The sequence below is a fragment of the Lygodium microphyllum genome, chromosome 28, assembly GCF_053477565.2.
Source record: "Lygodium microphyllum isolate KBCC chromosome 28, Lygodium_microphyllum_v1.1.10, whole genome shotgun sequence".
Classification (NCBI taxonomy): Eukaryota; Viridiplantae; Streptophyta; class Polypodiopsida; order Schizaeales; family Lygodiaceae; genus Lygodium; species Lygodium microphyllum.
The window spans coordinates 98,904,883-99,457,815 of record NC_141162.1 but is presented as its reverse complement, the minus strand read 5'-3'; the positions used below and the strand labels follow the sequence as shown (position 1 = coordinate 99,457,815).

General features: G+C 42.1%; 3 protein-coding genes across 15 annotated transcripts; 2 read left to right on the top strand and 1 right to left on the bottom strand.

Annotated features, from left to right (window-relative positions):
• The first annotated feature begins 68,097 nt into the window (after positions 1-68,097).
• Positions 68,098-321,635, top strand: LOC148011792 (putative acyl-activating enzyme 16, chloroplastic). 3 transcript variants are annotated; one of them, XM_087670448.1, is made up of 18 exons: positions 68,099-68,453; positions 84,542-84,736; positions 94,992-95,094; positions 125,776-125,863; positions 175,654-175,865; positions 177,122-177,240; positions 177,363-177,512; positions 177,598-177,665; positions 214,836-214,941; positions 226,537-226,695; positions 226,820-226,873; positions 226,998-227,078; positions 255,108-255,245; positions 255,329-255,488; positions 283,775-283,854; positions 293,909-294,048; positions 319,962-320,019; positions 321,013-321,635. In XM_087670448.1, exons 1-18 carry the CDS (start codon positions 68,274-68,276, stop codon positions 321,121-321,123), a joined length of 2,202 nt encoding a protein of 733 aa, XP_087526574.1. In that variant the 5' UTR covers positions 68,099-68,273; the 3' UTR covers positions 321,124-321,635. The 3 variants fall into 3 exon arrangements, with proteins under 3 accessions (XP_087526575.1, XP_087526574.1, XP_087526573.1); XM_087670447.1 differs by having other exon boundaries at positions 68,100-68,453; positions 94,980-95,094; positions 321,013-321,634; XM_087670449.1 differs by lacking the exon at positions 293,909-294,048 and having other exon boundaries at positions 68,098-68,453; positions 94,980-95,094.
• Positions 321,636-401,978: 80,343 nt separating this feature from the next.
• LOC148011791 (uncharacterized) lies at positions 401,979-423,646 on the bottom strand. Its single transcript, XM_087669847.1, has 3 exons — positions 423,210-423,646; positions 402,687-403,888; positions 401,979-402,424 (listed from the first exon to the last, which is right to left on the bottom strand). The coding sequence occupies exons 1-3, from the start codon at positions 423,522-423,524 to the stop codon at positions 402,220-402,222; spliced, it is 1,722 nt and encodes a 573-aa protein (XP_087525973.1). The 5' UTR covers positions 423,525-423,646; the 3' UTR covers positions 401,979-402,219.
• Positions 423,647-523,813: 100,167 nt separating this feature from the next.
• LOC148011790 (Lipase/lipooxygenase, PLAT/LH2 family protein) lies at positions 523,814-551,757 on the top strand. 11 transcript variants are annotated; one of them, XM_087670155.1, is made up of 5 exons: positions 523,814-523,995; positions 537,098-537,282; positions 550,288-550,698; positions 550,899-550,955; positions 551,052-551,757. In XM_087670155.1, exons 2-5 carry the CDS (start codon positions 537,114-537,116, stop codon positions 551,585-551,587), a joined length of 1,173 nt encoding a protein of 390 aa, XP_087526281.1. In that variant the 5' UTR covers positions 523,814-523,995; positions 537,098-537,113; the 3' UTR covers positions 551,588-551,757. The 11 variants fall into 11 exon arrangements, with proteins under 11 accessions (XP_087526281.1, XP_087526279.1, XP_087526283.1 ...); XM_087670153.1 differs by having other exon boundaries at positions 551,049-551,757; XM_087670158.1 differs by having other exon boundaries at positions 523,824-523,995; positions 550,374-550,446; positions 550,532-550,698; positions 550,899-551,757.
• The last annotated feature ends 1,176 nt before the right edge of the window (positions 551,758-552,933 follow it).

Here is a 552,933-nt window from a genome sequence, read left to right as displayed (position 1 = left end):
CTATTCTCAAACCAGAGCACTTGGTACACTCTCATTTACTTCAGTGCAAAGCATGAGCATGTCGAGAAGCGTAGCTCAGATAGAAAAGAGGCCATGTGGGCGGGGCGATGTCACAACCAGAGAATGATGCACATCTATTTAGGGGTCCACAGTACATAATCTCTAAGATAGGAGGAGAAGGGTGCACATCCATTTAGGCGTGCAGACTACACAATGTTACAATACATTCAGATCTCGTCACAATGAACTGGGCTTGCACCAACCAGGAAAGAATGAAAACTGTCTAATCCAGCTGTATCTTATTGCTTTGGAGCATATGCTGATCTCTCTTATGTGTGCCTCGCTTTCTGCATTCTCCTTGCAATTGTTCTCTCAGGAAAGAACACAGAAAATCAAAATGGGTTCGCGTGGTATATCTTTTGTTGTAGGATCCTTTTGTTAGTATACGAATTATCTAGAGGGTTGCCGATTATTAGAGACATAGCATCCCATGAAGGATTTTAGAGACTAGATGCAAGAAACCCAAGTATTAGGGGACACGCGTGAGGAATGTCCGCAGGTTTGTTTGCAGACAAGGGACGATTCATGGTAAGCTAGAGTGATTGCAGCTACTTTGGGCAAGTGCATTATGTTCTGATCAAACTGATGGATACATGCTCCCTTGGGATTGGCAAGTCGAATGTCTTGAATGTTGGAGATCGGAGATGCAAGAGGTTGGAGATTGCATCTTTTTCTTCATTCCTTGATTATGCAAGGTTTGAAAGGCAACATGTCATTTTGCTCGAGATTGTCCAAAGGAACTATAGAAGTAGGAAAAGGCTGAACCAAAAAGTCCTCATAAAGAGACACAAGAAATTGTTTGTCAAAATAAGGAGTTTTTCCTAAGGGGGAGAAAGTTGGTCGGTCTCTTGAACAACAATTTAGGCAAGACAAAAATTAGAATGTGGAGAAGGCGAAAAAGAATAAAGTGACTATCTTGAGAATATAAAGTGAATATCTTGAGAATGTTAAGTAGGAAGATGTGCATCGTCAAGTATGGTTAAATTGTGTTCTTTAATGAGATGATGTGATTTGTTAAATTGTAGGAGAACATAGGTTCGTTACATGTTCGTGGGTATTTGTATGTGATGCGAATAAGAATACAACTTTAGGTGAGAGTTTTTGAAATGGCAAATGGAAGCTAGAAAAAGTGGATCGATGTTAAGTGAAGTTGATTCCTTTACTAAATCAAGCTTTTTCTTTTCAATGAGGAATATTTTTTACATCTCGTAGGTTGTACATGCAAGTTGTTATGACCTACAATAGTAAGAATTTTTGAAGGATCATTTCCTACGTTAGCTTTCTAGCCTTATATATGCTATTTGCTATTATCTCCATCTTTACCTTCGAATTCTCCTCAAATGGATAAGGTTGAATGCATTTCTTCATCTTTTGGGTGGACCTTTTTTTGTGTTGTCAAACTCTTTTTTTAACGTTTGTAGTGTCGCCTATGGATACTTTGTCATTCTGTTGGGATGCTATGTTGTAGAGGAAGGGTTTGGTTTGTATGTTGCTTGAAGTTGGAGGATGACATGGCGGCAATATTTGTATTGGTTGAGGTTGATATTCTGGTGCCGATAGGATGGTAGCATCTTGAGGCGTTGCTTCTCTTTGGGCTTTTGTGAAGAACGTTATTGTTAGAGGTATCAATTATTTCTATTAAATGTGTTAAAGGCTAACAAAGAGACCTTTTGATTGATCACTTACATATTCTATGTATGGTATCAGTGATTGGATCATTATGGTTGATGAAAAAGTATGTTGTAGATCTCTCAGTTGAATAAGTTAGTTATATTTTGACGGTGATGGTTGGGTTTGCACGATCGTGCGTGTGGTAGTTGTCTTTTATCATATATTTAAGTGTGCATTTCATTGCTTCTTTATCTTCTTCTTCCAATGCCTCGAGGGAGACATCATAGTTGTAATGTAGTAGCTCGATGGTGTATTTGGAGATTCTCTTTGTTTTAGTGTCTAGCAAGACTTGCATGGTGATTGTCCATAGTTGATTCTCTCTTTGTTTATAAATGAATTAGAGTTTTGAAGCTTGTGGAAGGTTTTGTACCATTTGTGATTCTATCTTGCTCTTTATGTCGATTGTTTCCAAGTGTTCGCTTGGTCATATCCATCTTTGTTTGGAAATTGTTGTAGTTTCTAGCCTTTGACATATGTAGATAGTTGGCCAATGATGTTTGCCATCCTCATTTGGTGTATTGTTAGGTACCTCTGACATTCTATATCCACTGGCTCTTACTAAACTAGAGTTGGGTTTCTTGTGGCTTCTAACATACATCTTGAAGAATTGTATGCTCAGTATGATGTATTTAAATTTATTTATCTTGTTGCAAATTAGTAAATTAGCTGTTACTCATGTGTATACCTTGTTTGCAATCATCTTTGCCTTTATGCATCTTGTTTATTTGTGCATAGGAATAAAAGAAATTGTGTTTGTATATTAATAAGGATTTTCATGCGAGTGACAATCTTTGGAAGAAGAATGGACAATTATCTTTCTTTGAAGTGGAAAAGAATTTCCTATGATGTAGCCTATTGTACTTGGTGCATGTTAGGTTGTGTTGCAACATTTTGCTTGTGTGTGCAAATCACGGTCTCACACATGGCAATGGAACAAAGATTGATGGATTCGGAAGCCCAACTATCTGTAGGTTTATTCTTTTGATTAAGCGTGAGAGCATCGCAAATACCAGATTAGGAGTGTGCCATCCTTGTGTGTAGAAGAGATTTCTATCTGTGTAGAAGAGCTTTCTATTTGATTATATGTTTTCGTGAATTGTAATCGAGTCAATGAGTCCACTTGCTAACACCTTGTGTTGATTTTTCATCCATCGTAGTGTTACTTACTGGTGGTTGGTGGATTGAATCATGACTTCGACTTTACATATGGTTTCATCCTTTGTTCTTTTGACACAATTGATCTAACATTTTGTGCCATTCATGGCATCTATGATGAGGTCGATGTTTTCCATTATCATTGTAATTGCTTTTCTATTTCTTTTGGTTGGTGAAAATTCTTGCCTTGTAACCAATTTTGCAATGTTGACTCCTCGTCTATGCTCATTTAAAGCTCAACTATGTGGATTTCTTCTTATGGGTTGTATTTGTGCAGAAGTTGTGTATTGTAGTCATGAATATCTTCTTCATATGTGCATATCATTGTTTTTGTTTTTGCTTACAAAAATCCAAGACATCCCTCTCATTTATGATGCATTTGTGCAAGCATCCGTGACATTGTTGGCACATTTTGCTTTGATGGTTGCAAATTGACCATAGCTATGTAAGATTATTGAAAAATATCACGAGTTTGTTTTTGAATGATTCGACTAATGAACCTTGGCAAACATTGACAATGTGATGAATTGTTATGTTGAATGCTATCGATGTCTCTTAACATACACATCTTGTTTCCCAAAAGAAATTGGACAGCTTTGGTGTAGCTACTCGTGTGCTTGTTGTGAGCAAGACACTCTTGTTGGTAGTAATGAGATTGTAAGTGTAGTAGCCTATGAGGAAGCTTTCTCTATTGCCTAAGGTACCATTGATAATGTGCAAGCCAAAGATTACATTGATAAATTGATTATACACCACATATTGTTTTGTCATTAGAGCATTGTGAGGTAGTGTTTTGAACTCTTTCCTTAGCTGTAGCATCTTACTTTGTGTCAATGCCATGATGTTTTGGTGCTTTGTAACTGTTGGAGAAGTTGTGCTTGTTGCAAGGTTGTCTTTGATGAATGTGATTTTAAGGATGATCATATTCATCAATTGGTAGGCTTAGTTTGAGGTTAGTAGATTTCTCTCTTTTACTTGGTGATCTACATTTTGAGGTCTTCCTTGTTCACTGCAAGACCAATAGAGCTAGCACTCAACATAATAAGATTACACTATATTGTTGTAATGTATGAGCATGCGCGCGCGCACGCGTGCGCGCGCGCACACACACACACACACACACACACACACACACACACACACACACACACACACACACACACACACACACACACACACACACACACACACACACACACACACACACACACATCTAAATCTTGTTTGTTGCAACAATATGTTGAAGAAGAAACCTTCACTTTGGTAGCCTAAATGGAAATTGGTGAATTGTACTAGCCTTTTATATTGTTAGAGAACATTGACATAAGCATCCCATGCAATGATTTCCAAGTAAGATTCAGATGTACTTTTGATATGGTGAAGTTTATGTGATACTTGTAAAACATTAGGTTTTCTAAGTTTTGTGGTTTGATTCTTTTTAGTCTTCATTATCATATCAATGTAGGGTAGGTATCTATACATTTGATAGCCTTGATTGTACATGAGTTAAAGGTTGCTTCAATTGCTAATACCTGGCTATGATAGTATTATGATAGATATTAGCTTCTACTTAGTTGGAGTCCATGTCTTCTAGATCTAGGCTCTTTTCATCTTCTATTTGAATGTTTAGTTTTCCCATTGGCTTGGCCTACATTGTGTGCTTCAACAAGTATAATGAGATGGATGAGTTTGTTACTCATTGAATGCTCACGTGGGTTCCCTATAAAAATAACAACATTGCATGATATAGGAGAACATTTCGATGATCATTACTAGGGCAACAATAGATGTACCATTGGGATTCAAGATTTATTATTAGTTCTAGGTTATAGTACGATATGGAGCATACTTGAATTTTCCATTGTAGGCCTACTAGTTACATAGCTGGCCCGATGACACATGAAGTAGTTTTACCAAGATGACATCTTAGTTTTTGTACTAAAATATTGCTCATAATTGGTTGATACACATACACAAGTCTCATTTATTGTGTCGTTGATGCTTGCCTCATGTAACTAGAGGATGACGTGTATGCAAAGCATCTATGCTAAATCTCATACATGATAACATAGTGTTGGATGCGACTAATATAATAGGATTTTTCTAGCATCTGTTGATTGAAGAAAAAGTGAAAATTTATATGAAAAAGGATAGTGTACTCAATGGGAAAATCTTTCCATGAGAAATTTGGATTGAACTCTTTTGCTATGGATTCCAATGTATTGATCTCGACCCACCTTGGACTCATAATCTCATTTGTAGTAGTAAATGTGAAGAAGAAGTGAGGTATTGATATTGGTACATTGTAGCAGAGTATATGCCTCGCTATTAACTGTTGGCCCGACGCACTATGTTTGCCCTTCGCATGGTTTAGAGCCTTAGTCTTTACTATTTGCTTTATGAAGCAATCTTAAAATGCCTCATGAAGTGCAGTTTGTAGGCAGTTGTAAAAACATGACCTGATGAGGCAAGCATGTGCCTTTCTCATATTTGGGCTCTTCTTTGATGCTCACAACTTGTGTATGATGGATTCTCATTATTATATAGCAGATCTGATAGTTGGCGCCATCATTCATTGTATTCCTGTTCTATTCTCAACATGTTCTCTATGTTCTACTTCTCATTCTCTGATTATGAGTGCTGAAGTTTGTGTTCTTATGTCTCTATGTGATTATCTTTGAGTTTCTATGAGTTTGTAATATAAGATTAGGTATTTTTTCCATGAGGCACTGTCTATTCTATTATGTATTTTGCATAGATAGGGTAGCAACACTTTGGCGATCTTGCGAGGCTTTTCTAAATCTCTACTGTGGAAGTTTAACAACAAAATGACTTCAATTGATGTAAGAAACTTAAAGCTTTTTCCAAAAAAGACCACGTTTTGGGAAAAAAACCCTAATTTCTTGTATGCAATTTGAAAGGTTTTATGGGTGCAAAATTTGTGCTGAGACTTGAAGAAGCACCTAAGATTTGTGAAAGCCAGCAACTCGAGTTTTTTGCATGAAGCAGAGTTTTTTGCATGAAGCACATTTTCTATTTGAAGCAGTAGTATTTGCACGAAGTAGAATTCCTATTTGAAGCAGTAGTTTTGCATGAAGTAGAATTCCTACATGAGGCAAAGTTTTTGTATGAAGTAGAATGTCCTAAATTTGAATTTTTTGTTCGGACCTGAAGTAGTGGCCGACTACCTAAAGGAGTGATAACTACATGAAGTAGTGACAACTACTTGAAGCAATGGGTAAATCAAGGGAGAAGAAAAAGTGGTGCAAAGTTTGTTTTGAGTTTTGACATACTTCAAAGCATTATTATTATGTTCATGGATCTTGTGAAGAAGGAAAATCTTGCAAGTATTTCTGTATGCTTGATTTATGCAATGAGTTTGATGGTATCTACAAGAGGTTTTCATCATCAGTAGTAAAGAAGGCTTCAAGTTCAAAGATGGATAAAGCATGGGAGAAGTTGGATTCTTTTTAGGATATTCCTTATGATGCTTATTAAATGCATGATGATCATGAAGGCAATAAAGTCACGTATTGTTCAAGTATTAAGCATATATTGGGAGATTGCTTATAGCAATTGAAAAGCTCAAGGAAAGATATAAAGTTGTTTTGGATTCTGATTCAAATTCCGATTCCGATTCAAGTTCAAGTAATGATGATGATTGGTACTATTTACCCATGGTCTTTCCAAAGATTGAGGTAAAGGAGTGAGAGAGGATAAGAGCCAAAGAAGCCAAGAATCCTAGAGTGCCCCGAACCCCATAGAGCAACTTGCAAAAGGGAGAGTAGGTCATTACATACTTTGCATCAATAATCTCAATGTATTTTCCATATTTTGACATTTTGCAAATTGTTGTAGTCAGTCAACTTTAATCAAGAAGAAAGTAAGCCAGCAATTATGAACAATGAAGATGATCGGATTGGTGATCAAGAAGATTAGTTATGTATTCAAGAATATGATGTTATGGATGATAAGTTTGAGGATTATGGTTGTTGCAATGAAGATGTCATTATGCATGACTTTCTTGGCTCTCTTATTGATGCTAAGGAAGACAATGCAACTACTAGGTTGGATTTCAATGAAGGAACTTTGCTAGAACTTGAAGAAGTGCCACTACTTGTAGTGCAAAATGCACTATATTTGGATGCATTTGTCTAGGATACCGATGTTTCCAACATGCAAGATAATATTTCAGGTCATTACATTACTCGATCTGAAAAACAAGTCAATGTTCCGCTATAGAAATTGTGGAATTGCAAGATTAGCACTGTAATTCCTTTGCAGGAAGAGTAAGATTTGCACTCTTTGCAAGAGTTGGTTGAATATGAAGCATTGCAGAGTACAGCCAATTTGCATGGTTTTTCTAAAGTTCCGCATGAGGTAACCTCTATGCTTCAATCTCCAACTAAGATGATTCATTGGTTTTCTATTGAACTTTAAAAGGAGAGAAATGTAGCCAATTCTACAGCAATTGAAGCTTTGTCTATTATTAATTGGCTTTAAGAAGAGAAAGCGTTACTATAGCAAGAGGTTTCTTAACTGAGAAATGTAATGGATTTCCAAGTTTCTCATTGTTTTGAAGTCATTAATGCTCTTGAGGAAGTTGTTCTGCAGAAGGATAATGAAATTGCTAATTTGCATACACATTTGGTATTTTCTCTTGATTCAAGTCAAGATATTATTCTTGAGGATCTCTATGCATTGAATGATTAGGTTGTTGATGTTTCGATTCAAATTGCTATTTTTTAAAGTTTTTGAGGACTTTGATCTGTCTATCACTAAAGTTGCAGTGTCTGAAAGTATGTAAGTACTTATAGTGGATATCTATGTAGCTCATATTGCAACATGAATAATTGATGTTATTCATGTTAATTGGTTTTTAAGCATGAAATTGCTATTGTATGCTATATGAGATGAATGCTTAGCAAGTGAATGTTATAGTTTTGTATATTAAGAAAGCTTCAGATTGATTTGCAAAACCTAAATTTCAGCAATTCCAATGCTGAATTTTGAATTCTTGCAACAGTCTCATGACTTTATGTAGCAACAACCAAACTTCATGCAACATCAACTAAACTTCATGCAGAAACAACTAAACTTCATACAACAACAAGTTGAATTTTTTAGTACCTATAGCAACAAGTCAAATTCTTGTACTTCCTACAATAGCAAAATGTACTACAACAAGTGGAAAAATAGTCATAAGTGTTACATCAACCTAAAAAATAGCAAATATGACAACCACATGATGATTACCAGTTCCAAGTATTTGAAAATCAGAAGTTACAAGTTCTTGTGGATTATCTTATATATTTCTTTCAAGATACAATGCCTTATTCAAGATCTAGATTGGATGGTACATTGCTATCCATTTATTATGATGGAAATGCTAGAGCATCATCAATATATTTTCAAGTCAATGCAATTATTCTTTACATTTGGAGTGGTAATTTACTTATTCTATTATGGTTCTATATTTTCATGCTCTATGATATATTATGGATCTCATTATATATGATGAGTTCTAAGCACTAGCATATTTAATTGAAATGGTTGTACTATAGAACTATGGCTCATTACTTGTCAACAGTTGCAATTGCTTTCATTCTGGCTATAATGCAATGAGACATTGTTAAACTAATTAATGGATTTAGGCTCCAAATTCCAATTCAAGTTGATTATGATAAGCCACAGAAAGATTCACAAGTTTAGCAAGTAGTTGGAATCAATTTTATGCAAGTCACTACTACAATGCCTCGCACGGAGCAATAGTGCGGAATTCTATGGACATTATGGTTATTTGTCAGTTTTATGAGATAAATAGTTCTCAAACTTTGACAATATCTCATTGTACTTATGCGGGTGATATTTTAGTGCTGGAAGTAGTATTTATTTGCCTTGAATGGGCAAAACATATGCCATTCATGTTATGGGAAACTACAATCTTGATGAAGGTGATTGCAACCTTGTTGGTGTGAGAGACAAGGTTATCGCAGCAAGAAACAATGTTATTGCAGAGCAGAAAATAAGGTTACTAATGTAGGCAACAAGGTTACTAATCCAAGCAACATGTTTATCATTGTTGGTAAATAGGGACCCCATGTGGCAACACAGTTACCCCATGCATCAACACAATAACCCCATGCACCAACACAATAGTTCTATGCAACAAAATAGTGACCCCATAGAGCAAAGCAGTGACCTCTTACAACAAGACATCAACTTGATTGCAAAAAGCAATGGTAACCCTGAGGGGAGTAAGGGAACTGATATGGAGACACTCAAGGAGTAGAAAAAGCCTTCATCCGAAACAAAGGAGGATTTTGATAGAGCAAGTCAACATGCTATTATTGATGTAGAGCTGAAATATGAGCACACCATGAGTCAAGAAGTTCACAGGAAGCCCACATTTGTAGTTAATTTGATTCAACTTTCGACATGTGTTGCTTCATAGAGTAGGCAATGGGGTTTTGTCGCATAGGGAAGTTTATGATTTTCTTACTCTTTCTTAGCCTTATGCAGTATTACAACAACCATTTGTGTTTGAAAATATGGAAGCATGTATTCATGAAAAGAATGCTCTTAAGGAGAAAATTGATGGGATGGAAGTGCAATTAGGGAGCTTATAATGGATAGGATTCATGATATGAATGTTTTACCTCTTGTATCACATGAGTAGCATGCACATGAGCAGCCTATCACTAACTCCCATGATGCTCATGAGCCTCATAGTTCATGAGATACTCTCTTGTTCCACTATCAGATTTTGTTTCTTTTTTCCCATCATACTTATTATGTATGCCTTTACTTCGTTTTGACTATCTTTTGAGGGGATTATGCAACCATATTAGAGGGCTATAAGTATCCTACAAGAGAGGCTCTACATATTGTTACTCCTTGTCGCTTAGTTCATGGCGCAAGCTGTGAGTAAGTCACAATTTTTCTCACTAGGTATGTCAGTTTTTTCAAATAAGGCATTTGGTACCATGAATCATGCAAGGGTTTGAGTCATGGGTGTGCCAACCATCTACCGCACTATGTCAGGTGTTAACCATTGTCTTGATGCACTATGTTTGCCCTTAGCATGGTTTAGAGCCTTAGTATTTACTATTTGTTGTATGAAGCAGTCTTAAAATGCCTCATTAAGTTGTATGTGTCATGAAGTGCAGTTTGTAGGTAGTTGTAAAAATGTGACTTGATGAGGCAAATGGATGCCATTCTCATTTTTGGGCTCTTCTCTGATGTTCAAGACTTTTGTATGATGGATTCTCATTATTATATGGCAGACCTGATAGCGCCATCATTCATTGCATTCATGTTCTATTTCTCAGCATATTCTCTGTGTTCCATTTCTCATTCTCTGATTATGAGTGTTGAAGTCTATGTTCTTATGTCTCTATGTGATTATCTTTGAGTTTCTATGAGTTTTTATATATAAAATTAGGTTATTTTCCCATAAGGCACCATTTGTCCTGTTATGTATTCTACACATAGATAGGGTAGCAACACACCACATCCTCATTTGAGCTATTCATGCTCTCTCATTGCAATGTATTCTCAATGGGGCAATCTTTCAATGAGAACTCTAGATTGAACTCTTTTGCTATGGATTCCAATGTATTGATCTTGACCCACCTTGGACTCATCATCTCATTTATAGTAGTAGTAAATGTGAAGAAGTGAGGTATTGATGTGCGTATATTGTAGCAGAGTATATGCCTCACCACATCCTCATTTGAGCTATTCACACTCTCTCATTCCAATGTATTCTCTAAGGTGATATTTGGATAGGATGAGTTTGGTTGGCAACCCATTTTGTCATGAACATTTTTTCTCTTTGTAGAAGCTAATTGCTATTCCATACAATGATATATGCAAATTCATGTTGATAAACTATTTGAAATATTTATTGTACTAGCCTCAAAAATGTTATCTAGCAAATTATGAACTATTGCATTTTTTGCCTCTAACATTGTGTCAAATAGGAATCATTTTCTCACGGATTGCTTGCTAGGGATATATATGCCTACCTTTGGATGTGGATATTCTTCTATTGTCATGTATTCTTACATCATTGGATTGTGTAACATAGTGAATGTAAGCATATCAACAATGCTACATTTCATTAAGTTAAGTTTGGTTGATTTTTGAACTAATGGTGAACCATTTCAAGACATCAAAGGATAATCAAGAATCAGTCATGTGGTCTAAGATTCCATTAGCAATTACCCTTACTATTCAAGAGATTGAAATTGGCACATCTATGATGCTTAGAAGCTGTAGTTGTAGTGGATCAACATAGAGACTCCTCTTTGAATAGCCCAACAATAGTTGAACAACATACATGTTGTGGTCTTCATTTTTACAACACGGTCCACATTTCTAGTCATATTGTTGGCAAGCAATAATGAGGATGGTGCTCAAGAGGGTCATCAAAACTTCCATTTGTTCTATTTGCAAAACCATTCAACCCACTTGTTCTTAATTTTAAGTCACCCTCTTCATTTTCTTTTATCTGCACAAATGAGACATCACTGTTCGACCCGCTTGTTCTTATTTCTAAGTCTCCCTCTTCATTGTCTTCTATATGCAAAAATGAAATATCTCACTTATCAGCAAAAAGAAAAAGAATAGAATGCTTGACATAAGAAACACATAAGTTAAATGAATTAGAGCTTAGATAATTCATACATAATAGTGGATTGCCATATGTTTCATTTTGATGTAGGCTTCTTTGCTTCATCATATATACCATGGTACCTTGGCTTGGGTTAAGCTCACATCGTGATATCTAGTCATAAGGAAGATTTGTATTTGTATCATTGGCTATACTTTGTATGGCATAGAGGATTGCCATATGGAAACATACACACTCGGTTCATTTATTCATGTCGATTCATGCCTTAAAATCTTATACATTAACCTCAATATATTTCTTAGTCTTAACACTCTAAACATGGTTTACATAGGACCAAAGTGTTAGGAGGGGCAAAGGTACTCAATCCATACCCTGAAATCTTACACCTTCAAATGAGTATGTATATTTCTTAGTTCTAACACTTTAAACATGATTAACCCATAATCATAATGCTAGGATGAGGAAATACACTCAAGTTTCATGTGCAGAATTTTGAGTCCCAAGTAACATGAGTTAGTTAATCAAATATATACAATATATGCACCCTTTCATCTGAAGCATATGCACATAGATCTAGTGTCGTTCAAGTATCTTGTGATACCCTTTACTACCTTCCAATGCTTCTTAGTGGGGTTTTCCATATACCTACTAACAACTCCCACTTCATAAGTAATATGTGGACATGTAGCAACCATGGTGTACATCAAGCTACCAAGTGTGGATTTGTAAGGAACCTTGTCCATTTCAGCCTTTTGCTCATCTAACTTGGGGATGTGCTCCTGGTTAAGTTTCAAATATGGAGGCAAGGGAGCACTGATAGCCTTTTCCCTCTCCATATTGAAATGCTCCAATATCTTTGCAATGTATTTCTTCTAAGACAAATACACTATCGTTTTGTTTGGATTTCAATAATGTGCATACCAACATTTCCTAAGTCCTTCATTTGAAAGGTTTCATGCAACATTTTCTTTAAAGCATCCACATCAATGATGCATTTTCACTATGTTGGGGGTAAAGGCGCTTCCGCCTAGCCGCCCGTGTATTACTACATTGATAGTACCCGCCACTACACACTGCAGGTGGCGGGCACCCGTCACAGTCACTTATTCTTTATTCTTTTAGTGACAATTTGAATAAAGGAAGGCCCAGCCACACATTGTGGTTGTTGGAGTTCCCATTTGTGCCTCCTCTCTTCTTGCTCTTGCTCTCCGCCATAGCTCACTTCCAAGCAAGCTTCGATCCTTCTCACCTTTCAACTGGTATCAGAGTGAGGCTTCCCAACTTTCTAAGCTTGGTTCGTGGCATTCTTAGCTTCCATTCAAATACCTACAGCATTGGGTCTCCTTCCCGGCAGCCATAGTCGAACTTCTCGAGGTCTCGTCACTCCCCGGCTTCCCGAGCACTTCCCGGCCTATTGAGGCATCCTCAGGGCATTGCTACAGAGGTATTGAAGTGTTCTTTTAGTGTTTTTCTTTAGTTCTCAGGTTGTAGTCAAACAAGGCAGCCATAGCTCAAACCCTTGGAGCTTGGATGTTGCTCCCTCTTGCATTTGGGCACTTGAGGCTTGTTGTGGGCCTCCATGGGCACCCCCCGGAGCCTCCAACCACTACCATTGAGGCCACGTGAATGCACAAGAGAAGAAGAAGGGATCAACAAATTTGCGCCATTTTTTTGGCTGTTCTGGACAGCGCACTACAGCAGCTCACGTACTCCTCATTGATGGCTATGTCATGCTTCTTCGGGCTTGGCAATGCACTTGGCAATGGTCTCTAACTTTGATTGAAGCCTCCTTGATCATTGGCATCAGTTTTGGGTCTGATCTATACATTCCCAGGACTATTTACAGTAGTCCCACAGTCATGTTATGCAAAAGTAACATTGGCATCTAATGCTATGCTTGTTTGGGCACTTCTACTTAACTGGTTTGGTACCTATTGATGCCCGATTGTTTGGGGGACGCAAGGCACATGCTATGCCATCATTTTGGAATGATTTTCTTGCTGAAAATACTAAGTTTTGAATAGTAAATCACTAATGTACCACAATGGGCTGAAGCCTATTATCCCATGTTTGGTTATGCCTATTGGTTTTGAGCTATGTCTTTGGGATATGCAATGAAGTATTGAACTTCGGGGTATGACATCAAGCTTGTCTTTGGTTCCGGAATGCTTTTGAGCTTGTATTAAGCTTCGACTTGGTTATTCTTCACTAGCATTTGGCTTCAGTTTTGGCATGCTTTTGGACCGGTCTATGCCTATTGTCACTGCTTGACATTTAGGCCTCTTGCATTTATGCTTTGGTTAGATATGGATGCCACTTGGTTTGCCCATGCTTGATAGTTACTTGGAGCTTCACCTTTCGATACATTTTAACATTTTGGATCTACTGGGCATTACATTTGGTTGTCAGTTACATGCTCTTTGAATGCTTTCAGGCCTATGCTTTGCAGGTTTGAGATAGCTTGGGATTTATGCTTCGAATGTACCCTACTGGGATTTGGCATGTCTGATGCTATGCATTTGATGTATTAGAGCGTTGTTTGCTCTCTTTGCATCTCACTTCACTTCTAGTGGGAGCCTCTTGGTATATTCGGATGTACACTGAGTCTTATTTACAGATGAGCTTGAGCTTGTGGGACAGTTACATGCATTTACTCTCTTGAGAGCTTTATATTTGTAGTTTGTCTGTAGTGGGCTGATTTGATACGACTATTGAGGCAGGAACCTATCTCTGTCACAGGTTTGTCAGTTTTGTATGCATCTTGGATGGTTATGTATTGAGCTTCTCGCTCTATCAGTTGTGCTTGTGCTTGGTCTCTTCTCTTACCCCGAGACCCATTACATGCATGACTTGTGGATTTATGAGATGACTCTTGCCTGACAGGTTATTGGTTTGATAGTTCTTGGTACCTTCTTGCCCCTGGAAACTCACTGTTGGATGTATCTTGTTACCTGGCAGTTGCAGTGACATATGTATTAGTGATTGCTTCATTTTGGGACAATTTTACATATTGCTGTCATTTATTACAGCAAGCTAAAATCTATAGATTTTGAGCACTTCTATGAGGGTATGCTTACTGTTTGATGTTATCTTGGTCATATTTAGTGGACATGTGCTTCTCTTGGTGAAATCCACCCTTTCAGCCAATTTTAGCAGTGGTTTTAGTACATTTTCTGCTAATTACAGCAACCTGCAATTTTACTTTTTTGCTTTGATTTGGGATAGTATGGCTGGTCATTTGAAAGATATGGCTCTCTTTAACATTGCCAAGTTGGATGGTACCAACTATGGGTATTGGAAGTCCCAAATATGGCAGTTCTTGGTGCAGAAGTTGTAGGTTAAACCCTTGCATTTCAAGGGTGTCAAACCTGAGGATATAGATGATGATGTTTGGATGGAAGTTGATAAACTATGCAAGTCTACCATTATTTTGTCACTCTTAGAAGAGGTCCATCATAATGTTGTTGAAGATGAGAATCAGAGTGCATGGGATTTATGGGAGAAGATTCAGGAGCTCTATGCGCAACAGAGTCCCGCGTCACAGATGTATTGGCTGAAGCAGTTAATGGACCTTTGCAAGGAGGGGACCTCCCTTTCATCTCATTTCAGTCAGTTTCATGCTATCATGAAGAATTTGTTGTCATAGGGTATTGAGTTCAAAGACAACTTGCACCTGTTATTTCTGCTTAGCACCTTGCCTGAATCATGGGATGTATTCCGTACTGCCATATGCACGAACAAGCTTGATGGGCTGAAAATCAAAGATGTTGAGAGTGCTTTATTGACTGAGGAAATCAACAAGAGAAACAATGATGCTTCCCGCTCTTTGCATGCATTGACCGTTAGAGGTGGTAGACATGGCATGCATGATAATGATAAGGACAGGGACTCTTAGAAGTCTAGGTCCAAGTCCCGTGGATAGAAGTCTGATCTTACTTGTCATTATTGTGGGAAAGCCGGACATATTAGGCCGCAATGCTATAAAATGTGCGATGATAAGTGCAAGGAAAAGGGAAAAGAAAAAGTGCAGGAAAAGTCTTCTGACAGCAATATTGTACGTGCAAATTCCAGTATGAAGATAGAAGAGGTTAATGTCATGTAGGCCATTGATTCAAATGATGATTACATACTTCCAGCTTCTTCATGTGATGCCTTATAGACTTTTGAGATACATTCTATGTATGCGCAGTGCTGACTCTTGGATTTGGGTGCGTCCTTTCATGTGACACCCTGTAGAGATTGGTTTCATACCTATTGTATCATGTCTGGTTTTGTGCGTCTTGGTGATGATAGGTCTCTTGACATGTGAGCATTGGAGATGTTAGGCTGCACTTTCCTTCTAGCAATTCTTTTGTTTTGCATGATGTACGCCATGTACCTGCATTGACTCGTAGGCTTATGTCAGCTGGACAGCTTGATGATGCAGGGTATTTTGTGTCTTTTGGAGACTTTGCATGGAAGATTACTTGTTGCAGGCTTGTACTTGTAAGAGATGCCAAGTTTGGGAGCCTCTATCCCTTACTTGTATCAGGAGCTACATTGGATCATGTTTTGTCTGTGGGTTCTATTCCCCATGTATCCCTTTGGCATGCTCGTTTGGGGCATATGTCTCTTAAAGGAATGAAAATGCTCTGTGCTTTGTAGTATCTTCGGTCTTTTGACTCTTCACATTTTGATTCTTGTGATTATTGTTTATATGGCATGCATACTAGAAATACGCATAAAAATTTTGGTAAGAAATGCATGGGTGAGCCCTTGGCTCTTGTGCACTCAGTTGTATGTGGGCCCATGCCCTGTCAGTCACTTGGTGGGGCAAAGTACTTTGTTACTTTCATAGATGATTACTCACGTAAGGTTTGGGCTTATCCCATAAAGAGGAAATATGATGTCTTAGACACCTTTCAACGTTGGCTTGCATTGGCAGAAAACCAGTATGGAAAAGACTAAAATGCCTAAGGTCAGATCATGAGGGTGAGTATGTATTACGTGCTTTTGAGCAGTTTTGTGATGAGCAGGGTATTAAGCGTCAGTTGACCACCCCTTACACCCATCCCCAGAATGGTATGGCTGAACGCATGAATATGACCATTCAAGAAAGGGTATGTAGCATGCTTAGCCAGGTTGGCCTACCTCAACACTTTTGGACTGAGGCAGTTACTATTGCAATGCATCTCATTAACATGTCGCCTAGTAGTGGCATTGACTTTCAGGTTGCAGAGGAGGTATGGGCAGGCAAGCCCCTCTCTTATGATCATTTGTGTATCTTTGGATGTGAGGCATTTTGCCATGTGCCCAAGGACAAACACAATAAGCTGGATCCTAAAAGTGTCAAATGCATTCTCATTGGCTATGGAGATGCAGGAGAGATGGGTTACCATCTATGGGATTCGCAGGCGCGCAGAAAGTGATCCACAGCCATGATGTCATCTTTCATGAGGACAAAATGCATATGTAGCCTGAGAAAGTGGTTGAGGTACGTAGAGTTATCTTTTAGGAGGAGCCACGTGCTCCCGTTCAGCCCGCGCTCCACGGCTAGCTAGATAGCGTGCAACATCACCTAATGCTCATGGACCAGATATTAGACACGTTGATGTTAGACAGGATGTTAGTCAGGAAGCAGAGCCTAGATTGAGGCATTCTACTAGAGATAGACAACCTCCTGACCGTTTTGCGCCCTGTATGGATTATGTATTGGTTACAGATGCAAGAGAGCCTCTCACTTATGATGAGGCTATGCCCAGGGGTGATTGTCACTCTTGGGAGAGGGCTATGTAGTCTAAGCTTGACTCATTGCATAAGAATCAGACTTGGGATTTGGTTTCCTTGCCTCAGGGTAAGAAGGCTTTCCATGCAAGTGGGTGTACAAGCTGAAAAGTACCCCTGGACACCCCAAGCTGGCATACAAGGCTCTATTGGTTGCTAAGGGTTTTAAGCAGGAGCATGGTGTTGACTTTGATGAAGTCTTTTCTCCTGTGGTCAAGATGACCACCCTATGCTTAGTCTTGGCCTTGGTTGCACAGCTTGACCTGGACTTGTACCAAATGGATGTTAAGATGGCTCTTTTACATGGGGACTTGCATGATGAGATTTACATGGAGTAGCCTAAGGACTTTGCAGACCCTAGCAGGAAACACCTAGTGTGCAAGCTAAATAAGAGTAAAGAAGAGTCTATATGACTTGAAGCAGGCACCTAGGGAATGGTACCATAAGTTTGATGCATTCATGCAGTCATAGGGCTACATCTACAGTGCTATGGATCCGTGCTATTAAAACATAGGAGTGTGACTACAACAAAATATGACAGCATTCATGCTTAGGTGCAGTTGGTGGATACTTAGCCATACTAAGAAAATTAGCAATATCCGCATACCAAGGTAATGTAGTAGGGATGTCAAATAATTGAGCATCATGCAAGTCATCATCTACACCTTTCTCTGTATCATCCGTAATTAATCGAGACATATGGTCTGCAAGAACATGGGATCGGCCCGCATGAGTAATAACTTCAAAATAAAATTCTTGAAAAAGTAACATCCACCAAGTAACTCGACCACTAAGCTCGGGTTTATTCAATAAGTATTTTAGTGCCTCATGATCCACATAAAAAATAAACTTATTGCCCAACAAATAATGCCTAAACTTGGTAATAGCAAACACCATCGATAAACACTATTTCTCAATTGTGGTATAGTTTTTCTTGGTGTCACTTAAATTACAACTAGCATAATAAATTGGATCATCAATGTACTTATCATCTGCTTGGCATAGAACTAGTCCCATTGTATCCATAGAAGCATCGACATGAATAAGAAACTCTTTAGATCAATCCAGTGAAACCAAAATTGGTCCTTCCACCAATTGAAGTTTTAGTTTCTCGAATGCAGCTTGGCATACTAAATCCCAATCATAAGGTTTATTTTTCTTAAGTAAAGCAGTCAAGGGAGAAGCCACCACTGCAAATGATTCAATAAAGTGCTGATAAAAATTTAAATGACTAGAAACCCACGTAATTGATTCAAATTTTGGGGTGTAGGTAAATCAGCAATTTTCTGTACTTTAGCCATATCCATCGCAATACCATCACTCGAAACTATATGACCTAATAATTTACCTTGTGGTACTCCAAAAACACAATTTTTTGGATTCAAGAAAACTCCTGTACTTTCACAACGTTGGAATACCTCTTCCAATCGATCAGCCATATTTTCGTCATTGCCATGCACACAAAAGTCATCCAAAAAGACTTCCATCCACTTAATTAGAAAATCTTGAAAATTTGCCATCATTGCTCTTTGAAAAGTAGCATGTGCATTACACAAACCAAATGGCATTACTTTATAGGCAAAAGTCCCCCATTCAGTAGTAAAAGTATTTTTGGGATGATCTTCAGGGTTAATCAAAATTTGATTATAACCACTAAACCCATCCATAAAAGAATATAGTTGATGTCCTACCACTCTATCTAATAATTGAACAGAGAAAGGTAAAGGAAAATGATCCTTATGAGTGTGCTTATTCAATGCATGATAATCCACACAGATGCAAATTTTATTAGAATTATTTTAGGAAACAATGACTATAGGTGAAACCCAGCCACTATACGCAATTAGATAGATAAACCCCACATCTAATAATTTAGAAATTTCAACATGCACCTTATCTGCATAGTTAGGATCTTTTCATCGTTGATGCTGACGTATAGGTCTGACACATGGTTTAATATCAATATAATGTTCACACAATTCAAGTTTCATACCTTTCAAATCCGCATAGCTCCAAGCAAACACGTGTATATTTCTTAAGAACATTTTGTAATTTCTCCAAAGGAGCACCTTGCAACTGACTACCCAATAAGAGAAACTTATTTAGTGCCACTTCAAAATGGGTTGTTTCAGTTTTAGAATTGCACATTTGTGGGAGAAGCAATGGCTAGAAAGGCTCTGCTTGTAGGCGTTGGTGGCCCACATGGCATAAAGATACCTACAATTACTACAAGCATTGTGATGCAATGAATGGAAAAGCATACCAAATCAAATGCCATGCCACTATAGCCCAATCCTTCCCCTAAAGCCATTTGTGAAGTGGAGCATCAACTTTGTGGGCCCCATCAATCCTCCAACCAAAAGAAAGTAAAGCCGATATATATTGGTATGTATGGACTATGTCACACAACACTCTCAAAAGAGATGATGGTAATAGCATAGCCATGTTCTTGTGTACGAGAATATCATCACCCGTTTTGGCAGTCCCTTAGAGCTTGTGAATGACAGAGGCACTCACTTTCTGAACAAGATTATGATAGTGCTGACAAAACTTTACAAGATCTGTCATCGTAAGTCCACACCTTACTACCCTAGAGCCCATGGCTAAGTCAAAGCTACCAATCGCATATCTGTTTCATCCTGATGAGGATGATTGTTGTACTTGCTGCGACTGGGGCAATCGACTTATAGAGGCCTTCTAGGTATATAGAACCTTTCATAATATTGTTATAGGATAGACACCTTTCCAACTGGTATATGATACAAAAGTCATCTTTCCTATCACGCTAGCTATCACAGAGTGCTTGGGAGATGATGAGTCTCTATATTGTTGCTCCTACACTTCGAATGTTTGGACGAGACTCATCCTCACCCAACTATCTTGTTCTATCCTATCCTCATGGTCTTTTCTTGCCCATTTAGTCATTTTTCTCATTTTGTTGTTCTTCCACATGAACACATCCTATATTCACCGAAATTAAAATTTGACCTTACACCCCTGTTCATCCCTTCAAACTCAATACTTTTCCATTTTGTTACCTTCTGTTCTGAGCAATGGTTCCTTAGTTATTACTTTTTTTAAAAAAATTCCTCAAATTGAACGTGTTTCCTTATGAATGTGCCTTTCTCATGCAAGAACTGCAGTTTGACTTGATAGCTCTAATCTTTTTTTCTCTCCTAGACATTTTTTCTTTTCACTCTCAGGCATTTTGATTTTATTTTTTTAATGTCATTTGGCAAAGGGCAACCCAACAAAGGGTTGTGGGGGTCCCCCAATGTTGATTATTTGCACACATGTAGATGGTTGGGAGGAGGGAAGTGGCTAAAATCCCCCCTGATCCCTAGCTACTATAGAGGGCACAAAAGGACTTGGTTTGTTTAGGGCCATAATGGCCCCTAGGCTGATCATTGAAAGCCACCAAGAGAGCTAGAGAGGGCACCAATAGTGCCCTCCCTTTATGCCTTAGAAGGGCTTTGTTTGGTGGGGCGTGCCCAAAGTCTTGGCCCCCTACCTAGCCATGTTTTAAAAAAAGATGTGTATTTGGGGATCCCTCCAAAGACTTGGCCCCCCAAGTCCACAAGTGTATTAGAAAAAAAAAAGATCTCGAGTGGCACATGACTACTTGGCATGTCCCCCACTTGACTTTTTTTTTGAAAACAAGAGAAGTGGGGTTGGGGAGGGGGCCCAAAGAGTTGGTTGCCAAGGTCCATCTCCTTCCATGTCAAGGTTAAGGACTTGCATCCCCTTATCATCTTGCTTATGGTTTCCCTTAATAGGTTGATCTTTATAGTACCTCATGTGCCATGGAATTTAAATCCTATTCCGGTACCTCGGGCATATTTGCCTAAGCTGCTCCAAGAGCCATGGTGGATGGAGCAAGAGAGAGAGACACTATATGTGGAAACTCTAATAGTCACAATGTATGACTGGCCTTTCCTTATTTCTAGCCTCTAAAAGAATAAAGAATAAATAATAAAGTGAGAGTGATTAGCGCCCCACCACCTATAGTACCCTTGGGCCTCTTGAAATTATTTTCCTTCTAAAAAGTCATTTAGAGGGGCAAACATGGCCCCTCTGATGGTTGTGGGGGCTAGCTAAACCTCCATACCTATGAAGGGCAGGGCCATTGCCTTAGTGTGAGGATCACTCGTGGCCCCCTGACTATTTGTGGGGGGAGGACTAAACCCCCATTATAGGGAGGTGCCCCTTTAGTCCTTTCTAGGGCTTGCTTTTGTGTGGGGGCCCCCCAAACATTTGTATGCATGCAGATGGTTAGGGATAGGGGGATAAATCTCCCCTTGATAGGAAGGGCACCCTTCCTTTAGCCCTTTCTAGGGCTTTGTTGGGGGCCACAATGGCCCCCAACTTGGGCATCCAAAGCCACCAACGGGGCTAGGGAGGGTGCCAATGGTGCCCTCTTTGTATTCCTTAAAAGGGCATTATTTGATGGGGGAAGGGGGGACCTTTTTTTTTAAAGATTTGCATTGAGGGGGACGAGGAGCAAAGACTTAGCCCCCCAAGTCCATAGGCATATTAGCAAGAGGTCTCAAGGGACTAGCTAGCCACCCTCTCCTAGCCCCTTTTTTTTTTTTTTGAGAAGTGGGGTTGGGGGGGCAAAGAGTTGGCTACCCACCCCTTTGTGTGTTGATTCTTTTAGACCTTTCTAGCACTTAGTTGGGGGCCACAATGCCAACCCAAGTGCATGCAGAGTTGTCACCTAGAGAGGGCACCCTTGCACCCCTCCTATAGCCCTTACTAGTGCAAAAACTTGGCTCGCTAGGCCACGTTAAATTTTTAAAACAATAAGCATGTTTAGGTGGGGAGGGCCCAAAGATTTGCCCCCCCAAAGACCCTTTTTTTTTTTAAAGAAGTGGGTTTAGGGTAGGGTGCCAAAGACTTGGGCCCCACTCCTTGGACACCTTGGATATTTTTTTTTAGAAAAAAAAAAGTGGTTTGTGAGGACCAAAAACATATCCCTCCACATATTTGTGCTTCTTTGGTTTCTTTTTCTTTTTTGTAAATAATTTGTTTAGGGTGGGAAGAAAAGCTTTCCCCCCACGTCTTTAGGTTTCTTTTTTTTTCATTTTTTTTGGTAAACAAGGTGTTTGGGGTAGGGAGGAAAGCCTTTGTTCCCTTACACATGAGAAAATATGAAAGGAGAAGGCAACACTAAGAAGAACATCCCATTTGATTAGCTCCACTATCACCAATAGAGGGAAGGCTTAGTGTATGCACTATCATATATGGGAACAAAACACTTTTTGAAGTATATCAAAGAAAATATGAAAGAAGAAGGTATCATTGAGATGAGTGTCCCATTTGATTAGCGCTGATAGTTGCTAAAACTAACAAGATCTTCAATAGAAGCATGCAGCATTGGCTAGGAAAACAATGGTTTTTAGTCACAAAGGAACTTTGGGTGAACATGCAAAAGAACCTTTACATTTTACAAGTATATGAAGCAAGGGCATTTCTCAAGGGATTATGCAAAGTGATGCCAATAGTGCACAACGTTGAGAGAAAAGCAATGATGGGATGTAAGGTAGATGCCATGTAGTGTAAGAGTGAGAGAGAAAGACATAGGAGAGTTATTTGGGTACAAAATGAATGGTACCATTATTCTTTGTTTATATATATATATATATATATATATATATATATATATATATATAACTTTACATTGTGTATGTATACAAGGGGTACCTAACCACCTATAGGCCATTTGGCCTTTAGGCTAATAACCTCCCTTATAGAGTGATGCTTCACTTGAACATGCTTTGTATTTGCGTAAAAAACAAGGCTCTATGTCAATTGAATGATACTCTGACTATGATAGTGCAATATAGCCACCTCTTCTACAATACCCAAGTTTTCCACTAGACAAGTAAGCCATATAATTTCCTTGTAGGCCTTAGTGGCTACAACATACTCTGCCTTAGTGGTAGATAACACCATGCATGGCTACAATCAAGAGACTTAAATAAGAACCATACATTACCATGTCATTGTTGACTAGCAAAATTTAAAACCAAGAGAATGGTCAACAAAGAATGTATGTTAAAGAGATTATTTACATAGTAACACCTTGAGACCACTTTTTCCAACACAAAACAATTTATATTATCATTAATACATTGATTCATAGCACTATTCATTGATACAATGATCGAAGGGTGGCTGGCATGCTACATTTACTAAGCATTGATTGTACATAGCAAAGTCTCTCGTTAAACACATACAATAGCAGTGCAAATCTAAACATGCTTTTACTAACCCTCCACAAGCTACAAAAATATTCAAGATATAATCCATCTTGCTATTGGTAGCAGTCATCTATAAGATGATGTGCACATGATACAATATTTAAGCACCCATTATAGATCAATGCATTTAGACAAAAATAGAGGCAATAGACTTACTTAAAAAAATGCAGTGCCTGTTCTACTCCACCCCTACAAAGCCCCATCCAATGTTGTATGCTCAAATGTATGTGACTCTAGGAGGAATTTCCAAGTGGCAAGGTACTTGTATGGCCCCACTTTCTCTCCATCCTCATGATCATACATAGGAACATGATCCCCTCCTTGATAGAACGACCCAATATCAAGTCTATGACTTGCAAACAAGTGTCTGATGCACATTTGAATATAAAATAGCTAGACAATATTATCATACATTGTCAACAAAAAAAACTATTATGCTTACTTTCTTTTGGGTGTTTGGATGCTTGTAACCACCATTGCACAAAACACGAGTATCCAAGTGCAATGAAACTTCAAGCCTACACTTCAAGGACCCTTTAGCACTTTCCCAATGTGTTGTGCAAGACATAATGTAACCGAGAAACCTTGTTTGCTGTGAACTTATGGACTAGATCCATGGTTCCCTTCACTAGCTTTGTGAAAAACTTGTTTCACTCAAGAACACTTTCAACACATCTCAATGCAAGAGAAATATCACTTAACTTTATCTTATGTTGGCTTTTAATTACATCAAAAGAAGCATAAATTTAAAGTCCAAGAATTGTGACAATCTTGCTCCTCCATCCTTGCAACAAGCAAGAATGAAGGAAAATCAACAAAGAGGAGGCATGTCACCTTAAAGGATGACACCTTCTCATGGCAATACATGTCATACATATTGCTCGTGGTATTACATGTCATATATATTGCCCTCCATGAAGTACAAAATGCTATATTGATAAGGCACATCTCTAATAAGTATTATGTATGGTAATTTCACATAATATTAAGAAATAATCTAAGCAAAGATAAGATTTTCACACCCAGCCCATGTAAATGTGTCCAATGCACGTACATCAACTAGCAAGGCATCAGCAATAGTTCGATATTGGAAGCGTTCCATAAAATAAATTTTGTGTTAGACGCATGACTAGTTATCTTGCTTTTCAAAGTGTCGTGTTTTGTCTTAGAAATTGAATTTTAGTGAGGAAGACTAATAATACATGTTTTCCACTTGGCCAGGTGCCAATTGGACTTCTCATATGGCATGGATGTCAAGGAAACCAAAGAGTGGGCACACAATGGTGTCTACAGTGCTAGATCACTAGTTACCCCATGGCTATCTTTCTTGTTGCATTTTCTTTTGCTTGCATTGGAAACATAAGCTTAATTCTAATGTAATGCTATACATTAGCGTTGCACCTTTTGTTTTGATATCCAATGAGACTGATCTTTTATTGGAGAAGAATACAATTGTTACTATTGTTAAAATTTGCCACCTGGAATTAAGTTTTTACAACATATTGGCTTTCCAAACATCCACATTTTCCATGGACCTTTTTCGTACTATGCACCTTTGGTGAGTTGGCACCCTCATCTAGGTTGGTGGACCTTGTTGTGTCATGAGGCACAATGTGCTGACCTATCTTGGATTTGAATCCTTTGATATAGAATCAATACATTTGTCAACACCATCATTCAATGGCATATGAAACCAATATATGGACTCTTACTTACTCTCTCAAAGCTCAATCTCTTGCTTGGGTAAACCATCCAATGGGTACAATTGCCATGGGCACTCATGGGACTCCCATGGTATTAGTCTCTGCTCTAGCACTAACTTGGAAAACATACAACTATCACTATGAATGTCAAGCTACTCCTCTAATAGAGGAGTGAGGACTGCAATGGCTTCATTTGACAAGAGGCCTCTCAACCATCTACATCAATCAAACAACTACTTAATTAAATGTACATGCACCAAACATTAAAAACTTTAACCATAGAACTCCAAAAATCAAAGTCAACTTGTACACTAAGTAGTTGCTAAATTCCGTCAACATTGGCATCTTGTCAAAGTCTACAACATTCTTCATGTCCACAAGTAAATGTGAGTATGCCTTTAGGACATGTTGGTGCCTCTGCGCCTTAAAGAAAGGCTCAAACCCATCTAGCAAGACAAGGCCTTCTTGTCAAAGTCTACAACATTCTTTATGCCCACAAGTAAATGTGAGTATGCCTTCAGGATATGTTGGTGCCTCTGCACCTTAAAGAAAGGCTCAAACCCATCTAGCAAGACAAGACATCCACTATAATGATTAGATAGGTAACAATGGCTCTTCGAGAAGGTGGTACCAATATATCGCTTGGTGCACGTACACTTAGAATTTGTTTGGGTTGGCCATATGTGACATTGAAGGGTCTTTCGTCTTCATGTATACCAAAGTCAACAAAATTACATTTTATCATATTTAGGAAAAATGTTGGACATTACTTATGCCTTTTGGTGATTGCAACATATTAAGGCATTTATACTAGCCACAAATTTTACCTTTATGGTGACACATTTGCACTACCAATAGCACAGAGTTCATCCTTTGTTTGGGTGCCCACTATCTACAATTTAGATATATGCAGGTATAATGTGCAGTGAAATAATGTGGATGGCTAGGCACATGTGATTTTACCCCGAACAACCTCCCACTTAAAGGGAAATGTGCCTCAATGAGGAGTGAAAGAAAAAGAGAAAAAGGTACCACATATACATAAAGTACAGCATGATGTAAAAGACGTCATCTCATCCTATGCTCATTATCTTCCTAAGGAAAGAAAAAGATTTTGCTAAGAGAGCTATACTGAGTAGATCCGAGGGATTCTCATCAATTGAGATCTTGAAAAGCTCAATAGACTTGTAATCTACCACCTCCCTAATGAAGTGATAGTACACCTCAATGTACTTTGTCTTCGCATGGAAGAATGGATTCTTGGCCAACTCAATAGCACTCATAGAATCTGATTATAGTGTAGGAGTAACAGTAATACCAAGGTCTCTAGCACTAGATGACCTAACCTCCTAAGGGCCTCCTTGTAAGTTTCAATGATTGCAATATAGTAGTAGTAGATAAGGATGTGCATTTCTACACCCTAGACATCCAAGAAACAGCACCTCCAGCAGAAGTGAAGACATACCCAAGGGTAGACTTCCTACTATCTACATGCCCCCCCATATAGTTAGAGTCAATGTAACCCATGATGGTAATATCCTAGCCACCATAGAGAATCCACATATCTGCCGTGCCTTTTAGGTACCTCATGATATCCTTTATAGTGTCCCAATGGCACCATCTAGGTATTGTCATATAATGTGCCACAAATCCCACTACAAATGCTATGTCAACGTGAATGGCTATCATGCCATATATCAAACTAGCGACTACAGATGCATATGGAATTGCTCAAGTACTTGGTGTATGTACTCCTTTTGGGACAAGTAGAGAAGTCCCTTAGAGTGATTGCATATAATACGCATATCAAGTATGTGAGAGGCACCCATGTCCTTCACATCAAAGCTCTTCTTGAGCTGGGCCTTCAAAGCATCTAGCCTAGCATGAGCACTCCACACTATTAGCATATCATCAACATAAAGTACCAAAATAATAGGGCTACCATCATAAGCATTCTTCATATATAAATATGAATCCATATTAGTGTTGGAATACCCCTGCAAATGCATAAAAGCCCCGAATTTATGGTACCACTCCCTAAATGCCTACTTAAGCCCATAAAGACTCTTCTTCAATTTTTACACTAGGTATTCCCTACCGTTCTCCACAAAGCCCTTAGGATGCTACATATAAATCCCATCATATAGGTCCCCACGTAAGAAAGTCATCTTAACATCATTTGATAAAGCTCCAAATCCAATTGCACAACCAAGGCCAAGACCAAGCACATGGTAGTCATCTTGACGACAACAAAAAATATTACATCAAAGTCAACACCATGCTCTTGCTTAAAATCCTTTGTGACCAATCTAGCCTTGTATGTTATCTTAAGGTGATCAATGGTACTCTTCAACTTTTATACTCACTTGCATAGCAATGCACGTTTCCTATCATGCAAGGAAACTAAGTTCCATATATGGTTTTTATGTAGCAAATAAACTCAAAGTGCATAGCCCTCTCCCAAGAATGAGAATCAATTATGTGCCTAGCCTCCTCATAAATAAGTGCCTCAACAAAGTCTATTACCATGACATAATCCATACACGGCACATAGCAATTAGGAGGACATGAAGCTCTAGCAAAACACCTCAAAGCTAGCAATGGCACCTATATGGCATGCCCTCTCTATCTAACAACATAATCCTATAGAAAAGGAAAATCCTAAGGCACTACATCATCAACTGCATGTATCTAGCTACTTGTACTGTAGCAAGAGGCTCCTCTTGAAAGACCACCCTATATACCTCAACTACCTACTCAGGCTACTTATGCAACTTCTCCTCATGGAAAATCACATCATGGCTATACAAATAACCTTCTAAGCTTGCAAATCGCAAAGATGATAGCCCATCTCACCTACATCCCTATATTAAAAAAGATGCATTTTACAAACTTTGGATCCAATTTACTTTACACTTATATTTGGAAATATGGCAAAAAGCCTTACATCCAAAAACCCACAAATGAGCATATAATAAAGGTTTCCTTGACCATACCTCCTCCATAACTTAACAACCAAGAGCATCTATTAATAAGTTGCATAGTAGTAGTGACTACTTCAGGCCAAAAGTACTATGGTAAGCCTACCTAACTAAGCATACTATGAACTCATTCTTTAATAGTCCAATTCATGTGCTTTGCAATACCATTTTGAGGTGAGGTGTATGGAGCAATCAATTGACACTTAATACCCTATTCATCACAAAATTGATCAAATGTCTTAGAGACATATTCACTCCCATTGTTAGACCTTAGGCATTTCAACCTATACCAATGTCGGTTCTCAATAAGAGCAGTAAAGCTTAAAAGGTAGCCAAAACATCTGAATAAGATAAGCCTAGAGCTTACAAGAATAATCATCAATAAACATCACAAAGTAATTTACACCACCCAATGATTGATAGGGTATGGGACCACATATATCAAAATGGACAAGAAACAAAGACTCACCCATGCATATAGAGCTAGACCTCTTATGCAAGTTACAATTTTTCCTATCATAAAGAAAATGATCATACAAATCAAACTTAGAGTAATCAAGAGGTAAAAGATACTGCAAATGAGTTGAACGATACCATAAAGATACATGTAGTAAGTTAGTGATAGTTAAGACATGGTCAACAGACCCAAATACAAACAAAGGATAGAGGCAACCATCCTTGGCACCTCAAGCAAAAACAAGGCGACCACTGCTAATCTTCCATGCAAAATCACCAAAGGAGACATGATTAGCTACATCATCCAACTGTCCAAGCTTTTTGTCAATGCTAATGATATCCAATGTAGTATCATTCCCTGGTCTCATAAAACTTGTAATGCTATGATAGGTATGGTCATGCAGGCAATACTAAGAATAAGTAATGATGCATTGGTCAACTGAGTAAGCATCAAGAGATGAAGCTGCTAGGATATAGTCATCATCAAACTCGGTCTACACTACATTTCTCTCTTCAATTTTCATGCTTAACTTACTAGGAATAATGTGACGATCATCATACTTTACATTATGTTGTACTTTCCCTTGTCTTTCTCATTGCACCTATCATTACACATTGTATGGCACTGCAAGTGAATATGACCATGCTACCCACAATAATGATATGTCAAAGATGACTTATGACCACATGGTTTGCTACAAGATTGCCCACAGGACTGAGACTTGCCCTATTGGCTAAGAGTCTCTACCACAATTATTACTGCCATTACCACGAATCTTGCCACTAACAAGCAATGAATGAGAAGTGTGGGATCCATCAATGTTCTTTCTATTGACTTCTTTGGTCAATAGAGCACTCTCTACCTCACTACATTTAAAACCACCATTAGGTAAATGAGCACTCATAACAATCCAAAAGGTGTCCCATGACTCAAGCAAGTAGTGTAACAAAACAAGAACAATGTCTTAATATTATCTTCAAACAAAATTCCCTACAATACAAGCTGGCTAAAAATGGAGTCAAACTCATTCAAATGAGTAGACATAGATGTACCTTCCTTCATGCGAAGGTCTGCAAGTTTCTTCAACTAGTATAATTGAGATACATGACTTTATTTGTTAGAAAGATCACAAAACTTTTTCCATAATGCATAAGCACCACCCTTAGTATTAACGACATTAAAATACACTTACTTTGATAATGACAAGATAGACTTGCATAACTCATCAAGTTCTAACCAATTCTCTACATCATAAAGCTCAAGCTTGATGCCCTCTAACTTTGATGGTTTAACTTGCCTCTTTTGCACCAATACTTGCCATATTTGAGCCTTCCAATATTGAAAGTTATTCCCATCAAGCTTTTCAATATCAGAAATAGCACTATTGGTAGTTAAATTGCCATAAGGATTGTAAATGTCTACATATGACAAGAGTACATGTTGCTGTAAATTGAGGAAAGTAATCCCAAAACTGATCCAAAAGGGCGAGAACCAATGAGACTATAGCTATCCACAAACTACAAGAAAAAGGGTGCCAAAACAGATGGTATGCTCTCCAAAACTAATGCTAAAAACTATAATCATAGCACTGTTGTAATAAATGTACCAGTATGACCAAGACCACTATGGGCAAATAATAAAAAAATATCGAGCTCCCATTGCCATGAATATTCAAGTAACAATTGATATATAAAACCAACTAATTGTGGATATACATACAATCAGTACTAAAGTCTATCATAAACTCAAAGTGTTTGTACCAATATATCCCATAGACATAGACATCATGGATGTAAGAGATCTCAATATCAATTGCAAGCTGACTGAGCAAAGAGTAATGAAGCTCAATATATAACCAACAAGCATGTATACATCACAGACATCCTATTGAGAAAGGTAAATGCTAGTTTCCAAAGTATGTAAAATCAAATCAGCTCACTAGTAGGTGTAACTACATCCAAGCGCATCTAAGAAAGCATATACATAAGGCAAGAGTCCCATGATCTCAATAAACTAAGCTCAACTACCTAGAAGATCCAAAGTTCTAAGACAAAGTATCCAAGTAAATGCAAATATCTCCAAGCACATCCAACTAAAGCATATCCCCAGTGTAAAAGAGCAATACAAGTCTCAATATATCAAGTACATAATATATGGGTGCCCAAAGACATCAACCAATACATCCAAGAGCATAAAATCCACTATGTCTTCAAACCTATGACAATCATGAAAGCAACTAAGGCATATAGCCAAAGCTCTAGGCTATCAAATGTAGCTTAAACCTGAGTCTCAAAGCATTTCATAATCATATCCAATTCCAAGGATCAACACTAAATATCAATACATCCAAGTGGTATACTCAAAATATCATGTCGGTACAATGGGAATTCAAAGCCTAGACCTCACTGATGTATACTTGCTATCCAAATTATTATGACAACAATCAACCTCTTCAAAATTGAGCTAATCGAGCTCTAATCAATCCAAAAGCCTTTCAAGAGCATCAATGCATGATCTGGGCATTGCAAACATTCCTTGTAAGCATTAAGAGGGTACAAACCAATAAAATGCTCACTTTCCAAACTGTGTAGTGAAGGGAGTGAGCCCTAAAGTGGAAGCATAGAGCAGAAGCAAGAGCTATGGTGGAAGGAGAGAGAGAGAGAGAGAGAGAGTGTGTGTGTGTGTGTGTGTGTGCGTGCGTGCGTGCATGCGTGTGTGTGTGTGTGTGTGTGTGTGTGTGTGTGTGTGTGTGTGTGTGTGTGTGTGTGTGTGTGTGTGTGTGTGTGTGTGTGAAGATGTGGAAACTCCAACAGTCATAATGTGTGACTAGCCTTTTCTTTATTCAAATATTACTAAAATAATAAAGAATGAAGTGACAATGATGGGCACCTACCATGTGCAATGTACATGTGTGCGGATATACGGATGCTATCAATGTAGCTAATACATGTGCAACTAGGAACATGAGCCTTTACCCCCAACAACCTCCCACTTAAAGGCAAATATGCCCCTAGTGAGGAGAGAACAAGAAAAAGTAACAAAGTATAAATGTATCAATTGAGAACTTGACTAGCTTAATGGACTTGTCCTCAATGACCTCTTGAATAAAGTGGTAATGTATCTCAATGTGCTTCGTCTTTGCATGGAAGACTGGATTCTTGGCCAACTAAATGGCACTCATAAAATCCAAATGCAATGTAGGGACCATATCAATAATGCCAAGATTTGCTAGTAGACTGTCTAACCAGAGAGCCTCCATGAAAGACTCAATGGTGGCTGTAACATACACTACCTCTATAGTAGATAGAGCCGTGCATTTCTACACCCTTGACATCTAAGAAACAGGACCTCCAACAAAGGTGAAGACATAGCTAGAGGTGGATGGACTTCCTATTGTCTGCATGTCTTACATAATTAGACTCAGTGTATCCCACGACTCCTATAACTTGGCCACCATAATAGATGCACATAGTTGTTGTGCCCTTTAGGTACCTCATAATACCCTTGATGGCATCCCAATGCCATTGGTCAAGTGTAGCCATGTAGTGTACCACAACTCCCACTACAAATGCTATGTCAAGACAAGTGGCTATTATGGCATACATCAAACTACCCCACTATGGATGCATAAGGGATCTTGGCCATCTCGGCCTTCTTCTTGTTAGATTGTAGACTTTCAGCTTGACTAACCTTCATGTGAGGAGGTAAAGGACAACCAATAGACTTAACATCTTGCAAGTGAAACTGCTCAAGGACCTTCTGGATGTATTCCTTCGGTGATAAATAGAGGAGCCCCTTAGAGCAATCACGAGTAATGTTAATCCCAAAAATATGTGAGGCATGTTCCACATCCTTCATCTCAAATCTCTTCTTGAGCTGACCTTTCAAGGCATCCAACTCATCACCAGCACCCGCAGCAATAAACATATCATCCACATAGAGGATCAAAATCATAAGGTTGCTATCACAAGCCTTCTTCGTGTGTAAATACTAATCCATATCATTGCAGGAATATCCTTGTGAGTGCATATCATTCCCTCGCTGCCTCCTTAAGGCCATAAAGGCTCTTCCTCAATCTACACACTAGGTGATCCTTGCCATGTTCTCCAAAGCCCTTAGGCTGCTCCATGTAAATCTCATCATGCAAGATTGCCTTGAATACCTCAATGACATGCTCAGGTTGCTTATACTTTTTTTTCTCATGGAAAATGATATCATGGCTACAACAAATAACCTTTCAAGCCTGCGCATCCCATAGGTGATAGCCCATCTCACCTGCACCCCATAACCAAGAAAGATGCATTTCCTAGACTTAGGATCCAGCTTATTATGTTTGTTCTTAGATACATGGCAAAAAGCCTCACAGCCAAAGACACGCAAATGAGCAAATGAGGGAGGTTTTTCAAACCATACCTCCTCTGCAACCTGGTAGTCAAGAGCACTACATATCAACTAATTTATCAAGTGTATGGTGGCAGTAATTATCTCAGCCCAAAAATATTGTGGTAAGCCTAACTTGCTAAGCATACTACAAACTTGCTCCTACATTGTCATATTCATGCACTCAACCATACTATTCTGGGGTGAGGTGTACAAGGCAGTCAACTGATGTTTAATATCCCTTTTGTCACAAAATTGCTCAAAGGCTTTAGAGACATACTCAGCCCCATTATCTGAATTTCATCCTATACTTAGACTGGTTCTCAACCAAAGCAAGCCAACACTGAAATGTAGCCAAGACTTTGAATTTCTATGTAATAGATATGCCCAAACCTTATGAGTATAATCATCAATGAAAATAATAAAATATTTCGTGCCACCTAACAACTTGCAAGACATGAGACCACATACATTCGAATGAATAAGAGCTAGTGGCTCACCCATGCATGTCCCCATTATCATAATTTCATCCTATACTTAGACTGGTTCTCAACCAAAGCAAGCCAACACTGAAATGTAGCCAAGACTTTGAATTTCTACGTAATAGATATGCCCAAACCTTATGAGTATAATCATCAATGAAAATATTTTGGGCACGAATGTATGTGGTCTCATGAGACCAAAGCACGAAATAAACCGAATGTATGTGGTCTCATGTCTTGCAAGTTGTTAGGTTTGGGCATATCTATTACGTATAATCATCTATTTCGTGCCCAAGACATGAGACCACATACATTCGAATGAATAAGAGCTAGTGGCTCACCCATGCGTGTCATACAAGAATTTTTATGCATATTACATGTCTATCTACCATGTAAACAATGATCACAAGACTCAAGGAACTTATACTCAAGGGGCAAAAGATTCTGTAAATGAGTAAGCATTTTTATTCCTTTCAAGGACATATGCCCAAGGCAACGATGCCAAAGAGATATATCTGGAATTGCATCCACTATGAAAATATGGTCAACTAACCCATACATAAGCAAGGGGTAAAGAGTGTTGGACTTAGCAGTACGTGCAATGAAAACCCATGGATAATCTTCCATGAGGAATCACCAAAAGAAACTACATGACCTACATCATCCAAAGTACTAGTAGAAATAAGGCAGAGTAAACATGCAACCTGAACCAGGACATCACCAATACTAACTATCGCTAATGATAGGTCATTACCCAAACAAATAGATATAGTCAAACTGTGATAGGAGTGAAGCCACTCTCTATGAGGGGTTACATGAAAAGAAGTTCCCCGAATCTATCAACCAACTTTGAGTATACCCTGACAAAGCATTAATCAGCTATGAAGTATCAAGAGAAGAAGCTGCAAGCATGAAATCATCATCAAAATCAATCTGCACAAACATTAATCTCTTCAATCTTAACACTAGACTTGCTAAGGACAATGTTATGATCATCATTTTTTTCTTGTGCTTTAACCTTCCATTTTCTTTGTGCTTGTCCTCACATATCTCATGGCATTGTGGTTGAATATGCCTTACTTTTCCACATTAATAAATGAAAACTTACAGCTACGGGACTTACTCTGAGGCTATCCACATGACTGAGAGCGAGACTGCTGAGAATCTCTGCCATGGCGATCATTACCGACTCTACCATTATTGCCTCTAACTATCAAAGCATGAGAGGTGCAGGATGCATTGACATTCTTGTTAATCTCTTCGGTTAAGAGTACACCCTCTATATCCTACAACAACTATAACCCATCAGTAGGTATGTTGGCACACATAGCAATGTGAAATGTATCCCATGATTTAGGCAGTGTAATTAAGAGAAATAAGGAAGCAAAGGTTCATGATTTGCTTCAACCAATATATTTTAGAAGTAGGGCTTTGCTTATCCTAGACATTGGAAATCTTTTCCCATAGCAACCAAAATCTCAATGTAATCTCCAAATGTCAAGAAGTGGCACCCATGGAGTGAAAGTCAAATGCTAGACAAGTAAACAAAGCTCAAAAAACATCATGTGGAAGGCATCCATATATCCAAGTTCCAAGTAGCATATATCTCGAAGCATTTGATGACCCAAGTATCTTGCAAAGCTCTTACTGGAGCATCAAATAACCCTACATAATAGTGAATGACAACCAATGTCAAGATTCAAAGACTCCAATGTCAACTCAAAGGCAATCCAGAAGCATAACCAAGCATGTTACATGAACCATAAGCATCGGTATATCACCCGAAATAATCAGTAAGCACTCGAGAGAAATAGGCATATGCTTTCACTGATAAAATATCATTCAAACGTATTATAAATAGCAATGAAAAACCTCTAAAAATTTGAGCAAAATAATGCTCAAATCAGTCCCAAAGCAATCCAATAATTAGCATAGCATCCCCAAATGATCCAGCATCAAATAAACATCTTGGGAAGCATAAGTGACCTCCAGATAATGCATGAAGTGATGTCCTAAATTGTATGACAATAAATTGTCACAAACTATGAATCAATGGTGGCTGATCCCATGAGCTCCAACTAATACCCAAACTCATTCCAAATACATTGAGGAAGTTTCAAATGATTGTCAAGAGTTAAGAGTAGTGCCAAGAGCTGGAGGATGAGTCTGGCTCATTAGAAAGGAGGGTGCAACAAATAGGCACAATTCACACTTCTGTGGCTACCCCTATTGATGCTTCTACTGCTAGTATTGAGTGTTATTAAGCACTTACTAAAGCTCAAGCAATGGCCTTGAAGCTCCGGAACAAGTCTCAAGTGGACAGAGCAACCAAAAAAGAAGCAGGAGCAAGATTCATAGCTCAGGAAGAAGAGGGCTAAACTGCCATGGAACCTTCAAGCTAAAGCTTTTCTCCATAAGTGAAGCAATGCAGGGTCAAGCTTAAGCTCTTGGGGAAGATGGCTCTAATACCAATTGAAGGGAGTGAGTCGTGAAGTGGAAGCATAAAGTAGAAGTAAGAGCTATGGTGAAAGGAGCAAGAGCAAGAGAGAGAGAGAGACACACAGACACAAGATGTGGGAACTCCAAGAGTCACAATTATGACCGATCTTCCCTTTATTCAAAAGTCACTAAAAAAATAACGAATGAAGTGACAGTAATGGGTGCCCACCACCTGCAATGTACAGGTGTGTGAGTATGCAAGCATTGTAAGTGTAACTAATACACAAAGGTGACTAGACACAAGTGCCTTTATCCCCAACATGTACATCAATCTACCCTAAACTCTAGAGCAATGACTAACTCAAAACTCTTCAACCAATGCTAGCAGGGTAACCTCTTAAAAATGTACCAAAAATTGTGGGAGGCTATCTTGGGACTCTACTTGCATGAACTAAGCACAAGGCTTGCTTTCGAGAGCTCCAATGGTCAGGGGAACACTTAGAACAATGATGAAATAAGCTTGAATGAGTTGAAGATCAATAGGGCTAATGCATACCTCGGGGTGCGGCTACCATGAAATTTGGAGTTATAGATATTTGAATTCAAGCTAAAGTGAATGATGAGGAAGCTCCTTAATCCAAGCTCTAAAATCAATGGAACAGTGGAGCTTGAGTGGAATCATAAGCAAGCAAAAGCAAGAGAGGAGTAAGAGCTATGTCAGATGGGGAGAGAGAGAGAGAGACCATATGTGGGGAACTCCAATATTCACAACGTGTAACCAATCTTCCCTTATTCAATAGTCGTTGAAAGAATAAAGAATAAAGTGATGGTGATGAGCCCCCGCTACTACTTGCAGTGTACTAGTGTGCAAATATAGTGTGTAATGAGTAAATATAGGTGGCTAGGCACAGGCATCTTTATCCCCAATGTGTGCTACATCCAATTACTTGGTTTTCTCCATGATGTGTTTGTTTATCGGTTCCTCTTTGAACCTAAAAATGTTATCCTTGATGATGGCTCCTTATATGGGGAAATTTCTAGTGGAAATTGGATATTGTACTACTCTCCCTAGGGTCTATGAAAGCTCGGTTATTCAAAGGTATGCCATTTGGCTTTTCCTAGCTTTCAAACTCTTGAATGTGCACTTGTGGACATGTCTTCTTTATTCGTCTAAATTCATGCATCTAAAGCTCATTTCCTTCAACTTTCTATACTCTCATAGGCCAAGGTATACAATTTAGCTTTTCCTATTTCCTAGCTTTCAAACTCTTGAATGTGCAGTTGTGGACATGTATTCTTCATTCATCTATATCCATGCATCTAAAGCTCATTTCCTTCATTTTTCTATACTCTCATAGGCCCCTCTCATACACCCATATGATCTTTTCTCTCTTTGATTCCCTTGAGCCTCCATTGGGACTCCCCAATTCCAATGTTCTCTCATGCTCCTTCTAACATGCATTAGCAATCCTTGAGTCAAATCCCTTGACTCTATTTCAATCATTGGGTTGTCTACTCTATCCACCTCTTTGGATATTTATTCTCTAACTATCAGAATGGTAAAAAAAACATGGACCTTTTTAAACATACATAGCATAAATCAAGGTTAGCCCCAAAAGGGATTAGTTGTACTACCACGCTATTACTTTTTAAACAAAATGGCATAAATCAAGGTTATAGTAATTGAATAGCATCACTTTAATTAATATTTAACAATTGATGCATTAAAAGCTCTATTTCCAAACAAAATACCTGAATTGGCACTCACATTATGAGGTAGTTGCAAGTGCTCCAATCAAAGCACATAATCTCTAAGGGATGCTTTGGGGTGGTTGCACCTTCATGGATTCCTCTTTCTCATGCTTGCACATGCAATCACCAACTCCAATATCATCACATATTGTGCTTACAAGGGAGGGGGTAGTCACATTTGCAAGGGAAGAGAAAGTTGATGCCATTGTGGTCACATTACAAGATTGTGATCATGCCACAAGTTTTAGACACATTGTACCCTAGCATCACATCATAAGGGCATGTCATTGTGTCACAGTTATTGCCAAAGGGTTTAAGAAAGACAAGGGTATTGACTTAATTAGATCTTCTTACTAGTAATCAAGACTACCACTTTTTGTATGGTGCTTGTATTGGTTGATAAGGATGACATGGAGCTTGTCCAAATGGATGTTAAGATAGCTCTCTTGCATGGAGATTTGCATGAGCATATTTATATACAACATTCAAATATCTATGTTGTGCAAGGCAAGGAACAGTTAAGTATGTAAGCTCTAGTCTTTCTCACTCTACATAACAAAGCTCTCCAACTGTTGCATATAAATATACACATAGAAGGCTATGGATGATAGCCTTAACTTAAAACTTTATGTTGATGATATGCTTATCATTGGGAAGTAACTATTGGATGTGGGTGCATTGAGGAAAAAGTTGCATGAAATCTTTGACATGAAGGACTTGGGGAATGCATGCCATATTCTTAGCATGAGAATCATGAGACTACACAAACATAAGAAGGTTCTCTATCTATCACTTTAGTAAGTGTGTGGCAAACCCTAGCAAGAAGCATTGGGAAGCAATGAAGACTATCATGAGATACTTGAATGGTGCTAGAGCTATGTGCTTTTTCTTTGGAAGAAATTTTGCATATGTCCTTTCCTATACAAATGCTAATTTTGTATGAAATGTGGACTCTAGGAAGTCTCTAATAGGTTTTTTCTTCCCATACATAAGAGATGCCATCTCAAGTCTAGTTTATTGTAGCCATGCGAGACCTTATCTACCACTAAAGGGGCTAAATATGTTGCAGCCACTAAGGCATGCAAGAAAGCTATATAGCTTACTTGTCTAGTGAAAATTTTGGGTATTATAGGAGACGTACCCATTTTGCACAACAATAGTCAAAGTGCCATCCAATTGGCACAAAACATTGTCTTTGATGCAAACATTGAGGTAAAGTATCACTTCATCAAGGAGGTGCTTGAGAATGAGCGAAATGTTGTTAAATATAAAGAGTGGATATTTAGTATGCAATGCAATTAGGATGCTTTGTTACATGATTTTTGTATTTATATTTTTGAACTACATGTGTGATATTTTGACAATGTTGTCCCTAAGCACATTACTTCACAAGGTAGTTTGTTTACTTCCCTTGAGCTTACCTATAAGTATGATGAAGCCACACACATCAATAACTCCTCTTAACTTATCAAAGTAGGTGATAAAATTAGGTTTAACTGCCATTAATTGTAGTATGTTCATACTTCCAAACACTATTGTGGGAGCTTTCACTCAACCGCCAAGACCCACGGACTGCTTATTGATTCAAGCGTTCCAAGCCGAGCACTAATGGCTACCTCTCACATAGCTGACGCGCAATGCATATCTATGGGTGTAGTGAGCTTACCTCCGTGCCGTTCGAGTTACCTCCTCTTCCGCGCACTCCGGTAGCTCCACGATCCAAGTGCGAGCTTCAAGCAAGCTCCATCGTCAAGCTCCACGCTCCAAGCTCCATTGTCGCGAGCAAGACAAGAGAAGAGAAGAGAAGAGAAGAAGAGAGGAGAAGATGGAGAGCTTCTCCTCCTCGGTCCCTCACCCTCACACACTCACTCCCTCACACTCTCACACTCCCTCTCTCAAGCACAAGCTCAAGCAAGCAAGAAGAAGAAGAAGAAGAAGAAGAAGAGGAGAGCTACTTTTGGCCACACACAAGAATGAGCTTCTCATTCACTTTTCAACTTTATATACAAAACCCTAAATCCCTTTTGGGCGGTCATCCCCTTTTTCCCTTTTTTACATGGCCGGCCATAGCCTAGGCCCTTTTTCCCATTGTCCTTCTCTCTTCCTAGCTTCCTTTCCACCGCCCGTCTACATTTACAAATTGCACGGGTGAGAGCCCGGCGCTCTTTTATAAGATTTCAGGGTGCTCCTTTTTATTTTAAAATGCGCCTTTCCCCTTTTGCCTTTGCCTTGGACTTTTAAGGTTGCCCTTGCGCTTTTGGCCTTTTCTCCTTTTCTTTCTTCGGTCGGGCTACCTTTTTTCTGCCTTTGCCCTGCGTCTCTTTTATTTCCTTTTGCTTTCTTCGTGTTGGGGTTAACATTACCCCCCTCCTAGACGAGTGCCAGTCCCATGGCACTCATCGTCATAGGTAGCAGGCTGTAGCATGCACCGAAGACGTGGGTGACAAGGACGCCGGTGGTTTCCATGGAGGAGTGCTGGTGGTGGTGTGGTAGAAGGTTTTGGGGGCCTGTTGGTGGCCAAGGTGGCTGGTGGAAGGTTGTTGGAGTTGGTGGTAGGGCAATTTTGTGTTGGGGATTGCATTGATGGCCGGTACAAGGGTTGGTTTGTTGGGGATTTGGCACATGATGATCTTTTGTGGTCTTGTTGGATAGTAAGGGATAAGCATTCAGAGTTGAGTGTTGATGAAGAGCGAACAACACCTTATACCTGCAATTGGAAAACCTCACATGTGGTCTCTCCTTAAGGGGTAGTGCTAGGCTTCTCATCGTGCACAAGACATATTTTGATTAGTTTGGGAGACAGGTCGAACTCTAAGCAAGCCTAGAGTATTGTCCTGTACTTGAGGACCCAAACTGTGGATATACTTTGGTGCAATTATTATGTGAGTGCTCGTGCATACTTAGATATTAAATAGTTAGAAGACCGTGGGCTAGTTTCTCATAACAATTCGTGGATGAAGCAAAGTTGTCCATGTGGAGAAGGAGTACGCGTAAAGGCATATGAGACATCCTTTGCATTGTGACTACACGATGTAGCATAATGGAATACAAGGACACCGCACTTTCAGTAGCTGGAAACTATTGGACTTGCTTGATGAGTACGGTGTACTTTTCATGGCCAATCGTGCGGTGCTTATCACCACTGATTGCAATGGTACGAAGGCAGAGTGCAAAAGAAAATTGTGCAAGTGGGTCAGGGTGACAGGTCTAACCTTAGGCGAGACAAGCTCCCCAGGTATGTCCTGCCCTTGATGTGCCCTGAACAATTGTGGGTGAGTGTAAGGGGCTAGGAGACTAGGGACGAAGCCGGTCGACCAAGGTCACCAGACGTACCCAATTTGAGGACCCCTAGGTGCTGTGCTGTGATCGTGGGTGCTTCTTATTTTTCCATGCTTTTCCTTTTCTTTTCTTTTCTTTGCTTTTTTTTTCCTTTTTTCTCTTTTTTTTTTTGCCTGAGTACAACCATTACAATATATTGAGGCTATCAGCCTTCCAATGGGTTGGAAAATGTCAAGCTTCGAAGGCTCAGAAAATGAATAGTACAATGATGATAGTACCCTAGCCTTGTTGTTAGAGAAGCAGCTGGCGAAAGGGGGAGATACACTTGAGATATTGCAACCCTTTTTGTGGCACATGCGATGTGGGTACAATTGAGGTAACAACTGCCGTGAGCCAACTATAGAGCTTGACCCAGAAAGGGGGCGTGGCCCAGGAATGTTTTGTGGGCCATGCAATGTGGGCAGTTGGCAAGGGTGCTTTCGGCAGCGTGGCTTTGCCACGGCTCGTTGTGGGGTTGTGGGTGTTGCGGTGATTTGGGCATTGAACATTTTCGCACAAGGACCTGTATTATCCTGCATCCACTTGTCGCTTCATGAGAGCATATGCATTGTGTATGCCGCAACTATAATAAACCAGTGCAATGTAAGGAGACATCACTTATTTGAATTCTATGGTGTTGACTAGACATTTATCACCTGCGCTTGATTAGCTTTTTCTTTTGCTAAAGATGTAGCATACATTAAACGCAGATATAATAAGTTCATCCAAGTCAGGAACATGTCAACACTTAACAAGTCGGGAACATTTAACCATTAAAAACCAAAATTCCTAGCCAGTTATCATTTGATAAGCCCTTTATACATTATGGGCTACTCGATTTGTACGAGGCGGGGCGAGTCTGGATGACCGGGTGATTGGGGCTCTGCTGGTGTGGGGCTCCCGTGGGGGTGAGCAGGGAACATGTCGGCCGGGACATGAATGGTGTAATCCCGGCCTGCTACCGTCTCCAGGATGTCTTCAAATAATTCATTAAATTCTTCTCTTTCCCGAGCTACCCTTTCTGCCTTTGAGCATCTAGGGCCCGAGCGGGAGCTGGGAGTTCGTACCACTAGTGCTGCCACCTGTTGCGCATTTCGAGTCTCGACTTTCTTGACTCGAGGATTTTTCGGCCTTCGCCCTGGACAGTGGTGCTTAGGGCCTCACTTCTTGGCATACCTTTTGATGGTGGGCACATAGCGCTCCGGTGGAGGGGCGCATGCCACATGCTCCCGCCTTCTGCGAAGAGCGTCCTTGCACGCTAGATCTCCATGATTCTCCATGCGTTCCGCCGCAAAAGGAAACCTGCAAGACACAATCCAAGGGTTTAGACCTTGATACAGGATACAACTGTTTGTATGGAAGGGATTTTAGTGTGGTTTATGAAGTGCATATGACAAGATGGGGAGAGGTGAGGCATGCGGTGATTGTTGTAGAGGAATAGCCCCCATGCTGATGTTCGCATTGCCTCCAATCATTAGCGGATCTTAATTTATGCTAAGCCGCATGGACTGGTTGTCGTGGAGTGGGACAGGGTACATCCTCGTAAGGATAGACCAAAAAGGGAAGAAGGTGTATAGGAAGGGACTACACCCTGTCTACACCATCAGAGTTGTTGGTCAAGGCCTCCTATGGCGGCAATATGGGTTGCATGCCCTTCACTTGGAGGTGGGGCTGGTCACACGACTTTCAAAAGTGTGATGAGAGGAGGACCTGAGGAGCTTAGCCTATCCAACCCGACTCTTCTCCCTACAGTAGACTATCATTGCTTGTGTGTGTTGATATTGTTTATACATGGTGACACAAAAATCAGTGTTTATTTATATACATATCTATGAATCCATGTCACATCACGAGGATAAGAACCAAGTGTAGAACTCAGGGTTGTACCGGAGCGTGGTAGACGCATCTAGTATTCGTGGCAGCTGCTGACTTAATACTGATAGATATTTTGCCATGTCGAGTAGCATGGAACCTTGACCGAGTCTACTAGCAATATGTAACTCCTCCTCAGTGAGAACCTTATCAATCAAAGGGCCCTGAAGCCTAGTCCCAACTAAGTTCGTACCCCAAATGTTAGTGAGTACTCGAAGGGACATTGGTGCCACATAGGTTGGGTCCCTTTGGGATCGCCATTTGGCAAATCACTCCTTAGAGACTGTCATGATCTGAGCCCCTAGTTCGGCCATTACAACGTGGCTTTCGCACCAACGCTGCTCAAATTGACTCTGGCCTGCTAACAGTCGCTTTAGTAGCTCTATGTCTACGAGATTCGGTCGGCAGAGCACTTCATTGAGCGTGACGGTTAAGCGTAGTTCGTCAGCCTCCTCGTCAGGGATGAGTCGCATCTGTTCATGCAGGAGCCTGTCGTAGTGCCCGTTAAGATGTTCTTGTTCTTCCCATGATAGAGGAAAGGTCAAGTAATCTCCAAGCTGCTCCTTGGGGATTGTGCCCATGTCCGCAAGGACGTAGACACGCGCGACCACTTTGAGCTTAGCCTCCAACTGAGTTAAGTATTCTGCGACACTTCTATGTTCACTGAGGGCTTGCTCGGTTGCTATCTCATGCAAAGTTCTAAGAGTTTCCTTAGGCTTTAGCATGGCTGGGGGCTCAGGCCTAGATGAGCAAGATTGGTCAACGCTAGGATTTCTTATGCTCTTGGGATTCTCACGTTTCTCCTGAGGTTTTGCTGCTATTTCGTCATGGTTCTTGTCAGATGTGACTGGTATAGATTTGTCACCCTGTTGTGACAGCGTTGTATCCACTCTTGATTGATCAACATGAGTTCTATTGTCAGTGGATAGAGTGTTGCAAGCAACTGTTGATGGCAACTGTTGCTTTGGTTTGTCAGAGCACACAGATGTGTCTGAGGTTTCACCGCTATTAGGAGAGGCATCAGTGGGTTCATTGGTGGATGGACTCGATGCTTCATTCATCAGCTCTCCAGCACCCTTCGTCTCAATGTTCTTGGGGTCCACAACCACCTGCAACTGTTGTTGTTTTCTCTGCTTTCTCCTCTTTTTCTTGGTCAATGAAGGTGCCTCTCTCAACGACTCAGGACCCTGGGCTATATCGACCGCGGATGTGCTTGGTCGGGCCTCAGCAATTCCCTCTTCTAGTGTGTCCTTATGGGATGTAGCCATGGTCTGATGAATAGCCTTGCCCGATTGTGAGGGCACAACTGCCGCTCTTTTCGGAGAGTCTAGCTTTTCAACCAACTCCCTTGCGTTTGACTTCTCCGTCCTGGGCTTTAGGCACTTTGAAAGTGCTGGAGTTGTTGAGGGATTTGGTTGCGACACCTCCTCCACAGGTAAACTACTAAGGACACGTTCCACAAGGGGCATTGTCACGGCCAAGGGCTGTGACTGCTGTGATCCCGGATTGGAAGTAGTAGCAACTAGTTCAGTGGGCTGGCTACCCTTGGTGGATTGTGGTGTCAAGTCCCTAGGGCGATCAGAAGTGGTTGTGTCTTTCGTTGGCCTTTGAGCACTCATTTGTGTAGATCAAACATGAGCTGATCTAGTCGCATTAGGTGGCTCAGGCATATCCTTGGGTTGAGAGCTACAGATGACATCATGTCCCACCTCTTTGACGATTGGAAGCTTAGATGGAGATAGAGGTTGGAATTGAGCAGTCGCCCTTGACAACTGCTATGGTGCTTCCTGTGTCTGTTTGGGAGAAGAGGGCGTAGGAGATCTAGGACTCCTAGGTGGATGTGCCACTAGCTGAATGATTTTCTCAAGGCTATTAGATGATTGTGCCATTTACTTTGTTGAGCGAGTAGCCTTGCCATGAGCAATGTTGTGCCTATGATGTTTGTTCTCCCCTTGGGAAATCAAAGGCTCATTGGGCACTGATGACTTTTGTGCATGCTCAACGGTTACATATGACATCTGCTTATTAAGCATGCTAGGTTGAGGCTCTTTCTTTGGAACACTCATGTCTGGTTTCTTGCCTCGAGACCTAGAGTTTCTCTTAGATTTCCTCCTGTGCTTCGTTGCTTTTAATGCACTCTGGCCTTCAGTCGACCAAGGAGGTTTAGCAAGGGGTTTTGGCACCCAAATCCATTGGTTGCCTGCATAATACCCTTGAACCCGAAGCAACGCCTTGGCTATCCATCGTGGCGTTGTGCTGGCTCTCCATCAACGCCTCCGTCTATAAGTCTTGGGCTTCTTTTGGGGTCTTCTATGATATTTGTAAGTCCAAAGCATGTCCTTAGCATTGTCTCTTGACCTTCTTGGTTCAGGCATGGCCTCACTCACTGGCTCTCATTGTTCGACATGTGCTTGTATTAACTCTTCCAACAAGCCCTTGCTCTCGTCAGCAGGCTTGACTGTTATGTTAGCACCTTGCTTGCCTTTCCCTTGAGGTTCGATGAGGTCACCCTTGCTAAAGGTTGTGACTATCCTCACACCCAGTAGTGTTAGGTGTATCCTCTGTGCTACATAGTCAGCCTCACACTTGGTTGCCCTTTTGAAGGGCCTTCCTAGGAGGGTTTCTTTCCTGCAGCTAGCATTTTTTGGAGGAACATGAAATAGGATAGGCAAGCTTTCCGTTTCAATTGTCGCAAGGATTTTGCACTTCCCTATGAGTGCTCGTGGGTGTCCCCCATAAGGGCTAAGAGTTGCACTAGTCGGTGTCAGCTCTGGTTGGCCTAGTAGGGTCCATGATTCATAGGTCAAGATATTAAAATCTGCTCCTTCATCAATTAGAGCATCAACACTATGCTCTCTTTCTGCGGTGAGTTTGACCCTAAGATAAGCAGGTGGTACTATGTCTTCATCTTCCGGGTCCTGGATTGTAAATTTAAGCCTTCTAACAGATGCCCTTGAGTTCTCGACTGCACGACCAGATGTGGATTCTCCACTGCTGTCTTGGATCGTCAGTGCAGTGCTATTCAAGGTACATCTCTCATCAAGAGTGTCATGTCTAGTCATCTTGGCATTTGCAGCTTGCTGATGTTGCATTTCACTCTGACTAGACATGGTATGAACACAATGTCTTTGTGTTCTCGTGGCATGGCCTTTTTGCCCTTGATGGCTAGATTGGCCCATTGATGTTACAGGGTCTCTGTTTGTCTCTATTCGGGTACGGCCGTTTGGTTGCTCTTTTGCAAATGAGAATCCATGTTCGTGTAGAGCTATTACTACTCTAGGGTCCAATTTGGAGGACTTGTCGCGGCGCGTGTTTTCCCTCCAATCTACTTGGGGGAGGTGCGGAGGGGGCAGAGCCCCCTCTGCGGGGGTCCGAGGGGGGGGGGGCAGTCCCCCCCGGCCCGCAGGGCCGTTACGGTAGACGCCATATGCAATTTGGAGGATCGTTTATAGCCAAATTTTGAACTACGTGCTCTAAATTTTAGCCTAGTGAGGATCTGTGATGTGCCTTTAGCTCTACGTAGCCTTTGTGGTCAATTTCGGGGTTTAGATGCATCAGAACTTGTGTTCTGGATACCTGTCCGATTTTGACAGTTTTTTGGTTCGATTCCAAGATGTCCGATTTTCAGGAGTCCGATTATCAGAATCGGATGTCCGATTTTGGGTTGGTCCGATTCTGGCTGGTCCGATTCTGGGAATCGGACCAGACTGGTCCGATTGTGAGTGGTCTGATTATGGACTCGTCCGAGTGTCCAAGTGTCCAAGTCGGACCGGTTAGTCCGAGCGTCCGATTCTCAAAATCGGACGGGTTGGTCCGAGTGGTCCGAGTGTCCGAGCGTCCGAGTCGGACGGGTTGGTCCGAATCCGAGTGGTCTGAGTGCCACATGGCACGTCCGATTCTGAGCTAGTCAGATTGTGGGAATCGGATGGTCCGATTCCAGAACTCGGGTGGTCCGATTCTGGGAATCGGACCACTGCGAGTTGGTCCGAGTGCGTCAGCGGCGGGCGCGATTCCCGCGCGTTTGACCCCTCCTTACTGTCTGCTGCATTCAATCACCACAGACTTTCTAGATCTGATTAGAGCACTTGTTGGAAAACACCAGACTCACCTGGAGCAACACAAATCACCAACGCCTAGAAATCGGGGCAGCTCTTCCTCGTCCTGTGAACCAGAAGTTCTCTCTCTCTCACACACGCAAGGCAAACCAATGAACTAAGGTCTGTCCTAGCCTCCCAGGCCTCTTAAGGTCCTTTCCTAGCACTGCAAAACCTCACAGCTAGTTCCCTGTCCCTGTCTCACCCAGAACTTGAATCTAGTCCCCTGTTTCCCTGTTTTAGCCTGTTATACAGCAACAGAAAACCCTACTGTTTGTTTATTTTTCTTTGTTTTTTCCTATCCTAAATCCAAAACACAAAGTAAATACCTACACTACTCCATTCCACAACATAAATCTCAGAAAGCAAAAAACCTACTCGCCAAGGAGATCGAATACCCTCTTCAACCCCCTCGCTTCCTACCTATCTACCTCAAGCACCGGTTCGGGGAAAACCCTACTCCAATGCTCGATTCAAAGCGCGCAAGCGCTCAAGGCTTGAATCCGTTTGTCCCGGCAATGGAACCAAAATGTGGGAGCTTTCACTCAACCGCCAAGACCCACGGACCACTTATTGATTCAAGCGTTCCAAGCCGAGCACTAATGGCTACCTCTCACATAGCCGACGCGCAATGCATATCTATGGGTGTAGTGAGCTTACCTCCGTGCCGTTCGAGTTACCTCCTCTTCCGCGCACTCTGGTAGCTCCACGATCCAAGTGCAAGCTTCAAGCAAGCTCCATCCTCAAGCTCCACGCTCCAAGCTCCATTGCCGCGAGCAAGACAAGATAAGAGAAGAGAGGAGAAGATGGAGAGCTTCTCCTCCTCAGTCCCTCACCCTCACACACTCACTCCCTCACACTCTCACACTCCCTCTCTCAAGCACAAGCTCAAGCAAGCAAGAACAAGAACAATAACAAGAAGAGGAGAGCTACTTTTGGCCACACACAAGAATGAGCTTCTCATTCACTTTTCAACTTTATATACAAAACCCTAAATCCCTTTTGGGCGGTCATCCCCTTTTTCCCTTTTTTACATGGCCGGCCATAGCCTAGGCCCTTTTTCGCATTGTCCTTCTCTCTTCCTAGCTTCCTTTCCACCGCCCGTCTACATTTACAAATTGCACGGGTGAGAGCTCGGTGCTCTTTTACAAGATTTCAGGGTGCGCCTTTTTATTTTAAAATGCGCCTTTCCCATTTTGCCTTTGCCTTGGACTTTTAAGATTGCCCTTGCGCTTTTGGCCTTTTCTCCTTTTCTTTCTTCAGTCAGGCTACCTTTTTCCGCCTTTGCCCTGCGTCTCTTTTATTTCCTTTTGCTTTCTTCGTGTTGGGGTTAACAACTATGTATGTGTCAAAGATTGAAAGGAATTTTTTCTAAATTTTTGCACTTCCTAAGATTGTATTGATTGTTAAATTTATGAATTACGAATGTATTATTCATCCTCTCTTATATGGTGATACAATTGTTACATCTACTTTGCTATACCACGGATTGTATAAACTCAAATTTTATAGGAAATATGTGAAAGATTTGTCATATGAAATTACAAACTCGTGGGCTATTTCAAATGTAAAGCTTTGACATGTACATTTTGACAATCTAAACTTTGCAGTTTGCTATGCCTATAGAAATCTTACATGGTGTCTTGATTGTCTACTCTTGAGACACTTGTAGAAGTCTCACATGGTGTCTTAATTGTCTACACCTATAAAACACATTAGTGTAGGATGTCTAGTGGTTAAAATGTAGCACGTTTCCTTTGTAAAATGTGGTATTATTAGGGTTATTTGCAAAGTGCAACTTGAATACAATTATGTTTATAATTCAATGCAAACATTTTTTATATTTACCTTTGCAACTTTTATTGATGATTACTCTAGACATGCATGGTTGTATCCTTTGAAAGCTAAGTCTGAATCATTATTGCGCTTCAAAGCGTTCATAAGTATGGCAAAACATTTGTTAGGACCTAAAGTGGGCACTCTTTGTTCTAATAAAAGGGAAGAGTATATGTGTAGAGAGTTCAATGCCTAAACACCAATGTTCATTATACATTACAACCCTATACATCTCAATAAAATGGTGTAGCTAAAAGAAAGAAGGGATCTCTAATGGAGATGGCAAGATATTTGAAGCTTTGTCACATGGTTTTTAGCTTGAGTTATTATGTGTACAATTTATGTACTAATTAAGTGTACCCCAACAAAGAATCACAATCCATCAGTCCATATAAGGCTTGGCATGGAAACAACCCATTTATTTTTCACTTACATACTTTGGGTTCTAGCTTATGCATTAGTACATATGCAACCCCTCAAAACATTGGATGAAAGGGCTGCAAAATATATGTCTATTAATAATAGTTCTAAAAGCAACATTTATAGACAAGATTATCCAGAAATTATGTATAATTTGGCTAGTCATGATATCATCTTTGTGGAAGATGTTGTGCATAGCCTTTAGTTTCATGTACCAAGGACATAGATATGGTCACGTCATATATGACACTTTGGTCACCCTTTTCAGTGGTGGACAATCGAATGCAACATCAAATTATGCAATTTTTCAACCTATGTAAATTTATAATGAATCCACAAATTAGCCTATTTCTAATGTAGATGTGAACGGTGCGCTTGTTGATGATAGAGCATAGATTGTGATGTCCAAGGTCTTTCAAAATGGTTGTTCCAAACATTACATGATGGTACATTGGATGCACCTTTGTCTAATCATACTTGTTATGCTTCTCATTGTACATCTTATGCATCAAATTATTCTGCATTAGTATTTTACAACATCTATGATGAGAATGAGTTTGTTTCTTTTGAAGAAGCAAGTAATCTAGAAAATTGGATAGTTGTATCCAATTTGAGTATATTGTCATTGTCGAGAATGACACTTAGTTCTTGTGTGACTTACCTCCTATCAAAAAGGCTGCTATTATTGAGTGCATTTCTAAGTTTAAATGTAACCCAAAAGGTAGTATTTATCTCTATAAGGCTAGACCTACAACAAAGAGTTATGCTCATCAATAGAAGAGCATTGACTTTGATGAGATTGATACTCACACTTGTAGTATGATGACAATTTGTATCATTTGTGCATTAGCACAACTGATAATGGTTGGAATGTACATTAGTTGGACATTAAAACTACATTTGTGAATGGTCATATACATGAGAAATTGTATATGTTTTAGCCTCATTGTTCTATTTCAAAAGGGCAAGAAAGCAAAGTATGCATTTTATAGAAGACATCTTATGGTCTACAGCAAGCACATGAGGTTTGATATGAGAAAATGCATGCATACTTGACTACACATGGTCTTCCAAAATAGCTTAGAGAAACTTGTATGGTAGACATGAATGTGCTATGCCTCCAATAATTATGGTTCACGTATATGACATGATGCTTGCTAGTCCCAATGAGAGACATATTGTGAGGGGTCTAAGTTACCTTTTATATATCAACTTTGGGATTATTGTATCATTTCAAAGGCATTTCTTTATGCCAAATAGATTATGATGAGACATTAGTGGAGAGGTACAAACTTGTTGCTATGCCTATAAAGACACATTTGGAGTTGAGCCTTCATGTTGCTGAATACTACTTTAACATCTTTCTTCATTAATAGATTGTTGGGTGCTTGATTTATGTAGGTTATTGGGTGCTTTGACATCGTTCTTTATTAGCAAGTCACTAGGATTTTGATTTTTGTATTAATTATAATGTGTGACATTCATTTTGTGGTCTCATTGATGCACATTTTATGCATAACCAAGCACCAATCATTGGGAGCTACGAAATCATATTTTTAACCATTTGAGTGGTACTTGTCACCTTGGGCTATTTTATCCCAAGGAAAAATCAATTCCACCATATTTTAATGTTTTTTTGGATCCTAATTGGGCTATTTGTTGTGCTAGTCATGTATCCACAAGTTCTTTTGCTTCATGCATGACAACTCATACATGTCATGATTGCATAAGGAGTAGCCCACTATGGTTGCTTTTAGTTGTGAAGTTGAGTACAAGAAAGCTTTTACATTTGTGCTCGAGCATGTTTGGCTCAAATACCTTTTGAATGATTTGGGTGTTTGATAACAATGTTCTAGCATTATCTTTATTGACAAGTAGAACACATTAGCAATTGCATGAAAGCCAAAGGTGCATTATCATTGTTAAGGAGTGATTCTTTGCAATAAGAGAGATCAACTTGACCTATGTGCCAATACATGATACCTTGCATATCTTTTCACAAAGGCTTCATCTTGTGAGAGGTTCAAACCCCTTTGTGGATTGATCACAGTCCACTAGGTTAGTACTTCCCTATACATGAGTGCTAGCTCTTCTTCACTGCATCACTCAGAGGGAATTTTGTTACCATATTTTTGTAGTGATGTGCATCAAAAAATAAAAAATTTAGGATCATTCACACCATCTTTTCCCCTTATTGGGAGGTTTTTTTCCCTAGCTTTGTACATATGTCCATTCATTATCTACTGTGGTCTTAATCTTGTAAATCTTTTACATTGATACTATAAAATACAATTCATGTTGTGAGATCTCAAGCTTCTTCTTCTCTAAGTTGTGTGCTTGCTTTTGTGCAACCCAAAATGCCAAGCTTGGAGTATCCCATAATTAATTATGCTTACATGGGCTCCAATATATACAATTCCTTGCTATGCAATGTCTCCAAGGGTTTCCATGGGAAGAATAGTATGTCACTCAGCTCCTTCCCAGAATGTAAGCACTTAGGGCTAGAGGTGTACTAAAGCTAGGTTGTGGAATGTGGTGTGATCTGACAACAGGGTTTGTTTCTTCTACCTAAGATTTCAACGCCTCCCAAATCAATGGGCTACCTTTGAGTGGAGTTCTAAGTGGAATGGTAAATTTTATTGATGGAAGGGCTAAAATGATAGTAGGTTCAATGTTCTTGTAGACATACTACAAGTGGTTTGAATAATGAATAAGAGAAGTCTTGTATTCCATGGGCTAAGGGTCATTCGAGAATCCAATTGTGATCTCATCGGCTTGTCATGACTTCACTTGGATAGTTGTGTGAGATAGGCTTGGAATGCTTAACTTCAGTCATTAGCTATATCATTTTTGTAAAATTAAACAAGTATTCTCACTCTTCTGATTGTTTTTCTTGTTACCTTTGATTGGGCCTTTTTTTTTTCAAAAGCATTGCTTACTCCTAGGCTAATGTGAGCAAACTTGCTGCCAACTTAGTCCTAGCACTTGTAGCAAAGTTTTGCTTTAGATGAGGTTTGTGACTAAATCTTTAGTCATGCTTACTACCCCAACATTGGCTATTGGTCTCCAAATCCTATATATGGCCTCATGATCCTTACTTACAACTATTCACATCATTTCAAAGATTTGTAGCTCAAGAGTCCCTAAATGGTCATGTACATCATCCCTATTGAATCTTCTAGACATATCCATGTTTCTAACATCATGGAGAACTCTAATGGATTGATTGGCTACACTTGCATTGTTACTTTCTAGCAAGAATCTTACTACAAGGTCCATCTTCTCCACTTTTGCTAGTGATTCAATGTAACTCACAAACTCTCAAGTTCATGAATTGCATAATTCAAAAAATAATCCCTAAGTTTCTTGGATATGTAGGTGATTAGATGGACCTCAACTTGTATTGACCATCATATTAGCAAGAGTCCTTTGGAAGAGATGAGAGATCGTGTGAAACCAAATGTGTCTTATAGTTGGAACTCTTGTGATTTTGCAAATCTTCAACATTCCTCATCAAGTTGCCTTTTGTCACCACAAAGAATCAGGTTCATGTTAATTTTGTCATTAAAACTAGCTTTTCAAACATACTTTTTACGTGTTCCATAGAGGTTTGACTCTAGCACAATCCCAAAACAAGTAATTAATAATCTCTTCTCTCTTGCAAAGGGTGCCATGAGGGGGGACAATTACCTTATTTTTTATTTTATTAATAGTAGAGAAATTCTTCACTGTTGCACACCAAACACTACAAGATATAGACCTTATACCGACGTTTAAAGCGACGAAAATACAAACAACAAAATTTGCCCCCGTCGTCGCAAAAAGCGTCGTTATTGACGACGCCATAGAAACGTCGCAATATGCGTCGCTATATGCGTCACTATATGCATCACATTTGCAACGCATATAGCGACGCTACCAATAAATTTGCGACACTCATAGCGAGGCCAATAGCGATGCGAGCAGTAAATTTGCGACGTAAATAGCGACGATAACAGGAAAAAAAAAAATTGTGGCAGGGCAGCACTGTGTGTTGTATGAGAGCCATACAAAATAGTTTCTACACTACTGCATACAAAGCGCTTGCAAACAAAAAGAATGTATACTGAAATCATAAAACTGATACATGAAATAAATACATGATCGCATAAAATGCGATTGGTACAATCATGAACGGATATCACTAATACATAGAAAATGTCTACATAGATCAGGCGACTAAAAACTAAAGGTGTGTGAGCTCCAAGGATCCAAGGGCAAGCTACAAATCCTCATCCCCCGAAAGCTCGTCCCGCCGCAAAGGAGCATCGAATGGATTCTGCAGAAAAAGAAATAACATATCAATCCACCATACAATAATGCATTCAAATATCTCATGGTAACTACGGACAAGAAAGATGAGTGACTTACAGGGCCGCCGCGTCTATACAATCGGTCGATCAATGCATTGAGACCGTGCCTCTCTGCATATCGAGTCTCAAGGCCTTGCGGATCGCGATTTGTAATGGAGTGCTGCAAAGAAAACAAACGATAACTGTTAGAAACATGATTGTCAGTACAAAGAATATTTTAAAAAAACAAATAAGCAAAACAAAAAAGAAACTTACAAACTCCTCCAAATATGTCCTGTGGCCGCCACTCCCAAGATGATGCACCACTCCGGCCTCGAGTCGTACCCTTGCCGCCTCCCGCTGCTGACTCCAACGTCCTGGCGAATCTGTAGCCTCCTCCCTCAGTCGGCGTCAGTCATCTGCATCTAACCACTCGGGCTTTGCAGCCCCACTCTTGATTGCCTTGCGTGCGTCGGATCGTCTATGTGACATGTATGCACGCATGCAATCCATCATCCAGCCCGTAGAGAATCTATCTACTGCGGCTGGCACAGGAAACTCCTCGTGCAAGGATGCTACTATGTAGTCCTTGCTCCCCTCCGGTATGTTCTTCCAATGATCCAGAACGTTGTGCCGAAAAACTTGTTGGCACAACTCCCTCATGCGAGCCATCACCCTCCTCCCCTCATCATTCATGATAACCGCTCCTGGCCTACTATCAACTAGGTATCCATAACCCCTAGGAGTCTGCCTAAGATGGGTCCTCTCCCATCTCCATCCACGCTCCTGGGCATATCCAGGAGACCCCTGTACATCCGGTGTACCGACGGGGGTACCCTCTCTTGGAGTGTCACTCAAAGGGGTACCACTCAAAGGGGTGCCACCAAAAGAGGTGCCACCTGCTGACGGCTCCGCAAAAGCCGGAGTAACTGGAGTAGACGTCCCCACAGGTGTGACAAATCCTGGAGGTGACGCAACTCCAGCTGAACGATGAGACGAAGATACCACGTCCGTGTCTCCACAGCAGCACCCCCTGATCCCGATGCAGTCCCTCCCTCTGGCCCAAGTCGTGAGCGTCGAGATCGTCTACTCGAAGCTGAAGCATCTGATCGCGCTGAAGCAGATCTAGCAAAGTGCCTTGACGAAGAACGAGACAGCTCCTGGTCTGCCATCTCTCTGAATCTCACGAGCTGATCTGGAGACATGCGTGCCATCATGTCCTGAAACTTCTCATCGCTCATCCCTCGACTCATCCTAAAAATGTCACCTGCACAGATAAAAAATGGTGTTAGAATAATCAATTTAAACTATACAAAGCACAATAATATAAATCATTTTTGAAAAATCCCTCTTAAAATGCATATCTTATGTACCTTTATGGAAGATCTAAACAACGAATTGAGTAATACAATTCTCCAAGAATGAAATATTCTATGGTTCCATGTTAATCTCCTGACACAACTCTGCATACACTGGAAGGTCGATAGACATGTCACCACAAAAGAACGAGTCTGCCTCGTTCTCAAAAAATTCTTGGACTTCTGTATTTCCATCATTGTTAGCCGTTGCGGGCTCCAAACTTGCGGTGGCCTCCACCCCTTGTAATATCAACCCCTCTATTTGCATATTTTCTTCATCTATGCCTGGAACATCGCTTTGATCATATACTCTCGCACTTCGAGGAGTTGAAGGTATAACATACTACCATCGAGGTTGTCGAGGGTTTGGATAGAAGATTACATGTTCACAAACACATACAAAGCGAGTTCAAACCATTGTGACATAAACCATGTAATATTACAATTAGCAACCAAATGACTCTTTGCACATGTTCACAATGGGCCGGCAACACAAAGGTGACGCGCAAATCCGTCCATTTTTTTTCAGAATCTATTTCGAGAAATCTAGATGGACCTCGTCGAACTGTTGCTCCAGCTCCTCCAAGTACCACTTTGAACCACTGCACATCGAATAGTATCATGGAGAAGCTACGGTAATCCACCGTAATAATACTTTGCAAGTTTCCAAAATACTCCTTGCCTCTCGCGCAAAGCCTAGGAAGGTAGAGTCAATGTGGCTCCATGCGCGCGAATCCACTGATATTCGTTGAACTCCATCCGTGGACCTATTCTCCACATGCCACGTTGTCAAGCTTGCCATGCGAGACGTGCAAAACATGTGGTTTATGCGGGGGATGAGCGGAAAGTGTCTGAGAACTTTTTGAGGGATGGTTTGCCCTTGCAAGTCCCGTCGATACCTGTGAGCACCACACTTTGGACATGTCTCCATAGTCTCGTATTCATCTCGAAATAGTATGCAATCGTTGATACATGCATGGATGTTATTGTAGTCCATGCCAAGCTTTCGTAAAACATGTCGTGCATCATCACGAGACTCATGCATGGTATTTATAGGTGGTAATATATGATATTTCAATAACCTGAAAAATTTCATAAAACACCTTAAAAAAGCACAAATGTTTGCAATAATAGTGTTTAAAAAAAATCAATGAAACCTATGTGCAAGGTACCTAAATAACTCAGTCGCACTCGTATCGCTCCAACCGTATTTTGCTTGCACACTTAAGAGTGCAAGCAATGTCTTCAACCGAGATACTCGGCACCCATCATATAATGGTATGGATGCTTCCTCTCTAAGTGGGTCAGATGTCTCAACATCCATGGGAATCAATGCATCGATCATTGCCTCCATCTCAAGCTCCAAGATTGTAGGTAGGTCAGGAAGGTTGTCTGTCTCCTCTGGCATTGACGGTATAGATGGGCCTTGCGAGTAGTGGATTGGCTCCTGCAATCCATCCATCGCACATCCACGAACTCTTCTAATTGGCCACAAAGGGTGCACTCCCCTTGGGTCGAGACATCACCCCCCTGGATAGAAAATTTGCCAATAAGACCCAATCTTATTGTGTATGGTTTTCAATTAGCTTGCGAGTACAATGCATGATTAATATTAACTTCAAATTACCGTTTGCTGAAAATCCACAATCGCCTAATCAATGATCTCAGATTGAAACTCGCCAAATCGTCGTACGTGTTCTATAGACAATCGGCGTTTTCGTCTAATTGCCAACTTGCATTGAGAGCAAGGACATGGGACACGCTGATTAAGATACGTCTCGCGGTCTTGAACAATAAGACCTTCTTCGTTTTCCATCTTATCTACATTACAGCAAACGAGGCTTAAATGGATAGCGTTACGGAGATGTACGTCAAGTTGCAAGTTGACCATAAATCTTGCATTGTACGTCAAGTTACATAGTAGTTGAGAGATTTATGGAGATGTACGTCAAGTTGACCATAGCTTTATGGAGATGTACGTCAAGTTACATAGTAGTTGAGAGATTTTCCGATGTTATATCTCGGCCTTGTATCATGCTCAAGGATTTGTTTGTCCCGGTAGATAATTATTCATTATTGTAAAAAACTGCACTAGAGAGCTTTGAGTATAAGTAATCCATTTTGAGCATCATTGAGGATCTCTTAGTCTAATAATAAATCAGTCTCAACAAAAAGCATCTTAGAAATGTGGTTTTTTTTGGCCTTGCGGATCGCGTATTAAAATTAATGCTATCTATGAAATCTATCAACTATAGTAATAAAATTTATTTCAATCAATTCTACTCATAGTCATAAGACCTGAGAGAAAATATCCTATACTCAATTTAAGGGATTCTTCTTCTATAACAATACTTTTGGGTTCATTTTGATGAAGTACCGTAATGACCATTAGCTAGGGTATCATTTTCTTTTAGTCCTTCTGTTGACTAGTTGGCATGATTTCTAATTTGTTATGCCTATAAAGTTAATACAAAAACAATGAATTATGCATATCACAATTAGATCCCCTAGTTGGACATTATGAAGGACATGACCAATTTTAAGCCATCTTAAGCCCATGGCAAAGCACATTGCATACCATTATCGATAAGTCTATTATCTTAAATTTCCTTCCCCTCCCTCTCCCTCTCTTTCTCTCCCTCTCTCTCCCTCTCCCTCTCTTTCTCTCTTTCTCTCTCATTTACTCTCCTAAACAAGCAAAAAAGAAAGTGATTCAAACATTAAACAAGCAAGAGGGAGAGTGAGAGAGAGAATGCACTCTCCCTCCCTCTCCCTCTCCCTCTCTTTCTCTTTCTCTCCCTCTCTCATTTCCTTCCCCTCCCTCTCCCTCTCCCTCTCTTTCTCTCCCTCTCTATCTCTCTTTCTCTCTCATTTCCTAAACAAGCATAAAAATAAAGTGATTTAAACATTAAACAAGCAAAAGGGAGAGGGAGAGAGAGACAATGCACTCTCCCTCTCTTTCTCTTTCTCTCCCTCTCTCATTTCCTTCCCCTCCCTCTCCCTCTCCCTCTCTTTCTCTCTCTCTCTTTCTCTCTCATTTCCTCTCCTAAACAAGCAAAAAATAAAGTGATTTAAACATTAAACAAGCAAAAGGGAGAGGGAGAGAGAGAATGCACTCTCCCTCCCTCTCCCTCTCTTTCTCTTTCTCTCCCTCTCTCATTTCCTCCCCCTCCCTCTCCCTCTCCCTCTCTTTCTCTTTCTCTTTCTCTCTCTCCCTCTCCCTCTCCCTCTCCCTCTCCCTCTCTTTCTCTCTTACTCTCTCGTTTCCTCTCCTAAACAAGCAAAAAAGAAAGTGATTTAAACATTAAACAAGCAAAAGGGAGAGGGAGAGAGAGAATGCACTCTCCCTCTCCCTCCCTCTCCCTCTCTTTCTCTTTCTCTCCCTCTCTCTCCCTCTCCCTCTCTTTCTCTTTCATTTCCTCTCCTAAACAAGCAAAAGAGAGTGATTTAAACCTTGAACAAGCAAAAGAAAGAGAGAGGGAGACTCACCGATGAGATATGGCGAGCGTGGGGCGGCTCCTCTTTGCAATGAAGGCTCCTCCTCTCCTTCGCGAACAACAGCAGCAGCGGCAAGCCTTGTTCCTCTCCTTCTCTCATGACGGTCGCTCTCTCCCTCGCTCTCGCTCTCAAAACTCACAATGGAGCAAACGCGAAATGAAAACTGCGCTCGGTTTCGGCCACGTTTTTTCCCTATGGTCCGTCGATATAATAGAGACGCTATTTGTGTCGCAAATGCGACGCAAATAGCGACGCCAATAGCGACGCCGCTATCCGCCGTCGCTAATCGGCGTCGCTACTAGCTCAAATCCTTGTAGTGAAAACTCAATTTCTTCATGTGGAGATCTTAGTAAGGGAAATATTTTAGTCAATAACTCTTTTATTTTAACAATTTTCACAAACCAAACTTTTTGAAATCTTTTATCTTATTGTAATAACACAATCTCTTAGCACCTTTGCTTTTGAAGAATCTAGTGAAGTGACCAATCCTTGTTCTTGCAGGACAATTACTAATCCTCCTTCCTCTTTGTTGACATTCATAAAGCCAATCATGTTCTTTCTCATTAAGCTTGTGATTTATCTTCAATGCCAAAGTATATTTAAAACTAGTAGTTTTGGTATCATAGATATGACCACGCTCTTAGTCCTTTTGAGATAGAATTGCCCAAGCTTTGGTAATTGTGATGAGGGCTCAAGGCCCATGGAAAATATCCATATTTACCTAAGTATATATGAATCCCCTCTTCTATCTAGCAACCCAACCTACTTAGCTGAGTCAATCTCCCTCTTCTAAACCTTCACAAGAGTTTGCCAAATCTCATAAATCTTGATCATAATCCTACCATTCTTGGCTAATAACTTTTTTCCCATGTCAATCCCTCATCATTGGATAAAGCGGATCAAGAAATCAAATAATCTACCAATAAATCCCTAGTTTACCAATTTGTTAACTAAACAATCTACTTTCAATTTAACACCTTCCAAGCCTAATCCTTCATTGATTTCTCTAGAGTAACTAACTCCTAAGAGATAGAGTGCCAATACTAAATTTTCCCAAAATACTATAGAAATGTGTGTAATAACTTGGCCATATCATCAAAATTGATTGCAACAACCTCTCAACCTTACTCCACGTACATTTGTTAACACAAAGACCACTACTACAAAGACTAGAGCAAGGGTAAGGATTGCTTCTACAGCAAGTAAACTCCCATCATAGCTTATTTCAATAGAAGAGAACATAGCCAACATAGCTATCTTTTTTCCACATTGTCTTAATAATTATAACCTTTCCTAGAGAGCAACACATACCCCCAACGGGCACCCTAGGCACCTAACAATCTTGCTCTACTAAACTGGTTCAAAATCTAGTCCTCTAGCTTCCCCCAATTAAGGAGTAACTCTATGGTATTATGTCCAACAACAACAAGTCCTAAGAGGAAGGAGCATTAATCATAAATTTCTAACAAATCCTCAATTGAATTTTGTCAACCTTGATAAATTTTGAATTATTATCTATGAAAGATTGAGTACAAAATTGTTGTCCTCCTAAAAGGGAAATCCCTTCCCAATAGCTCTCAAGTGTAGCTTCCAGTCTAATTTCTTCAAAAGTGGCTTTGTACCAATGCCAATAGTAGATGAGCAAGAGGATATCCTTGTATTATTGACCACTTGAGAGGAAATGAATCACTACATGCCATTGACCAAACCTTAAATTATGGTATTAAAAATAAAGGAAAATAACCATTTGGATAGAGGCCAAACCTAGAAAATATTATGATTGATTATATGAAATTCCAACTAATACAATCCTACGCATGGTCAAAATTCACGTTAATGAGAACAGTGTCTTCTCCCAAGCTAATGCATGATTAATAAACACTCAATTTAGCATCATGGATCCACTTCCAATTAATAGATCCATATTGCAACAGTAAATTCCCTTGTAGGAGGAATTTAATCCTTAAAGCTAGAGCTTTGGCTATGATCTCATAGAAATAATTTGACATTGTTAGAATTTTCCAATGAGATTTCTAAACGTTTGTTTAAAAATTTGATCAAAACTTTATTTATTACTTTAGGCATATAAGCATGAATCTAATGATGGTTAGCAAAATAACAAAATCTTCTCAAAGCCTTCCTAATAGATTGAAAAAATTTGGCGTGAAGACTATTAGGGCTAAGAAACTTCTCCCCTTCCATTTCATCCTTTGAAAATAGATGGTCCAATTTCACTACAAGATCATTTGGGATGAGCCCAAATAAGCTGCCGATGAATTCTTCTAGTCTTAGCAAATGATCGCTTAAAATATTTGGTTCTTTACTTAGAAATTACCATGAATTTTGCTAGTCTAAGCAAACAATCTCTTGAAATTTTTGGATTTTTGCTTACTCACCAATAACTAATCTTTAAATGCATTATCAAGGGATTTGCTCCTCATTATTTTCTAGCTTGACAATAGTTTACATTTACCTTTTAAGAAATTTGAAGAGAAAGAACTAGGAGTATCTTACATAAGGGATTCTTCCCTCATATCTTTTATCTTACCAAGAGTTTTCCCTTACATTGTTCTCTTAGGAGAGTTGAAGAGAGAGAATCATGAAAATCTCTTAACTTCTCCCACTTTACACCTTCACTTTTACACTAAAGCAAAGTCTCACCTAAATTTTTAAGGTAATATTTAGGATTTTTATCGAGGAAATTTCAATCATGAGGAGAAATTATAATAACAACTTTGGGATATGATAACTCTTCATTAGCTTGCCTTCTAAAGCAAGCATGAAGCTTGCCATGCTTTTTAACCATAGTTACCACTTTACCCAAACATTTATTCTAGCAATCTAAAGGGTTTGAGTATAAGGCCACAAATTCATTTCATTCATGTATTTTTTGTATAAACTTTTACTTGTTCAAGAAGGATTGTTGAACTAAAAGGGGGCGTACTACCACAAGGGACAATAAAAAAGGTACCAAGCATAGGGATTAATCCAAGGATATCAACTTTGTAAGCCATCCCCATACCTAGTAAGAATGGAAAATGAGTGAAGGGTGAGACTGCTTAGTATCATATGCTCTATGCTTTTGGAAATTTCTATGATTCAATTATTGGTTTCTTTAGTCGTTTTGAATATGGAGCATGCAGGCGAAGCTTGCTACTTGTTGGTAGGAAGGCCTTAGCTCCACCAAGCAAGAGTAACACATAATTGGGATAAAGGCAAACTCACTATTCACAGAAATCAACACAAAGTTATTACGTTCTTAAAAAATGTAACCCCTCCCTCATCGAAATGCAAACAGAATGTGGCAAAAATAGTAAACATGGTGGGAGAATTGAGTGATGATGAGAAAGAGGAAGTTTTAAAGACCAATGCAAATTGACACCCATGGTGCCTAATTTATGTTTTTTAGATCAGTGAATATACTAGTATGTGTAGTCGTAGAGTTTGCCAGATAAACCCTCAGAGAAGGAGTAGGAGGGTCACAATCCGAAGAGTTTTGGAACCCAGAACCTAGACTCTGTGAAAAATGATGACGTTGAAGAGATTATCGAAGCTAATATAACAGAAGTATTGAGACAAGAGAGAATTCGAAGATTAGATGCAAAAGGTCCCAAGAGTGAAGTAGAATGAATTAGCTACAGTATTTCTAGGTCAACAGGATGCTAAACTAGCAAAAATCAATGCTCAACTAGAGCTAAAATTCTGAGAGTAACTCATTAGTTTACTGAATGAGTTCAAAGATGTGTTTTCTTGGGATTACTTAGAAATGAAAGGATTGGTTAAAGAGAAAATTCAAAGATTTTTCATGAGAATTTGGTGAAATTGAGCTGTTGATCTAGCTTTCTAGCTTCAAATGGATTCGCCAATAGCAAAAGGAAACATCAGGCTATAATCTTCGAGAGAAAGTGCACCAGCCGCCGCAATCACCAGTTTCCCCTCATGGTTGCATTTCATCTACGGGGATGGATCCATATAGTACAATCCATCTTGTTTGATTGGACGTGTATGATCCATCCAATTTTTGTCCCTTTCTTTTGAGTTGGTATTCCAAGAAAAGTTGTTTTTTGCTTTACCCTTTTCCTCTAAGACCAACTCATTGAAATCTAGAAATGGCTTTCGTACATACATAGAAGTAACAAATGATTTCCCAGACTTTTCATTATTAAGACCATGCAAAGTAGATGATACCAAATCATCATCATCAGGCATTGTATCAATAGCTGCTAAGGTATCTCCAATACTTTTCACTTTTAAAACGTAATCATGTACAAACATCTTCCCTTTCTTCAAAGTACTCAACTCTTGCTTGAGTTGAATCTTTCATGCCTTTTTCTTTACTAAAAAGATATTCTAAATTTTTATTCAAGGTGCATGTGAAGTTTTTGCATTTCTGATATGTTCTAGCATACCACCATGCTCCATGATTTGCAGCCATCATATTGAAGCTTCCTTTTGCCATTATGATTCTTGTGCCATGTGTATTCAACCTAGAGTCATCATTCCTAATTAAAGTTATCTCCCAAAGCTTATGTTCAAGTCTTTCTTCCCAATTCCCAATCAAGAGTCTATTCCCATGTTTGAAGCTTTTTTTTCAGCTGCAACCAAAACCCCACATGACCAATAGAGACATTGGGGGTGTATAAAATTGAAACTCTTACCCATGGATGAAAGAAAGAAAAATTAAGGAGATATTTGAACATTACAAGAGTGCCACCCTTGCCCCAATTGCAATTCTTAGCAAAACCCAACTAACCACTGATACTAAAGTTTCTTACTTCATTAGCGTCAAGTTTGATTTATTGTAGAGCAATAATATCAGGTTTGCATATTTTGGCTATATTAGAGCAAATGTATTTTTTTAATTCTTTAACAAAGGCGCCTCACATTCTAAGTGATAGTTGTGGCCCTTCAACATGATTTATCCATGCATATCCCAATTAGGGTCCTCAAATTCTTCTTCCTCGCCAACCAATGGTATGAATAAATTTTAATTCTCTAGAGGAATCCTTGAAATTTTCCTGATTGGGATATTCTTTTTCCATTTACCCCGCTTGCTAGATTGCCTTCATGGTTCCAAATTCTTTTTGTGTGACTTGCCACCATACATTGAATTGCTTGAAGAAGGCTTGGTTGTCACGACCCCTTGCTTCTTCTTTCCTCCCAACTTTATAATGATTTAAAATGATTTGAAAAGGCTTTCTCACATGGGCTTTCCCCTTTGGCATTGGCCTATTTGAATCCTTATCAACAACTAAATTCTCAAAATTAGCTCTAGCTTTGTTGTCTTTCAGTTGTTTTCTTCCTCTGCATGCCTATTAAGACAATCCCTAGCATAATGACCCTCTTATTGCAAAGGTAGAAAGAATCAAGAAAGGGAGAAAGCATGATTTCAACAAGAACGTCAATAGCATTAGTGTTAAATAGATGCAATCTATCAAGAGGTTCATTCCTACAATCCCACACAATAAAAGATCTCTCTTCGCTCCTAAGAATGCAATTAGAATTTTAAGAGGAAGGGGGATAATGAAGTTGATGACAAGGAAATCTTAAGAAGTTGTTTGTTTCACATGAAATAAACACTTTTAAGCTTTTATTAAAAACTTGAAGAATATGATAAGCATTTGAATCACCTTGATATGTCATTTGATATGTAAGTATTTTTAGAAAATGACATGATAGGGAAAAAGTACCCTTGGGAGGAAAAATAGGTGTCAAATTTAGGTCTTGTATGTAAGACTACCAAAATCAGCTTCATATCCAAAGGTTGAAGAGAGTTCAATCATCAAATGTTAAGATGTCTAGATTGCCCCCAAAACCTTGAGGCTCTTCATCATCAAGCTCAAATTTTTCTGAACTTGACATTATGAATGGGCCAATTTTGTATCGTTGCATGTACATGATAGTTAATCACAACTTCAATTATAGTGTACATTTGATAATTCTAGACAAAAGACCATGAGAGAGAAGATTTTTATATGGATATGAGCAAAGATTTCTTTATTTACAGAAAACCTTATAACAACGTATGTAGTGTGTGCATTACTCTTGGTGTGAAAGAGAATGGTGAATATTAGGAATTTTCAACAACCAATGAAAGTTAAGATATTTTTAAAAGCCATTCTCCTAGGTAAAATCCTTCAATCCCAAATTGAAACAAATGCTCTAGCACCTTTGTAATATTCTTCAACCCCACATTGAAATCTCCACGAATGCGTATGTGCAAAGGTAAATGAGTACCATACAATATGTATGGTGGGAGTTGGGCATGATTCTCCTTATTAGAAATTGTAAAAATGGGGATGCCCCCCCCCCCAAAAAAAAAAAACTCCAAAATACACCATCCTAATGTATGCACTTCTAGTATAAATACTAGCTCAAAAGTCTTGGTTTAATATTATCACTTGTTTCTCCATGATTGTGCATAGCTATTTCCTCCTCCATTGTTGTTCTCGTAACCACATTTCATACTTATTGTCTTGTGAATATTATTATGTATATAAAAATTCATGAATGGCTATATCTTTATAAACATGGGAACAACTTGTGATAAATGTACAACACTTAAGGCTACATGATTGCCATACAATATGTATGCCACAATTCTCTCAAATTAGATACTTAGAGATAGGGATTATGCCTTCCCCCAATCGACCAAAGTATATATCACCCTAATACATGTCTTCAAAGTATCAACACAATGTAGGTAGTGGACCGATTTTCAATACTCACACACATGTAGCAAGTTTATCAACATTTTGATGGGTTATTGACTAGTTGCTTTCTTCAAGATTTCAACATTTTATATATTGAATATAGGTGTCTTTTTTCCCCATCTCATCACCTTGATTATGAAGTTGTGGGCATGAAAAACACATATGAATCACTTTTAGGCAAGGATAGGTAGAGATTTGACAAAAGACACTTAGTTCCCCCAAGTTTACCAAAGATCATGTCATACACACATGCATGCATGGACTCTATATTTAGATTGGTCCATTCATACTGACCACTCAATCCCCTTATCCTCAACTCTTGGCATCCTATGCCCTAAATAGGCTATCCTTAACCATTTAACCTTCTTAATGTCTTAGCATGTTGCCCGATATTAGAGTTGCAATCGAGCTATCCTATGGATTGTGTCCAGTAAGGACACTTATCTTGACATTATTCCCCCCTTTTGGGTGAGTTATTGTCCTTGAAAATAGAAAGTGAAAAATCCCCTCTTGAATGCACTTATATTTTCACAAGGAGAAGCTTATTTAGGTTTATCATTCTACTTGACCAAAACTTATTTACGATGGTGTGTATGATGTTTATGAAAATCCAAAATCTATTTTGACTCGTGAGGTTGAACCAATGGTTCAATAATGTCTACCAACAATCCTAGTCCATTAGACTATTGTCACCATCAAGTTGCCTTTGCAATCAACTAACATGAAAGACTAGATGGACTCTACTTGAGGATGGTAAAACTAATTTGTAAGCAACTTCACCAATGCCTTTAAGGATTGTGAATGGGTCACAATACCTTGGAGACAACTTAAGAACCAACCAAACTTTTTTAATATTATGGAACTCATCAGCAAGCCTTGTCGCCCTCTTCAAAAATGACCATACATTTATGTTCATATACATACTTCTTATACTGGTCTTGAGAAAATTCATTACACGCTAGATTTTCTCATTGACTAATCCCACCATGATTGGTGCTTGAAGTTGAAGTCCATACATAAGCACAAATGCACTGAACTCTATAGTCACATGCCTAGCACTATTGTAAGCAAACTCTAAGATAGGGAGATAATCTTCCTAGGTAAGTTGTCCTCTTCACATTGATCATCTCCCTCCCTACAAGATGTTAAAGAGTGCCTATTACCTCTATGGTTATTGCCTTTTAGGTAAGCTTTCTCTCTATTGGAGCTATAAATTCATATTGTTAATGTAATTTTCCTTTCTACCACCTTTTTTGAAAAAAAAAAAGAATAGGTGGAGATGGTTATATGACAAAGATGGGCTTTATAGAGTCTTGATCCCTGGTTGATGGTATATATATTTTACTTTTCCTCCATCATTTAATGCGCAAGCGTGTTGTGTAATGCACTAGGACTAAGATATGATTTGATGCACACCTTACATTTTCAATAGATATGGGCTTCCCAAGCTTGCTTGTTCCACATGGATGGCAAAATTTGGCTTTGCCAATCCATTGGCAATTCCATTATATTTTATGAGACCTAAACTTGTAGTCAAGGTTTCAAACTTTTACATATGCTCAAAAGAAAGATAACAAGTTGATAAAATTGAGCAAAAGTAGAGTATTAATATATCACTTATAGATCATTACATCATCAATGGAAAGTAGAAAGGAGCAAAAACATCAATCGTACATGCATAAATCATTAAATCATCCAGCAAAAGTACGCGGCCAACCATTCTATTGTGAGTCAAAAAGTAAGACCACATGCTTGCATGAAGCATTAAAGCACTTCATAAGCTAAGAAAAGGGAGAAGAGTTTTATGTTGTCCTTGGTGATCCAACCCTCCCAACATTCATACTTTTCTAAGCCTCACTTTGTTCCAAAGCATTTTCTTTGGTTTGTCCATCTTTGGGATATTGAAGCCAACAAACTCACTTTATCAAACAAAAGTTGATTTTGAAACTTCTACTTGTTCATTTTGTTGATTCCTCTTTCCTATGCAATCGGTGAAAAAGACAAAATAGACAAAGCTCCCCACATCCTTAAATTCCATGGAAAATAGTGTTCCCACTCTTCATGGTTTATACGATTTTGCGAACAAGAAAGCATATATCTTTTTTATCCTCATCCTTGTTACGGAAGGTCCCCTTTTCACATTCTTGCTCAATGATGATTGGACTTAGGCCTTGTCCAAAGTGGGGAGAGATTGTAAGTCTAAGAGTAAGCCGTGGTCATTGTCTTAAATCTTGATTCATTAGATGTCAATAGTTCTTTAAAAAAATTAGATTCAACATCAAAGTTTCTTAGTTTCTAAAACCCTAAGGTTTTAAGACAATGCATTATACTATATGCATAATAATCATAATGACATAGTCTGTAGGTCATACTTTATGATACATATGTTGTGTACCTTATCAACTTATGTGCTATAAAACATTATTAAATAGCTATACTAACTAAACTTAAAACTAGTTTTGAACAAGCATTTTCTATTTTTGCCATTCCATTGGCATTTCCTTAATATCATTGTGTGGCCTTTAGGATGGGCAAAATTTAACTCTCCCATTCCATGGAAATTTAGGATTCTTATTTGCCCTTCATGAGACCAGTCCAAAGCCTTTGGATGAATGAATGATTCTCAAATCTAGACCTTGAAGTCTAATAATAAATAATAGTCTAGGCAAGCGTCAACGTAAAAGCGAGGTATAATATAAAATGAATTGTAAAAATTTCAAAAAGATCACAAAAATTTACAAAACAAGGTTTGAAACCCTTGAATTTTACAAAAGTTTTAGTTAAAAAAGCAAGAAATACATGTAATTTAATTCAAAAATGCCTCCAAAATTTCAAGTTATAAGTTTTTGTGTCTTTAATGGAAAATGTTTTTTGTGAACATTGGTCTAGACTCTAGGCCGTCCCTTTCTTATGAGTCCTATACGGGAGAGAGAGAGAGAGAGAGAGAGAGAGAGAAACATGGGTGATTTACCCCCTCTTATGAATTAGACTAACAATACCATTGTGATTGTGATGTGACGTTGTGGGATGGGAACTCCAAAGCTTCCCCTGTCCGTATCTGCTGTGCTGTCTTCCTGCTGTGTGTGGCCATGCCCACTGCAAGCATGATGATCGTGGTGATGGAGGCGCTGCCCAAGCCTTCTCCTTCTTGGTTGCTGGCATTGCCTGCTTCCCAACAGCACCATTTCAGCAGATTATGGGCAACCAAGCGGCTTTCCACACACCGCAAACAAGGAGCATTCCTTCTGCGGCCGCGATCTGTTCGCGAGGTGAGAACTCACTCTTGTCAAGCATTTAAACATGCAATTAGGCAAGATCATCTGGGAGACCCAATATCTCTAAGGAATGCATGTTCCATACCTATTCTTCATCACGTTTATTGGGCTGCGGGAAACCTCTCGCATATGATTAGAGTCTCCAAACAAACATCTATGCAACACTAACTGATTGAAAGCTGGAGAGATTGACGAATGCACAAATAATCTATCTTGGAAGCTGGGGAGATAGACAAATATACAAATCATGCTATGATATTGAATCTCACCCAAACTACTCCCTCCTGATTCCATCTATCTTGGAAGATTGAGATTTTGATAAATGCACAAATTATCTATCTTGGAAGTTGGAGACACAACTAGGTCTAATCTAGATCTAGATGCAAACGTAGCTCCCCTAGTCTGGTGCGAGGGCATGGAAGCTATTGGACGAGTGTTCCTACTTGTACATTGATAATCTTTCCAACCCTATCAATGGGCTTTGGGCTGAATTGCAAGACCTTGTCGTAGGTAAACCCTCATTTCTAGCACCATTGTCTGGTATGTATCGACAATGAGATATGGTAAGGCTAGACAACATATTTCAGCTTCACCCCTAGGCAACTAGTTCATGGGTGAATTGCGAGGTGAAATAGCTGAAAATTGTATTTGGAATTATGTGAGAGAGCTACACATATTTAAGAATATGAATTTCTACTACAACAATGAAGTTTCAAGCTGCAACAATGTATCATGTCAATATAACAAATCATTTGATATACATTCCTATAGATTGGTCTCTAGTAAAGGATTAACAACCGCCCATTTCCGCTCCATAATTTCTAGATCCAATTGTAAAGGTGAGCCTTCAAACAAGGTAAGGATTTCCAAAGTTGATTTGAATTGTCCTAGATATCCATAAACTTGGTTCAAACCTTTCTTTGATAACTGCCTAGCAATCTTAACATCCAATCAAGCCAAGGGTGCTTATACAAGTGATTGGCACATAGATTGAGTGGTGGGAAGACTTCTATCAATCTCTCTCAGAATATACAATTAGTATCTAAGAGCCATATACTTGCTAACAAATGCTTGAGCAAAAGAAGTTCATGTTGAATTGATAGGGCACAATCAAAAGCCCTTAGTTTGAACATCTAACTTTTTCAAGTATCCATCAAAAGCAAATAATCATTTATTTTTTGAACATACTTAGGATCATTGGGGCACTTTTTTTTTAAAGAAAAGAAACTTCCATTAATAACCCCTTGAGAAAATCCCCCCTAAGGTAAGATACAAAGTACAAAGGACCTAACTAAGTACCTCACAGATATAGTGGTTGTGTGAATAACCAATCTGGTGGGCTATAATGCCAGATCTTCTAAAAGCTGGTATGGAAAAAGATGCAAGAGTTCTAGATCTACAAGAAGGCATCTCTTCTTCTTCTTCTTCTTCTTCTTCTTCTTCTTCTTCTTCTTCTTCTTCTCAAAGCTTTCTTGCATCCTCTCCTATCTCCCATGGAGACTGTGGATGATCTCTATCTAAATCTTCAAAACAGTCTTTGCTATGGATGCATTCTAAAGTTCTATAGCATGGCTTTGAGCATGAGGGAGATGCACCTCTAGTCATTGTGGTTTGTGCCAATGACATGTTGCTCATTGATCCTAAAGAGAGACACATGTTGATTTTAAGGATGGTTTGAAGTTAGCTTTTGACATGTTAGGTTTGGGTCACTGGCTTATTGCATCATTATTTGGGCATTCACTTTAAGCAGTGTGGTGGAGGCATTGCTTTGTGCCAAACAAAGAATGTGGAGACATTGTTATAGAGATTTGATTATTGAGGATTACCAGCTTATTGCTACTCTTATGGAGACATGTTTGAAGTTGAGCCTCCATGATGTCAGAGACTAGTTTGCTTCTTTTCTCTACTAGCACTTGTTGAGCTAAGAAATGCATTCCATGCTGATTAGCCACTTAAATAGCCCCAAAACAGGCTTAATTTAGTTAAAACCCTAAAATGGGGAGCGGTTTCGAGAGAGTTCGGTGAAACCCTAATTTGGGAGGGTCCATCCTCATCTATAAATAGACAGGCTATCCCCATTGAGTCTCAATCATGTGTGTAGGTTTCTCACCCTTGAGTGCAGATTTCAGCCATCAGTCCACGCACGTGGCTGCCTAGCCCTAGCGAGTCCATACACACATGGCTGTCCAGCCCCAACGACTACTGCCACACCTTCCTTTGCATCTAGCACTCTTCCATACATCGACGACAGGTTTTTGACCCTCCTTTGCGTGTGTTTGGAGTTGCTACAACTTGGCAACAGCATACACTGTGTGCGTTAGCCCTCTATAGCTTGTGTTTGGTATCCATTAGCATTAGCCTTTAGTTTCTCCATTAGGCGACAATTGCTAGCCCTCTTTCACACTTATCCAATTTGCGTTTGGTGCTCCGGTCCTTCTGACACTTGTGTTTGCTGCATCCTCTTCATCCTACACTTTGATTGGTGGTCACAAACTTGGGATCTATCTCTAGTGAATGTCACTCTTTGGCACACTGCCACATTGTATACTCTTACATTCATTTACAACATTCATCCACTTCAAACTTGTGTTCTTTCTATCCCTTCCTTTGTTTGTGTTTGATTTTTTGTGTGAGTTTTGAGTTTTGTGTTTAGGGTTTGAGTTTTACTTTTTGTGTTTGTGTTTGTCTTGTGGTGCTTTTGTCGTGGTCGTACACTCTGTGTTTCCCACAGTGCAAACCCTAGCGGTGTCTCCACACTCTTGTTCACAACACTCTTGTTGTAAGGCTTGACATTTTGTTTGCAGGCTCATTAAGGTGCAGGTTTATGCATAGCACATGCACCAAGCATTGGCAAACTATGAAATGTATCTTTTGGTATTTGAGTGGTACTTAGCTCCTTGGGCTGTTTTATCCCAAGGGGTGATCATTCCTGCTAGATTCATATAGAGTTTTGGATTTTGACTAGGTTGGTTGTTATGACACTTGTGTATTCGCATATAGTTTTTGCTTCAGCTTGACAACTTAGGCATATTGTGGTTGAGCAAGAAGCAACCTATTGTGGCTACTTGAAACCAACCTTGCTCGATTGAAAGGGAAATAAATTCCCTAATTTATTAGTATATTATAGGAAGTGAATAGTCAATGAATGAACAAATGCAGCACATTGCCAAATCAAACGAGATGATTGACGCTGATTGACCCCAAAACTGGTGCTCCTTGTGTGCTATTTCTTTAGTTTTTATTGCTGAAGTTGATAATACAATAGACGAGTGTTGAAATCTAAAAGGTTGGAGAGCAAAACTGTTAACCTAAAATACATCGGAGTTCCTTTAGCCAAGATCTCAAAATACGTCTAAGTTTCTTTGACTGAAATTCCCCCAATTCTTTGGCAATTCAAGCACAATCCCTATCAAATTTGGAACCTCTTGCTATGTAAAGCAAACAGCAGCAGTAATCCTCAAATTGCCCCTTGTTTTTGAGTGCTTGGGGAGTCAAAATAAGTCTTCAAAAGTTGCATGCAAGTCACCTTGGCTGTAGATGACCCAGTCTCTTCAAATCTATTGTAAATCACTAGCTTTGCAGCAACCACCCTTCATGCATGGCTGAAATATGCTGTCATGTATTCCAAGACAGCTATGCAGACCCTAATTTTTACTGAAGTCAGGTCTGAACCAGCAAACTCATTGCGGAATCGTTTCAGATTCACAGTAGAGGCATTAATTGACAGGAGAGAGAGAAGATGAGCTGAAGAGGAGGAAGATTTATTCAATCCCAGGCTGGAATTGGGCATGTACAGCAGCCATCTGCAGCAAGACACCTCAAAAATCAGGTTGTTTGATATTCAAAATGACCAAGATGCTATTGCCTACAGCTAGGAAGCACCAGAATCAGGTTGGCTGCAGGAAGCTCATCTTCTGATGTTGCCAATACCCTAATTGCAGCACTTGCCCTGTAGCAAATGGTCTCTCCTCAGCTGCCCAACTGCCCAGACTAGCTGAGAACTGTTGGTCCCAAACTTGGATGGCATGTTTTCTCACTACATGCCAAGTGGCAAACCTGTCCATGCAGAACTTAGCCTCTAGAACTGAATTTCCAAGCCAATATTGATTGTCGAAAATAAAAAATGCACGGTCTTGTCCAAGATTGGCCATGACTTAACCTCAATTTTAAATTCCTAAGCCCTATGAACCTGAAAGTATTGAAAATTGCATAAACCTTAGCCCAAGACATTAAATGTTTTAATTCTCTAGCCCCCATGACAGCAAAAGCCATTCCAAAGGGCAAATTTAATGTCTTTGACCAAGATCGATTACCAAGCATATTAGTACCTGTCCACCACAACTTCAGCCAATGTCCCCCAACTTTTGCGAATGTCAGCATGACTCACATTTAACTTATTTACACATGTACACAATTTAATTGTCATGATGAACTAAGCTAAATGTTCACGACCCGATGACATGCCTCCCCCTTGAATCCTTGCAATCACCCTCGATTGCATCGAACAACATTTGCAGCACTTATTCAACCATACACATGCCCATTTCATGCTGAAATTTCTAGCTAGCAAAACTAAGGTACAATCCATAAATATGACTTGTAAACCCTATAAGAACCATAAGTAGTGCGCCTATATGCCAAAGATCAATAATGTTTCAACCATACCAAGGCAAAATGATGCAAGAATCAAGGAAAAACAATGTCTCATAGCAAAGTTGTATGCCATGGTACTCATGCAAAATGTACATCACCTACACATCAGAATTAATTGGTGAAAATATATCGTTTTATAGCTCGTGTGTAAATCATATAGATGTGCATACCAACCCATTGCGAGTAGTACATTGAATAGTGATCCTCTTGGCAAAAATATTGTCAGCATACAATACCCTAAATGAAACCAAAGTGCATCCAAGGTCACTACATATTTGAGTTGTCTATCACTAGAGGAGAGGAAGTGCTACCTCCCCCTTGAGTATCAGGTAGTAGATTGGACCCCTTGCTTTGCTGATCTTGAATGAGCGTGACCCAAAGTTGGCTCCAACTAAAATGCATCAAGTTAAAGCTACAACAATTGAGCATGATTGGGAAGGTCACCCTCTTCCATCCATTGTGCATCCATAGGTAAATAATTTTGAAATTTCACCAAGTAGAGCCTAGAATTATAGTAGATACATCATTTGGCACATCCCTTACCCTTAGCTGTTCAACGACAATGATTATTTATGTCGATGAGTTTCTTGCAAAATGTTTAATATCTAATCTTTTTAGGCATGATGCTAGAAAGGTCTTTGTGGTGTTTGGGCTTTACCACTCCCTTTTTCCTTTAATGAAGGAGACTAATCATTTGCACTAGACAATTGTTCGTGTTTAGAACCAACTAGGGAGGGTGGAATTTGTTGAGAAATAGTAGGGTTGGAGGGGAGGAACACAGAGGGTATGATAAACACCGAGACAAAGAAACTCAGAAAAAGTGAAGAAGAAGATGATTGAAGAATGATGAATAGCTAATCATGTTGAACGAATCATGTTGATGTAATGAAGTGGAGCTTGAAGATGATGAGGAAAAAAGCTGCATTGTGGAGGGAGCGAAACATAGTCCTTCGGCTAGTGGAATGTCAGAGTAGACCATGTAAAGAAATGCTTAACTATAAAATACAAACACAATCATATGACAAACACATAGACTTATAAAGAAACACATTTAGGGTTAGGGTAACATAGAGACAATGAGCACAAAAGATAAAAGAAATTGAATAATGAATAAATAAAATACTTAATGCAGCAAACACACTATGCAAGGTGAATATTGAACCTCGAAGCCTCATGTCTTGAGGACCAGGGTAGAGAGTATGAGTTGAAGAGTGTGTTGTAGTTTGGCGGATCCCAAAATGCAATTGGCAGCCTTCGATAGTGTCTGATAATAGAAAATGCAACATTAGAGCCTAACTAGGATAGACTGAGTCGGATAGTGCAGACAATAATGAACTCAATAGTCAGTAATGATGTGAAAGCAGTATGGTAGGTTTGATTAGTAGAACACAGGCTGCAATCCCCATGTGGTGGGTGATGGCGATAACAAAATTAGTAAGCATAGGGATTGTAGGTCATATGGTAGGTTGGTGACTGTTGGTAGGGTCCAATGACAGTAGTGGATGATGAATTGGCAGTAAATACAAGCTATAGGCTGGTCAAAAACTGATGGAGATAGTTGATCAATAAGTGCCAGGTGTTGGATAGTGAAACCAGCCTTCCTCCTCAGAGAGGGTGGTAATGACCTGATTAATCAACAATAACAATAAGCATAAAATTAACATAAAATGAAAATGCATACTTTACCACTTTAATCTTGGACAATGGATAGCTTGTTGGCTCCAAAACTGGCATTGCTTGTGGTATTTCTTTAGCTTTTATTGCAAATGGATGGAGTACAATTGAGATTCTCTAATCCCCTCTGCTAATCCAAGTGTCTCTTGTTAAAAATGACTAGTAAGCCTTCAAAGCAATTTGCCCCTTGATTTGTTTGGGGATTGGCCTTCACTTTGCTCCCTGAAAGACAAATTAAGGCCCAACTGCTAGAATTCAAGTCTTAGGCCATCAATTTTGAGCATGCATCCTGAGGTTGTAATGAAGGAGACCTAACTGTCCTAACTAAGGGGAAGGAGAGAGAGGACTGCAAAAGAAGAGGGAGAGGAGAGAGAAAGGCAAGAAGAAGATAGAGAAAGAGGGAGAGAGGAAGAAAAAGAGGAAGCCATGGAAGCTTGAGAAGGTGAAAAAATGAAGGAGACCTAACTGTCCTAACTAAGGGGAAGGAGAGAGAGAAGGACTGGAGAAGAAGAGGGAGAGGAGAGAGAAAGGCAAGAAGAAGAGAGAGAAAGAGCTGGCAGCCATGGAAGGACAGGGAAGAAGGTGAAGAAGGTGAAAGGACAAATGTGTATTCATCAAATGGTACCATGCCAGTGTCCTTCACACCTTTTATATCTAGTTCAGTGTGACATTAGGTATTTCTCTCCATTACAATCCATCCCTGCTTGGATGTTTTTGTCTCAAAAACAAAGGAGGGACTTATTACATGGGTAAGGAAATTGTAGTGGAGAGGATATGGGACTCTATGCAGGTGTACAAAGATATTACAATCTCCAAATCTTCATATGGTGGGTTATGTATATGGCTGCAAGCATACTATCAGATGCATACATCAATTGTGGAACCATAGGATGATGACTTGATGCATTCTTCTGCAATCATGAATTGCAACGTGATAGAATAACCATGCTGTCATGCAGACCCTGCTGTAGAAAAACTGCCATAAGTTTGGGTAGGCTGAACCAAACCAAGAAGTTTGGGTAGGCTGAACCAAACCAAGCATTTAATAGCTCTGTAGAAAGCTCTTTTAGTGTACTATCAGCTGATGTAATTGGTACATATCTGTAAGCAATTCAGAATTTTAAAGAGCTCAAAACAAAGAGCTGGCAGGAAGCAGACTGCAGTGAAACAGGGCACTTAACTTGCATCCTTTGCATCCAAAGATCATCATGAAGATATGAGGATTAGCCAAGATGCTTACTGACCTACATAGAGTTTTTAACACCCCTTTTGTCCACCCGGATCAAAGGGAAAAGTGACATCACTGCCATCCATTGGGTCATCATCCCCAACACCATAAGCAAACAGGGCTAAGTCAATCGGTGTCTTATGGATGTAATCCTCAACCATCAGCATAAAGTGAGTCTTTGATTCTCTCGTGATGCACTCAAAAGCATACAAGGCTGCATATGCTAAAACATTCATTGCATCATCCTTTGTATTTACTGTGGTTGGGGCAGTATGATTAGTAGTTTGCTCAATTTGATCAACAATCTGCCCACAATCTTCTTCCTTGAGCTGGAGTCCTTTCATTTGACTCTCATAAAGATTACCTTCAGCAATATCTTTTTCATTCTCTGCATCGGCTGCCTTGTCGCATTTGGACTGAAGGGTCTCCACATCATGATGCTCCAATGAAATGCTCGCATCTTGTAAAGATGGTTGAAGTTGCCCCTTATGACTGCATCAAATCGCATTTAATGCTAGCATTTGCCTTTTTAATCTAGCGTTCTTTAGTAGATGAGTTTCAGCGAACTCCACACAATCTCGAACCTCTTTACTATGAGTACAAAGATTAACAAGTATAATAGCAACATCTTCCTTGGCCTTAGTAGAACCTGTTTCAAGTATATTGACCAATGGAGGGAGGCCACCTGCACTCGCAATTATCCATGCCCATTTGCTGGCATTAACCTTTGCATTAAGAATGGAGAGTAGTGTTGCAATGGATTCATCTTGCTGTTGTCGTTGCTTAGATAGCTGTTCTAATAATGATGTGAGCAACCAAACTCCCTTTCTCCCTTGAAGAGATTGCCAAAGATTAATACCATTGCTGCACAAGGTTCTCAAAGATTCCATGAGATCTCCTTGAGCCTCTGCATTGACCATGGGTATCAATTTAATGAGCATTTGCTTGGCTTCCATCTTCAATTGCTTGGGTCTGCTAGAGAACCATGTCTCACATTCGTGCAAGGTGTTGTAGAGTTGGCTGAGCTCTCCAAGTATCTGATCGTCCTCAAATGGTCCTTGGCCATTGCTAAGATCCTGAAAATGTATTGCTATTGTCAACTATGGACTGTTTTTCCAAACAATGCTTCCTGAAAATGATTATCAGCTGTGGGATTGCTTCCAGTCCAATTGTTACTGTTGCTCAGCTCGGCACAATGTTAATGCATCGTCTATTGCAGCTCCTGTTGCTGCACCATCATCACAATGCATTCACAGCTATAACCACAATCACAAATGAGCTGCAACTGGTCCCATGTCAATCTCCTGACACAACTCCACATACACTGGAAGGTTGATAGACATGTCACCATAAAAGGATGAGTCCACCTTGTTCTCAAAGAATTCTTGGACTCCTGTATTTCCATCATTGTTAGCCGATACTGGCTCCTCTACATGCTCCAAGCTTTCGGTGGCCTCCACTCCTTGCAATATCGACCCCCCTATTTGCATATTGTCCTCATCTATGCTTGGAACATCGCTTTGATCATGTACTCTCGCACTTTGGGGAGTTAAAGGCATAACATACCACCATCGAGGTTGTCAGGGATTTGGATAGAAGATTAGCTGTTCATAAACATGTACAAGAGAGATTAAACTATTGTGACATGTACCATATCGTAATACAATTAACAAACAAATGAGTTCATGCACCTGTTCACAATGGGCTGGCAACACAAAGGTGTCGTGAAAATCTGTCCATTTTTTTTCGAAATCTATTTCGAGAAATCCAGATGGACCTAGTCGAACTGTTGCTCCAGCTCCTTCAAGTACCACTTTGAACCACTGCACATCGAATACTGTAATGGAGAAGCTATGGTAATCCACCGTAACAATACTTTGCAAGTTTCCAAAATAATTCATCTTATCTATATTTTGATTATCAACCATAGAAAAGCATGAATTCAACATAAACCATGGTTGAAACTATCGATGGCATTTACTAACGTGCTGTTGTCCATAGAACCAGTTGTAAACCATTGAAAATTGAGCATAATCTGATCATGGACTGATTATTTTGCTGATCTGAGAATTGATCACAAACTCATTGCAAAAACTGACCAGTAATCAATACAAAAACTGATCCCAAAAGTTACCATAAATGGTTCTCAAATTGATCAAAACTGAGCTGAAAGTGATCAAAATTTTTGTCTCAAAATTGAGGCAAAATTCATGCCAAACTGATCATTAGTTAATGCAAAAGTATAGTTCGAGTGTCCAGGTGAAACTCATATTGATCTCCATACATCTCATAGTGACTAGTACACTAAGTAGTGATCTCATGGCAAACATATTATTTGTATAGGACCTTGGATGCATGGTGAATATATCTGAGATCCACTACATAAGTGAGCAGTCCATAACTGGAGGAGTGGAAGTGCTATCTCCCTCCTGAGCATCAAGCAATACCTCAGATCCTTGCTTTGCTGAATCTGACAGAGCCCAAATTAAAGTTGACTCTAACTGAGAGGCATCTAGGTAAAGTTGCAATAATTGAGGATGGTTTGCCAAGTCATTCACTTCCATCCATTTGGCATCCATTGGTGAATAATTCTGAAATTTTACTAAGTATCTCTCGGAAACTTTACCTTTGACCTTCTTTCCTTGTGTGCCAAAATCTGCTCGGGTAGGAAAATCTCATCTAGTTTCTCAACCTTAGGCTGAATTTCAGCAAATGTATCCTCTGGCACATCACCATAAAAAGGCCTTAACAAACTGACATGAAAGGCATTGTGTATCCTCCAATGTGGAGGTAATTTCAGTCGATATGCCACATCGTGGATCTTCTTCAACACTTGGAAGGGCCCACAGTATCTCATACTCAACTTCCGATACTGTCTTTCTCTTTCTTATATCTTTTTCAGCCTTGACATTTCAAAACACAACAATACATAATTGCTCTTTGCAAATTGCAAAAACCTAAGAAGGTGCAAATCTCATTCACATTTCTCAAAGGTGGCCATGATCGTATTGCCTCAACCAGGGTCCATGCGAATACTATCAATAGATACAATATGTCCCAAAAAATGGATTTTATGCAAAAAGAATTAACTGTTCTGTTCATTGATAACCAGTCTATGCTCACGCAGTTCATTGAACACAATGTCCAAGTGTCTTCTATTCTCTGTCTCATTCTTTGAATAGACAATTTTGTCAAAGAAAGTGTCTACAAATCCTCTATGTGGCTTAAAGATGTGATCCATCATCTGACTAAAAGTGACAGGAGCATTCGTAAGTTCGAAAGGCATAACAAGAATGTTATCTTAGGCACATCTTCTGGTCTAATGCGTATTTGATGATACCTACTTTTTAAATCTATACAGTTGAATATGGCTGCCCCCTACAATCTATCCGTAATAGCGTCGATCCGAGGAATCAAAAAGTGATTCTTTATCATAATCTTGTTCAGAGAACGATATTCAATGTACATACACCATGACCCATCCTTTTTTAGCATCAAAAGCACTGGAGAATAAAAAGGAGATGAGCTGGGCTGTATCAGTCCTTTTTCTAACAGCTCATTCACTTGACTGGCAATCTCCTCCTATTGGGTTGCATTAACTCTTTAGGGTGTCTTATTAGGTGGGCTACTTCTAAGGATAAGATCTATACCATGATCTTCTAGCCTCACGTGGTAGTTGCCCTGGAAGTGATTGAGAGAAGCAATCGACATAGATTTTTAGAAATGACATGTGATCCTTCTCTAACTTAGACATGTTTCCAACATTCTTACTATCATCTTTATCCTTAGTAAAAACCAAGTACGGTGAAAGATGATTTTTCATTACTTTAGAAATGGCACTTACAGATATAATAGGGACAAATCCATCTTTCAACTTTACATCAAGTGTGAGTGCATTTCCCTTATGTTGAATAATGATCTTTTTTGCATGAGAATCAATCACTGCATGCATATGGTGACACCATGGCATATCAAGCAATACATCACAACCCTCAAGTGGAGCAATGAAGAACTCTTTGTTGTCCACATATCCTTGTATGTGAAATCGAATTCCAATGAGTGGTGTGACAGGCTTTGCATAGCCTTTACATGCCATTCCAACTTTTCCCATGGGTCCCATCTCATCCTCTCTGATGCCTAGACAGACTGCCATGTTAGCTGAGATGAAGTTGGCTTATGCACCATTGTCAAAGAAAATCAATGCATGTTGATCCCTAATTTTGCCCCATGCTCTGCACAACTCAGTAGCATCATCATTGGGCTGATTAGCAACAACATTGGGCACTAATCCTATTGATGTTTTGGGCACCTTTCCTTTAGAATCTCCTTGATTTTTCGATTTTTCAACTTGCTGTCTATTGGGACAATCCCTTGCAATGTGACCTTCTTGTTCACAAATAAAACATTTATTTGCAGCCATAAATTCCCTATGTCGTGTAAATGCTTTTGAGCCCTTTTTCTTTGTTGTTTTGGCATCTTTTCAGGTTGATTTTTAGATCTGCCCCTTTTCTCAACCTTAAACAACTTTTTATTCGGCTTCTCTCTCTCCCAAGCTATAAACTGATTGAATGGTTAAGATCTAAGTCCCAAAAACGTTTTCTTAGTTTGCATGGGCATTTTTGCCAAGTGGCAGCCTTCTAAACCCATTTTTCAGTATTATCCAACCATTTAATTAATTTTTAGAATTAAATAATCTTGAAAATGAATTTCAACCATTTTGACCCTGCCCAATTTAAATGTGCCCATCCATAATTAAATTGGCTAGGCCATTTGTAACCTAGAATGGTCCCTAATCTTTGTTGACCCTTAGACTAGCGTTAATTAATTAATTAATACTAGTTTGTAGTGTCACCATCGACACTTCTTGGCCAAACCACTGTCCTAGGGTCCAATCTGATACCAACTAACCAATAGAACCTAGTTGGTATAACTTATCATAACTCTTGCCTTTAACACCCATTGCATCCTTGGGGTCCTTGATCTATTATCATGAAATAGCTAACATGTGCATCACATTTGCTAAACAACCTTGCACAGAAGTTATGAGCAAGATTAAAGCATCTCAAAATTTCACGTCCCCGTGACAAAGTCAAGTTCTACAATTCATTCAGTCTATTGTTCCTTACTACAAGTTACCTCTTAGGTGGAAACCTTGGATCTCTACGATTCTCTACATCCTCTTCTTATCTCTCTTTGCTCCTCTTTCTTTATTGCTTTTTGAGCCGGAGAGGGACTCATTTTGGGCACTTTATTAGTGGGCGCCCACTTAGTGGTACGCTGCCCTAGACAACTGAGGTGTATAAACAGGCCACCTCTTCATTCATTCGCCCCACTCTTGTTTTGTCACTCCAATATTCTTCCCTCTCCATACCACTGCTGCCCATACCCCTACTGGAGGACAGTGTAATTCGTGGCCATCCCTCTCTCTTTATTCCCTTCACCCTTCAGGCTGTGTTTGGAGGCTCCATCCTTGCTAACATCATCATTAGAATGTTGGTGACATTCTCTCCTACTTGGCGGCCATTAGACTGCTTGCGTTTGGGTCTTCTCCACATGGCATCACTCCTACAGGCTGTTGGTGTCATCTCCAGTGTTGTCTACATTTGTGTTTTCAGCCTGGATCCTCTCTCCCTTGCTTGGTGACAGCTTACACACCATAGGTGTCACCATCCAGGCTCCTACAGTTTGGTTTGCCATCATTAGGCATTTGCTTCACATTTGGCAACCTTCTCCCATATAGACGTCAATTTCTTCAGGATCCTACAGTTTGCGTTTGCAGCTTTCTAGCTTTTGGGATCCACGTTTGCAACCTAGGCCATCTCCCAACGGCCAAGGACTGCACTTCACTCCTTTAATAGTCGATGAACATCTTCCTTATCTTCGACAGCATTAAAGGACTGCGTTCCACTCTCTCCACAGTTGTCCTTCATCATCAGCATACATCTTTGATAGCCCGCCGCTCGGAGGACTACGTTTTACTCCCTTCACTGTGTAGATTCCCCACGAGTATTGCCACTCGATTTAGATAAGATAGTGCAGTCATCTTCAGAGCTTCGACTCTGTTGTATTAGCTTTCCTTCTCATTGCATGATTTAGTGCATCATCATCATGTTCTCTTGTGTTTCTGAGTTTCTCTTCTCTCTCAGTGTTTGCCATACTCATTTTGTGTTTCTTTCCACAGATCGTACCGTCTCTCAGCATTGTTGCATATGCTGGCAACTAGGTACCATCTAGTACCTATCAAGCGTAACTTATTACAACCTTTTCCCTTGGCACTCACTGACTTCTTAGGGTCCTTGGTCTGTCTTTGTGAAATAACTAACTTGCACATCACTTGCACCTCATATTTGCACATTTGATTAACACTTAATCAAATACTAAGCAAAGCATCAAAATTTCATGTCCTCATGACACAAAACACACTATCTAAAACGGTGTTGTGGAGTGATAGAATCTCACCATGTTGGAGATGGTTTGTTTGATGTTGGAGCATAGAGGACCTTCTCATAACCTACGGGTGTAGGTAGTCTCTATAGCAATGCATATCCACAACAGGTCTCCAATTGTTACTTTGAGAGGTACGTCTTCCTATTAGGCATTTTTTGATAAGAAGCCATCCATTGCCCATATTCACATCTTTGGATGTGATTCCTACATCCATTTTGACAAGCAACACACGGGTAAACTGGATGTCAAATCCAAGGAGCATATTTTTGTTGATTATAGCTAGATAACCAATGGCTATAGGCTTTATGATACCTAGATCAGCAAGATAGTAGTGAGGTGAGATGTTGCATTTGATGAGGCTATGCCCTCCGACCCTCTTGTGATGGTTCTTCTTCTTTAAGTGGATCATCTTTTATTGCACCCCCTCCTACACTATTGGCACCGCATTTACCTTCTAGGATTCCTCTTCGCACTTCTTCATCTTTGATACCTATCCCTCCCAATTCCTTGCACCCCCCACCTTTATTGGCTCCTTCTTCTTCTATGACTACTCCTACTCGTACCCTATCCCCTCAAGTTTCTTTGAGGGATGTTGAGCTATCAGAGGGGGAGCTTTCTTTTCCTAGTGAGAGGGAGCCTTCTTTAGCGGATGAGGGGAAATCCCTTTCCCTGACAAGTGCATCAAAGGTTTTGGATGCCTCTAGGTTTCGCTCATAGGAGGAGAAGCCCTACATGATTCCTTGGTGGTTCTAGAAGCTTATTCAAGATTTGTGAGTGACATCCTTTCTTGAGACATTGGTGGCGGGCCCATGATGATCAACGAGATTGCAATCAAAGAAAGGGTGTTCATATTGTGTGAATAACACCTTCATGAATTGAATCTTAGAGGATGGAGAGGTTACTACCATTGAGGAGGTTGGCATGAGATGCTTGGGTGCCATGCTATGCAGGATGAGCTTGATTCCACCGGGAGTTGGTTCCACATCCAGGAATGTAGAAAGTGATTTGTGTGAAGTGGTCTATGAGACCAAACAACTTGCTGATGGCTCGTTGGACAAGCACAAGGTGAGGCTTGTTACCAAGGGATTGGCTCAGAAGGTAGGGTTGGATTATTCAGAGACTTTCAATTAGATGGCCTGTATGACCACTATTTGGGATATCTTGGCTCTTGTAGCCCACCATCATTGGCCTGTTTATGAGGTTTTTGGCTTAAGATGGTATTGCCAATTGTCATTGAGGTAACAAACTTGAGCATGTTACCTTTTAAGTTCTCATGCACACAGAGTTACCCTGCCCAGCACCTCAAGTGGCCTTCTCTTCTCCTTCCAGCCAGTCAGGAAGAGCCATACAGTGCTTTCAGGGATGAAGTTTGCTGTCCAGGGGATGATTAAACCAAATCTCCATTGCAACCCATAATACTATTGAACATACACTCCTTTTCAAATTTCTACAGCAGAAGAGAGCAAAGGACAGTAAAACCTTTACACATAAACCTTGAACTGGACCTCACTGAGTCTTGGACTAGTCTGCAAAGCCTGTACGGAAATGCTTAAAACCTTGGTTGGCTTAAATGAAAGCCATGTGGTCTTCGAAATTGATAATGTTAAAGTTAGTAGACTACGATGTTTAAATGTTCCCATGTGGTCTTCGAAATTGATAATGTTAAAGTTAGTAGAGTACAATGTTTGAATGTTCCCTTGTAGAATATTGCAAGCCTTTGCTGCAAACTGCAGCTGAAACACAGAAAGGCCTGTCTAAGATGAGAAGAGAGGCGATTTACAAGTTAAATTCAGCATAACTTGGAAAACTGAGAATTCTATAGGATTGGTATTAGATTTGACTGGTTGTCACAACTAGGCTCTTGGATAGTATGTCACAGAATCCTATGCAGTTGTGCATATGCCATATGATTGTTTGCATTGTATTTTTTGTTGTATCATTTCAAATCAATGTTTAGCATTATGATGTAAATGTAGGATGCCAAATCAGAAAACTTTGAAGGCTATTGGTATTCAGAGCTATAGCCTATGATTGCTAGATGCGACCTGAACTTCAAAAACAGAATCTTTTTGGTTTACAGGCGTTGGTGAATGGAGATGTGACAAAGGTCTCCCCTCCGCTACTTGAGGAGAAATCTCAAAAGCTCAACTATGATGATCCAGATCAATGGACTACTCTTCCAGATATCTGGAAGAGCATATCAACCAAATATGGAGATGCGATTGCACTGGTGGACCCTCATCATGAACCGCATACTGAGCTTACTTTCAAGCAAGTAATAATTCAACATTTTTGACTTGATACTTGTGTAATATTTTGCAAACAACAGCAAGAAAATGAATCATAGATGGGGACCTTGTTCTATGCTTCTGGCTACATCAGTTATTACACATGTTTGATCGATTTTGTTAAATACCAACATCATAATTGCTTTTTCATGTCAATATTTTGATGAGACAATCTAGTGGTTCCTTAGGATACTATAACAAAGTTGTTCTTGCTCTTACTACCAGGAATAGCACATGCATTTCTTGATAAACATAATAGGTAAAGCAGAAAATCTACGTAGAGATTCTTGGTGTTGCTTACTCTATGAGACCTTTGATTGCTGCATCGAAGACCACAAACATTTTAACTAGATAATTATGAGCTCTTGGCAAAAATGATGAGAGATGCATGAAATGGAAAGTACATTGTGTACTTTGGTTACATTAGTATGTTTATGCTTTGTTGGCTAAAGCAGAAAATCCGTTCTCATGAGTATCCCATATAAGCTGTTTGAAAGGAAACGTGGGGCAGGGTGAACTGACTGTCCTGATTGGGGAAGTTCCATACTTGGAGGATATGGCTTAGGCCTCCACTCAAACATGTGTTGGTTCTTGGTCACTAGGACCAAGCAATTCTGTTGATTTGTTTGATTCCATATTGTTGGTCAACTGTAAGTTGCCAGAAGGCAGAGGAGACATGGTCAATATCCTCATTTGCCAGTGACAAATGGAAGCAATCCTTCCCTTGCAAAGCTTCCTTGCACGGGACAGAATGCTTTTGTGGTGTTGGCAGATTTTTTGGATGAAGGAATTTTGGAGATTTTAGCTGAGAAGGTGCAAGCGAGGCGTGAGCAGCCTCACCCATGAATTCCTTGATTTTACAAATGTGGATTGCTACTTGGAATGTCCGTGGGATTTGTTCATGTAGTAAGCAACATGATATTGGGCGTATTTTGCACGAGAACTGCTAGGATGCTTTGTGTTGTTGAGCACAAAAGCCATGATGATGCTGGTCGTGTTTTGGCTTGTCATGGATTCCATCCTTTTTATGATGGTTGCAAGGCTAAACACTATTCTAGTGTCCTCATAGTTGTACATGAGAAATTCCAGCCAGTGCTTGTTAAGAATGATGTCCATGGACTCTTCTTGGTGATTGATATTGTGTTTGAAGGCCAGGTCTTATGGCTGGTTAGGCTTTATGCACTCAATGACTCATTGCATTGTCAGGCTCTGTGGAGTTGTCTTTGGGATTCTCTGAGGGTGGGATGACTGTTTTTGCTTATGGGCATTTTTAACATGTGTGCTGACCTGTCCTAGTCCGCTTCAGAACACTCTTTGCCCAAGAGACCAGCCAAAGCATCCACCGGCTACCTAATCATGTTAAGCTGCAAAGGAAAATGGTTGGATAATACATAGTGGTGCAATACTTGCATCTTCAAAATTTCTAATAAAAAGGAGTGTTATGCATGGCATAAATGCAATCTAATTGAGACCACGTGGCCACATACTGAGGCAAGTGAAAGGTAAATCTTGAAGCCGATGGAGAAAGCCAAGACCAAAGATCCTGTTTTAGGACATCCATGGCAAAGGCCTACCACTCCTTGCTTTCTGGGTTATTTCCATAAGGTGCCGATGGAGGTGGAGGCACTGGGACATGGAAGCCCTATCTAAAGTTCGGCTGGGGCAAAAGGTTTTCATGTGATTTTCCACTACAAGGATTGGACTCCTTCGACAAATTGATTTCAAATGTCTAGAAGGTGTCAAGACAATATGGCATCTATCATGCTTCACTTAATTGGTAGTGTTTGCATGTTGCAGAAGACATGTTGGCCTTGGTCTATCTGTTGTTGCTCAACCTGCTCCATGATGATTTTCTGGTCTCATTGGCAGCTCGATTTGACAAACTTATTCAAGGCTTTCAGCTACTGTCTTAGCTACAAGCTTAGCTAAGGAATCAGACTAACGGTCTTCAAGATAGTTCTTGCTAGACTCTCAAATTCTTTCAGGCCTTGCATGCATCCCCAACATGGGAAAATGTGGTGAGATTGTAAGATGTAGAGGGTTAAATGGTTGTAGATCCCAGATCAATTGTAAGCATGTGTATGGAATACTTCGCAAACCTTTTGGGTTCGCGACATATATCTTCTTTGCGGGTTGCACAAGCCTATGCGCCTTTTTATGCTTTGGTTAGAAATGAGGTTCCCCATGACATGCAAGATTTTGTGGAAGCTGATATTTGTGAAGGCGAAGTTATGGATGTCTTATTGCATATGCCAAATGATAAAAGCTTGGAGTGTGATGACATCACCGATGAATTCTTTGGGACATACACATCTCTTTTGGGCTGCCATGTGCCAACACATTTGGGCATTGTGCAACATGCCTTTATCGTGGAAAGAAGGGCTAATTAAGTTGATTCCCAAAGTCCCCTTCCCGTCAAAACTTACCTGGTGGAGACCCATTTCATTGATGGGCTCTAAGTATAAGATCTTTGCGAAGGTGTTGGCAAACCATCTCCATAAACACTTGCCCAATCTTGTTCATCCTCACCAATATGGGTTTATTAAGGGTATTTCAATATTCTTCATAATATCCTTAATGTATAGATGACCATAGACTATGCACGGCACATGCAGCAAGAGGTTGTTTTGGTGCAACTGGACTTGGAAAAGGCCTTTGACTTCCTGCAATGGTCTTTTTGCTACCTCTCGTGTCATGCTAAATGATTGAGTCATCAAGTCTTTTTTCTAGGCTGTCCTCTCAGCCCACTCTTCTTTGCACTTGCTACTCACCCTTTGCTTTCCATGCTATTGCACTTTGAGGATACAAGGAAGTTAGCTGCTCTTTCTCTACCTTTGCAATGATAGTTTGTTGGCCAGGCATTGGTTGAGGATACATTCATGATTCAGAAGGCTAATGCTTCTAATCTTTTGTCAGCCTTGGATGTATGGGAATTGTTTGGGAATGTATGGGGCTTGCAAATCAATGCTACTAAATCTTCCCTTATTGATTGTATGGCCTCCAATCTGCCAGATTTAGGATGGCAAGGTAAGATTGTACAGCACGGTGACATTGTGAGACATCTTGGTTACCCCTTGGGGATTGATGTGCAATTGAAAGTCTTGGTGAAATGGATATTGCAGATATTGGAAGCCAAGTTTGTCTATTGGAAATCTGAAGCTTGGCCATTCCATGTGTGTCTCAAAGTAGCATAGACCATTATGCTTCCTACACTCACCTGCTTCTTGCCATTGCTACCTCATTTCATGCTTTGGAAGAAGGATTTTATGCAAGCAGGTATATCTTGGATATTGTGGAGTCATGTTTGCACCCCGAAATCCATGGGAGGGGGGGATGTTTTGGATGTGGGGACCCATACGATAGCCCTCCACTGGTCATTGTTGTGAAGAAATGATGTAAAGGAAGAAAACCCAAAAGCAATTGTATGATAAAGCACAAATTGATAAACACAAAACACGGTTAGGGTTAGGGTAACTTAGAGACAATGAACATGAGGAATAATGAAGTGAATGACTACTAAATATATAGGGCTCATGCAACAAATACACTATGCAGTGAATATTGAACCTTAAACCCTCGTGTTTAAACAGAATCATATACTTTTCATTGCTTTTTGATGTGTACCATGCATAGCTTATTTTTGAGAAAGCTAGCATTTGCATCTAATTGTGTGAGATTGATGTATTACTAAATTGAATTTCTTTTGCCATTGCATTGGAGGTGAAAATGATGAACTACAAGATTTGTAATCCCAAAGTGAGTACAATGACTTTTAATCCATTATCAACTTGATGATGGCTATGGCGTTTCTGCTTTTCCAAGAGCAACAAACCTCATATGGATACCAATGAGGTTCAGGCAAACTGGGTTCAGGCAAACTGGGGTTCTTGTCTGAGAACAAGTTCTCACAAACCTTGGAAATCCAATACATGCCTCATCAAATTGGACCAAGTGGTAAAGTTTGACCCGTTAAAACAAGTCTTGTTTGAAAAAGCATGCTTGGTGGATGAGGATGAATGGGAAGTTGGGGGGGTTAGATCGGTGATGTAGAATATGGAGGTGGATTGGGTGGCGGAGGGGGGTACGCAGAGATAGATTGTGAGTGTCCAATGGGTGGCGATTGATGTGGAGGCACTGGAACATAAATGTTTCCATAAGGTGCCAATGGGGGAGGTGGAGGCACTGGGACACGTAAGTTCTGTTCAAATGTTGGCTAGGAAATGGAAGAATGACCAATTGGGCCACTAGGTAAGGCCATGGGGGTAAACTGTGGTATCAACTGGAGGATACTCGGATATGTTTGGGATGCACTCCGAAAGGGATACATAGAAAGTGTGTGTGGGAGAGATGGAGCCTCCATCATGAGGACGCTGTTTGGATAGAGGGAAGGTATTCTAACAGTTGTGCCTAAGCGTGATGAGGACATGTATTTTTGAAACCTCACTTAACATGTTGATTAATTTTTAATCACATGATTAAGTAAATGTTGCACATATGAGGTGCAATTGGGATTAGAGTAAATTTATGAGCCCAGGACTTGAGAAAATCACGGGATGTTAAAGATAAAAGTTGCTATAAGTTGTGTTGCACAGGTACTTGGAGGTATTTGGTGTCAATTGTTGGCCTAGGTCATTCATTTGGCCATAAGCGTCAACATGTGACACTACAGATGTGGCGTTTAATGGTATCTAACACCGATCTAATGGTCAAAGATGGCACAGTAAGACTTGAGAGTAGAAGATGCCTAGCCAATTTAATTATTGGCCAGTTAGATTATTTTTTTGGGCATCGAAATAATTATTAAATTAATTTTTAGTAATAAAAGACTGAAAAGTAATATTTAATGATGGATAATGTTGGAAAAACCATTTGGGAAGGTTGCCACGTGGCAAACTTGCTCATACAGGCTGGTAAAAGGGTGAAGAAGAGGAAAAACGATCATGCTTATTGTAGCAAATGTGGGAGAGTAGTGAGCAGCCATGGCCAGTCTATTTTCAGCCATTGTAGCTAGCCATGAGTGAGTTTTGAGGAGGAGATTGCAGATTTGGACTCTCCACAGTTGGGTGATTGCATCCAGGTACAAGATGACAACTGATTTGGATGTCTCAGCTGTAGGCAACAACATTTAATGCTGTTGTGGCAGGGCAACAATTACATTTGATTGCTTTTCAGTCATTCTTCGCGACAAAACTCTGAATTTTCTCTCTCTACAGCTTTCTCTCTCATCTCCTAGCCATTTCACAGCCTTGCTCCGAAGATCTTAGCATTTGGACCCTTGGAGGCTGAGAAATCGTAAATTTCTCTTGTAAATCCTAATTTACAACAAAAATTAGGCTTTAGCAACAGCCTTGGGAAGCATGCCAGAAATTGGAAGCTCCAGGACTTGGAATTTTTTTCAGGGCTGAAGGTGAATTTCAGCTAAATTCAGGTGGAGGACTAGCCAGCCATTGAATTTGGGGCATTTCCATTGTCTATGAAGTGGGTGAAGGCCAATTAAGTGCCCGAATCAGGGGGACAAATCAGATTGAAGAGGTCACTTTGGACAGCAAAGGGAGTTTGGATTGCGAAGGGGATTGGGAGAATCACATTGTAAATCAACTTCTTCTTCAATAAAGCTAAAGAAATACCGAAAGGGGTGCCAATTTTGGGGCCAATTGGGTGTGCATTTCCAAGATCAGTAGGTAAATTTGTATTTTCAGATTTGCATTTATTGTTTGCTGCTGTAATTAAGTTGTAATCAAGGGTTTACCACCCATCCATGGAAGGAAGGCTGGTTTCACTAAATGTGCGGAACCCCCCAAGGTTGTGTGTGGTATGTGATGCATTGAATGAAGGTTGAAAGGAAGGTGCAACGGAATGTGAGGGTGGGATGGGTAGGAGCCCAAAAGAATTTGTGATGGGTGTATCTACTTAAGTTTGGAAAGATGATTGTGTTGAGGATGTGGATGTACCTACTTAAGTTTGACCATGAGACACAAAATCATTTGAAGGAAAAGGAGGTGAAGGGATGCTTATAGCTTATGCTTTCAATTGAATACCTTCTTTTGAGTTAAAAAAGAAATATCCGTCTTCTTCATTGCTCATAAACCAAAAATTATTATGGATAGTCCCTTCATCAAGAGGATCTCTTAGACATTTTGAACAGACTTGGTGGCATGCAGGGATAGGGAGTGCATAGTGAATGTAAATTCTCCCCTTTTAACAAAAAAAGAATTTGTTGGTTATAAAGGTTATCTTAACTACTGTCGGGCTATACTTAATTTTCTGGATGATGTGGCCTGTTAGCTTTGCACGTGTCCAGATAGGTGTCAGATGCATGTAGACGAGACGGGATGAGGCACATCAGATCAGGCAACACAGGTTAGGATAGGAGATTAATGCAGGTCAGACTCTTCCAGGGTGGTGCTCAGCACATGTGGCAATCTGGAGTGTGGAGTGTGCAAAGCAAGGGTAGATGAACAGTACCTTTGTACAGCAGAGATTGTCGAGCATGGAGGGTAGATTTGGTGGTGGTTGCAAAGATAGATAGGCCAGGTGCAGCCAGCTCAGCCACGGCATCTATAAGGCAGACTTCTTTTTCTTCAACTATTGAAAGTGACTGGAATGAGAATGTTGTCTGAGCTGAAGATGATGGCAGCCTGTATCATGCATCTGATACCACTGTTAGGTATAGAGCTAAGGTGGGTGAAGCTCCATGTTGGAGAGAGAAAGAGAGAGACACTGCTCTTGCATGTACACAAAAGAAGATATAATGATGTGACAGATTGATGATGAGAGCACAATACTTGGGGCCTCATAATGTAGGCCTAGGGTTTTCCCCCATACCTTTTGTGTTTTCCCCAAACCTTAGATCCTTATTTCATGTTGAAAGGTTTAAAATGTGTTCACACCTTTAACACATAGACACATTCCCACACTTACACACCCAAAGTTGAATAAAACTAGCGCACACTCTTGATGCTTCATTGTTTGCCTTCCTGTAAAAACCTTAAAAAAACAAGATGAGAGCATCTTCCATTCCCATTGCTTTATGTATATCTTTCTTTTACACATTTTAATGGAGGATTGGTCCCTCATTATAAGTCAATGTATTAGTAGTGGTTGCCCTCGTTGATTCCTCAATTAGAGAAAAACAATAAAGATCTACAACTTGACTATTCATCCTCTTTGACAAAGTAATGAGTTGCTTTAGTAAATTGTAAGAAGTACAAGACTTTGAAAACAAGTAATGTTTGAATCTCATGCAAGGAAAGATTACATTGAGCATTATTTGCTATTATTCATTTATGAGTTGCTTCAGTAAATTGTAGGAAGTTAGAGATACAAGACTTTGAAAACAAGTAATGTTTGAATCTCATGCAAGGAAATATTACACTGACCATTATCTGCTATTATTTACTACAGCTTTTCTTCACTACTGTTTCTACCTTGGCATAATATGTTGTCCTCATATAAAGACTTTACTTCCCTTGCTGTAATAAGATTGCACCAGTGGTGTCAGCCTATGGATGGTTTCACATAAAGGTATGTTCAAGTCTGGAGCTTGCACTGAACACAAGTTGCAAAGCGCCTCCTCAACTTGACTAAGACTTGCCTCTTCTTGACCCGTCCAAATAATGGATCATGCCTCACAATTTTTTGAAGAGGATAAAGAACTTTCCAAGGTACTTGACAAGTAAATTGGTTGCTGCCCTAACTCCCATACATACTGTACTTGCATTCTTCATGGCTGTAATTGTGAAAACAGCAGCAAACTAAAGAGTACAGCGAAGAAACTGGGTGAGGGCTTCCGAGAGGGAAGAAAGAGAGCTGCAAATTTGCAATATATGCCTTTCTAAATGCATTTTCCTCTTTATAATCCCATTAAGATCACAAGGGGGTGTTGAGCTAAAACACGCTTTACAGTTGATTAGCATTTTTAAATGGCCCCAAAACATGCTTAATTAATGAAAAACACAAATTTGATGCGCAGTTGGAGAGAGTTGCAATGGTCCCCCCAAACCCTCATCTTTGGGACACCCTTCAACATCTATAAATAGTCGGGCTACCCACCATTCAACCTTATCCTTTGGTGTAGGTTTCTCACTCTACCGTGCAGATTTCAGCCATCAGCTACCTACCATCTGTTGTCCAGCCATCATTGACTGTAGCCCATCACTATCCAGCCCTAGGCAGCCTATTCTCAGCCATCACCCTGTTCTTTGGAGGTCTCCATTTGCTACGTCATCATAGCACTTGATCAGCCTGTGCTTTCAACATCTGGTGCTAGGCAACAGGCTGTTGCCATCTCTCCCATCGGCTGAGTGTTGCTGTACCTGTGTTTTTGTTGTCTAGCAGGCCGTCTGTCCTTGGGCATTCTGTACACTCTCACATTCATTACAACATTCATTCACTTCAGAGTCTCTTCTCTCTATGTTTGTCTTTATGTTTGAGCTTTGAGTTTTGCGTTTTGCGTTTAGGGTTTGGGTTTTACTTGTCTCTGTTTGAGTCTTTGTGTTTTAGCCTTGGTCGTACATGTTGTGTTTCCCTAGTTTAAACCCTAGCGTATCTTCAGAGGGGGCTTCTTGGCAATTAATCACTCTTTATTGGCTGAAAATTTCAATGTAACTTAATTTAAGGTCCAAACTTTTAGTTTATCCCATACACGTTCCCTGCATGCTCAATGTCAAATCTTCATTGCCATCAAAGCTAGGGGCATGAGAATCAAAGTTCATTTTAATTGAAAATGTTAGGTAAAGTTTAATTAAATCATTATAGTTCATTTCTCATTTGGTTCGAGTAAAGTAAGAAGATATTGTTTAATATCCTTGGTAACAACATTGCCTATTGGTCAAGCCAAAAGGTAAAAGTCTAGAGGTAGAAATGACCCTAAGGAGTCACAAAAGAAGTCTTCTTTGGTCTTCAAGTGCTATCCTCAACTAGAAATGGCCTTCGTATCTATGCTTTTGTTCAGGCACACATGATGAGAGAAGGCTTTTCTATTGCCTTCAATTCTTGTGGAGGCTTGAGTTTAGGCAAGGACAAAAGAAACAAAGAAAGAGCTGAGCCATGCTGGTTAGTTGTAGGTAGATAAGGCAAGCTGTTGTGACTGATGTCCAGAAGAAGGAGATTGAGCAAGAAGAAGCCAATGGCACAATGAAAAGGTCAAATGAAAAAAATGGCAGCTTTTTCGTGAAACAGGTGGCCAGTTCCTCTAATAGAAGAGGCAAGTTGAAGTAAAATTGGGTGAAAGAAGGCATACTTGTGCTTTGACTACGTGTATGAAATCAGATACAGGCTTCCTTTTTTAGATTTAAATTTGTACCTAAACCTTGGTTGGACCTACATTAATTGCTTAGGGTCTTGTCATAGACAACCTGCTCCCAGAGAGCGTGAAGATGAGTTTTTACTCTCAAAATCTGTAAAAATTGCTTAGGTTTAAATTTGTACCTAAATCTTGGACCTACGTTAATTGCTTAGGGTATTGTCATAGGCAACCCGCTCCCAAAGAGTGGTAAGATCAGTTTTTACTCTTGAAATCTGTAAAAAAATTTGCATTGATTTGTTTGTGCTGACCAGTGACACCCATATCTTCATATGTCACATTTTACATTTCATGAGTAAAATGTCCAATAATTTTAGGCTGTATGTCACTCTAGGTTGTACATCATTTTTGGCACCCACTGTATGCAGAGTACATGCCTTGTATAAGCTTACTACTTGCTCCTTATATGCTCCCTATATCCCGCTTCATGCTTTATAGGTGCTTCATAAATATCTTTTTGTCATTGCCCGCATCATAGAGAGACCTCTCACATTACAGTTTCTCTTTTCTCAATAAGCATTATAGGAACCATTTTCTAACTCCAAAAATAGGAAGGCTGCATTTTATTTGCAGTTAGCTATTACCACTATCAGTATGAAGAACTGCCTACATAGTTGTTGATAAGCCAGTGATAAAAGAAAATATCTCCAATCTAATTATTGATGAACACTGTAGTTTGTTTTGTTTGGCATTTGTGGACCGTGTCTCACTTTTAGAGTCAATATATAAGGAAACCATATTGCCTTCCTTAAGCTAATGAAACTTTGTGTTTTGAGTGCTCCATAAAACACTTCATGCAATACATTTCTCTAAGCAAATAGTAAGCCTGTAAGCAAATATTAGCCTCTAAGCAAATAGTAAGCCTTATCTTGATGGACATTTCTCATATTACCATGTTCATTGACGAATTTTTGTGCTTATAAAAGCTTGAAAAGCAGATCCTGAAATTCGCAGAAGGGCTGAGGCAGACAGGTGTTTCCTCAAGTGATAAGATTGCACTTTTTGCTGACAATTCATATCGATGGCTTATTGCAGACCAAGGTAATCTTAGATTTGATTTGATTTGCATTGTATACAGATGATTGCTTTGCACACAGCTCCATCTAGATTGTCGAGCATTCTTTCTTCATTATGTTTCCTTCGGAGTAATATAATTAGCCACACCTTTTTCCACAAAAAATAGAAAAGGCAGACCACAATACTGTTGAATTTTCCTTGATTTAAATTTTCACACGTGAGTCTCCCTTGTCTAGTGGATACACAGGATACAGTTTGTGCTAGAGGCTGATACTGCACCTACTTAGAACTCATCTGCTGACTTATACAAAAAAGTATGAGTGCAATATGTCAAAATATCAAGGAAAATAGGAGCTTCTATACAGATAAAAACTTAGGACTCTTTTCAGAGTAGCGGGCTAGTTTATGCAATATCAAAGAAAGCCCCTTTTGATCCCTGTCACATCTGCAGCTTCCTGCTCCTTGTCCCTCCCTTTTCTCCCTTCTTGTTGTCGCTTGTTTCACCTCCCCAGACCCTTGCCCCTTTTGTGTCTCTTCTCAGGAGTCAGCCTGCTCCCTCACCACCTGCCACTCCTATCATGGTCTGACTGGCCTCTCCTGTTCTAATCCTGCTCTTCTGTCTCACTTCCCTTGTCTCAGCAGCTGCCCACTTTCCCTTGAGCTGACACTAGTCCACCCCTTTGTCTCAGCAGCCACACAATTTTCTTACTTCAGCACCTACATGCTTTTCTTGACCCACAGTGCACCCCCTTTTTGGACATGGCCTCTTTCAGTCTACCCCTTTGGCCTCCCTTCAGCCCTTTCCTTCATCCTATCCCCCTTTTTTCCGGCGGGTTGCAAGATCCTTGCAACGATAACTGACAACAATGTTAGCACAAATATATGAGAGAGGGAAATGGGCCCTTGCCTCTACTCTGGACTTATCAATGAAAAAGGCATGAATGTGCCAATGTCAAAGGTGGGACTTCGTTTTAGCATAATGGCATTGGCATGTTTGGAAGGCAGTATAACATACCCACCTTGGTTAAGAGAGGAGGTAACATTTAGTAGTCACTTGGACACCTTTCCAAGAGCAGCACCATCCGGATTGCATATGATTTACTGACTTAGCTGGTTGAGCGGTTCCCAGTATACCTTACAATGAGGTCAAGGCCTTAACCCAAAAGGATGGACCTAAGGGTCCCTATACTTCTATGGTCTTTCTAAAACAACAATTTAACAATCATCCTAAAGAGACTACTATTCACAACCTCTCAAGGATGAGAGTAGTGGACATTGGACTTGGTTTAAAGAGAGTGTGAAACAAGGGGGAGCTAAGTGTCAATCCCTTTGCTGTAGCACAATCACATGTCCATCCTCTGAAAAGAACGTTGCTTTGGTTCTAACCAATTACATAAGGAATGTTAACTCCAGTTCTAACTGATTACTCAAGGAGTCACAATTGATTGACTCTAGCCCTCAATAATCATGTGGAAAGCCACCCAACTTATTGGGTCCACTCACCCTCTGGATAGTCATTGAGACCACCATCCACTCACTTTCCACCCATATACCCAACATCTTTAGTTTTCTAATTAAGTATCCAACCACACTTCGCACATATAAAATCAGCTTTCTTAATTAATCAATTATATAAGGTTCATTGCACATCCCTTTAACCAATACATACAAATAATTTAAGATTGTTCCCTCTAACTTAGGCTTCAATTCTTTTATTATGATTCTTGTCGGATCTCGACTTCCACGAAGTTGGTCCACCTCTTGTTTAAGAGTCGAGGTCTTCCATTTCACAATTGGCGATGGGGATCACAAAGCTCTCCATCCCTATCATAGGTTGTCGAGGATTCAATTGCGCAAAGCCCTTCTAAGCTCCTCCAACTAAGGTGATGAAGTGACAACACACTTGGTATTTCACACCACTTGGCTCTTAGCCTTGGATACCAAGCAATGCCCTTCGTGCTTGTCTCTTCTCTTCAGCATTCCCATTGGACCTTGGGGCTCACCCAATTTCTGATAGCATTGTTGAACCTGTGGATCCAATTGCTACATACACCCACTTGGGTCTTCTTATAATTACAAGTACAATATATAAGGCAATGCTACAAGAACAAGACATGCAATTCTTTCCTGTAACTCTAACAATGAATGTATTTAATAACATCTCAAAATTATGAAAAAAATCTGCCTTGTTAGCTAGATGATTGAATATCAAGATTTCCTTTTTCTTTGTTGTTTGTTTTCATGACAAGCTTGTTAGTTTTCTTGATATCTCTAAGTTGCATGGATTCTGTTTGTCTCCATTGTTTGGGTTTTGTAGTAATATGCGATGAATAATGCTTTGATGGTGGCCTTGTATGAGCTTTGATTCCTCGGTGCTCCTAAAGAAGGGGTGGAATAGGGCTGAAAAATAGGAGTTTGTACAAGCATAGCTAAAGTAATCTAGAAAGTGACGATGGTATTGAAGATAATGATGATGGTGAGGATGATGATGATGGCTATGTAGACAACGAAAAGGTTGTGATAGTTCTGGTAATGGGTAAGAGAGAAGAAAATGGTGCAAATGCCAATGAATAATTTGGCCATTGCTCTCTTCCCAACTCTTTTTTCGTAAACAAGAGTATATTAATGTATGGAGATATTTACATCAGGCCTTCAAGCCAAACAAACAGGATGGAAACAACTATAATGAAGCCAGTAGGCTATCAGAATAACCTACTCTCTCTCTCTTTGTATCTCTTACTTTTTATTACATCAGACCATCAGGTCATCAGAGAAACTGACGAAAGACTTATCGGGACTTTTACATAAAGAAAAAAATCACACAAAAAGGACAGTTGGAGTAGAGCAAACAATCACTAGCTAGGAAGCAGCAATGTCAGGAAGAACTACGTCAGCTGATATCATAGAAGAAATCTGCCATAGCACTAAATCTCAAACACGGGCCACATGACCATGGATTCCCGAAACTGAATAAAAAATAAAGGCATTCCGAGTACGCCAAATATGCCACAGGGCAGTTCATCTAAGGAAATGGAATATGCAGGAATAATTAGAATGCAAGGAAGGCAGAGAGGGCAGCTTTCCCATAATCCATGAACGGGTCGTTATCCGGTGTTGAGTCGCAGAAAACCACACGCGGGAAATAAAACTTTAGATCTGTCGAGCAACCACACAAGAGACAAAAAGATGAAGCAATGTTTCATCACATGTAGTGCAGAATACACAACGACCAGCAGAGATATTTTGAGTACGCAACACCTCTCTAGTTGGAAGACCACCAATTAGCAGTCTCCAAAAGAAGACTTTAGACTTCCAAAGCTGAATGAATCTTTCCCGCTACTTGTTTTTTCTATCCCTTATATGCCATAATTTATTCACCTTTGTAGTGACCCATCTCTTGGCCTCCACCATTTGATGATATATTTGGTTAGTAGACCTCTTCTCGAAATCATCCGGAAGCACAAACATCCAGTCATGCCATGGATACAATGGCTGTAGCGCAGGCAAAGGAGGGAACTCTGAAGTCTCGCCTGTATGGATGACCAAATGTCACAATATCCAAACCACGGGGTACTTGGAAGTGCTGATGAATACGCCGAAAAGAATAAAGATGCGATTGCCCAAGAATAACACCATCAAAAACTGTCTGCAATCCCAAACGAGCCATCCGATTAAACTTGACTTTCTGCAAATCTTTGTCCAGCCAATCCAACAACTTGGAGGATGCCAGTACTTCTCCTTGCAACGAATTCATCTCCTTACGAATATCAGGGGGGCACCAAATTGAAAAACGTAAGATCTCCTGCCAAGATGCAATCAAATGAGAAAGGAGGAAAGATTGGGAGATCTTAATAGGCCTCAAGGAATTAAGCACATTCCACTAGGAAGCATGAATAACCGTGTTACCATGAGAGATGCCAGTCTTTTCAATGAAAAATTTAGCAATCATTGACCAAGGATGACTTTGTACACATAAAGTCTGCAAAAGGGCCAACCTCAAGGCTGTCATATGCAAATTAACATCCAACAAAGTTGCATCCCCCATCTGTTTAGGCATAGTCACATGCTGCCATCTGTTTAGTCTCTGCAGCCACCATGTCGGCCGTTAGCCGCTGTACGCTTCGCGAGTGTCCGCGAGTAGTGCTGCGTGTGCCTGTTTCCTGTGCTCTCTCCGTCAGTTTGTGTCCTTTGCGCCACTTGCCAGACGTTTTTTGTGCCGTTCGTCACCAGTCGACAACTCGTTCGCTTGCTTAACGTCCATCCCACCAGCAACAACCCGTTTGCAGTATCGACTGTACCCCTCTGACACATGTATGACGAATTTGCACCAATTTGCTATAATTTTATGCCCGCCAGCTGACGAATTTGCACCAGTCAACCCGTCATTTCTGTGGTATACTTTTTAATTTTTTTTAAAAATTCTAGCATTAATTTCTGGAAGTAGGGGTTCCTACGCAGCAAGCATAAAATTAAAGAAATGTGTCTGGGACACATTGGATGCAAATCTTTTGGCACATTCATAAAATATTTTGGGGGTTTTATGTTTTCTGAGGACATTGGCATACGCACTACAGTTAAGTCACTGAAAGAATGTTTTGAACAAATCTAAAGCAAGAAATTTTGGGGATTTTGCTGATACAGTGTTGCTGAACACTGGTTGCACCTTGGATTGCATGCTTTACAGATAGTTTTGACAGAGTGCACCTCTGTACACTAATTGTAGAAAGTTATTTCTTGCAATTTCCGAGAATTTTCAGATTTCTAGTTTGCTCCCGCTTCGACATTGCTCTTTTTCCTTCTTTTTTGGTAATTGATCATCATGGCCAATGAGAGAGGAGATGTCTTTACCTATGTATCCAAGGAGGACAGATTGGATGGAAATAACTATTCACTTTGGTCCTTCATGATGAAGAATGTACTTGTGGCCAAAACTCTTTGGGATTATGTTAGTGGAGAAGAAGCTAGACTTGGAGTTGTGGCTCCAGCTACTCCTCCTCCAGGAGGACGTGCACAACGGGCACCTTAGCCTGCTCCACTTCAGCCACTTCCCCAAAGTACAATAGCTCAAAAAGCATGGGATACACGGGATGCACAGGCTTTGTTGCTGATTGCATTGACAGTTCAATGGTTAATCATCCCCCACATTCGTTCAGCAGCTTCTTTACGAGAAGTGTGGCTAACTTTGGAGCAGATGTTTGCAGGCAAGAATGAGACTTGCATCTCTTTCTTAAAGAAAGAGCTAGAGATATTGAAAATGGATGAGGGTGATTCTATTCAGGATCACTTGAACAAAATTCAGGACTTGTGTGAGCAACTCACGAATGTTGATGAGTACTATTCGGATGCACAGATGATATCTACCACTTTGAACTCATTATCTCATTTATACTTGGCTTTTCATACGGCCTTAAACCTCACCGTGAGGATTGCCGCACAACCAATCACTTTTCTTCAGCTAGTGAGTTTGCTTCTAGAGGAGGAGCAAACAAGAAGAAATAGTGGTGTGGATACTATAGCCTCTGAGGAGGCTTTTATGGCTAGACAGAAGGGCAAAGGCAGCCAAGTGAAGAATGCTCCGTAGAGTTCTGGGACTTCTGGTACATCACAGGCAAGTAAAAAACAAGGGGGCACGCAAGCCAAAAAGGGCAAATGCCATTATTGAAAGAAGCCAAGTCACTACATTACTGAGTGCAGAAAGCACATTGCCAAGGAGAAGAAAAAGGAGTCAGAAATGTCTGTTTCTGATGCTCCTTCAATTGCTATTAAGTCCGTATCCTTTGTTGCAAACAGGGACTATTGCTTTTACACATGCAGTTATGACACTTCTTGGATTGATCGGGTATTTAGCTCTACTGAGGATGCATGCACTTGGTTTTTGATAGTGGTGCTTCGAGGCATATTACATCTCGTAGAGATTTATTTGCTTTTGTTGGTGCAGCTCCAGTTGATAAGTTTGTATAGTGTGCCAACAATGCATCATACCTTGTTAGAGGTAACTGGGGAGATTGTGCTCACAGCCATTGATGGCTCTATTCTCCGCGTACAGGATGCTTTGCTCGTGCTAGGCATAAAGAAGAATTTGCTCTCTATTTCTTCTTTGGCACGTTGTGGATTGCAAGTCACATTTGATGATGACAAATGTATGGTGAGAAACAAAGAATACATGACTTTGGTCTTGACAGACACTTTATGTTATGTGTTGTACGAGTTGGATGCTCTTTCAGTTGATTAGTCAGCGTACTTGGCATCCACTCTTACTCCTGCTATGATACAGACAGAGTTATGGCATGCTAGGATGGGGCATGTGAACTTTGGTAACTTGATGCTCTTGCAGCGTACGCAGATGCTAGATGGATTACCTCTAGTGGAGAGACCTCCTGAGCACTTGTGCGAAGGATGTATTTTGGGAAAAATGTATTGTTTTTCGTTTCCCCGTGATGTTGCTTTTAGAGCAACAGCCAGGTTGTAGTTAGTGCATTCAAATGTATGTGAGCCTATGCAGACAAAGTCATTGGGAGGATGTTACTATTTTGTGACTTTTATTGATGAATTTACTCGATTTTGTTGGTTCTACTCTTTGGTCAAAAAGTCAAAAGCGTATGATGCATTTTTGGCTTTTATTGCACTTGTTGAAAACCAGTCTGGTTGTAAAATTAAAACTCTCCGTTCGTACTGAGGGGGGGAATACATGTCCTCTATGGTGAATTCTTTTTTGAAGCAAAAGGGCATTGTCCATCAGTATACTACTACTTATACTCCACAACAAAGTGGGGTTGCAGAGAGGAAGAATCAGTCACTCATGGAGATGGCCAGATGTATGCTGAAGGCAAAGAGCTTGCCTCACAGTTTTTGGATGGAAGCTGTCATGCGTGTTTGCCATGTTCTGAACAGATGCCCCACCAAAGCTTTGAAGAAAATTACACTTTTTGAGGCTTGGAACAGCCGAAAACCTTCTGTTGGACACTTTTGTACATTTGGGTGCCTTGCAAAAGCACACATTTCAAAGGTACTCAAAAAAAAGTTGGATAACAAGGCTGTTAAATGCATTTTTGTGGGATATAGTAGTGAAAGCAAAGGCTATAGACTCTATGATCCTGTTTCTAAAAAGGTGTTTGTCAGTAGGGATGTACTATTTGATGAAAAATCAGAATTGTCCTTGGCTGGTCTATGTGAGAGAGGACGGGCAGGATCGAAGTTCAACATTGAAAACAATAGACAATAGAGAGTGAAGCACGACACCCAATGCAATAGACTGAAAGAGTGTAAACTCAAAGTACAAGGTACAACACTTAAACCTTAGGGTTGTATAGGGGTGTTCGCACCCGAACACGGTAAGTGCCCATAAGTGTGTGTCATAAGCACATACGAAATAATACCATAAGTTTGGGTGAAAAACCTCTCCTACCGAGAGTAAAAAGTGCCCTAGTGTGCTACTCATCACCTACACTCCGATGTGGGCGTAGGCGTAAGTGAAACGTGAGTGAAATATCCAACAAACCACCCTGGAGCGAAGAGTGATCAAGAGTACAAGGATCATCCACCACCAAAGGAGATCAAATTTAAAGCTTGGCGAAATGCTTCAAATTTCTCACAAGGAAGAGCTTTGGTGAAGATGTCTGCCACATTACTGGTGGTAGGAAAATAGACAAGGCTGATATCACCTGCATGTAGCCTCTCTCTGACAAAGTGATAATGTATCTCAACGTGTTTCGTCCGTGCATGAAACACTGGGTTTTGTGCCACTGCAGTGGCACTCTGACTGTCAGTGAACAAAGGAGTAGGCTCCGTAATAGATACATCCAGATCAGCAAGCAAGCGTCGAATCCATACGCATTCAACTATGGTAGTGAAAGCTACCTTGTATTAAGCTTCACATGACGATGTGGCAACAGTGGACTGTTTCTTGCTAAGCCAAGATATGCAAGACGAGCCAAGAAAGAAACAATTGCCACTAGTGGAGTGACGTGAATCAGAATCACCAGTCCAATCCGAATCACTGTAAGCATGTAACTAGAGTGGTCCCCCCTTGGCATAAAGCAATCCAAGAGATCTAGTACCCTGCAAGTAACGGAAGACACGCTTAATAGCTTGCCAATGTGATGCATATATCTACTCAGGGCTAAAACTCAGGTGTATGTCTGGCCTAGTGTTGCATAAGTAAATAAGACTCCAACTGCTGGAGCACATGTGTGTATATCAAACAAATCACTGTCGTCATGTAATGACAATTTAAGTCCAGGTTTCATTGGTGTACAAACTGGCTTGCAATCCTGTAAGCTAAACTTTTTAAGAAGTTTACCAATGTATCTTGACTGTGATAACCCAATTACCTCTAGCATCATGTATGAACTGAATGCCCAAGTAATAATGCAAAGACCCCAAGTCTGACATGTCAAAAGTTTGCTGCAAATTTTGTTTAAATGTTGAAATCTGATCAGCACGTGTCCCTGTAAGCAAGAGATCATCAACATAAAGACAAATGATCAGCATGGATCCCCTCTCTTTACATACGTAAAGGGTAGACTCAGATGAGCTGTTTATGAACCCTTGGCTAAGCAAGAAAGCATCTATCTTTGCATACCAAGCTCTAAGAGCTTGTTTCAAACCATACAAAGCTTTTTTCTGCTTGCATACCAAGTGTTCCAAGCCCTCAACTTCAAAACCAATGGGCTGCTGTACATATACTTCCTCATGAAGTTCCCCATGTAAAAATGCAGTTTTAATATCCAACTGATGCACAATCCATCCATAATGAGCAACCAAAGCAACCATAGACCTGATGGTCGTCATACGGGAGGTAGGAGCAAATATCTTCTCATAGTCAATGCCTTTTTTCTGTGCATAGCCTTTAGCTACAAGCCTTGCTTTGTATTTGTCAATGGATCCATCTGTATTCCATTTCAGCTTGTAGACCCATTTTGTTCCAATAGCTTTCTTCCCAAATGGCGAAGACACCAAATCCCATGTTTGATTTTCAAAAATAGAATCCAATTCAGATTTCATTGCTGCCATCCAATGCACACTTTGTTGTGCATCCTCAAAACATTCAGGCTCCTCTTCATCAAGGGTGTGTGCTGCCATAACAAACTCCATGGTATGTGCAGTATCATGCATACAAGCTTGCCTTCTAGTACGACCAGCCATGGGTGCATCCAGATGACTATCTTTCATAGTCTGTAAATACCATCTAGGCATTTTTCTTGCCTCCTGACTGTGCATAAGCTCTTGCTGAATTTCAGTTTTAGCACTTTGCTGAATATTCAGATCGGCCAATGGTACTGATTTTCTGCATTTTCCAAAGGAGTAGCTGGCTGAACATTGAGTTCACTTGCTGAAACTCCAGCTGAATCACCAAATGTAATGGGCAGCAGCCCTTCAAATACATCACGGGCATCTTGATATGTATCTAAACCAGTCAGGGACAATTCTGATTTTTCATCAAATAGTACATCCCTATTGACAAACACCTTTTTAGAAACAGGATCATACAGTCTGTAGCCTTTGCTCTCACTGCTATATCCCATAAAAATGCATTTAATAGCCTTGTTATCCACTGAGTACCTTTGGAATATGTGCATATGCAAGGCACCCAAAGGTACGAAAGTGTCCAATAGAAGGTTTCCGACTGTTCCAGGTCTCAAAAGGTGTAATTTTCTTCAATGCTTTGGTGGGGCATCTGTTCAAAACATGGCAAGCACACATGATGGCTTCCATCCAGAAACTGTGAGGCAAGCTCTTTGCCTTCAGCATACATCTGGTCATCTCCATGAGTGACCGATTCTTTCTCTCTGCAACCCCATTCTGCTGTGGAGTATAAGCAGTAGTGTACTGATGGACAATGCCCTTCTGCTTCAAAAAAGAATTCACCATACAGGACATGTATTCCCCCCCTCGAACCGAACGGAGAGTCTTAATTTTACAACTAGACTGGTTTTCAACAAGTGCAAGACAAGCCAAGAATGCATCATACACTTCTGACTTTTTGGCCAAAGAGTAGACCCAGCAAAATCGAGTAAAGTCATCAATAAAAATCACAAAATAGTAACATCCTCCCAATGACTTTGTCTGCATAGGTCCACATACATTTGAATGCACTAATTGCAACCTGGCTGTGTTGCTCTAAAAGCAACATCACGGGGAAACAAAAAACCATGCATTTTTTCCAAAATACATCCTTCGCACAAGTGATCAGGAGGTCTCTCCAGTAGAGGTAATCCATCTAGCATCTACGTACGCTGTAAGAGCATCAAGCTGCCAAAGTTCACATGTCCCATCCTAGCATGCCATAACTCTGTCTGTATCATAGCAGGAGTAAGAATGGATGTCAAATATGCTGACTGATCAACTGAAAGAGCATCCAACTCGTATAACCCATGACATAAAGTGTGTGTCAAGACCAAAGTCATGTGTTCTTTGTCTCTCATCATGCATCGGTCATCATCAAATGTGACCTGCAATCCACAACGTACCAAAGAAGAGATAGAGAGAAAATTCTTCTTTATGCCTAGCACAAATAAAGCATCCTGTAGGCAGAGAATAGAGCCATCAATGGCTGTGAGCACAATCTCCCCAATACCTCTAACAAGGTATGATGCATTGTTGGCACACTATACAGACTTGGCAACTGAAGTTGCATGAACAGATGCAAATAAATCTCCGAGAGATGTAATATGCCTTGAAGCACCACTATCAAAAAACCAAGTGCTTGCATCCTCAGTAGAGCTAAATGCTCGAGCTTCCCAAGAGGTGTCATAACTGCATGTGTAAAAACAATAGTCCCTGTCTACAACAAAGGACGCGGACTCAGTAGTAGTGGAAGGAGCATCAGAAACAGACATTCCTGACTCTTTTTTCTTCTCTTTGGCAATGCGCTTTCTGCACTCAGTGATGTAGTGGCATGGCTTCTTGCAATAATGACATTTGCCCTTTTTGGCTTGCATGTCCCCTTGTTTTTTGTTTGCTTGGGATGTGCCAGAAGCCCCAGAACTCTACGGAGCATTCTTCACTTGGCTGCCTTTGCCCTTCTGTCTAGCTATAAAAGCCTGCTCAGAGGCTATAGCATCCATATCACTGTTCCTCTGTGTTTGCTCCTCCTCTAGAAGCAAACTGACTAACTGAAGAAAAGTGATTGGCTGCGTGGCAATCCTCATGGTTAGGTTTAAGGCTGTATGAAAAGCCAAGTACGAAGGAGGTAATGAGTTCAAAGTGGTGGATATCATCTGTGCATCCAAATACTACTCATCAACATTCATGAGTTGCTCTTGCAAGTCCTGAATTTTGTTCAAGTAATCTTGAATAGAATCACCTTCATCCGTTTTCAATGTCTCTAGCTTTTTCTTTAAGAAAGAGATGCGAGTCTCATTCTTGCCTGCAAACATTTGCTCCAAAGTTAGCCAAGCTTCTCGTGAAGAAGCTGCTGAATGAATGTGGGGGATGATTGACCGCTGAACTGCCAATGCAATGAGCGACAAAGCTTGTGCATCCCGTGTATCCCATGCTTTTTGAGCTGCTGTTCTTTGGGGAAGTGGCTGAATTGGAGCAGGCTGAGGTGCCTGTGGTGCATGTCCTCCTGGAGGAGTAGCTGGAGCCACAACTCCAAGTCGAGCTTCTTCTCCACTGATATAATCCCAAAGATTTTTGGCCACAAGTACATTCTTCATCATGAAGGACCAAAGTGAATAGTTATTTCCATCCAATCTGTCCTCCTTGGATACATAGGTGAAAACATCTCCTCCCTGATTTGCCATGATTTTCAATTACAAAAAAAAATGCAAAAGAGCAATTTCGAAGCAGGACTACACTGGAAATCTGAAAATTTTCAGAAATTGCAAGAAATAACTTTATGCAATCAGTGTACAGAGATGTACTCTGTCAAAACTGTCTGCTATGCACGCAATCCAACATGCAATCAATGTTCAACAACACTATACCAACAAATCCCCAAAATTTCCTTCCTCAAATGTGTTCAAAACAGTCTTTCAGTGGCTGTAACTGCAGTGCGTATGCTAATGTCCTCAAAAAACATAAAAGCCCCAAAATTTTTGATGAATGTGCCCAAGAAATTTGCATCCAAAGTGTCCCAGACAAGTTTTTTAATGCTGTGCCTGCTGCGTAGAAACCCCCTTTTCCAGAAATTTATCGGGATTTAAAAAAAATTTAAGAATACTTGACGTAATGACGGGCTGTCTTGCTGATTACTGGCGTGTCAGGTGAGAGGGGCGGTCAATGTGGTGCTGATGGGTGATGAGCGGCGCAGCAGTGGCTTGGCGTTTATCAGCTAACGGCTGACGTGGCGTCTGACGGGCGGCCGTTCTCAGGCGCTGGCAGCGTGACTGACAGCCGGGGCGTCTAGATAGGGATGGTGCAATAGGCGAGGGCCCCGGCAGGTTGGCGACTGTTTGACGGGACGTCTGACAGCTGTTTGACGACTAAAGTTTACTGGCGAGACAGAGTGGACTAATGTGGTAGATGGTGAATGGGACAGGTAGGCGTTGTTGGGACAACCGCTCAGCAGATGGGCGATACCGTTAGGAGTCGTTGGGACAAGTGTGGCGGGAAGGGCAGTCTGGCGAGGGGGCGGGCGTTGCCAGAGGCGTGTGACTGACGGGAGCTGGCGAGACGTTCTGCAGTCCGCTAACGTGGGGAGAAGCAGATCAAACTGCTGCAGGACAAGGCACTGTTGTGCAAAGTAGAGGAGCAGGGCGTCTCCTTCTGAAAGTTGAGGCTCGACCTGAGCAGAGAGTCCCGAATGTTGAACGGAGCTAAGCTAAACAGAGCCAATGTTGCTCTGATACCAAATGTGAGAGAGGACGGCAGGATCGAAGCTCAGCACTGAAAACAATAGATAGTAGAGAGTGAAGCATGACACCCAATGCAATAGACTGAAAGAGTGTAAACTCAAAGTACAAGGTACAACTCTTAAACCTTAGGGTTGTAGAGGGGTGTTCACACCCGAACACGGTAAGTGCCGGTAAGTGTATGTCATAAGCACATACAAAATAATACCATAAGTCTGGGGGAAAAACCTCTCCTACCGAGAGTAAAAAGGGCCCTAGTGTCCTACTGATCACCGACACTCAGATGTGAGCGTAGGCGTAAGTGAGGCGTGAGTGAAATACCCAACAGTCTCGACACATATCGGGCTGCCCATGATGTATTTGAAGGGCTGCTGCCCATTACATTTGGTGATTCAGCTGGAGTTTGACCAAGTGAACTCAATGTTCAGCCAGCTGCTCCTTTGGAAAATGCAGAAAATCAGCCATTGGCTGATCTGAATATTCAGCAAAGTGCTGAAACTGAAATTCAGCAAGAGCTTATGCATAGTCAGGAGGCAAGACAAATGCCTAGATGGTATTTACAGACTATGAAAGATAGTCATCTGGATGCACCCATGGCTGGTAGTACTAGAAGGCAAGCTCGTATGCATGATACTACACATACCATGGAGTTTGTTATGGCAACAAGCACCCTTGATAATGAGGAGCCTGCATGTTTTGAAGATGCACAATAGAGTGTGCATTGGATGGTGGCAATGCAAGATGAATTGGATTCTATCACTAAGAATCAAACATGGGATTTGGTGTCTTTGGGAAGAAAGCCATTGGAACAAAATGGGTCTACAAGCTGAAACGGAATGTAGATGGATCCATTGACAAATACAAGGCAAGGCTTGTAGCTAAAGGCTATGCATAGAAGAAAGGCATTGACTATGAGGAGACATTTGCTCCTACTTTCCACATGACGACCATCAGGTCTATGGTTGCTTTGGCTGCTCATTATGGATGGACTGTGCATTAGTTGGATATTAAAATTGCATTTTTACATGGGGGAATGTCATGAGGAAGTATATGTACAGCAGCCCATTGGTTTTGTAGTTGAGGGCTTGGAATAACTTGGTTTGCAAGCGGGAAAAAACTTTATATGGTTTGAAACAGCTCCTAGAGCTTGGTATGCAAAGATAGATGCTTTCTTGCTTAGCCAAAGGTTCATAAACAGCTCATCTGAGTCTACTCTTTACGTATGTAAAGAGGGGGGATCTATGTTGATCATTTGCCTTTATGTTGATGATCTCTTGCTTACAGAGACACATGCTGATCAGATTTTAGTATTTAAACAAAATTTGTAGCAAACTTTTGACATGTCAAACTTGGGGTCTTTGCATTATTACTTGGGCATTCAGTTCATACATGATGCTAGAGGTATTGGGTTATCATAGTCAAGATACATTGGTAAACTTCTTGAAAAGTTTGGCTTACAGGATTGCAAGTCAGTCTGTACACCAATGGAACCTAGACTAAAAGCTGTCATTACGTGATGATAGTGATTTGTTTGATATACACACATATGCTCCAGCAATTGGATGTCTTATTTACTTATGCAACACTAGGCCAGAGATACAATTTATAATTTCATCCCTGAGCAGATATATGCATCAGCCACGCATGTCACATTGGCAAGCTGTTAAGTGTATCTTTCGTTACTTGCAGGATACTAGATTTCTTGGATTGCTTTATGCCAAGGGGAGACCACTACAGTTACATACTTACAGTGATTCTGATTGGGCTAGTGATCATGATTCATGTCACTCCACTAGTGGCAATTATTTCTTTCTTGGATTGTCTTGCATATCTTGGTTTAGCAAGAAACAGTCCATTGTTACCACATCGTCATGTGAAGTTGAATACAAGGTAGCTTTCACTACCACAGTTAAATGCATATGGATTAGATGCTTGCTATATCTGCATCCACCTTCGGAAAAAGACAAAGAGTGGAGGCTTTTGCAACACTAAAGAGACAATTCTCTCTCTCTCGAACTCCTAGTCATATGTGTGGATTGGTTGCCTTTCTTAGAGAAAGGCAACGACTTGTGAATATTGAAATTGCACACACAGTGATTGAGTGTAATCTTGCATTCAATGTCCTAAAGCAAGAGCAATAGAAGCAGATGGTAAAAGCCATTGCCAATGTGGGTCCATATGAAGGATGGACCGGTGTCACATACAATGACACGAGGACGAAAGTGATTGATGAAGAGAAGGAGAGGATTGATAGAGCCCTTGATCTGATTCGGGCCGCATGGATAAAATATGGTTGTTCCATTCTCACCAACGGATGGAGTAATTGTAAGAAATGGGACATCATTAACATACTCATCTCATGTTCACTCGACACTTACTTTTTGTGGGCCATAGATATGGGAAAGAGGGGGAGGAAAATAACGAGCGCATTCATCTACCGCCACATTCGGTAAGCTATCATTGAGGTATACATTGCCTTTAAAATTTGTTTTACTTTCTTTTATTATAATTTATGCATAACTATCTGTCTGCCTATTCTCTCTAATATCTATCTCAATTTTCTCTTTCCCCCCAACCCCCATCTCTCTTCATTCTTGAATCTTGAAAGTTGAAACTTGAAAGGCTGAACTCTCTCTTTCTCTCTCTAACCTCCAAGTATTGTTACTTGTTGTTAACCCTAAGACGAACAAGGTGGAAAATCCGGAAAATCTAAAGTAGAAGACAAGGCCAAGGCGAAAGGGAAACGGAAGATGAGCACACCATGATTTATTTTAAGAGCGCCGAGCTCTCACCTTTGCAAATTGTAAAGGTAGTTGGGCGGTAGAAAGGAAGTTAGAAAGATAGGAGGATAATGGAAAAAAGGACCGCCGGCCATGTAAAAAAGAGAATAAGGGGATGACCGTCCAAAAGGGATTTAGGATTTTGTATATAAAGTTGAAAAGAAAATGAGAAGCTCATTCTTATGTGTGGCCACAAGTAGCTCTCTTCTTCTTCTTTTTCTTATTCTTCTTATTCTTGCTTGCTTGGGCTTGTGGTTGAGAGAGGGAGTGTGAGTGTAAGGGAGTTAGTGCGTGAGGGTGAGGGACCGTGGTGGAGAAGCTCTCCATCTTCTCCTCTCTTCTTCTCCTCGCTTCTTCTCTTCTCTTCTCTTCTCTTGCTTGTGGCAATAAAGCTTGGAGCGTGGAGGTTGAGGATCGAGCTTGCTTGAAGCTTGCACTTGGATCCTGGAGCTACCGGAGTGCTCGGGAGAGGAGGCAACTCGATCGGGCATAGAGGTAAGATCACTATACTCGGAGATAGATAGCACATTGGTTATGTGAGAGGTAGCCATTAGTGCTCGGCTTGGAATGCTTGAAATAATAAGCAGTCCGTGGGTCTCGGCAGTTGATCGTCTCTACATTTTGGTTCCATTGCCGGGACCAACGTATTCAAGCTTTGAGTGCTTGTGCGCTTCGAATGGAGCATAGAAGTAGGGTTTTTCCCAAACCGGTGCTTGAGGTAGATCAGTAGGAAGCGAGGGAGTTTGAAGGGGTATTCGATCTCCTTAGCGAGTAAGTTTTTGGTTTTTTGGATTTGGAAAAGCATGTTGGAGTAGTATAGGTATTTGCGTTGTGATTTGGATGCATTAGGGTAGGAAAAAACAAAGAAAAAGAAGGAAAATAGGCAGTGGGATTTCTGCTGTCATAACAGGGCAAGAGGGTTTGATTTGTTTGCCAATTTGTATTTTGGAGTTTATTTGCTATTCCAGGCATACACAATCCTTCATTAGGGTCTATTCTTACATTCTGGAAGTTTGTGTGACTCCTCATAACCAAAATCGTTAGAAATCAAGTGATTTTCGTCATCCCTAGGAACTCTTCCGTAGGAATCGGACATTGTTACCAGAGTTCGATTCCCAGAATCGGACGCGGACGGTCCGATTTCCAGAATTGGACGTGGACGGTCTGATTTGCAGAATCGGACCAACCTGTTCGATTAGACATATCATGTCCGATTTCGAAAATCGGACATCCCATAATCGGACACAAAAATCGGATATCCCAGAACGGAGGCACCAAAATCTGACCATCTAGAATCGGACGCTCAAAATCGGACTACCCAGAATTGGACACTCCAAAATTACACACACTTGTCAAATCGGATGCACGAGAATCGGATACTTCAAATCGGACACCCCACTTCCAATTTCCAGAATTGGATGCATGAAAATCGGACCAACCAAAATCGGACCACTCAGACTCGGACCATCCAATCGGCTGATTGGACCAACCCAGAATTGGACATTTGATTTTGATAATTGGACTCTTGAGAATTGGACCTTTGAGAATCGGATAGAAAACTGTTAAAATCGGAGAGGTGAATAGAATACAGATTTGACACATCTAGACCGTAAAACTAACTCGGAGACCGTATAGAGCCGACATCACATCATGGATCTATCACTGGGTTGAAATCTAGAGCAAGTAGTTCAAAAATTGGCTACGAATGGTCCTTCAAATCATGCATGGTGTTTAGCATAATGGCCTCTCGAACCCCCACAGAGGGCTCTGTCCCCTCTATACCTCCCCTAAGTAGGTTGGAGAGAAAACGTGCGCCGTGAAAGGTCCTCCAAATTAGATCGTAGTGTAGTAATGGCTCTACACAAGCATAGATTCTCACTTACAAAACATCAACCAAAAGCCCATACCCAAACAAAGACAAACAGAGATTCTAGAATCTCAATGGGCCAATCTAGCCAACAAGGGTAAAAAGGCCACACTACAAGAACATGTATGCGTTGAATTCGGATTGCATCTAGTCAAGGCAGAATGCAATAACATCAAGCTACAACTACGAGGATAACTAGACATGAGAGTCCTGATGATAGATGCATCTTGAATAATACTGCACAGATGAACCAAGACATCAGTAGAGAATCCACATGTGGTTGTGCAGTTGGGGATTCAAAGGCATGTATCAGAAGGCTTGAATTTGTAAGCGAAGACCTAGAAGATGAAGACATAGTACCGCGCTTACCTTAGGGTCAAACTCACTGCAAAAAGAGAGCATAGTGTCGATGCTCTCATCGATGAAGGAGCTCATTTTAATATCTTGACCTATGAAGCATGGACTCTACTAGGCCAACCAAAGCTCACACAAATTGATGCAACTCTTAATCCTTATGGGAGACACCCACAAGCCCTTATAGAGAAGTGCAAAATCCTTGTAACTATTGAGATTGAAAGCTTGCCTATCCTATTCCATGTTCCTCCAAATAGTGCTAATTATGGAAACGAAACCCTCCTAGGATGACCCTCAAAAAGGGCGACGAATTGTGACACCGATTATGTAGCATAGAGCATACACTTGATACTATCGGGTGTGAGGATAATCACAATCTTTAGCAAGGGTGACCTCATCAAAACCCAAGGGAAAGACAAGGAACATTCTGATAGACAAGGCAAGCCTAGTAACGAGAGCAAGGACTTGTTGAAAGAGTTGATAGAAGCGCACGTTGAACAGAGAGAACTAGTGAGCGAGGCTATACTTGAAACAAGAAGGTCAGGTGACAATGCCAAGGATGGGCTTTGGACTTACAAATATTGTAGAATACCACAAAAGAAGCCCAAGACTTATAGACGAAGATATCGATGGAGAGCCAACACAATGCCACGATGGATATTCAAAGTGTTGCTACATGCTCAAGGGTATTACGCAGGTAACCAATGGATTTGGGTACCAAAACTGCCTGCTAAACCACCTCTGTTAGCTGAAGGCCAGATTGTATCAAAAGCAAAGAAGCGTAGGAGGAAATCTATACGAAAATCCAAGTCTCTGATCAACAACATTGGAGTGACTAAGCCCCTTATGATTGAAATCAAGAAACCAAACATGACTATTCGAAAGGTAGATTCTCAGCCTAGCATGCCTAACAAGCGGATGTCAGATATAACCGTCGAATGTGTACAAAGACTACTAGTGCCCAAGGAGCCATTGACTTCCCAAGAGGATAATAAGTACCACAGGCACAATGCTGCTCATGATAAGGTTGATTGCTCAACAAAGCAAATGGCAGAATCACCTTATAGCCATGAGCAAATCTTTTGGCCAATGCCAAGTCCTTCTAGGAGTCCCAAATCTCCTACACTCTCTTTTCCTAAACGGACACAGGGTTTAGACACAGGAAGCACAACAACAATCTTCAAGTGTAGCTGCTCAATCCCGATCTCTATCTCCATCTAAGTTTCCAAATGACCAAGGTGTGGGACATGACACCACCCTTAGGGCTCAGCCTAAGAAGATGCCTGTGCAATCCACTGTGGCTAGCTCAACTAATGCTTGATCTACACAAGTAAATGCACAAAGGGCCACAAAAGACACAACCACTTTTGATCTGCTTAAGGACTTGACACCACAGTCTGCCAATAGTGGCCAGTCCACTGAACTAGCTGCTACAACTTCCAATCAATAATCACAGCAGTCATAGCCTTTGGCCGTGATGATGCCCCTTGCGGAATGTGTCCTTAGCAATTCATCAGTGGAAGAGGTGTCACAACCAACATCCTTGACACCTCCAGCACTTCCGAAGCATGTAAAGCCTAGGCTTGAGGAGAAATCCCTTGAAGATTTGGCAAAGGAGATGGTGCATTTGACCAATGAACCAGAGATGAAGTGCATGATGAAGCTTGATCACAAGTTGACAGCCATCACACATGCGTATGTCCATGTGGACATCGGAAGCCCAACACCAAAGCACACAAATCTCATATACCGAACCCCTGACTTGGGATGAGAAACAACATGTTTGCTCCCACTATGCAGCTGTCACTGAAGAAGTCATGGACATCCCACAAGCCATAGCTAGAGAATTGCGCTTGATACCCTCACTCTATACTGCTCAATGTGAGACAAACAAGGAAAAGCTCGAAGCAATCAAACGAAAAGGGAAGGGACAAGGTGACTTTGTGTATAAATGATACTCCAACCAAAGTTTGGCAATCAAAATTGGCCCCCCACTGACTAATGATACTCGTTGAGCAAAGGAAAGCCCTTTGGACATCAATACATGATCCCACGTACATTGCCCCAATCTCAATACTAGTGTTGGCAGCGGTCCATGAGGTCTAGCTTTCTGCCACTGTCCAAAAACATCCCTTGTACGATAAACTGCTTCTAGAAAAAGATCTACACGTGGCTAGCAGGCTAGGAGCAGGGAGTATGATACTTGATATTAGCGCATATGTCTTCTGCCTCACTCAAGACCCTGCAATCCTACATCTCTATGCGTCCCATCAATATAACCCCGACTTCTTCAATTGGTTTCATCCAAGCCTACATGACAGGAACCCTAAACCGGCTCTTGGTTCTATACTAGAGTTACCTGAACCTCCAGAGCAAGAGAAAAACAGCTCTAAACACAACACCCATTCTAATGGAGGCATGTTCCAATGGGTAAGGACAAGAGTCTAGAGAAAATGCCCGACCAGGAGCAATTGCCAATGCAATCGGGGCTAAACGCAGGGGAATTAGCTGAAGAGCTAGACTCTCCAAAAAGAGAGGCAGTTGTATCCTCACAACTTAGCGAGGCTGTCTAGCGGGTCGCGGCTATGTCCCATGAGGACACACCAGAAACAGAGAATGTTGAGGCCTGACCAAGCACATCAACAGTTGACCTAGTTCAAGGTCCCAAGTCTTCAAGGGATACACCTCAATTGCCCAAGAAAAAGAGGAGGAAACAATGAAAACAACGGCAATTGCAAGTGGTTGTAGATGCCAAGAAGATTGAGACTAAGAGTGTTGAAGAGCTGAGGAATAAAGCATCGAGTCCACCGATGAATGAACCCATTGCCATCTCTCCTAATAGCGGTGAAACCTCAGACACATCCATATGTTCTGATAAGTCAAAGCAACCATTACTATCAATGGTTGCTTGCAACACTCAATCCATTGACAACAAAACTTGCATTGACCAATCAAGAGTGGATACAACACTATCACAACAAGTTGACAAAACTATACCAGTCACATCCGAGGAGAACCATGACACAATAGCAACAAAGCCTCATGAGAAATATGAAAACCCCAAGGACATAAGCAATCCTAGCATTGACCAATCTTGCTCATCTAGGCCTGAGCCCCCAGCTATGCTAAAGCCTAGGGAAACTCCCAGAACCTTGCATGAGATAGCAACCGAGCAAGCCTTAATAGAATATAGAAGTGTCACAGAGTGCTTGACTAAGTTGGATGCTAAACTCAAATTATTCGCACGTGTCTACATCATTGCAGACATGGGTACATTCCCTAGGGAGCAGCTTGAGGAATACTTGCCATATCCTCTATCGTGGGAAGAGCAAGAATATCTTAATGAGCACTATGACAAGCTCCTATATGAACACATGTAACTCATCTCCGACAAGGAGGCTGATGAACTACGCTTAACTGTGACATTCAATGAAGCTCTTTGCCAACCAAACCTCTTTGAGATAGAGCAACTAAAGCGACAATCAGAGGGTTGAAGTCAATTTGAAAAACGTTGGTTTGAAAACCGCGCTACAATGGCCGAACTTGGAGCCCATTTTATGACAGTCTCAGAGTAGCGACTGGCCAAATGGTGGTCTCAAAGAGACCCAACCTATATGGCACCAACTTCCTTTTGAGTACTGACTCGTGTTCAGGGTATGGACTTAGCCGAAACTAGCCAAGAGAACTCTCTGGTTGATAAAATTTTCACTGAGGAGGAGCTACATGTTGCTAGTAGACTCGAACAAGGTACCATGCTACTCGATGTTGCAAAATATTTGTTGTTATTGAGTAGGCTGCTACGAGTACTAGATGCGTGTGCCACACTCCAGTACAATCCTGAGTTCTACAATTGGTTTTTATCCTCACGAAGTGACATGGAGAGAGTTACTAATAAAAAGGAGAACGACCAACCATCTTAACAGTAAGAGAGTAAGAGGACAATCCGTGAGCACCAAGACTAAAAAATTGCAGTTAGGGGAGCCAAAATAGCAAATGCAGCCACCTCAATAGGAGCCATCAGAGCTGGTCCACCAAGAAGGACGTGGCTCTAAATCAAATCAACGAAAGAAAGAACGAGTGCGGGAACCAAGCCCCTCCGTGGCCACAACAAGTATTGTCAGAAGAGAAAAGGGCTCCATGCCAAGCCATGCATTCCTTGGTAAATCTCTTAGGCTCCCTCGGAATGTAACTAGTGTAGAGTTTCAGGATGATGTCTAGCGTGCCCCCTCCCAACGCATCTCCAAAAAAAAGGAAAAAAGAAAGGAAAAAAAAAGAGAAAGAGAGAAAAAAAGAAAGAGCAAACAAGCAAAAACTCGCACAAAGAAAAATGAAAGAGACAATGAGCTTTCCCATGTATATTAGAGTGCCAAAAACATTGCACCTAGGGGTCCTGAGGTTAGGCATGACTGGTGGCCTTGGTCAGCTGGCTCTGTGCCTAACCCCCTAGCCCTTCCTGTCCCCCCACTTCATACTTAGGGCACATCAAGGACAGGACACACCTAGGGAGTTTGTGCTCGCCTATGGTTAGATTTGTCTCCCTAAGTGACACCCACAACACCTCCCCTCTGTACACAAACTGGGTCCTCAAGTGTGGGACAACACCACAGGCTTCCTTGAGGTTCGACCCAACTCTGAGTTTTACTAGCACGGACACTATGCAACATTGCACAGTGAGCAAGATGCACCCCCTGGTAGCGCACTTCCTTTTTTTTTATTCAGGTATACTCAACAATGGTGATTAACTACCATCGATATTAAAGGCTCCCATAGCCCGATCAAATCTAATCTCGGCTCCTCAATCTAATCTCAGCGTCAATGAGCTCAATTATGCTATATTGTGTTGTCAAAATCACAAATGATGTCTCAAGAAGCCTTCAAGTGTACTTCTTCTCAACAACATCAAAATTTTCCACCCCATTGAACCCTTGCTTTATCCATGCATTGTTACGAGGAACGAGACCAGTGGTCTTCTACCTATGTACTATCTAAGTATGCATGTGCACTCATATAATATCTGCACCACAATCTATACACGGTTTGGGTCCTCAAGTGCAGGACAATACTCTCAACTTACTTAAAGTTCGATGTGTCTCTCAAACTAATCAAACTATGTCTTGTGCATTTTGCTTGGGCAGGCACAGCAATCTGGATACGTTTCTGGGAAACAATTGATGCAAAAATTTCTTGGCAAATAAGTTAAGAATTTTGGGACTTTTGGGTTTTGTGAAGACATTGGTACATGCAGAGCAGTTGCAGTTTGAAATAGACTGTTTATGAGCATTTTGGGGCAATAAATTTTGGGGCTTTTGCTTCTACAATGTTGCTGAGCATTGAATGCACCTTGGAGTGCATGCATTACAGACAATTTTGACAGAGTGTACTTCAGATTGCTAATTTCAGCAAGCTATTCGCTGTAATTTCTGGAAATTTTAAGATTTCCAGGTTGGTCTAGCTTAGACATTGCTCTTTTGCTCTTTTTGGTATTGATTATCATGGCAAATTAGGGAGGTGATGTATTTACCTATGTATCCAAGGAGGACAGGTTGGACGGTAACAACTATTCATTGTGGTCCTTGATGATGAAGAATGTGTTGATTGCGAAGAATCTTTGGGACTATGTAAGCGGAGAAGAAGTTAGGCCCGGAGTTGTGGCTCCTGCTACTCCTCCTCCAGGAGGACGTGGACAACAAGCAACTCAGCCTGTTTGGCCTGCTCCAGTTCAGCCACTTCCCCAAAGATTGGCAGCTCAAAAGGCATGGGATACACAGGATGCACAGGCTTTGTCATTAATTGCATTGGTAGTTAAGTGGTCTATCATCCCTCACATTCAGTCTGCAGCTCTTCACGAGAAGCCTGGCTGGCTTTGGAGCATATTTTTGTTGGTAAGAATGAGACTCGCATCTCTTTCTTAAAGAAAGAGCTTTAGACACTGAAGATGGATGAGGGTGATTCTATGCAGGATCACCTAAACTAAATTTAGGACTAGTGTGAGCAGCTTATGAATGTTGACGAGTATTACTTAGATGCACAACTGATATCTACTACATTGAATTCATTGCCGTTCTCGTACTTGGCCTTTCATACAGCCTTGAACCTCACCATGAGGATTTCCCCACAGCCGATTACTTTTCTTCATCTGGTCAGTTTGCTCTTAGAGGAGGAGCATACAAAAAGAAATAGTGGTGTGGATGTTATAGCCTCTGAGCAGGCTTTTATGGCACGACAGAAGGGCAAGGGCAGCCAAGCAAAGAATGCTCTGTAGAGCTTTGGAAATTCAGGCACTTCACAGGGTAATAAGAAACAAGGGGGACACGCAAGCCAAGAAGGGCAAATGCCATCATTGCAAGAAGCCAGGCCACTATATCACTGAGTGTAGAAAGCTCATAGCCAAGGAAAAGAAAACAAAGTTAGGGATGTATGTTTCTGATGCTCCTTCCACTGCTACTGAGTCAACGTCCTTTGTTGTAAACAGGGACTATTGTTTTTATATATGTAGTTACGACTCTTCTTGGGCTAATAGAGCACTTAGCTCTATTGAGGATGCAGGCACATGGTTTTTTGACAGTGGTGCTTCTAGGCACATCACATCTCGCAGAGATTTGTTTGCTTCTGTTGGTGCAGCCCCAATTGGCAAGTCTGCCTATTGTGCTAACAATGCATGATACCCTGTTAGGGGTATTGGGGACATCGTGCTCACAGCCATTGATGGCTCTATTCTCCGCCTACAGGATGATTTGTTTGTGCTAGGTATAAAAAAGAATTTGTTATCTATTTCTTCTATGGCACGGTGTGGTTTGCAGGTCACCTTTAATGATGACAAATGCATGGTGCGAGATAAGGACCACATGACTTTGGTCTTGATTGGCACTCTATGTCATGGGTTATATAAGTTGGATGCTTTATCAGTTGATGAGTCGGCATATTTAGCATCCACTCTTACTCCTGCTATGTTATAGACAGAGTTATGGCATGCTCGCATGGGGCATGTAAACTATGGTAGCTTGATGCTTTTATAGTGTACCCAGATGCTAGATGGATTCTCTCTCTTGGAGAGACCTTCTGAGCACTTGTGCGAGGGATGTATTTTGGGAAAAATACATCGGTTTTCATTTTCTCGTGATGTTGCTTTTAGAGGTACGGACAGGTTACAGTTAGTGCAATCAGATGTATGTGGCCCTATGCAGACAAAGTCATTAGGTGGATATTACTATTTTGTGACTTTTATTGATGACTTTATTTGCTTCTGCTTGGTCTATTCTTTAGTGAAAAAGTTAGAAGTGTATGATGCATTTTTGGCTTTTGTAGCACTTGTTGAGAACCAATCTGGCTGTAGGGTGAAGACTCTCCGATCAGACCAAGGGGGGGAATATATGTCCTCTATGCTGAATTCTTTTTGAAGCAAAAGGGCATTGTTCATTAGTTCACTACTGCTTATACTCCACAGCAGAACGGGGTTGCAGAGAGGAAGAATGGGTCAGTCATGGAGATGGCTAGATGTATGTTGAAAGCAAAGAGCTTGCCACACAGTTTTTGGATGGAAGCCATTATGTGTGCTTGCCATGTTTTGAATAGATGCCCCACCAAAGCATTAAAGAATATCATGCCTTTTGAGGCTTGGAACAACAGGAAACCTTCTGTTGGGCACTTTCGTACTTTTGGGTGTCTTGCATATGCACACATTCCCAAGGTACTTAGAAAAAAAGTTGGATAAGAAGGCTATCAAATGCATTTTTGTCGGGTACAGTAGTGAGAGAAAAGGATATAGACTATATGATCCTGTCTCTAAAAAGGTATTTGTTAGTAGGGATGTACTTTTTGATGAAAAATCAGAATTATCCCTTGTTGGTTTCGACACATATTAGGCTGCCAGTGATGTATTTGAAGGGCTGCTGCCCATTTCATTTGGTGATTCAGCAAGTGAACTTAATGTTCAGCTAGCTGCTACATTGGGAAATGCAAAAAATCAGCCAATGGCTGATCTGAATACCGAGCAAAGTACTGAATCTGAAATTCAGCAAGAGCGTTTGCATAGTTAGGAGGTGAGAAAAATGCCTAGATGGTATTTATAGACTATGAGAGATAGTCATTGGGATGCTCCCATGGCTAGTCGTACTAGAAGGCAAGCTCATATGCATGATACTGCACATACCATGGATTTTGTTATGGCAGTAAATACAGTTGATGATGAGGAGCGTGAATGTTTTGAGGATGCACAACATAGTGTGCATTGGGTGGCAGCAATGCAAGTTGAGTATGATTTCATCATTAAGAATCAAACATGGATTTAGTGTCTTTGCCTATTAGGAAGAAAGCCATTGGAACAAAATGGGTCTACAAGTTGAAAAGGAATACAGATGGATCCATTGACAAATATAAAGCCAAGCTTGTGGCCAAGGGCTATGCACAGAAGAAAGGCATTGAATATGAGGAGACATTCTCTCCTACCTCCCGCATGACTACCATTAGGTCTAGGCTGTCAATTATGGATGGATTGTGCATCAGCTAGATTTAAAGACTGCATTTTTACATGGGGAACTTCAAGAAGAAGCGTATGTACAACAACCCATTAGTTTTGCAGTTGAGGGATCTGAACACTTCGTCTCTAAGCTGAAAAATGCTTTATATGGCTTGAAACAAGCTCCTCGAGCTTGGTATGCAAAAATTGATGCCTTTTTTACTCAGCCAAGGGTTCATAAATAGCTCATGAGAGTCTACCCTTTACGTATGCAAAGAGGGGGGATCCTTGCGGGTCATTTGTCTATATGTTGATGATCTTTTGCTTACAAGGACACATGCTGATCAAATTTCAGCATTCAAACAAAATATACCACAAACTTTTGAGATGTCGGATTTGGGGCCTTTGCACTATTACTTGGGCATTCAGTTCATTCATGATGCTAGAGGCATTAGATTGTCACAATTGAGATGTATTGGTAAACTTCATGAGAGGTTTGGCTTACAGGATTGCAAGCCAGTCGGTACACCAATAGAACGTGGACTGAAGTTGTCATTGCATGATGACAGTGACTTGTTTGATATCCACATAGATGCTCTAGCAGTTGGATGCCTTATCTACCTATGCAATACTAGGGTTGACATACAGTTTGCAGTTTCAGCTTTGAGCAAATATATGCATCAGCCACGCATGTCACATCGGCAAGATGTCAAGCGTGTTTTCTGTTACCTGTAGGGTAGTAGGACTCTTGGATTGCTTTATTCCAAGGGGGGCCACAACACTTATATGTTTACAGTGAATCTAATTGAGCTGGTGATTATGATTTTCGTCACTCCTCTATTGGCAATTGTTCTTTCTTGGCTCATCCTGTATCTCTTGGCTTAGCAAGAAACAATCCACTGTTGCCACATCGTTATGTGAACCTGAATACAAGGCAGCTTTCACTACCACAGTTGAATGTGTATGGCTTATATGCTTGCTAGCTGATTTGGATGTATTTGTCACGCAGCCTACTCCTTTCTTAATTGAGAGTGAGAGTGCCATTGCAGTGGCACGAAACGCTGTGTTTCATGCACACTTGAAGCACATTGAGATCCATTATCACTTTGTCAGAGAGAGGCTAGATGTAGGAGATATCAGCCTTGTCTACTGTCCTACCACCAGTAATGTGGTAGACTTCTTCACCAAAGCTCTTCCTCGTAACAAATTTGAAGCATTTCACAGTGCTTTAAATTTGATCTCCTTTCATGGCGGATGACCCTTGTATTTTGATCACTCTTCACTCCAATGGGGTTTGTTAGGTTTTACTCACGCGTAGGCTCACAGAGGAGTGCTAGTGATCAGTAGGACATTGGGACACTTTTTACTCTCCGTACAAGAGATTTTTCCCTCAGATTTATTTTCTTTATTTTATGTGCCTATGTTACACATTTAGGGGCACTTATCATGTTGCATACACTTTTGGGTGTGAACACCCTCTTACAACCCTAAGGTTTAAGGGTTGTACCTTGTACTTTCATCTTAAACTTTTAGTCTATTGCATTGGGTTTCGTGCTTCACTCTTCACACTGTCTACTTCACTCTCAGCTGAGCTTCGATCCACTCCATCTCTCACAGGTGCTTGCAATGGATCGTGAGCATAGCACACTAGAGTTGAAGAATCCCTCTTCGTTTGCTTACATAGGGTTATTGCTTGAGGGCTTTATGAGGTGCGGTCGACAGTGGTGTCTACTCTATGGAATGAGTGGGATGAGTATGAGACAGAGGAGGCCAAAGCCATGCAGTGCTTGTGTCTTAATGAGCATTTTTGGTAGAAAGTCTATGCCATTGTCATTGTCGTGACTCCCTTTTATAGGGTGTTATGTATAAGTGATTGCGAGAGGTTCACCATGGGCCTTCTCGTTTACTTCTTTAGAGCGGCATTGGTGAAGGCACGTGCTTATACAGTGATCACAGAGACACAACCTTGTACATGTTCTAGAGATAGCAGAGAGGAGATAGGCATGGATGCATAAGCCCTCCATCCATGGTTTTGCCGCATTGGTACATCTGACCTATAAGTTGCCAACGGTCATGGATAATAGAGAGTTCCGTTCGGACCAGCTTGCTTATTTGATTTGCGTGTTCCCTATGGATGACCACAATGCAGTGCTATGCGGATCAGAGATGGCATGTGGCTTTTGCTTCTTCCACTTATTGGAGGAGAGTCACTTGTGTAGCCTTTATTTTGGTGGCAAAACCTTGGATACGCATTGGAGACCCTTCAGCCCTTAGCCATGAGGGTACTTGCCTAGGATTGCTCTTCGGGTGCATGCGAGAGAAATAGGAGTGCCTATTCTCTTGTTCCCATGAAGATTCACAATCGTCTTAGCACACGACAGTTAGAGCGACTAGTCTATTGCCGCACTTACGCATGATGAGGGCTATGATGAGCATGGGTAGTCCAAAGCAGGTAATTACTAAACCATAAAATTTAAAATTTGTTGTTTTAAACTTTGGAGTTTATACTTTACAATTTAGACTTTAGCATTTATAATTTTATGTGCATTGTGTGTAGATGAATGTTAATACATTCATGTCGATGTGTGACACTTGTCCCTGTGTAAATCAGGAAGTAGACAAGGAGGAGTAGATGATTTTTGTAGAGCTCTATAGAGAGCTTATAGTAGTAGGTACTTGTGACACTTGCAATTAGCATGCCTGTGGGCGAGGAGTTCAAGTAGGTGGTAGCAGGGGCATGGTCATTTGGTGCCCTTCAACATGGAGGAGGGGTGGTTCGAGTGGCTTGCAGATATATGTGAGACGGGGCTCTAGTAGCTCACATCCTGTGCCTCATGATGACATCCCCCCCTTGCCTACACAGCTGTCACTTGGGGAGCCATTTGTTGATGATGATGGTAACCTCATTTTAGTGAGGATGAGTATGAGAGAGTCTCATTATCTGTCTCATCATCCGATGCCGAGGAGTCATCTTCAGACTCTCTTGATGAGCACTCAGATGGTTTTTGATGATGATGATAGTGATGCCTCATTATAGATTCATAGGTCTCTCTCCTCTTTGTATTGACTATAATTGTATCCACATGCATGATGCCACTATGATTCATCATCCATGGACCATGTATGTACTAGACTATAGTTGTATTGCATGTTGTACGCAGTTTGTGCAATCGTGATGCCACCCTCATGTATTCATCTTATTTTGTAATGAAATGGCTATTTCCACTTAAAACATGTGTTCTATCATTTAATGATTTATAGTTTTAAAAAAAATCATGTTAATTTTTTTTGTACTAATATTGTATTGTACCTTATAAAATCATAAGGTACCATTTAGTACCATATTTTATCGTATCGTACCATATCGTACCTTTCGTACTTGACAACTATGATTAACGTTTGCAAAAGGCCAATGTGGCCCATGAGACGAAAACCAATACATCTATATCCAATGTCATCTCATCACAATAAAGTTGAAGTAAAGTTACATGGAATAAATGTATCCTAATATGGGGCTAAGATCTAATAAAATAAAAATGGTTTCAAAATTAAAGAACACACACACACACACACACACACACACACACACATATAGCTTGAGTGGGTTCCTCTCTAGGTCTTAGGATTAGCAAAGAATCTCCATCTTGAATTGGTTCAAGGTCGCTTTGCTAATGTGTCAAGGGGTGAGTCTCCTGTGTCTTGCAATGATGTCTTTGATTTGACTATGGTATGGGCCTCTCAATCATCATCAGCCAACTTGTTGGGGTCATTGTGCTAAAGACCAAATTGGGGTTGTCATGAGAGAGAGAGAGAGAGAGAGAGAGAGAGAGAGAGAGAGAGAGAGAGTAAAGACCAAATTGGCCCATGAGACATATCCATGTACAAGAGAACATCCTCATGGTCTTAGAAGAGTGAAAAGTGAAAAATCCTATCTAATGTGCAATTGATTGTTTGCATCATCATTTAGGCATGCCATTAGTGTATACAGGTATACCCATGATATACAATGCAAAGTGATGAAACATACAATGTCCATAGAGAGTAAAAGGGATGGGCGGATGGAGCACTTAATGACTAGCTATGCGATTGAATGATAGGATACCATGTGTCAATGATACAACTATGTAGGGCCATTCTAACAGGGGGATGTGTCCCCTTATCAGAAAAGTCACATGGCTGTTTGCTTTTGGTCCTTGACAGGGGTGATTCATCCGTTAGGACCCCCCTAGCCATCCCCTTATCAATGATGGGGCAATGGATGTCGTCCCAATTTGTGATGTGACCTTGAGCCGGTTTTGGTTTGGGATTGCGTTTGGTGTTGGTAGGGGCTGTCCACTTGTCCCTTGTTACTATAGACATGTATTATAAAAACAGCCTTGTGTTTATTTGCTTTAACACATCTAAGTGGCAACTATTGAAGTTTTTCTAATATTGTATTCTCTTTTGGGATAGGTATAATGAGTATCGGAGCAATTGATGTGGTGCGAGGCTCAAGATCATCCATCAATGAGTTAGCATTCATATATTCCCATTCAGACAGGTTTAATAAGTCTCATAAGCTCTCTTTTGACATTGGCTATGGCTTATAGTTCTTGTATGTCGGTCGAATATAGAAATTCGACCAAATGTTGATCTACTTAATTGTGTTTTCAATCAGCTTAAACTTGTGGGATGATCGTTTGTTTATATTTAAACAATTTCTCATAAGCTAAAATTTTAACAAATTTTCATCATCTTATTTTTTTCCTAATATTTTGTTTTAAGTTACTTTTGCTATCTATGCATCATTCGTCACATTAGTTGTCTCATTCATAAACCTTGATTTAGTGGGTCCTTTGACATTGAAGTGAATCTAGGTCCCAACTAAAAAGAGTAGAGATAGATGTAAATTTGTGAACGTACCTCTGGCTCCCTGTTATACTATCATCTTCGAGTCAATTTGTTTGATACTTAACAATCATGTGACTCATGTGCATTCCTCATAATTAATGGAGAGAAAGAAAGTTGTATTAATGACTAAAAAAGGCCAGATCAGCCTATGAGACAAAAATAGATACATCTAAAGGTCAAGGAATGGTCATGTTTCCCAAGTAGAACGAAGAAACCCTAATCTAAAATGAAACATCGAGCATGAAACAACAAATAACTAAAAATACTAAAGAAGCACTAGGGATTTAATACAATGTGAAATTGATATGGGGATCAATATCATCCCAAAATATCTCTCGGGTCTATTCAATATGGATAAGCAGAAATGTTGGTGTAGTGTTGCTCGATTACGTATGAGTATCGTATGTATCCTTTGGTGGTGTGGCAAGTGGTGATGTTGACCAGTGGGCTGTGGGTGGCGTGCTTTGCATGTGTCAATGGCTTTGTCTAAAGTGACTCCCCTGTGGTGGAACCGTGAGTTGGTCTAGGGTATGCTTTGAAGTATGAGATGTAGCTATAGCTTTGTAAAAGTCAATAAGGGTGCATTGATGTGAATCCCCAAGGTACTTCCGTAGGGATTGTGAAAGGCAGTCTCTATGTTGGTGTAGCTTCAAAAGAAATATTCTTAGGCAACATTGGTCTGGGAATCCCCTTGTACATTCCTCCAATGATTTACTCAAGTCAAGAGCTGCTATAGATGTGTAAAGTGTCCTATGCAAAGTAGTAGTAGGAATGTTTAGGGAGGCATAGTGTTCTATATTTCATATGTGCACATAGATTGTGACAGTCAGAATAGCACGATTTCCTACAATGCCAATTGCTCTCTTAGATACCTTAAAGTTTTGGATGTTTGGTATCAACACTGATGAGCCTATCAAGTAGTCCATAGTCTTGCCCCTCCTTTGTGATTCCAGCATGTCAAATGTCATATCCTAGCCATTCTGGTAGCCCATTAAAGATGGCTAGTCTATGTGCACTTTCCAAAGCCAATGGATGTGTGCCATAGCTGCTCACTTCTTTGTCATGGGCGCTCCTACGTAAGCCTTATTCATCTATGTCAAGCTTCTTGAACATGGCATTATCATGTATGTAGAAGTTACTTTGTCCATCTCCAGTGTGTGCATTGAAATCCTCCCCTAACAATATGTCCATAATGCTAGCATATCGCATAATGTCCTCATAAAGTATATCAAAGGGTGATCCATTTGGTATGTCATAGGTTGAGTTTTTTGGAGGAAAGTAGTATATTGCAATGAATATATCCCTTATCCTAATTCATAAGTACTATGCACACTGCATCATCATCTCTCTTCATTACTTACACCATCCCCTTTGAGGTCTTCCCGGTGTAGTGTGGCCACGTGTGGCTATGTCTATGTTTTGAAGCTATCTTCAAAGTAACCAACATCCATGCATAGGGCTCCATTACAGTTCCATACTCACATCCTAGATGTCTCATATGCCTTGTACCGTCATGCAGACCTTCTATCAATGATTATGATCCATTTTCCCTTGTAAACAGCCCATTTTCCCTCTATGGGAGCCTCCAATACTTGGGGCATGTGTTCTTTGCAATGTGATATCTGTGCTCGAGTAAGATCCTTATTCAAATAAGTATTTTCACCTTTGAGGGCTCTCCTCTTAGAGAGGAACATCTTTTTCTTCTTTGTCCCCAAAGCGAAGGATTAAAGCCTTAGACTTAGAGTCCTCTTACCCCACCCTCTACACACTAACTATAGGTACCTCTAAAGCCCCAATTTGGTTTGCAAGTGTCTTGGTATCTTCCTGTGGGTTGCCCTTTTCCTCCCATTCCACTACGTGTACATGTAATACCCTAGCTCGTCTCTTGGCCTCTTCTTCCAAAGTAGCATTCATTACCTCAGTCTTGTTCATTGAGGTTCCCTTGTTCTTTTTTACTACCTCAATCCGTGGGCTAGCTTGTTCTATCTTCTTTTGTGTTGTCTTTGCCACTTAAACCCATGAGCTAACCTTCCTTTCACACACCTTCAATGCCTCTTTTTCTTTTTGTAGTTCTTTCTACATGTTTATTTCTTTTTTGTTAAATGTATCCAATTATTTCCTCAATTCTAAGATTTTATATTTGCAAGCATCTACCACTTTTTGCATTTCATTCTTAACTTGTGCATTTAAGACAACATTTGTGCCTACAATTCATTCTTAATCTTTATCTACATATCTTGCATTTGTGCCTTCTAGTTCACTAATAATTTGGCCTCGATCCGTTTTCTTCCCCACCACAAAACAATCCCCCCCCGGGGCCCAAATTCATGCCTCATAATTCGTAGTTTAGCGTGAATCATGAGATGAATTTCTTTATACTTCCTTTCATTCATGCTATGTGAGGTCTTTCCAAGCCTGTTAGATCGTGGCGAGACAATCTACTCACGGACCATACAATCATAAGTCTTATACTGTGTGTTCTTAGAAGAGGTGTGGTGTACACTACTTCCATGGACGGTTGTGTCAATTCTTGATCAGATTTGTCTCCCCAATATTCGTGTTCCATGGTTTGATGCTTACATTTGTTTGCATCATCCATGCCCATGATTAATTGTAATTACACATTGTGTGAAAAGCCACTCAACTTACACTTTCTACACGTCAAATTAGAGCCTTGATCAATCAATATCCCTCGTGTACGTGTAGATTCTAGCATTGTCAGAGTCCCCTCACAAATCCTCCCCTATGTGGATTGAGATTGTAGGCTGTGGCAGCGTTCGGGTCTCCTTAGTGGTCCTTCCCCATATGGATTGAGACTGTAACTACACTGAACCCATAGTTGCCAAGAAACCTATTTCATAAGGTTAGGAAACTGGTTTCATATCTAGGCGTTTTAGCCACTCCAGTTTGAAGCTCTTCTTCGTTTGTTGAGCTCTTACCAGTTTTTGTGACGACGGATGTCTTTTTTTTCATCACACCAGGGCCAGCTCCTGGCCCTATACCACACCCCTTTCTGAGGAAAGGTTTAGCTTCTTGAATAGGAGCAAGGCGGGATGAGATAGTAAGACAGAGTTGTGCAATTGCATTGCTTTCAAACACATATTTGGTTGGAAATTCCCTAACACTTGCAGACATCTGGATAGTCACTATAGTGTGTAGCTCGCATAACTTGTCACAACTTTTGCCCTTGACATCCATTGATTCCCTAGGGTCCTTGGCCTGTTACCATGAACTATCATGTGTATCACATGTGCTTTACAACCTTGCACATGCCACACATGCCTCACAACCTTGCACATTTTATTATTAAATTAATGAAATGCTAATGGCAAGATTAGAGCATTTCACATTCCCATGGCATCTTAGCCGCTTCCTTCTTGAGATACGATGGCTTTGTGATATCCTCATAAGTATAGCTCGAGGAGACCAAGGCCCTATCTAGAGGAAGCTTATAGATTTCTTTACAAGGGAGGTCCAGTAGGTTTAGTCATAGTTGCCATGTTAGTTGGTGCCAATTTTGATGCTAGGACAATTAATTAGCCATCAAGTGTGTTAACCCCAGGTTGAGATGGCGGAGAAGGATAGCAGAGAAATGAAGGAAAAAGTGGAAAAAAGATGGAAAAAGAGAAAAGACATGCAGGCGGCCTCTAAAGCCAAGCTGGGGCAAAAAGCGCAATTTTAAATGAAAGGCACCTCAAAAAGCTTTAAAAACTCTTGTCAAAGAGCGCCAGACTCCCTCCGATGCCAATTGTAAAATATTAGACGGGTGTAGGCGAGAGGCATAGGGCTAGAAGAGGGAAATAGAGAAAGGACCTTGCCACAACAGTCGGTCATGTAAAAAAGGAATGGGAGCCCATGGGAATTTAGGGTTTTGTATATAAAGTTCAAAAAGTGAATGGAAGCTCATTCTTTTGGTGTGTGGCTAACAAGAGTTCTCTTATTCTTCTCTTCTTCTCTTCTCCTTGCTTGTGTGTGCTCTTGAGAGAGGGAGTTTGAGAGTGTGAGGGAATGAGTGTGTGGGAGTGAGGAATCAAAAGGGTGAAGCTCTTCACCATCTCTTCTTCTCTTCTTCTCTTTTATTCTCTTCTCTTTTCTTGCGCGCGCGGCTATAATGGATGGAGCTTGAAGATGGAGGAGACTTGAGGATGCTTGAGCTAGCATCTAGGATCGTGGAGCTATCGTCATGTGCAAGAGAGGAGGCAACTCATTTCGGCATCAAGATAAGCTCACTATACTCGACGGCGTGTCGGCTAGATGAGAGATAGCCATTAGAGCTTGTTTGAAATGCTTGAAACAATAAGCGGTCCGTGGGTCTTGGCGGTTGAGCGTGAGATCCCTCTACATTTTGGTTCCGTTGCCGGGACCAACAGATTCAATCTTGAGCACTTGCGCGCCTCATATCGAGCATCGAGGTAAGGGATTCATCCTTGAACTGGAGCTTGAGATAGGTAGGAAGTTGGGTTTTTTGATCTTTGAAGCAAGTAAGTATTTTGGGTTATTTTGTTTGTTCGATGATTGGAAAACATGGAGAAATCATTTCAGTTTTTTGCTTTCGATTTTTGTTGCATTTAGCGTAGGTTAGGATTAGGAAATCGAATTGGAAAAGGGTAGGGTTTACCGTTGCAAAACAGGGCACAAATCATGCAAAAAATGGTAAAAAGATTGCTTGGGATGCTGAATGTCGGTAAGTGAGTAATTGGGAGCGGCCAAACCTTATCCGGGAAGGGCTTTAAAAGCCAAGAGGCCAAGGAAGAGCTCATTTGCAACCCTTGCAGAGAGAGAGAGAGAGAGAGAGAGAGAGAGAGAGAGAGAGAGAGAGAGAGAAGAAACAATTGCCATTCGAGATTCGACGCTTGGAATATCTAGTTGCTCTTGTCACAGGTTTGGCGAGCTGTGGTGGGATTCTCACTAACCCCTTTCGATTGGGTTTTTGTGTGACCAAAATACCCCACACCGCCACAGTTGCATATGAAGATCTTATTCCACTTTTTTAGATACTGGGGATGCTGGCATAATTGGACCACTCGGAATGCCTTTCTTTTTGATTCGGCCTCTAATGTACCCGGACACATTGCCAGGCTTAAAGGTCTCTTGCATTGGCAGATAGATCTCATTCGGTACTCGGACTTGCTCCCTCGAGAGGACTTACTTCCCTGGCATATGGCAATTTCCTCTGCGTCTTTGCCATGACTTGTGTAACTCTTTCGTGGCTTCGTATTGGGATTTTACACACGTTGGCTTAGAGCTCTCGTGTATCTTGTAATCATGTAAACTTGTACATTTTTTCATAATTAATACAATTACCTTTTACGAAAAAAAAAAAGAGAGAGCCCGCGGAGAATCAATTTAATCTTGTCGTCGGAGAGCCTACCGATTGCTTCAGGTATATCAATCACTTCCCCTTGCACTCTAGGTGTGATTTGGAAGATTGTGTGTGAAATGCTTAGCTAAATCATCAATTTCGATTAAAATCGCCTCAACTTTATCTCGTCGTGTGCAATTGGGTCCGTCCGAGCGGCCGGTTTCTGGGCCGAATCCCAGAATCGGCCCTTGGTCCTTTGTCTTTCGGCCGACTCGGCCCAAAATCCTACTCGGCGTGTCCGAGTGACATCACTCGGCCCCACTGACAAACTCAGCCCTACTTATAAACTTCGGTCCTCGGCCAACCAACCTGCTCGGCCCTCGGCCCGTCCAAGTGACCCAATTCGGCCCTCGGCTTGCGTAAAACTTGGCCCTTGGACAAACCTGATTCGGCCCTCGGCCCGTGTGCCTCAGCCCGTCCGAGTAGACTCCCTTGGCCCGTTCGAGTGACCCGTTCGAGCGGACCTTTGCGGCCCGTCCGAGTTAGCACCTCGGCTCGTCCGAGTCCACCCTGTCCGAGTCGTCCATTCGGCCCTCGGCCATCCGAGTCACCCACTCGGCCCTTGCAATTTGGACAAGTTGGACCAAGTGTGGACTTTTCCAAAATTTTCAGAAATTTGACCAGACCCAGCTAGAGCTCAGCCGCACAACCTATTGCGAGTTCTCCTGACGCTTAGAACTCGATTCTGGCGCAAGGAACAGGCAAAATTATAAGGCCGTGAGACCTAGAGTCCTAGAGACAACCCGCTGAGCCATAGACCGTGACCGGACCAAGAACGAGCAAGGCAACGTAGTAGGAAAACCCAAAACCCTGTCAAGATGGCCAGAGAATTGATCGACAAGCCTATCAGGCCTAAAACGAAACGAGAGTGCATGAGACGCTTAGATATTATTTGCCGCACTCACCTTGAATTTCTGTACTTGAAGTACACTTAAGAAAAACTGGAAGCCTGATTGAGCACAAGTGCACGGGAAGGAACACACATACGGAGAGGAGATAAATTGAGGATTGTATTTAATAAGTCAAGGAACTCACTCAGATAAACAACTCAAGGAACCTACCAATAGGAGAAGACCCAAAGACATAGACAGAAGACACACGGAGTAGGACCAAGCAAGCGGCGCCAAAGAGGTGGATTTAACAAACTTACTCAACCTAATCGATAGCTTGGTGGAGCATGAGAACACGACGATGACAGAAGAAAACCTAGACTGTTGGTCGAACGAGGAACTCGACTTAGGAGTCTTCCCAGAGGCGATTCAGCAGTTGGTTAGTAGCTACAATGCGCATACCCGGTATGAGCACCGTGGCAAGACAGCAGATGCCATTATCATCGCAGACTTAGTAGAGGAGAGGAAGCTAGCACGCAAGACGCTGCAAAGCATAGTAGAGTACAACAGAGACCAGCAGGCTAGGAGCCAAAGGCAAAGCACAGAATTGCGCGAGGTACAGCGGGTGCTGAACTGAGCCGGTAGAAACCGAAGTGATCACGAGAGAGCCATGGAAGGAGACTTAACACTGAGCGAGCTTCGCATGAAGTGACTGCTAGACAACACAACAGCAGAGCAAAGTACCACAGCACTAGCGACATCACTGCTAGCAGGATTAGGAGCAAACCAAGGCTCCAAGAGCCAGTCCAAAATCCCAATTGTTGCAAAGTAGCTTGACAAGTACCAGTCCATGACGATCCATACAGTATCGTAGACTAATTCGAGCAAGTCTGCGAAGCCAACGGCCTCACCGACCTGACTCAGCGCTCTCAAGCGTTTGGGCTTTGCTTACGTGACAAGGGTAGGACTTGGTATACGAGTTTAGATGCCGCAGAGCGAACCAACTTCAACGGCCTCATGAATCTCTACATCAAGAGATTTGCCGAGCGTGGATACTCCGACAATCTGCTAGTACGACTGATGAATGTCAAACAGAAGGAGGACATTCGTGATTACGTGACGCACGTGAGAAGTCTCTTCAAGAGAATCCCTACGGGCGAGCGACCAACTGAAAGAGCAGTGTCAACTGTATTCATAAGCGGAATTTGAAATGATGAAGTGTATAAGGCTTTGGCAGGCAACTTAAGCTTGCATCGAGACGCGCGAGCTAGGGTTTTTGAGGAAGCCATCAGAGTTGATGACCAATTGAAAGAAAGAAGCTCCAGGAGCTTAAACTTAGAAGAAACCAACTCGTGGAGCTTAGAGAGAGCTTCAACCTCTAGTGAACGATCAGGCCCAACCACCTAAGATAAGGGGAAAGCCACCAAGACAAACCAGGATTTGGCTGATGTAAAGATGGAGATAGCCAAGCTGCAAGACATGTTGAGATGACCAACGCGCCCACACGTCCAATGCGTATACTGTGGCAGAAACCACTTGCCAGCCGAGTGTCAAGACCCTAGGTCAAGACCTTGCGCTAATTGCGGTAGGTTCGGTCATGACGTCGTGCATTGTAGATTACCAAGAAGGCTCCCATACTTGCAACCATATAGCCAGCCCTACCTAACAAATAGGCCACAATCATTCTTCAGAAGGGGAGCCCCATTGGCCCTTACTGCGCCTAACAACATTAAGCCGATTGTTCCTAGGATGGACATAAACCCTACAGGCATACCTAGACCACCTGGTCCCTACGTGATTCATCCACCGAGTGACACTCCAGTCCACTATGTGGAAGAGCCGAATGAGAAAGAGACTTACGTATACCCTTACGTCTTGCACGACGACGAGGGCAACGCAGTCCTTATGGACTATCGACCAGTACCGGTGATGGCATTAGGAAGAGGACGAGGTAGAGGCCTAGGAGGGCAGACGCAGGATCCAAACTTGTGGCTACCCAGGGCATATCTCATCGTGCTGCCTTGAGAGAGAGAAGCAGAACAGAGGCAAAGCTGACCTAAGGTGTGTTGAGTGCGGGATCACTCATCTCTTCGTCGACTGCCCAAAGCAAAAACCATCTTTGAGTTCAGCCAACGTGCCATCTATCCCATTGGGGCTGTTTGGTGTCGAGAACCTCGATGGGGAGGCCACACCTATTCCATTGTGGGTCATGACTCGTGTCCAAATGAAGCAAGCCAGCATATCACTGCCAGGGCCTAGCAACCTCGATGCAGCATCGATAGGGAAGAAGAGCTGTAGGAGGAGAAAGAAGAGGCCTGAAGTTAAGGTTGCACTGAAAACTGAGAGTGCCACTACTCTGCCTGCTGGAAAGAAGGTCATTGATGCAGAGGCAGAAACTTCAGCTCCTAAGACGGCCGAAAAGAGAAGTGCTAAGGTAGGGGAATACCCGCATCTGAAGCGCCAACTAGAGGCCATAGAGAAAGTGAAGGAATGGGTGAAAGAGGCGCAAGAGCACCTAAAGGATGCTGAGCCCATCCTAGAGGATGAGATCCATCTCTCCAGCATAAGCACGCCAGTCTCACCCCCTCGACCAAAGTCGAGGGATGCGACCGCACCACAAGCAGTACCGCTTAGGCTAAGTCTTGATGCTGCAGGCCCTAAAATCAGTCACGGCCATTGGCCAGGACAATCTGGATTAGGAGAGAGACGAGTAGCCAACGACCTTCTTACCACGTTGGTGACCACCCCCTGTGACGCTAAGTCTAGGAGACCTGCTTAAGCAACATCCCACCCTATGGCAAGACCTGAAACAATGGGTTGAAGGATCACGAGAGCAAGATGCTGATCTGCACGACCATGATGCAGAGACACAAATACCGACTTTGACGCTGCACTCTGTGCCAAAGTCCTTGCACGTTAATGTCTTCTGGGAGGGCACCGAGATGCATGCAGTCTTACCGGTCCTAGCCCTAGGCGACACAACGAGAAAGGGGATCATAGACACGGGAGCTGTGGTTAGTATGCTTAGCCATGCAGTGCTTCAGACTTGGGGAAACCCACCTGTTGAGTCTGCTAAGTTCAATGTTACACTAGCAAATGGTATGAGAGTGAAACCATTCGGGGTGCTAAAAAAGTGCCCAGTGAAAATCGCAGATGTCCAGTTCTCGGTTGACTTTATAGTCATGATGGATGTGGACTACGATATCCTATTAGGCCGACCCTGGATGCGCAATGCCAGAGTCATCGAAGATTGGGGTAATGGCTTAATCTTCCTTGGCAATAGAACGAACGTCGTGAGGGTAGAGATAGACACGTGGAAGACCTCACCAGTTGACTTGGATGCCATCTCCGTGATGCTTAAAGGGAACACTCAAGTCAAGAAGCTCTATAGACCCTTAACCAAGTATATTCCATGCCCAGAGGACGAGCGAGATTGGATGCATGTACTTGCTACAATCGACCTGCCATTCTCGGATCATGAGGCATATGAGCAAGTTATCAAGACAATCGGTAAGTCTAAAGACGCACTCTCCGTACCAGTTTGCATGATGGCAGGAACCCTTCAAGGGAGACCTAAACCTGTCACCTTCCAAGTGCCAAATAACAAGAGGGAAGGCGTCTTTGCTTACATAGTCATGCCCTTTGGGTTGACTAATGCCCTAGCCACCTTCCAACGCCTCATGTGCGCCATATTTAAAGACATGCTTCGCAAAGAGTTGGAAGTCTTCGTAGATGACTTGTGTGTTCACTCGACGTGGAGAGAACACTTAGACAAACTCCGAGCAGTCTTTGTGCGGTGTCGCCTATATTGTCTCTCCCTAAACCCCTTAAAGTGCCAGTTTTGGGTGAAGCATGGATGCATCCTAGGGCATGTGGTGTCAAAGAACGGCATTGCCACTAACTTCTCAAAAGTTAGGGTTATTGTTGATCTTCCGCTCCCAATCAACTATAAGGGAGTTCAATGCTTTTTAGGCCATACGGGATACTATCGGCGGTTTGTGTTGAATTACGCGTTGATTGCCAGACCTTTATACAAGCTATTGATTGCCTTTGAATGGACTGAAGCATGTCAATGAGCATATGAAGAGTTGAAGAAGGCTCTAATCACAGCACCGATTCTACGAGCCCCAGATTGGACCATTACCTTCCATGTGCATATCGATGCCTCGAAATTTGCTGTGGGGGCAGTGTTGTGCCAACTTGGCGAACACAACCTGGACTACCCAGTGAGCTTTGCTACCAAAACCAAGGAAAATTAAGCAAACGTATAAACGCGTAAAAAATGAGTGAGGTAGGAAAAATGGCACGAGAACTTTGAAATAAAGGGAGAAAAAAAAATTCAGATCTGAAGGGAAGAATCTACATTGGATTTTAATGCTTTCATTCAATAAACACATAGAGTCTTTCTTTTCGAGCAAATTATTATTTTGAAAGCACTAATGAAAACTTGGGTTCATGACAGGAACGAAAGATGTCGCAGCAAGACCGTGCCCACCGACTCTTGTTCACGAAGGAGGAAAGGATGCAATATCGCATTACCCTAGAAAACCGCACCTACAACCAACTCAAATTTCGAACCATCCATAACATAAAGGGTGTGGTGGCCAAGGAGGAAACAACCAAGAGAGTTGTCGAGCGCAGTGCAACCTCACAAAGTACCTTGAGAAGTCTGCACAAGAGCCTAACCACACGAAGTGTGTGGAGTTCTTCATGACGTACAACCCAGACTAGGAGTGCGGCACCGTGACGGTGGGAAGGGGAGAAAAGGCCAAGCAGGTGCAGATACACTTAAACCCAGCCTTGGTGGAGAAGGCGTTGGGGTTGGAGCCGAAGGTAGAGAAAAAGCATAAGAGAGATGTTTATGCCATGCTTAAGATGAAGAGGGAAGAAGTGGTGACCAATGACGGCATCAGTATTCAAGACATTCGTGATGCGGAAGCCCGTCTACAAGCAAAGCTAGTGCATGTGCTCTTTTCTAGCTAGCGCTACAACTCCTTGATGCATCGAATCAACGTGCCTCTGCTGGAGAATGTGGCAGCTCACACCTTGGATGAAGTCGAATCGATGTACGTAAGATCATTGACCAGGTGGCAAAAGCGCTAGCTTTGGGCAATAAACCAGCAGGTGGGGATTCCCCATCGTCCAAGACCACAAAAAGAAAGAAGGCCTCATCCAAAGCCTCAGTCATTGGCTACGGAAGCATTTTGACAGCCCTCATTCAGGAGGTGGTAAAATAGGCTCAGAATGTAGAGGAAGGAGAAGGAGAAACACTCGAGAGATCGCCCCTCACCAGGACAAAGAGGTATCTAGTGACAGAACTAAGAGTGAAGAAGAAGGGGAAGAATAGAAGGAACAGATGAGTAAGAAGACAACAAAGAAACTTGTTAAAAAGACGGCACAAAAGAATAAGCAGGACGAAGGCTGGAAAAAAGAGAAAGAGGATTTAGAGAGGGCAAAGAGGGAATCCCTCAAGGAGGCCGAAGAGGGGGAGAAGAAGAAGAAAAAAAAGCAGATAGATTGAAAGAAGAGTCTAGGAAAACAGAGAAAGAGAGGAGGAGAAGAGTTGCTGAAGAAGAGGAGGAGCTAAGAAGGAAGGAGGAGGAAGACTTGGCCGAAGCTACACGCCGGTCAATTGAACAACAAAGCAGGGCAGATGACCTAGGGGCTATGAGCCCGCCCAGAGAGGAGGGGCTCGGTTCCAGCACGCAGGTGTCAGAAATTGTACGGCCAGCCGTCACTGAGGGCAAAGGCAAGGCTCCCATCCACCCTATTCCGACCCTCCTGGTGCCTCCCACCAAAGCAACAACCCTCACCTTGAGCATCCCCACCAGTGCAAATGTCTCAAACTTCGTGGCGTGGATGCAGTACTTTATTGACAAAGAATTGGCCTAAGGAAAGAGCACCGAGACCATAGCCACAGGGCAGAAAAGGCCGGCCACGGACGCCGAGTCAAGGCAGGATCCGAAGTGCTAGAAAGTGGAGGTCTCGACCACTCCCATCCACACAACAATGATGCCACCAGCTAATTACGACGAGTACGTCGCCGAGCTGCTCTCTCAATTGGAGAAGGCTAAGGAGGAAAGGAAGATAGCTGTGGCTGAGTTGGCGGCAGAAAAAGAGTCGGTGGCTGCATTTCAGCTCGAAAAGACTCGAGTAATAGCCATGCAGCAAAGGGAGATCTCTGATCTCAAACAGGAGCTGAAGGCTAAGGATGACAGGGAAGAGGGCTGGAGGCAGCAGCTGGAGGATGAAACACAGGAACTCGTGAAGATGCAAAGAGAATACAAGCTCCTGATCGTGCAACATGAAGAGTTGATTGCAAAAACCAATTAGATCGAAAAGCTTATGGTTGAGTTTACCGCCAAGGATGAGGAAAGAAAGCAGGAGTTAGAGCAGCAACAGAAAGAGATCGAAACCATGACCGACAAGCTAGACCAAGGAAAGAAAGAACAGGAAACCATGAGCAAATAGCTAAAGGACCAAGAGCAGAAACTCGTGTCCTTGGTCCAGAGGCAGGGTGAGAGCATGGAACAGATGAAGGAGAGAGTCCAGGAATGGGCAGGGAAAAATGAAAGAAGGGTGAAGACACTGGCGCGGCGCCTGGCTCTAGTAGAGAAAAAGAAGATCCTTGCAGAGAGCAAAGCAGAAGCTGCCCAGGTAGCCTTTAATATCCAGCAAAAGGCCTTCCTAGATACACTGATGGACACCACCCGCCCAGAAGAAGGAGAGTCATTAAAGGTGGTTAAGAAGAAACTCAGTATCGCACGAAGAGCTCTGCAAGCAGGACTGCAGATGCCACTCCAACCTGTGGAGGTTAAGCTGGGCCTGGATGATCAACGAAAGTACCTGTTACTGGCCGGCCTAACCCCCCAAGAAATTGATGCGATAGGATTTGAAGAGGGAACACAACAAGGAGACCGGCAGGGGGATGAAGCTGAACTTCAATTCGATATGGGAAGGTTTAGAGAAGAGGTGATCTCAGAGCCCCCCTCGCCGCATTCCCAAGAGCAACAACCGGTCGACACATCTGCGGAAAGATAAGGTGCTCTCAGGGAAAGAAGGAAAAAATTAGTAGAAGAAACCAGAAAGCAGCTAAGGGCCAAGCCAGTCATGCAGCCATCTGTGCCTCTCCCACCATACCCTGATGACATTCCCGCAGGACTCCACGCGGAACTGGTAGTTTGGGAGCGACAGGAAAGAGAAAAAGAGCCATTCACTTTCAGCTTTCTCATGCCCAACAGCCTGTGGAGGGTCTTACCACTCAAGGTGATGGAGGAGGTGATTGGGATTGGTAGCCGACTAGGACAGAAGTGGCTGGAAGAAAGAGAGAAGAACCCCACTCTTTGGGAAACTGAAAAAGCCGAATTCTGGCAAAATAAAGTGTTTGAAGTGCCACATTCCTTGTAAGGTTATAACTGCCAATCCCTATGGAGGAGGCGGGTATGCGATATCAACATGCTCACCTGGATGGCTGTTTGCAACACCCTGGCCTACGAGAGGAACAACCCCACGTTTATGACGTACCCTCGTAGGGTAGGAGTGGATTTTGATGCCACCCTCCACGGGTGATATGATTTTCCCATTATCTACAACTCTAATGTTGTCTCTTTTAAACATGCCCTCGTCTTCAACTCGGAAAGCTTGGATAACTCCATGACTCGCTTCCTCGCCGACTTCTTCTCTTGCCCTAATTCAACTTTCATAACTAAATGTAATTATCTTAGGCTTCTTAAATTATTACTTAAGCAGGACCCGACTCCGCAAGAACGTGGCCTGCCTCCCCTCTTCTTTGATCCTAACGCCATCGACAATTGTGCCATGGGGCACTTGATGATGAGGGCTAGCCTCCTCCCTTCTTTTTGCCTAGCTCTCTTGGAAGACATGAACAACAGCCAGTTCACCAGATGTAATTATTCCTTCCTCTCCACCACTTCACTCCACGTTGGCATGAATCTTAAAGTATACATGCAGGGCTGGCAATTTTTGAGCAAATCCATCCGACCCCCTTCACCACCTAATTCAGACAATGAAAATTAGGCACTGGCTGTCATCCTACTAGTATAATACTTATTCAAAAAAAAAAAAAGAAAAAGAAAAAAAGAAAAAAAGAAGGAGAAAAGCATGAAAGGAAAAACAAGAAGAATATCACACAAGGGTATGGAAAAAACGACTCACTTGAAGAAGCACTTAGCACCACAAAAAACACGATCACTGCACCCAAGGGTCCTCAAGCTAGGCGTGCCTGGTGGCTTCGGTCGGCCGGCCGGCTCCGCTCCTAACCCCCTAGGCCTTTTGATCCCCCACTTCATGCTTAGGGCCCATCAAGGGTAGGACATACCTAGGGAGGTAACACTCGCCTATGGTTAGATATGTCATCCTAAGCTACTTGCACCGCACCTCCCTTTGCACGAATGGGGTCCTTAAGTGTGGGACGTCACCTAGGCTTGCCTGTGGTTAGATCCACCTCTCCATTCCACTAGCACGAGCATGATGCACCACACAATAAGGTAGACACTCCCTTAGGTAGCACACCGCACCTTCTCCTTTCAGGCATTACAAAAGGCGACAAACCACCAACTTCGGAGGCCTCCATCATTCACTTGGCATCCAATTGGCTTCTCCGACAAACATCATTACCAAGCTTCCACAAGCATCCGAGTCTACATGTGGCCCTACCCTCACCCGAACAATTTGCCAATTGCCTACCATTCCCCAACAGTAGGCAGAAGTGCCATGGGACTGGCACCTGTCTCGGAGGGGGGTAATATTAACCCCAAGTCAAGATGGCGGAGAAAGATGACGGAGAAATGAAGGAAAAAGCAGAAAAAAGATGGAAAAAGAGCAAAGACATGTATGCGACCTTGAAAGCTAAGTTGAGACAAAAAGCGCAATTTTAAATGAAAGGTGTCTCAAAAAGCTCTAAAAACTCTTGTAAAAGAGTACCAGGCTCCCTCCGGTACCAATTGTAAAGTATTAGATGGGTGTAGGCTAGAGGCATAGGGCTAGAAGAGGGAAATAGAGAAAGGACCTTGCCACAACAGCCGGTCATGTAAAAAAGGGATGGGCGCTCATAGGAATTTAGGGTTTTGTATATAAAGTTCAAAAAGTGAATGGAAGCTCATTCTTTTGGTGTGTGGCTAACAAGAGTTCTCTTCTTCTTCTCTTCTTCTTTTCTCCTTGCTTGTGTGTGCTCTTGAGAGAGGGAGTGTGAGAGTGTGAGGGAGTGAGTGTGTGGGAGTGAGGGATCAAGAGAGTGAAGCTCTTCACCATCTCCTTTTCTCTTCTTCTCTTCTCTTCTCTTCTCTTTTCTCACGCGCGCGGCTTTGGTGGATGGAGCTTGGAGATGGAGGAGGCTTGAGCTAGCATCTAGGATCGTGGAGCTACCGGCGTGTGCGAGAGAGGAGGCAACTCATTTCGGCATCAAGGTAAGCTCACTACACTCGTAGGATCGACGACCCGTTGGCTAGGTGAGAGAGAGAAACGCTTGAAACAATAAGCGGTCCGTGGGTCTTGGCGGTTGATCGTGAGCTCCCTTTACAAAGTGTTAGTGGCGATACTAGGGACTGGTGTTAATTAGTTACTTAATGCCAATCTAAGGGTCAACCGGGACCATTCCAGGTTGCAAATGGCCTAGCCAATTGATTTATGGATGGTCACATTTAATTTTTGGCAAGGCCAGAAGGGTTGAAATTAATTTTCAGTATTAATTAATTCTAAAATTTATCTAATGGCTAGAAATTGCTAGAAAATGGGATTAGAAGGTTCCGACTTGGTCAAAATACCCATGTAATTGAGAAAAAACGTTTTTAGAGTTGGTAAAGAGCATCTAGTGCATTTTGAGCTAGAGAGAGAGGAGGAAGCAGTTGCCAGTCCATTTTCATGTGTAGAAATTAGCCATTGCAGCAGGCAACAACCATTTGAAGCCTTTAGGAGGACTTCTTGGACCAAGGAGTCTCCCTTGGAACTGGTGCAGCCCATTTCCTTTATGTTATGGAAAAAGAAAGGGAATCGTCTTATACAAGTATGGATATTGTGGCAGCATGTTACTACTCCAAAATAGTTGGGTGTGGCTGCTTTGTTGGGCGTCGATCTCCATATGAGCACTTTGAAATGGTATCTTTTGTAGGCTTTGTGTATATAGAGTCATCCTTGGATTGATATTGCATTATTTTTTGTTGAGGAGACCGATATCTCTTATGGCCATATTGTTATCCAAGCTTCTTAGTGGCATGTTTTAAATTCAACATGGCCTTTTAAAATTTCACAATCCTTTCTACTTACTCATTTGATTGGCTCTTGGTAGGAGATTCTCCACTTTATAGTTGTGCCGGCCACTTCTAGGCTGCTAGATTGGCTTGATAAGGACTTGCAACGAGACAAATTTAATCAGATGGCTCGATCTACAATCCTTTCTTCTTACTCATTTGATTGGCTTTTGGCAAGAGATTCTTTGTTTTATAGTTTGGTGTCCTCTTGACCTCCAAAAGGAGGCTAATTCATTACAAGCGAAACTGCTGGCCACTTCTAGGCATAGCAGCTAAGAAACACGTTTCTCTAGTTTGCAACTTAGGAAACATTTCTTAAAGTATGAAACGTTTCTAAGAGTAAAAAACGTGGGATTTTTTTTTTGGTGAGTTGGAACCCAAAACATGGTTTTTTTGACAAAAATTGTTGGGCAATGTTAAATATGATGATGATGATGTGTAATGACTCCTGAGGGATCAAGATTTTGCATGAGAGATTGATTTTTTGGTGATTTTCTCTTATTCCTTTTATTGAGCATAATGAGGCTGTTTCCATTGACTCGCTGACCCATTATGCAAAAGGCATGCCGTCAAAGTCATAATTATACTAAGCAAAAGCTGAAAACACTAAGCTCTGCTCAAGAGTTCTATCAAATTGATTTGAGTTATTAATAATATATTATGATTCATTCTTGATTTTGACATTTTGTTTAGTTTGTTTTGAAATGAGAATTATGATGTTGCAACTTGACTTAGTCCATATTGTAGATATGCTATTTACATGTTTATTTCAATTTTCTTTGTATGATATATATGAATCATAATGTTTGAGTTGTAAACCATAGTATAGCTTGTCCAAAGACTAACTTTGACATAAGTGACAAGTCAATAATGAGTCATGGATATGTAATGTATTATTCTCAATTGACTCTATTGCCACTCAAGCTCAATTGGCCATTCTTTATTTAAGAGAGAGTTCCATAGACGTTTAGAACCCTTTCCCTAGTCAAAACTATTAAAAATCCCTATATAAAAAAATCCACGTTTCTTATTTTACCCCCTCTTGAAAGAAACTTACGAAATATGTTTTTAACGTTTCGTTTCTAAACGTTTCTGACGTTTCTGGCTGCTAGATTGGCTTGATAAAGACTTGCAACAAGATATATTTAATTAGATGGTTAGATTGGGGTTGTAGATTATTCGTGATGCTGTCATTTCTAACTAGCACCATCTTTGTTCATTTTTTCACATTCACCAAGACTTCTGGGTGCCTAGAGGCTACAACTAGATTTAGTCAACCTTGTAGGAGTAGCTTTTTGTGCATACTCAGTTGCGTGATTTTCAGCCTTCTTCCCCTTGGTAGGATTGGGGGTTTGTGAAATTAGATGATTTTCTCAAAATGTCAGTTAACTAGATTTACCATAAGATGGTCGAGGATAACAGATGGGTCTCTGAGAAAGCCAACAAAGTATGGCATGTTCAGAATACCAAAGGGAAGTAGCGAGATAGATTTCTTCCTGCCCTGCGCGGGTAGGGAGATGACGATATCCTCCCTTTGCGATCTTGTGCGCAAGCTTGTACTCGTACCAATGACAGGACCACCTCGCTCAAGCAAGCGAATGCTGTCGGGAGGCAGTGTTTGCTTGAGTGCGACGGGACACCACCTTTGAGCCGACGCCAACCTTGGGGTATGGCATCCCTTTGAGGGAACCTGCCGGGATCGGCGGTTTTAGCTGGTGAGAGTCTAGCACTACCTGGACCCCTGCATTGGGGTGCTAGGTGCCTATCCATGCTCCACTCATTGAGAGGAGTCTTCCAAGAACTTTGGTTCTGAAGGAAGTAGCGAAATCATAAGCTAGTAGCACAGGGTTCCGCCTTTGAGTCTGCTTAGGCACCCGGCTCAAAAAACAAACAAAAACAAAACATTGTGGAAGTTGTTAGTTTTATAAATGCCCTTGTGTGTGAACACACCTTAGGTTTGTGAATGTGTGTGCCAAAGGTGTGGACACCTTTTACATCTCCCAACATTTAATAGGGATCAAAGGTTTAGGGGAAACTCTAGGCCTATATAATGAGGCCCCAACCATTATACCTTCATCAGCAAACAACGACTATCACATCAATCTATTCAACTTGTTGTATACTTGCAAGAGTTCTCTCTCTCTCTCTCTCTCTCTCCCTCTCTCTCTCTCTCTCACCTCATATTGCTGAATCCAAGAGTGGTATCAAAGCGGATCTTATTTCCCGTGTATAAAAAAGGTCAAAGAGGCACCTTGTGTGCTCATTGAAGAAGAAGGGTGTTGTTGCAATAGAAGAAGAAGAAGAAGAAGAAGAGGAATAAGAAGAAAGAGAAGAGGTTATAGAAAAACGTCCAGCTCCACCACTTGTTCGTTATTTGCTTGCAATAGCCATATTTTGGCCTTGCTGACTTTGTTGTTTCTTGCTTGTCTCTTCAGCACCTTATCTAGCAGACCCATCTCTAGCCACATCTCAATCTATTGAGATAGAGTAATGCTGACGTGTTGGGGTTGTTGATTCCTGCGCCTTGATTCCCTGCGTGCTAGACAACCCATCTACAGTACACGTGTCATTGATTCCTGTGCCCTGAACCTTGTGTGCTAATCTAACCATCTACAGTACATGTGTTGTTTCCCGCATTGACCTTACTCGTTAGTTGTGCATTGCCTGTCCAACGCCACATCATGTCAATTCTTGCTCACGATTAATTTGCAACCTCTCAGACTTGTCCCCATCCGTCACAAGCACAATCTATCATCCCTCTTGCAACCACATCATCAAGACGTTGTATCTCTACCATCATCTACCAGGCTCATGTGTATAGATAAGGTTTACATCAAACCTTAATTAATTTAAGTCCAAAACTTTTATTAGGAGTTCTTTACATGAAAATTAGGGCTTGTTTGATTCCATCGAAATTTCTCAAAATTCTTCTAAAAATTGGGCTTCTCTTTCAATCCAAGCCCTCTCCATGGCATCAACCATTGGGATGTCAAGATATGGCATCACCATTGAAAAATTCTCAGGCATCAGCTTCTCAATCTAAAAGATGAAGATTCAACTCATACTTATGTGAGAAGACGCATGGAGGGTCATATCCATTGATGAGTTGGAGCACGTTTGGGGCAACCCACAACTTCATCAAGAGTGGCTTAAGAAATGAAATACGTGGAGATGGTCCCCATCCTTTTGGATGATGAAAGGTGTAGCAAAGATGCTGAGATAGCACCAACAACCTTCTATACCAAGAAAGAACCACCAAGTATCGATATTGCAAGGGTATTGGTAACATTGTTGACCAATGCCACATGAAAAAAGACAAGTAGCAAGACAAGCAACATGCCCAATATGCCATTACTAATACGTTATTTGATAGTGATCTTGAGGAATCTACCACTTCTGAGAAGGCCCTTAACGTATCTATTCAATCTATGTTGCTTGGCGATGATGAACCCTAGCAATATGCATTTTGAATTAAATCATAAATAAATAAGTAATGTGTTTTGAAATTAGACACTAACCATGCCGATGCATGTGTTAAGACCTTTCCAAACACATATATTTTTTATGTGGGGTACTTTGCACAGACTTTTATCTAAAAAGATTTGTAATTTCCTTTTATGATTCTGTTAGGAGTTCTCTTTTAGGGGGGTTTGGGAACCACTTTATGCATGACCTTTGAGTTTGATCCTGAAAGCCATACCCATGTATTTGACCTTTGGCCATGTGTCTAGTACGTTTGAGCGACCATGGCTTTTGATTAGCTTCTGAGTCATGTACATGCGTTGATGAACCATGCCTTGGTTCAGGTCCCTAAGCTTCTTGGTAGACTATGTCATGACCATCCTCACGTTGCACCTCTCTCACTTATGTATCTCCTTTTCCAGAATCATTGTATGGGACTAGACATTGCCTCTTTGAGGCAAGACATTGCTATTTTTATTTCTTTGTGTTTTGTGTCATGGGTTCAGGCACCCATGACCTAAAGGGGGGTTTGTTAGTTTTATACATGCTATGGTATGTGGACACAATTTAGGTGTGTAAGTGTATGTGTCAAAGGTGTGAACACCTTTTACACCTCCCAGCATTTAATAAGGGTAAAAGGTTTGGGGGAAACCCTAGGCCTATATAATGAGGTCCTAACCATTGTACTTTCATCAACAACTATCACATCAATCTATTTAGCTTGTTGTGTACTTGCAAGACTCTCTCTCTCTCTCTCTCTCTCTCTCATGCAACTGCATCCACCTTAGCTTGCTCTTTCTCATCACCTCATAGTGCTGAACCCAATAGAAGTCCGAGATTCCTTATAAGGGAAAAGTTTTCATATGGAGGGTGCTTATTGGGGGTATTCCCACTGGGGATGTACTACATGTTCGCAAGATCTTCCATGGCTATTGTATCTTCTGCACTACATGGGATGAGACCTTGATTGATCTTTTCATCTCTTGCTCTTTTGCGAGTTATATTTGGAGTTTTATTTCTTGTGTGCGGATCTCGGTGACACAACAGTGAACAACCATCTCTTTTCGGTCATCGGCAAGATGCATACTTTGACCACTTTGCAGCCAAATCATCCTTGCTTTTTCCATTTTTTGGGATTCTTTGGTATATTTGGTGCACTTGTAATGCCTTTATTTTTTATTAGGCCTTGGGTATCTATAGTCATGTGGCCCATATTTGAGGGTTACTGTTGTGGCATATTTCTTTTGTGGTTTCGGCTGACATGGTCCTTGCTGAAGAGACTGCTTTATGGTTGCATATTGTTTGCTTCACTTCTGTTATGCTCCCCACATGATATTTGTGTGCTATGTTTTGGTAGCCTTTTGGCTTCACCTATGAGGATGTGGTTTTCTTTGGTTGGACAAAAGTCTTGAGTGTAAATATTCTCATTTAATTTAATCTTCTTTACTTACACACACACACACACACACACACACACACACAAAGAGAGAGCTCTGTTTTATGAAGGATTCTTTGCAAGCAGGTATGTCTTGGATATCATGGAGTCATGTTTGCTCCCCAAAATCCATGGTAGGTCCCCTGTTTTGGATGTGGGGATCCATATGACAGCAGCCCTCCGTTGGCCACTGTTTTAGGCCCTGTGTATTGGTCAACAACCCTAGACTCTTATTGCTTGTGCTTTCCTTGAAGAATAGGGCCTTTGGCATGGCAATACAAGGATTCAAGGTTCTTAGTGGCATGTGCTTAATGTTGAGGCTCACTTTTCTTCGTCTACCTCAGGTCTTCCTAACCATTTGGTGTCTTCATGGAAAATTGTCCTTTCCAAGGCCTATTGGGATCTGGTAGAGGAGAGACTGGCATTGGTAATGAAAATTCTGGTGGTCTCTCTGATTCTTTCATGGGAAGGAAAATTGGAGGAGAGACCTTAATGGCATGGCATGCCTTGGTTTAACCTCTATGGCTGATGCCACTCTCTTGCCCTGAGGCACCTTGATGTTCTTTCGCACCATCAAAAGAGTCTTTCGAGTACTGCAGGGCTATAGTGATCTCTAGGGTAGAGTCTTTGATCTCTTGCAGGATTGGCATTCCTCTCTTCTTTTGGATTCCAATTGCCCTTGGCAGGACTAGGCGTTTGACCCTTCAATCCTCTTCAGTTAATCAGATCTATCATCTCATGATGAGAGACCGCGCATGGATCACCGCCAAAGCCAATTCTGTTTGGGGATTGCACAAATCTAAATCTTGGTGGAAATTGACAATAATGGAGGGATGGATCAATAAGACACCATTCAAATGCAAGGTATTCGTTTGGAGAATGTTGGTGGGGGTTCTCTCTCTTGCGTTGGCCCTTCACCGTAGAGGTATATCTAATGGGAATTGTTTCTTCTGTACCACTATTGTGGAGTCTTCCTGTCATAGATTCATTTCCTCCCCTTTTGCTGGAAAGATTTGGGCCCCTCTCTCGGATATTTGGCTTCCAATGGTGGGCACAAGGATGCGTCTGCTTGACTGGGTTTTTGGAAAAGCTAAATACAATGGCTTGCCTCAGCTTCACATGAAGGTTCTGTTTCACTTTTTTTTGATTTTGGGGTTGCTGGTATATTTGGGTTACTTGCAATGTGTTCATTTTTTATGCCACCTCGGGCATTCAGCGTCATGTTGCAAAGCTTAAGGGACTTCTCTAGTGGCAACTTGACCTTCTACAGCATGTTGATATCTTGGTCAGAGATGATTCAGTCCCTTGGCATATGGCAATCTCCTCCGTTCCTTTGCCATGACTTTGTATCCTTTATGCTCAATGGACTAGAGCCATCCGGCATCTTGTAATCTTGTAATCTTGCAATCTTGCGATCTTGTACTTGTACTTTTTTGTAATTAATACAATTACCTATTATGAGAGAGAGAGAGAGAGAGAGAGAGAGAGAGAGAGAGAGAGAGAGAGAGAGAGAGAGAGAGAGAGAGAGAGAGAGAGAGAGAGAGAGAGAGAGAGAGAGAGAGAGAGAGAGAGAGAGAGAACGGGATGCGGCGCGACCTGCCCTTCGTCGTTTGGCCTATCGCCTCCGTCGCCTGACTCGTCCCGTTGTCGTCTGCGGGCTCTACGAGACTATCCGCCTTGCTCTGGTTGGCGCCCGTCTGCCCTGGTTGACGCCCGTCTTGTTGTCGTCTACGGGCTCTGCGCCCGTCCGCCCTGGTTCGCGCTCGTTTGCGGGCACGTTTCCCTGCCGTGTGTGCAGCCTGAGGTCTTCCCTCAGGGCTGTGTAGGCCCATCGCCTGCCCCTGATGCCCTACCCACGGCCGCTGAATCCCCCGCCCTGCGTTCGGACAGCCCATCACCTGCGCCCCTCACCCGCCTGAGCTGCGACCTCTGCGCCTGCTTCTCGCCCCTTCGCCCTGTCAGTTAGGGTTTCGTTGACGATGGATCCCTGCCCTGCGTCCCAGACTGTCCCGCTCTGCCGTTGAGACTGCCAGGCCTTTGTTTCGCCCTTTTGCCCCTGCACTGTTAGGGTTGTGCCTTGCCATAAGGGTTGTTGGGACAGGCCGCGATTGAGGCTGACAGGTAAAGCTCCGCTTTCATCAGCTGTCCTTGCAGAGTACACCCCTGGATAGCGCCTCTATATAGAAAAGAGAGAGAGAGAGAGAGAGGGAGAGAGAGAGAGGGTCAGTCCTCCTTCGAGATCAGATCGTGATACACGATGGCTGGTTTGGATCTGGATTTCATAGACCAAACGGTGGCAGCACTTGGCCTGGATTCTGATACTGACGAACCTGAGGATATGGTTCCGTGCACCGAAGAGATACCCCCTGGTCCTGACATCCAGCCTGTGGGTAAACGTACCAAGCATACTTCGGAAGAGATAGATGTTCATCAGGGTCATTCCTATGCTCAGGTTGCTTCGGATTCTGTGGACTCTCAGGATGTTGACTGGGAGCATTTGCTGGAATTTGCCAACACTCTGCTTGGCGATTATGTTCAACATAATCAGGAAGTCTTTTCTGACTCTACACCTGACGATGTTCTGGAAGCCACCGTGGACCCAAAAACTGTCCTACGCTCCTTTTCGGAGTTTTATGATCGCGCTGTGATACTATTCTTCACTGGTCGAATCCTGCTGCTTTCCCGTATTCGCCAGTGGCTGCACAATCTGCTACAAGGGGAATGTGTTGAAGAGATTTTTGTTGGGTCCTGGGGTTTTTTTGAGGTCCTGTTGAAATCTGAGACGCACCGTGTTGCTCTCCTCTCTAAACTGCCTTTGTTTTTTGATCGCCGGTTGGTTCATGTGGTTCCATGGCGCCCAATGGCAGATTTTCAGCGTCTGCTGCAATGTGAACGCCTTGTGTGGGTAGAAGTGGAAAATTGTCCGACTGTTTATTGGCCACTATTGAAGGATGCTATGGCCGCTGTGGGCACTGTTCTGGTCCCTCCCAGTCTTAGGGCTGTGAATCGCAACCGCTTGTGTATGTTATGGGATACTGCAAGAAAAAGGCCTGCTTGGTTACGCCTCAATTGCTCTGGCATGCATCCGTTACACTTTCGTTTGAAATGGGGCAATTTTGCAGGACATTGCTTTTCCTGTGGACAGTTGGGGCATTTTATGGCCGAATGCCCGGAACAGCAACACACTTCAGATGTTGGCCATGTTGCGCTACCCATGGAAGATATAGTGTGTGATGCTCCGTCGCTGGATACTATCCACCCGCCCCAAGTTCTGGCCAAAGGTAAACAACAGGTTTCGGGTCTGGATTCCCGTGCCACTGATTGGGTTGAAGTACGTGCAAAAAAAGGCAACAGGGTTGTTGCTGGCATGGAGAATACTGTGCTTACTACCTCACAGGACTCCATGCGTACATATATGCGCAGGAAGGAAATGTTGTCTTCCGAGCGCTTTGCTCCTGCTATGGTTTTCTCTGCCCCCCGTCCTCAGCCCGCCAGGAGAATGTATTCGGATCGTCCAAAGGGTCCACCTGCTAAGCTGGCTTTTGATACCAGAGGCAACGTCATTACCCCGTGGACCGTCGTTATCCCCGTTCCAACCCCAAGCCAGCAGAATTGCCGTCTACTTCCAAATCTGGTCCTCAGAACTCTTTTGCGGTGTTGGCGGATTTCTTGGACCAGGGAGTCCTGGACATTCTCGCCGACAAAGTCAAATCGAGGCAAGCTGTGCCTCGTACCTGATTTTGTTTTGAATACACATGAAAATAGCCACGTGGAATGTGCGAGGAATTTGTTCTCGACACAAGCAACATGCCATGTGGACTGTATTGTATGAGAATCAGTGGGATGTCTTGTGCGCTGTGGAGCACAAGAGTCACGGTGAAGCCAGAAAAGTTGTGGATTGCCATGGCTTTCGTTTGTTCTATGCAGGGACACAGGCTATGCATTATTCGGGTGTGCTCATGATTGTACATGACAAATATCAGCCTGTTCTTATTAAAAATGATGTTCATGGCCGCTTTTTGGTGATTGAAATTTTATTCGAAGGGAAAATCTTATGGTTACTTGGCCTCTATGCTCCGAATGATTCGTTATCTCGTCGGGAGCTTTGGCAGACTTTGCAGACCTTCTTGTCACTTGGCAGACGGGGCTTCTTCATGGGGGATTTCAATATGTGTGTTGATTCTTCCTTGTCCACATCAGAGCATTCGGTAATGGATGCGTCGGAAAGTCGTATGTGGCATGAGTTGGCTCTTGCTGTTCTTAAGCAAGATCTCTGGTCCTGGCTACACCCGTCTTCTACAGGGTTTACTTTCCATTCTGCCCAGTATGCAACAACATGGTCGCGGTTGGACCGTATATATATCATGCAGAATGATGATTTTCTTCGCGAGATGCTCGAAATAAAAGTGTTGCAGCAATATGCCTTGCCGGACCATTTCCCTCTGCAGCTCGAGCTGCTTGCGCAACCCATTGCACCTTTCAAGCAATTTCTGGAGCGACTCCCTTTGCGTTTCAACTCGTCTTACTTGAAGCATGCAATCTTCCAGGGTTATATGCAGCAATTGATTGACAGATTCTTCTTGGACTTCTCCTCTCAGGGCACTGCGTCATTTGAAAGATTGCTCTCTAATGTGCAGCGGGTTGCTCGGCTGTATGGGATCTATCATGCCTCTCTTTGTCGGCGGCGTTGATAGGCAGAGGACCTGCTGGTTTTGGTTTGTTCTTTGCTGGTGGACACTCCGGATGATGCATTTCTACTCGCATTGGCCATGCGGGTGGCTGATCTTATTAAAGAGTTCCAGTTGAAATTATATCAGCAGGCCAAATTGCAACATCTGACGGAGACTTTGCAAGATAGTGCATGTCAGACCCATAAGTTCTTTCGAGCTCTCCACGCCTCTCCTGCTCGAGAGAATATGACCAGACTCAAGGATGCACAAGGCCACCTTATCCTGGATCCGCAGACTATTGTGCATATGTGTAGGAATTATTTCCGCGACCTTCTCGGTTCCACTTCTCCACCTTCAGCCCAAATTACTCAGGCCCGTTCGGTTTTTTATGACCTGGTCCGCAATCAGCTTCCGCAGGACGTGCAAGCTACTATGGAGTCAGATATTTGTGAGGCAGAGGTTATGGCCGTCTTGTTACACTTGCCCAAGGATAAAAGTCCGGGTTGGGATGGTCTCACCAATGAGTTCTTTGAAGCTTTTGCTACCCAACTGGCGAAACCATTACAGGCTTTGTTTCAGCAGGTGTGGGAAACGGGGATCATATCTTCCTCATGGAAAGAAGGACTTATTAAACTGCTTTCAAAAGTTCGCCATCTAAGTTGATACAGTGGCGCCCAATTTCTTTGATGGGTTCAATGTACAAAATCTTTTCCAAAGTAATGGCAAATCGGCTCCATAAGCATCTCCTTGCCACTGTGCACCCTCTCCAGTATGGTTTCATTAAGGGCCGAAATATTCTGCACAATGTATTGAATGCTCAACTGGCAATTGATTATGCAAGGCATTCTAATCAGGAGGTAGTACTGATTCAACTGGACCTGGAAAAGGCTTTTGACTATCTGGACAGGTTTTTTGTTGCTGAACTTATGTCTGCTATGGGCTTTGGTGCTCGGATGTCTCGTCTAATCTACACCATTAGCGCTGCGGCGTCTTCGCGAGTCATGCTGAACGGAGGTGTTACTGAGCCATTTGTCATTGCCCGCTCTGTCAGACAGGGGTGCCCTTTGAGCCCGCTATTCTTTGTCCTTGCGACACATCCAGTTCTTTCGATGTTATCTCATATGGCAACCTCTTCTCAGTTGGCCGGATTGTCGCTTCCTACAGGACAACACTTCATTAGCCAATCCCTGGCGGATGATAGCTTTATGATTTTGCATGCGGACAAGGATAACCTTCGAAAAGCATTGGATGTTTGGGGTCTCTTTGGTCAGGCGTCCGGCCTTCGTATCAATGTGCTCAAATCAGCCATTCTCAGCTGCACGGAGTCGGATTTGCAGTCCTTGGACTGGCAGGGTCTGGTTGTTCCTCGTGGCTCCATTGTCAGGCATCTTGGGTACCCTTTGGGTGTTGATGTTCCCTCAAAGCAGCTTCTGCAGTGGATCTCTCAGAAAATGGTGGCTAAGTTTATGTATTGGAAGTCTCAGGCCTGGCCCTTCCATGTTCGCCTCAAAGTAGCCCAGACAATTATGTTGCCAATGCTCACATATTTCTTGCCATTGTTGCCGTGGACTACTACGACTCTGAATGCTCTTACTCAGTCTATTCGTTTCATGCTATGGAAGAAGGACTCATTGGATGCAGGTATTTCCTGGATCTCTTGGTCGCATGCGTGCACCCCCAAACGCATGGGTGGCGGAGCTATTTTAGATGCCCAAACTCACATGCAGGCACTCCGTTGGTCTCTTTTCCGCGCCATGTGCTTGGATCATCATCCATGGGTCGATATAGCCCGTTATTTCCTTGAGGGCCATGGGCTTCTGCATGGCAATACCCAAATCCCGAGTTCTTGGTGGCATGTTCTTAATGTTGATTCGCGGTTCTCCAGTTCTTCTTCATCGCTGCCTACTCATTTGGTATGTTCCTGGAAACAGGTCCTCCAGAAGGCTCAGTGGCATCCAGCAGAGAATCGCTTAGCTACTAACTCTTTTCAATTGGAATTGCTGGCAGTCTCACGTTTACTTTCATGGGAAGGTAAACATGGGCTTAGACCACAATTCAACTGGATGGCACGTTTGGGCTTGTCTTCAGTTGTGGATGCCACCCTTGCCAGTCGCAATGTGCTTATATCGTTTCGTACAGCTAGGAGGCTTTTCAGGATCCCTCGTGGATATAGGCCTTTATGGGAACAGCTTTTGAGGGTGCTCCAGAGCAGACAACCCTTTCTTGCCCTTGCTTTGGATCATCCGTGGTAGGATTGGGACCTACAAGGCCGGCTGAATTTAAGCAAAGCTTCTGCTAACCAAGTGTATCATCTTCTGATTAAAGATCATCAATGGCTAGTTACTAAAGCGAATGCTTTATGGGGATTGCGTAAATCCCGGTCATGGTGGAGGGCAACTGTGATGGAGGGCTGGTTGAACAAGACACCCTTCAAATATAAAGTCTTTCTTTGGAGAGTGATGATTGGTGGTCTTCCGCTTGCTTCAGCTCTTTCCAAGCGACGAATCTCCAATGGCAATTGTTTCTTTTGCACCACTATTGTGGAATCCGCCCGGCACCGATTGATTTCTTCCCCCATCGCTAAGAAAGTCTGGTTATTTTTGTCGGCTGTTTGGCAAGGGGTGGTTGGTTTCACCCTGCGCCCCTGTGATTGGTTTTTTGGGCGGCGCAAATACCCACTCCGGCACAACCACATATGAAGCTCATGTATCACTTTCTTCGATATTGGGGCTGTTGGCATAACTGGATCATTCGGAATGCTTTTCTTTTTGACTCCGCCTATAATGTTCAGCGGCATATTGCGAGGCTTAAGGGCCTCTTGTATTGGCAGTTAGATCTTCTCCAGCATTCTGATTTGCTCTCTAGGGAGGACTTACGTCCCTGGCATATGGCAATTTCCTCTGCGTCTTTGCCATGACGTTGTAACTTGTAGTACTTAGAACCTCTTCACATGATGACTTAGATTGTCGTCATGTATCTTGTAATCAAGTAATCTTGTATTTTTTTCGTAATTAATACAATTACCTTTTACGAAAAGAAAAAAGAAAAAAGAGAGAGATCGCTGCCTCCTCCCACCACTGTGCCCTGTCTTGTGTACCATCATCGACCCTACTCACCCTGACCCTTTCTTCCTGAAAGTGCAGGTGACTATGTGGAAGACTATGAGGGCTGGTAAGCGGGTAGGCTCAGGTTTCCTGGGACAGAGAGAGAGAGAGAGTGTGTGTGTGTGTCTTGCGCACTGCACAGGGAGAGGGAGTGCCTTCAGGTTCTGTAACTCTTCACAGACAAACAGATTAAGGGAACAAGACAGAGAGAAAGAGAGAGTAGAAGATCATAGTTTCCTGTTTGCACACTGGTGTGCAAAGGAAAACATAGAGAGAGAGTGATGGAGGCTTCCTATGGTATCGATATGGATTTTCTGGATGAGTACTTGGCCGGGGTAGAAGGTACAGATGATTTGGATTCGGATGAGGAGTCTCAGGTTGAGGACATTCCTGAAGATGGTGAAGGAAATGAAGCGGGAAAACTTCACAAGATGGTGAAGGAACCTATAGATATGATTGTTTTGGAACCCTTGTAGTAGGGCGGTTGCCTCCTTTTGTAGGAGCAAGGGGACAAGTACCAAGGTGACATCTCAGCAGGCTGTGTGTACCCCTTCCTCACAGTTTGATTAGACTCTTCAGTATATGCTTGCTAGCATGAATAATCTCATGCATGATTATGCACATGTAAAAGCCGGAAAAGTAAGCACTTAACCAGATGGTGATCCTATGGTGGCGGTCACGGGGACAGAAATCGTATTACAACAGATTGCTGCTCTCCATGAGAGGACAGCCATCTTTTATTTTATGGAAAGGGTTCCTTTGGTTTCCCGTATGAGAGCATGGTTGTAGTCCATAGTTTTGAGTGATGATGCAAGTCAGACTAATGCTTTAGGGCAAGTGGAAGCCCCTCTTGTAGAGTGGATTTATGATGGCCCCAAACAGTTCGTTGAGATTCTCCTTCACTTTTTAGATGCTTCGGCACGCATAATGGAGCGTATCCCTCTATTTCTGAAGGGTCTGTTGGTTCATGCCATCCCATGGAGGCCCATGGAGGAATTCTAGGATACTCTTACGTAGGCATGCCTGATTTGGGTGGAAGTGGTTTATTTCCTTTCTCAACTTTGGTGGCTTCTACCTCTTGTGTTGAGATCTCTAGGTCAAGTCTTGATGGAGCCCTGTTTGGCCTCTTGGAACAGAAATAGAGCTTGCATGCTTTGGGATATCGGCAAACCTTAGCCCAACAAACTTTGTGTTGAGCCACCAGGATTGCATATGTTGGTTTTTGAGCTAAAATGGGGAACTTTTGCAGGACATTGTTTCAAATCTGGGCAACTAGGTCATTTCGTCTCTGAATGTGATCATGTTGCGCAGAGGTTTTGCAGCGTGGTTTGGATGTTGAGGTGGACATGCAGGAGTGTGAACCCCAAGTTGTGCTGCAACAATCCACTTCTCTTCCCGCTCTTTTGGGGCAGCAGAAAAATGCTAATACTGATTCACTTCAAGCTGGGCTTGTGCTCGTGTCTCATTTTGTGTGTCAAGATCGGGTGCCTAAGGATGTTCCTTGGGTTTTTATGGTCAAGTGACATGCTTGATAGGAAGCTCATTTAGTTCTTGTGCATTTGATAATATCACACAAACTTTTGAATGCAAGGGTAAAGGATTCTATTCAAAACCTCAATCACAATCTTCTCGGGTAACTGCAAGTGGAGCAGTTGGTAAAGTTGCTACAAATTTTGCTTTGAGGTTAGATGCTCGTGGTAGGTTGTTGGCCTCCTGAGATGCATTCCGTGCTCAACAACATTAGCCGCCCCACACCCCCTGGACTTTGATTGCTAGATTGCAGAGGGTGATCTAGTAGATCTTCTCCTCTTTGTTCACCATGAAACTCGCCTTATGGAATGTCAAAGGGGCTTTGTTGCCCAATAAGCAATATAGGTTGTGGAGGATAGTTTTGCTAGTAATTGGGATGCTTTTTGTGTGGTGGAGCATAAGTAGCACTCGTTGGCCAGTTCCACCTATGTTTATAAGGACTTTATGGTATTCTTTAGTGGCTGGGTCCTCATAAATTTGGAGTTACGTTGGCTGTTCAATCTTCACTGTAGCCTTCATTGGTTCGTCAGGATGTTCAGGGTAGATTCTTGGTGGTGGAGATTATATATGAGCGCGAGGTTCTGTGGTTGGTAGGACTATATGCACCTAGTACAGCTCAAGACCGTCATTAGCTTTGGGAGGATTTGTAGTCTCTTCACATGGCTTGTTAGGGGCTTGTTATGGGTGATTTTGAATGTTTATGTATGGAACAAGCGACTTTGCCTCACTTTGTTATAGATGGCCCTAAGTGTCAAAAATGGGATGCTATGGCTGCCTTGGCTTTGAAACAAGACATGTGGTCGTGGTTACATCCTCATCAGTCCGGTTGTACATACCAATATCTTCAACATTTGGAAACATGGGCCCAATTGGATAGAATGTACATTTGCCAGATTGTTTCCTTTCCTCTAGTAGAGATTGACATGTAGGTGGAGAGGCATCACATCCTTTCAAATCATTTGGACATGACTCATCGGCTAGTGCATGCCTTCAAGGCTCTTCTTGCCCAGTTGCCTTTGCATTTCAATTAGTCTTTTCTATTGAATGATTAGTTTTTTGGATACATGCCGCACGTGATTGGTCATTTTAGTGCGTAGGTTCTGTTTGGGGGCATTGATGCATGGCCTGTTTTTGGGGGTAATGCATGTGCCTTGTCCTGATATTATGCTATTTAGTAGGCTTAAGTTTTTTGTGCTGAATTGCAGTATATGCACTCTTTGTTGGGACATTCGCTCAATATGCAATAGGTTGGGGACAGCTCTAATGATTTGGCCACATGTTCCAAATGGTTGAAATGTAGAGTTCAAGCTCTACAAGATGAAGAATATTCTAAGTTCAAATTGTTGGCTTGTTTGGATGCTTTGCATGATACTAACTCTTAAGACTCGTTACTTTTTTGCTTGAGTGCATTACAAATATGCCTCGGAGAATGTTGTGCGATTGATAAACAAGCAAGGGGAAATGGTTGTTGAGTCCACATCCATCATTTAGATGTTCCTTGCATACTATAGATCTTTGTTGGGTCCATAGGAACTTCTTTGTGATTCTGTTCTTTCAGCTCAAATATATATTTGTGACTTGGTTCGAAATTAGGTTAGACGAATGGAGAAAATTGATGGAAGCAAGTATCACAGTGGAATAACCAGAGGAAGTGCTATGCCATTTACCCTGTAGGAAAAGTCCGGTTTGGTATGGCCTGCCTAATGAGCTGCTTTTAGTCAATGTGGAATAGCTTAAGGACTCATTGACTCGCCTTTGCCAGATGTCTGGAGATCCAGATCGATGCCTATAGATTGGAAATTGTAGTTATCCATTTGTTGCATAAGGTTACCTCCCCATCCACTTTAAAGCAATGGGGCACCATTTCAATTATGGATTCATTATATAAACTCTTGTCCAAAGTCATTGCCAATAGATTACAAGAAGTGTTTCCATAGTTGATTCATCCTTGTCAGTATGGGTTTTTAAACGGACAGAACATAATGCATAGTATTTTGAATATTCAAATGGGGATCGATTATGCCAAAGCCTCTAGCTAACATGTAATTATGATCCACCTAGATATTGAAAAGGCTTTTGATCACATCAACTCGTCCTTTATGTAGTGATTGATGGGCTTCGGTCCCTGCATGAGTTCTCTTATTGACACTATGAGTCAGGATGTAGTGGTATATGTTGCACCTAATGGGGGAGTCACACAAGATGTCACAACTCTATAGAAACAGAATTTGTATCCTCTTTCATTAATTTGTCTATATAATGATTTATTAAATTTATTTCCTTTGCACTAATTAGATATAAAGAAAAGTGCATTGGAGCTGGCCACTGATGAGTGGTCACAGGTTATGGTGGACCCACGCGGTGGGTTAGAGAAAATATAGTTCTCACTTCCACCTATATGGCCCGATTGGGCGCCTGTGACTAGAACTCACGCATATCAGGGTTAGACTCGCACACAGAAAGGATTGATGCGTTGAAGTGTGGGCTAGATCCACCAGAACAAACAGTTACAATCAACAAGATGGCATGATCATGAAATGCTTGTATAATGCGCATGTGTGGGCTGAAAGCTTGAAATGCACATTTCTTTGCATAGGAAAGTCACATGAAGATTCGGATACCATTTTTGCGATGTACATGGAAAAAGCTTTCATATGATAACCATATTGGGGGGGAGGGGGTCCCTAAATTTAAGGAGATCCCTAAATTTTAGGAGCCTCGAATTAGCCTAAAAATACTAGTCCTAAAAAATAGGGATGTCATTCTAAAAATAGTAAGTTCTGTACTCTGACTATTCTTACTAAATTTGGTTGTTTCTATTCTTGACAGTATTCAACCCAAAAAGGAAGGCCATAGAGAAGAGACAAGCTTGACACTTGTCACACAAGTTTCCAAGTGTCCCACCACTTGTCACATCTCATGACATGTGGCTGGACACTTGTCTTGTGCTACTCCACTTTCCCCTTTTGTACTAGCTCTCCCCTCTCCTATAAATAAGAGCTCGTTTTTATTCATTCAACATCATTTTTCTTTGCTGAAAACTCATGTACGGCACCCACACAGATAGCCAGAAACTGGCCCCATCGATCCCCATCATCATCCCCCACTTCTCCATTATCAAGTTCCTCCATATTCCCTCTTCTATCACTTCTATTTTACAGGACAGCAAGCCTGTAAATTCATTACAGCACCTCCTTTTCAAGCTCTTTCTTCCATTTTAGCAACAAGAAGCAAGCCCTATCCATGTACTACTGTTCAACGATGGAGAAGGCTGATTTCCCCTTTTTCTTCTCTCATACTGTAAAGAAATCAGTTTTTATCATTGCATAATAGATAATGCATGTGTGTTTGTACATCTTTGCATGATCTTGTGAGAGTGAGAATTACTTCTTCTCACTCTCAGGTTGATTGTAACTGAGCTCTTCCCTAAGGGACTTGGGTTGAGCAGAAATACATTCCTTCGGGGGGGGGAGGGGGGTTGCCCATCTTCAACCCTCAATCTTGTCTCCATTACTTTTACATTTTCATGGCTGTAATTTTGTGAGTAATTTTCATTTTCAGCTTTAAGTGTTCATTCTCTTTTATATTAAATCTCGAAAACAAGCAAATATCATAATTGTTAAGCATACTACGTTGTTCGGGGCGTTTACAGTGGTATCAGAGCTTTGGCTTGGTCCTCACCCCCAACACTGGTAGTGCTTACAACTATAAGTTTGTTTGTTTTCAGCCCTTGCATTGAGTGCTTGAGCATATTTTTTTTTTCCTTTAGTCTCAATGGATCAATCGAGTGCTATCCTTCAAGCCATTCAAAGTCTTAGAGAGGAGAATCAGCAAATTCGTGAGCAACTTCTCAAACTAGAAAAAGTTGAGAATCCCAAAGAATTCAAGGAAAGAAGCCCATCTACTTCAAGGAGACAAAGCTATACCAATGAAAGGAGCCGATCAAGAAGTCCAACTACTTCTAAGAGGCAGTCCCATTCTACTTCAAGACAAAGAAAGAGATCGCGTCGAAGCTCATCCTCTTCTTCAAAGTCATTTGGCGCCTATTCTGATGGATTCTCTTCTAGTAATGAAGAGTCACACCCTTCTCGTGGAAGACCTCATCATCGTCAAAGGCGTCGACATTCTTCACCCTCGTCTCCATCTTCATCCCCATCAAGCACTTCATCATCTTCAACCATCAAGATCCGAGCATGGACGAAGGCATAAGAAGAAGAAGAAGACTAAGTCACTATCTCAACTTGAAAAGAAGATCAAGTTCAGTATGTATGATGGTTCCCGAAATCCTGATCTTCTTCTGAAATTTATTCGTCAATTTCAAATTTTGTATGGTCGTGACAAGTACAAAGAAAAAGAAAAGATTAAGTTTGCAGCTTTATATTTAACCGACTTAGCCCATACTTAGTGGACGGGGTTGGAATATGATCATGCTGTCCCAAAATCATGGCGGTCCTTTGTTCCCCTGATACAAAGCCAATTTCTTCCTGTTCATTTCAAAAGAGATGTAAAAATGGAATGGGATCGGCTTTGGCAAAGGAAAAATGAGTCACTTGGTGACTATACCAAGAGATTTTGGGAGCTACTTTTGGAGGTCCAACATTTCAAGAAGATCAGCAGTTCGGAAAAGCTTAGGAAGTTTCAAGGAGGTTTGTATTTTAAACTTCGCACTGCTCTTTATCATTATCATTGTTCTAGTCTTAGGGAACTCATTGACCATGCTCAGACATGGGAAATGGAGCACAATGGCAACAAATCATTCCAAAAGAATGATAACAAGAGAGTAACTGATGATGAGGAGTATTCAGCCCCAAATGAAGGACAAAAACACATGCACCTCCTAATGCTCCTCAATTTCGCTCCAATCTATACCCACAAGCAAAGCAACTTTCCGAAGAAGAAAAGCAACGCTTCATGAAAGAAGGGAAGTGCTTTAAATGTGGACAAACAGGCCACATAGCGAAGCAATGTCGAAACAAGGGACAAAGCAAGGTTTCTGACAACAAGCCTAAGTCGCCGGTGAAAATCAATGCTATCAGTGATGTAGTTGCAAACACAACTCACACTCCAGAGACGCGCAAATTATTAAAAGCTTGGGGACAGTTGTAAGGTAAGCAAACACTATTCTTGATAGATCTTGGGGCGAATGAAAATATCATTTCCTTGCAATTAGCTAAAGAGCTTGGATTAAAGAATGAAGAGATGGACACTCCGGCAGAAGTTCGCCAAGCTTTAAATGCTGATGAAGGTGACATAGTGAAGACTGTGATACCCTACATTGGCAAGCTCAAGTTTCAAATTCAAGGCTACAATGACGAAGATACCTTCTGTATCGGAGACCTTGATGGTTGCGATGTGATTCTTGGCATGCCTTGGAATCATAGAGTAGATTCAACCATCTTCTCTCAGAAAAAGAAGGTAGAACTCACCAACAAAGGCAAGAAGTACGAGATCCAAGCTGGAGTTTCTGGAGACACCATACCTATGGTAAGCCATATGCAAGTCTCTAGAGCAATTAAGGATTGTGTTCAATGTTGTCTGCTTTATGTCACTGATGTAAAAGATAATATGAATGTTGAAAACCAAGAGCAACTTCAGCTCTTGGAAAAGTATAAAGATTGTTTTTTAGAAGATCTTCCTTATCAGCTTCCCCCAGAAAGGCCAGAAGACCATCATATTGATATTATCCCGGGCAGTTCTCCTCCTAATATAGCACCATACCGTGTGAGCCATCCTCAACAAGAAGAAATCAGATAGCAAGTCGAAGACCTACTAAACCGTGGGCTAATTAGGCCAGGTAGCTCACCATTTTGTTCACCGGTTCTTCTTGTTCAAAAGAAAGATGGCACATTCAGGATGTGCATTGATTATCGAGCCCTCAACAAAATCACTGTGAAGAATCGGTTTCCTATTCCTAGAATTGACGACATTTTGGATCGTCTAGGAGGCTCAAGGGTTTTCTGCCACATTGATCTAAAGAGTGGTTATCATCAAATTAGGGTAATAGCACAAGATGTACACAAAACTGCTTTCCGCACTTCATACGGTCTTTATGAATTCTTGGTGGTTCCTTTCGGATTAACCAATGCACCAGCTACCTTTAATCGAATGATGGAGCGCATCTTTAGAGAGCATCGACAATATGTCGGTACTTTCTTTGATGATATTCTTGTCTTTAGCAAGAATGAAGAGGAGCATCATCAACACTTGGAAATTGTTCTACAATTACTACAACAAAATCAACTCTTGGTAAATGGTAAAAAGAGTGAATTTTTCATGCATAAAATAAATTACCTTGGGCATGTCATCTCTTCTGAAGGGATTCAGATGGATCCTGAAAAGATCAGGATAATCCAAGAATGGCCTCATCTTCATGATGTACATGAGGTGTGATCGTTTCTTGGCTTATGCTCTTATTACCGCCGCTTCATCAAGCATTTTGCACATATGGCTTCTCCACTTCATGACCTTACAAAGAAGAAGATCTCTTTCCAATGGAAGGAAAAAGAGAAGGCAGCCTTCACAAGGCTGAAAACAACTCTTACTTCTGGACCTATTCTTATGATTCCAGATCTGGTAAAACCATTTGTGGTGGAAGCAGATGCTTGCGGTGATTGTATTGGTGCAGTGCTAAATCAAGAAGGCCATGCCGTAGCCTTTGAAAGCTGCCGTCTAAATGATGTGGAGAAAAGGTATGACATTTATGAAAAGGAGCTCTTAGCAGTGGTTCATGCTTTAAAGATATGGAAACATTATCTTTTAGGCAATGAATTCCTTATTAAAACCGATCATCAAAGCTTGAAGTATTTCAAGACCCAAAAGCATTTGCAAGAGAAACATGCAAGATGGGAAAATTTCTTGTCTATGTTTCATTTTCAAATTATGTACACTCCAGGGAAACAAAATGTAGTTGCTGATGCACTTTCTAGAGTGCCTCGCATTGCAACTATTACAGTGGCTCATCATGAAGATTTTCAAACGATGAAGAATACTTATGATGAAGATACTGATTTTGCAGCAATTTGGTCAAATTTACAGCAAGGAGGTTCTCATCCAGATTATTCCATCAAAGACGGTTACCTTCTCATGAACAATCGCCTTTGTGTCACTCTTTCTGTTCAACAAAAGGTACTTAAAGAAAGTCATGAACCCCCTTATGCAGGGCATAGAGGGAGGGCAGCCACTCTAAGTGCAATTGAGTGCTACTTTTATTGGCCAACATTACGAAAAGATACACATAACTTCATTGAGGCTTGTCTGGTATGCCAAAAATCCAAATATGATAGGCAGAAGATTCCAGGATTGTTGCAACCTCTTCTAGTGTCCAAAGATCCATGGGAATCTATCACAATGGATTTCATCTCAGGTATTCCAAGAACACCTCAAGGTCATGATATGATTTGGGTCATAATTGATAGATTCAGCAAACAATCACATTTTATTCCATGTCATAAAACATTGAAATCCACACAAGCTGCAAGACTTTTCATTCAACATATCTTCAGATTACACGGTATGCCTTCTGAGATCATTTCACATAGAGACTCCAAATTCACAAGTAACTTTTGGCGTGCTTTATTTGAGAATTTGGGAACCACTTTAAAGTTCTCCTCAGCTTTTCATCCTCAAATTGACGGCCAAACAGAGGTGATGAATCTCACTCTTTTGGATATGTTGAAAGCTTATGTTAGTGAACAGAAGTCACAATGGGAGAAATATCTTCCATTATTGGAGTTTGCTTACAACAATACAGTGCACTCATCCACAGGGAAAGCTCCAAATGAAATAGTACAGGGTAAAGTGATTCCTCCTCCAATTATTCGCACTAAAGATAAGATTTTTGCTGCCGATGAGTTTGCTTCAGATTTAAAAACCGCAATGGATCAAGTTCGAGCCACTATCAAAGTTGCCCAAGAGCGACAAAAGAAGCAAGCAGATAAACGAAGAAGACCTTTGGCTTTTGAAAAAGGTCAATATGTCTTGCTAAAGTTTGATAAAAGCAGGCTCAAACAAGGTTTTGGTCAAAATTCATCTTTTCCAAAGCTCTCCAGTAGATACTTTGGACCCTTCAAAGTGATTGAGAAAATAAATGAAGTTTCTTATCGACTTGAGCTTCCTACTCATTGGAAAATACACAATGTTTTTCATGTAAGTTTGCTAAAACCTTACATAGGACCAGAACCAAAGGAACCCATTACTGAAGATCCCCCAGAAGTTGAAGAAACAGAGCAACTCTTGGAACCTGAAAAGATTTTGTTTCTCAAGGATCGAACCACGAGAAGTGGCCTTGTGACACGAAAATTCTTACTAAAATTCAAGAATCTACCCACAACAGATGCACAGTGGGTAGATGAAAAATTCATGAAGGATTACCCAAATATTCTACAACAATATCAAGAAGCTTTTCAGCTGAGGACAGCTGAATAAAAGCCAGAGGGCTATCCCAACTCTATAGAAACAAAATTTGTATCCTCTTTCATTAATTTGTCTATATAATGATTTATTAAATTTATTTCCTTTGCACTAATTAGATATAAAGAAAAGTGCATTGGAGCTGGCCACTGATGAGTGGTCACAGGTCATGGTGGACCCACGCGGTGGGTTAGAGAAAAGATAGTTCACACTTCCACCTATATGGCCCGATTGGGCGCCTGTGACTAGAACTCACGCATATCAGGGTTAGACTCGCACACAGAAAGGATTGATGCCTTGAAGTGTGGGCTAGATCCACCAGAACAAGCAGTTACAATCACCAAGATGGCATGATCATGAAATGCTTGTATAATGTGCATGTGTGGGCTGAAAGCTTGAAATACACATTCCTTTGCATAGGAAAGTCACATGAAGATTCAGATACCATTTTTGCGATGTACACGGAAAAAGCTTTCATATGACACCCATATTGGGGGAGGGGGGGTCCCTAAATTTAAGAAGATCCCTAAATTTTAGGAGGTCCCTAAATTTTAGGAGCCTCGAATTAGCCTTAAAATGCTAGTCCTAAAAAATAGGGATGTCATTCTAAAAATAGTAAGTTCTGTACTCTGACAGCGCTTACTAAATTTGGTTGTTTCTATTCTTGACAGTATTCAACCCAAAAAGGAAGGCCATAGAGAAGAGACAAGTGTCAAGACACTTGTCACACAAGTTTCCAAGTGTCCCACCACTTGTCACATCTCATGACATGTGGTTGGACACTTGTCTTGTGCTACTCCACTTTCCCCTTTTGTACTAGCTCTCCCCTCTCCTATAAATAAGAGCTCGTTTTTATTCATTCAATATCATTTTTCTTTGCTGAAAACTCATGTACAGCACCCACAGAAAGCCAGAATTTGGCCCCATCCATCCCCATCATCATCCCCCACTTCTCCATTATCAAATTCCTCCATATTCCCTCTTCTATCACTGCTATTTACAGGACAGCAAGCCTGTAAATTCATTACAGTACTCCTTTTCAAGCTCTTTCTTCCATTTTAGCAACAAGAAGCAAGCCCTATCCATGTACTACTGTTCAACGATGGAGAAGGCTGATTTCCCCTTTTTCTTCTCTCATACTGTAAAGAAATCAGTTTTTATCATTGCATAATAGATAATGCATGTGTGTTTGTACATCTTTGCATGATCTTGTGAGAGTGAGAATTACTTCTTCTCACTCTCAGGTTGATTGTAACTGAGCTCTTCCCTAAGGGACTTGGGTTGAGCAAAAATACATTCCTTCGGGGGGCATTGCCCATCTTCAACCCTCAATCTTGTCTCCATTACTTTTACATTTTCATGGCTGTAATTTTGTGAGTAATTTTCATTTTCAGCTTTAAGTGTTCATTCTCTTTTATATTAAATCTCGAAAACAAGCGAATATCATAATTGTTAAGCATACTATGTTGTTCGGGGCGTTTACACAAGAGATTGCATTCTCTTGTTCTCTTTGTCAAGGATGCCCTCTCAGTCCTTTATTATTTGCATTGGTCACTCATCCCATGCTTTCTTTGTTGGATTGGTTGGTTGAGGATGGGGAGATTGTTGGTTTATCTCTTCCTAGTGGTTCTAAACTTTTGGGTCAATCTTTGGTAGATGATTCATTTATGTTTTTCAAGGCTAGTTGATCTAATGTCAATGGGGCAATGGTCTTTTGGAGTCTATTTGGTTTGTCCTTTGGTCTTCATACTAATGCTTAAAAATCAACATTGATCTCTTGTATGGAGACAAATTTGTAAGAATTGGGTTGACAGGGAGCTATTGTTTTCAAAGGAGATATTATGCGGCACTTGGGATATCCCATTGGTGTGAAAGTCCCTTCTTGAGCATTGTTTTCAAAGGAGATATTATGCGGCACTTGGGATATCCCATTAGTATGAGGACCCAAGGCCAAACCAAATAGACTCCTAACTACCATTGCCTCATTGACATTAGATCAATTAGCCTTGATCTAATGTCAATGGGACAATGGTAGTTTGGAGTCTATTTGTTTTGGCCTTGGGCCTTCATACTAATGCTCAAAAATCAACATTGATCTCTTGTATGGAGACAGATTTATAAGAATTGGGTTGACAGGGAGCTATTGTTTTCAAAGGAGATATTATGCGGCACTTGGGATATCCCATTGGTGTGAAAGTCCCTCCTTGAGCATTGCTTGATTGGATATCCTCCAGAATTTATGCTAGTTTTATGTATTGGAAATCTCAGGTTTGGCCTCTTCATGTGCAGCTCAAAGTGGCACAATGTATCATGATTGGTATGGTGTCCTATTTCCTACTCTTGCTTCCTTGGGCCAAGACGTCTCTCTTGGAATTGATGCAACCTATCTATTTTATGTTATGGAAAAAAAAGGCAATCATTTGGGCGTGGATATCTTGGTAGCATATTACCACTCTTAAACTGTTGGGCGGAGCTGCTCTATTGGATGTTAATCTTCACATGATAGCTTTGAGAACGGCACTTTTGCAAGCCGTTTGCGTGTAGACTCATCCTTTGACTGAGTTGCAAAATTCTTTATTGAGGAGACTGGTATCTCTTATGGTTGCACAGTTGTTCGGGCATCTTGGTGGCATGTGGTGAATTCTGTAAGGACTTTTAAATTGTCGGATTCATTTCTTTTGACTCATTTGATTACCTCTTGGCAAGAGATATGCTTTATAGTTTGACATCCTCCTGGTCTGTGAAAGGAGGCTAATTCATTACAAAATGAAATGTTGGTCACATCAGGTTGCTTTATTGGCTAGATAAAGATTTCCAATGAGAGAAATTTAATTGGATGGCTCATTGGGGCTGCAATCCGTACATGATGTTGTCATTCGTGGGTAGTGTTGTCTTTATCTTTTCCAGCGCATACACCAATACTTTCAGGTGCCTAAAGGCTATAGCCAGATCTGGTTGATCCCGTAGGACCAACTTCAGTGGTATAATCCGCTGCTTGCTTTTAGCCTGTTTCACTGCGGTGACAGGATTAGATGCTTGTGACACCATATGATTTTCAAAAAAGGTTGGTTAATCAGATCTACCACAATATGGTAGAGGACAAGCAATGAGTCACTGAGAAAGCAAATGATGTTTGGTGTGCCCAGGATAGCGGATAGAAGTGGCAGGATAGATTTCTCTAGTTTGTGGAGGTCCAAGATTCGTTATTAGGGAAAGGTTTTTGTGTGGAGGCCTGCTTATTGGTGGTCCTCCTTCTAGGATGTCCTACATGCTTGCAAGATCTCATGGGGCCATTGGGCCTTTTGCACTACTTGTGATGAGACACTGATTCACTTGTTTATCTCTTGCCCTCTGGTGAGACAGAGATTGGCGCTTTGTTTCCCGTGTATGGACCTTGGCAATTCGTTAGCAGCAGACGCCCCCGTTCTTGGGTCTTGGACAAGATGCCTTCATTGTCTTCTTTGTACTCGGATTATGCCTACCTTTTCCAATTTCTAGATGGAAAACTCTTTGGCAGACTTGGCATACCTGTAATGCCTTTATTTTCAACTTGACCTCGGGTATTTGTGGTCATGTGGCCCATGTTTGAGAATTACTCTTATGGCAGATTTCTTCCACAAATTCAGCAGATGCGGTCCTCCCTGATGTGGCTGCTCCTTGGCTGGATATTGTTCACTCTACTCCAATTCTGCAGCCAGCATGATACTTATGTGCTATTTTATAGTAGCCTTTTTGCTTTGACTTGTGCTTGACAGGATTTTCATGGCTGACCAAAAGGCCTGATGTGAGACTTGTATCCTTCCGTTTGGATGGTCTATTGGCTGGATGTAAATATTCCAACATTAATATACACTTTTTCATGGAGAGAGAGAGAGAGAGAGAGAGAGAGAGAGAGAGAGAGAGAGAGAGATGTTTGGGGTAATATTGCTCGTTGATGTATTTCATTTATTAGAAATTTGGGAATAAGCACATACAAGATATTGCACAGAAGCTGAGTGTCACATTGATAGTGGTTAGAATTAATTTCCTCTATGATTGGAAATAGGAATTTCCCGCCTAAACATTTTGGGGAGGTAGTCTCTTATCTCGCTAGTTTTGCGTATTTGTGGAGAGAGAGAGTATATTAACGTCTCTAAAAGGCCAATGTGGCCTATGAGACCAAAGCAATACATACAATGATGGTGTGTTTCTCATCTGGAACGAGAAAAGATGAAAAACATGCCTATAAGACTGAAAAAATGAAATAGTGTCCTATAAAAGGGAAACATGTCAATGATCTAAAAGTCAAAGTAGAAAAAGGAAAACTCTCTATCAATGAGATGTTTGTCCTCTAAGGAGGTTTATCTCTGCATGGCTGAGGCGTCTCGGCATCTGTCTCCTGTGGCGCTCAATGATGGCTTTAATTTGTCTGTGGTGTGGATGTCTAGGCCTTCGTCCAGGTGGACGTGGGTGCCTAGACCGGCTAAGTGCCATTGCTCTATCCAAAGGGACACCTACAAAAGATGAGGTCCAATGATGATGTACTCGTGTAGGCTGTGTGGTAGTAGTAGTGGTATCTGCCATACTCTGTCGTGTATCAGTGAAAAAGTCAGTGACTGCTCTCTGTCTATGTGAGCCGAGCTGTGGGGGCCTCCTACTCCGTAGAATTGTTGCTCTGCACCTCTGGAGCTCCAAGAGGAAGAATCCCAAGAATCTCTGATTCTCAAACTGCATGATCCGTCTCAGGGGTCCAAAACCCTCTCGAAACAGACAGTGGTATCTACCTCGTATATCATAATATACAGTGCATTGGCAGATGTAGTGTTCCTCTGTCTCTGGCTCTCTATCGCATAGTGGGCATATGCGTTCCTCTATCTGTATACCCTCCCATCTACCTGTCTCAATCCTCAGGTGGTGGGATGAGGTGCAGATCTGACCAATAACTGTGCGTAGTCCATGAGGCAGCTGTGTGTCCATGTAATTGGGTCGGGTGATGAAACCATCCTCAGATACCTGAAGGAAGTGGGTCTGGTAGTGTGCCATCCTCGTGCCATGGGGGGAGGGGGGTTGGATCCAGGTCTTCTTCGTATCTAACTTCAGTATGTCTGCTCTGATCACATGGTTTAGAGAGAAGAAAGAAAGAAATAAAGTTATATTAACGTCTTCTAAAGACCAAAACTGGCCTATGAGACAAACTGTGATACAACTGATGAGGTCCAGCTATCCAAAATAAAAGTGCTGAATGAAAAGCTAAAAACTGAAAACTGAAAATACGGTGCTGTGAGTGTGATAAGTGTCGTGTATGTGTATGTGCGTATGTAGCTCTGGTACTCCAGATAATGGCTACAAAAGGGGAACAAATGTCGGTTGTGATAGAGGAACAACTGTCGGCTGTGATAAAGTGGTGCGATGTGTATATGTAACAGATGCAGGGAGATATACTACAGCACGCTTTGGCTGGATCTTCATATGTATATAAGGATTATGCAGTTTTCTTTAGTGGTCGTCCTTTGCATAGATCGGGAGTTATGTTGGCCGTCGAACCCTCCCTACAACCATCGTTGGTCTCTCAGGACCCTCGTGGCCATTTTTTGATTTTTGAAATAATTTATGAGGGCAAGGTTTTGTGGATTGTGGGAGTGTATGCTCCTTCTACTACAAGGGAACGCCATCAGCTTTGGGATGACTTGCATTGTCTTGCCATGGCTCGTCAAGGCTTTGTTATGGGTGATTTTAACACTTGTGTTTCTGCAAATTAGGCAACTTCTCCGCATTCGGTTATGGATGGTCCTGAGAGACAGGCTTGGGATGCTCTTGTAGTGGCATCTTTGAAATAGGACGTGTGGTCCTAGATGTACCCATCACAAGTTGGATACACTTATCGTTCTTTTCAACATCCAAACACTTGGGCGAGACTGGATAGGATATATATCTGCCAAAGTGACTCTTTTCTTCTTGTAGTCATTGATATGCGGGTGGAAAGACAACATGTTTTGCCGGATCATTACCCTTTGGTTCTGGAAATGAGCCACAGACTTGTTCATGCATTTAAGGCTCTCCTTGCCCATTTGCCTCTGTGGTTTAATCAATCTTTTTTACAGCAAAATTAGTTTTTGGAAGGTGTTCAACAACTGATAGCCTCTTTTAGCTCGAGGGTCCTATCTACAGGGATGGAAGCATGGGCGGTTCTTAGGGATAATGCATGAGCGTTATTCCGACAATATGGTATTCAGCATGCTTCCTCCTTTTTTGAGCTGAATTGCAGCATACTCAATTCTTATTAGCTCATTCCTTGTCTCTATGTCAGAATGGGGATTCCAATGATGACTTGCTCACATGCATTGAATGACTGAAAGGCAGTGTCCAATCTCTTCAGGAAGAGGAATATGCAAAATACAAGCTGTCAGCCAGAGTTGAAGCTTTACATGATAACAACTGTCAAACTCATCAATTTTTTGCTTGTTTGCATCAGAAATATGCCCGAGAAAATATTGTGTGCTCAAAGGATGGGCAAGGTGATATCGTGACTTTGGCGAATCTAATGGAGGTTGATATTTCTGAAGATGAAGTGGAAGAAGTGCTGTCTCACTTGCCTCGAAGGAAAAGTCCAGACTGGGATGGGCTTCCTAATGAGCTATTTTCAGCCCATGTGCAACTGCTCAAGGACCCATTAACTCGCTTGTGTCAGCAGGTGTGGAACTCTGGTACGATGCCTTCCGATTGGAAGATTGCTGTTATCATGCTGTTGCCCAAGGTTCCCTCTCTGACCTCTTTGAAACAATGGCGACCCATTTTCGTTATGGGATCGTTATATAAAATCTTCTCCAAAAATATGACCAACAGATTATAGAAATTATTTCCGCATCTCATTCATCCATGTCAATACGGTTTTATTAAAGGTCGGAATATAGTGCACAACATTTTGAATGTTGAGCTGGAAATTGACTATGCCAAAGCTTCTAGCTAGCGCATTGTTATGCTTTAGTTGGATATTGAGAAGGCATTTGATCATGTTAGTTGGTCATTCTTGCGGCAATTAATGTCTACAATGGGTTTTGGGCCCCATATGATTTCTCTAGTTGATACCATCAATCAGGGTGCTGTGGCCCATATTGCCCTTAATGGAGAGATTACAGAGGAAATTGCCTTATCTCGGTCCCTTCGGCAAGGTTGTCCTCTTAGTCCTTTGTTGTTTGCTTTGGTAACTCACCCCATGATCTCATTATTGGATAAGTTGGTAGCGCAAGGTGAGATAGTTGGCTTAACTCTTCCCGGTGATGACCAGCTTGTGGGTCAATCTTTGGTAGATGATTCTTTTATGTTCCTTAAGTCGGATCGTATTAATGTTAATCGGACAATGGTGGCCTGGAATCTTTTTGCTTTGGCATCGGGTCTTCACATTAATACTCAGAAATCCACCCTTCTCTCCTGTACGGAGAATGATCTGCAAGCCTTGGGCTGGAATGGAATAGTGATCACAAGGGGCAATATAACGAGACACTTGGGATATCCTATTGGCGTGGAGGTTGCTTCTTGTGCCTTGCTGGATTGGATGGCCTCCCGAATTCATGACAGGTTCATCTTAGAGTTGGCCTCTACATGTTAGACTAAAAGTGGCTCAATGCATTATAATCAGTATGATCTCATTCTTTTTGCCATTGCTTCCTTGGACTAAGAAGTCCATTTTGGATTTGGTCCAATCTATCAGATTTATGCTCTGGAAAAAGAAAGGCAATCATTTGGGGCAGGTATGGATCTCCTGGCAGCATGTGAGGACTCCGAAAAGGATGGGGGTTGCAACTTTGCTAGATGCTAATTTGCATATGGCTGCTTTGAGGCTATCCCTGTTGGCAAAGTCTATGTATTCAGTGTCATCCTTGGTCAGATATTGCCAAATTCTTCATTGAAAAGACTGGCATCTCTCATGGTAGCACTGTTATTCATGCTTCCTAGTGGCATGTGCTTAATTCTACGAGGCCTATAAAGGTCTCCCAATCTTTCCTCCTTTCTCATTTGATAGCTTCCTGGCAGGAGATGCTTCGTTTTGCAGTTTGGCGCCCCCCCGATATTCGCAAAGAGGAAAATTCGCTGCAAGGAGAAATACTGGCTTCCTCAAGGTTGTTGGATTGGCCACAAAAAGATTTGCAGCAATACAAGTTTAATCGAATGGCTAGGTTGGGGTTGAAGACAATCCATGATGGTGTTATTCCTGGGCAGCCCTGTCTTTATTTCTTTAGGCGTATTTGTTAGTACTTTAGGGTGCCTCGTGGATACAGGGAGGTTTGGTCGTCCATATAGGACAGCCTTTAGAGGTTCTCTTCTTTGCGTGTGTTACAGCCACTGGATCCTTGGCGTGACTGGATATTTGTGCATCCAGATGATTTTGAGAAAATGTCAACTAATCAAATATATCATCAGATGGTGGAAGCCAAGAGATGGGTCATGGGGAAAGTGAATAAGTTATGGCATCTTAGGGACAGCAAAAAGAAGTGGCGGGAAAGATTTATCTAGCTTTGGAAGTCTAAGGTCCTGTATCAGGGAAAAGTGTTCATGTGGAGGCTGCTCATTGGTGGTCTTCCAATGGGAGAAATGCTCCGTGCCCGAAAGATCTCTGCAGGGCGTTGTGTTTTCTGCACTACATGTGATGAGACATTGCTTCACCTCTTTGCCTCCTGCCCTATCGTGCGACAGATCTGGAATTTCATTTCCCGTGTGTGGTCCTTGGTGACTCAGCATCGCCTATCAGTTCGTTCGTGGATTATGGGAAATATGTCCTCTATGCCCTCTTTGAGTTCAGATTGTTCATGCCTATTCCATTTCCTTAGATGGACAGCCCTGTGGCATATATGGCGTACTTGTAATGCCTTTATTTTTGATTCAGCATCGGGCATCCATGGGCATGTAGCCCGTGCTCATGGAATAGTGTTATGGAAAATCTCCTCCATGATGTTAGCGAACTTGGTTCTTCCAGATATTGCTGCTCCCTGGCTGGCGATTGTTCGCTCTACTTCAGCTGTTCCTTCTGTGTGATCTATTAGTTCTGTTCATGTAATAGGTTGTTCTGTGTGCGAGCAGGCCTTATGGAAATATTAGTTACAGAGAGAGTGTGTGAGACAGAGGATGCTGACCTGATGGTCTGATGTAATAGAAAGTAGCAGATACAGAGAGATTGTTGACCTGATGGTCTGATGTAAATTTTCACTACTTAATTCAATTATCTTTGCGAAAAAGAGAGAGAGAGAGAGAGAAGATAAGATAAGATAAGATCCATTAATGTCTTTAAAAGGCCAGAATAGCCTATGAGATCATAACCAATACAATTGGTATCATCATCTATCATCAGAGAAGAAGAGACAGAGATAAATGTGTAGGTCTACATGGTGGATTGGGATGAGAAGTATGGAAAACTGAAAAATCTGAAAAAGCTAGGTTTAAAAAGATTAAAAGAGTGTAGTGTGTTTCATTTATTAGAAATTTGGGAATTAGCACATGCAAGATATTGCACAGCAGCTGAGTGTTAAAATTGATTTCCTCTATGATTGGAAATAGGAATTTCCTGCCTAAACATTCTGGGGAGCCACTCTCTTTTTTTTGCAAATAAAGGGTGGCTAATTATATTACTTCAGGAAACAAGATCTTTGAATACAAGGAAGTGCTCATGCTCAACAGACTAACTAGAGCTGATGCAGATTCACAAATATATCAAATGTACAAGCCTCTCAGGGCGGGTCTAGGAGGGATGGGGGCAAGAAGCCATGGAGGGGGAGTGTAACGCCATTTGGGCCTGCCTACCTGCATCTCGAAAAACAGGTCCTGGCCGCCCCAAGTGCGCATGGAATGACAGCGGAGCTCCTGACAAGCCCTGGACAGGCCTTGCACTTGATCCCATCGTCCACGGAGAGGGGAGCCACTCTCTTATCTAGCTTGTTGATGTATTTCATTTATTAGAAATTTGGGAATAAGCACATGCAAGATATTGCACAGCAGCTGAGTGTTAAAATTGATTTCCTCCATGATTGGAAATAGGAATTTCCTGCCTAAACATTCTGGGGAGCAAATCTCTTATCTAGCTAGTTTTGCGTTCCTTCATCAACTGACAATTGAGAATACATAAGATTACCTTTTCTTAAGATTAGAACACAAAAATTCAGTTGAAGAGCTAAGAAAAGTTTCTAACATTTAACATCCAAAGGGGTAGAAACTGCTGTTTGGGGATGTTTAATTTGCAATTTGAGAAGAAGTTACTTTTCAGAGCCCAAAGCATAAAAGTAGCAGTAACATTGCCCATTAGTTCTAAGCTATGGCATTAGAAAACTGCTTATCTTGATAACGTGCAAAATGAAATATAGTTGGCAGATCATAATCTTCTGCTTTTCATTTCTTTTGGGTTACAGTGTGGCTCTTGTGGTTGACAATGTGGACCTTTGCCAGAAGTTGATCCAAGCACTGAATGCATCCTCGAAAATTAAATTCATAGTAGTTCTTTGGGGTGAGAAGTCTTTGCCTGTTAAAGAGCTTGTTGGAGCTAATGTCCCGTTATACACATTCCAGGAAATTTTAAAGATGGGTGAAGCTCGAACAGAATCTTCTTCTGTTGATCAGTCAGGTAAGTGAAATAGTCTGCCTTGGTGCCTGAAATCAAGTTTGTAACTGATGGTTCCTTCCTATAGAACAGAAGAAAATCTTTGAAGTGTAACCATTCATACATACACAATTGTCGTACATCTTCTGGCAATCCAGACATTTACTGTTTCAAAATATCTGTTTGATAGCTCTCTGGTGTGGGGAGGACATTGAACCATGAGTAATCAGCTAAGGTAAATGCTGATGGAAGCATAGACTAGCAAAGCATTATCCTTTCACACTTAGTAGAACATTTGAACAATTGAACCATGAGTAATCAGCTAAAGTAAATGCTGATGGAAGCATAGACTAGCAAAGCATTATCTTCTGACACTTACGAGACGTTAGGAGTCTCCTGAAGCCTTTATGGATTAGCAGGCACTTCCTATGCAGCTAAGAAGCTCAAGAAACTAGAGTAGAATTCATGGAACTCATAACACCATTTATGGAATGGAAAATCCAAAATTTTCTTGCAATCCTTAGAGAGCTGTTGACGTCTTTTCCTTACAATCCTGTTAGGATTTTCCTTCTTTTCTCGGTATGGAAAATGTACAAAGAACTTGGAATTTTCTTCAACTTCTTTTGACTCCACAAGGTCTTTCTATATCTTAAACTCATCCTAGATGGAATCCATGTTGGATAGGAAGAAAGGCTTCACGCCAGCACAATTCACTTAGCACAGACTTGGGGCTAAACATTTGATTACCATCAGTCTGAGTGGATGCAGATGATTTCCTATCAACCAAACCCAAGAAAAATGAGATGCTCAGCAATTAAATGGCAAAAGGAAGGGATGCCTCAAAAATTTGAGATGCACAGCATGTGTACAGGAGTAAGTACTTGCCAACCCTGGATGCATTAAGAGTCCATGCCTTCTATTAACCCATAGGCCAAAGATCCATTCAGTACATGCAAAGATACAGCTTAAGCTGTCAAATAGTTATCAAAATATCTGCAGAAAAAGATGTCTGAAGCTTGGAAAATGAAGAAAAACAGACAACTTTTGCTGAAACTCCTTGGAATTAGAACAATCCCAAATCAAGTGTTGCATTGATTCCAAAGGAGAAGCACACCTGGGACAACCTGACATAGCTGCCAATGTTTGACCTAGCAAGCCCATAATGCATCTCCATAAAAGCAGTCTCTCAACTTTACTTTTAAGTGTGATGGAAGAGAATGATAAGCTGGAAAGTTGGAAAAGTCACATAGCTTTCATTGAAAAGGTGCTATGTAATGCAGCTCAAACATGCAAATTCAAAGAAATTCAGCCAGATGATGTAGCTACTATTGTGTACACCAGTGGCACTACTGGAAGTCCTAAAGGTGTTATGCTTACACATGCAAACCTTTTACACCAGGTAAGTTTATGGCATTTTCATGAAAAGCTAGTCAAAGATGTAGCATGTATGCTTGAATGTCAAATTTTCTCACCGTGTTATATGCATGGAATTGTGTCCTAATATCAAAGTTCAACCAATAGGTTGTGCATTTGTGGGAAGTTGTTCAACCAAGTCCAGGCGATAGATTCCTTAGTCTTTTGCCACCATGGCATATGTATGAACGTTCCGTAGAGTATTTTTCCTTGGCCCGAGGAAGTGAACAAGTATACACTAATATCAAGAGCCTGAAGGTATGGCCTAATCCTCTTAAACTTCTAAAACAAGAGTACCATTTGTACTGAAAACCCATTGTCTTTTTGTTTTGTTGTAGTGCAGGAGGACCTCAGGCGCTATCCACCACACTATATGGTTTCTGTTCCCTTGGTTTTTGACACACTTTACAGGTTTATTTCCTTTCATAATTAAAAAAAAAATCAAGGTCTATCACTCAATGTTTGTGCTTGCACAAAACTGCTCCTAATTATGGCCTGCATATGCACATTCATTTATCTTATGGAAAATTTGAGTGCACTAAACTGTGTAACAGGGTATAATCAGGATTCTCTGACAGCAGTGAAGAACCTGCTTATGGCCTCAGCAACAAAGATAAAAAGATAGGGTGCAAGTGTGCAGCCCTTGCATTCAGAATGGATTGCCCCTATGTGATGTCTTATAGCTGAGAAGATCTGGCTCCACATGTAGGCTGTGTTTTTTTGTTGGTACCAATGTCCAGACTTGTTCAAAGAAGTGACAAATCTAGTAATAACCACCTCAGAAATAAATTCGTGAGGTAAAATGATCAAGTAAGCCCTATATAAGACTTACACCACAGATGTAGAAGAAAGTATAATATGAAGGCTGAGTAAACATCCAATCAGCTAGTTTGTCTTCTGCCATAGCATATGTGACTCTAATGGAAGAAGGTGCCACAATCCTGAGTATGAGCAAAGGCATACATTTCCATCCCCTGTAGAGGGTGTGAATAATCTCTGTTCAAATTCCAGAGAGAGTCTCTGCATTGGGTATGTCCTAGAAAGCCATGTATGATTACATCTCAGTCCAAATGAAGGTTGCTTATTGGGGGTCTTCCAACTGATGTTGTGTTCCGTGCTCGCAAGATATTTGTTGCTCGTTGTGTATTTTCACTACATGTGATGAGACATTGCTTCATCTTTTTGTCTCTTGCCCTGTTGCTCGATAGATTTGGAGTTTTGTTTCTTGTGTGTGGTCCTCCGCGACCCAGCACCGGATATCAGCTCATTCGTGGATTATTGGAAAGATGACCTCTATGTCTACTTTGCATTGAGATTATTAATGCCTCTTCCATTTCCTTAGATGGACAGCCCTGTGGCATATTTGGCATACTCGGAATGCCTTTATTTTTGATTTAGTATTGGGCATTCATGGTCATGTGGCCCGTGTTCGTGGTTTAGTGTTATGGCAGATCTCCTGTATGGTGTCAGCTGATCTGGTTCTTCTTGACATTGCTACTCCTTGGCTGAATATTGTTCGCTCCACACCAGTTGTCCTTTTTGTGTGCGATATTTTTGTGTTAGGGTCTTTGTAGATTTTCGTTTGGGTCTGTTCTTTCTTCGCTGACCGGATGGTCTGATGTAAATGTTTACTACTTAATTCAATTATCTTCTCAAAGAGAGAGAGAGAGAGAGAGAGAGGGGGGGCGGAGATGGCGAGCATGCTGGTGGGGATGCGACGGGACCCCGTCTAGGGTTTCTGTCAGTTGCCCCTGCGGATTCCGCCTGTGGTTGCGCAGGTCGCAGCTCTGGGGCTCCACGTTAAAGCCCAGCGTCGTCTGCGACTGCCTCTTTCGTGTGCCTACCTTCCTTCTCTGCGTCTGCTTCCCCTTGTTGCCCCCTGTGCGCCGCCCTGCCCTGCATGTCGCCCTGCCCTGCCCTGCCCTGCGCGCCGCCCTGCCCTGCGCGTCGCCTGGTCCCTTTCCCCAGTGCAGCGCAGGTTCGACTGGACCCTGCAAAACGACCCTGCGCAGGATCGACCTGACCTGACCTGTGTACTCCTGTACACAGAGAGAGAGAGAGAGAGAGAGAGAGAGAGAGAGAGAGAGAGAGTCATTGGGGAGAGAGGGAGAGAGAGAGAGGAAAGTGGAACGCGATGGCGCCGCCTGCGTGCCTTGCCCTGCCATCGACGGGTTGACTGTCGTGACCCTGTTTGCTGTCGCCATCGCAATCGCCTGCGGGATCTGCTCGTCGTCGCCCTGTCCGCCACGCCTGTCATGTCGCCTGCGCCCCGTCGCCCTTGCCTGCAGCCCCCGTCACCTGTGCCCCCGTCGCCTGTGCCACTGTCGCCTGTGCCCCCTTGCCTGCAGCCCCCGTCGCCTGTGCCCCGTCGCCCTCGCCTGCAGCCCCCGCCGCCATCGCCTGCAAGCCCCGCCGCCGTCGCCAGCATCTGGCGCCCGTTGCCTGCGTGCCCCGCCCTGCCGCCGCCTGTCTGACCTGCGGGCTCGGCTCCTGGTCAACGCGCGGCTGCGCTGCGTGTCAGAGCTCCTGTCGCCCCTGCTTCGCAGCGAGTCGGCTGCTGACGGTTCAGCCCTGCTGTCGCCTGCCAGCCTTCCTCCTCAGCGTTCTGGCCTTTGTCACTGCCCGTTGGCCTTGTGTTTCGCACTCTTGCATCGGCTCCGTTAGGATTGCGTCCTGACCCACGCGCTATCGACACCCCCTTGGGATTGGCCACGGCTGAGGCCGACAAGTCTGCGGGACTCGCCCAGAGAGAGAAAGAGAGAGAGAGAGAGAGAGAGAGAGAGAGAGAGAGAGAGAGAGAGGGCGCGAGTGCGAAGACAGCAGTATGGCTGGCCTGGATATGGATTTTCTTGACCGGACGGTGGCAGCCCTTGGCCCTGATTCCGATGCAGAGGAGCCGGAAGATATGGTGCCATGCACGGAGGAGTTGCCGCCGAGTTCTGAACTGCCGCCTGCCGGCAAACGCTCCAAGCATACTTCTGATGAGCCAATGAGCCCTCAGGAACGCTCCTATGCGCAAGTGGCCTCTGATCCTGTGGATTCGTAGGAAATTGACTGGGAGCATTTGCTGGACTTTGCCAATACTCTGCTTGGCGATTATGTCCAGCGTAATAATGAATCTTTTTCTGTTGCGGGAACGGATGATGTGCTCGAAGCCACGGTGGACCCCAAATCAGTCTTGCGATCCTTCTCGGTGTTTTATGACCGTGCAGTTATACTTTTCTTCACTGGCAGGATCCCAGTGCTTTCGCATATTCGCCAGTGGTTGCACCATTTATTGCAAGGGGAGTCTGTTGAGGAGATCTTCCTTGGACCTCGCGGCTTTTATGAGGTGCTGTTGAAATCGGAAACGCATCGAGCTGAGCTCCTGTCCAAGTTGCCACTATTCTTTGATCGCCGCTTGGTCCATGTTGTGCCATGGCGCCCCATGGCCGACTTCCAGCGTCTGCTTCAACGCGAATGCGCGGTGTGGGTGGAGGTGGAAAATTGCCCGGCGGTCTATTGGCCTATGTTGAAGGATGTGATGGCAGTTGTGGGAACAGTGCTGGTTCCCCCAAGCCTCAGGGCGATGAACCGAAACCGTTTATGCATGCTATGGGACACGGCCAGGAAAAGGCCCGCGTGGCTTCGCCTCAATTGTTCGGGCATGCATCCTTTGTATTAATGCCTGAAATGGGGCAACTTTGCGGGACACTGCTTTTCATGTGGTAAATTGGGGCATTTCATGGCTGAATGCCCTGAAAGGCAACTGACTTCGGAGGATGCGCAGGTTGTGCTGCCCAAGGATGATATGGTGCTTGATGCCACGCCCCAGGAAGCCCTTTAGTCTCCTCATTTCATGGATAAAGGCAAACAACAGGTCCTGAGTGTGGATTCCCGTCGCTCTGACTGGCTTGAGGCACGTCCCAAAAAAGGTAAAAAGGTGGATGCAGGCCTGGCGGATCCTGGGCCTACTGCTTCCCAGGATTCCGTGCGCACGTATACGTGCCGGAAAGAAATGGCCACTTCAAAGCAGGCTGCGCGTCCTACGGCCCCGTCTGCCCCCCGTAATCAGTCTCCAAGGAGAGTCTATACCGATGGCCCCAAAGGCCTGCCTGCTAAGCTGGCGTTTGATGCCAAAGGTAATGTTATTACACCCTGGGATCGGCGTTATCCCCGCCCCTCTCCCAAGGCAGTGGATTTCCCTTCTACCTCTAAAGCAGGTCGCCAGAATTCTTTTGCAGTATTGGCTGATTTTCTGGATGAGGGTGTCCTGGATGCTCTTGCGGAAAAGGTGAAATCGAGGCAGCAGGCGCCTCGTTCCTGACTTCCTTCTTTAAGGATACATGAAGATAGCCACGTGGAATGTGCGAGGCATTTTCTCTCGCCATAAGCAACATGCCATGTGGACCGTCTTGCATGAGAACCAGTGGGATGTATTGTGTGCAGTTGAGCACAAAAGTGATGGTGAAGCAGGAAAAGTGATAGATTGTCATGGATTCCGTCTCTTTTATGCAGGGACCCATGCTACGTACTATTCGGGCGTGCTGATGATTGTCCATGAGAAATATCAGCCTGTCCTTGTTAAAAATGATGTGCAGGGCCGCTTTCTGGTGATCGAAGTCTTATTTGAAGGAGAGATTTTATGGCTATTGGGCCTCTATGCTCCGAATGATCCCGCATCCCGACGGGATCTTTGGTCCGCTTTGCAAGGCTCCATGTCACTCGGCCGAAGGGGGTTTTTGATGGGAGATTTCAATATGTGTGTAGACTCTTCTCAGTCCACTTCTGGCCATTCGGTAATGGATACGCTGGAAAGCCAGGTGTGGAGTTCCTTTGCTTTGCACGTACTCAAGCAAGATCTTTGGTCGTGGTTTCACCCTTCTGTTTCAGGGTTTACTTTTCATTCCGTACAATATGCAACTACCTGGTCGCGACTGGACAGAATGTATATCATGCAGGGGGATGATTTTCTTCCCGAGATGCTGGAAATGAAGGTCTTGCAGCAATATGCGTTATCAGACCATTTCCCCCTCCCGCTTGAGATGTGGGCACAATCTATTGCACCTTTTGTGCAATTGCTGGATAGGTTCCCTTTACGTTTCAACTCCTCTTATTTGAAGCATTCAATTTTCCAGGGCTATATGCAGCAGTTGATTGAGCGGTTCTTATTGGACTTCGCCTCTGAGGGCTTGCCTTCATTTGCACGGCTGCTCTCTAATGTGCAGCGGGTTGCTCGACAGTATGGGATCCATCATGCCTCGCTTTGTCGCCGACGTCAACATGCAGTAGAAGACTTACTGGCTTTGGTCCGTTCCTTGCTTCTGGATTCCCCAGATGATGATTTTCTGCTGTCACTGGAGAGGCGGTTGGCCCATCTTATTCAAGTGTTTCTGTTGAAATCTTATCAACAGGTCAAGCTACACAACTTGACTGACACATTGCAAGATAGTGCCTGCCAGTCTCATAAGTTCTTTCGCGCCTTGCATGCGTCTCCGGCTCGCGAAAATATGACCAGACTCCAGGATTCGGAAGGTCGCATGGTCACTGATCCGCAGACCATTGTCACTATGTGCAGAAATTATTTTATGGAACTTCTTGGTTCTTCTTCCTCGCCTTCTAGCCAGGTTATGCATGCCCGCTCGGTCTTCTATAATCTGGTCCGCCAGCAGGTTCCAGTTGATATGCAAGCCACTTTGGAGGCGGATATTTGCGAGGAAGAGGTTATGGATGTTTTGTTGCACCTGCCGCAGGATAAAAGTCCTGGCTGGGATGGTCTCACTAATGAATTCTTTCAGTCCTCGGCCACGCAGTTGGTGAAGCCATTGGTGGTCATGTTTCAGCAGGTTTGGGAAACAGGGGTCATGCCCTCCTCATGGAAAGAAGGCCTTATCAAACTAATTCCAAAGGTTCCTTCGCCGTCAAATCTGCAACACTGGCGACCAATCTCTTTGATGGGCTCCATGTATAAAATCTACTCCAAAGTGCTGGCGAATCGGCTTCACAAGCACCTTCCAGCTATTGTGCATCCTCTCCAATATGGTTTCATTAAGGGCCGTAACATTCTGCATAATATCTTAAATGTGCAAATGGCTATTGACTATGCGCGGCACTCCGGTCAGGAAGTGGTATTGATTCAATTGGACTTGGAAAAGGCGTTTGATTATGTGGACTGGTCTTTCATTGCAGATCTCATGTCTGCTATGGACTTTGGGACCCGGATGTCCCGATTGATCTACACCATTAGTGCTGCGGCTTCCTCCAGAGTTATGCTTAATGGTGGGGTTACAGAGCCATTCGTCCTTGCACGCTCGGTCAGACAGGGTTGTCCTTTGAGCCCTCTCTTCTTTGCCCTGGTGACTCACCCGGTCCTTTCAATGTTATCCTCCATGGCAGCCTCTGCTCAGCTGGCCGGGCTGTCTCTTCCGTTGGGTCAACACTTCGTTAGCCAATCTTTGGCTGATGACACCTTTATGATTTTGCGGGCGGACAGGGACAACATTCGAAGGGCATTAGATGTTTGGACACTATTTGGTCAGGCCTCTGGGCTTCGCATCAATGCCTTGAAGTCAGCCATTCTCAGTTGTACGGAGCTTGATTTACAGTCATTAGGCTGGCAAGGCCAGGTGGTTTCCCGTGGCTCCATTGTCAGGCATCTTGGATACCCATTGGGGGTGGATGTACGGCCAAAAGACCTGCTGGAGTGGATTTCACAAAAACTGGCGGCGAAGTTTATGTATTGGAAGTCGCAAGCGTGGCCATTCCATGTCCGCCTCAAAGTGGCCCAGACAATCATGCTACCAATGCTAACGTATTTCCTGCCTTTGTTGCCATGGACGCCTACTACTTTGAAGGCTCTCACTCATCCCATCCGTTTCATGCTATGGAAGAAGGATTCTCTGCAGGCAGGCATTTCCTGGATTTCATGGTCACATGCATGTACCCCTAAGCGCGTGGGTGGTGGAGCTATTTTGGATGCACAAACTCATATGCTAGCCCTCCGTTGGTCCCTTTTTCGTGCCATGTGTCTGGATCATCACCCGTGGACCATCATAGCCCGTTTTTTTCTTGAGGACAGCGGCCTCCGCCATGGTAACACACGGCTTCGGGCCTCCTGGTGGCATGTCCTTAATGCTGACTCTTGTTTTTCCAGTCCCTCTTCCTCTTTGTTACTGCACTTGGTCGGCTCTTGGAAAGTGGTGCTCCAAAAGGCCAGTTGGCACCCAGTAGGGGACCGCTTGCAGGCAAAGTCCTTTCAGCTGGAATTGTTGGCAGTTTCGCGACTCCTTTCATGGGAAGATAAACATCAGCTCAGACCAAGATTTAACCACATGGCCCGTTTAGGTCTGACGTCGGTTGCGGATGCTACCCTTGCCACTCGCAATGTCCTCGTATCCTTTCGGACTGCTAGGCGACTCTTCAAGATCCCGCGTGGATACCGTGATTTATGGGAAAAGCTTTCGTCGGAGCTTCAGGGTAGGCAACCCTTTCCTGCCCTGGCTGTGGATCGCCCTTGGCAGGACTGGGACCTTGCAGGCCGGCTGGGTCTGGAAAAAGCCTCTACTAATCAGGTGTATCATCTTCTCATTCAAGACCACCAATGGCTGGGTGAAAAAGCTAATACTGTATGGGGATTGCGGAAATCGCTGTCATGGTGGCAGAAAACGTTGATGGAGGGCTGGCTAAATAAGACACCTTTCAAATGCAAGGTCTTTCTTTGGCGGGTGATGATTGGTGGTCTTCCTCTGGCCTCGGCCCTTGCCAAGCGTCGCATCTCGAATGGCAATTGTTTCTTCTGTACCACATCGGCGGAATCGGCCCGACATCGTTTTCTCTCTTGCCCGCTCGCCAAGAATATCTGGTCACTCCTGTCGCACATTTGGCGCGCGGTGGTGGGGTCCTCGCTAACTCCTTTCGACTGGGTTTTTGTGCGCCCGAAGTATCCCACACCGCCACAATTGCTTGTGAAGATCTTATTTCACTTTTTCAGATATTGGGGATGCTGGCACATTTGGACCACACGCAATGCTTTTCTCTTTGATTCCGCCTCTAATGTACCACAACATATTGCCAGGCTTAAAGGCCTCTTGCATTGGCAGCTAGATCTCATCCGACACTCCGACTTGCTCCCTCGGGAGGATTTGCATCCGTGGCATATGGCAATTGCCTCTGGGTCGTTGCCATGATTGGTGTAACCTTTTTAGTGCATTACTACAGGGATTTCCCACACATTGGCCTAGGGCCCTCGTGTTTCTTGTAACCAGGAAAACGAGAGAGAGAAAGAGAGAGAGAACCTCTTCACATGATGGCTTTGTGTCATCATGTATCTTGTAATCAAGTAATCTTGTATTTTTTTCGTAATTAATACAATTGCCTTTTACGAAAAAGAGAGAGAGAGAGAGAGAGAGAGAGAGAGAGAGAGAGAGGCCTGAACGAGTGCACGCCTGTTCGCCTGTGGTCCCCTGCTTTACGTCTGTGTGCAGAGTGAAGGCAGCCGAGAGCGAGAGAGAGAGGATCGCCTAGACCTACGCGCCGCCTGGAGACCCATCTGACGACTGCCGCCTGACGACTTCTTCAGAGAGAAGATAGCAGTATGGTTGGCCTGGATATGGATTTTCTAGACCGGACGGTGGCAGCCCTTGGCCCTGATTCCGACACAGAGGAGCCGGAGGATATGGTGCCGTGCACGGAGGAGATGCCTCCGGGTTCTGAAGTGCCATCTGCGAGCAAATGCTCCAAGCATACTTCTGACGAGCCAATGGGTCCTCAAGAACGTTCCTATGCGCAGGTTGCCTCTGATCCTGTGGATCCGCAGGAGATTGACTGGAAGCATTTGCTGGACTTTGCCAATACTCTACTTGGCGATTATGTCCAACATAATAATGAAAATTTTTCTGACGTGGGAACTGATGATGTGCTGGAAGCCATGGTGGACCCGAAATCAGTCTTGTGGTCCTTCTCGGTGTTTTATGACCGTGCCGTTATACTTTTCTTCACTGGCAGGATCCCAGTGCTTTCACATATTTGCCAGTGGATGCACCATTTATTGCAAGGGGAGTGTGTTGAGGAGATCTTCCTTGGACCTCGCGGCTTTTATGAGGTGCTGTTGAAATTGGAAACACATCGAGCTGAGCTCCTGTCCAAGTTGCCATTATTCTTTGATCGCCGCTTGGTTCATGTTGTACCATGGCGCCCTATGGGCGACTTCCAGCGTCTGCTTCAACGAGAATGCCCGGTGTGGGTGGAAGTGGAAAATTGTCTGGCGGTCTATTGGCCATTGTTGAAGGATGCGATGGTAGTTGTGGGAACAGTGCTGGTTCCCCCAAGCCTCAGGGCTATGAATCGAAACTGTTTATGCATGTTATGGGACACGGCCAGGAAAAGGCCTGCGTGGCTTCGCCTCAATTGTTTTGGCATGCATCCTTTGCATTTTCGCTTGAAATGGGGCAACTTTGTAGGACACTGCTTTTCATGTGGTAAATTGGGGCATTTTATGGCCGAATGCCTTGAAAGGCAACCGTCTTCCGAGGATGCGCAGGTTGTGCTCCCTAAGGATGCCATGGTGCTTGATGCCCCGACACAGGAGGCCCTTCAGTCACCTAATGTTGTGGATAAAGGCAAACAACAGGTCCTAGGTTTGGATTCCCGTAGCACTGATTGGATTGAGGCACGTAAAAAAAAAGGTAAAAAGTTGGATGCAGGCCTGGCGGATCCTGGGCCTAATGCTTCACAGGATTCCGTGCGCACGTATATGCGCAGGAAAGAAATGTTCACTTCACAGCAGGCTGCGCCTACTATGGCCCCATCTGCCCCCTGTAATCAGTCTACAAGGAAAGTCTATACAGACGGTCCCAAGGGCCTATCTGCTAAGCTGGCGTTTGATACAAAAGGTAATGTGATTACACCCTGGGATCAGCGTTATCCCCGCCCCACTCCCAAGGCAGTGGGTTTTCCTTCTATCTCTAAAGCAGGTCGCCAGAATTCGTTTGCAGTATTGGCTGATTTTCTGGATGAGGGTGTCCTGGATGCTCTCGCGGAAAAGGTGAAATCGAGGCAATAGGCGCCTCGTTCCTGACTTCCTTTTTTTGAAGATATATGAAGATAGCCACGTGGAATGTGCGAGGCATTTGCTCTCGCCATAAGCAACATGCCATGTGGACTGTCTTGCATGAGAACCAGTGGGATGTATTGTGTGTAGTTGAGCACAAAAGTCACGGTGAAGCAGGAAAAGTTGTGGATTGTCATGGATTCCGTCTGTTTTATGCAGGGACACATGCTACGCACTACTCGGGCGTGCTGATGATTGTCCATGAGAAATACCAGCCTGTTCTTGTTAAAAATGATGTGCAGGGCCGCTTTCTGGTAATCGAAGTCTTATTTGAAGGAGAGATTTTATGGTTGCTGGGCCTCTATGCTCCGAATGATCCCGCATCCTGACGGGATCTTTGGTCGACTTTGCAGGGCTCCATGTCACTTGGCCGAAGGGGGTTTTTTATGGGAGATTTCAATATGTGTGTTGACTCTTCTCAGTCCACTTCAGGGCATTCGGTAATGGATACGCCGGAAAGCCGGGTGTGGAATTCCTTTGCTTTGCGCGTACTTAAGCAAGATCTTTGGTCGTGGCTTCACCCTTCTTTTTCAGGGTTTACTTTTCATTCCGCACAATATGCAACTACTTGGTCGCGGTTGGACCGAATGTATATCATGCAGGGGGATGATTTTCTTCCCGAGATGCTGGAAATGAAGGTCTTGCAGCAATATGCGTTGTCGGACCATTTCCCCCTCCAGCTTGAGATGCGGGCACAACCTATTGCACCTTTTATGCAGTTGCTGGATAGGCTCCCTTTACGTTTCAACTCCTCTTATTTGAAGCATCCAATTTTTCAGGGCTATATGCAGCAATTGATTGAGAGGTTCTTATTGGACTTCGCCTCTGAGGGCTTGGCTTCATTTGCACGGCTGCTCTCTAATGTGCAGCGGGTTGCTCGGCAGTATGGGATTCATCATGCCTCTCTTTGTCGGCGACATCGACATGCAGCAGAGGACTTATTGGCTTTGGTCCGTTCCTTGCTCGTGGATTCCCCAGATGATGATTTTCTGCTGTCACTGGAGAGGCATTTGGCCCATCTTATTCAAGTGTTTTAGTTGAAATCTTATCAGCAGGCCAAGCTGCATAACTTGACTGACACATTGCAAGATAGTGCCTGCCAGTCTCATAAGTTCTTTTGCGCCTTGCATGCTTCTCCGGCTCACGAAAATATGACTAGACTCCAGGATTCGAAAGGTCGCATGGTCTCACTGATCCGCAGACCATTGTCAATATGTGCAGAAATTATTTTATGGAACTTCTTGGTTCTTCTCCCTTGCCTTCTAGCCAGGTTACGCATGCCCGCTCGGTCTTCTATCATCTGGTCCGCCAGCAGGTTCCACTTGATATGCAAGACACTTTGGAGGCGGATATTTGCGAGGAGGAGGTTATGGATGTTTTGTTGCACTTGCCTAAGGATAAAAGTCCTGGTTGGGATGGTCTCACTAATGAATTCTTTGAGCACTCGGCGACGCAGTTGGTGAAGCCATTGGCGGTCATGTTTCAGCAGGTTTGGGAAACAGGGGTCATGCCTTCCTCATGGAAAGAAGGCCTTATCAAACCGATTCCAAAGGTCCCTTCACCGTCAATGCTGCAACACTGGAGACCAATTTCTTTGATGGGCTCGATGTATAAAATCTTCTCCAAAGTGCTGGCGAATCGGCTTCACAAGCACCTTCCAGCTATTGTGCATCCTCTCCAATATGGTTTCATTAAGGGCCACAACATTTTGCATAATATCTTAAATGTGCAAATGGCTATTGACTATGCGCGGCACTCCAGTCAGGAAGTGGTATTGATTCAATTGGACTTGGAAAAGGCGTTTGACTATGTGGACTGGTCTTTCATTGCAGATCTCATGTCTGCTATGGGCTTTGGTACTCGGATGTCCCGATTGATCTACACCATTAGTGCTGCGGCTTCTTCAAGAGTTATGCTCAATGGTGGGGTTACAGAGCCATTTGTCTTTGCACACTCGGTCAGACAAGGTTGCCCTTTGAGTCCTCTCTTCTTTGCCCTGGCGACTCACCTGGTCCTTTCAATGTTATCCTCAATGGCGGCTTCTGCTCAGCTGGCAGGATTGTCTCTTCCTTTGGGGCAGCACTTCATTAGCCAATCTTTGGCTGATGACACCTTTATGATTTTGCGGGCGGACAAGGACAACATTCGAAAGGCATTAGATGTTTGGACGCTCTTTGGTCAGGCCTCTGGTCTTCGCATCAATGCCTTTAAGTCAACCATTCTCAGTTGCACGCAGCCTGATTTACAGTCATTAGGCTGGCAGGGCCAGGTGATTTCCCGTGGCTCCATTGTCAGGCATCTTGGATACCCATTGGGGGTGGATGTACGGCCAAAGGACCTACTGGAGTGGATTTCACAAAAACTGGCGGCGAAGTTTATGTATTGGAAGTCGCAAGCGTGGCTATTCCATGTCCGCCTCAAAGTGGCTCAGACAATTATGCTACCAATGCTAACGTATTTCGTGCCATTGCTGCCGTGGACGCCTACTACTTTGAAGGCTCTCACTCATCCTATTCGTTTTATGCTATGGAAGAAGGATTCACTGCAGCCAGGCATTTCGTGGATTTCATGGTCACATACATGTACCCCTAAACGCATGGGTGGTGGAGCTATTTTGGATGCTGAAACTCATATGTTGGCTCTTCATTGGTCTCTTTTTCGTGCCATGTGTGTGGATAATCACCCGTGCACCATCATAGGCCGTTATTTTCTTGAGGACAGCGGGCTACGCCATGGTAACACACGACTTCGGGCCTCCTGGTGGCATGTCCTTAATGCTGACTCTCGATTTTCCAGTCCCTCTTCCTCTTTGTTACTGCACTTGGTCGGCTCTTGGAAAGTGGTGCTCCAAAAGGCCCGTTGGCATCCCATGGGGGACCGCTTGCAGACTAACTCCTTTTAGCTGGAATTGTTGGCAGTATCGAGATTACTTTCATGGGAAGACAAACATCAGCTCAGACCGAGATTTAACCGCATGGCCCGTTTAGGTGTGACTTCGATTGCGGATGCTACCCTTGCCACTCGCAATGTCCTCGCATCGTTTCGGACTGCTAGGAGACTTTTCAGGATCCCGCGCGGATACCGTGGTTTATGGGGAAAGCTTTTGTCGGAGCTTCAGGGTAGGCAACCCTTTCTTGCCCTGGCTGTGGATCATCCTTGGCAGGACTGGGACCTTGCAGGCCGGTTGAGTTTGGAAAAGGCTTCTACTAATCAAGTGTATCATCTTCTCATTCAAGATCACCAATGGCTGGGTGTGAAAGCTAATACTGTTTGGGGATTGCGGAAATCGCTGTCATGGTGGCAGGCAACGCTGATGGAGGGCTGGCTGAATAAGGCACCTTTCAAATGCAAGGTCTTTCTTTGGCGGGTAATGATTGGTGGTCTTCCTCTTGCCTCGGCCCTTTCCAAGCGTCGAATCTGCAATGGCAATTGTTTCTTCTGTACCACTACTGCGGAATCGGCCTGACATCGTTTTCTTTCTTGCCCGCTCGCCAAGAATATCTGGTCACTCTTGTCGCAAATCTGGCGCGCAGTGGTGGGGTCCTCACTAACTCCTTTCGATTGGGTTTTTGTGCGCCCAAAGTACCCCACACCGCCACAGTTACATATGAAGATCTTATTTCACTTTTTCAGATACTGGGGATGCTGGCACATTTGGACCACGCGCAATGCTTTTCTCTTTGATTCGGCCTCTAATGTACCGAGACATATTGCCAGGCTTAAAGGGCTCTTGCATTGGCAGCTAGATCTCATCCGGCACTCCGACTTGCTCCCTCGGGAGGATTTGCATCCCTGGCATATGGCAATTGCCTCTGGGTCGTTGCCATGATTGGTGTAACCTTTTTAGTGCATTAGTACGGGGATTTCCCACACGTTGGCCTAGGGCCCTCGTGTCTCTTGTAATCATGTAATCATGTAATCTTGTACCTTTTTTTGTAATTAATACAATTACCTTTTACGAAAATAGAGAGAGAGAGAGAGAGAGAGAGAGAGAGAGAGATCCGTTTGGCGTCCGGTCCTGTTGTCACCTGAAGACTGCCGCCTGACGATTCCCACCTGACGCCTACCGCTTGACGACTGCCTGCGCGCCGGATTGCCGCCTGACGCCTGCCGCTTAACGACTGCCTGATGACTGCCTGCGCGGTTGAAGACGCATCCGCCTGACGACTGCCTGCTCCTGCTTGCGTCTTTGTGCGTTTTAGGGTTTCGACCAGAGTCGCCTTTTGTCAAATGTGATGCTGTCCATGGCACACTGTATACTTGCGGGCCTGTGAGGCGCCTTTCACATACAGCACAGAGAGGAGCTGCGCTCTGTCCTACCGCAAGCCTTGGAAGGAGACGGCACAGTGCTGAGAGCACTCTTGTCTGCTGTTGTCCGTGGGTGTCTGCCCTCTACAGTTTGTTGTGCCGAGTCAGAGTAAGAGAGCCATCACCTGGCAGCACGCGACTGCAACCCTGCACAGATCAGAGTTGATCTGTGCCTGTACACAGAGAGAGAGAGAGAGGGAGAGCAGCTTGTGTGTTTCTGCCTCCCGTGAGATCTTCACTCGGCCTCTGTCCGGTATACGCAGTGATACAATATGGCTGGTCTGGATCTGGATTTTATAGACCAAACAGTGGCAGCGCTTGGTCCGGATTCTGATACCGAGGAACCTGAGGATATGGTTCCGTGCACCGAAGAGATGCCCCCTGGTCCTGACATCCAGCCTGCAGGTAAACGCACCAAGCATACTTCGGAAGAGACAATGGGTCATCAGGATCGTTCCTATGCTCAGGTTGCTTCGGATTCTGTGGACTCTTAGGATGTTGACTGGGATTTGCTGGAATTTGCCAACACTCTGCTTGGCGATTATGTTCAACATAATCAGGAAGTCTTTTCTGACTCTGCACCTGACGATGTTCTGGAAGCCACTGTGGACCCGAAAACTGTCTTGCGCTTCTTTTCGGTGTTTTATGATCGTGCTGTGATACTCTTCTTCACTGGTAGAATCCCACAGTTTTCACGTATTCGCCAGTGGCTGCACAGTCTGCTACAAGGGGAATGTGTTGAAGAGATTTTTGTTGGGCCCCGAGGTTTTTTTGAGGTGCTGTTGAAATCTGAGACGCACCATGCTGCTCTCCTGTCTAAACTACCTTTGTTTTTTGATCGCCAGTTGGCCCATGTTGTACCATGGAGCCCAATGGCAGATTTTCAGCGTCTACTGCAACGTGAATGTCCTGTGTGGGTTGAAGTGGAAAATTGTCCGGCCACTGTTGAAGGACGCTATGGCCGCTGTGGGCACTGTTATGGTCCCTCCAAGTCTAAGGGTTGTGAATCGCAACTGGTTGTGTATGTTATGGGACACTGCAAGGAAAAGGCCTGCTTGGTTACGTCTCAATTGCTTTGGCATGCATCCGTTACACTTTTGTTTGAAATGGGGCAATTTTGCAAGACATTGCTTTTCTTGTGGACAATTGGGCCATTTTATGGCCGAATGCCCGGAGCAGCAACACATTTCAGATGTTGGCCATGTTGCGCTGCCCATGGAAGATATGGTGTGTGATTCTCCGTCGCTGGATGCTATCCACCCACCTAAAGTTCTGGACAAAGGTAAACAACAGGTTTCGGGTCTAGATTCCCGTGCCACTGACTGGGTTGAAGTACGTGCAAAAAAAGGCAACAGGGTTATTGCTGGCATGGAGAATACGGCGCCTACTACCTCACAAGATTCCATGCGTACCTATATGCGCAGGAAAGAAATGTTGTCGTCAGAGCGCTCTGCTCTTGCTATGGTTTTCTCTGCCCCCCGTCCTCAGCCCACCAAGAGAATGTATTCGGATCGTCCAAAGGGTCCACCTGCTAAGCTAGCTTTTGATACCAGAGGCAACGTCATTACCCCCTGGGATCGTCATTATCTCTGTTCCATCCCCAAGCCAGCAGATATGCCGTCTACCTCCAAATCTGGTCCTCAAAACTCTTTTGCTTTGTTGGCGGATTTCTTGGATGAGGGAGTCCTGGACATTCTCGCAGAAAAAGTCAAATCGAGACAAGCTGTGCCTTGTACTTGATTTTGTTTTGAATACACATGAAAATAGCCAGGTGGGATGTGCGAGGAATTTGTTCTCGCCACAAGCAACATGCCATGTGGATTGTATTGCATGAGAATCAGTGGAATGTCCTGTGTGCTGTTGAGCACAAGAGTCACAGAGAAGCCGGAAAAGTTGTGGATTGCCATGGCTTTCGTTTGTTCTATGCAGGGACACAAGCCATGCATTATTCGGGTGTGCTCATGATTGTACATGAAAAATATCAGCCTCTTCTTATTAAAAATGATGTACATGGCCGCTTTCTGGTGATTGAAATTTGATTTGAAGGGGAGATCTTATGGTTACTTGGCCTCTATGCTCCGAATGATCCTTTATCTCGCCGGGAGCTTTGGCAGACTTTGTAGACTTCCTTGTCACTTGGTAGACGAGGCTTCTTGATGGGGGATTTCAATATGTGTGTTAATTCTTCCCAGTCCACATCGGAGCATTCGGTAATGGATGCGCCGGAAAGTCGTAGGTGGCATGAGTTGGCTCTTGCTGTTCTTAAGCAAGATCTTTGGTCCTGGCTACACCCGTCTTCTACAGGGTTTACTTTCCATTCTGCCTAGTATGCAACAACATGGTCGCGGTTGGACCGCATATACATCATGCAGAATGATGATTTTCTTCCTGAGATGCTCGAAATGAAAGTGTTGTAGCAATATGCCTTGTCGGACCATTTCCCTTTGCAGCTTGAGTTGCTTGCACAACCCATTGCATCTTTCAAGCAATTTCTAGAGAGACTCCCTTTGTGTTTCAACTCGTCTTACTTGAAGCATGCAATCTTTCAGGGCTATATGCAGCAATTGATTGATAGATTCTTATTGGACTTTTCCTCTCAGGGCACTGCTTCATTTGAAAGATTGCTCTCTAATGTGCAGCGGATTGCTCGGCAGTATGGGATCCATCATGCCTCTCTTTGTCAGCGGCGTCGACAAGGAGCGGAGGACCTGCTGGCTTTGGTTCGTTCCCTGCTGATGGACACTCCGGATGATGCATTTCTGCTAGCACTGGAATGCGGGTGGCTGATCTTATTAAAGAGTTTTAGTTAAAATCGTATCAGCAGGCCAAATTGCAACATCTGACAGAGACTTTGCAAGATAGTGCGTGTCAGACTCATAAGTTCTTTTGAGCTCTCCATGCCTCTCCTGCTCGAGAGAATATGACCAGACTCCAGGATGTAGAAGGCCACCTGGTCCTTGATCCGTAGACTATTGTGCATATGTGTAGAAATTATTCCGCGACCTTCTTGGTTCCAGTTCTCCACCTTCAGTCCAAACTACTCAGGCCCGTTCGGTTTTTTATGACCTGGTTCGCAATCAGGTTCCGCAGGACATGCAAGCTACTATGGAGTCAGATATTTGTGAGACAGAGGTTATGGAGGTTTTGTTACACTTGCCCAAGGATAAAAGTCCAGGTTGGGATGGTCTCACCAATGAGTTCTTTGAGGCTTTTGCTACCCAACTGGCGAAACCATTGAAGGCTTTGTTTTAGCAGGTTTGGGAAACGGGGATCATGCCTTCCTCATGGAAAGGACTTATTAAATTGCTTCCAAAGGTTTCTTCGCCGTCTACGTTGAAACATTGGCGCCGAATTTCTTTGATGGGTTCTATGTATAAAATCTTTTCCAAAGTAATGGCGAATCGGCTCCATAAGCATCTCCTTGCCATTGTGCACCCTCTCCAATATGGTTTCATTAAGGGCCGAAACATTCTGCACAATGTATTAAATGCGCAACTGGCGATTGATTATGCAAGGCATTCTAATCAGGAGGTCGTACTGATTCAATTGGACCTGGAAAAGGCTTTTGACTATTTGGACTGGTCTTTCGTTGGCTGAACTTATGTCTGCTATGGGCTTTGGTGCTTGGATGTCTTGTCTAATCTACACCATCAGTGCTGCGGCGTCTTCGCGAGTCATGCTGAATGGAGGCGTTACTGAGCCATTTGTCCTTGCACGCTCTGTCAGACATGGGTGTCCTTTGAGCCCTCTCTTCTTTGCCCTTGTGACTCATCCAGTTCTTTCGATGTTATCTCATATGGCAGCTTCTACTCAGTTGGCTGGATTGTCGCTTCCTTCTGGATAGCACTTCATTAGTCAATCCTTGGCTGATGACAGCTTTATGATTTTGCGTGCGGACAAGGATAACCTTCGAAAAGCATTGAATGTTTGGGCTCTCTTTGGTCAGGCGTCCGGCCTTCGCATCAATGTGTTCAAATCAGCCATTCTCAGATGTAGAGAGTCGGATTTGAAGTCCTTGGACTGGCAGGGTATAGTTGTTCCTCGTGGCTCCATTGTCTGGCAACTTGGGTACCCTTTGGGTGTTGATGTTCCCCCAAAGCAGCTTCTGCAATGGATTTCTCAGAAAATGGCGGCTAAGTTTTTGTATTGGAAGTCTCAGGCTTGGCCCTTCCATGTTCGCCTCAAAGTAGCCCAGACAATTATGTTGCCAATGCTCACCTATTTCTTGCCATTGCTGCCCTGGACTACTACGACGCTGAATGCTCTTACTCAGTCTATTCGTTTCATGCTATGGAAGAAGGATTCCTTGCATGTAAGTATTTCTTGGATTTCTTGGTCGCATGCGTGCACCCCCAAACGCATGGGTGGAGGGGCTATTTTAGATGCCCAAACTCACATGCTGGCACTCCGTTGGTCTCTTTATCGGGCCATGTGCTCGAATCATCATCCGTGGGTTGTTATAGCCCGTTATTTCCTTGAGGATCATGGGCTTCTGCATGGCAATACCCAAATCCGGAGTTCTTGGTGGCATGTTCTTAATGTTGATTCGCGGTTCTCCAGTTCTTCTTCATCGCTGCTTACTCATTTGGTATGTTCCTGGAAATTGGTCCTCCAGAAGGCTCAATGGCATCCAGCAGAGGATCGCTTAGCTACTAATTCTTTTCAATTGGAATTGGTGGCAGTCTCACGGTTACTTTCATGGGAAGGTAAACACGAGCTTAGACCACAATTCAACCGGATGGCACGTTTGGGCTTATCTTCAGTCGCGGATGCCACCCTTGCCAGTCGCAATGTGCTAATATCGTTTCGTACAGCTAGGAGGCTTTTCAGGATCCCTCGTGGATATAGGCATTTATGGGAACAGCTTTTGATGATGCTCCAGAGCAGACAACCCTTTCCTACCCTTGCTTCGGATCATCCCTGGCAGGATTGGGACTTCGAAGGTCGGCTGAATTTAAGCAAAGCTTCTGCTAACTAGGTGTATCATCTTCTGATTAAAGATCATCAATGGCTGGTTACTAAAGCGAATACTCTATGCGGATTGCGTAAATCCCGGTCATGGTGGAGGGCAACTGTGATGGAGGGCTGGTTGAACAAGACACCCTTCAAATATAAGGTCTTTCTTTGGAGAGTGATGATTGGTGGTCTTCCGCTTGCTTCAGCTCTTTCCAAGCGGCGACGAATCTCCAACGGCAACTGTTTCTTTTGCACCACTACTGTGGAATCCGCCCGGCACCGATTTATTTCTTGCCCCATCGCTAAGAAAGTCTGGTTATTCTTGTCAAACGTTTGGCGAGCGGTGGTTGGTTTCTCACTACGCCCCTTTGATTGGGTTTTTGGGCAGCCCAAATACCCCACTCCGGCACATCCACATATGAAGCTCGTGTATCACTTTCTTCGATATTGGGGTTGTTGGCATAACTAGACCATTCGGAATGCTTTTCTTTTTGATTCCGCCTATAATGTTCAGCGGCATATTGCTAGGCTTAAGGGCCTCTTGTATTGGCAGCTAGATCTGCTCCAGCATTCTGATATGCTCTCTAGGGAGGACTTACGTCCCTGACATATGGCAATTTCCTTCGCCTCTTTGCCATGACTTTGTAACTCGTAGTACTGGAACCCCTTCATATGATGGCTTATTGTCATCATGTATCTTGTAATCAAGTAATCTTGTATTTTTTTCGTAATTAATACAATTACCTTTTACGAAAAGAGAGAGAGAGAGAGAGAGAGAGAGAGAGAGAGAGAGAGAGAGAGAGAGAGAAGATGAAGATTAATTTGGATGTCTTGGTTGTGAAGTCTGGCATTGCCCAAGACTCCTTGTGTACTTATGTGCGATGTAAGTATAAGTAGCCCATGGTGCGCACATTTGTTGATATGGGCCTCTTTGCCCCACAAAATGCTTCTACTATCAAAACCCTTGTGGATCATTTTAAAGATCCTCGAGCTAGAGTTGCCTTTGACACACGTGGTAAGGTGATCACCCCATGGGATCATCGTTATCTATAGTTTGTCCCGAAGAAGGCAAAGGATGCTTCTATCTCTAAATCCGCAAGTGAGTATTTGAACTCATTTGCAATATTGGTAGTTTTCTTGGATGAGGGAACTCTTGAGCTCTTAGCAGAAAAAGTCAAATTGAGGTGCATAAATATCCAGCCTCGGCCTTAATCTTGTTCCTGATTACATATGAAAGTTGCTACTTGGAATGTGCATGGTATTTGTTCATGTAGCAAGTAGCATGACATGTAGCATAGCTTGAAAAATCAATGGGATATCTTGTGAGCCTTTGAGCACAAGAGTCATGATGAAGCAGGAAAGATTGTGGATTGTCATGGGTTTCGACTATTTCATGTTGGGGGCTATGTGCAACATTCCTCCGGTGTGCTCATGGTGCTTCATGAGAGATTCCAGCCAGTCCTTGTCAAAAATGATGTGCATGTTTGCTTTGTGGTGATTGAAATTATGCTTGATGGGGAGGTGGTGTGGCTGGTTGGTTTGTATGCTCCAAACAATCCCTTATCTAAACATGACCTATGGGATAGACTGACCGCCTCTTTGACACTTGCAGACTGGGGCTCATGTGGCTTTTTATCATTTGGTCAAGGATCTGGTTTTATTAGATATCCATGTTGCTTTGGAACGTGACATCCGTGAGGATGAGGTGATGGATGTGCGATTGCATTTACCCAGGGATATAAGTCCTGGTTAGGGTGACCTCACTAATGAATTTTTTGATGCTTATGTCACTCGTTTGGTAAAATCATTGATGCCAACAAGTTTGGGAAAGAGGAGTTATGCTGACATCATGGAAAGAGGGAGTTACTAAAGTGATCCCGAAAGTGCCTTCTCCCTCCATATTGAAACATTGGAGACTGATCTCGCTAATGGGGTCAATGTATAAAACTTTTTCCAAAGTCTTGGTGAATCCCCTCCACAAGTGCCTCCATGACATTATGCACCCCAATCAGTATGGATTGCATAATGTACTAGATATATGGATAGATATCGACTACGCTAAGCATCTTGATCAATAAGTGGTCTTAGTGCAGTTGAACTTGGAAAAGGCATTTGATTATCTGGATTGGTCCTTTCTGATAGAGCTTATGCATATTATGGGCTTCAGGCTACACATGTCTTGGTGATATATAAGATTGGTGCGGATGCATCCTCCCGGGTAATGTTAAATGGTGGTGTCATTGATCCCATTCTCCTTCAACACTTTGCCAACTTATCTAGCGAGAGGTGAACACTTGCACAGCTCAACATCTGTGACTGTTCTCTTGTGGGATTGCATGCCAAGTGCCTTGAAACCGCAACCGATCACAAAGACAGAGAAAGGAAGAAAGAACAAAAATTATATTAATGTCTTGTGGAAGCGAAAACTGACCTAAGGGACAAATCAAGTACATCAGTCATCATTTGTACATTCCACTTCAGGTGCCAAAAGGCATAGTCAACTCAAAAACTAAAAAGTAAAAATAAAACCAAGCTCTAAGATCAACCTATCCTTACTGAATAGGAGTACAATATATCAAAAGATCCTAGATCTGGAGTGCGGCAGAGGTAGGGGTAGATCTAGGGTGGGGCAAGTCAGGGTAGATCTAGGGCAGGGCAGGGGCAGAGCAGAGGCACACTAGGTCTAAGTCGGGGAAGGGCAGGGGTGGCTCTCACCTCCGGCAGGGCAGGGGTGGGTCAAGTGTGAGGCAGGGCAGCAGGTCTGAGGCGGGGTAGGGGCAGGCAGGGAAACAAGACTGTATGCCTGCATACCTATGTGGCAATAGTAGTTACTGAACAAGAGAAAGCGAGACAGAGGATGTAAAAGAAAGAGAATAGTCTATGTTTTGTCATTATGCCTTGGGACTGGATTCTGAGGCAGAAGATGAAATGGTACCATGTATCGAGGAAATGGCTCCATGCCTTGATATACAGCCAGCTATGAAATGCAGCAAATGTGATGCAGATGATTCCATGATGAACTTTGAGAGTTCTATCTCTTCTAAGTCTCCAACACGCTCGTGTGTGCAGGCTGCTACCAACATTGATGATTCCCATGACTTGGATTGGGACCATGTGCTAGAATTTGCTAACTCTTTGTTGGGTGAATATGTTCAAAACAATCATAGCAAAATTCACAGTTGTGATTGAAGAGGACATTATGGATACTCATGTTGACACACACAAAGTTCTTTGATGCTTCTCTACTTTTATGAGCGTGGAGTCCTTTTTTTCACAAGAGGGATTTGAGCGCTACCTTGGATTTGTCAGTGGTTGACTTCCATTTTATGGTGTGATTGTGTAGAGAAATTTTCATGGGCCCCAGGGACTTCTATGATGTCATCCTTAAATTAGTCAATCAAGATGATCTTTTGGGCTGCAGGTTGCTCCTCTTTTTTGATAGACAATTGATGCATGCAGTGCCATGGAGACCCATGGCTGATTTCCAATTCTTGCTTAACAAGAATTAGTGTTGGTTGTGAAAAACTGCCTTGCAGTTTATTGGCCTCTGTTAAGGGATGCAATTGCAGCTATTGATACTATTATAGTGTCTGCGAGTATGAGGGCAGGCAACAGGAATCAATTGTGCATGTTGTGGGATACACATGGAAAAGACACAATTTGTTGCGTCTTAATTGTTGTGGTATGCTCCCATTATGGTTTAGACTCAAATGGGGCACCTTTGCTGGTCACTGCTTCTCTTGTGGCAAGCTTGGGCATTTTATAGCTGAGTGCTTGGAAAAACAGGATGTTGCTGCTGCTCCTAATATGGATATTGGTATGATGGTTGATGTACGAGTCATTGATGAATGGATTAAGCAAAAAGATTGGTTCAGGACAAGCAACATGTACTATCTTCAAAGCCTTATGAATCTGGATGGATTGATGTTCAGCATTAAAATGGTAAGAAGGTTGCAGTTCAGCAATCAGTGGGTCCATCAACAGGCGCTCAAGATTCTTTTCATACATATGTACATAGAAAGGATAAACCTTCCAATGTGCCAAATGCATCTGTTATGGACCCTTCTAGTTCAAAGCAGCCCACACATTTGTGAAGACATGCTAAGTATTCTTGGAATCTGCCTACCCACGTGGTTTTTGACAAACAAGGTAATCACCCTGTGAGATCATAGATATCCTCAATCAGGTTCAGAAAATGAGGATTAGCCCTCTTTGTCTAGGTCTAAGCATCAAGGGAAGAATGCTTTTGCAATATTGGCTGACTTTTTGGAAGATTGTGTATTTCAAAAGTTGGGTGAAAAGTGTGAGATGGAGATAGGATAGAAGTTCAGCTCAGAGTGCAGTAGACAGTGTGAGAGTGAAGCACGACACCCAATGCAATAGACTGAAAGAGTGTAATCTGAAAGTACAAGGTACAATCCTTAAACCTTCGGGTTGTAGGGGGTGTTCACACCCAAACACGATAAGTGCTTGTAAGTGTGTGACAGAAGCACATACAAAATAAGAATAAGTTTGGGGGAAGAAACCTCTCGTACCGAGAGTAAAAAGTGCCCCAATGTCCTACTGATCACCGACACTCCTCTGTGAGTGTAGGCATGAGTGGAAACCTAACAAACTCCCCTGGAGTGAAGAGTGATCAAAAGCACAAGGATCATCTGCCACCAAAGGAGATTAAATTTAAAGCATTGCGAAATGCTTCAAATTTGTCACAAGAAAGAGCTTTGGTGAAGATGTTCGCCACATTACTGGTGGTAGGACAATAGACAAGGCTGATATCACTTGCATGTAGCCTCTCTTTGACAAAGTGATAATGTATCTCAATGTGTTTCATGCGTGCATGAAACACAAGGTTCCGTGCCACTGCAATGGCACTCTGACTATCAGTGAACAAAGAAGTAGGCTCCGTAACAGATACATCTAGATCAACGAGCAAGCGTCTAATCCATACGCATTCAATTGTAGTAGTGAAAGTTGCCTTGTATTCAGCTACACATGACGATGTGGGAACAATGGGTTGTTTCTTGCTAAGCCAATATATATAAGATGAGGCAAGAAAGAAACAATTGCCACTAGTGGAGTGGCGTGAATCATAATCACCAGCCCAATTAGAATCATTGTAAGCATGTAACTAGAGTGGTTCCCCCTTGGCATAAAGCAATCCAAGAGATCTAGTACCATGCAAGTAATGAAAGACACGCTTAACAGCTTGCCAATGTGACATGCCTAGTTGATGCATATATCTGCTCAGGGCTGATGTCATGAGGACATGTATTTTTGAAACCTCATTTAACATGTGGATTAATTTTTAATCACATGATTAAGTAAATGTTTCATATGTGAGGTGCAACAAGGGTTAAAGTAAATTTACAAGCCCGAGACCCGAAGAAATCACGGGATGTCAAAGGCAAAAGTTTCTATAAGTTATGCCGCACAGGTACTTGGTGGTATCTAGTGTCAGTTGTTGGCCTAGGTCATCCATTTGGCCATAAGCGTCAGCTGGTGACACTAGAGAAGTGGCGTTTAATGGTACCTAACGCCAATCTGATGGTCAAAGATGGTGCAGAGACACTCGAAAATGGAAGTTGCCTAGCCAATTTAGTTATTGGCCAGTCAGATTATTTCTCAGGGCACTGAAATAATTATTATATTAATTTTCAATATTTAAAGACTGAAAATTAATATTTAATTATGAAAAATACTGGAAAACCCCTTTGGGAAGGCTTGTTTCATGGTTCCATTGTCGGGATACCATAAAATCCTTTGAATTGGTGGGCCCGTGGTACTTGATTGCAACTTGGGACTATTGCATTATTGCTGAAATTGTTCTCAGCAGTGAATTACAGCAAGCATGTCTTCACATGGTGATACGGAATCAAGTGGAGAGGATGCATCACTCCTGGGTCAATCACATGGTGAAGGGGGAAATGCAATGACTGATGTTGGATATGGTTCTTAGTATGGACAGCATGCTGAAAATGTGGGAAATGACCCAAATGTTGACACTTCAATGCATTAAGAGGCTGATGACCAGCAAGGGGCTGAAGAATTTGATGATAGCTTCAAGGATTGAATGCGTACAACAGCAAATGTTTTTACTAATTGGCAAAGGATCCCTAGTTCACTCGATTCTTGAATGCCCTAAAGAAGGACAGCAAAGGCAAAGAGAAGAAGACACCTTCTACAGCTTTGGGAGAGCGACAAGAACCGAAGGAAATGCCTAAGCCTTCTTTAGAAGAGTCCAAAATGCTTGATGAGCTCAAACAGTTGGTATCCGTGGGGCAGCAAGTACAAATGAATGGCCAACTTGGTAGTGCCAATATATGGAAACATGGGTAGCAAGGCAATTATGCATATGCAAGCATGGGACAACAAGGATACTTTGGTGGTGGTACCATTTTTCATGCTATGGTTGGACAGGCACTGCATACGTGAATGTATGGCACAAATCCCTATGGTATGCAGCAGCCAATGCATGGCTCACAACACCCAATGTATCCAGGTAATGCAAGTGGAATGCCTAATCCTATGTATGGCAATATAAGTATGATTCTTGGGGCACAAAGCGGGCCATATGGATATGTTTCGGCACCCCCAGGGACTGTTGGAGCACAAGGATTTGGTGCTGGTCATGTAGGTGCTTCAGATAGTGTTGGTTTTCATGCAAATACAGCCAACGCACCCTTTTTGCAGCAGCCCATTTATGATAACTTGACTCCCATAGGTCTGTTGAAGGACTATGATGAAGGTGGCAAAAGTGTGAAGTTTGAGCCTTTCAGTGGTGCACAAGATAGGCTGAAAGCACTTGTTTTTATTCAGTAGTTTGATGCAGCCTATTCTGGAGGCAACTTCACAAAGGCATCTAAGATACACAAGGTAGCCACATTTTTGAAGGGTAATGCATTGCAATGGTGGGGTACACTTCTTATTCAAGGGAAGTCACCTACCACTTGGGTCTAGTTCAAGCAAATGTTTGTTTCAAATTGGTTGACAAGTACCTTTGAAGTAGACATTATGACAACTTGGAATCAATTGAATTCCAAAGACTGCAAGAACCTGGATCAGTATAATAAGAAGTTTTGGGATGCATTATTGCTAGTTACTTCTTATCGCACAGTACCCCTCCATGAGCAGGTGGAGAAGTATATTTGTGGTTTGCCAAAGGAATCAAGGATTTTTGCATTAAGTCCATTGTTTCCAACATGTCTCAGCTTAAAGAAAATGCTACTACAGCCGACACATTGCTGCATGGAAGGATGTAGGATTCCACGATGATGATGCCAAGTCAAATGTCAAAGAGTCAAAAGGCTGAGAAAAAGGGTAAATCTGAAAATAAAGCTGAAAATCAGGGCAGATCTGAAAAATAGGCTGGAAAGAGGAACACATCGCAGAGAAAGAGTGGGAAAAGTGATGCACTGTCACGTAAACCTCAGTTGTCGACTGTCAATATAGTTTATCACACTGAGTTGGATGCCATGAAAGAGCAATATGTTGTTGATTCGAACTTTGCTAATGTTTATGATCAGCTTTGCAATGGCCAAAGGCATGGACACTTTGTATATGTTTGAGAATATGGGCGCCACGCTGAAATTCTTATTATCCTTCCATCTGCAGACAGATGGTCAATCTGAGGAAGTAAATTTCACAATGTTAGATCTTTTGAGGTGCTATGTTCTAGACCACAAGACATAGTGGGGGCAGTATTTGCCCTTGGTTGAGTTTGATTACAACAACGTAATGCGTAGTTCTACGGGCAAAGCTCCATTTGAGATAGTAGAGGGTGGTAAGAAAGTATCCCCTATTTTGCACATAAAAGATACGATCTTTGAGTTTGATCGCTATATGTGAAAAGCGTAGATGTAGCTTATCAGAAGGTTAAGTATGCACTTCAAAGGCTGCAGCATTCTAGCCCTTTGCTCATGGTTGTAGGCAATTATACCTTCCAGCGCTCTCTTGATAGCTCTTCTCTCTTCTTCCAGGTTAGCCACCACTTCCTCTACAAGTTTACCTTGGATCTCAGTCCTGGTGAGTAGATCGTAATCGTGTACCAGCTTCCACTCCTCTATCTTGTTGCTTCTTGTGCATAGGATAAGCAAAAGAGGGCAACTGATCGCCACAGACGCGCTTTGCAGTTTGCAGAGGGTGATTATGTATTGCTGCAATTTGAAAAGGCAAGGTTGAAAAAGATGAAAGGAAGAGAAAGATTGTATCTGATGCTGAGTATGAGATACTATGGGCTCTTCGAGGTGTTGGAGAAGATCAGTGATGTGGCATATCGGCTGAAATTACCTCCACATTGGTGGATACACAATGCCTTTCATGTCAGTTTGTTGAGGCCTTTTCGTGGTGATGTGCCAAAGGATATGTCTATTGAAATTCACCTTGAGGTTGAGGAGCTAGATGAGATTTTGGTATCTGAGCAGATTTTGGCACACAAGGAAAGAAAGGTCAAAGGTAAAGTTTCCAAGAGGTATTTGGTGAAGTTTCAAAATTATTTACCAATGGATGCCAAATGGATGAAAGAGGATGACTTGGCAAACCATCCTTAGTTGTTGCAGCTTTACCTAGATGCCTTTCAGTTAGAGCCGACTTTAGTTCGGGCTCCGTCAGGTTCAGCAGAGGAAGGGTCCAGAGTATTGCCTGATGCTCAAGGGGGAGGTAGCACTTCCACTCCTGCGGTTATGGATAGCTCTCGTATGTAGTGGATCTCGGATGTATTCAGCATACACTCAGGGTACTGCAGCTAAACAGTATGTTTGCTAGGAGATCACTATTTAGTGTACGAGTCACTATGTTTAATATGCAGATCCGTATGGTTTTCACTGTAGCTCTGAAATTGTACATTTGTATTTGTTATGCTGGGGGTGTAATGAGTTATGCTTGGTATGGCATTGGTTATGCTTGGTGTAGCATCAATTAATGATCATCAGGGGCTGATTATCGAATGTTGGTTTTCAGCGTATAATCATTAATATTCAATGGTATTCAGCTCAATTTTTGATCAGCTTGAGAGCCATTTATGGTCACTTTTTGGATCAGTTGTGCATCAGTTTTTGCACTGATTACTGGTCAGTTTGGGGTCACATTTGCAGCAGTTTGTGATCAGTTCTCAGATCAGCAAGTGATCAGTTTATGATCAGATTATGCTTAGTTTTCAATGGTTTACATCTAGTTTCATGGACAACAGCATATGTTATGATGCCATTGATGTTTTAGCCATGGGTTATGCTATGCTATGCTATGGTTTGGTTTTGCCAGATGAGTTGAGCTCATGAGAAATAGACATGTCACATGATAATCTGGCAATGTTTTTGAGATTCTTTGTGAGTCTTATGTTATGTTATGTTGGTTGGTAATTTTCAGCATGTGTTGGGCATAGAAATGGTTGAATAGCAGTGCAAAATGTTGTGTTGACTATGATGCCCTATGGAAAATTCCTGTGTAGTACTTTGCTTGATGCATTTGGTAGTGCAATTGACAACGATTGCAAGGATTTCAAGGGGAAGGGCTATCATGAGGACATGCATTTTTGAAATCTCATTTAACATGTGGATTAATTCTTAATCACATGATTAAGTAAATGTTGCACATGTGAGGTGCAACTGGAGTTAAAGTAAATTTATGAGCTTGGGACCCGAAGAAATCACGGGATATCAAACGCAAAAGTTGCTATAAGTTATGCCACATAGGTACTTGGTGGTATCTGGTGCCAGTTGTTTGCCTAGGTCATCCATTTGGCCATAAGTGTCAGTTGGTGACATAGAGAAGTGGCGTTTAATGGTACCTAATGCCAATCTAATGGTCAAAGATGACGTAGAGACACTCAGAAATGGAAGTTGCCTAGCCAATTTAGTTATTGGCCAGTCATATTATTTTTTAGGACACCAAAATAATTATTAGATTAATTTTCAGTATTTAAAGACTGAAAATTAATGTTTAATTATGAAAAATGTTAGAGAAACCCTTTGGGAAGGTTGCCGCTTGTCAAAAATACCCATGCAAGACTGAAAAACGTCTTTAGAGGCCGGAGAGAAGCATTTCTATAAATTCAACCTGCAAGAGAGAGAGAGGGGAGGTTGTTGGTCTAATTTGCAGCCATTGGAGAACCTTTCGAGGCTGCCAAGAGCAAGAGAAGACCAATCAACAGCAAGAGGTAGCATCTACAGGCTGTTGAGAGAGAGTAGCAGCTGTAAATGACTGATTTTCTTCAGTTTTTTGCATCTACAAACTGTTGTGGGGTAGGGCAGCAGCTGCATTTGACTGATTTTCAGTCATTCTTCGCAACAAAACTCTAAATTTTCTCTCTCTACAACTTTCTCTCTCATCTCCCAGCCATTTCACAGCCTTGCTCCGAAGATCTCAGCATTTGGATCCTTAGAGGTTGAGAAGCTACAAATTTCTCTGTTGTGGGGTAGGGCAGCAGCTGCATTTGACTGATTTTCAGTCATTCTTCGCAACAAAACTCTGAATTTTCTCTCTCTACAACTTTCTCTCTCATCTTCCAGCCATTTCACAGCCTTGCTCCGAAGATCTCAGCATTTGGACCCTTAGAGGTTGAGAAGCTACAAATTTCTCTGTTGTAAACCCAAATTTACAGCAGAAATTAGGGTTTACCAGCAGCCTTGGGAAGCGTGCCAGAAATTGGAATCTCCAAGACTTGGAATCAACAAGGCTGAAGGTGAATTTCAGTGAAATTCAGGTGGAGGACTAGCCAGCCATTGAATTTGGGGCATTTCCATCGTCTATGAAGTGGGTGAAGCCCAATTGAGTGCTCGAATCAAGGGGCAAAATAGATTGAAGACTTGCTGGTCACTTTGGATAGCAAGGGGAGTTGAAATACCGAAAGGGATTGGGAGAATCCCATTTTAAGTTAACTTTTTGTTCAATAAAGCTAAAGAAATACTGAAAGGGGCGTCAATTTTGGGGCCAATCGGGTGTGCATTGTCCAAGATCAGTAGGTAAATTTTTATTTTCAGATTTGCATTTATTGTTTGCAGCTGTAATTAAGTTGTAATCAGGGATTTACCACCCTATCCGAGGAGGAAGACTTGTTACAGTTGAAAGTGCAAACTGTATGTCCGTTCTAGTGTTGCATAGGTAAATAAGACATCCAACTACTGGAGGATATGTGTGTATATCAAACAAATCATTGTCATCATGTAATGATAGCTTTAGTCCAGGTTCCATTGGTGTATAGACTGGCTTGTAATCGTGTAAGCCAAACTTCTCAAGAAGTTTACCATTGTATCTTGACAATGATAAACCAATAGCTCTAGCATCATGTATGAACTGAATGCCCAAGTAATAATGGAAAGACCTGAAGTCTGGCATTTCAAAAGTTTGCTGCAAATTTTGTTTGAATGCTGAAATCTCATCAGCATGTATCCCTATAAGCAAGAGATCATCAACATATAGATAAATGATCAGCATGGATCCCCCCTCTCTACATACGTAAAGGATAGACTCAGATGAGCTGTTTATAAAACCTTGGCTAAGCAAAAAGGCATCAATCTTTGCATACCAAGCTCTAGGAGCTTGTTTCAAACCATATAAAGCCTTTTCCAGCTTCCAAACCAAGTGTTTGGATCCCTCAACTGCAGAACCAATGGGCTGCTGTACATATACTTTCTCATGAATTTCCCCATGTAAAAATGCACTTTTAATATCCAACTGATGCACAGTCCATCCATAATGGGCAGCCAAAGCAACCATAGACCTGATGGTCGTCATTCGGGATGTAGGAGCAAATGTCTCCTCATAGTCAATGCCTTTCTTCTATGCATAGCCTTTAGCTACAAGCCTTGCCTTGTATTTGTCAATGGATCCATTTGCATTCTGTTTCAGCTTGTAGACCCATTTTGTTCCAATGGCTTTCTTCCCAAAGGGCAAAGACACTAAATCCCATGTTTGATTCTTAGTGATAGAATCCAATTCAGCTTTCATTGCTGCCATCCAATGCACACTTTGTTGTGCATCCTCAAAACATTCAGGCTCCTCATCATCAACTGTGCTTGCTGCCATAACAAACTCCATGGTATGTATAGTATCATGCATACGAGCTTGCCTTCTAGTACAACCAGCCAAGGGTGCATCCAAATGACTATCTTTCATAGTCTGTAAATACCATTCAGCGAATGGCTGAGTTTTTGCATTTTCCAATGGACGAGCTGGTTGAACATTAAGTTCACTTGCTGAAATTCAAGCCCTAAATGTAATGGGAAGTAGCTCTTCAAATACATTACGGACAGCCTGATTTGTGTCTAAACTAGCAAGGGATAATTCTGATTTTTCATCAAAGAGTACATCCCTACTGACAAACACCTTTTTAGAGACAGGATCATAGAGTCTGTAGCCTTTGCTCTCACTACTATATCCTACAAAAATATATTTGACAGCCTTTTTATCCAACTTTTTCTCGAGTACTTGGGGAATGTGTGCATATGCAAGACACCCAAAGGTACGAAATTCCGAGCCTCAAAAGGTGTAATTATCTTTAATGGTTTGGTAGGGCATCTATTCAAAACATGGCAAGCACACATAACGGCTTCGTCAAGCTACCAAAGTTTACATGTCCCATGCAAGCATGCCATAACTCTGCCTGTATCATAGGAAGAGTAAGAGTGGATGTCAAGTACGTTGACTGATCAACTGAAAGAGCATCCAACTCATATAACCCATGACATAAAGTGCCAATCAAGACCAAAGTTATGTATTCTTTGTCTCTCACCATGCATCTGTCATCATTAAATGTGACCTGCAATCCACAACGTGCCAAAGTAGAAATAGATAGAAGATTTTTCTTTATACCGGGCATAAACAATGCATCCTATAAGCGGAGAATAGAGCCATCAATGGCTGTGAGCACAATCTCCCCAATATCTCTAACAGGGTATGATGCATTGTTGGCACACTGTACAGACTTGCCAACTTGAGCTGCATCAACAGAAGCAAATAAATCTCTGCGAGATGTGATGTGTCTAGAAGTATGATTGTAAAAAAACCAAGTGCCTACATCCTCATTAGAGCTAAATGCTCGATCAACCCAATAAGTGTCATAACTACATGTGTAAAAGCAGTATTCCTTGTCTGCAACAAAGGACGTGGACTTAGTAGCAGTCGAAGGAGCATAAGAAACAGACATTCCTGACTCCTTGGCGATGCGCTTTCTACACTCAGTGATGTAGTGGTGTGGCTTCTTGCAATAATGGCACTTACCCTTTCTGGCTTGCGTGTCCCCTTGTTTTTTACTTCCCTGTGAGGTGTCTGAAGTCCCAGAGCTCTGTGGAGCATTCTTTACTTAGCTGCCTTTGCCCTTTTGTCTAGGCATAAAAGCCTACTTAGAGGCTATGACATCCATACCACTATTTCTTGTTTGCTTCTTCTCTAGAAGCAAACTGACTAACTAAAGAAAGTAAATAGGTTGTGGGGCTATCCTCATTGTGAGATTTAGGGCAGTGTGGAAAGCCAAGTACGAAGGAGGTAATGAGTTCAATGTAGTAGATATTAGTTGTGCATCTGAATAGTACTCATCAACATTCATAAGTTGCTCATGCAAGTCCTGAATTTTGTTCAAGTGATCCTACATAGAATCACCCTCATCCATGTTTAATGTTTCTGGCTCTTTCTTTAAGAAAGAGATGCGAGTCTCATTCTTACTAGCAAACATCTGCTCCAAAGTTAGCCAAGCTTCTTGTGAAGAAGCTGCAGAAGGAATGTGAGGGATGATGTACTGTTGAGCTATCAATGCAATCAGCAACAAAGCCTGTGCATCCCGCGTATCCCATGCTTTTTGAGCTACTGATCTTTGGGGAAGTGGCTGCAGTGGAGCAGGCTGAACAAGCTGAGGTGCCTATTGTCCACGTCCTCTTGGAGGAGAAGTAGCTGGAGCCACAACTCTGAGCCTAACTTCTTCACCACTGACATAGTCCCAAAGATTTTTCGCAACGAGTACATTCTTCATCATGAAGGACCAAAGAGTCCCAAAGATTTTTCGCAACGAGTACATTCTTCATCATGAAGGACCAAAGTGAGTAATTGTTACCATCCAATCTGTCCTCCTTGGATACATAGTTAAAGACCACCTCCCTGATTTGCCACGATAATCAATGCCAAAAGAAGCAAAAGAGTGATGTCCAAGCTAGACCAACTTGGAAATCTCAAAATTTCCAGAAATTACAGCAAATAGCTTGCTGCAATTAGTACATTGAGGTACACTCTCTCAAAGCTGTCAGTAATGCACGCAATCCAAGGTGCATTCAGTGTTCAGCAATACTATATGAGCAAAAACCCCAAAATTTTTTGCCCCGAAATTGTCCAAAATAGTCTTATCATTGAGTGAGACTGCAATACATGTGTCAATGTCTTCAAAAAATTCAAAAGCCCAAAAAATTCTGATAAATTTGCCCAGAAATTTGCATCAACCGTGTCCCAGACCCGTACTCAAGGTTCTGTGCCTGTTCAGGCAGAAGCCCCTTTTTCGAGAGATGAATCTGGAATAACAATATATTTGAAGTAAAAAATTACCTTGTCCACAGGATATAGGGGCAGCTGTAGTTGTATGCAGTTGGCGTGATGGCACAGGCACTGCTGAGACGTGGCAAGGGCAGGTAACAGGCGCAGGTGCAGGTATAGGTGCAGGCGGTGCTTCCAGGCGAGCTGGCAGGTATAGGCGGCGCTACAGGTGGACGTGGCACCAGATGTGGGCGGCGCAGTTGGAAGAGGCGGAGGTGGAGTTGGAAGAGCTGAAGGCGGAACACCTAGGAGCAGGGCCAGGCGCAGGCGATGCATATCAGGTGCAGTATTGGCGGAAGGCTGGCGCAGCTGGTGCTGGCGCTGGTGGTGGAGGACGACCTAGTAGGAGGGCACAGACTGAGCGAGCAGGAGCAGGGCAGCTCCTAGAGCTGACAATGGACAGGGGGTAGCTCTGTACCGAATAGGGACTCCTGTGAGCTGAGCAAACCTGATCTGTGCAGAGCCTCAGTTCTGATATCAAATGTGAGATGGAGATAGGATTGAAGTTCAGCTCAAAGTGCAGTAGATAGTGTGAGAGTGAAGCAGACACCCAATGCAATAGTCTGAAAGAGTGTAATCTGAAAGTACAAGGTACAACCCTTAAACCTTAGAGTTATAGGGGGTGTTCACACCCAAACACGATAAGTGCCCGTAAGTGTGTGACATAAGCACATACGAAATAAGAGAATAAGTCTGGGGGAGAAAACCTCTTGTACCGAGAGTAAAAAGTGCCCCAGTGTCCTACTAATCACCGACACTCCTCTATGAGCATAGGCGTGAGTGGAAACCCAACAAAAAGGTCAAATCAAGGCATGACCATCATCGAATATGATTTTCATCTCCACTTTGTTAGTTCATGAAGCTTGCCACTCGAAATGTTCATGGCATTTGCTCTTGCAGCAAACAACATGACATATGGGGTGTTTTGCACGAGAATAAATGGGATGCTTGATGTGCTATTGAACACAAAAGTCATGGGATGTTGGAAAAAACTGTCAAATGTCATGGATTTTGATTATGTTATGCTGGGATTGCTACAATCCATTGTTCTGGTATCCTCATGATTGTTCTTGAGAGATTGTAACGAGTTCTTGTGAAAAATGATGTGTTTGGCTGTTTTTTGGTAATTGAAGTTATGGGGAATGGCGAGGTTTTATGGCTGATGGGTCTCTATGCACAGAATGATTCCTCCCTTCATCGTGATTTGTGGGCTTATTTAAAAGCACACCTGTCCCTTGGTTGAATGGGTGGCTTGATAATGGGTGACTTTAATATGTGCACTGTCTCTTTGCAGTCTACCTCTGAGCACTCACCAATGGATGCACCAGAATGTAGTGCTTGGGATGATTTTGCATTAGCTATTCTTATATAGGACCTCTGGCCTTGGCCTCTTGCCCATTTGCTGCAGGATTTATCTTTCCTTTTCAACAGCATATAGTGACATGGGGCCATTTGGATTGTATGTATATTATGCAGGATGATGCTTTCTTGTCAAAGATTCTAGAGACGAGGGTATTGTAGTAGTACGCATTGTCCAATCACTTTGTATTGCAGTTTGAGATGCTTAGCTAATCTATTGCTCCCTTTGCATACATTCTAGATAGGCTCCCTTTGTGTTTCAATTCCTCCTTTTTAAGTAATGCAATATTCAGTGGCTACATGGGACAATTGCTTGATAGGTTTTTGCATAACTTTCCATGTGTGGGCAGTGCCTCTTTTAAGTTGTTGGTACAAAATGTGCAAAGAGTTGCCAGGGCAGTATTGGATTCATCTTGCTGCTCTTTGCAGGCAGTGTATGCATGCTGTGGAGGAATTGCTGGCCTTGCTTTGTTCTTTGTTGCTTGAGTCTGTGCATGATGATTTCTTGGCTTCTATGCAATTGGCTGATCTTACTAAGAACTTTCAGCTACATTCTCATCAACTAGCTAAACTGAAAACCTCGGCCAAGGGTCTGCAGGATAACTCGTATCAGTCCCATAAATTATTTCGTGGTTTACATGCATCCCATGTTTGGGAGAACATGGTGAGATTACAATGGTCAGATGGTTACAAACCCTCAATCTGTTGTTCAAATGTGTAGACAATATTTTCAGGATCTCCTTGGTTTGATATAGACACATTCTGATTAGGTTACCCATGCTCATTTGGTATTTTTCTGCTTTGATCAAGGATCAGGTCACCTGAGACATTCCTGCTATTTTAGAGGCTGATATTGTGAGGATGAGGTTATGGATGCATTATTGGAATAACCTAGGGATAAAAGGCCTAGTTGGGGAAACTTATGCTGCATGTTTAGTAAAGCCATTGAAAGCCATGTGTGAGGAGGTTTTTGCTATTGGGCTAGTGCTTGTATCCTGGAAAGAAAGGGTTACCAAGTTGATTCCCAAAGTCTCGTCCCCTTAATGCTCAAACATTGGCAACTGATTTATTTGATGGGTACTATGTACAAGAAAGTCTTCCATATAGTAAGATATCAAGGCTCCCTAGGTTTAAGGGGGATCCCTACAATTGTAGGGTCTCTCAGAATGTCGTAAAAATTCTAAACCTAAAAAGTAGGGATGATGTTCTCAGAATAGTTAGTGTCAATAGTTTCTCCTAAATTTAGTTGTTTCTATTTTGGACCATTTTCAGAATTAAAAAGGAAAGTCTTAAAGAGGAGACAAGTTTGAAGACACTTTCCTTTCAAGCTTCCATGTTTCTGTCCAATCATGCAACTCCATGACGTATGGCAAGATATGTCAAGATATTTGTCATTCAGGCTTTCAAGTGTCCCTCCAATTAGCTCAGTCGATTTCATGCAGTAGGACACCGTCTTGGGTTACTCGACTTGCCCTCTTTGACTACCTCTTGCCGATAAAAAGAGTGGTGCCTCTCTCATTCTACATCCTTCGTAATCTTTTGTATTTGAAGTTTGGGACAATCATCTCCATCATCGTCTTCCATCTTCTCATCATAAAGTTTTTCAATTTCTATCTTCATGTACTGCTGTTTTTCTGGACAGCAGACTTGTAAATTCACTTTCAGCACTTCTTTTGGAGCATCTCCACTTCTCTTCTTCCACTTCGGGATCCTGAAGAAAGCCATGCCAATGCACTACACGTCAACTAAGAAGTAAAGGTAGATTTTTTTCTTAGTAATGAAATACATGTGAGCATTCTTGCATATGTATAGCTCTGGATGATCTGCAAGAGTGAGTAATACTTTTTCTCACTCGTATTTGTTGTGATTAAGCTCAGCACTTAGGGACTTGGGTTGAGCAGAAGTAGATTCCTTTTTTAGGACTTATTCTATATTTTGTGTCTATGGCCATAATCATTTCTAAATAATTTGTATCTTCAGCCTCATATGTTTTTCCTTCAATTTCTTTGGATAAATTAAGTAAAGGGAATAAGCTATATCTGAATCGTTTAGCATGCTACATTGTAGCGGGCATTTATACCAATTTATTGAGCTGTGTTGGTTGTTTGTCTTGCTTTGAAGCACCACTATGCTATGGTACATGCTTGGGCATTTCTACTTTTTCTGCTAGATGTAATGGAAGCCTTGAAATGATGCTCATATCACATACATTTCACACCCCAAATTTTAATTTAGTTGCATTATTGGCAATGTCTTTATCCAAACACATATCAAAATAACACTCACAAGAGCTTAGGTTGTGATTTGTCAGCTTTTAATTCAATGAACTAAAAGTAATCATTTGTGATTTATCACTAATGCAGTGGAATCCAAAAAGAGCTGTCATCCAGTTCGCCCATCAAGAAGTTGATTGCATCAGCATTGATTCAAATAAGCATGACCTACTTTAATTTGAAGAGAATACATAGGGTTGGTACACATGGTCTTCTAACTGTATGTTTTCTTGTTTGCAAATTTTCTATGTTTACAAAATTTTCTAATAGAGAAAAAACATCTGATGTCCTTGGGTTAGTGACTTAGAAAGGGGACTCTTCATGTGTTTGTATTGTCAGAATTGTCTAGACCAAACTCAACATCAATAATGTTGATTGGTCAACAAATCAGTGAAACAAATCAATGTTTGAAATAGTTCATGCAGAATTGGACAGCAAAGCTGATTGTGCTTGTTCTTCATTCCTCTTTCATCAAGCGCAGAAGTTAAATTGTATGCCATTGTTGGTGGTGTACCTCTTCACATTCTCTTAAGTAATGTCCAAATATCCATCCTAAAATTGTTCACCCTTTGGCCAACTTTCACCAAAATAAGAAAATGTCTTAGAAATATGATGTCAAGTATAAGGTATTGCTAGATATGATAAATCAGTACAAAAAAACATATTTAGAATAATCATCGCTCAATTCTATTGATGACAAAATACACAACTATTAATTCCTTTGATTCTCCCCCTTAATGATCAACTTGTTTCCTTTGAAGTTCCACTGTAGATTGAAGAACTCAAACTTAGCTTTGCCAAGTGGTTTGGTAAGGACACCAGCAACCTGTCCATCAGTTCAACAACACATAAGCTCAAATTTTTTCTTTGCTTGAACCTTCTCTCGAAAAAAATGATTGGGTATCTCAATCTTCTTGGTAGGAGTATGAAATATTGGACTTTTACCAAGGAGGATGCAATTTTGGTTATCACACACATAATCAAGTAGTGGCATATTTGAGATATGGTGACATAGAGGGGACAGCCCTCAGGATGGTCTTTCATGGCACATCAGAGACCATGGTTTTGACTTGGGGGACTGTAGCTTGAGTTAGAAGTAGAGGCCCAATATGTGGATATGAGGATTCATCATTAGCTACCATTTGAGCAAAATCCCTACTCTAGATTACTTGTAGGCATAGTGGAGCTAGGAACACTTTCACAAATGGAAGCTGATTGTTAGTACTATTGCCCAATACATTTGGACCCTAGGTGCATCCATGCTATAGACCTCTAGGATGTCCCTCATAGTCACATGCTAGGCCTCTATCTATGACCCATGCTATAGCCCCCTAGGTAGCCACCGTGGTTTCTACTATGCCGTGAAATACTATCCTGAGGGCTCTCTTCTAAGCCTCATGGGCTCTAGGGTAGTCCCATAGGCAATTTCTTTGTGTCTGTGGTGGATCGCTGCATTTCATGCTACTGGGTTGATGCCATATGCAAGCTAGGTGTGAATTGCTAGGCTCTATGAGCTACAAGCCATAGGAAGAGAGATCTCTTCCTAGGCTTGAAGCTGTAATGTAGCCTCCTCCTAATGTCACATAGGAACTCTGTGATTTCCTCTTTGTGCCAATGGGGGTTGTGCTCTGATCCTGCTCATCTTGATTCTCCTCCCTAGCCTAGTAGTGCAGCCAAAGGACACATCGCAAGCTCTATCGAGGAATGGATCTATCCACACCCACTGTCCTGGACCCCACTGTAATCTTTGTAGAGATCTTCTCTAGTAAGCCCAATATCTCCATCCATCAACCCGATAGGTAAAGACCGATCCAAGTTTGAGAGGTGCCTGTATCTATCTACCAATCTGGTGGAACTCCCTCCATCACCATCTCAATCATAACTCTAGCTCCCTTGAGCCCTGGTAGTCTCTATCTTTGAGCCTCTTGGGGAAGCTCTTGGAATGCAAACCAATCTCCCATTGATACAACAATCTATAAATAGAATCTCCCCCATGATAAGTACTTCCTCTATCGAAGAGTGTGGCCGAAGTCTAATCTCAAAAGGTGATTGAAGAGAAGAGGCTGCCTTCTCTTTTCTTCAGCTGTAGCGGGGGATAGCTCTGGTTAAGCCTTGGTAGTATAGATCTCTAGGCTGTAATAATAGTAGTTGTAAAGTTGACCGCAAAGCTCCTCCCTAAGTCCGTGGTCCTAGTCTCCTAAAAAATCCAGTGGATGCTAGACTGCCATGGTCCTCTATGTGCAAGTCTCATAGCCTGTGGCATCCCTATCAAAAGTTTCTTCCAGGGCTCCTCACCTAGAAGCAAACCCCTAACAATGAGCTTAGCCATCAAGGCTTTGCTCTGGTTGTCTAGATCTATGATCCCCAACCCTCCCGTGGATCTAGGCTGTATGATGACATCGCAAGCAACCTTTGCCCTGGCCAGCGGGCTCCCGTCTCCTCTAGACCAAATGAAGTTTCTCATAAGGTTCACCCAGCCAATGCATGATCTAGAGAATGCCCAAAAGACGTGATGTACCACATAGTCGCAAGAAGGACCTGGTTGGCGATCACTACTCTCATTGCTAGTGACAATCTCGCTAAGCTCCATTAAAGAAGCTTCTCTCTTATGCTCAAGAGGAGAGGTGCCAGTTGGTTGTTCTGAGGTATTGTCAATACCCACATGGCATCCAAGATATCTCATTGTGGTCACACGGGGAACATAGGTGAAATCCTCATGGGGTTGCTACTCCAGCTGCATAGTGTCACATACCCAAAATACATAGGTTTTGTGCCAATCAATTAAGGCACCTCCAGCCCTAAAAAATATCTCCATGGCCGATACAGAGGCCCTAAAGTTACTCTCATCCCTGTCTAGATAGACTGTTGTGTCATCAGCAAAGTCCACATCTAGAAGCTTCTCAAACTCAAGGATGGGTAACCTGATGCCTTTGATACTTGTAGATCTATCTGTCAAGAAGGAGCTCATGGCCTTTGCTACAAATAAGAACAAGAAGGGGGCTAGTAGGCAGTGCTGTGTAACTGATCTTTGAATGCTGAATCTGCCTCCTCATGCTCCGCTGGTCATAACTTGGCTATGAGGTAAGGAGTAAAGAGCTGCTATTCCCTTGACCCAATACTATGGAAATCCCATCCTCAGCATTGTACCCTATTAGGATTTCCAATCAATGCAGTTGTATGCCTTCTCAAACTTGAGAAGTAGCACGATAAGGTGCTGGTTCCTAGATTGAGCCAAAGTTGTGGACTCCTAGAAAATGAAGATGTTGTCCAAGATGCTACGCTTTTGGACACAACTTGCCTTTGTGGGGTGGATGATATTTGGCATCAATGGGGCTAATTTAAGATTGATCACCTTTGCAAGGATCTTATAGGCAGTTCCAAGCAAAGTAATTGTTCTTCACTGTGTGATCCCCAAATTGTCTCCACTTCCTCTAGGAACGAGGTCCATCAATCCTTTGGAAAGTCTCTCTGGCATGATCCTTGATGCCATAATCTCCAAGAAGGCTGAAATGAGGCCTACACTGATGACATCCTAATAGCTCAAAAAGGACTTATCTAGTGCGTCTTTTGCAAGACAATTGCATGAGGGTAGTGCCAGAAGTGCCTTCTGCACCTCTGCCTCTGCAAAATGGGCCATCAAGTATCTGCTCATCCTGTCTGTATCACCTTTTTTGTGCTTTGTCATACTCTCTCTCTATCCCTCTCATAGCTTGGGGACCTAGTAGTGGGTCCAAGTAAAGCTGTGTAGTACTATGTAGCCAATTGTCTCGCCTCCAAAGGGCCATGTGCAATGGATCCATTTGCTATTCTAAGTCTCCTAACACCCTATCTAGAGTTTTTGGGACCTGTGATGCAGAAAAAATCTCCATTAACCCTGTCACTAGATTGTGTCTAGAATGAAGCTCTTGCATGATTCTTGTACTCTGATCTGGCTTCCTTCATAGCATTGATCTCTGCTCTGGTGATGTGCATCCTCTCAGCTGTCCATCTACAGTCTGTCCGTTTCTCCTCTCCCCTTTGTAAGGCAGCCAATAAAGCTCTGGTTGATCTCTCCTCTAAAATGCCCTCTCCTCCTTGTGGCCTCCCCTTTGAAGAAGGAACTAATCTCCTATAGGCTTTCATCCAAGTCGCTAGCTGCTCGTTCAATAGAGCTCTGGAATCTTGACACCAGAGTGGGATCCTTTGGCTTTCTCAAAGAGAAGTAGATGAATAGATGAGTGGTCTGAGAGGGTTGTGCCATGTATGAGGCCTTTAGGTTGCCCCTACTGTAGGCTCAATCACCCACATAAAATTGGTCAATCCTAGAGAAAGTCATAGCTCCCGCTACCCTATCTCTCTTGGAGAATTGGAGCGATCCTCTAGACCTACCAAACTCTATTGTGAACCATGGGTCCTAGCCTGTGAGACTCCTCTTAGGCAACGTGTTTTCATCCTCTAATAGTTTCCCTATATCTTCCTCTTGTGTCCTTAAGAGCCTTCACCATATTAAAGTCACACCCCCTACTATCCAATGATCCACCTATGTTAGGAACTGACTTAGTCCAAAATTGTCTCTTATCTCGTTGGCCATTCGAGGCATAAATGACCAACAGACCATAAGTGGCTCCTCCACTCTCACTAAGACCTGCATAGCTCTCCATGGAATCGCAATACCCCAATCATGTACAAACTAGATCCACTACTCCCCAACACATATGCAAACTCTAGCCTGTTTTTCTGCATCTCCCATAGCTATTGCCCAATAAGTGTAACTATGTCCTAGGAATAGCTACCTAGAGCAATGGGATATCCTCTCTACCTCGAGGTGGTGCTCCTACAACTTCAGAAAATTAATTGTTGCTTGAAGTGTTCTCCTCCGAAGCCTTATACGTTCCATGAGCATATCCTCATGGAGTATGTCTTAGCCTCTTAGATCGGCGTGGCTTTGTTGCCCATGCCTATCTCTAGTGTCTCCTAGCATACACCCTCTCATGTGCCGTCTTTGCTATCTTTGCTATAGGGTGGAGTAGGGGGAAGTCCTTAGAGTATATGTCAGTCCTATGCCTCCTGCTTGCTCTCTTGTGTCTCGTCACCCTCCTCACCTTGTTGGATGTTAGGTACCCGAGACAAGATGAGCTCTGGGATCACCACTTCACGAGGTAGAAGTCTAGGGGGAGGGTATGCCAAAGTAGGGGAGATAAGAAATTCTCTAGGCTCAATTTGAAGAATTGGATATTTCTTTAAACATTTGCAACTGCCGCACATGTTAGCATTCTTGCTCCCATCACCATATCGGCAGATGAAGCAAGGAGTAGAATGCCAAAGAATCGCCCAAAGTCCTCCACGGATTGGCTTGTACAACAAGAATTGGGAAGTGGATCGTGATAGGATATCTAGGGAATCTATGGATAGACCCAAAGGAAGAGATTGTAAAGATGTTGTACCGTGGAACAATGTATAGAATCCCCTTAGCAAAGGCAACCAAAGAGCTGTTGACAAACTCACATGAAACCTCTACTGAGGTAAGGCGGATTGTGAATATGCCTTGGGCCATCAATACCACCTCTACTATGGGCTAGGTGCCCATATGAAAGGTGAAGCGAGGCCAATTTTTTAGCTATTCTCTGGATGGAGAGTAACCCATGAGCTGGTTGAAGACCACGGTCTTCTCTTTCTTTGCTTATCATTCCAAAACATTTGAGTAGGATTTCCACTCCAGATTACTCACAAGCAGAGTGGACTCAGGGATGTTGTCATAGGTGGGAGCTGATTGCCAATATCATAGATTGGTACATTTACCCTCATGATGTATACACAGCATAGACTCTTTGTAGTTGAAAACAGTCTTCCTCCTCCGATAGGGTGGTAAATCCCTGATTACAACTTAATTATAGTAGCAAACAATAAATGCAAATCTGAAAATACAAATTTACCTACTGGTCTTGGACAATGCACACCCGATTGGTCCCAAAATTGGTGCCCCTTCAAGTATTTCTTTAGCTTTATTGAAGAAAAAGTTGATTTACAATGGGATTCTTCCAATCCCTTTCGGTATTTCAACTCCCCTTACTGTCCAAAGTGACGCGCAAGTCTTCAATCTACTTTGCCCCTTGATTCGGGCACTCAATTGGCCTTCACCCGCTTTAATGGAGATGGAAAATGCTCCAAATTCAATGGCTAGCTAGTCCTCCACCTGAATTCAGCTGAAATTCACGTTGAGCCTTGTTGAATCTAAGTCTTGGAGCTTCCAATTTCTGGCATGCTTTCCAAGGCTGCTACTAAACCCTGGTTTCTGTTGTAAATTAGGATTTACAGCAAAGAAATTTGCAATTTCTCAGCCTCCAAGGGTCCAAATGCTGAGATCTTCGGAGCAAGGCTGTGAAATGGCTGGGAGATTAGAGGGAAAGCTATAGAGAGAGAAAATTCAGAGTTTTGTTACGAAGAATGATTTAAAATCAGTCAAGTGCAGCTGCTGCCCTGCCACAATAGCATGTAGATGCAAAGAACTGAAGAAAATCAGTCATTTATTACTGTTGCCCTATCTCAACAGCTTGTAGATGCTCTCTTCTACTGTTGATTGGTCTTCTTTTGCCCTTGGCTGCCTCAAAAGGTCCTCCAATGGCTGCAAATCAGACCAGTAGCCTCTTCTCTCTCTCTCTTGCAGACTGAATTTATAAAGATGCTTCTCTCTAGCCTCTAAAGACTTTTTTCAATCTTGCATAGGTATTTTTGACAAGTGGCAGCCTTCCCAAATGTTGTTTCCAGCATTTTTCATAATTAAATATTAATTTTCAGTCTTTAAATACTGAAAACTAATCTAATATTATTTCGGTGCCTTGAAAAATAATATGACTGGCCAATAATTAAATTAGCTAGGCAACTTCCATTCATGAGTGTCTCTGCGCCATCTTTGACCATCAAATTGGCGTTAGGTACCATTAAACACTATTTCTCTAGTGTCACCAACTGACACTTATGGCCAAATGGATGACCTAGGCCAACAATTGGCACTAGATACCACCAAGTACCTGTGCGGCATAACTTATATCGACTTTTGCCTTTGACATCCCATGATTTCTTCGGGTCCCAAGCTTGTAAATTTACTCTAACCCTAGTCACACCTCACGTGTGCAACATTTACTTAATCATGTGATTAGAAATTAATCCACATGTTATGTGAGGTTTCAAAAATACATGTCCTCATGATAGTGGCAAGGATTGTTTGAAACCGTACTTTGAAGAGAATTTACTCCCAATGCCTATTATTGTGGAGCAGCCCTAGGATGTACTGGTATTGGATCAGAGGTCTCCATTGCATGCATTTTTTGAAGACCGCTTGAGCAAACTGCTGGCCAATGAAAGGGGGGAATGCTGTTGTGAAGAGGGAAAGCAACTGTTATTCAGTGAAGGGTGGAGGGTTGGATCAGGAAAGAGAGTGATAGAGGATGGCAATGTGGACAGGAGTTGGAGGACTGTTGAGTCAGACAGTGTGCCAACAGCAAGTATAGGCAATGCAGGTAGGTGACCAGAGTAGGCAAAGATAGGGGTAGCGGCAGTAATAGACAGGGGGCAACAAGTATGAAAGGCAGCAGCAGGAAAAGAGAGGGTGGTAGGTGATGCAAAATCCAAGGCCGAAGCTAGGGTGAGGCACACATAGAAGAGCTATCAGGTGGTAGCAAAGGAAGTGGCAGTATCAGGAAGGTGGGATTAGCTGTTGGCAACAGTGGTGGCTTAATGAGGGGTTTTCTAGCTCATCATTCCTGTATGTCAGTGTCTTCTATGATCAGTATGATTTCCTCTTCATACCATTGTCGGTCTTTTATGATTAGTATGATTTCCTCCTTCCTAGCATTGTTATATAATTAATATGAGTTTGTTCTCCCTACCATTGTTACATTGGACTCCAGAATCTTTGGATGAATTGGTGCCAATAATTTTGTGGAAGGAACGGGGAAATCAGTTGGGTCAGATTGTGTCTTAGGAACATGTCGCTAGAAAGTTTCTAACTGAGGCTTCTTTTTCATGTGTCAAGAAACACACGATTGCTCTTGGATTAGCTCTCTTATTGGTGGTGTTTGGAGCAGGACCTCTGAGTGGATAATGTGAAAGCTTTTATGGAGGGAGAGATATCCCAAATCAATACAAATATTTAGGCCTGTTGGTGGAATTGCTTAAATTCTGCTAAAAAGTAAATGCCCTAACTCACTATTATTATCATGTTTGATTTCTTCTTGGAAAGATCTGCTGTCTTTTACTCATTGCACAGAATTCCAATTCTTTATGAGCTGAAATATTCGTTGAGTCTTGACTTTAGATTGTTGCATTGGCCAGTTAAATCATCTCTAGAAAAAACCCAATAGAATGGCATGGTTTAGGTCTAAATTTGATAAGAGATTTTGCTAGTTTCACCAGTCAAGACTCTTTTACTTTCATTGTCCACGACACTACTTCCACATACCCCTGAAATCACAGGTTCGTATGGTCTATGTTGGAGGAGAAAATTGGGCAGAATGTTCCTCTTTTTTAATTTTGAAAACTTTGTATTTGGTGAAATGGGATTTTCACCCATTCTAAGGGTTTTCAGCAGCTTTCAGCAAATGCAGTCTGTCATAACATGATAAACAATGGAAGATGGGTCACAAAAAAGGTTAAGAGAGTGTGGTCATGTGTAGATGGTTGTACAATATAGTGGGATAGACTACTATAGTTCTGCAAGTCAAAGATCCTATACTAGGACAAGGTTTTGTCTAGAGAGTTCTGATTGGAAAGCTTCCTACTGGTGATATGGTGCAGCAACTCGAGTTTGCTAATGGCCATTTTGTCTTCTCCCCCGAAGAAAAGAGGAATCTATTAAGAACACATCAGAGAGAAACTTGAGGTAAAATGCAAAGTACAAAAAATCTGTAAAGAGTAGCTAAGTACATCACAAATACAATGGTTGTGTGAATAACCAATCAGGTGGGCTATAACGCCAAACTATCCGAGGGACAGTATGAAAGAAAGTGCATGAGTCCCATATCTGCAAGAAGACCTCTCTTTTCTTTCCCATCCTCTCAGATTTGCCTTGCATTCGCTCCCATATCACTTGGAGAGAGTGGATGATCTCAATCAAAATCCTTCCTTGAGTCTCTAGGCTGTGGATACATCCTGAAGATCAGTAACATGGCTGCAACTTGTGGTCTAGATGCACTAGGCTATGAGGCTAGCAATCAGCTCTGATCTGTGACAGTGTCCTTGGGCTCACTGCACTTGGTAGTAATCTAGAGTGGGGATCATGCTCAGATGTTGTCCAATGATGATAAAATAAAAACTCCCCTAAATCTCCTCATAACCGCATGTTGGGCCTCTATCTGTGACTTAGGCTACAGCCCTCTAGGTTGCCACCATGGTCTCTGTATGCTATGGAATATCATTGTGAGGGCTCTTCTAACCTCGCGGGCTCTAATGCAGGCGGGCAGCCCTAGATGGCGATACACCCCTTCTCCATGGGTTCTTGCCCCCATCCCCCCCAGACCGCCTTGAGAGGCTTGTGATGGATTTGTGATTTGCATCAGCTCCAGCTAGTCAATTGAGTATGTGCACTTCATTGTAATCAGTCTTCTGAGTAATATAATTAGCCACATTTTACTTGCAAAAAAAAAAAACCTTTCAGGCTTTAGGGCAATCTCTGTGTCTCCTTTGGCCCGTTGCATCTTGCACATGCCACTATGTCAATGGCCATTGTGTCTTTTGCACTATTTATGTGGAAACTACGTCTTGTCTTTTTGTTTTCTGCCCAATTGCTGGATAGCGGTCGAATTTTATTTCCAGATCTTGGATGTTAGTGACTTTGAAAAGAAATACTACTAATTGAGCATGGGTAATGGGAAGCCTACCCCAAATTGACACTTGAAGCCACAATATTCTCTTTGTTTTTGGTTGTGTTAGATGGGGATTTGGCACATGTGGCATACTAGAAACGCTTTTATCTTTGACTTTGTCTCCAGAATTCATGGTCATATTGGTTCCATTAGTGGCTTATTGTTGCACTACTTGGCTTCTATGACATCAGCAGGGGTTGTTATCTGTGATCTGGTTGCTTCATGATTAGAGATTGTTCACATGAATTCAATGATTGTTCAAGAGTAGTGGTTCATGGTACTTCTGGTGTTGAAGGGCTTCAAAAAGAGGAAGGGGTTGATCCACATATAGTTACGATGGATGAATAGAACGATCCCCGTACCAATGTACAGACCACTACAAATGAAGTAATTTATGAGGACTTAGTTGACTACGTGCTGATCCCAAAGATCAGGTCCAAGTGTCCTCTTCTCGTGATATTTCATGGTCTTCCTGAAGAGGACCCTATGGTACACATCAAGGAATTTGACCTAGTATGTTATGCTAGTGGATTTTGATAATATACGCTACCTCTTGTGGTTCTCTAGTACATTTCGTCATGTGGCACCTAGCCTGGGCTGCAAATCCTAGGGGCCATTTGCTGGTAGGCAGTGTGAGCCAGGACCAGCAGTTGGTGTTCAGGTTGAGATGCATGACATGATCTTCATCATCAAGGTAGGTACTGTGGTCAGCTTGGATGCTTTGGCTATCCATCAGGTGCTAGAGCCCTCAGCGGAGTGCTCAGAGTTGTGGGAGATCATCAGGAGCCTTACAAGGTGACATTTTGAAGGCACATTGCTAGCTGATTTCTGGTAATGGTCGCGTTTCTGTGTACACTGACTCTGGCAGAGCACTGACATCTATCATCCATTCTGTCCACAACTGCTAGGACTAGGTGTAGGGTGATTCCCTGGCTCATCTCATCACCACTTCTTGCTCACTTGGAGTGGCCATGACCTGTTTTCCATGATGCAGGCTTGCAGCCCCTGGTGGGGGTATTTTCCTCCATGGCTTCTTGCCCCCGTACCCCCAAACTGCCTTGAGAAGCCTGTCTATTTGATTGTTTTGTGACCTTGAGTCAGCTCTAGCTAAACCATTGAGCACATGTTCTCCCTTATAACATTATGTGTCTGAGTAATATAATTAGCAGCATTTTTACAAGGGAAAAAAAATTCTCTTGCATGTCATGCAAAGCTTTTAGAATGGTATTTGTCTGTCGATTGCATTTTTAGTGAAGGTCTATTAGAGTTACTAAAGAATCATTGCTTACTCCAGTAATTGCACACCCATTTCAGCACCTGATTTTGATTTCCACTCGCACTCAAGACGTCGCCCACATGGAATGGAGTAAGGGACATTGTCACAAATCGTAGTTGATTGGCAGTATTATTTCCTAGTTAAATTGGGTTGCGAGATGTAGTCATGCCATAGATGTGCAGGCCTACATCTTGCAGAGACTCTCTAGGATTTGAACAAAGATTATTCACTCTTCAAGAGATGCAAGAGTGTATGAAGAGTTGGAGAGACTCATTTCTTTATCCTTGGAAAATTTGCACCTTCTTCCATTTGGAGTCTCACATGGTTTTTACGTTACAGAGTGTTTGATTGGCTGTTTACTCACCCCTTGTATTAGATTTCTCTCTCTTATAGTTGAGTAGTATTTTATCATATACATGGCTTTTTATAACTTCTCCTTGGGGAGATTTATAAGGTTTTCATCAATAGATTTGTATTTGTTTGGGTGAAAAAGTGCACACCCTTTTTTGAGGCCCTCTTATCATGTTTTCCAATACCATTATGCTACAATCTATGGACCTCACTTATATTGTGAGTTGGTAGTCTAATTTGCAAGTACTTTCACCCACTTGCGTGTTTTACAGATAAGTATTTGTATTAAGGCTCTGGTTTGTGACAAAACACATGACAATTTCAGGGGAAAGAGTTGGACTACTCAACACATTCAATGGAACCATCTCGGGCAGCTGTGGTGTGGCTTTGTGCAGGAATCGGTTCACTGATACTGCTTCCTCTTCACAGATTGGCGCAGTTGCTTGTCTATAGAAAGATACTCTCAGTTATAGGAATCAAAAAGGTTGATAATACATGACTGAAATTCATGCATTTTGTTGCTGGTGCTCGTCTTCTTTCCATGTTCATTTTCTCTTCAGTAGAGACATATCTGTGTGTTGCATGACAGCTCTCACTTTTCGTTGCAGGCTGGGATAAGTGGGGGTGGAAGCCTACCATCACATGTAGACAAGTTTTTTGAGGTGATTTATTGACTCCTCATCCAAGGTCTCTTTCTGAGAAGCAGGTTGAAACATTCTTTGAATATACCTTATTTAATGATTCTGAGCTCAATGGTGCTAAACTCCTTAGGTTTCTTTGTCACAGGCTATTGGCATGACTTTGCTGAATGGTTATGGCTTAACAGAAAGTTCACCTGTTATTGCTTCACGAAATGCAGAAAATAATGTATGTTGTCCATCCCAGGAAGAATCTATATAAATATTACAAGTATGGGTTACCATCAACCTCTATATGCAATCCCATGTTTACTAGGCTTTTTCATAACTTGTCAATTACATAATGCAATAACATACATTGGTAATGAATTAACCTATGAGACCATTAGTTACAATTGACTGTAGAATGATACAAGTGTATGGAAATAAACAATACAGAAAAATAATTCTAAATCAAAATGATGATAATAGAAAACCTAGCTGTAGTGTCACGGTACCTATAGCCTAGGCATATTGACTGACACAAGCCTGCACACCCCGATCCCCCTGGTTGTGGACTGCTACTGCTGCCTAACACTTGCAGAATCGCTGCCCAACACTGCTTGCCACATGCTCTGGCTTGTCGCCCAGCCCTGCTTGCTACCTGCTCCTCCTTGCTGCCCATCCTGCTTGTTGCCTTGCAATAGCCTGCCACCCAGTCATAGTCCGCTGCCCTGGCATACTCTTGCCCCTGCCAGTTCACAGCCTGCGTGCCTCGTACAACAGGCAACTGCCTCTGCAACTCTCCAGCCCCATCGTGCCCCTCAAACTGCCACTCCTTCACATGTATCCTCCGACCCCAGCTGCCACTACCTCACTTCCCCCTTTTGATCCCCCTGTTTCCATCTCCTATACTGCAGGCACATCACCAGCTACTCTTTCCCTTTGCAACAACATTCTTTCAGCTGGCTTATAGTCCTCAGATGAATGCATGCAATGGAAACCTCTGGTCCGACACTGGAGCACTCCAGTGAGAAACAGCTTCAGTTAGTCCGCCCACCAAGAAGGAATTGGAGGAGACCACAAGGTTGTGGGTCACTCCTCCTACAAAGCACAACTTTGAGACTTGCTTCATTTCATCATTTGCATCAGCACCTCATAGTTAGTAAAGATGGTGCTGATGGGGCAAGGCATCTTTATGGTTTGACTCACCTCAGTGAATGCAGTGCAAGAGCTCATCAACAGCTCGCCAATCGTATCCATCAGGGTGTCATTTATATGGTTTAGTGGCAGACTGAATTTATGGTCTTGAACTTTGCATATCATCACCACTTTTCTAGAAATCCCGTTACCCTCTTTGCTGCTCTTGCAGTTGAGTACCGCCAACTAGTAAAGGATTTCAGGCAACTGTTCAGAATTGTCCCCCCCCCCAACCCCCGACCCCCCGTCCCCCCACCTCACCCCCCACCCCCCGTCCCTCAGGACATCTTTTTGTTTGCTGATGTAGTGACGGGTGCAGGAGTATTGAAGGTATGCGTGGCAGTGGTGGACACAAAGAGAATCCCCAATCTTTCTAGAGATTAAGGCAGTAAGGTATTAGCAGCAGATCATAGTAGCAAGACAGCTTGAGCAGTGATTTCATTGCCGTGACTTTGGGCACTAGGCCTTTGAGTCCACACCCTTTAGGGCTAAGGCTATGCATTGAGTGAATACACAGATGGAGGATATGTTCCAAAACCAACCATCTCAGAGCGCCCCCTTCCAAAACCACCACCACCCACCCCCACCCCCACCCCCCAAACCCTCAATCTCCACCCAAAGGTAGTGACAAGCCCCACACACTCATCCTTCCCTCGATAGCAGTCAAGCTGCCCACCCCACTCTTGTACTGCCACTGTTGCTCAGGTAGTTAGGCCTACCTTTCCATGATATGCCCAAATTTGGTCTCACGGGAGCTCTATCCTTTCAGCTCGTGGACATACATGAGGGTTGCAAGTTAAAAGGGAGTCCACATTACCTCCATAGGTGGGGATATTGGGAATACACAAGTCTCTAAGTGGCAGGGCTCGCTTGTTGGCCCCTCCCAATGGTCCGAACTACTGCTTCCTTCTAGCTTCCCATTCTTGTGGATGGATGGAGTCTCAAGTGGAGGAGGTCCTGCAAGACCAAGTGTTTGAGCATGTCTCATAGTTGCTTGAAGAGTTAGGGCTGGAGTTACTTTTGGAGAAGTGGTCAAGATGCAAGATGAACATTTACTAGCAGGATTGGTGCAGAGTTTCCATGCCGCATGGGAGCCTTCCTATGGATGTGATCAAGTGGCCACTAAGCTAGGTTACCCTATATTATGAGGCATCTCATTTGGTAGCTTGGCTATTGGAGGTGCTCTTAGCAGCTTATTGAGCGAACATGTCACCATGCTACACCCATAGACCACCGTAGGGGACTTGGGCGTGACCCCTAAGCTGGTGACCACATGTCATTGCATATCACCAACTTCAATGCGACCCTGGTCTTCTTTGTTCATGGCTTTCATAACAGATCTTCCCATGTAAGCTCAACCCCGTCACGTTGCGTGCTACACCCCCTCGCCCCGTCTGTTTGTCATGATTTGCGGATTCAGCGCCATCGCATGGGCCACCCCCATCGCTAGGGCCACTGCCATCGCCTGCGCCCCATCCCCCTTGCCATCGCCAGGAACCCATCGCCACCGCCTGGCTTCTCCGTGCCGCCTTGCGCCCCCCCTTTACACCCCCCCCCCCCCCCCCACCCCAGTTGCACCCTCCCTCTGTAGTAGCACAACAGCGTGATAGGTAGATTCTCCCAGAAGGGACACGCAATGGAAACCTATGGTCAGAAGCCGGCGCACTCAGCGAGTGCCCCCCAGTCAAACACCTTGCGTGTAGTCCTCTCTGAGGAGCAGCTCTTAGCTGTCCGAGCTAAGGAGTTGGAGCTAATGGAAACAATGATTTATGGTCAGGTAGTAGGACATTCCCTAGCCAGGGCCCAACTTCGGGATTGGCTTCACTCCACGCTGCGCATCAGCATAGCGCAGATTGTGGAGGCGGTCCTATTGGGCCAAGGGACCTTCATGGTCTGGCTTAGCTCGGCAGATGCAACTCGCGAGTTACTCGCCAGCTCACCATATGTGTCCACAAAGGGGGTCATATACATGGTCCCTTGGTACAGTGGCTTTATTGTGGAGGCGTTTGCACTCCACAACAGGTTTCTTCGGCACCTGGTCACCCTTCTTTTCCCCAGCCTGGTGATTGAGTATCGCCAATTGGTGGAAGACTTTGGATGGCTCTTCGGCACTATCCTTCCCGCATCTTTTGCGGATGCAGTGATAGCAGCAGGAGTCCCAAAGGTACAAGTGGCAGTGAAAGAGGTCAAGAATATCCCATAGTTCCTAGAGATTGAGGCAGACGGGCACTTCTTTAGGCAGCAAGTAATTGTGACTGGGCAACTAGGACAATGCCTGCGCTGCCACAATTTTGGGCATTAGGCAGCAGTCTGTACATGTTTCGAAGCCAAGGCGGCTCCGTCCACAGGTCCATAGGTGGACGCTGACGGCTTCACATGGGTCCAGAGACAATAGAGAGGGAGACGGCAAGGGGGGGTGCAGCCAATTCCTTAGATCGAGCCTCCTCAGCAGGGTGTTGGCGGACGAGTGACCCCTTCTTGGCAGAGCACTCCACAGCCCCCCCCCCCCCCCTGTCTGTCCCACTTGATAGGACCGTAGCTCCCCACACTCTCCACCCGCGCCACAGTCTGTCTCGCCTGAGTTTCCACAGGCCCCTCACCGACCCTACCCCTTCCCCCCCCACACACCCGCCATGCAGCTACATCCATCCCTCGATCCTTCTCCCCCCCACCACTTCCCCTACCGAGCACCCCCCCTGATCCCCACCCAGGTCAGGTGAGCCCTCCCAGACCCAACCCCCCTCTTCCCACAGGAGGTGATGAGCCACACATACCTACCTCCTCCACACACCAGCAGTCTTTCCCCTCCCACACAGCCACCAGCTTATCCGCCCTTGCCACCCGCTACACTTTCCCGAGATAGGCACAACTGATGCCACAAGAGTTCTTCCGCAGTGATCCATGGTCCTACATGTGAGTTGCCAAGCACGGAGAGTTCCCACTACCTCTAGAGGTGGGGATTTTCGTGGTTCGTAAGTCAAGGGGGGGCAAGGTCCATCTACTAGCACCACCTGATGGACCAAACTACGCCTTTTTTCTCCAGTCCTCTCACTCAGGGGAGTGGACGACTACACAGATTGAGGAGTTGAAGAGTTAGGTGGCGGATCACATCTCCTAGTGGATGGGAGAGGAAGGATTATTACTGTTTGCACAAGAGTGGCCAGGTTGCATGATGAACATCAACTGGTGGGCTGGTGCCGAGGTCCCACACTTGAGCATTATCTTTCGAGCCCCTCCACAGTGGAGAGTTCCAAGGGACGTGATCGAGTGGCCCTTGGCATAGGCAGCCCGTTTCTACTAGTGTACAGAGTCGTGATTCTCAGCATGGCTGATAGATGCATTGATAGTACCACCTGGAGCATCTATCACCCCTATGGTCCAGTCGAGGGCCACCATGGGGGACTGGAGTTCACCATCCAAACCGGCGGCAAAGCGCACTTGCATGCCTCAGAGTCTCTCCTCCTCATTAGCAGCATCCACACCGAAAAGATGCTTGTTTGGTCAGTCACATGTTTCCCCATGAGCTTACATCTTGCATCCTGGAATGTGAATGGTCTCCACTACAATGGGGCACGTGGTTCAAGGAAGTTGATTGTTCGGCAGGAGTTGCAGCCTGCCCTTGCCGGACGGATCAACATCTTGCTTCTGCAGGAGCACAAGCTCACCCACACCTAGGCTCAGCGGGTTGGGAAGGTACTTCCGGGCAGTTCGCACACTTACTGGGAGCACGCCATAGGTGCCCACAGTAGGAGTGGAGGCGTATGCACCTCTATTGGCCCGAATCTCACCACCTGTGTACGAGACCACGGGAGGATAGTGGTAGAAAGGGTTCTATGGATCGTATTGGATATTGGGGACTCGTGTATTGGAGTCCTCAATGTCTACGCCCCTACGAAGGTTAGGGCACGCAGCAGGTTCTGGGTGGAGATCGCAGCTGGACTCCTGGATTGTTGGAGGAGATTTCAACAACTTGGAGGCCTTGGAGGACCAGCAGGGCAGAGAGAGAAACTACTAGGGCATGGCTGGGGAAGAGCAGGAGGCATGGGAGGTCTTTTTGCATGCAATCGGAGCACGTGATGCCTGGAAAGACCTTGCCTTCCACAGGAGGGAGAGGTTGTTGGACTTCTCCTAGGGATACAGGCGGCTAGGTGGAGTCCTGCTGGAGCGGTTGGACAGGTTTTATGTGGGAGAGTGGGGAGGCTTTCGTGGAGGCTAGATTGAGCAGTTGGCAGGCACCACGTTATCCGATCATTGCCCGGTTCTCCTAATACTTAACCCCCCATCATCCGCCCTAGACACATGATCCTGTCAGATCCCTGACTCGATCTATAGGAGGGACGAGGTGACGAGACAGATAGAGCAGATTTGGACGAGAGAGTTGGACAGGAGGGACGGGATAGCAGAGGAGGTTGTGGAGGTCCTAGTCGAGTCAAGCGGAATCTACCAAGAGGCAACCATAAAGGCCAGGCAGCAGTGCTGGGAGGAGGAGAGAGCACTCCGGTGGCACCTTGCAGCCATGCAGAGATTATTGCAGGAGGCACCAGGGGATCCCACCCTCCACGCGCCATTGCTGGCCTAGAGGACAGGCGATCGGAGTTCTCTTTCCGCACCTTAGCTGCCTTTTGGGTGTGGAAGGGGGATACGATGTGCAGGGAATTCTTCTAGGTGCACTAGCCCTGCACCGTGGGAGAGCAGATACGCAGCCGACTACTACCCGCGCCTTTTCTAGCAGGAGACAGCTTCAGCTAGAGGACAGAGATGCAGACAACTGGGACGGGATCACATCCCGTCCCTCGTCACAGAGGAGATGGGATACTCCCTCCTAGCCCCCTTCACAGAGAAGGAACTAGAGGAGGCTTTTCTTACACAGGATGGGCAGAAAGGCCCGGGGGAGGACGGCCTCTCTAAGGCCTTCTTCACTACCTACTGGGAAGTGGTGAAGGATCCCCTATTGAGGGCTTTCCAGGAGATCTTCACCTCAAGATAGATGCCAGGGAGTCTCTCGGTAGGCCTTATCAGTTTTCTCCCCAAAGGGGGAGACCAGTTGGAGCTATCCCAGTGGAGACCGATCACCTTATTGTCAGTGGCCTATAAGGCAGTGCAAAGATGATTGGTAGGCGACTACGCCCGGTGCTTCCAGATATCATTCATGACACACAGACAAGCTTTTGTCCAAGATAGGAGCATCCTAGACGGAAGGCAAGCTTTTGTCCAAGATAGGCGGAAGGCAAGGGGAGGAGTTTCAGCTGGAGAGATCGTTTCGACAGGGTTGCCCCCTGGCCCCATACTTGTTCCTACTCTTCACAGAGGTGATGTCTTACTTCCTTAGGTCATGTATGAGCGGATTACGTAGCCTCCGACTTCCAGTGAGAGAGGAGACTAAGTTGTTAGACTCAGAGTACACAGATGACACATGCCTCTATATAGAGGATGATGAGTTGATGCTGGAAAGAGTGAGATTGGCTCTTGACATGTTCTGCTTTGCAGCGGGAGCGAAAATCAATTGGCAAAAGTCGGTTGGTTTTCTCACAGACCCAGACTCCAGCACGAAGTGGGGCGTCCACTTGGGATTCAGATGGGTGAGCAGAGGGACCGTCTGATACCTGGGGTTCCAAGTGGGACTCGACATCACTCCTGCCCAGCAGTTTCTTCCTGTCCTTGATTCTATTTGGAGAAAACTGACCAACTGAAGCACGGTTCGCCTCTCACTAGCCGGTCAAGCCTTGGTGGTTAACCAGGTCCTCCTAGCGACGGCCTGGTACATCGCCTCGTGTTGGTGCTTCTCCTCATCGTGCGTAGGGTAGCTTCGCCGCCTAGTGCGGAATTTCCTTTGGTTCGGGTCTGATGGCTCCAGGGACTCCAGGGCCAAGGTGGCGTGGGCGACCATCATACGACATCGATCAGAGGGAGGGCTTGGGATCATAGACCTAGAGTATTTGAGTATGGCCCTCTTGGGCAAGCTAGTTGTCTGCGGTCTCATACCAGGCAGGCAGACCCAGAAGGTCTTATTGCAGGAGGGCCTTCATGATTGTAAACCGAGGCTTGGCGGTGAGTGGAGGCTGTTCCTAAGATGGATCTTCACGTTATCCCAGATCACCCCCCCCCAGATCACCTTTTCTTCGCAGCCTACTCTACGTGTGGAAGGGCCTCCGTAAGGCCCTAATCTAGAGCCCCCCAAGTTGCTAGGAGGAAATAGATCGTCAGCCGGTGATCTGGAACCTCCAGGTCAAAGATCGGAAAGGGGCACGGATAGGTGAGCGCCCCCACATCCAGTGGGCTGGGTGGGAGGCCCGCTCAGCTTGTTCCATCAGGACATGGCAAGAGGTGTACAGGATGGCGGACGAGAAGGTGCTGCAGCGAGTATCAGATTGCCCGAGAGGAGTGGAGTTAAGGAGAAGAGAGATAGATGCAGCAATACCTCCGGAGTGGCAGACATGTACTGATGCAGGAGGATATGGAGTGGGCGCCGTTACGTAGCAGGCATTGGGCGAAGCACAGCATCACGGAGCCCTTCCGACGGACCTTCTGGCGCTGCCTGTTAGATTGCTGGAGGCCGAGGAGGATGCTGTATTTTTTATGGCTTGTGGCACATGGAGGCTTGGCGGTGGGAAGCTGGCTTGTCCAGATGCAAGAGGGAGGTTGTAAGCACTTCACACAGCAGCCTTTGGAAACCCCAAAGCACTGCCTTTGGTCTTGTGAGGAGGCGCAGCTCGTGTGGATAGGAGCATGCCATATCCTTCGACGTATAGCACCCAGCCTTGGGTGTATCTCTTGGGGAGCTTTTTGTTGGCAGGCAGTCAGCTACGGTGGTCACCTTTTGTATGAGGCCGGGATGCAGGACATGATATTCATGATCGAGGCAGGGTCATGCGCAGTGGTTGGTATGGAGGCTTTACCCATCCGCCAGGTACTGGAGTCCACAGCAGACCGCTTGGAGGTATGGGAGATCATAGGGAGTCTTACTGGATGGCATATTTGGAAGGCGCAATGCCAGGTGGCTTTCGGCGGAGAGAGACTTTCAGCTCATGTGACCTTAGCAGAGCTCTGGACCTCCATCGTCCATTCCCTCCGTGGCTGATAGAATTAGGTGCAGGGCGAGTCCAGGGCTCGTCAGGAGCTCCATGGTCACTTCATGCGTACCTGGGGCGGCCAGGGTGTGTTCTTTGTGATGCATGCAGGCAGCCCCATTTGACGATATACCCCCCCTGCACCCCCCATGGCTTCTTGCCCCCATCCCCCCTAGACCGCCTTGAGTGGCTTGTATAGATGATGTACTGGTGGCTTTGCTTCAGCTCCAACTAGTCTGTTGAGCATGAGCACTCTGTTGTAATCAGCTTTTTGAGTAATATAATCAGCCACATATTACTTGCAAAAAAATATCACCGACTTCTCCATCATCCTCTTCTTTGACCAATCCAAACAGCAGCCTATGTGACATATTCCAAGTGACTTCAATGACTTGGACACAGCAGAGGATTAGTAGGGAAGAGGCATTGCAGGGCATAGCAAATAAGGAGGCAGCTTGGGAAGCCTTCATCTTTGTAGTAGGAGCTCGTGATGTAGGGATTGGGGCTCCACACAAGGAGTAAGGTGGGACAGCTAGAAAGGACCACCTTATTAGATCATGGTCTAGTTCTCCTCTCCCTTGATGCCCGTGCTTCAACTGGTGAACCTTGCTTATGTTGAATCCGAGGTTCGACCTATGAGCATAAGGAGGTGCTCAATGAGGTGAGAAGAGAGATTAGGATATGGAATTGGGCATAGGGTGGAGGGATTGCAAAGGAGTTAGTGGAGGCGTTGGGAGAATCAAGCATGATTTGTCAAGAGGTGGCCTTCAAAGCTCGAGAATAGTGCTGGGAGGAAGAGAGGACCCTATGGGGGGGATTTGGAAGCCATGTAGAGATTGTGATGCAAGTCATCCGGTGACCATACCCTTCACACTCCAGAGTTTCATGCACTAGCAACTCTTGTGAGCCTAGAGGAAAGGACGATAGAGTTGTTTTTCCACACCTCAATGCTTTTTGGGTGTTGAAAGGGGAAACCATATGCTTTGGGGTTTCCATCGACTGCTGTGTGCAGCACTTACAAACTCCCTCCTTCTGCATCTGGGCAAGCCAACTTCCCACCGCCAAGCCTCCATGTGCCACCAGCCACAAAAAATACGACACCCTCCTCGGTCTCTAGCTTGTCGGAACGGCTCCGTGATGCTGTGCTCTGACTAGTGCCTGCTACGTGACAGCGCCCAATCCATGTCCTCCTGCATCAGTATGTGTCTGCCGATCCTGGCAGTGTCCTCCAGGAACCTTGGTGGCTTCTTGGCGACCACAGTGGCCGGCCAAAGCGACTCTCCCGGATCCCACTCCAGCTCCTCAAGTGGCCTTTCTTCCCAAATCCAGAGGCGCCACTCCTTGAGCTCCTGCCAAAAGACCAAAGGGTCCAGCCGCCATATCTTCCCCTTAAGGCCAACCACATGGATCCTCTTCCATGAAAGGACAGCTATCCCCTCATCCTACTGCCCTCTGTCAAGAGCCAGATGCCCCCCCTCCTGCATTGTGAAAAAGGTCCCAGGTGGAGCGCCACCCACTCTTCCTGCCACCTGAAAGGGGATGCCTGCTGGTGAAAACCTGGCAGCCCATGCCTCCTTGGGCTCTATCGGCTCTCGGATTGGGGGAGCAAGCTACTCCTGAGATATCGCTGCGTCTATCTTCCTTCTCCTCAGCTCCACTTCTCCCTGACAGCCTGATGCTTGCTTCAGCACCTCCTCGTCCGCCATCCTATACACCTTCTGCCATGTCTTGATTGTACGAGCCGGGCCAGCCTCCCAACCAGCCTACTGGATGTGGGGGCGCTCCCCGATCTGTGCCCCTTACCGGTCCCTGACACTTGGGGGTTCCAAATCACCGACCGACGGTCTATCTCCTCCTGGTAGCCTGGGGGGCTTTGGATAAGGGCCTTACGGAGGCCCTGCCACACGTGGAGCAAGCTGCATAGGAAGGGTGATCTGGGGGGGGTGATCTGGGTTGTTGTGAAGATCCATCTCAGGGGCGGCCTCCACTCACCGCCAAGCCTCAGTCTACTGTCGTGAAGGCCCTCCTGCAATAGGACCTTCCAAGTCTGCCCTCCCGGTGTGAGGCCGTGGACAACTAGCTTGCCTAGGAGTGCCATACTCTAATACTCTGGGTCTATAATCCCAAGCCCTCTCTGTGACCGATGTCGTATAATGGTCGCCCACGCCACCTTTGCCCTAGAATCCCTGGAGCCGTCTGACCCGGACCAAAGGAAGTTGCGCACTAGGCGGCGAAGGTGTAGTACGCAGGAGAAGGAGAAGCACCAACACGAGGCAATGTATCAGGCCATCGCTAAGAGGACCTGGTTAACAACCAGGGCTCGGCCGGCTAGTGAGAGGCGAGCCGTGCTCTATAGTAGGTCGGCTTCCTCCAAATAGAATTGAGGACTGGAAGAAACTATTGGGCGGGAGTGATGTCGAGTCCCACCTGGAACCCTAGGTACTGGACGGTTTGTCCTCTGCTCACCCATCTAAATCCCAGGTGGACGCCCCACTCCGTGCTAGAGTCCGGGTCTGTGAGGAAACCAACTGACTTTCGCCAATTGATTTTTGCTCCCGTTGTAGTGTAGAACACCTCAAGAGCCAACCTCACTCTCTCCAGCATTAGTTCGTCGTCCTCTATGTAGAGCGCAGTGTCATCTGCATACTCTGAGTCTAACAGCTCGGTCTCCTCTCTTACTGGAAGTCGGAGGCCACATAAACCGCTCACACGTGACTTGAGGAAGTGAGACATCGCCTCTGCAAAGAGAAGGAATAGGTATGGGGCCAAGGGGCAGCCATGTCGGACCGATCTCTCCAGCCGAAACTCCTCCCCTTGTCTCCCTCCTATGAGAACCCTACTGGTGGCCGATCTGTAAAGTGCGGAGACCCCGGAAATCCAAGCCTGGGGGAAACCCAACCTTACCATGGTGCCCTCTAGGAAATCGTAGTTCACCCTGTCATAGGCTTTCTCAAAATCCAAGAGTAGCACCAGTGCTTTATAGGCCACTGGCATTAAGGTGATCGGTCTCCATTGGGAAAGCTCCAACCGGTCTCCCCCTGTGGGGAGAAGACTGATAAGGCCTGCCGAAAGACTTCCTGGCATCTATCCTGAGGTGAAGATCTCCTGAAAGGCCAACAATAGGGGGTCCTTCACCACTTCCTAGAAGGTAGTGAAGAAAGCGTTAGAGAGGCCATCCTGTCCCGGGCATTTCTGCCCGTCCTGTGTATGGAAAGCCTCCTCTAGTTCCTTCTCTGTTAAGGAAGCTAGGAGGGAGCGTCTCATCTCCTGTGTGACGAGGGACAGGATATTATCCCAGACCTGCTGTCCTCTAGCTGAGGCTGTCTCCTGCTGGAAGAGGCGACTATAGTAATCGGTAGCAATCTCCATCACCTCGTCTGGGCTAGAACGGGTCCTCCCATACTGATCTCGGAGGTTGCGTATCTGATCTCCAGAGGTGCAAGGCTGGTGCACCTGAAAAAACTCCCTGCACATCGTGTCCCCCTTCCGCCCCTAGAAAGCTGCTGAGGTGTGGAAAGAGAACTCAAAGAGGGCCTGTCCTCTAGGCCAGCAATGGCTGCTCGTGCACCCACCTCCTGTGCGTGGAGAGTGGGATCCCCTGGTGTCACCTGTAATAATCTCTACGTGGCTGCAAGGTCCCGCCGGAGTGCTCTCTCCTCCTCCTAGCTCTGCTGCCTAGCCTGTATGGCTGCCTCTTGGCAAATCCTACTCGACTCCGCGGCCTGTGCTACATCCTCTACGATCTGGCCCCTCCTGCCCCACTCTCTGGTCCAAATTTGCTCTATCTGTCTTATCACCTCCTCCCTCCTGTAGATTGAGTTAGGGATCCGACAAGATCATGAGTCTAGGGCAGATGCTGGGGGATCTAGTATCAGGAGAACCGAGCAATGATCGAACAACGTGGTGCCCGCCAACAGCCCAGTCTGGCCTCCCCGAGAGCCACCCCACTCTCGCACATAAAACCTGTCCAACCGCTCTAGCAAGACTCCACCTAACCGCCTATACCCCCAACAGAAGTTCAGTGACCTCTCCCTCCTGTGGAAGGGAGGGTCTCTCCAGGCATTGCGTGCTCCTATTACCAGTAGAAACACCTCCCATGCCTCCTGCTCCTCCCCGGCCATGCCCTGGTAGTTTCTCCCTCTGCCCTACTGGTCCTCCCAAAGCCTCCAGGTTATTGAAGTCTCCTCCAACAATCCAGGAATCCACCTTTGGGAGTCCTTCCGTGATCTCCACCCAGAACCTGCTGTGTCCGTAGGGGCATATATATTAAGGACTCCAAGGCACAAGTCCCCAATATCCAATCTGATCCATACCACCCTCCCTGCCGCTATCGTCCTGTGGTCTCGAACACAAGCGGTAAGACTCGGACCAATAGAGGTGCATACGTCTCCACTCCTACCGTGGGCACCTATGGCGTGCTCCTGTAAGTGTGCGAGCTGCTTGGGAGTACCTTCCCTACCCGCTGGGCTTGGGTGGGGGTGAGCTTGTGCTCCTATAGAAGTAAGATGTCGATCCGTCCGGCAAGGCCAGGGTGCAACTCCTGCCAAACAATCAATTTCTTGAAACCACGTGCCCCACTGTAGTAGAGGCTATTCACATTCGAGGATGCAAGATGTAAGCTCATGGGGAAACCTGACACTGCCTGAACAGACATCTGTTCGGTGTGGAGGCTACTGATGACGCGGAGGAGCTATGAGGCATACAAATTCGCTTTACCGCCGGTCTGGACGGTGAGCTCCATTCCCCCATGGCGGCCCTCGGCCGGACCAATGGGGTGATAGAAGTTCCAGGTGGTACTATCAATGCATCTATCAATCACGCTCAGAGTCGAGCCTCTGGGCAATGGTAGAAACGGGCCGCTTGCGCCAAGGGCCACTCAATCATATCCCTTGGAGCTCTCCACTGTGGAGGGGCTCGAAAGATAATGCTCAAGTGAGGGACCTCAACACTAGCCCACCAGTTAATGTCCATCATACAACCAGGCCACTGTTGTGCAAACAATGCTAGTCCTTCTTCTCCCATCCACTTGGAGGTATGGTCCACCACCTGACTTTCAAATCTTCCTCTATCTATGTCATCATCCACTCCCAAGAGTGAGAGGACTGAAGAAAGAAGGCGTTTGGTCCATGCGGTGGTGCTAGTATATGGACCTTGCCCCTCCTTGACTTACGAACCACGAAGATCCCCACCTCTAGGGGTAGTGGGAACTCTTTGCGCTCCGCAACTCTCAAGTAGGACCATGGGCCACTACAGAAGAACTCCTGTGGCAGCAAGTGTGCCTGTCTCGGAAAGATGTGACGGGCGGTAGGGGTGGATGAGCTGGTGGCTGTATGGGAGGGGGAGGACTGCTGGTGCGAAGAGGATGTAGGCGCGTGTGGCTCATCACCTCCTGTGGGAGGCAGGGGGTGGGGACTGGGGGGGGGGGTCGCTTGAAACAAGTGCGGATCAAGGGAGGTGCTCGGTACGGGAGGTGGTGGGGGGGAGGATGATCAAGGGATGGTGGGGTGGACGGAAGTACATAGCAGGTGTGGGGGGGGGGGGGGGAGGGGGGTAGTGGTCCTGGGAGCGGGGGGTTGTGGGCTAGGGTCAGTGGGGGGGGGACCTGGGATGTGGGGACTCAGGAGAGAGAGTCTGTGGCGCGGGTGGTGGATGTGGAGGGTTGCAGTCCTGCCAGGTGGGGGGGGCAAGAGGGGGCTTAGGAGTGCTCTGCTGAGGGGGTATTGCACGTCCACCTGCTTCCTGCTACCAAGGCTGGGTCTGAGACGCAGGCTGCGCCCCCCCTACCATCCCCCTCTCTGTCATCTCTGAACCCATGTGAAGCCATCAGCGTCCACTTGTGGGTCTATCAGTGGAGCCACCTTGGCTCCGAAACGTGTGCAACCTGCTGCTTGATGCCCAAAGTCGTGACAGCGTAGGCACTGCCCTGGCTGCCCCGTCACAATGACCTGCTGCCTAAAGGAGTGCCCGCTTGCCTCGATTTGTAGGAATTGTGGGATATTCTTGACCTCTTTCACTGCCACCCGTACCTTTGGGACTTCTGCAGTGTCACTGCATCCGCAAAGGACGCGGAAAGGATAGTGCCGAAAAGCCTTCCAAAGTCTTCCACCAACTGGTGATACTCAATCGCCAGGCCGGGGAAAAGAAGCGTGACCGGGTGTCGAAGAAACCTGTTGTGGAGTGCAAATGCCTCCATAGTGAAGCCCCTGTACCAAGGGACCATGTGTATGACCCCCCTCGTGGACACATATGGTGAGCTGGCAAGTGACTCGCGAGCTGTGTCTGCTGAGTTGAGCCGGACCATGAAGATCCCTTGGCCCAATAGGACTGCCTCCTCGATCTGCACTATCTCGATGCGCAGCGTGGAGTATAGCTAGTCCCGAAGCTAGGCTCTGTCTGGGGAATGTCCTACTACCCGACCATAAATCGTTGTTTCCATTAGCTCCAGCTCCTCAGCTCGGACGTCTAGGAGCTGTTCCTCAGAGAGGACTATGCTCAAGGTGTTTGACTGGGGGGCACTCGCTGAGTGCACTGGTGCCTGACCAGGGGTTTCCATTGCGCGTCCCTACCGAGAGGACAAACAGTCACGTTGCGGTGCTACCTGGGGGGGGGGGGGGGGTTTGCTGCAGATGGAGGGAGCAACTGGAGGGTGGGGGAATGGATGGCGAGGGAGGGGAATCCTGCTGTGTTTGTTCCGGGTAGGGTTGAGGTTGCGGACGGGGGAAGTGCGCCGGGGGGGAAGGAGGGATCGGTAGCAGAGGCTAGCCTTGGGGGGGGGGGGGGGGAGGGGAGGGTGGGGAACGAGCTGTTTGGGCTAGGCGTGGGGGGGGGGGGGAGAGGAACGACGGGCATCTTGTAATAGTCTAAAGCTTTGCTTCATAGATATCCTCTGTTTCTCTAGAGAAGTACATCGGATGTCGGTAGGTTGTATGCTAGGTCTATACATCAGTAAAGTGGAGATCCATACTGAAAGATAGATAAGCATAATCTACTGCTACTTCGAGGAGATGTGGTGAGATGGAGAGAATATAGGGTATGAGCTTCGGCGGAGTAAGTACATAAAGAGCTCTAGCTGATACAATCTAGCTCTTTATTTGTAGGCTAGATTTTTCCTTACTTATAGCTCTTAGTCATTTTGTACTATTTATTATATTTTCATTTACTATTTTTTTCAGACAGTTGTACCATCATATAGTTGTACCATTTGTTGGCAATGATTTTGGAGAAAATTTTATATAATGAACCCATAACAGAAATAAGTCTCCATTGTTTCGAAGAGGTTGGGGAGAGAACCTTGGACAACAACCGAATAACAACAATCTTCCAATCTAATGGCATAATACCATAATTCCACACTTGCTGACACATGTGAGTCAACGAGTCTTTAAGCTGCTGCACATTAGCTGAAAAGAGCTCGTTAGGAAACCCATCCTAGCTAGGGCTTTTCCTTCGGGGTAGGTGGGATAGCACTTCTTCCACTTCATCTTTTGAAATATCCACCTCCATTAACTCCACCCATTCTGGTTTGACTTGGTTGGTTACCAACTCACAAATATATCGACGAGCAGGGAGTACAGCATAAGAAAATTCTCTTGCAGACCCGGCAAGGACTTATAAAAGTCTAGACATATACGAATGATGGAGGCAAGATCAGTCACCATAACACCTTGTTCATCCATTAAGCGGACAATATTCTCCCGGGCATATTTCTAGTGCACACGAGCAAAGAATTGATGGGATTGACAATTATTATCGTATAAAGCTTCAGCTCTAGCCAGCAGTTTGTGTTCTTCATATTCCTCTTCCTGAAGAGAATGAACCCTGCCTTTCAACCATTGAATGCATGTGAGCAAGTCATCATTAGGATCCCCTAATTGACTTAGAGACAAGGAGTGGGCCAATAAAGATTGGGCATTTTGCAATTCAGCTCATAAAGAGGAAGCATGCTAAATACCATACTGACAGGATAACTGTCGGGCATTATCCCTAAAAATGGCCCATGTGTCCCACCCTCCAGATAGGACCTTCAAGCTAAAAGAAGCGATCAGTTGCTAAACATATTCCAAAAAATTATTCTGCTACAGAAAAGATTGATTAAAATGAAGTGGCGACTGAGTAAGAAGGGCCTTAAATACATGAATAGGTCTATGGGTCATTTCCAAGACCAAAGGGTAGTGATTTGGTAAGATATGCTGTTGTTCCACCCACATGTCAATAACTGCCAGAAGAAAGGAGTCATTGACAAATATATATCCAATCTAGTTTGGCCCAGGTGTTAGGATGCTGCAAAGATCGATAGGTATAACCAGATTGTGATGGATACATCTAGGACCACATGTCCTGCTTCAAAGATCTAGCTGCAAGGGCATCCCAAGCCTGTCGCTCAAGACCATCCATAAGTGAGTACAGAGAAGTAGCATGGTCCCCAGATAGACACACATTAAAGTCACCCATGACAAAACCTTGATGAGCCATGGAAAGGCAGTGCAAGTCATCCCAAAGTTGACAACGTTCCCTTGCCGTAGAAGGAGCATACACGTCCACCAACCACAAAACCTCTCCCTCATAAAGAATCTCCTGAATCACAAATCGACCTCAAGGGTTTTGAGAAACCAGCGATGGTTGCAGGCAGGATTTGACAACCAACATAACTCTAGATTTATATGGAGCTCGACCACTAAAAAAAACAACGTAATCCTTATAAACATAAGAGGATCCGGCCAAAGCATACCGCACAAAATATATCCTAGTTTCCAGCAAACACAACTTTCCACAACCGATACTGCTTGCTGCCTGAAGAGATACCTTTTACATTTCACAAAGCAGTTCTCATAATAAATCAAAAAAGAGAAAACTACTGAACCACCGCTTTTCCTTTTTCTTTTACATCTATAGCTTTAGCAGCGTTGAACCTTTCCATCTTGCTTCGGATTACATCGACAAGGTCTGCGCTTTGCAAACCAGCAATCGAAGCATGAGAATGAAACTGCTGTTGCTGTGAACGAAAAACATCCCTAGGAGGCACAAGCCTCCCCTGCGCATCAAAGAGAAAAGCAGAATTGGAATTCCTTTTATCATCCCTCGCCGGAGGACGTGAAGATTGAGGGTTCATGTAAAACCCCTTACCTCTGCCTTGAAAGGTCTGAGTGATGGGGTGTGGTGATGGGTGGGCAGGAGCTGAACGAGAAGCTTGTCTTGCATTACGTCTAACCATTGAAACCCAAGAATCTTTGTGAGAGCACGGTCAACCGGAATGGAAGTACGCTCAAGACCCACTTGAGAAATATCCTTCTTACCTTCATGGCGACCATGTTGGGAAAGCATCTTAGAATCAACTTGAGGTTGCTGAAGTGTGTGGGGAGGATGGTGTTCTTGCATATCCATGTCTGAGTCCATAGTTTGGTGCAAAACCTTCGGAGTTTTGTCACATTCTGAAATGAAATGTCCCAATTGGCCACATCTGAAATAGTGTCATGCAAAAGTACCCCATTTCAACTCATAAACCAAGGTTTGCAGTCTTGAAACCTAAAAATGAATTTTGGTGGAGCGAGGTTTTCCTGTGTCCCAAAGCATGCATGCCCTATTCCGATCACGGGAAGCTAGCCGAGGCTCTACCAACACGTCGCCTAAGGTTCTGAAGACCAAAGGGAGGAATCTCCAAAGATGCGTAGGGAAATCAACCACCTCCACCCAAATAGGGCATGCTTGCCTCAATACCTCCTGAAACTCGGCCATGGGCCTCCAAGGGACCATGTGAACCAGCTGCCCATCCAAAAACAAAGGGATGCGCTGCATGATGAAAGACCGCACTTCCGAGAAGCGAAAAAGCACCTCAAAAAACCCCTTGGGCCCATCATAAATTTCTTCAACAAGAGGGGTTTGCACATGCCTTAAAGCATCTTCTTGGCACTGTTGCACATTTACAAGCATAGACTGCAGCCAGGTCAAATCCTTTTGATCAAGGGAGTCCTTCCTGTAAAATAAAAGATGGCTGCCCTCTCATGGAAGGCAGAAATCTACTATAGAACTAGTTCCATTCCATGACTGCAACTACATTGTCCCCTTCCGGAAAAGAGTTAGCTTTACTCTCATTAGCATGTACATAATCGAACATAAGATGGTTGGCAGTGGCTAGCATGAACTAAAGAGACCCATAGGTCCTTGACCAGAAGCTTGGACCGCCCTCTCATGGAAGGCAGCAATGTGCTGTAGAACCAGTTCCATTCCATGACTGCAACAACATTGTCCCCTTCCAGAAAAGAGTTAGCTTTACTCTCATTAACATGTATGTAATCGGACATAAGATGGTTGGCAGTGGCGAGCATGAACTGAAGAGACCCATCAGGTCCTTGACCAGAAGCTTGGACCTCTGGCCAAGGCAAATTTGGGGGCCATAATAGTGGATCTTCAACCAACACTTTCTGATGTTTACCTATCTCATCCCCTTCTATCAACTGCCCGGAATCCTCCGCCAATGAATCGCTATCCGAATCTGGCAGAACTTGGTCTTTCCCATTCCCTAAGTGCTGGTCGAGAAAGGTCACATCGATACTCTTTGTCTCCTGCAGAATCTCCACCACTGATCTAGATGCTGAGCATGAACTGCTTGTCTCCCTTGTTGCAGGCTTGGAGACCACTAGTGTCTCTCTCTCTCTCTCTCTCTCTCTCTCTCTCTCTCTCTCTGTGCAGACCAGTGAGCACTCTGATCTGTGCGGGATGCTGTCACACACTGCCAGATAATGAATCTCTCTCACTTCTTGGCACAGCAGTGTGCAGAGTGTGGCACCCAGGGGCAGCAGGACGCAGCTAGTGGGGCAGCAGATGCAGAGTACCTGGACGAGATGCTCGGTTTCTCTGACGACAGTCGAGATTAGGGTTAACAGCAGCGCGGAGCCTCTGCAGAAGTGGACGAACACAACCTGGAGGGCCACAGGATAGCACGGCGGTCGAATCCGGTAGGGCTCTCCCTCTCTCTCTCATCAAGACTCTCTCTCTCTCTCATTCTCTCTCTCTCTCTCTCTCTCTCTCTCTCTCTCTCTTTCGCGAAGATAATTGAATTATATAGTAAATATTTACATCAGACCATCAGGTCAGCACACACACACACTCTCTCTTTCTTTCTGTTACACCAGACCATCAGGTCATCACAGAAACTGAATCAAAGATGAAGGCATTCGGAGTACACCAAATATGCTACACATGGCAGTCCATCTTAAGGAAATAGAAAAGACAGGAATAATCAGAATGCAAAGAAGACACAGAGGGCAGCTTTCCCATAATCCAGGAATGGGGTGTTATCCAAATCATGGAAGAAATCTTCCATAAGATTAGTCCGCGAACACATGTCACATGACCACAAATCCCCGAGGCCGAGTCCATCTCTCTCTCTCTCTCTCTCTCTCTCTTTTCATAAAAGGTAATTGTATTAATTACGGAAAAAAGGTACAAGTTTACATGATTACAAGATACACGAGGGCTCTAAGCCAACATGTGTGAAATCCCAGTACTAAGCCACAAAAAAGTTACACAAGTCATGGCAAAGACCCAGAGGAAATTGCCATATGCCAGGGAAGCAAGTCCTCCTGAGGGAGCAAGTCCGAGTGCCGAATGAGATCTATCTGCCAATGCAAGAGACCTTTAAGCCGGGCAATGTGTCTCGGTACATTAGAGGCCGAATCAAAAAGAAAGGCATTCCGAGTGGTCCAATTGTGCAAGCATCCCCAATATGTGAAAAAGTGGAATAAGATCTTCATATGCAACTGTGGCGGTGTGGGGTATTTTGGCCGCACAAAAACCCAATCGAAATTTTGGTCTGAGCTCATGTTTGTCTTCCCATGAAAGTAATCTCAAGACTGCCAACAATTCCAGTTGAAAAGAGTTCGTATGCAAGCGGTCCTCCGGTGGATGCCAACACGCCTTTTGGAGCACCACTTTCCAAGAGCCGACCAAATGTAGTAACAGAGAGGAGGAGGGACCGGAAAACCGAGAGTCTGCATTAAGGACATGCCACCAGGAGCCCCAAAGTTGTGTATTACCATGCCGAAGCCCGCTGTCCTCAAGAAAATAATGGGCTATAATAGTCCACGGGTGATGATCCACGCACATAGCGCGAAAAAGAGACCAACGAAGAGCCAACATATAAGTTTCAGCATCCAAAATAGCTCCACCACCCAGACGTTTGGGGGTACATGTATGTGACCACGAAATCCACGAAATACCTACATGCAATGAATCCTTCTTCCATAACATGAAACGAATGGGGCAAGTGAGAGCCTTCAAAGTAGTAGGAGTCCACGGCAGCAATGGCAAGAAATATGTGAGCATTGGCAACATAATTGTCTGAGCCACTATGAGTCTCTCTCTCTCTCTCTCTCTCTCTCTCAAAACAAGGTGATGCGGTGAATGTGAGGTGAGAGGCACATCCATATGATGTGAGACAATGTGATGCCTTCCAACAATAAAACCAAGGTTGGCCCACTAAAGTGGCACTGGGCTGCCCAGAAAGTGGCCACACATGCATACCCATATACAAGCCTATAAAAGGGCTAATACATATGTTATTTGTACAATACGAACATGAAGTACCAATCTAGTACACTACAATGCCAAACCATGTGTGGTGCTAGGTGAAAGAAGGTACTAGCTTCCATTATTTGTAAGGAAGCTCTCTCTCTCTCTCTCTCTCTCTTTTTTTTTTTCGTAAAAGGTAATTGTATTAATTACGAAATAAATACAAGATTACTTGATTACAAGATACATGACGACAATCCAAGCCATCATGTGAAGAGGTTCTAAGAACTACAAGTTACAATGTCATGGCAAGGATGCGGAGGAAATTGCCATATGCCAGGGACGGAAGTCCTCCGTAGAGAGCAAATCAGAACGATGGAGAAGAGCTAACTGCCAATACAAGAGGCCCTTAAGCCTCACAATATGCCGCTAAACATTAGAGGCGGAGTCAAACAGAAAAGCATTCCGAATGGGCTAATACATATGTTATTTGTACAATACGAACATGAAGTACCAATCTAGTACACTACAATGCCAAACCATGTGTGGTGCTAGGTGAAAGAAGGTACGAGCTTCCATTATTTGTAAGGAAGCTCTCTCTCTCTCTCTCTCTCTTTTTTTTTTCGTAAAAGGTAATTGTATTAATTACGAAATAAATACAAGATTACTTGATTACAAGATACATGACGACAATCCAAGCCATCATGTGAAGAGGTTCTAAGAACTACAAGTTACAATGTCATGGCAAGGATGCGGAGGAAATTGCCATATGCCAGGGACGGAAGTCCTCCGTAGAGAGCAAATCAGAACGATGGAGAAGAGCTAACTGCCAATACAAGAGGCCCTTAAGCCTCACAATATGCCGCTAAACATTAGAGGCGGAGTCAAACAGAAAAGCATTCCGAATGGTCCAGTTATGCCAACAGCCCCAGTATCGAAGAAAGTGATACATGAGCTTCATATGTGGCTGGGCGGGCGTAGGGTATTTGGGCTGGCCAAAAACCCAATCAAAGGGGCGTAGGGTGATACCAACCACCCCTCGCCAAACAACCGACAAAAATAACCAGACTTTCTGAGCGACGAGGCAAGAAATAAATCGGTGGCGGGCGGATTCCATAGTAGTGGTGCAAAAGAAACAGGTGCCATTGGAGATTCGTCGCTTGGAAAGAGCCGAAGCAAGCGGAAGACCCCCAATCATCACTCTCCAAAGAAAGACTTTATATTTAAAGGGTGTCTTGTTCAACCAGCCCTCCATCACAGTTGCCCTCTTCCATGACCTTGATTTACGCAATCCCCATAAAGCATTCGCTTTAGTAACTATCCATTGATGATCTTTAATCAGAAGATGATACACTTGGTTAGCAGAAGCTTTGCTCAAATTCAGCCAGCCTTGTAGGTCCCAATCCTGCCAGGGATGATCCGAAGCAAGAGCAGGAAAGGGTTGTCTGCTCTGGAGCACCGTCAAAAGCTGTTCCCATAAAGGCCTATATCCACGAGGGATCTTGAAAAGCCTCCTAGCTGTACGAAACAATATAAGCACATTGCGACTGGCAAGGGTGGCATCCGCAACCGAAGACAAGCCCAAACGTGCCATCCGGTTGAATTGTGGTCTAAGCTCATGTTTACCTTCCCACGAAAGTAAACGCGAGACTGCCAGTAATTCCAATTGAAAAGAGTTAGTAGCCAAGCGATCCTCTGTTGGATGCCACTGAGCCTTTTGAAGGACGTGTTTCCAGGAACATACCAAATGAGTAAGCAACGATGAAGAAGAACTGGAGAACCACGAATCAGCATTAAGAACATGCCACCAAGAACTGCGGATTTGGATATTGCCATGTAGAAGCCCATGGCCCTCAAGGAAATAACGGGCTATAGCGACCCACGGATGATGATCCGAGCACATGGCGTGGAAAAGCGACCAACGAAGTGCCTGCATGTGAGTTTGGGCATCTAAAATAGCTCCGCCACCCATGCTTTTGGGGGTGCACGCATGCGACCACGAGATCCAGGAAATACCTGCATGCAATGAGTCCTTCCATAGCATGAAGCGAATAGACTGAGTAAGAGCATTCAGAGTCGTAGTAGTCCAGGGCAACAATGGCAAGAAATATGTGAGCATTGGCAACATAATTATCTGGGCTACTTTGAGGCGAACATGAAAGGGCCAGGCCTGCGACTTCCGATACATAAACTTAGCCACCATTTTCTGAGAAATCCACTGCAGAAGCTGCTTTGGAGGAACATCAACACCCAAAGGGTATCCAAGATGCCTGACAATGGAGCCACGAGGAACAACCAGACCCTGCTAGTCCAAGGATTGCAAATCCGACTCCGTGTAGCTTAGAAGGGCTGATTTGAGTGCATTGATACGAAGGCCTGACGCCTGACCAAAGAGACCCCAAACATCCAATGTTGTTCGAAGGTTATCCTTGTCTGCAGGCAAAATCATAAAGGTATCATCCGCCAGGGATTGGCTAATGAAGTGCTGTCCTGTAGGAAGCGACAGTCCGGCCAACTGAGAAGAGGCGGCCATATGTGATAACATGGAAAGAACTGGATGTGTCGCAAGGGCAAAGAATAAAGGGCTCAAAGGGCACCCCTGTCTGACAGAACGGGCAAGGACAAATGGCTCAGTAACACCTCCATTCAGCATGACTCGCGAAGACGCCGCAGCACTAATGGTGTAGATTAGACGAGACATCCGAGCACCAAAGCCCATAGCAGACATAAGTTCAGCAACGAAAGACCAGTCCAGATAGTCAAAAGCCTTTTCCAGGTCCAGTTGAATCAGTACCACCTCCTGATTAGAATGCCTGGCATAATCAATGGCCAATTGGGCATTCAAAACATTGTGTAGAATATTTCGGCCCTTAATGAAACCATACTGGAGAGGGTGCACAAGGACAGGGAGATGCTTATGGAGCCGATTCACCATTACTTTGGAAAAGATTTTGTACATTGAACCCATCAAAGAAATTGGGCGCCACTGTGTCAACTTAGATGGCGAAGGAACTTTTGGAAGCAGTTTAATAAGTCCTTGTTTCCATGAGGGAGGCATGATCCCCGTTTCCCACACCTGCTGAAACAAAGCCTGCAATGGTTTCGCCAGTTGGGTAGCGAAAGCCTAAAAGAACTAATTGGTGAGACAATCCCAACCCGGACTTTTATCTTTGGGCAAGTGTAACAAGACGTCCATAACCTCTGCCTCACCAATATCTGACTCCAGAGTAGCTTGCATGTCCTGCGGAAGCTGATTGCGGACCAGGTCATAAAAAACCGAACGGGCCTGAGTAATTTGGGCTGAAGGTGGAGAAGCGGAACCGAGAAGGTCACGGAAATAATTCGTGCACATATGCACAATAGTCTGTGGATCCAGGATTAGGTGGCCTGCTGCATCCTCGCGTCTGGTCAGATTCTCTCGAGCAGGAGAAGCATGGAGAGCTCGAAAGAACTTATGGGTCTGACATGCACTATCTTGCAAAGTCTTTGTCAGATGTTGCAATTTGGCCTGCTGATACGATTTTAACTGAAATTCTTTAATAAGATCGGCCACCCGCATGGCCAGTGCAAGCAGAAATGCATCATCTGGAGTGTCCACCAGCAAGGAGCGAACCAAAACCAGCAGGTCTGCCGCTGCCTGTCGACGGCGCCGACAAAGAGAGGCATGATAGATCCCATACTGCCGAGCAACCCGCTGCACATTAGAGAGCAATCTTTCAAATGATGCAGTGCCATGAGAGGAAAAGTCCAAGAAGAATCTGTCAAGCAATTGCTGCATATAGCCCTGAAAAATTGCATGCTTCAAGTAGGATGAGTTGAAACGCAAAGGGAGTCTCTCCAGAAATTGCTTGAAAGGTGCAATGGGTTGTGCAAGCAACTCGAACTGCAGAGGGAAATGGTCCGACAGGGCATATTGCTGCAGCACTTTTATTTCGAGCATCTCAGGCAAAAAATCATCATTCTGCATGATATATATACGGTCCAACCGCGACCATGTTGTTGCATACTGGGCCGAATGGAAAGTAAATCCTGTAGAAGACGGGTGTAGCCAGGACCAGAGATCTTGCTTAAGAACAGCAAGAGCCAACTCATGCCACATACGACTTTCTGGCGCATCCATTACCGAGTGCTCCGATGTGGACTAGGAAGAATCAACACACATATTGAAATCCCCCATGAAGAAGCCCCGTCGGCCAAGTGACAAGGAAGTCTGCAAAGTCTGCCAAAGCTCCCGGCGAGATAACGAATCATTCGGAGCATAGAGGCCAAGTAACCATAAGATTTCCCCTTCGAATAAAATTTCAATCACCAAAAAGCGGCCATGAACATCATTTTTAATAAGAACAGGCTGATATTTGGCATGTACAATCATGAGCACACCCGAATAATGCATGGCCTGTGTTCCTGCATAGAACAAACGAAAGCCATGGCAATCCATAACTTTTCTGGCGTCACCGTGACTCTTATGCTCAACAGCGCACAGGACATCCCACTGATTCTCATACAATGCAGTCCACATGGCATGTTGCTTGTGTCGAGAACAAATTCCTCGCACATTCCATGTGGCTATTTTCATGTGTATGCAAAACACAATCAGGTACGAGGCACAGCTTGCCTCGATTTGACTTTGTCGGCGAGAATGTCCAGGACTCCCTCATCCAAGAAATCCGCCAACACCGCAAAAGAGTTCTGAGGACCAGATTTGGAAGTAGACAGCATATCTACTTGCTTGGGGTTGGAACGTGGATAACGACGGTCCCACGGGGTAATGACGTTGCCTCTGGTATCAAAAGCCAGCTTTGCAGGTGGACCCTTTAGACGATCCGAATACATTTTCTTGGCGGGCTGAGGACGGGGGGTGGAGGAAACCATAGCAGGAGCAGAGCGCTTGGAAGACAACATTTCCTTCCTGCGCATATATGTACGCATGGAATCTTGTGAGGTAGTAGGCACAGTACTCTCCATGCCAGCAACAATCCTATTGCCTTTTTTTGCACGTACTTCAACCCAATCAGTGGCACGGGAATCCAGACCCGAAACCTGTTGTTTTCCTTTGGCCAGAACTTGGGGCGGGTGGATAGTATCCAGCGATGGAGCATCACACACCATATCATCCATGGGTGGAGCAACATGGCTCGCATCTGAAATGTGTTGCTGCTATGGGCATTCGGCCATAAAGTGCCCCAACTGTCCACAGGAAAAGCAATGGCCTGCAAAATTGCCCCATTTCAAACGAAAGTGTAACGGATGCATGCCAGAGCAATTGAGGCATAACCACGCAGGCCTTTTCCGTGCAGTATCCCATAACATGCACAAGCGGTTGCGATTCACAGCCCTGAGACTGGGAGGGACCAGAACCGTGCCCACAGCAGCCATAGCATCCTTCAATAGCGGCCAATAAACAGTCGGACAATTTTCCACTTCTACCCACACACGGCATTCACGTTGCAGGAGGCGCTGAAAATCTGCCATCGGGCGCCATGGAACCACATTAACCAACCGACGATCAAAAAACAAAGGCAGTTTAGACAGGAGAGCAGCACGGTGCGTCTCAGTTTTCCAGAGGACCTCAGAAAAACCTCCGGACCCAACAAAAATCTCTTCAACACATTTCCCTTGGAGCAAACTCTGCAGCCATTGGCGAATACGGGAAAGCAGCGGGATTCGACCAGTGAAGAAGAGTATCACAGCGCGATCATAAAACACCGAAAAGGAGCGTAGGACAGTTTTGGGGTCGACGGTAGCTTCCAGAACATCGTCAGGTGCAGAGTCAGAGAAGGCTTCCTGATTATGTTGAACATATTCGCCAAGCAGAGTGTCGGCAAATTCCAGCAGATGCTCCCAGTCCACCTCCTGAGAGTCCACAGAATCCGAAGCAACCTGCGCATAGGAACGATCCTGAATAACACCTATCTCTTCCGAGGTATGCTTGGTACGTTTACCCGCAGGCTGGATGTCAGGACCCGGGGGCATCTCTTCAGTGCACGGGACCATATCCTCCGGTTCCTCAGCATCAGAATCCGGGCCAAGTGCTGCCACCGTTTGGTCTATGAAATCCAGATCCAAACCAGCCATCTTGTATGACGAGCTGATCGCGAAGGAGGACTAACGCACAGTGCAGATCACTATCGGCTGAGTTAGAAATCTGCACCCCTGTAAGCTGGTTTTGCACACAGCGGAGGACGACCCTCAGGATGTCACACGAACAGGTTGCAGGCGTTAAAAGTCTGGGGCGACCACCACGGTGCCTGACTGGGGAGGGCAGCGTCTCCCAGGCGTCGACGGGGCCACAGCCACCCTGACGCAGCGGAAACGAGCACAGGCGGGCCGGATCCGACAGGCACAGGCAAACAGGGGCGGGACAGGCGGACAAGCTCACGGCGTCGACGGTGCGCACTGTCAGGGTGCGCAGGTCAGGCGAGGGCAGGGACAGGACTAGGCTACGTGGTGACGTGGCAACCTGGCTCGTGGGCGACGGGGCACGCAGGCGACGTGGCAGTCAAGCGACGGGGCGCGCAGGCAACAGGGCGCGCAGGCGAGGGGGCAGTCAGGCGACGGGGCGCGACGAGGCACTCAGATGACGGGGCGCGCAGACACGCAGGCGACGGGGCGCGCTCCATCGTTCCGACATCGCCCCAAGCATCTCTCTCTCTGTGTGTGTGTGTGTGTGTGTCTCAAAACAAGGTGATGTGGTGAATGTGAGGTGAGAGGCACATACATATGATGTGAGACAATGTGATGCCTTCCAACAATAAAACCAAGGTTGGCCCACTAAAGTGGCACTGGGCCGCCCAGAAAGTGGCCACACATGCATACCCATATACAAGCCTATAAAAGGGCTAATACATATGTTATTTGTACAATGCGAACATGAAGTACCAATCTAGTACACTACAATGCCAAACCATGTGTGGTGCTAGGTGAAAGAAGGTACTAGCTTCCATTATTTGTAAGGAAGCATCTCTCCTACTCATCCATTCAGTGTCACCCTGTAGCTTGCTGTCCCATCTTCCATGAGAGTGCGGATAGTAGGTAGATTCTCTGCAGTGGAGACATCCTAAAGGTCAGTAGCATGGCTACACTTTGCAATCCAAATGAACCAAGCAATGATTCTAACAATCAGCTCCCATCCACGACAATGCCCCTGCATCCACTGTGACTATCATCCATTTTACTCAAGTTTTAACTGTACACAGATTTTAATCAATTTTATAATCCTGGAAAGACAGAAATTGTGCCGCTAGAGATCAAATATCAGAAAAACGTAAGCACATCACAATCAGGCGTAGCCTGCATTGAAGTCACGTGTTAAGTATATATCATTCCGTGTAGCTTATTGGTTCATTCTTCACAAGCCATCTAAAAGGCTAACACAGGAATCTGCAGTATTAGTTTTTGCATGCTTCAGCAAGGTTCAAATCTGGTATAAATCTATCTTTTACCAAGGTTCAGGCTTCTTAATGTGGTTCTCTCGCATCTGCTCACAAAAAGTTTCATCTCGGCAGGTCCTTGGGACAGTTGGAAAGGCACTTGGCAAAACTGAGGTGAAAATTGTAGATGTCCACTCAGGTGAAACCCTTTCAGCTGGAAAAAAGGGCATCATCAAAATCCGTGGACCACAAGTAATGAATGGATACTATAAGGTATTTGTCACTGATTAATAAGGTGGAAATAGAACTGGAGCAAGCAATGGTGACATATCTTACATTAAAATGTGCACCTGCAGAACACTGATGCAACAAGAAAGGCTATTGATGAAGGGGGTTGGCTTGATACAGGAGATCTAGGGTGGATTTTACCGGAAAGAATAACAGGCCCAGCTTGCCTTTGTGGGGGGAACCTTGTATTAGATGGTCGTCTAAAAGATACTATTGTGCTGTCAACAGGTATCACAATATTTTGAAATTTTGAGTGTGTAAAATAGATTTTGAAAGATAGTGCATGTGTGATTTTTTGTCACTTCTTTGATTAATGTGCATGTGTGATTGTCACATTAAAGTCTATTTCTCATCTTTTTTCTCTGAATGGAAATTCCTCCTTGGAAACATCAGCCTAAATGAGATGCTAAAAAATGCAATGTAAAATACCCTTCCCTGGATGGAAAACCATAATACATGAGGCACTTCAAAACTGCACTAAATTTAGAATCTTTATTTTTGAGTTCATTGAGACCACACCTAGCATTATAGATTTTAGTTTTGCTAGGAAGACATCCTCTCTGTTGAACCAAAACTAGGGTATCAAATCAGAAAGGATAGACTTTCGTGGTTTATGTCCTCCATGCCAATGGACCAACGATCAAGGTTCTTCTGAGCTCACTGTGCTGTTTACAGACACAGAGAAAGCAGCATCATAAATGGGAGCTTATTGCTAGTATTATTGCCTGGTACATTGGGACCACAAGGTGCAGCCATTCTATAGATTTTCAGAATTTATCCACTGCAGAGACTTTTTCAAGGATTTGGGCAAAGATTATCCACATACTCTGTGGGAGATGGGAGAGGATGCAGGATGGCTCTGGGAGGATGAGTAGGAGGAGAGAAGCCTTCCTATAGACGTAGGAAGTTGGCACCTTTTTTCATTTTGCCCCTCAGGTCCTCTGGCATGGTATCCCACTAGATTGGTTGTTCACACAACCATTGTATATGTGATATTTTATAGGGTCTTTGTACTTTGTAGTTTACCTTAGCAAGATTCTATCTAAGGTGTTATTAATAGAAATTTCTTTTCTCAAGGGGGGAAAAACATGCTCCTTCATTGTCATAAGTATCTTGAATGTGTCTCAAACATAAGTTGGCTGAACCGAGCAGCTTTGTTTTCTTGAATGCAAATACTTGTTTATTCACTACTCTTTTGTACACACTACTTTTTGTATGATATCACCAATTTTGGATTATTCTCTCTCTCTTTTTCTAGTACAAAACTCTCATTTCAACTATCTTGTTTTTTCCCAGGTGTAAAGACCCTTTTATTCACCTCTGTCGTGTATTATTTAATTGTACATGTGAATGCACCCTTACGTGCGCTAAGTATAAATACATTTTATTATGTGCACCAACACATTGTTGGTACACCCAAATCGTACCTCTCTCTCTTTTTTTTTTTCTTCGTAAAAGGTAATTGTATTAATTATGAAAAAGGTACAAGTTTGCATGATTACAAGATACACAATGGCTCTACCCCATCGTGTGTACACGTTGACTCTCTACAAGAACCAGACAACCAAAGAGTTACAAAGTCGTGGCAAAGACACAGAGGAAATTGCCATATGCCAGGGATGTAAGTCTTCCCGAGGGAGCATGTCAAAGTGCTGGAGAAGATCTATCTGCCAATACAAGAGACCTTTAAGCCGAGCAATATGCCACTGAACATTATAGGCGGAATCAAAAAGAAAAGCATTCCGAATGGTCCAGTTATGCCAACAGCCCCAATATCGAAGAAAGTGAAACAGGATCTTCATATGTGGCTATGTCGGTGCGGGATATTTGGGCCGCGCAAAAACCCAATCAAATGGGCGTAGCGAGAGACCAACCACCGCTCGCCAAACGGCTATGGTTGACAGGAATGACCAGATTTTCTGAGCGAGGGGGCAAGAAATAAAACGATGACAGGCGGATTCCATAGTGGTGGTGCAAAAGAAACAGTTGCCGTTGGAGATTCGACGCTTGGAAAGAGCTAAAGCAAGCGGAAGACCACCAATCATCACCCTCCAAAGAAAGACCTTATATTTTAAGGGTGTCTTGTTCAACCAGCCCTCCATCACAGTTACCCTCCACCATGACCGGGTTTTATGCAATCCCCATAGAGTATTAGCTTTAGTAACCAGCCATTGATGATCTTTAATCAAAAGATGGTACACCTGGTTAGCTGAAGCCTTTTCTAAATTCAGCCGGCCTGCAAAGTCCCAGTCCTGCGAGGGATGATCCGTAGCAAGGGCAGGAAAGGGCTATTTGCTCTGGAGCACCATTAAAAGCTGTTCCCATAAATACATGTATCCACGAGGGATCGTGAAAAGCCTCATGGCTGTACGAAACGATATCAACACATTGTGACTGGCAAGGGTGGCATCCGCTACCGAAGTTAAGCCCAAACGTGCCATGCGGTTGAATTTTGGTCGAAGCTCATGTTTACCTTCCCACGAAATTAACCGCGAGACTGCCAACAATTCCAATTGAAAAGAATTAGTAGCTAAGCGATCCTCCGCTGGATGCCACTGAGCCTTCCGGAGGACCAGTCTCCAAGAACACACCAAATGGGTAAGCAGAGATGAAGAAGAACTAGAGAACCGCGAATCTGCATTAAGAACATGCCACCAAGAACTCCGGATTTGAGTATTGCCATGCAGAAGCCCGTGATCCTCAAGAAAATAACGGGCTATAACGACCCATGGATGATGCTCTGAGCACATGGCGCAAAAAAGAGACCAACGGAGTGCCAGCATATGAGTTTGGGCATCTAAAATAGCCCCTCCACCCATGCGTTTGGGGGTGCACACATGCGACCAAGAAAGGTCCAATTGCAGGAGGGTCTTCAAGATTGCAAACCGAGACTTGGCGGTGAGTAGAGACTGTCCCTGAGATGGATCTTCATGACAGCCCAGATCCCCTTCCTACGCAGCTTGCTCCATGTGTAGCAGGGCTTCTGTAAGTCCCTAATCCAGAGCCCCCCACACTGCCAGGAGGACATGTTGGGAGGTTGGGAGGCCGGCCCAACTCGTACCATCAAGACATAGTGGGAGGTATAGAGGATGGTGGACGAGGAGGTGCTACAGCGAGTATCCGGATGCCAGAGAGGAGTTGAGTTGAGGAGAAGGAAAATAGACTCAGCAATACCTCAGGATTGGCTTGCTCCCCCAATACGAGAGCCGGTAGAGCCTGAGGAGGTATGGCTTGCTAGGTTTTCACCAGCAAGTATCCCCCTACAGGTGGCAAATAGAGTGGGCGGCGCTCTACATGGGACCTTCTTCGCCTTGCAGGAGGGGGGGTGACTGGCCCTTGACAAAGGGCAATAGGATGAGGGGATAGCTGTCCTTCCATGGAGGATTCGGATGATTGGCCTTCAGGGGAAGACATGAGGACTAGACCCTTATGTCTTCTGGGAGGAGCTCAGGGAGTGGCACCTCTGGATCTGGAAGGACAGGCCACTTGATGAGCTGGAGTGGGATCCGGGAGAGTGGCTATGGCCAGCCACGGCGGTTGCCAAGAAGCCATCGAGGTTCCTAGAGTACACAACGAGGATTGGTAGACACGTACTAATGTAGGAGGACATGGATTGGGCGTCATCACGTAGCAGGCACTGGGTGGAACACAGCATCACGGAGACTTTCCGAGACGGACTTTCTAGCGCCGCCTATGGGATAACTAGAGGCCGAGGAGGGTATCGTATTTCTTATGGCCGGTGGCCAATGGAGGCTTGGCGATGGGAAGTTGGCTAGCCTAGATGCAGGAGGAGGCAAGTTGTAAGCACTACACACAAGAGCCTCTGGAAACCGTAAAGCAATGGCCTTTGGTCGTGTGAGGTGGCGTAGCTCACGTGGAGAGAAGCATGCCGCATCCTCCGCTGTATAGCACCCAACCTCGGATATATCTTGTGGGGAGCTTTCTGCTGGTAGGCAGTCAGCCAAAGCCCTCACCTTCTGTATGAGGCTGAGATGCAAGACACAATATTCATCATTGAGGTAGGGTTGTGCACAGTGGTCAGTTTGAAGGCTCCACCCATCCACCAGGTACTAGAGCCCACAGCAGACCGCTTTGAGGTATCGAAGACCATAGGGAGTCTTACTGGATGGCATATTTGGAAGGCACGGTGTCAGGAGGCTTTTGGCGAAGAGAGACTTTTAGTGCAAGCGACCTTAGCAAAGCTCTGGACCTCCATAATCCACTCCCTCCGCGGCCGATGGGACCAGGTGCAGGGCGAGTCCAAGGCTCGTTAGGAGCTCCGTTGTCATCTCATGCACACTTGGGGCAGCCAGGACCTGTTTTTTGTGATGCAGGCAAGCAGCCCCAGATGGCGATACACCCCCCTTCCATGGCTTCTTGCCCCCATCCCCCCTAGACTGCCCTAAGAGGCTTGTACATCTGATATATCTGTCTCAATATCAGCTCCTGCTAGTTTGTTGAGCATGAGCACTTCCTTGTATTCAGGGTTTTTTCTAAAGTAATATAATTAGCCACACTTTATTTGCAAAAAGAAAAAAGTATTATTCTCAATCGACTCTATTATTACTCAAGCTCAATTGACCATTCTCTGTTTAAGAGAGAGTTCCATAGAGGTTTAGAACCTCTTTCCCTAGTTAAAACTATTAAAAATCCCTATATAAAAAAACTCGTGTTTCTTATTTTATCCCCTTTTGAAAGAAACTCACGAAACACGTTTTCAACATTTCGTTTCTAAACATTTCTGACGTTTCTAGCTGCTATGATCTAGGTGGAGTTGCAATCCCTCTAGTCAATCCGAAATAAGAACAGTGCCATCTGCATACAATAATATCGGTATCAACATCCTTGCTAGGCTAGCTCCGGCTCCTCCTCCTTGGTCAATGTAATTGAAGCATTCATTTATATATAAACCAAACAATGTGGGCAAAAGCATGCATCCTTGCTTCACTCCTATGGTACTATTAATCCTCTTTGATAACCCCCAAGTGCCCGTACATGACCTGTCACACTATCTCATATAATGCATAGATACCCCATCGTATAACTTCTAGTACTTTGGTATCCTACACTCTTCATAATGCATGCACAAGGCACCATATTAAAAGCCTTGCAAAAATCTACAAAGCAGCAATAGATCCTCTTCAACCCTCCTCAATAATGGCTCTGCGTGTGAGGATAGGTCAAAAACGTGCCTATCCTTGTGCTCTCTTGCCTTGCATCTCAGCCCACTCACTAAATTCATGTTCCATTATAGATCCATCTTGGCCAAAGTATGGTGGATCATGATAGTCCTGTAGTTGCTAGAGATCAAAGGATCACCACTCTTAAAAGAGTAGAATTATAGTATTGTTTGACCAACTCATAGGGAAGCCCTCACATATTGCTGTAATATTTCCGATTCCTCCTTCGTTCTTCATAAGAATCCCCTCTTGGGAAGAGGTCATTAGGATAATTGTTAGAATTACGGTTTTTTTTTTTAAATTATTCCCCCTTTCCCCCCCAGCCGATTGTCATGCTCGAGGAGGGGGGAATAGCAAGGGTGACTGAGCACCGTGCTGGAGCTCATGGTGGGGGTGAATGCCATGCAAATGGCGCATGGAGGGAGGGAGGTACCTCTCCCTCTCCCTATAAAAACCATGGCCAAGGGAGCTGGAGTACAGGGAATCGCTGCCGTAGAGGAAAGAGTGAGAGGCTGACGTTGTTGTGTGCAAACGTCGAGAGGAGGAGAGCGTAACGCCGTGCCGCTCTGCTGGCCGAGAGGGAGGAGGGATTGGCTGAAGAACTGCCGCTGCAGTCCGCCTCCTGCCCGCCATCGATTCCCTTAAAGTAATCTCCTCTTTCCCCACGTGGCTTCTGAGACCACAGAAGCTTCTTGGAAGCTTCTAAGGGGAGGAGCTAAGCCCCCCCTTCCTGTGGCTTTATTAAGCCTTCCTCTTGAAGGTCTTTATAACCTCTTTTCCAGCCCCCGCGATTTAATCCCCTCACAGGCGATTCTTACACCTTTTTTCCCCCTTTTATTTCCACCAAGTGCATTTAAACTCCACCCCCCCCCCCCCGGGATTTAAACCCCTCCTCGTGGGTTTTTCCCCCCACAAAATGCTTTAGAGTCATTTAAGCCCCTTCCTATGAGGCTTTCATAAGGCCTTTCCCTTGTGTTTTTTATATATAACCCCTCCCCCCCTTGAGAATTAAGCCCTTTTTCCCCCTTTTTATTTTGTCATTCCATTAGCCAAGGTTCTAAACCCCCTTCCCTATTGCCCTCTCAAGCGGATTCTTGATATCCCGGGATCTTTTAAAATCCCCTTTTATTTGCCTTCCCAAAGCAACCTTTCACATCCCTTTTTCCTTGAAGTTTAAGGAGGAAACCTATAAAGCCTTCTAAAGCCGACTCCAAAAGACGGTGCAAGCAGATCACAAAGGGAGTTTCGCGTTCAAAGAAGATCGGCCAAGATCATAAATCTGCGTCCAAGACAAAAAGACCGAATTCGTGATGGCTCCTAAGAAGGCATAAGACACAAACGCAAGAGGATCATCTCCTAGCATCCATGTGGACATTTCACCACAAGTCCAGGTTTTTCTTCCTAAAATTGATTAACGTCGTAATATTTCGATTGTGCATGGATCATTTATGGAATTAGGATGCACTTTTTCGATTGAAACACTTTGGATAAATTAAAAGGAAATAGCTTGCAAGCATGTGAGAAATATTCTACCACTAACCCATCCTCATCATGTGCCATCCCGTTTTGTAATCTATAAATTGCACCCCTAACCATTTTCAAGGTGAAGAAAGACCATTGCATTGGCCTACAAGCCTATGGAGGCTACATGGGTGGTTGTTCTAGGCAAATCATACACCTATCTTCCATAGTCAAGCCAAGCATGTAGTGATGTAATCTATATAGGGAGCTATCTTTCATGAAACATCTTCCATGCACTCTTGCTATCCCATCCCAAAAATAACTAATATATCTTTGCTTTTGCTTTTGCCAAGTAGTTTTGCTTCTTCTTCCACACAAGGCATTTGAAGAATGTCCTTGCTTGATGATGTGTCCGAGTGTCTAGCTCCACTTATCTTTGTAAGCTAACCAAAGTAACTCTGCAGTCATCATCATACCAGCTATTTTGGGGAGCAGTAGAGATTGTGTGTCTACATCAAGGCAAGGTGTGTGGGAATGCATACCTAGCTGATCTATGTATGGCTTCTGCTAAGGCTCTTGTACATTCCTCCAACAATCTACTCAAGTCCAATGTATATAAACTATTCTTGAGAGCCACTATAGATGTGTGAGGTGTCCTCCACAAAGGGGTATTTGGGATGTTTAGAGAGGCGTGGTGTTCCCTGTTTCTTATATCCACAAGAGAGCACAAAAGTCAAAATAGCATGGTCTGGTGCTATGCCAATTGGTCTCTTAGATACCTTAAAGTTTTGGATGTCTAGTATCAATGTTGGTGAGCTTATCACCCTAGTACTTGCCCCTCCCTTGTCATTCCAACGTGTCAAAGTGTCATATCCTAGCCATTGTGGTAGACCATTAAAGATGGCTAGTCTATGTGCACTTCCCAAAGCAAATAGGTATGTCCCATAGGTACTCACTTCTTTATCCTAGGCTCTCTTGTATAGGCCTATTTCATCTATGTCAAACTCTTTGAGCATGGCATTATCATGCATATAAAAGTCACTCTATCTATCTCCGATGTGTGGAAATCTCCCACTAATAATTTGTCCCCAAGGCTAGTATATCTCATAATATCCTCATAAAGTATGTCAAAGCAATATCGATCTCATGTGGCATATGTTGAGTTTGTAGAAGGAAAGTATCATATTGCAATGAATATATCCGGTAGTCTTCTTGCGTCTATCCTAATTCATAAGTACCATGCATCATTATCTCTCTTTGTTAACTACACCATCCCTTTGTCTCGATAGAGTATGGCCACACCCCTAGAACCCCTGGTGCTTCCTAGTTTTCTATTTGTTGGACGAAATGCAGTTTTCCACATGTATCCCTACACGTCTCACAGTCAGCTACCTTTACATTGGTGTGTTTCTATGTACATGGCTATATCTATGTTTTGGAAGCTATCTTCAAAGTAACCAACATCCAAGTGTAGGGCTCCATTACAATCCCATATTGGCATCCTAGGTGGCTCATAGACCTGGTACCATTATGTAGTCCTTCTATTAGTAATGATGACCCTTACATCCCTATAAACAACCCATTTTCTCTCTTTGTGGGCTTCCAATAATTTGGGCATGTGTTCTCTACGATGTGCTATCTTTATTTGGATGAGAATCTTACCTCATCCAAATAAATCTTCTCACCTTTAAGGGCTCTTCTCTTAGAGAGGAAGACCTTTTTTTCTCTATGTCCCCAAAGCAAAGGATTAAACCCTTGAACTTAGAGTCCTCTTTCCTCACTGTCCAAGCACTAACTATAGGGACATCTAAAGCCCCAAGTTTGTCGGCAAGTGTCTTAGCATTTTCTTGTGGGCTGCCCTTCTCCTCCCATTTCTACTCTTCCCATCTTGTGGACTGTGAGAGAGAGAGAGAGAGAGAGAGAGAGGCTTGGAATCACGTATTCATCTTGGAAGTTGAAAGAAATGATATATTAACGTCTACAAAAGGCCAAAATGATCTATGAGACCATGAGTTACAATCATGTGTATGATGGTACAACTATTTGAGCAAAATATGTATGTAGCACAAAGCAAAATAAGAAAGGAAACTAACTATAGCTATGTGTAAAACATAGAGCTCTATCTAGTAACACTGAGCTCCAAATGGTACAGTCTCATGTGGGTATGAAGGACCTAGCTCCAGCCCGAGCAATAATCCCATGTATCCGCCTATGAAGGTGTCGTCGGTGTCTGTGCCAAGGCCTAGGAGGTCTGGATCGGCTAAGCTGAATGGCTTGATCAATCAGTACTCCTTGTCTGTGTGTGGACTGTGGCTGTAAGAGAGGCTCTCGTATGGACTGTGGCTATAACTGTATTGAAGTCTTCTGAGTCTCCTTTGCAAAGAAGTTTATGAGCTGCCTTTGTGAAGGGCCTCGATGTCCTGGGGCAGGTGTACTCCTGAGGTGCATGTCACAAAGCCGTCGTATCTCAAGAAGATAGAGGCCAAGGCATCGTTGATCAGTAAAATCCATGACTCTGGATAGTGGTCCAAATCTGTTTCTAAAGAGACAATGGAAACGACCACGGACCTCATAATACGCTGGGCAGCGGCAAATATAATTCTCCTCTGTCTTTGGCTCTAATTGGCATATCTGGCATATGCGCTCCTCTGGTGGGATGGATCTATATCTCCCAGTCTCAATCTCTAGTTGATGTGAGGAGGTGTGCAGCTGGCCAATAGTGCATCTGATCCCATGGGAAAGGTGAGTGTCCATGTATCTCGGGCGAACAATAAATCCATCATTTGTAGTATGAAGGAAATGCACATGGTAGAAAGCCATCTTTGTCCCTAGCTCTTGCCCTGGCATCAACCATAACTGCCTAATATCCAACTGGGTAAGATCCATCCTGATGATCTTGCGGATCTCTAACGTGCTCAGATTAAGAGATGGTGCATCAACGGAGTACTAGAAGGGGGGTAACTTGTCCATGCTAAAGCCATGCAGCTCAAACCAGGCCAACATCTGTGCATACCAACATGAAGTATCACCCTCTCTAGCAAGCTGCTTGGAGGACTCAAGGGCCAACCATGCATATCTGTATTTGGATAAGTTCCATAGGCTATGTATGTATGCGACCGATCAGGTGAGGGCCTCTACCACAATCGGTGTAGCTGCTAGCTCGGCTCTGATGATCTCATGTGGCACTAAGGCCTTACATCTGATCATCCTGGATATCATGGACACTAGGGGTTTCTCCATCGACCTCCATCCGTCATAAGTGCGTGTGGGAGCCTTCGCTCAACCGCCAAGACCCACGGACCGCTTATTGCTTCAAGCGTTCCAAGCGAGCTCTAATGGCTATCTCTCACCTAGCCGATGCGCCGTCGATTACCTTGATGCTTGATCGAGTACCCTCCTCTCTCTTACACTCCGGTAGCTCCACGATTCTTGATGCTAGCTCAAGCATCCTCAAGCCTCCTCCATCTCCAAGCTCCATTCTCCATAGCCGTGCGCGCAAGAGAAGAGAAAAGAAGAGAAGAGAAGAAGAGAAGGGGAGATGGTGAAGAGCTTTACCCACTTGATCCCTCACTCCCACACACTCACTCCCTTACACTCTCACACTCCCTCTCTCAAGAGCACACACAAGCAAGAAGGAGAGAAGAAGAGAGGAAGATAAGACTCTTTTTGCCACACACCAAAGAAATGAGCTTCTCATTCACTTTTCAACTTTATATACAAAACCCTAAGTCCCTTTTTGGGCGGGCATCCCCTTTTTCCCTTTTTTTCATGGCCAACCGTAGCCTAGGCCCTTTTTTCCATTTCCCACCACTCTAATTTTATCATATTCCCAACTAATGCGTACAATTTGCACAAGAGCGAGCCTGGCGCTCTTTTACAAGGGTTCGGGAGCGCTTCCATATTTAATGGTGCACCTTTTACTCTTTTGTTGTCTCGGGGCGACACTGAGGCTTTCTAAGGGTCGTGCGTGAACGTTTAAATTTTTCAGGGTCTGGTTACCGGTCAAGGCGCCTTTTTCTGCTTTTATCCTGCACCTTTTTTGCTATTTCCTTTTTTCCATTTTCCGCTCCTCTGTGCTGTGGGAAACACGGTAACATTACCCCCCTTCTAGCCAAGTGCCAGTCCCATGGCACTGCGGTGGGAAGTAGTGGCTAGTTAGGTCTGCTGCTAGGCGGAACTGGTAGGTGGATGACACTACTTCCAAGGTGGTTGTGTGAATGAGAGGTGATGGAGTTTAACGACGATGACCAGGAGAGATTCTGGCGTGCTTTAGGCTTCATGAAGATGCTCAGCCTCTCTCACACAATTGTGGCGTCCATTTTGCGATGGTTGATTGGGGTTCCAGTTGGCTGGTGGAAATCATGTAGCCGGTTGTCCCTTGAGCATCAGAAACGCTTGAAGCAATAAGCAATCCCTTAGGAGGATGGTATTGGAGGGATTTATCCTGGAGAGACCCCCCCGAACTCTGTCTGGACAAAGATATGGTTTGTCTTTGCATTGAAAATCTGTGTCTTTGATTTGAAGATCTTTGTCTTTGAGTTGAAGGTCTTCAGTACTGCGTTGAAGATCTTCAACCTTGCATTGAAATTCTTCAGGCCTGTGGAATCAATAAGCGATCCGTAGATCTTGAGGCGTTGGGCATGCATCTTTGGAAGATGAGGTTCTAAGATCTATGCCAATGGCAGATCTATCTTGATTTGGCTCAATCATGGTAGCCATCAATAGCAGGCAGATGGCTGGACACCGGCACATGGAAAAAGTTTTGGTCATTAAAGGATGTCATGGGTGATCCTCTTCAGCGGAGTAGCCAGTTCTTGAAACTCGAACATAACCTGCAAAAAAAGTTGTGCACTCCCTAAGGGATGTGTTTGCCTCTCCGTGTAGTGCGTAGTGCCCGTGGCAGTGGAACTGGGAGATGGGTCTAACCTTGGGCAACCTTGGGCAAGCCCTTGGTAATGTCCACACTTGATGACCCAATTCGTGTATCGTTGGAGGTGCGGTGCAAGTCTTAGGGTGACAGGTCTGGGAGTCCTGCCCTTGATGTGCCCTAAGTGTGAAGTGGGGAGGGGGCTAGGGAAAACCCTAGGTGCAGTGACTGTGGTGCACTTTTTTTTTTTTTTTGAAATGATAACCAGGCCTAATTGTCTTCATCGAAATGAGGAGGAGAAGAGGGTTGGATAGATTTGCTCAAAAACTGGCGACTTTGCATGTAATCTTTCAGATTCATGCGGACATGAAGAGAAGTGGTGGAGAAGAAAGGGTGATTGCACCTAGTGAATTGGCTATCATTCATATCTTCTAGGAGGGCTAGGCAAAAAGAGGGAAGGAGACTAGCCCTCATCATAAGACGAGCCATGGTGCAGTTGTCTATAGCGTTAGGGTCAAAGAATAGGGGAGATAGGCCGCACTCTTGTGGAGTCGGGTCTTGCTTAAGGAGTAGCCTAAGTAACCTAAGATAATTACAGGTTGTTACAAAAGTGGGGTCAGGACATGAGGAGAAATCCGCAAGAAAGCATGTCATAGACTCATCTAGGCTTTCGGCGGTAAAGAGAAGTGCATGCTGGAAGGATGTTATATTAGAGTTATAAATAATAGTGAAGTCATACCGCCCGTGAAGAGTGGCATCAAAATCCACCCCTACCCTTCGAGGGTATGCCATGTAGATAGGGTTGTTCCGCTCGAATGGCAAGATGTTACAAAACGCCATCCAGGCGAGCATGCTGATGTCGCATACTCGCCTCCTCCACAGGGGTTGGCTTTTGTAGCCCTGTACAGTGTGTGGGACTTCAAAAACTTTGTTCTGCCAGTAATCAGCCGCTTCTGTGCCCCAGGAGGTAGGGGTCTTTTCTCGCTCTTCTAGCCATCTTTGCCCCAACCGGCCACCGACCACGATTACCTCATCCATCACCTTGAGTGGCAAGACCCTCCGCAGACTGTTGGGTAGGAGGAAACTAAAGGTGAATGGATCCTTTCCTTGTTCCTGTATCTCCCACAACACCAGTTCTGCGTGGAATCCTGCGGGGAGATCATCAGGGCACGGTGGGAGAGGCGCGGTCGGCAGCACGGCTGGTTTGGCTCTCAGCTGTTTCCTGGCTTCCTCTACTAGCTTTCTACGTCTTTTCCTAGAGGCGGCTTTTCTTTCCGCAGATGGATCCTCTTGTGGTGGCTCTTGAGACTGCGGCGAGGGGGATTGTGGGACTACATCCTTCCTGAATCGGTTCATATCGATTTTAAGTTCTGCTTCCTCCCCCTGCCGTTCTCCCTGTGCTGCTTCTTCTTCGAATCTGAGGGCATCGATTTCCTGGGGGGTTAGGCCGGCCAGCAATAGGTATTTTCGTTGCTCGTCCAAGCTCAGCCTAACCTCCGCAGGCAAGGGTGGCATCTGCAATCCAGCGTGTAAGGCTCTCCGTGCCATGCCGAGCTTTCTCTGCGTCACCTCCAATGACTCTCCTTGCGCTGCGTGGGTGGTGTCCAGGATGGTGTCGAGGAAGGCCTTCTGTTGAGTGCTGAAGGCCACTTGGGCAGCTTCTGCCTTGCTTTGTGCAATGATTTTCTCCTTCTCTGCCAGAACAAGGTGCCGCGCCAGTGTCTTCACCCTCTTTTCATTGTGTACAGCCCACTCCTCTGCTCTTTTGTTCATCACTTCCAAGCTCTCTCCTTGCTTTAGGATTAGCATCATGAGTTTCTGCTCATAGTCTTCCAACTCTCTGACCAGCCTCTCTCGCTCTTCTTTTCTAGAGTTTAGTTGATCTGTCAGGCGCTCGATCTCCTCTTGCTGCTCCTTTATGCCTTGTTTTCTCTCCTCGTCCCTGGCATTCAGCGCAACCACAAGCGCATCAGCCTGAGCAGATTTCGTAGCGAGCTCCTAGTATTGCACTATCAGGAGCTTGTGCTCTCTTTGCATTTTCACTAGTTCCTGTGTCTCGTTTTCGAGCTGCTGTCTCCAGTGCTTCTCCCTCTCATCCTTAGCCTTCATTTCTTGTTTGAGATCTGCGATCTCCCTCTGTTGCATGGCTATCATTCTTGTTTTATCCAGCTGGAAGGCGGCCACTGATTCCTTCTCGGCTGCCAACTCAGCCACGGCTATCTTGCGTTCCTCCTTAGCTTTCTCCAGTTAGGAGAGTAGCTCGGCGACGTACTCGTCGTAATTAGCCGATGGCATCATCATTGTGTGGATGGGTGAGGTTGAGGCTTCTACCTTCTGCCTTTTGGGCTCTTGCCTGGATTCCGCATCCGTAGCTGGCCTCTTTTGTCCTGTGGCCGTGGTTTCTGTGCTCTGTCCCTGGCCCATCTCTTTGTTGATGAAGTATTGTATCCACGCCACGAAGTTTGACACATCGGCACTGGTCGGGATACTAGGGGTGATGGTGGTAGGTTCAGCAGAAGGCACCAGGAGGGTAGGAATTGGATGAATCGAGGCCTTGCCCTTACCCTCAAGGACTAGAGGTGGCACAAACTCTGGCACCTATGTGCTAGACCCTGGCCCTTCTTCTCTATGCGGGCTCAGGTTCCCCAGTCTATCTCCTCGGCTCTGTTGCTCGATGGACCGGCGTGTTGCCTCCACCAGGTCCTCTTCCTCCTTCCTTCTAGCTCTTCCTCTTCCTCATCCGCCTTTCTTTTCCTTTCCTCCTCCGCTTTTCTCTGCTCTTCCTTCTTTTTCCCTTTTTCTTCTTTTTCCTTTCTTTTCTTCTCCTCTGCTTCTTGTTTCGATGCCTTTTTTTCTCTCTGTAATTCTTCTTTTCCTTCTCCTCCTCCTGTCTCTTCGTCCTCTCTCTCTCCGTGGCCGCTTTTAGGGACTCTTTCTTTGCCCTTTCCAAGTCTTCTCTCTCCTCCTTTCTGCCTTCGTCATCCTTCTTCTTTCTCTGCGTTGTCTTCTTCTTGGGTTTCCCGGTTGCCTTTTTGCTTGTCTGTCCCTCCCCTTCTTCTTCTGTCTCAATTCTATCGGTGGACCTATCCTTGTCCTAGTGAGAAGGCGACCTCTCTGGTGTTTCTCCTTCTCCTTCTTCCGCATCCTGTGCTTCCTTCACTGCCTCCTGGATGAGCACAGTCAAGACACCTCCATACCCGATGAAGGAGGCTTTGGAGGAGGCTTTCTTTCTTTCTGTAACTTTAGAAGCCGGAGTTTCTCCTCTTGCTGATACACTTCCTAGGGCCAACGCTTTGGCTGCTTGATCAATCATTTTTCGCACGTACCCGTTCCAATCTACTTCGTCTAGGGTATGGGCTGCTACATTCTCCAGCACCGGTACGCTAATTCAATGCATCAATCAATTGTAACGCTGGCTGGAGAAGAGCACATGTATCAGCTTGGCCTGCATCCTAGCTTCTGCGTTAGGGATATCCTGGATGCTTATGCCATCATTGGTGAGCACATCTTTCTTCTTCATTTTAAGCATGGCATAAACATCCCTTTTTTGTTTCCTCTCTGTCTTTGGTACCAATCCCAAAGCCTTCTCCACCAAGGCTGGATCTAACCGGACCTGTACCTGCTTTGCATCTTCTCCTCTACCCACTGTTACAATACCACATTCTTGATCTGGGTTGTATGTTCTGAGGAACTCCACGCACTTTAGGTGGTCCGGCTCCTGCGAGAACTTTTCGAGATACTTCGTGAGGTTGCATTGTTCAACCACCCTCTTGGCTACTTCCTCCTTGGCCACCACGACTTCTATGTTGTGGATGGTTGGGAATTTGAGTTGGCTGAAGGCGCGGTTCTCTAGATGGATGCGGTATTGCTCCCTTTCCTCATCTGTGAATAGGAGTCGATGGGCGTGGTCTTGCTGCGACATTTTATGCTCCTGCCATAAATCGTAACTTTCATTAGTATTTTTCACATATCAATTCGCTAATTGCTGGAAAATAAAAACTCTATGCTTTTTGAATGAATTCATTAGGAAGCCCTGTAGATTTTCCTTTTTAGACTTGGACTTTTTGCCCTTTACTTTAAAGTTTTCCTGCCCATTTTCCTACCCCGTCCATTTTTTCATACTACATGTTTATGCTTTTCACTAATTTTACTTTGATTTATCTCCTTTGATTCATTTCTCTTCTGATTCTTTCCACCTTACCCCCTCCCCTTTTCCTTGAAAAGAATCCTTCCTAGGATTGAGGGTCAAAAGGTTAAGGACTTTCGGCATGTTGGGGTAGGAGTTACTTGTGAAGGAGCCAAGTATAGAAATTTGGATTGTATTCCAGTTGAGCTGCGCGGTCCAAATTGAAGGGTCGAATTCCCACGTGTGTGATGTATATAAGAACATCTGTGAGAAAGTCACCAGAGTCGACCCGACTCGCAATGTGGAGTTCTTCCTCTGTTAAGAGGCGGTCAAGGTAGGGATGCCCCTTGATGTGCTCTTCCTTGGGTCGGCCTCGAAGAGTGGTTAACACTCTATACGAGGTGGGTGCGACGTAAGTGGGATCATACTCTGCTGTTTTGATGGCGCGGCGTTGGTCATTATGCGACATCCTTCAACTTCCCATTGCAACCTAAGAGCGTACCACTGTCTCAAGAAAGGTGATTCAATATCAGCGAGGTGTGATAACTCCTCGATTTCTTGGTCAGTGATAGCAGAAGTGATTCGTGGATCGTATGACGTGATAAGGCGCTGTTTGATGGCTTGCTCCTTGGAGATCTCACTATGAATCAACTCAGCAGCAGCGGAGCAAGAAGCTTTTGCAAATGCGAATTCAAAGGTCTCCCAAGAGCAAGGCATATTGCACACTTCCGTTGCAAAGGGTTCTTCCAATAGACCTAAGTCCAAGTGGTCGTAGCTGAGGGCTAGCGACACGAAGGTGGCATCGAGTCGTTTAATGCATTCCACCACGTCATCCCTGGTGTCCTTCGCAAGGTCAGCGGCGGCTAGCGCTAAGAAGGATTTTCGTTCGTAGGAGGGCATAAGGACAACAGGTGGTTGAGGTTTGACAGAACAAGCACTTTTGACAACGAAGATGGGCGGTTGGGAGTTTCCTTGAGCCGGCAGTTGGGTTGTTTGGAATATGGGTGAATTAGAGTCAGCCACAACAGATGGTCTGCTGCATTGAGGTTTGCTTTGGGAAGTTGGATTGACTTGGTCGGATGATGCCTCCCGTGACGGTGGCTGTTGCTTGGGCCAATAGGCCTGTGCGACTCTCTTGGGCAGAAGCATAGATGAGTCGGATGGCTGGGGCTTTGGAGAGCACTGCGGCTTATGGTTTTGAGGTGTTATAGGACGTGGGCTGATCAAGCTTGAGGGTGGTGTATGAATAGTGCCTCTGGCCGTGGGGGCCTTAGGGATCCACAACCAAGTATTTCCCTCGTAGTAGCCTTGCGTATGCAAGAGGGTTTTAGGGACCCATCTTTGCTTGATCACGCGGCGCTTCCTGTGATTGCGTCTTGGCCTCCTAGATTTAGAGTTCTGGGTCTTATGAGGATAGGAGCGTCGACTCCTAGGCGGTTGTTACGGCTGTTTAGGCACCCATTGAAAGCGAGGCTATTGGGCCTTAGCTTTGGCTGCTGCGGGTTGCGGTTTATGGAAGTCGGGGAGTGGCAGCCGCGCACTACCCCCCTCCTTAGTCTTACCTACGGATGTTTCTACCGGTGGCTTTGCGGACGGTGATGGTGTCGCGCAACCCTTGCTGAAAGCTGTGACAATGCACACGTTGCCTATTGCTAGGTGGATGCGCTGCAACTCATAATCAACATTGCAGTGAGTTTGCTTTTTGAAGGTTCGCCCCAGCAGTGACTCCGTGCCTGCGTCTGTAGCACTTAGCAATACGTAAAAAAGCATTGGAACAGTCTCAGACTCGATAGAAATGGCGAATCTGCACTTGCCGAGAAGTGTGTATGATTGGGCCCCGTATGGGTTTAATTTGGCAGTTGTGGGTTGGAGTAGTGGTTTGCCAAGTTGGATCCAATGACGGTGGGTTAAGACATCAAAGTCTGCTCCCTCGTCAATCAAGGCATTGAAAGCGCATATTTGCTTGGCAGTGATCGTGATACGGAGGTAAGCGGGTTCTACGGCTTCCTCCTCTTCGTTGATTTCAGTGATTGTAGCTACTCGTGCTTTGACCGGCAGTTCTAACAATGGTGGCTCATGCAAAGGATGTGTAGGAGGGTAGTACTTCTTGACACGACTGCCATTGAAGAAGCCTATTCCTTCACCGTCTAGTGTCTCAAGCTCGACATTGCAGGTTCGGCTGATTGCACGAACCTTGAAGGGTCCGAGACCTCTGAATTTCATTTTTTGCTTATGCCCCTTAATTGAGTAAAGGAGCACTAAGTCACCCTATTCAAACTTGCGCTGCTTGACATGCTTGTCAAACCAGCTCTTGTGTCAGGCTTTCTCACAGATAAGCGCGTGGGTGGCTAGAAGACGACGAGTCTCTGATAGGCGTTCAAGCTCAACCAGGCGTTGCGTCCATGCCTCCTTCCCTTCCCATTGTTCTTGAAGTACTATTCTCAGGCTAGGAACGAAGAATTCTAATGGTAGAATTGCCTCGGTTCCATAGGTCAGCGTAAAGGGGGTTTGGCCGACAGCCGTTTTATAAGCTATGCGGTAGGCCCACAAGGCTGCCATCAGCTTGTTGTCCCAGTCACTGCGTAAGGTTGAGACTACTTTAGTCAGGACATTGATAAGAATCTTATTAGTTGATTTTGCCTGACCATTCGCCTGAGGGTAGTATGGTGAGGATTTGCGATGGATAATGAGAAAGGTGGACAGGAGATATGCTATCACTTCGTTGATGAAATGCGTGCCTTGGTCACTAACCAGTTCGATGGGGCAGCTGAAGCGCAAGATCACTTGCTCCCATAAGAACTTGGCAGTCGTCCTAGCGTCGTTTTTTCGTGTGGCTCTTGTCTCTGTCCATTTTGTGAGGTAATCCGTGGCCACAATGATGTACTTGGCTTGTGAGTACTGCCGCCGCAGGACTGATAGGCCCTATGAAGTCGATTTCCCATTTTTCAAAGGGTTGGGGAGCAATAATTGGGGTCAACTCCATTTGATCTTTACGAATCGAGACTTTTGTCCGTTGGCACTCATCACAATGCTTGACGAATCGCTTGGCGTTGCGGAAAAGTATGGGCTACCATAGTTGAGACTGCAGCACCTTCCGTGCTGTCGTGTCTCCACTAAAGTGTCCTCCCATGATGCTGCTGTGCGCCTTTGAGAGCACATCGTGCATCTCATGCTCACACATGCATCTACGCAGCAATCCGTCTTGCCCTAGCCTATAGAGTTGGCCTGCAATCAGCTAGTAGGGCTGGATTTTCAGGATCAAGCGTCTAAGTCGGGCTTTTTCTATTGGTTGCTCAGGTCGTCCGTGCTCGAGCACTTGGACTATGTCGTCTGCCCAATATGGCGTTAGATCAGCCTTAAATAAGTCTCTCTCGCTGAACAAGTGGAATAGGTGGGCGTCGGGTAACTCGTCAACGATGCCTTGTCCAGCGGCTTCTCCTGTGGGGATGCGTGACATGTGATCAGCCATGTAATGCTATTTTTCCTTTCGTACTACTACGGAGAAATCGAACTCTAGAAGTAGGAGGAGCCATCGAGCTATGCGCCCTATAGCACAAGGTTTGTTTACTAAATAGAGCAAGGCTTGATGGTCCACGAAAAAGATGAAGGGTGTGGCCAATAGATAATGCCAGAATTTGTTCACAACGAACACCATGGCTAATCCCTCCCTTTCTGTTGTCGAGTAGTTCATCTCCGTCTCAATGAGTTGTCTGCTAGCAAAGCTTACTGGATAATCTAAGTTGTGCTCACCGGGTTGGCACAACACTGCCCCCACGGCAAACTTAGAAGCATCGATGTGCACGTGGAAGGTAATGGTCCAATCTGGGGCTCGTAGAATTGGTGCTGTTGTTAGAGCCTTTTTCAATTCTTCGTATGCTCGTTGGCATGCCTCGATCCACTCGAAGACAATCAACAGCTTGTACAATGGTCTGGCGATCAGCGCATAGTTCAGTACAAACTGCCGATAGTATCCTGTATGGCCTAAGAAGCATTGAACTCCCTTGTAATTAATTGGGGATGGAAGGTCAACAATAACCCTGACCTTCGAGAAGTCAGTGGGTGGCAATGCCGTTCTTCGACACCACGTGTCCTAAGATGCATCCGTGCTTTACTCAAAACTGACACTTCAAGGGGTTCAAGGAGAGACGATATAAGCGACACCGTTCAAAGACTGCGCGGAGTTTGTCTAAGTGTTCGATCCAGGTCGAATGGATATACAGGTCATCGACAAAGACCTCTAACTCCTTGCGAAGCATGTCCTTAAAGATGGTGCACATGAGATGTTGGAAAGTGGCAGGGGCATTGGTCAACCCAAAGGGCATGACTATGTATGCAAAGACGCCCCACTCAGTGGCAAAGGCGGTCTTGTGCCGGGGTCCGTAGGATGTACTTGCACCTGGTTGTACCCTGAGAAGCCGTCCAGAAAACTGTAGGCTTCCTTGCCCGCCACCCTCTCGAGCATGTGCTCGGTGTACAGCAATGGGTAGTTGTCTCTCTTCATAGCAGCGTTCACCTTCTTGTAATTAACGCACACTCGGATTTTTCCGTTCTTCTTCATCACAATGACTATGGGTGATACCCAGTCTGTGTGCTCAATTTCGTAAATGAATCCAGCTCTCATCAGCTTGTCAATTCCTCTTTGATAGCATGAGCGTGTTTTGGATCCATAGGATACGGTCGCTGCTTGACCGGCGTTGCGTCCGATGTCATGGGTATGTTGTGAGTCACAACACTCGGATCTACCCCCTGTAGCTCTTCTAAGGACCAAGCAAACACGTCTATATACTCTCGCAAGAGAGCAACAAGACTCGTTTCTTCTTTACCAGTCAAGTCATCGGCAATGAACACCGGTCGAGGTGTTTCCCCTTCCTGGGCTAAGTCTACCTCCTTGACTTTGGTTGGTCCCTCGATTGGTTCGCTCATCTGCCCTTAACGTATGGCACCTAACAGAACTACTACCCTATCCCCTTTTTTGAATTTCGTGAAGCGTTTAGGGAGGTCCTTCAGCTTTCGCTGTTCTTCTGATGGTGTATCCTTGGGTTGCTTTGCCTTTCCTGCCTTAACCGTCTACGCCTCAGGTGGACGGGTAGGTCCCCCTTGGTACGTCTGGTCATGGGCGGCCTAGGGATCTCTGGATCACTATCCGAACTAACTTCCGATTCAGAGTCAAACCCTCCATCTTCGCTAGAAGAGGTGGTCTCCCTTGGTGGCCGCAGTTCAGAAGGTGATTCAGTCCTAAGTATTGGTATCGTTCCTGGCTGGGCTAGGCCTGCTTCCTCAAGGTCTATGGCTCCTACGTGTTCCAACCAAGCGCGATTACATTCCATGCGCATGACTCCTCGCTCTACTCCAAGGGTCTGCCTTTTCTGCGGCTTGGCGTCTACTCGTATCTGCTCAATTTCTCGTCCTTCAGTGTCGTATTCTACGGTATCTACTTCACCCTCGCTCTCATCACTGAAGGATTGGCAGTCTTCGTATTCATTGCTAGAATCTTTGTCATCCGACTACTCGTCGTCTCCTAGGGTTTGGTATGCCTCGTGTCGTTGGTCAAGAACTAGGGCCCAGTTATACATGAGGTTTAAATCGTGCACCCTGGTCCATTGCCACTTGGATTCCTCTAAGAGATCCTGGAGTGGTTTGAAATTTGCAGCTAGATTACCAGCTAGCTGGTCCATTAGGTATTCCAGTATCCCCTGGAGTTCCCTTTTGTTGGATGGTACTTGGAAGGTGACAGGCTCAGGCTTTCCCCGGTGGCTTCCTGCCATCATGCAGACTGGTGTAGAGAGTGCTTCGTTGGACTTGCCGATCCTTTTGATGGCTTGCTCGTACACCTCATGATCTGAGAATGGCAGGTCGATTGTAGCGAGAACGTGCATCCAATCCCGCTCATCCTGTGGACATGGGATATACTTGTTCAAGGGCCCATAGGGCTTCTTGACCTAAGTGTTCCCCTTGAGCATAGCAGAGATGGCATCTAGGTCGACTGGTGAGGTATTCCAAGTGTCCATCTCTATTCTTAGGGCGTCCGTTCTATTGCCAAGGAAGATCAAGCCGTTACCCCAATCTTCGATGACTCTAGCGTTACGCATCCAGGGTCGGCCTAATAGGATATCGTAGTCCACTCCCTTCATGACTATAAAGTCAACAGAGAACTGGACACCTGCGATCTTCACTGGCCAATTCTTCAGTACCCCGAATGGCTTCACTCTCATACCGTTTGCTAACATGACATTAAACCTAGCAGTTTCGACATGCGGGTTTTCCCAAGTCTGGAGCACTGCGTGACTAAGCACACTAACCCCAGCTCCTGTGTCTACGATTCCCTTTCTTATTATGTCACCTAAGGCTAGGACCGGTAAGACTACGTGCATCTTAGAGCCTTCCTAAAAGGCATTGACGTGCAAGGATTTAGGCACAGAGTGCAGCGTCAAACTTGGTAATTGCGTTTCTGCATCATGATCTTGAGGGTCTGCGGTGACCTGCTCTTGTGACCCTTCGACCCATTGCTTAAGATCTTGCCATAGGGTAGGATGTCGCTTAAGCAAATCTCCCAAGCTAAGTGTTACAGGGGTGGTCACTAGCGTGGTCAGGAGATTGTTAGATACTTGTCCTTCCCCTAGCTTAGATTGTCCGGGCCAATGGCCACGACTGATCTGTGGCTCTGTGGCATCAAGGCTTGGTCTTAGTGGCACTGCTTGTGGCGTGGTTGCTTCTGCCGACTTAGGTCGAAGCGATGATATTGGCGCGCTTACGCTGGAGAGATCATTGATCTCGTCCTCTATAATGGGCTTAGCGTCCTTGAGATGCTCTTGAGCCTCCTTCACCCATTCCTTTACCTTTTCTATGGCCTCTAACTGTCGCTTCGGATGCGGGTATTCCCCTACCTTAGCGCTTCCCTTTTCGGCCATCTTAGGGGTTGAAGTCTCTGCCTCTGCGTCAGAAACCTTCTTTCCAACAGGCAGAGTCATAGCACTCTCGGTCTTGAGTGCGACCTTGGCTTCTGATCTCTTCTTTTTCCGCCTACGGCTTTTCTTCCCTATAGAGGTTGCGTCAAGATTGCTAGATCTTGGTAGAGAGATGCTGGCCTGCTTCGTTTGGGCTCGGGTCATGATCCACAATGGAATAGGAGTGGCCTCCCCATCAAGGTTTTCGACACCAAACAGTCCCAATGGGACAGATGGTATGTTGGCTGAGCTAGAAGATGGTTTTCACTTTGGGCAGTCTACGAAAAGATGGGTGATTCCGCACTCTGCGCACCTTTGGTCAGCCTTATCTATGTTTTACCGCTCTCTTTCAGGGCAGCGTGATGAGACATGGTCAGGGTGACCGCAAGTCCAACAGGTGACTGGATCTTGTGTCTGCCCTCCTAGGCCCCTACCTCGTCCCCTTCCTAATGCCATCACCGGCACGGGTCGATAATCCATGAGGACCGCGTTGCCCTCGTCGTCATGCGAGACATAAGGGTATATGTAGGTCTCTTCCTCATTCGGCTCTTTCACGTAGTGGACTGGAGCATCGCTCGGTGGGTGGGTGACGTAAGGACCAGGCAATCTAGGTATACCTGTAGGATTTATGTCCATTCTAGGAACGGCTGGTTTCATATCGTTAGGAGTAGAAAGAGCCAATGGGGTTCCCCTTCCGAAGAATGGCTGCGGCCTGTTCGCTAGGTAAGGCTGGCCGTAGGGTTGTGAGTATGGAAGTCTTCTTGGTAATCTACAATGCACGACATCATGGCCGAACCTACCGCAGTTAGCACAAGGTCTTGACCTAGGGTCTTGACACTCGGCCGGCAAGTGGTTTCCGCCACAATACACGCATTGGACGTGCGAGCGCGTTGGTCGTCTCAACATGTCTTGCAACTTGGCTAATTCCATCTTGACCTCAGCTAAGCCTTGGTCTGTCTCAGTGGCCTTTCCCTTATCTTGGGATGATGGGATTGGCCGCTCACTAGAGGCTGACGTTCTCTCTAAGCTTCGCGAGTTGGTCTCCTCTAGATTTGAGCTCCTGGAGCTCCACTCTTTCAGCTGATCATCAACTCTGATGGCTTCCTCAAACACTCTAGCCACCGCATCTCGTTGTAGGCTTGAATTGCCTGCCAAAGCCTTATATAATTCCTCGTCTCGAATTCCGCTGATGAATACAATCGAAACTGCTCTTTTAGTCGGTCGCTCGCTCAGAGGGATTCTCTTGAAGAGACTCCTCACATGGGTTACGTAGTCGCGGATATCCTCCTTCTCTTTCTGCTTGACGTTCATCAATCGTACTAGCAGGTTATCGGAGTATCCGGGCTCGGCGAATCTCTTGACGAAGAGATCCTTGAGGTCATTGAAGTTGGCTCGCTCTACAGCATCTAGGCTCATATACCACGTCCTACCCTTGTCGCCTAGGCAAAGCCCGAATGCTTACAAGCGTTGAGTTTGGTCGTTGAGGCCGTTGGCTTCGCAGACTTGCTCAAACTGCTCAACAAAGCTGTATGGGTCGTCATAAGGTTGGTACTTATCGAGTTGCTTGGCAACAATTGGTATCTTGGCTTGGCTCTTTGAGCCTTGGTCCACCCCTAATCCTGCGAGCAGCGACGTCTCTAGTGCGGTGGCACTCTGCTCTACTGCTGTATTATCGAGCAGCCGTTTCATAAGAAGCTCGCTCAACGTCAAGTCTCCCTCTAGTACTCTCTCATGATCCGTTCGGTTTCAGCCAGCTAAGTTCAGCACTCGCTGCACCTCATACAACTCCATGCTTTGCCTTTGGCTCCTAGCCTGCTGATCCCTACTGTACTCGGCTATGCCGTGCAATGCCTTGCAGGCTAGCCTTCTCTCCTCTTCTAGATCTGCAATGATTGCGTCTGCTGCCCTGCCTCGGTGCTCGTACCGGGCGTACGCGTCGTAACTGCTCACCAGCTGCTGAATAGCATCTGGGAATACGTTCAAATTGAGCTCCTCATTAGACCGATGGTCTGAGCTCTCTTCCGTCATGATCGAGTTCTCGCGCTCCACTACGTTGTCGATCAGGTTGAATGGACTTGACAGATTCTTGTCGTTGGCGCTCCCTACTTGGTCCTACTCTGTGCTTTGATGGTTTATCTAAGTCTTGGGTCCTCTCCTATTGGTGGGTTCCTTGAGTGGTTTATCTGAGTGAGTTCCTTTGGTTATTGAATACAAACCTCAATTTATGGTTACTCGGTGCGAGTGTTGTTTCTCGTGCACTTGTGCCCAATCAAGCTTTCAGCTTTCTTAAGTGTACTTCAAGTGCGGAAATTCAATGTGAGTACAGCAAGCAATTCCTCAGCGTCTTACACACTCTCGCTTGTTTCGGGCTTGATAGGCTTTTAGATCCATTTTCTGGCCGTTTTGTCAAGGTTTAGGGTTTCCTCGTATGTCGCCTTGTCCATTTTCGGTCAATCAGGTTTAACAACTCAGCGGTTCGCATCTAAGTCCCTGGGTCTCGCAACTGCCGACTTCTAGCTGCCGAGCGGCTGCGCACTACAATTTCTCTTATTATGCGTGCCAGAATCAAGTTCTGAGTGCCCGAAGGGTTTCAACAGTTTGTGCTGCTGCGTATTTACCGGGTCAGGTCAAATTTCTGAAAATTTTGATAAAAAGCTGCACTTGGACCAACTGGTTCGAATTACAGGGTCCGAGTAGGTCACTCGAACGGGCCGAATGGCACAGGGCCGAGGGCCGAATTTCAGGGATAGACTCGGACGGTTTTGATTCGGACGGGCCGAATGGCAAATTCGGACAAGGTGATTCGGACGGGCCGAGGCACTTGGGCCGAGGGCCGAATTTGAGGCTCGGACGGTTCGTTCGGACGCCGAGGCCGAATGTGCCACGTGGCAAAAAGTTTTGACTCGGACGGCCGAATGGGTTGACTCGGACAGTTTGCCTCGGACGGTCCGAGGGCCAGGTCTGAGAACCGACTAGGGTTTGGCCGAATGGGCCGAGGGCCGATTCTGGGACTCGGCCTAGGAAAGGCAAATTGGATGGGCCGAATGCGGCACGCGTAACCCGCGCGAACACGATTTCGATCGATTCACCGAATGTAGGCCGGCGCCATGGCCATGCACTTCCAGATCCTATCTAGGGAAGTAAAGGGAGAGATTCGTATACCTGAATGGGCCGGTAAGTGCGTCGGTGATGCGATCGAATCAATACGGGCTGGAGCTCTCTCTCTCTCTCTCTCTCTCTCTCTCTCTCACTGAAATGGCACAAATGAGCTCTCCCTTGGCCTCCTGGCTCTTATATCCCTTCCCAAGTGTGGTGTTGATGCCCCCAATCACTCATTTGCCGATCTTAGGCATCATTAGCGAGTATTTTACTCATTTTGCACGATTTTTGCCCTGTTTTGAAACAGTAAACCCTACCCTTCCCCGATTCGATTTCCTAACTCTAATCTACGCTAAATGCAATAAAAATCAAAGGCAGAAAACTGAAATAGATTCTCCATGCTTTCCAATCATCAAACAACCAAAATATCCCAAGATACTTACTTGTTTTGAAGATCAAAAACACCCAAACTTCCTACCTATCTTAAGCTCCGTTTCGGGGATGAATCACCTACTTCGATGCTCAATATGAGGCGCACAAGTGCTCAAGCTTGAATCCGTTGGTCCCGGCAACGGAACCAAAATGTGGGAGCCTTCGCTCAACCGCCAAGACCCACGGACCGCTTATTGCTTCAAGCGTTCCAAACGAGCTTTAATGGCTATCTCTCACCTAGCCGACGCGTCGTCGATCCTACGAGTGTAGTGAGCTTACCTTGATGCTTAATCGAGTACCCTCCTCTCTCTTACACTCCGGTAGCTCCACGATTCTTTATGCTAGCTCAAGCATCCTCAAGCCTCCTCCATCTCCATGCTCCATCGTCCATAGCCGTGCGCGCAAGAGAAGAGAAAAGAAGAGAAGAGAAGAAGAGAAGGGGAGATGGTGAAGAGCTTCACCCACTTGATCCCTTACTCCCACACACTCACTCCCTTATACTCTCTCTCTCAAGAGCACACACAAGCAAGAAGGAGAGAAGAAGAGAGGAAGAGAAGACTCTTTTTGCCACACACCAAAGGAATGAGCTTCCATTCACTTTTCAACTTAATATACAAAACCCTAAGTCCCTTTTTGGGCGGTCATCCCCTTTTTCCCTTTTTTTCATGGCCGACCGTAGCCTACGCCTTTTTTCCATTTCCCACCACTCTAATTTTATCCAATTCCCAACTAATGCGTACAATTTGCACAAGAGCGAGCCTGGCGCTCTTTTACAAGGATTCGGGAGCGCTTTCATATTTAATGGTGCGCCTTTTACTCTTTTGTTGTCTCGGGGCGACACTGAGGCTTTCTGAGGGTCGTGCCCGAACGTTTAAATTTTTCAGGGTCTGGTTACCGGTCAAGGCACCTTTTTTTGCTTTAATCCTGTGCCTTTTTTGCTATTTCCTTTTTTCCATTTTCCGCTCCTCTGTGCTACGGGAAACACGGTAACAGTGCGCCTTGAACTGCTATGGTGGTCCAGACTAGGCCCCCATATCTGTACTCCATGAAGTAGTGTGGATGTAACCAGTGTATCGAAGAGCCATAGCTTTGTACAGGGTTCTTGGAATTTCACTTGTGAGCACATCCTCTCCAAACCACCTAGTGTTGTGTGTCCGCGAGTCACTCTGTGTCTACTACCTCTCACATAGAAAAGGTGGGCCGTGTGAATAAGACTCCTAGGTATGTATAAGAATCCACATACTCCAGCTCCTCAAATCCATATGTGAATTTAGGTGCTAATCTCCTAACCCACTGTGGTGTAGTATTAAATACCATCACCTTGGTTTTACCAAGGTTCATTGAAAGCCCACTATCCAAAGTATAGGAGTATAGTGCATCCATATGTCTCTGAAGAGAGAGAGTGTGTGGAAGAGGCTTGAAAGTATGAGAACAAACATAAGGCTTGGAAGTTGGAAGATATTGTATGGTCTTGTCTTCATGGGCAAAAAACAGCCTATTTTTTGTGGTACGAATTGGAAGGGATACGTACCGTACAGTACGTATAGTACGTTATGAATCATGCCAAGCGAACCAATCCGTATGTACTATGAATGCAACTATGCAATGATAGTGTGCAGCCTATGAGACACCAAGGATGTCAGTGTGGAACGGCATTGGAGCACTACATTTGGATGTTACTCCTCTCTCCCTCTCTCTCTCTCTCTTTCTCTCTTTCTTTATTATGTTTCATGTTTATTCCCTCTCTCTCTTGTTCCTTCTTTCTTTTTCTCTCTTCCTCTCCCTCTCTCAATTCCTCTCTTTCTCTCTCAGTACACATCATTTTTAACAAAAACAAGCAAAAGAAAAGGAGAAAAAACAAAAACAAACCAAGAGGGAGCAATGCACTTACCGCAAAGGCCCGAGGATGGATTCGGCGGCTCCTCTTTACGACGGCGGTTCCTCTTCGCCCTTCGTGGCATGCATTGCATGGTTCCACTTGAAATATACTCACTTTCTTTGGACTTGTCCACAATCTTAAAACTTTTGCATAGATTGTATATTTTATCAGTCAAAGTTTCCACAAGATAGACTATATAAAAATTTCTTTGAATGGCATCCATATGTCAAATCAACAAGTTTTATCCAAGATGTGCTACTAGAGAGTTTGGCTACTTTGATCAATCCCAACGATGTGTTTCATCCCACGCCAATTAATAAGTACTGCTACATTAGTCATTGAAGGCAAAACCATTAATAACTAAGGACATAGTGAGCATTTTTTGTTTTCTCAAAGGACACACTGAGCATTTTATGTTTTTTTCCATTATTTTACATTTCAAGTGAATAGAAACCCTTCACATTTAGGGTTTCTGCAGATCAATTGAACAATTCTTTGTTCTCAAATTGTAAATGTGTCTTTGCAGGTGAAAACATTGAGCCTACAGTAATAGAAGAAGCTGCAATGCAGAGCAAGTTTATCCAGCAAATTGTGGTTGTTGGACAGGTATTGGCCCCTTGTTTGTCTTGTTTCCTCAATATCCCAATGCAGGAAGCCATTACTCCTGTTTGTAACTGCGTGTGTTTTTTTTGAGAGACCATAGTAATTCTAGATTTTAGATTTCAGTATTCATTTGTCAGAGAATTGTTAGTTGTCCTTCTGTAAAATTAAGTCATAATACTTTATGTGAGGAAGACACAAGGGTTTACAGAGAAAACAGTGTACAACAGGGGGTTTCTCTGATGTATTATTAATTAAATTTTCTTTTCTTGGGAAAAAAAACATTTTGTATGACAACCCATCACTAACAAATGAGCTCAAAGAACAAAAACTGATAGTATGCACTAGCTATTGCAACCAGTGATCTGAATATAGTGGAATGCTGTCTAGCAGCCACTATCTGTGGGAGTGAGGTGAGGGATGCAGAGTGTGTCATCCTCTGAAGGGATTCTGAATAGAGCAAATCACTCTCTTGGTGCCGAAGATAAAACATGTAGGTCTTTGAGGATGAGCAACTGCAGCAATGCCTACAAATACAGCAGTCTTTCAAAAGAAGAGAGGTTCAAAACAGCAGATGCAGCAACTTGGAAGCAGCCCATATGAAGAAATGCTAGGATTTGCACAGACAAAAGATAGAATGTACAAACACAGTTGAAAGACAATTACTCAAACAGTAACGTGATAAACACAAACAAAGAAGAAAGAGAACTTTGAAGTGAATGAATTAATGCTATAAATGAATGAGAGAATGTACAAAATGCTCAAGGCCAGAGCTCTCGAACAGCCAGTGGCTCTTGTCAGAGTAGGCTGAGAGAGGTGCTGATGTGTGTCCTCCACTGAAGATGGATGATGAGTGCAATAACCACCAGTCAAAGCAGAGGCTGATGAAAAAAAGTGCTGAGAAAACAAAAATGACCTACTGTAGATGCAAATGCAAACCAGGTTGATGCTGGAAATGGAAGGGTAGTAGGCTAGGAACCAAAATGTGGTAGTCTCTAGGGCTGAAACTGATAAGTGCAGCAATGTAACCACTTGAAGATGATGGCATCTGATCACTGGCAACAATAAGAGGCTGCGCGACATCTACATACCAGGTAGCAGTCGTTGGGGGCTGGAAAACTAGTGGAAGAGGGCTGATGATTGAAACTTGCAAGACAAGGATGGGTTGAATGGTGGCAGCATGTCTATTTATAGATGTAGAAGCTCCTCCCAAATTAGCATTTAACTTATGGGGCTCAAGAACTCTCTAGGACTGCACACCGTCTAATGAAACTTTTGGTAATTTACATGTTTTGGGGCTATTTTAAAGAGCTAATGAGTTTGTAATGCAGTTTTTGCTCATCCCCCCCTTAGGCCTAAATCTGAAACCAAGAAGGGATTGGAAGAAAAGCTGAAGCCCATTTTTACCCTAAGACGTCCCATTCCAAAGCCACCACGAAAAGGAGCGAAGTGGCCCAAAGCCATGAGGACAAGCAAAGGGACGGTGGTGATGTAAAGAAATACTCATCTACAGCTAGCAAACACAATCGTATGACAAAGCACAATTGATGAAAAAACTCAGTAGGGTTAGGGTAACTCAAGGACAATGAATACAAAAGCTGAATAATTAATGATGAATAAATACAAAGTTCAATACAGTAAACACACTATGTAAAGGTGAATAGTGAACCTCAAACTCCCATGTCTCTAAGATCACGGTAGAGAGTATGAGCTAACGAGTGTGTCCTCTTTGGTATGGATCCCAAAATGCAGCAATCGACCTCTGAATGTGTACAAAGTAGAAACAAAGATCTTGAGTCTAGATCAGTGATGACAAACAATTCTCGAGCAGCTCGAATGAGTGGGCTACAGGCTAAAAAGTAGTAGGCAGACGAAAGTCACAATTGTACAGTGCAAACACAGCAGTGTGGCTACCCCCTGGAGAGATGACAACTATTATTAGAAACCTACAAATTTAACCTATAGAAGATCTACAAGCAGTAAACTGAGCTGTCAGGTGCCAAAAGACTAATGGGGATGGCTGCCTAGCAATGAAATCAAGCTGGACAACTGCCACTGCAGCAAACTCACTGTTAGATGGCTAAAGACTAGTCACTAGGAGCTGTGGATGTCTGATCACCGCCACAAACTAAGGTAAATGCCAAGGAGGGATGTAGACAGCAGTGGAGAAGTGGGTGCTAGTTGAAGGACTTAAAAACCAAGATAGGGCTAAGTGGTGGGCAGTTGACCTGTCTATTTATTGAAATATGGATCCTTGTAAATTAGGGTTTGGCTTATGGGACACAAACACTCTCTAGGAATGCGCACCATTTAATGAAACTTTGTTAATTTGAGTTTTGGGACTATAGTAAAGTGCTAATCAATCTATAATGCATTTTTAGCTCAATACCCCCTCTCAAGCCCAAGATTGGAGCCAAGAAGGAAATATCAAGATAGCTCTAACCCAAATTTTCTTTTACCTCAAGGCATCGCATCCCAAAGCAGCCAAAGCATCAAGTTAAGAGTGCACATCGGCTGCCTAGTGACCTACCTAGACTATAGAGGCGATAGTTTTCTTACCAAGGGAGCCCGAGTGGTCACCCCAGAGAGGCTAAGGCATTAAACAAAGGGTACTTGTTGGCCACCCAAAGGCCTACTAGGACTTGCAAAGGTGGATAGAATCACAATTGACCTTTTCTCTCTGTTTTGTTTTCTCTTTTTGAGTGTTTTAATTGATGCTTTTCGACCTATCAAGTAATCTATGCCCAAGAGGAGAATGGAAGGAATGGTTAGACCGAACGCAACACAAAACAGACAAGCTATCTTGACTTGAAGAGTAAAATTACAAGGGCTATGTACAAAGCTACCAAAGAGACTGCCATATGAGCTACCACCAATATGGTGGATCCAAAGTTAGCCACTCTTTGACCAAAAAGAGATAAATACCCACAAATGTATGTTTACAAGAGCAAAATGCCAATGCATGGGATAACGTAAAGGACAATGCAAGACATCATGCTCTTGCAAAATGTTGTGTAACGGTGCTACTTGGACAATCTTAATCATCCTACATGTGCTACTTGGACAGTGCTACTTGGACCTTGTGGTGCAGGGTGGAGGCGACGGGGGCAGCACAAGGGGTTTTTTAAAGCCTCCTTTAGTATCTCAGCTTTGCGATCAGCAAAGTCATGGCATCTTGGTTCTTTAAGCCTCTTCCTTCATCCAAGGTCTAGGGTAGGTGCGCCATTGATCTGTAGGTAGGGCAAAGCAAGTCGGGTACAACTGCAAACAAGGGCGCAAGCAAGAGGGGCAGTCGGCGAGCAATTCTCAGGCAGACAGAAGTGTAGGCGGGGGGGTGACAAGGCAGGTGGCAGATAGCGAGGAGAAGGGTCAACGACCAAGGGAGGAGGCAGATGGGCAGGTGGCAGATGGTGAGGACAGGGCGACGGCTAGGGCTAGGTAAAGGCGGCGATTGAACGGCGATGGTGGCGTGGCGAGATAGTCGGGGCGAGGGGTAGCATGTGACACAACGGGCGGAGTTTTCTTGCTCTTTTTGTCTTCCACTTAGGGGACAAGGCCCTTGGTTCATGGCACAGTTAGGGGACAAGACACTTGGTTCATGGCAAAGTTTGGCAAATCTACAGGTAGCTTTCTAGACGATATTATAGTTGGGACAATGACCTTCTCCTAGTTGGACAAATTTTATTTAGATGACTGGGCTTGCAATAGGGAAGATCTAGTAGGGACCTTGCACTAATACAATTGATTACTATGGAGAAAGTTACAAGAATTACTACTCGCATCAAAATTCCTGTGTATTTAAATTATGATGAAGATTTAAGGGAGGATATCACAAGGATTTGTAAGGGAGGATATCTGAAGGATTTGAAGGGCCAAGTCCTTGTTATATCACAAGGATTTGGCAATGCACCTAGTGACTTGGATCAAGGTTTGCAAGAGGTGAGCTGCTTTCTTAAGAATATGGCTAGGGGTAAGCACTTCAAAGGGCTAGACAAGGTGTTAGAGGACTCGTGAGAGAAAATGGATCCCTTGCCAAAGGATTGTAGAAGGGAGGTCGAGTGGCCAGAGATTACTACATTGCCATGTTGGGTTTGACAACAAGGCCTCCAAGGTTAGGGAAGGATAGAGAGATTTGTGGTAAGAGCACTAGGAGAGTGGTCACAAAGAGCATGAGAAGACACTTGATGGCCCCATTTTCAGAGGAGGAGATTGCAAAAGGCCCTGCTAGCACTACCACATAGATTGGACAAGGCTTTCTTTTTGAGTTATTGGGATGTTATCAACGTAGGACTATTAGCAACATATCAAGAGATCATGGCATTTGGAGGTATGCCAAAGAGGCTATCTAAGGGATTGATTCATTTCATCCCAAAGGTGAACAGAGATAGATTGGATCATTCAATGGAGACCGATCACTTTGCTCAAAACTTTGTTTGAAATCCCACCCAAAGTGATCAAGCTTAGGTTATATCCCTTGATGTTAGACCTCATTCACCCTACCCTAATTTTCTTTGATCGGGAGTGCAACATTGAAACCAGTCTCACATAAAGCGGTAGTTCCTTCAATTAACACCTAGTCTTTTCACACACACACAAAAAGAGACCTCACTTCCTCGCTCAACACCAAATTGGCCCCGAAGACCAGCGCCCCTCTCGTATTTCTTTATCAATTAAAAGATGAAAAGTTACAAAAATGAAATGTTCCAAAATACATAACCTGTGAACAGTTGGTTTTCATCTTATCTGAGTAAATCCCAGCTGCATAAGGGCAGTACAGCATGACCAGATCAACATCCCTTTTATTAAAGCATTTTCTATAACCATAACTCAATTATTCATGTACAGAATTGCAGTCTGCAGATTTGTGAATTCACTGTTCGTACTGTCCAGCATGTCCAAAACAATATCCCCTTTAGGAAAGCATTTTCTGTGACCAAAACTCAATGATTAGCATGTCCTGAATTCACTGTTCTTACTGTCCAACATGTCTAAAACAACATCCCTTTTAGGAAAGCATTTTCTGTGACCAAAACTCAATGATTCGTGTGCAGAATTGTAGTTTGCAAATCTCTGAATTCACTGTTCTTATTGTCCAGTATGTCCAGAACAACATCCCTTTTAGGAAAGTATTTTCTGTGACCAAAACTCAATGATTCGTGTGTAGAATTGAAGTATGCAGATCTCTGAATTCACTGTTCTTACTATCCAACATGTCTAGAACAACATCCCTTTTAGCCTGGCATCATTCCAGCATTAAAACAGTCCCACAAACAGCACTAAATTAGAGCTGAAAAACCCTTCGATGGAATCAGCCCATCGTGCAAAGCATTTCCTCTGAGAATAGAGAGAGAGTTCACCAGAGGGAGCAAGCTCTACCTCCTTATAAGAGTCAGAGTCGAAGAAGTACTCTCCGTAGCCGATGTTCTTGGAGCCATTTGCCCTTAGCTCCTCAAAACTTCATTCTCAAATCTGCCCCTTATGGCTATTACGTTTTTTTTTAATGCTCTCTCTCTCTCTTTTGGGAATTTGTGCCACATGGCATATGTGTAACAACTTTCCGGTTTAAACCTTCCGGTCTAAAATTCTCCATGTTCAGTGCAAAATTTGACCCCGGCACAGACCAAAGAATTAATCCTCATGCAAACACGAAGATAATGACACGAACAAATTCTGGGTTCCAAAAATAGTAGCTCCCTAAATTTTAGGGATGGAGACCCCTACATTCCTCAAGTTGTTTTGAGCAACTTTTATTATTGCATCCACATCAAAAAGTGTAATGTGGCTCAGTTACGGTGACTTTTATTCCGTGAGCATTCTCACATGTGCATCTTCTGTCTTGGCCAGGCTCATTGTCCTGCACCATTTCCAGTGGCTAAGCACACAGTCCCAAACCATTGGCATTCTATTCTTCAGTGCCCATTCAATCCGGTCCCAAGGCTTAGACAAACCATTAGTCCAATTTGTCCCAATGGCTGCCTCTTCTGGCCATGCAAAGATCTCGGCTTAATCCAAAGAGACCTCTAGGGGTAAAAAGCAACAACAACTAAAGAAAAGAAAAATAAATTATTTATATAAGTAAATAAGGAAAGCAACTGCAAAAAGTATCTCCACCTGGTGACAAACATTCTAGGCAATATTTTCACCTTTTGAAAGTCAATAGCTCTTGCACAATCCAGAGACAAAAGCTTATTGTTCTTCTTAATTTCAAGAAGGCAGAGGATGTAGGCCGGCTCTAAGAGCATGAAGAAGAGAAGAAAGGCCTTTTTGCAGACATGGAATTCAGGCACTTTCTTTCATACTATCCCTAATATGGTTTGGCATTACAGCCCACCAGATTGGTTGTTCACACATCCATTGTATTTTGATGTACTTAGTTACTCTTCACAAAGTTCCTTTAACTTATGTGTTTTGCCTTAGGCTCTTCGTCGAGGTGTTATTAATAGAAATTTCTTTTCTTGAAAAAAGAAAAATTCAAGAAGACCTATGATAGAGTTGATTGGGAGTTTCTAGATGGTACCATGCTGAGGATGGGTTTTCCAAAGCAGTGAATCAAAGGTATAGCAGATCCATATTCATCAACTCACAAGCTAGGTCCTCATTGGTAGGGCCAAAGGTACCAAATTCAATATTCAAAGGTCAATGAGATAGGGATGCCCCCTTCCACCTCTTCTTTTCTTATTTGTTGCAAAGGCCATGAGCTCCCTCTTCAGGGATAGAAATATAGGTATTCAAGGCGTCAAGCTTCCATCCCAAAGTTTGGGTTGCTATATGTAGAGTTTGCAAATTATATACTTGTTTACCTAGATGGAGATGAGGATAATTTCAGGGCCTTTGATGGTCTTTTGCATAATTATAGAAGCTTTTATTAATTGACACAAATCCTATGGATTTTCAGTTTGTGATACTCAGCAGATAGACTAGAAGCCAAATGGGAATTTCACTTGGGCTCCCCATGGCACTTCTATGAGGTGATCAAGCTCCCATGTGGGCATAAGATAGAAGCTATTATATTGGAGCATAGCAAGATTAACACTAGCAGGCAAGGTGGCAGTGGCAAACCAGTTTTGCTAGCCATTGGGACAAATAGCAGGCAAGGCGGCAGTGGCAAACCAGCCTTGCTAGCCATAGATCAAATAGCAAATAAGATCAAAACTCGACTCAAGATGTATATTGTTGAAGTCAAAATCAACACATCAATCAGGGACCAAATGGTCTCAATATAGTTCTCTAGAAACAATAGACGACTGTAAAATACAATGACCAAGATAGTACTATTGCTAAGTGCAAGGCCTAGAAAAACAATACATGATAAGCTCTATTTTTGTGAGAGCACCCAAGATGGTAGTCAAAGAAGACTTGGTAGAAAGATTCGAGAGTCATATGTCATCAAGTAAGAGGACCCTTCGTTTCTTAACCTCTATGGGTATGGATAGGCTCATAACAATGATGGTTTGCTCCCTACCATTATATAGGCAGTTCTACCTACAATGGGACCTTCTCTCCACCCATGTGTCATGTGAGGTATCCAAACACACTCTCCACCCATGTGCTATGTTCAATAGCCTTTCCTACAGCTTCACCCGTCGGCTCCTTAATGTACTACTAGCAACTCTGGCCCAAATGGCTACTACCCAACATAAGATAGAAGCTATTATATTGGAGCATAGCAAGACTAACACTAGCAGGCAAGGTGGCAGTGGCAAACCAGTTTTGCTAGCCACCATGTCATTCTTTGGTAGGTGAAGCCACTCATTAGGAATTTTATTTGGTTAGCTGGAGATGGAGCCCTGTAAGGGCTAAGGTAGCTTGGGATGTTTTCATCCACTGTAGATTAAGGGGTGGTTTGGGGATGATTGATCCATGTAGTTAGAGTAGAATGTTGATAGTTAAGCTCATTGTGAGGGGCCTTCTTCCAAGCGAGGTGCCATGGAAGAATCTACTACTACGGAGATTAGAGACCATTGCTCCTACTTATGGAGGACCATGTTAACCTAGCACACATTGGATATTTTAGCATGTCTGAGCTACAAGACTTGGGAACAGTTTTGAGGTCAGATTTACTGCATCTAATATATGGGCATGGAGATCAATATCTACAGGGCTTCATCAGATTGGCCCAGCCAGTGTTGAAGTGAAGATGAGGCAGCCACTTCTCTTCAACCAGCCACGCAAGTCAAAGAGAGGCCACACCATTGGAGAGAGGACCCTTCTATCTTGGGGGAGGTTCTCTTCACATGTAGCTTGGGAGAATGGTTTGTGTTTCTTGAGCTACTGGCTCGTATACAAAGACAGAGTCTTTGAGGTATTAGGACTAGAGCCATAATGGAGAGTGTCAAGGAGGTGGTACCTTCAAAGTGGAGGATTGGCAAAGATACTTCTCAACCATGGATTTCACTCTTTACCAGAGGAGAGATCCTTCCTGCAATGGTAGCCACCAATGGAAAGAGTGTGTTTACTTTCTTAAAGATGGATGGCAAACTCAGGTGAGAGGATCTAGTTCATTTGGAGTTCACGGGATCTCTTGATAGAGGATTAGATTTGTGGCTAACTGTGAGAAGACTTGGTACTTAGACCTAGACCCTTAAACTTATATAGTAAATGGATGGAGACATTGAGCATATAGGAGGCCGCTACAGAGACTTCAATGGGACCTACATCAATGTCCAAGTTCTTGAATGTATCTTCAAAGTGACCTACATCAAGCCTCAAAGCTGGAGTACAATTCCAAACTGTCATATGTAAGGTCTTATAGGCTGCACATCGTCATGCAGATCAATGCTCTGCAATGATTACTCATCCATCACCAGGATATAGCATACTTTCCCTCTTTCATTGGCTCAAGGACATGCTGCATGCGCTCTCTTATGTGTTCCACTTGGGCAAGAGTAAGATCCTCATTCAAGAATATGGGTCATAAAGGCTTTCTTATATGTGTCTGCAACTTTCAATACTAGAATACTCCCTCAGTATCCTCATCTTTACCAATGCACCATGCATCCATAATGGGCACCTTTGTTGCCCCCCATTTGATTGCTTGGTGACTTTACATCCTCATGTGGGGTGCCTTTTTTAGCCCACCCCACGACCCATACTCCTGGACCCTAGGGCTACTTCAACTACTTGGGTGAACAAAAACTCTGTTTAGTCTTGATGTTGAAGAGTGATAACTTATAAGTATCTGAGTATGTGTTGTAACATCTGCATATAATTGCTCCAATTATTATTATGTTTTTTTTCCCAATCAGCTCCCTTGAGTGCATTGTTGACCTTGCATTGTAGCAACTGTTGCAAATCATGAGCATCTCATGAACGATCAGAAGCCGAATGGCTTCAGATGGAGCATAAATTTTACTGAATGTCACAACCTCACTAAATTTTACTGAATGTCACAACCTCACGAGGGAACCCATTCAGCCACGTTCAAGGCTCATACATAGACCCACCAATCCATAGTGAGGCAGTTAGGTCCTTTTTCTCCTCACATAGCTTCCTCTCATTAGATTCGAGTTTGAGATCCATTTTTAGGATGTTTTCAAGTGTGCAAGTTTCAATGTGCAAGCAAAAACAGCAACCGTGCCTTCTTACAAAGGGTGCTGGTTTCCCTGTGTAGTGTGCACACCTTGGGTTTCTAGGCTTGAGTTGAAAAAGTTATCCTTGAGAAATTTTTTGAGTGCAAGAACCACCTTTTCGAACAAAAGATCTAACTTGAAATTCGAAGTTTATCTACGGCCATTTAATGTCTATAGACCCAAGTATCATTATTGAAGTAGTGGCTATGGCTCTTTGTAACTGTCCATCCAGATTGGTTATCTGAATAATGACCTAAGACATTGTTTTCTTGTATCCACGTAGCAATCAAATCTATTGTACCTTTCAAATCATTCTTCTATAATAGATAGTCTAGAGAACCATAAGAAGTTATGGGCAGGTTAGTTTAGAAAGGTCATGTAAATAATTTCAAGCCTACAATTGATTCTAAAAAAGTTTAAACCACTCAATATAAAAAATAATCTTCTTTTTTCATTCATTCAACATTAGTCAATGTTTATGAAAATCACAGGATCAACGCCGATTAGGTGCACTCATTGTGGTGAATAAGGATGAGATGAAGCTTGCAGGTCTTTCAGATGCTGCTGCAAATATTCAAGATTCATCGCATCAGAATCTGAAAGCATTAATTCAACGTGAACTTCAAAAATAGTCTCTCTCTCTCTCTCTCTCTCTCTCTCTCATTGATATGAAGGTTGTTGACTTGAAAAATATCAGAATTTCTTCTCTTTGGTTTTGGTTTTGGGGAAAGGTTGCTGACATTACTTGCAAAGAAAATTAACTTGTTAAAACATTTGAAAAGAATTGTTCTGCACAATCATGCACAAACGACAATTGAAGTCATGTGAATGACAGTCATTTAGTGACATCAAGATAAAAACCCTTGCTGATACCCTAGAAGCCACCTGCCACAATAAGAAGCCTCTAATATGGCCAGTATGACCATGAATTCTAGAGACTAAGCCAAAGATAAAAGCATTTCTAGTATGCTAGATGCATGAAAGCCCAATGCAACACAAGAAAGACAATTTAGGGTAATCTTCTAAGGCCCATGGTTGATTAGTGGTTTTTTGCAAGGTCACTAGATTCCAAACCTTGGGAATGAAATCCCATATCTATCTATGGACAATTTAAAAAAAGATGAGATGTAGTCTCCATAGATGTTGTGCAAAAGATACAAGGGCCACTAGCAATATTGCATCACCACACCATGTCACCAATAGGTAGGCTTCCAATAAGAATCCTCCAAACAAAAACTTTACCCTAGTACAAGATCTTTGACTTCCATGAACTTAGCAACCTCTCCTTCCATTTTGTAGGGCCATTGCTTTATGACCATCACCTTATTAGCCTTTTTTTTTTATCATGCATGTCTTAGCAATTATCATCTTATTATATAACACCTTTGTTGAAAGCCACAAAACGTCATCAAGTTTATAATATCACTTTTGTTGAAAGCCGAAAAACATCATCAGCATTAGTGAAAACCCAATCTTACGATGGCATACATTCCTCAAACTCAAGAAGTAGAATATGGTGCTACCAATTTTCTTCTCCAATCTAGACCACACCGACTATCAACAATGACAAAATGAATAATGTCTTGACTAGCAAGGAATAGCAGAATCTCCCACCACATTTACTCTAACTTGAAAGTCATTTTATTCATCTTTTTGAACAAGGATTTATTTGGCCAATGCAACAATCTAGTGATAGCCAAGACTTCAGCTCATAAAGTATTGGGTTTTTCCCTTTAGACTCCACGTGGCACCAATAACTGAAAGGCAATAGGTCTTGGCAAGAAAAAACAAATTCAATAACAAAACTAAATCAGGACATTTAGAAAGTTAAGTAAAATTTTTAACGTGCCACCAAGAGGCTTGAATCCATGTCTTGCCATGAGCAATTTCAACCTCAATGAAAGTTTTCTCCATATTTAGCCAAGGGTGTTGCTCTAAACATTGTTAGAATTTATCAATTCTAGGCAGTGCCCAATGTAATTCATGTGGTGTGGACACTTTAGTAAATATCACTTTAGTGTGTGTGTATACCTAGTGTCTTCACTTTTAAAAGAAGTGACTCTAGGGACTAGAGTTAGTTAGCTCAACTCTAGTCAACTAGTGGAGGACTTGTTAGGTCAACCCTTGACCTAACTTAGATTATACATTCACTCTTATCTTTTCAATTTAGCAAGTACACTCTACTCTCTTGCTTCAACTCTACTCAAGGTCCTACCATCATCAGCCTTGGTTTGTCCGACGACGAAGAGCTTTGCTGCCCGAGGCTACCAGCAGTGCTCGGTCCACGTATTCAGCTCATCAGCCACCAGTGCCAGCAGCATTTCTGCCCAAACCACCAATTGTGCGATTATAGCACTGCCCTATAGGAATCGCCACCTGGCCAACTTCGCTGACTGCGCCCAACTCCATGAACATTGCTCTTGCCTATCACCTGTGCTGCTAGTTACACCAATACCATTACCCACTCTAGTGACCACTAGTACCACAATGTCATCCTGACTATAGTGCTCTAATGCCTACAACTGCAGCCACCTCTACCATCGGATTGTCCCACTACCTATACCCTATCACGCTGTTGTCCCCCAGCTCTCCTACGCCACCAACCTGCCCCTAGGGAGCTTTGTTAAGTCCTACACCACCTCCAAGGTATTGTGCTTGCTACAGCACTATTTTCCACGGCAATGCTACCACCTCCTTACCAATGCCGCCTCTTGCTTCTTGACTACCCCACCAATGCTACCTATCTTCACCTGCGTTGCTTACCCCTCAATCCACTAGCTCCTTGGTCACTACTTGCATACCGGTAGCTACCACCACCCCAGTCCACTCAAGCAGTGCTTGCCTGCTCCAACCCGCCAAAGGTGTCAAACTCCACTCGCATATCCCAAGGCATCCAGAATTTGGGTGTTTTGCTCAATTCCTCTTTCCATCCGTGAATTGACATTTGACAACCTAACACTACATAATTTCTATCAGATTTGCACAAGAAATTTGGGGCTTTTTGACAAAGAGGCTTCAGCGCATCAAGAGGCAGATTCTAGCTATTGTTTACTACTGGCACACATCTCGAGGTGACATTTTTGCAGAAGTTTGAGCTATAAGGTATAAATTTATTCAAAAATTTGGGGCTTTTGCACGACAAGCACTCCAAGGCAGGAAACAAGCAATAAGTAGTATTTAATTACTGTTACAATTAGATTGAGTAGAAATTTTTGGAAAAATTCAGTAAATTTTGGTGACGATTAGCATTAAATTACTGTAATTTGTACTTTTGTGGATAAGCATTTCAAGGCAAGTGTGGTGTAGCAGTGCATTGATGTTATTTCCTATTGAGTACTAACTTGGGTTACATTGTGCACACTTTGGCATTTGTGTGAGATTTTGGTACTTGTTTCTCAATCTCGTGGGGATTTTTGGTACTATGAGGAGTATACTCTATACTTCAACTTTGAAGTATTTGGCTGCAGATTTTTGTCCATTACTGACAGCATGGCATGTCAAGGAAATAATCATCAAAGTAGCATCCTTGGTGTCCTCATTGAAGAGGACAAACTTGATGGCATGAACTACTTGTTGTGGAGTTTTATGGTCCATAACCTTCTTGTTGCAAAGGACTTGTGGAACTATGTTACAAGAGATTTGCAGCGACCAGGAGGTATTGCACCTTAGACACTTCAGCATAACACTCGAGGATAGGTTGCTAATACCTTTGCTACTGCTATTGCCCCTCCTCCTATTGAGGATCAGAGGAAATGGAACTCAAAGGATGCACTGGCACTTTCTTTGATTACCTTGTCAATGAAAAGGCCAATTATTGGTCTTGTAGGATCTCAAAATCAGCATGGAATGTACTTGAGCGTATGTTTGCAAGACGCAATGAGGCTAGGATATCATGTCTCTGTAAAGAGTTGGCCCATGTGAATATGGATGAGCTACTGTTATTTCCCCTCCTCCTATCGAGGATCAGAGGAAATGGAACTCGAAGGATGCACTGGCACTTTCTTTGATTACCTTGTCAATGAAAAGGCCAATTATTGGTCTTGTAGAATCTCAAAATCAGCATGGAATGTACTTGAGTGTATGTTTGCAAGAAGCAATGAGGCTAGGATATCATGTCTCTACAAAGAGTTGGCCCATGTGAATATGGATGAGGGTGATAGCATGACAAATCACCTTACTCACATACAAGATTTGCGTGAGCAGCTGCTTAATATTGATGAGGTCATTGAGGATGCTCAATTGGTGAACACATAGTTGTCATGTATGAAAGGTACCATAAAATACGATACTAAATGGTACCTTATGATTTTATAAGGTATGGTACAATATTAGTACAAAAAGAAAATTACAACGAGAGAATTAGAGAGAACAAAATTATAGAAAGAGAATGGTAGAGGGGGAAGAAGAGGCACAAAGAGGGGTGGGGAGAGAGAGTCTTTCAATGTCTTATTTTATGAGTTTTTAATTTTTGATCGGGCTTGAAAGGGGGTGTTGAGCTAAAAATGCATTAGTTGCTATTAAATAGCCCTAAAACTCAAGTCAATTAATAAATTTAAACCTTTTCTTTAAAACACACGTGATCTTATAGAGTTTTAGTGTCCCACATGCAAACCCTAATTTGGAAGGCTCCAAACTTTCTATAAATAGACAAGCTGCTCTCCCACTCGGTCAATCTTGTTTTTGCAAATTGCATGTGATCTTTCCCACATGTGATTCTCATGACCAGTTCATATTCCTTGTGAATGAGCTTGTACACACATTGAAAGTGGCAGGGAATATCACGAAACAATGCTCTAGGGTTCTGGCATTGTTGGCTACACACGCTACCATGAACTTAACTACATGAAGATCAAGTTCTTCAGTGTATTCTTCCTTAAAGATTGGCAACATGACTACATTTGCTAGCTTGTCATTAACATTTCTAGGACAGATCTGGCTTGGAAGGGGACCTTGGTTCACCATTAGGACTTTTGTGAAGAGTGTTGTAGGGCACTCCATCCATTGGTGAGAATGGAGCAACCATATTTTATCCATGTGGCCCAAATAGGATCAATCTTTTTCATCCTCATGTCGTTGTATGTGACACCAATCCGTTCTTCATGCAACCGGTCTATAACTCACATAAAGCGATAGTCCCTTCAATTAATACCTAGTCTTTTCACATACACACACAAATAGAGACCTTACTCCCTCGCTCAATACCAGATTGGCCCCGAAGATCGGCGCCCCTCTCGATATTTCTTTATCAATTAAAAGATGGAAAGTTACAAAAAAAATGAAATGCTCCAAAGTACAAAACATGTGAACAGTTGGCTTTCATCTTTTCTAAGTGAATTTCAACTGCATAAGGACAGTAGAGCATATCCAAAACAACATCCCTTTTTGAGTAAATTTCAGCTGCATAAGGACAGTACAGCATATCCAGAACAACATCCCAAGTAGGAAAACACTTTTTGTGAGCATAACTCAATAATTCAAGTGTAGAATTGCAATCTGCAGAACTCTATATTTACTGTTTTTCACTTGTTTCTTGACGTGTTCTCAGTCTTATTCCATTCAAGATCTGTTCCATACCAGTTGGACTACAAACCCTTTAACCCTGGCATCATTCCACCAATAAAACAGTCCCACAAACAGCACTAAATCAGAGCTGAAAACCCTGTTTCCGTGTGGGGTGGTCATCACTTTCTTTAGTTCCTGCATTGGAGAAGCAATCAGTTGCTCCTGAACTTGGATAGTGATACTCTTACCTCAGTAGAAGTGCAAAGAAAACACAAAACTATACATTCGATGGAATCAGCCCATCATGTAAAGCATTTCCTCTGAGAATAGAGAGAGAGTTGACCAGAGAGAGCAAGCTCTATCTCCTTACATGAGTCAGAGACGATGTACTCTCCATAGCTGATGTACTTGTAGCAATCTGCCCTCGGCTCCTGAAAACTTCATGCTCAGATCTGTCCCTCCTGCCTATTATGTTTTTTTTTAATGCTCTCCCTCTCTTTTGGGAATTTGTGCCCAAATTGTGACACATGGCATACATATAACAATTTTCCTATTTAAACCTTCCAGTCTAAATTTCTCCATGATTGGTGCAAAATTTGACCTTGGTACCGACTAGAGAATTAATCCTCGTGCAAAAATGAAGATAATGACGCAAATAGATTTTGAGGTCCAAAAATAGTAACTCTCTAAATTTTAGGGATGGTGACCCCTACATTCCTCAAGTTGTTTTGAGCAACTTTTATTGTTGCAACCACATCAAAAAGTCTAATGTGGCTCAGTTACGGTGACTTTTATTCCATGAGCATTCTCACATGTGCATCTTGTGTCTTGGCCAAGCTCATTGTCCTACACCATCTCCAGTGGCTAAGCACACAATCCCAAACCACTGGCATTCTATTCTTCAATGCCCATTCAATTTGGTCCCAAGGCTCAGACAAACCATTAGTCCAATTTGTCCCAATGGCTGCCTCTTCTGGCCATGCAAAGATCTCGGCTTAATCCAAGAGAACTCTGGGGGTAAAAAGCAATAGCAACTAAAGAAAAGAAAAATAAAATAGTTATATAAGTAAATAAGAAAAGCAACTACAAAAAGTATCACCACCTAGTGACATACCCTCTCTTGAAAGAAGCAAGCTATCTTGATTGCATGCCACACATGCTAACGGATGACACAGGACGATAACAAGATTCTCCATGTTATTAGTGCCATCACATGTATCCCTTACTAACAGATGACACAGAGCGATGGTAGGAGTTTCCCCACTACCATTTGTCCCATTGCAAGTTCAAGTCTCACATAGATGGAGAATCACATCCTGTATCCAACTATGGTTACTAGGAGCTTTTCTAATATACATATTTCCGGATGCAACACAGGGTGATAGCACGTATCCCCGAACTATTAGTATCACAACATGTATAATCATTCAACTGAAGTGTAACAAATATAACTTCAAAGCATTGAGATTTCATTCACTGATACACATGCTAATGCTAAGTGTAAACCATACATTGTGCATTATTCAATGAGATGTAGTATTCAACTGTACAATAGAGAATGTACATTGCTTCAGAAAGCATTCTAAGTCACTGTAGGTTCCAGCAAGAAAGCTTCTCGGTAAAGTTGCAATAATTGAGGCGAATCTGCCAACTCGGCCTCTTCCATCCATTTGGCATCCATTGATGAATAATTCTTGAACTTCACCAAAAATCTTATTATAACTCTACCTTTCACTTTCCTATCCTTATGTGCCAAGATCTACTCAGGAACTAGAATCTCATCTAATTTCTCTGCTTTAGGCTATTCCTCTTGAACCATATCTTCTGGCACTTCACCAATAAAAGGCCTCAATAGGCTCACATGGAATGCATTATGAATTTTCCAATTCTCTAGCAATTTCAGCCTATATGCCACGTCATTGATCTTCTCTAAGACTTGAAAAGGGCCATAGTAATGCATACTCAGCTTTGGAAACAAACGTTTCTTGTCCTTTTGTTTTCTCAAACGTGCCTTTTCAAAATGCAATAAGACCCAATCATCCTTTTTGAACAAGAGTTCCCGACGATGACTATCAGTAGCTCTTTTCTGTTTAGCTTGTGACTTTTCTAAGGCATACTTAACCTTTTTATATGCTTCTTACTAATCTTTTACATAACGATCTGCTTCAAAAATGTTATCTTTTGTCTGCAAAATGGGAGACAGTTTCTTTCCACCTTCCACAATCTCAAAAGGTGCTTTGCCAATAGATGAGTGCACTGTATTATTGTATGCATACTCAAACAATGGCAAGTAGTGTTCCGAAGAAGTCTTATGGTCTGAAATATAATACTTCAGTAGATCTAAAACAGTCGAATTTGCTTCTTCAGATTGTCCATCAGTTTGTGGATGGAAAGAAGATGAAAATTTCAGCATAGTGCCAATGTTTTCAAACAATGCTTTCCAAAACAAGCTAGTCATTCTTGGGTCTCTATCACTGACAATTGACCGTGGCATTCCATGGTACTTGAAGATATTATACATAAATATCTTTTCCATGTGTTCTGACTTAACCTTTTTCCTTATAGGAATGAAATGTGCTTGTTTGCTGAATCTGCAAATGATAGTCCAAATTCTATCATTCCCTGAAGTTCTTGGAATATCAAAAATGAAATCCATGGCAATACTTTCCCATGGCCTTCTGGAATAGGTAGTGGTTGCAATAACCCTGGTGCCTTCTGTCTATCAAATTTGACCTTTTGGCATACAAGGCAAGATCTGACATATGCATCAATATTAGATCTCAAGGCTGGCCAATAAAAGAAAGTCTTTACTGCTTTGACTGTAGCATCTATACCACGATATCCTGCATACCATGGAGCATGACTTTCTAATAAAACTTTTGACCTTAGCTTTTTTGTAACGCATAGTCTTCCATGCATCATGATAAAGCCTTCTTTGAACACACAATGATCATGATATTGGCCATTGATCAACTGTTCATAGATTTTAGAGAAATCTTCGTCATTAGCGTACTGCTCTTTCATGTCATCCAATTTATGGTGATAAGAAATTGAAACAGCTGACACCTGTTGTTGGCGAGATAAAGCATCTACAACTACATTCTTCTTGCCTTCCACATGCACTATCTGAAAATGAAACATAGATAGGAAATTTCCCCAACGCATGTGTTACTCTAACAATTTAGCGTGTGTGAGAAAGTATCTTAAGTGTTTGATGATCCGTTTGCACTACAAAATCAGCACCAAGCAAATAGTGCTTCCAACTAGAAAGTGCATGGATCACAGCCAATAACTCTTTCTCATAAATTTGGTAAGTCCTTTCAACGACAGAGAGTACTCTGGTATGCCACAACTCGGCCATTCTGCATTAATACAGCACCAATGCTGTTTCCACATGCATCACATTGCACTACGAATGGCTTAGACAGATCTGGCAAGATAAGTACTAGATGTGTAGTCATTTTTCCCTTCAAACATCTAAATGTTGATTTCTCTTTATCAGTCCATTGCCATTTAACATCCTTCTTTTCAAGCGCATATAAAGGAGAAGCAATCTCTGCAAAGTGTCTTACAAATCTTCTATACTAAGAGCATAGGCCAAGGAAACTGCGGACATCATGAACGGTTTTCAAGTCTAGCCAAGAGACAATTGCTTCTATCTTTGCAGGATCCATATTCACACCATCTTTAAAAACTATATGCCCAAGGAAGTGAATCTCTTCCAAAAAGAATTCACTCTTCTTGCCATTAATGGTATTACACTTAAGCTCATTAAAGACTCTAACTAAGTATTTTCTATGCTCCTCTTCATTCTTTGAAAAGATAATCATATCATCAAAGAATGTGCCAATGAAACTTCGATAAGGGTGGAAAATTCTATCCATCATCCTGTCAAACGTGGCAAGAGCATTGGTCAATCCAAACGGCATGACTAAAAATTCATAGAGACCGAATGTCATTCTAAAAGCAGTCTTATGGATATCCTCTAGCCTGATTCTGATCTAATGGTACCCACTTTTCAAATCTATCCTGCTAAACATTCCTGCTCCCTATAATTGATCAAGAATGTCATCTATCCTCAGAATTGCAAACCTATTGTTGATCGTGTTCTTATTCAAGGCTTTGTAGTCAATGTACATTCACCAAGAGCTGTTCTTTTTCTGAACTAGCAACACAGATGAACAAAATGGAGAACTACTAGGCTGAATTAGTCCCTTCTCTAAAAGCTCATAAACCTGTGTCATAATCTCTTTCTACTGCGCTGCACTAACCCTGTACGGTGGCCTATTGGGTGGACTAGTCCTTGGAATAAGGTCTATGGTATGATCTTCAAGGCTCTCAAGGGGTAACTCTCTTGGTAATGAATCTGAGAAACAGTCACTGAATTTATCCAAGAAAGCCCTTCTACTTTCATCTAGTACAGACACATTACTATCTCATTAACTTGCTTTGTAAAAACCAAAAACGCAGAAATATGATTTTTCATTACAAAAGTAATTGCAAAAGCAAAAACAATTGGGACAGACTCTCCTTTAAGTTTCACATCTAACACATGAGTCTTGCCCCTACACATCTAACACATGAGTCTTGCCCCTATGTACAAGAGTAATCGTTCTGTTGTAAGTATCCAAGATAACATGCTTCCTATGGCACCATGAAATTCCCAACAGAACATCACAACCATCTAAAGGCATAATATGGAACTCCTCTATGTCCACATAGCTCTGAATGTGCATACGAAGTTTTCCAAGAATGGGGGTGACAAGTTCAATATGTCCTGGGGCATGCCAAATCAGCCTGTCCAACTGGCCCCATTTCCTTGGGACATATACCCAGCTTAGCTTCCAATGCCAGTGAGATCAAGTTTGCACGAGCTCTAGGATCAAAGAAAATAAGCATTGTGGAATCTCTGATCTTTCCCCAAGCTCTGCACAATTCTGTAGCATCATCAACTAATTGATCTCCCACCATATCAAGCACTAAGGCAATGCTAGGCTTCTTTTTACTTGGCGCATCTTTATCCTCCGCATCTTTAGAAGATTGTTGTGGGCACTTAGAAGCAATATGGCCTTTCTGTTCACATATAAAGCATTTCCCAGCCATCATTTAAGCCTTTCTTTCTTCAAATGATTTACCAAAAAGTGGCCTCTTCTATCCTTTGCCCTGTTTAAAGGAAGTCTAAGGTTGTTGCTGAAAACTTTTCTTCCAAAAAGAATTCTTTGTAAAGTTGGTCTTTTCTGGAAATTGCTTCTTCTTCTTTCTAGGATCTTGCTTAAACTGAGAATCCTTCTTTTCAATGCCTTTAAAGCTGTCAGCTTTTCCTTTTAACAATGCATTTGCCACACCAGTACTTTTAATTAACTGTACTATATTTGTAACCCTGGTCTTGGTACAATAACCCCTAATGGCTTTGGGCAAACTACAACAATACTTTTCAATTTGTTCTGACAAGGGCATTGTCCTGTAAGAACTCACGAGCAAAAGTGCTTCCCAAATTTTTTTATTGTACTCTTCTAAATCCGCGCAATTTGCCACATCCAATTTATGCCATGCAGTCATGATATTTACTTCAAATGTGTTAGTTAACCATGAAGCTACAAACAACTATTTAAAATGGATCCAAGTGGCAAGTGCATGTCCTTGCATCAACAATGTGTTCCACCACTACAAAGCATTACCTTTCAAAAAAGTTGCAGCCTTCGGCACCTTAGAAGTCTCAGTAAAATTCCCTCGAGTGTAAGCTGCATCAAACTGCTGTATAAATGTCAAGCTTTCAGCTTATCTTGCATACCACTGAAGGTTTCAAACTTTATGCCTGACCACCCTCTTTATGGTCTTTAGGCTTTGCACTTTTTGGTGTTAAGTTGTCATAGGCAAGTGACTGTAAAAAGAGGAGTCCCTTAGGTACATTATCAGCATTAATTTCACCTGTCTTAGCTGCCATATGCCCACTAGGTTGAGAAAAACCAGCTGCTGCATTTTGTACTCCATGCACTGCCTTGACCATTCACTCCCTGGTCTTGTGCTTATGCTTCTTGTTGCACTAGACCTATCTCCATGTTTGGTGTCTTTTCTGCATGCTCACGCATATTAGAGGTTTGCCTTTTTTAGCACTCCATGGTATGATGTGATGACTTAACCTGAGAATCCTCATTATGTAACTTCAAAAATTTTTACATCCGAGGATTCTTTACAAGCTATTCGAACAAGCCAACAATACTGAGGAGTTGTGTCATAAACAAGTCCTCCTGTTCTTGCTTCTCATCCTGTGGTTCAATCTCGGTTCTAGAAGGTATTGACACATGTGCACCAATACTCACTCTTCGGTGTCTATGAACAGAAGAAGAACTCTCTTCTTCGTGAGGGAGTTTTCCTTTGCCTTTGTACATGTCTACCATCTCTCTAGTCTTGTATCCTAAGCAACTTTTATCATTGCAACCACATCAAAAAGTGTAATGTGGCTTAGTTACATTGACTTTTATTCCGTGAGCATTCTCACATGTGCATCTTCTGTCTTGGTTAGGCTCATTGTCCTGCACCATTTCCAGTGGCTAAGCACACAGTCCCAAACCACTGGCATTCTATTCTTCAGTGCCCATTCAATCCGGTCCCAAGGCTCAGACAAACCATTAGTCCAATTTGTCCCAATGGCTGTCTCTTTTGGCCATGCAAAGATCCCGGCTTAATCCAAGAGAACTCTAGGGGTAAAAAGCAACATCAACTAAAGAAAAGAAAAATAAAATATTTATATAAGTAAATAAGGAAAGCAACTGCAAAAAGAATCGCCACCTAGTGACACTTCACATGGACCCACATTGGCAATGGCTTTTACCATCTTCTTCCATTGCTCTTGCTTTAGAACATTGAATGCAAGATTGCACTCAATCACTGTGCATGCAATTTCAATGTTTGCAAGTCGTTACCTTTCTCTAAGAAAGGCAACCGATCAATGCACATGACCGAGAGCTTGAGAGAGAGAGGATTGTTTCTCCGGTGCCACATGAGCCTCTACTCTTTGTCTTTTACCGGAGCCAGATACGGATGCGGAGCCCTCATCACCATTGTAGAGGCCTCTCCCACATCAGTTGAAGATACGTCCACATTCAATGCTTCCTCATTAGTAGAAATAGGTATTGGTGCCGATAAGCCTCTTCCTCCTCCTCTTATGGATCCCCCTCTTATCTTGGCGAGAATCTCATCCGCAATGTTTTGAGGGATCTCCTTACACGGAGCAACTTGCCCCCCCGTCTTGGAAAGATGTTGGAAAAGCCGGATTGCACCACTTGTGTAGCGCTTCCCGCAACACTTGCATGTCCAATGGTGAGAGTTGGACTTCTTTGTGTCCCTCTCCACATGGAGAATCGCGTGCAAATTGAAGGCCTCATGCTTCCCACGAGTCATGGTGCCAATGACAAATGGAGAGGCCCGAGGGAGAGAGAAAGAGGGGGGGGGGGGGGGGGGGGGGGGGGAGAGTGAGATGCTCGAGTCTCGACTCTTGAGACTTGAAACTTGAAAGAGAGGGAGAGGCCCGAGGATTGGGGTAAAGTTGAAAGAGCAATAGCAACTAAATAAAAGAAAAATAAAATATTTATATAAGTAAATAAGGAAAGCAACTGCAAAAAGCATCACCACCTAGTGACATACCCCCCTCTTGAAAGAAGCAAGCAACCTCGATTGCATACCACACATGCTAACGGAAAGAGAGGGAGAGCCCCGAGGGTTGGGGTAAAGTTGAAAGAGCAAGAGTGAGAGAGAGGGGATGGGAGATGAGAATGGCAAATGCTTTGATAGGGTGCAGGAAAGAGGGGATGGGAGATGAGATGAGAATGACAAATCACAAATCAATTCAAGATCCAAGAGAGGGAGATGAGAATGACAAATTACAAATAAATTCAAGATCCAAGAGAGGGTGATGAGAATGGAAAATGCTTGTTGAATTGGTGTGGAAGCATGGAGGAGAGGAGCACCTTTTGTAGATGAGAGAACGATCAAATAGTCAAAGAGGGGTCAGCAGTCGAAGAGGGTTGCCAGCTGGATGGAATCCAAGGAAGTCTTTTGTTGTGGGGGGGGTGGGGGGGGCATGCATAGCTGGAAAAGGGGGTGAGATGAGGTATCCAAGGCTTTCCACCCCCCAAAAAGTGCCATGGAAGCGGAACGCACAGGTCAAAAGCGCAGGAGGACGTAGCAGATGCAGTGGTCAAAAAATGGCCTATTTTCTTGTACGAAACCGTACAGATACATACATTACCATACGGTATGGATCATGCTGTACAATCAATACCGTACGACGTACGAAGGCAACTATGGGTGAACATTACACTGTACTCTCTTCCAAAGTCATATCTTGGTTTCCACGCCTCTTTGATGTTGGAAGGCCTCTTGTTTCAAGAGTAACAAACTCAGAAGAATGTTGCATTGCGTTCAGGTGATGTGGTTGTACTTTCCAAGTTCAAAGGCAAAGGAAAAGTCAGACAAAATGCAAAAAATCAACAAGAGGGTGACATTAGACAGCCATCAAACAAGGCTGTCCAAGATATAGAAAAGTCTAAAAAGAAGGGGAAATGCCATTATTGCAAGAAGCCAAGTCACTACATTGATAAATGCAAAAAGAGATTGATCAAAGAGGACTCCGGTTTGGCTGTCCAACAAACATCAACCAACAAATCTACCAATGATGCTACTTCAGCCAACTTTGTGAAGGCCTCTTGTTGCAAGAGAAACAAACTCAAAAGAATGTTGCATTGCATTCAAGTGATGTGGCTATGCTTTCCAAGTTCAAAAGACAAAGAAAAATTCAAGCAAAATGCAAGATACTGGACAGCCATCAAGCAAGGCTGTCCAAGATATAGAAAAGTCTAAAAAGAAGAAGAAACACCATTATTGCAAGAAGCCGAGTCACTATATTGATGAATGCAAAAAGAGATTGGCAAAAGAGGAGGACTCCAGTTTGGCTGTCCAAGAAACATCAGCCAACAAATCTACTAATGGTGATTCTTTAGCCAACTTTGTTGAGAAAGATTATGCATTTCTTATGTGCAATTATGATTCTTCAATGGCTGATTTAGCTTCTGAAACGCAACAAACATGGTATTTTGATAGTGGAGCATCAAAGCATATCACTTCCAAGAAGTGTTTGTGTACCTCTTTGCATTCAGCCCCTATTGGGAAGCATATTACATCTGTGAACAAGAGTAATTATAATGTATGTGGCATCGGGACAATCACTATTACTCTTGCAAACGGTTCTGATTTCATGCTTCTAGATGTCTTGTCTGTGTGTGGCATTACAAAAAACTTGTTGTCTTTTTGTGCCTTTTATAAGCATGGCTTTCAATTCACCTTTGAGGATGACAAATGCATTGTTAGAGATAGGGAGATGGATTATGCACTTAGGTTGTCCAGCACCCTATATAAGGATCTATTTTTGTTGGATACCTATGACAGACAATCTCGTGATGCTTTGGCAATCACTACTCTTTTGCCTGCTATGGACATATGAGTTTTGGGAGTTTTTCAAGGGATGAATTTTGGGAAAGATACACAAGTTTGCCTTCAAAAAGGATTGTTGTCCGAAAAATGCAGCTTATTCACTCTGATGCTTGTGGTCCTATGAGGACATGTGAACTTGGGAGTCGTCTTTACTTTGTTACATTTATTGATAACTACTTTCAATATACATGGATTTATGTGCTAAAGGCCAAATCTGATGTATTCATGCATTTTAAACATCTTGTTGCAAGCTTAAGGCTGAAATTGCCTTAAAAGTATAGACACTTTGCACAGATAGAGGGGGAAAGTACATATCTCACACTTTTGAGACATATTTGCTTGATCATGGCATTATGCATCAAGCCACTGTTAGGATGACCCCTCAACAAAATAGTGCTGCCGAAAGGAAGAATTGCACTCTTATAGGGATGACTCATTGTATGTTGAAAAGCAAGGGATTGCCTCATAAATTTTGGCTAGATGGCCTTTAGTGGGCAAATCGTGTGTTAAATCATGTAGCCACATATTGAAAACAACCACACCATTCCAAGATTGGCATGGCAAGAAACCCAAAGTACTTTTGGATGTTTGGTTACATAGCATATGCGCATGTTTCGAAAGAGCTTCATGGGAAGCTTGATATCAAGGCTATAAAATGAATATTTATTGGCTACAATTTGGAGAACAAGAGCTATCGCTTGTATAACCTATGCCTGAAGAATTTTTTCTACAGTTTGGAGAACAAGGGCTATCGCTTGTATGACCCATGCACAAAGAAAGTTTCAACAGTAGGGATGTCATATTTGTCGAAAATGTTGCATTCACATGACCAGATTCAAATGCCAACTATCCATGGCATGGTGATGTCTTTGAGAGTCTTTTGCTACTTTCTTTGGAGCCCGTGCTTGCTGTAAATGGCAGCACAGAATTAATATAGCAAGCTATTCTTGCGCCATATGCTTCTCATATAGCAAGCTATTCTTGTTGTAAATGGCAGGACAGAATTAATATAGCAAGCTATTTCACAAGAGGAATCAAACAAAACTTGGACCAAACTACCAAGCTGCTCCTCGTGGAACTCGTCGGTAGAGGAGGGGGTGATGTCACGACATGATGTGATCAAGAGTACGGATTAATTCTTGCTCATGCCATATGAATCCACACCCCATGCAAATGCACCCTTAATAGGACATCCTCAAGCCAACCGTACGAACCCACCCCCCACCCTTGCCATGTCATCATAGAATCTTCTAGAAGATATGCCATATCATCGTCTGCATCATCGATGATGCCATCATGGGACATTCTAGAAGATCTTTAGCCACTCTCCAACACCTATTAAAGAAGGGGCTCGCCATAAAGCTCCTTAGTCTTGCCAGTGCCAATCTTGGAAGCTCAAGGAGTCGAGATCTCCAAGTAACTTCGAGTTCCAATTCTAGTTCTTGTCTAGTCATGGTATCTAGTCTTGTCTTATTTTCCATTATAGTCCTGTTGTCTTGTCACCTTGTAATCTCATAGTATGAGATCGTGTCTAGTATTATCTTATATCTTGTTCATCCCTGTCGAGGAGGGAGATCTTGTAATTCTGATATCTTGTATCCATACCTACAGTCCCGAGTTGTGGGATCCTTCATATCCTATGGAGTCCATTGTCTATATCTATGGTCCTGGGTTTTGGGATTTTTTGTATCTTGTTAAGTTGCCATTGTACCTTGTGCCCCTATGTGGGATTATCTTGTAATCAGAATTCTTGTAACAAATCTTGCATCTAGTCTAGTCCCTCAAGCATAATCTAGTACTCCCATAACAGTTTGGCAAGACTCCTTTCTAGCTCTACTAAGCACCATGGAGGTGACCCTTGAAAGAATCGCGCTTCAAGAGATGCAAGACCAGATCCGAGACTTGCAGAACAACAGAGAAAGTGATCAAATAATTCCATGTGTTTATCAATCCCCCAACAAGAGAATCCAAGGTCAGCATGCCAAAGAAGTTCAATGGTGACCATTCAAAATTCAGGGGATTCTTACAACAAGTAAATCTCTATATGCACATGCAACCAGATAGGTATCCAAATAATGCTTCCAAGGTGGAATTCATTGGGACTTTTCTTTATGATCAAGCTTTATCATGGTTCACTCTAATCTTGGAAAATAATATGCTAGTACTTCATAACTATGAGGCTTTTCTTTGCGAGCTCACTTCCACACTTGGAGATGCAAACATTGGTCGAGTAGCAGAAACAAAACTTCGAAAGCTACAACAAGGTAACCGCCTGCCTCTACTTATGCATCTGAATTTAGGCAATTAATCTGTGATCTCACTTGGCATGAGCAGTATTTTATCAGCCAATTCAAATCAAGATGACATCAAGGACCTCATGCTCACTATGATTGAGGTAAAAACACTCAACGATTATACCAAGCCAGTATCAAGAATTCCAAGATTTCTTTAAAAAAAAAAATGCAGATCTCTTGCCCGAACAAAAACCATATGATTGTACTATAGAACTCCATGAGGGGGCTCAACCACCTTTTGGACCTATCTATAGGGTATCCCTTGATGAACTAGCTAAACTACGCAAGGACATTGATGAGAACTTAGACAAGGGGTTCATTAGGCACTCAAATGTCTCATGTTGGAGCCCCAATTTTGTTCGTGAAGAAGAAAAACGGGTCACTTCGAATGTGTGTGGATTATCAAGGACTCAATAAGATAACAGTCAAGAGACTCAATAAGATAACAATCAAGAATTCATACCCTTTGCCATTGATACCAGAGCTCTTGGAATGCCTTGGAAAAGCCAAGATCTTCACAAAGATTTATCTATGAGGGGCTTACAATCTTGTACGGATCAAAGAAGGAGACAAATGAAAGACAGCCTTCCGTGCAAGGTATGGTCACTTCGAGTATGTTGTTATGCCATTCAGTCTAAAAATTACTCCTACAATGTTTCAGCATATGATGAATAATAACTTTCGAGAGCATCCAGGACTTGGATGATATCTTGATATTCTAAAAAGATCCAAAGGAGCACGAGCACCATGTAAAATTAGTTTTGAAAAAGCTTAAAGAAAAAGGACTATATGTAAATTTTGAGTAGTGTTTTTCCATCAGATAGAAGTGGAATTCTTGGGGTACAATGTCTCCCAGAGAGGAATCTTTATGGACCCCAAGAAGATCAAGACTATTATTATCTGGCAGACATCCACATATGTCCGCGATGTCCAATGTTTCCTTGGCTTTGCCAACTTCTATAGGATATTTATTAAGGATTACTCAAAGATAGTCACACCACTCACAAGACTCACAGGAAACTCAAAGTTCTCATAGACCCCAAAAGCTGAGAAGGCCTTCGAGACCTTGAAGACCACTTTTACCACTGCCTCAATCCTAGTCCATCCAAATCCTACCAAGCCATTTTTCTTGGAGATTAATGTATCAAGCTATGCCTTAGAAGCCATCTTGTCCCAACATGGAGATGATAGTCATATGCATCGAGTGGCATTCCACTCAAGGAAGTTCTCCCCTCCAAAGATAAACTATAAGATCCATGACAAAGAACTCCTTGCCATTGTAGATACCTTTGATACTTGGCGTTATCATCTAGAGGGTACAGCCCATAAAGTTATTGTCTATACAGATCACAAAAATCTACAATACTTTATGGCAACCCACATCCTCAATCGAATACAATCCCGTTGGAGTAACTTCTTATCTAGGTTTGACATTATCATCACCTATCGCCCAGGACGCCAGAATACCAATCAGATGCTTTATCAAGAAGATCTTAGTTGGTGCCTAAGAAGGGAGAAGAAGCTTTTAATTAACAACGAGCAATGCTCCTCGAGCCAGAGCACCTCCAGCTAGTAGCCATCTCTAGCTGTCACCGAGACGACGGCCCTACCTTAATCCAATTAATCCATGAAGCCCTGCTACATGATAATTTGGCCAACAATGCCAAGAGAAAAAAATCAAGAGGGAAAAGGAAATGAAGTTTGTGAGTTTTCAAGAAACTAATGGATTGTTATATTATAAGGATCTACTCTGCATCCCTCCAGGAAAGCCGAGACTCCAAGTACTCAGCAGGATACTTTGGAGTTAATAAGACCTTAGAGCTTATTTCAAGAGATTTTTGGTGGCTCCAGATGTGGAAAGAAGTTAAGGAATATATAAAATCATGTGATACTTGCAACAAGTCCAAGGTACCTCATCACAAACCACATGGCCTCCTGCAACCCTTGCCCATTCTAGCATGACCCTGGTCTTCTCTGTCTGTGGATTTCATAACAGATCTTCCCAAATTAGACAAATATGACTTTAATCTTGTTGTAGTAGATAGGTTCACAAAAATGGCACATTTCATCCCTACTACCAAGATCATCATAGGTATAGCTACCGCTAGTCTCTTTCTCAAATACATTTTCAGATTACATGGACTCTCAGATAACATCATCAACGATTGGGGTCCCTAATTCGTATCTAGGTTTTGGAAGAGTCTTTGGAACCTCCTTGGAGTCTAAGTTAAGTTATCCACAAACTGATGGTCAAACGGAACGGGTAAATCAAGTCTTGGAATAATATCTCGGATGCACCATCAACTATCATTAGAATGATTGGTTTGAGCTCTTGCTCTTTGCAGAGTTTGCTTATAATAATAGTATCCATGCATCTACCAAGCAAACTCCTTTCTTTGCAAACTATGGCTAGCATCCAAGGATGGATGTACATCTCTCCAATCAAGTAAAAAACCCTACCATCCATGACAAAGCTCAACACCTAGCAGATATACACCAAGAACTCAAAAAACAAATCCAAAAGGCTCAGAATCAATACAAGCACTATGCGGACCAACATCGTTTCCATCATCCAGCATACAAAGTCGGTGATAAAGCATGGTTACTCAAGCATAACCTCCAAATAAGGCCCTCCACCAAGCTAGACCACCAAAGATTTGGGCCCTTCACTATCGTAGCCTAGATCAACCCAGTTGCTTACCGACTCCAACTCCCAAGCACCATGAAGATCCACCCAGTCTTACATGTTTCCTTGCTCAAGCCATACCATAGGTCACCACTGAGGGGGGAGAGATCTAATCCCCGACTACATGTCCAGATTGAAGATCATGAAGAATTTAAGGTCGTAGACTTAAGGATCTTCGGAGATCGATTGGAATACCTTATTCACTGGAAAGGATATGACATCAATGATCGAACTTGGGAACTTGCAAAATATCTCCAAAGAGCACCTCTCAAAGATAAAGAATTTCACAAGAGGAATCAAACAAAACTTGGACCAAACCACCAAGCCGCTCCTCATGGAACTTGTCGCTAGAGGAGGGGGTGATATGACAGACATGCCATGATCAAGAGTATGGATTAATTCTTGCTCATGCCATATGAATCCATAACCCATGCGAATGCACCCTTAAGAGGACATCCTCGAGCCAACCATGCGAAGCTGCCCTTGCCGTGTCATCTTAGAACCTTCTAGAAGATATGCCATATCATCGCTTGCATCATCGATGATGTCATCATGGAACATTCTAGAAGATCTTTAGCCGCCCTCCAACACCTATAAAAGAAGGGACTCACCATAAAGCTCCTCAGTCTTGCCAATGCCAGTGGGAGCTCAAGGAATCCAGACTTCCAAGTAACTTCAAGTTCCAATTCTAGTTCTTGTCTAGTCATGGTATCTAGTCTTGTCTTGTCTTCCATTGTACTCCTGTTGTCTTGTCACCTTGTAATCTCATAATATGAGATCTTGTCTTGTATTTTGTTCATCCCTGTTGAAGGAGATCTTGTAATTCTGATATCTTATATCCATACCTATGGTCCCGAGTTGTGGGATCCTTCATATCCTATTGAGTCGTTGTCTATACCTACGGTCCCGGGTTCTAGGATTTTCCGTATCTTGTTAAGTTATCATTGTACCTTGTGCCCCTATGTAGGATTATCTTGTAATCATAATTCTTGTAACAAATCTGGCATCTAGTTTAGTCCCTCGAGCAGACTCTAGTACTACCATAAATGGCATTGGCACAAAATGGGTTTCTTAACTCAAACATAAGGGTGATGGTACAATTGACAAGTACAAAGCATTGTTGGTAGCAAAAGGCTATGCGCAAAAGAAGGGCATAGATTATGAGGAAACTTTTGCTCCTACAGCCCGTATGAGTACAGTGAGATGTTAATTGCTATGGTTGCAAATTATGGCTGGAAATAACATCAATTGGACATAAAGAAGGCATTCTTGAATGGGGATTTTCATGCAAATGTTTTATGTGTCACAACCTCCAGGGTTTGTAATTAAGGGGAAAGAGCAAATGGTATGCAAGCTACATAAAGTTCTTTAACAGGCTTCTCGTGCATGCTACTCTAAAATTAATACTTATTTGGCTAACAAAGGGTTTAAAAATAGTCCAACTGCTCCAACTCTATACATAAAAATGAAAGGGGGGACTTGTTGATTATCATTCTTTATGTAGTTGTCATGCTGCTTTGTAGACCTACAAAGAGAGAATTTGCAGATTTTAAAGTTGAATTAAAACATGCATTTGCTATGTCAAATATGGGCTGCCTATACTATTATTTAGGGATTCAACTCGCCCAAAATCAACATGGTATCATTATATTAGAGTCACAGTATGTGGATAAGCTATTACATAGGTTTAATATGCTAGATTGTAAACCTATGTGCACTCCTATGAAGCCAGGGTTAAAGCTCTCTATGCATGATGGTGAAGAGATGCATAATATTGCAATTAACAGCCAGGTTGTTGGCTATCTTATTTACCTTCCCAACACACGCCTTGACATTTAGTGTGTAATATCTAAAGTGAGAAAATATATGCATAGTCCACAAACCGTACATTGGTAAGTTGTCAAGTGGATCTTTATATATTTGCAAGGTACTTAGTCACATACATTATTATTTTCCAAGTGGGAAGACTTGCACTTACAGGCTTACAATGATTCAGATTGGGCTAGTGATGTAGACACTAAGCAGTCTAATAGTGGACACTATTTCTTTCTGGGCCATTCATGCATTTCATGGCTAAGCAAGAAACAACCTACAATGGCTACCTCGTCTTGTGAGGCTGAGTACAGGGTAGCCTTCACGACAACAGTGGAATATGTATGGTTGTGCAAATTGTTGAGTGATCTACATTTACCATTGGAGGGTCCACCCATTCTTTCTGACAGTCTGAGTGCTATTACAATGGCACGAAATCTTGTGTTTCATACTCGCACGAAACACATTGAGATGCATTACCATTATATCAGGGAGAGATGCTATGCAAGAGAGATTACCTTGATGTATATACCCACACATAAAAATGTTGCACACATTTTGACCAAGGCACTACTATGCAAGAAGTTTTAGGCTTTCTCAAAGTCCTTAAACTTATTACCCTTTGGTGATTGATCATCCTTAACTTCATCACATTGGACTATAGGGGGGGTGTTAGAACTTTTCAATTGTGGGCAGTGCCCATGTAATTTGTGGTGTGGACACTTTAGTGTCGCTTTTGTGTGTGTGTGTGTGTGTGTGTGTGTGTGTGTGTGTGTGTACCTAGAGTGAGTTAGATTAACTGTAGTCAATTGATAGAGGGCTGGTTAGGTCAACCCTTGACCAAACTTAGGCTGTACCTTCACTCTATCTTTTCACTTTCAGCAAGTATACTCTTACTCTCTTGCTTTCGCTCCCTCACTATTCACTGTCTCGTTTCTCTCTCCTCCATAGCTGATTCTAAGAAAATTTCTCACAAACACATCGAGAACCCAGTATGTGTTTCTTGATATTAGAAAGAGTATTATAGATTTAAATGTGTGGTACTTTAACCACTAGGCACATTACTTCACAACATAATGCATTCACTTCTCTTAAGTATGGTCCTAAGGATAGTACTATCACATACACTAATAACTCCTCTTATCCTATTAAAGGAGCTGATAAAATTATGTTGACTATTTCAAATAGCAAGAATTTTACAATTTCAGATGCATTGTATGTGCTAGAGATAAAAAAGAATTTTACAATTTCAGATATTAAAGGGGGGGCTGTGGACCAGGGAGGCGGGGGGATCTCAGGTGAGGTAGTCTGTGGCACGGATGATGGATGTGGTCATGCCTGGTGGGACGGGCAGGGGGGGCTATGCAGTGCTCTGCTGAGGGGGCGTCACTCGCCCACCTGCTCCCTGCTGTTGAGGCTGGATCTGAGGAGCTAACTACACCCCCCCTGCCGTCTCCCTCTCTGTTGTCTCTGGACCCGTGTGAAGCCGTCAGCGTCCACCTGCGGGCCTATCGGCGGAGCCGCCTTAGCTCCGAAACGCATACAAACTGCTGTTTGATGCCCAAAGTCGTGGCAGTGCAGGCACTGCCTTGGTTGCCCAGTCACAATGATCTGCTGCCTAAAGGAGTGCCTGCCTGCCTCAATCTCTAGGAGTTGTGGGATATTCTTGACCTCTTTCACTGCCACCCGTACCTTTGGGACTCCTACTGTTGTCGTTGCATCCGCGAAAGACGCGGGAAGGACAATGCCAAAGAGCCATCTAAAGTCTTCCACCAACTGGCAATACTCTATCACCAAGCTGGGGAAAAGAAGAGTGACTGGGTACCGAAGAAACCCTTTTTTGAGTGCAAATGCCTCCATAGTAAAGCCATTGTACCAAGGGACCATGTATATGACCCCCTCATGGACGCATATGGTGAACTAGCAAGTAACTCGCGAGCTACGTCTGCCGAACTGATCCGGACCATGAAGGTCCCTTGGCCCATTAGGACCGCCTCCACGATCTGTGCTGTGCTGATGCGCAGCGTGGAGTGAAGCCAGTCCTGAAGTTGGGCCCTGGCTAGGGAATGTCCTACTACCTAACCATAAATTGTTTTTTCCTTTAGCTCCAGCTCCTTAGCTCGAATAGCTAAGAGTTGCTCCTCAGAGAGGATGACACACAAGGTGTTTGACTGGGGGGTACTCATTGAGTCTAGTGTTCCATGCTCATAGTAAGCACATTGAGGTGCATTATCATAGGAAAGACTCTCTACAAGAGATCGGCTTGGCCTATGTGCTAGTATTCTTTTCACGAAGGCTTTGCCTTGTGAGAAATTCAATGCTTTTTTTAAAGCTTTGGGCCTACTTCCATTTGTGGATTAATCATAATCCTCCTGGCTTGACACTTCCCTATACAAGAATGCCATCTCTCATTCACCCCATTAGTAGCAGCGGGATTTGTTACAATATTTTAGTAGTGATATCTCTCAACATACTTGGAACTATCGAGCCACTTTTTCCCCTCAATAGGAGGTTTTTCCCCAAGTGTTATATATATGCTTGTTCTCTCTAGGGTGAACTCAATCTTGCAAATCTTCTACTTTGATACTTATTAGTACACTTGGTGTTGCATGTTCTCAAGCTTCTCTTTCTCCAAGCTGTTTCCATGCATTCCTACAGCCCTAAATCCAACATGAATTGATTATGCAAGAAGTCTTTTTTTGCCAATGAAGTAATCTGAAAGAGACCAAAACCTCAGCGTGGGGAGAGTTCACATCATGTCTTGACTATTGAGGATGCTAAGAAGTGAAAAGCAAAATCTAGTGTCTAGTTAATTACGTGAGAGACCAAATAATATTGCAGAGTTTCAAATGGCCTTTGTCAAATTGAGAATATGCCACCAAGACATCTGATTTTGAGTATTGCTATGAGAAACACTAACTTCTTCAATACACTATCTACCCAAGGGTGCTTCTCCAGCATAAATCGTACAATACATCCATCTTTAAAGTTGTCGTATGACACTCCGGATCAATAAAGCTGCCCACTCATGTGCTTAGGCATAGTGACATGCTTGAAAGGGACCCAAACCTAACTTGGATGGTTTCCTTGTTTCTTTTATAACATGAATTGAATCGGTTGTACCAACTCGTTCAAAGACTTCTTTGTCCAAGGGGGCAAAGGCAAGAAGTAGGAAAGCATACGATCATCATCACGTGTCCTACTTCAGGTAAAACATGCAAAGGCCAACTTGTGATTTCCAACATATGAATCTATTTCGATCCAATTGAGTTTTGGGACCCACATTTAGACTAATGGTATACCCCAAGTTTCTAGTAATCACTCCATAAGAAATCACAATGCTCTGCCAGCCCAAAGCTTTCAAGTCTCTCCATTCAACTAAAAAGAATGGATTTTTGGGCATTAACGTAGAGACCCAAGGCGAATCCAAACAATCTCCATGTTGGCATTGATTATTGCTCTATCCACCTGAAACTTCTCTACCTAAGGACATGAAAGAATCATTGGCTAGAGACTAATCAAGTAATTTTGCTCTATCCACCTAAGACCCGATGCAAATCCAAACAATCTCCATGTTGGCATTGATGATTGCTCTATCCACCTGAGACTTCTCTACCTAAGGGCATGAAAGAATCATTGGCTAGAGACTAATCAAGTAATTTTGCTCCATTGGTAAGAGTCAAACCTTCCGAACTCACCACCTGCAGCAAGCCTATCCTACAAAGACAGCATTGAAGGAGTTACCAAGGCAATGAGGGCTAAGAGGGCATCCCCATCTAAGTGACTGAGTGAGAGCTATTTTGTTAAGACACTCCCCCACTAAGTATTATGTGTGCGACCCCATCACAGCTCATCATGTCAATGAGATCCATCATTCAAGGGCCAAAGCCTAGACGAAACATCAATTCACAGAAAAGAGACCAAGTAACAATATCAATATCTAGTTCCATATCCAACCGAATCACACCCCCCAGACCAGTCTCCTTAGCATTATTAATTCCCAACTGAATATTCAATACATTATACAGGATATTCCTGCCCTTCAGTAAAACCATGTTGCCTTGAATGAATAAGCCATGGAAGTACTTTATAAAGCTCTTTTACCAAAATCTTAGAAAAAGGTGTCCCATGACAGAAATGGGACACCAATGCTTCAAATCCTTAGGAGTATGCACCTTAGAAAATAACCTAGCAATGCCAGCTTCCAATCAGCTGGGATCTGCCCCGGGGTCTGCTGTGTCCTCCATACTTCTTGATATAGGATATAGCAAGAGGACTAGTAAACTCATATTTAAAAAGAGAATTTGGCAAACTATTCCACCCATGACTCTTTGTGTGGAAGACGTGATAAGACATATTCCACCCCTCCTCCATAATACAGCATCCAAAGTCAGAGCCCATCTGGAAGAAATTCATCAAGCCTATCAGAGACTTGTATTAGTCCATACGTATGTTCAAAATCGACCGAAGCTTAGTAACTGTTTCCCCTTTAGAGCCCTGCAATTGCACAATATTCCCCCAAGAACATCTTTTCTACAAAATGGATTTGATGGATTGCATATTTCTAGTACCTGTGGTATATTACAATCTAGATAATGCATACTTTTAGTAGGTGTGTTATATTACTGTCATTTTATTGTAGTCTACCAGCTGTGCTTTAAGTACAAGTTCTATACAATTATTCATATGTTATAAAACATGTAATGATGATGTCTTATAAGGTAGTTCTGAACCTGTCAATGGTGTGACCTTTTTCTGCAGCACTTCAAACTGTCCAACAATGATTGGCCCATTTATCTTACTCGATGAAAGTTTCACGGTATCTTACAACTTTTCCGAGTTTCTCAAAAGCATTATTTATCAATTTCTAACTAGCAGAGTATTTCATTTTGCTGTGATAGTGTAGTTCTTGAATCAACTCTGAGCCCAACAGCTTCCAATTTTGGGTTTCAAAATAAAAAATAGAGCATCATATCTCAAAAGTTCGGGTGCAGAGGATGTACCTCCACTTGGGCTCTATATTTTTCTGTTGGTAACGTGAGGATAAATGAGGGCTTTCAGTTCATTAGACGCTCTTTTGAGCTAAATAAGGATCACTTGAAAGTCTTTGCTGTTTTCCTAGTCAAGAGAAACCTGCAATCATATCTGAATCTTCGAAAGACATTGGTCTATTGGCTGTATAAACGAACTATTTGATGGCCATGCATTGTGTGGAACCTGGAGAACCCAGTCCAAGAGAGTGTCCCAAAGAGGAATTAGACCGAAAATAATGTGTGAAACTCTATGCAGGGCATCCATATATTTCTCCAAATAACAATTCTGCTCTTCAGAGACTCTCATTGGTCCCCTGAGGAAACAAGTAGGACATTCATGTGAGCACTCCATAGCCATGCCTGGTCTTCTTTCTTTTTTACCTTCACAACCAATAAGATGCTGTTTGTTTGACTTGCACCGATCCATAAGCAATCATTTCAAACTCGCATGTATGAGTCTTCTTGACACATATACCTTTATCCATCTCAATCATTGCTAAAGCCAACAGTTCTCTCGCTTACAAGGAGACATTATTCTAGGAAACAAGGTGTAGAGGACCCTTGTTAGCTAGTTTGTGTGCAACATTATTAGAACAATTTATATAGTCAGTGCATATCAAACATTGGCTTACCATAGCAAAAACATATTTTGGGAATCACGCAAAATGACCCAAATGTGGATTGTATGTTCATGCAACTGGTAGGACCTTAGAATTCACCACATGTTATAATTGGGTTTTCTCACATGTACTGCTTTTCTCTCTGTTTTTCGTTTACAGACTGATAATGGAATGCTCACTCCCACCATGAAAGTGCGTCGTGACATGGTTTCATCCAAGTATCAGAAAGAGATAAGTGCTCTCTTCAGATCTGCTAACAGCAAAGCATGAACCCAATAACACGCTTTTTGCTTCCCATCTTTGGATCAGAGCTCACGACTCGTCCTTAATGAGTTAATTTGCAAAATATTCTTTGCTAGAGGCAAAGCCCCCGCAAGATCCTTCTCCACATGGGGCGGGATTGAGGCTATGCAAGCGACCACCAAGGGCCTTCTTAGGGTAATATGCATCTTTAGCTAGGATTTCCTTTTAGCTTGTAGCTTTTGTCTACTATGTCTTTTCAAGACAATTGTGTCACTATCAACGAGCGGCAGCTCAGATGGGTGGGATGGGTGAGCGGCAGCTCAGATCAATCTCCACATCTGAGAAGCTCCGTGAGGCATCATCATTATCCTGCGGGGTGAAATGCTTAACTTTGGGGTCATGGGCAATGTCCCTCGCCTTAATAAAATAATGCCGAAAATGCATTGCATGTAAGAAAAACATAATTGTATCACACTTCAAATGGTTGTAACTCATGGTCTCATAGGTCATTTTGGCCGTCTTTAATGTTAATAAATCATTTCATCTCTCTCTCTCTCTCTCTCTCTCTCTCTCTCTCTCTCAAGGGTTGAAGGACAAAAACAATTACATTGATTTGATGGCAAATGAGCGAAAGTTCATACCATATGGAAGTAAAACTAAAGAACATATCAATTCAAAAAGGTTATAGAACTAAAGAACAATTACATTCATATATAATGTCATTCTAGTTCTTTGGATAAGCCAAAGTTCAATCATATGAGAGTAAGTTTCTTTCTTACATAGAAGGATCTTAAACGGAGCAATGGCCATCTTTCATGGTCCAAGAACTATGCCATCACTAGCTTGTTAAGTTCTTTCTTACAAGTATCTTAAATCAGGCAATGGCCATCTTTCATAGTCTAAGAACTATGCCATCATTGGCTTGTGTAGCAAAACAAAAGAGAAAAAGCTAGGCTATCCTTATTGTCCTAATTTTGAGATATGAAGTTCCATTTCTCTTAAAACTATGTCAAATTGAGTCTAATAGAACCCATCACCTCAAAACATCAATAGCTTGCACATGCTCTAATATTATGCTTGCCTTAGGAGAGGAACCTTGTTCACTTCCCTCTTCTATAGTAGTTTTGCCCATAAAGATAAACCCCTAAATAAGTTACACAAAATCTTTATTAGTAATAATAGGAAGAGCATAAAAAAGAAACATATAACGATCTAATAGTTGTTCACACAGCTATATGATGCCATGGAAATTTTCAATCATTCATAACTTCATGGTTTTGTAATGATTATATATTCTTTTATTTTTATTATAAATGAGTAATAAAATTTCGACCTTTTGAGTGGCAAAGATAAGGTTAAACTCATGTGTGATATTTAGTATATATTAGTATACTAAGACATCTATATGTGAAAGGTTCAATTTAGCAATAGTGGTAGTATTATTGTGTATATGTATATGTATATGTATACGTGTGATATGTGATGTATAATGTGTAACCAAGATAATAAGGGACCAACACAAAATTAGAGAATGTATACATAGTTGTGTACTATGCATATGTGTATGTATATACATGTATTTATAATATGTCATGTGTAATCTCAACACTCGGAATAACACAAAACCAAAGAATAAGAAGATTATAATATATAGCTTTTAGGCTTTCGTACTAATATGGTTGGATGCAATTACTTCTTTAAATGATCAATATTTCCACTTGTTCTCAATGTAATAATATTAATGTGTAGGGAAGTCACTTTCTATGTAAGAGTTCATGGTGGATTTGGATGTAATCAAAGGGATTATGATATTGCTTCTATTGGCAATGAAAACAAGCCATCGTTCAAAGCTTACATCAAGATGGCATTGTGTTTTTTTCATTAGGGAATGAATCTTTTGTACTAAACTACTCTTACTATGAATATTGTATGGAAAAGAGTTGGAATCTATTCGTAGACACACAATAGGATACATGGAATGTTTCATGTACTAATAATTTGTTATATGTTCAATTAGCAACCCACTAAAAGTCGATGGATTGAATTTTCTTCACAACATATACTATTGAAACCCTCAAAAATTGGTATTAAGAGAATGATAGAACAATGACTATTTTGGAGTGGATGAGTTTTGACAACTTTAGAACCAATTGCCTTCCCCTTTGCATTGGCATGAAGGCTATATTTTTATTGGATCACTAAAAAACTGACTAGAATCAACTTTGATGAATGAGTCAATATATTAAGAGAGAAGCATTAGAGCATCTCCAAAGTTAAAAAAGAACAAGCAAGAGAATAATCCTTTGACGCCCTTGTGGTACTCTTTATAGAAGTCTCAATGGCACAACCAAACCAAGGTCCCTTCCTAGCTAGATTTGCCTTGAAAATATTGAGACTAGCTTGCAAATGTAATTCCATTATCAATCTTTAAAGAAGAGTACAATGAAACCCTCGATTTTTATAAAGTAAAATTTATGGTAGCATATGTGGTCAATAATGTTAGAATCCTACAGCATGGGTTAGGAATATTCATTGTCACTTTCAAGGTCGTAATGATGAGCAATAGGAACTTTCGGCACATTAGATGATCTGAAGCAAGCTTTTCTTTGCAACTTCGAGTGTGAGGCTTCAAAGAGTGAATGAGAGATAAATTTATGAATTTAAGTAGTTTTTGGCAAAGTGTTCAATCTTATGTCTCATGAATAGTCTCTATTGGAAAGATAGTCCAATCGTAACCTAGATTTAAAAATTCAAAAGTGAGTATTCCTTAGAGACATGCAACCAAAGGTCCAAAATCTTATGGAGCTAAGAAGACTAGCAAATCTGCAACCATAGATCCAGAAGTTCGTGAAGCTAAGAAGACCAACAAATTTGTAAGCTACTATGGATGATACTGAATTATACAATGTATTGGCTAGATTGACCATGAATCAAGGAAGAGGAGCTCTACCTCTCTTACTGCCAGGAGCGTCTATGATGCCTATCCTTACCCATGAGCGTCTATGATGCCTCATTGTATGGTACTCCAACCCAATAGTGGTCATAGACAGTGCCTCCAATAATGGCTCAACCATAGCAATTCCATGCACTCGTGGGTCATCTTTGACAGATCTCTCAAAGTGAAAAAGAGGTGCAATATAATCCAAACTTTTCTAATGTTTCTCTATTCCTAGTGAACACTATAACCCCATGGTATGCAAATATTACCAAACTCTTGGCTACAAAGTAGTATCATCCTAGACTCTCCAATTGAGAGAAGAAGTAGCTCTTGCTATAATTAGCCCTCTATAACCTACTACACAATGCATTGTACAAGAAGGGCAAAGATGAAGTTCTATGGAGATGTGTCGCATGAGATGAGATCAACATTGTGTTGAAAGCTTGCTTTGACAAGCTATATAGTGGAAACTTCCTGGAAGAAGCAATGGCCAAAAAACCACTACTCTCATGATTCTAGTGGCCTATACTACAAAAAGATTCCTACGATTTATGCAAGTGTTGTGATACATATCAATGGATGGGAAAGCTGACTAAGTCCAATTCCATGCCCTTACACAACCAATCCTTCCCCTAAAGCCCTTCGAGAAATGGAGCATCGATATCATCAGGCTCGTCAATCCTCTAACCAAAAGTAAGCAAAATAGATATATTCTAGTTTGCACTGATTATGCGACAAAGTGGTGTGAAGCGAAAGCTCTTTAGCAAGACAATAGCAACAATGTGGCTATGTTCTTGTACGAGAACATCATGGCCCACTTTGGCAATCCGTCAGATCTTATTAGTGTGATAGAGGTACCCATTCCTCAATAAAATCATGGAAGAGCTAACAAAAGCCTAGAAGATCAACCATTGGAAGTCAACAACATATATCCAAGAGCCAATGACCAAGTCAAACTCACTAATTGGATTATTTGCTTGATCTTGACCCATGGCCATTACAACACATCACCATAACCAACTTATAAAGGCCCTCTAGGCATATTAAAGCTCTCATAAAGCCACCATAGGAGGACAGACACATTTCTAGTTGGTGTATGGTATAGAAGTCATCTTTCTTGTCGACCTGGAGCTACCCTCTCTATGCATACCCATCAAGCAATGCCTAGGAGATAGAGTTCCATTAATGCCATCTATTGCGCTTGTAATGCTTGGACGAGACAAGGCGAATGGTATTATAGTGTATGGAAGATACACAAGCTCAATACTAATCTTATTATAATAGCTTTATCAAGCACAAAGAATTAGAGAAAGGTGATTTAGTTCTAGTGTATGATTCACGCTTTGACAAGTTTCCTAGTAAACTCTAGCAATGCTAGATGGGCCCCTACAAGATACTTGCACTCAACTCGTACTACTCTATCCAAGTCCAAGTTATCTATTGTTGTGACGATCCATTCCTAATTAATAACTATTGACAAAAAGAGTATTTTCCTCCTTAAGGATCCTAAGTGCATGCAAGAAGCGAGATTTTGAGTTATCTTTTTTTTGGCAACCTCCAATTCTATGCCACATAGTCCACTTGGTCTTGTTTTTCCTATGGGCATATATCAAGCACCATTGCTCCTCCTCCACCACTACCTCTCCTTCACCTCCACCAACACCACCGGCACTACCATCTCCACTACTGATACTCCACTGCCACCACCACCACATGATACTCGTGCCCTCCTCACATCAGTACCACAACTAACAACACCACCAACACTTAGTCTCTTTCTCCCTTTCTTTTAACTACCTTAAGTACCAATTCTTCTCTCTCTCTCTCTCTCTCTCTCTCTCTATAAGCATTTGTAGTTCTCTCTCCTAAATTTCTTTACATTACATAATTAAGCTTATGTACTTATTTTTTATAATATTATCACAATGTTAACGATTCAATTGCACATACACAAGTGACATCACGCTCACATTTACATCCATAGCTCTCTCTCTCTCTCATATATATATATATATATATATATATATATATATATATATATATATATATATATATATATATATATATATATATATATATATATATACATCATGATGTGTTAGTACTACAATTATGCATGCATGAGCGAAACCACACACATTTACACATTCCTCTTCCTCTTTCTCTTGCTCTCTCTCTTCCTTATTTGATTGGCTTATGTATGGATAGAGATTATGTATCCGTTTACAATCATCCTTATAATTGTTTCACACTCTCTGTGAAATGCAGATCCATAGTACCTCATTACATACCTCGGTTACTCCTTTCAAGAATATACGAGATAACACTCCAAACGTCAATAATCAAATATTTTGATACACTAATCTATTTTACATTATGCTATATGAAGTGACTACCAAAAAATATAATAAATCCACAAATGCATTTGCAAGATAACTAATGTTTGCAATGCAAATGAACATTTTATTGCAAACATCAAATATCAATTTAGTTCCATTGTTGGAGGGTGAAATGGATGTTCTCTAATAAACTTCTGGACTCCCATGTAAAAACGTACTAACTCAGTCAAGTAGAGAAGCATATGTTCTAAGAGAACAATATCCATTGGATTTTCCTTAAACATAAGTGAGGTTGATTACTTTGCATTTTCTCAATGTCATCATCCATAAATAGTGTCATTGTACGGCTAGAGTATGGTCAATAAATCATATCAAAACATTTCAAAAAGTGTAGCTTCGCAAAAATTCTTCTCAAAGAATGAGTTAGCGGAACTATCTTGCACATGCCTTGACAATATTGAAACACAATTTATGGTTTTTGTATTGTTTGGTTTATACAATCACTTCTAATCTAGCTCACTCAAATTCTCCTTCTTCATCAAGCCCCATATGGCAATGTCAAACAATATAGATGTTCCCTTTTGAAACTTGGTGGCAGTTGGTTGCAAAATCATCCAATATCTTCTTACTTCAAAGGGCTTGACTTCTGATGACCCCTTTTGCCATAGACACATATGTAGAAGCACCCTATTCAAATCGAACATGTTAAGCTGGATATTTGTAGATGAACATTAGGAAATGTGAACACGTGTCTATTGGTATGAATGAGACCTATATTAGGATTTAATATTATAGAGATTTAAGTAAATGTATCACCTTTTCTCTTTTTAAACTCCCCTCTTTGGTGGTAGAGTGATACAAGCATATGAGCTATCTTTGAAAATTCAATGCTATTTGATGCAAAGTCACCACACTTTGCATTGCAATCTAATATAATGTCCCCTTCTTTCATGTATATTTGCAAAAATGAAATCCAAAAAGCCTTATCACATTGCATGCCACCTTGAGCATATGATATTCGTACCAAGGAATTTTGAATTTATTGAAAGCCCAAAAAACAGCTCTCCATTAGCTTAACAATAACGGATCTCATATGGGCCTCTCATTAGGACTATTGTTGTATCTTACACCCACTCATCTATAGTTATAGCATCTTTTGTGAATTCCAAATGGATAATCATCCCACGATTGGCATATGTGTGCATGTATGCTAGGATATGTATCACATGAAGTTATATTTCAAGAACAAAAACTAATATCAGCTACTATCACAGTTGGTAAAAGGAGCCACCAAGTTTGATAGTATTAAAGAAACCAACTTGACCATATTGTAACTTAATACCACTCACCTCTCTACCTCCAATGACACAAGTAGACATCTCACTATGAATAACTTATGTCATACTCTCTGCCTTGACTCTATTCATTGACGCCCATCCTCCACAACCTACTTAATGAGCTCCACCATGGAGGGTGTTGTAGCAATGAAAACTAACATCCTTATGTCTTTAAGCAAGTGGAGCTAGATGCATGACATTGACTAACTCCACCTTGATGTGGAAGTATGGAATTTGATCCCCCAATCCATGCACAATAGTATCACTAGGAAGAGAAACCACCATGATGCCACATGTAGTGTTTGTGGTTTCTTCATCGACCTTGACTATTTTGTATCGGTTGACCTTCTCCAATGCCTCTACCAATTGGAAGAATGCCTCACTTGGTTGATCACTTTGTACAACTTTTCTTGTTTTGAATGGGTCATAGAGAATGATACGCCACTCTTATCTTTGCCATCACAGAACTATGGGAGGCAATGTCTTGCAAGTGTGCTTCCATATGAATGCTAGTATGGCCCTCTGTAAATAGGGCTGACTATTAGCTATATATTTTTCTTCTTGAATATTGCCACACATAAAATTCTTGAGTCATATAATTTTTTATCTATATGTATAAGTGCTATGTCATGTAGTATTACAGGTTCATGCTCTTGAATTCTTGCCGCTTCTACACAAGACAAAACATTATTGTTGATATTGTAAAAGGGAAGAAGATTTAAAAGCTTTCACGTCATATGATTAGGACACACTCAATCTTACCATTTTGGGGCTCTAGAATTTTCATTTGAGTGGGGTATGATCTTATGTGCCTAGCATTCCCCTGTGTCTTTCCCATCATTGTTGCACCTCTTCGTATAATTGTATAGAAGGTAAGTGTCTCCGCGATGCAAGACTTGGGAGAACTTCCTCCATCATTCTATCTATGCCAATGATTCGGATTGCATTGATGCATTGATTGTTGCCTACTCTACAATAAAATTCCATTTAAATCAAGTCTTAATATGAAACATCGAGAACTTTCAACACAATTTGGATGCATATGTAGTAGATGGTAAATTTTCAATTTGAAATAGTCTCCATACATCTATTTCTCTCTTGTGTTGTTTTTTTCACTAGTGGAATTTGCTCTTCACTTGTCTCAATCGTAGGGCCTACTGTATCATAGTTAGGAGTTATTAGGCAACATATTTCCACTATATTACACAAGAATGTTGGCTACCAGCTATAATATATCAAATCTCTAGAATTGGAGAAATGAAATTAATTAGCGACAAGGATTGATCTCCACTCACCCTTTCTCGGTCAATAGTAGGAATCTTCTTGCTTTTGTGTTTCCCTTTTCCAACAATTACAGTGCTCGTATCACTTTCTTGCAACTAGCCACAATCTCTTTAGAAAGGAGACAATGAAATGTGAAAGAAATTCCTTATTATAACAAGACCTACTCCAAGAAAAGGCGACAACACCCTTGGGTTGGGAAGTTGGTTGCAAAAAATATGAAGACACCCCTTAGTCTAGACCCTGTAACTTCTCAACTAATATTCCACAAGTACTATCCATCTCCATGGGCATGACAATCATTAGCAATAACACAATACGCAGTTCTCCTAAGCTATCTCCCTTGGTGTGTTGTATACGGCTCTTCATTGTCCATCCTAGAATCCACTATGTCTCCCCAAGTACAATGAGTTTTTGAAAGCTATTGTACATCTACTCTTTATAGTATTTAGAACCTCTAATATCAATCAAAGTTCCTCATATGTGGGCTACCTTCCTCGGTATGTATCTTCATAATTCATAAGTTCATCAACAACAAGTTTCTATAATCATCGAGATAAGTGGATCTTCCATGATAACCAGATGAGTGATGTGAGCGTTCGTCCTAACTAGATGGGGATGTAAGGGTTGCCCTATATATTTATCAATAGAGTGTGAGATAGCAAGTGGGACAAGTGTCCTTTCAAATTAATCAATAGTCTAGATGTGCAAATGTGAGTGTTATATGTAAGGAATGGGCCTCTCAATGCATGACGTGTGATCTATTTTGCATATATAGCACTATAAGGCTCCTTGGCCTTCTATTCTTGCACCGTATGCCACCACCAAGGAGAATGCACATTTGTACCATCAATTGTACACAAGGCATAAAACCTTGCACAAGAGACTACGAGTATTAAATCAATGGGTCTAAGGGATAAGACTCCTCTTCAATATTTATTCTCAATTGAGTGTGAGACAATGGGGGGTTTAACTATGACCAATCCTTTATTCAATCAACTGAGAGGTAAAGAATGAGGAAAGTTACAACAAATGGCGACAAGTATATTCTCATTTTCTTATGCACACCTAGGATGAGTCTCTTCATGCAAAACGATGGGTTTTCTTCAATAACCTTCAAGTGTTGTGAGTAGTTGGGGTGAGTGCATGTTCTGTTAGTTCTAACCGAGTGATTGGTTAGATTGAGAGATTTGTGCATTGTTAGTGAGAATGATGTCATCCCCAACAATCATTACCTCTACTAGATGCTCCTACATGGTCCCTTCCATGCTTGTTGCTTACCATTCTGATTCAGTGAGACGTTTTGACTACTTTGAAGGCTTTTATAACTTCGAGCTCTTTTTTGACAAATTTACTTAGGCCAAATATTTCTAACCCTATCCCTCTATGCGCTATGTTTATGTATGATGTTTTGCATATGGAGATAATTGGGTTTGGTGGTTCATATGTGTAGGGTTCCTATTAGTCTTGTTAGTCAGTTGGGTTTTGGTCTTAAGTATGGAGATATGTCCCTTCACATCATATTTGTATTATCTCATTTAAACACATCAAACAAATTTTCAAACTACATCTTCCATCCCTTTATGCTCCCAAGGTCCCTTACCCTTTCAATTATCACATTAGTCCCCTCCGTTTGACTCTTCCCGCGGTGTTTTTATAATTTTGCCCATTTTTGCTTCTATTCCATGTGATCGCATCCATTTCTCCCCAAAAGTGGGTTTAGAGCCTACAATTATTTCAACTTATCGATTTTTCTTCATTGACTTTTGAAGGTTTCTATGTGTCTTTTTCAAGCTTTTGATTGGTTTCCATGTAAATGAGTTCCTAATACATAGAATCGGGTTTGACTATGATAGCCTTGTTTATCTCTTCGAACTTCACATTTTTTGTTTTTACTATACTTTGTTATAACTTATAGATTTTCTTTTATCAAATTTTGAAGGATTTTACAATTTGTTACTGAGGTTTTGATATATTTACATGTGAACATGCTTATTTGACATCTAAAATTGGTTCTGATGTGAGGGCTTGTTCGTCTCTTCGAACTTCTCATTTTCCATTTCACCACATTGTGTTCCAAGTCATGAAACTTCATAATTTGATTTTCATAACCGGTCATGCATGCTTTTTGGGTTTCCATTGACTTTTCCATATGAATGCCTTATTTATTATCCTTGTTTACATAAGTTTTTCAACTAGGATGGTAGAAAACACTTCATTTTTCCATTTTTGCTATTTGATCCCTCTTTTGGATTCAATTATGGCCACCAAAAAAAAAAAAAAACCTTCAAGTCCCCCCTTCATAGCCGCTTGATATGGGGGAGAGGAGTTTTGTTGGTTTTATGAAATAAAATAAATTTTAAAAATGATTTTTAAATTTTAAAAAAAAAAGAAAAAGAAAAAAAATCCCTACAATCCCTTGAGTTCCCTTCTCCCCTTTCCTCTCTCTCTTATTTATTCTTCTTCTCTCTCCTCCCCCTCCTCCCGAAATCTCCTTCCATCTCTCGTTCTTCCTTCCTCCTCCCCTCTATGGCTGCCCTCGCCTCTGCTCCAACAACCTCCCTTCCCGTGCGTGCTCTTGCAGCCTCCCTCCCCGCCAATGTCTCATACCACCCCTTCCCCTTCTCTGCCACCCCTTCTCCCTTCTCTGCCACCCTATAAATCCACCCACGCCCTACCCCTCCAAAGGAAAAAACCACCACCCCCTACAAACCCACTAACCACTGCAAAAATGACCCTCCCCTCCTAAGCGCATGTTCCCACCACTCCTACTTCCCCCCTTCCATGGCCCCCTTTCATGTAGGATTTCCCTATGTTTTCTAACAACAGCATACACCCTTCCAAACCACATTGTGTTCACATGCCAGAATTGCTCGATTATCTCCTACGTGTCCATTATCCACATGTTGGTTCATGCTTAGGTGCTCATGATTATGTTCTGAAGTCATTGTAAGTGTTGTTTACATGCCTTTCATTTTCTCGACATTCCCATGGACTCGTGGCTATTGTTCACGCACGTACATGACTAACCATTTTTCTTCATATTTTTTATTTTTAAAAAAACAAACACACACACAAAACAAAAACCACAAAAATAGAGAAATGTGAGTTGAAAATGAAAATAAATTTTATTTATTCACAAAAAGAGAAAAAAAAAACACAACCAAAAACCACACATTACATTAACAACAAAAATCACATATCCAAAAAGCAACGAATAAATAATAATCACAATACATTTTAAAATATCTATAATAAACAAGCATATAAAAACTATACAAACAAGAATATAAGCAAAAACAAGTCACTGCAAAATGATAATGAAACAAAACAAGTTTTATTTTAAAAACAAACAAAACAACAACATGCTATCATGTGGTATCATGTCCAATGAATGAAATAGTGAAAGAGTCCCCCTTTATAGGAAGTTCATTTACATGCCTACTGACACATGCTGGGTTGTTTGCATAAGGAGTTGAGTTAGTTGTGATGGGACACACAGAATTTATAAGTGGCTTACATGCTCATTGGAACTTTAGTCTTCTTTATGTTACTTGACAAGTTCATGTGGTTCATGCACAAGTTTAGATGTATGTAGAACACTTTACAAAAGAAGAGTCTTACCTAGCTTTAATGTATGCTTTTGGGGGCATTAACAGACAACTTTTTATGCTGAAATTTGACATGTTGTCCAAGAGGAGAATTCAAGGCTTTTTTTTTCCATAATTTGACAGTCAGAGCTCCCTTGATTCAAATGCTTTCTCTTACATGTAGCTATCCCACTAAGACAGTATGGACAGATTTGAAGATTTCTTGATTCATTGTTGAAGGTCTTAATGCGAAAGTTTATTCTAGGTTGAAATAAATGTCTTTTGAAAGCTCCAACACAGAGCTTATGGATTTATGCCGGATGCTTTCTCTTGAATGAAATTTATGCATGTACGCGTTTTGCTCCTTGGCAAAGGGGTCTATGTCTTGATCTTTAATAATGTGTACAACAATTGGATTGATGTATAAAGGGTATTTCTGAGCTATCATCTCAATCAAATTACATTGAGCTATCATCTCAAACTTGTCTAAATTGGATTCATGTATGATGCATAAGATCTAAATAAAAAAACTCTTATATAGCTAGGTTTTCAATATTTCTTGTCTCTCTATTGTAGAATATATTCTTTCTTTAAGAGATCTCTTATCTCTCTTCTCCATGACTCTTCTTATTAAATCCCTATTATTAAGGCCTTTCACTTAAATCTCCCCAACAATGCCCATATATACAATTATAAAAAATCATTTTGACACACAATATCTATTTATATAATGTAATTTAGAAAAAAAAATCTAGATAAAACAAAAAAATCCCACACACCAACTAAGCACTATATCTATTTATTTTCTAAAATAAAAAACACAAATAAAACAACAAAATTTTATTAAAAATAAACCAACAAAAAAGCCATAGTAGCAACAAATGACCTTAAGTCACCCATATTTTGTTTCTCCCCATTTCCTTATCCTTTTTCTTGTCAATCTTCTTCTTAGTAGTGGACCCACATTACTTGCTTCATACGACTTCGTGCATTCTGTTGAGAACTTATGGGCCATGTTCCATTTCTATTATCAAATCTTGTAGGTATGTCCCCCACACTACCAAGTTCAATTCTTTTCCATCTTCCAAATGCACAATAACACACCTCTAATTTTTAATAATTTTTTAATTAAAATCGACTAGGCATTGCACCACCAACGTTTAGATAATGCATTTGATAATTTTTAATTAAAAGTTAACTCCATCATTAATATTGTAAAAGGAACCATCGTCATTGCATGTGCACCTTGCATTATAACCCACTTAATTTTTAAATTCAATTGAACCCCACTGTTTAGCTATGCACGTGCACACACATAATAGATATATTACTTTGTAATATAAATTAACCCCCACTATCATGCATGCATGCACTTTGCACCAAATACCATCTAATGGTAAAACAATCAACTGCATTTTAGAGACATCTTAAGTTTGTTGTGTTTAAGAGAGATTGGGATGTATTTAATTGTGATTTACCTTGCATTAACAGACTCATTTAATAATGACTTGACTATTCAATTATCAATTTATAGAAGGAATATGTTTAGTTCTCTCCACTCATTGCACCACACCTAAGAATGACAAAATATGTATATGATGATGGGGTTCAGTTGTCAAGTCTAGTCCTTTATTGCCCATTCTATCTTGCTTAGCCTCCCTATCTTCAAGTTGTTTATCTATATCTAAGTTAGTAATGTTCTATATGGTCTGTTGTATGTCTGAGTAATAGTGTGCTTCACTTTCTTCTTTTTTTTGGTGAGCCTGATGATAAGGTTCAAGCTGCTCATATGTTTGCATATCATGAAGCTTTCGATCACACATGTGCATAGGTCATGTCAAATTTTTTCATAAAACTATGACCTACTTGGGGATATTTGGTTGAGTCCTATCCATCATTGGCCTTTTCCATTATTCCTTCTCTGTTGTGTTTCTATTGTTTTGCACGAACTTTTCTCTCTATGTTTCCTTTGTGTGTGTGTGTGTGTGTGTGTGTGTGTGACATCCCCGACTATGATTCAATATATTGCTATGATGATCCATGATTACTCTCTACTGTTGGAGGTAGATTCTATTTTCCACATGAAAAAATGCCTTATGATGTACGTATTTCGTAATTGGAGGCCCGTTGATGTTTCCCAATAGCCGATAAAGATTTGTCCAACTCCAATCTATACTTCTTTATGCTTCTGCATCATTGCACAATCAAACTCTTTCATCTTAGCCCACCCCCTTCTCTCATACATTATAGGTGCTCATGTTTTTTGGGCAAGGCACAACCTCAACTAGGTACCTTGGAAGGTGATGTGGCTATAGGGGCCTAGAGATAGGACTCTTAGGGAGGATAGTTTGTTTGAAGATTGTAGAGGGTGAAGTATGAGACTCACAAGTATGAATGATGGTGGATTTATGAAGTCTCATCTTAGGTATCCAAATATAGAGATAGTCATAGGGATTTATGAAGCCGCATCTTAAGGATTCAAGTCCAACTTAGAGGATTGAGGTCATGGTGACCATTATAGGCATAGTTTTAAATGGGGATTCCATAAAGATGGCTGTCTTCAGTCCCGAGAGATCGCTTAGCATTTTGTGCTTTGAGGGTTGAGCTTGTGGCATCACCAAAAACTTTCAAAAGGACTTATGCAACACTTCTATCATTAGGGTTTGTAGTGAGCATACCTTGAGCTACCATATGTGAACAGTTAGGAGTGATTGTGATTGTTAAGGGTTGAGAATGATATAGTAGAGGGGTGGTACTTGTGTCAATCCCAAAATATGGGGTTAATCATAGTGTGTACAAAGTGATTTGATACATAATCACGTTGGATTATAATAGACAAGGAACTTTATAGCTATAGAGAGAAGGCACACAATATGCACACTCAACAATTGTTTACTATATTCTCATTGCATATGCTAGTTATATTTTATAGAGGAGGTGAGGCCTCATTTATGTAGCCTCACAATTTCCATGTGTGTCTCCATGTAATGCATTATTACTCACACTTTACATGTGTGCACCTATGTGTGGCACAATTCTCTCCACACCTTACATCTATGTCCTCATACCATACAATGTCAAGCACATAAAGTGCTTTCACACACATACATGCACACCCACAACATCAGGCTTACATTCTCAAAACCCCTCTTAAGCAAGGTGTTATCTTTTATCTTTTCACCCCTCCAATGTAGCATTGCACAACTACAATTGCTACCTCTCAACACTGCCCCTCAATGCTTTATTGGAGTGTTACAATATGAGTAGACACATCTAATCCATAAAATGCATGTATCTTGTGTATATACAATTTTTTTTTTTAGCACCAATTTCTCAAATGAGTATACCCCATCCTTTTTAAGAAATTACAATGTTTGGGAAAGATATGACAAACCCATATGTGCATTAACCTCGTGCATGCTCTAGACATCACACACTCACAAATTCTTTTGAGATCTCAATCTCAGGCAAAGAACCCCACACAAGCCAATTCTTGGACAATCTTGTCTCAACCAAAATCTGTGTCGAGATTTATATGCATTTACATAATCACTTTTGAGCTCTATGCTCAAAATACCAATGTGAGTCATCTCATACAAACCCATTTACAAGGTTTAAATTCACTTTTTCTTAGGTGTATGAATGAGCTTTTACAAAAAGAGAAAAAGGGTTTATACAAAGATGAAATTTAAATTCTTTCCTTAACCTTTTTTTCAAGAAACGTTCGGATAAGGGGGTGGCATGTGTGTCTTCTTCTCGTTGTTCTTCTTCTTCATATATCCTTCAATAATTTTCACTATATATAATAAGTGTTATTTAATGTTTTACGTGATTAGTGTTAATGATGTCTATAAATTAAAAATATTAATATATTTCAAGTCACATATGACCTAAACAAGGTAATGACTCTTGTGTTTCTCCATCCTTCCATCAATTCCAAGTGAATCAAAGAGACAACCCTTACAACTTTGACACCCTTAAACCCTTGTAGAGAGTTGTATTAGCCTCCTCTCCCAACACCTTAAGATGGGGGTCATCTCTATTTCTATGGTGAGATCCATAATCAATCTCCTTCTTATGGCTTGCAAAGGGAATGGGCCTTAGATGTGGTGCAAGCTATCCCCTACATACAATGGCTTATGTTCCATGCATGTCTGTATGTTCCATGCATGTCTATATGTGAGCATCTCTTTTGTCTAAGCTTCACTTTATACTGTTGTTTGTTAAATATACTTTGAATACTCAAGTAGAAGTGAGTATTAGTAAGTTTTCAATCTGAGCCACTAACTTACATATGTAGTTACGAGCTAATGTCCATGATAGGTATGGCACTCCTTTTGTAAGAACACATCGAGATCAGGCATTTTACCAGGTAAGGGTTAGAGTGATCCTTTCTCAAGTCCCAGGTTACCTAGACCCCTAAATGGGGTGCTTATAGCTATCCTTGCTAATGTAATGTTGGTCTCCTTGGACCTATCAACAAAAGGGGATGGAAATAAGTAGCATAGTTGACAAAACCAAAGACCTAAGGGTTTCGCCCTTTGATAGTGTTTGCACGACCTAGTTGCACATACTTGACTCAAAACAAAAAAAAACAAAAAAACATGTAGTATGTTTTATTTGTCTTACTAATCATTTGCATTCCTAAAAGATCAATGAAATTAGGATCAAAGCATGTATGATCTTGCATATGTTGTTGGTTGTATGGATAAGGCACTCTCTAAGCAAGAAATAATTAACCCTTTTTCAAGTTTAGCTATAAAGAGTCAAGACTAGCTATTATAAAAGTAAAAAGTGATGGGCATATAAAGGCTAAACTTAAAGCAAAAATGATTGCTCTAAAGTACAATGATACTACTAAAGTGATAAAAATCAAAATCGAGAGTGAAAGTGCATATTAAAATGCAAAAACATCAAAAAGGGCATGAAGGTGGTAGGTGCTCCATGAAAAATTAGGGAACTAGACTTAAATGTTAACCCTTTTTCAAGCTCAGCTATAAAAAATCAAGAATAGTTACAATAAAAGTAAAAAGTGATGGGCATATACATGCCAATTTTAAAGCAAAAACAGCTACTCTACAATATACTAAAGTGATAAAAATCAAAGCCAAGAGCAAAAGTGCATCTCAAAATGCAAAACATAAAAAATGGCATGAAGATGGTAGGTGCCCCATGAAAAATTAGGGAATTAGAGTTAAATACCTATGATAGTACTAAAGTGATAAAAATCAAACCCAAGAGTGAAAGTGCATCTCAAAATGCAAAAATGTCAAAAATGGCATGACGGCTCTAGGTGCCCCATGAAAAATTGAGGAATTATAGTTAGATATCTAGGAACCTCAAACATTTTTATTATAAAATTATTCTTGAGCATGATTTCACTTCCATGCAATTTATAATTTAAAAATGGCACACATGTAAATGCATTGTGCATGCATGCATCAATGGAATAAAAGGAGATGTGTTAATGGGCTATAAATCTATAGGCTACGAGATGTAGAATGTTCAAGCATAGTGCCAACAATAAGAGGCCATTCAAGAATAGTGTCAACAATAAGAGGCCATTAAAATGTAAAAGATCCTAAGCATATTTAAGGTGGGAAAAAATGAAATGAGATCATTTTGGTGGTTGCAAACTCAAATGGGCTTATCTTTGCTTGCATCCATCTTCTTTGTTGAACCTTCTGTGTGCATAGAGCTTTGTAGTCGCCTTCTACTCTAGAGGCTTGAGAGTTAGTGGGTTTCTTATTTCTCTTTATTAATTTATTTATTTCTCACCTATTTTCTCTATTTTACACGCACACACACAAAACCTTGACTTGGAGAAATAAGTAGAGAAGGATACTTCCTTATGTGTGAGCTCATGGAATCAAGTGTGGAGCTTGGAGATATGCTACCATTGCAATCAATGGAGATTGGGATCGCATCGAATCCTTCTAGACTCTAATTCAATGACTTCTCTTGACTCGTCTATTTTTCTTTGTTTTGTTTTGATAGCTTACTTAGACCATATAATAGAATTTGTGCTATGCTAGAAAGATAGGCTAGGCACGAATACTCAGTGTGAGAGGTTGTGAGAAATCAAGAGATTGATAATGCATGAAAAATATGTATACATCTATTTAGGTCTAGCAAATGGTAGTCTAGAAGTATTCAATTAGCTCCCAAGCTCCATCGATCCAATGTCAACATATCCCCAAGTTCCACACTCCTTGATACCATTGGCTTGCATGTGAGGAAGCTAATTTCTCTATTTGTTCCTCCAAGTTGAAGCAAGTGTGTGTATGTGTGTGTGTGTGTGTGTGTGTGTGTGTGTGTGTGTGTGTGTGTGTGTGTGTGTGTGTGTGTGTGTGTGTGTGTGTGTGTGTGTGTGTGTGTGTGTGTGTGTGTGTGTGTGTGTGTGTGTGTGTGTGTGTGTGTGTGTGTGTGTGTGTGTGTGTGTGTGTGTGTGTGTGTGTGTGTGTGTGTGTGTGTGTGTGTGTGTGTGTGTGTGTGTGTGTGTGTGTGTGTGTGTGTGTGTGTGTGTGTGTGTGTGTGTGTGTGTGTGTGTGTGTGTGTGTGTGTGTGTGTGGAAATTTCTCTATCACACATATATCATAGCTGAAAAAGAGAAAGCTAGAAGAGAAATAGGCACATCAAGTAGTAAGTGAAAAGGACAAACTAACTCTCAAGATTGGAGAGTGACATGTTCATGCAAGGCTCTATGTGTACAAAAGGTTCGATAGAGAAGATAGAGCTAACAAGAGATATGCATTTTTGAGTTTACAACCCACCAAAATTATTTTTATTTCATTTTCTCCTACCCTAAATATGGTTGGGCACTTTTACATTTGATGGCCTCTTATTCTTAGCACTATGCATGAATATTCCACATCTCATATCATTTGGATGTTTAGCATGTTGGCACATCTCCTTTTATTCCACTAACTCATGCATGCACAACATATTTATTTGTGTGCCACTTTTAAATTACACATTGTATGAGAGTGAGCTTAGTAATCAAGAATGAATTTACAAAAAATGGTCAAGGTATGTAGATAATCTAATTCCCCAATTTGTCATGCGTATTTGCCACCTTCATGCCATTTTTATTCTTTTGAATTTTGAGATGCACTTTCACTCTTAGCTTCAATTTTCATGACTTTAGGGTGTAGCCACTGTATTGTTGGGTAGTCATTTTTTGTTTAGATTTTTCCTTTGTACACCCATAGCATTTTTCTTTTGTTATATTTGATCTCAACTCTTTATAGTCGAGCATGAAAAGGGTTAACATTATCCCCCTTCTTCTAGAGGAGAGATGGTCATTTGACACTCAATATCAAAGGTAGCATCGTTTAGCTTACAACATAGACTTGGAATGTTGTGGATGGTCATGTTTTTTTTGTTGGCAAAGGCTTCTATTTGAATTGAAGCAACTTGCACTTTCTTGAAGAGGACAATAGTAGTTCAAAGGTAGATGTTTAAGGCACAAGTTGCTTGAAGAAGATAGGTTTTTGTAGCTAGTAAGCTTGGTGGCTTTTCACTTTTGGTTGAGTCTTTCACTTGGTCTTTGGCTAGATGGTTTGGTAGCTTATGGTCCTTTAGGAAAAGTTGTTGTACCCCATATTTCTTCTGGACCTTGTGTCATCGATTTTGTGATCTATTTTGTCCTGCATTCACTTCATGAAGATTTGAGAGTATCATTCACTTGATTGTAGCTCAAAAATATTGAACAATTGATAACAATGTGAACTTCCCACTATCATGCCTTTCACCATAGTTTTAGAATAATGCATTGTATTCCTCTGTCCAATAAATGCAACATGTTAGAAGTGCAATAGAGGTGATTGAGAAGGTGGCCTAATAGTACATTCAAGTCTTGATGTTTTAAAATAGCAATCCTTTATTTACAAAAGAGTGGACATCTATTTATCAACTAGCAATCCTTGTATTAGCCATTTGCTCTAGCAACATGTGTTGCATGTCATACAATCTTGCACCGATACGGGCGATGTAGCTGTCTAGGCACTAGTTAGGAAGTCAACCAATCCTAATCTACTAGACATGTGAAGCTCTTCCTCACTCAGCATCCTATCTAGGAAGTGCATAATGTTATCTTCTATAGACTTATTTTTTTGGTTTAAGAATGTCCCCTAAAGGATGTAGAAGCAACATTGATTGGATCATACTTGTTTGTCTTCATTGCTCGTCAACATTGGTCATGGTCTAACAACTGATCATTTCCCATTATTCTCACTAAGTAAACCATTTCTACAAAAATGCAATTGTGATTTTGCTAGATAGTCCAAGTTGTGTTGTATCTAAGAAGCTAGGTTATAGAACATATTCTAGTTTCCAAACAAATATTTTTCTCTTGATATTTCTTTTTCCATTAACTTCTCTACTATGGTGGTACGCTTGTTGAATATAAATTCATACTTCTCCCAAGAACACACAAGGAATAGTCATTTTGCTATTTAGAAGGCCTAAATCCATCTTACCATACCTAAAAGCAAATGGATTGAAAGTATTTGTGATTTTTTTAAAACATGTGTTTGCAACCATGTGAGTGGGGCCAATTCTAGGATTGATGGTCTATTACATGGGTGTAAACCTTAAGATGGGTTGGGTTCAAATATCTTCATTGCTTCTTCTCCAAGGAAAAATCTTCAAAACATGGGGAAAAAAGAGCTCCATTTTATTAATTTAATTCCAATTCTCAATAGGGCATTATAGGGAAGAGAGGGATTCCTAACAACCAATTTGAAGTGAGAGATCCTTCTCAACACAACAATGATTATTTAGAAAATGTGAATTCTCAAGGGCAAAGGGGTCGAATGCCAATGGGGAACCCTTAGTAGCCAATTGGTAGGTGTTTCTCAAATGTTCAAGGTCAAATAGTGGATTCTATGATCAACCTACAAATGGTAGGCCTTCTTTAATGAAAGGAAGCTTAGAGACAAGATAGTCCTATCAAAATATAGTGGGCAATCTTCATCACCATTTGATTTAGAAGAATGGACAACAAAGCTTGAGTCTTACTTTGACATTATCCTAGGACTTATGAGCAAAAGTTTCCCTTTACTACCCTACATTTGGGGAAATTTTCACATACATGGTGGAGGTATCTCAAGTAGGAAAGTGTGCCTATAGAGAGAGTGTGAAAGCCTTCAAAGCTCAAATAATGGAGAAAGAGAATTTGAAGGCTTCAAAACATGGGGAAAATAGAGCTCAAATAATTGAGAAAGAGAATTTAGCAACAAGAAGATGGTATGGATTAGAACAATGGAGTATCACAATTCTTAGTATAAAAGTGAATTCTTGAATTTTACTACATATATGAAAAGCTCCACAAGTATATCTATGCCTTAGAGCCTAGTTCATCAACTAATGTGGCAACCAAAAATCTCACAAATCTCTTCAAGGTGATAGAACTTACAAAAGGTATGCATGCAAGTATAGAAGAAACACTAGTTTTAACTAACCATTTGGATAGCCACCACGGATTGAATTAAAGTAGGGCCAATATGGGGGAAATATAGGTGGATTCAACAAGTAGCCTACAAGTTTCCACATATCCTCAATTTAATGGGCAAAATCAAGGAAGCAATTTTAGCCCTACAATCAACCCTAAAGGAAATAATAGTCAAGCTTAAAACAAGTCAAGAACCTCTTGATATCAAGGCAACACTAAGTCCATATCTATGGATCTATTCAAAGAGTGGATGGAAATGAATCTTTGTTTCAAGTATGAGAAGTAAATGCTTGATCATGCAACAAAATGTATCTATAAGAAAGCAAAAGTGAATAGCATGTTGTTATTTAAGAGTTGGGTGATGAGAATAGAGAATTGAGAGAATAGAGAAAAGTGTAGAAGTGAGAGAAAGATTGAAACGAGAGAGAAAGACTAGAAAAGGAGAGAGTGACAAAAGGATGTGAGAGAAAGAGAGAATGGCCAAGAGGAGAGAGAAATTTTGACAAGGAGAGAGAAATACTAGAAGATGAGAGAGAATGATAAAAAGAGGTGAGAGAAAGAGAGAACATCCATGAAAGCTATGCTGAGAGCTAAAGGAGATAAAAAAGATGTTGTATTAGCACCCTTACATCTTATATGTCTGACCTTGTGTAGAGTGATATTAATTTTCCATTTTTTCTCCATTGCAATACATCCCTACTTGGATTATTTTGTTCTTGAAAACAAAGAATGAAAGACTTATTACATGGATTACAAAATTACAATGGAGAGGATAGGATACTCTAGTTAGGTATTACAAAAGGGAGTACAATCTACAAAATCATCAAATGAATGATTGTTTTTCTAGCTAGAAGAATACTATCATATTTTTACATCATTGTGGAATTATAGAAATGATAACTTGAGGTATTATTCTTCAATCATAAACTCTAGTATGATAGAGGAACCATGCTATCCCTCTTGTAGACCCTGATTTAGAAAAATTACCATAACTTTGGTTAGCCTAAACCAAACCAAGTGTATAATAACCTTGTAGAAAGCAGTTCATATAGGTTGAATTTCTTTGCAAGTAATTTATAATTTACAAGAGCTCAAAATAGAGAGTTGGCAGAAAGTAAAATAGAGAGTTGGCAGAAAGTCCCCTTCTCATGAAGCTACAATGAGAAGCTCTCATAATGGCCTGTAGTAGTCAAGGTGGATTGGAGTTTAGCCAACTTGTTTTCCACTTGGTCCTCTCTTCATTAAAATACTACAAGTACTATTTTAGCCTTTTGCCTTGCATTTGTATTTGATCATGAGATATAGGCTTAGCACACCTATATTATAAGCTTTGAACATGAATTTCTTGTATCTTATCACTAGTGAGGTGTCTAACTCAAGTAGCAACATGCTGCCTACAATGATGCTCATATTGCTCTCACCATAGAGTGGATGTCTATAGTCAATACTACACAAATTTATCAATGATTACATTAGTTATTCTTCATTTCTCCATTAATCATGGCAATCAAATCAACCAACATTTTCTTGTCTTCTATATGAGCTAGGCCTTCTTGTAAAATAACATTGCCAATAAGATTCATGAGACCCTCTATAATATATTGCTATACCAATTCAGAAGCACAAGATGTTAGGTGCTATATAAGTACTTGCTCGATAATGACTACATCTACCACTTCCACTCTCATCATGATATCATCAAAAAACATAAGTTTATATGCTAGTATACCAATTAGATAAACCATCTGAGCATTGGGCTTGCTGAATTCAATTTCTTTGGCAATACTTATGACTATAGCAGACGTCATAAAAAACATTTGCTAAAGGACCCATTGCATTTGTTTGTGATACTTCAATAAGGTTTCCTTGGATAAATTCTCATATGGATACTACTATGGTACTTACCAAAATAGGTGTTGCACCAGCTGTTTGAAATGCTCAATACCCCACCCTCGTAAGGTTCTTGTTGAGCCAAACACACCAATAGTTAGGACTTTGGATGGGACTTCTATCCTTTCAAAAGCTACAACTAACTTTGGCAACAATCTCTCACCTTGTCTCTCAACATTCTACTCTAACTAACCAAGCATCCTCCTCTCTATCCCAAGAAAGCAAGAACACAAGACTGGTTTCAAGTTGTAGTGATAGTCCAAAAGCTTGAAGACTTGAAGATCGTTCCATGACCATGATCAACATGATTCAATGTCGTCGCTCCTTTGCATCCACACCACCAAGTACACTAAGAAGTCGAGAAGCTAGTAGAGAGGAAGAAAAAGAGAAAGAAGATGGTGAAGAGCTTGTCCTTCCCTTAGTCCCTCGCTCAACACACCTCTCACTCACTCTCTCTCATTCACTCTCAACAATGGAAGCAAGATAATAGAATAGAAGAATAGAATAGTTGCACTAATATAGAACTATCGTAGCATGGATGCACCAAAAGTGTCAAATACAACTAAGACCTCCCACTCTTATAGAGACACAAATTAGGTTAGGGTTAGGTCACTTCTCTACAATGGTGCACCATTTTAGGAATTTCATCCCACTTTGTGTTTTAGGATTTGCACCCTTGCGAATTAAGGTTTATGTCCCTTTTGCATTTTAGGGTTTTCGCCCACTGTGAATTAGAGTTTGCGCCCTCTTTTGGGCATCCTACCCCCTTTGTGGAATCTAAGCAACTCAATCCTCATCACATACTTATAGCTTAGTCTAAATATCACAAATGCATGCGTGCAACCCATGCAACACTTACAGGTGTGACAAATACAATGTGGGAGATAAATACAATGTGCACAGGAGTGAGCTCGCGGCTCTCACAAAATAATATATCCATAAATTTCCATGAAGTACAAAAAATAGTGTAAATGCCCAAAAATAATCATTGAAGTACTCCAAAAATAATAATCTTCCATCAAATAAATCTAGCATTTGTGCTTTGACTTTTCTTGATCTTCTTTAACTTTAGTCTTCACAAAATACTATTAACATTATTCCCCCTTTGAGACAAGTGCCAATCCCATGGCATTCACATCAAAGGTAGACATGGAATGCTAGGAATAGTCTTTATGAAGTAGTCATGATGGAGAAGTGATGAATGCTAATGAAGAACTTTTGCTAATGAAGAATGATGTGCATGAGGATGAAGACCTAGTATTGAAGAAAATGATGCTCTTGTTGAAGCTATAGATGATGTCCACAAGATGAGGCTCAATGATGGAAAATGATGGTAACATGAAGGATCAATGATGGCTCAGTAGAAGAGGAGAAATGAAACATGAAAGGATGAGGATGCATAGGCCACCGATGTTGCTAAGTCTTCAACTCTTCAAATAATTGTCTACAAAAGTCCTGTAAGACAACTTGTGCTCTCCCTAAGGGGAGTGTCTACTTACTTGTGTGGTGACTTGTGCATGTGTAGGTAGAATTGGAAGATGGGTCACAAGCCTAAAGTGTTGTCCTAGACTTGAGGACCCAAAACCATGAATAGGTTATGGTGCAAATATTATGGGAGTGCATATGCATAGATAGTCTAATATATAGAGGATTGCTCGATGGATTCTTCTCTTGAGGAGGGCTAACAAAGGAGTGTTACACTAGTGAAGATGGGAGAAAGTGTCATTGTTGCTGAGAGAAAATAAAGTTACCAAAGAGACATTGTTGGGGAGATGGAGTCCATGGTCATCTACTTCTTAAGGGAAAGTCACACTTGCTTCATCCATACTACAAGTCTTCATCACCTAGTCATAGTTCTTCTTCACCAACTCTGTATCACCAATGAGACAAGGTGCTTTCAAAGTTAGAGGCTCGGTCTTTCATTTCCATGTGTACACTTTGGGGCCCAAGTCCATTCTTTGAGCCAAGTCTACTATTCTCAATCAACCTTTTGATCTCTCATCCTTCCACTTTGATTTCTAAGGCTACTACCCACTTATCTGACATTGTATTATTCCATAAGGAGAGTTGGGAGGGGTGGAAAGGGAGATCCAAAAAGAAAAATGCAAGAATAAAAAAAGGCAAGAGAGAGAAAAAAAAGGAAAGAAAAATGATACATGCACTTCGTTGAACCTAGGGGTCCTCAAGCTAGAAGCATCCAATGGCTTCGATTAGCTGGCTTTGTCTCTAAACCCCTAGCCTCTTTTCCCATTTCCCCCACATTTATGTAGGTAACATCAAGGTCAAGACATACCTAGGAACTGAAAGGTGAGAAGGATCGAAGCTTGCACGCGAGCTATGGCGGGAGAGCAAGAGCAAGAAAGAGAGAGACAAGAAATGGGAACTCCAACAGTCACAATGTGTGACCGGGCCTTCCTTTATTCAAACTGTCACTAAAAGAATAAAGAATAAAGTGACGTGACGGGCGCCCGCCACCTATAGTGTGCAGTGGCGGGTACTGTCAGTGTAGTAATACACAGGGCGGCACGGCGGAGGCGCCTTTACCCCCAACAACCTCCCACTTAAAGGCGAATCTGCCCTAGTGAGAGAGAAAAGAAAAAAGAAAAGACAGTACAAATGTACATAGGTACAAGGGATGAGGAAAGGCAACATCTCATTCTATGCCCATCAATCTCCTGAGGAAGGCAAAGTGCTCAGTAGTGAGGCTTTTCGTGAGCAAATCTGCAGGATTCTCATCAGTGGAGATCTTGACAAGGTCAACAGACTTGTCCTCCACAACACCACGTATGAAGTGATACCTCACCTCAATGTGTTTTGTCTTCGCATGGAAGACCGGATTCTTAGCCAACTGAATGGCACTCATAGAATCTGAATGCAGTGTAGGTATAGCATCAATCCCAAGGTCAGCAACTAGACGGCCTAGCCATATGGCCTCCTTGCAAGCCTCAGTGGCTGCAACATACTCGGCCTCAGTGGTAGACAAAGCCGTACACTTCTGAACCCTGGACATCCAAGAGACAGCCCCTCCAGCATAGGTGAATACATAGCCAGAAGTGGACTTCCTACTATCTGTATGTCCTACATAATTGGAGTCAGTGTACCCCACGACCCCTGTATCCTGGCTGCCATAGCAAATACACATATTTGTTGTGCCCTTCAGGTACCTCATGATACCCTTCACGGCATCCCAATGTCTACTACCAGGTGTAGCCATGTAGCGTGCCACAACACCAACTGCATGCGCAATATCTAGACGAGTGGCTATCATGGCATACATCAAACTGCCCACGGCTGAAGCATAAGGGATCTTGGCCATCTCGGCCCTCTGCTCATCTGTCTGCGGACAATCGGCCTGTGATACCTTCACATAAGAAGGTAATGGATAGCCAATAGGCTTTACATCCTGCATGCGAAAGTGCTCAAGGACTTTATGAATGTACTCCCGTTGTGAGAGATACAAAAGCCCCTGATGCCTATCGCGCTTAATGTGCATCCCAAGTATATGTGAGGCCTGTCCCAAATCCTTCATCTCAAAGCTCTTCTTTAGCTGAGATTTAAGAGCATCTAGCTCATCATGAGCTTTCCCTGCTATCAACATATCATCAACATAGAGTACCAAGATAAGCAAACTACCATCACGGGCTTTCTTCGTGTAAAGACACGGATCCATAACACTCCTGCTGTAGTCCTGTGACTGCATAAAGGCATCAAACTTATGATATCATTCCCTAGGTGCCTGTTTCAAGCCATACAAGCTCTTCTTCAACTTGCACACTAGATGCTCCCTGCCAGGTTCTGGAAAGCCCTTAGGCTAATCCATATAGATCTCATCATGCAAGTCCCCATGTAGAAAAGCCGTCTTGACATCCATCTGATATAGATCTAAGTCAAGCTGCGCAACCAAAGCCAAGACTAAGCGCAGGGTGGTCATCTTAACCACAGGAGAGACAACCTCATCAAAGTCCACACCATGTTCCTGCTTAAAACCCTTTGCTACCAATCTAGCCTTGTATGCCGGCTTGGGGTGTCCAGGGGTACTTTTCAGCTTGTACACCCACTTGCATGGCAAAGCCTTCTTGCCCTTAGACAAGGCAACCAAATCCCAAGTCTCATTCTTATGCAGGGAGTCTATCTCAGACTGCATAGCCCTCTCCCAGGAGTGACTGTCACCCTACGCATAGCCTCATCATAAGTGAAAGGCTCTCCTGCATCTGTAACCAAAACATAATGCATAGAGGGCTGAAATCTGTCAGGTGGATGTTTCTCTCTAGCAGACCGTCTCACCGCAGGCTCTGCTGCATGTCTAACTGCCTGTCCAACACCCTGGCCATGTGGAGGAACTGCTGCAAGCTGTACTACTGGCTATGCTGGAGCTCTAGGCTCCTCCTGAAAGATCACTCTGTGGATCTCAACCACCTTCTCAGGCTGCCTATGCATCTTGTCTTCATGGAAGACGACATCATGGCTGCGTACTATTTTCCGTGCCTACGGATCCCATAGGCGATAGCCCATCTCTCCTGACTCACCATAGCCAAGGAATATGCATTTAATGCTCTTTGGATCCAATTTACTCCTCTTGTCCTTGGGCACATGGTAGAATGCCTCACATCCAAAGACACGGAGATGCACATAAGAGGGTGGCTTACCAGCCCAAACTTCCTCTGCAACCTGGAAATCCAATCCACTGGAAGGCAATCAGTTTATGACATGCACTGCCGTACTAACTGCCTCAGTCCAAAAACTCTGGGGTAGGCCTGCATGGCTAAGCATAGAGCGCACACGCTCTTGAATAGTCCTGTTCATGCGCTCAGCCAAACCATTCTGGGGTGGGGTGTAAGGGGCGGTCAACTGACGCTTAATACCCCTGTCATCACAAAACTGCTCAAAAGCATGCGAGACATATTCTCCCCCATTGTCATTCCTAAGGCATTTCAGCCTATACCCAGTCTGGTTCTCAACAAGAGCAAGCCAACGTTGAAAGACTGCCAAGACATCGGACTTTTGCTTTATGGGATAAGCCCACACTTTCCTAGAAAAATCATCAATGAATGTAACAAAGTACTTTGCGCCACCCATAGATATGCAAGGCATAGGCCCACAAACATCGGAATGCACCAATGCCAAGGGCTCACTCATGCGTGGCCTACCCGATTTCTTATGCGTAGACCTATTCTGCTTACCATAAAGACAATGATCACACGAGTCAAAACATGCATAATCCAAAGGCAGAAGATACTGCAAACCAGATAACATTTTCATTCCCTTCAAAGACATGTGCCCTAAACGAGCATGCCAAAGTGATACATGTGGGATAGAACCCACTGCCAAAACATGGTCAACTGAGGACCCAGATACAACAAGAGGATAGAGGCTGCCAGCCTTGGCGCCTCTAGCAAGCACAAGTCTGCCACGAGTAATCTTTCAGGTAGAATCCCCAAAACATACATGAAATCTTGCATCATCCAGCTGTCCTGCAGACATAAGAGTGCGCGTAAGCGCAGGTACATGACGTACATCCCTAAGCAAAAATGAACTGCCAGTGGAAAAATGCAACTAAATATCACCCATGCCCACAATGTCAAGAGACCTGTCGTCTCCAAGTCTGACTGAACTAGATATAGTGCGGTAAGAGTGGAACCACTCACGGTAAGGGGTCACATGGAAGGATGCTCCTGAATCCAATAACCAGCACTGTGCATACATACTAGATGTCTCAGTCAAGTGTGAAGCATCAGAAGAACTAGCTGCAAGTATAAACTCATCACCACCATCGGACTCCTCAGTCTACGTAACGTTAATTTCCTCAATCTTGACACTGGAATTCGCAGGTACTATGCTGCGATCAGAGGACTTCTCCTGCACTTTATCTTTCCCCTTATCCTTGTGCTTCTCATTGCGCAACTCATGACACTGTGATCTAATATGGCCCTTTTTCCCACAATGATGACAAGTGACATTTGCATTGCGCCCACGCGACTTACTACGCGACTTGCCACGAGATTTAGACCGACCCTTCTACGAGTCACGGCCACGATTATTACCACGATCATTCCTGTCATTCCTACCTCTAACTGTCAAAGCATGACTACCACGAGAGGCATCCAAGTTTTTGCGATTCACCTCTTCTTGAAGAAGAGCACTCTCAACATCTGCCAATTTTAGAGTAGCACTAGAGGCACAAAGAGCAGTGTGGAATATATCCCATGACTCATTCAGAGTCCCAAGTAAGAAAAGAGAAGTTACTTCCTCTCCAAAGGTGATATCCTGCGAAGTCAGGTTCTTCAGTATAGCATGGAACTGGCTCAAGTGAGCAGACATAGTCGCATTATCCTTCATGCGCAGATCCATAAGCTGCTTCAATCAGTACATCTGACTCGCCGGACTTTTCTTATCATAAAGATTTTTTATCTTATTCCATAGATCCCATGCACTCTGTGCTTCCTCAAATACATTATAATGTACGTGTTCAGTGAGAGACAATACAATCGTGGACTTGCATAGCTCATCAAGTTCAAGCCAGTCGTCATTGTCCATAGTTTCAGGCTGCTCCCCACTCAACCGAAGTGGCTTAATCTGAGATTTCTGCACCAAGACCTGCCAAATTTGACTCTTACAATAAGAGTAGTTGGTACCATCCAACTTTGTAATGTTAAAGATGGCACTATCATGCGAAGATGACGCCATTATGCAGGCTGAAAATGCCCAAACAGTCCAAAATTGCTTGCTGTTTTACTGCAGAAACTGCCCAAAAATGACCAAAACGGGGTCCAAAGGGCGAGCAAAGTGTGCCAAAAGTTGCTGCCCACTTAGTACTAGGTGTGGTACACCAAATCAGGATATTTCAACATGAAAAGTACACCTTAGTCCACCAATAAGTGCTTGCTGTAATAAATTGCAGGTATGCAGTCTAGAGAGCAAACTGTCCCAAAATAGGATCCAATGTCAAGCAAACAATGCTAGGTCCAAAGCCGGCATGAAACGGACATAAGCAAGGCCAATGACAGTGAAAAGAACATGAGCTCAACACCAAAGCATGTCAAAATAACATTTGCCAGTAAAAGGCACACCCCCAGACACTCTAGGCAAAGTGTTCCTGTAACTGCTAAAACCTGACACAAATAGGTGTCTGCTCAAAGAGAAAGATCCAAATATGAGACTCAGCTCATAAGCATCCTGTGAACCAAGAGTACATCAATGCATATCCATAAAGATCGGAGTATGATCCCAAAGTCTCAATGCGTATGTAGCTGCTCAAGACATAAACTACTCCAAATACATGTAAGTGCTCCAATAGCATGCAACTATCAGAGGTCAACCAAGCATGTAAAATGCTCCCACTGGCACAAAAGGCGTACAAAGTGAGCTCAGAATCTCAAACAACCCAAGAGAAAGCACCAGTGATAAGGGACCCTGTCAATGCATCAAGCGCATCCAAGAGAGCATGACATACATGAAGCACCGGTCGTATTAACCATGAAGTAATACATAAGCCCAAATAAGCTCTCTGTCAACTCAATGACATCCAAATAGCAACCAAGATCAGTGATCAAGTAAGCCGGGAATGCTCAAATACATCCAAATCCAAGCTCCAAATGTCGGTATGGCATACACGAACCAAATAGCATATGTCACGAACCAAAGCATGTAATGCAAAAGCCTAACTGTCAAGCAGAGACATGAGGCATAGGCGGTCCATGAGCATGCCAAGTCGGTCCAAGTGCCAGTGAAGACGGAGCTAATGCGAAGCTCAAAAGCATCCCATAATCTCATACATATGCTCCAAGTCGTCCCCAAATGTCAGAGACATCATGCCAAAGCTCAAAGCATACATCCGGTATCGGTAGGTAAGTGCCAAAGCATGTAAAGTACCTTCATCCCACTGTTATTCCAGCATGTATTTACTGTTCTAAACAGTAGATTTCAGCCCCGTATTCAAGCCAAAATCATGGTCAAACCAAATGCATACATCCCCAATACATCCGGGTAGGAAGTAGACCGCATACGGGCATCAAATAGCTCCAATGGAATGAGGCAGAAGCAACAAATGTTAGTGTCAGGGGTGCTGCCCTGTTTCCAGCACTATTATGCAGTGAATGACAGTTTCAAAACTGAGAATGATCAACTCCCAACCTCAATGTCAAGCCAAAGCATCAAAATAACATCCAAAAATGGCTCAAATGCTCTCCAAATAGGCCAATGATGAGTGCTCCATGAGCAACAAAGCATTCAGTTGTAAAACGTGGAGGTCAAAGTCTGAAAATGGGCACCATATTCAGCGTGCTGAGGCCTGGAGTGCTACTGCCAATCACGTGGAGTTAGGATGGTTGGGGGGGGCTCAATGATGGCCCAAGGTAGGCACATACCAAGCCATGAAGGCCCAATGCAAAGGGGAGGGAAGATATAAGCTATGGAGCTCAAGAAGAGTGGCTGCCCTTTGTTCCTGCCCTGTTTCAAACTGAGAATACACTCAAATGCCTACAAATGCTGAAGCAATACCTCAAGGGCAAGGCCCTGATGAAGCTCAAGAAGGCCGGGATGGAGCTCCGGGAAGTCGGGGAGAGTCGGGAGCTCGAGAGGTCGGCTATGGCTGCCGGGATGGAGACCCAATGCGTGAAGTGAGTCGATGCGAAGGTCATGAAGCATCGAGTCGAGCTCGAGCAAGAGAATGCCAAGCTCTAATACCAGTTGAAAGGTGAGAAGGATCGAAGCTTGCACGCGAGCTATGGCAGGAGAGCAAGAGCAAGAAAGAGAGACAAGAAATGGGAACTCCAACAGTCACAATGTGTGACCGGGCCTTCCTTTATTCAAACTGTCACTAAAAGAATAAAGAATAAAGTGGTGTGATGGGCGCCCGCCACCTGCAATGTGCAGTGGCGGGTACTGTCAGTGTAGTAATACACGGGGCGGCACGGCGGAGGCACCTTTACCCCCAACAGGAACTCTCTTCTTTCTTGGTTAGACTTGTCTCTGTGAGTCATTTGCACTTTTTCCATTCCACTTCATTTATCCTAGCGCTACTCACTCAACTTTCAACCAGGAAGGAAGAGTTACTTCACATAAAAAGGGACTAGTTTCATCCACTCCCCCCTTGTGTTGATCTCATGAAGAACCACATGCTTCATGAGCTTATTGGAGATATATCGCTATCACTATCATCAGTTGAAGAATGATGCACAAAGTATTCTTCCATCCCTAAAGACTTTGCAATGTTCTTTTAATGTACTACATTGATTGCCATCTTATCTCCCTTTAATGAAACCCATTGATGCAAAACCCTATATAGCCAAACTTATAGTGGATACTCAGCTAAACACTATGCACGCATGACAGAAGTAATGAAGTACAAAGAACCCACATCATTTGCAAAAGTAGTTAAGGATGAGAATTGGTGTAAAGAGATGGATGAAGAGTATGATGCTTTGCTAAAAAATGAAAATTGGGTTTTAGTTAAGTTACCTGAAGGCAAGATGTCTATTGGATGCAAGTGGATCTACAAAGTCAAATGCAAATTAGATGGCTCACTTGAAAGACACAAAGATAGGTTGGTTGTGAAGTGTTATGCTCAATAGTATCAGATAGACTATGAACAGACTTTTAGTCTTGTTGCAAACAAGGCAACTATACAAAGTATCATTGCATTAGCTACATCCAAAGGTTGGAACCTGTATCAAATGGACATAAAGAATGCTTTTCTAAATGGTGACTTGATAGAAGAAGTCTATATGAACCATCTAGAAGGATATGTACATGTTGAATATCTATCTTATGTTTGCAGATTGAAGAAAGCATTGTATGTTTTGAAACATGCACCACGAGCATGAAATGCAAAAATTAGCTCATACTTACATAGGCTTATTTTACAGATGGACAATGTTGATCATAGCTTGTTTACTAAGAAGATAGAGAAAGCATGTGTGATTTTGGTGGTTTATGTAGATGACTTGGTTATTACATGTGATGATACGCAGGGGATTGATGAGATCAAATCTATGTTATAGAAAGAGTTTCAAATAAAAGATCTAGGAGAGCTGAAATTTTTACTTGGTATTGAGGTCATACACATACATCAAGGAATTTGGATGTTACAAAAGCAGTATATGCACATAATATGACGGAAAAGTATGGTATGATGGAGTGCAAGCCCATAGATACTCCACAATAGCAAAATATCAAGTTGACAGTTGATACAAGAAATGAGATTGAGAATGTGACTATGTATAGATAGATGGTTGGTAGCTTGATTTATCTTACCAATCGCTTGACCTGATCTCAGTTATGCAATTGAGTTGATTAGTCAATTCATGCAAAGGCTAAGAAAGCCTCATTTAGATACAATGAGAAGAATTATGAGGTATGTAAAGGCTACACTACATTATGGACTATTGTATGAGTATGGCAAGCCTCTTGAGCTTATAGGATACAATGATGTAGATCTTGCTAGATGTGTATACAACAAAAGATCAACAAGTAGATAGCATAATTAGCTAAAGTAGTAAAAAGTAACCCACTGTGGCTCTCTCAAGTACACAAGTAAAATACAGAGGTGCATCCTTAAGTGCATGCGAAGCTATTTGGCTAGTTAGATTATTTGGGAGTATAGGTGGACAAAGTAGTCAAGCTATATCGTGACAACATGAGCCATGTGCTTTTGATGAGTAATCCCTTTTATCATGCTAGATCCAAGCACATTGAATTGCAATACCATTTCATCATGTAAAGACTCACGAAAGATTTACCTCGTACATGTAAAGACAAAAGACCAAGTAGCTTACATCTTTACCAAATCGCTTGGTAGAGATAAGTTTACTCACTTTAGATTGCTACTTGGGATAGAAGAGGTGACTTGAGCTTTAGGGGAGTGTTAAGAATCAAGATCATTTATTATCTTAACATGGCATCTATAGAAATTAGTTGTCATTAGCATGTGTATGTGATGAATAAGTCATGCAGGCTCTTAACTTAACTCTAGTTAGTATTATATTCTATTAGACCTAGTTAGAATTATCTTTGTTAGGTCACTATTATAGAGTCTTGAGAACATGCACACATAAAAGCAATGGAGACTTGAGAACACAAAGAGATAGGGCTAAAATCTTCTTCTTCTTCTTTCTTCTTCTTTCACACCAAAAAACTAATATGAAAGTACCACAACATATGTACATGCAAACACTAAGTGTGAGCTCACTAAGAAAGAAGAGGAGGTACAATGAATGTGCTATATCCATGAATGGGTGTAGTCTAACTATAGAATCTCTTGCATATCCTCATGTTCGTCACCTACCATGCTAGTGAATAATATCATGTCACATCACCAAGGCACGTAGTAGATGCTAGCTCATGTAGAGCTCGACATCTTAACACTCCCCCTCAAGCTTAACATGATCTCCTGAACTCCAAGCATAGTCTTGAAATGGTAAAATCTGCTCTCAAATGAAATAGTAATGGACCTCCATGTGTTTGGTCTACATATGATACACTAGGTTCATAAGCCAATTGAATGCTATTAAGGTTATCATAGTGGATGATAACCTTCTTATCCACCTACATCTCCAAATCACCAAGTAGCTTGCATAACCAAGCTACCTCACATGTTGCAATTGCAGCACCTCTATACTCTACATGTGTACTAGACAAGGCAACTATCAATTATTTCTTATTACTCCAACTAAGAGTAACACTTCCAAAGGAAAAAATAAAACCATTGGTAGATTTCCTATTTGAAATACTACCATTCCAATCTACATTTGTGTAACCATGCAAATCTAATGGTATACTTGTACCATAGAATAAGACATAGTCTAATGCTAGACTTGACATAGCGCAATGTGTGCCTCACTATCTCCAAATGTGGCTTCTATGGAAGCTGCATAAACAAACTCTCCAAACCAACCATGTAGTTTAGGTGTGACCTAATTATCATTAAATTGATCAAGCTGCTCACAAACTTTCGATACATAGTGAAATCCTCAATCAAGTCACCCTCGTGTGCACTAAGCATAGCATTACCATCCAAAGGTATAGAAATAGGCTTACAATCAACCATACCATACTTCTTCAATATATCCAATGCATATTGTCTCTATAACAACCATATACCGTTTGGAATCTTGATTATCTCTATGTCAAGGAAATAGCCTCTATAACAACCATATACCCTCTGGAGTCTTGATTCTCTCTATGTCGAGAAAATAGTGCAACTCTCACAAATCCTTTATCTCAAATTCAGTCCTTAAGAAGACCCTTCACATTGTCGATCTCTATCTTAGCATCACCCACAATGATCAAATCGTCCATATAAATAGTAATGACCACAATACTTGCATCACTCTCACATACATAGAGAGTGATCAACTTGTGCTCTACAAAATCCAATGCTAACAAGGTATGTTGGAATCCTATCATGCCATGCCCTAGATGCTTGCTTCAGTCCATAGAAATCATTACAAAGACTACATACATAATCTGGATGATTCTCATTCACATAATAAGGTGGTTACTCCAATAAATTTCCTCTTGCAACTCCCCCTGCTGCAAGAATGCATTCTCGATGGATGATCCAACCTTGTGATGCAACCACTACTATAACAGCCCTTATAATGGCCATTTTAGCCCATTGGAGCAAAGGTCTCTTCATAATCAATACCATGATTTTTTGCATACCCAGTTTTCTTGCCTTTAGGTAAGGGTACTAACTCCAACGTGTCATTTCCATAAGTGTAGCCATTTCTTCATCCACAACATGATTCCAATACTCAATACCCACTACATCCTTTAAAAAAAGGGGGCTCCACATCCTCCACAACCTTAGCTATATATATGCAGTTATTAGGTGCTTTAGCATCCTTTTGTGTCTTCCGCATACTAGGTGTTTTAATAGATGAAATTCCAAAATCCTCATCCAAGCTCTACTCTCACAACCATCTAAATCAGCATCAACATGAGACAAACTTGATTATATATATGTCACAAGTCTCCAACTTTCTCTTTACCTTTTCTTGATATTTGTGATGTACTTTAGAATAACATGTGATCTCAATCTATCACTCCAAGGTCTATCAACAAAACCATGACTAGGCAACTCTTGTGGTCCATTCAATGTCTATGACTACTGATTATTTTATGCATAACTACACTCTCATTCTCATCAATCCCAACTCTATTCTGCACATTACTATACTAGCTACTCATTTCATCAAAAATTACATATCTACTAGCTCTCAACTCATGTGTAACAGGATCATAACACATATATCCCTTTTGCTCACAAGAGAATATTCAACAAATACACATTTTTTTCTTTGGGATCCAATTTACTATGTAATCAAGAATATGCACATAAGCAATACATCTAAATACTTTAAGGTGGGATAGATTTGGCATCCTACTCATAAACTTCTCTTTGAGTGTTATACCATGTACAACATTAGTGGGTGTCATGTTCATAATGCATATAGCAGCAGCGATTACTTCATCCCACTAGTAATGAAGCAAGTTTCTTTCTGACATTAGTGCATGAGCCACCTCTATAATATGCATGGTTTTTTATTCTGTAGCTCTATTTTTCTAGGATTATATCTACATGTGTACTACCTCTATATACCATTTTTTTACAAAAAATCAAAAAACTCATTAGATCTATATTTTTCCCCTCCATCCGACCTTAGGTATTTTATATACAACCATGTCTCCTTCTCAACCAAAGCCTTGAAGCTTTTAAAGTGAGTGAATACCTCACTTTTCTCATGCATAAAGTAAACCCATACTTTACAAGTATGATCATCAACAAATAAAATATAATATGTTCAACCACTCAAAGTTGTAATCTATGTAGGATCCCACTCATAAAAAAGTATCAATTCAAGTAGCCTATTGCATGCATGCTTTTCATGTGAAAAAGTATTCCAAATTGACATGCTTCACATACTTTATGCATTCCATCAATCCTAAACTTGGGCAAGCCATTCACAATCTATTTTGGCTACATGTGTTTCAACCATTGCATATTCATATGACCAATTCTCTTGTGCCAAATTTCAATATCAACCACAACACCTAAACCTTGTACAAACATGGTAGCATTCATTTCAAGTAGACTTACATCAAGACTAAACAATCTACTAGCACATTTCCCTTTTGTAACCAACCTACAATTATTTTTTAGATCTTCTACATAATAACCATTAGATGTGGATCAAGCCTACAATCCTTATTCTACATCTAATAAATAAAAACCAATTTTTTTGTAATATTTGGTACATTCATACATGTTTTGTAGTAGCATTTCATGTAGGAGCTTCAGGTGTTATTGCCATGTCTCCTTCAATATAATTCCAAACACCTTTGCCCTTCAAGAAATTTGTCTTCTTAAACTTCCATGTTTGATAATTGTTCTTATCTAACTTCTCACTGATAATCTAGTTGAGGTTGTCATATATTTTGACAAAACAAAAAACCTTGCAAAAAACTACAATCTGCAAGGAAGTTGATACCAAGTGCACCACAACTAATATGCAACCTTTTTTACTGATTGCACAATAATAACTATAATTTTTAATCTACATTAAATGTATTTTATTTCTACAATCCAACAAATACCTAAAACCTTATAGATTCAAAATTTGTAACATGTGCATCTATAAATGGTGGACACAATTGAAACTACAATCTACCCAAAAATTGATTTCATGACCACTTGCAAGTCTAAAATGGAGGCTAAAATGTCCTCATATACCAAAAATTATAGTGGGAAATCCTTGAAGGGCTTATTTGCAACATATATGCCACTCTTTCTACTCACCAAGTTTCATTGCAATTGAAGGTTGTAGCCCTACCAGTCTCAAGAGCCTCCTACAGCTATAACCTAAGGTAAGTCAAGAAAGGTGAAAGAGCTTCTTACTCATTGCTTACTTTCTTACTTTCGTGCTCCAACACCTTTACCTTGGCCTTTAATCAAACTTCGTATAATGGCCCTCATACCATGAAAACAGACAAGAGGACAGAGAGACGAAGCACCCAAGAGCGCGCACACACAAAATCAATGGAGACTAGAGAACACAAAGAGATAGAAGAAAAATCTAATTCTTTCTTTTCTTTCTTATTCCACACAAAAAACTAATTTGTCGAGATGTTGTCAATGATGTTTATATGATATTGGGTTATGTATTAAGCTTTTTACTCAGTGGGTAATGTATATAGCAGTTCTCTTCATTTACCCTTGATGAGAACTACCCTATGCATGATGTCTATGCCCATTGTATGTATGAATTCTGACACATTGCAATTGTGGAAATTTTCAATGCTAGTTGTTCCTAGCTCCTTCCTTCTTGGTTGCTCATGGTTGGTTGTTGTTAGCATATTGATGTAGTTTATTATAGCAGCCTATCATTTTGGTTTTATGCATTCTATTTGAGGGAAATCACATAGACTTGACAGTCTTTTGCTTACATGTTGTGGAGGGCTCATTACTTTGGCAATATCTCTAGTCTCCTACTTGATTTAGCAACAGTTTTGGGACTGATTTGTAGGGTATTAAAGTATCCCTATCTCTCCCTTCCTTGTACTTGCTTGGTCTTATCATGGCTAGTGGTTCTTGTGACAATGCTATCTTCAATATTGAGAAACTGGATGGGACAAATTATAGCTATTGGAAGACCCAAATATGGCAAGTTTTAGTGCAAAAATTACAAGTTAAACCACTCAAAAATGGGGGTGCCAAATCCAAAAACATTGCAAGTGAGAATTGGGATAAATTGGATAAGCTATGCAAGTCCACAATCATTTTATCACTCTCTAAGCAGGTTCACTACAATGTTGTAACTAGAAATTAGATTATATATGAGCTTTGGACACAGTCTAAGAATCTTTATGATAAGCAAAGCCATGTATCTCAAATGTATTAGTTGAAACAGTTAATAGAACTTTGCATAAAGGAAGGGACTTCTATGTCTGCACACTTGAATGAGTTTCACTCCATCATTAGCTGTTTAGCTTCGTAGAAGATTGAGTTCAAGAATACTTTTCATCCTTTATTTCTTCTTGATACTCTACCTGAGTTGTGGGGGAGCACTTTTCGTATGGCTCTCTACTTTAAGGATAAGCTAAAATTGCAAGATGTTGAGAGTCCCCTCTTGACAAAAGAGGTGAACAAAAAGAATATGGATGCTTCTCGTATGTCAAATGCATTGTGAGAGTCCAACAGAATGGGAATGGCCAGGGTAGATACTCTAACAAGTCTCAATCTAGGACACATGGACAATCTCACAATAAGTCCCATGGCTATACGTCCAGCCTTACTTGTCATTATTGTGGGAAAGAAGGTCATGTTCAGCCATAGTGCCATAAAATGCACGAAGACCAGCTCAATGGAAAAGAAAAAAGGTAAAGTGTGGAATAAGAATAATAATCACAGCATTATGCCTAGCAAGTCTAGTGTCAAGATTGAGGGGATTAATATAGTGTAGCTTGATATATCTAATGATCTTATCTTGGAAGCTTCTTCTTTGGATGATTTACAGCTAATTCATGCTTTGTCAGGATATATGTCATGTTGGTTGATGGATTTAGGGGCTTCCTTCATGTGACCTCTTATAAAGAGTGGTTTCACTCCTATCATAGTATGATTGGATTTTTCCATTTGGATAATAACCTAGCATTAAAGATAGTTGGCATTAGTGATGTCCAACTACATTTTGGTTCAAACAGCATGTTCACTCTTCATGATGTATGTCATGTACCAGCACTCACGAAGAGCCTTATCTTTGGTGGCACCTTGGATGATGTAGGTTATATTGTCTCTCTTGGTGATTCCTCATGGAAGATTGCTCCTGGGAATCTTGTTATTGCATGTGGTGTTAAGTCTAATATCCTCTATCCTTTGCTTGTATATGGGTCAATTGACTATGTTTTGGTTGTGGCTACAATTTCACATGTATCTCTTTGGCATCGTTGCCTTCGACACAGATCTTTGAAAGGAATAAAAATTATTACCAATTTGTAGTATCTTCCATCCCTAGACTATAAGTTTTTTGAGTCTTGTAATCATTATTTATATGGTGGGTAGACACTTAGTATGCATTAGAAGTCTAGGCATGAAACACATGAGTGAGCTTTTGGCTCTTATTCATTCAGATATATGTGGTTCCAAAGCCTGTTAGTCGTCGCTAGAAGCACTTTGTCACATTCATTGATGATTACTCGTATAAGATCAGGACTTACCTATTGAGCAAAAATCAGATATCTTTTCTACCTTTTAGCATTGGCTTGCTCTTGTTGAGAGCCAATGTGGGTATAGGTTGAAATTCCTAAGTTCTGATAATGGGGGTGAGTATGTCTTGAAAGATTTTGAACAATTTTGTGAGCAGGGTGTTAAGCATCACTTAATCACCCCTTACACCCCTCCCCAAAATGGTATCCTCAAATGCATAAACAAGAGGATTTAGGAGAGGGCCTGCATTATGCTTAGCATGTACACTTGATTAATTGGTCCCCTTGTACTGCTATTGATTGCTAGGTTATAAAGGAGGTCCGAACGGGGAAATCTCCATCATATGCTCATTTTCACGTCTTTGGTTGTGAGGGATTATTCCATGTTCCCAAGGATGAGTGTAATAAGCTAGATCCCAAGTCCATGAAATACATCTTTCTTGGTTATGGGGTTGTGGGAGAGATGGGCTATCGCCTATGGGATCCAGTGGCTTGTAAGGTTATCCACAGCCATGATGTCATTTTCCATTAGGAAATGGCGCATAAGCAGCCTAAGCATGTGGTTGAGGTATGCGTGGTCATCTTTCAAGAGGAGCCTCCTACTCCCATACATCCTACAGTAGAGTTGATGCTCTAGTGGGGAGGATCATCCTACTTTGAGATGCTCTACTAGAGCTACACATAAGCCTAAGCACTTTACATCCACCATGGATTATGTTATGGTAATAGATGCAGGTGAGCCTCTCTCTTATGATGGGTCCATGCACAAAGATGATAGTTGCTCATGGAACAGGGCTATGTAGTTGGATTTTGACTCCTTGCAAACTAACCATGCGTGGGATTTGGTTCCTTTGCCTAATGCCAAGAAGGCATTGCCATGCAAGTGGATATAGAAGCTAGAAAGTATCCCTAGATGCCCCATGCCAACTTATAAGGCCAAATTAGTAGCTAAGGGTTTCAAGCAGGAATATGGTATTGACTTCGATGAAGTCTTTTCTCCTATGGTCAAAATGACCACCTTGCACTTGATATTAGTACTAATTGCTCAACTAAATCTACACATTTATCATATGGATGTAAAGACGACTTTTTTTACATGGGAACTTGCATGATGAAATATATATGCAGCAACCTAAGGGCTTTGAATAAAAAGATAGAAAACACCTAGTGTGCAAGTTGAGAAAGAGCTTTTATGGCCTTAAGCAAGCACCTAGGGAATGGTACCACAAGTTTAATGCTTTTATGCATTCACAAGATTATAGTTGTAGTGCTATGGATCCCTGTTTATACACAAGAAGGCTCATGATGGTAGCCTTATGATTTTGGTACTCTATGTGGATGATATGTGTATTGCTAGGAGTGCTCCTGATGAGATGGATACCTTGAAAAACAAGCTTAAGAGGAAATTTGAGATTAAGGACATGGGACAAATCTCACGCATTCTTAGAATGTGCATCACGCGCGATCACTCTAAGAGGCTCCTTTATCAATCACAAAAGGAGTATATCTAGAAAGTCCTTGAGCGGTTTCATATGCAGGATGGTAAACCTTTGGCTATACTCTACCTTCTCCTGTGAAGGTTAGTTAGGCTTATCCACAATTTGATGAGTAGAAGGCTAAGATGGCCAAGATCCCATATGCAACTGCCATGGGGAATTTGATGCATGCCATGATAGCCACTCATCCTAACATAGCATTTGTAGTGGGAGTTGTGGCACACTATATGGCTACACTCAGCAGACGACATTGGGATACCATTAAGGGTATCATGAGATATGTGAAGGGTAGACCGACTATGCACATATGTTATGGTGGCTAGGACATAGGAGTCGTGGGATACACTAACTCTGATTATCTCAGGGAAGTTACTATATGTATATCCTCTACATCATGTGCGTTCAAGGCCTATTTATAAATATCTTTTTCTGTGAATTTTTTCTAAATAAAACATAACCTTTTCTATTCAATCTATAAATAACTCCTTTATATTACACCATCTGGTATGTAAAAAATGTATAAATTTTTTATTTTAAAAATACCTTATTTTGAATCCACGTGATGCACATATATATTCATGAGTAACTTACCCAAGCTGATTATGCAAGACATGCAGATAGTAAGAAGTCCACCTCTGGCTATATCTTCATCTTTGCTAATCTAAGTGTTATTTCTTGGATGTCCATGATGTAGAAATGCATGGTCCTCTCTACTATCAATGTCGAGTATGTTGCAATCACTCAGGTTTGTAAGAAGGCTTTGTAGTTAGGCCATCTAGTGGTAGACCTTGATATTACTGATGTAGTCCCTACACTACATTCAGATTCTATGATTACTATTTGATCTTCCATGCAAAGATGAAACACATTGAGGTGTGTTACCGCTTCATCAGAGAGGCCATTGAGGACAAGTCTATTGACCTTGTCAAGATCTCAATTGACCAAAATCTTGCATATCTACTCACAAAAAGACTCTCAATAGAGCATTTTGCCTTCCTTAGCAAATTGATGGGGTGTTACATGAGATGATGTATTTTCTCATCATGTTGCACTTATGTACATTTGTACTTGGTCACTTTTTTCTTGTTCTATAATCATTAGAGGCACATTTTCCTTTAAGTGGGTGGTTGCTAGGGGTAAAGGCACCTGTGTCTATTCACCCATATATCTACACTAACAGTACTCATACACATGTACACTACAGGTGATAGGCACCTTGTAAAATATTACACGGCGCAGCGAACAGAATCTGAGAAAGAGATAGAGAGTACACAACAGATAAGAGGAGAATCAGTAAATTCTTTAACTTCAAACAACTGATACAAAGATGGCTCTGTCCACCCGTGCGCTTCCACTGAGTGAAGCTTAGATGGCGATCTAGACAGAAGATAGGCGAAGAGCTTAAGGCTAGCTGGAACAACAACTCTGACTGGGTGAAAGATGAGTGAATGATGGCCGCGAAGGGGTTTAGCTTTTATAGCCCGCGAAGGTCGTTAGGTCGGCCTGCTGACCGACCTACCATATGAGCCTCCACTAGTCGGCCAGGGAATATTCCAGGGAATATTCCCTTTACCATCGGGCCGGGGGCGCTGCCCCCGGACCCCACAATAGGGGCCCCTTTTAACTCCCTTACCACGCAACTCAATGCAATGTGCCTCGAGTTGCTACCAGCTTAACCACTCCGTCTAACCCAAAGATTAGACCCACAACAGTCACCTTTTTGCCATCCGGTCACATAGACCTCATCTGATATACAAGTCAGGACTCAACCAATGTCCAGGCTCACATTTGGCTTCTCCTCATAATGGGGGCCTTACAACTTTGAGCACCATGGATCATTGGTAGCACCTAATGAGGGTGGGGCATTGATCATATCTAACACACCTATCATTGTCACTTCGTTCCTTATTCTTTCAGTGACATTTGAATAACGGGAAGGCCGATCACACATTTTAAATGTTTGAGTTCCCACATATTCTCTCTCTCTCTCTCTCTCTCTCTCTCTCTCTCTCTCTCTCTCTCTCTCTCTCTCTCTCTCTCTCTCTCTCTCTCTCTCTCTCTCTCTCTCTCTCCTTCCACCATAGCTCTTGCTTTCGCTCACATGCTTCGACTTTAGTCTCACTCCCTTCATATAGTGACCTACCATGCATGGATATGTCTGCAAGTTTGTTCATAGTAGTGTGATTCATGCCAGCAACTCAATCAATCCCTTTCCTAGGATTGGTTACCACTTTATCTAATCTTGATATTAGAACCCTTTCAAAAATTGTGATAAGTCCCATCAAACCAGTGGCATCTTACACTAGGAATAGATATATCCCCATGACAATGGATTATTGCACTAAGTGGATATAAGCTTAGGTACTCCTCCCGAGAAATTCAAGCAAGATAGTGGCTAAGTGCTTTTTCAAGGATATCTTTACATGCTATGGTTTCACACATTGTATTCTTGCTTTTGCAGTTTAAAGGGAAGTGTATGATTTATCTGAGAGAAAGTATGTGTAGCTATGTGAGAGAGTAATGCTAAGGTAAGGTGATAACTCTAATCACACCAAAGACCATATATTGTGGTTAGGCTACTTGATTATACTATAAGACCATACGGTGAGGAAGAAAAGAGAAAAAGGGGAAGTGCAAGAATGATTGAAGAGGGATAGGGAGGGAGAGAGTAACTAGGGAAGAGAGAGCAAGTAAAATACAAAGAGAAAGCAAGAGTACGAGATCAAGTATTTTTTCTAATACTAGTGTCCCTTATGGGATATCCTGTGTGGCTTCTGCAATGGCCACCATTTCATAAAACATACATCACTTTGAATGTCCCTTAAGTCATGATCAAGAGAGACACATATAGTAGAAATGGTATTTTGCATCTTTTAAGTGATGAAATTCAGTATCACTACAACCTACAAACTGTAATAGTGAAGATGAGTTATGAAACTATAAATAGCAAAGGATCTTTTTAAGGTTCCATCATGGAAAATATTTCATAAGGTGTTGAGTTAGCTAAAAAGGAGCTTCTGTGTAGAGATGCAGGGTAAGAGAGAGAAGAGATAGAGACACACGATTTTGTGGTACTAAAGAATTCCTCAATAATGATTTTAGATAGGTATATATACTATGTACAACCTGACCCATGCGGGCGGTGCACATGGGCACTGCCCTTTATCCCAACAACCTCCCTCCTAAAGGAATAGAGGAAAAGAATCAACTAAGTCTAAGTACATACAAAGCTAAAAAGACTATACCTATCCAATACCCATCATCTACCAGCAATGGGCAAACCTCTCTACTAGAAGACCCTTCATGAGAAGGTCTGCACGGTTATCATCAGTGCGCACATTGACCAGCTCAATGCTCTTGCTATCAAGTACCTCTCTAATGAAATGATACTTCACCTGTATGTGTTTTGCCTTTGCATGAAAGATAGGGTTCCGTGCTAACATGATAGCCCTTTGACTATCACAGTAGTGGAGAACATGAACCTCAGTAATCCCAAGCTCAACAACCAAACGTGACAGCCATAAGGCCTCTTTGCATGCCTCACTGGCAACCACATATTCTGCCTCTGTAGTAGACAATGCAACACACTTCTGCATCCTGGATATCCAAGAGACAAATTTCCCTATGAAGGTAAACACATACCCTATAGCGGACTTCCTGCAGTCTGCATGTCCAACATAGTCTACATCCGTAAAGCCAACGATAGATGCATTTTTCTTACCAAAGCAGATGCAAAAATCCTTTGTGCCCTTGAGGTATTTCATAATACCTTTCACTGCTTCTCAATGCTTCTTGCCAGGGTTTGCCATGTACCTGCTAACCACTTCCACTGGCAAATCTATGTCATGACATGTGTAGCAACCATAGCATACATCAAACTGCCAACGGCTAAAGCATATGAAATCTTAGTGATTTTAGCCTTCTCATCATCAGATTTGGGGCTATCTGCACTAAGTTTCACATATGGAGGCAATGGAACTCCAACTTGCTTTCCCCCCTTCATATTGAAACGCTGCAAAATCTTGGATACATACTCCTATTGAGATAAATAGAGTAACCCCTTTGATCTATCTTTGAGTATCCACATCCCAAGAATGTGATTGGCATCACCAAGATCCTTCATGTCAAAGCTGCCACCATGAAGGCTTTTCTTCAATAAATCCAATGCATGAGTATCCCTACCAGAGCAATTAGCATGTCATCAACATATAGAACCAAGATAATCAGGCTACCATCTGCCTACTTCCTTCTTGGTGTACAAGCAGTTATCAACTTGACTTCTCTGAAAGCCTTGAGACTGCATGAAAGCATCAAACTTATGATACCATTCCCTTGGTGCATGTTTCATTCCATAGAAACTCTGTTTCAGTTTAGAGACCATTGGCTCTTTGCCTTTAGCAACAAAACCTTCAAGCTGCTACTGCATATATATGTCCTCCATGCAGATCACCATGTAAGAATGTAGTCTTTACATCCATCTATATGAGCTCCATATCTTCAACTACAACCAAGCCCAAAATGGTTCTTAGAGTAGTCATCTTGACTATGAGAGAAAAGATCTCATCAAAGTCAATTCCATGTTCCTGCTTATATCCCTTCAACAAACCATGCTTTGTAATTTTGCAAAGAACAAAAAGTGACCTTCATCTTGTAAACCCCTTGTATGGAAATTTTTTCTGCCCTTTAGGCAACTGCACCAAGTCCCAAATACCATTCTTATCAAGTGATATCATTTTTTATAGCATGCCCTTAAACACCTTCTTACTGTCTAGTCTAGTCATTGCTTCCTTGAAGCATTACGGCTCACTACAGTCAGTAACCATGACATAATCTGTAGTACACTGTGCACCAGGAACAAAGCTATCAAGTGGCCTTGATGGTCAAGTCGACCTACAAAGTGAAGGATCAGCATTTGCAAGCTGTGGAACTTGCAAACCTACATTTTCAACTTGATGTCCTAAACTTTCAGCATGATGTCCAGTCCCTGTTGTTGACTCTCCTAACTACATATTTTCTTAATACAACTGTGGATCATCTTGGAAAATACTTTGTTGGTCATTTCCAGTACCATCCTTGTATTTTTTGGGTCATTTACAGCAAGTATACGTTGATGTCCACTGGGCACAAATGGCGTCTAAAAGGTACATCCTCCCTGAAAACAACCCTCCTAACTTCCTCAGTCTTCTTGAGCTGCTTACGCATGCAATCTTCACGGAAGATGACATCATTGTTGTGTAGTATCTTTCTTTTATTAGGATCCCACAGTCTATACCCCATCTCACCCTCGTCACCATATCCTAGGAATATGCATTTACAAGACTTTGGTTCCAGTTTGTTGCATTCTTCTTTTCGTATGTGCACAAAAGTGTCGCATAGCCAAACACTCGCAAATGAGCATAAGAAGGTGGCTTTCCCTACCCCTCTTCCTGAGGAACCCCCCCCCCCAAAGACCTATTTGGTGGCCTATTAATCAGATGAACGGCTATCATAATAGCCTCTGCCAAAAAGCCATGGGGTAATGCAGCATGAGACAACATCGTATGGACCTTATCCTGTATGGTCCAATGCATGTGCTCTGCAACTCCATTTTGGGGTGGATTATCAGGGGCAATGAGCTCCCTCTTTATCCCCTTGCTATCACAAAATGCTTGAAAGGCTTTGGACACATACTCCCCACTGTTGTCAGAGCGAAGATACTTAAGTGTCTTATCAATCTAATTATCTACCAATGCCAAGAATTTTTGAAACCTGTCAAGCACTTCGTCCTTGGTATGAATAGGGTAAACCCATACCTTCTGTGTAGCATCATCGACAAATGTGACAAAGTATTTCTTTCCTCCTAGAGATAACCTTGGCATCTGACATACATTGGAATGTACTAACTCTAGAGGCAAAGACTTCAGTGAAAGAGACTTTTTATGAGATGTCTGTCCATGCTTTACCATAAACACAATGATCACAGTGCTCAAAATCAGCATAACAAAGACAAGGTAAGTAACCCAAACGAGAAAGTACTTTCATTCATGTTTGACTCATGTGTCCCAATTTTCCATGCCACAAGGAAACACTTGGCTGATCAGTCACGCACACTAGATACATGGAGAGGATACAAAGTATCGCTCTTTGAGCCTCTAGCAATAAGCCTAGATCCTTTGCAAATCTTTCATTTTCCATCACCAAAGGTGGTATGAAATCTATCATCATCTAGCTATCCACTAATACTCATCAAGATCTTCTTGAGCTCTAATACATGCCTTACATTCTGAAGAGTGAAGACAGATCCATATTGAAACTACAATTGCACACTTCCAATGCCTCCAATGTCACATGCATAATTGTCTCCAAGATGGACAACATCATGTTGACCTCCTGTATAGTCTATAAACCACTCATGGTGAGGGGTGACATGAAAAGAGGCACCTAAATCAAAAATCCAAGTACGCATGTCATCATCCGTATCGACTATCAAAGCATATGCACTGAAACACGAAGAGACAAAGAGTACATCATTCCCACTGTCACTCTCATGGCTGACTACATTCAGCTCTTCAATCTTTACACTGCTCTTCTTAGTAGGCTGACTCTCTTTCTTCTCTTCCTTGCTGTCATCCATCTTCTTGCCATTTCCTTTCTCTTTCTTCCATTTATAGTAGTCATGTTTGAAGTGACCCTTGTTGCCATAATGATGGCATTCAACATCCTTATTACATGATATACTATGTCCCTTGCTATCAAATTTTCATTTATGTTGTGATCTGCCTCTAGTATGCAAAGCATTGGAAGAATTACTGGATGCATTGTTCTACAGATTCATTTCTTCTATGAGTAGAGCACTCTCTACATCACCATACAAAAGCATAGCATTAGACTTGCTCATAGTAGTCTTGAAGGTATCCTAGTTCTCTAGTAGCATAATGTAAAGCAAGAATGTAGCTTTGAGCTCATCATCAATATTGAACTTCAAAGCAGCAAGATGGCTAAAAATGGAGTTAAACTCTCTGAGGTGAGTAGACATTGCAGTACCCTCTTTCGTATGCAAATCCGTGAGTTTCTTCAACCAATAGAATTTGCTTGCAACACTCTTCTCGACATACAATTCTTCTAGTTGCTTCCAAATTTCATAAGCAGAATCCAACCCTTCAATGTTAAACAATGAGGCATCATAAATCGATAGCTCAATGGTTGACCGTGCAAGCTCATTCAGCTCATCCCAGTCATCTTGATCTACATTTTTTGGTTTTATCCCCTTCTCTTTGATCAAATTTGCCTGCTTCCTCTACAACAAAATGTTATAGTACTACTTTTACCAAACTGCAAAGTTGTGTGCTCCTTCAAGCTTCTTGATGTGTAGTAAATTTCTATTGTCACTACTTCCAACCATAGTTGCAGCCCAAAAGTACACAGATGCAAGCCAAAAAAATGTCAAGACAAGTGACCAAGAAGAACTGTAAATTTCAACCAGCAAAGAGATTCCAAGATCTTTGATTTGGATCAATTTATATCCCAACATATCATTGGCATATGGACTCAATTACATACATCAATGTATGCCCAACAAGCATTTGATAGTTGCATGTATGAACTGTCTGCATATAAGACTTATTGTCCACTATTTATAACTTCAAAATGTCTGCACAAACTGGTACATTTCAGCCCAAAGATGACAGATAAAGCATGTCCAATCTTTGCCCTAAGTGTATGAGGGTAATCAAATACCAAAACAATGTCTACCAACTCAAGCAAGAAGCACAGAGTCCAAGTAAAACTCTCTTAGATTTGTTCCTATGTGATGACCTGCAATTTTATGTCAGTCTCATCAGGAGCAATATTTCAATCCTCCAAAACAAGCATAAGATCTTCCCAAGGCCATTTCCACATACATGACATCAAAGTCGAGCATCAATACATCATTCTAAACGCATGACATCAAGCTCGGAAGCAATGCATGAGACATGTATTGTCAAAATAACATTCAACCCTGTTTATTCTAGCCAACAAATCCCTATCAAAATGGAGTGAAATCTCAATCAAAATCATCCCAAATTCACTTCAATACAGAGGCATATCATTCCTCAGTGTCTTGACATCACTTGAGTATGTATATGCATCAACATGCATGTCCAAGGACCAATGTCATTAAAGGATAGAGAGTTGCCTATAAATTGCAAGCTCTGTAGTGTGTATTCCAGTCACAAGCAAGTTTGCAAAGTGAATAAAATGATTGCCAAATGCAAAGATATGTACTGCCCTGTTTATTTCAGATCTGAATACTATGTATTTTAGACCTAAAACTGAATGTATATCAACTCCAAGTGTAATACTACACTTCAATGCTCAATGCTAAACATTGGATGTAAAGTCTAGAGCACAACCATGATGTCAAATGAAGAGGAGCAGTTGTTGTAGATCCTAAGCATGCTGAAAGCCAGATCTACATACACAAGATGATGGTGCCTTCAATCTTGAAGGGATTGGAATGCTGGTCCAAGTGTTGGAGATGATGGGGAGAGTCCCCAAGTGGCCAATGATGGCTCTGCCAACAGGCTCAAATGAAGAGGGAAGCTTCAAGCTTCAAGAAAATGCTTCAAACTTTGCTGTCCTGCCTGCAGACCCTTCACAGTGAACTCTTCTTCAACTTAGAGATCCTACACCTAAAGAAATTCCAAGCTCCTGATTGCCTGAACTAAGCTCTAATACCACTTTGTTGAGTTAGCTGCAATGGAGCTTCTATGTAGAGATGCAAGTTGAGAGAGAGAAGGGATAGAGACACACGATTTTGTGGTACTGAAGAGTTCCTCAATAATGATTTTAGATCGATATATGTACTATGTACAACCTGGCCCTTACGGGCAGCAGACACGAGCACTTCCCTTTATCCCAACACAAGGTTATTTTAAAAACCGTATGATCAATTCCTTGGTTGGGGTTAATAGTCGACCGTAGAAAACCATAGCTATTAGGGTAAGACTCTAAGGATCGAATCACTCTCAAAAGAGAGAAAGAACCAAGTCCAAAGACCCATAAGAGGCTACGAGACCTTGTTACCTTTCTCAAAGATTATCCAAGGGACAATTTGAGTATATCTCAAGCTCATGACCACCTTGAAGGCTACAAGGAACCCCTTGCTAAAGAGTTGATTTATCTAAGTAAATCACATATAAATTTGCACTTGAGAGGATTTTTTGACTTATAGAAATTGTTTGACTTGATTGTGTATTCTACTTTAAAAAGGATATCATATCCACTCAAGTGGATATCAAGGATGCACATAACTTTTCCCAAAGTCAATCATCTAGCTCTCTCAATAAGAGCGTATGTTCACTTTAGATGCCAGGATTGGCATCATATGCAAAAGATCTCTCCATAGGGGGAATAATGTTAATTAGGAGGTGTCAATGAGAAGAGGGCTCTTGCTATAATTCCTTAGAATGCTAGGACTAAGTTAACTCCCTATGATCCCAAGGATAGGTTTATTTGAAGACCTTGATACTAATTGAGGGCAAGATTGATGGTTGCCTAAATAGGAAAAATCTAACTTTTCTCAAGTATGATGGACTAAATAAAGCTATGGTTGTACAAGCTTAATTGAACAGAGATCTCGTTTTCTAAAAGAATGTTTTATTTGTTTTTGTGTCCATGTTTAATATTACGTAAAGAAACTTATGATTATGAGTTAATTAAGAAATCTATCTTTATATTTTAACACGGGTGAGTCCCCAATGGGTTCAGGTGTTGGGCTAAAGCCTCCAAAGTTGAGACATTGGATTGACTTCTATCCTTTCAAAAGCTACAATTACTTTTGGCAATAATATCTCACCTTGTCTTCTTAACACTCTACTCTAACTAGCCATACATCCTTCTCTCCAATCTAAGAAAGTAATAATACAAGACTAGCTTTGAGTTGTAGTGAACTCATCAACTTACCTTACTGTTTTGTAGTTTGAAAGCTTGAAGACTCAAAGATGATTCCATGACCCAAGCAACAGAATCTTATAACATTGCTCCTTAGCACCCACCACTAAGTATACCAACAAATAGAGAAGCTAATAAAGAATGAGAAGAAAAAGAAGAGCAAGAAGACTATATACACCTTCACCTTTCCTCAATCCCTCACTCAAACACACCTCTCACTTACTATCTCTATCTCATCCTCTCTCAATAGTGGAAGAAAGGTAGAAGAAGAGAATAGAAAGCTTCAATAGTTACAGTAATAGAGCTTCCACAAGTAGCGTCCCATTTGTATTTTAGGATTTGGGCCCCTGTGAATTAGGCTTTGCACCCTCTCTTGAGCATCCTACCCACTTTGTGAGCTCTAAGCTAGTAGATCCTTGTAGCATGCTTCTACCTTAGCCTAATGGGACCTAGCCTACACTTTTTTACTACAATTCCATGTGCATAATCCATACAAAAATTGTAGGCATGCAAAAAATATAAGTACGGGTAATCAATAAGTGTACATGGGAGTAAACTCCTAACTATTACATAAATAATACAACAATGATTATATAATGTTCATGAATTATCACAAATAATATAAGTGTCTGAAAATAGTGCATTGAAGCACTCTAATAATAATCTTCCATAAAATAATTTTGGCACTTGTGCATTGACTTTTCTTTAACCTTCTTTGACTTTAGTCACTTATGATGAGGAGGATAATCTAGTCTTGATGGATTACAAACCAATGCCGACTATGGTTTTGGGCAGGGGATGAGGTAGAGGCCTAGGAGGAATCTAAGGCCACAAAAAATACTATTAATATTACCCCCCTCTAAGATGAGTGTCAATTCCATGGCAACTATGTCAAAGATAGATGCAGAATGCTAGGATGGTTGATGAAGAAGTGTCAAGGAAATAATGGGCTTGATGGAGGAGTAAGGCCTGGCATTTGTGGAAAATATTGCTAATGAGGATGATATCATATGAATGGTATAGATGATAGTATTGGTACTGGGATACATTGTCAAGAAGTGCAAAAGAGAGAAAAAGAGTGACAAGGAGAGAGAAATACTAGAATAGGAAAGAGAAAGACAGAAAGAAGTAAGAAGCCATTAAAGCTATGAGTAAGGTAATGAGGAGAGAGTATTCATTAATGAGCCAAAATATGAGAAAATTTACATGTCCCTTCCTTTTATACCTATGTCAGTGTGACATGGTATTACTATTATTTTTACACTAAACCACTATTCTTCCCAGCTTCTTACAATCCATCTCGTCCCAAAGGTTATTTGCCTCAAAAACAAACTTACAAAGATTGGAAAAGGATGGATGGAACAGAGTACTACTCTGTTTTCAACTTTGCAAATGAGAAAATGAATGAAAGATTAAAGACATATGGACTGAAATAATGGAATAGAAGCAAGCCTCGGCTATATACATAATCAAGAGTGCTTCAAAAGTACTTGGAGCCTTAAAGTCTTCAAACGATAGACTCAAAATGAAGTGGATAACTTTCTGTAAGAATAGACCTTGCCTGCTGAGCCAAATCTGCCATAACTTCTGGTAGAAGTATCCAAACAAAGCATGCCACATGTCAAAACGTAGCTCTTGAAGAGTATTTTGACCCTATGTAGATGGAATAATCCTAAAAATTAGGCAAAATAGAAAGTTTTCTAAAACATTCTGTTGTCAAGTCTCTGTTTACATCATAATAACTGGCTCAATAGTCAGTAAGCTTCTTCCACCAATGTGTTGCATAGGTAAGGAAACTCATCTAGTATAGAATCATGCCTCCAAGAAGCTTCCTCAAGTGGCAAAGCTCTCCATTTGATCAAATATTCAATGATGGAGTGAGATCAAATCTTCTTCTCACACTAACCTATGGTAGCCTCTAGGATGTACTAAATAAGACCTTCTTCATCAATAGGTTTTGGCAGCTCATCAACTGTATCAACAAGATTTCCATAGAAAGGCTTGATCTAACTAACATGGAATACATTATGAATCTTAGTGGAAGAGGGTAGCTCCAATCTATATGTCAAGTCTCCAATGTGCTTCAAGTTCATGTAAGGTCCATAAAATTTGTGAGAAAGCTTGTTACTATGGATCCATCTTTCAAAGTAGAATATCGAGACTTGGGCACCATCAAAAAAACTCTCTCCTTCTTGGAACTCTAAAGGTTTCCTCTTCTCATTTGCATACATCTTCATTTGGTCTTGGGCTTTCCTAAGATTCATCTTATACTACTAAAGAAGGGTCTACATTCTTTCTAATTCTTCTTTCCCATGAGGATTGATTCTTTCATTGAAGATGAATGTGGGTAAGAACACCTTATAACCATACATAGCCTCAAAGGGTGAAACTCCAATGCTAGCATGAGTGGAGTTATTGTAGGCTAACTCAGCCAAGTGTAGCCAAGAATCCTATGAATTCTGGACATCATAACAAAAATAGCGAAGATAATTCTCCAACCACTTGTTTACCCTTTCTATCTGTCCATCAATTTGTGGATGATAGGCCATAAAGGGATTCAATTTAGTGCCCATGGATATGAATACCCCCTGCCAAAAGCTACTCATGAACTTTGAATCTCTTGAGAGTGCTCCATAAACTGACTGGCCACTTGAGAGGCACTAAATTAGGTCTTGGTTGGAATGAAATGAGTTGCCTTGGTGAGTCTGTCAACCACCATATATATACTATTCCATCCCTTTTTGGTAGTAGGCAAGCCAATAATGAAATCCATGGTAATGTGCATCCATTTGCCTATGGGAATGGGTAATGGGGCTGCAACAAACCACCTGGCTTATGGATATTGTCCTTATTCAACTGACAAGGCATGCACTTCATGACAAAATCTTTAACATCTTTCCACAACCCTTTCAAATAAAGTCTTTTATTGATCCTGTCATAGGTTTTGAAAACTCCAAGGTGTCCAGCTAGAGGCAAAGAATGCAATTTCTCCAAAAATTTTCATGCAAAAGAAGAAGTAGAGGAAATGACAATCTTGCCATTTACCCAAATTAGGCCATTTTGAAGCTGATAATGTGAGTTATCTTCCATGAGACCTTGCTGTAATTTTTGAAAAATATAGCTGAGCTCTTCTTCCAAAAGATAGGCTTCCTATACTTCTTCAATCTAGTCACTATGTAGTTGAGCCATAACTAAAACTTTACAGGCCCCTACATTGTCTTTGCCCCTCATATGAGTGATGTCAAAATCATAATTTTGCAACGTAGCTACCCATCTATACTGCTTAGGAGTAAGATTGGACTAAATGAGGAAATACTTAAGGACCCTATGATCACTTTGAACTCTAAATCGGCTGCCATACAAATAATTGTGTCATTTTTTTATTGTATGCAAGATAGCCAATATCTCTTTGTCATAAACATTCATAGCCATTTTCTTATCTATAAACTTGTGACTTTCAAAGGCAATCAAAATCTAGGCATACTAGAATAGGAGAAAAAGTAAGGAGTTTCTTTAACTAGTTGAAGCTACTAAGAGCATCCCATAAGAACACTTCCTTTATTAGTCAAACGAGCTACAATAGCTGCATAATGCTTGATAAATCGATGATAAAATAAAAATATACCAAGAAATCCTTTAAGTGAAGTAGTAGTGATAGTAGCTGTTGGTACCTGTAATGACCTATGTATACCCCACAATGACCTGTAAATACCCTATTTTTCTCTTGAAGGTACTTGAGTCTTTGAAAATACTTCAACCTTCAATACTCCACTCGATGTACCTATGTGCGAGATAAAACAATACGATAGGCTCCCTATGGGGGCTCCAAATCAGAGGCGGGAGGTGGGCAAAGTTCCCCCCGGGTTGGTTGGTTGTACCCCTTTTCGGGATCTTTAATAGTGAGGGAGGGTCACCTCTCTTTTATCTCACCATCTCCCTCGGTATCCACCTTTTCCTTGGTGGGAATATCAACATGGCAATAGCATACTACTCTAATCAATCAGCATGAGATGCATTACTGAAATATCCATTTAGCCCTTTTCATAAAATGCAAGAGGATAGAAATTTTGAAAAAATGGAGGGGATGGGGGTCTTACCAATGCAATTTAGTGACTCGTTGATTGCTAGTACTTACCCTTTATAATATTTCAATCATCTTGGGTAAAGGAAATCAATCAATTAAGTCAATGTTATGCATCAAAACATTGTGAATGATGTTCATGATGGAACAAGATTGAAATGAATGCTAAGATTTAATGTAATAGGCTCTGATTAATAGAAAGAGTACTAAAGAGTACTAATATCTGATCTATTGATCAATTCAGAGAATTAATTGACAAATAATCTCTCATCAACAAGTGAAAAAGCTAAAGCAAGTGGATTATTGAGAGATTTCAAAGATTAAGCAAGTGGAATGCCTTGATTAAGCTTGAAGAAGATGATTGATAATAGCTTCAATCCAAATAATAGAAAATTCCTTCATAATCCACCATGAATCCATCATAAAGTTGGAAATATCCATAAGATCAGCCCATACAAGCTCAAATATGGTTGAATGTGTGAAGAATCAATGCCTCAGACTTGCTTGAACACTTGAATGTCAAAGATTCAAGCCTCTTGAAGAAAATCCCTAAAATAAACCTTCAATATGAGCTTCAAGATCCTCAATAGACTAAAATCATTGCAATGTCTTTAATCTTGGAGTCCATTCTACTTCAAAATGATGTTAGAGTGGCTTTGGAGGTCGAGAAGGCCCAAAGATTGAAGAACTTGAAGCTCCCAGGTCTGTGGCTATGGTTGCCCTGCTGTATTTTAGGGTTTTCAACAAAGGGAAGAAAGATGAAGACTCAAATCTTGTAGGAGAAGTTTCAGCCAAAGCTTGGAAGAGAGAGGAAAGAGAAGCATCCCTTGAAAAGTAACTACAGTTTATTTCACTACTAAGCCTGGTTAACTCCCATTTGACTAAGTTACCTTAAAATTGTATGAAATTTTGATGAAGACTTGCTATTTTAGCCTTCCATCACCATATCTGCCCCAAAAGGTCTCTAGATATAGTCTTCATCTAACTATAGATGTCTTGCAAGCCACTTCTAGTCAATGTCCATGTCTTATACCTGTAGTACTTGTCTGAAATTGGTTTTTATGGTGATTATTTTTTGAAATAGAAGAAAAATGGATCAAAGAACAATGCTCTAATACTACTTGTCAAGAAGTGAACTAGAGAGAGAGAAAGAGGAGAGAGAATAATGTAGAAGAGAGAGAAAAGAAGTGCAAAAGAGAGAGAAAGAGAGTGACAAGGAGAGAGAAAGACTATAATAGGAAAGATAAAGACAAAAAGAAGTAAGAAGCCATTGAAGCTATGAGCAAGGTAATGAGGAGAGAGACAACATTAATGTCTCAAAAGATGAGAAAATTTACATGTCCCTTCCTTTTATACCTATGTCAGTGTGACATGGTATTACTATTATTTTCACACTAGACCACTATTCTTCCCAACTTCTTACATACATAGCAATTGATACAATTGTTGGTGACACAACTTGTAGAAGATGGTATTGTGGATGACAATAAACTTGACTAATGATGGTCCTTTGGTTGGATAGTACTTGAATGGTTACCAAAAAGAAATAGGTGGTGGCATAAGTTAGGAGAGTTGGTAGTGATATAGAAGTGATGGCTCATGAGTCTCCATGAACATTTATACTTGCAAAGTAAAAAACTCATGTGCATTCACTTCATAAGGAAGAGCGCTAGTCTTCTTGCCATGTGCATAGGACATATGGTGTTTCTCGTTTGGGAAAGGGATCAAGTTCCAAGAAATCCCAAAGTGTTGTCCCATACTGGAGGACCGAAAATCATGTATAGGTTATGGTGAAAATACTATATGAGTGCATGTGCATATACAAGATAATACTTCATTGAAAGATTTCTCCATGGGTTGTTATGTTGTTGATGATAGTTGATGAAGCAAGGAATCTTGCACTATTGAATATGGGAAGAAGTAGCATTGCTAAGGGAAAGGGGGTTATGGATGAAGATGTTGGTGAGATCATAATAGATAAAAGATGGATTTCGATCCAATATAGGTGCTTAAAGCACATGGTTATTTTCCGAATTAAGCAAGTGGTAGTCAATGTAATTGGTCCCGTTCTACTTGACGTACATTTTCCTTCTTGCTTTGAAATTGATGTGCTAGCATTGGGATGAATGACATGGAAGGGGAAAATGTGCAAATGACTCTGGGAGACAAGTCTAATGAAGACAAGCTAATACTCCATAGGTATGTCCTAACATTGATATCCATTGGTAAATTTGGGGGATGTGGGGAAAAGTACTAGGTGATTAGAGACAGAGCTAACTAATTGAAGCCATTGGATGTATGAATCTTGAGGACCCCTAGGTGTGGTGCAATGCAAGTGCATACCTTTTTTTCTCTCTTTTGTCTTTTTCTTTCTTTCTTTCTTTCTTTGTTTCCCTATTTTCTCTCTTTTGTTGAATCAAAATAAGATTGTACAACTTGGCTTATAGCTTTACAAAGTTGAAAATTAAAGCATTAGAGATCTGAAGGTGAGTTACAAATAGTAACCTAACTTGAGCTTGGATATTGAGAGCATAATGCCTTGTTGTTTGTTGAAGAAGCACCAAATTGTTAATGAAGACTTAGGTGCTTGATGAATAAATTTCCAACTTCCCTTGTGAAAATGGATGACATTGGATGTTGTAGTCGAGATATGTCTTCATTGAAGAAATGGGATTCTCATTGGTGATGGGTCTTTGAAGTCTTTATCTCTTCATTGAGGCTCCAAGATGATCTAGTTGTACCAAGGAAAGTTTCTAGTACCAACAATGATGTTGCCTTCTAACCTTGAATTTCCATTGCAATGCTTTGTCACATATTATAAACCATCATGTTTTTGTATTCACTTCATGAAATTTGAAGTGTCGTGTAGTGGATTTGAGCATCCCTTTTTTTTTGCTCTTCACCATCATACCTTGAGTGGAAGTTTTGAGCTCATACCTCTAATATTGCCCTCAAAAAAGATGTAGCATTGATTCAAAGTTTGAGGTAGTTTAGCTCTTATCAATAAAACACATTGAGTGAAAGAATAAAATAATTACAAGGTTATGTAAGTTGGTTGGATACAATAGTTAATGCTTTACCCTTGCACAAGATATAGCATTGATTCAATTTTCAAGGGACTTTGGCTCTTATCAAGGAAACACATTGAGAGAAAGATTAAACTAGGCTAGTTATATACAAGAGTTAATTTTTTTTAGTTTGGTGAATCCACCAATTATAAAATTTGGATTGTACTCCAATTCAACAATAGCATCCAAGTTAGTTGGTTTGGTAGCCAATCCATAAAGGTAAGTAATCATATCAAGTCTTGCAAAGTGACTAGCTATATGTAATTCCTCTTCAAATAGAATCTTACCAATCAATGGATGATAGTATAGCTATGATGGCATGTTCAAATTCTCGAGCCAATATAATAGACCTCAATGAAGTGATCCTATAATAAGCTAGGTAATATTCAAGTGTAGTGATTGTATGTCACTGCTCAACTATTGTCATAAGATGATTACTATCATGAGCAAGCTCAAGTTGAAAAAATTACTTCTTCATTAAGAATGAACTCAAGGAATAACGATTCTACTCAACTTGATCAATTACTAAACTGGTAATTGATTTTGGTCACGAAAGCATAAGGAAAGATAAGTTGGCATGACTACATTCGCATCTAAGGGAGAGTCTTCATATACTCATCCTAAGGGAAGGTCTTACTATACTCATCCTAAATCTAGAGACTTCTAGAAAAGAGTTCTTTAGTCCCTTCCTAAGCTCCAATTGGAAGAAATTTTTTAATTGCCTCATTGTCGACAAGGCCCAAATCAATCATTTCATACATCTTGGCATAAGTAGTGAGTATGGAGCCAAATTGGAATAGCCATTCTACTTCAAGGGAATTGTCTTTCTTTGCCAAATCAGCAACCATCCTACCCAAATATCAACAAACTAGAAAAGATTTCATAGGAGTAGGTGAAGTAAGTTTTGGTGCACTAATCTATAGGTGAGTGTGGGAAACCTCCTCTAAAGTATTCTAGGATTCATTCTTCATGGCTTAGTCTAACTGGTGAATTGAGTTAGTAGATACATCAATAGATTTAAGCTTAGGGTCTAGAGTCTCAAGTGCATTGCTTTCTGCTGCTACTACGTTGTTGTTAGTAGAAGTTTTATATGCATCACTCTACTTTATGACACTTGATGAAGGTTCATTCTAGATGGTAGTAGAAGTGGAGGAAAGATGTGGTGTTGTGTTAGTCAACCTTGGAATAAACCAATGAAAGAAGTTGGGATTGCACCGAAGAGAAGCATAGGTATCAAGAATTTAAGGGTCTCAAGTGAGGCCAAAAATATATCTAATGACATCAACAATCATGTTTCCTTATCCCAATCAACTCTCAATCATGTCACGCAAGGGATGTTTCTTGGCTAATTTAGAAGTTTGAAGCCACAAAAAGTCACAAGCACTCTTACAAATGTAGAGGCTACATATATCGGATCATGTAGTGAAGTCCACAATTGCCTTATTTTCTTAGTAACAATCATAAATTGATTGTCAATATTGGGTGTTAAACCTCAATTAGCATACCATTCTTGTTCAAATACACTTTTTCCTTCTCCTTTCCATTTAAATGCTTCAACTTCCTCTTTTCTTGGTTTGCGATAGTCAATGAAAACAAGGGAATCAAACAAAGCAACTTTTGTTTGGCTTTGAGCGTAAGCCTCATGATTTTACCTATGACTAGTACATAGTGTGAGGAAATGTACTCTTATTCTTCCCAAGTCAATGCCTTTCCAAGAGCTTCCTATGGTCCTCTATCAAAGTTCCCATGTCAACATGAACATATGCACAAGCAAGTGATATCATTGTATCATCCGATGGATTTTTTATTTGGGATTGGGTGACAAGGGTTCTTTATTCTTGGGAGACCTTGGCCAATTGTATGCACCATCAACTTCCTCAAATTGTTGTGTGTCAACATTCAATGACTATATTTCATCCATCATTGGACTTTCTGGTTTAGTGTGAGCAACATCACTAGGAAGTGACTACTTGTTTTCCTTCTCTTGGCACATTGATTTCTTAGACACGTGGGTTCCTTTTGTGGATTAGCAACAACTGCCTCAAGCAATTGCTCTTCCAAATTCAAGAGCGATCTTTTTAGTTGTGCTAACTTGACTGTTTTTGTCGTTAAGTATATTGATCCACAACCTAGCTCTCTGTTTGAGTCTCTTTCTCTTTCTCTTTGATTTCAAATAGAGCTTGAGCTATAGTCAACAAAGGTGGCTATGTGGGTGGTTTAGGCAATCAAATCCATAAATTTTTGGCATGAAACCCTTGAGTATGGATCAATGCTTTAGGAACCCATCATGGTTTTATGCTAACTTTCTATCAACCCTTCTAATTATATGCCCTAGATCTCCTTTTTCTTCTTGATCCAATCCTTTTCCTTATAGTTTTAGAAGCTATTATATGGTTCCTAACAGCATGGGTATTTGCTTTGGATCTAAGATGATACACACTTAGTGGTTCTTTCTTTTCCTGCTATGCCTTGAGTGTTGGAGAACATGGTTGAGCAAGAGGATAACATTAGATTATGGGGGAAGAAATAACAAGTTGAGAATCATGTTGGCACAAAATAGACTCGATTTTTTGATAGTGAAGCAAGTACTTTTTTTATATCTTTTAGCTATGCCACTCTTCCCTTTCTTTGCTTACCAGATACAACCTTTTGTGTCTAGCACTTGTCACCTTCGAACTATAAATTGTTGTGCCTATAACACTACCTCGAGTACCATACTTTTAACACCCCCTTGGTGCTGTTGTTGAGAATTTAGGCAACCACACCCAGTGTAGCCTCTTTGTATGGAGCAATTGGGCTAACAATATGCAGGTTTAGTGAATCCTATAAGCACAGTGGTGGAAAGTGCTACCTACCCAAAAGACTATAAAGCATTGAGTCTTCTCTTTATTGTCCATCTTCCATAGCCATGCTCTAGATCCATGCTTCTCAACATGGTATTAGAGCCATGGTGAGCATGCCTTAGCTCAGCAAACTTCTCTCTCAACTTCTCTCCACCTCTGCTCTCAGCTCAAGTCCAACTAATGAGCTCATTTCTCACCTCCATCTTCATTCTTCCTTTCATGTCTGCCATAGCCGGCAAAAACCTACCCTGTTTGGAGCTCTCAAATCTCTTTATACAATCAATATCTCGTAAAGCTTCCTTTTGTGGACCTCTTCCTCACTTCAAGGCACTACTTTTTGGCACCTCAAGTGTAACATTGCTCAATGTATACTCCAGCACTGCGTGAATTTGTCATCTCACTGCCCTGAAGTGCGCCTATGGTGGTGGTACAATCTATGCCACATCACTAATCCACAATTGGTCTTATGAGTATAGGGATTTTGAATACCCATACCTAAGCTCTCTCCATTCAAAGGGTTTTCCAAATGATCACCTCTATGAGCTACAATCAAAAAAAAAATCAAGCCTCTGTCCTACAAACCCTAGAGGGCAGCCATAGACATTTCCACATCAAGCTCATTTTTCCTACACTTCCTCTCTCCTACCACCACTAAAACCAAAGCCAAGGCCACTCTAATCTAAAGTTATTAAGCGTTCAGCCATCAAATTAGTAAGGAGGGGAAGCTGTGAAGATTTCATGCAGATCATAAAGTCAAACTCAAGCAATAACATTAAATTCCAAACTATTATCTTTTGATACTATGCTTATGTCTCTTAACACATCCAAAGTCAACTCATTTTTTAGAATTTTGGTGCTGATTTGTTGCTATTATAGTCACTTCAGCATGGGCAAAGACTCTCCAACATGTCACTTCAAAGGAGTTGGGTTTCACACCTAGCAAACATGCAATGAAGAAAGGCCTATGGGCCACAAGAGAAGAAGCCCCAAGATGCAACTCTTGCAGTTGCTTGGTAGAAAAGCGACGACAAGACTGAAGCCGTCATAAAGCTTGAGTTAGATGAAAATATACCACCATATGGATACATGTGACACATCCCATGATACTTGGAAAATATTGGATACTTTGTTTGGTGCACAATAAAAGTCTTCAAAGTATGGTTTATTAATTTAATTTTTCAAACTGGACATGAAATCTAACACATCTCTTGCAACACAGTGAATTACATGGAAAGTCTCTTAATCCAGCTTGCAGGGATCAACATTAAAATGGATGAAGATGTATGCATTGGTGTTTTGTTAAAAAGTTTGCCTCCAGATTATGATAATGTCTCCACTACTTTAATCAACATTCCAAATCCTAAACTTGTTGTAGGCCTCTCTATTAGAAGAAGAAAACAATATTAAAAATAAATAAGATCCAAGTACTTCTAAGGATGAGAACAAGTGTTGTATGTCAATAACAAGTACAAAGGCAAAAAGGGCCATCTAGTTTGTGACTTTTGCAAAAGTACCAAACATACTGAAAAGTTTTGTCATGCCAAGAAGAGGTATCAGATGGCCTACCTTGTTGCTACTATGAAGGAAGAAGAGGTGATTGGTTCTTCTTTAGATTTTATCTTCTTTTCTTCTTCTAGCAGGGAGGCCTTAATGTCAACTAGTTTAGGACTAGGCATGTTGATTAATGTAGTTGACACATTATTATGGTCAGGATGCAGGCTTTTTAACAACACACCAATACAAATATCTTCATCCATCTTGAGATTTCTCCATGCAAGTTGGGTTAGGAGACTTTCCATGTAGTTCAGATGAGATACCATGGATGTATTAGGTTTCATATCAAGTCAAAAGAATTCAATCAATAAACCATACTTTGAGGATTTGGACTGTGCACCAAATAAGGTATCTAATCTATCCCAAGTGTCATGGGACGTGTCACAAGCATCTACATGATCGATGTAGCTATCATCCAACTCCAATTTTATGATGGCCTATGCTTTTTCATCATTCTTCTACCAAGTAGTTGTAAGAGTTGCATCTTGGGGCTTCTTTTCTTGTCCATTGATAATGGCCCATAGGCCTTTCTTCATCAGGATGAGTTTGATGCGGGTTTGCTAGGTGTAAAACCCGACTCCATTGAATCAAACACTTGGAGAGTCATGCTGGAGTGGCAGAGATACAAATAAACTCCAAAATTATCATATTTGAGTAGCAAAAGAGTTGATTGAGATGTGTCAAAAGACACAAGTGCTCAGAGCACTAGATGAGTGTCAATGGACACTATGTTTCTTCCTTGAGTCTTCCAAATATGAAAAATCCTTCAAGTTCTTCCAAATCCAAATATTCCCCTCCTTGATTTGATGTTGGGACCTTAAGATGTGAGTGGCAGGACCTTCAATCTGTTGGAATCAGTGAGTAGATGAATTGAAAAAAAGCTTCACTGAAAATGAGTTATGGCAGATTAGGGTTTTTAGGACATGGGTCTGATTTTTTGGTTGGGGTAGCTCATAGTGGTGATCATTTGGGAAGCCCTCTTAATGGGTATGAAGCTCAAGTTTCCCCATGATCTTGGCAAGAATCGTGACCTGCACGTAGCACGCCAATGGTACGATCAACAACAGGCACATATTAGCCAAAGAGCTCCAATTTCTGCAATGTTGGAGCTACATATCACCAATGTTAGCATTTGAAGTGCAAGGAAGAAGCTCCTTAATTAGAGAAAGATATCTCCAGAAGGAATCTTAGTGAGATATGGCTTGGTTTGAGAGATATGAAAGCTCCAAGTAGGGTAGGTACAGGCTGCTAGCTCTATGGCTGCCAAGAAAGGTTAAGTGGAGATAGAGGTGGAAGATGAGACCTTCAGCTAGAGCAATGATGAAGAGGAGTTGGAAGAGCAAATGTGGGAGCTTTCATTCAACCGCCAAGACCCTCGGACCGCTTATTGATTCAAGCGTTCCAAGGCAAGCACTAATGGCTACCTCTCACATAGCCGACGCACCATCCATATCTATGGGTGTAGTGAGCTTACCTCCGTGCCATTCGAGTTACCTCCTCTCCCGCACACTCTGGTAGCTCCACGATCCAAGTGCAAGCTTCAAGCAAGCTCAATCCTCCCGCTCCAAGCTCCAAGCTCCATTGCCGCGAGCAAGACAAGAGAAGAGAAGAGAAGAGAAGAAGAGAGGAGAAGATGGAGAGCTTCTCCTCCTCGGTCCCTCACCCTCACACACTCACTCCCTCACACTCTCACACTCCCTCTCTCAAGCACAAGCTCAAGCAAGCAAGAACAAGAAGAAGAAGAAGAAGAAGAAGAAGAAGAGGAGAGCCACTTTTGGCCACACACAAGAATGAGCTTTTCGTTCACTTTTCAGCTTTATATACAAAACCCTAAATCCCTTTTTGGGCGGTCATTCCCTTTTCCCCTTTTTACATGGCCGGCCATAGCCTAGGCCCTTTTTCCCATTGTCCTTCTATCTTCCTAGCTTCCTTTCCACCGCTCGTCTACATTTACAAATTGCACGGGTGAGAGCCCGGCACTCTTTTACAAGATTTCAGGCTGCGCCTTTTTATTTTAAAATGTGCCTTTCCCCTTTTGCCTTTGCCTTGGACTTTTAAGGTTGCCCTTGTGCTTTTGGACTTTTCTCCTTTTCTTTCTTCAGTTGGGCTACCTTTTTTCCGCCTTTGCCCTGCGTCTTTTCCACTTTCTTTTGCTTTCTTCGTGTTGGGGTTAACAGCAGAGAAGGGAGGTGAGATGAGCTAGTCATCCCCGACTGGGCTCTAATACCATGTTAAAATGCATGGATCTAGGACATGCCTATGTAGGTTGAAAGAGAAAGAGTGAGCTCATAATTACATAAACATTAAGATTGACTATCACACAAGTGAATTAGGTTCCAAGATTGAGACTTGGACTCATAAGCACAATCTTTTGTTTTGACAATGACATTGACACTTTACTGGAAGGACAAAAGTACTATGATATTGCATTAAAAAAGAGAGCAAGTACAATGCTTTATAAGGATAGACTGGGTTGCACTTTCCACCACTATGCATATGGGATTCTGCATCTTGAGCCTACACTGTTCCATACAAAGAGGCTAAGCTGGGTGTGATTGCCAATATCTCAATAGCCTCAAACAAGTTTTCATCACATATGAACAAGATTTGTACCATGAATCCAAATTTCTATTAAAGAGAGGCTTACCGCCATTTTTTGGGTTTTGGGTCTCAAGAATTGATTTTATGGATAGCCACCAAGCCTGCCATTGATCTCCAAATAGCATTGGTCATCAATTCTCAGTGTTGGTATGATCTCATATGAATTTGGTCCAAGCCGTACAATTGGTGTTCATCCTCATCTTCTTGAATTCATTCTCGCATGAAAACCTTTAGGAGGACAGAGAGGGAGGAGAAAGAAAGACTAAAAATACATCATCGCAATCAGGCCGCCATCTTCGAACCTGAGATTGGTGATATAAAGCACAAAATTTGTGGATCATCTTGGAGTAATCAGATTATAGCCTTGCTTTCAAGCTTACTAGCCCCCCCCCCCCCCCCCCCCCAATCAAATCATGGTGTCGTGCAGTCATGGCAACAGTTTTTTCTCCATGTGTGACAGAAAATCAGCCCTAAAGGGCACAACTTTTGATAATTAAAGTCTCCTCTATGCTCTTTGTGCCACCCGGCCATTGGCTACTCTTACCATCCAATTTATGAATCAAAAATTTCTGGTTGAGCATCTCGGAGTCCCGCAATACTACCTAGAGCTTGTCCTACTTCATTTTGGCACTTTGAAAAATTATTAAAAATTTGAGACCATTGCGAAGTCCATCTTCAGAAGTGATTTTAAATCTTGCCTTCCACGACTGTTTAAAATTGTCAAATCCACATTTGTTGCTTTCATTGAGCTTTAATTTTCGCTTCAAATTGATAGAATTTGGCACATTTTTTGCATTTCTCGGGTTGTAAAATCCTATTCTCAAATATACTATCCACAAAATTAACCATGTTCACATTTTGATTCAAATGTGTATCAATTGTCTGAGAAGAAATTATCCCATACTTTTTTAATATTTTCAAAGAGTATTGTCTTTGAATCAACCAAATTTCATGTGGTTTTTTCTATCATTGTAATACGCAAGAAGTATCTAAACAATCCAAGGTCCTTAATGTTAAACTCCTTGTGTAAACCAGTTTACTTTTGCAATCTCTGTCTTAAAAGTACCTATTATGATGAGATCATCAACATAAATGATCACAACCACCATGCCATTATTAGAATGTCTAACATAAAGAGAGTAATATTCCATACTCTGTTGGAAACCCATGCTATATGCAAAAACTTGCTAATCCTCTCTCACCAAGCTCTAGGTGCTTGCGTCAACCCATATAATGCATTCTTTAACCTACATACATAATGCAAAAACTTTGGATGTAAATATCATTTTGGCTACTCCATGTATACTCCCTCTTCCAAAGTATTATTCAAGAAAACATTTTTAACAACCATTTGATACATGTTCCAACCATACAAAGCAATAAGTTATCTTATAGTATTCATTTTTGCAACTAGATTAAATGGTTCCTCATTGTTTAATCCATAAGTCCGAGTATACTCTTTTGCAGTCAGCCTTTCTTTATATCTTTCAATTGAGACATGTAACTTGCATTTCACTTTATAAGACCCACTTGTAGCCAATGACTTTCTTCTCATAAGATAGCTCAACCAAATCCTAAGTCTTATTCCTCTTCAAGGTGTCTTTCTCCAGTCTTTACTCTCAAATGTTTAATCAAAGCATGTTGACTCTAAATGTTGCGTATAAGAAACCATGTGTGCATAGTTCATTTTCATGTACTTTATTCTTTTTTATCTTCTCAATTAAGGTGCACCAGACAATATCTCAACCACTCTTATATATGGAGATGCATAGATTCTTGTATCCGAAGTTCAACAAAAACATGTACTGTAAATCTTCAACCAATCCACCCAAAATAGGTACTTGGATTGAAAGAGCTATTGAAGCTTGATTTGAGGACTTTTTTGCTCAATTTAGAAAGCTTTTGAAGGCTATTAAAGGTTGGGAATAAGATTTGAACAACAAAGCAAGCTACAAGCTTAAACAAGAGAAATAGGTGAAGTTGTTAGAATTTGGGTTGCTAGATCCCCATGCACTATGTTGGCTATAGCTTTCACACGTAGACTTTGTTATTGGAGTTCTTGTGCTAAAAATAGAGAGAACAGCAAGCTCTACATATCTAAGTAGTTAGAAAGTTGATTCAACTCAGAAGAAGAAAAGGTGTTCATATGCAAGCTTTGAAATGCTCTTCATATCAACAAAATTATGATTTCCCAAAGCATTTACTTGAGCATCTTGTAAGGAGCTAGACACTACAATGGGAAATAACTTGGTAAGCTCTTCTAAACACACCTTCAAGTCAAAAAATATTTGCATCAAAATCCATTGTCAAGCTACTATAAAATTGATTAAGCCCATTGAGCCAAAGTTAAACAAAATCCCAAATTGTATGTATCCCAAGATTATTCAAGTCACAAAATGTTTATCAAGCCAAAGCAATGTATATTTGGGTGTCCATCAAAAAGAGAATATCATAAGACTTAAAGTCAAAGAGCAACTAGTCAAAGGAGAGACAAAGATAAAGACCATGGAGGAAAAGAATTCCAAGAAGACAAAGTAGACTAAGAATATCAAGAAGAGCATGGACACCATGAAGCCTACCAAAGTATGTCAAAGTCCAAGAAAGAAAGTCAAAAGAGAAAAAGTAGGATCAAAAGTGGAGCCAAAGCCCAAGTACAAAGCCAAGGAGAAAAGAGGAGATAGCTAAGATGGGAAAGTTAGAGATGAAAAGTAACAAATATGAAAAATAAAAGTTATAATGTCCACCATTGGTATGAATGATGTAGCCAAGGGGACCAAAAGAGATCCAAAAATTTGAGTTGTATTGCCTACAAGTTGTTTGAGATTGCACGAGCTAGAGGCCTTGCAAGCATTCAAGAGAGGCAAAATATATCCTTAGGTGCATGTGTCTAGAGGTGAGCTAGCACCTGTTGAGAAGCATGGATCTAGAGCATGGCTATGAAGGATGGAAGATAAAGAAAAGACTCATAAAGACATAGATATGGCAATTGACTATTACACAAGTGAATTAGGTTCTAAGATTGAAGCTTGGACTCATAAGCACAATCTTGTGTAAGCGGATAATGACACTTGACTGAAAGGACAAAAGTACTATGGCATTGCATTCAAATGATAGGTAAGTACAATGCTTTATAGTATTTTGGGTAGGTAGCACTTTCCACCACTGTGCTTATGAGATTCAACAAACTTGCATATTCTTAGCCCAATTTCTCCATATAAAGAGGCTACACTGGGCATGATTGCCTAAATTCTTAACACCCCTTCACCAGAAAGGTACAAAGTGTGTAGAGGCTTTAAGTGAGCAACCACTTGCAAAGTGTGGGCACGCCACAAACATGGTAATCATGAGTCTGTTGCAAACAAAGTTAAGTGTGGGTACCAAAAACATGGTGGACATCCAAAGGCTATAACATGGGCTTCACAAAGTGTATAGAGGCTCTAGTGCCATGTTACATGAGAAGTTTACAAGCTTATGAAAGGAACATTAGGGCAAGGTTATACAAGGCTTCAAAAAAGTCTATTAGAGTAGTGTAAATAGAAGGGCTGGTGAGGCTTGTCCTTTTGCTCTTGATGGTCTTCTTCTTCTTCTACTTCACCTTCTAAAGATGAACTAATGTTATATGTTGATAACAAGTACAAGGGCAAGAAAGATTAACTGGTATGTGACTTCTACAAAAGGATCGGACACACAGAGAAATTCTATCATGCCATAAAGAGGTCTCAAAAAGCCTATCTAGCTAATGTTAAAGAAGAAGAAGACCATGGAGAAAAAGAAAAAGAAGAAGAAGAAGACCACCAGGAGAAGAACAAGCCTCATCAGTCCTTCTACTCCTATTCTGATAGACTTTTTTAGCCTTGTATTGCCTAGCCCTAATGCTTCTAACATAAGCTTGTAAACTCCTCATGTAACCTTATACTACAGCCTCTGTAGACTTTGTGAGGCTCTTGTTATAACCTCTTGATGTCCACCATGTCTTTGTTACCCACACTTAGCATATTCTGTGATAGCCTCTGGTGTTTACCATGTTTGTGGTGTGCCCACACTTTGCAGGTGGTTGCTCACTAAAGCCTCTACACACTTTGTACTGTTTTGGTTGTGATTGAGGAGGGGTGTTGAGATATTGGCAATCACACCTAGCTTAGCCTCTTTGTATAGAATAGTGTGGGCTCAGGATGCAGAATTCCACATGTACGATGGTGGAAAGTGCAACCCAGTCTATCCCTATAAAGCATTGTACTTGCTCTCTTTTTTAATGCAATATCATAGTACTTTTTTCCTTCTAGTAAAGTGTCTGTGCCATTGTCAAAACACAAGATTGTGTTTATGATTCCAAGTCTCAATCTTGGAACCTAATTCACTTGTGTGACAATCAATCTTAATGTTTATGTCCTCATGAGCTCACTCTTCCTCTTTCAACCTCCATAGCCATGTCCTAGATCCATGCATTTTAACAAAGGCTTGGTTGTGATGTATTTGAGGAATATGAAACATAAAATGTAGAGTTGTGTCCATGTGTATGACTTATTACTTTTTTAAAATCCAAAATGTGTGTTTTAAGAAGAAAAATGATGTTTTTATTGGTTTCGAGCAATCAAATCATGTTCATATGGGATAAAATTAAATGTAATGATGGATTAGAGTGAAAATTAATTTCTTGGCTCAAATTTATAAAATACAAAATTTTATATTAAAATAAAAAAATATCCTAAATGTGATTTTGAGCAAGGAAAATAGAGAAAAAATAGTTTTTACATTCAAAAATTTATGAAAAAGTAAAAATATATTTTGTGCAAGTATGATGGAGGTAAATCATGAGTTTTATCCTTGGTTTACCCCCTGTTTGTATGTTTTAGTACATGTTTATCACTTTTTACATAAAGAAAATTTACATGAAATACCCTTTGAATCTACCCATCAAATGAAGAATCTTAAACGGTTAGGAGAAAGAGGATTGTGGAAGTTAGGTATCATTCAAGTTTTGATTTTATGCATATTCTATCACACAGGATTCATTTGATTTAAGTCTTTAAAAGGATAGTAGCACGGGTTATTCCGATGTTGCCTTAGCACAACGAAGCAATACGCTATAGTGAAATCATGAAAGGGTTGTTTGTGCACATCCACACTGATTTATTTATAAGTTTACTTGTTTGAGCATATATATCATTTACCTTGCATTTTCCTTTTCATACGTAGTATCAAGAGAATTATCTCATGGATTCATAGCACTTGATTTCGAATTGTTAACCCACAATGAGTGTGAGGTTTCCTAAGTTGTAGGTCTACTGTTATCGTTTCCACTGGGAATTGATGCGGTAAAGATTATATTATCTCCTAGAGAATATTTTATCAAAAGAAAGGAATATGTTTCGTATGTGCTATATGTTGAGATGGCGCATCCTAAGGCTAATCCCTAGGGTGGTGCAGGAGAGTCATAGCCGGTCCACAGCGATACGCTGGGGGATGCTCCCTTCGTTTGTGTTACGAGGTGCTAGGCACTGATATGTTTGGGTACTCCTTTTGCTTGGAGTTGGGAAGGGTATCACATTGGACTACAACCTAGAGATGGTATCTACAAACACGTTCTTTGGATAAATTAGTTCAAAGTGTCTATAAGCTCCTTGCTATTTAGGTGAGTATAGGAGGCCCGCTGGCTAGAGCCCTGGAGCTAGTGTGCAGTCCATTTTTTGTCCCAATAGGTAGTGTGTTTATTGAGAGCCGCTAATAATGGGTGGTTCTCAAATCTTGGTGAATTGGGGACTAGTCATTTAGTTTATGCAAAAGAGCATCAACATAGACCCATTATTTCCTGATAAACATTGTCAGGCTAAGATCCAAAAACAAGAAAGAGCTAAAAGGGCTAGACATCATGTTGAAATCATTAGGAGGTATTCCCCTCAAAGTAGCAGTCTGACACCCCTACGAGGGAGAGATCTTAGTGACCCTAGTGCCACAAGCTATTCATTAGGAGGAGGAGGAAACTCTAGTGCACCCCTTCTCCCAATAAGTCAACCCACTTCAAATGGAGTTGGAGTTGCACCATTACAAACTTGTTGTAAAAAATCCGATTGTCGTTATGGTGTAACCTATTGCAATTCCTGCATATACATTGAATTTTCCAGCTTTAGGTTTTCCCCTACCCATCTTCAATGGGTTAGCATAGAAGGATGCGAAGCTTCACATTAGCGAGTTCCAAAAACCTATGTTAAATTGTTGAATTTAGGAAGAGGGACATCTAATGATGTCTTTTAACATGACCTTAAAGGGGAGGGCTGCAATGTGGTATCATGGCTTCTTAGAAGCCAGTACCATAACCATAATTGATTTATTCTTTGTAGCCTTTCAAAGGGAATTTTCCCTTGAGAGAGGTGGACAATATTGGCTACGTGTTCTAAATGTGACACATCAACAGCCCCATGAAAATGCCCAAGCATATGCCAAGAAGATGAAAGAGGTCTTCCACAAGTTGCGAGCCTCTATCCCTATCCCACCTACTACCTAACTTTAATATTCCTTGCATGGATTGGACTTCAATATCCACAAGTGCAGTTGGGTAGTGTCCCTTTAGCCGATATAGATACTGCTATAACCCGAGCAGAGGAAGTAAAGTCCCACTTACAAGCAGCCTACTCATCAAGGGCAAATCTAAATCCAAGTCTTAGTCCTGGAAATACTTTGGAATTGATTAGTGGAGATCAAGGTGCGATCAGTACCCCTGTGACTAACCTGAATGGTAGAGAAAGCATGATGCCAAATGTACCTTTGTTGCCATCTCCTCTAAATGTCATTAAGCCAACAGCTAGCCAAAGAGCTCCTTTTGTAAACCGAGGGTCAGCAGTCCAAGTAACAACACCTTTGCAAGTTATGCAACCTAGTGAGAGGGTAGCTCCTGAAGCCACTAGTTATGAGTCCTCTTTGCATCAAACATTGTAGAGAAAGTAAAAGATATGAAGAAACACTATATGGATTTGATCACTGAGCAATACCGCTAGATCACCGTAGATGTTAATTTTTCAAAGTGTTAGTAAAATCTGATGGATACTAAAAAGCTCGATGATGGGGCCCCATCACAATTCAGTTGTAAGTAGTGTGGTGGATAGCATTTCCCTTGAAATTGTCATAATGTCAAATGTGATATATGTGGAAAGTCTAGTCACTTAGTCACTACCTATTGGAGTAGGGTTAGTTCTCTCCATCAAGGTAGCGAGCAACTTGGGCATGTGAACCATTGTGTGAATAACGAGAATACTAAAGGAGAGGGCCCTAAGTAAATTTTGCAAAGGGGTAAAGCCACACTCGAGGAAATGCCCAGTGGGATAAGTTTTGTTGAAACTTTACCAATTAGTGAGAGTTTATCTCATAACAATGTTAGGATAGTAACTAGGGGTCAAAAATTGGAAAACGATCAGAAAGATGATCCTAGTACCAGCAAAGTCAACCCTAGACTTAGTAGGGATGACAAGAAGGTGTTGGATGCTCAGGCAAGTCCTCTTCAAAATGAGGATGTTTTAGAGGAGCCTATGATTAAAAGAAAATGAAAATCAAAAGAAAAGGAGGGTATTAATTTTATCAAGAAGCCAAAAGAGTAGCTAGTGTGGAAAGAGAAGAGAGTAGTGGCCAACTTCTGTGAGTTTAACCCAACAAACACAATTTGTGAAGTCAAACTGGATGTGAATCTACCACAACTAATCCAATTGTCACCAAATGTACACAAGCAATTTAAGAAAATCCTATGATAATGGGCTATGTTGTAGAACCTTTTGGTTTCCACATCAAGTGGATAGCGAATGGTAGGATCATGTAGAGAAGCACTGCCCTAGGGTGCAGGCATATGTCGATGGAATCTTGATAGACAATGTGGTGGTGGACCCTGACTCATCCGTAAATATTATGAGTATGGATTTATTGGAGAGGCTGGGTCTACCAATCCAAAAGGATTTCACGATGGTTTTAAAAATGGCTAATGATAGCCTAAGACAATTAGAAGGAATGATAACACAAGTACATGTGATAGTTGCTAATATTGAGTGTGTCCTTGACTTCTATGTTATCCGATTTGCTGGGAGGCCAAGCTATCAGTTGTTGCTTGGATGTCGGTGGATATTACATTTCAATTGTTTGGTGGATATCCCAGCTAGTTGTTTTATTTTTGGGCGTGAGTTAAAGAGAATAATTTTGGATGCATATCCTGAGCACCGATTGGATGAAAGGACGTTAGCTCCCATTATAGAATGGGAGGCACTTGAGGGAATCTCTGTTGTTAGAACCACAAGTTCTAGTGATTCTAAAGAGGGTTCTACTATCGAGGAGGTTTATTAAGTATGTTTGAATGAGCCAATAGAGGCAAAGGATAGGATTCGTGATGTTGATGTGATCGAGCTAGATCTTGGGACTCCCAATGATCTCCATCGCCCCATTAAATTCAACACTATGTTATCTATTGATGAGTGTGCAGATTATGTAGCACTCCTACAAGAGTTTAGGGATATATTTGCATGGAGTTATGACAAACTAAAGGGGATTTCCCACTTTGCTGCCATGCATACGATCCCATTAAAAGAAGGTAGTAAGGCAATGAGACAGAAGGTTAGACGTATGCCTTTTGAGCTAAGAGAGCCTCTTTTTGAGGAATTGGTACATTTAAGGAAGGATGGTCTAATCTTTCCCATTGAAAATACAAAATGGTGTTCACTGGTGGTATTAAGAAAGAAAAATAACAATGAAATCCACATGTGTGTTGATTTTAAGGAATTGAACAAGCAGAGGGTAAAGGACTATTATCATCTTCCCTTTATTGATCAGATTTTAGATCAACATGCAGGGTGAGAGATATACTCTTTCATGGAGTGTATCGCGGGTTATAATCAGATGGCCATAGCTAAAGAGGATAAGTTAAAGACAATGTTCATTACAATTTTTGGTACTTTTGCATACCATGTGATGGCTTTTGGCCTATGTAATGCTCCTAGATCTTGGCAAAGAACCGCTAGTAAGACATTTGCCAATATATCCATTGAAGAGCTAAAGGTTTTCAATCACAGATGATTTGGGGGTAGCTACCATGACCCATCATTGATAGTTGATTGTTCTACATGTATGCTTTGAGAAATTTTGTGAGTATTGCATAGCATTGAATCCTCGAAAGTGTGTATTTGGAATGCCTTATGGTTTGCTATTGGATTATGTTGTGAGTGCCATTGTTGGTATTGCCACTAACCTTGAAAATGTGGTTGCTATTGTGGCCTTAAGTCCACCCACTTGCCCTAGGAAAATTCACAATTTTGTTCCATCCATGGGGTACTATCGTCAATTCAATAATACATTGGCTCAACATTTGTTAACCTTGACAAATCTTTTATCTCGCAGCCATGTTTTTGAATGGATAGAAACATGCAAAGTGGCATTTGAATATGAAAGCATAGTATTAGTTGTTGCCTATTCCAAATTTGGGAGGCACAACTTTGTCACCCTATCGCATTCGCAAGCTAGAAGTTGGGAATTTTGGAGCTTCGTTACATCTATTTGGAGAAGGTTTGCTCGGCTACGATATTCACTACTAAGAAGTTCAAATACTATATCCTTTATGAGAAGGTGGTGTTCTTCACCAAGGTGGCAAAGGGATTGCGCTTATTACTGAACAAGCTTTGACCCCCTAATCGCCTAGCCAAGTAGTTGATTTCTTTGCAAAAGTTTGACTATGAGATTAAGAGCAAGCCACCAAAGTTGCAACATGTTGTAGAGTGCCTAGTAGATTTTGGTGAGCCTAAGAAAGAGTGGGCTGATATTAGCAATTGCAAGGAGTTATGAAAAATTGATGCAACCTCTATTCCATCCTGGTATGTGTCTATTATGCATTATCTATCAACACGCAACCCAATGCAAAAACACTTTCTAAATCTAAGAAGAGGAAGATTAAGTAGCACAACAGGCACTTCGCTTTTCAATAATAGCATATGTCTCATAAAGAAAAGGTATGGATGAGATTTATCATCGTTATGTGGTGCCTGGTGAGGTACCCTGTATTCTAGAGGAATGTCATGATTTAGCATGTGGAGGCCATTTTGTTGGATAGCTCACCACCTAGAAAGCTTTACGTGCTCGCTATTGGTGGCCAACGGTTTTTCAAGTCACTTTTGCTTATGTTAAACATTGTGATATTTTCCAAAGACACGATGCTAGGAAAAATCCAAGACTATTGTGGAGACTACTTGCTCACACATCTTATTATGGCCACCGATGGCTAGTGTGGGTGATGAGCCAGGTAGCAATTGACCATCTTCCTATTCTTTCATGGATGCATAGGATCATTCAATGACATATTTTGTAGGACACTCCTTGTCATTTATACAAGAGATTATCTAATAATTTGATGCATTTAGTATAGGGCATGAGTGGCCCATCCCCTTAGTTTAGTGTTGTATTATAGTATAATTTATGTGGGGGACCAAGGGTTTATTTTCAATAGTAGGAGGCTGTATGGTGTGCTTTATAGCTATATTTTAATTAGGCCAAGAGGGCCATTCTTGTTGGATTTAATGGTTTATTTTCATTAGGTCAAGAGGGTCTTTCAATTTTGCAAAGCATTGGTTGATTTCGTAAGGCCAAGAGGGCCTTTTTTTTTGTGCGGGTGTGGTTAATGGTTTCTCGTCTTAGTGTTGTACTAAACACAGCTAATGGAGTACATGGAGCAAGCCTCTTGCTACACAAAAGCTTCTTGTGGCCAACAAGTCCAGGTGATGTCCTTCCTTTATTAGTTATTTCCCATTGTGCTATTTATGTACATGTGTATGTGGGGAATTTTCTTCTTCTAGGGACTAGAAAAATCAAAGCATGAAGTGGCAAGGTTTGGTTCGATATATTTGAGGGAGGTTTGAGCAGTTTTCCACCACCTCCTGAAAAGGCATTGTAAGTCAAAGATCTATTCTGGAGAGTAGTCCTTAGTGACCTTGTCTTGCTAACCTACTGGGTAGCCATTTCTAAGAGCTTCTATTAGTTGTGAGGCAAATAGAGAAGCTTGCCAAATAAAAGAAAGAGAAGGAACAATGAATATATTTTTAAAAACCCTAGATAGTATACGAAGGTGTGTTAAAAGGGGTTCAAAATCCCTTTTAAAAAAGTAAGGTAAGAAAGAAAAATTTTAAGTGCAAATGATCATCGCCTTGCAAAGGCCTAGTAGATTCCTAGGGACAAGTTAGACCCAAATGCCTTATCTTCTTAGGGGTGACATTTAGCTAAAAAATAAATAAGGATGGTTGGAGCGAAAATCAAAGCGAGTGGAAGAAAAAGGATTTAGTGTTGCTTGCCTTGTGAGAGCTTGGTAGGTTCTTGGGTACCAAGACGTGAGACCAATGCCATGTTCTCCTTGGGTCACAATACGCTTAGCTCCCTCCTTTTTACAAGCCCGAGTATCAAGTCGTACAAACAAAAAGCTAAATGAAAAGTATCTGAAATTGAAAGACTAGGCCATAGGAGTCCTTACTTAGTAGGATTTCCTGGTCCAATTGTCCTCGGTAAGGTAGGCAAGTTAGACTACCACTTAGGATGCCTCCTTTTATAGTTCTTTTTAGTCGGTCCCTACTGGAGCAATCGGTTAGCGACTAGATCTAGCTCTCTATCAAACTATACTTGGTTTGTTCCCCCCCCCCCCCTTGTGGATTTTTATGCCTTGATTTTGTTAGGGGGTAGGGTGAAGAGCTATGTTAGTGTTTTGTTGTGTATTTTCTTTGTAGCAGCTTTATGCTCTTTATGGTTTCTGTATGTGCAAATCAATTCGTGGATTCATTGACTACGGGCTGAGTCACCGTATCCCCTGGTCACCGATAAAAGCAGGATTTTGCAGCCTGAGAAGAGCCAGAAATGTGCCGAATTCTGTCAATTTGAAGTGGAAATCAAAGCTCGATAAAAGTGGTGGATACAAATTCTACAATTTTAAGCGGTCGTGAAAGGTGGGATTTTAAATCACTTAAGAAGACAAACTTCGCAGTGGTCTCAAATTTTTAATAATTCTCCAGGTGTTTAAATGAAGTGGGACAAGCTCCAGGCAGTATAGGACTCCGAGACGCTCAAGTTTTAAAAAAAATATTCATAAATTGGATGGCAGACATGGGAGTATCCAAAGGCCGTCATTAGAGAGTGTAAAGGAGACTTTAATCACCAAAAGTTGTGCCCTGTAAGGCCTCAAAGGCCCCCAATTTTTCCGTGTGAAGGGGGGGATTTTCAGCCGCGCATGGAGAAAAAACATTCGTCATGACTACACAACGCCATGATTTGATGAGGGGGGAGCTAGTAAGCTTGAAATCAAGACTATAATCTAATTACTCCATGTGATGTTGATCCACAAATTTTGAGCTTTATATTGTTGATCTTGGGCTTGGAGATGACAACCTAATTGTGAAGATGTATTTTTAGTATTTCTCTCTCCTCCATCGCTCTCCTCTTACAGGTTGTTGTCTGGATTGGACTAGATTGATATGAGATCATGCCACCAATGAGGAGTGATGACCAGCACTATTTGGAGATCAATCACGGGTCTGGTGGCAATAAGCCTCTTTTAATGGAAATTTGGATTCTTTGTTATAATTCATGGTGCATATCTTGTTCATATGCAATGAAAATTTGTTTAAGGCTTGGTTGTGATGTATTTAAGGGTTGTGAAACATAAAATGCAGAAGTTGTGTCTGTGTGTGAGTTATTAATTTTTTTAAACTTGAAATGCATATTTTGAGAAGATAAATGATATTTTTATTGATTTCCAGCAATCGAATCATGCTCATATGGAATAAAATTAAATGTAATGATGGGTTAAAGTGCGAATTAATTTTTTCACTCAAAAATTTAAAAATATAATAATTTATATAAAGAAAATAATAAATATCAAAAATATGATTTTGAGTGAGAAAAATAAAAGAAAATTAGCTTTTACATCTAAAAATTTATAAAAATTTAGAAATGTGTGTGCAATTATGATGGAGGTAAAGCATGAGATTTAGCCTTGGTTTACCCCTATTTGTATATTTTACTATGTGTTTATCGCTTTTTATATAAAGAAAATTTACAAGAAATACCCTTTGAACCTATCCATTGAATACAAAATCTTAAATGGTAGGGAGAAGAGGATTGTGGGAGTCATCATTCGATTTCTGATTTTATGCATATTCTATCATACAGGATTTATTTGATTTAAGTCTTAAAAAGGACAGCAGCACGAGTTATTACGATGTTATCCTAGCACCAAAGCAATACACTAGAGTGAAAACATGAAAGGGTTGTTTGTGCACATCCACACTGATTGATTTTTAAGTTTATTTTTTTAAAGATATATATCATTCACCTTGCATTCATGTTTTCATACGTGATATCAAGAGAATTATCCCATGGATGCATATCACTTAATTAATTATTGACCCATAATGAGTGTGAGGTTTCCCTAAGCTATCATTTCCTTTGGGGACTGATGTGGTAAGGATTATATTATCTCTTGGAATGTTTTATCAAAAGAGAGGAGTATGTTGGGTATGTACTATATGTAGAGACGTCGCATCCTAGGGCTAACCTGTAGGGTGTAGAAGAGCCATAATGTGTTTGCTTTACGAGATGCTAGGCATCGATATGTTGGGGTACTCTTACTTGGAGTCGAGAAGAGCATCACATTGGACTACAATCTAGAGATGGTATCTGCAAACGCGTTCTTTGGATAAATTAGTTCAAAGCGTTTGTACACTCTTGGCAATGAGGCCGTGGAATTGTTTAGGTGAGTATAGGAGGCCCAACTAAAGCCCTAGACCCAATGTCGAGTCCATTTTCAATCCCGACAATATTAATATTAAAGATATTACTATGTTTAGAAAGATGGTTTTTGATCTACTTGATCATAACAAGATTAAACCTGAGTTATGAAATTGGAGTGATAAGGCAATTTATGCAAAAGCCATACAAATTACACTTAGATGCAATAAAAATTAGTGTTGAGATATATAAAGAATAGTGAGTTATGGCTTGTTCTATGAGAATGGAAAAAAGCCTACCTTCAACTGTTGTGAGTTGGAGCAGCAACAAACAATCCACAGTAACATTATCAAGCATAGAAGCAAAGTATAGAGAAATAGTATTGGCTTGTAAGCAAACATTTGGATAAGACTACTTCTAGGTGACATGGAAATTGAGATAGATGGTGGGGTTATCGTGTATTATGATAACATCAATAGTATTAAGCTTGCAAAGAACTCAATCTATCATTGAAATATATTAAAAATACACTATCACTTCATCAATTAGAGTAATGGATGAATAGATCGACTTGGTACACGTCAAAACAAATGACCAAGTAGCAAGCATCTTTACCAAAACATTAGTAAAGATAAGTTTGAGCATTCTAAGAGTATACTTGGAGTATTATGACAACAAGCTCATTCTAAGCTTGAAGGGAAGTGTTGATGAATATCTCATATGTTAAGCATTCCTTCAAAGAGAACATCAAGAAATCCAAGATTAAAATATATCTCCCACTCACCAATAATGATCCAATAAGAAGCACAAACGATGCGAAAAAAGATAAGTGTACAAGAAGTCATATCTAAAGTGTTTAAACTTGTGCACCATATATAACATACAATAAGGCATGCAAAACCTATACTAGTTTACACTCCTATTATAGCCCTACACAAAGTGGTTACTTTGGGCGGCGAGACGATGCCAAACTTCCAAAGTTTAACCCCATATAGGTCACCAAAATAAAATATACACACATTATATCTACAAATTCTCGGGACACCATCTCACACAATAGCCTACTTTGTCTTAGCATTGCACCAAAGCATCCAACCAAGATTGTACCTATCGACGCACTATCCAAGTTCATTTTCTTAAGCAAAAAGTATTACAAAGTATGCCCCAAGAACTATATGGAAGAAAATGCTAGCCACCTAACATCCACAACCTTTGATTGTTTTTGGATTACCAAATCTTTCCCATACCTTTTGTTCAACAAAGCTCTAGCCAAGTAAAACCTGTGCATGCTCCTTGAAGTACAACATTGCCCTCTAGGTTTCACTCGACAAAACAACAAATTATATTTTGGGTGAGGTAGAGCAAGGGTCAGATAACAACTAATCCAAAGAGTATGTGCAACTTAATTATCACTAGCAAAGAAACTTATATCATGGTGTCCGACTAAATCTGTTGTAATATACAGAGATCGGTGCAGAATCTTAGAGGAGGAAGGTAAGGAGCACTTAATCAAATGTAACTTTGAGCTCAAATTCAACCCAATGTGAAGCACCCTAAGTGCTTCTAGAACCAATTTATGCCCTCTGGTACATGATTGTAACAAAAAATTGTAAGGAAAGAGCTCTAGTGATGGACAAGCCCTTGTCACCATTGTGATTTCTTAAAGATGCCATGATCAACCATTGGAAAAAGTGTTATGATTATCATTAATTGTAAGAGGCTCTCAGCACACGAGCTCAATGTTTAAAAAAATTTACAGTACTGTTTTCATGGTTTTGGGTTCAATCTGCTAAAATCAAGTCAAAAACTGCATCATTGAATCTGCCTCCTGGTGACTTCTACATTGCTAATGTTAGTCTTGATAATAAGTTTATCAGCAAGCATAAATGAAAGATCAGGTAGCTGCGCTAAAAGAGAGCTGACAAGAGTATCATTGCTGTTCTCAATGGATGATTTCTGCGGCTGCATTCCAGAGAGAGCACTCAATTCTTTTATCTGGGCCTCAAATGCTTGATCACTGTAGGACATCAAAAGATTCAAAACATGAGATGCATTAGCTTTCTTAGCTTCTCATACTTCGAAACAAGTATCTGAGTACAGACCATGTGAAACTTCCAGAGATAGATTATAAATACTGGAATCTAGAAAACCACAGTTAAATTATACCTCGGACTACAATTTCATTATGTAAGCGAAATTCTACACTGTTAATTAATTCTCACTACTAGAGTTTCTTTCCACATTAGCAAACCAAATGAGATTCATGCTTAGTCACAAACCTGTTACCAGCAGGTTGGTGCAAGACCTCTGCAGGTGAGTTCATTTTAGCCAAAGATTCATTTTCCATGGCAACTAGACTCCCACTAGCTACATCTATGGCAGGTGGCATAGACACATTCTGGTGCCACACCGGTCCAGAGAAAAGTTCATCAAAATCAGAGTAATCTTGAGAACGTGTGCCTTGTCCACCTCCCTCTGATAATGGCCATGATACAGTACTCTCATTCTCTGGACCATGCTGAGGTGCAAACAAGTCTACCATACCTGATTTAGAGCTGTCACCTTGATTGCTAGTAAAATCAACCAGGCTTCTTTCTGTTGGATCATTTGCAAACAGATCAAGATTTGCTGCCACACTGACATAGCTAACTTGATCGTTTGTATGGGATAAGGTCTCTGCAGATGGGGCAGCTCTTGAAAATCCATCCTCCCATGTCAACTGGCCATTTGAGAATCCAGTTGCTGGTGCAGCGCTTTGAAATTCACCTTCCCAAGTTCCATCTTCATCTTCAAAATTAGACGGCCCCTCCTGAACATGGTATTTACTACTACTTAACCTATCAACAGAGACCTTGTCTGAGCTTGATAACAGATCCTCACCATCTGGAATGATAGACTCACTCAGAGGATCCCAAAAGAAGGAGTCTTTATGTACTCGGACAACTGAAGTTTCAAAGCTACCAGTTGCATGATCTGTGACTATGAAAGGATCCACGACAGCTGGGGAAGGTACTGATGGTAGGTCTTGTATTTTGTTCTGACCCAAAAAAAAATCCTCTAAAGATATCCCCTTTAGGTGCGTACTGTAATCGAGTACAGGGTACTTCTTTTCAGTCTGCTCACTTGCCTGGCCCTGTTCTTTTTCCAATGTTATTGAGCGCGAGACTTCAGACACTGTAGTAGTTGAGACAGCCTTTTCACTTGAGACGATTTTTGGATCTAGCTCTGATGTAGGACAAGAACTGTCAGTAGCAGTAATTGTGGTCGTAGTTAGAACAGATATGTCACTGGATTCAGATTCAGGAACCACATTTTCCAACCCTCGTGTAGAGAGAGAATTCTTGTGACCAAGTGATTCCTGCAGTGGTGGAGAATCTGGAGTAGTTTTCAGGCTACCACTAGAATTTCTAGATATGATTGCACTAGTATCTAACTCTGAAGCTGATAGCCATTCTTCACCAATTGCTTGTACATTAGGCTCCTGTCAACTTTCAAACCAAATGCATATTTCAGTTCACAAAAAGTTAGCACTTAATCACTACAATCAAGATAGAAATGAGCCATGCGATTAATAACAGTGATTCCAACAGATACAATCCAGTAGTAAACATCAAAGGAAAGAAGTGAGAATGAACAATTACAAACAGATGCAAGCTTAATGATAAAGCAAGTGGGGTATTTTGGCATTTCCCTTGTGTGAAGCAGACACCTTGCTCCATATTATCCAGGATACCATGATCACTAATACAATTTCAAACAACCCCAGGTCAGCACGGTCAGACCAAAAATAAGAGAGTTGAGCCTGATTTCCACCTGAACTCTTGAGTTCCCAAGTATTCAGATTCTCCTGCTACTTCCTTCCAGCTAAAGTATTTCTTATCAAGTAAAGGCGATGGCTTCCAGAGCAAGGATTTAAGCCTGCTCATGTTCACCAACGATATGTGGCTGCACAGCAAACAAGGATATGTGGCTGCACTTCCAAGGATTTAAGCCTGCTCATGTTCATCAAGATGGCAGCTTCACTGAGATAGGATCCATAACTTCTCCATATTTGCATGGTGCAAAGTGGGGACCTATCCTACTTGAGGATGATGAAAATCATTGAAACCTCCATACTTGATCAATTCATCGTAAAGGAGTGGTACTCACCCCTATGCCTACTTTCAAGCAAAGAGCAATGGAACACCTTATTGTACGGGTGTGAACACACCCTTATTGTACCCTAACATATAAATACATTCTTTTATTCTTTGTGTACCATCACGATCTGGTACACCTATCTCTGCGTTCACTCTCTCTAACTCTCAGCTCTGTAGCTCGCATCTCAATCTCGCACTCCATTGCGCACTCTCCCCCCTTCAAACTAGTATCAGAGCCCAAGGTTCTGCATGCTTCCAAGACCAAGGGGCGCAGCTGATAGGTCGACTTGAAGGACAAACCAATGCCGATTGGGTAACGGGGACCAGGATCAGGCGTCAAGTACTGAGCGTCAGGGCAACCAGAAATGACAGTTGAAGCAAGCATGGGACAGGCATCAGTTCATGAGTAGCAATGGCAATCGGTGCAACATGGACCAGGCAGGAGTTCATGGCGAGTTCGTGGCAACCAACAAGGCGGCAGGTCCAGCTGGCGTGAACCTAGTGACAGCGACCAGGCACCAGCAGGTGCACGCAGCTGGACGGACACGCCAGCAGACAGCAACCAGGTGCGGGATGGACGCCAGCGGGCAGCAACCCGCGCACGCAGCAACGACTAGGCAGTCGCATCAGTCGGGAGGGTCAGTGGACCTGGCAGTTTTTTTTAAGAAATCAGAAATTTTCCTTAATTTCTCACTTAACCCATTCTCTTTGACGGGGGGGTTCACGCATGGTAGCACAGATTACAGATCTATGCAAATCTGACCCAAAAATTTGGGACTTTTCCCAAATTTGATCTTGTTTGTGTTTGCCAAGTGATATTCGTGCCAAAAATTACAGACATTGTGCCCATTTAAATTGGGGATTTTGCCAAATTTAGTGAAATTTTACTCATTTTAGTGAAATTTCTCAACACTGGACCCATAAAATTTGGGGCTTTTGCTGTATTGATGAAATTTTGTTCAGCTGAGTCAAATTGGCTGACATTCGTGCACAACATGTTTAAATTGGGGATTTTGCCAAATTTAGTGAAATTTTACTCATTTGAGTGAAATTTCTCAACATTGGACCCATAAAATTTGGGGCTTTTGCTGTATTGGTGAAATTTTGTTCAGCTGAGTCAAATTGGCTGGCATTTGTGCACACTTGGACCCGGAAATTTTGGGGCTTTTGCAAAATTTTGCTAAATTTGCCCATTTTATGCTCTCCGGAACATGTATTATTGCAATTGGGGCAGATTTGATAGTGAAATTTTGGGGCTTTTGCTGAAATCTATGGATTTTAGCAAAGTTAATGCGTAAAATGCACTTTGGGAATATTGCTGAAGCAATCTTGTTGCCATAAGCAGAGTGATTTGAGCATTTTTATCTCCTGCTTGTGTGATTTTGGAGAAATTGCAGAGATTTCGAGGTGTTTTGTGTAGCAGAAGTTGATACGAGCACATATGTATGCAGTACACATGTTGGACAGCCCCCATTGAGTTGATGTATTGCTGATTATTCATGTTGCAGCAGTCTTAGTGATCATTGGCAGATCTGGGATTGTTACAGATGTATTTTTGGTGATATTGCTGAAGTGGGAGTTACCTGGTAGTGATGCATGCATTTAATGTATGCTGAAATTGTACTCATATTGCCAAAAGTCATTCGTTCTACTGCTATACATGAACTTGGACTGAATCTTGCTATTATTTGCTGAAAATTTGGGCTGAAATCAGTTGAATATTCAGCTCATTTTTGCTGTCATAAATTGCAGCATTGAATTTCTGGTGTATTGCTGAAAAATGGCTGCAAATGCTTCTAGCAGCAGTGACACAAAATCCCTCTTTGAAATCAAGAGGTTTGATGGCACTGGCTTTGACTTGTGGAAGGATAGGATGCAAGGCATTTTGTTTCTCAAGGACTGTGAAGATTCTCTCTTGGAGACTAAGCCTGCAGCTATGACAAATGTGGATTGGGCTAGACTTAACAAAAAGGCCATTGCATACATTAAGATGGCAGTGTTTGATGATGTACTTACAGACATCAAGCATCTTGATACAGGTTATGCTATATGGAAAAAACTTAAGGACACTTATGAAAATACGACTCCTATGAATCAAGTGCATCTTATGCGTAAACTTTGTTTGGAATAAACGCCTCATGCCTTTAAATGTGCTCGGGTGTGAACACACCCTTAGCACTTATACTTACACATATATATCTATCTAAAAACCTAAAGGTACTCTCTCGTCATTGTACCTACAAACGGGCTCACTCTCGACTCTGCTCTATCTCACTCTCTCTGCCTCTCACTGTGCGTAACGACAATCTATCTCGATCTACATGCCCAACCCGTCAATACAAACTGGTATCAGAGCCATCAAGTTCTGCACGCTTCTCGAGACATCAAGCATGAGCTGGGTGAGGAGGCAACTACCAAGGCGATAGTTCCAGTTCGCGAGTAGGCGGGATTTTGTCACAAGCGATAGGGACAAGCTCCAGTGAGAGGAGAGTGTGCAACAAGACCAACGGGGCACCGGGCGTGCAATGGGCAACGAGTAGCGCGCAACCTGCAAACGAGGACTGCACGACAAGCGGGCAACTGGCAAGCATGTGGGCGACTGGCTACGACCAGCAACTGGTACCGAACGACGCAACGCATGATGGGCGACAAGCAGGGGATGGCCGCCAGCGGGCCGTCAGTCACACGACCTGCCTGGCAGGTCAATGGACCCGCCATAATTTTCTTACAAAATCGATTTCTTCTTGAAACTCCCTTTGCCCACTGACGGATGTTCACGCCTGGAGGCACAACTTCCAATTTTCGTGCAATCTTGGCCCAGAAATTTGGGGTTTTTCCCAAATTTGGGGAATTTGATGCAGGACAAGTAAATCTGTCTCAGAAATTGCAAAAATTTGTGACATTTTGTCCACGACATTTGGGGCTTTTCATGTACATGCACAAATTGGGCTGAAATTTACCCAATTTCTCGACATTGATGCACATTGGACCCCGTGCAATTTGGGGCTTTTGCAGTTTGGGCAAAATCTGTGCAACATTTGGTCATTTTATATACATGCAGGTTGAATTCCATACAATTTGGACATCAACACTTGGTAAAATTTGGGGGTTTTGCTGAAATTGCTCTATTTTGGCAAAATTGGCTTGTCCTATGCATGACAGAGAAAATGCAAATGTGTGTTTGATGCTTTGAGTACAATTTTTTGGGGCTTTTGGCCATTCGTGTCAAATTTCATGCCCGTGGGTACATGCACAACAAAAATTGCAACTAAAATCTAGGATTTCTCATGTATGTGATGCTTATGCCCTTGGAACAGCTGTAATCAGTTGTGGAATGTTGTAGCACATGGTTTGGTGCTTCTGAAAATTTAATTACAGATCTGAAATCTGTGCTTCTGCGTGGTCATTTATTGCTGATTGGTACTTGTTTGTACCTTGGTCACTTAAATAACAGTTTTGGGCCTGCATTTGCTGTTTTTTGGTCACATTTGGGCTGAAAATCATGGCTGACAGCAATGACAGCAATAATCTGATGCACATAAAGAAGCTTGAAGGCGCACATAACTTTGTAGTGTGGCAAAAGCAGTGCTAAAATATCCTATTGCAAAAGAAGCAAGCAAAGTCGATCAAAACCAAAGAGGCAAAGCCTGCGGACATGGAACAAGACGATTGGGATGAGTTAAATGAGCTTGCACGCTCAACCATAGAGCTTTCGATTTTTGATGACTTGTTGTTCAACATTGAAGGTTTGGATTCTGCATATGCTATATGGACTAGACTAGAAGAATTGTATGCACAAAAGAGTACTGCAAGCAAAGTGTATTGGTTGAAAAAGCTTATGGATTTGCATATGAAAGAGGGTACAGCAATGTCTACTCACTTCAGTGAATTTAACTCCATTTTCAGCCAGCTAGTTGCCTTGAAGTTCATGATTGATGAGGAATTTAAGGCTACTTTCTTGCTTTGCACTCTACCAGAGAGTTGGGATACATTCAGGACTGCTATGAGCAATTCTAATGTGATCCTTTTGTATGCTAATGTAGAGAGTGCTCTGCTTATGGAAGAGATGAATCGGCAAAACAATGCATCTAGTAAGTCTTCCAGTACTTTGCATACTAGGGGCAGATCACAGCAAAAGGGTAAATATGATAGCAAGGGACGCAATAAATCACGTGACAAAGATGTTGAATGTCATCATTGTGGCAAGAAGGGTCACTTTAAACGTGATTGCTACAAATGGAAGAAAGAGAAAGGAAAAGGCAAGAAGACAAATAATAGCAAGGAAGAGAAGAAGGACAGTCAGCCTGAGAAGAGCAATGTAAAAATTGAAGAGATGAATGTAGTCACTCATGACAGTGATAGTGGGAGTGATGTACTCTTTGTCTCTTCACACTTCGGTGCACATGCTTTACTTGCAAATACAGATGATGACATGCATACCTGGATTCTTGATTCAGGTGCTTCCTTTCATATCACCCCTCATCATGAGTGGTTCTCTACCTATACAGGGGGTCGACATGGTGTTGTCCATCTTAGGGACAACTATGCATGTGACATTTCGGATATTGGCAGTGTGCAATTACAGTTTCAAATGGCTCTATCTTTACACTTCAACATGTACGGCATGTACATTAGCTCAAGAAGAGCTTGATTAGCACAGGGCAGCTAGATGATGATGGTTTTCATGCCACCTTTGGTAATGGAAAATTGAAGATCTGTAAGAAAGTCATCGGAACCAAGTGGATACTTAGGACTAAATTGAAAGCTAATGGAATTTTAGATAAACACAAGCCTCACCTTGTAATGTAAGGTTTTTCGACAAAAACATGGCATTGATTATGAGGAGACCTTTGCACCCACTACACGGTTGACATCATTCCATCTATTGGTTGCACTAGCCGCTCACCATGGTTCGCCGCTTCATCAAATGGATGTCAAAGTGCCTTCCTAAACAGTTACTTGGAGAATGAAGTCTATATGGAGTAGCCTCCTAGATTTCTTTCTGCGGACCATAAAGACAAAGTCTTTCATCTGTGTAAAGCTCTTTAAGTGTTGAAGCAAGCACCGTATTCTTGGCTTCATAAGATGGATAAGTTTCTTAGAACTCATGGCTACCATTCTACCCTCAGGGCCTGAATTTTTATGTAAAAACAACTTGAGAGGGATTACCTATATCATTTTATATCTTAATGATCTCTTTATTACAGGCTCAAATTCTGCTACCATAGCAGATATAAAGGCCAAGCTTTGTTCTATATTCAAGATAACCGACCTTGGTTAGATATCCTACTTCTTGGAAATGGAGGTGGTCCAATCAATAGTATTTTTATATCTTAACAGCAGTACACCCTTTAATTAGTTTAGCAATATTGCATTGATCAAACACAGCCTATGGCCACGCCTCTTGATCAAACTGCCAAACCTTTCAATGATTCCCTAGTTTAGCCCTTCAATGAGCATATCTATAGCCAATTGTTGGAAAACTTCTTTGGTTGATTCATACTAGGCTAAACCTTACACATTTTGTCTCATTGATCAATCAATATTTCACTCCACCAAAGATGTCACATTGGATTGTTTGCATGCAAGTGTTGAGATACATTCAGTGTACTTATTCTTATGGTCTGACATATAGTCATTGTTTGCTTTTACAAGGGTACACTAATTCGGACTGAACTAGAGCTCTCAACACTCCACATTCTCATGGTGGCTACATCTTTTCCTTGGGCATGGCTCCCATTTCTTCGTCAAGCCATAAGCAAGAGTTGGTGGCTCCTTCCATAACTAAGGTAGAGTATTGGCCCTCTTTGATGGCACCACAAACGCTATCTATCTAAGGGGCTTACTAGCAATGCTTCACTTCCCATATGCTTCGCCGACTCTCCTCTACTGCAATAACTAGCATGCTATTGCACTAGCTAGTAACCCGTGTTAGCGTCATCACTCGGACAAGCAGCGCCACGAGGTTGGCAATCGGCCAAGTGCCATATGGCAGCAATCGGACTGCATTAATTGCAGCCAACCTGATTAGTTCCAGGTATTATTTTCAGTCTATTTATAGGCTTTATTTCCAGTATACGCAGATATTCTCTTTGCACCCATGTATAATTATGCATCCTTATACAGCATTCTTCACTGCAGATTTTCTGCATTTCACTCTCTTTCTCTCTCTCTATTCTCTCTCAGTTCACTCTGTCTCGGTCATTCGCTTCCGCATTGCTTCACTCTGACATGGTATCATAGCATTGAAGGACTGACCTAGGGTGGACCCATCTGAAGAGGAGATTTCAGAACAACACAAGGCTGCATTTTCAGCATTCAAGTGCAAGCAAGTGGGCTGCACATCAGAACAAGGCTGAAGCCTGAGGCGAGCGTGGGCGTGCCAGAAAAGAGAAGATTTGCTAAAGCTGCCGCTGTTTTTTGCTGTCAGAGAAGGGAGAAGGCTGCGTTTTGGGCCCTTCAAGTGCAGATTTTACCTTTTCATCACCTCCGACGAGTGAAGAAGGAGCGGGACGAGTGAGCCATAGCCTTAGTAGGCTATATTTTCACAGTCAAAGGGGGCTGGCATTGTAGGTGAAGATGTCTTCTGAGGCCAAGACAGAAGGAGGACAAATCTAAGAAGGACAAAGACAAGGAGTCTACTTGTCACATTTGTGGCAAAACAAATCACTGGAAAAAGGATTACCCGGACAAGGAGAAGAAGAAGGGGAAGGAGAAGAAGAAAAAGAAGGAGAAATCTTCAAAGGATTCCGAAGCGGTGGCCGCTCCCTCATTAGCTGCTTTCCTCCATTTGGAGGTGGTTGAGGATTCGACCCTGACAGCTTCTGATGCTATGTCGATAGCCCCATGCACTTAGAAGTGGCTTGTTGACAATGGTGTCTCTCGGCATATGACTCCTTCCGTAGATATTACTCATTTGCGGCCTTCTCATGGTCAAATTCTCATTGGTGATAGTTCGTCTACTCCTATTCAAGGACGAGGCAATATGCATCTTGTTCCAAATGGGTGTGGTAGTGCCCATGCATCTGACGCACTTTATGTACCGGCTTTGGGGTATCTTCTTCTCTCAGTGTACAAGATTTGTGCCCTCAGTCTCTTGGTCGAATTTGATGTGGATTCTTTTCGGATTCTTGATCGAGGATTGACACAGGTTCTTTCTTCATGTTATAAGGAGAATGGAGTCTACAAGTTGCAATCTTCTTCTGCCTTGACTTCTCTTCTTCTTACCTCTCAAACTCAGTTTAAGCTTTGGCATGCTCGGTTTGGCCACCTCAATTATGATTACCTTCAGAAGGCATCTAAGGACCAGCTTGTTCAAGGTTTACCGGATATTGTGGTGAGTTAGCCGCCTAGTGTATCCTGCATCCGTGGAAAACAAACTCATGATGTTGTTCCCAACAAGACTTTGATGTGGTCTTCAGCACCCCTGGAGCTTGTTTCTACCAATCTTTGTGGACCGGTGCGGAAGGAATCCCTTCGAGAGGAAACTTGTATTTCATGCTCATTGTAGATGATTACAACAAGATGACATGGGCCTATTTCTTGAAATTGAAGTCGGAGGCTTTCTCCAACTTTAAGGATCGGTTGCTCTTTGAGGAAAACCGATCGAGGCAAAAGCTAAAGACCTTATGATCAGATAAGGGCAAATAATTTGTTTCTAATGAGTTTGCTCGTTTTTGTGCAGATCATGGTATTCACCACGAGTTTGCCAATACAAATACCCCTCAGGAGAATGGCATCTTGGAGCGGAAGAATCGCAATGTGATCAAGATGGCCCATACATGATACCATGATGGAGCATCATCAAACACCTCAGTGTCTATGGGCTGAGGTTGTGGCTACTGCAGTTCACATCATTAATCGTTCCCCTACTTCCGTCGTTGTTGGTATGACTCCTTATGAGGCGTACTTGGATCAAAGCCTGATGTTTCTTATTTCAAGGTTTTTAGGTGTGATGCTTATGTACACATCCCAAAGACACAACATGACAAATTTGAAGCGGCTTCCAAAAGACAGATATTTGTGGGCTATAGCTCGCAGTCTCATGGCTACCGATTGTTTAATCCTATTAAGCCGGATGTCTACACGACTCGTGACATTTAGTTCGTGGAGGTTCCAGCCCCACAGGGGGGTAAGGACCACCCTGTTGATGGCGATCCCGGTGATAGCTAGGCCTCAACGACTGTTCCTCTCGAGCCTGTGCCTCTTGAGGACTCTTCTTTAGATGAGGAGCCTAGTTCCCAGCCACCAGATTCACTGATTGGTCCTCCGTTGTCAGTGGACCTTCCAAAAACTTCAACAAATTGCGAGCATCAAGGCAAGATCTGGCCTCTTTCCCATTGGGCTCGTGACACGCTCTGAGATTCAAGGATTGAGGGCATCCCTAAGGAGTGGCAACTGCAGGATGGACTGCGGATGTCACGAAGGCACCAAGCACATACTCTAGAGCTTGTTTGCTCTAACTACTATTTAATGTCCCGTGTTATGTAGGATAGAGAGCCTACCTCCGTGAAGTATGCTTTATAGTCTAATCATTGGCGGAAAGCGATAAAAGCCAAGTTGAAGGCTCTTGAGCGGAATGGCACTCGGTACCTTGTGCCTCGTCCCTCTCATAAGAAGGTGATTGGTATCAAATGGGTCTTCAAGACCAAGTACCATAGTGATGGCTCTTTGGACAAGCACAAGACTTGCCTTGTTGCTAAAGGTTTTGCACACCACCCAAGAGTTGATTTCCATGATACTTTTGCCCCTACTACTCGTATGGCAACAATTTGTGCTATTCTTGCCTTGGTTGGCCATAGGAGATGGCCTGTCTTTCAATTGGATGTGAAGTTGGCCTTCTTGAACGGAGATTTGAAGAAGGAGATCTATATAGAGCAGCCTCTTGACTTTGAAACCTTAGATGGAAAGATTTATAGGTTGAAGAAGGCCTTGTATGGCCTGAAGCAAGCTCCGCGTGCTTGGAACGAGAAGATTGACTCATTTCTCCAAGCAAAGTTGGGTTATCAGCGCTCTAGAGCCAATCCCCAACTTTATGTCCACACTTCCGAGGGTAGTCGTGTGTTGTTTGTTTTTTATGTTGATGACTTGATTGTTACAGGTGACCATGCCCAAAAGATCGAAGAGACAAAGGCAACTTTACATCAAAAGTTCGAGATGACAGATTTAGGACATTTCCAAATTTTTTTGGGCCACGAGATTTATCGAACTCCAAGGGTGATTTTTATCTCTCACTAAAGATATGTACAAGAGCTCTTAGTGATTTTTGAGATGGAGGATTGTTTGTCCATTTCTACTCCTATGGATCCGAACTGAAAGGCCACTTCACACTCATTCTCCTTTGGCGGATGCTACCCGCTACCGTCAGCTGATTGGATCATTGATTTGGCTCCTCAACACATGGGTTAATCTATATTTTGTTGTCGCAAGCTGCTCAGAGAATACTACGGTTTCTAAGGGGGTCCTCCAACCTTGGGATTTCCTATCCAGCAAGTACAAGTGCTTCCAATCTTATTCTTACAGGAATAATTCGGATTGGGCTGGTGATATGGACCAAAGGCGATCTACTGTAGGTTATTGTTTTACCTTGGGTGTTGGTGCTATCTCTTGGAGTAGCAAGAAGCAGCCCACGTTAGCCCTATCTTCAACTGAGGCGGAGTATCGAGCCGCGTCTTCTACCACATGTGAGACTCTATGGCTTCGGCGATTGTTGGAGAAGCTTGGTTGCCCCCAAACTTGTCCTACTATTTTGTGGTGTGACAATGAAAGTTGCATTGCCTTGGCTCAAGATCCTGTATTCCATGCTCGGATGAAGCACATCAAGATCCAATACCACTTCATCAAGGAGAAGCTTCTAGATGAGACCATCGATATGGAATACTATAAGATTGAAGACAACCTTGCAAATTTGTTTATGAAGGCACTTCCCTAAGCTCTACTTCGCCAACATTCCAAATCCCTCCGCCTGCTGCCTTGTCCAGGATCTGAGAGGGGGTATTAACATCATCATCTAGACAGGCAATGCCACATAGCAGGCAATCGGCCAGGTGCCACGTGGCAACAGTCGAACTGCAGTAGTCAATTGCATTAATTGCAATCAACCTGATTATTTCCAAGCATTATTTTCAGCCTATTTATAAGCTTTATTTTGAGCAGCCTCTGTCAATTGTCTCTCACAAATTTCAAGCTACAGACCGCAAAAAATTTATCTCAGGGTTGACAGAGACCGAGATCTTCGAGATGGAGACATAGGTAGATACTCTCTCTGCACCCATGTATAATTCTGCATCCTTATACAGTATTCTTCACTGCAGATTTTCTGTGTTTCACTATCTCGTTCTCTCTCTTTCTTCTCTCTCTATTCACTCTGTCTCAATCATTCACTTCCGCATTGCTCCACTCTGACAACCCAATCATCAATCCACGAATGTGGCATATTGGTATTCACTTCCATTTTACCAAAGATCAAGTTAAGCTAGGCACCATCCGCCTAGAGTTTGTGCCTTTGTCCGACAATTTTGCAAATATTTTGACCACGACATTCAACCAATCACTTCTCCGGTACCTTCTTTCCAAGATTAGAATGAATGCATCCTCTTCTACTACTTTAGATTGTCAGGGGAGGGTGTTTCCTCTAGCTTTCCCTTTCACATTGAGGGAAAGCAGCCTTCTTTCCTTGAGAATGCTAAGTTTTTGCTTCATTTATTGCTTCACATATAGTTATTATTTGTACATTATATCATTATCCACATCCTTTAGATAACTATGCTTATAAAAGGACGCTTGGGCAAGTGAACAATTCCCCTACAAGGGCAATGTCCAAGTAGTACCATTGCATAGCATTTTGCATAAGCTCATATGATGATTTGCATTGCCTCTTGCATAACTCCATGCATTGGCATTCTATTCTTGTAAACATGGATTTGGGCACATTTATCCCTTTTCAATCAAAGAGTGGTCGACTCTAGATCCCGCCTATTTGCATAACTCACATGGTAATCTCCTAGGAAAATCTCCCTTGCTTGCACCTTTTTTTTGCTTCACTACATATCCCCCATAGATTTCTTCATCACTGATACCCAACAGTGGTTGGGATAGCTTGTTCATTTTGAGATGTGTTGGGTCTGACCATCCCTTTATTATCCCCTCTAGACATAGATTACTCAATAGGACAAACACAAACTAAAAATCTACACTTAATGCTAGGTTACAAAGCCCTTCCAAAAAAAAAAGATGTCCACTGTGGTTTCATCCGCCTTTGCAAGCCATGGTACTAGGCAGTTGATAAGCACCCTTTGTCTGATGCATTGGCCTCTCTAACATAATCAATTGGGCTCTGTTGCTAGATAACCATCGTCTCTATAGTATTGATAAGTCACTAGATAGCTGACATACACCCTTTGTTTGATGCCCTAGCTACTTTGGAGTGGAACGCCTTAAGAAAGAAAAGAGAAAATTTATCCTTGGGCTAGTATGGCCCCTACTAGTTTCAATTTTAGACCTAAGAGAGGGTGTTAAGCTAAATTAATTGAATTACCAAAACTAAAGTGCGTACTTTTGCTGTGACACAAAAATACATCCTCCAGAATGAACTACCTCCATCCCCAAAAAATAAGACAACAAACCAAGGCCTGTCATTTCAAATGTGGCTTTAAGCTTAGCCTTAATTTCCGCTATGGCAACAAAATCCGAACCCGTGATAGGTGTCATCAACATATAGCAGGATATAGCTAACCTCCTCTAGAGTGAATCGAACATATAAGTTTGGGTCATAAGGGGTAGAATGGTATCCATGAGTCTGTAAGCACTCATCCATTCTATGGAACCAAGACCACGGCACTTGCTTCAGCCCATAAAGAGCTTTCTACAAGCGGAATACCGTATCCCTAGGGTTCCCTGAGGGAAAAGCCCGGTGGCTGCTCCACATAGACTTCCTCCTCCAAGTATTCATTCAGGAAGGCACTCTTGACATCCATCTGATGTATTGGCTAGCCGTGGTGAGTGGCGAGCGCGAGTAGCAACCGAAAGGAAGTCAACCGTGCAGTAGGGGCAAAGGTCTCTTCATAATCAATGTCGTGCTTCTGTCGAAACCCTTGCAATACAAGGCAAGCCTTATACTTGTCTAAAGTCCCATCAACTTTTAGCTTTGTCCAAAAAATCCACTTTGTCCCGATGACTTTCTTGTGGCTCGGACGATCCACCAATGTCTAAGTCTCATTTCGGTCAATACTCTCTAGCTCCCTTTACATGGCCTCTCGCCATTGAGGGTGCTGAAGAGCCTCCTATCAGGTATTCGGCTCAAAATGTGCTATGTAATCAGCTATAAACAGCGATGCAAATGATGCCTGAGGAGCAAGCCGAACAGATCTTCTAGGTCCCTCCGGAGTGGAATCCGGTGGTTAGATCCCCGAATCCCGCATAGTCTGCTGGTACCAGCGAGGTAACGAGTCTCACGAAGGGGACCTGGGAGGTGAAGAAACTGCGGGAATATCAGGAGCGGAAAGTAGACCAAGCACAATAGGCACGATCTTTGATGATGTGGAAAAAGGAAGCGGATTGGAATCCAGTGCAGAAGACTGCACAATATCCCTCTCGTCAAAGACGACATCCCGCCTAACGATCACCTTGTTTGTCCAAGGATTGAACAAACAATAGGCTTTCGCTTCAAAGGAATTTTAGACCTAAGAGAGGGTGTTGAGCTAAATTAATTAAATTACCAAAACTTTCATTGAAAGAAATGTGTTCCTAGAGAGTGTATGTGTCCCACAAGCCAAACCCTAATTTGGGAGAACCCAACCATCTATAAATAGATAGACTACCCACCACTCAGCCTCAATCTCATTTTTGCAACTTGCATGTGCCTTCTCCATACTATCCACACCCCATTCGCGAAAGATATCTCAATTCAAGCTGCTGCCCACTACTTCCTATCAACAAGCACCTATTGTTCAACCTATCTATTGCTGTTCATGACTATCTCCAGTCTTCCAGCTTGCTGTTCAGTCATGCGACTGCAGTCAGCACCTTCTCCAGCTGCAACCCGCTGCATGTGGCATGTTTTCTGCATTTGCTGCATTTTACGACGAGCCTGATTTGCATTTTGTTGTTCCTAGAGCTGCCTAATCTGCCATGTCACTATAAACATCTGTGTTTGATATTTTTGGGGCCACCTGATCTGCCACATCATCAACAGTGCTGCATCTACCAGATTTGTTTCATCGTCAAGCTGCCACATCATTGATACTTGCTACATTTGCTGTCCTTCTGATTCGACTGCCCATCTATCAATTATCCCACCATCACAAAGCTGTGTTTGCTCCTGCCAAACATCTTCAGAGGTTGGCTCTTGCATTCCTAGATCCATCAAAGTTCGACACACTCGTTTGCTCATTCTCTCTACCCCAGTCCTCAAGACATGAGTTCAAGGGTCAATTTTCACCTTGCATAGTCTGTTTTCTGTATTGTGCATTGTATTTATTCATTATTCATATTATTTTCATCCTTTGTGTTCATTGTCTCTGTGTTAACCCTAACCCTAACTATGTTTCTTTATCAACATGTGTTTTTGTCGTATGATTGTGTTTGTATTCGGTAAACGAGCATTTCTTTACAACACCCACTCATAAGCAAATAGACTTTTCTCGCCTCATCTCCCAACATCTCTCATGGAGGTTAGACAACACATCTCAGTTCGAAGACACCCTAGTCAAAATTGAGCTTAAGAAAATTGTTGAGTAGGCCGAGTTTTAAGTTTCACAAGAGAGCATTTGACAAATGTTAACACAACATTAAGACTCTTAGTGATTTGGTCCTTGAAGCATGAGGCTTTGGTACAGGTCTCTCATAGGGATGAGTGGAGTTAACACATTCAATTTAGCAACAAGTATGACATAGAAACGGAGGAAAAGAAAATAGTAAAAAACAGAGTTTCAACTAGTTTTGGAAACAAGGGGAGGAGTTTCAGATTTTAGCATTAAATCCATACATAGGTACTTTAATATATCAATGCACACAGCACCATTTACTCAAATTTTACACAAAACTCCACACCTTCATATCACATGAACTTATATTCATCTTGTCTCCATCTCTTACACCAAGTGATCTGTGACATGTTGAGGGTTTCAAGCCTTCTTGTCATTGTTTAGTAGCTACAGGTTGCTAACTTCATAGTCACAAGTGACGCAAAACGAGACGAGGAGCAATTGTCATCACTTGTGACTATATAATCACATGGAATGGGACATGGGACAAAAAAAGCTACGATCTCTGCAATCCTTCAATCCAAAAATGACCGTCATTTGTGACGATGGCTAACTTGCTAGCAAGAGTTGAGAGTTGGTACTACCTCCTTAGTTACACAAATCTTTGTGTGACTGCTTCCATCCTCTCACTATAGATGGCTTTAATGAAGAGAAATAGACATGCAAATACATGCAATAAAAGTATAATTTGAAGGTTAGAAATGAAAGCTAAGAACTAAAGCAAATTGCCTACTGACCAAAACCCCAAACACAAGTGGGTAAAGTTCAAGGCCTCCCCATTTACTCAAATTTTACACAAAACTCCACACCTTCATATCACATGAACTTATATTCATCTTGTCTCCATCTCTTACACGAAGTGATCTGTGACATGTTGAGGGTTTCAAGCCTTCTTGTCACTGTTTAGTAGCTACAGGTTGCTAACTTCATAGTCACAAGTAACGCAAAACGAGACAAGGAGCAATTGTCATCACTTGTGACTATATAATCACATGGAATGGGACATGGGACAGAAAAAGCTACGATCTCTGCAATCCTTCAATCCAAAAATGACCGTCATTTGTGACTATGGCTAACTTGCTAGCAAGAGTTGAGGGTTAGTACTACCTCCTTAGTTACACAAATCTTTGTGTGACTGCTTCCATCCTCTCACTATAGATGGCTTTAATGAAGAGAAATAGACATGCAAATACATGCAATAAAAGTATAATTTGAAGGTTAGAAATGAAAGCTAAGAACTAAAGCAAATTGCCTACTGACCAAAACCCCAAACACAAGTGGGTAAAGTTCAAGGCCTCCCCCCATCCCAGCCCCCCAAACAAAAACTCTTTTTCCACACACACCCCCCCCCCCCCCCGCAACAAAAAGAAAAAAGAAAGATCTTAAAACACATTTTGGAGTTTTGAAAACACTTCCATTTTAGTGTTTCTGTTTCGAGGGTTTGAAACACCATTTTTGATACTATGACTTCACGCAAGCTCTTAATTTAAGGGGACATCCACTAACCTATCCTCTGCACATAGAACAAGGGACGGAAAAGGGGGATGTGTCCACGATAGAGAATGGTCAATGCCCAAGGGACAGCTCGGGGGTGTTCCCAATGCCCTTCATGTAGACAATCACTCACATGACCTTTTATACACATACACACCCTTTGAACAATATAAACATACACATCAATTGATATACCTATGTTAATATTTAACATACGCTTATGTCTTTTGATAAATATAGATGTTGTCCTTCCCCTCTCCCTACCCTTTGCTTTTGCCAATCCACATACTTCTCTATCTCCATCTCTATCTCCCATCCAATGTTCCTATGATTAGCTCTCGCCATAGATGTTGTGTACAAAGCTTTATGCCTCAATGAGGGAAGGCTCTGCCAGTGGCAATAACAAGATCATCATTGGAGTTTAAAGGTGGCTTCTTCTTCAGCCCTTTCCAATTTGTGGGGTCTTCGTGACATTATCTTTTCAGAAAAGCTCTTTACTTCGAGTCAAAGCAACCAGTAGATGATACAAGTTCTAACTTTCCTCCCAACTCAATGAAGGAATCATTTACATCTCAATCACTCTTCTACCAGGGAATTACTTGAGCCGGTTCTCTAGCAGTTTGGTCGGCAATTGAGCCAGAGAACATAGGATTTCTCCTTTTATAGCACAACTTCAAGTATCTCCAATTTCAATACCATCTTCAAAAGACCCTTTCTTTCTAATTCCATGTTCGCCATCCTCTTAAATTTCTTCTTCAACAGTTCCACAATTCCAGTCATCAAATCAAATCCAGTTTTAGCAGCAGTCTTCAAGTTCAGACTTTGATGCAATGATAGACAATAGAGGTTACAACTCTCAATGGACAGGATTTGCCTAATTCTACAAATATTTTTTATTTGAAACACCATGAACACTTACAAGGTCAGGCTGATTTAATGGCCAGTTATTAAACACAATCGATGGCCTATTTGGTTGATAGATAGACTGAGCCTGAAAACACAGGAACCTTTCTGAAATGAGGAGGATTGACTTGATGATGCTAATAACAGAACTCATTCAACTGTGTCCCTTCTATGTATGCATGTGAATTGAGAGTAGAAACAGTGTTTTCTCACTGAAATTGTTGTGGAGCACATGTCAACTGTGTAGGGGGAACTATGGATCTGAGTGCGTTGTTTTTTTGTTTGCCAAGGGAGTACTGTACCAGCACCCCAAGGTTCATTGTGTGAATGATCAAAGCTACTGGAACTTGACTGCCAAGCTACATGAGGTTTGAGATCTGATCTATAGCATTTCAACATTGCAAAGACACAACACAATGAGCTGTATACAGCTCCTTTAAGATTGGTTGTCTAGTGTGCCCTGCCAATCCACTAGCACTTTCTGGTACCCCAAATGTCTAACAGATTACACGAACCAGTAACAAGAGCAGACTAGAAAATTTTGGACATTTTCCCATATGGGAAAAGGGGTTCTTTTACTTTGTTTTTCCCTATAGTACTCAACATCGTAAGCTTATGCAAGGGAGGGACTGCATACCTATCTAGTTCAATTGCATGTAGGGGGCTGCCTGAAACCAGCCTTCCTTCTTGGAATGGGTGGTGATAACCTAATCTAAGAGTTAATTACAGCAATAAATAAATGCAAAAAAAAATGAAATACACACTTTACCATAACATTCTTGGACAGTAGACTCCCTGTTGGCCCCAAAACTGACACCCCTTGCGGCATTTCTTTAGCTTTCATTCAATTGGAAGGAGTACAACTTGAGATTATTCAATCTCCTCTTGCTAACCAATTGCTCTTGCTGTCATAAATGATCAGCAAGCCTTTAGGGTCATTTGCCCCTTGATTCACCCAGGACTTCTTCTCCAATTCGACCCTTGGCTGGCCAAATGTTGCCCCAAATCAATTCGAGATGGGTTGGCTCCTGAAATCTCTTGATAATCTTCAATTATCAGCTGCTGATTTAATCCCTTAAGCCTTCAATCTTTGGCACGGATCCCAATGTGGTTACTAAATCCTAATTTTTGCTGTAAATTAGGGTTTACTGCAGAAATTACAAATCAGCCCACCAAAAATGGCTGAGATCTCCTTCGAATGGCTAAGAATTGCTGAGAACGGCTGAGCATAGGCTGAAGGAGATGAGAGAATGCTGTAGAGAGAGAAAATTCTGAGATTTGTCGCAAAGAACTGATCAAAATCAGCTACTGCCCTGATGTACCAGCCCCAAACGGATGCACCAACAACAATAGGAGCATCAGAGACTGTGATCTTCACGAGAAAGTGCATTAGCAGCAATTGCCAGCTTCCCAAGGTTAAGAATATGCAATCTCCATCACCAAAATGGACTCCAATGGCTGGGAAATGGCCCCAACATCTGGCAGCAACAGTCCAACACCTCTTCCCAACAACTCCAAACTGAAAAAACGAAATTTTCCTCTCCCTTCAGCCCTATTTAGCCTTTTTTCCACTTGCACGGGAAAGTTTTGCCAAGTGGCAGCTTTTTTTATCTATTTTCAACAATTTCCAGCCATTTAATTAATTTTTAAAATTAGTTAATTCTGAAAATTAATTCAGCCCCTAATCCATGTCCAGAAAATTGACCTTGCAAGCATCTAAAAATTAACTGGCTAGGCCATTTGCAACCCAAAGTGGTCCCATGCATTAATTGACCCTTGGACAAGCATTAATCCATTAATTAATGCCTAATCCCTAGTGTCACCACTGACACTTAATGGTGAATTAATGGTCCTAAGGGTAAATTGACACCAAAATTCATCTAGAATCTAACATGTGTAACTTGTTATAACTTTTGCCTTTGACACCCATCTTTTTCACAGGGTTCTTCGGCCTTCAACTGTGAAAAAGTAGCTTGCACGTCACATGTGCAACACATGTGCATCTTTTAATTGCACATTTGATTAATCCTTAAATCAAATGTCAATTAAATATAAGCGTCCTTGTGACACTACCAACCCAGGCTATAAAGTTCAACATCATAAGCTTCTACAAGGGAGGGGCCACATACCTAGGTAGATGCATTTGGGGACAGGCCTATAGTGCTCAACATCATGAGTTTCTCCTTAGGACACACTGCATCCCTACCTCATTGCAGTTGGAGGAAGAGTGCTGCCACCACACACCACTCCCTTGCACAAGCTCATGATGTTATGGAAATTCACAATGTGGAAGTTATAGTGGAAACTTGTCTAAAACTTCTTGTGAACGTGGTCTGGTTCTAGATCGATGGGAATAATCAAGTCCAGATTGATGGGAATTATCGAGTCTAGGACCGCACATTTGCTATGAAATTTGCCCCGGTGCCCACTGGTTGAAATCCTACCCATTCATTCAACCATAGTTGTTACACAGAGAATGCAATTGTGAGAAATGAAGCCATACCAGGTCGTCGATCTGCAGAGCCTCCAAGAGGAGGCGATACGCGACGGACGAGGAGAAGGAAGGAGTGGGGAGAAGGGAGGGGTTGTGGAGGGCGCCACATGCGAAACAGAGGAGGGAGAGGGATCCCCTGGGGAGCTCGGCGCGGCACTGGGAGCATCGTGGGGCATCAGGAGGGCCAAGATGAGAGAGAAGCTCTGTCAGAGGGCGCGCAGACGAAGACGAAGAGGCGGCGGAGGAGAAGAGGGAAGAAGAGGATGACGAGAGAGAAGGTCGAATCGCCCGCTCCAAGCGCGATGCGATCTCTGCGGCCTCCATTGTTACTCCAAACTGTATTTGCACATGGACTCAGATTGAGAGAGAGAAGAGGACGGGCTGAATGAGGGCAGATGGCCAGAGTCATCCCTAGAGAGATATTGCAAATTTTTTCATTGAAAAGACTAGTATCTCGCATGGTCACCCGGCTATTCAAGTTTCTTGGTGCCATGTGCTTGGTGAACTCCACGTGCTTATTAAGGTCTCCTAGTCTTTTTTCCTTTCTCATTTGATTATATCTTGGCAAATAATTTTGTGGTTTCACACTTTGGCATCCTCTTGATCTTCATAAGGAGGAGAATTCGATGAAAGGAGAAGTGCTGGCTACCTCCAGGTTGTTGGACTAGTCGCTTGATAAAGATTGTAGCAATATAAGTTTAATCAGATAGCTTACTTGGGGTTGCAAACAGTCCATGATGGTGTCATCCTTGGGTAGCCCCGTCTTTATTCTTTTCGATGCAGTCGTCGGTACTTTCGAGTGCCTCATGGCTATCATAACATTTGGTCATCCTTACAAGGGCAGCTTCTTAGGTACTATCCATAGCTTGCTTTATAATCCTCGTCTCCTTGGCGATATTGGATGTTTGTGCTACCTGATGATTTCGAGAACAAGTTAACTAATTAGATCTATCATCATATGGTCTAGGTCAAGAGATGGATCACTGAAAAGGCTAATAAAATATGGCATATTCAAGACAGCAAAAAGAAGTGGTAGGAAAGATTTCTCCAACTCTGGAAGTCTAAGATTCCTTATCAGGATAAAGTTTTCATATGGAGGTTGCTTATTGGGAATCTTCTAACCGAGAATGTGTTGCATGCTCATAAGATCTCCCATGGTGTTTGTGTATTTTGCACTACATGTGATGAGACATTGCTTCATCTCTTGCCCTGTTGCTCGACAAATTTGGAGTTCTGTTTCTTGTGTGTTATTCTCAATGACTCAATAGTGGACATTGACTCATTTATGGATTATGGGAAGGATGCCTTCTATGTCCACCTTGCAATCAGTTCATTCCTACCTTTTTCATTCCCTTAGTTTGGACAGCTCTGTGGCATACTTGGCATACTCAGAATGCCTTCATTTTTTATACTATCTCAAGTATACATGGTGGCCCATGTTCGTGGTTTATTGTTATGGTAGATCTCCTCTTTAGTTTGAGCTGACCCCGTTCTTCCTGACATTGTTGCTCCTTGGCTAGATATTGTTCACTCCACTCTAGCTGTTCTTTCTATGTGGTAGAATGGTGGCCCATTATATGACTCCCCCTCCCTTGTATTCTCCCCTTATACCATGGTACTAACCTTTTTAACCTCCTCGTATTTGGGAATTTAAATTAATTAAATAATTAACTAGAGTATCTTATTTACTAACATATTCAACCTACTAACTAATAGCTTGTTCGCTCACTTAATGAACTAACCATTAATATGTTTTATTATTTTATTCCTATTCTTCACATACGCGACATTCATATGCTTTAAATGAGCTTATGTTAGGCCATGATAGCATGGTTTTGTCAAGCAATTGTGTGGTTAAAATATAATTTCTCTTCTTTTTGCAATCCACATCTTATGAGGGTTCACATACATATGTTAGGTTTAGTGAAGGTCCAATACATTATAGCATCATTGCATGAACAAAGTATGCCACTACAATCCCTCCAACTTCTAATTACATAGCTCTAAGGGTTTTGCTCTATTTGAATTGTGGTAGATTTTCCCCAAGAGAGAAGTCTAACAAGATGTTTTTTGGAAGGAGGGGAGCAAAAAAGAGTATGATATTTTATTCATTTTTAAATTTATTTACTCCGAAAAAATTGTAGGTTTAGTCTAATGTGCTCCTCGATATCCATTAAGGTGCTCTAAAATTGTAAAGGAACTAGGTTTTTGAAATGAATTCATCTACACAATTGGTTTTATTGGATTTTAATGTTGAACATTCCATTTTGATTTTTTAGGTTTTCTTGTGTTTTAATTGAATGGATTAAAGTTAATTGGTCAAACTTGTATTTAATAACATGTAAATGTGCAAATGTGCTAACACCTCACATTTCACCAATAGAAACACTTATTTGGCACCATTTCCATACTAATTAAATTCTTTCAAGATTCCATGTCATCTTATGATTAATAATCATATAATGCAGATATTAGAATTGTGTACAACATTAGCACAATCCATCTCCTCCATAACTACTTTATCTTGAATCATCTGACATTTGCCATCCTCCTTACCTATCTTAGCTTCCACTAGAGACGTATTATTTTCCTATAGGCATCTCTTACAAGCATGTAGGATAAGGAAAGCCATGCATAGGGTAGGGATTAATGCCTTTTAAGTAGTCTTAATGGCCTTTATGACCATGGCCACCACTATACTAGTGCACTTGATTTCCTACCAATAAAACCCTAAAATTGTGCTCTTGCTTGAGAGTTATCGCTAACATATAATTAAAGTAAGTGACATGAGCCATCATGCAATAATATACATGTGTCGATACTGACTTGTTATCCTTGACCCCCACTAAAATATGTAAGGTATCAACATCTGCCTTGCAATAACATATCTGTCAACTATGATCCTCATCTGCACTACAATAGGCTAGGTATCTCTTCCTTGTTATGAGCTTATGATATTGGCATGCAGCCCTTGTTCCTACCACAAACAAGCTACATTTGAGGTGGTTTTCTTGAGGTTTTCTTACAAGAGCTCACAATGTTGATGGTATACAAGGTAGATAGCATATAATTTCTACAATGGAGAATATTAAAAATCATGTGCATGTTCTCAAAGAAGATAGAATATATTTTCTTTCTTGATCTATGCAACTTATTAGTTTAATACAACACTTAAATGATGACTAGCTTGGTTTATTGTAGTTTACTTCGCTATCATTGCTAACAACCAATTTTTATGATGATGCTACTTGTGCTTTGGGATTTTGTAACAACCTTGGTGTTCAAAAGCTAAATAAAATCTTTTAATTTTTTTTAACAACCAACAGATTCAACAAACATCACCACATCGTTGTCACCATCAATGTCATCCTCAACAACATCATTGTCATCATCCATCAATGCAATCATATCTATCTCATGCTCGTTTTCAAAATCAGCATGATCTCACAAAGATGCTCATGATCATAGAAAGGGAGGGTGCAAAAAAGTTCAACACAATGCTAGGATGCACTCTCACAAAGCATGGTGAGAGATGGGGAGGAAAAGGTTATAAAAGCCTTAGCTTTTAAGGCTTGTAAGGCTACATAAAAATTTATTTAGTGAGAGAGAGAGTGTGTGTGTGTGTACGCGTGCATGTGTATGTGCATGTGAAGTAAGATCGTGAGATAGCGATAGAGAGTGAAAGAGTGAGAAGAAAGAAGAATAGAGAGAGAGAGAGAGAGAGAGAGAGAGAGAGAGAGAGAGAGAGAGAGAGAGAGAGAGAGAGAGAGAGAGAGAGAGAGAGAGAGAGAGAGAGAGAGAGAGAGAGAGAGAGAGAGAGAGAAGGGAGATACAAAGCCAAAGTAATAGAGGATAGAGAGCAAGAGACAGAAGAGGGTTGTGTTTGATGTTCAAGTACCAAACTGCTTCATCTCATACTCCTCCTTGCAAGTTACTTTTTCCCTAGAAATCAGTCCTTGCTCCATTCACCTACTCTTGAATTAATTCTGATTAACTACCAATCCCCTCTCCATTCCCTATCTTGATTTCAACCAACTATTGCCTTACATCCTTGTTGGATATCTAATTCTCTATTTGAAATTGATCCAAAAATATATCAAAACCCTCAAAATCAATCATATCTCCTCTCCATCTTTCTACACAATCTTACCCCTCACAAGCTAAAACATTTTCTCACTTAATCAAACCCCATATTCATTTTGGAATTTATCTTTCTACCTCAACAAGCCTTGACTTGAGGAAGTGCACGTTTGCAAAAGACCAAATGAGAAGCAAAATGAGGCATGTTCTAGCAAGATTCCCTAAAATGAAGGAACATTGGAGTCAAACGAGAGGTAGCTTGTACAAACAATGCTCCCATCATGCCAACTTAAGCCCATGTGTTTCTCTTTTAATTTTAGGAAATGTTTTGATGCAAGAATAATAGAAAAATTAGATATGTAATGGTAGCAACATAGACCGAACCTCCATTCTACCACACTATTGATGTATCAGATTTTCATGGATGAACCTTTATAGTAGGATCCCTATCATGATGTATATATCTCTTGGCTATTGGACAACTTTAAATAAGAGATGCTTCTTTCTCTTTTAATTGTGAAGATTAATAACTTTTAAAAATCTTACATTAAAATGTATGAAAATTTGCATGGAATCTCAATAACGTATATTGAAATAGTTCTTTGCTCGTTGTAATCTAGGATATTCCAATTGATGTTGATCCTATTGAGTTACAAGAGAAGAAATCCCTTCTCAAACAAATCGAACCCCTTGAGTTTGATGGAAAGGATGTGGATATAGAAACGGATGCTAAGGTTTGGATCAAATCCATGGAGGATTATTTTTTAGTCAGAGGAATAAGCACCCCTAACCACGTCATGCTAGCTAAGTTGAAACTAATAGGGAAAGCATATCTTTGGTGGAAATAGTGGTATAGAAACACTAGAGTCTCAGAGGATACCACTACTTGGGAACTTATAAAGGAAGCTGTGCATGGAAGATATTTTTTGCCTTCCTATCGTGCCTTGAAGATGAACGAGTTCTTCAAACTTCATTACTTAGGGTTGAGTTTGGAAGCATACTTCTCTTGATTTGTGACTCTCAAGAAGTATGTCCTACCTATGGATATTGCTCAACTCATAGCTAAGTTTTGACGAGTCTTACATCCTCCCAAGGTTACTCAATTGGAAGTTATGCATCCCACAAAACTTCATGATGCTTTGATAAGAGCTAAAGCACTTAGCCCCTAAGTAAAATCAAGGAAATGAAGATATTAGGTTAAGGACCACCAAATAAAGAATCCCAAGTCTTTATAAAAGGAGTCTAAGGACAACAATTTGATGCAAGAAAGAAAGCCAAGGTTAATACAATTGGCACCTTTGTTCCATCATATCAAATCAATGGTACACAAATATGGTTCCACTATAATGAATCAGGCTACTATATAAAAGGCTGTGTCCCAAGCTAAACCAAGCTCCTTGACAAGGAAAGATAAAACTAGTAAGCCTAAAATCTAGTTGGCCAAAGCTTCACAAATAGTGCAAGGGGTAAGAAAAGGATTACCTATAAAACTTAATAAAATTAGTTAGGATAGTGAATCAGAAGAGGAAACTTCATGGATGAAGGATTATGAAGATGTTTTCTCAAGAGTTAATTAATATTCCACCTCAAAGAGAAGTTGACCATGAAATCAGGTTAGTATCAAGAGCTACTCCAATTGTAAAAAGGTTGTATCAAATGTCTATCCTTAAAGTTATTGAGTTGAAAAAATAACTCAAGAAATTAGTGGATTAGGGATACATTCAACTCAACAATTTTCCATGGGCCCTGGTCTTGTTTCAGAAAAGAAAGATGAAATTCTTCATCTTTGCATTGACTACCATGTGCTAAACTAAGTCATAATTAAGAATAAGCAGCCAATCCCTAGGATTGATGAGTTAGCTAACTGACTTCAAGGAATAAATGTCTTTTCAAGAGATTTGGATATTATCAAATAAGGATGAAAGAAGAAGATATTCCCAAAATTGCATTTTAGATAAGGTATGGACACTATCCGTTCATTGTAATGTCTTTTGGACTAATCAATGCTTTGAAATTAATGTAGAACATCTTCCGACCTTATCTCAATGATTTCATTCTTATCTTCTTTGATGTCATTTTGACCTATTCCAAGAAAGACAAGAAACATGAGCCACAACTCTACACTGTTCTTGAAACAATAAGGTCATGAAAGCTTTATGCTAAGAAAAAGAATTATGCATTCTTCAAAAGATAGATTGAGTACCTTGGATTTATACTGTTGGAAGAAAAAGTTGTAATAGATCCTACCAAGGTTAGGGATATAGAAGAATGGCTACCCCTAGCGATGGTCAAAGAAGTGCATAGCTTCATAGTATTGACTAGTTGTTAACTATCTTTATCAAGGATTATACCTTGATCACATCAAATCCCTCATTGACGTGCTATAGAAATAGACCTACATAGTATGGACTTCAATTGAGCAATCTAGCTTTGAGAGACTCAAGTAAAGTTTAGTAACTACTCCCATACTAAATCTTCCTGACTTAGACCAAGAGTTGGAGGTTATAACATATGCAAGCTCTCTCATATCGGGTTGTGTATTTATTCAAGAGGGACATCCAATTTCTTATTCCTTAAGGAATCTGAAGGCTCATGAAAGAAACTATGCCACTCACAACTTAGAGTTGTTGGCTATGATCCACACTCTAAGTTGTGGAGGCATTACCTACTCCGGTAAGAAATTCACCTTGGTAATATATCACGAAAGTCTCAAATGAATCTTTGCCCACATAGATCTAAACATTGAGATAATGAAGGTGGATTGAAGTCTTACAAGAGTACAACTTTGAGATTAAGTACAAACCAAGCAAGGAAAATGTAGTTGCAGATCCTTAAGACATAAGGTATTCCTCAAATCTCATTACATAAGAACCCTCAAGGATGGAATTAATAGAAATACTATAATATAAATGCCAAGTAATCCCATTATCCAAACGATAAAAGAAGAAGTTGCAAAGGACACTACGTTTCAACAATTAAGAACAAATGTTCAACTTAGGTATCAAGACCCTAACTTTGCAACTTAAGTATTAAGATTTCCCCATCGAGGAAGAGCTTGGATAATTTTAAGAAATCATTCTAGTCATGAACTAAGAAAGAGGACACTATGGGAAGCACATGACTCCCCATTTTCAAGACATTTTAGCTATGCCAAGACACTCAATGTAGTTAGGAAAAGCTATCATCTGGAAAATTTTAGAGGTGACGTGCTTAGGTATGTTACTAAATGCCTAAGCTGACAAAGGGTGAAAACAAAGTGTGTTAAAATGCTAGGCAAACTTCAACCCCTTGATATTCCTTAGATAACATGGAAATACATTAGCATAGGTTTTGTGGTGGGATTTCCTTCAATCATGGTGATTACGGGTATGCGAATAAAAGTTACTTGTCTCATTTTCATAAAGACAATCTATAAAGCTTTAAAACATTGCAACGTTGTTTATCAAAGAGATCTTTAAGTTTCACGGGTTTCCAAAAAGGATCATTAGTGATAGAAATTCCCTCTTTACTTCTCAATTCTAAAAGAGCTCATTTGGAGCTATTGGTATACGGTTATGCTTTAGTACAACATATCACACGTAGACCAATGGCTAAACAAAGTGAGTCGATTGAGTCATAAAAGACATCCTAAGGGCATACTATTGTAGAGAGCTTAAGCAATGGACACAATATCCACCCCTAGTGGAATTTTCTTACAACGTCTCTTACCACCAAAGCATAAAGATGACTCCATTCTAGGTCTTTTATTGGCAAGATTATCTCACCCTACTCAACTTCTCTGATCCAACACTAAAGGTAGATGTCTCTAAGAAGATGGTAGTAGAGATGGATGAACAAGTTAAAGCCACAAGATAGGATATTCAAGTGGCTAAGGATCATAAAAAAGACTATGCCAACTTTGGAAGACAAGAATGAATCTTACTATCATTGGGTAAATTCAAGATAAAAATCCTAAGATATTGTGGGCCTTACAAGATCCTCAAGTGTCTAGGGACCAATGCATACAAGTTGCAACTTCTCGAACACTTAAATATCCACAAAGTTTTTCATATTAATTTGCTAAAAGCTTACGTAGTCAACCTTGATCATGCACTAGTGTAAGAGAGTGGGTAGGGGAATATAAAAGGTATAAAGGACTTATGTACAACTATCATTTTTTGGCAACAATACAGCTCTATCCTTCCACCTCTCAAGCTTCTTTCCTATCTTTTCATGGCTACCATCTCTCTCCTTTGTTCTCGTCTTTCTCTCCCCTTTGCACTCTCCCTCTCTTTCTTCTACAATCTTCTCACTTTTCGTTCTCTTCCTCTCAAGTCCCTTCATAAGTGGTATTAGAGCTATATCTTTGATCCATTTCTAATTCTTTTCCAAGTTTATATTTTTCATTTTTAGTCAAAAAATTCATGGACCTTTAGGTACAGCAAAAGGACAGGCATGACATGGAGCATCTGAGTGACTAGTGGTCTTAACAACAAAGAAGATAGTAGACCTGGAAGCATTAATGGAATCTTGGAACAAAGTTGGAGGCTAATAACTAAAGGTAGCAACACATTTTTCAATTCCATGCCAATTTCAAGCTCTCTTTCAAGCTTTCATGGCAGACTCTACCTCTAATTTCATTTTCTTTCAAGTTCATTTTCTTCTTGGAGAAGTGGCTTGTGTAGAGGGATTCTAGACATCATAATAGCAAGTAGAGCATCATTGTTGATGGCTTTGAAGAGGCTTTAAAAGGAATAGAATATTCTTTCTCCTCCTCCCTCAAGTTCTCTTTGCATTCTTCACTTCATGAGTTTAAAGGCAAATGCTTCAGTCCTTAAAGTGGATAGTAGATTTAGCTTCTATGTAGTTTGAGAGTTTCATTTTGAAAGAAGGTGCTATGATTGGAAGGAACCTCAAATGGATCTAAGGACCTCAAATGGATATCTGATTCATTGACTTAGATTTGTCTTCTGATTCATTAATGTTTATTTGGAGATTCTACAACAGATTTGTGTGGTCAATTCTCTCTAATGACACTCATTCATCATTGGCAGAGTGTGTGTTAGTTTTGGACACCTAATGTGAAGGTTTAATGGATTCCTTAATAGTATGATCAATATATCTCTCCCTATCCATCCATCTCCTTTGTCCTACCTACATTGCTTTGTAGTAACTCAAACAAAGGCTTCAGGAAATCGCATATCAGGACATTGTACATCACGAATCGATGATGATGTTTGATAGTAGAATAAAGTCAAGGTAGAATTGTCAAGAATCAGATGACTGGAAAGCATTGACTATTGATTGGCAATGGAGCTCTCACACCTCATTTGATGATGAGCTTGCCACAATTCTAGAATGTCAAGTCTGCCTTAGAGAAGGTACTCAAGCATCAAGATTTACGAGGAGCTTGATTGATCAAGTATAAGGGATTAATCTCTTTGCTCCACAGTACAACATCCAACATTTGCAATAGAGAGCAAACAATTTCAAGATGTCAAGTCTACATTGGTTTCAATCTACTCAATTGCACCCAAATATGTAGCTCCAATCCATGTAGCCTTTAAAGGTCTTTGTACACTATTTTTAGCTGGAGCCGGTGATAAATCCATTGAAATATTCATTTCGACTAACCTAGAACCATCATCATTTATGGAAGAAGAATACATGGGAGAAAAATACAAATGTTCTTGAATAGGGCTTGGACTATGGCTTACCTCAACATGGATATCAATCATTTGTAATAGTAGTAGGGATATTAGTCCTTTGCTCCAAGTGTCGGCAGAGCTATCAGTCATTTGCTCCAAGTGTTGGAAATTGAGATTGTTGAAGACTTGATAATGAATTATGCAAATGTGATGCTAGTCTTTCTACATCAACTTTTGAGCCTACATTCTCCTTTCAGCTACCTTGTTGTAATCTTCTTTCTTAACCTCTAGTATTGACTTCTATTGACAGCCTTACATTTGCTAGTAGGGGCTCTACAAAATGAAAGCATTTACTAGACATGTATTTGAGAAAGAGGCCAGTTGTTATGGGCCTGCATGCTTGAAGTGGCCATCCCTCATTTTAGGAACAAGAAGCATGTCTTTAGTAGGGATATTTTGTTTGAGGCATGTGCTTCTTATGTGGTTCGTGCTTTGAACCAGGTAATCTAGATGCTAGCTTTGAGATAAGCAAAGGATTGGATGGCAACAACTACTTAATAGTTGCAATTTCAAAATCATATTGATTAGCTCATTAGCAAACCCTCTAGTTACATTAGATCTATTATCACCATTCCCTGAGGATATCAATGCCTACTCACCTCATGTATGATGGACTTGATAAGAACATATTTGAGAACTTTTCTATTGTAGCATAGAGGGCATGTGTCTACATGGTGAAAGACTATGCTAATATCTTAGAGCATTTGATAAAGTGATACACCTTGTAGAAAAGCAACCTACACATATCCACCACACTAAGTGAGGGAGTATGTGATTCAAGTATATCTTTGCATCTTTCAAGTGCTTGTGCTCAAGGATTGTTAGCCCATTGGTTTTCAAGTAGGGAATTGTTGCTTAAGTTTGTTGGAAGCACCCCTTCTAGGCTAAGGTCATACCCCTCATGCAATTCTTTTGCTTTATGGTTAAATTTCAGCTGTGGGTAACTCTTTCATTTGATTTTTAAATGAAAAGTGTCAATTGATACTCGGGAGTTGGACACGCCCTAGCCCTCTTTAACAAAATAAACAATGCTTACTATATAATAAATTTGGAAAAAAATGAACTTTTCAAGTGCTCAAATGTATGTAGATACAAAGCAAAAGTGTCTAGTAATGCAAAGTCTTGGTAGAGGTTTTGCATAGTCTAAGACCCCCAAATTTGATACTGTAAAGTACCAAAATTGCCAAATTTGCACGTTGCTACATGTTTGAGCGATGCAAACTTGGCAAGCCATAAAGTCACATAGGCCAGGTTTGGAGAAAGTATAATTCAAATGTGTAGGAGTAGGTCATAGGGGTTAGAATGGAAGATGAGACATGAGAAGGAAAGTGGTGCCTCCTAGGTTGGTGTCCCTCTTGAGAAGAAGCCTCACTTGACAAAGTCTATAAGCAACATTTTTACAAAGATGGAGCTTGGATATGTAGGGCCGGTTTGTGATTATATGGTTGACTTGGAGTCACTAGTGGAGAGCATTCCTAGGAAGACCAAGGGTACATTGATTAGGCTATTGGAGTTGAAGGCTTAGATTCAACAAAAGAAGGAGGCATTATGGAGGTACGAGGGGTCAAATGTAGTGGTTGAGCACATAAATGATGACATTTGAAAGTGCAAAGAAGCGTACCTTTAAGAGCATTGGTAGTAAATTTCACATTTCAAGAAAAAGATAATGGAAGTGATGCATTTGATGTGTCAAAATCTAAGAAAATTTTTCAAAGTGCTTCCATTGGAAGGGCTTATGGAAGGATGCCAAAGACTTTTTCAAAATATCAGTCATGCTAGCAAAATAAAGATAGCACCGAAAAGATTGGTCCTATGCTTCATCCATTACCTTTTTCCAAGGGCAAATGAATGCACATTACCATGGACTTCATCAGGAGCTTGCCTATAGCCAAGAAGGGATGGAATAGTATATATGTTGTGGTGGATAAAGTCACCAAGGTAGCACACTTTATTCCTATAAAGACATAATGTATGGCATCTCAAGTGGCTAGTCAATTTATGGAGCATGTTTTCAAGAGACGACCCATGGAATTTCAAAAAGGAGAGTTAGCATTACTCAAGTGTTAACCCCAAGCCAAGAAGGCGGAAGAATGAATGAAAAAGCGAGAAGAAGATGGAAAAGGAGCAAAGACACACAGGTGGCCTCTAAAGCTAAGCCGGGGCCAAAATCGTAATTTTAAATGAAAGGTGCTTAAAAAACTCTAAAAAATCTTGTAAAAGAGCGCCAGGCTCCCTCCTGTGCCACTTGTAAAAGAATAGACGGGTATAGGCTTAGGGCATGAAGCAAAAAGACAGAATTAGAAAAAGGGACCTTACCGCAATGGCCGGTCATGTAAAAAGGGATGGGCACCCATGGGGTTTTAGGGTTTGTATATATAAAGTTCAAAAAGTGAATGGAAGCTCATTCTTTGGTGTATGACTAACAAGAGCTATTCTCTTCTTCTCCTCTTCTTACTTGTGTGTTCTCTTGAGAGAGGGAGTGTGAGGGAGTGAGTGTGTGAGAGTGAGGGATCAAGAGGGTGAAGCTCTTCACCATCTCCTCTTCTCTTCTTCTCTTCTATTCTCTTCTCTTCTGTTCTTCTCTTCTATTCTCTTCTCTTCTCTTGCGCGCGCAGCTATGGTGGATGGAGCTGGGAGATGGAGGAGGTTTGAGGATGCTTGAGCTAGCATCAAGGATCGTGGAGCGACCGGTGTGTGCGAGAGAGAAGGCAACTCATATCGGCATCAAGGTAAGCTCAGTACACTCGTAAGATCAACGGCGCGTCGGCTATGTGAGAGGTAGCCATTAGAGCTCGCTTGGAACGCTTGAAACAATAAGCGGTCCGTGGGTCTTGGCGGTTGAGCAAAAGCTCCCACATTTTGGTTCCATTGGCGGGACCTACGAATTCAAGCTTGAGCACTTGTGCGCCTCATATCGAGTATCGAAGTAAGGGATTCATCCCCGAAACGGAGCTTGAGATAGGTAAGAAGGTTGGGTGTTTTGATCTTTGAAACAAGTAAGTATTTTGGGTTAGTTAGTTAGTTTGATGATTGGAAAACATGGAGAAATCATTTCAGTTTGTTGCTTTTGATTCTTGTTGCATTTAGTGTAGGATAGGATTAGGAAATTGAACCGGGAAAGGGTAGGGTTTATTGTTGCAAAACAGGGCATAAATCATGCAAAAAATGGCAAAAAGCTTGCTTGGGATGCTTAATGTCGAAAAATGAGTGATTGGGAGCATCAAAGCCTTATCCGGGAGGGGGTTTAAGAGTCAAGAGGCCAAGGGAGAGCTCATTTGCAACCATTGCAGTGAGAGAGAGAGAGAGAGCCCTCATAAAGATTCGATTTGATCTTATCATCGGAGAGCCTACCACTCACCCCAGTTATACCAATCACTTCCCTTGGTGCCTTAGTTGGGATCTAGAAGTTTGTGCTTGGAGTGATTGACTGAATCCAGAGATTTGATCGAAATCGTCGTCGTGCGGCACTCGTCACACCACATTCGGCCCGTCTGAGAGGCTGTTGTTAGGACGGCCCTCGGACCCTGCCATTCGGCACGTCCGAGTGAAGGCACTCGGTCCTTTGACCAACTCGACACTCGGCCCGAAGTCCACTCGGCCCCATTTACTAGTTCGGCCCTTAGCCCAAGACCCGACTCGGCCCTCGGCTCAACACTTGACTCGGCTCGTCCGAGTGATGCTACTCGGACCTTGGCCCTTGAAAAATTTTTGTACTCGGACCAGTGTGATTCAGCCCGTTTGAGTCACCCATTTGGACCCTGCAATTCGGACTAGTTGGGCCGAGTGCGTATTTACCTCAACTTTTCAGAAATTTGACCTAACCTAGCTGGAGCTCAGCAGCGCAAACTGTCGTAAGCACTCCTGACGCTCAAAACTTTATTCTGGTGCGCGGAATAGACAAAATCGTAAGGAGCAGCCACTTAGCAGTTTGAGTGGGCTGTCGTGATGCCTAAAAACCTAGAGACCTAGAGGCAACCCGCTGAGCCATAGAACCTCGATTGGACCCAAAAATGGGCAAGGCAATGTAACCGAAAAGCCCTAAATCCCATCAAGACGGCCAGAGAATTGATCAACAAAGGCTATGAGGCCCAAAACGAAGCGAGGGTGTGTAAGATGCTTAGAGACTGTTTGCCGCACTCACCTTGAATTTCCACACTTGAAGTGCACTTAAGGAAAACTTAAAGCCTGATTGAGCACAAGTGCACTAGAAAGAACACACGCACTGAGTGGAGATAAATTGAGGGCTGTATTTAATTAAGTCAAGGAACTCACTCAGATAAGCCACTCAAGGAACCCCCGAATAAGAGAGAACTCACAGACAGAGACAAACCATCAACACACAAAGTAGGACCAAGCAAGCGGTGCAAACGAAGTGGATTTGACAAACCTACTCAACCTAATCGATAGCTTGGTGGAGCATGAGAACTTGACTATGGCAGAAGAAAGCTCAGATCACAGGTCTAACGAGAAACTCGACTTATGCGTCTTCCCAGAGGCTATTCAGCAACTGGTCAGCAGCTACGATGCGCACACCTGGTATGAGCATTGCGGTCGGACAGTAGATGCTATCATCACAAACTTAGAAGAAGAGAGAAAGCTAGCCCACAAGGCGTTGCAAAGCATAGCTGCATACAACAGAGATCAACAAGCCAGGAGTCAAAGGCAAAGCACAGAGTTGCATGAGGTGCAGCGAGTGCTGAACTTAGCCAAATGGATCACGAGAGAGCCCTAGAAGGAGACGCAACACTGAGCGAGCTTCTTATGAAGCGATTGCTAGACAACACCGCAGCAGAGCAAAGTGCTGCAGCATTGGCGGCCTCACTACTGACAGGATTAGGAGCAACCCAAGGCTGTAAGAGCCAGTCTAAAATCCCAATAGTCGCAAAGCAACTCGACAAGTGCCAACCCCACGATGATCCATACAGCTTTGTAGAGTAGTTTGGGCAAGCCTGCGAAGCCAACGGCCTCAGTGACCGGACTCAGCGCTCTCAAGCGTTTGGGCTCTGCTTAGGTGACAAGGGCAGGACTTGGTATACAAGCTTAGACGCCGCAGAGCGAGCAAATTTCAATAGCCTCAAGAATCTCTTCATTAAGAGATTTGCCGAGCCTGGATACTCCAACAATCTGCTACTAGTACGACTTATGAATGTCAAGCAGAAAGAGAAGGAGAACATTTGCGATTACGTAACCCACATAAGGAGCCTCTTCAAGAGAAACCCTACAAGCAAACGACCGATTGAAAGAGCAGTTTCAATTGTGTTCATCAGCAGAATTCAAAACGAGGAACTGTATAAGGCTTTGGCAGCCAACTCGAGCTTGCAGGGAGATGCGCCAGCTAGGGTTTTTGAGGAAGCCATCAGAGTTGATGATCAGCTGAAAGAGCGGAGCTCCAAGAGCTCCAACTCAAAAGAAGCCAACTTGCAAAGTTCAGAAAGAGCATCAGCCTCTAGTGAATGACCAGCCCCATCATCCCAAGATAAGGGGAAGGCCACCGAGACGAACCAAGACTTGGCTGATGTTAAGATGGAGATAGTCAAGCTGCAAGACCTGTGGAGACGACCAATGTGGCCACATGTCCAATGTGTGTACTGTGGCAGAAACCATTTGCCAGCCGAGTGTCAAGACCCTAGGTTGAGACCTTGCGCTAACTGCGGCAGGTTCGGTCACGACATTGTGCATTGCAGATTGCCCAGGAGACTTTCGTACTCCCAACCATACGGTCAGCCTTACCTAGCGAACAAGCCGCAACCACTCTTCGGAAGGGGAGCCCCATTGGCCCTTACTGCGCCTAACGACATTAAGCTGGCTGTCCTTAGGGTGGACATAAACCCTACAAGTAAACATAGCCTGGTCCCTATGTGACCCATCCACCGAGCGACGCTCCAGTCCACTATGTGGAAGAGCCAAATGAGAAAGAGACTTACTTATACCCTTATGTCTCTCACGACGACGAGGGCAACACAGTCCTTATGGACTATCGACCAATACCAGTGATGGCATTGGGGAGAGGATGAGGTAGAGGCCTAGGAGGGCAGACGCGGGATCCAATCATCTGTTGGACTTGTGGTCACCCAGGTCATGTCTCATCACGTTCCCCCGAGAGGGAGTAGCAGAACAGAGAAAAAGCTGACCTACGGTGCATTGAGTGCAGAATCACCCATCTCTTCGTCGATTGCCCAAAGCGAAAACCTTCAGCAAGTTCAGCCAATGTACCATTTGTTCCATTGGGGCTGTTTGGTGTCGAGAACCTTGATGGGGAGGCCACACCCATCCTGTTGTGGGTCATGACTCGTGCCCAGACGAAGCAGGCATGCATATCACTACCAGGACCCAGCAACCTCGATGCAGCCTCGATAGGGAAGAAGAGTTGTAGACGAAGGAAGAAGAGGTCAGAGACTAAGATCGCACTAAAAACTGAGAGTGCTACAACTTTGCATGTTGGAAACAAGGTTACGGATGTAGAGGCAGAAACTTCAGCCCCCAAGACGACCGAAAAGGGAAGTGCCAAGGTAGGGGAGTACTCGTATCCGAAGCGCCAACTTGAGGCCATAGAGAAAGTGAAGGAATGGATGAAAGAGGCCCAAGAGCACTTAAGGGATGCTGAGCCCATCCTAGAGGACGAGATCGATGATCTCACTAGCATGAACACGACGATCTCACCCCCTTGACCAAAGTTAGGAGATGCAATTGCACCACATGCAACACCCCTTAGGCCAAGCCTTGATGCTGCATGCCCACAAATCAGTCATGGCCATTGGCCAGGACAATCCAGTTTAGGAGAGGGACAAGCAGTCGACAGCCTCTTTACCACGCTAGTGACCACCCCTGTGAGGTTAAACCTGGGAGACCTGCTTAAGCAGCATCCCACCCTATGGCAGGACCTCAAGCAGTGGGTTGAGGGGTCACGAGAACAAGCTGCTGCGGATTTGTATGATCATGATGTAGAAACACAAATACCGAGTCTAACACTACACTCTGTGCCAAAATCCTTGGACGTTAATGCTTTCTAGGAAGGCACCAAGATGCATGCAGTGTTACTAGTCCTAGCCTTAGGCGACATAATGAGAAAGGGGACTGTAGACACAGAAGTTGGGGTTAGTGTGCTGAGCCACGCAGTACTATAGACCTGGGGAAACCCACCTGTTGAGACCACTTAGTTTAATGTCACATTAGCAAACGACATTAGAGTGAAGCCATTCACCGTACTTAAAAATTGGCCAGTGAAAATCGCAAGTGTCCAGTTCTTTGTTGACTTTATAGTCATGAAGGGGGTGGACTACGATATCCTATTAGGTCGACCCTAGATGCGCAATGCCAGAGTTATCGAAGATTGGGGTAACGGATTGATATTCTTAGGCAACAGAACGGAAGCTGTGAGGGTGGAGATGGACACTTGGAAGACCTCACCAGTCACATTGGATGCCATCTCTGCGATGCTCAAGGGTGACGCTCAAGTCAAGAAGTCTTATGGGCCCTTGACCAAGTATATCCCATGCCTAGAGGATGAGCGAGATTGGATGCATGTCCTTGCTACAGTCGACCTGCCGTTCTCGAATCAAGAGGCATATGAGCAGGCCATCAAGATGATGGGCACGTCTGATGACACGCCCTTCGTACCAGTTTGCATCATGGAAGGAACCCTTCTTGGGAGACCTAAGCCCGTCACCTTCCAAGTGCCAAGCAACAAAAGAGAACTCCAGGAGGCTCTGGAATACTTAATGGACAAGCTAGCTGACAATTCAGCAGCAAACTTCAAACCACTCTAGGATCTCTTAGGCAAATCCAAGTGGCAATAGACCAGGGTACATGACTTGAACCTTATGTACAACTGGGCCCTAGTCCCAACGACAAGAGATATACCAGGCCCTAGGAGACGATGAGCAGACTGATGCAGAGGACTCTGATGACGAGTACGAAGACTGCTAATCCTTTAGTGATGGAAGTAAGGGTGAGATGGACACGGTAGAATGTGACACTGAGGGACATGAAATAGAACAAATAAGGGCAGACTCCAAGCCACAAAAGAAGAATGCCTACATGATAGAGCGAGGAGTCATGCACATGGATTGTGATTGCACTTAGTTAGAACACATAGGAGCCATAGACCTTGAGAAAGCAGGCCTAGCTCAACTAGAAGTGACACCGGTGCTTAGGGCAAAATCACCATCTGAACTACGACCACTAGGGGAGATCCCTCTTCTAGCGAAGACGGCGAGTTTGACTCTGAGTCGGAGGTACCTAGGCCGCCCAAGATCCGATGCACCAACGGGGACTTATCCGTCCACCTGAGATGCAGACGATTGAAGCAGGAAAGGATGAAACAACCCAGGGACACACGAACAGATGAACAATGAAAAACGTGGGACCTTCCTAAAAGATTTACGAAATTCAAGAAAGGAGATAGGGTAGTGATCCTTTTGGGTGCCAAATGGAAAGGGCAAACAAGCGAACCAATCGAGGGACCAGCCAGGGTCAAGGAGGTGAACTTAGCCCAAGAAGGGGAGACACCCCGACCAGCCTTCATTGCCGATCACTTGACCGAGGATGAGGAAATGAGTCTTGTCGCTCTCCTGTGAGAGTACATAGACGTATTCGCTTGGTCCTTGGAAGAGCTTAAAGAGGTAGACCCGAGTGTAGTGACTCATAATATACCCATGACACCAGATACAGTGCCAGTAAAGCAGCGCATACCCAATGAATCCAAAGCATGCTCATGATGTCAAGGAAGAGATTGATAAGCTGATGAGAGCGGGATTCATTTACGAAATTGAGCACACGGACTGGGTATCACCCATAGTCATCGTGATGAAGAAAAACGAAAAAATTAGAGTGTGCATCAATTACAAGAAGGTGAACGCTGCTACTAAAAGGGACAATTATCCATTTCCATACATCGAGAACATGCTTGAAAGAGTGGTGGGCAAGGAGGCCTACAGTTTTCTGGATGGCTTCTCAGGATACAATCAGGTGCAAGTGCATCCTGCCGACAGGCGTAAGACTGCCTTCGCCACTGAGTGGGGCGTCTTTGCTTATATAGTCATGCCCTTTGGGTTAACTAATGCCCCTACCACCTTCCAACGTCTCATGTGCACCATATTTAAAGACATGCTTTGCAAGGAGTTGGATGTCTTTGTCGATGATCTCTACATTCACTCGACCTGGATGGAACACTTAAACAAACTCCAAGTAGTCTTTGAGCGGTGTCGCCTATATCGTCTCTCCTTGAACCCCTTGAAATGCCAATTTTGGGTGAAGCATGGATGCATCCTCAACCACCTGGTGTCGAAGAATGGCATTGCCATTGACTTCTCGAAAGTCAGGGTTATTGTCGACCTTCCACCCCCAACCAACTACAAGGGAGTTCAATGCTTCTTAGGCCATATGGGATACTATCGACTGTTTGTGCTGAATTACGCATTAATAGTCAGACCCTTATACAAGCAGCTGATTGTCTTTGAATGGACTGAAGCATGCCAACGAGCACATGAGGAGTTGAAGAAGACTCTAACCACAACACCAATTCTACGAGCCCCAGATTGGACCATTACCTTCCACGTGCATATCGATGCTTCTAAATTTGCTGTGGGGGCAGTGTTGTGCAAACCTAGCGAGCACAACCTAGACTATCCAGTGAGCTTTGCTAGCAGACAACTCACTAAGATGGAAATGAACTACTCGACGACAAAAAGAGAGGGCTTGGCCATGGTGTTTGCTGTGAAGAAGTTCTGGCATTATCTATTGGCTACACCCTTTACCTTCTTTGTGGACCATCAAGCCTTGCTATACCTAGTGAATAAACCTTGCACTACAGGACGCATAGCTTGGTGGCTCCTTCCGCTTTTGGAGTTTTTCTTCGTGGTTGTATGGAAGGGAAAACAACACTACCGATGAATTGCCACACACCCACCTCTTTAACCTCTCCCAGCGATAGAGATTTATTCAAGGCCGATCTAATGCCATATTGGGCAGATGACATAGTCCAAGTGCTTGAGCATGGACTGCCTGAATGACCGATAGAGAAGGCAAGGCTAAGGCGACTTATTCTCAAAATCCAACCCTACCAATTGATAGCAGGCCAGCTGTATCGCTTAGGGCAAGATGGATTGCTGCATAGATGCATGTGCGAACATGAAATGCACGGCATGCTCTCAGAGGCACACAATGGAATTGCTGTGGACACTTTAGCGGAGACACGACGGCCCATAAGGTGTTGCAGTCTCAACTATGGTGGCCAACGCTATTCCATGATGTTGCATGATTTGTTAAGCATTGTGATGAGTGTCAGCGGACAAAGGTCCCGATTTGCAAGGATCAAATGGAGTTGACCCCAATCATTGCATGACAACCCTTCGAAAAGTGGAAAATCGACTTCATAGGACCCATCAGCCCCGTTGCACAGTATTCGCAGGCCAAATACATCATTGTGGCCATAGACTACCTAACGAAGCGTTACACTGCACCTCCCTTTGCACGAATGGGGTCCCCAAGCATGGGATATCACCCAAGCTAGCCTGTGGTTAGACCCAACTCCCCATTTCACTAGCATGAGCACAATGCACTACACAATAAGGTCGACACCCCCCTTAGGTAGAGCACTGCACCCTTTCCTTCCAAGCATCACAAAGGCGACCGACCACCAACTTCGGAGGCCCCCGTCAACCACTTGCTATCCGTTTAGCTTCTCCAACAAACCTTATTACCAAGCTTTCATGAGCACTCGAGTTTACACATGGCCCTGCCCTTACACGTTTACTTTACCAACTGCCTCTTAAACCCCAATAGTCGCCAAGAGTGCCATGGGACTGGCACCCTTCTCGGAGGGGGGTAATGTTAACCCCAAGCTAAGAAGGCAAAAGAATGAATGAAAAAGCGGGAAGAAGATGGAAAAGGAGCAAAGACACATAGGCGGCCTCTAAAGCTAAGCCGGGCCAAAAGTGTAATTTTAAATGAAAGGTGCCTCAAAAACTCTAAAAAATCTTGTAAAAGAGCACCAGTCTCCCTCCTGTGCCACTTATAAAAGAATAGATGGGTATAGGCTTAGGGCATGAAGCAAGAAGAGGGAATTAAAAAAAGGAACCTTGCCACAATGGCCGGTCATGTAAAAAGGGATGGGCGCCCATGGGGTTTTAGGATTTGTATATATAAAGTTCAAAAAGTGAATGGAAGCTCATTCTTTGGTGTGTGGCTAACAAGAGCTCTTCTCTTCTTCTCTTCTTCTCCTCTTCTTGCTTATGTGCTCTCTTGAGAGAGGGAGTGTGAGAGTGTGAAGGTGTGAGAGTGAGAGATCAAGAGAGTGAAGCTCTTCACCATCTCCTCTTCTCTTCTTCTCTTCTCTTCTCTTCTCTTCTCTTGCGCGCGCGGCTATGGTGGATGAAGCTTGGAGATGGAGGAGGCTTGAGAATACTTGAGCTAGCATCTAGGATTGTGGAGCTACCAGTGTGTGCGAGAGAGAAGGCAACTCATATCGGCATCAAGGTAAGCTCACTACACTCGTAGGATCGACGGTGCATCGGCTATGTGAGAGGTAGCCATTAGAGCTCGCTTAGAACGCTTGAAACAATAAGCGGTCTGTGGGTCTTGGCGGTTGAGTGAAAGCTCCCACATCAAGGTACCAAAGTTAAGATATACTACTCTGAAAGGTGGTTCTAGTAACAAACTTGTGCATTGGTATTATGGCCCTTATAAGATCATCAAATGTATTGGGGACTTGGCCTATCATTTAGAGATCCTTTCTTTCATAAGAATCCATACTGTTTTCCATGTTAATAGCATCCTAAACTCTTCACTGAATCACAAATGGAATATTTGGAAGAGCTACCATTGATAGATGCAAAGGATTTAATCCAATATATTCATGACGGTATCGTAAGGTAGAATGAAAAGAAGCTTAAATCTTAGTCTATTTGGAAATATTTGATCATGTTGCATAGTTTACCACTTGAGGAATAGCAACCATTTGGAAGGAGTTTTCCTATCTCAAAGATGCTACATTGTCCAAAAAAAAGTCAACTATGAGGTCCATTTCATTGCAAAGAGTACATACAAACAACTTTTATTTGGACTAAATTTAATTCCAAATTAATTGTAGAGATATATGGCCTACATAGATTGAAAGTACTTGAAAAGAAATTTCTTTTGAGCTACATCATGCTCAATTTGGATCAATCTACTAAATGTTATAATAGATTTAGTGTAGCAAGATTTGAAGTAGACAACACAGTAATTATCTTTTGGAAGAGTTCCTTCATGAAGAATTTTTGGAGACAACAGATGATTTGAAGTAGAGAACACAATCACTATATTTTGGAAGAGATCCTTCATGAAGAAATTTCAGCCAAGTTTTTAGAAGCCTAGGCTTGATGATAGCTTGGGCCTTACCTTCTCCAACTTCATAAGCAACTACTTGATTTGCATCTTATGGCTTATTCTAATTTCAATTTGCAATGCTCCACATTCCTTTCTTCGTGAGAGCTAGATTAATCCTTCTTTACCATGCATGGAATCCATGACTCTTAAACTTGGGGGTTGTACATTCACTATTACTAGATGACGTGCTTATTGATACGTGCCTGATTTTCAAGCATCTCATTTTTAAGAAAAAATGTGCTAAAAGTAGAAAATTAATTATTTTGAAATAGTAATATACTAGTGGATAGAGAAGTGTTGCAAAGATAAGTCTTCAATATGGTGCTAAAATGGCAGAAATACCAAGTTGACTATCTAACCTATAGCTCACAATGAAGATAGAGTTTCACCTAAAACTTTTAGCTATGAGACCTCTAATTGCTAGACTGAAAATGGACTTTAATAACTTGGAAAAATGGTGTTTTGGGTGAGGCATATAGTTCCTCCATATTTTCCATTTAATCTTCCCTTTTCTATAATATTCCCCCTATTTCTCCATAGTAGAAACTCCTTTGCCCAAGCACTCTTAATTAAACATGCACCATTGAATGGGTTTGAATATGAGCTATCAATCTCCTTGATTAGTCGTGTGGTTTGCAAGTTATCACCTCTCACCAAGTGGGCATGTAGTTAAAAATAGAAGCTTCTAAAAAAAATACAACTAACCGAGCTTATTTAAGTCAAAAGACTCATAAAAGTGATATGAAGGTGTGCTGTAAGTATGTAATAACTCGTCATTTGATGGCTTGAAGAGATTTAACCTCCATCTTATTGTAGAAGCCCTCTATTGACAAGAAATGCCTTAGAAAATATGGCAACTCTTGATTAGAGGAGCATTGTGGTGAAGGCACAACAATTAGAGTAGTGATGCCTATATTTAGGGTAGTAAGCTCTTCATCTTTCATACGTCACTTTTTTATTAGAAACAAATGGAGCTCAATGACCAAGGAAAAACATGCTTTATGACATAGAATAAGCACAATGAAGTTGAGCACAATGGCCCCAATGCTCCACACCTAAGTTTCTCTAGATACCATATTGAGAGATTTTGGGGGGGGGGGGGGGGGGCACGTGTGTGGATGTGTACGTGCATATGCACGCACACGCACACGCACACGCACACACAAAAGTAAGCATAGTTAAAATAGAGAGATAATGCATTGTTGATTCAAAAAGAGAGTCACACACACACACACACACACACACACACACACACACACACACACACACACACACACACACACACACACACACACACACACACACACACACACACACACACACACACACACACACACACACACACACACACACACACACACACACACACACACACACACACACACACACACACACACACACACACACACACACACACACACACACACACACACACACACACACACACACACACGTAAGCATAGTTAAAATAGAGAGATAATGCATTGTTGATTCAAAAAGAGAGTGAGCCTTAAAAAGGTGCATTGTACAAGGTGATTTGACAAATGAATTGCACCTAATAGGTAAGTAGGCGAATTGCCTAGACTTGTGTTAAGTGCTTGGTGCTAAAGTATGTTTTTATGTGTATATGTGTGTAGGAAAATTCTTCGTTTATTGATGCATGCAAAAGAAGGTGATAAGATAAACAATGGGCTAGTGTGTCCCTTGCAAATACTCCAACACATGCTTTAGAAGTTGCAACTCATTTTGACAATAATCTCTCATATTTTCTCCTAACACTCTATTCTAACTAACCATGTATCCTCCTCCAAAGGCATGCACAAACATGGCCATGCAACGAATCCAAATTTTGCTGATTCCATCATGCAAGGTAGCCATGGCTGCAACAAGAAAGGTACAAGAAAAGGATTCTTGGAATACACCCCAAGATGGCACTAAGTCTAAGAGATCAATATTTGTCAAAGGAACAAAATGTCATTATATTGGCACCTTGTGCTCTTTTATACTAAACCTTAGAAGTCTAAACTAGTGGTTCTCCAAATTTTATTATAAAGGCTCATAGGGCGATATATCCTTCATTATAGGTTTTACTATTTTTCACAACAGCGAATTAGACTTTGCACCCTCTTTTGGGTGTCCTATCCATGTTGTGCAATCTAGGCCGGTCAATCATTGAATTGTGCTTGTTCCTTAGCCCAAATAGATCTAGCCTATACTATTCTAATTACAAATCCATGTGTGCACATGACACAAAAATTGCAAGCGTGACAAATACAACTATGGGTAATAATACAATATGCATGGGAGTGCAACTTTCACAAAATAATGCAACCATATTAATGGTATGTCTATGAATTACCACAAATAATACAAGTGTCAAAAAATAATACACTCAAGCACTCTAAAATAATGATCCACTATTTAAAAAAATTCCAACACTTGCACTTTTATTGTCCTTGTCTTTGTCTTCCACATTTGTTGTTAGCATTATCCCCCTCCTAGAAAAATGTCAGTCCCATGGAACTCATGTCAAAGGTAGATGAAAAATGCTAGGATAGTATATGAAATAGTAGTCTAGATGAAGGAACAGTCTTGATGAAGAAGTAATTCCTGTGATTGTTGATGAAGAACTATACCTATACTGAAGATGTTGTCCTTATAGATGGTACATAAGATTATATAGGTATTGTGGTCCATGGAAACTGAGGGTGTTGTTAGTGACAAAACTTGTAGAGTTGAGAGTAGTGAGAAGTATAGGGGGTTAGTTGGCCAACTAGGGTCACCAGGCGTATCCAACTTGAGGATCTCTAGGTGCATTGTAGTGCATGTGAATGCATACTTCTTTTTCTTCTCTCTTCTTCTCTCTCTCTCTCTTTCTCTCTCTCTCTTATTTCCCCCCTTTTTTTCATTTTTTTGCTTATTTTCTTCCTTTAAAAATATCAAAATTTTCCTCCTTTTTTCCTCTTTTTTTTTTTCTAATAGTAAACTTGGATGAAAATAAGGGAGCTATGTACAAAAGTGTAAACAATGAAGATTAAGTAGTGAGCTTGACATTGAAAGCCCATTGACTCGGCATTGATATAGTAGTTAAGAAGAACCTATTTTGATTGATGGAAGACTTGTAATCATGACTTCTCCTTAGGAAGTAGATGACCATTGTATATCTCTGCATTGAAGAAATTGAGGATCTCATTGTGGATGGGTATCTAATGTCTTTGTCTCTTGTTGGAGTCTCTCAAATGATCTTGTGGTCATGATGTTGCAAGAGCTTTGAATCTTCAAAGATCTACTATGGTTGATGATATTGGTTGCAAACGTTGAGTTTTCATTGCATTGCTTTGTCACCTGGTGTTTCCTAGAGTCACTTGGTGAAACTTTGAGAGTATATGCTGTGGATTCAAAGAAAAAGATAGAAATAATTAATGATAACTTTTCTAATTCTTACCATTGTACCCAAAACACAAGTTAGATCTCATACATTTGATCTTACCCTTGCATAAGATGCAGCATTAGTCCAAAAGTTAGAGAGTCTTTGGTTCTTGTTAATGCAATACATTGAGCTAAAGAAATAAATATAGGACATATGAAAGTTAGTGTTTTGTTGTTTTTGAAAGCCACTAGTTGTAGAAATTTGTATTGTACTTCAATTCAACAAAAGTATCCAACTCAGTTGGTTTGGTAGCTAGTCCACACAGGTAAGTAATCAAATCATCAAGCCACTAGTTGTAGAAATTTGTATTGTACTTCAATTCAACAAAAGCATCCAACTCAGTTGGTTTGGTAGCTAGTCCACACAGGTAAGTAATCAAATCATCAAGCCAGGAAGGGCCTACAAACCGAGTGGCAATTCCTCTTCAATGAGAATCTTATCAAACAATGGATGACAGTGTAGTTATGATGGCATGTCCATATTTCAATCTAGGATGATAGAGTGCAATGAAGTGGTCTCATAGTAAGTGGGGTTAGATTGAGATGGGTTAGATCGAATCATAAGACAACTACCATTGTGAGTCAAGTCAATGAGAAAACTACTTCTACAAGAATAGACTCAAGGAAGTGTAATTCTTCTCAAGCTCATCAATTCAATTTTGGTCATAGAAGTCGACATAACTTCAATTGCTTTTAAGTGCAATTCTTCTCAAGATCATCAATTCAATTTTGGTCATAGAAGCATAAGAAGAAAGAATTTGACATAACTTCAATTGCTTTTAAGGAAGGATCTTAGCATACTTGGCATGAACCAAGGGGCTTTTCTAGTAGAGGTGCTCACTCTCTTTCCTAGTGGGATGCTATGGAAGCAATTTGAATCATCTCATTATCATAGCAAGGCCTAAATCAATCATTGTGAATGGCTTGACATAAGCAATGAATATAACATGAAATTAAAGTAGCCATTCTACTTCAAAGGAGTTTTATTTCTTTGCTGAATGAGCATCCATGGTCCTTAAAGGTCGCAATACTAACAAAGATTTCATACAAGCAGGCAGGTCACGTCAAGTTTAGTGGCATTAATCTAGAAGTGAGTTTGGGTAGCCTCCTCCTCTAAAGTGTTTTGGGATTTAGCTAGCTTAACTTGGTCTAGCTAGTGGGTTGTGTTAGTAGGGATATCAATAACTTTGGCCTTAGGGTCTGGAGTCTCAAGTGTAATACTTTCAGCTATTGTATCCTTGTTAATTGAAGGTTTATGTATGCTACTTTATTTTGTGTTATTAGATGAAGATTCATTATTAAGGTTTATGTCACTCAGCCTTGGAATAAACCACTCATAGAAATTAGAATTGTATTGAAGAGCAGCATAGGCATCAAGAATTTGTAGTTCTCATGTGAGGTAAAAAAAAATCTATTGAGTGACATCAAGCAACATGTTGCTTTGTTCCAATCGAGTCACAACATTCAGCTCTTCCTCTAAAAGGAGTTTGTTACGTAATAGAGCTTATTTTACAAGTTTAGGAAGTTTGACACCTTAGACAGCTAATAAACATTAGGCAATTGCCATATCTTCTAGCTAGACCTTGACTAGAATACCATTTTTATTCAAATGCACTACTTCTATTTTCTCAATCAATATCGCAACTTTCTCCCTACTTTATTGCAATCTCTAGTGTAGAATATGAGAATCCACCAATGCTTCTCCTAGGTAGCCTTGCTCATTTGCTTTACGAATTCTCCATGACTATTAGATAAACATCGACAAATTTTTGCTTACTTTAATCATGTCAAAGGCCTTTCTTAGAGGGTCTCATTTTTGATAGTGTGAATTCCAATGTTGACATGAACATATGCACGAGCAAGTGATAACACTGTGTCCTCACATTCCTTTTCATGCTTGACCTCCACTTGATCTTCTTATTGCATCGACTTACCCACCTTCTCTGGAGAGATTGCTTAGGATTTAAGTGTGCAGGGGGTTTGGCCCAAGAGGAATATGCCTTATAAATCAATGGATTCATTGTGCTCTTTAGGGTGGTAGAGTTTGTAGTTTATTGTAAGTTAGAAGCACTAGAAGCTTGTTCCACAATTGAAGTGATAGCCTTGGTCATTGAGCTGAAGGTTGTGACTATATGGGTTCCACCACAGAATTGGAAGTAGCAACTTTGGATTGAGTGGATTGGTCAATCTTGATGCTAAAAGATGAATGCACACTTGGATTCTTAGATTGATTGAGAGAATAGCCTCAGACTTGGAATTTCTAAATTTTCTTTTGATAATGTTCTTAGAGGGGGAGGTCATCTATCCTTAATCATTTTCTAATCTATTCTTTATGGATTCTTTTTTTATGATTAAGAAAATGCACTAGATTGCTACTGCTAGATTTTATCTTTGGGCTTAGATGACAAATGATTTTTTGATTTAGGAGATTTCAATTGAGAGAATGGACTAGCCAATTCCTAGGGTTGTGGCTTGGCAGCACTTGAGGGACTCCATTGTCTCCTTCTTTGGACTTTCTATTTTAGCATGAGTAGTATCACTAGGAAGTGGCGGCTTTATTTCTTCCTTTTGACTTGATGACTTTTCAAACATCATAGGTGTCTATGATAGAGTGGCAACTACATTAGGCTATTTCACTTTAATGATTGCAGGCTCAAATGTCTTATTGTTAACCCTTAGACGAACAAGGTGTAAAATCTGGAAAATCTAAAGCAAAAGATAAGGCCAAGGCAAAAGTGAAACAAAAGACAAAGGTGCACCAAGAAAAATATGGAAACACAAGAAGTGTAGAAAAGTCCTAAATCAAGGAGAAAGGCATATAAGAAAAAGTGCAAGTCAATACTTTTGTAAAAGAGCGCAAAAGGCGCACCATGATTTATTTTAAGAGTGCTCGGCTCTCATCCATGTAAATTGTAAAGGAAGATGGGCGGTAGGAAGGAAGCTAGGAAGATAGGAGGACAATGGGAAAAAGGGCCTAGGCCATGGCCGTCCATGTAAAAAAGGGGATAATAAGGGGTTGACTGCCCAAAAGGGATTTAGGGTTTTGTATATAAAGTTGAAAAGTGAATGAGAAGCTCATTCTTATGTGTGGCCAAAAGTAGCTCTCTTCTTCTTCATCTTCTTCTTATTGTTCTTGCTTGCTTGAGCTTGTGCTTGAGAGAGGGAGTGAGTGTGTGAGGGTGAGGGACCATGGTGGAGAAGCTCTCCTTCTTCTCCTCTCTTCTTCTATTCTATTCTATTCTCTTCTCTTCTCATGCTCGTGGCAATGGAGCTTGGAGTGTGGAGCTTGAGGACGGAGCTTGCTTGAAGCTTGCACTTGGATCATGGAGCTATTGGAGTGCTCACGGGAGAGAAGGCAAGTCGATCGGGCATGGAGGTAAGCTCACTACATTCGTAGAGATGGATAGCGCATTGGCTATGTGAGAGGTAGCCATTAGTGCTTGGCTTGGAAAGCTTGAACAATAAGCGGTCCGTGGGTCTTGGCGGTTAAGCTTGAGCTTGCCTCTACATTTTGGTTCCATTGGCGAGACCAACGGATTCAAGCCTTGAGTGCTTGGTGCTCGGAATCAAGCATTAAAGTAGGGTTTTTTTGGAACCGGTGCTCAAGGTAGATAGGTATAAAGCAAGGGACTTTGAAGAGGTATTCGATCTCCTTAGCAAGTAGGCTTTTGGTTTTTTGGATTTGGAAAGGTAAGTTGGAGTAGTGCAGATGTTTGCTTTGTGATTTGGATGCATTAGGGTAGGAAAAAACAAAGGAAAAAAAGAAAAAAGAAAAAACAAGCATTAGGGTTTCTCCTGTTATAACAGGGTAAGAGGGTTTGATTTGCTTGCCGATTTGTGTTTTGGAGTTTATTTGCTATTTCAAGTATACACAATCTTTCACATTAAGGTCTACTCTTACATTCTGGAAGTTTATGTGATCCCTCATGACCAAAATTGTTAGAATTGAGTAAATTTTGTCATCCCTCAAAACTTGTATGTAGGAATCGGACACTGTTACTAGAGTTCAATTCCTAGAATCGGACGGTTTGATTTTTGGACTCAGACCAACTCATCCTATCTGATTAGACATACCCTGTCCGATTTTGAAAATTGGACATCCTAGAATCGGACACACGAAAATCGGACCAACCAAAATTGGACGCACAAAATCGGACATTCCATAATCGCATGTTCGATTTCTAGAATGGGACGTATGAGAATCGAATGCACGAAAATCGGACACTCCAAAATCGAACATCTGTCAAAGCAGGCACCAAAATTGAACACCTGTCAAATGGGACGTCTGATTCCTAGAATTGGACTCCTAGAATTAGACGCACGAAAATCAAATACACCAAAATCAGACACAACAAAATGGGACACAAAAATAGGACTCGAAATTAGACACTCCAAAATAGGACACTTGTCAAATCAAACGTCAGATTTCCAGTTGGGGACTCAAGGGCATGTATTAGAAGGCTTAAATTTATAAGTCAAGACCCGGAAGATGAAGATATAGTACTGCCTGCTTATCTTAGGGTCAAACTCACCACAAAAACAAAGCATATTGTCGATGCTCTCATTGATGAAGAAGCATATTTTAATATCTTGACCTATGAAGCATGGACTCTACTAGGCCAACTAGAGCTCACATCGACTAATGCAACTCTTAGTCCTTACGGGGGACACTCATCACTTATAGGGAAGTGCAAAATCCTTGTAACTATTGAAACAGAAAGCTTGCCTATCCTATTCCATGTTCCTCCAAATAGTGCTAATTGTGGAAAGAAAACCCTCCTAGGAAGACCCTTCAAAAGGGCGATGAAGTGTAAGGCTAATTATGTAGCACAGAGGATACACTTAACACTATCGGGTGTGAGGATAATCACAACCTTTAGTAAGGATGACCTCATCAAACCTCGAGGGAAAGACAATGAATGTTTTGACATACTAGGAAAGCCTAGTAACAAGAGCAAGGACTTGTTGAAAGAGTTGATACAAGTGCATGTTGAATAGAGAGAACCAGTGAGCGAGGCCATGCTTGAAACAAGAAGGTTAGGAGACAATGCCAAGGATAGGCTTTGGACTTACAAATATCGTAGAAGACCACAAAAGAAGCCTAAGCCTCATAGATGAAGGTATTGATGGAGAGCCAGCACAACGCCGCGATGGATATCCAAAGTGTTGCTACATGCTCAAGGGTATTACACAGGTAATTGATGGATTTGGATACCAAAGGTCCTTGCTAAACCACCTCTATCAATTGCAGGCCAGACTATATCAAAAGAAAAGAAGCGTAGGAGGAAATCTAAACAAAAATCCAAGTCTCAGGTCAACAACATTGGAGTGATTGAGCCCCTCATGATTGAAATCAAGAAACCAAACATGACTGTTTGAAAGGTAGATCCTCAGCCTAGCATGCTTAAGGAGTGCATGTCAGATATATCTGTCAAGTGTGCACAAAGACCACTAGTGCCCAAGGAGCCTTTGACTTCCCAAGAGGTTAATGAGTACCATAGGCACAATGCTGCTCATGATAAGGCTGATTGATCAACAAAGCAAATGATAGAATCGTCTAATAGCCACAAGCAAATCTTTTGGCCAGCTCCAAGTCCACCTAGGAGTCCCAAATATCCTACACCCTCTTTCCCTAGACAGACACATGAATCACAACAACAATCATCAAGTGTAGCTGCTCAATCCCAATCTCTATCTCCATCTGAGCTTCTAAATGTCCAAGGTGTGGGACATGACAATACCCCTAATTCTCAACCTAGGAATATGCCTGTGCAATCCATCATGGCTAGCTCAATTGATACTCTCGATTTGCACAAGTGAATGCTCAAAAGGGCAACAAAAGATGTGACCACTTCCGATCTACCTAAGGACTTGACACTGCAATCCACCAATAGTAGCCAATCCATTGAACTAGCTACTACTACTTCCAATCAGGAATCACAACAGTCAGAGGCTTTGGCCATGACAACGCCCATTACACAACGTATCCTTAGCAATTCACATATGGAAGAGGTGTCACAACCAACATCTTTGACACCTCTAGCACTTTCGAAGCACCTAAAGCCTAGGCTTGAGAAGAAATCTCTTGAAGATTTGGCCAAGGAGGTGATGCAACCAACCAATTATCCAAAGATGAAGTGCATGATGAAGCTTGATCAAAAACTGATAGCTGTCACACGTGCGTATGTCCATGTGGACATTGGAAGGCCAACACTAGAGCACATGAGCAAAAACATATTTGCTCCTACTATGTAGCTGTTGGTGGCTGAAGAAGTCATAAAGGACATCCCAAAGGCCATAGCTAGAGAATCGCACTTGATACACTCACTCTATACCGTTCAATGTGAAACAAACAAGGAAAAGCTCAAAGCAATCAAAGAACAAGGGAAATGACAAGGCAACTTTGTGCAAAAATGGTACTCCAACCAGAGTTCGGTAGTAGAAATTGGACACCGACTAATGACACTCGTTAAGCAAAGAAAAACCCTTTGGACATCAATACACGATTCCACGTACGTTGCCCTCAACCTCATTAAGAGTGTTGGCAGTTGTCCATGAGGTCTAGCTTTCTACCACTGTCCAAAAACATCCATTGTATGATAAAACTGCTTCTAGAAGAAGATCTACACGTGGCTAGCAGGCTAGGAGTAGGGAGCATGGTTCTTGATGTTAGTGCATATGTCTTTTGCCTCATTCAAGACACTGCAATCCTAGATCTTTATGCTTCCCATCAATACAACATTGACTTCTTTAGCCGGTTCCATCCAAGCCTACATGACAAGAACCCTAAACCGTCTCTTGGTTCTACACTAGAGTCACCCAAACCTCTAGAGAGCAAGAGAAAAAAAGCTCTAAACACAACACCGCTCTAATAAGAAGCAATGGAGGCATGTTCCAATGGGTAAGGATAAGAGTCTAGAGCAAATGCCCAACCAGGAGCAACTGCCCATGCAATCGGATGAGGAGCTACTAAATGGAGGGGAATTAGCTAAAGAGCTAGACTCTCAAAAAAGAGAGGCAGTTGTACCCTCACAACCTAGTGAGGTTGTTCAGCAAGTTGCAACTATGTCCCATGAGGACACACTAGAGAAAGAGAATGATGAGGCCCAACCAAGCACATCAATGACTAACCTAGTTTAGGGTCCCGAGTCTTCAAGGGATACACCTCAATTTCCTAAGAAAAAGAGGAGAAAACAACGAAAACAACAATGACAGTTGCAAGTGGTTGTAGACGCTAAGAAGATTAAGACCAAGAATGCTGAAGAGTTGAGGAATAACGCATCGAGTCCACCCACCAAGGAACCCGTTTCCATCTCTCCTAATAGCGGTGAAACCTCAAACACATTCGCGTGTTCTAATGAATCAAAGCAACCATTACCATCAACGGTTGCTTGCAATGCTCAATCCACCGACATCAAAACTTACATTGACCAATCAAGAGTGGATACAACATTGTCAAAATAGGTTGACAAAACTATACTAGTCACATCTGAGGGAAACCATGACACAATAGCAGCAAAGCCTCAGGAGGAGAAACATGAAAACCCCGAGGACATAAGCAATCCTAGCATTGACCAATCTTGCTCATCTAGGTATGAACCCCCCATCTATGCTAAAGCCTAGGGAAACTCTTAGAACCTTGCATGAGATAGCAACGGAGCAAGCCCTCATTGAGCATAGAACTGTCACAGAGTGCTTGACTGAGTTGGATACTAAAGTCAAATTATTTGCACGTGTGTATATCCTTGCAAACATGGGTACATTCCCTAGGGAGCAACTTGAGGAATACTTGCCATACTCGCTATCCTGGGAAGAGCAAGAATATCTTAACGAGCACTATGACAAGCTCCTACATGAATGCATGCAACTCATTTCTGACGAGGAGGCCGATGAACTAGGCTTAATTGTGACATTCAATGATGCACTTTGCCAACCAAATCTCTTAGAGATAGAGCAACTAAAGCAACAATTAGAGGGTCGAACTCAATTTGAAAAATGTTGGTTTGAAAATTGCGCTACAATGGCTGAACTTGGAGCCCAGATTATGATAGTCTTAGAGGAGCGATTAGCCAAATGGCGGTCTCAAAGAGACCCAACCTATGTGGCGCCAACCTCCTTTCGAGTATTGACTGCCATTCAGGGTATGGACTTAGTTGGAACTAGCCAAGAGAACTCTCTGGTTGATAAAATTCTCAATGAGGAGGAGCTACATGTTGCCAGTAGACTTGGACAAGGTACCATGCTACTCGATGTTGCAAAATATCAATTGTTATTGAGTAGGTTACCACAGGTACTAGATATGTGTGCCACACTCTAGTACAATCTTGAGTTCTACAATTGGTTTTTTATCCTCACGAAGTGACATGGATTTATAAATGTGTATATAAATAAACAATGTGTTTTGTGACTGTGTATAGATAACATTGAAAAAAAAAAACAAAGCCAGCACACACACAAGCAATGATAATCAAGCACAAGTGATATACATCGAAGTCAACACCATGGGATTCAGATAAGTGATGTCTCTTTGAGCTGCACTTGTTCATTATGATTGGAGCATATTACTTGTATGTATTCTCACGAGTTGCCAAGTGAATGCATGACAACACATGTCACTGTACGAAAAAGTTCAATGTCCAAGTCACCACAAGACCACCAACCCCACAAAGAATCATTATGGAGAAAGTGACAAAAATACCAAGAACAAAGAGCCATGACGGAAGCCCCGCTTGTTGGAAGAGAAAATCACCCTTGTAGAAAGCACACATTGCATTTGAGCATGGCCCAAAGCATTGTCATTTGCTACTCTCTCTTTCTTGGCTAGACTCTACATCCGGGGCAAGATTAAGGTGGCAAGCTCCCGTTCACAACGGAAGAGCAAGAAAAGTACATCTTAATGGTGGAAACGAGGGGTTTCAGCTAGTTTACATTCAAGCTTACCCTAAACCTAAAAGATGCCATCATGGAGGAGCCAATCGTAAAACAACTCCTGGACCAGTGCAGTCTACAGAAGTATGTAGAGAAGGTCGACAGGCGGGCTATTGGTTACAGCAAGTGCACAGAATTTCCGAGGAGCTTTGATGCTGAAAGAAACTATGGCATGGTGATGGTAAGAAGAGGAGAAGAAACTCATCAAATAGAGGTGGAGTTGAGCCCTGTGATGGTGGAGAAGGCCTGGGTTTATTAGCCAACAACAAGACTGAGAAACATCGAAGGAGGGATGTGTATAATATGCTGGGGGTGAGCAATCACCGATCCAAGAACAAGAGGGAGACAAATTCCACAAGGAACAACCAAGGCAAAAAGAGGAGGAATAACGACTAAGGCAAAAAGGGAGGAGGAGATTACTCTAATGAAGAGGGAATAAAAAATTTAGCCTACAAGCTGGCACATCGCTGCAACATGGACTCCATGCCATGACACCTAAGCCTAACACTTACTTAGGAGTAGAAAAGAAATGTGCTCCCTAATCTCAACTAGCTAAACCTCACAAAAACTCTCATTGCTAGGGGCTTGGGGAGCCAAAATAGAAAATGCAGCTGCCTCAATAGGAGCCACTGGAGCTAGTTCACGAAGAAGGGAGTAACTCTAAATCAGATCAACGAAAGAAAGAATGAGTGCAGGAACCAAGTCCCCTACATGGCCACACCAAGTACAGTCTGAAGAGAAAAGGGCTTCATGCCAATCTATGCATTCTTGGTAAATCTCTTAGCCCCCCCTCAGAATGTAACTATAGTAGTGCATTAGGATGATGTCTAGCGTGGCCCCTCCCAATGCATCTCCAAAACACACACAGAGAGAGAGAGAGAGAGAGAGAGAGAGAGAGAGAGAGAGAGAGAGAGAGAGAGAGAGAGAGAGAGAGAGAGAGAGAGAGAGAGAGAGAGAGAGAGAGAGAGAGAGAGAGAGAGAGAGAGAGAGAGAGAGAGAGAGAGAGAACCAACAAAGGCTCACACAAAGAAAAATGAAAGAAACAATGAGATTTTCCATGTATATTAAAATGCCACAAACACTACACCCAGGGATCCTAAGGTTAGGCATGTTCGGTGGCCTTGGTTAGCTGGCTCTGTGCCTAAACCCCAGCCCTTCACGTCCCCCCACTTCACATTTAGGGCACATCAAGGGCAGGACACACCTAGGGAGTTTATGCTCGCCTATGGTTAGATCTGTCTTCCTAAGTGACACCCACAACACCTCCCTTGTACTCAAATTAGGTCCTTGAGTGTGGGGCAACACCACAAGCTTCCCTGAGGTTTGACCCATCTCCCAATTTCACTAGCATGAACACTATGCAATACTGCACAATGAGGTAGACATGCTCCCAAGTAGTGCACTTTCTTTTTCTATTTTTAGGTATACTCAACAATGGCAATCAACCATCGCCATTGAAGGTCCCCACTACCAGATCAAATATAATCTCGGCATCAATGCTACATCATGTTGTCAAAATCATAAATGATGTCTCAAGAAGCCTTCAAGTGTACTCCTCCTCAACAACGACAAATTTTTTAGTTGAGAAGAAGTACACATGAAGGTGTATGCGACATCCTTTGCGTTGTGACTGCACGACGTAACATAATTGAACACAGGGACATTGCACTATCGGTAGCTGGTAGCTATTGGACCTGTGTGATGAGGACAGTGTACTTTTCATGGCCATTCGTGCAGTGCTTACCATAATTGATTGCAATGGTATTAAGGTAGAGTGCAAGAGGGAATCGTGTGAATGGGTCAGGGTGACAGGTCTAACCATAGGCGAGACAAGCTCCCTAGGTATGTCCTGCCCTACCCCATTGAACCCTTGCTTCATCCTTGCATTGCTACGAGGAATTAAACTAGCAGTCTTCTACCTACGTAATATCTAAGTATGCATGTGCACCCACATAATATCTGCACCACAATCTATACACAGTTTGGGTCCTCAAGTGCAGGACAATACTCTCAGCTTGCTTAGAGTTCAACCTGTCTCGCAAACTAATCAAACTACGTCTTGTGTATACTAAGAAGACTAGCACTACCCCTAGGAAGAGACCACTTATGAGAGGTTTTTGATTGGATGTATTGAAGACTCCAATGAAAAGTGTCGTCAGCCCTTCATCAATACTCAACTTTGAATTCTTATCCTTTATTATTATGCAAGCCCACCAAAGAATTGTCACACACAGAATCCCTAGAACACCAACACCTGTGATAGCTATGAGTGCAACTCCCAAAAAAGAACAACCCTATCTCCAACTACAGCAACCCTATCACCATCCAATCCTACCAACAAAGTACCACCAACGACCTTCATCCACACCACCACCACAACTCCTCCAAGGCAAACCACAATAGTCCCTTTCAACCACGTCTTTGGTGCGTGCCATAGCTTGCTACCTATGACAATGAGTGCCATGGGACTAGTACTTGTCTAGGAGGGGGGTAATGCTAACCCTCAGACGAACAAGGTGGAAAATATAGAAAATCTAAAGTAGAAGACAAGGCCAAGGTGAAAGTGAAACAGAATATGAAGGCGCACCAAGAAAGATATAGAAACATAAGAAGTGTAGAAAATTCCTAAATCAAGGAGAAAGGCGCACAAGAAAAAGTGGAAGTCAATACTTTTGTAAAAGAGCACAAGGCACACCATGATTTATTTTAAGAGCGCCGGGCTCTCACCCATGTAAATTGTAAAGGTAGATGGGCGGTAAGAAGGAAGCTAGGAAGATAGGAGGACAATGGGAAAATGGGCCTAGGCTATGGCCGGCCATGTAAAAAAGGGGATAAGGGGATGACTATCCAAAAGGGATTTAGGGTTTTGCATATAAAGTTAAAAAGTGAATGAGAAGCTCATTCTTGTGTGTGGCCAAAAGTAGCTCTCTTCTTCTTATTGTTCTTATTGTTCTTGCTTGCTTGAGCTTGTGCTTGAGAGAGGGAGTGTGAGAGTGTGAGGATGAGGGACTGTGGTGGAGAAGCTCTCCTTCTTTTCCTCTCTTCTTCTATTCTCTTCTCTTCTCTTCTCATGCTCGCGGCAATGGAGCTTGGAGCGTGGAGCTTGAGGATGGAGCTTGCTTGAAGCTTGCACCTGGATGGTGGAGCTACCGGAGTGCTCGGGAGAGGAGGCAACTCGATCGGGCATGGAGGTAAGCTCACTACATTCGTAGAGATGGATAGTGTGTCGGCTATGTGAGAGGTAGCCATTAGTGCTCAACTTGGAACGCTTGAACAATAAGCGGTCCATGGGTCTTGGTGATTAACCTCTACACTTAGAGAAGAAACAACCTTTCTAGAACTAGCTTCTTGGTCTCGATTGTGTTTGGTTTTGTCTTCTTAATTGTCTTTTCCTTGACCTAGATCAAAATTTGGGTCTTTTTCTATTTTTATTTAATTTTTATGGGATTGGGAATGTGGTCAATAGAGCCAATTGTACAAGTGGTTTCGACAACTAGATCTAATGATTTCTTGCATAAAAGCCTTGAGTACACAACAATGCTTTGGAGACCCATCATGGATTTATGATAGCTCTCTAGAAATGCTTCCACTTATATGCCATGGATCTCCTCTTTCTTTTTGGATGAAGGTCTTTTCTGAATAGCTTGATAAGCTGTTGTATTGTTCTTAACATCTCGAGTATTCTCTTTGATTCTAGGAGGATTCCTACTAAGCAATTCTCCCTTTTCCTCTTGTGCTTTGAGGAGTTCCTTTAGAAATCTTTGGCCATCCTGAGTAGGGTGACTATCTAACTCTAATGCAAGCTACTTATCCTTCTCTAGGGAAGAGACAACCTTTCCTTTATTGAAAGTGGTTATATTCTTGATGCGTTTGGCAACCTCAAGTGTATATAGTGTGCCATGTAGTCCACTTTGGAATGGGTTTCATGATTGAAAGGTCTTCCAAGTATGACTTCCTTGCCCATATCCTCTTGATTTGAAAGAAAATAGAATAGTATGGGTATACTTTCAGCCTCTACAATTAGGAGAAGTTTACATCTCCTTGGGAGGGCATATGGTGAACCTCCATATGCTTGATAGCTATGTTTGTTGAGACAAGTTCAAGTTGACCAATCTTAGTCCATACATCATAAATCAAGACATTGTAATCTACACCCTCATTAATGAAAGCATCAATGAAGAGCTCTTGCTTGGCAATTAGTTTGAACCTAAGATATGGTGGGGTATAAGCTCTTCATTTTTCGAGTTTGTGGTTGTAGTTTTGATCTTTCTAATATTATGTTGTGTAGATCGAGTTAGGGTACTACAGAATTCCCTACGTGTTGGGAAATCATGATACATGTGAGTAATGCCACACTCAATGCATCTTAGGTTAGCCTTTGTCAATGTATCTATTTTTATCTAGTCCATTAGTGATATCCTTGGCTCGTGAATTGCTAGCTCAATCATCTTGTCAATGGATAGACGGATGGAAATGTTGCTCTCTTTTAGTTGTTGTCTAATATTTAGAATTGGTAGACTTGAGGCATAGTATGCTATTAATCATGTCAACTAAGTATCAGTCTCTTAATAGCTAAATGAAACTCATGACTCTACTTGTTTGCTACGATAAGCTCCTGTGTGATCTTGTGTGTGCACCTCTTCTCTTTAAATCTCAAGTCTTGTCAATTCTTCCTTGATCTTGTAACTTCATTTCCTGGAGTTCCTATACTTCAAATTTGTCTCTCGTTGTTCAAGCTTCCTTGTAATATTATACTCAATGCAAGTGTTTGTAGCCTTACTATGATATACCAATGTTTTAGAACACTCAATCATCTTTTGGACCTTGCTTACAATATGTGCAGATCCTTTGTCTTATGATCAAATTGGCCTTATGAGCTTGGATGTGGCTATTTAGGGTCCTTATGGCAAAGAAGCTAGCTTTCTAATCAAGGTAGTCAACAAGAAACAAAGTATATTTTGTAATGTCCCCTAAAAGTCAAGTAGCCATGCCAAAAGGAAAACCACTTGCAAGTTTTGGTCAATGAAGCAATTGAACCTCACTTGAGATTGGCACTAAGAAAACAAGGAAGAATAAATTGGCTCTAAGCTTGGAATTCTCAATACAATAATTTGGTTTTAATATTTTTTGATGTTGAAATTGTGGGCTCTATGGTTGGCTTTGCTTCTCAATCCCTTCAGCCTTGGTGCTCCCAGCTGCTTGGTCAACGACGAACTTGTTGAAAGTGATCTCAATGGAGCAGAACTTGGTGGAAGGGAATTTGGTAAAAGTGATCTTGGGTTTAGTTGATGTCTGGGGGTGGTTGTGTTTGGGAGTAGTATGTAAATAAGGTGGTTAACTGTGTGTAATGTGTAAGTTAGTATGTGTGCTTAATGTTTGTGTATGTGTTTAAATATGGCGTGTGGGTGAGGCACTAAGCAAGTGGGGTGGTTATGCAAGTGAATGTGTGGGATTTATGTAATAAATCTGTGTGCATTTATGCGTGTGTGAATGTGTGTGTCAATTGTGTGAGAGAGTGTATAGATGTGTGATTGGTAACTATTCTAGAGTGTATATGGAGTGTGCACGCTAAGTGCACACATAGAATATCGAGTATGTGTGTGCGCTGTTGGGGGTAAAGGCCCTTTGCCTAGTTGTCTGTGTATTAGTTACACTGACAGTGCCCACATATTCTCACACTTGTACACTGCAGATGGTAGGCACCCATCACTATCACTTCATTCTTTATTCTTTTAGTGACATTTGAATAAAGGGAAGGATGGTCACACATTGTGATTGTTGGAGTTCCTACATAGTGTGTGTCTTTCTCTCTTGCTCTTGCTTCTTCCACCATAGCTCTTGCTTCTGCTCCATGCTTCCACTTTAGGGCTCACTCCCTTCAACTAGTATCAAAGCCATCTTCCTCGAGAGATTGAGCCCAACTCGACGTTGCTTCAACTTGTGGAGAAAAGGTTCAACTCATAGTTTCAATTGCAGCCATGGATTCTTCACCCCGAGGTATGCTTTGAGCTCTTTGCTATCATATAGTTCAAGAGTGCACTTCACTCATTGTCTAGAGGTTATTTATGCTTCCTAGGGGGATGCCTATTTGATGTCGGATCATTTGGGGATGTTATGCCAATGTATTGGAATGCTATGGGACTGATTTGAGCATTTTTTGCTTAGTTTTACAAAGGTTTTTTATTGATGTAATAACTAGGACCAAAGCTTATTGAGTCAATGGAATACATATCTATTGCTTCTCGGGTGCTTACTAACTACTTGGGTTGATATACCGATCCTTGTGGTTCATGTTACATGCTTGGTTATGCTCCTTAATTACTTTTGAGCCAAGGTTGGAGCTTTAAATATTGTCATTGACTATCATTCACTATTATCTGTGGCTATTTGATGCTCCAGGAAGAGTTTTGCAAGTTACTTGGGCTAGATGCTTGTGGATATATGCTACTTGGATATTGGATGTATGGATGCCTTCCACATGATGTTTTGAGCTTTGTTTGCTCATTTGACATTTAACTTTCATTCTAGTGGGAGCTGCTACTTGACAGTTGGATATTACATTGAAAATTTGGTAATGCATTTGAGCTTGAAAGTCTCTCAGTGAGACCGTGGGACTTAGTGACATGCATGTACTCTTGTCATGCTTTATGTATGTAGTTGATGCTTAGTAGGATGATTCAACATTATTTGTGGGCAGGTACCTATCTCTGTTATGATGTTATCAGTGATGTATGCATCTTGGTTGGTTATGGTATTGAGCTTCCATTACATTGCTCAGTCCATTGTGCCTTTGGTTGGTCTCTTCTTTTATTACCCGTGAGACCTACTCTATGCATGATGGTTATGCCTATGGGATGTATCTTAGTTTGACACACTAATCCTTTGTCAGTTCTTGATGCTAGTCATATATTCACTCACTGCTAGTCAGACTATTTCTTGGCAATTGCAATTTGTCTTACATCAATGATTGGCCATCTTTGGCATTGATTTCTTACTATTATACTTGATTTTCAGGATGCTATAATTGCAGTTTACTGCACTTTTTATGCAAGCAATCACATCCATTTGATAGTTCTTTGCATTGAGTTTGTGGGGACAGTTCTCATTACTTGTCGAGCACCCCTTGTTTTCAGCTTGATCTGATAGTGGTTTTAGGGTAGCTTGCAATAATTACAATAGCATGCTTTGAAAATTTGTGTACTTGTTTTCCTTCATTATGGCTAGTGACTCAAGTGATAGTACTATATTTAATATTGACAAGTTGGATGGCACTAACTACAACTACTGGAAGGCTCAAATTTGGCAAGTTTTAGTGCAAAAATGCAGGTTAGGCCTTTGAAACATAAGGGTATCGCCTGAACCAATTGATTTAAAGGATTGGGTTGACTTAGATGAGCTATGTAAGTCTACCATCATATTATCCTTCTCTAAGTAGGTGTTCTATAATGTTGTCTTTGATGGGCAGTCCACATGGAAAATATGGGAAAAGATTCACAATGTGTCTATGACAAGCAGAGTCCCACTTCTTAGATGTATTGGCTAAAGCAACTCATGGACCTTCACATGAAGGAGGGCACTTCTATATTAGCTCACTTAAATGAGTTTCATTCCATTATCAGTCATTTGTCTTTGCAAGGGATTGAATTCAAGGGCACTCTTTTTCTCTTGTTCATCTTAGTTACACTGTTTGAATCATTGGATACCTTTTGTACTGCTATGTGTGGCAACATACCTACCGATGGATAATAGTTGTAGGATATAGAGGGTGCACTCTTAACTAAAGAGATTAACAAAAAGAATGTCAATGCTTTGCATATCTCTCATGCTTTGACAATCAAAGGCAATAATGGTAGGAGTAGTAATGACTATCATGGGAGAGACTCTCAATAGTCTCACTCCTCTCAGTCATGTGGATAGTCTCATAATAAGTCTCGTCGCTGTAAGTCCTAATTGACTTGGCATTACTGTGGAAAAGTAGGACATATTCGACAAGAGTACCATAAAATGCGTAAAGACAAGTGCAAGGGTAAAGTACATGATAAAAATGATGATCACAGTATTGTCCTTAGCAAGTCCAGTGTAAAGATTGAAGAGATTAATGTTGTGCAGACTAATTCTGATGATGATTTCATACTTGTAGCTTCTTCTCTTGATACTTCACAGCTAACTGATGCTTTATTACGGTATGCTTAGTGTTGGCTAATAGATTCAAGGGCTTCCTTTCATGTGACTTCTCATAGAGAGTGGCTTCACTTCTATCGTAATATGAATGGATTTGTCAGTTTGGGTAATGAATTGGCATTGATAGTAGTTGATATTGGTGACGTCCACTGGTTCATGTTGCATGTTTACTCTTTATGATATACGCCATATGTAGTATTGGCTCTCATGAAAAGCCTTATCTCTGTTGGCACTTTGGATAATGCAAGTTATATAGTTTCTTTTGGTGATTCCTTATGGAAGATTACCCGTGGTGGGAATCTTGCCATTGCATGTGGTGCTAACTCCAATACTCTCTATCCCTTTCTTGTATCTAGGTCATGTGACCATATTTTGGCAGTGGATGGTAGTATCTTTCGCCCCTTGACTATAAGTGCTTTGAGTCTTTCGCCCCTTGACTATAGTATCTTTCGCCCCTTGACTATAAGTGCTTTGAGTCTTGTGACCATTATTTATATGGTAGGCAAACACGTAATATACATAAAAATTATAGTATGCCATGCATGGGTGAACCTTTGGCTCTTGTTCATTTGGATCTATGTCGTCCCATGCCCAGCAAGTCATTGGGTGAGGTGAACTATTTTATTTCTTTCATTGATGACTATATGTATAAGGTCTAGGCTTTTTCCATATAGTAGAAATTGGATGTCTTGGCTATATTTCAATGTTGGCTTGCTTTGATTGAGAACCACTATGGGTTAGGCTGAAATGCCTAAGGTTAGATAATGGGGGTGAGTATATATATAAATTCCTTGAGCAATTTTGTGACAAAAGGGGTACTAAGCATCTGTTGACTACCTCATACATCCCACCCTAGAATGGTATGACTGAGTGCATGAATAGAACAATTTAAGAGTGAGTTCATTGCATGCTTAGCCAGGAAAGCTTACCATAGAATTTTTGGATTGAGGTAGTTACTATTGCTATATACTTAATAAATTGGTCCCTATGTACTGCTCTTGACTAGCAAGTTGTAGAGGAGGTATGGTTTGGAAAACCTCCCTCATATGCTCATTTGCATGTATTTGATTGTGAGGCTTTTTGCCATGTACCCAAGGACAAGCACAATAAGATAAATCCTAAGTCTAGGAAATGCATCTTTCTTGATTATGGAGATGCAAGTGAGATGGGCTATCGCCTATGGGATCCATAGGCTCAGAAGGTTACCCACAGCAATGATGTTGTTTTCCATGAGGAGAAAATGCATAAGCAGCCTGAGCCTATCATTGAGGTACGTACGGGGTGATATTTCAAGAGAGGAGCCTCTTGATAATGTATAACCAGCTAGACAACTTGCAGTAGTAGTAGTTGATGCCCCCATGGCCCCCAGGTCCTCGATGCTCCATAGGGTGTACAGGGCCCACATCTAGTAGTCTGCTAGAGATAGGATGACAACCTGTGGGGTTTGAGCCCTCTATGTATTATGTTATGGTGATAGATGCTGGTGAGCCTCTTACTTATGATGAGGCTATGTGCAAAGGCTATAGTTACTCTTGGTGGGAGAGGCCCATGCAATCAAAGTATAACTCATTGTAGGAAAATCATACATGGGATTTGGTTCCTTTACCTAGTGGTGGCAAGCATGCTTTGCTATGCAAGTGGCTGTACAAGTTGAAAAGTACCCTAGGATGTCCCAACCTGGGACACAAAGCCAGATTGGTTGCTAAGGGCTTCAAGTAGGAACATGGTGTGGAGTTTGATGAAGTTTTTTCTCTTGTTGTGAAGATGACTATGCTTATTTCAGCTTTGGTTGCTCGACTTGACTTAGATCTTTCTTAGATGGATGTCAATATGTATTTTCTTCATGGGAACTTTCATGATGAGATTTACATGGAGCAGTTTGATCCTCTATGTGGATTATATGTTGATTGCTGGAAGTGCTCATGATGAGTTTGATGCCTTGAAAGGTTAGCTCAAGAAGAGCTTTGAGATAAAGGGCATGGGACAAGCCTCACATATTCTTGGGATGCACATTATAGGTAATTGCTCTACGGGGCTCCTCTACTTGTCACAGAAGAAGTATATCTAGAAGGTCCTTGAGTGGCTTTATCTAAAGGATGTTAAGCATATTAGTTGTCCTTTATCTTCTCATGTGAAGGTTAGTCAGGCTGATTGTCCATAGTCTAATGAGTAGAAGGCCGAGATGGCCAAGGTCCCTTTTGAATCTACAGTGGTGTTGGGTAGTTTGATGTATGCCATGATAGCCACTCATCTTGACATAGCATTTGTAGTGGGAGTTGTGGCATGCTATATGGCTGCACTTAGCAGCATTGGGATGCTGTTAAGGGTATCATGAGGCACCTGAAGGGCACAATAGCTATGTGCATATGTTATGGTGGCCAGGATATAGGATCATAGGGCATATCTACTTTGATTATGTAAGACATGCAGATAATAGGAAGTCCACATCTAGCTATGTTTTCACTTTTGCTGGAGGTGCTCTTTCTTGGATGTCCAAATTGTAGAAATGCATGGCCCTATCTACTCTACAAAGTTAGAGTATGATGTAGCCATTGAGGCTTACAAGGTGGCTCTCTAGCTCGAGACTGTCTAGTGGTAGACCTTGGCATTACTAATGTGGTCTCTACAATAGATTCAGATTCAATGAGTGCTATTCAGTTGGCCAAGAGTCCGGTCTTCCATGTGAAGATGACACACATTGAGGTGCATTACCATTTTATTTGAGAGGTCATTGAGGACAAGTCCATTGAGCTTGTCAAGATCTCAAATAACCAAAATCTTGTAGATTTGCTCACTAAAATTTTCTCAATGGAGCGCTTTGCCTTAGAAAATTGATGGGTGTTGGATGAGATGGCATGTTTTCTTGTCTTGTTGTACTTATATACATTTATACATTGTCACTTTTTTCTTGTTCTCTCCTCCATAGGGGCACATTCTCCTTTAAGTGGGAGGTTGTTGGGAGTAAAGACACTAGTGCCTAGCTACTTGTGTATTAGTTATATTGATAGTACCTGCATATTTGCACACTTGTACACTAACAGGCGGCGGGCGCCTATCATTGTCACTTCATTCTTTATTCTTTTAGTGACATTTGAATAAAGGAAAGGCCGGTCACTCATTGTGACTATTGGAGGTCCCACATTGTGTGTGTGTCTCTCTCTCTCTTGCTCTTGCTCGTTCCACCATAGCCCTTGCTTTCGCTCCATGCTTCCGCTTCAAGGCTTACTCCCTTCATATGTATATGTGGTGTGGTAAGAATGTGTTTGTATCAGCGACGACGTGGTGTAATTGCGTGCACATTTTCGTGTGTATTTATGTGTATGCACATTTATTAGCATGTGGGTTAGTATTTGTGTGTTTTTATGTATAAATGTGTTGGCGTGTGTAGCTATTTTTTGAATTATTAATCCTTAATCTTACATATTACAACATTACCCAACCTCCAGCTTGCCAACTGCTATGACATTGCCACTAAGTTCATTGATGTTTGAGATGCCACATGCCAACCCACCTCTACTACGATAACTGTCACATATTGCAATCAGCTAACACTAGTTGGAAACACTGCTTCCCAATAGAAAGATTGTCATGGAAATTTTGACATAAAGTGTGAAAGTAAAATATGCTTTGTCTTGTGGAAGAGTTCATTGCTTGTCTATAGAATGGTAAGTGATAGGCTTCTTAGTCAATGGATTTCTCCAACTTGCTATAATGAGCGAGATGCATGAGAATTAAGGATTAGATATCCAATCACACCGACTGGGTATAAAAGGTATAAGAGACCTAGTTTAGGGCATCCAAACATAATCAAGAACTGACTTGACCTTCTCCTTCAGCTTCCATATCTTTCTTCCTCCTTCTCCCCCTTTCTTGTCTTTCTCTTTCCTCTTCTACTCTTTCTCTCTCTTTTGCTCATTCTCCTCTCTCCTCTCAGTCTCATTCATTACAAGTGGTACCAGAGCTTCCCATTTTCTCTTTCTCTATCTAGTTTCCCTTTCAAATTTGAAAACCCTAGTTACTCAGGCAGCAGGGGTACAGTTACAACAAGAGGACCACTTGTAGTGATAGCTTTCTTGTAGGAGCTATGGTGGCTGGAGCCTTTGACATATTTGGAGATAAATTGGCTAACTTAGAAGGTCATCACTCTTTTCTATGCAACTTTTAGGTCTTCTAAGACATAGTTGGAGGCTCCTAGTTAGATGAGGGCAAAAACCTCAATTACTTTTTGCTCCAATTCCTTTCTCTTTCTTCCCTTACAAGTTGCCATGGCTGCCATGCCCAAGAACCCTCAAGATCTTTACTCCTACTTCTCCAAGACATCAACAACCATTAGAGCTTGACTCATTGCATCCCAAGTATCAGGTAAAGTACCATATTGGTGAAGATCCTCCTAGTAGTAGGCAGCCAGGAAGCAACCTAAAAATTGCCATGCATTTTGTGTTGCTGCTCTTGGCTTCCTTACTCCATTTCCAGCTTTGACCATTCTCTTTGGTGCTCCTACTAAGCTCATGCAACCTCTCTTCACCCTCTTGATCATGGTTTGGTCCTGTTCCTTTGGCATTGGAACTCCCACAAGTTGGAAACCCTAATGCACAGCAGTGAACTCTTATGGGGAGTCATTGAAGCTTAGCCTGAGCTCTCAAATCAACCCAAACCCTCTTCAATCTTAGCCCCTAGGACCCCCTTTAGCCATTCTTGGCCTCACCTCCACTTGAAGCTTTCAAATCTTGAAGAGCAAGCTTGTGATTATGCACAAGAACCCCCAACATTAGAGGAAGCACCAAACTCTTGAAGATTGTACCCATTAGAGTAATTTGCTTTGTTGGCCTGACTTAATGAAGAATTGGATCATTGTGGGATCATGCTTTATCCATCTACTTCAAACACCAAAGAGGCATGTCAACTCAATCCTAATCTCTCATTTTAATCCACTTGTTGAGCTTAGTCCCTTTGTTGGAGAGATTAAGGATGAGCATTGCCTTATTAGTAGAGTCCTTCATTGCATCCATGCTAACCACATGGAATCAATAGTCTACTTGCTCCCCATTTTCTTTCCAATGCATCATGTTAACTCTTCCTCATTGATTATTACTGATTCTAACACTTATCCAATCATGTGTGTGTTGAATTGATCCCAAGTGGATATTAAACCATTGTAAAAGGGTAAGTGGCAGAGCCAATGAGTCACTAGACTGCCAAGGTAAGCTTCACCCAAGCTTTTGTTCAATCTTTGCATTTCATGAAAAAGCCTAATGTATATTTTACAATGCATCTCATGCTATTTAGATAATTAAAAATTCCTACCACGTATACTTTGACTGAGGAAAAAGGCCAATGCTAGGTGAGGTGGTAAGCCAAAAGAGAGGTGACTCTCCCTTATTTAAGACCTTGAAAGGGTGCACAACCCATCCCAAAGGAACTTTGCCTACCTCTTGATGATCCAAATCCTAATACTTGTATGCACATGTAGGTACACCCCATTCTTGATGATATACCCCTTGATATGAGATAGTTCAGTGAGATCAATATATCCATGTATGGCACTTGACATGTATGTAGTCAATGCAAGATGTATAGCACTAAGTCTTTCTTATACAATGATAGGAGAGCCAAATGATACTTAAATATACTTGGGATAATGCTCAATATTCTAATCATATTACCTATTATGAGGCTTAGGCTCCTTAGCCCATGAGCCACTCATACAGTGCATGTTCAAATTGGGATAGGTAGTGTTTTAGTTGTAGGCAATAAAAAATAGTCACAGAAAGTTTGATGTAGTAAATTCTATATTGCATTTGGGAGAAAACCCTATAGCCCATCTTGAATAGAGCCTTGTTCCCTTAAAATGAATAAAAAATCTCCCCAATTGTAGCTACTGTCTAAAAGATATGGCCATTTTTGTGCATTGAGATCACTATGGATAGGGTGTATCCCTCCAAGGCAGGCACATAGATCCAATTGCGAATTATTTGATTTATTTTTGTCAAAAAGATTTATATCTCATCTTGAAGAGGGCTTCATACCCTTTGAATTTAATTAAAAATCTCCTCGATCAAAGTTTCCTACTAGAAGTTACACCCATTTTATTGACGGTGGGTCTTGTGTACTACACTTAGATGGCAAGATAGAAAGGCAAAGGCAAGGTCCATGAGGAGGTCCAGACGGAGATTAGGGACTCTAGAGCCTCAATGAATGAAGAACCCAACTCAGTGCAAGATTATAATGTGAGATACAAGAGAAAGTGCCTGATATGGACCCTTATAACATGCTCAATCACACCCTTTGTCAGCATGAGATTTGCCGCATAGAAAGACACAATGACATGGATGCCAATCATCATTATATGCTCTCAAAAATAGAACTTGCAATTGAAAAAATGAGAATTTTCAACTCTTGGAATCAATAGACCTTAGAACACCTCACCACCCTTGTAGCCCAATTGGCCCTGACCTCGACACAAGACAAGGCAAACGAGTCCAAGTGCAAATCACGATGGCCTCCACCATTACTTGCTTCATAGCCTACAAGGTATTCTTAGAGCTAAGGGTATTGCCCCTCCTTCAACATTCTTAGAGCTAAGGGTATTCCCCCTTCTTCTAGATTCGAGATTGATGAGCCTTCCCACAATCAATATGAGCCTCTCTTGAACTCTCCCATCATCCATGCAGCCAATCCCCTGACTCTCACCCTACACTAGCTGAGAACCTCTCCCGATTTCCCTAGGAGTCCCAACGGGAATTTTTTGGCTCAACCCCATAATGGATAGCATGGTATTAATGGCCAGCATAGCAACAATGGGTAGCATGGGTTTAATGCACAACATGGCATGTATGGACAATATGGTATGTATGGACATCATGGTATGCATGGACAACAAGGCTACCATGGGTAGCAAGGCCCCAATGAGCTTTGTGACGAGATCATTCTTACCAAGTAAAAACGGGCAATCACCATCCCCATCCGACTTAGAAAAATAGAACTCCAAACTAGAGTCCTACTCAATATTTACCCATGCATTGATGATTAGAAAATTTTCTTTGCTTCTCTCCATCTAAAGGGATTTGCCGAGACATGGTGGCGCTACATCAGCCAGTGAAAATAATTAGTTTATTGATTGAGAAGACTTTAAGATGCATATGCCTTAAGTCTTTGTATCCCCAATGGAAAAAGAGCGATTGGCAAGATGATGGTATTAGTTTGACCAATGAGATTGTTAGTGATGATGCAAAATTTCACAAGTACATCTAGCTTGGCACAATTGATGTAATGGCTCAAAAACCTTCCACTTTATTTGATGCAATTGAATTGGCTAAGAGATGTGCAAGCAAGTACCCTAAAAATGAGAATTTTTAGCAAGGTTATGGATAACCCCACACCCATTGAAGTTAGCCCATATGGGGGTGTTTTCAGAGGCAACCTCATGCCTAGTAGTAGCCCCAAAATACCTACTTACCCCCCCTCCATGCCAAAAAAAATATAGCACCTTTTGTGACAGCACTTGGCTCTAATAGTGAGGATAAATATGCTAAAAATAGACCCCAAATTACATCAGTCTCAAATCCAAGTGTTCAAAGATTCATCTCCCTCGATCTTGTGAAGGAGTGGAAAGAAAAAGGCCTATGTTTTAAATGTGGTGATAAGTACATGGGAGACTATGCTTCAAAATCCCCCTACAAGACATCAAAGGTCAAAGTTCATATAGCATGAGTGTAATGGAAGATTAGACCAATGATGAGGAGGAATTACATGCAAAAATGAGAAGCATGTTGAAGATTTGGACGAGGAGCAGTTCTATGATATGGAGGATGGGTTTTCCTTTGACCCATATGGTTTCCCATCTCATGCTCTTGATTTGATTACCCCTACTACACCCCACCTGACTACCACTTCCCTTTGCTCCAACTCCATGGATGCATGGATTGGCTCTAGGAGCCCCAACACTCTGCACATTCAAGACAATATTAATGGAAAGCATGTACTTATCCTTGTGGATAGTGATAGTACACACAATTTTGTCAATAAATTAACCATTGATAGAGTGAAATGCATCCCCATGGAATTACAACACCCGCTGAAAGTTCAAGTAGTAGATGGTGAAGAAGAAATCAATACATATGTATACTCCAAGGTTCCCCTATTCTTGGCTGAAAATTATGTGGCATTAGTTGATCTAATTGAATTAGACATAGACTGCATTGATATTTTCTTGGGCTGTGCTTCGCTAAAACACTTGGGTAAAATTGCTATGGACTTTTCTTAGCTCTAGATGGATTTTCTAATGCATAGACAACTCATCCACTTAGAGGAGTTTGTGGTAATACTGATTTTCAGCTCATTACAAAAAAGTAACTCAAAAGGGAGTTTAAGAAATGCCCAAAGATCTTTGTCTTACACTTGAATACGGAAAATTCATATTAGCCCTCCAAAGTATCTAAGAATTCAACCCTAAAGACCTTACTAGAGGAGTATGATGATTTATTTTAGATATCTATAGCTCTTCCCCCTAAGAGGGAAGTGGACCACACACTTGATCTAGAGCCCCATTCCAAGCTAGTGAATAAGCTACCTTATAGACTCTCTAAGTGTGAATGTGAAGAAGTTGCAAACTAAGTCAAAGATTTACTTGAGATGGGGTTTATTGAACCAAGCTCCTCATCTTATGCATCTCCAATCTTGTTAATCAAGAAGAAAATGGTTCTTTTCACATGTGCATTGACTACAAGGACTTGAATAAGATCACAGTCAAGAACTGATATCCTATCCCATAGATTGATGACTTGTTGGATGAGTTGAAAGGGGCACTTTATTTCACTAGGATCAATTTGTGTTCAAGATATCATCTAACACACATGAGGGAGGGTGATGAGATCAAAATGACTTTTATGATTGATTGTGGGCTTTATCATTATCTATTGATGCCTTTCGAGTTGACTAATGTTGCCACCACATTTTAGAGCCTTGTGCATAGATCTTACATCCCTTTCTATTCAAGTTTGTATTCGTTTTCTTTGATGTTATTTTTATTTATAGCAAATCACAAGAGGAGCACTAGGCACATGTCTGAAGGGTTGGTGTTTGATGTCTTGAGAGAGCATATGCTATTTGCTAAGGAAAGAAAGTGTATCTTTATGCAGACACCAGTGGAGTACTCGGGGCACATTGTTAGCAAAAATGGCATATAAGCTAACCCAAAAAAATGCATTGTGTTAAGGATTGGACCACACCATTCAAGACTACCTCATTACATGGTTTCCTTAGTCTCTCTTCATTTAATAGAGGCTTCATCAAGCATTATGCTACCATTGCAGCCTCCTTGACTAATCGATTAAAGAAGGAATCATTTTCTTGGGATGCTATTGTTGATCGCAATTTTAACTAGTTGAAGGAAATGCTTATTTTAGCCCCCATCCTCATACGCCTTGACTTCTAAAAAAAGTTTACCATTCAGTGTGATGCTAGTGGCTGAGGTATTGGTACTATATTACTGCAAGAGCATGGTATGATTGCTTTTGAGATCCGTAAGCTTAATGAATAGAACATGCAAATGAATGTTCCAGGCTATCCTCCATGTTATTAAGAAATGACACCATTACCTATTTGGCAGTTGGTTTAGAGTAAAGAGTGACCATCAAGTCCTCTAATACTTCCTAGCTTAGTCTACTTTGACTCCTAAGTAGAGGAGATGGGTCGCAACTTTACAAAAGTATGATTTTGACATCTATCACACTATGGGCAAAGATAGTATAGTGTTTGATTCACTATCACAAATGTGGGTATGCAATTTTTCTTCCATTTTCGAGTTACATAGTGATTGGATTGAGGAGCTTTAGCCACATATTTCAAAAATTACAGCACGCGGTAATGGATGGAAGCTCCCAATATCAGCTCCCATGGTAAGATTGTCATCCCCCACACTTCTCCCTTCACACAGAAGATCATGAAAGAGATACATTCTTGCCCCATGGTTGGTCATTTGGTGTTTTCAAACCATATAATAGGATTTCCAAGAGCTTTCACCAAAAGGGCCTATGGAGGGATGTCAAGGATTTTGTGGCTAGTTGTATTCCATGCCAACAAAATAAGGATAACATGCTTAGACCCGTTGGCCTCTTGTAGCCCGTGACTATTCCTGAAGGGAAATGGACACACATCACTGTGGATTTCATTATTGGTCTCCCTGTCAAGAAAGAATGGAACATTATCTAGATGATAGTGGACTACCTCACTGAGATTGCCCACTTTATTCTAATTATGACCCAATATACTACCTCTTGGGTGGCCACTCAGTTTATGGAGCATGTATTTAAGTTGCATAGGTTGCTATAAGTCATAATGCATGATCAAGATGCCAAGTTGGTTGCAAATGACTATGTTTTAGGGCTATTTGTAGAGTTGAATTTTACCGATACATAGACTAAAATTCTTGTGATAATTAATGTTAAAAATAGAGCTAAAAAGCATATCATTCATGCATGTACTTTGGAGATATTTGATGTCATAAGTGAATTTGTTGAGCAAGAATGTAAAAGGTTGCAAAAGAGAGCTAAAGCATTGGTGAAAATAAAATATAAAATAATTGATTAAAAGTATATGCCTGTGGCTTTGTCTTTACCCCTTGATAGTGATGGGATGAATGAGATAGTGTCTAAATAGCCAAGTCTTTGTGATTTGAATGGTGTAGGGCATACATTTACTGCAAAAACATTGAAAGAGCTAAGGGTTGGATGTATTGGGTTTTTCTTGCCAATAGAAAGAGATTGTTTTGTGTAGATATTAGCAAAGCATGGAAAGGCTTTTGCATTTTAGCTTGCTGAAATTGGCTACATGGATTTAATTGTTGTGGCTCCAATGGTGATGACAGTGCCACATGTTTTGCGGAATCTTAAATTGATTCCTATGCCTCGTGCATATTTACCTAAGCTGATGGAGCTCTTAAATGAGAAAATCAGGATGAACGATTTGGAGCCATCGTTAGCTCCATACTCTAGTCATCGATTTATAGTCCCAAAGAAGAAGGGGGAATTGTATATTATATAGGATATGCAGCCAGTCAAAAAGGTTACAATAAGGAATGTAGGTGTATAGCCTATTGTATATGAGTTTGCATAAGCCTTTGCTAGCAATGCTATTTATTCCATAGGGGATTTATACTTTGGCTATGATCAATTTTAGCTTACATCAGAGAGTCGAGATATCACTAGTATGAAAATACCACTCGGCTTGGTGGGCATGTGTACCCTTCCATAGGGGGAAAATAACTTAGTTGCCTACATGATGAATGCAATACATAAGGTCTTGAGAGACTATATCCTACAACTCACGATGCCCTTTCTTAATGATATCCCTACTAAGGACTATGAATGTAGGAAAAGAATGAGGAGTTGGATGACATGGGTTGCAGGATGTTTGTTGCTGACCACATAACTAATTGCAAGAAGATTTTGATTCAGTTAGAGGAAGTACATCTCACTTTGTCGGTGCAAAATCTATCTTAGTATTGAGAGATGAAAGGCATCCTCCTATCTTCCTCATTGTTGATACAAGCCTTATTGGTATTGGATGGGTAGTGGGACAGGATGATGTTGAAGGGAATGGATATGCTATTAAATTTGGAGCAAAGGTGTTGAAGAGAGGCAAGGGAGGTATTTGCAAGTAAAGAGGGAGATTTGGGGAGTGGTTACAACTCTTAAATGTGATAGAGGGTATTTTATAGGTGCTCAGGTAGTTGTGGAGATAGATTATCTACCATTATTTAGTATGATAACCAGTTGTGCTACTCTCAACATTGCCATGTTGCATTTGATAGCTTATATTAAGTCACTCAACCTTGATTTGCAATATATTAGAGGGAGAAACAACCCAATGACTGACGTGTTATTACAAGCACGCTATGAAGATGAAGATGAGGATGAAGTGTAGCATGGATATTTATGGAAGCATGCTAAGACAAAGAGGGTAGCTCCACTACGAGTTCCAAGAGATCGAGCCACACAAGTACATGTTATTTGAGAGTTCCACAAAAGCTTGTGGGCTGGTCATAGAGGTGTGTGGGGCACCTTTTAGGAAATTAAAGAAAGATATTGGTGGCATGGGATGTATGTGGGCATTGCTCATTTTGTGGAATATTGTGTTATCTATCACATATATATTTGTCAGTGAGGCATTGGGATGGGTTGGAACTAACTTATCCATTGTCTCTTCATTTTAAATAGGTAGTGGATTTGGTTACTATGCCTACATGTTTATGGTAGAGGTGGTACCTTATGCTTGCACATGAAGAATTGACCAATCAAGTAGAAGGGATAGCACTTAGAACAAAGACTACTTGAGGAGTGTGTATAGAGATTTTCTGTTGGTATGGGCATGTTGGAAAAATTATAACAGATAAGGGTGAATTGGATACATATGAAACATGAGAGTTCTTCTCTCACTTCTTGGAGATAAGGCTTGCTCTTACTTTAGCCTATAATCTGGAAGGCAATGGCAAAAGTGAATGTGGATATCTACTATCATTAAGGTGTCGATGAAGTCATGTGGAGGGAAGATGAAAGAGTGGCCACCTCCCAATATGGTTTGTGGGCTGATAGAAGAATGCATGGTGCTATCACAGGATATATGCTGGTTGAATTGATGTATGGGTAGAAGCATGCCAATAAAAGAGATGGCTATTACATGGAGTGTGATACCTTGAAAAAAGGGGTTGACTATAGAGGAGTTTCTAGTTTTACGCATAAGACAATTTGAAAGGTCGAAAGACATTAGGACAATAGTGGAGAAGTTCAAGGCAACCATGCTTTAGGATAGGAAACAGTTTGATAAGAGATGCAGACTCTTGCCAAGAGCTATACATGAAGGTGATTGGAAAGAAGGCCCAAAGACGTTAGGACAACAATGGAGAAGTTCAAGGTAACCAATCTTTAGAATAAGAAAGAGTTTGATGAGAGATGTAGACTCTGGCCAAGAGCCATACATGAAGGTGATTGGGTGACAATCCATTTGACAGCGGCTTGGAAAATTAGCATAGTGCCAGTCAAAATATGTTTAAGAGATGGTTTGATCATATATGGTAAGGCAGGTATTTGAGAATGCTACCTATTCACTTGTTGAATTGGTTGGAACAACATTGTGCATTCCTATAAATGTTAAACAAATCAAGATCTTTAAGCAAAGGGAATCTATAGCATATGAATTGGATAAGATGGATACAGGTATTGACCTTGATAGTGTGGAAGAAGAAGAAGAGGATGACATGGATATGGATGAGGAAGACTCTGAATCTACTAAAATACTAATACTCTTGCATATGCCAAAGGATATGTAGGTTGTTCGGAGACCCAAGCAAACAAAATGGTCGTAAGAAACCATTGTGGACATGCAAGGTAGATTTAAATATGTTGAATACTATTTTAATTAGAAGAAAATTAATTGTAAATGATGCATCCAGAATGGGCTTTGATACTTGGGGAAGGCCCCTACAAAGTTTGGTTGACATTCGGGTTCATATGCAAAAGTTACAAGGTTGAAGAGACTAATGTAGAGTATAAATCTATCAAAGAGGAGTTTTGAGGGGTTTATGATACTCATGTGGATTGCTTTGGGTTGTGAATAATAGTTAAGAATAGGACAGCAAGTTGGAAATGGAGATTTGATGCTCAAATATGGCTTCTCTTAAGTTCTACCACTTGATTCTTGATCTTTACCTTTGGTAGACAAAGTGTGGACAACAAAGAGGTTCTCTTGGATTCGGGGCAGCATCTATACTATATTTGATTGTTGTAATAAAACTATAATTATAGGTCTGAAGTACTTCTAAAGGCCTGTATAGGGTATTGATAGGGAGTAATGCATTACTAGTCATATATCTTGCCTATGATGGATGCTACCTATACAATCTACCACTAGAAGATTGATAAACATGTATGAGATTATGAGGTGATACCTACAATAGGAGGGAAGTTGAAGACAATATGAGAGAAGTTGAAGTGCCACCGAGTTGCAAAACAAGGAGCCACACAACTAGGCAAGCGGCACAAGGGGGGCACAAGGCAACCTTCCCCTGCTTTGATATGGAGGCATAAATCTCATCACTATTGGAGAAAAAACTTAATAGAATTAGTGCTATCTGATCACTTGGCATTGATAGAGTAGAAATAAACCCATCTTCTGGTGCGCAAATTGGACTCTAGACGCATGCGTAGTGAACGTCGGAAGGTCCCCAAGAACAAAGAACTCTACAAACCTTCATAATTTTAAGTACATACCAAAAGGAAATTTGCACAACAAGAGACAAAAGAGACCAATTGGGTCCAATCTCCCCCCATGCCTTGTGTGAGCGCTTCATAAGGCATGTATTTATAGATTTATTTATCTTCAAGCTCAAAAATAGCCCACTTTACAAATAACATAATTTTTCATTTGTGTTTGCGTTTGCCCAAATATAAAGAGAAGCATTTGGGCATCCAGAAGTCAGTGTGCCCGAACACAAACATCAAATAATGAATATTTAACCGAGCGCCTATGCACATACAAAATAATAAATGTTTTGTCAAGCACTTTAATAAATAAGCACGGTTAAATAAATATTGGCGCCATGCCCTTAGTGATAAGACACACACCCATCAAAAATAGTAATTCTTCTAGGCATTTGGATTCATGCCATCGCCCAGTGCTACCCAACACCACTGCCGTATGCTTTACACATCAATTGAAGCATTTACAATTGTTAGAATAAAACCCAACAAAAGTGAATACCTAGTAGTCTTCAGCTACAAAATAATTAAATAGGTTGGAACTCTTTCCTAACTTTAATTTAATTAGAGTGCGCACTCTAAACTCGTAAACGTGTATTTTACAAAATCACCCACTATGGAATCACCCACGTGCACATTAAATTAATCTGATGCTCAAAAAGGACAGACGTCCCTGTCAACTTCTCGCACAAGGAATCCACCTTGTATACGAGCCTCGACAAATAAATAATTTTACAGAATCCACCAAAAAACCTCACGGAATCCACCATGAAATATGCCTCCTGGCATCATACCCCCGAGGTGGGATAGCAATTGTCCTCAATTTCTATTAGCTTAATGTGGAGCCAACAGTGAGGGGTAAGCACTTAGGTCGTGGGTATACATCCATTCAGCCTCTTCAACAGGATGGTTTTTAAACTTAACCAAATACCTAGAATATCTATGGCCAATTCTATTGGTTATAAAGTCAGTGTCTAGAATAGTTTCAAGTTCAAGGATTTTAGTTTCTTCTTCTAACAAAGGAGGGTTTTCATAGATAGGGTAGACAGGTAATTGACCTCTAAAAGGTCGATAAATTGATATCGAGTAGTTCTAATTTAAATGCATTGTCATTTATCTTGTGAATTATTTAAAAAGGTCCATAAAACCTAGGTGCTAATTTAACAAAGTGGTGTTTCTCAACACTTCTCAATCTTCTCTTTTCAATGCGTAACCAAACATAATGACCAACATTCAAACTCATGGCTTTTCTTTTCTTATTAGCTTGTTTAGTGTATGATTACTGGGCTTTCGCAATCATATATTTAAGTTGAGCAAAAATATTAGCATGCATATTGGCAATATCATCAGCAGCTTTAACTTTATTTGACAACGATGTGACAAGTGTAGGCAATCTGTGTCCATAAATGATTTCATAAGGAGCTTTAGGAGTAGTTGTGTGTGGTGCATTATTGTATACAAATTGAAGTAGATGCAAGTGTGTGTCCCATGTTTGTGGAAAATTGTGTATGCACACAAAAGATCTAGAATTGTACTATTAGTAGCTTTTGTTTGCCCATTGGTTTCGAGATGAAATGCAGATGAGAAATCAATTTTAGTATCCAAATTAGCAAACAAAGTAGTCCAAAAATTATTACAAAATCTAGAATCACGATCAGAAATAATAACTTTTGGCAAACCATGATTAGTGAAAACAGCCTAAAAAATAAGTGTGCAGCTTGAGATGCAGTTAATGTTTTCTTGCATGGTAGAAAATATGCTTATTTACTAAATCGATCTACTATAGTCCAAATCATATCATGATTAGTTTGTGTATTAGACAAATCAGTTATAAAATCCATTGAAATATGTTCTCATGGACGGTCAGGAATTGGTAAAGGCATTAGCAAACCATATTGCTTACCATGGTGTCGCTTGACTCTTTGGCAAATTAAACACTCAAAAACAAAGTTAGAAACATCAAATTCCATTTGCGGCCAGTAAAAATCTTCAACCAATGTTCTTAAAGTGGAAATAATACCTCTATGACCTTGATATGGAGGACAATGAATTTCGTGCAACACAAGTGATCTAAATTGAATAGTGACACACAATCTTTTCTCATAAAATATAAATCCATCAAAATAAGATAAAGAATCAATTGGAATCTAGTTATTAGCAACTAATTTGTTCCAATCAGCTTGAAAACTGGGATCATGGTCATAGGTATGCTTCATAGGAGTAAGGGAATCAAAGGATAGAATGGAAATATTATGGATACTTGGTCTCCCATTCAATGCATCGACAACAAAATTTTCTCTTCTTGGCTGATATTGGATAAGTGGATGAAACCTTTGAATGAAAGCAGCCCATTTAATATGGCGGTCGAAAATTTGTGGCTGACTAAGGAGATGTTTGATACTTTGATGGTCAGTTTTAATCATAAATTCGGACCCCATCAGATAGTGTTTTCATTGACATAAGGCTTGAACTATAGCTAACAATTCTTTATCATAGGTGGAATACTTCAACTCAAAATGTTTAAGTTTGCACAACTAGAATAGACTATGGGATGTGAATCTTACATGAGGACAACTCCTATTCCTTATTCGCTAGTATCAATGACTACTAGGAAGAATGGTCGACTAAAATCAGGTAATTGCAAGACATGTGCATGTGTTAAAGCATGTTTCAACAAATCAAAAGACTTTTGTTGGTTGTCAGACCAATGATACACAACACTTTTCTTTAACAATTTCGTCAAAGGCGATGCAATAAATGAAAAATTTCTCATAAATTTTCTATAAAAGCTGGCAAGGCCTAAGAAAGAATGTAACTCATGCACATTTTTAGGGATTGGCCAATTCAAAATTGCCTCTATGTTTTTAGGATAAATGCGAATACCATAAGAAGAAACAATGTGACCTAAGTATTCATTCTAGGTTTGGAAAATTTACTCTTGTCAGGGTTAGCATACAATTGATTCTCTTTCAAGAATTTGAAAACTAAAGATACATGTTCACAATGCTCATTCTCATTCTTACTGAAAACCAAAATATTATCAAAGAAAACAATCACATAATTCTGATACTTCAAAAATATACAATTTATCATACGATTGAATGTAGCTAGTGCATTGATCAAACCGAAATGCATAACAAGAAATTCATAATGACCAAACCGAGTTCTAAATGCAGTCTTAAAAATGTCAGGTGTATCCATGCATACTTGATAATATCAAGACTTGAGATCTATCTTGCTAAAAATAGTGGTCCCTTGTAGTTTATCCATGAGGTCATCTACCCTAGGGATCGGATATCTATTTTTAACAGTGATTTTGTTTAGGACACGATAGTCAATGCACATCCTATAGGTATTATTTTTCTTCTTAACTAATAGGACAGGTGCACTAAAAGGAGAACTATTGACCCTAATGAGTCCTCGATTCAACAGTTCCTCAACTTGTGTTTGGATTCCTTTTTGTTCAATCTGATTGTGTCTATAAGGCGCTTTACATGGTGGTTGAGAACCTAGGATTAAATCTATTTTATGGTCTTCAAGATGTGTAGGTGGTAAATTAGCAGCAAAACAATCTTAAAACTGTGAAAGAAATTGTGCATGCCTAGGATGCATCTTATTTTCCTTAGCTTCAATTTCATTCACCCATAGTAAATATGATTTACTACCTTTTCTCAATGCACGTTTAGCTTGTGTGTGACTAAGTAGTGGAAAATTATCAAGGTTGTGTAATCCATGCAATGTGATTTGGTTTCCGTTAAAATGAATTTTCATGGAATGTGTGGAATAATCAATGTCAGGGTTATATTTGTGATGCCAAGGCATTCCTAAAATAATATCACTAGCTTGCAAAGGCACAACCAAGAAATTTCTGCGCTCAACATAATCACTGATTTTAACCTCTAAATCATGCACTTCTTGTGTACCATTGTATCTAGTGCCTAAGAATGCATCCTTTATGCAATAATGAGTTGGAACGGTAGATAAATTCAAATTTTTTTACCAACTTTGTGGAAATAAAATCATGTATGCTTCCATCATCATGCAAAATAATCTTTTCTTGATCATGCACAAAACATTTCGTTGTTAATAACGAATGAGGATTTGGCATACCTGGTAAAGTATCTGAAAAGCATCACCGATATCATCATCATCTTCAGTGAAGTCTGGCATATGTTCATGGTCCTCGTCATCAGTTGCTCCCAACTAATTGATTGGAACAGCTTGCTTCTTAGACTGACAGTTCGCTGCTAAGTATCCAGGCTGATGACACTTGTAGCGGACCATAAGGTTTACTTTGGAGACATTATTGGTAAGGGCTGGAAGTTTGGGTATATTGGGGTTTGACTGGAGGGAAGGGTTAGGGTTTGAATTAGTAGTTGATGGTAAGACAGGAGGTCGAGTCAAAGGTTTATGGAAAGAAGAAGAAACAAAGCGATTTTGATTGAATTTTCGAAAATTAGAATTCAATTGCTTTGTGTCAAAGTTACCATTAACCGAAAATTATTGCGGTCGCTTTTCTCATCCACGAATTTTATCATTTACATCATGTGCTTAAGAAATTGCATCCTCCAAAGTCTTTGGCTTGAATATATTCACTTCCGCATAGAAGTGACCAAGCAAACCGAACATGTACTTGCACAGGATGGAGTCACGATCTCTTTATTGCAGGAGATCCCACTGTTTGATGGCTTTCTCATGGAATTGAGAAGGAAGGAAATTCTACATAATTTTCTTTTGAAAGGCTTCCCAAGTAGAGGGATAGTCAACACTCTTACGAACAACAATCCACCATAATGATGCTCTGTCTGCTAAATGGTTAGTGACGCATTTAAGTTTATCTTTTTCAGCATATTGCTCTTCACGAAAGTAGTCGTCAAACTAACTAATGAAAGTAAGAACAATTTTGCCAACATGTTGCCCATTAAAAGTGAGAAATTTAAAATTTATTTTACTTATCTTAGCCTCTTTCCTAAGAACTTGTGCATCGAGCATCGCATCAATAGAACGTCAAATGACATCCTTAGGTTGCGCTCCATCTTGCTCGACAAAAGATTGTTGAAGTGCAGCCAATTGTGCTTGCAAGTTTTGACGTTCCCTTCGCTCTTCTTGAAGCTGGATCATGATTAGATTTGATTTTTGTTCCATAGTCGGCTCTGGCAAATCGCCTTTGCCCATAAAATTGTCCATGTTATGATCCAACATCCTGCAAAAATCTCAAACAACCTGACACACTCAAAATCTCATTAGAAGGATGAGCGTAGCTCAAATTTGGGTTTACAAGGATTTTTTTAATGGATTTTTTAAAAGGTATTTTTTCTAAAAAATAGGAGGAAGTAGCATATGAGTAGGCACTTCAAAATTTCGTAGGTAGCTTGCGCTATGCTATCGTCACGAATTTTCTTTTGCAATCTCGACAGTTGGGACAACCCTGTGCAAGCACAAACATGATCTTCTTAGGCCTGCGCATGACAATGCTCTTGCTGAATTTGGTTCAGCAACATTGCAAGTGTGAACAGAATTTGAAGAAGCTTCAAAACCAATTCGGTGTAAAAGATAATGTGAACAGCCACTTGAGGAAGTAGATTTGTGATTTGGATGATTAAGCCTTGTTGGATGGCTTAATTGACTTAAGCTTTAAAGATTAAGTAGTCAATTTGATCCGCCTATTGTCGGAGTATGTTGCCGTTGACGTCGTCATTGAAGATACACTCCCACCCACGAATCGTAAATTTTTAAGAGCTTTGTACCTCTTTTAAGCTTCTCAAGCTTATATAAAACTCAAACTTTATAACTTCTTTTTTGCTTCTCTCTGTAAACTCACCACTTTGTGTGGGAGTATGTCTGCCGATCCTTCGCGTCCTGTGCATGGTCCTTTGCGATCAGAGGGTACATCAAGGGATTCTTCACCTCCAGGAACATGCCTGTGTTGTAAGTTTGTCGCGAGATAGCATGTAGAGCCTGTTCGTTCCAAGAGCTTCGTCTTTGTACAAGATGGCAGGCGATTGGAAGCTCTTAATCTTAGCTTCGCTCTGATACCACTGGTGCATAAATCAGATGCTGGACGTGTGCGTAGTGAACGCTGAAAGGTCCCCAAGAACAAAGAACTCTACAAACCTTCATAATTTTAAGTACATAACAAAATGAAATTTGCACGACAAGAGACAAAAGAGACCAATTGGGTCCAATCTCCCCCATGCCTTGTGTGAGCGCTTCACAAGGCATGTATTTATAGATTTATTTATCTTCAAGCTTAAAAATAGCCCACTTTACAAATAACATATTTTTGTATTTGCATTTGCATTTGCCCAAATATAAAGTAAAGTGTTTGGGCGTTCGAAAGGGCTGTGCCCAAATACAAATATCAAATAATGAAATATTTAACCGAGTGCCCATGCGCATACAAAATAATAAATGTTTTGTCAAGTGCTGTAATGAATAAGCATGCTTAAATAAATATTGGCACCACGCCTTTAGTGATAAGGCGCGCACCCATCAAAAATAGTAATTCTTCTAGGCATTTGGATTCACGCCATCACTTGGTGCTACCCAACGCCACCGCCGCCTGCTCTACACATCAACTGAATCATTTACAATTATTAGAGTAAAACCCAACAAAAGTGAATGCCTAGCAGTCTTCAGCTACAAAATAATTAAATAGGTTGAGGAACTATGTCCTACTACCCTTAATTTAATTTGAGTGTGCACTCTAAACTCGTAAATGTCCATTATTTTAATATGTATTTTACGGAATCACCTGCTATGAAATCACCCACATGCACATTAAATTAATTTGACACTCGAAAAGGACATGCATCCTTGTTAACTTCTCGCACAAGGAATCCACCTTGTGTACGAGCCCTAGTAGCAAATAAATAGTTTTACGGAATCCATCGAAAAACCTCATGAATCCATTGCGAAATATGCATCTTGTCATCATCTTGATGCTTAGTGAGAGGATTTTGACAACAATCTTGTAATAGGCTTCGTTAATCCCCTACTTGATAATAACTCAAGGAAAGAAAAAAGCAAGTTGCCGTTAAGTGGAGCATGCAATGAAATGTTCTTGTGGTTCCTATTCTCAACACCCTTTAATGCTTTCTTTTTCCACCAAACCCACCTACATACTCTTCCTCTTGACGATGATCATTCATGGCAAGTATGACTCATTAACAAGTCTCAATGATATTGATGTGTCCAAGTTTAGGAGAGTTTAGAGTTTTGTGTTTTTGTATTGTTTTCCATCAATGCACACACAACCAAACAAGAATGACAAGTATGATCTATCTTCAATCCACAACAATCTCACATGGTTTGTCTAAAGCAAGAAGACTTTCAACTTTGAAATTTGTAGTTTGCATTTCATGTTTTGCATTTTTAATTGTCATCATGTTTTTGAATTTGAGATTTGTGTTTTCTTCTAGTCTAACAAATCCAAAATTTCCAATCTCAATTCAACGAATTGATTCCTCTGAATTGGGCCTTCCTAAACTAGCTGCATGTATTTTAGAGTATGCAAGCGATAAGTGTGGTGATTGATATACAATTAATGCCATCTACACTCAATGAACAAGCCTCCTATTCTATTATATGGTAGGAGTGTGAGAACCTCGATGATTGTAGCATCCTTAGTCTCACCAATGAAACCAAAATATTTGGCTAAACACAGAACAGTTAGGATTTTGGGCAAAATTCTATTGTTCCAAAAGCTACAACTCATTTTAGCGACAATCTCTCATCTTGACTCTCAACACTCCATATTAACTAACCATGCATTCTCCTCTCTATCACCGGAAAGCAAGAACACAAGACTAATTTTGAGGTGTAGTGAACTCACCTATCTTACCTTCCCATATTGTAGTATGAAAGCTTAAAGTCTCAAAGATGGTTCCATGACCTAAACAACACAATGCAATGTCGTTGCTCCTTCACATCCACCACCAAGCACATCAAAGATTACCTAACTTATAGCACAATATCTAATATAGCTTATAAATTATGTTAGAGTCAAGATCCAATCTTAAACATTATATCCTTGATCAATTTTGGATTGGATATGTTTACTAATGGTCTTGATTGAGATGGACCCATGGGAATCATAGTTTGGCCTATGGCATTGTCGTGGCACTACCCATTCACACTTGAAAAACCTAGGGAAAATTGGTATTTGCTGATGGCATAGTTGGAATAAGGCAGCATCACATTTATGTATTTTGTCAGTTTATTTTTGCTCAATTTTTCTTTCTTAGTAGCTAAATAAGAGGAGAAGCAAGGTGGTTCAATGTAGTGATGGGAGAAGGGTGACTTAGTGATGGCAGGATGCAGGAAAGGGATGATCTTGGAGAGTTGGAGAAGGTGAACATGTTCAACAATCTTTTAAGATATGAGGTACAAGTCGAACGAGAAACTTTGGAGACATTGGCCAATAACCTTGGTGCTCAAAGGTTTGCTTACATACTTGGGATAGCCATCACAGGGCATGACAACAAAAACACATGTGGTCTTGTTAGTGGTGATGAGGGGTAAGGGGGCTTAACATCCTAAGGTTAATGTACTATTATGAGGTTGAATTGGAGGGGGTGGAGTAGACATTAACGCATGGCTTAGAGACCGAGGATCAACAAGAGGAGGAGAGCAAAGAGAAAGAAGAGGGATATGTCAGGCATGAGAGTAAGGGAGGAGTTGTTGCCTTGCAAGTGGCACCGTCATCCAGGCAAGAGAACCCTCTGAATATGGCAATCAACTTATATTGGGTTTGCAAGCAATCAATCATCTAAGTAGCAAGAGTTGTCACAAGGGGAGCAAACGTCTTGCCAAAGACCCATATGATATTAGAAGCAGGAGAAGACCCATTCATGGAAGACTGAAGGGAAGGACGAAGAAGACTACAGCAGGAAGGTGGCCCATACGTACTCCATCAGCAAAGCCAAGTCCTAAAGAGTCGATGTGCTCCCACAACGACGTTCTCCAGGAGAAGCTGGCGGCATAGCTTTCGCTGTTTTAGACCAGCTCAGCTACAACTAGAGTAATCGACTCTTAAGCCTTGAACTCTTGGAACGACAAGATTAGCTCCTTCAAAGAGCAATAAGGTGACGATTGTTGCTACTACAAATCAAGTGCTGCTAATTTAGCAACATACCTATCTCTTCCACCCAAACTTTACCATTCTTCATCCTCTCTACAATTGTATCTTTTGTGGCAATTTGTATAACTAAAAGTTCCACACAAAACCATACTTTCTTGAGAGCCACTTGCTTATCCTAAGTTTCCCATGAGTTTGTATAAGATGCTAGAAGCTTTTGACTCCTTTTTTTGATATGCAAGGAAGTGGGTAATTTGTGGATGGTATGATCTTGAACCAAACCTACCGAGGTCACTACCTTGCGGTGAAGTATGTTTGATTTTTCTAGGTGCTGAGATGAAGTCTGATGTTAAGGCAACAAAGAGGAAGCATTATCTTTGATTGAAAGGGGCACTTCTTAATGAGATACCTTGGGTCTAAAGGCCTAACTCCTTGCCTAACTTTAAATCTCTTCCTTTTTCCAACTTGTTCCACTATCCTTTGCAGTTTCATGGCTAGAGCTAATTGTCCTTTGATATCATTGGTGAACTCAATGTAAAATCTATGTCTCGATTGTCAGCAAGGTGGAAGAATCACCATTTTTGGCAGGCACATCCGATTCTAGTGATGAGGTGAAGCAGCTTCTCTGCACCTTTAATGCAAACATGCAGTAGTAGTAGCAACACCATCAGTAGCAAATGCAACAATAGATGCAGCTTCAAGCCAACTTGAGCACAACTAGGAGAGCTTTTGGAGGACAGGTTGTAACCTATAGGTTTGAAGACCGATTGGCAGGATGCAAAGGACACTGTCACCACCTTGGTGAAGTGGAAAATTTGAAAGTCTAGACTATATAATCGTATTGTATCTCTTACGATTTCTCTTATTTCTATGTCTTCTACTACCCCAGCCTTCGCTCCTATCTCTATGACTACACCTACTATACCTACATGTTTCTTGCCTACTTCTACTTTTATACCTACACATGCCTTTATGCCTATGCTTATGTTGATGCTAGTGCCAATACCTATGGCTATGCTACTAGCTCCTATAGCTATGCCATTTAGAAATCATGGTATGGATGAGACAATTAAAAGTTTAAGAGATCTAAGGCTTGATTTGTCTAGATTTGTAGGCATAGCTACTACACGTGAAAGAGTGGGGCCTTCATAGGCATCTTTGAGAAGAGACAATGTTAGAATATGTATTTGGTGTAACAATCCTAAGCATTAGTGCAAGGATTGTGAGTTTTTCAAGGATGCAAGGTGGATGAATTTGGTATCTTGGGGGCATGAAAATAATATATACAGCTTGACAGAGACTAGTATGCCTATAAAACCAAATTTTGGCAAAGAGAAGGGATGAAGCAAACTATTGAGGATATGGCTGCACAAAGTTCTTATGTGGCTAGAGGTGATGCTTCTTGTAAAGGGACCTCTCGCTCAAGTGCTAAGACCCACGTACCGCTTATTCCTTTAAGTGTTTCAAGCGAGCACTAATGGCTACCTCTCACATAGCCGATGCGCTATCCCTCTCTACGAGTGTAGTGAGCTTACCTTGATGCCTGATTGAGTTGCTTCCTCTCTTAAGCACTTTGATAGCTCCACAATTCATGATGCAAGAAGCTCAAGCATCCTCAAGCCTCTTCCTCCAAGCTCCATCCTCCATAGCTACGTGTGAGACGAGAGAAGAGAAGAAGAACATAGGAGATGGTGGAGGGCTTCACCTCCAAGATCCCTCACCCTCACTCACTCACACTCCCTTCCTCAAGCACTCACAAGCAACAAGCAAGAGAAGAGAAGGAGAGAAGAATAAGAGTCCACGTTGCCATGCACCAAAGAATGAGCTCTTCATTCACTTTTCAACTTTATATACAAAACCCTAAATCCCTTTTGGGCGGTCATCCCCTCATCCCTATTTTTTACATGGCCGCCGTGGCGTCCTCTTTCCCACTGATCTCCTATCTTCCTAGCTTCTTTTCTACTGCCCATCTACCTTTCCAATTTGCATAGGAGAGAGCTTGGCACTTTTTCATTACAATTTTAGGGGTGCCTTGTATTTAAAAATGCGCTTTTGCCTTTGACTTGATTTTTGAGGGTGCCCTTGCGCTTTTAGTTGTTCTCCTTCCTACCTCTTCCATTGTGTCTGATTTCCTCTTGGGCCACCTCTCTTAGGTCTCAACCTGTGCTTTTCCACTTTTTTCACTTTCTTCTTGTGCTGAGGTTAACATTACCCCCTCCTAGTTTAGTGCCAGTCCCATGGCACTAATGTGTAGTAGTTAGAAGGTGGGATGTTTGTAGCTAGCTGGCTTTTTTGAGTTGGTATACAAGCCCTTGTGGGGGATGGTGTTGGATGGACCCACCCTTAAAATTGAAGATGTAGTTGGGGTGGGTCTCTCTTTGACGTTGGCCTTGTGTGGAGGCCTTGTGTGGATCTATCCTTTAAAATTGAATATGGTGTTGGACGGATCCCCCTCAAAGATTGGCGGACGGACAAATCTATTTTTGAAATTTAAGATGGTGTTGGACGGATCCATCTTCTTGCCCTCCGCGGCGGCTACTACGATGTGATCTTAACATGGCTTTCCCTACTCCCTTCAAGTTGCCTTATCCCTTTACCTTTGTCCGTGTAGAGTTCACCACTTGCACAGAAGGAAACATGTGTGCCTTATAAAATGAATTATATTGCGCCTCACGCTTTCCTTGCGAGAGCATTTGAAGGGATTCCCTCATCCTTGAGAGAGCCTTGCTAGAATATTCGGTACTTATCTCCATCCTCGAGAGAGAATCCTTCATCCTTGACAGGGCCTCCCTCATCCTCGAGAAGACCTCACCAACATAGTTGGAGATCCCTCTTTTTCTAAGATTGCTCTCTCTTGCATTATTCCAAATGAGCTTCTTCATTTACTTTTTGACTGGGGTTGCTCTGGTCTGCCTCTACCTTGTTTTGCCTGCATGGTGACATTGCCGCATAAGATGACCCTTATCTTAGGCGGGTACTAGTTCTAGGACACTTGCGGTTTTGAGCTAATGAAGATTCCATGAAAAAGGGCGGACATGTGAGTCGATGATGATGGGGTCTCAAGGGAATTGGTCTTGGGAAGAAACGGATCACCTGGTTAAGGTGGTGGAGGCCAGGAGCGTATTGCATGGATGATGGGGCCTCCGAAGTTGGAGGATTGGAGCCTTGTTTGTACCTAAAAAGAAAAGAAGGTGCACTACCTGGGGGTGTGCCTACTTTACCGTGTGGTGCATTGTGCTTGTGCTAGTGGGACTGGGAGTTGGGTGGGTGTTTTCCCTCACTTGAGGACCCAGTTTGTGCATAAGGGAGGTACAATGCGTGTAGCTTAGGGTAATAGGTCTAACTATAGGCGACTGTTACCTCCCTAGGTATGTCCTATCCTTGATGTTTCCTAAAAAGTGTGAAGTGGGAAATCAAAATGAGGCTAGGGGGCTAGGGATGGAGTTGGCCAATTGAAGCCATCGGACGCACCTAACTTGAGAACTCCTAGGTGCGGTGAGTGTGGCCTATGTGGGGTAAGCTGTGGTTCATTGTGATTTCTTCTCTTTTCTTCTTTGTCTTCCTTTCTTTCTTTACTTCTCTTTCTCGTTCATTTTTTTTTTTGTGGGGGATTACATAGGCAAGACGAGAACTAAGTGTCGTCTGAGTGGGGTGGAGAAGGGGGCCTTAGAGACTTATTTAGGAATTGCCAACTCTGCAAGTACCCCTTGAGGTTCAAGCAGACTTGCAGAGTGGTGATAGAGAGAAACGGATGATTGCATCGCACAAAACGACTATCATTTATATCTTCTAGAAGGGATAAACAAAACGAAGGGAGAATATTAGCGCACATCATCAGTCGAGCCATGGTGCAGCTACCTATGGCGTTGGGATCAAAGTAAAGGGGCGGAAGGTTGCCTTCTTGTGGAGTGGGATTTTTCCTAAGTAGTATTCTAAGTAGGCTAAGGTAATTACACGTAGTGATGAATGCGGGGTCGGAGCACAAAGAGAATTCATCTACAAAATGGACTATAGAGTCACCCAGATTTTCTAGGGTGAAGATAAGGGCCTCCTCCGACAGCATAGTACAGGTCGCCTTGTAGATCATAGGGAAGTCATATCGGCCATGGGCATTGGGATCAAAATCTACTCCCATTCTTATGGGGTGTGGCATGAATGTTGGGTTGTTGCGTTTGAATGGGAGGGTGTTGTAGAAGCCACCTGTGTCCATATTTATGTTGCAGAGGTGTCTCCTCCATGGAGGCTGGCATTCATAGCTCGACACTGATCTCGAGACCTCAAAAACCTTGTCCTGCCAAAATTTCACATCCTCTGTGCCCTAGAGGGTGGGGTTCTGTTCTCTCTATGCTGCCAGCCATTTTTCCTCTAGCTTGCTTCCAATGTCGATTACCTCTTCCACTAGCTTGATCAATAAAACCCTACACAAGTTAGTGGGGAATCGGAAGTTCAAGTCGAAGGGGTTTTTGGATGTCTCATGTTGTTCCCAGATCACCAAATCAGCCTGGAAGCTTGCTAGGATAGTATCCGAGCTTGGTGGAATAGGTGCGGGTGGCACTTGTATTGGTTTGGCATTCAACCTTGTCCTTACTTCCTCCACCATCTATTTTATTTTTTCTTTAAGTGCAGCCCTTCTCTTCTAGGTGTGGTGGGGAAGGAGGCTGTGGGGGCATTTCTTCTTCATGGGATCCTATCTCAAAGCTTGGGTTAGCCTCATCTCTTTACTAGGCTTCATGTTAGACTCCTTTTGTGAACCCAATCGTATTTATTTCCTATGGGGTCAGACCTGCCAACAATAGGTATCTTCGTTGCTCTTCCAGTATCAGGCTGACTCCCACACATTGCGACGGCATCTGCAGGCCTGCTCTCAAGACACTACGTGCAATCTGTAGCTTTTTCTTGATGGGTTCAACGGCCTCCCTTTCCTTTATCTGGGTGACATCGAGTAGTGCCTTGAGAAAGGCATGTTTCTAGGTTTCGAAGCCCACTTGGGCAGCCTCTGCTCGGCTTTCAGCTAGTATCCTATCTTTTTCAACCTGAGCGAGATGGTGCACCAAGGCTTTGACTCGTCTTTCATTATGCATTGCCCATTCGTCTACCCTTCTTGTCATCTCCTTGAGGCTTTCCCGCTGCCTCTGAGTTTTCATTGTCGACCTCCATTCTTGATCTTCCAATTCTTCTTTCAATCTCTGCTACTCTTCCTGTGCCTAGACTGTCTCTTGTGTTAATTTTTCCACCTCTTTTTCATATCTACGTGCTCTTTCCTCCCTTAGCTCCTCCAATTCTTCTATGGCTTTAGTGATCTTTTCCATTTCACCTTGCAGATCCTCATAAAGCCCCACGATCTCTTCGTTGTGTCTTTGCAGGCACTGTGTGGCTTCAATTTCTCAGTCTAGTCTTGCCCGCCATTCAACTTCTAGTTCATGTAGCTGCTCTTTGAGCTCACTGATCTCCCTTTGGGCCATGGCTATTTGGCGAGTTTTCTCCAATTGAGTTGCAACCATGGCCTCTTTTTCTGCTTCTAGCTCTGTCACTGTGACTTTTTTCTCTTCCTTGGCTTTCTCTAGGTGAGAGAGAAGCTCCTTGACATATTCATCATATGTTGTAGGTGGCATCTTTGTTGTAGGGACAGAGATTGTAGAAGTTGCCACCTTCTGCCTCTTTGGGTCTTGTCTAGACTCGGCATCTACTGCTACCGATCTTTTGGTTCCTGCCACTAGAGGGGTCACTTCTCCTACCCCTTGGCTCATTTCCTTGTTTAAAAAGTATTGGACCTAATCCAGTAAGTTGCTGGCATCCACCTAGGTCATAGAACTAGGTGTGGACATGGTGGTGGTAGTGGCAGGTGCCAGGAGAGTAGGAATGGGGGTGATTGGGGCCTTGGCCTTGCCTTCTTGCATTGCAAGTGGCATGAGTTCTGGCACATGGGCACTTGAGCTCAGCCCTTCATCTCTAAGCAGGCTCATGGGCTCCGGCTCGTCCTGCCTGGACTGCTACTCAATGGACCTGCATGTTGCAAGGGCCATGTCTTCCTCCTCCCTTCTTCTCAACTCCTCCTCCTCCTCCTCTTTGTGCTTTCTCTTTCTTTCCTCCTCGGCTTTTTTGGAATCCCTGTGAACCTTTTGTAAGTTTGCTTTCTCTTTTTTCCTCCTCTCCTCTTCTTGCTTTTCCTGTGCAATTTTCTTCTTCGTCTTCTTAGCCTCTCCCCGGCTAGATTGCTCTTCATGTTCCCTGTTTTCTTCATCCTCACTCAGTGTCCTTTCGTTGGAGTATGCCTCTTGTTCCTGGTGAGGTGGTGACCTACTTGGTGTCTCATCAACTCCTTCTCCTCCTCCCTGCCCTTGCGTAAGGCTTCTCTGATGATGGTGGTAAGGACCCCATCGAATCCAATGGTTAATGTCTTTGAAGATGCAGATTTCCTTTTAGTCTTGGTGGCAAGGGATTCTCCTCTAGCGGGCTATCCTCCTGTTGCCAAAGCCTTTGCTGAGGTCTCGATGGTCTTCCTTAAAAAACCGTTAAGGTTCACCTCATCCAATGATTCTCTCTAACAAGGGGACATTAATGCGACTCATGATTGTGTTGTATCTCTGACTAGAGAATAGTGCATGCACCATCTTGGCTTGGAGTTGGATTTCAGGATTCGGAATATCCACCAAGCTAACGCCATCATTTGTGTGGACCTTCACCTTGTCCATTCCTAGCAAGGCATATACGTCTCTCTTCGAATTTCTCTCTACTTTGTTTGCGAAGCCCAATGCTCTTTCTACAAGCTCTGGGGTCAATTGAATCTACACTTGATGAGTTTCCTCTCCCTCTTGCATGGTCACGGTGCTGTGGTTCCTGTGAAAAGTCTGTAAGAACTCTACACAATGGATGTAGTCCACCCCTTGGCCTACTACTTCCATGTATTTTTGTAGATTACACTGCTCAATTATCTGCTTCATGACATGTTCTTCGATGGCTATGTCCTCTAGGTTGAAGATATGCCAGAATTTGCACTGTTTGAAAGCCCTCATCTTCACCGAGAGGCCATATTTTGCTTGTTCCTCTTCCGAGAAAGGCAGTGTGCCAATTTTTTCTTGGCCTACCATGATGGTTGCTTGTCATGAAGCCATATTCACCATTAGTGCTTTTCAAAAAGAGTTACTCATAGAAGAAAAGACTTCATGCTTACTGACTTGAGATGCTTAAGCACATTAGTAGACTTTTCCGTCAAGCAATTCACAACTACTTTTTCATCTATTTTGGCATTGAATGAGGCTTTTTAGTTTTCCTTGCGCGTTTTATTCACATTACTTATTTGATTTTACCTTTTGATTTCACCTTACCCCCTCCCCCTTGAGAATGAAAAGGATCCTTCTTAGGATTAGAGGTTAAAGGGCTAAAGGCATGGAGCACATGTGCATTGTGTTTCACTTCCATATGAGCCAGGGATTATATTCCATTTTAGCATAGTGGTCCATGTCGATAGGTCGAATGCCTACATGAGTGATTAGGTAAGGACATCTGTTTAGGAAGTCATCAGAGTGAAGTCGGCTAGCAATGTGTAACTCTTCCTCAGTTAGAATATGATCCAAAGATAGATGGCTAGCAATGTGTAACTCTTCCTCAGTTAGAATATGATCCAAAGATAGATGGGTCAGGAGGTGCTCGTCTAGAGGTCAGTTAAGAATGGAGGTTGGAGCCACGTAAGCGGGGTCGTACTCTGAGGTTTTGATAACACGTCTTTGTTTTGCATTAGTCATGATTTGACAACCCTCAAATTCCCATTGAAGTCAAAGAGTGTACCATTTCCTCAAGAAAGAAGAGTTGTTGTCCGATTTCTAGGCCAATGGCGTATGCAGTGCGCTTGCCATATGACATGATGAGGCATCATTTCTGTGGTGGCGATTAACTCCTTAGCTACTTCAGTAGCTTTAACGAATACAAATTCAGATTCTTCCCATGAGCAAGGTAGCATACACACCTTGTTGCTAAAGGCTCTTCCAAAAGGTCGAAGTCCAAGTAGTCATAGCTTTTAGCAAGAGACCGGAAGGTGGCATCTAAGCATCTAAGGCAAGCGACCAAGTCATCCCCCATGTCCTCAACAAAGTCCGTTGCCATGTTTAGAATTGATCTTCGCTCATAAGAGGGTCTAAGACCTGCAGGTGGTTGGGGTTTGATTGAACTAAAGGGTTCATCAGAGCTCAGTGTTGCAATTTGAGTTGCTTTTGAGGTTGTGGCTTGGTCTCTTATTCAATAGGCTAGTCTAGAGCTGTTGATGGTGCTTCTGAGGCCTGAGGGGCACTAGTAGGCCTAGCTTGAGATATTTTGTTAGTATTGGGTTGCAATTTCGGCCTATAGATTGGTTTAGATTCTGCGGGCCTAAACTTTGGAGGTTCTAGGGATTTAGTAGCCTGAGTCTCTTGTGGTATGAGTGCCTAATCTGTCTTGATGTTTCGTGTGGTCAAGCACCATCGACCTTTGGCCATTTTAGCCTTAGATACCCAACTCCAGGTGTTGCCCTCATAGTAGCCTTGCACTTGCAATAAGGTCTTGGGGACCCATCGTGGCTTGACCGTACGTCAATGTGTATGGTCTCGTCTTGGCTTCCTAGGTTTCGAGTGTGGGTACTTAGCCTTGCGAGGCCATGGATGTCTACTCCTAGGTGGCGGGTTTTGATGTTTAGGCATCCATTGAAGCCTTGGTTTGTGGGCCTCAGCTTTGGCTCTAGTGGTTCACTCACCTTGGGGGTTGGCGGGTGGTGACAAGTCATGACCCCCCTCCTTAGACTTGACAGTGGGGTTCTCTACCGGTGGCTTTGCAGACTTTGAAGGAGTTGCGCAACCCTTGCTAAAAGTGGCGACTATATGCACGTTGTCTATGGTGAGATGAATGCACTGGGAAAACTCATAGTCGACATTGCAATGAGCTTGCTTTTGAAATGGGCATCCTAACAACGAGTCCGTACTTGCATCTTTAGTGTTTGGCAACATATAAAAGATAATTGTTATGCTCTCAAACTCGATAGAGATTGCAATTTTGCACTTTCCCAAGAGGGCATATGATCAACCCCCAAATGGGGTGAGTTTGACGTTAATGGGCTGTAATTGTAGTTTGCCAATTTGGGTCCAATGCACGTGAGATAGGACATTAAAGTCAACTCCCTCATCAATCAGTGCATTGAGGGTGGTCGTGTGCATCTTCAATCTTCAATCTTCAATCTTCAATCTTCAATCTTCAATTTTCTTGTCTTCATCTTCAATATTCGTAATTGTGGCCACTCGTACGTTGACAAGGGGCTCCAGCATTGGAGGCTCAGGTAATGGGTGCATGGGAGGCTAAGACTTCTTGATGCGACTGCCATTGAAGAAGCCTATGCCTTCTCCTTCCAGGGTTTCAAGTTCCACATTACCGATTCTACTGATGGTGCAGACAATGAAAGGCCCTAGCCCTCTAAACTTCATCTTCTATGTATGAACTTTGATAGAATACAAGAGTACTAAGTTTCCTTGTTCGAAATCTCATTGTTTGACATGCCTATCAAACCAACTTTTGCATCTTGCCTTCTTGCATAGTAGTGCATGGGTGGCTAGAAGTCGAGTTTCTAATAATAGGCATTCTAGCTCAACTAGGCTCTCTATCCATGCCTCCTTTCCGTCCCATCTTTCTTGATGAGTAACTCTCAGGCTAGGAACAAAGAACTCTACATGTAGAATTGCTTTAGTTTCATAGGTCAACCTGAAGGGAGTCTGTTGTCCCACAACTATTTTTATAAGCTATGCGATAGGGCCATAATGATGCAATGAGCTTGTTATCCCAATCGCTACACGAAGCAGAGACTACCTTGGTTAAGACGTTTACTAGAATTTTATTCGTAGACTCATCCTAGCCATTAGCCTGAGGATAGTACAGTGAGGATTTCTGATGGATGATTAGAAAGGTGGATAGAAGAAGAGCAATCACTTAATTAATGAAGTGTGTGCCTTGTAACGAGTTCGATGGGGCAGCTGAATCGTGAGATCACCTGCTCCCAAAGGAACTTGGCAGTGGTCCTAGCGTCATTCTTTCTTATAGCTTGTGCTTCCACCCACCACTTAATGATATAATCCGTGGCAACAATGATGCATTTTTCTTGTGAGTATTGTGTTGCGAGACTGATTGGCCCAATGATGTCAATTCCCCATTTCTCGAATGGTTGCCTTGCAATGATTGGACGTAACTCCATTTTGTCCTTGCAAACTGGTATCTTGGTCCTTTGTGGCACTCATCACAGTGCTTTACGAATTGTGCTGCATCTCAGAAAAGAGTAGGCCACCATAGTTGAGACTGCAACACCTTGCAAACTATTGTGTCTCCACTGAAATGCACTCTTACTATTCCATCGTGTGCTTCTGCAAGTGCATCATGCATTTCATGCTCGCACACACATTTGCACAGCAATCAGTCTTGCTCTAGCCGATAGAGTTGGCCTGCTATCAATTGATAAGGTTGGACTTTGAGAATGAGTCGCCTAAGTCGGGCTTTCTCTATTGGTCGTTTAGGGAGTCTGTGCTCAAGCACTTGGACTATGTCGTCTGCTCAATAAGGCATGAAATCAACTCTAAACAAATCTTTTTTGCCAGATAGACTAAATAGATGTGCATCGGGTAGTCCTTCTGCAATGCCTTGCCCAACGGCTTCTCCTGTGGGGATGCGAGACATGTATTCGGCCATATAATGCTACGTTTCTTTATGCACTACCATGGAAAAGTCAAATTCTAAAAGCAAAAGTAATCATCGCGCTATGCATCTTGTGGCACACGATTTATTAACGAGATAGAGCAGGGCTTGATGGTCAACAAAGAAGGTAAAGGGCATAGCCAAAAGATAATGCAAAAACTTCTTTATAGCAAATACCGTGGCTAACCCCTCTCTCTTTGTTGTCGAATAATTCATTTCCATATCTGTGAGTTGTGTGCTAGTAAACCTCATAGGATAGTTTAAGTTGTGTTCACCAAGCTAGCATAACATCGCTCCTACAGCGAATTTAAAAGTCAATGTGAACATCAAAAGTGATTGTCCAATCTGGGGCTTGTAGAATTGGTGTAGTGATTAGAGCCTTTTTTAGTTGCTCATACGTACGTTGGCATTCCTCAGTCCATTCGAATATGATCAACAGCTTGTATAGAGGTTGAGCAATCAATGCATAGTTCAACACAAACCATTGATAATACCCTGTATGGCCTAGGAAGCACTGAATTCCCTTGTAATCAGTTGTGGTGGAAGATCAACGATAACCCTGACTTTCAAGAAGTTAGTGGCAATGTCATTCTTTAGCACCACGTGCCCTAGGATGCATCTATGCTTCACCCAAAGTTAGCACTTTAACGGGTTCAACAAGAGATGATGTAATTGACACCGTTCAAAGATAGCTTGTAGTTTGTCTATGTGCTCCTTTTAAGTGGAGTGAACACACATATCATCGATGAAAACCTCTAACTCCTTCCTAAGCATATCCTTGAATATAGAACACATGAGCCTCTAAAAGGTAGCTAGCATGTTAGTCAATCCAAAGGGCATGACTATGTAGGTAAAGACTCCCACTCCATGGCAAAGGCAGTCTCGTGCCTATCGTCAAGGTGCACTTGCACTTGGTTGTATCCCGAGAAGCCGTCCAGGAAACTGTAGGCCTCTTTACCTGCCACTCTCTTGAGCATGTGCTCAATATACAGCAATGGATAATTATCTCTCTTCGAAGCAGCTTTACCTTTTTGTAGTTTATGCACACTCTGATCTTCTCATTCTTATTTAGTACGATGACTATGGGTGAAACCCAATTTGTGTGCTCAATCTCATAGATGAATCCTACTCTCGTTAGCTTATCAATTTCTTCCTTGACAGTGTGAGCATATTTTGGATTCGTGGGATATGATCACTGCTTGATTGGCATTACATCGGGTGTCATGGGTATATTGTGAGTCACTACACTTAGATCTACCCCTTTGAGTTCCTCCAGGGACCAAGCAAAGACATCTATATACTCTTGCAAGAGAGCAATGAGACTTGCTTCCTCTTCCTTGGTCAAGTCATCGGCTATAAACACAAGTCGAGGTGTCCCCCCTCCCCAACCTAAATTGACCTCCTTGACCTGGGTGGCGGGTCCTTCTATTGGTTTGCTTGCTTGCCTCTGGCATTTGGCTTCTAGCAAGATCACTACCCTATTGCCTTTCTTGAACTTGGTGAATCTCCTTGGTAGGACTTGCAGTGTTCTTTGCTCCTCTACCTACACATCCTTTGGTTGTTTCCTTCTTTCCTCCTTTAGCATTTGGTGCTTGAGGTGGATGGGTAAGTCCCCTTTGGTGCGTCTAGTCTTACGAGGTCGAGGTAATTCGGGATCACTATCTGAGCTTACTTCTGATTCGAAATCAAACTCTCCGTCTTTGCTAGAAGAGGAAGTCTCTGATGGTGGTTTTAGCTCCGATGGTGAATCCATCCTAAGCAATGGTACGACACTTGGTTGGGCTAGGCCTGCATGTTCAATGTCTATTGCATCTACATGCTCCAACCATGTGCAATTGCAATCCATGCACATGACTCCTCTTTCAATTCTAAAGGCATTTTCCTTGCGGGGTTTGGAGTCTACTCGTATTTGCTCTATCACCCATCCTTCAATGTTGTTGTATTCTATCGTGTTGATTTCCCCTTCACTCTCATTACTGAAGGAACATCTGTCCTCGTATTCGTCATTAGAGCTATCTTTGTCCAATTGCTTGTTATCTCCTGTGTCTTGACATGTCTCATCCCTCTCATCGGTAACTAAGGCCCAATTGTACATAAGGTTTAAGTCATGCACTTTGGTCCATCGCCACTTAGGTTTGTTTAAGGGATCTTTGAGTGGTTTAAGGTTTGCCGATGGGTTTCCAGCTAACTTGTTGGTCAAGTGTTCCAGGATCTCATGGAGCTCTTGTTTGTTATTCGGTACTTGGAATGAGACCGGGTTGGTTCCTCTCACTCCTAGCCATCATCCAGATTGCCACTAAAGGCTCTTCTCGGGTCTTGCCAATTGCTTTAACAGCTTGATCGTATTCCTCTTTATCTGAGAATGGCAAGTCGATTGTAGTAAGGAATGCATCCAATCTCGCTTATCCTCAGGGCAAGGGATATACTTAGTCAGTGGCCCTAAAATTTCCTATTCTAGCCATCACCCTTTAGCAAAGAGGAGGTGGCACCTAGGTTGACCGTCGTAGTCTTCCAGGTGTCAATCTCTACTCTTACGGCTTCTATTTGATTGCCTAGGAAGATCAAACCGTTGCCCCAGTCTTCTATGACTCTCGCATTGTGCATCCAGGGTCGGCCTCGCAGGATATCATAGCCCACTCCCTTCATGACTATAAAATCAACTGAGAATTGAACTCCTGCGATTTTTATTGGCCAGTTTTTTAATATGCGAATGGCTTCACTTTCGTTCCATTAGCCAGAGTGATGTTAAAGCTGGCCATCTCAACTGGTGGGTTACCCCAGGTTTGGAGCACTGCATGGCTCAATATACTGACTCCCACTTTTGTGTCTACGATTCCTTTCCTTGTGCTATCTACATTTATGTAAGGATTTTGGCACTGAGTGTAGCGTCAAACTCGGTATCTACATTTATGTGTTGTGTTCCTTTAAGTCAGTGGCACCTTACCCCATTGGTCCTTCAACTCACTATTTCAGCTCCTGCCACAATGTTTGATGCCGCCTAAGCAGATCTCCTAGGCTTAGCATCACAGGGGTGGTTACCAATGAGGTGAGGAGATCGCTAGCTGCTTGCCATACTCCTATCTCTATGCTTCCCGGCCAATGGCCTTGGTTGATTTGCTGGCCCGTAGCATTTAGGCTTTGTTTATGTGGCACTATTTGTGGTGCCATCGGATCTCTCGATTTTGGTCGTGGAGGTGACACCAGCTTGCTTATGCTTGAGAGATCACTGATCTCATGCTCCAATATGGGCTCGGCATCTTATAGATGTTCCTAGGCTTCTTTCACCCACTCCTTCACCTTTTCAATGGCTTCAAGTTGGCACTTTGGGTCGGGGTACTCCTCGACCCTCGCACTTCCTTTCTCAACCATCCTTGGGGCTGACGTTTCTACTTTTGTGTCCATCACTTTTTTTCTCGCAGGCGGCGTTGTGGCACTCTCTATTTTTAGCATGACCTTTGTGTCTAGTTTCTTCCTCCTTCTCCTATGTCTCCTCTTTTCGATTGAGGGTGCATCTAAGTTGCTAGGACTTGGCAATGATATACCAACCTACTTTGTCTGTGCACGGGTCATGACATGCAACGAGATAGGTGTGGCCTCCCCATCGAGTGTCTCGACACAGAACAACCCTAATGGGGCTGAGGCCTTGTTTGTTGTAGAGGAGGGCTTTTGTATGGGGGACAATTAACAAAGAGGTGCGTGATTCTACATTCAGCGCATCTCTAACTGGTCTTGTCTCAATTTGCTTGCTCCCGTTCAAGGCAACACGAATAGATATATCTTCAGTGACTACAAGTCTAGCATGTGATTGGTTTTTGGGTTTGCCCTCCTAAGCCTCTACCTCTCCCTCTACCTAACTCCATCACTCGTATTGGTGGTCAATAGTCCATAAGGATTGCATTGCCCTCTTCATCATACGAGATGTAAGGGTGTACATAAGGATCTTCGTCGTTCGGCTCTTCCACATAGTGGATTGGAGCCTCACTTGGTGGATGGGTCATGTAGGGTCCATGTGGTCTAGGTATGCCCTTAGGGTATATCTCCATCTCCTAAGAATGGCTGGCTTGGCGTCATTAGTACGAGAAGAGCAATTGGGGCTCCCCTTCTGAAGAAGTTTGGTAGCCTATTTGCTAGGGATGGTTGATTATATGGTTGCGAGTACGGGAGTCTCCTTTGCGGCAATCTACAATGCATGGCATCATGGCCAGACCTACCACAATTGACACAAGGATCTAACACTCAGCTAGCATGTGGTTTCCGCCACAATATACACATTGGACGTGAGGGTGTGTCAGTCGTCTCATTATTTCTTGTAATCTAGCTAGCTCCATCCTCATCTCCGCTAGCTCTCTTGGCTTGAGTCAGTGCCCTTGCCTTTATCCTGAGTACTTGGACCTGATTTTTTGCTTGTCGTTGAAGCTCTCATGGGATTCCTAGAGGCAGTCTCTTCTCAATTCGAGCTCCTAGAATTTCTCTCCTTGAGTTGTTCATTCACTCTAATGGTTTCTTCAAAGACCCTCATCAGTGCATCTCGCTATAAGCTCAAGTTGCCGGCCAAGGCCTTGTAGAGCTCTTCGCTTCATATTCCATTAATGAATACTATGGACACTGCTCTCTCGATTGGTTGCTTGCCAGTAGGGATTCTCTTAAAGAGAAGTGTTTTCTAACAATCGCTTCATGAGAACCTCACTTAGTGTAAGATCTTCCTTTAGTGCTCTTTCCCTCTCGGCATCAAGACCTATCCTATTTTTACTTTTTGCTAGCGCTAGCATCCGCTAAATTTCTCGTATTTCTATGCTCTGTTGCAAGTTCTTGGTTTGCTACTCCCGATTGTAGTTCATCACATCGTGCAAAACTTCTCGCGCTTGTCTTCTTTTCTCTTCTAAGTCTGCTATGATATCCTCGGACGTCCTACCGTGGTGGTTTGTTCAGGCCTGTAGATTGTAATTGGCAACTAGCCATCGGATTTTTGTCAGGAGATTGCCTAAGTCGAGCTCCTCGTGCCGTCCGTGATTTGTGCTTGTCTTTACCATGTCTTTAGTCTCGTGCTTGATTAGGTCGGGTAGATCCACTTCTCTGATGGAGTCTGTTCTTACTGCGCATGGCTTCTCTGTTGCATTTTTAGTTGGGTCCTACACTTGGGGTTTCAATCACCCAACCAAGTCTTAGGATCTTCTCCTATTGGTGGGTTCCTTCAGGTTATTGCATCTAAGTGTATTCCTTGTTAATTACAAGAAATTCTCAATTTACAGTCACTCATTATGTGTGTGTGTACTCTTTTCCATACACTTTGCGCAATCAAGCTTTTAGCTTTTATCAAGTGTACTTCAGGTGGTGCTAGAAAATAATAATACGAGTGCAAAGACAAGATGACTATTCAGCTTCTGCACTCCCTCTTGTGTTTGTGGCATGATGGGGCTCTAAGCTCGATTCCTGGCCTTCCTTGCCACTTATTAGGGTCTCCACCATGTCGTTTGGTTTGTTGAGGGTCAGTTTGGGGTCTCCTAGTCAGCCTACGGTAAGCATGTCAAATTTGCTACTAAGTGCATCAGCACTATTCTTGACCATTTGGCTATGATTTCTAGGTCCAGAACTGCTTGTAAGGCATTCGGTGAATTCTTCTGCTGCGGATGTCACACTCCACATCATCCAAAATGTGTCAAATTCCCCAAGGTTTTAGTCTATGTGTGTCCGATTGTGCAGGGTCCGATTCTGGTAAATCAGATGTCCGATTTGGTCTAGTCCGATTCAAGTGGTGTCTGATTATCAAAATTAGACAAGGTGTGTCTGATCATCAAAATCAGACAGCGCATGTTCAATTGGATGGGGTGTCTGGTCCGATTTGGACGGTCCAATTTTGAAAATTAGACGGGTTGAGTGTCTGATCGAATGGGTAGTGAGTTCGATTTCCAAGTGATGTGGTAGGGTTTGATTCTAGTAGTTTGATTTTTTGAATCGAACAATGTCTTTGGTCCTGGAGCATCCGATTTTGGAGAATCGAACATTTGATTCTAAGAATCGGACACTGGGAAACCCATCCTATTCCCCTGGTCGAAACACGCATCGACTACAATTTGATGACAATCTTCACACTCAAGCTACGATCACCTACAAGACCTTCCAAAAATCAAATATGGGTGTATGATAGGGGTCTCATTTACGTGAATCTCGTAGAAAACTCTGGCATGCTCCGATCGATCCACTGTAAACTCATGGCTTGCAAGCTCTCACACACACACACACACACACACACACACACACACACATCTAAGATTGCAAATGAGGCTTTCCCTTGCCTCTCGGGGTCTTAAACCCTTGCTGGGCACAAAATTAATCTTCCCTATCACTCCCCTTGCGATTCCAACACATGTAAGCACTCCTTTTTCCCATTTTTTCCCTGTTTCTGCCATGTTTGGGCCTGTTTTAAAACAACAAACACTAAGCTTTCCACTCTGATTTCTCGATCCTATCCTACTCTAAATGCAACAAAAATCAATGGGAAAGTACTGAAATGATTTCTCCAACTCAACTAATCATCAAAAGCCAAAAACACTTACTTGTAGCACAGATTAAAACCTGAAATCTCCTACCTAACTCAAGCTTCGGTTTTAGGATGAAACCCTTACTTCGAAGCTTGATTTGAAGGGCACAAGCGCTCAATCTTGAATTCGTTGGTCTCGGAATGGAACCAAAATGTAAAGGGAGCTCTCGCTCAATCGCCAAGACCCATGGATTGGTTATTCCTTCAAGCGTTTCAAGCAAGCACTAATGGCTATCTCTCACATAGCCGATGCACTATCCCTCTCTATGAGTGTAGTGAGCTTACCTTGATGTGACTGATTGAGTTGCTTCCTCTCTTAAGCACTCCGATAGCTCCAGATTCGTGATGCAAGCTCAAGCATCCTCAAGCCTCTTCCTCCAAGCTCCATCCTTCATAGCCACGGGCGAGACAAGAGAAGAGAAGAGAAGAGAAGAAGAAGAGAGGAGATGGTGGAGGGCTTCACCTCCAAGATCCCTCACCCTCACACACTCACTCCTTCACTCACTCACACTCCCTCCCTCAAGCACTCACAAGCAAGCAAGCAAGCAAGAGAAGAGAAGGAGAGAAGAAGAAGAGTCCACTTTGCCACACACCAAAGAATGAGCTCTTCATTTACTTTTTAACTTTATATACAAAACCCTAAATTCCTTTTGGGTGGTCATCCCCTCATCCCTCTTTTTTACATGCCTGCTAGGCCCTCTTTCCCATTGTCCTTCTATCTTCCTAGCTTCCTTTCTATTGCCCATCTACCTTTACAATTTGCATAGGAGAGAGCCTGGCACTTTTTTACAATAGTTTTAGGGCCACCTTGTATTTAAAAATGCACTTTTTCTTTTGACTTCATTTTTGAGGCCACCCTTGCGCTTTTAGTCGTTCTCCTTCCTACCTCTTCAGTTGTGTCTGATTTTCTCATGGGCCACCTCTCCTAGGTCCTGACTTGTGCTTTTCCACCTTTTTTTGCTCTCTTCTTGTGCTAAGGTTAACACTTCTGCCTATGGTATGTGGATTGAGAGGGGATAACATAGTAAGTTGAAACTATGGATTTTTGTACTTTTTTCATTGGATATAGCTTCCATGGATAAGATGCAGCAATTAAAGCTATCTAATGTAGGTCAGTGCATATGAAGAGAGACCGGTTAGGATGTGCTGGTGGATACTTTATTTATGCGTACTTGGCAAAGACCTAGGGGATTGAGGTACTAGTTGAGAAGAAGAGGACACGAGTTGATGATGCTCCTAGTATATTGAAGAAGCCTAGAGGAGGTGAGTCTTTTGCTCTCCCTCCTAGTCTAGTTCTTGAGTAGGTCATGGACAATGCACAAAAAAAGAAGATGCAAAAGGATGTATGACCCAGAAAAGAGCATGGTTATAAGTTCTTTTCAAACATTGAGAATACTACGAACCTTAAGAGAGTGCTTAAAGTTCATATTTTAAGCAGTAAAGTGGAGTTCACTGTTAACGAGATCTCAGGAATCACTAAGAGAGAATTATATGAGGAGATCATCAATATTATAAAGAGGAAGAGGTTGACAGTGCAGACTATAGAAGGACAGGGTATCTAGATTAAGGAATTGCTTTGATGAGAGTGAGGATGAGGCTTATAAGAGAGTGTTACTATATGTTCAGATGTTGTTATAAGAAGACTCAACCAATGCGTTATATATGGATGATGACACACCTATCTTGGTTTCTCATAGTCACTTTCCTAGGTCTCTTTGGGCTAGTGCCACTATGGAGACAATGGTCAAAATAGGTGAGAAGGGTACTCTATGTATTGATTTGCTTGACCATGTGTTTGAGATTAATGTGATTGTGCATAGAGTCTATGAGAGTGAGAAGTGGCTAATTGATGCAGAGCATGGTTGGTGCATGAGAGCAACCAACAATACAATAGAGGATCTATATGATGCAAGACTAAATATCAGGATATCCATAGGTGATATGTAGGAGGATTTTCATTTCTTTGTGCACGACACTTGCTCATATGATGTCATATTGGGACAGCCATTCATTACAGAGACATGCATGGAGACAAAGGTGATGGATGATGGCTCCATTTGTGCAAGAGTTTGAAGTAGAGATGGAATAAGGGCAGTTTAGTTCATGATAGCATATGTATACCATCCTAGGAATAAGGATTCTTTACAGGATACTCCTCTACCTATGGTAGATATGGATTTTCCTTAGGTACCATTGACTTGCGAGATGACAATGGTATGGGGTGGGATTAGTTCTCGCCTCTTGGTAGTGGAGTTCTTGCTTCTAGCAAAGCGTGGATTAATGCTTAACGAGAAGAAAGCTATTCATCTACCCCAGTTTTAGTTCATTATCAAAAAATATGCTTGATGTTTTTATGTGTGGTTGATTTGAATTGATTTGAGGGATAATAGCCAGGAGTTGTTCATATGAGTTTTGTGTTTGGAGTTCATAGGAATTGACAGAATGTATTCTAGAGTTTTCTTAGCTTCTCTTCTTGAGTTTCGATAGAACTTCTTTTCTCTCTCCTCTTTTCTACCTTGCCTTGTCTTTAAGAGACTCCCCACATCTTTGCAGCCTTCGTGCACATCTCTTCGATAACATGTTTGAAGCCCTCATCCATTTGGAAAAATGTGCTTAAGTTTAAACCATTGTAAAATTTTATTTTAGAAAAAAGAAAATCACCAAATAGAGTTGTTATTAAGTACCATTTTTTCATTCTAAATAAGTCTATTTGGGAAAAAAAATCACTAAATTTTTTTGTTACTAAGCTCCCTTTTTCTCATATTATCCTCTTCTAGTTGACTTGATAAATTATACATGATTTTGTAAATTTCTATTTAAAAAAGTTAACTTTTTAATTAAACATATATATAACAAGGTAATTTGAAATTAATATTTAACTAGTTAAGATAACTACTTAAATAATCACTTTAAAATAAAAAAATATTCACAAAAAGATTATTTATCTTAGTAACAATAGAGTCATGCATTTATTAGATTGAAATTGATTTACTAACTTGTTTTTATTTCTTTAGCATTCATCCTTGCAATCTCTTGACTCAAAGACTATACAAATATGCTAAGCCACTATGCATTTCCAAATTTATAGGGAAATATTCTTTCATACCAAAGAATCTTTGGTTCACAAAAAAGAGTTCTTTTGCACAAAAGATTATTTTCCACTAATCAAAATTTTAACTCAATATCGTCATAGGCCTATCTAATAATATGTATTTGCATTATACTTTGTAGTTTTAGAGGCCATTGTATAATAGTGAAACATTCTATATTATATAAATTCCATATTTTTATTAATGCAACCTAGCTAGTGAAGTCATCCAAAGTCCCATTAAGGTGAAGGAGGCCAACAACTTAGGGGAGGAAGAAACACCCAAACATATGTACATGGTCAAGATCTCACCAAGGAGGAATAAGCTAGTCTTGTTGACTTACTGAAGGATTTCCAGGTTGTGTTTATTTAGAGGTACACAGACTTAAAAGGGGTCTTGTTACACATCTTCATTCATACAGTTCCAATGACCCAAATGCAAAAAAGGTAAAACATATATGATGAATTCAAGATACAACATCATGTTAAAGAAGAGCTTATGAGATCTCTTAAAGGGTGGATTCATTCATGAGATTAAGCATATAGACTAGGTATTTTCCATTGTCATGGTACTCAATAAGAATGGTAAGTTTTGGGTATGTATCAATTCCAAGAAAGTAAATGAAACAATAAAATGAGAGCATTACTTGATGTTGTATACAAAGCACATGATCAGATGAGTGGCAAGCAAAGAGACTTATATATTCTTAAATGGTTTTTCAGGAGAAAACAAAGTGTAAGTCCATCTAAATGATAAACAAAGACTGTCTTCGTCTGTTATTACTAAGTCCTTAATTTGTGAGAGTGAATGGAAGCTTGTCGAGCTTCTTATGACAATGTGAAGAAGGCACTTAATTTGGCATCTATTTTACAAGCCCTAATTGGTCAATCACATTATTCCACATTCATATCAATGCATCCAAGGTTGCAATTGGACTAGTATTGTGTCAACTTGGTGAACATAAAACGGACTTCCTTATGAGTTTTGCAAGTAGACAAATCATTGATACTAAAATAAATGATTCCACAATTGAAAGGAAAGGATTGGGCATGTTACATCTAATGAAGCAATTTCAACATTATTTACTTGCAACACCATTTACCTTTTTTGTAGTCCATCAATGGTTACTTGGTAATCAAACCATGTACTACAAAAATAATTGTTAGATGGCTACTTTCTTTGCTTGAATTTGACTTCATAGTGATCATTCACAAGAAAAAGTTAACACCATATTGTTCATTGCATGCTAGGAGTGATTGGATAGTAAGATCATGGATGGCTTGTGGGTGTATCACAATACTTACAAAATATCAACAAGCCAAACTCCATTATGTGTGTATGAGACTAATGTGATCAAACTTGTTGAGTTCTTAATCCCTAGCTTGTGAATAGCTATGCAAGAGAAGTAGAAAGAAGCCAAAGCTTGGACCAATGGCCTAATAAAACTTGAAAGATTAATGGAAACTCATTCATTAATCACACGTGCCTTAAATTTTGAGAGCCAAGCAAATGGCTTGGTTTGATAAGCACGTGCATTAGAGAACCTTTGAGAGGTGATATGGTGCTATTATATTCAATCAAGTGCCACACAAAGTGAAAGATGAAGTTAGCTTTCAAACCATATCATGTTCTCATATCAATAGATCTTGAGTAATATTGAGCTTCAAAACTTAAAGGAAAGTATTGAACATTTTAACACAATTCTATCAAGAAGTACTATCCTCTAGGTCGTTCAAAGCATGAGCCTCCAAACCAAGTGCTTAATATGCCTATTAGATCTATCAATAAATGTAGAGCAAACCTGGTATAAGACATAGAATAACAGTAGGAAATCAAGATATACTTTCCTTCAAAGAGCCTTCAAACTAGGTCAATCATGTGCCACGAAGGAAAATGTCCAATTTCCATATTAAGGGTCACAACAATCTCATTGACCTTGACTCAAAGGATGAGATTATCACACCAACCAATAATTACCTAAGGGTAAAGTTGATCACACAAGGAAAAGTTGCTATAGAAACTCTCATTAATGAGGGATCTAACTTCAACACCTTACTAATAAATTTTGGACCCAAGTCATGCAATTGAAGTGGGTGCCTACAAGCATTAAGTTGAATCCTTATGCTGGCACATCATAATCCTTGCTAGGGGAGTGCAAATCATGGTGAGTGTCAAGACAAAAAGCATTCCCATATTATTCTATGTTTTATCAAATAGAAAGGATGTGGGAGATGAGATCTTATTGGGCCAACCTTTCAAAAATCAGGTGAAATCCAACATTGACTACGTTAATAAATGTCACCATTTGATCTTTCTAGGAATCAAAATCAACTCAAGAACCTTGTAAATATCAAAAGTAAAAAATAACCTACCCCTACATCCATGATTTTGGATAGCAAGGAGGGTAAAGACATGCTTGAAGAACTCACCAAAATGCAAGAGAAGAAGTAGCAACCTATGAGCAAGTCCTAGCTGGCCAATGGATCAAGAAGACCACAAGTGGATTACCAAGACCAATATGAAGATGTATCCAAAGCACAAAATTCATATCTAGTGATGATAAAATAACATGTGGTGGTATATTGGACCTATGTAGATGCCCATAGCATTGCTCAAGGTGCAAGGATACTAGTAATGTAATCATGGATTGTGGCCCCTAAACTAGTGAAAATGTTGCAACAAATTATGTAATAGGAGAAAAAGACCAAACTTTTTTTTTCATAAACAGCTAAAGAAATTGGTTTTATATCCCAAGAATCTTTCGAAGCTACGCTTTGAAGGAGGCTTAACCCAACAATGGAAGAGGTTGGCTAAGGCTGTTCAGGTTGTATTAATCTTGCTTCCTTGAGTTCATGATCTTTATAACCCTTTTACTTCAACTATCAGATTAGGTCTTCTTAGTTTGGCCCCTTTGTCATTGGGTTGATTCCTTGAATTTTCCCCATGCTTTTAGATTGAGGCATGCAGGACATCATTGCAGCTTCCCTTAATAGCTCATGTTGCTTTGCCATGACTAGTTTGCAAGCTTCTAACTAGACTTTATACTAGCTTTCACTATCCATGGCTGCTCCTAAGTCATTAGTGAGATTCATCAAGGTGGCCTCATAGAGCCTCTGTATGTCGTGTTCTACCATGCTCATGGCCCTTAACAAGCTACTAGAAACAATCTCCTACAAGCCTGGATATGAGGCACTCCATTGACAATGTATTTGTTGATGCGCTGTAGGTGTCTTATCTCTTCAATCTTAGCACAGTGAGTTGGTGACTAATTACAATCAATTGTGTGCTTAGCTCAGCTATTTCAGTTCTATAGTTTGTGAGTGTTGGTCTTGTCCCTTAAGTCTATCTTGAAGCTCACTCATGGTGGTCTCTTATTCTGTAAGGTGATTTTGAAGCTTTTTAAGAGCTATGTCACACTCCATTAGTTGACTCTAAAGCTCTTGTACTTGTTTTTCTTGGAGATCTTTGACAATATTGTCACACTCTTTTAGCTAGTTTTGGAGATCCATGAGCACCAAGTCACGCTCCTTCAGCTAGAGTTGGAACTCTTACTCTTGCTTTTATTGAATATGCTTGTCATATTCCTAAAATTGAGCATGAAGCTCCTCAACCTGATTTTATGAATCGATCAAGAAGCTCTTGTACTCTTCTTGTTTTCTCTCTAATTTGTCCTGGAGCTCTTAGTTGGCCTTAAGTGCATTGACCTTGTATTCTTTGAGTTCTCCAATTATTCGCTCAAGGTCTCCTATCCTTCCTAGATCTACCATTCAAAATATGGACGAATGAAACATTTCTCAATTGAATGACCCTGTAGAACAAATTTTGTTCCCTTCTATGTTTCAAGAATAAGCTAGCTGCATTTCACATTCTTTGTGGTATCTACTAGGCAAGATCTCTCCTCTTGATTGGTTGTGGTGACTTTAGATCAGGGTCATATTCTATCCTTTAGAAGTGTCTTATACATTCTTTGTGGTGTCTAGTAGATGAGATTTCTCTTCTAAATTGATTGCAGTGACTTCATGTAAGGGTTCTGCCTTTGCTAACTCATTAATGTGCACTTGTATGGTACCAAGTTGAGCCATAGCTCACAAAGTATTGTAGAATCACTAGTCAACTCCTCTGTCACCTTCTCCTTTCCCTTGCTAGAGCTACTTTCTCCTTTCTTAGCTATAAGGTTTGTCACTTGCTATGTGACAGATTGGTCCTTGCTATGCATGGACTCTTCTACTAACGTTCTAATAGACCTTTCTTATGTTTATCGGGATTGTCTCATTCTAGCATCTGGTTTTACACGAATGATCATTCACTCTTCTTTTATGCCCCCTTCATCAGAGTCTTTTGAGGATGACCTCCCTCCCTTCTTCTTCTTCTTCTTCTTCTTCTTCTTCTTCTTCTTCTCTATGTTTCTTCTTCTTCTTTCTTGTGCCATCATTGTAGTTGGGGTTTTCTACTTCATCTCTTTGCCTCTTTTCTCTTTTAGTAGTGTCCTCAAATGAAGCCTTGGATGGTGTGGGTTGCCGATAAGATCTCCTAGAGGGGCACTCCCACTACAATATCAATGATGCAAGTAAGTAAGATTCCATAGTTAATAATGTTGTGCATGGCCTCCATGTTATCAAGCTTCACTTTGGGGTTCTTTGGAGCTACCATTTGTGCCTTGGCCAAATATTCTATGATAGTATCTAGCCACACAACATTTTAGTCTTGCTTAATTAAGTTTCCCGTCATCAGTATGTCTTCTAGGAGGTACTTAGGTATCTTGGTTGGGCTAGTCAAGGTTAGTTGTAGGTAGGTGAAGAGGTGGTGTAAGAGCTACGCTATCACCATAATCTCTTCTTCTAGTATGGTTCTTAAGATGACTCCTACTACTTCATTGCAGTTCCATCAATTCTGACTACTAAACTTTCATCCCACTTTTGAGAAACTAGGCGGGTCTTTTGGGTTTGAACATACTTCCTTGATTCTCTTTTGATGCCCAATGTCTCTTCCACTGGCTTTGGTGTGAAATCAAAGGTGGCAACCCACTCATTATAGTTCTAATTGTTTTTTACACTCTATTTGAACATGTCGGATCTAGTGCCTTGCTCATAATTCTCAACCAATTCAAAACAAGTCAAGAAGTAGATGGGAATGGAAGTAGCTTTGATGTAGCCTTTAAGACCACAATTGGCTCACAAGTTACTTGTTCATCTGATATTTTTCAACAAGATTCTCCAAATTGGTGAGAACTCAAAACCTAAGGTGGCCTACTCCCTATATACATGCTTCCAATTTTAGCTTCTATCTTAGAAGCTGGCAAAGAAAACCAATTTGTCTTCATTTAACGGGTCTTAGATTGGTGTGGGCTATGCTATGGGGCTAAAAGGAATAATGCTTCTATAGATGCCATCTGTAAAGCAAAAATGAATTTATCATGAGCTATTTTTAATAAAATATTTAAATCACACAACTTTATCTTTCTTATCGAATTAAAAAGTTGGATCTATACAACTTGAATTTTCAAGCCTTATCCATCAATTACCTTTATTTCACAATTAAGAGTTATTTGGTTGTGATCTTTGAAGGTATTTTGAGGGCTTTAACTTTTGGATCCCATTGGACTTGGTCTCTTAGTCTAATCTTCGCTACTTTTGGCATTTGCCTTCCTCCCTCTACAAAATAGTATCAAGCTTCCCAACTTGAGGTCATAGTGTGTGTATGGATTGGTTTATCTTTTATTAGTTTTATTATAATACATAGAGACATTTTGTTGCCTTATTTATGTACTAGATGTGAAGGGTTGCAGATCCACTAGTCGCAGAAATCTAGTTGTACTCAAGTTATGCCAGGACATCTAAGGCATCAAGCTGAATTAGCAACCCATAGAGATAAACATGATATCATCAAGGAGAGATGAGCCATTGAACCAACTCGGGTCATGGAGCTCTTCTTCAATCAACATTTTGTCAATTAATGGATAATGAAATAAATAATAGCTTGGGTGAGGTCAACAACAAACCTTGATGATGGCTCATAAAGAAGGTGTCTTGCAATACATTGGGTCATATTTGAGGGGATTGATAGTTTTTCATTGTTCAACCATGCTAACAATCTTGTTTTTCCTATAGTAGTAGCTTCATAATAAATGGCATACCATCTTTTGAGGAAGCGAGTGGTCATATACAAAGGTGGTGGAGCTTATTGATGATGGAAAAATCCTTAAGAAGGGTGGTCTTAGTTAAGGAAGGAAGTATTCAATAGGCTTGTAGGTGTTGTTTGGGAATCTCCTACACTAGTTGGTCTTGCAGGGGGATGTTTTTATGAAAGAGATGTTCTTGATCCTCCCAAGTGGGATGCCATCGTGGAAGGAAAGTATGATCATATTGATGTCACCTAACCCAAGGTTGATCATAGCAAATAATTAAAAAAGATACCAAATGTGCAGTCAAACTACAAGAGACATTTAGATTGAGACTTACCTACTTGGGTGGATAAATCTTTAGCCATTTTATAGATTGACCAGCATTGATGGGGTTTCTTTAATTCGGTTGGTGGAGACAATCAATATTGGCTTACTCAATATGGAATAACTTAGTATAGGTTGAAAAGGATATCCTCTTATAGAGGTAAGTTGGCAATGAAAGAGGTTGTGCCAACAAAAATGGTGTTCAAATTAGAGGATTGAGAGAGCATGTTGAGTGGGGTAGTAATAGGTGGAGAAAGAGTAGCCAATGGGATGGGAAGCGCCAATAAATCTTTTTCCTAGGCGAGAATGTGGCATGAAGGTCCAATGGGGGCATGGTTAGTAGGCAAAGTGTTAGGGGTTGGTTTTAGAGTTTTGGGGTGTCATCAAAGTGGTTGCAATGGTTTGTCTATGGCAAATAGCCATGTGCACGATCCTGCATGATTTTAGTAGCCAAAGCATGCAAGAACCATCATAATATCCATGCACTTTGAGAAGGGACTTTGGGACCCATCGAGTTTTGTGTGTGGTCTACGATGACACTAGCAATGTCAATGAGTGTGTTTGCACTTTTTTTTGGCATGGCTTGCACTATGAAGAGTGACAAAAGGGGTCTTTGGGCTACTACTTTCATTGAGTTGTGGAGCTAACAATGACTTTTTGCATGCTTGTTCATTTAGCTGGGTCAAGAGCATTGTGGTTTTAGGTGCAAGGTCAAAGTGAGATGTAGGGGTGATCTAAGTATGCCCAAGTTGCACCTCTTTGGAACTCAATATTGTGATCACATGCACATTTGCCAATTGTAGATAAATACACTTATAAACAAAGTTAACATTGGCGTTGGTTAAGAACTTGAACGTTCATCCCAAAATAATTTTAGTGCCGATCCCCTTAGATTTTAGGAGAACGTAGAAGTGGGATGCTCTTAATCTCAACGGTGATTGTTAATTTGCGTTTACCCAGTGAGTAAGATTGTCCTCTGTAGGTTTCAACTTTACATCCTATAGTTGAGATTATTTTTTCTAATGGTAGTATGGATGTTATAATCCGACCCTTCATTAATAAGTGCATCATCCAAGACCGACTTAGCTGCTATTACGATGATGCAAAGGTCAACAATTAGAATCAGGGGTTCATCCTCCATTTCTAAGGAGCGGAAGAAAGAGTGAGAAAAGAAGGAGGAGGTGGAAGAGCAAGAAGGAGGGAGAGGAAGAAGAGAAGGAGAAGGAGTAGGAGAGAAGGAGAAGGAGGTTGGAAGAGCAAGAAGGAGGAGAGGAGAAGAAGAAGGGAAAGGAAAGAGGAAGAGGAACAAGAAGGAGAGGTAGAGGAACAAGAAGAAGAGGTAGAAAAAGAGAGGTGGGAAATGGTATCTACCCAAAACCCGTCAAGGACAACGAACCCCATTCAGTGGGTTTTTTCCCAACCAAACATATCTACCCGAAACCTGTCAGGACTGCCCAATCTACGCGAGGGGAATGGCTCCCAAGAAGAAAGTCGTGGGAAGCATAGGCGCCCAAGCCACTGGTAATGCTGGAGGGCCGAGCGGAACAACCAACGCAGCACACATGAATCAAGCCCAGGTTCTAAGAGTTAAAAATTAATTTAGGAATTATTTCTTAGGGAAGGGATGAAGAGATCGATGTTGTACATAGGGTTTTGTTTACTCTAGGAACTAAGTTGCATGCACAAAACGGCAGAGTTGGAATTCACATAGGCTTACACACATGAAACGATAGGGTTTTTACAATATTTCACATAAAATAATAGGCTTCCACCCAGTCTAGTACATGAACAGTTATTTAGGATTCATGGTTCACGCACGTGATTACAATAAACACATGAAATGATAGCTCCCATTCTTAGCATGCAAATGCACAAATGCATGGAAATGTAGGCTTTCATATACTTAGGCCACACAAATACATGCATATTAAGATTAACAAGTCATCGACTAAATGTGAAGGGAGTTAAGGATCGTAGATTGTGTCAGTTTATTAAACGACCCTTGTGCACGGGAGATGAGTTTGATGGCAAAATTCTGGATAGCATCGCACTAAGAGAGGATGGAAAGAATGTATGACAAGTCTTGCAATATATTTAATGTGTTTTAAAGATTACCAAGTATGTTAAAAGACGTGCGAAGAATCGAGGATTCACAACTTGGAACCCTAGGATAAAACCCAAGGGGAAGAGAGATTCAAAAGAAGTTGAGTGATTAAACACACGTGCTTGTGAGTTGTTTTTAAGGATCTTGTCTTAGATTATTGGAAGTGGATATCCTCCTGGTTTAAGCTAGGCTAGTAAGCTGACTCTAAATGGAATGTTGATCAAGGCTTATGCTTGGTTATTTTGAAAATGATATTTCTAAGTGAATTGGTTGGTTGCCTTGGTAAGAGGAGATCCTCCTAAGGACAAGTGGGATATAAGCAAAGTGATTGCTTGATGTAGAAAATGATATTTTCTTGATTGGAAATGATAGGCTCGTTTTGCCTTAGTTGTGATGGATTCATAAAAGGATTAATTAAGGAAGGATGGCGCTAGCTACCCCCTGCGAACCGCCAAACCCTAACCAAGGGGGTTGTGAATCCGTGCCGGGAATGTGGACCGAACCCGCCACGAGAGGGCTCTCCGTGGAAATCACTTGGCGTAGGAGGACGCTTGGGTGCCAGTGGGGGCTCTGGCTGTAAATCCCAATGCCTCCGGGCCCTACACAAGTGTTCTACGTGACTCGAGATGGGATCTCGAGGCCTTGATACTAGTTACAAGGCAGAATCTTGGAAGGATGAACCTTCAGGTTTTATTACCGGAAGATGGAAGGATTTTTCTATGGAAGCAGAAAGGAGCACTTAATTCTCTTGTATGGGCAGGAGACACACATTAATCCGAATATAAGTTAAGGAAGTGTTTGATCTTGTTTTAACCTGTCTTCGTGTCTGTGGCCTAAATTACATAAAGGAACCTGTGACTAACGGGTTAATTAAGGAAGCTATTTTTATGTGTCAAGCATAACGTGGTAGGTAATTAGATAACTAAAACAACCCTTGAGGGAAGCATGGTGGATGTGACCAATGGGTCTATCCTATGGAAGGGTGGTCTCGATTAGCCGAGAGCTTTCCTCAAAGGAAATGTTAACGAGAAATGTTAGGAAAAAGTTGGTCTATGACCTTAGACAATGTTGGCTAGGAACCCGGACTTCAGGTCGATCCTAGTGAGAACGGCCGGATAAGTTCCGTTGCGAGGCAGACTCGAGAGGCCCTAGTTGACAAACCCAGTGTCATTCCTTGGGAGTGCCGGGCGGCGTCCCCTAGATTAATCTCTCGATGGGCTGCTAAGACGTGTCCCGCAATTTGAGGGGCGGGCACGTTACAATTAGACAAATAGCCCATTGGCCATTTTAATGGTAGTTGAATAAAGAGGTATTATCCACCTACTAGGAACCATTCCCATGAACCACCCATGGCAAATAACAAAAGTCCCTTGTTGCGAATAGAACAAACCTTCAATGAATAGTTTGAGCAACAACAACAATACATTCCTACACCACACTCTTGATTGAATCCAACTGGCCCTATCATAAACATTTGAGTAGTTACTATTATCCTTTCCTTCTCCTTCTCTCTCTCTCTCCTCCCTTCTCTTACTCCTTTTCACCTCCTCCTCCTCATTCTCTCTCCTCTCCCTCTTCTCTTCTCCTTTTCTTCTCCTTCTCTTCTTCTCTCTCTCTTCTCTCTCTCTTCCCTCTTCTTCCCCTTCTTCTTCTCCTTCTCTCTCTCCTCTCTTCTCTTACTCCTTTTCGCCTCCTCCTTCTCTCTCCTCTCCCTCTTCTCTTCTCCTTCTTTTCTTCTCCTTCTCTTCTTCTCTTCTCTTCTTCTCTTCCTCCTCTCTCTCTTCCCTCTTCTTCCCCTTCTTCTTCTTCTCCTTCTCCCTCCTCTCTCTTCTCTCCCTCTTCTCTCTCTTCTTTTCTTCTCCTTCCCTTCTTCTCTCCCTCTTCTTCTTCTCTACCTAACAAGGATCACAGGGGAGGGGCTGCTACTCGAACGCCCGGGGGGGAGGGGGGTGTGCGCTGTAACCCAGGGGGGATGCCTATTGCCCATGGCCAGCAATGGAAAGGCCGTCAGCCCAAAAGATGGAGGGGGGGCCGTTGTCTATCGCCGGAGGGAGGGGGTGTAATCCGCTAGTAGGGGGTGCTTAACTCACGAGTCCAGGGAGTCGCTGATGCAACAGGTTGGGGGGGGGGGGGGGGCTCGCAACCGGGGGGGGGGGGGGAGATTCTACAGACGATGGAGGAGGGTGGGCTTTTAAGGGGGGGCGCAGCTGAACGACGCCACCTGGGTGGCATGCCCCTCCCCTTTCTCCACATCACTCCCTCTCCCTCTCTCCCCGACGTACTGTCGGGTGGGGGAGGGAAAGGGAAATTTTTTATAAAAAAAAGAAAAAAGGGGGGGGGGGAAATGTTACACTAACATTTCTAGCGCAATATTCCTTGTCCTACTAATTAGATGGATGCGAAAGAATTTGAGTCCTTAGAGTTTCAGCTTTTTCTTGTAGCCTTTAATCAAATAGAGTAATACAAGATTCCCCTTGTCAAAAGATCTTTACTTGACATGCTTATCAAACCAAGCCTTTTTGCCTAGTTTTTCACTTTGTTTGTGGATTTTGCCTAGTTTTTCACTCCTATGGCCTTCTCGCCACTGGTCAATCATGATAAGTGATCAGAAATAAAGTGATATTTCCCTTTGTGCATCACAACAAAGAAAGTGACTATGAAGATATGATCCATTAGACTCGAAAGGCTTTGAGCTTTGAGTTTGAAATGATAGACTTGGGCTTGTTGCACTATTGTTCGGGGATTGAAGTCTAGTAAGAGTATAGCAAAATCTTCACATCTCTTAGAAGAAGTATGCATTGGGAGATCTTGAAAGCATTTGACATGATTGAGTGTAAGGAGATAGCTACACCTCTGGAATCAAACATGAACTTGTTATCCATTGAGGATACATCAATAGTAGCAGACATTTTGAGATACAAAGCGTTAGTCAATAATCTCATCTATTTGTGTAACACTTGGCTAAATATCAATTTTATTGTTGGTGTTTTGAGTGGGTTCTCAAACAAGCCATAAGAAAGTCATTGGAAAACAGGGATGTAGTGCTTAGATACTTGAAGGGATCTATTGACTATGGTACCACATACAATTCTGAAAGTTTTTTTGTGGAGAACTATATCTCAGACTAGGCAGGTGATAGTAATTCTAAGAAATTAGTTTTTCGATGTTGTTTCTCTTTGGGTCCAAGAGTCTTCTCTTGGATAAGGAAGAAGCAACCAACATTGTCCTTGACTTCTATCAAAGTAGAGTACAAGGCAGCTTGTTTTACTGCATGTGAAATAGTATGGTTAAGGAATGGTATATGGGAGTGCAGGATGAAGATCCTGCATTGCTAAGATGTGACAACCAGAGTTGCATCACCATTACCAAAAATCCAATGTTTCATGTACACATTCCTTATCAAACTATATGCTTGTGCCCTCTACTAGTAGGCTTTATCTTAGCTAAGTTTTGTTTTTTCTTCTTTCTCCTAGTGGGAGTAGCTTTACCCCTTTCTTTCTTTAACTTTTGTTGTGTCTTCTTGTCTTCTTCAATCTCATTTTGAATTTTTTCTTTAAATTGTGTGTTCTCAACAACTTCTATGATATTTCCTTTGCCTTGCAGCAATAGAGATACTTACACATATCCATAAGAGCAAACTATCCAACATTGTCCTTGTGGCCATCACCCAAAAACTTGAGTAGTTGTGTTGGATTGGAAAAAGGAGGAGTGGAGTTTGTAGTTGGACTTATGAGATAAATTGTTGTATCACTCCTAGGTCAATACATTGTAGTTCTTATATTCCTTTTAAATGGTAGTTATTAGGCCTTCTATTCCTTTTAAATGGTAGCTACTAGGGCTTCTATTCCTTTTAAATGGTAGCTACTAGGGCTTCTATTCCTTTTAAATGGTACTTATTAGGCTTCCTATTCCTTTTAAATAGTAGTTATTAGACCCTTCCCTCATTTTTAGCATGATTGTATCCTTTCTTTAGGCAAACATGAAGATGATACATTGTTTTCTTGTTAAACTCATGTATCTCCATTGTTAGAGTGCATTTGCTATTGCTCAACTATTTGATCATAGAAGATTTTCTTCATGAAAAGCCTTTGTTTAATGGCACTGAAGGTTTTAATATATCTATTGAAAGTGAGTTAAGTCAATGTTTAAAACAAAAGAGTTGAGTTGCATTAGCCATAGCTACTAGAATTCCATTATTCTTCTCCCAAATCATTTTTTATACATGCATACATTTTTAATTAGTCAAACCCCTTTTTCATTTTTAAATCCTTAAGATTAAAAATAGAGAAGTTTAAAATTTTATTATAGAGTCCCAAAGCGATTCCCGATCTTTTCTAATGGTCTTTTCGATGTAATTATTAAGACAATCTATCCTTATGGGAGGCATTGAGAACCAATGGTAATTGTTCATGTCATACCCCTAGGGATCTTACATCAAATGCTATTCATAAACATAGTCCATTAGTAATCTTAATCACTTCAACATATGTTACCAAAGTTTGTGATACTTGAAAGCCACCAATGATGTAAGGAGAAGAGTCTTAATCTGATCAAGACTATAAAAGGACAAGAGATAGAGTGAAGATAGGGGGTATCCCTAACTGTAGGTCAAGGACTATGCTAGGCTTACCCTTCATGGCATGAATATTTATATTAAGAAAAATGTAAAGGCATCAAGATAAATGAAGTTCAATCAAGTACATTGATCATTTTTCTGTCTCATGGATTCCTAGTATGGGAATGAATCTTTTGGAAGCACTTTGCTGACATGTTTGACATGTGATATATAAAGACTTACATGCTTGAAGTTATAGAATGTCAATCTATATTGCATAGATCGAGTGTCATTCACAAGGATAACGAACTATTGTAAGCTCGAACTTCGTTTTTCTCTCACCTCTCTCTCTTTCTCTCATTTTTATTTTTCTTCTATCTTCTTCTCAAAGTGTATGAAAAACTATGTTTGAAAAACTTTAAATTATTATTTTTTAAAATATTTAATTAAAAGAAAAGTTTAATGAGAGAGAGAGAGAGAGAGAGAGAGAGAGAGAGAGAGTACCTAGACCCTACACATGAGAGAGAGAGAGAGGGGGAGGGGGAAAAGAAAGAGAGATTATAAGTGAGAGTGAGGGGAGGGAGTTTTGATTTGAGAGAGAGAGAGAGAGAGAGAGAGAGAGAGCATGCCTTATAATGAGAGAGAGGAGGAGGGGAGGAAAGGGGCTTTTAATTAAAAAGGGGAGAGGGAAAAGAAAAGAAGAGATTATGAGTGAGAGAGAGGGGAGAGGAGGGGGTTTTAATTGAAAAGAGGAAGCTTGAAAAAAAGGGCAGGTTTCGGGAAGCCTTTCAGAGGTTCGGGTTTTCCGAACCTACAATCACGAAAATAATAGTATTGTGAACAAAAAGAAGGAGCAATATAAACCATGTTTGCCTTTCTTTGTGAGCAAAGGGAAACAACCATTGCTAAACTTGGCAAGCAAGCAAGCAAGCTGCACAACACGCACGCTCACAATAAGCATGCCCCAATGTCGTTAGCACATGTATACTATTAGTTAAGGAGAGGTAGGGGGCGGGTGCCACGTGGCAACCCCCCACCTCCCCCACAAAAAAAAAGAGAACACGGAGGTGGGTGCCACGCGTCCAGCACCCGCCGCCCCCTCCCCCTCCCCCCGCAAATATCGCGCCCACCCCGGCAGAGTCTAGACGCGGAACGCCTCGTGTACTCTAGTCTAGTGTACGGCGTACAGTATGCTCTCCTTGGGCCACGTGGCGTGGTGTGCCACGTGTCTTGCGTCTGAGCCTCATTCGACTAGTCATCATCATCATCGTTTATCATTTATCTAATAAGAGAACACAGCCGCTGGTTCTTTTGTGGAGCTCACGATAAGCGGACGTCGCGACTCAGTTCTGACGCTGCCACAGGTAACCAGCCTTCCTTGCTGTAGAAGATAGTAAGCAGACGGTCGTGGCTATGAAAGGGGGTATCCATGGCTGAGGCTGACACTGGCAAACATTGTATGAAATAGATATCAGGTTCTTCAGATTTCATTGTATCAAACAGAATCGAGACAGCGGCTGCTTGCAATCCTTTGAACAAGACGCATCTAGAAACACCGTCATAACAAAGACTGCAGAACATCACATGGTTCTGCAGTCTTTCGGCAGAACCATGATCAAGTCTCATAGGACTTGAATTTTGACCATCGCTTTGCTTCTCTTTCGGATCGCATGGCCTCATAGCAAAACAGGGGGATTGGGTATATCTCATTATCCATTCGTTGAAATAGTTGTAATACAAGTGGCTAAAGTGTTAAACGAAGCTTTTATCGGACCTTTTTCTATCGCAAAGAAGATCAATGCTGTCTCATGATCCATATGTACTAGTTTGTGGATATCTGAAGGTACATGGCTTCTTCATACGTTCGAAGAATTGGTGAGACCGTTCTTTGGCTCTCAAGAAGCCACACGTTATTTGAAATGAATAACATGAAACTTTGGCAATTAGCACTGAAGTTTGTGGCCTACTAATGAAGAACCATTTAGACCTTATCACTTTTATTATCCACCAACTAGTGGGGAATGAAAGAAGGAAGTGGGCATAGTAATCCTATAAGCCACTCACATGGAAGAAGAGACATATCTTCAATCTGCCAATAGCTTCAACCTACATGTACGTCACACCACCGTCCTCCAAAATATGGAGATGTCCTATTGTAGAGATCATTGATTTAAGGAGCTTTTGGTCAAAGGTGTCTAGGAGGGTTCGTCTCTACTGACTCACCTCTTACTTCACCACTATTGCTAGAGTGGTTTGCTTTTTACCATGTACTTACCCTTATGGCCATGCCCATGGAGTTGACCATTGTTTGGCATCAAAGGTATGAATGCTTATAATTTTTGTAGCTTATAGATACTTAATAGAGTGGTGGGATGTCAGGTTTGCCTTGGCTCCAAGGAGAGTCTAGGAGGTTAGCATTCTCCCCAATGGAGGTTGATATTCTTGATCTTATTTATAGGGATTTTCATGTGCCAAAGAAACCCATGCTTTAAATTTCTCTACATTTCTTTTTCTAGTTAATTTTGGGTTTATGTCATTTACAAAAGTTAGAGGCTTTTAGCTAGTTTATCGTATGGTATACTTTTGCCGAGATAGAAACCAATCATGAGTCAAGATAATGAGAAGTGATAATGTTGGTCCGGTGTCACAGTACGTAGGGTTGAAGGTCACCACAGGGGGTTTGGCAAGAAAATTGGATAAGATAGATGGGGACTGAATGTTTAAAGGTTTAAGAGGTACTTCATGGCCAATCACAGGGGTTTGAGAGAGAAGAATGTATGGGGGTTCAAGAGCTTAGACTTCGGAGATGGTAGAGATAAGAGAAGGGTTGAAGGTTTCAAGCCAAGTTCTTGAAGATGTTGATAGAGCTTCCAACTGCATGTTCTTAGCAAAGATCACAACAGTATTATCTCATAAGTTCTAACTCAAATTAAGCTTGTTTTCTTGATTGTAAGAACAATCACAAATTATAAAATCAAGTACAATATGGTGTCATGTATCATAAACAACTCTGCATCTCATCATTCATACACGATGCCATAGCATGAATCAACTTTGCATGATTACATTCAATGTAGACTGTTAGGGACAAAAGCTGATGAGTCAATTACAAGGCTTGTAGGGCAAAGAGACTTGCTTCAAGGGAGCTTCAAATTGAGTTTCTGATAAGAATAAGTTACCACAGCCAAGAAATAAGAGAAAAAGCTCCTCTTAATTCAACTCAAAGTATCTATGAATGATCTATAAACATTGCCCTGCCATAGGGACACATAATACTTGCATATTTTGACAAGATGCCTTTTGTAGAGTAAGAAATAAATTAAAAGAACAATGTTGTAGCTAATTCTCTGAATATGGTTGAAGATATCAGTCCCAAATCAACCCAAATATCTTTCGAAATTCACCTCTAATGATAGCATAAACTTCTCCTAACACGGCGTCTGTGTGTTTGTTGTCGAGAGTCTACCATGGGGGTAAGAGACAGTAGGGTGAAGGTAGATTCATGGAGAGGAGTAGACGGAAGAGAAGGGGCTCGAAGAAATTGAAGACGTAGAAGAATACTCCCAAAAAGAATTAGAAAATGTAGAAGAATACTAACAGAGATGAAGCCAGTCAGTTTATTTCAGCATTATGAGAAGATAAAACTCTAATAGACAAAAACGTGTATAAAATAATACATTCTTCTATGCTACTCAGATCGCCAATTTGATGCTTCCATTGGCTCCGAAAGGGAGGTAAAATGCCAAGATATCTGGCCAGAATTCTGCCAGACTACTCCATCTCTCACTTCGGAGTGCTGTTCACTGTCTAAAAACAGTGATTGCGTGTCGTGCAATTTCATCAATCTCTCTTTTTACATAAAAACCTCTCAAATTAGCTGAAAGCTACATGCTTTTTTTTAAGATGTTATCATAATCTAGTTGTCTACGGTTTTATGGATTTTTACAATAGATAATATCTAAAATATCAAAAATTAACTATAACTCGTTAAAAAATCTAATATTTTTGAACCATGAATACTAATACTAATGTCTAAAATAGCATTGGCGCTCTAAATCAATAAGAAAGCCATACTTTAGATTTTTTTACATAGTGTGCGCGTAGCGGCATGACATCCATCCCCTCCTAACCTGCATATCCTCTGGCATGTGTCAAAGTCTTACGGATCTGCAGTGTCAGAAGAAGTATCTTCTGCCATATCAATGTCTCCATCTTTTGCCTCTTCTTCTTTCTCTATGTCTTCATGCTCTTGAATTGTATCCAAGTCTTCTAACTCATATGTTGAACTTTCTCTTCGTTTGAAGAGCTTGATTTTTTTTCTAGTTACGGGTATCTTTATGTTGGTCCATCCAATTCAGCCAATGAATATGTGGCATTGTCATGAACGACCTTACCACATACGGGCCAAACCAACGCTTTATCATCTTCTTAGAAGCACTGTATTGATTATCTAGGCTACTGTCATAGACAAGCACCCAGTCATTTTCTTGGATAGCTCTTGGCCGAAGTCGATGTTGCCTATCAAATCTTCTTTTGTTTTTTAGTCTTGCTGTTTTTAGCTTTTTAATAACTGCTTGAACATCTTCAAGTCTTCTTTCTTGCTGCCATATACGCAAAGTCAGCAACTCTTATCTACTGATGTTTTCCTCCCAAGGTAGAAGACTCCGTGTGAGAATAGATTCTTCAATTGGCATAATTGGTTGTTGTCCATGTATAAGTTCAACTGGCATATAGCTAGTTACTATACTGTGAGTAGTCCGATTAGTCCATATTGCAAAAGGTAGCATTTTAGGCCATTCTTTGATCTTTCCTTTACAAGACTTTGCTAGAGCTTTGACAATAGGTTGATGTCCTCTTTCACTCTTTCCATTGTCTTCAGGATTGTAGGCTGATGTCAAAGCCAACTTGATACTCAATTGAGCAAAGAAGTTGTGTGCCTCATCGGCATCCAATTCTTCTCTATCTGCGGTTACCTTGCTAACATAGCCATATCTGCAAAATACTTCTTAAAGTAAAAAGCGACAAACAGCTTGAGTGGTTTTGGTTATTAAAGCTTTATCTTCAACTTGATTGGTTAGATCTTCTCTTGCAAGCACTAAATACCGCATATTCCATATCCCTGTAGGCATGGTTACAAGATCAATAACCCATCTATAATGTATAGACAAGGGATAAGTCGGTTGTAACCCATCTCAGTGCTTGACCCTAAAATACATTTGACACACATAACAGGTTTCAACAAAATGTTCTATATCTCGATACATGTTCTACCACCAGTATTTTTCTTTGACTTTAATAAAAGTTCCCCATATACCTTTATGGATAGCCCACAAGCTTTCATGAAATTCCTTCATTACCTGTAGTTGCAACTTGTTATTGCCTAAAACTCGGACAGGCGCTCCTTTCTTCTTCTTTACGTGCTTCCATAGATGCCCATTTTTAAGAAAGAAGCCATAAGCTTTCCTCTTAATATGCTTCAACTCTTCATCAGTCCAAGTCTCTTTCTTATTCATTGTGCTCAAATTTTGGCCGATCTTCAGCCAATTTTCTTCATAATCTTCTTCAAGGAAATGAACTAGAACTTGAGCAATGCATTGAGCATGCTGACTTCTAGTCGACCACCCTTCTTCCATAGATAAATCTTTGATCTTTGTTGCTGTATGCTGATTTACAGCAGTACCTTTTTCTGTTCATACTGTACTGAATGCTATATCATTAAAAAGATTAGCTTTACTTGCAAGATTCAGCTTTGGGTTTGTATATGCAGCAACTGAAAAGGTACTTTCAGCAGCCATGGAATGAAATTCAGCAAGTATAGATTCTTCAGCTTCATCTTCATCTTCCATCAGCTCTTCTTCATTGTCATATCTTGCACGTGACCATGTTAGCAATTGGATTTGCCTTTTCTACAATATGCTTTAATTCGGGGTTGAGAGATTTAATATATGCAATCCATCTTAGCATAGCAATGTTGGGTGTAGAGCAGTTGACAATCATGCCCAAGAGTTGAAGGCAATCAATTTCTACCACTACGGAAGCACCTATAAAGTATTCACAATCACACTGTTACAACTCTCCACAATTCCCTTTTTACTTGTGCATACCTTTTTTGACGTTCATTGAGGACATTTACTCCAAAAAGAATTGCGTACCTGTTGCCTTCAAGGTCTTCTTGACCAACAGTCCATCCTATCCCAATGGGACTTGTATCCACAAGAAGAATGATGGGTTGACCATTTGAATAATCAGCCCTTTTGAGAGTAGAGGTTTAAATTAACTTATTTAGTTTGCGTACAGTGAGAGTATGCTCTTTTCCCCAAGAGAATCTTTGGCATTTTCTTAATAACTGATAGAGATATTCAGCTACATGAGCAAAATGTGGTATCCATACGAGATAGAATACATATGCGGCAAAAAACTTCTCACCTCTGAAATATTTGTGTATTTTTCTTGCATTCTGCTGATGGTATCTATCTTGATTGATGAAGGTTTACGTCCGTAAGGGCCACATAGATGTCCGACCACTAGGACTTCTTCTACTCCAAAAATTGACTTAGTTTCAGAAAGGGTAAGATGTACCTTTTCTAGCCTTGTCAAAATCCTGTCACAATCATGAATATGGTTAACTACAAATGTCCTGCAGTCATATTCGTCAAGCTCCTCATTCTTTTCATTAACTTCACATCCCTTGATAGGTACATCATCAAGAAATGGAAGAGTAAGTTGTGGAATAAAGTCCCTTAAGACTTTGTGCATGGCATTCATCATATGGGCTATGGAGTTTGTTGCACCTTGTGGTAGAATGCACATGTGGACCAATCCAAGAGGCGTCTTCATTGTGGTAATGTCTCGGCTTTCTAATGAAAGCTGAAATTAGTCATATCCTGAATATAGGTCGCCCATAGAATAAATTGCTCTATCTGCAAAAGCTTCAGCAAACTCGTCAACAATTGGACCCGAACCAACATTTTGGATTGTGACACGATTAACATACTATAGATCTTGAATGAATTGTAATGATCCATTTTTCTTGGGCACGGTAAACCATCGATTTGAGTAATGTGCTGAAGAAGATTCTAAAATCTTCATTCTGATTTTCTCATTTAGAAGTTTCAATAAATTGGGCAAAGGCGCCCTTGGAAGGGGAATGGGCTTGAGGTTCCAAGGCACATGTGGGACCGTAAAAATGACCATAGGAGCCATAATATTTGGATCCATACAGCCTATCCCACTTGGCTGAAATGCAAAAGCTTTTCCATGTTTCATTAGCATTTGCATAAAAGAGTGTTTTTCAGCCGGCAAAAGGAAAGAATTATCACCTATTTTGAGCTCTTTTATACTTTCAGATGTAAACTTGTGACCAATGTTGGAAGGATCACGAAGAGTTGGCTGATTTGCTACCCTATCAGCTAGCCCTTCACTTTCAAGAGGTAGTGGGACTATCGCAGGCTTGACTTTTTTATCCGCCGTCTTGTATTTTGTCTCCACTTGCGCTTCAGCCTTGTTGAGTAAACCAATGTTTTCTTGCTCAACAAATTCTTGAATTGTTTAATAAAAATCCAATGTAAATACTTCTATGGACTGATTTTCAGCCCGATTTTCTGTATGAGCAGCTGTATATATTTCAGCCATTGTGTCAGTAGTAATCAGTCCAAAAAAGATGCCCGAAATATTTTCATTTTCAGCCATCATGTTATAAGTTTTCAGCCTTTTTACATGATATAAATATTTTCTTTAGCTTTAGTCATGGTGGCTGGAAGAGACTCATAACAGCCTATACTATTGGCTGTACATACATACAGATTTGCTAGAGAGACAGTTTCTGTAGCATAAGGAGGTTCAATCTTTTTACAGCACTGCCATAGTCTCCTTTTTCAGCAGTGCAACCTGAAATCCCTTGAATTCTCGGACATTAGGAGACACAGGATAATCACATAGTCGATCTCTGTTTCGATGATGGTTAACACACACAGTAAGAAATTGGACAGCTCGTTCATTATCCTTGCTTCGGATTCGAGCATAGGAAGAACCATCATCAAGAGTTTTTGTTTCCAAGTGGGCTTCAGAAATGTAAGATTGCCCAAGAATGATAGGGTAACTACAAGAGCCTTGAATAAAAAAGTGAAAATTGTCTTTTATGTCTCTAATAGTTACCTGCACATTAGGACATGCATCATATAACTCTCCAAAAGAGTTGTTTGCAGCTTTCATTCGCTAACGTGGATCAACATCTATGGGCCATCTACTGCTTTCATAGAGACTTCTTGCCATGACGTTTATCTCAAAACCATGGTCTAAGATTGCAATACATGGTGTTTCTTTTTCTCCAATTTTGACGATTGTCTCTGTTGTTGCTCTTGCCCAATGTGTACGGGAGTAGTGACTGCTTGGAATGAATCAGGCTTCTTCCTCATCATGCATGTGCTATAGACGACCTTTTTGAGAGGTGGGCTGCCCAATTGGTTTGGACCAGCCGACTATTACATTTTCTGCCTTCACTTCTTTAATTTTTATATCCATGCTTTCTTTATCTTCAGCTTCAATTGCTGCAATTAACTCTTTAACTGCTTCAAGCTAAATTCATTGTGCAGTCAGCTTCTCTTTATCATGCACAAAGACTCGAAGAGCTTGCAAAAAAGTATTCACTGTTACTTCAGCATATCCCTGACTCGATTTACAGGAGGGAGGAGGTGACGAAATAGATAGAGAAGATTTGGACCAGAGAGTGGGGCAGGAGGGGCCAGATCGCAGAGGAGGTTGCAGAGGCCCTAGCTGAGTCGAGCAGGATTGGCCAAGAGGCAGTCATACAGGCTAGGCAGCAGAGCTGGGAGGAGCAGAGAGCACTCCGGCGGGACCTCGCAGCCACGCAGAGATTATTACAGGTGACACCAGGGGATCCCACTCTCCACGCACAGGAGGTGCGTGCTCGAGCAGCCATTGCTGGCTTAGAGGATAGGCACTCTGAGTTCTCTTTCCGCACCTCAGTAGCTTTCTAGGCGCGGAAGGGGGACACGATGTGCAGGGAGTTTTTTTAGGTGCACCAGTCTCGCACCTCTGGAGATCAGATATGCAGCCTCCGAGATTAGTATGGGAGGACCCGTTCTAGCCCAGACAAGATGATGGAGATTACTACCAACTCCTATAGTCGCCTCTTCCAACAGGAGATAGCCTCAGCTAGAGGACAGCGATGTAGACAACAGGTTTGGGACAATATCCCGTCCCTCGTCACAGAGGAGATGGGACGCTCCCTCCTAGCCCTCTTCATAGAGAAGGAACTAGAGGAGGCTTTCCATACACAGGACGGGCAAAAATGCCCGGGAGGGGATGGCCTCTCTAAGGCTTTCTTCGCTACCTTCTGGGAAGTGGTGAAGGACCCCCTATTGTTGGTCTTTCAGGAGATCTTCACCTTAGGACAGATGCTAAGGAGTCTATCGGCAGGCCTTATTAGTCTTCTCCCCAAAGGGGGAGACCGGTTAGAGCTTTCCCAGTGGAGACCGATCACCTTACTGTCAGTGGCCTATAAGACACTGGCAAAGATGATAGGTAGGCGACTATGCCCCTTACTTTCGGACATTATCCACGACACGCAGACAGGCTTTGTCCAGGATAGGAGCATCCTGGACAATGTATTCACCTTCTTTGAGGCGACAGAGTGGGCCCAACATAGTGGGCAGAGGCTGGCCGTACTACTCTTGGATTTTGAGAAAGCCTATGACAGGGTAGACTGGGATTTCCTAGAGGTCACCATGGTAAGATTGGGTTTCCCCCAGGCTTGGATTTCTGGGGTCTTCGCACTTTACAGATCGGCCACGAGCAGGGTTCTCATAGGAGGGAGATGAGGGGAGGAGTTTCGGCTGGAGAGATCGGTTCGACAGGGCTGCCCCCTGGCCTCGTACCTGTTCCTTCTCTTTGCAGAGACGATGTCTCACTTCCTCAGGTCACGTGTGAGCGGTTTACGTGGCCTCCGACTTCCAGTAAGAGAGGAGACCGAGCTGTTAGACTCAGAGTATGTAGATGACACAACACTCTACATAGAGGACGACGAATTGATGCTGGAGAGAGTGAGGTTGGCTCGTGAGGTGTTCTGCACTGCAGCGGGAGCAAAAATCAATTGGCGAAAGTCGGTTGGTTTCCTCACAGACCAGGACTCTAGCACGGAGTGTGGCGTCCATGTGGGATTTAGATGGGTGAGTAGAGGACAGACCGTCCGGTACCTAGGGTTCCAGGTGGGACTCCACATCACTCGCGCCCAGTAGTTTCTTCCAGTTCTCGATTCTATTCGGAGGAAGCTGACCTATTGGAGCACGGCTCGCCTCTCACTAGCCGGCCGAGCCCTGGTTTTTAATCAGGTCCTCTTAGCGACGGCATGGTACATCGCCTTGTGTTGGTGCTTCTTCTCCTTCTGCGTACTACAGCTTCGCCGCCTAGTGCGGAACTTCCTTTGGTCCGGGTCAGACGGCTCTAGGGATTCCAGGGCCAAGGTGGCGTGGGCGACCATTATACGATATCGGTCAGAGGGAGGGCTTGGGATCATAGACCCAGAGTATCAGAGTATGGCCCTTCTGGGCAAGCTAGTTGTTCGCGGCCTCACATTGGGAGGGCTGACCTGGAAGGTCCTATTGCAGGAGGGTCTTCAGGACTGTAGACTGAGGCTTGGCGGTGAGTGGAGTCTGTCCCTAAGATGGATCTTCACGACAGCCCAGATCACCCCCCCTAGATTACCCTTCCTACGCAGCTTGCTTCGCGTGTGGCAGGGCCTCCGTAAGGTCCTTATCGAGAGCCCCCTAGGCTTCTAGGAGGAGATAGACCGTCAGCTGCTGATTTGGAACCCCTAGGTCAGGGACCGGGAAGGGGCACAGATCGACGAGCGCCCCCATATCCAGTGGGCTGGTTGGGACGCTGGCCCGGCTCGTACAATCAGGACATGGCGGGAGGTATATAGGATGGCAGACGAGGAAGTGCTGAAGCAAGCATCAGGTTGCCAGCGAGGAGTGGAGCTGAGGAGAAGGGAGAGACGCAGCGATACCTCAGGAGTGGCTTGCTCCCCCGATTCGAGAGCCGATAGAGCCCGGGGAGGTATGGGCCACCAGGTTTTCACCAGCAGGCATCCCCTTACAGGTGGCAGGAAGAATGGGTGGCGCTCCACTTGGGACCTTTTTCATAGTGCAGGAGGGGGGCGTCTGGCTCTTGACAGAGGGCAGCAGGACGAGGGGATAGTTGTCCTTTCATGGAAGAGGATCCGGGTGGTTGGCCTTCAGGGGAAGATATGGCGACTGGACTCTTTGGTCTTTTGGCAGGAGCTCAGGGAGTGGCGCCTTTGGATTTGGGAAGGAAGGCCACTTGATGAGCTGGAGTGAGATCCTGGAGAGTGGCTTTGGCTGGCCACTGTGGCCGCCAAGAAGCCACCGAGGTTCCTGGAGTACACCGCCAGGATTGATAGACACGTACTGATGCAGGAGGACATGGAATGGACGCCGTCACGTAGTAGGCAGTGGGCGGAGCATAGCATCACGGAGCTGTTCCGACGGGCCTTCTGGCGCCGCCTATGGGATAGCTGGAGGCCGAGGAGGGTGTCGTATTTTTTGTGGCTAGTGGCACATGGAGGCTTGGCGGTGGGAAGTTGGCTTGCCCAAATGCAGGAGGGAGTTTGTAAGTGCTGCACACAGCAGTCGATGGAAACCCCAAAGCACTGCCTTTGGTCGTGTGAGGCGGCACAACTCGTATGGAGAGGAGTATGCCGCATCCTGCGCCGAATAGCACCCAGCCTTGGTTGTATCTCTTGGGGTGCTTGTTGTTGGCAGGTGATCAGCCAGGGCCGCTACCTTCTGTATGAGGCCAGGATGCAGGACACAATATTCATGATCGAGGCAAGGTCGTGCGCAGTGGAGGGTTTAGAGGCTCTACCCATCTGCCACGTACTGGAGCCCACGGCAGACCGCTCTGAGGTATGGAAAATCATAGGGAGTCTCATTGGTTGGCATATCTGGAAGGCACGGTGTCAGGTGGCTTTCGGGAGAGAGACCTTCAGTACAGGCGACCTTAGCGGAGCTGTGGACCTCCATCATCCACTCCCTTCGAGGCTGATGGGATCAGGTGCAGGGCGAGTCCAGGGCTCGTCAGGAGCTCCGTGGTCATTTCATGCGCACTTGGGGCGGCCAGGACCTGTTCTTCGTGATGCAGGCAGGCAGCCCCAGATGGCGATACCCCCCCTCCGAATGGCTTCTTGCCCCTATCCCCCCCAGACCGCCTTGAGAGGCTTGTATATATGATGTATCTGTGACTCTCACCAGCTCTAGCTTGGTCTGTTGAGTATGAGTACTTCTTTGTATTCAGGTTTTTTCTGGAGTAATATAACTAGCCACATTTTATTTGCAAAAAAAAAAAACTGTCCAGAATTCTGCCAGATCACTCCTTCATCTCTCACTTTGGAGTGTTGTTCACTGCATAAAAACAGTGATCGCGCGTCGCGCGATTTCGTCAATCTCTCTTTTTACATAAAATCCTTTCAAATTGGCTGAAAGCTAAATGCTTTCTTTTACATGTTATCATAATCTAGAAGTTGTCTACAGTTTTATGGATTTTTACAAGAGATAATATCTAAAATATCAAAAATTGACTAAAACTTATCCAAAAATCCAATATTTTTGGACCATGGACACTAACACTAATGTCTAAAATGGCATTGGCTCTCTAAATCAATAAGAAAGCCACACTCTAGATTTTTTTACACAATGTGCGCGTAGCGGCACGACACTGGAATTTCACTCGACATTAGCCACAACATTAACGGGCCACCTTCTTTGCATGTACTCAAGATAACCCTGTGTTGGTCATTTGCTGGAAACCTAGATAGGTTTGAGACTAGAATATGCAGAGCATGAGGAAGAAGTGATGTTCTCCAAGTCAAGGTAATAGCACCAGCTCAAAGCCTCAAGATAAGGAGAGAGAGTGTGGGTAGGAAGCTTCTAGGATGAAGGTGGCTGAGACATTATAGGTTAGTTTGTGTTGCTCGTGCAAAACCTAGACCTCACTATAGTTGCACATGATACTCTTAAGAAGAACATCGGCTCTGATGCAGTATGAAGATACAATATGGTTTGTAATGAAAACATTTAGTGTATGAATTTGACTATTAGCACAATGAACTCATAAAAAATGCAAATAAAAAAGAGAATAAATGAATGCAGGAAACTCAATGAACAGATGAATGTTGGATGTGATACAAGGGATGCTTAAGGAGTAGACGGTTGTCCAACATCTAGTCTTTCTCATGTGAGTGGCTGCATGAGTGTATCCTGCTTTGTGTTGGATCCCAAATGCAGCAAATCACCAAGCTCGACATTAGATAGTAAAGGAAAGGACCCGACATATATGTAGGCACGAAAAAAGCAAAACACAGCAGTTCTTGAGAAGTCAAGGCTGATGGGGTGCTAGGAATCAGCAAAGTGTAGCAGCAACTCTGAAATTTGATGATGACGATGATGATGTCAACAAAAAACTCAGCCACCAAGATGATGGGCAGCAACGACAATGGATGCAGGGTGGCGGGGGGTGGAGTGGTAGGGCAGCAGCTTGGGCGATGGAGAAGAAGGAAATGCATAGGGTGGGACCTCTAGAGGCCATGTAAACAGCAACAGACTGCAAAAACAGGTTCAGGGGTTGATGTTCAGCTGAGGGAGGAGACGATCGGCAGCAGTGATAAGTCATCAAGCACGTGATGATGGTGGTAGAGCAGACTGCAGGTGGGACTGTTGCTGATGGATGTTGATATTAAAAGGAGATGATGGCGGTGAGAAGAGGATGAAGAAGAGTCGGTCTAGCAAAACGCGGGACAAGAGATAGCTGGTGCCGAAGAGTGAGAGTGAGGGATGAAGGTGACAATCATAGCGATTTACTTTTATAGAACTTTTTGAGTCAATTGCCCTATCATAATTCTAGCTTCTTGTTCTAATTTAATTAAATCATTATGGAGCTGTTACAAGAGCAAAAAAAGAAGGGTAATTAGTGGCAAAATTTAGATGGCTTAACAGTCTTCTCCATGACTTGGTACATTGGGATAGCTTTGATTAGTTACTTGCATGAGTTGGGACTGGAACGCTACCGTGTTAGTAGTTACATAAGGGGTGCTTCTTGCCCCACCAATTTGCTTTCTTCTTAGCCTTGTTTGGGTGCTCATCTCCATTGTCTTTCCAAGATGGTGCTGAGATGGGTTCTCAAGGTATGATGTTCAACTTCATTTTGGCCACACCCATTTTAATTTTTTTGGCACCTCTATTTGGCCGTATAGATATACATGTAGTGGCATTCCATGTTTGTTCTATTTGTAAGACATTTTGAAACTCACATTTTATTTGGCATTGTTAATTGTTTCCTTGTTGTTTAGTTGTGTCCAATGAGAGATCGAGAGAGTGTTTTTTAATGTTTTCTTTCAATAATATCATTTGCATTGATTTCTTTTTGGTGTAGGTGATCCTAAGAACCAATGTGTTCTCTCTTAGAGTATACGAGTATAGCATTTTGTGGAGCATCATTTTTCCATGGAAAAAATGCAAGCCCTTTTTACTTGGATGGACTAAGTTGGAATAAGAACTTCATGCAAACGAGTTGTCTACTACTTTCGTGGGGAGTAACAAAAACAAGATGGTATAATGGTGCGTTTTTTGTACTCTTTTGTTTTCACTAAAGATCATTAGTGTTTTTGAAATTGCATAAGGCTTTATTACATTGTTACCATATTTGGTAGTGATGTGTGTGAACACATTTAAGACTATCGAGGTACTTTTTTCCTTCTTTAAGAGGTTTTTTTTTCTCGGCCTTGTATATATACCTATTCACTTTTAGGTCATACCTTTCAATACACTGAGTTGTGCTCTCTCAACTTCTTCCCAAGTTGTCTACTTGCATTCTTAGAACTCTAAATCTAACAATTGGTATCAAACCGGGCTTTGACCTCTTGGGCAAAGTTATCAATACCCTTTCGCTTGATTTTCTCGAATTGGGACGAGATTTGAGAAGCGCTCGCAAGTCATTTTAGCCTCCATTTGCACTATTGTTAGTATCAAAGTTATCAATACCCTTTCACTTGATTTTCTCGAATTGGGACGAGATTTGAGAAGTGCTCGCAAGTCATTTTAGCCTCCATTTGGACTATTGTTAGTATTGCATAAGCTATTTTGTCCTTTTGTGCAAATTCTCGACATTAGTCAATTTTGTAGATAAGAGCCTTTACAATCTCTTTTATATTGTGCTACATAGCACAAGTTGGTTTTGTGTACATTTTTCTCCATACAGGCAACTTTTACATAAAGTAAAATCAATGGCATGGTTGGCAACAATTATATGTTGGCTGTTAAGGATAAGTTGGACGGAAACATCCACTTTGGGCTTATATAATGTATCATATATTGGTTGCAAAGGGGCTTTGGAACATTGTACCTGGATTGAAATATGTCTTGGTGGTGGTTCAAAATTTGCAAGTGCAACAAAAATAATAGAAATAGGTTTTGTTGAGTAGGTTGCAAGTTTCAATTTTGTTCTAGTTAATGCTAGAGAATCACCACCACCTACTCCTGAGTAGATTTGTTGGGATGGTAGAGATGTAGAGGCTCATACTTTGATCGCATTGTCTTTTAAGCCTACCATGATCCCATGTACTTGCTCATGTAAGATAGCTAAGGATGCTTGGATATACTCTTGCATTTATATCAAGGAAAAAATGAGGCTCATATTGCTTACTTGCATAAGTAATTCAAGAGTGAACATATGGATGAAGGTGACTCCATGGACAGTTTCTTGAGTAAGATAAAAGATCTTAAGAAGTGGTTGGTTGTTGTAGATGAGATTTTGCCAGACAGTTTGCTTGTGCAGACTATTCTCAATGGTCTTTCTAATTCTTATTAAAGTTTTGCCTCTACCTTTTGTTTGATGATGAAAGGCAATCCAAAATCTGCTATTTGATGAGTTGGTTTCTATTTTGCTGCTAGAAGAACAATCTAGGTAAAACAAGGCAATCACATGTGTTATAGACCAAGCTTTTGTGGCTAGTCAGAAAAGTAATGAAAAAGCTTCCTTTTCTAGGAAGTATGTAGAAATTTGTAAATGCTATTTTGACAAAGAAGGCTGATAGTGATGAGAAGAAAAAAGAGAGACAGATGTTTTACAAGTATTGTAAGGCAAAAAATCATGTCATTAAGGATTGCTCGAAACTAGCTTTGAAAGAGGCCTAAAAGAAATAGGCTAGTAGGACTATTGAGATGCCTCTCCTTGTGACGAGATGAAACACAAAACACAATACCACTCGTACGACAAAGCACAAAATGATAACATAGAACATAGTCATGGTTAGGGTAACTCAGAGACAATGAACACAAAAAATAATGAAGCGAATAACTGCTGAATATACAATGCTCATGCAGCAAACACACTATGTAGTGAGTGAATACTGTACCATAAACTCTTGTATCTCAAGGATTAGGGCAGGGTAATGAGTTGGAGAGTGTGCTGTTCTTTGAACGGATCTCGAAACACAACCAAGGAAGCCTCCGGATGTCAAACACCAGCAAACACAGCAGTGTAAGTGTTGGATCTGATGTAGATGGTAGAGAGGAGAGAGAATATGCAGTAAACGCAGAGTGAGGAGAGAGAACAACAAAACGCAACCTGAGGGCTAGGCGACAGCTGGAGGAGAGAGAGAACTGTTGAACACAGTCAACAGAGATTGGTGATAGCCTGCAGAAGGCGGTGACAGCTGAGGAGAGAGAAAAATCTGATCAGCGATTGCTCCAACAGCAAAACGCAGGCAGGATGATGATGTGGCAGACTAGCATCAGCAGCACGGAAACACCTCAGCAGCAGTCGCTTGGCTGAGATCAGCTTCAAACAGCATGTATATGGAAATAGGCTCCAAACTGTTGTAGACAGCAAGGGCTAGCTTGGATGGCGATGTCCTCCATGTTCGGGGTGTGGGCAGCAAGGTGAAAAACCTGGAATTTGCAAAAACGAGATGGGAAGAGTGAAGGGCATGTCAGAGATCATAGCCTGTTTCAGGCAGGCAGCAGCAGGCAGCAGCTGCACAGTCCAGCTGCACAGTCGGACTGTGCAGTCGGACTGCCACGTGGCAGTCCGACTGCCTGCAGCTGATTTTTATCAGGCTGCGCCTTATTTTGGCGCCCCATCCTAGGCAGATTTTCGCCTATTTATTGCTGACGTTTTCAGCAGTCTGGCATTTATTTCTCTGTCGCAGATTACAGACCGGTGCCGTGCAGATCTCTGTCTCTGTTCGCAGATTTCAGACAGCAGACAGTGCAGACTGCAGCAGACTTCGAGGTGGACAGCAGGTCGCATCGTCGAGGTGGAGACACGCAGTCCAGCGCACTGCGCCCGTGTATATCTTTGTATTCAGCATTCTTTATACAGCAGATCTTCAGTGTACACTGTCTCTTTCTCTCCCTTCTCTCTCTGCGTTCTCTCTCTCTCAGTCCTACGCTTCCGCACCGCTGCACTCTGACATGGTATCAGAGCAGTGTTTGAGGGCTGACTGAGCGCAGAATCAATCTGAAGTGGAGTTTCCATCGCGACACAAATTTGCGTTTTTTTTGCGTTTAAGGGCAGACAGGAGGGCTGCGCCTTGGAACAAGGCTGAAACGAGTGTGGGCGCACAGGAAAGGAGTACAGGTGGTGGATTTGCTGCTGTTTATTGCTGTTTGTCGCGGAGAAAGTTTGAGTTTTCAAACTAAAAGTGCAGGTTTTGCTTTTTCATCGCCTCCGGCGGGTGAAGGAGCTTCGGGACGCTGAAGAGCCTTAGCAGGCTGAGTCTACTCAGTCAGAGGGGGCTGCTTTTGCGTTTGAGAAGGCATTGCAGGTGAAGATGTCTACAGAGATGGACTTGGAGTTCCAGGCGATTATGGACCGGAAGGTGCCTGTTCTACCGGCTCTTCCTACAGATCAGAAGCTCGACGGCGACAACTACCGCATTTGGCGCGTTATGATGTTGGCCATATTGGAGTCCTATGATTTGGCGGAGTTGGTACAGGAAGATATTGACCGGCCTTCGGTAAGAGATGAGTCCAAACTCTCTTCCGATGCTCGTGCGGAGTTGGCCAGGGCCCAGTCTCATTGGGACAAACTGAATGCCAGGATTCGATCCTTTCTCTTTCTATCATGCACTACAGCCGTGATCGCTCACATCGAGCACTTGACGGTGGCTCGTGAGATATGGCTGGAGCTTGATCAAATGTACAATCGGATGACCCTGATGAAGAGGGTTTCTTTGGAGGTTCAGATGCGGACCTTGTCCGTCAATAAGTCTTCTTCGCTAAGGGAACACATTAACAAGCTAAGGCAGCTACAGATGCAGGTTCAGAATGCGGGGAAGCCGATCTCCTCCGAAGACATGGCGATTACACTCTTGTCCCAGTTGCCGCCACGATTCGGTACATTTTACTCTGCCCTTATTGCTTCAGGGCGCGAGTCTACTCTTCGATGGGAGGAGTTGGTTCCTATGGTCTTGGACCAAGAGGAACAGTTAAAGGGACAGAATGCTTCCAAGACGGAGGCGTTGACAGGTCAAGCCTCTCAGAAGAAGGGGAAGGACCAAAAGAAGAAGAAGGGGGATAACAAGTCCAAGAAGGACAAGGAGAAAGACAAGGACAAAGACTCCACATGCCATATTTGTGGAAAGACTGGCCATTGGAAGAAGGATTGCCCTGACAAAGACTCGAAGGACACCAAGAAGAAGGACACCAAGGATTCTGGAGCGGTGGCTGCACCCTCATCAGCTGCATTTCTACATTTAGTTGTCATTGAGGACGCTTCTCCGAATGCTTCTGATGCTGCGATGGCGGCTTCCCAATCTCGAGAGTGGATTATTGATAGTGGTGCCTCACGGCACATGACTCCTTCATCAGATGGTGTTGCCCAGCTGCGACCTTCGCGTGGGCAGGTTCTCATTGGAGACAGCTCTTCTGTTTCTGTTGCAGGTCGGGGTAAGATGCAGCTTATTCCGGATGGACGAGGTGGCACCCATACCTCCGAGGTTTTGCATGTACCAGGCTTGGGGTACCATCTCCTTTCAGTCCATAAGATTTGCTCCCTTGGTCTTCTGGTGGAGTTTGACAGTTCTACAGTGCGAGTCCTTGATCGTGAATCGAGGAAGGTTCTATCATGTGGATATGAGGAGAACGGCATTTACAAACTGAAGTCTTCCACTGCCCTCTCTACTCTTCTTCTTACCTCACAGTCACAGTCTGAATTATGGCATGCTAGGTTTGGTCACCTGAACTATGACTATCTTCGGAAGGCGTCACGGGGACAGCTTGTTCGAGGGTTGCCGGATATAGTGGTGAGCCAGCAGCCATGTGTCTCCTGCATAAAGGGGAAGCAGCATAGGGATGCCATTCCCCACACCGCTTCGCGGCGGTCTACTTCACCGATGGAGTTAGTATCTACGGATCTATGTGGCCCTATGAGGAATGAGTCCCTGCGTGGGAGCTCGTACTTCATGCTGATCGTGGATGACTATAGCAGGATGACATGGGCCTACTTTTTGGCACTAAAATCAGAAGCTTTCTCGCACTTCAAGGATTGGCTTCTCTTTGAGGAGAACCGATCAGGCCGGAAGTTGAAGACCTTGCGATCCGACAAGGGAGGTGAATTTGTCTCTAATGAATTTGCTCGGTTTTGTGCAGATAGAGGAATTCACCAGGAGTTTGCCAATACGAATACTCCACAAGAAAATGGTATTCTCGAACGGAAGAACCGCAGTGTGATCGAGATGGCGCGCACCATGATGGAGCACCGACAGACCCCCCAGGTTCTGTGGGCTGAGGCTGTGGCTACTGCAGTCCACATCCTTAACCGATCTCCTACTTCGGCCGTGGAAGGGATGACTCCATTTGAGGCGTATTTTGGATCGAAGCCAGATGTTTCTTACTTTCGGGTCTTTGGGTGTGATGCCTATGTTCACATTCCCAAAGGTCACCGTGACAAATTCGAAGTGGCTTCCCGCAAACAGGTATTTGTTGGCTACAGCTCCCAGTCCCAAGGCTACCGACTGTATGATCCCGTCAAGCGGGATGTATATACTAGCCGTGATGTGCGGTTTGTGGAGGTTCCGGCTTCTTCAACGGGGGAGGAGCATCCCGTTCTTGGAGATCCAGGGGAGAGTTTGGCTCCTTCTACAGTTCCACTGGAGCCTGTGCCGTTTGATTATGATTCTGTTTCTGACACAGAGTCTACTGTTCCACCGGATCCTTCTGAGGAGTTACCACCGGTGGACATTCCAGAGTCTTCTACTGATGGAGAACGACGAGGGGAGGTTCGGCCTCCTCCTCGCTGGGCCCGTGACACACTCCGTGATTCAGGGATCGAGGGGGTTCCTGAGGAGTGGGGACCGCAGGATGGTCCGCGGCGGTCACGGAGGCACCAGGCGCATTCTTCGGAGCTTGTGTGCTCCAATTATTGTTTGATGTCCCGAGTTATGCAGGATCGAGAGCCCACCTCCGTGAAGGAGGCTTTACAGTCCGCCCCATGGAAGAAAGCTATGGAAGCTGAGTTGGAGGCTATTGAGAGGAATGGCACTTGGTCACTTGTGCCACGCCCCCCGAAGAAGAAGGTGATTGGAGTCAAGTGGGTCTTCAAGACCAAATATCTCAGTGATGGTACTTTGGATAAGCACAAGGCTCGCCTTGTTGCTAAGGGTTTTGCCCAGCGCCCAGGTATTGACTGTCATGACACCTTTGCCCCTACAGCTCGTATGGCAACCATTAGAGCTGTTCTTGCTTTGGCTGGCCATAGGAGATGGCCTGTTTATCAGCTGGATGTGAAGTCGGCCTTCCTGAATGGTGATTTGAAGGAGGAGATCTACGTTGAGCAGCCTCCTGGCTTTGGTTCTTCAGATGGGAAAGTCTACAGGTTGAAGAAGGCCCTGTATGGTCTCAAGCAGGCCCCGCGAGCTTGGAACGAGAAGATTGATTCGTTCCTCCAGACTCAGTTGGGATATCGGCGGTCCCAGGCCGATCCGCAGCTGTATGTTCACACTTCCGAGGATGGTTGTGTGCTGTTTGTATTATATGTTGATGATTTGATTGTCACAGGTGATGATGCACAGCAGGTCCAGGAGACAAAGTCAGCTTTACATCGGACGTTCGAGATGACGGATTTGGGGCTACTCCATTTCTTTTTAGGACATGAGATTTTTCAGTCTCAGAGGGGGATCTTTCTCTCCCAACAGAGATATGTACAGGAGCTCTTGGTGTCTTTTGAGATGGATGATTGTCGGGCCCTCTCTACTCCTATGGATCCGAACTGGAAGGCCACTTCCCACTCAGCTTCTCCTTTGGCGGATGCTTCCCGCTATCGACAGTTGATAGGGTCTTTGATTTGGCTTCTCAACACCAGGGTTGATCTATGTTTTGCTGTTGGGCTCTTGGCAGGGTTCATGAGTGAACCTAAGACGGTGCATTGGCAGGCTGCTCAGAGGATACTTCGGTATCTGAGGGGGACGTCTGATTTGGGGATTCATTACCCCGCAGGGATAGATGGGTCAGATCTTGTACTTGCAGGTTGGAGCGACTCGGATTGGGCCGGTGACGTGGACCACAGGCGGTCTACAACAGGTTACTGCTTTACTTTGGGTGCAGGTGTTATTTCTTGGAGTAGCAAGAAGCAGCCCACGGTAGCCCTTTCGTCTACTGAGGCGGAGTATCGGGCCGCGTCTTCCACCACATGCGAGGTTGTGTGGCTTCGGAGACTGTTGGAGGAGCTTGGGTGCCCCCAGACTCGTCCTACATTGCTGCGATGTGACAATGAGAGTTGCATTGCCTTGGCGAGGAATCCTGTTTTTCATGCCCGGACGAAGCACATTGAGATCCAGTACCACTTCATCCGAGAAAAGCTTTTGGATGAGACCATCACTGTGGAGTATTGCAAGACGGAGGATAATCTTGCGGATTTGTTTACGAAGGCGCTTCCTCAGGCTCTACTTCGGCAACATTCCAGATCCCTCAGGCTTCTGCCCTGTCCAGGCTCTGAGAGGGGGTGTCAGAGATCATAGCCTGTTTCAGGCAGGCAGCAGCAGGCAGCAGCTGCACAGTCCAGCTGCACAGTCGGACTGTGCAGTCGGACTGCCACGTGGCAGTCCGACTGCCTGCAGCTGATTTTTATCAGGCTGCGCCTTATTTTGGCGCCCCATCCTAGGCAGATTTTCGCCTATTTATTGCTGACGTTTTCAGCAGTCTGGCATTTATTTCTCTGTCGCAGATTACAGACCGGTGCCGTGCAGATCTCTGTCTCTGTTCGCAGATTTCAGACAGCAGACAGTGCAGACTGCAGCAGACTTCGAGGTGGACAGCAGGTCGCATCGTCGAGGTGGAGACACGCAGTCCAGCGCACTGCGCCCGTGTATATCTTTGTATTCAGCATTCTTTATACAGCAGATCTTCAGTGTACACTGTCTCTTTCTCTCCCTTCTCTCTCTGCGTTCTCTCTCTCTCAGTCCTACGCTTCCGCACCGCTGCACTCTGACAGGGCAGACTACCTATTTATAGGAAGTTTGGGAGCCCCCACTTAACTTTCTCGAACTGCACCCCATTTTAGGGTTTTAGGTAAAATAAGCCTAAAATAGGCATAAAATAACCTATTTTGGGGCTTTTTAAGTGGCTAATGACATTGCTTAGCTCAACACCCCCTCTCAAGTCCAAAATTGGGCTTGAAAAGTGGACCAGCCTAAAGTTTTGTTCACTCTAAGGCATCCTACCCCAAAGTAGCTAGGGCATCGGACAAAGGGTGCCCAATGGCCTACCAAGACTACAGAGGTGATGGTTATCTTACCAAGGGAGCACAAGTAGTCACCCCAGAGAGGCTAGGGCATTGGATCAAGGGTGCTCCTCGGCTGCCCAAGAGCCTACCAAGTCTTGCAAAGGCAGATGGAATCAACAATGGACTTGTGTTTTTTTTTTGGTGAATACATAAGTATTGAAGAGATGGCGGCTGATTAAGTATCAGATAGAAAATAAACTCAAGTCCTTCAAAAAACAAGCAAACCTATCTCACACTTTACTAGGATAAGTACCTAAGGATAATGTAAATATATGTGTGTGCCAAGCATATAGGGAATATGTGAAGAGGCAAAAAAATGATGGTGAGCTTAGCAAGACAAGCAAGGCAAAGCAAGCAAGCAAGCATGGGTAAACTGCCATGGAGAACTACCATGTGCAATGCCATGAATATGGTGGATCTTGAGTTGACCACTCATGAAAGACCGAAAATGGATAAATATGCACAGATGCATGTTTACATGAACAAAATGCCAATGCATGGGGTAACACAAAGGGGTATGCAAGATTTCATACTCATGCAGAATGCGATGCAATGGTGCCATTGGACAGTGCCCTCATAGGGGAATTGTTCACTTGTCCCAGTGCCCTTTTACAATCATGTCATTTTAACACTGCGGATGAAGTTAAAAATATTCTTAAGTACAATACAAACAATAAATATATGAAATGTATAAAGCTAAATTGTAAACATCATTACTGTCACTGATTAATAGAAGAAACTTTCCCCTCTCAAAGTGGAGGGAGAAGCAAGAGGGAAGCATGCTCTTCCCATCAATTTGAAGAAGTAGGAGGAGGGTGGATCCAAACCAACCGAGGTAGGATGTATTGTAGGATCGGCCAATTGACTGCTTTGGTGAAAATGTTTGCAAAATTGTTGCTTGAAGGCACAAACTCTAGGTGAATAGTGTCTAGCTCAACGTGCTCTTTGGTGAAGTGGAAGTGGATTCCTACATGCCGTGTTGGAGATGTTGATTGGGTTTCCCACAAGGGCAATGGCATTCTGGTCGTAGTTGTAGATAATTGTAAGAGAAACACAAGGGAATTGAAGCTCAACCGGCAAGCTTCTCAGATAGATGGCCTCAATGGTATCATTAAAGAGAGCCCTATAGTTAGCCTCTGCCATGGAAGCCGCCACTGTCTCCTGCTTACAGCTTGACCAAGAAATGGGACCCGTGCCCAAGGAAAAGAGGTAACCGCTATGGGAATGCTAGTTGTTAGGATCTCCCACCTAGTCAGAATTGGTGTAACCTTGTAAGCATAAACCATGTCCATAAGTCAGTTTATAATGAAAAGTACACTACTAATATCTCAACACACGAAGATGAGCAATCCAATGTGACATCCTAAGTGTTGAAAAGTACTAAGTACACTAATTGAGTATGCTAAATCTGGCCTAGTTTGAATCAACCAAAGAAGCTTCCCTACAACAGATCGATAGGTGGGTGCATTGAAGGGATGACCTAGGGTATCCTTCGACAGGATAACAGATCGAGGTTAGTCATCTCAAAGGTAGCACAAAGCTTGGCCTTAATTTCTGCTATGGTAGCAGAATCTGAGCCAGTGATAAGTAAGTCATTGACGTACAGTAGGATATAGCCGACCTCCATGCATGTAGTGCATAGATAGAGATTTGGATCATAGGGGGTAGAATGGTATCCATGAGTCTGTAAGAACTTGCTGTCGAGAGGGAGTGTTGGTTTGGGTGTGACGGGAAACCACCTTTGAGCCGATGCCCAACCTTGGGGTATGGCATCCCTTTAAGGGAATCCTCCGAGATTGGCGGTTTTAGCTGGTGAGAGTTGAGCATTACCTGGGCCCCTGAACCGGGGTGCTAGGTGCCTAGTACCTACCCACGTTTCACCCTTTGGGCGGAATCTTCCAAGGACCTTGGTCTTGAAGGAAGTAGCGAAATCATAAGCTAGTGGTACCGGGTTCCGCCTTTGAGTCTGATTAGGCACCCAGCTCAAAAAAAAAAACAAAAACTTTTCGCAAACGGAACACCTTATCCAAACGGTTTGCAGAAGGGAATCTGGGTGGTTGCTCCATATAAACTTTCTTCTCCAAATAACCATTTAGAAAGGCACTCTTGACATCCATCTGGTATAGTGGCCAACCGTGGTGAGTGGCAAGTGCAACCAGTAAACGGAAAGATGTCATCCGAGTAGTGGGCGCGTAGGTCTCCTCATAATCAATATCTTTCTACTGATGAAAACCTTGCACTACAAGGCGATCCTTGTACTTGCCTAGAGTCCAATCAGTCTCATTCTGGTCAATACTTTCTGGTTCCTTCTCCATGGTCTCACGCCACAGAGGGTCTTGGAGAGCCGTCAGTCAACTATTTGGCTCAAAAGGTGAAATGTAATTAGCCGTAAAGACTAAAGCATATGAAGCTTGAGGGGCAAGTCGTGCAAATATTCTAGGGCCCTCCGAAGATCAAATTGGTAGAAGGATCTTGGAATCCTGCATACTCCATTGATACCAGTGAGGTAATGAGTCTTGCGAAGGGGGCTTGGGAGCGGAAGAATTTGCAGGAAGGTCAGGAGCGGGCAGTAGACTCGGCTCAGAAGGCACAATGTTTGATGATGTGGGCTGAGGTAAGGACTCAACGTCTGGTGCATGAGACTACACTATGTCCCTCTCATCAAAGATGACATCCCTCCTAACGATCACCTTGTTAGTGAGAGGATTAAACAAATGATAGACTTTTGCTTTGGAAGAATAAACCACAAAGATCAATAGATTAGCTCAGAGAGTGAGCTTTCCTATCTTGTCGTTAGGTGTGTGCGTGTATGCACGACTTCCAAAGACTCTGAAGTGCGAAACAACAGGCCTCTCGCCAAAGAATGCCTCGTAGGGAGTACGCTCAAGGATGCTCGTAGTCGATGGTTGAGGATGTATATTATAGTGCTAACAGTCTCAACCCATAGACGATCGGGAAGCTTTGGTGTGAACAACATAGAGTGTGCCATGTTCAAAGCTGCTCGGTTTCTACACTCTATGACTCCATTTTGGGAAGGGGAGTTGGTAGAGGCGAGCTGGTGAGAAATGTCGTGCTCTTGTAGAGACTTAGAGAACTCATGGGAGATAAACTCACTGCCACTATCACTCATGGTACCTAGATGACGTCCAATCTAGTTATGAACCAGCAGCACCCAAGCATTGAAGTAGGTGAAAGTATCGGACTTGTGCTTGAGAAAGTATACCCACATGTATCGAGAGAAATCATCCACTATCAAAAAGGAGTAAAGCGTGCCATTTAAGGCGGCTATGGGCATCGGGCCACAAAGATCAACGTGAATCAATGTCAATGGATCTTTAGCTCTATGAGTGGACTGTTGTGGCAGTGGGGTATGGTGCTGCTTACCTAGTTGACATGCTTTACAAACCTCTTGAGATAGCTTCAATTGGGAAATGCCATCAATCATTTGGCGACACGACAACTCATAAAGAGAGTTGTATCCAAGATGTCCTAAGTGGTAATGCCAGAGATGCTCGGTGCTCGAAGGCTTTCGTGCAGTGGCTAAAGCTTGGAAGCGATGGAACTTCGAATTCTTGGCTCTTGGCATGGTAAGAAAGTGTCATGTGATAGAGGCCATTAGGCTGTGCCTTGCCGAGAGCAACGACTAAACTAGTCTTGTCATCAATGACTTCGACGACGGTCAATGTAAAGAAGACTGCTCGGCCCAACTTCGTACTTAGGAGAACCATTGCCATATCCTTTGAAGATATTGTTTGTCCTAGGGATGCAAGCACATCCCACATATCCTCCATCTTGTTGATGTGATCTTGCATAGGAGAGTCGTCAATGTAAAGCATTTTGAGTTTCTTCTCAAGAGTGATACGGTGGGCAAAGGTCGTTTGATGGTAGAGGGAAGAGCTTCATCCACACCTTTGCTGCCATCAGCAACCTGTGTACATGAAACAAGGACAACATTCTATAGAATCATAAAAAGGACCAAGCTAGAGAATTGAGCTGATCCCATAAAGCTGCTTGGTCCATAGTAGAACCAATGGCAGGATCCTCCACGGGTCGAGGAATAGGAGTAACAAAATCCCAAAGATCAAAGGAAGGTAGAAGGGAAGAAAGAGGGGGGGTTGCCCATTGTCAATCCTCAGTTTGTCTCCATCTGTTTTATGTGTCATGGCTGTTATTGTTTGTAAATAATGGATATCTTTAGCCTCAAAGTTCGTTCTTTCAATTTCCTTGAAATATTTAGTCACATGGAAATGAATGGATGAGTATGCTAATTGTTAGGTAAGCAGATGCGTGCTAAGGGTTCTGCCAATTGGTCATTTCTTAGCTCAAAGAAAAATGGCACGATTGAGTCATCAAATTTTCATTACTTATCTGAAGTGGTGATCCTTTGCTCTGTTTTTGTGTAAGGTTATCATGCCTATTATGAGCTCTTTTCACCTTACAGGGCTTGCAGATATGCTTGCTGTTTTGGTTGTTTATCACCTTTGGGGATTAGGAACTTGATGGAAACCAGGAATTGATTGGTCTTTGCTGATGTTTGTATTTTGTACCTATTTCTTTTTTGACCAATCCTTCAAGCAATCTATGTAACATTGACTACAGCCAGGTGGTGGTTGATCCTATCTGTTTGTAAAATTCCTTTGGTGTGGCTTCTTCTTGGAGGGACTTGTACATTTCGCTTGCATTCGGTGCAGCAGTTGTTTCATGAGAAAAGAAAGGGGTGTCACTGCATGAATTGGGAAGTTTTTGCAAATTCTAAGTGTAGTTATCAGGATTTTGGTGCAATGCCTTTTCAGTATTCAGTTTTATTTATTTATTTTTGGTCATTGCCCATTGATTATCAGGATCACTGCCATCTATACTCGCTAGAAAATCCTTTAGAGAGCCCAAATGGCTTCTGCCTAACCATGAAGAGGGCATGCTTGTTCAGCAGGATGGTACATACAGGATGCTAGGTACCAACCCATCTGGGCATTCAATTTTCAAGATGGCGATGAAAACAAGTAATGATTACAATTCAGGCTTATCTTCTAATGCTGGGATTTTGTTGACAATACTTGGGGAGCATGGTACTTGTTTTATGCACAGAATTTCTCCTTTGGTGAAAGAGCGAACCTTTGCTGTTCAGCAAGACATTGATCAAGGCGAAAGTTCATTACATCAACATCGTTTTCAAAGAGGCTCAGTAGATGAGGTCGCCTTTACTGGGCCAGATGTGGGAAAGATAGAGGCTATCTGGGTTGCGCCTGAGGCAGGTCAGTAATCATTGGAAAACATGATTGCAGACAGGAATTGGTGTCCTTTTTCTGCTCTCTCTCTCTCTCTCTCTCTCTCTCTCTCTGTGCAACTTGCACCCCTAGTTTTGAAGATAGTTTCTCGCAGAGCAATTGTGTGTTGTAATGACAACATTCTATGATTCTGTGGGCGACTGCTTGAAGGACACAATTTTCTGCAGGTAAGTGGAAGATGGAGAGTATGAGGATGATGGTATTCATGCCAAACACAATCATTGGTGATGTTCATTCTCTTGAAGCTAATGATTACACGGTATTCCAGTATGACTTTAAAGATGTGGATGTTCTTCTGGGTGGGGATACCTTGTCAGCAGGTGAATTCAAACCATGCAAGACCTCTCAAGTTTCATATGCAGATTCTTTATTGTTCAATTCAAGTGGAAGCAATAGTGAGCTAGATAAGTCAATTCAGGAAAAAAGAGCGCGAGGAATGCAAGAGTACACCAAACTGAAGGCTTCCTTACTAAGCTACACTGCTATACTGACTACTGCTGGGACTGCTGTCTCATTTGTTGTTGGTTCTAAAGAGATTGCTACAGGATTTGGTATGGGTGGCGTTTTGGGCGTTTTGTACTTGGTTAGTTTGCAGAAAGCAGTAGATGAACTTCCTGCCCTAGTGAAGAAAGTGGATCCGAGTATAGTGAACACATCAGAATCACAAATTGTAGACTTCAAGGCACCATTAACCAGATTTACTGCGATACTTGGATTTTCTGCATTAGCTGTAAAAGCTGTAGCCAACATCGATGCCCATACAATATCCAAGGAAATGCTGCTGGCAGGAGCAGCAGGCTTCTTGATGTCCAAGGTTGCAACAGTGCTTGCCTCTCAGAAGTCTTTTTTGCCATAGGCAGTCCCAAAGAACTTTCTACATCATGAAGCTATGATATGTACATAGTGAAAAGAAAGGACAATGATTGGTCCTTCCTGTGAAATTATCATGAACGTCATCCAAATGTGTATGTACAGTTACTGTGAATAATAAGTAACCCAAATGCTACATGCAATGTGGGGATGATATGTTTGGGCTTCATGACAAGATTAAGCTTAATATTGGTGAATGATAAGAGTGCACATTAACTTAAATACGAAGCGTCAAAGTGAAAAGCAACTAGGCATATCTGCAAGAAAAGAGGCAGTAAGTAGCATCAGAGACATGTGCCATTGCCTCCCTTCTCTTGCGTCTCCCCCCTGTAGCTGTTGAGAATGAGCAAATGTAGTTTGGGTTTATCACATTAATTCAAGGTCAGTAGAACCTTAGCACAAGACCATGGTTGAGTGCTAGACAAATGACGCCAGCAATGATGTAAGTTTCCGAAGAGGTTCAGTCTGAATAGGATTTCCACAACCCACCGAGAAGTGATGAAAATCCTGAAAATCAAGGGGTGCATTCCCTTATTTAGGGGGTGAGCATGTGGGCTGACCCTTCGTCTCTAATAGAGCAAAACTTTAATGTATCAAGCCTATTCAAAGGCAACTAGCATTAATGCAAATGAGGAATGAGTGAATTGCATCACACACACACACACACACACGCACACACACACACACACATGGCTCCTCTGTATCCTCTTTTATGCCACCTGTCAAGATCTTGCCATGCACTTGCTCTTCCAACATTATATCACAGCCCATCATGTTTTCCCCATCTCCAATTCTTGTCTAGACCTTGCTCTAGCCATCTCTCTTTCCCTAATACATTCTACATAGCCAAAATTGTTGAACCTACCTATCTTACTAATAATTTGCACACCGCAAATCTATTATCAAGTTGTGGCACTGAGATTTTAGCTTGGATAGCCAACTTCAAATAAAGCATTGCTACATTCATATCACTCCTTAATTAGAGGCCAAATTTGAAGCCCTTATATCAACTCTATAGAGATTGAAAACCATAGCCACAGGGCAACAATATTTAATTATTATTTGCAACAATAGTAGTTAACTTCTACGAGAGCTTAATGGTTAGTTTTGAAGCTTTAACCAAGGCACTCAAAAGCCTTGAAAAAAAATGCCAATATTGCACTCCAAGTATTTACTTAAGACTAGTCTGCCTTTTTTTATTAAGTACATTAATTGATCGCTATAGCCCATCAATCTTGCATTGCTCAAGCCAATAATAAAATTTTCTTCTTCAACCTTTTAAGGGAACATTGTCTATTTATTTAGTTTATGACTTATGCCCTCTCATTGACA

Excerpts from the sequence above, each read along its gene's own strand:
- LOC148011792 (XM_087670447.1), top strand. The coding sequence starts at position 68,274 with ATGCCCACTGCAAGCATGATGATCGTGGTGATGGAGGCGCTGCCCAAG. Across the intron at positions 84,737-94,979 it reads CTGAGCTTACTTTCAAGCAA|CTTGAAAAGCAGATCCTGAA; the intron begins GTAATAATTCAA and ends TGCTTATAAAAG. Across the intron at positions 177,241-177,362 it reads ATGCAAACCTTTTACACCAG|GTTGTGCATTTGTGGGAAGT; the intron begins GTAAGTTTATGG and ends TTCAACCAATAG.
- LOC148011791 (XM_087669847.1), bottom strand. The coding sequence starts at position 423,524 with ATGGAGGCCGCAGAGATCGCATCGCGCTTGGAGCGGGCGATTCGACCT. Across the intron at positions 403,889-423,209 it reads CTCTGCAGATCGACGACCTG|GAGCCTAATGTACAAGCAAT; the intron begins GTATGGCTTCAT and ends GAAAGTTGACAG. Across the intron at positions 402,425-402,686 it reads CACCAACCTGCTGGTAACAG|TGATCAAGCATTTGAGGCCC; the intron begins GTTTGTGACTAA and ends GATGTCCTACAG.
- LOC148011790 (XM_087670152.1), top strand. The coding sequence starts at position 537,114 with ATGTGTTCTCTCTTAGAGTATACGAGTATAGCATTTTGTGGAGCATCA. Across the intron at positions 537,283-550,287 it reads AAAAACAAGATGGTATAATG|GATCACTGCCATCTATACTC; the intron begins GTGCGTTTTTTG and ends ATTGATTATCAG. Across the intron at positions 550,699-550,898 it reads CTGGGTTGCGCCTGAGGCAG|GTAAGTGGAAGATGGAGAGT; the intron begins GTCAGTAATCAT and ends AATTTTCTGCAG.